Source organism: Mesoplodon bidens (assembly GCF_964165515.1).
Source record: "Mesoplodon bidens genome assembly, chromosome: 2".
NCBI classification, from domain to species: domain Eukaryota; kingdom Metazoa; phylum Chordata; class Mammalia; order Artiodactyla; family Ziphiidae; genus Mesoplodon; species Mesoplodon bidens.
This window is the reverse complement of record NC_138177.1, coordinates 67204941-67781656: the sequence shown is the minus strand read 5'-3', so window position 1 is coordinate 67781656 and position 576716 is coordinate 67204941. Positions and strand designations below refer to the sequence as shown.

At 42.7% G+C, this 576716-nt stretch overlaps 5 protein-coding genes and 1 long non-coding RNA gene across 18 annotated transcripts; 3 read left to right on the top strand and 3 right to left on the bottom strand.

Annotated features, from left to right (window-relative positions):
• Window positions 1-11273: 11273 nt before the first annotated feature.
• On the bottom strand, window positions 11274-52714 carry OLFML2B (olfactomedin like 2B). 4 transcript variants are annotated; one of them, XM_081216565.1, is made up of 8 exons: window positions 52091-52714; window positions 49344-49607; window positions 47031-47138; window positions 33947-34123; window positions 28343-28574; window positions 25709-26242; window positions 12883-13059; window positions 11274-12333 (listed from the first exon to the last, which is right to left on the bottom strand). In XM_081216565.1, exons 1-8 carry the CDS (start codon window positions 52262-52264, stop codon window positions 11732-11734), a joined length of 2268 nt encoding a protein of 755 aa, XP_081072691.1. In that variant the 5' UTR covers window positions 52265-52714; the 3' UTR covers window positions 11274-11731. The 4 variants fall into 4 exon arrangements, with proteins under 4 accessions (XP_081072691.1, XP_081072690.1, XP_081072689.1 ...); XM_081216564.1 differs by having other exon boundaries at window positions 25709-26245; window positions 28343-28571; XM_081216563.1 differs by having other exon boundaries at window positions 25709-26245; window positions 52091-52713.
• A 122-nt stretch (window positions 52715-52836) lies between these two features.
• Window positions 52837-62342, top strand: LOC308606105. The gene is made up of 4 exons (XR_014013772.1): window positions 52837-53250; window positions 57546-57668; window positions 60830-61031; window positions 61319-62342. It is a non-coding gene; the product is annotated as an uncharacterized lncRNA (long non-coding RNA).
• A 54057-nt stretch (window positions 62343-116399) lies between these two features.
• On the top strand, window positions 116400-426900 carry LOC308611757 (carboxyl-terminal PDZ ligand of neuronal nitric oxide synthase protein). 8 transcript variants are annotated; one of them, XM_081223785.1, is made up of 12 exons: window positions 116400-116682; window positions 196416-196487; window positions 327827-327919; window positions 336766-336821; window positions 372990-373098; window positions 383037-383178; window positions 396515-396681; window positions 398312-398491; window positions 405594-405759; window positions 407181-407333; window positions 421779-422088; window positions 422904-426900. In XM_081223785.1, exons 1-12 carry the CDS (start codon window positions 116578-116580, stop codon window positions 423400-423402), a joined length of 2052 nt encoding a protein of 683 aa, XP_081079911.1. In that variant the 5' UTR covers window positions 116400-116577; the 3' UTR covers window positions 423403-426900. The 8 variants fall into 8 exon arrangements, with proteins under 8 accessions (XP_081079911.1, XP_081079910.1, XP_081079909.1 ...); XM_081223784.1 differs by having other exon boundaries at window positions 336763-336821; XM_081223783.1 differs by having other exon boundaries at window positions 336748-336821.
• Window positions 412352-417204, bottom strand: SPATA46 (spermatogenesis associated 46). 2 transcript variants are annotated; one of them, XM_081225049.1, is made up of 3 exons: window positions 416568-417204; window positions 415252-415365; window positions 412352-414602 (listed from the first exon to the last, which is right to left on the bottom strand). In XM_081225049.1, exons 1-3 carry the CDS (start codon window positions 416779-416781, stop codon window positions 414076-414078), a joined length of 855 nt encoding a protein of 284 aa, XP_081081175.1. In that variant the 5' UTR covers window positions 416782-417204; the 3' UTR covers window positions 412352-414075. The 2 variants fall into 2 exon arrangements, with proteins under 2 accessions (XP_081081175.1, XP_081081176.1); XM_081225050.1 differs by lacking the exon at window positions 415252-415365.
• Window positions 426901-447568: 20668 nt separating the features above from the next.
• Window positions 447569-480389, bottom strand: SH2D1B (SH2 domain containing 1B; the record flags this gene model as incomplete). 2 transcript variants are annotated; one of them, XM_081224209.1, is made up of 4 exons in its annotated part: window positions 447569-448503; window positions 450204-450369; window positions 452610-452673; window positions 480241-480389. In XM_081224209.1, 4 exons carry the CDS (start codon window positions 480387-480389, stop codon window positions 448466-448468), a joined length of 417 nt encoding a protein of 138 aa, XP_081080335.1. In that variant the 3' UTR covers window positions 447569-448465. The 2 variants fall into 2 exon arrangements, with proteins under 2 accessions (XP_081080335.1, XP_081080336.1); XM_081224210.1 differs by having other exon boundaries at window positions 450213-450369.
• Window positions 480390-523997: 43608 nt separating this feature from the next.
• On the top strand, window positions 523998-549714 carry UHMK1 (U2AF homology motif kinase 1). The gene is made up of 8 exons (XM_081225893.1): window positions 523998-524446; window positions 525772-526064; window positions 526702-526893; window positions 528797-528891; window positions 534975-535051; window positions 535202-535300; window positions 539056-539144; window positions 542615-549714. Exons 1-8 carry the CDS (start codon window positions 524179-524181, stop codon window positions 542759-542761), a joined length of 1260 nt encoding a protein of 419 aa, XP_081082019.1. The 5' UTR covers window positions 523998-524178; the 3' UTR covers window positions 542762-549714.
• Window positions 549715-576716: the final 27002 nt, after the last annotated feature.

The window sequence follows — 576716 nt, the reverse complement described above, 5'->3', positions numbered from 1 at the left end:
CAGATAATATAAAATGTGCCAAAATTTGCATTATAGGGGTTCCAGAGGGGTTTCCCTGGTGGCGCAGTGGTTGAGAGTCGGCCTGCCGATGCAGGGGACGCGGGTTCGTGCCCCGGTCTGGGAGGATCTTGCATGCCACAGAGTGGCTGGGCCCATGGGCCATGGCTGCTGGGCCTGCACTGTCCGGAGCCTGTGCTCCACGGTGGGAGGGGCCACAGCGGTGAGAGGCCCGTGTGTCGCCAAAAAAAAAAAAAAAAAAAAAAAGGTTAAAATCTATGGGACTCAACAAAAGCAGTTCTAAGAGGGAAGTTCATAGCAATACAGACCTCCCTCAAGAAATAAGAAAAATAACAAACAACCTAATCTACCACCAGAAAGAATTAGAAAAAAAAGTACAAACAAAGCCCAAAGTCAACAGAAGGAAGGAAATAACAAAGATCAAAAATGAAATAAAACAAAGATAAAATAAAATGATAGAAAAGATCAATGAAACCAAGAGATTTTTTGAAAAGATAAACAAATTTGATAAACTGTTAGCCAGGCTCACCAAGAAGAAAAGAGAGGGGACCCAAATAAAATAAGAAATGAAAGAGGGGGAATAACAACTGTTACCACAGAGATACAGAAAATCATAAGATAATACTATGAACAGTTATATGCCAACAAATTGGACAACGTAGAATCAATGGACAAATTTCTAGAAACATACAACCTGCCAAGAATGAGTCAAGAAGAAACAGACAATTTAAACAGACCAATCACTAGAAGTGAAACTGAATCTGTAATTAAAAAAAAATCCCAGCCAAAAAAGTCCAGGACTCGACAGCTTCACCAAACATATAAAGAAGAGCTTATACCTATCCTTCTCAAACTATTACAAAAAATTGAAAGAAGGGAACACTCCCAAATTTATTCAGAGGCCACCATTACCCTGGTGGCCATGGTAAAAACCAGACAAAGACACTACAAAAAAGAAAATTAGAGACCAATATATTTGATGAATATAGATGCAAAAATCCTCAAGAAAATATTAGCAAACCAAATGCAACAATACATGAAAATGATCATACACCATGATCAAATTGGATTTATTCCAGGGTCACAAGGATGGTTCAACATTCATAGATCAACCAATGTGATACACCATATTAACAAAGGAAAAGACAAAAATCATGTGATCATCTCAATAGACACGGAAAAGCATTTGACAAAATTCACATCCATGATAAAAACTTTCATCAAAATGGGTTTAGAGGAAACCTATCTCAACGTAATAAACGCCATTTACCACAAACCCACAGCAGCATAATACTCAACAGTGAAAAGCTGAAAGCCTTCCTGCTAAATTCAGGAACAAGACAAGGGTGCTCACTCTTGCTGCTTTAACACAGTATTGGAAATCCTAGCCACAGCAATCAGAAAAGAAAAAGAACAAAGAGGTATTCATATTGGAAGAGAAGAAGTAAAACTGTCACTATTTGCAGATGACATGATACTTTATATAGAGAACCCTAAAGTCTCCACCCCAAAACTATTAGAATAAATGAATTCAGCAAGGTTACAGGATACAAGATTAATATACAGAAATCTGTTGCATATCTATACACTAATAATGAAATACCAGAAAGAGAAAGTAAAAAAAATAATCTCATTCAGAATCTCAGTAAAAAATACAATACCTATGGGACTTCCCTGGTGGCACAGTGGTAAAGAATCCGCCTGCCAATGCAGAGGACACGGGTTTGATACCTGGTCCGGGAAGATCACACATGCTGCGGAGCAACTAAGCCTGTGGGCCACAACTACTAAGCCTGCACTCTAGAGCCCGCAAGCCACAACTACTGAGCCCACATGCTGCAACTACTGCAGCCTGCATGCCTAGAGCCTGTGTTCTGCAACAAGAGAAGCCACCACAATGAGAAGCCTGCGCACCGCAATGAAGAGTAGCCCCTGCTCACTGCAACTAGAGAAAGCATGCACACAGCAATGAAGATGTAATGCAGCCAAAAAAAAAAAAAAACAATACCTAGGAATAAATTTAACCAAGGAAGTGGAAGTGCTATACTCTGAAAACTATAAAACATTGATGAAGGAAATTGAAAATGATTCAAAGAAATGGAAAGGTATCTCATGCTCTTTTTATTGGAAGAATTAATATTGTTAATATGACCATAATACCCAAATCAATCTGCAGATTTAATGCAATCTCTATCAAAATACACAGGACATTTACCACAGAACTAGAGCAAATAATACTAAAATTTATATGGACCCACATAAGACCCAGTATGCCAAAGCAATCCTGAGGAAAAAGAACAAAGCTGGAGACATACCCTCCCATATTTCAGACTATACTACAAAGCTACAGTAATCAAGACAGTGGGGTATTGGCACAAAAACAGACACATAGATCAATGGAACAGAATAGAGAGCCCAGAAATAAACCCACATGCCTTTGGTCAATTAATCTATGACAAAGGAGGCAAGGATATACAGTGGAGAAAAGATTGTCTCTTCAACAAGTGGTGCTGGGAAAACTGGACAGCTATATGTAAAGCAATGCAATTAGAACAGTTTTTCACACCATATACAAAAATAAACTCTAAATGGTTTAAAGACCTAAATGTAAGACTTGAAACCATAAAACTCCTAGAAGAGAACATAGGTGGAATACTCTTTGACATAAATTATAGCAATATTTTCTTGGATCAGTCTTCTAAGGCAAAAGAAATAAAAACAAAAATAAACAAATGGGGCCTAATTAAACTTAAAACAAAGGAAACCATTGACAAAATAAAAGACAACCTACAAAATGGGAGAAAATATTTGCAAATGATGCGACTGACAAAGGGTTAATATCTAAACTATACAAACAGCTCATATAACACAATATCAAGAAAACAATTCTATCAAAAAAATGGGCAGAAGATTGAATAGACACTTTTCCAAAGAAAACATACGGATGGCTAAGAGGCACATGAAAATATGCTCAGCATCGTTAATTATTAGAGAAATGCAAATCAAAACAACAATGAGATATCACCTCACACTTGTCAGAATGGTTATCATCAAAAAGTCTTCAAATAACCAGTGTTGGAGAGGATATGGAGAAAAGGGAACACTTGTACACTGTTGGTGGGAATGTAAATTGGTGTAGCCACTATGGAAAACAGTATGGAGGTTCCTTCAAAAACTAAAAATAGAACTACCATATTATCCAGCAGTTCCACTGCTGTGTATATATCTGGAAAAAATGAAAACACTAATTTGAAAAGTTACTTTCACCCCAATGTTCATAGCAACACTATTTATAATAGCCAATACATGAAAACATGGAAGCAACCCCAAGTGCCCATCAGCAGACAACTGGATTAAGAAGATATGGTATGTATGTATGTATGTATGCATGTATGTATCTATGTGTATATGCGTGTGCATGCACACATGCACACACACATACACACACTGGAATATTACTTAGCCGTAAAAACAATGAAATATTGTCATTTGCAGCAATGTTGATTGACCTAGAGAATATCATGCTTAGTGAAATAGGTCAGAGAAAGACAAATACTACATGATACCAATTATATATGGATCAAAAAAGTAATACAAATGAATGTATGTGCAAAACAGAAACAGACTCACAGACCTAGGAAACAAACTCATGTTTACCAAAGGGAAGAGAGAAGGGGAACAAATTAGGGTATGGGATTAACAAACTACTATGTATAAAATAGATAAGCAATAGGATATACTGTCTAGCACAGGGAATTTTATCCATTATCTTGTAACAACCTATAATAGAATATAATCTTCAAAAATACTGAATCACTATGCTGTACACCTGCAATTAACACATTGTAAATCAACTATACTTCAGTTAAAAATAAAAAAGCAAATATTATCCCAAGTTTTCTTCTCTGAAAATCCAAGATTTTTATTGTTGTTCATTTGTGATTTCATAAGAGTGGGGCAGAGGGGAGACTGAGAAAGTCGGCAGTTAGTGGAGGAGGTGGGTGTGCATGGGCAGCCAGGGGAAGCTCTGTGATCAGGAGGGCTGAGGTCCTTACCAACCTACTCAGGATCAAGCCTTCAGAGACTTACCTGTGCTCAGTAAAGACCCAGATCACCATATTTCCTGTTAATTGCATAACTGGTTGAAAAACTGGGCACAATTCTGTGTCTCCTGGTTAAAAGTAAGGAAAGCAACCCATTGTCCTCAATGAGGCCTTGACAATCTGGGATGAGCTGGACATGTCCTGAGCTCAGGGACGACCACTGGGTGACGACTGGTGGCCCCAGCAGGGATCCTCTCCAAGGGTCCCCTCCTCAAGTCTTAACTTCCCTGAGCTTCAGCACAACCATATTCAGACCACCTGGTCTGCTGAGCATTGTATTAAGAGTCTGCAGGCAGGACAACCTTGAGAAAAATAACTCCCTGAATATATACCACAGGGAAACCTGTGAATCTGGTCAGGTTCCTGTTTGTGAAGGCACTAATTTGACCTTGGATTTTGTGCAGTAAAAATGAATTCCTCATTCATTTACTTACTCATTTGGCAGATCTCTAATGAACAGGCATTATAAGCCAGACTCAGTGCTAAGTGTAGTGGAGAGACCCAGATGAATAGGGAACAGCCTCTGCCCTCCAGCAGAGGGACGCCTCATTGAGCGGACAAGACCTGCTGACAGATGAATGCAATAAAAGACAAATGTAGTTGGTGCCATGCACGGTATTCAGGGCTACAGTTGCTCTGGCTGGGGAGTTGGACAAGACTTCCCTTACACTGGACACTGAAGAGAGTCTAAATGACAAGAAGAGAAGGAGGGTGGTGGCTGGGAATGCATTCTAGGAGAAGGGAACCTGGGAAGTATTATAGGAATTGAAAGTGAGAGCTTTCAGCCGAAGCCCCAGGAGACACTAGATCTCTCATTGCAAAGGAGGGGCAAGACTTCATGATGTATTCACCAAGGAGGTGTCTGGAAACTGGGTAGAGACTTTTAAACTCTTCACCCACATTAAGATTATTTTTTTAAAAAACTGAGTTGGATATTTTTAAAGAGAATGTTGGAAAAGGATTCCTTTAGAGAGAGCTTTTCAGAGGCCCATCCCTCCCCCCTGGGCTTCCCCTCAAGGCTAAGGGAAGAGGGCTTGAAATGGACCAGTTGGGACACTTAATCCATGTTCCTTGTATTTTGGGGGGGTCACAGTGGACAAGTGACTGGTTCCCATCTGGGAGACCTAGAGAGGGAAGATGCACTGCTTAACTACTTTTCAGTAGAGCAAAGATTACTTAGTTGGAGGCCAACCTGCACTCCCAGGCTTGGTCAGAATAAATAATGTGTGAAAAATTTCCGTGGACCAGATGTTGTCATATGTGGGGTCATCTTCAGTTCGATCCAAGTGGCCATTTTAGAGGGACAGAGATTTTATCAGCATGCTGCTGGAGGTATCACTAGAATCCTAGGGGCTGGGGAAGGGGTGGACGACCAACCAGAATAGAGATGCTTTAGTCCTCGTGAAAACAATAAAGCATCCCTATCAAAAGAGGTAGATGCTCTTCAAAGGACCCACAAAGGTGCCTGAGAGAGTGTTTAAAATGCCTCCCAACAGAGCTGGACCACCATGACTTTACCAGTCAAATCATAATTTTCCTGCCCCATTTGTTCCCCTCTCTCCCTCCTATTCAACTCTGGACCAAAGTTAGCCACCTGGGAGAGTCAATGACCCCCTACCATCAGCAGGATTCCTGCCTCCAACAGACCAAAGCAGGGATGTGGCTGAAGTCAAGTCCAAAATTTTGATTATTAAAACTGACTGGATGTTTTAATTACTCAGCTGAATCTGTGTTGATTTATTTAAGGTGGCCATAGGACTTTTTGTTACCTAAGAGTTCCCAGAAACGTCAAAGGGCCTGCCCAGGTTTTCATATGAGAGCAGGAAAAGACAAGGCTCACCAAAAAAAAATGTACAGGGATATTGGTAGGAAAAATAAAGGTGCCTGATGATTACAGTCCTGGAGACACTCTTGTTCAACTTGACAGTTACAGCGACATGATCAAAGCAAGATTCATCTGTCAGCAATGGGCTTGACAGATCTGTGGGAGAGGACCCAGGAGGCGGTAGAACTGGTATGGGGTGTTTGCAGTACGCCATCCTGGGGTGGTGAGGCTGAAGAGGGGCCGTGGAAGAAGTAGGGAAAATATGGAAAACACTGAGCACCAAGTTCATAGCATCACCATGCAGTCTTCTTGCCAAAAAAGTTGAACCTGGATCTAATCAAGCCTTCAGATCTAACTTCCAGTTTAAAGGAAAAACAAGGGAGAGAGGAATAAATTAAATGATAGCTGAAGGAAGCAATCAGATAAGTGATAATATCAGAAAGTGATATTCTGCAGAAAACCCAACATGATTTTTTCAGCAAATCAAAGCATGAAAGAAAGGGGGCAGAACAGGAAGAAACTATCCTAGACTAAAAGATCTAACTGGAATTTAGTTAGGAGTAACGTACCAATATTGGTTTCCTAGTTTTGACAAATAAAGGAAACTGGGTGAAGAGTATTTGGGAACTCTCTGTTTAACTTCGCAACTTTTCTGTAAATCTTAAATTATTCCAACATTTAAAATTATTCCAATATTTAAAATTTATGAGGGGGGCTTCCCTGGTGGCACAGTGGCAGAGAATCTGCCTTCTAATGCAGGGGACACGGGTTCGAGCCCTGGTCTGGGAAGATCCCACATGCCGCGGAGCAACTAGGCCCGTGAGCCACAACTACTGAGCCTGCGCGTCTGGAGCCTGTGCTCCGCAACAAGAGAGGCCGCGATAGTGAGAGGCCCACGCATCGCGATGAAGAGTGGCCCCCGCTTGCCACAACCAGAGAAAGCCCTCGCACAGAAACGAAGACCCAACACAGCCCAAAATAAATAAATAAATTTAAAAATAAATAAATAAATAAAATTTATGAGGGAGAGAGAAAAGAGAATTAAGATGCAAAACCATAAATTCAATGTGTAGACACTGATCTGATTCAAAGGTCCAAATGTACAAGACACTTTTGAGACAACTGGGGAAATTGAATGAGAGTTGGGTGTTATCGATTTTAAGGGATCATTGTTAATCTTGTTACATTGAGGTTATGTAGAAAAATGTCCTTCTTTAGAAATATGCCTACTGAAGTAAGTTTGGGTAAAATGTCATGATGTCTTTAAAACACTTCAGCAAAAATTTTTAAAAAGCTGAAGCAAATATAATGAAATATTGATAATTATTATATTATTGGTGTTGGGGTTATGGGGGCTCATTACACTTTCCTCTGTATTTTTCTGATTGATTGAAAGTTGTCACAATAAAAACTATTGTGTGCCTATTTTTTGCCTTGTGCTTTAGATGTTATTTCATTAAGTCCCCAAACAGCCATATATGACAGATCCACTACTGAGGACTCAGAGAAGTTCAGTAGTTTTTCCAAGATCACACAGCCAGAACAGGGAAGAGCCAAGATTTGTCCACAAGTACTCACTGCCTCCCATAGTGCCTCAGGTGGAAGAACAGTATCTTGTGGAGTCAGGGGGAGTTAAGAAAGGAGCCCAGGGCTTCCCTGGTGGCGCAGTGGTTGAGAGTCCGCCTGCCGATGCAGGGGACACGGGTTCGTGCCCCGGTCCGGGAGGATCCCACATGCTGCGGAGCGGCTGGGCCCGTGAGCCATGGCCACTGAGCCTGCGCGACCGGAGCCTGTGTCCCGCAGTGGGAGAGCCCACAACAGTGAGAGGCCCGTGTACCGCAAAAAAAAAAAAAAAAAAAGAAAGGAGCCCAAAGCTTATATCCCAGAGATCAGGAGACTATCAGGGAAGTCGAGAGGAGGAGCTTGCTTGAGAAATTTAAATAAGGACTTTGGCTAATATTCTTCACTTACTTTTACCTGCATTACCTTGCTTGAATCTTCCGTGCACCTACCCTCCTTGTAGGCAGTGTGTGCTCCTTTTCTGAGGTCACATGAAGGCCAAGTTGGGGGAGTCAGGACCCAGACCCAGCTTCCTCCAGCAGACATCTCTCTTCACTGGGTGATAGCAAGTGAGAAAAAGGCCTGCGCGCCATCACCCAATTGTGTTCAGGTGAGTTAGCAGATCGAGCGGCTGCAGAATAAACTTGCTCACTGCCCAGGGTGCTGGGTTGGTTGTAGGTGCTTTGGCCAGCCTCACCTTGTGCCTGTAGGGACTCCGGGCTGATACGGCTGAGTGGGACCACTGCAGGGCTTTTGCTTGGTCCTGTCCCCTGCTGCCAGCCTCCAGAGGTCTGCATGCTCAGCCCTGGCTATCTTCTGCTTCTGTCCAAATGTCCCCCTATCACACAGGCTTTCTCTCACCTGCCTACACAAAAAGCCACTCCCTCTCTTCCACCTGTGTTTCTCTATATCCTTTCCCTGCTTTATTTTATTGCCTCCTGTCATATCACATATAAATCTATTTCTTTTCTCTCTTCCACTCCAGAAGATAAGCTCTCTGAGGTCAGGGACTTTGTCTTGGGCCCTCAGGATCCCCAGTGGGGGACTCCATGAATATTTGTTGAATGAATACATGTATACATGAATAAATGAAGGTAAAAAGAATGTAGGATAAATGGTTAGTCTTATTTTTCTCCACTTTTGAAAATGATACTGTTGGGAAACACTTTAATAGGAAAACAAAAGTAAATCTATTTTCCCATCAGTATCAAGTGATTAAAATGCCTCAGGTTCGGTGCGAGGTTACAAAGCTTGGAGTAGCCTCAGCAAATCTGAGAGCTGGAAAATCCCCCTTGATTTCACAGGTGAGGAGAAGGCCAGGGAGGGTGGGTACATACCTGGCTGTTGCTCCGTCTCTTCAACTTTCTGAGAAACTCATTCTCTAATTCTTCATGTTTCCAAAGTTCAAACCCACGATGAGAAAGCTGCTTGGAGAAGTCCTGGATGTGCTCGGGGAAACTGTTTCCAACCACCCGGCTTCAGGCCTGAGGTCACCCCTTCCACTGCTTCCTCCTTCCAGCGTGTGGGAGGTACCTGGGGAGAGGATCCTCACCTGGCCCGAGAGGGCAGTTCAGCCGTAGGGCAATTAGATCGCCCAGAGAGGCTGCACCTGGCATCCCCAGAGGCTGTTCTTCATGGCCCCCTGGCTCTCCCAGCAGGGGGACTTTCCTGACTACCTACAGAGGGGGCCAAGAGGAGGCTCTGAGGGGCCAGGGCAGGAAAACTGACGCTTGGGTAAGCGGCCACGTGAGTTTCCATGTTGGAGCCTCATCCCAGAGTCACCGAGGGGTGGAGGGCAGCCCTCCTTACCTGCTGACCACCTGTCCTGGGATCCACGGATCCAGGCCATGGACGGTTAGGACAGTCACTCCTTTGGCTTCGGCAACACTGCTGCCTGGCCCTTGCTCTGCCCCTCTTGCCTTGAGGCTCCTCAGCCTGGGTTCTGGCTTTTCAGGGCACGCGGCTCATGGCCTGGGATCCTATACCTGCACTTTTGAAGCAGGCCTCCCAGAACTAATTATTTTGCATGACAGCTGGGGCCCTGACCAAGCCCTGTCCACTTCCTACTGACTCTGACTGCTTGTTCCTGAGGTCCATTATCGAAGGCCACTCGCTCTGGAAACGTGAAGTCTGAGAACTTCCTTTCTTGACATGGCAGGGCAGCCCACCTTTTAGGAGGTTCGTGCAGAAACCTGAGGAGTAGGCAGATTGGGAGGCCTTGGTGTCATATGGACAGCAGCAAAGAGAGTAAGCTGCGGGGCAGGCACAAGTGGGAGAGAGGCACACATCCGGCCCTGGCCTCTGCACTACCCAGCAGTGAGGTCCCAGGTGGGGTGAGTGTGCCCTGGGTGACAAGCCCTGGTCTGGGAATCTGGCAACTGTAAATATATCACTTTACATAGATGGATGGGTGGGTTGGGGATGAATGACTGGGTAGATGGATAGATAAATAAACATTTCCGTAAGATGTGAGTTCCTCACCAGCAACTCTCCTGCTGGCTTACCCCATTCCCTCGGAGCAGCCCTACCTTGGGCTCAGGCTGACTTTGCTGTGGTCTCCAACTGGGGCCTGACAGAAGGGCCAGGATCTAGGGAGGAAATGCTTTCTCGCTCCTCTGGTCGGGTAAGGCCTCTGGACACGGGCAGCTTTACCACCACCATCATCCACCAAAGCCTTTTTGAACCCTGGACATACCATCTCCCTGCCTCTAAACAGCTGCTGCCTCCAAGCCTGACAGGCACTTGCACTTGCTCAGGAGAATTTGACCCAAACAGCCCCAAGACAAAGTGAAGTCGTTGGATATTTGTTATTTGAAATAGTCTAAGTGGAGGAAGCTGCTAGCAGGGTGGGCGTGGAAGCCACGCACCGTGCAGAGAGGAGTAAGCAGCCCAGGGATTGAGTGGGGAGCGTGGAGGGGCACAGTGTCTGTGCAGAAGGACTCACCAGGCAGCAGCTGCTCCCCATATGGGGGTGGGAGTGGAGAGGGTGGGGACAGTGTGGTGACACGATGTGCTTGTCTTCCCATGTCATTCTTGGGTTCTGCCCTCCATCCATAAACTCAGGAGATGCCCATTCGGGTTTTTTTCCACTTTTCTGTCTCCTGTTTTGTGTAATGTGGAGGAAAGGGCAAGCTGTGGGCAACAGGCACTGCACAGGGCTGGGCCGTGCATGGGGAGGGACAGCAGGTCTTCCCATCCTGCAAACACTTCCCTCAGGGGCCTCGTTTCAGAACCAGGCCCTTCTCCTGGAGGGGAAGCTGGGAAGGAAGGCTGGCTGAAGGTGAACATTCAGGATGAGGCAGAGGAGAGGATTATGGGGAGGGGAAAGATTGTTTGATGGACTGTAAGCTTTTTAAGAAGTATAGGGTCAAGGTCACACTCAGCTTTGTATTTTCAACAGTGCCAACCACCAGACCACATGGAGGAGGACTAAGGAATGAACAGGTTCCCATATCTTGGTTAATGACTAGAAAAAAGCAGAACAGCACAAGGAAGCTCGTGTGACAGTGGAAGAGACGGGAAGGGATCAATGCCCCCAGATTAAAGCGAGTGTAGGGGTCAGCTCATTCCAAATCTCTAACACCCCCTTTCCTGCTGCTACAAGGAAGCCCCTCACTAGGAGGGGAGAGGAGCTGCCTGGGGCAGCTCAGGATGAGGATATTTCTATGGAACACAGATCTCATCTCCTTCTGGGGAAGGGATCTAACCCTGCAGTCATATCAGTGCTAAACAAAAACGCACTGGGGGGTGATTTTAAATTTCTTCTTTATTAAAAAAAAAGCATTTTTTTCTGGGTTTTTGAAAAAACTTCTCTAATACATAAAACAGTTTTTCCCGCCCCTTAGCACTTCTTTCTTGCCTCCTTCACTCCTGCTTCTGGTGCCAGCTGCCTGCAAGACCCAGATGAAGAAACCTTCTCAGATTGAGATGTGGGAGCTGGAGGGGGTTGAGGGTTTGAAGGAAGGTGGTTACTGGTCAAAAGGAGAAGTTCATTCGCACAAAAATATAAACCGTGGAGGATGAGACCAGCACATACACGTATGGATTGATCTACAATCCGTATAAAAAAAATAGACCCAAATTGTCATTTTACATTGGCAATATTATACAAAATAATATATATTTTTTAAACACACACCCACATACACACGCACACACACACACACACACACACACACAAGGTGCCAGTAGCCCGTCTGCACTTCTGCTTCTGGGAACAGCAGTGTCAGTAGGCAAAGATGACATGGTAGGTGACCTGGTGGCCATTGTCCCAGGCGTAGAGCAGGCGGTCCTTGGGGTTGTAGTCTATCTGGGTGGTGTAGGAATACTCATTCTCAAACAGCAGCCTGGGGATGATCTGCGTGTTGGTGTGGGTGTCAAAGGCGTAGGAGATGTTGGCATTGCGCTGGTTGTAGCTGTCCACGGCGTACAGCACCCCACAGATGACGAAGCAGTTGCCATAGAAGTTCCGCCGGAGCCCTGTGCGCCATGTGGTCTCCTTGTGTGTGCTCAGGTCCACGGCATTGAGCTTGCTCAGGACGATGACCTCCTGGCTGAAGCCCTCGTCGTCCAGGGCTGGGTAGATGAGCCACAGGCCATTCTCATCCACAGCAAAGTCCACGTCCGAGTGGCCCTGCCACCTCCAGGGCGTGGCCTCCTCATAGGCCACGTCATGGAGCATGGCCCAGGCAGCCACATAGCGCTGCTTCAGGTCATACTTGATGATGTTGCGGGTGAAGGCCCGGTTGTAGTAGAAGGCACCGTTGTACACCACGTGGCCTGTGCCGATCCAGCTGTAGGGGAGCTTGTAGGAGTTGCTCCAGCGACCTGTGGGCAGTGAGAAGGCAGAAGGCTTGAGGGCAACGGTGCAGAGACAACCTGCCAGGCAGGGAGGGGGCAGCCCAGAGAGATGGGACGTGCCATCGGCTTGAGGTCTGGAGCCCACAGTTTGTGTCTTGGTTCTGCCACTTTCTAGTTCTGTATAGCATCCTCATCTGTCATTTAGAAATAACGATTTCCACTCCCCTCACTGAGCTGTTTCAAGGATCCAGAGTGCTAATGTATGTGAGCGTGGTTTGTAAACTGTCAAGGGCCATGGGAAAGGGAGGATGTATCACTACTGTTTTCTGGACCAGACTCCAGGTTGTCCCATGTCCCAGGGACTGGGAAGGAGGGGCAGGGCTGAGAGATGAGAGAGCAGAGAATGTGAAGGAGTGTGGAAGAGGGACATCCCGCTACCAGAGAAGGTCCTTTTACCATCAGAAGAAGGCGTTGCTCTTCTTGTCCACTGTCTCCACCCCAAGAGATCTGGCCATGATTAAAACAGAGGACAGTGGGGAAGGAGGAACCCCCCTAAGGTGGACCCATATCACGTACCTTGTTTGAAGTTCTCCAGGTTCCGGAACTCTACCAGGGTGTTGCCATAGTAATAATTGGTTACGTAAATCCGCTCATCTTTGGCCAGGGGGTCCTTCATCCAGGCCCCTTCATTCCGCCCGTATGTGTTCTGCGTGGTTGGCCCCGTGATTGTGGAGAGGGTGTCCTTGCACCTTCCTGACGGAGGAGAGGTGGATGGAGAGGTTGGGATGATTGAAGAACGCCCCGCCCCTAAAACCCTTGCTGGCTCCGCCATCTGGAGTCTGAACTCCTCGGCAGGCTTCTATGACCCTGTATAGCCAACCTGATGCCAGACATTTTCTCAGCATCATCCCCTGCTATTCCTCTCATCGCTCCTATATTCTACTCCTATGAAGCCATCTACTGTCACCATCCTGGGCCACTTTCATGCCACCATGCTTTGCTCCTGCTGTCCTCTTACTTCTCAATCCTACAAACTCATCCCTCAAGGATCTAAGCTCCAATGCCCTTTTCTGACACCACATCCTCCTCCAAAAAACCATTCTGGCCTTTTATTGGATTCTATCCTGCTCCCATAGTACTGTGAATGTACCTCTCTTACAGGACATGTCATCTTATGTCTCAACAGTGTTTGTGCATCTCTCTCCTGACTCAAAGCCCACCCCCATCCAGAGCATAAACCCCAGGGAGCAGGGTCTGTGGTTTTCCCCTTTGTGTCCTCAGTCCTCAGAATACACAGTGTCTGGTAGGCCACAGGCACCGAGCAGATGTTCTGAAACTTGAAAGAATACATGGCAGCATGAGAAGTGTGACCAGAGGAGAGGACTTTACAGGTATGACCAGGAACATGGAGCTTCACCAGCCATGGAGCTACCCCAAGGGGCTTGGCCCAGGTCACCAGCAGAGACCAGCCCTGACTGTGCAGTGTATGTCATGTCCCTGAGGCCCACCTTCTGGGTCCTAGAGGGCTGTCCTCAAGCCTATGCCTCTGTGGGTAGGATGCCAGGGCCCCCTTCTGGGAAACTGGAGGGGCCGGGGACCAAGTTCCCACATAAGGAGCTTACTCTGGCTGTAGGAGACTCCTTGAAAGGTCAAGTCTGCTTTAAGGGGACAAGAACTCTGCAATGCCATCCTGAGTGACTCTTTGGAGAGACCTGGTGCCCATGAGAGGTCCTAAAAGACCACTAGAACCATGCTGGGTTCTAAATCAAGTTGAAAGCCTGCCTGCATGCTTAATATGCAGTATTATTATTGAACATGGCCCTGAATGATACTGAAATAACATGTGACTGCAGCGAGCACGTGCTCTTTTTGTCTCTGCCATAGTGGGTTATGAAGGAGATGGGAAGAGGACAACAGAGGGGGCAGTGGGAGAAGCAGATTAATCCAGGCTTTACAACTTCCTCTTCCTCCTCCTGGCAGCTGGGACCAGCAGAATACCCCCCAACTGCCATCAAGGCTGGTGCACAGATGGGCAACAGTGATGAGAGTAACTTGTCCCTGACATTCACGTGGAACCAAAGAGTAAGGGGCTACAATTCAGATTCAGGGTTCTCTAAACTCCAGGCCACGCCCACTTCCAAATTGTTGCAGTCTGTTCTATCCGTTCTGCTCCCCCATAGCGGTCTGAGCTGGCAGGACAGGGCAGGCGCTGTGCCCTTGGCCCCGGGCCTGGGGCAGCCAGGCGTCTGAAAGTAGGATAAACATTGTTTCTCAGGCAGGGCCCACAGTTGGGTGCAATTGGCAGGGTTCAGGCATCTCTGTGTGGGGTTTATTAGGTCCTGGTCCGACAGAGAGGAGAGGGTTTTGGCCTCTGTAAGACAAACAACAGAGCCTACCAGCCAAAGCCTCATTCCCCCACATCTGAGTTCATCTGCTCAAGACAATAAAATAGATGGCTCTGGCTGAGCCCAGGCAACAGAGTCTGATGGAAAATATCTCATTCCCTGGCGCTGAGCAGGGCCCTGGCTTGCCAGTGGAGAAGCTGTGCTTCCTTAGAACTAAGGTAAGCCCTAGCATGCCATCCCCAGGGAGGGGCATTTTTATGTGCCCCCTTCCCCTAGAAAAGCCCAGTGAGGACATCAACTCCTTGTCTGAGAGGCAGCCCCCAACCCATGCCCAGAGCCCCACAAATGGCTGTGGGAGGCCAGGGGTTTCTGCCATGGCTATGCCACCTCCCTGCCCAGATATGGAAACTGCAGATGAGCTCCTGGAAGCCAGGACTCATCTAAGTTTCGATGTACCGCATTGCCCCAGGCAGCCCCCCAAATCCCTGCAGGGTCCTGTCTCAGCACTAAGGCTCTGCAATGAGAGGGGCTTAACATGAGGCTATGGAATGTGCCCCGGGTTTGCAGACAGAGGCCTGACATTGGTCTTGGCCCTGACTCCAAAGTCTGTGTTTCTTTTAAAAGGTCACAGAGCTTTAATTTCTTCCACAGTAAAACAAGTGTAATATATGCCCTACCTACTTGACAAGAGCGCTTGGAGAATGCACTCTGATGATGGTATGGTAGGCTGATTAATGGCTTCCAAAGGTAACCAGGTCCTAATCCCTGGAACCTGTGAAGGTGACCTTATATGGCAAAAGAGACTATGTTGCGATAGGGGGACTATCTTGTATTATCCAGGTGGGTCCTAACTGCAATCACAAGTATCCTCATGACAGGGAGGCAGAGGGAGATTTAACTACAGAAGAGGAGGCAACCTGATGATGGAAGCAAAGATTGGAGTGATGAGGCCACAAGCCAAGGAATGCTGGCAGCCACCTGAAGCTAGAAAAGGCCAAGAAATGGACTATCCTGTGGAGCTTCAGGAAGGAACCAGCCTTCTGACACCTTGATTTTAGTCCTGTAAGACTCATTTCAGCCTTCAGGCCTCCAGAACTGTTAGAGAATAAATTTCTATTGTTTAAGCCATTAAGTTTGTAGTAATTTGTTACAGGAGGCATAGGAAACTAATACAGATGGAGTCAGCTTCTGGCATCTTTATTTCTGTAGGAAGAGGGGAGTCCCAGCTTACAGCTTCAAAGTCCCGATACCCAGGACCTCAGGCTGTATCTCCACATGCCCTCAGAGCAAATGCCGGCAGCCCACAGGGTGGTCCAGCACAGGCAGGAACAGTGGGACAGACAAGTGTGGTTTGAGAGCATTTGAAGACAGGTTCAAGGGAGATCAGTAAACCACGAGGCCCAGACCCAGGTCTGAGAATCTGGGGCCATTCAGAGGCTCCCACCCTTGGCAGCAAACTGTCAGCCTTGGAGAGAAGACACAGCATGTCTAATCCTTTTCAAGGATAATGAGAGAAGGGAGGGAGATAGTTTGAAGGCACTGAAGAGAAAAGAGAGTGCTGCCCGCAACTCATCTTAGAAGTGTTCCCCCGAAGCATGGTGACAGGGAACACTTCCTAAGCCATCTCTATGTATTAACTCATTTAGTCATCGATAGTCCTGGGAGACAGTTGGCCCTGCATCAAAGGTCCCCGGGGTCTGAAAAGTAGGTGCTCTTCCTCTCAGCATATAAACCTGCTCAAACCTTGCCATCTAATACAAAGAAATCAGCAAACAAGAGGCTCCCGTGCCCTCTGGGGCTCTCCAGTGTTCACGCAGCAGGTCTCTCCTGCAGGGTGCAGGGGAGCCCACACACTCCTCAACTCCTCCCCTGAGGGCTGCCTTAAATGCTTACACACTGTCCATCAGGGATGCTCTCTGGTCTTTTTTTTTTTTTTTTTTTTTTTGCAGTACACGGGCCTCTCACTGTTGTGGCCTCTCCTGTTGTGGAGCACAGGCTCCGGACGCACAGGCTCAGCGGCCATGGCTCACGGGCCCAGCATCTCCGCAGCATGTGGGATCTTCCCAGACCGGGGCACGAACCCATGTCCCCTGCATCAGCAGGCAGACTCTCAGCCACTGCGCCACCAGGGAAGCCCTCACTGGTCTTTTTATTCTAGTCAAGCCTGTCTTTTGTCTGAAACCCCCACCCACCTCCCCCCATCTCCCTTGCTCACTGGGCTTTCACACCCTGCTCTCCTGTCCCCACTCACCACCCTGGTCATGCTGCTTTTGGCTGGTTCTCTTTTCTGCCCACCTTTCAGATGTTACCCCTTAGAGCCCCACTTTTAGCCCCTTATCTTCTTGTTCTTCCTGTGTTCCCTGGGCACACTCAGCTCTTATACAGCCCGGCGTTTGTTTCTGAGCACCAGACATCCAACCCCTACTAGACATTTCTCTCCTGTGTGTCCTCCTGATTCCTCAGACTTAATGGATTAAAAATGGAATTCGGGCCTTCCCTGGTGGTGCAGTGGTTGAGGGTCCACCTGCCGATGCAGGGGATGTGGGTTCGTGCCCCGGTCCGGGAGGATCCCACATGCCGCGGAGCGGCTGGGCCTGTGAGCCATGGCTGCTGAGCCTGCGAGTCCGGAGCCTGTGCTCCGCAACGGGAGAGGCCACAACGGTGAGAGGCCCGCATACCGCAAAAAAAAAAAAAAAAAAATGGAATTCATCTGCTTCAATTCACAGCCTCTTCCTCCTGTACTTCCTGTCCTGGAGAAAGGCATGGCACACCGTTAACCAAGCCAGGAGCCTTGTGGTCCTCCCTGATGTCCCCCTCTCCTCCACCACATACCCATTGGTCGCTGTCTCCCACCTCTTCATCTCTCTGCCCTTTCCCTCCACCTCTGCAGCATTTGCTATGCCCAGTGAACACAGGTGGACCCACTGTGCATGGGAGTCCAGAAAGACTCAAAGTGAAGACAAGGCAGGTGTGTTGTCCCTATGACTGAGTAAGTGGGGTCCGACAGCCCCAGAGGCCACAATTTCCATTTGAAACAGAACTTGTTTTGAACACAGAAAGAAGGCAGTGGTATTCTAAGAAGCATAAATAACCAAATAACCCTATCATATTCTTTCTTACTTGTGTTATTTCCTCATATTAGCCAACAACTCATGCTGAAAATGACATAGAAAAGGGAAAGATAGGGCAACTCATAGTTCCTTTTCTTTTTAGTCTTCCTTACTCAGTAAGCCAAAAGTAGGGAGTGTACAAAAGCTGGTAAAGTGTACTCATATTAAGAAGTGAAACAGAAACAGATGAGTTAAGTTTTGTGTAAGTGTTTCCACTGGTCTGCTAGGCACAAAATGCATACGCATGTAGGAGCCATACATACATACCCACTGTCATTTTGGTGGATTCCACATGAGTTAAATAATCTGACCTTTGCATTGAAAACTGGCAGTGCACAATACGATAAAATTCATGCTATTCACAATCGCATGAAATCCAAAGAAAAAAACCAAGTGAGAGAGAGAGGCCAGAGAAGAAAGGAAACAGCTTTATACTGACTACCTTCAATGGTACTTTTCTCCTGCTCTTTGAACGAGGGGCTCTATGTTTTCATTTTGCCCTAGGCTATACAAAATGTAGTTGGCCCTGACCAAACTGGTTCACTCCTGGGGCTCTTGCCAGGCTCTGGTCCTTCTCACTGCAGTGCTACCTTCCCTGGCTGTTTTCTCCTCATCCCTCAAGACAGGTAGGTCAGCTTCTTTTTTCAGAAGAGAGTGTCTCTGACCCCAAAGCACCCTATGCATTCACTCACCACCCTGAGTTGAAATGGTGTTTATGCGTCTCATATACAAGCTTGTGGTAACTCCAGGTCAGGGATGCTGCCTTATCTGCCTTTGCATGACCAACACCTACAGAACCTGTGCATCAGCAGCACCCAGTACTTTCCTTAAATTGACAAATCTGAATATAGTCCCCCCGCTTAGAACCTCCTGTACCACTTTTAGATATAAGTCCCAACGTCCCACTCCCTTCATCAGCAGGCTCCTCTCCCTTATGTTGCCCTGTGTATGCCAGGACGATGGGCGTTCTTTAATCCCCCTGACCTCCCACCCCCCATGCCCGTACAGGCTCACGTTGTCAGCTCTGCCCTGGGGACCGCACTTGGAAATGGAGCTCCACCCTCAGAACCAAAGACAGTCTCCACTGGACTGCATACCTTGCCGCTTGCCAGCCCTGGCCACTTTAGTCACCCGTATCCCCCTCACGGTGACCCCTCTGTGGAAGTGATCAGAGCTCACTGCCTTTCACAGCCAGCACAGCGTGGGGCTGAGTGAATTAGGAGTGGATGCTTCATCCTTGTAGAGAGGCACAGACTTTATTCCTTATCCATTTACAAGGAATGTCTCCACTTTCTCCCCTTGTTTCTAGGGCTAGGGGCCTCTGTGTTCTGACTGAAGTTCCTCGTGGTTGCAGGGGGCTGGTGAGGTGCCCCAGCAAAGAGACTGAGAGCAGAGTGTGTGTGTGGAGTTGGGGGTCGGGAGAGCTGCCTGTCAAGTGACTCAGGGCAGCCAACTGGGACACTTCTTGGTCCCGAGGCTGGCTGCCGTGGAGGACCTGGCTAGCCCTGCCCCTGCCCGTGTCAGCACCAGGCTGCCTCAGACCAGGCCCGCTGACATGTGGCAGGCTGGCTGGCCATCTCGTGCCCACAGCCAGTGGCTGGCCAGGCCTCGGGGACTGTTAAGGTGGTTTACTTTGTGAAGGAGACAGTCTTTAGCCAATCATATTGCCTAGGTTCGACCATGAGGCAGGCTCTCTGGTAGTGCTATCATCCTGACTGTCCTCTTTGTCTGCTCCTTCCCACTCCCCACTCCCGCCCCAAAGCAGCCTCTTCTAAAACATGACACAGGAGTTGCAGTCCTTAAAGTATGGGGCTCTGCAAAGCCTTGGCAACGTGGCACAAGCATCCTCTTCCTCTGCGGTAGCCTGAGCAGACCTCTCCGAGACACTAAGGATGGTGACCGCTCCTGTCCCGCCCCTTCCCTTCCCGAGCCCTGGCTCTCATCACTGACGGCATTTTTCCTCTCCTGTCCTAGAGCTACTATGCTTTGGCCAAAAGTTAATTCCAATTTGCTTGTTTTGGGAATTTTTCTGAGAGTTTTACAATTCCCCTGAGGAATATGGTGGACCTTTTAGGGTATTACAAAACCAGGTTTAGAAACCATGGGATAGGATGTTCCTTTTAAAAGCAGCCCCATTTAAAAGCACTCAGACAGCTCAAAGTCAAAATTGCCAGGCTCAGTAAACAGCAAGCAACCTTTCACAGGCAACAAATCAGTGGTCTGTGTTGGTTTCAGCCAAATGATTTTTATTTAAATGATGACTACATGTAGTCCTACTCGGCCAGGCACAGGCAGGCAGGAAGTCTGCAGAGAAGGTTCCAGAAAAGAAATCTCACCCACACTAACAGCAGCCTGAGAGAAGCACTTGACAGTGATACATGATTAAAAGCGATTCCTGAAAAAACTTGCCAAGGTTCCACATTGCCTAAACAGCCACCCGTCTCTCTGTGCCACCCCCTTTTCATCCCTTGGTATTTGAAGAAGCACTTATATCTGTGTCCATGTCCCTGTGTTTTTTTTTCTGCAGTAGACATAAAAGGCAAGAACTTCAGCTCTTTTGAAAAATCCTACAGGCCAGTCTTTAAGCAGAAGCTTACATCCTCTGTGTAAGACAGATGAATGGATAAAGAAGATGTGATATGTACAGACAATGGAATATTACTCAGCCACTAAAAAGAATGAAATAATGCCATCTGCAGCAACATGGATGAACCTGGAGATTATCATGCTAAGTGAAATAAGTCAGAAAGAGAAAGACAAATATCATATGATATCGCTTATATGCGGAATCTAAAAAAAAAAGGATACAAATGAACTTATTTACAAAATAGAAACAGACTCACAGAGAATGAACTTATGGTTATCGGGGGTAAGGGTGGGGGAAGAGATAAATTCGGAGTTTGGGATTGACGTGTACACACTACTCTATTTAAAATAGATAACCATATATGACAAACCCACAGCCAACATCATCCTCAATGGTGAAAACCTGAAAGCATTTCCTCTAAGATCAGGAACAAGACAAGGTTGCCCACTCTCACCACTCTTATTCAACATAGCTTTGGAAGTTTTAGCCACAGCAGTCAGAGAAGAAAAGGAAATAAAAGGAATCCAGATCGGAAAAGAAGAAGTAAAGCTGTCATTGTTTGCAGATGACATGATACTATACATAGAGATTCCTAAAGATGCTACCAGAAAACTACTAGAGCTAATCAATGAATTTGGTAAAGTAGCAGGATACAAAATTAATGCACAAAAATCTACGGCATTCCTATACATTAATGATGAAAAATCTGAAAGTGAAATCAAGAAAACACTCCCATTTACCATTGCAACAAAAAGAATAAAATATCTAGGAATAAACCTACCTAAGGAGACAAAAGACCTGTATGCAGAAAACTATAAGACACTGATGAAAGAAATTAAAGATGATACAAATAGATGGAGAGATATACCATGTTCTTGGATTGGAGGAGTCAACATTGTGAAAATGACTCTACTACCCAAAGCAATCTACAGATTCAATGCAATCCCTATCAAACTACCACTGGCATTTTTCACAGAACTAGAACAAAAAATTTCACAATTTGTATGGAAACACAAAAGACCCCGAACAGCCAAAGCAATCTTGAGAATGAAAAATGGAGGTGGAGGAATCAGACTCCCTGACTTCAGACTATACTACAAAGCTACAGTAATCAAGACAGTATGGTACAGGCACAAAAACAGAAATATAGATCAATGGAACAGGACAGAAAGCCCAGAGATAAACCCACGCACATACGGTCACCTTATCTTTGATAAAGGAGGGAGGAATGTACAGTGGAGAAAGGACAGCCTCTTCAATAAGTGGTGCTGGAAAAACTGGACAGGGACATGTAAAAGTATGAGATTAGAACACTCCCTAACACCATACACAAAAATAAGCTCAAAATGGATTAAAGACCTAAATGTAAGGCCAGAAAGTATCAAACTCTTAGAGGAAAACATAGGCAGAACACTCTATGACATAAATCACAGCAAGATTCTTTTTGACCCACCTCCTAGAGAAATGGAAATAAAAACAAAAATAAACAAATGGGACCTAATGAAACTTCAAAGCTTTTGCACAGCAAAGGAAACCATAAACAAGACCAAAAGACAACCCTCAGAATGGGAGAAAATATTTGCAAATGAAGCAACTGACAAAGGATTAATCTCCAAAATTTACAAGCAGATCATGCAGCTCAATAACAAAAAAACAAACAACCCAATCCAAAAATAGCCAGAAGACCTAAATAGACATTTCTCCAAAGAAGATATATAGATTGCCAACAAACACATGAAAGAATGCTCAACATCATTAATCATTAGAGAAATGCAAATCAAAACTACAATGAGATATCATCTCACACCAGTCAGAATGGCCGTCATCAAAAAATCTAGAAACAATAAATGCTGGAGAGGGTGTGGAGAAAAGGGAACACTCTTGCACTGCTGGTGGGAATGTGAATTGGTACAGCCACTATGGAGAACAGCATGGAGGTTCCTTAAAAAACTACAAATAGAACTACCATATGACCCAGCAATCCCACTACTGGGCACATACCCTGAGAAAACCGTAATTCAAAAAGAGTCATGTACCAAAATGTTCATTGCAGCTCTATTTACAATAGCCAGGGGATGGAAACAACCTAAGTGACCATCATTGGATGAATGGATAAAGAAGATGTGGCACATATATACAATGGAATATTACTCAGCCATAAAAAGAAATGAAATTGAGTTATTTGTAGTGAGGTGGATGGACCTAGAGACTGTCATACAGAGTGAAGTAAGTCAGAAAGAGAAAGACAAATACCGTATGCTAACACATATATATGGAATCTAAGAAAAAAAAACTGTCTTGAAGAACCTAGGGGTAACACGGGAATAAAGACACAGACCTGCTAGAGAATGGACTTGAGGACACGGGGAGGGGGAAGGGTAAGCTGTGACAAAGTGAGAGAGTGGCATGGACATATATACACTACCAAACGTAAAATAGATAGCTAGTGGGAAGCAGCCGCATAGCACAGGGAGATCAGCTCGGTGCTTTGTGACCACCTAGAGGGGTGGGATAGGGAGGGTGGGAGGGAGGGAGACACAAGAGGGAAGAGATATGAGAACATAGGTATATGTATAACTGATTCACTTTGTTATAAAGCAGAAACTAACACATCATTGTAAAGCAATTATACTCCAATAAAGATGTTAAATAAATAAATAAATAAATATAAAATAAAATAAAATAGATAACCAACAATGACCTACAGTATAGCAGAGGGAGCTCTGCTCAATGTCCTGTAATAACCTAAACGGGAAAAGAATTTGAAAAAGAATAGATACATGTATATGTATAACAAAATCACTTTGCTGTACACCCGAAACTAACACAACATTGTTAATCAACTATAGTCCAATATAAAATAAAAATTCAAAAAAAAAGAACCCCAGCTCTTCTGAAAAATCCTACAGGCCAGTCTTTAAGCAGAAGCTTACATCCTCTGTGACGATGTTATTCTGGTTGAATAGAATATTGAACAACAAGAGAAAATGTATCCCTGTCTCCCATTCCTACCACCAGGTAAATAGCGGCTAGGACACAGGGTTTCTCCTGTCTGGGCATCAGCATCTCAGTCAGGCTAATGCAGGGGGTGGTGTCCTAAGAATCCCAGAAAGGTGCATGTCGGGAGTTACATCAGAAAAGCCCACTGGTGGCAACACCCAGGTTGGTAGGTGGACTGTGGAGACAGTAGAGAGTTCCACCCCTGGCTAGGAAGTCGCCAAGGGAAGAGGCTTCCAGGCTGGAAAACACCATCGCTGAGGACATACAAGGCGTGCAGATGTACCCGTAGCCTGTCTTCACTGTTAGTATTCTATGCACCTGTGGAGGGACAGTGGTGGGCAGCTGTCTAAGTTTCTGGGGGAACCATCCCTCCTACCCAATTGGTGGTGGTATGGGGGCCCCCCGGGGAGCTGATTCCCATGGCAGAAGAGGAGATGGAGTGCTGGGCCCATGAGCATGGTCAAGGCTGCCCAGAGCCAGTTTGGAACTGGGAACCTCTGCTCAGACCCTGGGGCATTCTGCAGAAATTGAGCAGGACCCGCAGCTTCAGAATTGATTATCCAGGCAGTGAGGAATGGACCTTTTCTATTCTATGGTCAGCTTGCTCCCATGGAAGCAAAAGAAAGGAAAAGAAAAACATTCTCTCCTCCCACCCCAACCTCTGTGGCTCAAGAACTGTCTTCTTGCTTAGCTTCCTCCAGGCCAAGGTTCATGAAATTTTGCCCTGGGGTCATTTGGTTGTTTCCTTGCCATTATTCTGGGATTTTTCACCCAATAGGAATCCCTTGCTGTACCATGGCCTGATAAACTTACTGCAGAAAACCGCCGAATATAATGGAGAAAACAGTCTTTAGCAAATTTCTAATTTCTGAGACCCATCGACGGGCAGAGATTTGGCCCAGGTCACACAGCTGTCAGCGGCAGAGACCAGGCTATAACAATGTGTTTGGCTCCTTCCACCATCTGTATGGCGTAGCTGGCACCTTATTCTGAGGAGGAATTTGGAAAGAGGTTGCCAAGGGAGCAGAAAATGGGAAGGGAAAGACAGGTATAAGGCAAATCACGTCTTCCGTCAAATCAAGTATACTTTTAATGAAATTATTATTCAATAATGTTATTTCTCAATCACTATGGATGGTGACGTAATGAATGTTTGGTTTAGCTCTTTTTGGAAGAGACCTCTGTAGCCAGGTCTCATTTCCTTTTCTAGTTGTTCCTCGCCCCCCACTGCCCCCCGACATCACACACACACACACTCAGTTTACTGTTCTCAGAGTCATCTCGTGGACATGGAACTCCCAGGCACAGAACAGGGCTGTGTTCTCTGTGCTTCTGGAACATACCCTGCTCCTTTAGACCTAATAGAAGATTTCTCTACTTAGAAAACTCCCGTTTGGGCTTCCCTGGTGACGCAGTGGTTGAGAATCTGCCTGCCAATGCAGGGGACACAGGTTCGAGCCCTGGTCTGGGAAGATCCCACAGGCCGTGAAGCAACTAGGCCCATGAGCCACAGCTACCGAGCCTGCGCATCTGGAGCTTGTGCTCCGCAACAAGAGAGGCTGCGACAGTGAGAGGCCCGCGCACTGCGATGAAGAGTGGCCCCTGCTCGCTGCAACTAGAGAAAGCCCTCGCACAGAAATGAAGACCCAACACAGCCATAAATAAATAAATAAATAAATAAATAAATAAATAAATAAATAAATAAATAAATAAGAAAACTCCTGTTCATCCTTCAAAACCCAGTTCAAAGGATACCTCCTTAGAAAAGCTTCCCCAGCCTTCTTAGCAGCCAGGCCAAGCTGCTGCTCCCTCTTTCATGTCTCTGTTTCTGCATTCCTCTGTTACAGCATTTATCACATGATGCCACAATGTTTCCATGCTTTCTAAGGCTGAGGGCTCATGAGATTTTCCCCTGGGGCCCACTGCACTGGTTATTCCCCTGTTCCCATTCTTATTATTCTGGGATCCCTCTGCCCACATAAGAATCTATTGTTAGTTCATGGCCTGGTAAACATACTGCAGAAAACTTAGCCATCATTAAATAACCAAATACCCAATACCCACCACAAAGCCTAGTACACCAGCACTTGACAAACATCTATAAAATTTATTAATGAAGCTGAGATCTTGGCTCCATTAATTTACTTATATTTTAGAAAGGAGTTTCCCACTCCTATCACTGGCACATTTTGAATACATAGACCCTAGATGTTAAAACTGATCATTGGCCAAGGTGTAACTCCACCTGCCTTTCTTTATGAAGCAGCTGGACCATCTGAATCCTCCCTCTCCTTTCAAGCCATTTCCAGGCTCTGCCCTTCACTTGAGCAGGAGACCCAAGCCAGGTAGAATGAACTCACCTATGACATTCCGTATGTCATCTTCTTCCTCGGGGCTCAGGGTGGGGCTAAGGGGGGCTGTGCCCTGCCCAGCAGTAGCATCTTTCCCCAGTGAGTCTGTCCTGACTGGCGGGGGAGGCACCAGGGTTGTGTGCGTAGCCTCTACAAATGCATCCTCGGGAGCCACTGATGGAGGCGCTGAGGCTGGAGGTTGCTGGGTGGCTGTGTGGGCCACGGTCGTGGCTGGTACCTGAGTAAAAGGTTTAAGGACTGTCTCCCCTGTGGGATCTGGAAACACTGAGGTGGTTTGGAGTGGTGTTGAGAATTTTTCAACTGAGGCAGAGAGAGTAGGGTCAGGGACGCTGGCAGCTGAGGTCGAGGCCTGAGGCTGTGCAGAAAGCAGGGCTGTGGTCTGAGTGCCAGCATCAGTGGTCACAGCAGCATTGTGATGGGTGGCTACTGGCCTCCGGGTGGCACTGGTCAGCAGGTGGTTGTGTCTCAGAAGCTGATCTTCAATCAGCAAATCCATTCCGTGTTCACCGCTGAAAAACTCATCTTCTGGGAAACAAACACAGGTGCATTTGTGACTGGGGGAGAGGAACTGTGAGCATGAGGTAGGTGGCAGATTAATGAGGGTTTCTTTCCTCAACATGATGCCCTGATTTAGAGATAGAGCCCAGGTGGGATTTAGAAGAAGCAGGTGAAAAGGAGCACAGATGGAAGCATTTCCTGGAGGGTCTCTCTGAATAGTCTACTGCTATCCTCCACCTGCGACCCAGGGGCCACCTAGAGGACGCACAGCCAAGGGCTACGAGACCTGGGAGGAAGTTATTCATTCATTCCGTAGGTATCTATGGAGCACGCACAAGAACAATGAGCAAAAAAAAAACGATCCTGCCCTCGCAAAGCTTCTATCTAGTGGTGGAGACACCAAACAATATATAGATTGTACATTTGAAGGTGCTATGAAAAAAAGTCTAGTAGGGTGAGGAGAAGGGAAGAGAAACTTGCAGTAATGGATAAAGTAGTCAAGATGGGACTCAGTGGGATGGAGAGATGAGCAGGGGCTTGAAGGAGTGAGGGAGTTAGCCAAGCAGCTATCAGGGGAACAGTATGCTAGGGGGGAAATAGCAGCAGTGCAAAGGCTCTGGGGCCAGAACATGTCTGCCGAGGCTGAGGAGAAGTGAGGTGGACAGAGGTCAGAGAGAACACGGGAGCCAAGTCATGTGGCGTTTGGCTGTTGTGTTTGGACTTCAGTTTTTAATTCCAAGTGAAATGGGGCAGTCTGCAGGGTTTTGAGCAGAGAGGGAATATGAGGAGGCAGAGATTTCTTAGGAAGGACACAAAGAGGTCTAACCACAAAAGACATAATTGGTCAATTGGATTTTATCTGCTCATCAGAAACACCATTAAGGAACTGAAAATACAAGCCATGGGCAGGAAGAAGATATCTGCAATATGTATGACTGACAGAGGACTTGTTCCAGAATATAAAAACCCCACAAACCAATTATTTATTTATTTATTTTGGCCACAATGTGCAGCTTGTGGGATCTCAGTTCCCGGACCAGAGACTGAACCCGGGCCATGGCAGTGAAAGCGCCGAATCCTAACCACTAGACCGCCAGGGAACTCCCACAAATTAATAATTTATAAAGGCTACAAACAGTTAAAAATGGGAAAATGGGCTTCCCTGGTGGCGCAGTGGTTGAGAGTACGCCTGCCGATGCAGGGGACACGGGTTCGTGCCCCGGTCCGGGAAGATCCCACATGCCGCGGAGCGGCTGGGCCCGTGAGCCATGGCCGCTGAGCCTGCGCATCCAGAGGCTGTGCTCCACAACGGGAGAGGCCACAGCAGTGAGAGGCCCGTGTACCGGAAAAAAAAAAAAAAAGAAAGGGAAAATGATTATGCCAGCGACTGGGTGAGCAGAAACTGTAAGGAGGTAGAGGCAGAGCAGGTGGATGAGTCAGGAGGCTGCTGAGCAGGACCTGATGGGAGGAACTGGCATTCGCTCTGGCAGAGTGGAGAGAGAGGAGGAGTGGGGCCTGCTGGGGTGCTGGGCAGGGAGAGAGAAGAAAAAGGAGGGGCCTGTGGCAGGGAGGAGCACAGGAAGAGGAAGTGTTAGGGAAACAAGATAAAGATGAGGTGAAAGGGAATATCTGTTTTCTGTGAAAAAATAAGAGGGACAGAGATAAAAGGGGTCCAGCATGTGCTGGAGTCTCAGTCAGGTAGCCCAGGGCCCCTGGAGAAGGGACAGGTGGGAGAAGCCCACTGTGTGGCTGTGAGTGAGTCATTCGCCTCTATGCCTCAGGGTCCTCATCTGCGAATGGGGAGGACTGGACTCCAGGGCACTGAAGTCCCTTCTGGCTCAGCCACGTTCTGCCTTGTGGTCCTCTGCAAGCCCAGAGAAGGCAAGTGACTTGCCCCAGGGCGCTCAGCAAGTTGTGAGGAAAGGCCATAAGAACTCTGGATAATTTGTAACTGCAGGGAATTCTCAGGTAACCGAGCTGGCTCTGCGGGGCCACAGTAGTAATCAAACTGCAAAAAGGGTGTGTGCCTCACAGGAAGTGCACCTCCACAGGGTCCAGGTGGTGACTCCATCCCTTGCCCTGCCTCTGGGGGGGGTGGGGGCGGCCCTGCTGACCCCAACTCACGATGCTCTTCGATGTCATTCTCCTCCTCAGGGTCCTTGGCTTTGTAGTAGGTGATGCCCCGAATGACGGTGGGCTTGGAGGCTGGCCGGCCCCTCAGGTGGACCTGCCTCTGCAGGGGCCGCTGAGGCTTCATCACCTCTGGTGGAGCCAGTGGCCGCGTCTGCAGGAGCTTGATGGAGTTGATCTGCTGGGACACGGTTTCTTCCTGCAGAAACCTCTCTTCATACTGCTCCTCAGAGGGGACACAAGGGAAGGTCAGGTCACTGGTCAGAGGGGCAGTGGTCAGGCAGAGACAATGCTGGAGCCAAGGCCATACAAATAACAACAGCTAATCCTAAAAGCACTTCCTAAGAGCCAGGCATTGTTCATCTTCTCATCAGCCCTATGAGGTAGGAACCATTTTTAATCATTTCCATTTACAGATTGGGAAACTGAGGCACAGAGAGGTTATATAAATTGCCCAAGGTGCCACAGCAGGTAAGTGGTAGAGGCAGGATTTGAACCCAGGCAGTCTGGCTCCAGACTCTGTCTCTAACCTCCATGCTATTCTTCTCAGAGAGTGCAGTTGTCCTCTCCACTCTGGCCTGGGGATGCTGGGTGACTTAGATCTGGTATCAGTTTTTTCTAGTGTGGCTGGGACATGAAGGCTGAGGACCAAGATGCATACCTCAGGATGAATCATGACTGCTTTTACTTATGCTGTTAGCAAACTGCCCCAAGCCCTCCCTAACGAATCCAGAATAAAGTCCCAAGTCCTTGGCCTGGCACTGAGAACTCAAATCGACTTGACCCAGCTCAGCATTCTTCTCTCTTGCTCCACCCTCCAGCGCCGACACCCCCGGTACTCCAGGCACTTGGTTGACTCCTGAACTTCTTGGCTCTGCTGAGCTTCTGGGTCTTTGCTCAGATTGTTTTCTCTGTCTGGAAGACCATTCTCTTGCCCCTATATAGCTATTTCTTGAAATCAACCCATTTTTCAAGGCCTGGCTAAAATCTCAGGACCCCAAGGAAATACTCCCAGACCTTTTCATTCAGAATTAATCTTTCTTTCCCAATCATCCCTTTGTACTTTGTGGCAGAGACTTCCAAGTGACCACCCAAATCCCCTGTCTCCTTGTTCCTGACTTAATGAGAAACTGGTTTTGTGGGAGTGGTCATGGGACTAAGTTCTGGTTGGTAGGGTATAAGTAGAAGTTGGTGGGAAGAGCTTTTGGAAAAGTTTCTTAAGGCTTGGGGCTGACTCAGCTGGAAGGCATCTTTTGCACTCTTCCTCATTTCTCTGGCCAGGAGAATATGGACAGGATGGCTGGAGCTGAGCAGCCATCTTGTGGATCATGAGGGGATTTTGAGGATGGACATCACTAATGACATCTTGCAGCTGACTATACCAGCCCTGGGCCACCTGCCTCCAGAGCTCTTCTACATGAAAGAACAACCAACCGCTCTACTGTTTAATGCACTGTATTTCAGTCTCTTACTCAAAGCGGAACACAACTCCTAACGGAGACAAGTCTGTACTTCTATTGTAACACCTTTCTCAGCCTGCCTTCCACAGGCATTATTTAAGGATGTTGCCTCTGTTGACGGAGCAACTGGAAGAGCAGAGACCACCTCTTGTTCATCTTTAATTCCCCTGAGTAAATGCTTGTTAAATTGAATTTCTGAATCATAACAAATCCCAAGCAACCATCTACATTTGTGACTAGCACTGGGATTTTTGTCAAATCAAATGATGCTTTAAAGTAGGTAGGTAGCCGATAACCTGGGCATCTTGATGGTACCACAGAAGTCCTCTGTGATGGTTCTGATCACATGGAAGGACCACCCTGTCCTCCACAAAACTGCTGCCTGGGGACTGAGCTCTTGTGTCCACAGTGTGGCAGAGTCTCTGGGTCCTGCCTTGGTCCATCTAGTCATGTCCCCTCATCCAGGATCACAATCGCCCACCTTTGAAAGCAGAGGGCCTTGGGCACTGGGCCTGTGAGCTAGCTGTGCTGAAAGTCAGAGCCACTGGACAGGGGCTCCAGATCCTGAGGGGCAGTGGCTCCATCAGTAAAGCATGCAGCGACCTAAGTGGGAGTGGCCCAGCGCTGCTCTCATGAGGTCTCCAATGGCTGAATGATGAAGGGGTTGTTCCCTGTAGCCATCTAAGCCATGAAAGCTCCCCCTTTTCACCATGAGGAGGTGGGCGAGCTCCCTTAAATCCTTGGCGAAATCCACCCAGAGAGCAGAGTCCACTTGGAAACAAAACCTCTGTCCCTTGATGCCCAGTGTCCTGAGGGGTAGAGCAGGACCTTCAGGTTCACTGAACATTAGCTGGCAGGGATCCAGCTATCACGGCCAACTTTCTCACTTTGCACGGGAAGAAGCAAATCAGGCTCTTGTTTTGACCTTTAAAATCTGGCCTGGAGAAAACCTAGAGTCCTCATTGCCAACCACACCCCAAGTCTGTACTGGTTTTCCCGTGACAAGAGAGTTTATCCAGATGGCACAGCAGACATGGAAGTTCCTGAATATGTGTTCCTTGCTCCCCTGAGCTGACCGACTCCTGGAAGACAGGGGACACTTTCTGCCAGCCTCCCCTGACTGGGGCCAGAGCGCTGCCCAGAAGAAACTGGCAGATTTGTGCCCCGGGCAGCCCCTACTCCTGCTACCTGCCCCTCTCTCACTTCCCATTCTTTGCTGGTGAGGTGACCTCCATCAGAAGCGCAGGGAATACTTGGCTGGTGCTGATGACGTTTTACAGAGCATCTATTATGGCCAGGCATGTCCCTTTATATTATTTTCAACCCTTAAGATAATGGGGCAAGGTAGATATTATTATCTACATTTTACAGATGAGGAAGGAGAGGCTCAGAGTCATTTAGCAACTTGGTTGAAGGTCAGTCAATTAAGTGGCTGAGAGGGGCACTTATTAAGTCATTCGGCTATTAAATAGGCCCAGGGCTGCCTGCCTTCAGAGCCTGTGCTCTACCTTACATTAAAGCCACATTGTCCTCAGCTGTGACCACAGGACTAACTCATTTGCCATCCAAAAACTTGTCTACATCCCCAAGTCCTGAGGGCCATGGTCTGGCTAGTGCCCAGCAGACTTGGGGATCCCTCATTTCCCATAGGAAAGAGCTGCCTGGGAGGCTGACAAGAGGCCCCAGGCCTTGACTCAGACGCCGCGGGCCATCTAATTGCCAGACTCTGGTTTCCCTCTGCATTGCAAAAGCAAGTTGTCATTTCTTCGTGGCAAACCCTAGGAACTGTCTTTAATCCAAGCTCTTAGGGACGAGCGGGAACTGCAGTTTCTCCTCCCAGCCAAGAAGATGGAGCAAGACCATGGACAGCCTCTGCCAGAGAACATATAATTTCCTTGGATTCGCTGGCTGCACTGGGAGGCAGTGGTCCCTGCAAGCTTTGATTTTCTCTCTCTGTTAAACTGTTGTATGACTTCAACTGCTGGTGTCCCGATTTTCCCAATCCCACCCTGCCCTCTCTACTCCCAACCCACCCCCCAGAGCCCCTTCCAGCCAAGGACCTTCCTGGAAAGAGGCCTCCAACAAAGTGCCGTTCACCATTCCAAGAAACCCTGACATCATCTGTAGGAACCCTGAAAATAACAGCCAAACCCAGATGCCCCACTCACCCCCTTTTTCAGCACGGGTTCACTAAAGAGACAGATGGATGCAAAGGGGGAGGAAGATCCTAGCCTTGCCTCCTTCACCACTTCCCCCTTTCCAGTCCCACCCTGGCCCTGGCTCTGCCCACACACCCTTGGTTTGGGTGGATTGTGCTAACTTCCACAATGTGTGAATGGAGATTTCAGGAGGGAGAAAGTTTTGCTGAGCAAGGAGAAAAAGAGTTTGGTGTGGTTGATTTGCCTTCAGGAAAATCTGAGCTGGGTTCCTGAACATACCACATAATGTGTCATCAAGACAACAGATGGAATTCTCAAGCTCAGCCGACTGGGAAATTGGAAGCCAGAGAGGACAGGGAGTGCCTAACTCTGCTGGGCTGCTGGGCCAGCAGAGGATGCCATATGGGCTGCGATGGGAGCCGCAGGGCCCCAGGTGTGATGCAAGGGTGTCTCCAAGTTCCCTTCCAGCCCAAATGTCTTCTGGCTCTTTGGTTTACAAACTCAGATCTGCTCAGGGATGACCCACTAAGCAGACTAAACACACACTCAGTAGCTGGCATGTCGGGGACACCCAAAAATGAGAAAAAAAATAATTTTTGAAGGAATATGATATTTCCCAAAAAACCCCATCAAAGTAGTCATCATGGGCTAAGCCAGAAAATTGGCCTTCCTTGTACTTATTTTCTGGGTTGGAATTGGTTTTGAGTTACAGATGGGGCAGGGTGCAGGCACCATACTCTCTTCAGGGCCTCTTGCCTCCAAAGTCGTAATCTGCCTGCTCTCCTGCCTTCGGAACACATGAGCCCAAGGTTCCCCAAACCCACAGCTGCTGTCTCTTGGCGCCACTTTGGGGAATTTCTTTGCTCAAGAGTTCCAAGCCCACATGCCTAGTCAGTCTTACTTCCTTTCTGACCCCAATTCTTAATGACCCAGGCAACAGGATCCTTGGTAGCAATGCTTCCCAGCCCTTTTCAACGTCACAGCACATACAACAGCTCAGGGCCTCTGACAGTCCCTGTCCCAGGCTCTGCTTCACCCACACCCTGCCCGCCTGCCCCAGGCTGAGGGGATCCCTCAGTGGTTCACCTGGAATCCACGCTCTGCCGTCCACCACCAACCCTTGGCCCAGTAAAAGTGAGCAAGACCCCTCTTAACTGCTGCTATTCCATGGTTGCCAGGGACGCCTCTTACGATACTTCATCCAGACCTGCCTTGCTAATAGCATCCACACTCTTCAAGTCCTGATGCCAGAATTTACCCGTTTCCTCTTCCACTTTTTTGGGGTTAGCTCCTGTTTTTCAGGTATCGATTTACAAGACAGTCCAATACATTAAATAAAATAACACACGTAACTATTGAGTATTATTAGCACACACACATAACTTAGTAACTAGAGCCAAAAGAAACAGGTATCAAATGAGGAGGTATTTTTAAGCAAATAGGTCCTTTGGCATCACTCAAATCACATTAGATAGTGTTTCATTTCATTGCACAGGTGACTTTGTGTTCCAGACAATACTGAGGGGGAAGAGATAGAGATGTGAGACCCCTGTCACCACTTCCCAGCTGAGCAAGGGAGACTGTGAGCATTCCTGGATCTGTTTTCTCATCTGCAAAGTGAGGATATTGATCTCTGCCCCAGCCTGCCTTCCAGAGCTGTGGTGAAGACCACATGGTATGATGATGAAAGACGTAGTACTCGAAGAGGCAGGATGGAGTATAATAGAAAGAATGGGGCCTGAAATTCAGAAGACCCAGATTTGAGTCCTGGCTTCAGTACTCACTGAACTCCTCTGGGCTTCAACGTTAAGTCCAATAGGGTCAACCCCTGCCGCATCAGACCTACAGAACTGTTGTGTAGATGAAACGAGACCATGCCCATGGAAGGACTGAAGCCTGCAAGCTCTATGCACATGGGAGGTGCTGGGAGTATGCTTTCTGGGGGTCTGTGGTCAGAGCCCCTGGAGGCTGGGTTGTACCTCAGGGTGGGTGTAGGCTGCAGCCGTGTCCCTCTGCAGGGCCGAGCGGATGTCCGGCATGCTGTCTAGGATGTTACTGGAGCTGCTCTCTTCGCCTTGCTTGTTCATCTCAGTTCGAATTTCTTCCACGTCCTCTTCGATTTGTTCATTTTCCTTGGTGAGGTTTTTAGAAACTTCCTAAGAAGAGAGAAAATTTTAAAAAGAGAGTGCTTTAAAGTGCTTTGAAGACAAACAGGAGGGAGCTGGCAGCCAGCTTCTGCTTAGAGCACAGAGACTCAACAGACAGGCTGAGAAATCAGCCAGAAACAACTGGGGCCCTCGAGTGTGTCCGGCCCTGTGCTGAGGACCGGAGCTCGGTCCCAGGCGGCATTTCCAGGGCAGCTTGGCTCCGGTACATCCTCTGCTGGAAATGCTTCCCAATACCACCACGGCTTTCCTAACAATAACACTGCCGTGTCCCTGGGCTACTGGGACACCTGTTATTTATCCACCCTTTGTGCACAGTACGCTCCTATCCAGTGACGAGTAACATTACAGAAAAATTCCATTCGCTTGCACCTCTACACACGTGAACCAGTGTCTCAGTTAATGAAAGATTTTCTGAGCAATTTTAAAAGAGGTGGCCAAAGAAATCTACATAGTATGCTCTTCTAATGAGCACAAACTATTCCCCAGCACTTTTTATTATTATTTCTTTTGCTGTACGCGGGCCTCTCACTGTTGTGGCCTCTCCCATTGCGGAGCACAGGCTCCAGACGCGCAGGCCCAGCAGCCATGGTTCAGGGGCCCAGCCAGTCTGCGGCATGTGGGATCTTCCCGGACCGGGGCACGAACACGCGTCCCCTGCATCGGCAGGCGGACTCTCAACCACTGCGCCACCAGGGAAGCCCTCCCCAGCACTTTTAAAAAGTCTTTTTTTCAATTGAGATATAGTTGATTTACAATATTGTGTTAGTTTCAGGTCTACAGCAAAGTGATTCAGTTATACACACACACACACACACACATATACATTTTTCAGATTATTTTCCATTATAGGTTATTACAAGATATTGAATATAGTACCCTGTGCTATACAATAAATAAATCCTTATTGCTTATCTACCTCATGTATAGTAGTTTGCATCTGTTAATCCCGTATTCCTAATTTATCCCCCTCCCTTGCCCCTTGGGTAAACATAAGTTTGTTTAACATGTCTGTGAGTCTGTTTCTGTTTTATATATAGATTCGTTTGTATTATTTTTTAGATTATACATATAAGTGATATGATATCATATTTATCTTTCTCTGTCTGACTTACTTCACTTAGTATGATATTCTCTAGGTCCGTCCATGTTGCTGCTAATGGCAATATTTCACTCTCTTTTTATGGCTCCCCAGCACTTTAAAAGCATCATCTATATAGGAAATTGATAGGCTGGCTTTAAACTTTCCTATTCACATATAAAAAGTTTCCCTAAATGGCTTGGCGAATTAGGCATGTTCCAGACGTAGTTCACACCAGAAAGGACTAAAGCTACATTTCAGTCAACCAACACTGGTGAGTACCTCCTGTGTGTCTAGGGTACAGTATGGCAGAAAGGAAGCCTCTAATTCCCCTGGGGCTCTTGTCCTGGGACAGAGGCGGGTGCGGTGGGAGGACAACTGTAATGTGGGAGACAGGGTCCACACTGCAGCAAGAAGAGGACCAACCATGTCAGGTTCTGTAAGTGCCAAACATGGTTTCAAAGGGATGGAGTGGGCTAGAGGCATGAGAGGCAGCATCCTGGAGAAGATGAAGCCGACTGGGATTTGAATCTTGGACAGCTGTCAACAGGCTTAGAGGTATCCTTTCTCCTCTAGTTATTCTTAGAGAAGTTTACTGCACTGAGATCTAACATTGTCCAGCGTTGGCCCCCATTCTAAGGTTTCCATGAGCATCTGAATTTTTAAATGTGATATTCTCCTTTGAGCCCTGTTTATGAGGGCGATAGAGGAAGCAAACATGGAAGAATAGAAGATGCATTTACTTTTCATCTTTCTTTGACAGACAGACATGAGAAGTGCAAAAGCTCAGACATTGCCAGGCACGGTCTGCAGCCTGGTAAGATGCTACTCATGGCCCAGAGGGAAGCCACGGTGGCTCCGAGTTAGGGGGTGTGTAGGCAGATGGTGACACCCAGACACTGTGGCTCCAGTGGCCCTACGTGGGCTGCCCAAAGGAGCCCATGACGTGATTGTTATAACTAACCAGGCTCTAGACCACTGGCCATGCTATTCTTACAGCACTTCAGTGCACGCCAGATTTTGAGCACTGGAAAGGCTCAATTTGTCTGTGGGGCTAAGGCCAAGCCAACCTCTCTAAACTGCACAGAATTAACTATGAGAGCTAAAGCCCTTGAGAAGAGGTCTTGTTTCAAGAATACCCAGAATAAGTGGTTTTACTGGGGGTGTAGTCATTCCTGGTAAGTGTTATCAGGGTCAGTCAAGTACAGTGGTTAAGAGCGTGGATTCTGGAGGAAGCTGTCTGGTTTACATCTCAATGGTGCTATTGCTAGATCTGTTATCTTGGGCAAATTACTTAAGCTCCCTGTGCTTCGTTTTGCCCATGTGTAAAATGGGGTTAATACTAGCACTTGCTATTGCGTTGTTATGAGGATTAAATGAGTTAAACTATATGTGGAAGTGCATGGGACGTACTAAGTGGTTGCTATTTTTCATAGAATGTTACAGCTGGAATGGACCCCAGAACTCAAGCCTAACCCTTAATTTCACAAATGAGGAAACTGAGGCCCAGAGTAAGGATGTGATTTTTCCCATGATCATTTTTAAAAGTGGCAGAACTGAATCCAGCACCCAGCCTCTTGGCCCTTGCTTCTTCAGTTCACTTTCTGGATCACTAAGAACCCCAGGAGAGGTTCCTGGCACTCAGCCAGCTCTCAAGCAGCACTGAGCACCTCACAGGGGCCAGTGAACGCTGTCAGTTTGGTTTCAGGATATACAATAGGATATGCATATACAGAGAAATACAAAAATGTTGGATTCCCATAAATCCTTGCTACTCAAAGAGACCAGCAGCATAGGCATCACTCCATCACTCAGGAGCTTGTTAAAATGCAGAAGCTCCGGGCTTCCCTGGTGGCGCAGTGGTTGAGAATCCGCCTGCCAATGCAGGGGATGCAGGTTCGTGCATTGGTCCGGGAATATCCCACATGCCGTGGAGCGGCTGGGCCCGTGAGCCATGGCCGCTGAGCCTGCGCGTCTGGAGCCTGTGCTCTGCAACGGGAGAGGCCATAGCAGTGAGAGGCCCACGTACCGCAAAAAAAAAAAAAAAAAAAAAAAAAAATGCAGAAGGTCCGACCAGACCCGCTGAATCAGAATCTGCGTTTTAACAAGATGCCCAGGCAATCTGCATACACATTAAAGTTTGAGAAGCACTGTCTTAAATGTAGGAAGCTTGGGGTAAAGCTAATGGAAAGGGGGCCCAAATGTGTGAGAAAGATTGTTTTACAGGAACCAGGTTCTTTCTGGGGCTGACAGGAAAAGTTCCTGGTGCCTGAGTGGGATTCCAGCATTTCTGTACATCTATAAGCATCTGCTAAGAGCTGCACCTGTGCATCTTCTCCTGTAAGTCTCACATCCTGTGACAGGTAATGAAGCCCCAGAAGGTTCAGGGGTTCGATATAGTACTTCTTCATTAATGCACTCGTAAGTTCAGCCCTGGGCACTGAGGGTAAGCCAGGCCAGCGAGGATCCTGTTCTGATGAAGACCACCCTCCGTGAGGGGAAGTAAACAATCAATAAGAAATAAACAAGGAAACGTCAACTAGTGAAAAGTGCAATGAAGGAAAGCAAGTCAGAGTGATGAGACAGATGCAGATTCTAGCTCCTCGGCAAGATCGACGACACTTGTCTAAGGTGGAGACTGCGGCACGTCCACAACTGCTGCCCAGCCATGGCCCTAGGACCCCTCTCTGGGTGGACCCAATGGTTTGGCCTAAGTAGCCTAAAACAAGATCCCACCCAATTCCTGAACACCTCAAAAGAGTCAGCATTGGTCCTTGCACTCGCTGTGAGGCAAAGGGGCAACCCCACAGATTTAGCCCCTGCCCTCCAGATTTTGGGTTTTCTAGGCCCCTGGAAGGCTCCCCTCTCATTGATTTAGAAATGCCAATACCCTTTCTGGTTTTAGTGAGGAGCTATTATTCTGAGTTTCCACAGAGGAGGGTTTGAGACAGGCCTGGCCCTGAGACCCCGGAGGAGCAATATTCGTTATTCCCCTCATGGGAACAGCAAAGCCCGCCAGCCACCTGAATAAACACCAGGCTGGTGGTGGCATCACCCCATCGGCCTGCTGGGCCAAGCCAGCTGATGTCCCCCAGTGCGGCAGAGCAGCAGCCAGCCACCCCTCCCACTCAGCCACCTCTTCCCCAGGCGTGCTGGCCTTGCAGGGCTCCCCACTCCTCCCTGGGGCTCTGCCTTCCTCACACGAAGGGTCTTTTGTGGGGTACACCTCAGGAGGCACCGGGGATCGTGCCCACACAAGACACTCTCGATCCTGCCCTGGGAGAAGGGTGAACTCCATGACCTCATGCCTCTGGCTCTTCCCCTCTGGGACAGCTGCAACTGTGACATTTATGGTGTGTGCAACTTGGCTTGTGCCTGGCACTGGCAACGTGGCGGAGGAAGTGGGAAGGGTGCCTGTCTGCCAGGGGTGAGCACACCACGTGGTCCCTGCCAAGGATCCTGGTGCTGTGAGGAGGGAAAGCAGGAGGGAAGAAGAGCAGGTAGATAGAGGGCTGGCACAGAAGGCAGGACACAGCCAGCCAGGGCAATTAAAGATCTGGGAACTGTGTCATGGTCCTTGGGCTAGACAGAGCCAAGGAACTGAGAGGTATTCACAGAACAAGTGCCATGTGCTGGGGGCATGTAGTAAGGCATTGGAGGGTACCTACTGAGAGCAAGCCCGCATTGCCAGTTGGGCACAGGGGTCCTGTGCTGACCACAGTCAGATGCACAGGTGCCAGAGGGGAGGAAGTGTGCAAACTCGGCAAGTCCCTGGGAAAAGGGGAACTGGATGTAGGTAGAATTGAGGGTACAGCTGGCAGTCAGCACTGGGCAGCACAGTTGGTCAGAGGACAGCTTTAACGAGCCATATGGAGGGACAACACAAGCAGATGTGCAGACTGGTGCAATGGGCATGTGCAGAAAGGCTGTTCCATGGGCACAGACTGTGTCCTGACCTTGTCCAGCTATTGGACAAGTGTGTGCATGCCTGGGTGAGACCACAGGGCAGCTTAAGCCAAAACTGTTGGGACCCAAGGGAAAGACAACCAGAGTGCAAAGCTCTACCAGCTCTCTGTGGTCTTGTTTTCCCAACCAGAACCAGGGACGAGGGTGGTGGGCAAAGCGCTGGCTCTGGAGACCAGGTATGAAACCCACACCACAGTCACTACCTGGTTTTATGTAACTACATAAGGCAAGTGATGGGACCTCTCCAGGCCCCATCAGTTAGAGGAGGAAGGAATAATGATACCTACCTCACCAGGCTTGGTTTGGAGAACGAATGAAGAGCTGTATGTGGCACAGCACACAAAACAGGGCTTGACGCGTCGCCGAAGGTGGAGTGGGACGGACGCATGGGATCTCAGTAGCAGATACACAGGTGGAAAAGGGGAGGGGAGCTAAGGTTTGGTGTGGCTGGGACAGGGAAGAAGGCGAGGACCCAAAGCTGGTGTGTTGTAAAGAGACTCCTGTAGAAGGGGACTAAGCAAGATTGCAGCTGAGCCAAACCATGGCCCCAAGTCATGCAGCAGGCATGTGCCCCCACTAGTAGATGGCTGGATATGCACAAGGCTCAGAGGCAGATGGCAAGCCTGAGGACAGAGGGAGCACGGTTCCTTGTGGGAGTGAAGTGAGATAGTGTGGGAGTCACCGGACCTGGTGGGAGGGCTCGGAGTTCCCATAGCTCGCCCTGCCCTTCCCCCCTCAGAACACTCCAAGACATGACTAGGACCAGGTGGCCTGGGACAGACACCCTAGGCAACAGCTGTCTCCAGCCCCTATAAGACAGCTGGATGGGGAGAGCAGCTAGAAACAGCTGGTGCTCCAGCTGACAGGACAGGCAGGATGCAGCACAATCCCTGACCACAGGGCAGGCCGGCCTGGCTGCAGGGGGCGGCCAGCTGACATGCTCAATCACTCCCCCAACCAAACAGCTGTTGAGCATCTAGTCCACATCCACGTTGGGCTAAACTTTGGCAAGCAAAGATAACTTAGGCCAGGGTTGTCCTCAAGAAGTCCAGAGCCTGGAAAATAGTCAAACAAGTAAAGAGCAAGAAGTCCCAGGCCTCTGATGATGAACCCCAGAAATACAGCCACACGCTCTCTCACATCCTGGCAGCTGCAAGCTATTCCTAGGCCAGCGGATGGAGGGCTGAGGCTCACACCTTAATTCCCTTTAGCCAAGAAGAAAACCTTTCATGCTACAGTGACAGATTAGATTTGAAGTATATATAAAACCCAGGAGAGGTTATATATTGACCTGAGCCCATACTAAGATGTAAACTGAATTAAATAACATTAGAGCTGAAATGTATCTTAGAAATAATATCTCCAACCCTTTCCCTTTTCACAGATGAGGACACTATGGTCAGACAGGGTGAGTGACACTCCTCTCCAAGGCTGCACTTGAGTAAGGAGAAGAGTGAAATGATTTACAGCAAACCCTTCTGTGAGTGCAGATTTGATCAGGAGAGAGAGTGAGCACTTGGGGTGTCTTGATGTGAGTGGAGGGAGGGCAGAGAGGAGAGGCTTGGAAAGAGACAGTTCCCCTAACTCATGGCCAGGCCTGCACAGACAAAAATTACATTTTCCTATTAGCTGGTAAAAACATATATCCCCCAGAGTCAGGAATGATCCTTTGATCTTGCCTTCCAGACCAGAAACACAAAGGCCACCAAATCCTTACGTCTGGGGGAGAAGCCCTCAGTAATGCTTGTGCCAGCACATTCTGGGGAGAGGGCCAGTTCTGGGTCTGGCAAATCCATTGTAGACTTTAAATCCCACTTGGACACAGCATTATCAGAAGAAAAAGCTTCAGATGACACACAAGGTTCCACAATGCCATCTGTACTCATGGACGGGGTTTGCAAACTCCAGCGGGTAGATGTGAGAGAAAAGGAGTCACACACACACTTGGGCAACAGAAATTACACTTTGGGAAGCTTGTAGGCATGCATCTATTTTAAGAGCCTGGGATATGCACCCACATATATACAAAGGCACATGTGTATACAGTCACATCCAAGTAATTATAAACGTTGCCAGTTGTACTGTAGCTAAGTGGAGGTAGGGCATTTCTTCACAAAGATTTGCAATTTTTATGGGCATGACTTAATTCAACTAAAGCCTTGATGCTAGAATAAATTATTTTAACGACCTGTCCCTCTGTCTTTTTCTTTACTTGGATAATAAATCTACTCCTGGAAGCAGTACACAGTACTAGGCCTGTACCTCTGCCTCTTGTCCTGATGTCATCAGAAACCATTTTTAGGCCTGGGCAGCCTACAAGTCTTTGTGTCTCTGGGTGCACTCAGCGCTCAGAGCAAAAGTCTTCTGAGCTGAATCTGTGCCAACGACAGGTCTACATGTAATGAATAGGGTCGGCCTTTGCCTTTGGAAGCTACAGATTTTCCTTCTAGACTTCTAGTTCCTATCTCTCCTGGCACCTATATTCTGTGCCTACACCCACCCCAGCTCCAATACATACCGGTCCTTCCTGCATCCCTTTTCCCTTCCCAGCCACTTTCAGAAGAGTGTCAGCCTGGATCTACCACATAGAAGGTTCTTGGACCACTGACTACCTTGGATGTTACTTCTACTTGGACAAGTTCTACAGGAATGCCCATGCAGTTTCAGGACTCCACTAGGGGAACAGGAAAGAGGTTTGGGGGGTTAAGTTTGTGGCACACAGTGAAAGGGTCCCACTAAGATACATGCTCCAAATTGATAAAAATTAGAAAGTCTGCCAATACCAAGTTTCGGTAAGAATGTGTGCGGAGCGTTCACACCCTGCTGGAGGCAACATGAACTCGTACTACCACGTGGGAGAACAGCCTGGCAATACAGTTGCCCCTTGGTCTCTGCAGGCGATTAGTTCCAGGACTCTCCACAGATACCAGAATCCACTCAAGTCCTCTATATAGAATGGTGTAGGATTTGCATAAAACCTGCAGACATCCTCCTGTATACTTTAAATCATCTCTAGATTACCTATGATACCTAATACAATGTAAATGTTATGTAAATAGTTGCTGGCATATAGCAAATTCAAGTTGTGCTTTTTGGTGCTTTCTGGAACTTGGGAGGGATATTTTCAATCCCCCCAAAATTTCTGTGGTTGAATCAAACTGTAGGCATGCATCTATTTTAAGAGCCTGGGATATACACCCACACATATACAAAGGCACATGTGTACACGGTCACATCCAAGTAATTATAAATGTTGAATTCCATGTGAATTCAAATTGGTTGAATCCACAGATGAGAAACATGTGGACGTGCAAGGCCGGCTGTATCCCCTAAAGTTGTCGATAAGCATAACTAATAGCCCAGTAGTTCCATTCCTACTTACATATCACACAGAAATGTATGCATGTATGGGATGTGCATATAGAGGGATGCCCCTGGGGTTACTATGAATTACAGAACTAAAAATAACCCCCCATCTGCCATCAGTGGAACAGATCAATAAACTGTGGTATAATCTCACACTAGAATGCTACACAGGAATAAAAATCAATGAACTACAAGCCAAAAAATGACATAGGTGAGTATTAAAAACATTAAGTTGAGTGGAAGAAGCCCAACATGCACACACATAAACACACACTTCTGTAGGATTCTACATATTTAAAGTTCAAAAACAGACAGAACTGTTGTATTTAGGGATGCATCCTTAGGTGATGAAACTGCAAAGAAAAGCAAGAAGATGATTAACATAAAGTCAGGATAGAGGTTCCCTTCGGGGGGGGGGATGTGAATGGGAGAAGGCATGTGGGGGGCTTTTGGGGTGTTTCTGGGGTGTTTCTTGAACTCAGTGCTGGTTACATGGGTATTTGCTTTATGATAATTTGCTAAGCTGTACATTCATTGTTTATGCACTTTTCTATACATGTGTTATTTTTCATGATTTAAAACAGAAGCTCAACCAAAATCACTCCACCAACAAGAGCTTCCGGAGCTGATTTTACCAAGAGGTTAAGATTCTCAACAGTTCAGATTCCATTTCTCTCTCCTTTCTTCCTCTTTCATCTACAAATGGAGTTTCCATTCTTACATCCTCCTACATAGCTGAGGTGAATGTATACACATGTGCGTGCCTACTTCTTCTGCCAAGTACTGATCTTACTCTGGGCAAAATGTCCCTCCAATTTGACCCTTTTGTCTGGTCTGACCTCCAAAGAGCTCTCTTTGGGATTCAAGAATATTCAAAGACCAGGAGCAGAGTTTCACTCCCATTCCTTCTGCAGAGCCAGGCTGGAGAAGGAGTGTTTTTTCCATTTACCCAACATTCTGCCTTTTCACTGCATGCACACTGCAGACAGAGTCAGCCAGCAAGAGCCAGGAGACGAGTGGCTGGACTTGAAGCTGAGAGACATTGCTCTGGTCTATGGGCCCAGGGCCCAGACCCACCGGTATCTATTGTCACACCAAAGCACCCTGTCATCTTGGGCAGCCTGTTTGGGGAAACTTTCACTGGATGGGACCTTCTCTAACTTAACTTTAATCCTATTTAACAGGATTTATGGGATATGGCCATGGTTCTGCCTAGAAATTCCCTTGGAAGAGCTATTGCTGTAAGTTCTGGTTAGGAAAAACTGATGCTCCCAGGGAAGCCAGCAATGATTTGAAGAAACTTATGAGGTTGATTAGAAAGAGCCCTGAGGAACCAGGAACCAGAAGGCCTGAGCTCCAGCCTATACTTCGCTAGCACTGTGACTGAAGGAAAGTCATCTAATTTCCTTCGGTCTCATATCCTGTCCAGCTCACAGGAACTAATAAGCGAAATGTATATGGGATGCTTTAAAACCACAAATGCTATACAAATATAAGGGATGATGATGATGATGATTATAAAGGTCCAGTTTTTGCTACTAATCATTCCACAGTTTTGAAAAAGAGGTAACTCTCATCGATATAATTAAGGTTGGTTTGGGCAAAAACCCAGTGACTGTATGACTGCACAGAAGATACATCCTGCTGGGTAGTGGCACTGCACCGAATTCATCCACACCCCTACCCTTTGCCAGCAGGGAGGGCTCAGCTGCTAGGCAAGGCTGGAAACATTATAGCCCTTGAACAAAGCTCAGCCCACTGGCCTTCTCGGAGGCTGAGTGCCTGACCTTGGCCTCATGTATACTGTGTTCTACCCCCAGAGCTATCTTTCCCAGGCTGTGTTCTCCAGACAGAATGAAAAACATGTGGCTGCCAAGGTCAGGTAAAGGCAGAAGAGGTGGCTGTCACCCCTGTTCCTGTAGAAAATCAATTTTTTTTTAAAGGGGCCTTGCACATTTGGATGGTTCTAGGGGCCAAGAGAAAGAGAGGCACTTTCCAACTTTGAAGGTCCAGTGGGATCTCGGTTTAATTCCTTTTGAACCCATCTGAAAGAACCAGAAGGTGGTTTTAAATAGCAGAAAGAATCCCAAGCCCACGTGAAGTCCATTGGTAGTAGGATGGTGTTGACCATTCCGAATCCCGTCATTCCAGCTGTCAACATCAGGAAAGGAGAGACTCGAGATGCCAAGTGGCCTGATTCTCTTAGGGAGCCCCTCCAGGAAGACTCCAGGAAGACTGGGGTGATAAGAGCGGACTGCCATGATCCCATTGGCCACCTTGATTGGAGCTTGGGCTCCAATGTCCTGACCCCGCTCATTAGACCTCATAACTGAAATGACTGTGGACCTACCAACCCTCCCAGAGCAAATGGCCATGTTCAGAAAACACTTCATCCCAGCACCGGGGGAGCTAAGGCTAAGAGTGGGTTGAGAAAAATCTGGCGTTCACTTTCTGGGAACGTTTTTAGGAGTGTAGGGAGTGTGCTGAAATCAACCCTTGAAACCACAGCGTTTCATCAGCCTTGTCCCAGTTCTCTTGGCAGAGCAACAGAGGGACAGTTGCCCACATTCATTCCTTGGTCATAACCTGAGTGCTTTGTTTTATTTAGCATTTCAAAGTGTTTACAAAATGATTAGCTCAACTTTTATCTCCTCAGCAATTGTACAAAGTAGGTAGGGGATCTTTCCCACTTCACAGATGGAGAAAGTGAGATATGGCTGCTTGGTAGTGGCAAACAAAGAGTAATTCACTCTGTCTTTTTTTTTTTTCCTTTTTTTATATTAATAAAAGTGAAAGTTTATTTCATAATCAATTTTTTATAAAAAACTTCATAGCTTATTTCTTAATCTATAGAGGTTGGTATTTATTTATTTATTTATTTATTACATCTTTATTGGAGTATAATTGCTTTACAATGGTGTGTTAGTTTCTGCTTTATAAGAAAGTGAGTTAATTATACATATACATATATCCCCATATCTCCTCCCTCTTGACTCCTAGTCCAGTGAGTTCCCTTTCTGCCACACTAAAGATCCTTACTTTTTTCTCATCCTACCTACTAATCACCCATCAGGGAACCTCAGCTCCTCCATAAGAGACCCACAAAAGCCCACTTTTTCAGGAGGAATATATTAATATGTTGACATTCATCCCATTGTTAAATTTACCTCTTGTTTTGTTGTGCTTTTTTTTGCAGTACGCAGCATGTGGGATCTTCCCGGACCGGGGCACAAACCTGTGTCCCCTGCAACAGCAGGCGGACTCTCAACCACTGTGCCACCAGGGAAGCCCTAAATTTACCTCTTATATTAATATTCTAACATAGAGCACAAACGTATGGATGCCAAGGGGGAAGGGGAGTGGGTGGGATGAATTGGGAGACGGGGATTGACATATATACACTCTTGATACTATGTATAATGTAGGTAACTAATGAGAACCTACTGTATGGCACAGGGAACTCTCCTCAATGCTCTGTGGTGACCTAAATGGGAAGGAAATCCAAAAAAGAGGGGATATATGTATACATATAGCTGATTCACTTTGCTGTACAGTAGGAACTAACACAACATTGTAAAGCAACTATACCCCAATAAAAAATGTTTTTAAAAATTCTAAAAATTAAATCGTTTTCTACTTGAAGCAGCAGCTCTTTGAGTCACTGTTTCAAGTATCCATTCCAGAACTGGATGCCAGTCGAAGAAACATCCATAAGCTTCTTACCAATCAGGTTGAATGATGATCATTCTTTTTCTGATAACTAAATGACTTCTTATTTATATGTTAAAGCATTACAGCAACAAAACAATGTCAACATGATTGTCTATAATGACTTTTATCTCCCATCATCATATCACACACCAGCTGAAAACCATAGCTCCAGCTATGCATCTCTCTAGAACTCAGTCATACAAATGAGGTATCTCTGTCTATGAAAATTAAATTACTATTCTTCCTGTAGGTGATCAGCCTGAATGTCTTGCAATAATGAATATTATTTATTAGTAATCATTTTTATGTCTTCTTTCTCTAAAATGGATTTGAGATGGACTACCTCCCCCAACACACACACACAGAGGCATGCACCAGAACAGTTTTTAAAAAGAGAAATTAACAAACATATACCCAGAAGAGACATGACTCCATCTTAAAACTGGAAGTAAGATGCTTATTGCACTTTTACATTTTATTTAACTCTGAGTATCCTGGAAGTCAAGGGGAAAATAGATATACATTGGTTATATAGTTCTTATATATGAAAAATGAAGGTATTTACATTTATATTTCACTATTTCTCTTTGTCACCAACAATTTGGCATGATTTTGCATGAGTGTTTTATGTTTTGTGTATATTTTTTTCTTTCCAAAGAAGAATGGGTTAAACACAGCCAGGGTACATGCTTTCTGAAGAAAAGAGTATGGTAAGTTTGAGGCACTTTGGGGCCTGATCAAGAGAAAGATATGGAAATCCAGACTCTTCCTTACCTCCTCTAGTTTGTCCACTCTCCCCACCAGTTTGGTGGTAACTGAATGCAGTTTCAGGAGATCCAAGCCATAGAAAGCTCCTTCCAGCATGTCTATGATGGTGGAGAGCTATGAAACAAGGGCAGGCGTTAGTCCAAGGCTGGGGCAGACAGGTCCAGAGGGAGACATTTCCTTTTAGATCTCCATGTTGGAGGCTGGACAGGGAAGCCACTAGCCAGAAGTTGAGAGGTGGCCCTCAGAAACCAGCACTTGTGTGGGTGGGCACATAAGCAGACCCAGTGGCATAGATGTATTCTGTCTATTGGAATACGTGGGTAAGAAAATGGGAGAATCATACAAGAACAAGTCAACCGAGGTCTGGACAGCTTCACCAAACTGTTTATAACTTCTTTTACTAAGTCCATCAGTTGCATGCATGTCTGTCTTTCATACTAGACTGTGAGCTCCTTGGAATTAGTGCTATGTCATCTTCATCTTTGATTACCCATGATACCTAGTACAGTACTTGGCCCATAACAAGTGATCTGAAACACTCACATGCATTGTCTGCTGAAGTCCCTGGAAGACACCAACAAGCTTTTCCTTAGCACTAAAAGCAAAACTGCCCCTGGGGTAAAAGAGACCCAGTGGCCCATCTTTGAGGCGGCAAGTTGTCATAGGGCACCCAGCTCTCTCAGTTTTTTCAACACTGTCCTTCCTGCCAGTACAGAGCCACTGGGAGGAAGGTGGCTGAGGCGCTGGTGACATCCAGGGCATGCAAAGTGCAGGTTAAGGAAGCAGATGAGAGATGCTTAAACTGAGCCTCCCTGCCAAGGACCATCCCTGAAGAGTTTGTTGGACACTATTGTGCAATCTCTGCTCCTCCAATAACAGCTTTTCTATTAGATGAAGAATTCAACGTATGAAATGCTCATCTTTAGAAGATCTCCTTCCTCCCCCTGAGAGGAAGATAGCTGAATCCCGGGAAAAGGCCAAGGGAGGGTAGCTGATTAATATGTACTGTGTTGATTTTCTGATTCCTAAAATTTTGCTTAATGTTGTTTCAGAATCCCCCAAGAATCCAATCCTATAACTGGGTAACTGTGCCTTTGGTTCAGAGATTGTTTCACGGCAGAGCTGTAGTTCTGAGTGATGTGGCTGAATCCTGGGACACTCATTTTATTGGTAAACCCTACTCTGCTTAAAGGAATATCAATGATGACCAGTTATCGAGTGTGTACCAGCTGCCGGCACAGCAGTAGCACTTTACATGGTCTTTCATTAATGGAACTAGTGTCTACTGAGCCTCAACTATATGTCAGGTATTGTGCCAAGTACTCAATAGTTGTCACCTCATCGGTTCTCAAAACAACCCCCAAAGGTAGATGTTATTCTTCCTCCTTTTTTTTTTTTTTTTTGCTGTACGCAGGCCTCTCACTGTTGTGGCCTCTCCCATTGTGGAGCACAGCCTCCGGACGCGCAGGCCCAGCGGCCATGGCTCACGGACCCAGCCCCTCCGCGGCATGTGGGATCTTTCCAGACCGGGGCACGAACCCGTGTCCCCTGCATCGGCAGGCGGACTTTCAACCACTGCGCCACCAGGGAAACCCTCTTCCTGCTTTTTAACTCAAGGAGACTGAGGTCAGATCAGGTGAGTAACTTGAGTAGCATCACGCAGCAAGCAGTAGCAGAGCACTGATTTGAACCCAAGTCTGACTCCAAACCAAGCTCATCCCACGACTCCACGCTGCAGATGAAGAGGGGAGGGCAGGGATCAGATGAAGCCCTCATCTGACCCACTGGGCTGCCCCAGGTAGGGTCTGAGCTTCCCCACCCTGTGGACCAGAATTACAGGATTGAAGTTTGATGATTGGACCTAGAGCAGGCCCCAGGCCTCTTCTTCTCTGGGTCACCCAGCCCTTGCACTGAGGACTAAAGGCTCACTTCTCCCTGTGTGTCTGGTGTGTCTTTGGGGTGCCTCCTGTGCTGACAGCAAATCGTGGCAGTAACTCTCCTGGAGAAGAATGCTGAGTTCTTTTGGCCGGCTGGGTCTGGCAGCTGCTACCAGGCCCAGCCTCCTTGGCTCCATTAAGAGAGATGGGCACACTTTGCTCTAGGCATCTCCCTCAGATGTTAGAGTTGCAAATGACCAGTTTGTCAGATCATCAGCTTTGGGTCCACACGCAACACTCTCAGGCCAGGGCCTGACCTCCTTTAAAGGCTAAAACAGGGCCCACTTACTCAAAGGCCTACAATCCCCAGCAACAGCCTTGCCAGACTCCTGGGTCCCTAAGGCACCCTCTCACCCAGGCATCAACCCACACCAGGTCCTACCTTCAAGTCCCGGCTGTCTGCCTCCCGAAGCTTCTGGAGCCTGAAGTCTCCCTCACAGGGATTGAGGGCGGATGGCGGTGCGACACAGGCACACTTGCAGGATGAGCCTGAGGTGATGGTTTCCACAGTGTAGAAGTCTTCCTTCCTGGAGGTCCCCTCATTGACCCTCTGGCAGGCGTCTCGGCCCAGGGGTCGCACTACACACTTGCACTGACAGTCCGAGCCCTCAGACACGGCCTTGACTTTGTCATAGTCTCCGAGCAACTAGACAAAGAGAGAGAGAACAGGTTGCGGGTGTGCAGACACAGGCATCAGTTAGGGTCCTGAAGAAGGCTCTCCGTTCACTTTGTCAGATGTCCTGCTAGCCAGAGACCTCAGACAGCTCTGGTGTGGAGTTGAAAAGGTCATCGCAACACAATTTGCTGACTCTAGCATTTCCTGGGAGGCACTCAGAGTTCAGCTCTCTTTGTTTATCTTGGAAAGCTGTGCATTTCTCAGGGGGCCTTAGCCTTTCATCATTTAAAGGAAAAAAACAAATGAGCCCCATCATTCTTCCAGTAGTCCTTGCCTTAGCTAGAATCCAGATTTAGATTCAAAAAGGAAAGGAGAAGGGATTGATAGAGGGATTGGAAAACTGACATTCCAATTTCAAGACTACTGGCTTCTGTCCTCCTTCATTCATTCACCATTTATTGAGTGCCACCTTGGGACTGAGCTAGGTGCTGTGAGAGGTGAAGCAATGGGCCAGACAGAGAGACTGCTCTCAAGGAGCTTACAGTGCAGGAGATATATAAATAACAGTCACACCAATTAGGGAGTGTTAAGTCCCCCTGAAGTGGGAGTGCAACGGGAGCTCAAACAGAGGGCCACAGAGAGTGCCTCTAGCCGGGCACCAGGGAAGACTTCTTGGAGGAAATGGTATCTGACCTGGTCTCAAAGGATGGGTTAGATTTGGAGAAAAGAAACTGGGAGGAGAGAGACAGATCCAAATGTCAGTAAGGTTTACTCAGCCCAAGGGTTCATTTGGATCCTAGAATAGCTTCTGCACCCAAACCCCAAGACAAAGCCAGGAGAGCAAACTGGCAGCACTTGGCGGCTTCTACGGTGCTAAACATTTCCTTCTGAGTGCTTGCCCCTGCCGGCCTCCCCAGGCAGGAAAACACGCAACAGCAGGCTTTCTGGAACCACGATCCTAGGCACTTGCTGGGGAAAAGGCTCCTCCCCAGCTCCTCTCCAAGACATCCTACATCCCTTAAGTTAGGGCTCCCTTTGTGGGCACAGAGAAGGGTTCCCTTCATTTGACTAATGACCCAGTCAGGCAAGCTTTGAGCTTGTTGGAGTGGATATGTTCCTGGGATGCTGTCGGAGGTGGGAAGAAGTCTTGTTATGTTTTTCTTACAAGGGCTGGGTTTCTGCTGATACTAATATTTGTTTTAGGACTGTTGTCAAGTGCAGAATGGAGCAGTGGAAGAAGGAGCTGTAGTTCAGGGTGACTTAACTGGCCAGTCTTTATGTGCTGATAGTAAATCGTAGCTGTCTGCTCTCTGAAACTCTGCCTAGATTCCTACATATCCCTGCTCTGAGAGCTTGGGTGGATTCCTTCCTTTCAGGAGGCTCCGGTTTCAGGAAAGCTTTTGTTGATGGTCCTCCAGAGCCCCAATGTGAAGGATTTTTATGTCTTTTCGATTTGGGGGTCAGTGTGAGGTTATGGGTGAGTATAGGGCATGTATTAGCATAATTATGAAAGGAAGGGTGAGGAGACTAGTGTTTGATAAATGCCAAGTGTTTCTACAGGAAGGAGCCAAGGACCCCAGTCCCAAGGCTTAGTGGAGGTCCAGACAGCACTGTAGGAACCCTTTCTCAGCCATCCCTCATCCTTAGGATTATGACGACACCCACCACACAATCATCATGCAGGCTCTGGAAAGCATGAAGTAAACACTCTAGAGAGAACTGTCTTTTACAGTCATGAGATCTGGGTTGGGACAACCATGAGATTGTCAGAAGACCTGGCTCTACCCATCTCTAGGGACCTTTACTGTTCTAAGCCTTATGGTCCTTAACTATAGAATGGGAATAAGGATTGTGTGGGGATTGAGTCAAATAAAACAAGTGAAAGTACTTCGTAAAAGGATATGTTACAGATCCTGTCCCTATCAGCTGTCACTCCCTCCCCTCCCCACTACCATCTGCCAGACCTGAGTGGATCTGCATTTCCATTTTACCTCCTCAATATGGGGGGGACTTATCATCAGTCCCTCTGTTTGGGGGTCATCTCATATTCATCACACTTGTTGCTGTTCTGTTTTCTCCCTGGGTGTCTCACTCCGAGCAATGAAACATCTCCCCATGGGTTACGCCATCTGCCTCCTGTCCAGCATGCCCGCCTGTTTTCACATTCCAATTCTGACAGCCAGCCACACAGACAAGAGATGGCCATACTTTCTACACCCCTTCAACCAAAAGGTTTTGATTTTTTTTTTCTTCTTCTCAGGGAGTTGTGTGGTGTCTTCCCTTCCTTCTCCTCTCCTTTCTCCTGATTCTGTAACCTTGAAAGACCCTATGATTTTGAGACGAGGACCCATGTCCCTTTGCTTAAGAAAATATTCTGATAAATGAAAAGCAAGTGCCCTCCCCTTTGGTAATGGAGGGAGAAACGGCTGCTTCCGAACGCTTCAGCGAGGATCATCTTAAGGCTCTTGCCACCACCCAGGGCAAGAGGCGGGGGCATGGGACTCGCAGCCTACCTGAGATAAAACGTTCTCCTGGTTGTCCGCTTCGTTTTGCAGAGTCTCGTCCTCCGTGGGCGCCACCGTCTGCACATCTGGGGGCTCGGTCGTCCCAGTCGGGGGAGTGCTGTACCCCCAGCCCAGAGCCATAACCAGAGCGAAGCAGAGAACTAGCAGCAAAGACTTGGCCATGAGGGACGCGACAAGAGGGAGCTCGGCCCCTTCGGAGAATGGCTGGGGTCCGGTGGGGTGGAGGGGGGGTGTCTCGGCAAGGACTAAGGCGAGAGGGTGTCTGGCTGGAGCCCGAGAGTGGCTTCTCACAGCGCCTTCTAAAGCTGGGTGCGGCTGAGCGGGGCGGGAAGATGCTCCCTAGAGACCCTGGTCATCTCCTTCCCAACGCGATCAGCCCCGACCGTGCGGCCCCGGTAGAGAGTGGGGCGCAGGGTAGGAGGAGGTGACGGGGAAGGTGGAGGTGGTAAGGCTAGCCGAGCGCGCCGTCCTCTGGAGAGGGCTCAGGTGGAAGGAAGGGGTCCAGGCGGAGGCGGGCGGGGCGGGGCGGGGCGCGCGGGGGCGGGCGGCTGGGAGCCTGGGGGCGCAAAAGGGGACCCGGTGGGGGTGTGGGGCGGGCAGTTGCGAGGGCTGCTGGGCGACTGCGCCGCGGAGCGCTGGCGCGGAGGGAGGGCGGAGCCTCTATTGTGCCGGGCAGCGGGGATGCAGCAAGTTACGGCGCGGAGGAGGAGGACCGGGAAGCGCCCGGGGCTCCGGCGGAGGGGGTCCCGGCCGACCCCGCCCCCCCACTCGACCTCAGCTGCTGCGCACGCCCTCCGGGGCGGAGGTGTGACGTCGCAAGGTCGCCCCTTTCCTTCATCTGACCGCAAATTATAAAGGGAGAGAAATTATCCCGAGCGGGATCCCTGAAATTTGGAGATCTCTTGTGCCCATTCTCGCGGAGAGGAGCGAGTTTCCTCTGGGATGGGAGGTAGGCACCGAGAACTCTCTCCAAGCACGAGCAAGTATGGATGTATCCTCAGCATCCTCCTTTCATTGCATCTGGAGGAGAGAAGGAACGTTTGCTGTTGGACGTTTCTTTTCCCTGACTTGACTTTGGGAAAGATATTTGGCAGCTTTGAACTTAGCGCCATCGGTAGTTTGCTTGCCTGCGGCAGCTTTAGAACCTGGTAATACCTCCAACCAGAGGATAGCTTTTTTTTTTTTAAACATCTTTATTGGAGTATAATTGCTTTACAATGGTGTGTTAGTTTCTGCTTTGTAACAAAGTGAATCAGCTATATGTATATATATCCCCATATCTCCTCCTTCTTGTGTCTCCCTCCCACCCTCCCTATCCGAACCCTCTAGGTGGACACAAAGCACCAGGCTGATCTCCTTGTGCTATGTGGCTGCTTCCCACTAGCTATCTATTTTACATTTGGTAGTGTATATATGTCCATGCCACTCTCTCACTTCGTTCCAGCTTACCCTTCCCCCTCCCTGTGTCCTCAAGTCCATTCTCTACGTCTCTTTTTTTTTTTTAACATCTTTATTGGAGTATAATTGCTTTACAATGGTGTCTTAGTTTAGTTTCTGCTTTATAACAAAGTGAATCACCTATACATATACACACATCCCCATTACTCCTCCTTCTTGCCTCTCCCTCCCACCCTCCCTAACCCACCCCTCTAGGTGGTCACAAAAATCCAAGGTGATCTTCCTGTGCTATGCAGCTGCTTCCCACTAGCTATCTATTTTACATTTGGTAGTGTATATAGGTACATGCCACTCTCTCACTTTGTCCTAGCTTACCCTTCCTCCTCCCCGTGTCCTCAAGTCCATTCTCTACGTCTGAGTCTTTATTCCTGTCCTGCTCCTAGGTTCTTCAGAACCTTTTTTTTTTTTTTAAGATTCCATATATATGTGTTAGCGTACAGTATTTGTTTTTCTCTTTCTGACTTACTTCACTCTGTATGACAGACTCTAGGTCCATCCGCCTCACTACAAATAGCTCAATTTCGCTTCTTTTTATGGCTGAGTAACATTCCATTGTATGTATGTGCCACATCTTCTTTATCCATTCATCTGTCAGTGGACAGTTAGGTTGCTTCCATGCCCTGGCTATTGTAAATAGAGTTGCAATGAACATTGTGGTACATGACTCTTTGAATTATGGATTTCTCAGGGTACATGCCCAGGAGTGGGATTGCTGGGTCGTTTGGTAGTTCTATTTTTAGTTTTTTAAGGAACCTCCATACTGTTCTCCATAGTGGTTGTATCAATTTACATTCCCACCAACAGTGCAAGAGGGTTCCCTTTTCTCCACACCCTCTCCAGCATTTAATGTTTGTAGATTTTTTGATGATGGCCATTCTGACCTGTGTGAGGTGATACCTCATTGTAGTTTTGATTTGCATTTCTCTAATGATTAGTGATGTTGAGCATCCTTTCATGTGTTTGTTGGCAATCTGTATATCTTCTTTGGAGAAATGTCTATTTAGGTCTTCTGCCCATTTTTGGATTGGGTTTTTTGTTTTTTTGATATTGAGCTGCATGAGCTGCTTGTGAATTTTGAGGATTAATCCTTTGTCAGTTTCTTCATTTGCAAATATTTTCTCCCATTCTGAGGGTTGTCTTTTAGTCTTGTTTATGGTTTCCTCTGCTGTGCAAAAGCTTTTAAGTTTCATTAGGTCCCACTTGTTTATTTTTGTTTTTATTTCCATTTTTCTAGGAGGTGGCTCAAAAAGGATCTTGCTGTGATTTATGTCATAGAGTGTTCTGCCTATGTTTTCCTCTAAGAGTTTGATAGTGTCTGGCCTTACATTTATGGCTTTAATCCATTTTGAGTTTATTTTTGTGTATGGTGTTAGGGAGTGTTCTAATTTCATTCTTTCACATGTAACTGTCCAGTTTTCCCAGTACCACTTATTGAAGAGTCTGTCTTTTCTCCATTGTACATTCTTGCCTCCTTTATAAAAAATAAGGTGACCATATGTGCATGGGTTTATTTCTGGGCTTTCTATCCTGTTCCATTGATCTATATTTCTGTTTTTGTGCCAGTACCATACTGTCTTGATTACTGTAGCTTTGTAGTATAGTCAGGGAGTCTGATTCCTCCAGCTCCATTTTTCATTCTCAAGATTGCTTTGGCTATTCGGGGTCTTTTGTGTTTCCATACAAATTGTGAAATTTTTTGTTCTAGTTCTGTGAAAAATGCCATTGGTAGTTTGATAGGGATTGCATTGAATCTGTAGATTGCTATGGGTAGTAGAGTCATTTTCACAATGTTGATTCTTCCAATCCAAGAACATGGTATATCTCTCCATCTGTTTGTGTCATCTTTAATTTCTTTCATCAGTGTCTTATAGTTTTCTGCATACAGGTCTTTTAACTCCTCAGGTAGCTTTATTCCTAGGTATTTTTTCTTTTTGTTGCAGTGGTAAATGGGAGTGTTTCCTTAATTTCTCTTTCAGATTTTTCATCATTAGTGTATAGGAATGCAAGAGATTTCTGTGCATTAATTTTTTATCCTGCTACTTTACCAAATTCATTGATTAGCTCTAGTAGTTTTGTGGTAACATCTTTCGGATTCTCTATGTATAGTATCATGTCATCTGCAAACAGTGACAGCTTTACATCTTCATTTCCTATTTGGATTCCTTTTATTTCTTTTTCTTCCCTGATTTCTGTGGCTAAAACTTCCAAAACTATGTTGAATAATAGTGGTGAGAGTGGACAACCTTGGGTTGTTCCTGACCTTAGAGGAAATGGTTTCAGTTTTTCACCATTGAGGACAATGTTGGCTGTGGGTTTGTCATATATGGCCTTTATTATGTTGAGGTAAGTTCCCTCTATGCCTACTTTTTGGATGGTTTTTTATCATAAATGGGTGTTGAATTTTTTCAGAAGCTTTTTCTGCATCTATTGAAATGATCGTATGGTTTTTCTCCTTCAATTTGTTAATATGGTTTATCACATTGACTGATTTGTGTATATTGAAGAATCCTTGCATTCCTGGGATAAACCCCACTTGATCATGGTATATGATCCTTTTAATGTGCTGTTGCATTCTGTTTGCTAGTATTTTGTTGAGGATTTTTGCATCTATGTTCATCAGTGATATTGGTCTTTCGTTTTCTTTCTTTGTGACATCTTTTTCTGATTTTGGTATCATGGTGATGGTTGCCTCGTAGAATGAGTTTGGAAGTGTTTGAGAAGGAGAGGTGTTAGCTCTTCTCTAAATGTTTGATAGAATTCTCCTGTGAAGCCATCTGGTCCTGGGCTTTTGTTTGTTGGAAGATTTTTAATCACAGTCTCAATTTCAGTGCTTGTGATTGGTCTGTTTATATTTTCTATTTCTTCCTGGTTCAATCTCGAAAGGTTGTGCTTTTCTAATAATTTTTCCATTTCTTCCAGGTTGTCCATTTTATTGGCATATAGTGGCAGGTGGATTCTTAACCACTGCGCCACCAGGGAAGTCCCCCACTTTCTTCACCTTTTTTTTAAAAAAAATTATTTTATTTATTTATTTTGGCTGCATTGGGTCTTCATTGCTGTTCGTGGGCTTTCTCTAGTTGCAGCGAGTGTGGGCTACTCTTCGTTGCAGTGCACAGGCTTCTCATTGCGGTGGCCTCCCTTTGTTGCGGAGCATGGGCTCTAGGCATGTGGGCTTCAGTAGTTGTGGCATGCGGGCTCAGTAGTTGTGGCACACAGGCTTAGTTACTCCGCGGCGTGTGGGATCCTCCCGGACCAGGGCTCGAACCCGTGTCCCCTGCATTGGCAGGCGGATTCTTAACCACTGCGCCACCAGGGAAGTCCCTTCTTCACCTTTTATTTCCTTTTTATTCACCTGTTTCTCAGACCACATGACCTTCTAGACCTTCTATTATTCTGCTTATTTTTTCTCTAGAAAGGCTCCAGTTTGAGTATCTGTTAGAGCATATTGAAACTATTTCTTCTCTTTTTCTGGGCACTGTTGTTTTATTAATACAGCCAAAGATTGCCTTTGTTTTTTTGGCAGTTACATTACACCAATGATTCACGTTGATTTATTTTTTAAATGTAGATTTTTCCTGTTCTTTTTTCTTTTACATGAATTTTATACTTGTTTTCTCCATCTTGTGCTCTCCAGCGATTTTTTTTAACCCAAATGCCAGCCTTTACATTTTTTCCCATTGAATATTATGATGGTTTTGGCCCATCTTTTCATTCTGTTGAAATCTTGCTGTTTTTGCCCTTGTCCCAGTTTGGGATAATTTCCAAATTCAATAAGCCTAGTTTCTGTCTTAATGCAAATCAGTAATTTAAAAAAGTCATATTCATTCATATTCTAGAGCCCTACCCATAATAGGAAGAATCTTTCTTTATTGATATTAACTTTTCTGGTGATTGCTCAGGCAGTCAGAGGCATCGGTGCTTAGGCCATGTGTTTTCATCATGTCTAGAAGCATTTTCTGACAGACTTTTGTCACCTACCTTTTAGAAATCCAGATATACTGTGGCACTCCTCCCACCTGCCAGTCGGATAACCTGATCTGAAGATCCTGAGATGAGCTCGGTTTGGCTTTAGAGCATCCAAGTTGACGTAAACTCTGTGCAGTCTTTGGTAAGTGCCTACAGATCTCACTTCACTTGATCCTCAGCGTATTCATGTAAAGTAAGTACTGCTCTCCCTGTTTGCAGATGAAGTCATTGAGCCACCAAGACAATGAGCTGTATGACGACCACTCTGTACTGAGTGCTTACTGTGTGCACGCGTCATTTGATGTTCAAAAAAAAAACCCCTGAGCTAGGTAGTATCATCCCCTTTTACAAATGAGGAAACAGCCTCCAAGAGGGGCATACTTACTGTGGAAATGTTCAAAGAACAGGGTCCCAGAAAGCCCTGAGCATGCCACTTCAGCAACCTGAGACCCAGGACCTTTATAGGTTTTGGCCAGCTGGCAGGTTGCCAGGCTCTGGGGATTCCTCAGCTGCTGTATCCACCAGGCCTCCCCGGCCAAGTTTCCTTCTGGCAAGAGCATCTGTTTTCCAGTTTACCTGGGAGCCTCTGGACTTTGCTCTGAAATGCCTGTCTGTTGAAAATCAAGGCTTCATTTGCCAGGTGGGGCTGGGGTGGCTAGAAATGACCTGCCACCTTAGTGTGTAATTTAGAAAAGGCACCTGCCCCACAGCATCAGAATCAAAGAGCAGGGCGAAATCCCACGAGCACCATCATTCTGCCATCTCCCTTCCCTGGCTCACTGCAGGGTGGGAGCCCTGCCAGGGAACTGCCATAAAATGCTGGAAAGGGATGATGGAAAGCCTGGCCGAAAATGAAGTCTTTTTTCCCCTGTTCACTCTGCTTTGCTGCTTTCTCAGCTTCTTATTTTGCCTTTGATCTTCTAGGTTTTCTCCCTTTTTAAATTCAGTTTAACTCATGTATTGAATGTATATTATGGGCCGGGTGCTCTATGGCCTGCTGAGCACAAAAGATGAAGAAGACAAAACCTCTGCCTTTATGAGCTCATGTTATAAAGATTACATGTAATCCTGGGGAGGCATACAAAAGGCTTTTTTTCCCTCTGAAGGTATTTTAGTAAAAACAAAGTTGTTCATAACTGCAAGAGAGGTAGGCAGTGAGGAGCCATTAAAAGATTTGGGCCAGGAGAATGGCCATAGTCAGATCTGCAGATTACATGAATCACTCATGTGGTGAAGAGTAGAAAGCAGAGGGAAAGGCAATACAATAACTATACTTCTCTGTTTGCAGACCACCTGGCCTCGTGGGTTGGCTCTGCCCAAGCCAGAGTCCTGTGCTGGATGGGTCATTGCTCTGACTCAGAGGGAAGCTCCCCTGTCCTCTATGACTTGTGCTGACCCAAGGAGGGATAGGTAGGCAGAGGCCTTTTGCCTTCGCAAGGAATTTTCCATGGCTGCTACATGGCAGAACTCCAAGAGATACAATTCCCATCATAGCTTACGTGAGTGGAGCCCCCTAAAATTGTGAAGGCACGACCGGCAACCACCAAACACTCTCCTGGGGCAGGCCAGGAACACTGCATACAGCCTGTGGCTTCTACACACCATGATCTCTCTCTCTCTCTCTCTCTCTCTTCCCTACCCTTCTCTCTTCCTTCACTCCCTCTCCCTCTCTCCTGGTTCCAGGAGACCTCCATGCTTAAAAGCAGAGAGCAGCACTGGCACAGATTATGTGCTGTCCTGTGGTGTGCTTTTTCAGGGCATTCACATGCCTTCCCTGCCTTTTCATAGATGTCTGATGTCCCTTTAATAAGTTCTGCCTTCAGTGATGAGTCTTTACACATGAATACTTCTGGTAGAGGCAATGCATTGCTTTAAATCTATACCAGGGAATAAATAACTGATAACAGATTTTGCTAGGGGAGCAGCAGTGGGAAAACACTGCAAAGTCAAAAGGACGCATTATGGGACAATGCCAGAGAGGAGAATGTGGAGAAAGGAAAGGCCTGGTCCATGCTTTACCACCTAGCCTAGAAATGAGGTGTAAGGACTCATTCTTGATTATTAAAGATGCATAGAAGCTGGTTCAGTGAAGACTGGGAGACAGCATTCCAGGTAGAAGCCTAGAGATGGTAAAACTGCGGTGAGTTATTGGGAAATGCAAGCAAAGCTGAAGCACGGGGGTTACAATAGACAGAAGAGAAGGGGACGTAGCATGGGAGGTCCAGAGGTGAGAATGGTGGGCAGATCACCCCAGGCCTGTGTACTGTGCTGGGAGTTTGGATTTTGAGCCAAAGGCTGTGGGAGGGAGACCCCAAAATTGCTGTAAGCAAGGGAGTGAAATAATTAAACTTGAGTTCTGGTAGATGGTCCTGGCAGTAGAATGGGTTGGAGGGTCAGACTAAAGTAGGGAGACCTGTTTGGAGGCTGTTGTTGAAATCCAGGCATGAGATGGGAAGGCTCTGATGAAGGTAGTGGCATAGAGAGAAAGGGGTGGGTAGGAGATTCAGAAAGAGGTAGAAATAATAGGACTCGGTGACTCTCTAGATATGGGGGACAGAGTAGGGTGAAAGTATTATTAAGAATTCTTGGTTGTAAGTAATAAAGCAATTTTATACAGATTACTCAAAGAAAAAGGGTGAGGAAGGGGACTTTATTATAAGCATATAGGATTGTCTCACAGAACCCAAGGGCTCCAGTGTCACTGGGGTCATTAAGGACTTCTCCACACAATAGACAGAAGGTGTCCAGGTCATAGCTACATGAAGAGAGTGTGAGGCTTTCTCCTTCTCGGGCCCAATTCCAAATGCCCAGGGAAGGGACTCTGGTGCAACATGCATCAGGTGCCCAGTCCTGAACTGACCACCTAAGGTGTGTGTGCAGGAGGTCAGGTCACTGTGTAGAAGTGGGAAGAAGGGAGGGACTAATAGACCAGGCAAATAGACAGGTATCCACTGTATTCTAACCCATGGCTGGCTGGTTCTCTGTCTCCCCTCTGCTTCCAAGATGAACTTACTTAACATAAATTAATCATCTTAGATAAAAGCAAAAATGTATCCCCAGAGGAGACAAGCCAAATTAGTATCTAGGAATGACAACTCTTCTATGTGTCCACATCTCCAGGTGATACCTTTTCCAGCATGGCTTGAATCTAGTCCAGATGTGACTTCTCACCATCCTACAGCCACCAGATTCAATGATAAATTTAAGCTGGTATATGTATGTACAGTAGCTCTCAGCTCAGTGTAGACATTTCACTTGGTAGATTAGCCACTGAAAACGGTAATCCATATATTTGCTTTTCAGGATGCTCCCTTCTGTTCACTGGGGTGCATGAATGTCATTTAATCTTAGCCATGTCAGGCAGCCTGGAGCCGTGCAGGAGCCTGGGCTTCAGGTCAGACAGATGGTCTGTGGAATCCACAGACTTACCACACTTACTATGGACTTTGGGACAGTCACTTCACCTCTGTGAGCCTCGGTCTCCTCATTCTAACCTGGGAGTCATGTAAGCATCCTCTACTGCTTACTATGCACTCACCACGTGTTCCTTTTTTGAGCCGGGCAGGAATGAACTCCAGCCCCAATTCTAAGGCTAAAAATCATGAGGACTATCAAGATCACAGAAGACTTACCGAAAGGGTAAGTCTTAGATTTGGCATCGAGAGGAAAGCCAGACACTGATACAAAGGTGAAGGTTTGCTTGTAAGCAGGAGAGATGATTCTAGTCTGAGCTTTGTGGGGGCTTTAGAACCACAGACCTGGGCTCAAATCTTTTTTCTTTTCTTTGTACAGAATGTTCACAGCAGCTTTATTTACAATAGCTGAAGACTGAAAATGACCATATTTCATCAACAAGAAAATGCATAGGGACTTCCCTGGTGGTGCAGTGGTTAAGAATCTGCCTGCCAATGCAGGGGACACAGGTTCGAGCCCTGGTCTGGGAAGATCCCACATGCCGCGGAGCAACTAAGCCCGTGCGCCGCAACTACTGAGCTTGTGCTCTAGAGCCCGAGAGCTGCAACTACTGAGGCTGCGTGCCACAACTACTGAAGCCTGTGCACCTAGAACCCATGCTCTGCAACAAGAAGCCTGTGCACCACAACTAAGAGTAGCCGTCACTCGCCACAGCTAGAGAAAGCCCACATGCAGCAATGAAGACTCAGTGCAGCCAAAAATAAATAAATAAATTAAAAAAAATAAAGGATATGGGTTTAAAAAAAGAAAAGAGGGCTTCCCTGGTGGTGCAGTGGTTGAGAGTCCGCCTGCCGATGCAGGGGACACGGGTTCGTGCCCCGGTCCGGGAAGATCCCACATGCCGCGGAGCGGCTGGGCCCATGAGCCATGGCCTGTGGTACATCCATACAGCATAATACCACTCTGCTGAGTAGTATACAGAGTCTGTGAAGCATACTACCCATCCATGCACCAACATGGATAAACCTCAAAAACTTTATGCTGAGCTAAAGAAACCAAACACAGCAAACAGTACATGCTGTCAGATTCCACTCATATAAAGTTCTAGAACAGACCAAAGTAACGTGGTGGAAATCAGAACAGTGGTTGCCCCTGAGGGTGGAAGGTATTGACTAGGAAGGGGCATGAGGGAACTTTCTGAGATGTTGCAAATATTCTGCTAGGCTCAAATCTTAATCCTGCCACTGATCTGGCGGGTGATCTTGGGCAAGTTTTTGTCTTCTAAGCCTTAGTTTTCTAACATTGCTAGATCGTTGTGGAGATTAGAGATATAAAAATAGGCCTGACTCATAGCTTGCCACATTCACAAATATTTGTTGAATGTCGAATGAATGATAAAATAATAACCATTTATTAAATGGGGATATTATTACTCCTGTCTCTAACTCACTATGTGAACTTAGAACTCTCTCTGTGCCTCAGTTTACTTCTCTGAAAAAGTAAACTATCGTTTTCGATTCTTTGTTCCTTCCATTTGGTGATTGTGACTCACGTAAACAAATTTTTCCCTTTTTTGGGTTTGCTTCATTCTAGGAACTAAACTTTAACAAGGTAACTTTCTAAAGTTTGGGCAATTCCTGAGGTGTTTGGAGCCAGCTGCCAGCCCCTTGCTTTTGTTGGCAGGGCAGCCCAGGCATATCTGGCAGCTGCAGCTGCCCAGGGAGATGCTACCTCCAATGGGGAAATAGGGATGGGGGTGGAGGTGGGTAGGGCAGGGGGCTTATCTGGGGGGACATACAGCATCACCCAGAGCAAGGTGGTGAGCAAAGCAAGACTGTCACAAGCATCCCTGGCCTGACACTCAGTTCTGAGTGAAAACCAAGGGACACCTCACTCCGACCAGAGGAAACCCAGCTCTGCCCTCTGAAAGCCAACACTCCCATGCAAGGAGAGAGGCACCTAAAATAGCAGCATCATGACTGAGTCAGGGTGGTGCCACCCCAGAGTTCCAACTCCTGCCAACATTCTTTCTCCCCTTCCTCTAAAAAATACTCTCTTTTGAAAACCCAATCCAAGTTCATTCCAGTTACTCTTGGGATCTTCCCTCCTGCCCGCATCATTCTCAACCTTCCTTCATCTTGCTGATATTGCTGTTTTCCTCTTATTCCTACTTCCTCCCTTCTTGCAATGAAAAAACCATTCAGAGCTCTGTTATCTGAAAGTGATAAGAGTGGTTCCTGAACAACCATGTGCTGTTGAAGTTTTCCATTCCTTCACAGAAGATTTTCAGTGTCTGAGCTTCACTGCTTTTAGACCTAGAATCGTATGTCCAGTAACACACTACCTTTGTATAACTCCAGGGGAACCATACAGTGTAAATGGTGTCCTCTGGGGAGAAGGACAGTTTGAGCACCTAATATGGCCAGGTGCAAGCATCTCATTTCATTACCACAACTATCCTGCAGTGGAGGTGTTACTACCCACAGGCTGCAGGTGAGGAAACTGAAGCAGAGAGATTGATTAAACGTGCCAGAGGACAAAAATACACAGCTTATAAGTGGTAAGCTAGCTTTGATCTCAGGTCTGTCTGACTCCAGGCTCATGCTATTCATCACATCCCATCCTACAACATTTAACTTTTAAAACCCAAATTCATCTCCTCACCCACGTGTCATCTCCCCTTCTAGAATTCCATACTTAAGGTTCTCCAACCTCTTAGGGGCAAAGTGGCGCATCTATGTTAAAACAACCGACTGCAGAAGCAGTGGGCAGTGAGATGTCCCATCTGGGAGACCTGGCTTCTAGTCCCAATGCTGCCACTCCAGTTGTGTGTGTGAACTTGGGAAGTCATGGGCTTTAGTTTTGGTCTGTTTTCCAAGAGAATTGGTCGGACTGAGCGATTTCCAAGGTGGTCCCTTTCAGCCCTAACATTCTGAATTCTTCGGTCCAAGCAGCTTGATTTATGATACTTTACTGTGTTCTGAACAGTTGGCTTGAATGTAGCTACCCACAGAAAAATAGATGTTTTGTATGTTTCTGTAAGGCCATCAGTTACTCTAGAAAGTGTTGAATATTTGAGTTGTGAGAAGGGTAGACATCCCGTGTTTTCCATGACACATTCCACAACATGTGTGCATTCTGGGTTTCCTCAAATTGTAGCATGGTGATTGCATAGCCATGGTGTGCAGTCTGTATCTGAAGACAGGTGGGAGAGGAGGGAGGAACATCAGGGCTGCCCCAGGGTGTGCTGCTGGGAATTTGGCTGGTCTGGTCAGAAGTGGTGGGTCACTCCCTGTGGAGCATGTGTCCTGGCCTGGGCAGCAGGAGAAACAGTCTGGTTCCAGATCGGCTCACTCTGGGATGGGGACAAGCTAAGCAGTGATAGTGATAGCAGTAGTGGCCAAAGCCCATTAACAATTCCCAGGAAATAGAAGTAGAATCCGGGTAATAAAATAAAGTCTACCTTTTTTTTCCCTTTTCCTTTTCCTTTGTGCTTAGTCTAGTTTCACTTGCTCATAGGGTACCACGTGCAGAGGCCTTGCACCCAGCACTTCAGACCAGAGTTCCTAGTGGGAAATGGCTGCACCCTGCACTTCAGCTCGGGGACCACGTGCAGAAGCACTGTGCACAACACCTCAGTTCAAGATAGTGATGGCAGGCTGTGTGCAGAGATGCTGTGCCTGACGCTGCGATCTGGAGCTATGAGCAGCGCAGCTGTGCCTGACCGGCGAGAACTCCACCCCTCTCCCCTCCCTACTGATGAGAACCCTATAAAGCAGCCCCACCAAAGGCCTTTTGGGGAGAGTATGTACTCTAGAGTATGAGCTTGCCCCTCTCCATTCTTTGATCAAAGACTAAAGCTTTTCTTTCCTCCTGAACTGAACTCAATCTCATTCTATTGGCTTGGATGACACTGGGCAGAAGGAACCTTGCTGGGAACCAACCCAGGAAGGTCGGTAACAAAATTTTGATGACCACGAAGGTACGGACCGTGGCCTTTTCACCGGCACGTATCCACTATGCTCCAGTGGGAGGACAGTGAAGGCTTTGGAGGTTTGCCTGAGAATGACTGACTCTGGCCTTTGAGTTCACTCTGACGAGGTAGAATGGCGGCAGCCTTGGCCAGGTCCAGAGCGACCCTGACCAGCAGCCTGAACCCTGGTGTGCTGTGCGCACAGCGGTGGCCCCAGAATCATCTGGACTGCACCCCCTTGAGGGGATCACACTGTGGCACCACTGGGGATCGGGGACTGAAATTCACATGACTGCCCACTGTGTCTGGCTGGCCTTCCTGCAATGCCGGGCGCCCTGGGGACAGTGGGCACCTGTGGACGAGAGGGACCCAAGGCAGTCCTGCCCACTGTCTTGCTAGTAGTGCTGTCCTTTTGACCCCTGTACAAGGCAGGAGCAGCCACACCAGGACATTTTGCCCTCCTCACTGATCTCCAGGAGTCAATGGTAGCATTTTCCGTAGTCACTTTCAGTTTGTTAAAGGAAAGTGGCCAGCCCCCTGAGCCAAAAGGCACGATCGGGAAAAGACCCAGGTAATAAGGACCACCTGACAAAATGGAGCAAGGATGCTCAACCCAAGCTAAGGAAAAGGCACCAGGGACACCTGAGTGTGAAAGGGTCTCAAGGTAGGTACTTGACCAGTGACTTGACCTCTTCCGGTCAGCACTAGTTTCTCTGGGGAGTGCTAGTGGGCTGAGGGGCCCTGTGAGCCGCTGGTGAGAACAGGAAACACCCACTGCCTGACCTCTCCTCCCCCTCTACTTGTGAGGCGAAACTTGGGTGATTCTTTGTTGACCAAGGTTCCACGGGTTCTCCTCCTGGTATCGGCACAGAATACTAGCTGCCCCAGCGGTCTAGTGAGTAGTACCCTGTGGGAATTCTCCTATTGCTTTTAGCTCTCACCCAGTGAGAAGTCTAAAAACTCCTTTTCGGCTGAAAGGGAGAAAGGGAAGACCCCTGCCTCAGGCAGCTGTGCTACTCCCTAAGGGACCAAGGTGGTCAGGAACTAACGTGGCTAAACTGCTCTGGCCCAGAGACAGTCCTGTCTAAACTCCTGTGGGATATTCTGACAGGAGGGACTAACTCTCTCAAGCACACACCCTTATAAATTCAAGGGGGACCCCCAGTTATATCAGAGTCCACACCATTTGGATGCTGCCTATTTAGGTCCCTTGAGGAGTCTATTAACATTCCAAATTTCCCAAACCAGAAATGCAAATCACTCCAACTGCCTCCTCGGTAGTTGGGAAAAGTCATAGAAAGGGGTTGAGGGAAAATCCAGAGGGGTTCCTGAATCTGATTAGGGAATCTTTCAGACCCATGACCCGACATGGGCTAACATCCAGCCTCAATGTACTCCTAACTGGGGAAGAAAAGGCCATGGTCTTTTCAAAAGCCCAAAAGGAAGCAGACAAAGAGAAGAAAAACAATGCAGGTCATGCAGGGAATCAAATGGTCCCAGATAACAAACCTAACTGGGACCACCAATATAATGGAGGAATGGGGTGGAGGACAGAGGCTGGCTCATTATAAAAATATGGTCCTAAAGGGAATCCAGGCTAAGTGGGCTGGGGAGCCCCATGAGCCACTCACAAGACTAGGAACCCCATTATTGGGAAGCCCTTGAGCTCCTGGCAAGAAAAGGAAACACCCACTACCCTCACCTACCTGTCAGTTAGATAAAACAAAGGAAATCAATTGGTAGCCATCAAAAAACCCTTCAGCATTCCTAGAGTGCCTCTGAATCTATACCACCACTCACCCTGAGTCATTGGAAGGGAATGCAGTCCAGAGGTCATATTTCATTTCCCAAAGTGCCCCCCCCACATTAGGCATAAACTTTGGAAACTGGAAACAGAGTCAGATACCCCTACCTCTGGCCTGGTCGAGGTTGCCTACTGGGTGCTTAATAACTGAGGTATAGAGGAGGAAAAGCCAGAGGATAAAAAGGCCCAGAGACAAGCCTACCTACTGACTGTTGCCCTCCAATGTCAATGGGTCACGGGAATCTGGACTAAGTGCCCATGGAGACTCTCGATTCTGGTGAGTGACCCCCAGCCCCCAAGGAGGGATAGCAAGCCAAGGAGACTAGGACCCAATCAGTGCACCATATGTAAACAAGAGGGTCACTGCAAGGGAGAATGCCCTCACTGCCCCTGAAAGGGGATGGAAATGGCAGATCCTGGCCTCTCCCCTGGAAGGCAGATGGTCCAAATATATGAAGAATGATGGGCCCAGGGGCTCCTAAGCTGGCACTCCAGTTGTCCCCGAGAAGCCCTGGCTGACATTGGACAAAGGGGGAAAGCCAGTCTAATGCTTAGTCAACACCGGTGCCACTTTCTTGGCTCTGAGTGCCAGATCAGGCAAACTTGGTCACAAGCATTATAAAATTATGGGGGTATCAAGGGAAGGTCTAAGAACGGGCATGAAAAGAAACCAGTGGTTACCACAAAACCTGTCAAACACTAAATCCTGCCCTCTTACTACCTCAAGAAACACGGCCCTTGAAACATGATTGTACAGAAACAATAGACACAATCTATTCCAGTTGCCCCGACCTAGGAGGTGAGCCTCTCCTGAACGCCGAAGAGGACTGGTTTACAGACAGGAGCCGTTTTATGAGGGAGGGAAAAAACCTGGTGGGGTATGCAGTAACTTCCCAGACCTAAGTGACAGAGGCACAAAGCCTACCTCCAGGGACTTCTGCCCAAAAGGCTGAGCTGATAGCTCTCACCGGAGCCTTAGAGCTCAGAATGGGGAAGATCTTAAATGTTTACACAGATTCCCGATACGTGTATGCCATTCTACATGCACATGGATACTTGAAAGGAAAGAGGTATGCTTACTGCAGAGAAGAAACAGGTAAAACATGGCTTAAGCACACTGAAGCTCTTAGAAGTGTAAGCAGCTCTTTGCAAGAAACCACCCTCAGCAGGAAGCCCTTTTTCTTGTCGCTTTAGCAAAGCTATATCGTAACCAGCTTTTATACCAGGCACCCCCATCTCCCACCCAAGCACACCTTTCAAATCTTTCAGTCACACAATACCTTGCCTAACTTGGTTCTTTCTGCAGATCAAAGAAGTAAAATTGAAGAATAAATAATTAACATATGACCAGATCTCTTCCCTAGTTTCCCCTTCAGTAATCTCCCGAACAAACTGTGTGACCAAACTGTGTGAACAAGATGGCGTCTAGTGGAAGATCACGGGGGTCAACGAGCCTGCACGCGGTGCAGGATGGTGACGACTCTGACCTCCTATCTCAGTGATTAACTCAGATTACTTGCCTCCTTTCCTCTAAAACTTTCATGGCTGAGCGGAATCTTCGGAGGTGTTTTTTTGGGGGACACTGAGTCTACCATCTCCCCAGATTGCCAGCATTCTGATTAAAGGCACCTTTCCCTTCTACCATTTGTGAGTATGTAATTGATTTTGTAAGCAGTGAGCAGAGAGACCTGATTCATTCGGTAACAGAAGCAGTACAGCTTCCAAAAAAGGTGGCAATGATTCATTGCAGGGGGTCACTGAAAGGGGGATGTGGAGGTAATAAAAGGAAACAGGGTAGACGCAACTGCCCTAGAACCAGTAACTAGACAACTACCCCTCACGCCTCAAAGGCCAGATTTATACAATTATTCTGCAATCTACACAAAGGAAGAATTAGACAAAGCCTGAAAATGGGGCTTTAGTAGAGATCTAGGAGGCCATGTGTGGCTAGTTAATAAACACGGGCAGTACTTCTTTCGCCAGACTGTACCTTGGTCAAGCCATCAGGGAGGCTCATCAAAGAACTCAGTATGGGAGGGAAGTCATATATAACTTGTTAGTTGAGGTGATGGTAACTCCTGGCATGAAAAGTATAATCAGTTGGATAGTTGAGACCTTCCCCATCTGCACAATGAACAACCCCAGCACCAGACCCCCCAGAGGCCCCCAGGTAAGGTCCATTCAGACCAGAGGGACATATCCTGGGGAAGACTGGCAGATTGATGTCACTGTCATGCCAAGAGTTCTGGGCGATTTCAGGTATCTCTTGGTGCTAGTAGACACGTTTTCTGGTGGATAGAAGCATTACTAAAAGAAATAACCCCCAGGTTTGGGCTCCTGGGATCCCTACAAAGCAATAATGGTCCAGCATTTGTGTCTCAAGTAACAAAGGGTATAATGAGTTCCCTGGGCATAAAATGGACCTTTCAGTCAGCCTGGAGACCCCAATTGTCAGGGAAAGTAGAGAGATCCAAACAGACCTAGAAATGGGCCTTAGCCAAGCTATGTTACAAAACTCAAGGAAACTGGATTAAATTGCTTCCAATTGCCCTGCTTTGCATGCAGTTAGCCCCAAGGGATAAGTTCATATATGTAGACCCATTCCCCGAGCCCGAAGAAGGGAACTCTTAACCCTCCTGAAATGGACCAACTCACGTATGCCCTCCAGGTAGGAGAAACCATGAAAGCCCTTACAGAATATGGTACCAGGTGCTGCCTGCACCCACTGACTTGACCCTCCACTGCTTCCGGTCAGGAGACTGGGTGTATCTGAAAACCTGGAAAACCAGCAGCCCGCAAGATCAGCTCAGTCCTAAGGGGAAGAGACCCCACTTGGTGATCCTAACCACCCACTCTGCCCTGAAGTTACAGGTGTCACTCCATGGAGACATCACACTCAAGTGAAGTGGCCCCAGAGCCTCAACCTCGGGAGAGACAACCTGGGGCAATGGACCCTCTTGACTACTCGTGTGAACCTCTCTCTGACCTGAAGCTTCTCTTCCGAAAAACAACAAAGTGTGACCAGGGGTATTCAGGCCACGCAGAGCCTCAACATCAGGGCACACTTGTGCCTACAGGTAAAAGACCTAGATACCTGCATTTTTAGGAAAAAATTGACATGTAACCATTATTCTCTTGCTAACATTTGCTCCATGCATCCTAAATTGTCTGGTGTCTTTTGTCTAACAAATGGTTAGACAGATGGTGGTCGCTCAAGGAGAGGAACAGTTAGGGCTGAGGCCTGGTGACAGCCAGACACGTCTAAAGGCAGCTGGGGAGAAGCTCTGCTCCTCCACCCAGGCACCCAGGGTTATGACCACGCACAGATTCAGCAGGAAGCAGTTACAGAAGACAGACCTGTGCCCTTCAAGAATGAGGAGCAGGACAAAAGACAGAGGAGGGATTTGTCACTAGCAAAGCTTATTAACAATTCCTGGAAAATAAAAAGAATCTGGGTAATAAAATAAAGTCTAACCTTTTTTTTTTTCTTTCCTTTTGTGCTTAGTCTAGTTTCACTTGATCATATGGGTCCAAGTGCAGAGGCCTTGCACCCAGAGCTTCAGACCAGGGTGCTTAGCATCTAATGGCTGTGCCTGGCACCTCAGCTCAGGAACCGTGTGCAGAAGCAATGCCCACGACACTGCAATTCGAGATGGCTGTTGTGGTCTGTGTGCAGAGACGCTGCACTCGGCACTGCCAGCTGGAGGGTGAGCGACATGCCTGCACACGCCTATGTGCCCATGAGGACCCCTCCCCTTCCCTCCTGGCAATCCCTATAAAGCAGCCCTGCCCATGGTCTGTCAGCCTGTTGGGTGGACTCTATAGCACGAGCTCACACCATTCCATTCTCTGATCAAAGAGTAAAGCTTTTCTTTGCTTCTCAGCCGAACTCAGTCCCATTCTACTGGCTCAAATGACACGAGCACAAGGACCATTGTTGGGGTCCTAACTTGAGAGAGTCAGTAACAATAGCAGCATTCACGATAGTACCAATTCTTCATGGTTTTACGCATACTGTCACTAATTCGCAAAGCATTGCTGGGAGACAGCTGTAGTTTTCTCCACTTTATGGATGAGAAAACAGAAACTCAGAAAGTACAAGTAATACAACCAAAATTACAGACCGTGGATTGGAACTTGGGCTTATTTATTCAGAACCAGTGCTACAATCCTCATCTGTGGACTGAAGGGCTTGAACCACTGCTTCCCGGCATGTGACATGCATACTGCTAGGGGTACTTGAGGATATTTTAGATGGTACCCAGTTATTCATTAATTCTAACTGTTATTTATTATTTTTTTGTGTGTGTAGTACGCGGGCCTCTCACTGTTGTGGCCTCTCCTGCTGCAGAGCACAGGCTCCGGACGTGCAGGCTCAGCGGCCATGGCTCACGGGCCCAGCCGCTCCGCGGCATGTGGGATCTTCCCGGACCGGGGCACGAACCCGTGTCCCCTGCATCGGCAGGCGGACTCTCAACCACTGCGCCACCAGGGAAGCCCTAACTGTTATGTTTTTTATTTTCAAGTGTGTTAGAAAAGGAATCACACACATAAAACTTGCTATTTATTAAATATTGTTTAGGAAGAGTCCAAATTAAAAAGTGAGTTGATTTAAGAAAAGGGTTAAGTCAGTCCAGGTGATGTGGCAAAAATTGTGAAGACGGGAACTTCGCAAATGCCTGAGGCTTGAGGACTGCTGAATCAGATAATGTTCACTGGTTCCATGAGGACAGAGCAAGACCATGGCCACCCTGAGCCTCTGGCACTGTGTCTCCAATGCTTGGGCATTTGGATCCCTCTGAATGGAGAGAAACAAATTCTGTATACAGAAGACTTACTAGGCCAAAGCTCAACTTACCCCACTTCTAACATCTAACCCACTCCCACCATCCTGTCTCCTATGCATCTAAAGCTTTGCTGTCAGGTATCTCGAGGGAGAAGCCTAAGGCATAGGTTGCAAAGGGATTGGAGGCAGATGTATTTAGTTAGGCCAGCACAGTGATTGTTTTTAATTTCTGAATTTGAATGTCTTTAGGGAGGACACACTCTAGTTTTCTCAGACTTCACTTCACATAACATCATCCTTCTTAACTCCAGGCCCCTGAAGGCATATGAGGCTGTGAGCCTTGGCTTGAGGTTTTATCTTCCCCAAGGTCAAAATCCTTAAAGGCCCAACGGACTGGTTATTCAAAAGTGGGATTTCAGAGCATAGCGTTCCCAAGGACCCATCAGTGGTGTGGATGTTTGTAACGCACCGTGAATCTCTAATGCATGTGGAGTTTCTGTACCAGGCCTGCAGGAGGGGAAGTCAGGACAGGAGCCTGAGCCAGGAGGTGGCAATCGTTACAGTGTTTTATGGCCCTTTGTTAGCTCCGTGGCTGTTTTGCGATTTTCAGGCTAGGAGTAGAGTGACACCTGGTGTCTGGTGTCATTCTTCAAACCCAGCAAATCCCAGTCTGAGTTCTTCATCTCCATCCCCAAACCATTTCTCCTCCTTCCCTTCAATCCCCTGTTTGGGTGCAGACAGTCTTGGTATCAGGTTGAAAACTTCACAGTCATCACAAGTCATTTCTTCCCTCTCTCCTCCCACATCCTATCCATTGCCAAGGTCTCTCAGTTTGACTTGTGTTGATTTTATGTGTCTTGCCCCTTCTTGTCACTGTCTCTTTTTGGCTCATAAATTCATCTCTCCCAGTGCAATAACTTTCTTAAGAGTTCTCACCTACACAGCACTGCCTGATTAATATTCTTAAAGTATAGTTCCATCGGATCACTCCTCTGCCAATAGTTCCCCATGACCTGCAGGATAAAGCCCAACACCTCAGCCTGTTCATGACTTGGCCCCAGGCTACCCCCTGGCATTTTCCACTATTCCTGTGCTCTTCAGACATGCTCCAGGCTTTCTGCAGCTCAAGTCACTGCTTCCACCTATATGAACCACTCTTTCAAGAGGGCTGGTTATAAAGAGAAGTAGAGAGATAGAGCAAATGGTAAAAGAGATGTTCAGAGAGGGAGTTTTATTCCGATAAGCAGCAATGACTTGAACATAATTTAAGGCAGAGATTAAAGAACTCACTGAGGGGGAGGTTATATATATATATATATATATATATATATATATATATATATATATATATATTGGCACCCTCTGAACACCTCCTAGGGCCAGAGTCTTGACTCTGTTTAATAAAGAATAATTAATTCAGTCTTCTCAGCAACCTTACAAAGTAGGTACTGTAGCTGTGTGAACTTTCCCACATTACTTTGACTCTTTCGTATGGTCCTTATATTAATACACCTTATATTATAGTTAGATTTGTACATTTCAGTCTTCCTAAAGTGACAGCTCTCTGATGGCAAGGATGATGTCATACCTGTTTTCTTTCCCTCAACAGGGCCAAGTACATTCTATTGCATTATGGTTGCTCATTAAATGCTTGTTCACGCATTGCTTGACTGTTCCTCTCCAGATGGCGCTACCTCTTTCCTTTATTTTTCCTCCTTTATTATTTTTCATCTCTTTCTAGCTGTACCCCAGATCTTTCTTTTAACTGTTTCTTTTTTTATTTTTTCTCTCCATTTAAACTCTTGGGTGACTAATGGTGGCTGTGAGCACTGCCTGGCTGATCTAGGTTCTCCTGAGGTTAATTGTGCAGAACAATTCTAGAATAAATGAAGATCATGTAACAGGAGGAGATAGTAGTGTCATCTGAACACTCTCTGGGCTATGTCACTGTACTTCTTATAGATGTAGGGGGACCCTGACTAGAGTTGGCCCAAAATGGGTAAAAAGAAAAATCTTTTGTTACTGCAGACAGAATTTTTTTTTTTTTTTTTTTGGCTGCTTTGGGTCCTTGCTGCTGCACGCGGGCTTTCTCTAGTTGTGGCGAGCAGGGGCTACTCTTTGTGGTGGTGTGCGGGCTTGTCATTGTGGTGGCTTCTCTTGTTGCAGAGCACGGACTCTGGGCGCCACAGGCTCAGTAGTTGTGGCACACGGGCTTAGTTGCACCACGGCATGTGGGATCTTCCTGGACCAGGGCTCGAACCCGTGTCCGCTGCATTGGCAGGTGGATTCTTAACCACTTCGCCACCAGGGAAGCCCTAGAAAGAGTACTTAACTTAATGGTGTTACACAGGGACCCCATAGCATCCATATTTCTACTCAGTTCATTTTTTCCAGTTTTTTCTTTCTTTAGATGTTGCTCCCAAATTACCACAGCATGGCCAGAAGACTTGTCTCACAGAATTCAACAGCAACTGAGGTAATACACTTAGCCATGAAGCAGAACTCCCCACACAGTAGGCTGAAAAATCCACCCCCACCCCCTGCACAAAAAAAGATAACCACATCTTAATCTTTGGAAACTGTAAATGTTTCCTTATTTGAAAGAGCATCTTTGCAGATGTTATTAAGGATCTTGAGATGGGGAGATTATCCTGGATTATCTGGGTAGGCCCTAAATATCATCCCAAATGTCCTTAAAGGAGAGAGGCAGAGGGAGAGTTGATACACACAGAAGAGAAAGCAATGTGAGGAAGTAGCAGAGAGAGATTTGAAGATGCTGGCCTTCAAAATTGGAGTAATGTGGCCCCAAGGCAACGGATACCGGCATCCACTAAAAGTTGAAAGAGAAAAGGAACAGACTCTCTCCTAAGCCTCTGGAAGGAGTACAGCCCTATCAACACCTTGATGTTGATCCAGTGAAACTGATTTCAGGCCTCTGGCCTCCAGAACTATGAGAGAATAAATTTCTATTATTTTAAGCCACTGAGTTTGTGGTAATTTGTTATGGCAGCTACAGGAAAGTAATACACCACACCACTAAAAAGACAAGCCATTCCCCGATGACAAATAACCAACGGGGACATTTTGCAGATCACATTGGAAGAAAGAAAAATCTCATTATGGTTTTGGTTTTCAAGACCTTGACAATTTTAGGTAGAGACTGAAAAACAGTTGTGCATCTGGCAAGAAAGGCACAGATAAAAAGAACCCTCCTTCCAGCACAGACTCAAATGGAGTAAGAACAGTATGGGACACTCAGAAGAGAATCAGCTGAGCCTGGGCAATGCTAGAAAGGAGAAATCCAGATTACACCAGGACAGACACAAACTTCTTAGGCATACCTGGCTAGAGATTTTTTCCTACTTTCCTCAAAGGAGAAATTTGAAGTTAATATAAAAAAAAATACATCAAATGTTAAGTGATTATTTTATCCTGAACTAATTGTAACAAATTGTACCTGATTCTCTTTTGTTGATATGAGTTCAGTTACTTTCAATTAGTCCTCATGCCATTTTCATAATCTCCTAAAGTAAAGAACTCTTCCGATATTGTTATGGATAATTCTGGACCCAAGGGTCCCCACCTGAGTACAGCAGTCAGTCTGTCACTCAGAGAGTATAAGCCGGATGAGTGGTGCCTCTTTCAGAATGCTGCCTTCCCAAGGCTTATATTCCAGGGTGCGTGGACAATCCATTCACTAAAGCAAGGTAGTGTAAAAGAGTATCAAGCTGATAGTTTCTGTGAAAATAGAAATAAGATAAGCTCCCTTTTTTTCATAAAAGGAAAGTATGAAATCAGAAATGTAATATCTCCCTATAAGAAAGGAATTCGCTTCACTGAAATAGAAGCAGAATGACTCCCTCTTCTGGCTGCAATGGAGTAACGGATAACAGACTTGTATTTCCACTGTGAACAACTAGGAAATTGGACAAAATGTGTGAAACTGCTACAGACATTGTACAACAGGCAGCACAGAACTGTGATCCCTGCGAGAAAGGAAACAAATAAGGTGAAACCTACAATTAACACAGTCTCCTGCCTGGAGGCACTTTCTGGAATGTGATGCAGAGGTGGGAAACCCAAGAAGATCACAGCAGCCTGCGTTGAGGAGACAGAGTTCAGAGAGGCCAAGGCAGCTTGAATATGCAAGGCAGAGTACCAGAAAGAAGGGAGCTATATAGAGAAAGAGATTCAGAAATCTGCATAAGGGTTCCTCTTGAATTCTTGGCTGAACATTAAGATCTACATACATAGAATAAAACTTCATGAAGAGGACTTCCCTGGTGGCACAGTGGTTATGAATCTACCTGCCAATGCAGGGGACACAGGTTCGAGCCCTGGTCCGGGAAGATCCCACATGCATGGAGCAACTAAGCCCGTGCACCACAACTACTGAGCCTGCGCTCTAGAGCCTGTGAGCCACAACTACTGAAGTCTGCTAGCCACAACTACTGAAGCCCTCGCACCTAGAGCTCGTGCTCCGCAACCAGAGAAGCCACCGCAGTGAGAAGACTGTGCACCACAACAAAGAGTAGCCCCCTGCTCGCCACAACTAGAGAAAGCCTGCACGCAGCAATGAAGACCCAATGCAGCCCCAAAAAAACCAAAACAAAACAAAACACGAAACTTCATGAAGCCTCTCCAAATAAAATTGTGAGAGAAGGAACAATTACTGGAGAGATAAGACGAGTGATTTCCTAGAGCTCACACAGGTTGGGCAGATGTTTAATTTCTGACCATTCAGAGTAGTCCTCTTCCAACACCTATGCATTCAGTAGAGACCCCAAGATAGTTATCCTTTAGTATTAGAGCTAAACTGGACGAAGGCAGTGGTGTGTTGCAGCTGGCTCAAACTAGTTTGTGGAGCCAATTGTTCATATCTCCTCCCAACTCCACCTTCAGTGACATCATGCTGGTAGGTGGTCATGAGCCATTGTGGAATATTTACATCAAGGAAATCAGCATACACTACAAATCTGGATTGTTGTTTTATTTTCCCCTGGAAAACTGGCTGTTAAACATTTACCAGCATACCTGTGGTGTCATAGAAAGACATTTGGTTTTTGTCTCTGGTTCCTAGCCCAGAGCTCCTAAAATCCTTGGAATTTCCTAAGTGTTAAGAATACTAGGAGTGTCTTTTGTTCTAATGAGGCAACTCTTGACAGGGCCCTAGATAGCTTCAGGATGGGAGCTAGTTGCCAGAAAGACCAAGCTTTGATTAGAAGCTTGAAACTTTTAGCCCCCCTACCCAACATCTGGGGAAGTAAGAGGGGCTTGAGATTGAGTTAATCATCAATGGTCAGTGATTTAATCAGTCATGCCTACATAAAAGCCCCAGATAATGGGGTTTGAAGCACTTTCTGGGTTGGTGAACATATTAATGTGCTAGGGGGTGGTGTGCCCCACACTGGGCCCCACTATCTTTCTCCCATTTGATTGTTCCTGAGTTGTATCATTTATAATAAGCCAGTAATAGTAAGTAAAGTGCTTTCCTAGGTTTTGTGAGATGTCCTAGCAAATAATTGAACCTGAAGGGAGAGAAGTCATGGGAACCCTCAACTTTGTAGCCAAAATGAACATAAGTGTAGGTAACCTGGGGACCCAATACTTGCAACTGGTGTCTGAAGTGAGAACAATCTCGTGAGACTAAGCAATGAAACCTGTGGAGTCTGATACAAACTGCAGGTAGTTAGTGTCAGAATTGAATTGCATTGTAGGATACCCAGTTGAAGTCAGAATTGGTTGGTGTCAGGAGAAAAAAAAGCCTCTCAATACCACTGAGTAAAACCTATTCAAAGTCTACCCTATGAAAGTTTTTTTTTTAAGTCTCAAAGTGGTCTGCAATTATTTTAACTGCCTCTCAAAACAAAATTAAATTTTCTTTAAAGAAAGGCATCAAAATACAATCAACAATGTAATATTTTAAATACCCAGCATCTAATAAAAATGACTAAACACACAAAGATGCAAGAAGGTGTGATCTATCACCAAGAGCAAAATCAGTCAATAGAAAGAGACCCAGCTGAAATTAGTAGACAAAATTTTAAAACAGGTACTATAAATATGTTCAAGACATAATGGAAAAAATATATAGATTTTACAACAAACAAATAAATAAAGCAAGCCTTAAAAAAGATTTACTGTAACATATGAATATGAGAAGTGAAAGATATGAAAAAAGAATCAAATGGACTCTCTGAAGCTGAAAAATACAATATCTAAAGTGAAAAATTCACTGGATGAACTTAATAGCATATTAGAAACTATACAAAAAAAGATTAGTAAACTTGAAGACAGCAGTAGAAACTATCTGAATTGAACCTCAGAGGGGGAAAAAGCTGGAAACAAAACCCCACAACAAGCAGCCACAGTGACCTGTGGGACAATATCAAGTGGCATAATAAATGTGTAATTGGAGTCATAGGGTGGGGAAGAAAAATATTTTAAAATGCAATAACTGAAAAATTTCCATTTTGATGAAAACTAGAAACCTACTTATCTAAGGAGCTAAATGAAACTCAAGCAGAATAAACACACACACCCACAAACAAAAACCACAAAAGAACATCATAGAAAAATTGTTGGAAACCAGTAGTAAAGAGAAAAATCCTAGAAGCAACCAGGAAAAAAAGACACTACATGCAGGAATACAAAAATAAGAATTTAATGACTTCTTACCATAAATAATGCAAGCCAGGAGACAATGGAATGACCTATTTTAAGTGTTGAAAGTTTTACAAATAGCCCATCAACCTAAAATTTTATATCTAGCAAAAATATCCTTCAAAGATGAAGGCAAAATCAAGACATCTTTAGAGAAGCAGAAGCTGAGAAAATTTGTCACCAGCAGACCTGTGTTAAAATACACGCTAAAGAAAGCTCTTCAGAGTGAAGAAAAACAATACCAGATGGAAAGCCAGATATACAAAAAGGAATTAAGAGATATGTGTATATATAGAAGAGACTTTTCCTAATTTAAAATATCTTTAAATGTAATTGTTTAAAGCAAATCTTTAAAAAACACAATGTATTCTGAAGTTTATAATGTAAATAGAAATGAAATACGAGAACAGCACAAAGGATGGGAAGGGGAAATTTTAAGTGTACTGTTGTTCTTAAATTATAGCTGAGATTGTGTAATATTTTGAAAGTAGACTATGATGAATTAAAAATATTGGAAACTCTAAAGCAACACCTAAAAAATAAGATTAAGAGGTACATAGCTAACGTATTAGTTTTCTAGGGCTGCCATAACAAAGTACTACAAGCTGAGTGGCTTAAAATAGCCAAAATTTATTTTCTCATAGTTCTAAAGGCTAGAAGTCTGAAATCAAGGTGTCAGCAGGGTCAAGGTGACTGAAGGCAGTGGGGAAGAATCCTTTTTAGCCTCTTTCTAGCTTCTGGTGGTTGCTGGTAATCTTTGGCATTCCTTGGTTTGTAGATGCATCATTCCAATCTCTGTTTCCATCAGTGGGCATTCTCCTGTGTGTCTGTGTGTCTCTGTTTTCCTTTCTTATGAGGACACCAGTCATGGTGCGAAGGTCCAGCCTAATCTAGTATGACCTAATCATAACTATAATTATATTTGCAAATACTATTTCCAAATAGGGTTTCATTCTGATGTTTCAGTGAACATGAATTCTGGGGGACACTATTCAACCCAGTACAGCTAAAAAACCAAAAGTGGAGATTGAACAGAAAGTAGACCACCTCCCCAGGTACGAAAAACAGTATAGTTAAATCTCTATACAGATAAACTGGCCAGCTACTCTTTTCATGTCCAGTTCAGGCACTTTGGTGAATGGAAGACATGGTTTGTTTGTTAATATATTTGTGCCCCTTTAGTACCAATTTCCTTCCTTTTTCTTGCTCACAGTGATCCATTTTTTACCCAAGTGACTCATCAGAAAGTAACCCCACCCCCTGCTCAGGGTTAAGTCCTGATTGGTTTAAGTCACTCATGTTAGTCCCATTTCCTTTGCAAATCTCTTATTTAAGGGTGAGCATGTGACACGTTTCTGCCCTTGAAATGTGGTGGGTGCAACCAAGACTTTTCTGGGAAAAGTTATTCTCACTCCTAAGGAGGACACACTAGGAGAGACAATCCCTTTTCTATCTCTGAATGTTGTGTTTAACTACCATGTTTAGAACTGTTGCAGCCATCTTGCTACCAGGAGAATCACAAAGAAAAAGAGTTGGAGCCTGGTGAATCATACACAGAATTTCCCAACCACTGAACAGCTTATTATAGGGAAAAGTACAAGTCCTCTTTGTTAAAGTCAAAATGAATGAGGATTTCTATTCCTGCCGCCATAAGCATTCTAACTAATAGAATGGTTCTGCGCAAGGCTTAGGTGAATAAGCCCAGATTTTCACTCGTCACAGCTGTAGGAATGGGACATACTTCCCTTTCTTGGGCTATATTCATGTATCTTTTGAGGGTCAAGAATGAATCAGCAAACTCCTACCAAAATAAAGATGAAGATTGCCTATTTTAACTGATACTACCTTAAAGACCCGATACCCCATTGTAATTTTCTATATTAATTTATTTTCTTCATCACATAATTAGCCTGGTGATTGTATCTGTACTGCTGATTGTATCAATCCATATGCTCATATATAAATGTTTTATCAAAACACCCTGTGCATAGATGCTTGTATAAATGTAAGAGTAAGATGAGAGTAAAGCTGACATGATGATGGTCTGATGTCATGATGAGGGAAAACCTGGTGGTATTTAAATCTTCCCATCACAATTTTTTTTTTCCACACGGCTTGTGGGATCTTAGTTCCCCAACCAGGGATTGAACCCGTGCCCTTGGCAGTGAGAGCACCAAGTCCTAACCACTGGACCGCCAGGGAATTCCCTCCCCATCACAATTTTTAATCTTATATTTTCGTTTTGAAAATATTTTAAAAGTCAGATATAAGGATATTCTAGAACAGGGCTCACATTTACACTGGTGTTTATGATCGTGTTGTCAACTGGTGATCCCCTAAGTGACAGTGCTTGATTTTTAATGTGTTGTAATAAAGTCTGATACGTTCTGATGTCAAAATGATCACTGACTCATTATTATTACCATGTTGAATTATTTTAACAGTTTAAGGACAAAATTTTTCTTCTGCAATGGTAATTCATGCTACAACATCAACTAGCCTACCCTTGCCACGAATGCATTTCATATTTCTAAAGAAGTAAATCACTTGAGTATAGTGTTGATGCCTAAAGTGAAGATTATTTTGAGTTCAGCATGCCTGTGCTCTGTGACTCAGTCCTCCCCTCATTTTTCTCTGTTTGAACTACTAGCAAGGTTTTATTCACTGTGACTGCATTGCAGTCCACTTTGTGCAAATGCAAATGCAAACACAGGCCTTGAAATATGTGGTAGTATTTGGTTATACGATCACATTCCAGATGATCCCTCAGTATACTTTTTATTGCATTTCTTTTTTTTTTTTTTTTTGCGGTATGCGAGACCCTCACTGTTGTGGTCTCTCCCGTTGCGGAGCATAGGCTCCGGACGCGCAGGCTCAGCGGCCATGGCTCACGGGTCCAGCCGCTCTGCGGCATGTGGGATCTTCCCGGACCGGGGCACGAACCCGTGTCCCCTGCATCGGCAGGCGGACTCTCAACCACTGCACCACCAAGGAAGCCCGCATTTCTTCCTTTTAAAATGACTGAAGCTCAGAAATGTTAAGTGACTCTTAAGTGTTGCAGAACTACTAAGCAAAGGAACCATAATTTGAATGTAAGTATTTTGCCTCTAATTATAGTGCTTTTCTTACTATACCAGTGTTTCCCAAGTTGGTATGCAAACCGCTGGTGATATGTCTGGTTATCTTAGGTGATAAATGAGAAAACATTTTTAACAGTTGTATTAGTTAAATGTGTACTTAAAAATATAATTAATTATGCATCAAGACTTTGATTTCTCAGGCTTTTGCATAGGACAGGGTTAAGGTAGTTAGAACCATGAAATTGTATTTTAGTCAGAAAACATAGGATATGCTCAAGCAAGTATATGGATGTTTCCAAATTCCAGTAACCAAATCTTCTGTTATGTAAAATTATTGATGTTAGCAATGATATAGACTACTTATATGGCTTCTCATATATTGAGCTCTTGCATGCTTTTCAGGAAAATAGTGAAGTCTTTCTTCCATAAACTCGCAGTTATTTGCAAAATCAATAAGAAGACTTGTTTCTCATCTATAATCTGTTGCAGCAATAGGAAAATTTTCTTACTGATGTAAACACAGGGAAGCCTTTCCCACTAGAGAACTGCATGAAGATTTAACAAATCTGTTTAAATTGTCAGTCACGTTAAGAGCAAGGCAATACATTCTTGACTTTTTTCTCAGATAGGTGGTGTCCACAAGCAACATTTGTTTCATACTGAAGTTCAGTGGCTTTCACGAGAAAAAAGCCCTCTCTTGTCTATTCAAGTTGCAAGAAGAATTTCAGGACTTCCAGAAGGAACCCATCACTCTGTAAAATTGTGGACATTATTGAGACTGACTTTGCAAACTAGCTTATCTCACAGATATATTTGCTCATTCAAAAATCTTAAATTTTTCCTTTCAAAGCAAGCTTATGAAAATATACCAGGTGTACACAATTCTCATGAAACTGGGGTGTGGGGAACATGCCATGACTGGGTGGGCCTAGCTTCCTTTTATTGTCTAAACTACCCACCTATTGTTTAGATTTCTGAGTTTCCCAATAACACCCTCTCCTCCTGCATGTTCTCTATGTGACTTGCTTTACCCACTTATTAGTTCCAGTTCGTTTTTTTTTAACATCTTTATTGGAAGTATAATTGCTTTACAATGTTGTGTTAGTTTCTGCTTTATAACAAAGTGAATCAGCTATACGTATATACATATATCCCCATAACCCATCACTCTTCCATCTCCCTCCTACCCTCCCTATCCCACCCCTCTAGGTGGACACAAAGCACTGAGCTGATCTCCCTGTGCTATGCGGCTGCTTCCCACTAGCTATCTATTTTACATTTGGTAGTATATATATATGTCCATGCCACTCTCTCACTTCGTCCCAGCTTACCCTTCCCCCTCCCCGTGTCCTCAACTCCATTCTCTACATCTGCATCTTTATTCCTGTCCTGCCCGTAGGTTCCTCAGAACCTTTTTTTTTTAGACTCCATATATATGTGTTAGCATACAGTATTTGTTTTTCTCTTTCTGACTTACTTCACTCTGTGTGACAGACTCTAGGTCCATCCACCTCACTACAAATAACTCAATTTCGTTTCTTTTCATGGCTGAGTAATATTCCAGTGTATATATGTGCCACGTCTTCTTTATCCATTCATCTGTCGGTGGACACTTAGGTTGCTTCCATGTCCTGGCTATTGTAAATAGAGCTGCAATGAACATTGTGGTACATGACTCCTTTTGAATTATGGTTTTCTCAGGGTATATGCCCAGTAGTGGGATTGCTGGGTCGTATGGTTGTTCTATTTTTAGTTCTTTAAGGAACCTCCATACTGTTCTCCATAGTGGCTGTATCAATTTACATTCCCACCAACAGTGCAGGAGGGTTCTCTTTTCTCCATACCCTCTCCAGCATTTATTGTTTGTAGATTTTTTGATGATGGCCATTCTGACTGGTGTGAGGTGATACCCCATTGTAGTTTTGATTTGCATTTCTCTAATGATTAGTGATGTTGAGCATCCTTTCATGTGTTTGTTGGCAATCTGTATATCTTCTTTGGAGAAATGTCTATTTAGTTCTTCTGCCCATTTTTGGATTGGGTTGTTTGTTTTTTAGATATTGAGCTGCACGAGCTACTTGTAAATTTTGGAGATTAATCCTTTTTCAATTGCTTCATTTGCAAATATTTTCTCCCACTCTGAGGGTTGTCTTGTTTATGGTTTCCTTTGCTGTGCAAAAGCTTTTAAGTTTCATTGGGTTCCATTTGTTTATTTTTGTTTTTATTTCCATGTCTCTAGGAGGTGGGTCAAAAAGGATCTTGCTGTGATTTAGGTCGTAGAGTGTTTTGCCTATGTTTTCCTCTAAGAGTTTGATAGGGTCTGGCCTTACATTTAGGTCTTTAATCCATTTTGGGTTTATTTTTGTGTATGGTGTTAGGGAGTCTTCTAATTACATTCTTTTACATGTAGCTGTCCAGTTTTCCCAGCACCACTTATTGAAGAGTCTGTCTATTCTCCATTGTATATTCTTGCCTCCTTTATCAAAAATAAGGTCACCATATGTGCATGGGTTTACCTCTGGGCTCTCGATCCTGTTCCATTGATCTATATTTCTGTTTTTGTGCCAGTCTTGATTACTGTCAATACTGTCTTGATTAGTGTAGCCTTGTAGTATAGTCTGAAGTCTGGGAGCCTGATTCCTCCAGCTCCATTTTTCTTTCTCAAGATTGCTCTGGCTATTCGGGGTCTTTTGTGTTTCCATACAAATTGTAGTTCATTTTTTAAAATAGATTCTTCAGGACTTTCTATGTAGATGATCATATTTCTGAGAATCAAGACAGTATCTCTTCCTTTCCAATCTGTATGCCTTTTATTTCTTTCTCTTGCCTTATTTCTAGGACTTCCAGTATGGTGTTGAATAGATGTGAGAGAAGACTTATTCCCAGTCTTAGGAGGTGTGATAATGCGATTTATCATAAGAAAGATATATTTGGTCTTCATCTCCATTTCTGGCACAAAAGTCCTAAAACCCTTGGAATTTCCTAAGTGATGAACGCATTAAAGGGGTCTTTTGTTATATTAATGAGGTGATTTTTGGACCCTACCTAAGGATGGGGCTGGTTGTCAGTGGAGCCAACCATGAGATTAGAGACTTTGAACTTTTACTCCTACTCTCCTGACCTCTGGGGATGGGGGTGGGGGGGGATTGGAGGTTGAATCAATCACCAATGGCCAATTATTTAATTAGTCATGCTTATGTAATGAAGCCTCCATTAAAATCCAAAAGGACAGGGTTTGTAGAGCCTCTGGGTTTGTGAATATGTGGAGATTTGAGAGGAGTGGTCCTCTCAGAGAGAGCATGGAAGCTCTATGTTCTGTTCCCATACCTTGTCCTATGCATCTTTTCCAATTAGCTGTTCCTGAGTGATGTCCTTCTACAATGAACTGGTAATCTAGTAAGTAAAGTGTTTCTCTGAGTTCTGTGAGCTGCTCTAGCAAATTAATCAAACCCAAGGAGGGGGTGTGGGAAACTCTGATTTACAGCCAACTGGTCAGAAGCACAAGTGATAACCTGGACTTGTGATTGGTGTCTGAAGTGGGGTAGGGGTTGGGGAGCAGTCCTGTGGAACTTAACCCTTAACCTGTGGAATCTACTGTTATCTCCAGGCAGATAGTGTCAGAATTGAGTTGACTTTTAGACACTCAGCTAGTGGCCAAGAATTGCTTGGTGTGAGGGGAGAAAATCCCACACATTAGAATTGATGATTAGAAAGCTTTAGGAGAAAAATAATCAGACATTCACCATAAGAATAATGTGAGCTGGGCTTCCCTGGTGGCACAGTGGTTGAGAATCCGCCTGCTGATGCAGGGGACACGGGTTCGTGCCCCAGTCCGGGAAGATCCCCCATGCCGCGGAGCGGCTGGGCCCATGAGCCATGGCCGCTGAGCCTGTGCATCCGGAGCCTGTGCTCTGCAACGGGAGAGGCCACAACAGTGAGAGGCCCGTGTACTGCAAAAAAAAAAAAAAAAAAAGAATAATGCGAGCTGAAGTTTTTCATAGATTCCCTTTTCTGGTATTATCTATTTTAATTCTCCCATTAAGCTTAGTGTTTGGGAAGAGAATTCTCATCTCTCATCTCTCATTTACAGATGAGAATATTGAGGCTCAAAGAAGTTGTGTAAATTGCCTACAATTATGCAGCTAGCAAGAGGTGGTCAAGACCCCAATGCCAGTGCTATTTCAACTGTACCAATGATCCATTTTGTCAAGTGCATAGTGCTTTATTCAATTTAAATTATTCATGTAGTAAACAATTATTGAGTTCATACTGTGTGCTGTGTTTTGAAAGTGCAACTCACTGAAATAAAATTATTTATTTGTATTAATAATAGTTTTAAAATTAAGATGATACCCATGTTATCTTTTAAGAAAGGTTTGCAAAAGGATCTTGTACAGATCACTTAGAAAGGTAAGAGGAAGTCCCTTTACTGATGGGAAATAATGTTCAATCAGGATGGCACATCCCATTACACATCAGAAAGATGCTGAGTTTTGGTTCTTAAAGCATGGGTTTGTGTCTCCAGAGATAATTTGCGATAACAACTATGCCACTTGATGGCTCTATTTATCTGTGTTGAAGAATTCCACTTCAAATATAGGCTGTACCTATGGAGCAGCATCACTGATTTGGTAATTGCCACCATCTACTTTAAGCATCATATTGGAGAATGTTCTTTCTTATTTTACTGGGAGTTAATTTATTCATATTTTAATTGAGAAAATTTTAATTTTAGGTCTAGTTTTTAAAAAAATCTTTGTACATATATTCTAATTCATTCTAAATTGAAGGATAATTTGCAAAGTGAAAAACAGCTCATATTTCTTCTTCAGATTATGAATAAACATGAAGAGGAAGGTGAAATTGTAGAAGAGAATCACAGAATATTAGGACTGAAAGAGAGCGTGGTGGTCAACATTCCATTTTACAGATGGGGAAATTGAGGCCTAGAAAACTTGAGCTACATGTTTAAGATTATACAGCTACTGTCCAAGTGGCAAAGATGATTTCAAACTCAGGTCTCATGTTCCCAAGGCCTGTATTATTTCCATTTCCACAGGCTGATAAGCATCAGATGAGTGGCTGGAACAGTTTACTTTCAAGGTCTTTTTCAACTCAGAGAGTCTTTTGTTATTTTATTCTATTATATGTAGAACTTTATTATTCCTACAAAAACTAACATTTGAAGTATTTCATGCTATTCTCCCTGCATAAAGAAACATTTAAAATTAAAAACAAGAGATTTAAAAAAGTTGACTGTAGGCCAATTTAACTAGAATCACTACCACCTTTGAATTCATATACATTTTAGTTAAACAGAACAATTTTGTATAACTGCGTTTTATAGGATCAGTGGTTGACCTTTTACCACCTGTTTCAAAAAAGGCTCACGATTCCCCTGCCATGTTGGAAACATTCACCTGCAGTGACTCCTGCACCTAAATGAACAACTTGATACTCAGCTTTCTCAAGACACAAAATCAGCCTGAAAAAGTAAAAAATAGATCACTGCTTTAAAATGTAAAGTGTTCACTGCCAATAAATGAAATATGTATATTCAATTTTTGAAAGCTCTATGATAAGATTATATCAAGTAACAAGAATGTTTTTCTTTTAGAAAAAACAATATTTTAATTTTTCTTGGATGGTGATAGAAATCTTTTATTTCTGTCAAATCCATTGCAGCCTCTTAGCCAACAGCTGTTTTCAGCTGTGTCTCAGCACCTATTTGAGAATTACCTGGTCATGCTGATTTAAAAATGAGGACTTCTGGTCCCCTCCCAAACCTCTTTTCTAGTTTGCTCCCTGAGACTTTGCATTTTAATACACTGTCCTCCCCACTCCCAGAATGATTCTTATGTGCGCTAAGTTTGCATCACTGTCCTAGAAGACAGTTTAGTAACCTTAGTTTAAACATCACTAACCACACAGCGTTCTTGACACTGCATTCTCTGATGATGGTAATGTAATGCTTACTAAGTTCCTGCTCTATACCCTTTATAGCTACAGATTCCCAACTCCTACTTACAGGTCAATCCCCAGGTTCTCGGATCACTCTTGTACTTGCTCAGGGAGAATTTCAGGATCTACAGGTCAGTGGTCCAGGGCTCAGCACTGAGGGTGATGATGCTGTGACATCAATATCTATTTTGGCCCCTCCCTTTTTCTCTCTGTTTGTGGTAGCTCCAGGGAAGGTAGAGGGTGCATACTGTAGGATCCCCCTCACCTCTAGGGTGCTCACTTCTCACTAGCTCATTGGTTCATCCCACAAAACTTATCATACAGTCTTCAGACTGAACCTTCCCCTGCCCCCTCTCCCCTAGGTCCACACAAAGGGGCTGGTTGGGCAGGATTTGAGACTTGGGGAATATTTATATCTATGTTTTGAGGGGATAGTGAAATAATATTCATTTTTATCCAAAACAGACTGTTTCAGGTCTTCACACAGGTCTTAGGACTATCTGTAAGTTTTAATTACACTCTTCCCTGTAGCCTAATCGCCATTTAATTTAACATGTATCATTGACAAGTCATCACTTCTAAGCTATGCCAAACCTACATCTCAGACCAGAAACCCTTTGATGTTTAGGTCTCATGTTTTAAAGAAAGAGATGTAGACACCAGAGGCCTCAAATCCAGTTCTTCCTGGGCTAGTGAAAGAACCCAGAGGAGGCCAGGCCTTCCTTTTCATCTCTAGCTGATGCTTCAAACTGTTTCTTCCTTTAGTGCCAAAGGTTTCATACAGTCATCTGTCTTCCTTAGCTCAGAATTTCTGGTACAGGGAGCACACTTTTATCTGTGACCTGTCTTTATGCCCTGTTATGCCTAGAAGTGTATAAAGAAACAGAACCATTACCAGAAAGAAGATAATCTTCTTCCCAGAGGATAACACAAAAAGTTTCTTTGTCTTTCCATCAAGCTCTCTTACAGCCTTGAAAGGCACGTGGGTCTTTCCCCCTCTTCTCTATTTGTACCCTCTAGTTCCAGCTCCAATGGTGGTGATCCAGACGAGCAACTGTGGAGATCTTGGGAGGGCTACAGAGGATCCTTGGGTTTAAAATTGCTTTTTTTTTTTTTTTTACAAATCTTCCCAGGAACAGGTTGTCTTCTAGATTTTTCAGAATAAAGTACTTATAAGTCAAACAATCCTTCTTTTTATTTCTCTGTCTCTCAGAGGATAACTTTAATGCCTAATTATCCTAAAGTGCTGTTTTGGCAGGGATGACTAGCCCAAAAATTCATGCTCACTTCCAAGATGAAGAGTAACTGTTGCCAAGAAGCTGTCCAGCAGAGCCCCCAGGTCTCTGCTTCTAGTGCATGTGGCAGGAACCACGTGACTATTCTTCTCCAAAAGATCTTGAGCAGAAGTGATGTGTGTCATCTCTGGCAGAGCTGGTTAAGTTCCAGGTACATGGCCTTTCATCTCTCTCTTCATCATCCGGCTGCATGTAGAGAATCTGATGGAGATGACAAGGTGGACCCAAGACAGAAGGAGCCTGGATCTCAAGTCACCACCTTAGACTACAGCTGCCCAGAAGAGCTGCTTGACTAGCAACATCCACTTCACATTAGTGTGAATGAGGAATAAACTTTTATTGTGTGCTACATTACTGAGATTTGGGATGATTTGTTATAGCAGCTAGAGTCAATTACCCTGACTCATACAACCATCAACCACAAAAGGGGGTGAAGAAGGGGACAAGCCCCCACTGGTCACATTTGTAAGAACAACACACATAACTAGAAAGCCAGGTACCAAGAATTCCATACTTGACATGGGGAATCCGTATCTCTAATCATCCTGCCTAAAAAACAGTACGCAAATCTAATACTTACCAAGCTGCATTGTGCTGGCCATGTACAAGGTTCAGAGACAAATCAGAGTTCCTTAAGCCTCTTGTGGCAGCACAGTGCCTGCCAAATAGAAGCACTTGATTAATGTATGTTGAATTGGATAGTGTGAGAGTCAGAGATGAAACAAGATACAACACAAGATAACGTGCCCAAACAGGGCTATAGGAACAGATGATAGAACAACTAATTTTGCTTACATACAGTCTATGTCAGTGGTTAGTAGAGAAAAGGCCACAGTTTCTGGATGTCTCTCACAGAACAAGCACACACAGAGACAGCACTGGGTTCCTTACAGCTCTTAGAAATGAAGCCCACAGCTTGGGTCTTACCTCCCGTCATTGCTGCTCTGGGAGCTCCCAGGACTCCTGACTCTTACTTTAGTGGTCTTTCCCATCCAGGTCACTGCTTTGCTGGTCCCCTTTCCTCCTTCCTCCTCTCCGTCCACATCCCTGCAGTATCCTCACGCTTGCCCTCCCAGCATCTCTGCTCAAGGAGGTCAGGGTTTCTAGCCTCCACCGGGGGGATGTTGTTGCCTATTTCCCTGCTTGATGATCAGCCTCCCCTGCTCACCAAGCACTCTGTGCCCTGAACATTCATCTCCTCCCATCCTTAATGAGAGGGCAGCACTGGGGCTCAGAGGACCAAGAGAGAGGAAATGAGCACCTCTTTCCCCAGCTGAGAGTCATCTCATCACTCTTCCCTTATGCTCACACATTTCAAGTTCAGATTCTTTGGGGAGCAGGCATTTGGCATGGCCCTGTGGGCTCCCCAGTTCTCACATGGGGTCAGGGCTGGGTCTGGTCTATGCTTTTGAGAGCATTGGGGGAAGTTTGCATTTCAAACATATTTTGATATTCTTAAAAGTGTTTCATGATCTTTAAAATGAAAAGGTGAATCCAAAGTATTCTGTAAAATTGGGGTGGAGGTGAATCAGAGGGTTCATTTCTCAGGCTGCATGCTGGCTTTGTCCCATCAGTGGAGAGGTTTGCCACTGCTCAGTTCTGCCCCTTGAGGGCACCAGAGACCGCTTGCTGTAGAGAATGGGGCCTAGATGGAAACCAGACAGGTTCTTCCAGCTTATTAAAATTGCTCTAAATAATAAGGAAAATGGGAAATGATAGAACAGCATAGATTCTTATTTCCTGGAACCTTTAAAAGTGTCCCTGTCCTGGGCATAGACCTTAGCATGGCCAGGAGCAAGTATGGCAAGACGGCTGGGATGGGGGCGATATCAGAGCTGTGAATGACCACAGAGGAGAATGAAGCTCAAGAGATAAACTGGAGGTGGAAATCTCACAAGCTCTCCTTAATCCATGATCCTAAACAACATTAGGAGCAGTATCTGGAGAAAGATTGGATAACCTTTTTTTGTAACTATCCCAAGCAGTCTAGCTGTGTGTGAAATAACAGCTATGAAGCACAGTATAACCCAGACCTACTCAGGAATGTTGAGTATCACTCACGAGCCCCGTTGAAACATGGGCGGTCGTCTCAATAGTATTCTCAGGTACAGAAGAGCTTTCCCTGACAATTCATTTCCACACCCAAGCTGTGCGTGATATTTTGGTTCACAAGTCATTGGGGTAGGGAGAAGAAATGCGTGCAGGTAGCATCACTCCTGAAGAAATGAATGAACGAATCAATGACTGAAAGAGAGTGAGCACTGAGGGGAAGAGTCTTGGCTGTGAGGATAGTGAAGGCAATTCTGATTCAGGCACAATTGTTCAGAGTGTTAGTCTCTGGCTCCCGAGCAGACAGAGCGTGGTGGCCGGTCAATGGGGTCTAGTCCATTGTCCCAGTGGTGCTTGTATGTAGGGTAAACCCAGAGACCAAGGTGTCACAAGGACTGTAAAGAGACTGTGTGGTAGATGGGGAAAAGTGGTCTCCTATGTTGTAAACGCCAGAGGTAGAGGTCGAGGCAGCCTGAGATGTTCTGAACGCACTATCACTCTGTTGGGGGCAGTATCAGACATTTCACTTCTCGGCTTGCAGGGGTGTCACGTGGGACTGGGTCAGTAAAGCAAGATAGAAGTGTGGGGAAGGAGATTGCGATTGCTTCGAGAGGGGCATTAGGGCAGGGGGATCCCTGGAAACCTTTCAGGGAGGGCATTGCCCTCCCAGTTTACAGAGTTCTTCACTCCCCCTGAGGAGCCATAATGAAGGCAAAGAACCAAGTCTTCGGTCTTGGCTTTGCAGGAGTGCCTCTTTCCAGAAGCCCCCTCCCATCAAAGGAGCCACAGGCAGACACGTTTACAGTGGAGTGGGGGTATGGGAGTCAAGGACTAAAGAGAAGGAATGCACAGAAGGTGTGGAGGAGGAGTGGAGGGCTTGCCTTCTAGACCTGGCTTCTGCCTACCTGCTGTTGGAAAAACCCCATAACCTCCCTGACTGATCCTTAGTTTTCTTATCTGCACAATGGGAACCATAATCACACTTCTCTCAGAAGGCTCTCATAGATTCGGTGAGAGAATAACTACAAGAGGGCTTTGCAAGCTAGACAAACCCAGGTAATACAGACATGCACAGGTTTGGACACAGGGTCTGGGAAGAGAAATCCTGGGGGCCAGACAATGCAACATATTCCCAAAACATGTCTCTCAGAGACTGGATGTGCATCTGATAATACTAACTAATATTGAGAGTTTACGATGTACCCAAAACTCTAAGTACTTTACATGCATGATCTCATTTTTTTTTATTGTGGCAAAATATACATAAAACTTACTATCTTAATCATGTTAAGTGTACAATTCAGTGGTATTAAGTACATTCACAATGCTGTGTAACCATCACCATTACCCATCTCCAGAAATTTTTCATCATCCCAAACAAAAACTCTGTACCCAATAACTGTAACTCCCCATTACCTCCCTCTTCCCAGGCTCTGGCAATCTCTATTCTACTTTCTGTCTCTATGAAACTGTCTATTCTAGGTATCTTATATAAGTGGCATCGTACAATATTTGTCCTTTGTGACTGGCTTATTTCACTTAGCATAATTCTTTAAAGTTCACGCACACTGTAGCATGTGTCAGAATTTCATTCTTTTTTTTTTTTTTTTTGACAGGAAAGTAGGATTTATTGGTGGGCGTGAGTAAGGAGGGGACAGTGCCAAGTCTCTCATGAGTGCAGGGCCCGCCATTGGTCTGGGGGCCGTGATTAGGGATGTATTTGACCCCATAGCCATCCAGGATGAGCCGCTTTTCTGCCATCATGTTTTCAAATTCATCTGCATTAAACTTAGTAAATTCCCACTTCTTGGAGATGTGGACCTTTTGGCGGCTAGGGAACTTGAACTTGGCCCTACATAGGGCCTCAATCACATGATCCTTGTTCTGCAGCTTGGTGCAGATGGACATTGTGACTTGGCCAGTGTGAACCCTGGCCACTGTGCCCTGGAGCTTTCCAAAGGCACTGCGCATACCTGTCTGGAGTCCAGATTGGGGACACCATGCCAGTCATGAAAGTCCACTGGAAAGGGCTGTCTCCAAGGTCCCTTAGGGCAACCCGTACAGGCAATAGGCTGCGTACACTACTGAGGAGGCTGCTATTTGCAGCCATTGCACATTGGGCCCCCAAGGGGAAGAGAGCAGAATTTCATTCTTTTCTTTTTTTAAAATATTTATCTATTGATTGATTTGGCTGCACTGGGCCTTAGTTGTGGCACACAGGATCTTATTTTAGTTGTAGCACACAGGCTCTTAGTTGCAGCATGCGGGATCTTGGGATCGAACCCAGGCCCCCTGCACTGGAAGCACGGAGTCAACCACTGGACAACCAGGGAAGTCCCTCATTCCTTTTCAAAGCCAAATGATATTCCATACATATTCCATACGTATGTATTATACATATTATATTTTGTTTATCCATTCATCTGTTGATGGACATCTGAGTTGTTTCCACCTTTGGGCTCTTGTGAGTAATACTGCTTAAAACTTTTTTAATGGAAAATGCCAAACATATACAAAAGTAGACCAAAAGAATGTGATAAACCCCCATGTACAATAATTATCAACTCATAGCCAATCTTTTTTTTTTTTAGTTTTTAATTTTTTGGTCATGCCACAGGGCATGTGGGATCTTGGCTCCCCGACCAGGGATCAAACCCGTGCCCCCTGCATTGGAAGTGCAGAGTCTTAACCACTGGACCGCTAAGGAACTCCCTTCACAGGCATTCTTGTTTTATCTATATCCATACTTAATTCTCCGTCCCATATTATTTTGAAGGATATCTCAAATATCGTAAATGCCACTCTTGTTTCCATTTTACAGATGGAAAGGCACAGAGACGTTATCTTACCAAGATTACAGAGCTCCTAAGTGATGGAGCCGGGATTTAAACTCAGGCAGTGTGATGGCTGAGCCCATACTTGTGTCTTTGCTACACCTGTGTGTGTTTGCATACACACACACACACACACATCAGGTCAAATTTGGGCAAGTTGGAAAAGTGCATTTGGAAAAGTTTGCCTCTTCCTACATTTTTTCCCACTCTTGGATGCTGCCTGGAATTTAAAACAGATAGGCATGGCTTTGAAGCCTTAGTTCTTAGTTGCAACTGGAGTCAGTGATCCCCAACCTGCAGAGTTGTTGTGAGGATTAAATGAGATAAAGTCAGTGAAAGTGCCAGGCACCTCCTAGCATGTGGCAGGAGAGCATTATGTGTGCTTTCCCCTCCCCTCCTTGGGGGTCCAGGCCCACCTTCTCTCCACAGAAGCAAACGTCAAGAAAACATGCTCTATCAAGAGTATGACTCTCAGAGGTCAATGCGTAATCCCTCTGGGGGATTTGTGTTGTGAAATAAAGGATTTTATCCTTTGGCTTTGTGGTGTGGGCTGTGGGTGAGTGCAGAACAGAGGTGTTGCAATTCCTTCTTGCCCCTGAAATCATGTATGTGTGTGTATGCATGTGCGTGCACAAGTGTGTAAGACTGGCCTGTAGATAAGTTCAGGCTTCATTCTCTGCCCAGAGCATAACATTACTTTCTTTTCTATAAAGAATTGTGTCCTGAAACAAGCAACTACTTGTTCTATCTCCTTTCCCTCTTCTTGGCTAAAACAGGAGGAAAAGCCCTTTGTTGGGACCCTTGTCATTTTCTGGTCCAAGGACACAAAGCCACAGGATGGAGGTCTGAGCTCAGATAGGTCTTGGCAAGTCCTGTTCATCCTCTTTGGAATTTCTGTGGCCAGTCCCCTGGAGTTAATTTGGGAAGGGACTGCACAGCTCAGTGGACAATTGAGCAAGACTCACTGGCTGACCACAGAGAAGTCTCAGGTAACCTCAAGATGCATCTGCCAGGGAGGCTTGGGAGGTGGGGCACTGCAGCCTCAGGTACATTAAGCGATGGTTAGCAAGTCTGACTGGCTGTTTCCTCTGCCTGGAATGCCCTTTGCTGATCATGCCCATGGACTTAATATAAGCCTTCAATGCCAAGCTCACATCCTGCCGCCTCCATGAAGTTTTCCCTACGTCACACCCTACCACCCACTACCACCCACCCCTGCCATACAGAGTGATTTCTCGCACGCTCAACCCTATGACATCACCTGTGTACCTACTTTTGCTGCTTTGTGTCTGTACTATCTGAATACCCGTCTTAGCTCTTTGATAGATCAGAGTGAGTTCCTCGAGAACAGAAATCGTTCCATCTATTCTTCTTACTGTTCAGAGCTCTTCACAGGGCACACAATTAGCAACCAATAACTATCTGTTGAATAAATGATGTATTTCATGACAATGGCATACAGTCGGCACTCAGCACATGCTTCCTGAATGCAGTCACATCCATCTCCCATGGCTGGGAAATGCAAGAGACTTTTTACCCTACCCTTGATGTTTAGGTGGAAACCAGTTACACACAACCCTTTGAGTTCTAAAATCTGTCAAAACTTCCATGGAAATAACCGTAAAGACTGACTTGAGATGGGTAGGGTATGAGATGGTCTCAAGGTGTTTCAAGTATTTTAATATTTCAAAATGTGTCATTTTCTTTGTCTGTTTAATATCCCAACTAGTCTCCAGAAGAACTTGAAGTGTCACAAAGTAGAGTGCATGTGTGATGATTTAAGATCATCTGAATTAGAACATCTGCTTAATCAGAACTCTTCTGCTCATCAGCAGAATGGTCACTGATACTTGCAGCAGTGACCCTGTAGTCAAGAAACCCAAATACCTTGTTTAAGGATACAATATCTTCAGAAACATGCTTTTAAAAAACCACTTAAGCCATTTAAAAATATACAATTCAGCAGCATTAAGCACGTTTATATTGTTGTACAACCATCACCACTATCCATCTCCAGAACTTTTACATCATTCCAAACAGAAACTCAATACCCACTAAACTACAACTCCCCATTCTCCCCTCCCCTCAGTCCCTGGGAATCTCTATTGTACTTTCTGTCTCCATGAATTTGCCTATGCTAGGCACCCCATATAATGGAATTATACACTACTTGTCCTTTTGTGACCGGCTTACTTAGTGTTTTGTACTCAGGTTCACCCATGTTGTAGCATGCCTCACAGTCTCATTCTTTTTAAGGCTGAATAATAATATTCCATTGTATGTATACACCACATTTTGTTTATCCCTTCATCTCTGATGGACATTTGAGTTGCTTTCACCGTTTGGCTATTGTGAATAACGCTGCTATGAACAAGGTGTACAAATATCTGTTCAGAAATATGTCGTTTTTTAAATCATAGACTTATTCTCACTGGTAAACCCTAGATCCATGGTAACTTCCCACTAACCAGAAAATTTGAGTAATTAGAATACTCCATTCCACCATTAGGTTTGCTAAGGACCTTTCTTGGAATATTGGGTGGATGGACACTAGACAGTGATAGGGAAGGATGCCTCTGTCTCAGGAATGGACACGGGGCCACCAGGAGGCAGGTGACTGGGCCACAGTACACATTAGTAATGTGCCCAGCACATCCATCTGGACAGTCAGATTTGCATCAGCCAATCCCACCCCACCACCACCTCAACCCTGTCACTGCTCTAGATCTTAGACTGGGCTGCTTTTCCAAAACGGTATGGACTTGAGGCACATTTGTTCTGAATTAAGCTTGGCTGCAGTTAAAGTGTTATCATGTCTGTGGAGCTCAAATTACAGAGGCTGCCTTTGGCCAGTAAATGGCACAGCGCGGCTGCTCAGAGAGGTGGAAAATTCTGAGGCCCCTCCAGCACTGTTTCAGGAAAAGTGCTCTGAGTGGTGTGGAGAGGGGCCAGCTGGTGATGTCAAAGGATTTATAAAAGAGATTACAAGACCTTTTAGGGGAATGAGGCAGTTGCTAATGATGGAAAACTGCTAAAGCTGGATCTGGATAAGGCCTGAACATTTAATTTGCTAGTTATCCTGAAATGCTTGTAATTTTTAAAAAACATATTGTGCCACTCCCTTTGTGTGTACTTCAAAAGGCAACATCAGAGTGTGGAGGGAAGAACCTGTTATGCTAATCAAAGTCTGGGGTAACTGAAACTGAGATCTCACACATAAAGCCCCAAGTGGGCAATCCAGGACCTGGGAAGAAGGATTAAATGCCCAAAGGCACCTGGGTGCACTGCACATCTGTATTTTTCTTTCTTCCTTTTTTTTTTTTAAGCACACTACTGGGGGGTCTGGAGGAAGCTTTATTTTTTAAGCAGCTACAAAGCTGCTTAAAAGCTTTACACCTCCAAAGAGAGATCTGAAAATAAAATATTTACTTATATTGCATTTCCAAGTGTTTCCATAGTCTTTTTACAACCCTTGTGTCATCTTATCTTAAGAATGTGGCTTTTATAAAGAGGAACCAAGATAATTTACAATGACAGGGTAGACTTAGTTGAGCAGACAATCTCTAACTTTAACAGTTGGGCTTACTTGGTGTTTTAAATAGATAGCTAACGAAAAGTCGTCCCAGATTTAGGAATAGAGATCTAAGTTTGGAAGGGTAAAAGTGAAGGTCCCAAAATCAATTTCCAGTAGAGCAGCTAACCTAAATTCTCTTTGCCATTATGGACCACTAAAACAAACCAATGACCAAACAAACAAATAAACCAAACAAAACTAATGGCCCACATAAATAATACTCAAATTGTCAGCCAATGAGAAGGCCTAAAGCTAAAGTGGAATAGAAGCAAGAATTAGAAACTAGCATCTGGAAGTGAGCAGGATGGAGGTACTTCGGAACCCACGATCCTGAGGCATAACTGGTTGCAGCTTTATCTGTGTTCCTCATCCTTTATTTGTGGGTATAGGAGAACAGCGCAAGGACTGTCTGGTCAACTCTCCACACACTCTTATAATATGGAAAATCCAATCATTTGCTTTAAGTGCCATTTTTCAATTGTAGCTTAAATAGAAGGGTCAGGAAACATATATTGTTTTCTTTTCTTTTTTTGGGGGGGTTGGGGGGAGGAGGGTAATCTTGCTGAATTAGCACCCCGGGTCATATCCCAGTTCAAACATTTCCCACAGAGTTCGGTCATCTCAGCCACATGTCAAGGCCTCCTCTGCTGCCTCCAGATTTGCTGGTAGTCTTATCACCCCTGTGCTCCAGTAGGGACTCCATCCTGCAAGTTTATCTCCTCACTGTTCCCTGAAGACACTTTGCAGACTAATGTCTCTTCACACTCTGTTTCCATGTCTTATGCTCTCCTCCTGCTCTGCTCTTTATTAACTACTTTCCCTTTTTCAAGCCGGAGTCAAGCCTCTCCTCTTCTTCCTCTTCCTCCTCCTTCTTTTCCAATCTGGATGCCTTTTCTTCCTTCCTTCCTTCCTTCCTTCCTTCCTCCCTCCCTCTCTCCCTCCTTCTCTCTCTCTCTCTTTCACTCTTTCTCTCTTTCTTTCTTTCCTTCCTTCATTGAAATAGAGTTGGAGCAGCTTCGAGATGGCGGAAGAGTAAGATGCGGAGGTCACCTTCCTCCCCACAGATACACGTACACATGGAACTGCTCCTATAGAACACCTACTGAACGCTGGCAGAAGACCTCAGACCTCCCAAAAGGTGCGCGAGGAGAGGGGATTCAAAGCGCCACTTAAAGGAGCTCCAGAGACGGGCGTGAGCCGCGGTATCAGCGCGGACCCCGGAGACGGGCATGAGACGCTAAGGCTGCTGCTGCCTCCACCAAGAAGCCTGTGTGCGAGCACAGGTCACTCTCCACACCTCCCCTCCCGGGGAGCCTGTGCAGCCCGCCACTGCCAGGGTTCCGTGATCCAGGGACAACTTACCCGGGAGAACACATGGCGAGCCGCAGGCTGGTGCAATGTCCCGACGGCCTCTGACGCCGCAGGCTCGCCCCGCACTCCGTGCCCCTCCCTCCCCCCGGCCTAAGTGAGCCAGAGTCCCCGAATCAGCGGCTCCTTTAACCCCATCCTGTCTGAGCGAAGAACAGACGCCCTCAGGCGACCTACACGCAGAGGCGGGGCCAAATCCAAAGCTGAGCCCCGGGAGCTCTGCGAACCAAGAAGAGAAAGGGAAATCTCTCCCAGCAGCCTCAGGAGCAGCGGATTAAATCTCCACTATCAACTTGATGTACCCTGCATTGGTGGAATACCTGAATAGACAACGAATAATCCCAAATTGAGGAGGTGGACTTTGGGAGCAAAGATATATTATTTTTTTCCCCTTTTTCTCTTTTTGTGAATGTATATGTGTATGCTTCTGTGTGTGATTTTGTCTGTATAACTTTGCTTTCATGATTTGTCCTAGGGGTCTGTCCATCCATTTTTTCTTTGTTTTTTTTTTTTACTTAAAAAAATTTTTTTTGTAAAAATAATTTTTTATTTTAATAACTTTATTTTATTTTACTTTATTTTATTTTATCCTCTTTCTTTCTTTCTATTTTTTCTCCCTTTTATTCTGAGCCGTGTGGATGAAAGGCTCTTGGTGCTCCAGCCAGGAGTCAGTGCTGTGCCTCTGAGGTGGGAGAGCCAACTTCAGGACACTGGTCCACAAGAGACATGCCAGCTCCACATAATATCAAATGGCGAAAATCTCCAGAGATCTCCATCTCAACGGCAAGACCCAGCTTCACTCAACGACCAGCAAGCTACAGTGCTGGACACCCTATGCCAAACAACTAGCAAGACAGGAACACAGCCCCATCCATTAGCAGAGAGGCTGCCTAAAATCATAATAAGGCCACAGACACCCCAAAACATACCACGAGACATGGACCTACCCACCAGAAAGACAAGATCCAGCCTCATCCACCAGAACACAGGCACTAGTCCCCTCCACCAGGAAGCCTACACAACCCTCTGAACCAACCTTAGCCACTGGGGACAGACACCAAAAACAACGGGAACTACGAACCTGCAGCCTGCGAAAAGGAGACCCGAAACACATTAAGGTAAGCAAAATGAGAAGACAGAAAAACACACAGCAGATGAAGGAGCAAGGTAAAAACCCACCAGACCTAATAAATGAAGAGGAAATAGGCAGTCTACCTGAAAAATAATTCAGAATAGTGATAGTAAGGACAACCCAAAATGTTGGAAATAGAATAGACAAAATACAAGAAACGTTTAACAAGGACCTAGAAGAACTAAAGAGCAAACAAACAATGATGAACAACACAATAAATGAAATTAAAAATTCTCTACAAGGGATCAATAGCAGAATAACTGAGGCAGAAGAACGGATAAGTGACCTGGAAGATAAAATAGTGGAAATAACTACTGCAGAGCAGAATAAAGAATAAAGAATGAAAAGAAGTGAGGACAGTCTCAGAGACCTCTGGGACAACATTAAAAGCACCAACATTCGAATTATAGGGGTCCCAGAAGAAGAAGAGCAAAAGAAAGGGACTGAGAAAATATTTGAAGAGATTATAGTTGAAAACTTCCCTAATATGGGAAAGGAAATAGTTAATCAAGCCCAGGAAGCACAGAGAGTCCCATAAAGGATAAATCCAAGGAGAAACATGCCAAGACACATATTAATCAAACTATCAAAAATTAAATACAAAGAAAACATATTAAAAGCAGCAAGGGGAAAACAACAAAAACACACAAGGGAATCCCCATAAGGCTAAAAGCTGATCTTTCAGCAGAAACTCTGCAAGCCAGAAGGGAGTGGCAGGACATATTTAAAGTGATGAAGGAGAAAAACCTACAACCAAGATTACTCTACCCAGTAAGGATCTCATTCAGATTTGATGGAGAAATTAAAACCTTTACAGACAAGCAAAAGCTGAGAGTTCAGCACCACCAAACCAGCTTTACAACAAATGCTAAAGGAACTTCTCTAGGCAGGAAACACAAGAGAAGGAAAAGACTTACAATAACAAACCCAAAACAATTAAGAAAATGGGAATAGGAACATACATATCGATAATTACCTTAAATGTAAATGGATTAAATGCTCCCACCAAAAGACACAGACTTGCTGAATGGATACAAAAACAAGACCCATCTACATGCTGTCTACAAGAGACCTACTTCAGACCTAGGGACACATACAGACTGAAAGTGAGGGGATGGAAAAAATATTCCATGCAAATGGAAACCGAAAGAAAGCTGGAGTAGCAATTCTCATATCAGACAAAATAGACTTTAAAATAAAGACTATTACAAGAGACAAAGAAGGACACTACAGAATTATCAAGGGATTGATCCAAGAAGAAGATATAACAATTGTAAATATTTATGCACCCAACATAGGAGCACCTCAATACATAAGGCAAATACTAACAGCCATAAGAGGGGAAATCGACAGTAACACAATCATAGTAGGGGAATTTAACACCCCACTTTCACCAATGGACACATCATCCAAAATGAAAATAGATAAGGAAACACAAGCTTTACATTATACATTAAACAAGATGGACTTAATTGATATTGATAGGACATTCCATTCGAAAACAACAGAATACACATTCTTCTCAAGTGTTCATGGAACACTCTCCAGTATAGATCATATCTTGGGTCACAAATCAAGCCTTGGTAAATAAAAAAAAAAAGAAATCGTGTCAAGTATCTTTTCCGACCACAATGCTATGAGCCTAGATATCAATTACAGGAAAAGATCTGTAAAAAATACAAACACGTGGAGGTTAACAATACACTACTTAATAACCAAGAGATCACTGAAGAAATCAAAGAGGAAATCAAAAAATTCCCAGAAACAAATCAAAATGGAGCCACGACAACCCAAAACTTTTGGGATCCAGCAAAAGCAGTTCTACGAGGGAAGTTTATAGCAATACAATCCTACCTTAAGAAACAGGAAACATCTCAAATAAAGAATGTAACCTTGCACCTAAAGCAACTAGAGAAAGAAGAACAACAACAACAAAAAAAAACCCAAAGTTAGCAGAAGGAAAGAAATCATAAAGATCAGATCAGAAATAAAAGAAAAAGAAATGAAGGAAACGATAGCAAAGATCAATAAAACTAAAAGCTGGTTCTTTGAGAAGATAAACAAAATTGATAAACCATTAGCCAGACTCATCAAGAAAAAAAGGAAGACTCAAATCAATAGAATTAGAAATGATAAGGGAGAAGTAACAACTGACACTGCAGAAATACAAAAGATCATGAGAGATTACTACAAGCAAATCTATGCCAATAAAATGGACAACCTGGAAGAAATGGACAAATTCTTAGAAATGCACAACCTGCCGAGACTAAACCAGGAAGAAATAGAAAATATGAACAGACCAATCACAAGCACTGAAATTGAAACTGTGATTAAAAATCTTCCAACAAACAAAAGCCCAGGACCAGATGGCTTCACAGGCGAATTCTATCAAACATTTAGAGAAGAGCGAACACCTACCCTTCTCAAACTCTTCCAAAATATAGCAGAGGGAGGAACACTCCCAAACTCATTCTATGAGGAGAGCATCACCCTGATACCGAAACGAGACAAAGATGTCACAAAGAAAGAAAACTACAGGCCAACATCACTGATGAACATAGATGCAAAAATCCTCAACAAAATACTAGCAAATAGAATCCGACAGTACATTAAAAGGATCATACACCATGATCAAGAGGGGTTTATTCCAAGAATGCAAGGATTCTTCAATATATGCAAATCAATCAATGTAATACACCATATTAACAAATTAAAGGAGAAAAACTATATGATCATCTCAATTGACGCAGAGAAAGCTTTTGACAAACTTCAACACCCATGTATGATAAAAACCCTGCAGAAAGTAGGCATAGAGGGAACTTTCCTCGACATAGTGAAGGCCATATATGACAAACCCACAGCCAACATCATCCTCAGTGGTGAAAAACTGAAACCATTTCCGCTAAGACCAGGAACAAGACAAGGTTGTCCACTCTCACCACTCTTATTCAACATAGTTTTGGAAGTTTTAGCCACAGCAATCAGAGAACAAAAAGAAATAAAAGGAATCCACATTGGAAAAGAATAAGTAAAGCTGTCACTGTCTGCAGATGACATGATACTATACATAGAGAATCCTAAAGATGTTACCAGAAAACTACTAGAGCTAATCAATGAATTTGGTTAAGTAGCAGGATAAAAAATTAATGCACAGAAATCTCTTGCATTCCTATACAGTAATGATGAAAAATCTGAAAATGAAATTAAGAAAACACTCCCATTTACCACTGCAACAAAAAGAATAAAATATCTAGGAATAAACCTACCTAAGGAGACAAAAGACCTCTATGCAGAAAATTATAAGACACTGATGAAAGAAATTAAAGATGATGCAAACAGATGGAGAGATATACCATGTTCTTGGATTGGAAGAATCAACGTTGTGAAAATGACTCTACTACCCAAAGCAATCTACAGATTCAATGCAATCCCTATCAAACTACCACTGGCATTTTTCACAGAACTAGAACAAAAAATTTCACAATTTGTATGGAAACACAAAAGACCCCGAATAGCCAAAGCAATCTTGAGAACAAAAAATGGAGCTGGAGGAATCAGGCTCCCTGACTTCAGACTATACTACAAAGCTACAGGAATCAAGACAGTATGGTACGGGCACAAAAACAGAAATATAGATCAATGGAACAGGATAGAAAGCCCAGAGATAAACCCACGCACATATGGTCACCTTATCTTTGATAAAGGAGGCAAGAATATACAGTGGAGAAAAGACAGCATCTTCAATAAGTGGTGCTGGGAAAACTGGCCAGGTACATATAAAAGTATGAAATTAGAACACTCCCTAACACCATACACAAAAATAAACTCAAAATGGATTAAAGACCTAAATGTAAGGCCAGACACTATCAAACTCTTAGAGGAAAACATAGGGAGAACACTCTATGACATAAATCACAGCAAGATCCTTTTTGACCCACCTCCTAGAGAAATGGAAATAAAAACAAAAATAAACAAATGGGACCTAATGAAACTTAAAAGCTTTTGCACGTTTGAGAAAATATTTGCAAATGAAGCAAATGACAAAGGATTAATCTCCAAAATTTACAAGCAGCTCATGCAGCTCAATAACAAAAAAACAAACAACCCAAGCCAAAAATGGGCAGAAGACCTAAATAGACATTTCTCCAAAGAAGATATACAGATTGCCAACAAACACATGAAAGAATGCTCAACATCATTAATCATTAGAGAAATGCAAATCAAAACTACAATGAGATATCATCTCACACCTGTCAGAATGGCCATCATCAAAAAATCTAGAAAGAATATATGCTGGATAGGGTGTGGAGAAAAGGGAACACTCTTGCACTGTTGGTGGGAATGTGAATTGGTACAGCCACTATGGAGAACGGCATGGAGGTTCCTTAAAAAACTACAAATAGAACTACCATATGACCCAGCGATCCCACTACTGGGCATAAACCCTGTGAAAACCATAATTCAAAAAGAGTCATGTACCAAAATGTTCATTGCAGCTCTATTTACAATAGCCAGGACATGGAAGCAACCTAAGTGTCCATCAACAGATGAATGGATAAAGAAGACGTGGCACATATATACACTGGAATATTACTCAGCCATAAAAAGAAACGAAATTGAGTTATTTGTAGTGAGGTGGATGGACCTAGAGCCTGTCATACAGAGTGAAGTAAGTCAGAAAGAGAAAGACAAATACCGTATGCTAACACATATACATGGAATGTAGGGAAAAAAAAAGGTCATGAAAAACCTAGGGGCAAGAGGGGAATAAAGACAAAGACCTACTAGAGAATGGACTTGAGGATATGGGGAGGGGGAAGGGTAAGCTGTGACAAAGTGAGAGAGTGGCATGGACATATGTACACTACCAAAAGTAAAATAGATAGCTAGTGGGAAGCAGCCGCATAGCACAGGGAGATCAGCTCAGTGCTTTGTGACTGCCTAGAGGGGTGGGATAGGGAGGGTGGGAGTGAGGGAGACGCAAGAGGGAAGAGATATGGGAACATATGTATATGTATAAGTGACTCACCTTGTTATAAAGCAGAGACTAACACACCATTGTAAAGCAATTATACTCCAATAAAGATGTTAAAAAAAAAGAAATCGAGTTGATTTACAATGTTGTGCCAATCTCTGCTGTGTAGCAAAGTGACTCAGTTTTATACATATAGACATGCTTTTTAAAATATTCTTTTTCATTATGGTTTATCCCAGGAGACTGGATATAATTCTCTGTGCTATACAGTAGGACCTTGTTGTTTATCCATCCTAAATGTAATAGTTTGCCTCTACCATCCCCAAACTCCCAGTCCATCCCTCTCCCTCCCGCCTTCCCCTTGGCAACCACAAGTCTGATTTCTGTGTCTGTGAGTCTGGTTCTGTTTTGTAGATAGTTTCACTGGTGCCATATTTTAGATTCCATATGTAAGTGATATCATATGGTATTTGTCTTTCTCCTTCTGACATACTTCACTTAGTATGATAATCTCTAGTTCCATCCATGTTGTTTCAAATGGCATTATTTTGTTCCTTTTTAATGACTGAGTAGTATTCCATTGTATATATTTACCACGTCTGTATCCGTTCATCTGCCGATGGACACTTAGGTTGTTTCCATGTTTTGGCTATTGTGAACAGTGCTGCTATGAACATAGGGGTGCATGTATCCTTTTGAATTATAGCTTTGTCCAGGTATATGCTCAGGATTGGGATTGCTGGACTATATGGTAATTCTATATTTAGTTTTCTGAGGAACCTCCATGATGTTTTCCATTGTGGCTGCACCAATTTACATTCCCACCAACAGTGTAGGATGTTCTTTTTTCTCCATACCCTCTCCAGCATTTGTTATTTGTAGACATTTTATTATTTTTTAAATTTTATTTATTTTTTGACTGTGTGGCTTGTGAGATCTTAGTTCCCTGACCAGGGATTGAACCCGTGCCCTCGGCAGTGAAAGTGTGGAGTCCTAACCACTGGACTGCCACAGAATTCCCAGTAGACTTTTTTTTTAAACATCTTTATTGGAGTATAGTTGCTTTAAAGTGTTGTGTTAGTTTCTGCTGTATAACAAAGTGAATCAGCGATATGCATACATATATCCCCATATCCCCACCCTCTTGCGTCTGCCTCCCCACCCTCCTTATCCCATCCATCTAGGTGGTCACAAAGAACCGAGCTAATCTCCCTGTGCTATGCACCTGCTTCCCACTAGCTATCTATTTTAAATTTGGTAGTGTATATATGTCAGTGCTACTCTCTCACTTCATCCCAGCTTACCCTTCCCAATCCCCATGTCTTCAAGTCCATTCTCTACATCTGTGTCGTTATTCCTGTCTGGCCCTTAGGTTCATCAGAACCTTTTTTTTTTTTTTTTTTTTAAAGTTTATTTATTTATTTTTTTAATTAGTTTCTGCTTTATAACAAAGTGAATCAGTCATACATATACATCTGTTCCCACATCCCTTCCCTCATGCATCTCCCTCCCTCCCACCCTCCCCATCCCGCCCCTCCAGGCGGTCACAAAGCACCGAGCTGATCTCCCTGTGCTCTGCGGCTGCTTCCCACTATCTATCTACCTTACGTTTGGTAGTGTATATATGTCCATGCCTCTCTTTCGCTTTGTCACAGCTTACCCTTCCCCCTCCCCATATCCTCAAGTCCATTCTCAAGTAGGTCTGTGTCTTTATTCCCGTTTTGCCCCTAGGTTCTTCATGACATTTTTTTTTTTAATTCCGTATATATGTGTTAGCATACGGTATTTGTCTTTCTCTTTCTGACTAACTTCACTCTGTATGACAGACTCTAGGTCTATCCACCTCATTACAAATAGCTCAGTTTCGTTTCTTTTTATGGCTGAGTAATATTCCATTGTATATATGTGCCACATCTTCTTTATCCATTCATCCGATGATGGACACTTAGGTTGTTTCCAGCTCCGGGCTATTGTGAATAGAGCTGCAATGAACATTTTGGTACATGTCTCTTTTTGAATTATGGTTTTCTCAGGGTATATGCCCAGTAGTGGGATTGCTGGGTCATATGGTAGTTCTATTTGTAGTTTTTTAAGGAACCTCCATACCGTTCTCCATAGTGGCTGTACCAATTCACATTCCCACCAGCAGTGCAAGAGTGTTCCCTTTTCTCCACACCCTCTCCAGCATTTATTGTTTCTAGATTTCTTGATGATGGCCATTCTGACTGGTGTGAGATGATATCTCATTGTAGTTTTGATTTGCATTTCTCTAATGATTAATGATGTTGAGCATTCTTTCATGTGTTTGTTGGCAATCTGTATATCTTCTTTGGAGAAATGTCTATTTAGGTCTTCTGCCCATTTTTGGCTTGGGTTGTTTGTTTTTTTGTTATTGAGCTGCATGTGCTGCTTGTAAATTTTGGAGATTAATCCTTTGTCAGTTGCTTCGTTGGCAAATATTTCCTCCCATTCTGAGGGTTGTCTTTTCATCTTGTTTGTTGTTTCCTTTGCTGTGCAAAAGCTTTTAAGTTTCATTAGGTCCCATTTGTTTATTTTTGTTTTTATTTCCATTTCTCTAGGAGATGGGTCAAAAAGGATCTTGCTGTGATTTATCTCACAGAGTTTTCTGCCTATGTTTTCCTCTAAGAGTTTGATAGTGTCTGGCCTTACATTTAGGTCTTTAATCCATTTTGAGTTTAATTTTGTGTATGGTGTTAGGGAGTCTTCTAATTTCATTCTTTTACATGTAGCTGTCCAGTTTTCCCAGCACCACTTATTGAAGAGGCTGTCTATTCTCCATTATATATTCTTGCCTCCTTTATCAAAAATAAGGTGACCATACGTGTGTGGGTTTGTCTCTGGGCTTTCTATCCTGCTCCATTGATCTATATTTCTGTTTTTGTGCCCATCTTGATTACTGTCAATACTGTCTTGATTCCTGTAGCTTTGTAGTATAGTCTGAAGCCCAGGAAACTGAATCCTCCAGCTCCGTTTTTCTTTCTCAAGATTGCTTTGGCTATTTGGGGTCTTTTGTGTTTCTATACAAATTGGGAAATTTTTTGTTCTAGTTCTGTGAAAAATGCCAGTGGTAGTTTGATAGGGATTGCATTGAATCTGTAGATCGCTTTGGGTAGTATAGTCATTTTCACAATGTTGATTCTTCCAATCTAAGAACATGGTGTATCTCTCCATCTCTTTGTATCATCTTTAATTTCTTTCATCAGTGTCTTATAGTTTTCTGCACACAGGTTTTTTAACTCCTCAGGTAGGTTTATTCCTAGATATTTTATTCTTTTTGTTGCAGTGGTAAATGGGAGTGTTTCCTTAATTTCTCTTTCAGATTTTTCATCATTAGTGTATAGGAATGCAAGAGATTTCTGTGCATGAATTTTGTATCCTGTTACTCTACCAAATTCGTTGAATAGCTCTAGTAGTTTTCTGGTAGCATCTTTAGGCTTCTGTATGTATAGTATTATGTCATCTGCAAACAGTGACAGTTTTACTTCTTGTTTTCCTATTTGGATTTCTTGTATTTCTTTTTGTTCTCTGATTGCTGTGGCTAAAACTTCCAAAACTATGTTGAATAATAGTGGTGAGAGTGGGCAACCTTGTCTTGTTCCTGATCTTAGTGGAAATGGTTTCAGTTTTTCACCATTGAGAACAATGTTGGCTGTGGATTTGTCATATGTGGCCTTTATTATGCTGAGGTAGTTTCCCTCTATGCCTACTTTCTGGAGAGTTTTTTTTTTTTTATCATAAACGGGTGTTGAATTTTGTGAAAAGCTTTTTCAGCATCTATTGAGATGATCATATGGTTTTTCTCCTTCAATTTGTTAATATGGTTTATAACGTTGATTCATTTGCATATATTGAAGAATCCTTGCATTCCTGGGATAAACCCCACTTGATCATGGTGTATGATCCTTTTAATGTGCTGTTGGTTTTTGTTTGTTAGTATTTTGCTGAGGATTTTTGCATCTATGTTCATCAGTGATATTAGCCTGTAGTTTTCTTTTTTTGTGACCTCTTTGTCTGGTTTTGGTATCAGGGTGATGGTGGTCTCGTAGAATGAGTTTGGGAGTGTTCCTCCCTCTGCTATATTTTGGAAGAGTTTGAGAAGGATAGGTGTTAGCTCTTCTCTAAATGTTTGATAGAGTTCACCTGTGAAGCCATCTGGTCCTGGGCTTTTGTTTGTTGGAAGATTTTTAATCACAGTTTCAATTTCAGTGCTTGTGATTGGTCTGTTTATATTTTCTATTTCTTCCTGGTTCAGTCTCAGAAAGTTGTGTTTTTCTAGGAATTCGTGCATTTCTTCCAGGTTGTCCGTTTTACTGGCATATAGTTGCTTGTAGTAATCTCTCATGACCCTTTGTATGTCTGCCGTGTCAGTTGTTACTTCTCTTTTTTCATTTCTATTTCTGTTGATTTGAGTCTTCTCTGTTTTCTTCTTGATGAGTCTGGCTAATGGTTTATCAATTTTGTTTATCTCCTCAAACAGCCAGCTTTTAGTGTTATTGATCTTTGCTATTGTTTCCATCATTTCTTTTTCATTTATTTCTGATCTGATCTTCATGATTTTTTTCCTTCTGCTAACTTTTGGGGTTTTTTTTTGTTGTTGTTGTTGTTCTTCTTTCTCTGATTGCTTTAGGTGTAAGGTTAGGGTGTTTATTTGAGATTTTTCTTGTTTCTTGAGGTAGGACTGTATTGTTATAAACTTCCCTCTCAGAACTGCTTTTGATGCATCCCATAGGCTTTGGGTTGTTGTGTTTTCTTTCTTTTTTTATTTTATTTTATTTATTTATTTATTTATTTATTTGTGGCTGAATTGGATCTTCATTGCTGTGCACGAGCTTTCTCTAGTTGTGTTGAGTGAGGGCTACTCCTCATTGCGGTGCACGGGCTTCTCATTGTGGTGGCTTCTCTTGTTGTAGAGCATGGGATTTAGGCATACAGGCTCCAGTAGTTGTGGCTCGCAGGCCCTAGATAGCAGGGTCAGTAGTTGTGGTGCATGGGCTCAGTTGCTCCACGGCCTGTGGGATCATCCCGGACCAGGGCTCGAACCCATGTCCCCTGCATTGGCAGGTGGATTCTTAACCACTGCGCCACCAGGGAAGCCCACTGTCGTGTTTCTAGGTATTTTTTGATTTCTTCAGTGATCTCTTAGTTATTTAGTAACGTATTGTTTAGCCTCCATGTGTTTCTATTTTTTACAGGTTTTTCTTCTGTAATTGATATCTGGTCTCATAGTGTTGTGGTCAGAAAAGATACTTGATACGATTTCAATTTTCTTAAATTTACCAAGGCTTGATTTGTGACCCAAGATATGGTCTATCCTGGAGAATGTTCCATGAGCACTTGAGAAGAAAGTGTATTCTGTTGTTTTGGATGGAATGTCCTACAAATATCAATTAAGTCTATCTTATTTCATGTGTCATTTAAAACTTGTGTTTCTGTATTTATTTTCATTTTGGATAATCTGTCCAGTGGTGAAAACGGGGTTTTAAAGTTCCCTATTATTATTGTGTTACTGTCAATTTCCCCTTTTATGGCTGCTAGCATTTGGCTTATGTATTGAGGTGCTCCTATGTTGGGTGCATAAATATTTACAATTGTTATATCTTTTTCTTTGATTGATCCCTTGATCATTATGTAGTGTCCTTCTTTTCCTCTTGTAATAGTCTTTATTTTAAAGTCTATTTTATCTGATATGAGAATTGCTACTCCAGCTTTCTTTAGATTTCCATTTGTGTGGAATATCTTTTTCCATCCCCTCACTTTCAGTGTGTATGTGTCCCTAGGTCTGAAGTGGGTCTCTTGTAGACAGCATATATACGAGTCTTGTTTTTGTATCCATTCAGCCAGTCTATAACTTCTGGTTGGAGCATTTAATCCATTTATATTTAAGGTAATTATCAGTATGTATGTTTGTATTACCATTTTCTTAATTCTTTTGTGTTTGTTTTTGTAGGTCTTTTCCTTCTCTTATGTTTCCTGCCTAGAGAAGTTCCTTTAGCATTTGTTGTAAAGCTGGTTTGGTGGTGCTGAATTCTCTTAACTTTTGCTTATTTGTGAAGGTTTTATTTACTCCATCAAATCTGAATGAGATCCTTGCTCAGTAGAGTAATTTTGTTTGTAGGTTTTTCCCTTTCATCACTTTAAATATGTCCTGCCACTGCCTTCTGGCTTGCAGAGTTTCTGCTGAAAAATCAGCTCTTAACCTTATGGGGATTCCTTTGTATGTTACTTGTTGCTTTTCCCTTGTTGCTTTTAATATTTTTTCTTTGTATTTAATTTTTGATAGTTTGATTAATATGTGTCTCAGCGTGTTTCTCTTTGGCTTTATCCTGTATGGTACTCTCTGTTCTTCCTGGACTTGATTGACTATTTCCTTTCCCATGTTAGGGAAGTTTTTGACTATAATCTCTTCAAATATTTTCTCAGACCCTTTCTTTTTCTCTTCTTCTTCTGGGACCCCTATAATTTGAATGTTGGTGCATTTAATGTTGTCCCAGAGGTCTCTGAGAGTGTCCTCAATTATTTTCATTCTTCTTTCTTTATTCTGCTCCCTGGCAGTTATTTTCACCATTTTATCTTCCAGCTCACTTATCCATTCTTCTGCCTCAGTTATTCTGTCATTGATTCCTTCTAGAGTACTTTTAATTTCAGTTATTGTGTTGTTCATCACTGTTTGCTCTTTAGTTCTTCTAGACCCTTGTTAAATGTTTCTTGTATTTTCTCCATTCTGTTTCCGAGATTTTGGATCATGTTTAGTATCATTACTCTGAATTCTTTTTCAGGTAGGTTGCCTATTTCGTCTTCATTTATTTGGTCTTGTAGGTTTTTTACCTTGCTCCTTCATCTGTAACATATTTTTTTGTCATTTAATTTTTTTTTTGATGGGTGGTGTCTTACTGGTTGTTTGACCTGAGACGTCCAGCAATCGAGTTTGGAGGGAGTTGGATAGAGCTGGGTCTTGGTGCTGAGATGACCTCTGGGAGGCCTCAGTCTGACTGATATTCCCTGGGGTCTGAGGTTCTCTGTTAGTCCAGCGGTTTGGACATGGAGTTCCCACCACAGGATCTTGAGCCCAACCTCTGGCCTAGGAACCAAGATCCCACAAGCATGCAGCAGATGAACTAATGGTCTCCTAAAGACATGGACATTGAAATCCCTGGAACCGCTCAGCTGGTGTGCAGCAATGGGGACCTGGAGCTGCTGGAGGGGCAGGGCGGTGGCCTGAGATGCACAGGGTGGCCTGGTGTCCTCCGGGTCAGAGCCAGGCCATCTGCGCCACCTGCGCCACCCAGTGCATCAGGGACTCTGCCTGGGCTTGACAGGCGTGTACGCTGGTAGACTTTTTAATGATGGCCATTCTGACCGGTGTGAGGTGGTGCCTCATTGTAGTTTTGATTCACATTTTTCTAATAATTAGCCTCACCTTTTTCTTGAAGTCTTTCCTGACCATGCTGGTCCCAGTGAGTTTTCTCCTTCCCTTCCATCCCATGACACTTAGAAATTGTGCCTCTCACTTTTTACTTTGATCATACTTAGATTACCTTCTGCACTTAAAAGTGTCTGTTGCACTAAGGGTGTATATACCTCTCTTATAACCCCTGCTACCCCTAGGAAACTATTATAGCAGGAATATTTGTTAGATATTATTTTATTGCCTTTGATGGAAAGGCTTTTTGACCAAAAGCTGTCGAATCAATAAATATTTCTCACCTGAAATATTAAGCAAGGCTAAGAAGCCCAGCTATTAACTTTAACCTGAAAAAGAATCTTTTGAATTAGAAGCAGGGAATGGGTACACCATCCAAGAGAGATTCTTAGAAGAATGTATAAGAAAAAGGGAAACCCAACCTTCTTTCTTCACCTCAAAATTCGTCAGATCTTGCTCCTTTCTCTAGATCTCTTAATTCTCCACAAGTGTTCCAAGAGGAAGAAGGCTGTTAAGCAGTCTGCAGGCCCTCTGAAAATAGCCATACCCTTCGATCTGTTTGTTTTATGCCTTTCTGGTCCAGGGGTGTGTGAGGAAAGTGCTACGGAGGGAGGGACCTCCTGCCACTTCTTCCCACTCAACGTGTATTCCCTCTTCCTCTAATTTTGCCTGCACTAGTGAGCTGTTGAGGAAAGCTTGGAACCCAAAAGTTATACCTGTCTGGGAGTTGATTAGAAAGAGTATTCAATTTATAAAAATATAACTTGCTTAATTTTGTAGAAAGATTTACCTTTAAAACAGAAATAAATGACTCAATAGGAAATGCGGCTTGCCCTTATAAAGGGGGTTAAGTGGGGGAGTCAGTTTCAATTAAGGGGGAAAAGATGTAGGCCAGCATCAGAATATGTGATACCTTTTAGAATAATCTTTTTTATGGGGCAAACATCCTAAATTTTTGCTTACATAAGAAAAGATCATAATAAGCCAAACTTGGATCAGAGACTATTAGTGATAGAGGATGTTTGGGGGGGTGGCAGAGAAATCACTTAACATTTTTACTGCCACCTGTTAAAATGGGCTAATGATTTCTAAATCTATACGCCTGGGGAAACAGTGTCAGGTAAAAATCGTGCCATGAAAAAATAATTGGAGCTTTTTGGAGTTAACTGTTAGCTAATGGAAAGAAATCATTACATGTTGTTAATATTTAATACTATTATTTATACAAAGATTTTGTGAGTTCTGTGTGTGTATCTGAGCAGTACTGAGCAAGCTGACATACTCTTCATTCTTTGTTGGTTATAGTCATGAAAGGAGTCTTAGGACTTACCGCTCTATGACCTACACAAGCTATTCCCCTTGCCAGCCTCAGTTTCTTCATCTGTAAAATGTGGATACTTATATAGTACCTACTTCTTACGGTCAAGTGAGACAATGCGCAGGAAGTGCTTAGCATAGAAAAGCAGGTATTTTATGATCAAAAGCCAATTAATTTTCTCAGTTCCAACTTTATTTGTGCTACAAATAAAGTTTGCTGGCAATTTATTTTTAACCCATATTCGTGTGATGAAAAGATTACTGAGTTAGGAGATCTAGTCTATAGTGATGATTAGGCAAATTACTTAACCTCTCTGGGTTTCTATTCCTTTGGCTTTATGAAGGAGCTGGATTAGACGATCTCTGAGCAGTTTCCAGTTCTAAAGTTCTGTGTTAGGATTTTTTCCAATTCATTTTTAAACAAAGTTTTAATAAAATTTAACATAGGAAGTATTGTATGCTTTAGCAATTTATATTTTAATTAAATGTACTTCAGATTAAAATTGTATTATGCAATGTTTACAATACAGACGGATATGGAAAGTGATACACGTACCTATCATTCACTTTAAGAAATAAACCTTAAAAAAAATTTGGAAAGGCTGTGGGTGAAATTCACTTGTATTTAAAGGTGCAAAAACAAGATTGAAATCACTGCTTAAAAAAAAGGAAATTACTTTGGATGCACATTGTTTCTGGAAGAAGGGTGTTTTTGTGCCTGTGTGGCTCTGACGTTATAGTAGGTGTAGGCCAAAGCAGAGGACAGTCCTCTTCTTTTGGGAACATTTCACCTAACTGAAGTGGAATAAATATAGCTTAGCAACAAAATACACCTAAATAAAACATGGACCCTGCATTTGATACGCATGTCGTTTGCAATACGATTTTCATGACAATCCAGGCCGATGGAAACACTTCTTAACAAAGAATTGGATTCAAATTCTGGCTTCTTTCTAATTTAAGTGTGTGACCTTGGGCAAGTTATGTAGCCCTCTCTGCCTCAGTTTCTTCATACAATGGGGCTTTACCTAAGGGTTGTTGTGAATAATACATGAGATAATACAGGCAAGGCTCTAAGAACAATGCCTGACACATAGAGAAAGCTCAATGAATATTAGCTATTATTATTATTCAATTCCATAAATAATTATTGGATGTCTACCATGTAGTAGTCTCTATACTAGATCCTGAAATATCTTTGGAGCTTTAGTTTTTTGTGTCTGGTCTACAAAGAATGTGTTACAGAGTTAGATATGAAATTCTGGTAAATGTAGCAGTCCAGTGGGACCCAAGTTAATCTAGAAGAAAAGGCCATTTGGAGTTCAGAAGACTTTTTAAATTCAGGAGGGAATATGAGATGTAAATGAAGTACTTAAGGTCTTGCCTTTTAGTTGTTGAGTTCCTGTGCCAGGTTTTAGAGAGTGCATTATGATGCATATTAAAACCACGGTGACATTCAAAGAGTCAAACATGACTGATTAGACTTTCATGGCCTGTATTTATAAAAAGGTTAGTGGTGCATTTCCTCAGTGCAAATTATTTTTGGTTCTTACTAATATTTATGAATAAAATCTATACAGCATAATATATGTGATTAATTTTAGTCATCAGCTTGATTTTATATAAGGAGATATCCCATAAGATGCTACATCTTGAGCAGTAATTTCATCAGATAAGGAGTAGGCAATATATAGGAAAGGGCAATTGTATGTTAGCACTATGGGACAAAATCAGAAATATAATTATGGCCATAATTATATTATGGCATTCTCCTACATAAATTTATCATTGAAATAGTATAGGAAGACATGCCTTTTGCAAGTAATTTCATTGTGATGCTTTATGGTGACGCCAAACCTTGGCTATACAACAAGCAGTCAATGACGTTTGGATTTCAGGTTGCCCTGGGTGGATGTGTCCACAAGGTATTAAAAGCGGTTTAAGTTGATGAATTCAACAGAGGAGCTGACCATCTGGTCTCAGGGATCTCAGGTTGGGCTGGCCTTGGCACCGGGCTGTTTGGTTGCTTTTGGTGACTCTGGGGTAATATTAAGCCATGTAAATCATAGTTATCATGTACCTCTACCCATGGGGTTTGATAGATACTAAATAATTGGTCAGTAACTGCCCCTTTGGCCTCCTCCTTTGCACATTTTTGCCTGACAAAAAACTCTTGATGTAAAGGAGAAAAGTGAATGGGCCTCCTTTTAACAATAGGCAAACTGAACTCAAGCACTTACTAAGATAGGAAGAATAGTATAAGACAGAAATAACTTGGAAGCTCATTTTGTCCATACCCGGTTATAGGTTGTTCAAGAAAATAAAAAGGTGGTGGATTCTTTTGTCCTTAGTACTCTTTTTTGGCCTACTCCATTTCCACAAGGCTGATGGCTTTTAAATACTAAAACCATCCCCAAAGGCATCTCCACAACCCCCCAATACACAAGTCACAAATCACTGCTCAAAGGAACGAACACAAAGCACTTGCGATACTCTCCCATTTGGGTGCAGTCTTGATTCTCCAGAGAAAAGGGGACTCTCAGTGCAGATCTGAATATATATATATGGGCCAGGACTTGGGCCTTCCTGGTAAAACATAAAAACAAAACAATAAACACCGCCCCTCCCCCTCCCAAAACAAAAAACAAAAACAGAAAATCTAAGGCGCCGCTGCTGCTATCAGTAGCTTGGCTCAGACTCTGACTGCAAAAAACAAAAACAGGACTGAGCCCGGGTTCCTGAGACCCCGGCTGCCTAGGGCCAGGGCGAAGTTCCCGGGGTCGGGCCGTTGGACGCGGGCAGGGCCGGGCGCGGCGCTCTCGGGGACTTTCACCTGCTCGGCGGGCAGCGCGGGGGCGGACCCGGCGGCGGGCGGGGCCTGGACGCCCCGCGGGAGGAGCCGGCCCGGGCCCACCCCGCAGGAGGAGCCGCTCGCCGGCGGCTGATCCGGCGTCTCCGTGACAGGCACCCCGCTCCGCTGCCGCTGCCGCCTTTTCTTCCTCGTCCCGGTCTGTCCGCGCCGCTGCTCCCGGGCCAGTGCCGCGCCCAGTCCCGCCGCGGGCCGCGCGCCCACTGCTCCCCTCCCCCAGCCCGGTCGTCGCGCCGCCAGCTCCCGCCGCCGCCCCCGCCACCCTCCTCGCCGGTAGGAATTGCGCGGCCACAGCGCCGCTCGCGTCGCCCGCATCCGCGCCCGCTGCAGCCCGGCCCTCGGCGTCGCTCCGAGTCCTGGCTTCCACTGCCGCCGCGCGGCCAGGGCGCCCCTCCGCTTGCGCCCCCTCCGCGCGCCGTCGCCCCCAGCTCTCGCCTCCCCTCTCCTGGGTCTCGCCAGCCCCTTCCTGCCACCGCCGCCGCCGCCTCTGGAGGAGCCGGTCCACCGCGGGTCACCATGCCCAGCAAAACCAAGTACAACCTTGTGGACGATGGGCACGACCTGCGGATCCCCTTGCACAACGAGGACGCCTTCCAGCACGGCATCTGCTTCGAGGCCAAGGTGAGGGGGCCTCAGGGAGGGCACTGCCCCGGAGGGGCATGTGTGAGTGGACGGGATGCGCAGCCATCCCGGACGCAGAGCTGGTGGGTTAGGCTGATTTGGGGGCCTTTCTGTTAGGGAGGGTGACTCCCCTTCTCTGTATAGAGTTCCGCGGGCTCCTGCCCAGAACTGCTAAAGAGCAACTGCAAAGTTTGAGCCGTGTTGCTTCACCCTCCTCCTCCCACCTGCAGACTCCCCCATCCTTACCCATCCAGGACTGATTGAGTTACTTCCCGGATCCCTTCTTCTTCTGAGGAGAAGCCAGTGGGTGAGCGCAGCCTGGACGTGGTTCTTTAGAATCGATTTAGGGAAGCTTTGGTGTTATTTACCTGTTGGGATCCCTTGGGAGAGGTGCCTTCAGGAAGGTCTTTTAAAGGGGGAATACCTGCTTCCTGATTGAAGAAAATAATACAGGAGTGGTTTTCGTTTTTAGATTCCAGGTAACCCCGGCCAGGTGTCAGAGTCACTTCCTAAACGCCTTATTTGCCACGGCTCCTTTTCAAGTGCCAGTCATTGAAGGGGGGGAGGTGTGGTGAAAGCCGCCCGGTTACTAGTTTTGTGGCTTAATGTTAAGTTTCAGCAGCTAGTAGGGGACCGCTGCTGAAGAATTTATCGGGGGTGACTGGAATTTTCAGCTCAAAACCCCAGGTCCATCCTTGGGAGAGGGGGCGGGGCGGAAGCCTCTGTACTGCACCATGAGGTGTGAATAAGGCTGCCCCCCCCCAACCCCGTGATGCACTTCCCAGAGTGAGGAGTTCTGGTTTCTGAGATTACAGCTGGGGTTCCTGCTGCGCATCACAGGGGAAGAGTGTTTCTGCTCTTCCTTCATGCAGCTTGACGCCCTCCCCCCAAGACTCAGGGATGCTCAGCACCTACTGTGTGCCTGTCACTGGTAAGTGACAGAAAATACTACCCCTCCAAGTAGGTTGTGTCTTCTGGTTTTGAAAAGGTAGTACTTCCGATGTGGAGACAGTCTTCATTCCCTTTTTCTCCTTTATGGCTTCGTAGATGGCAGGGTGTTAGCATCTCAGGCAAGGGTTACTCCATCAGGTGGCTATTTCCTTCAATTCTTGAGACATCTTTTTGAGTGTCTGATATGAGTCCAATGTGGTCAGTTACTTTTCGATTATTCTTCCTTCTCATGGAGATGTGTGAGTTCTTAAATCTTACCTTTTTTTTTTTTCTCCCTGAATAACCTTCCCCCAGCCATATTTGCTAGAGCTAGGAGAGCTAGGATGTTTCCCCAGACATCAAACCCTGCAGTGGAATGCAGAGCTGAATTACTGGGTATGGCTGGGACCAGAGTGGGGCTGTAGCCAAGATCTTATCTTGCTTCTCTCAGAATAGAGCTGGTTGGTCTAATATAGGATGTTTGGGTTAATTTTTGTCCAGGCCTGTTGCTTTGGTGAGCAGGTTTTAAAATTTTCAAGTATGAGTTTTTGTCACGTCATGATTTAATTTTCTTGGACATGCATAAACTGGGAAATTGGCTTTTGTCTTGTTTGGTTCACCAGGGCTCTGTTTTGCAAGAATGAACAAAAGAAGAAAGATCAGAAATAAAGTGTTTTTAACCTTTTAATTCTTTTCTCACAGTCTCTGCATTTGGTCCTCGCTAAGACTCATAACCTAGCATGCATAATAATCACCAGGTGAGGTTGTTAGAGTCGGATTCTTGCCACCTCCAATTCTAATCTGACACCTCTGGGGAGAGCCCAGGACTGTGCGCCTCTAAGGAGCATTCCAGGTGATTTAATGCAGGTGGTTGGGACCAGACTTTGAGAAACACTGGCTTCAGGCTTGCCTCCAGCTTGCTGGATCTTACCCTCTCTTTCCCAACATGTAGTTTCTTTTCTAAGCAAATGTCTGGGGGTTGTGTGGTGTAGTTCCTATAGTAACTTGCCTGGATTCACACACAGTGGTGCTCCATAAGAGGAAGGGGAACCACAGTTGGTCGCAGCTGTGTTCCCAATGCAGATGTGGGACATGGTGAACCATGGGTTCTGCTTTGAGAATGGTGAGGTAGGGAAGAAAGGACAGGACTGACCTTGAGAACTGGGTCCTAACTCCCAGCTGTTGGTAATCGATGCTGGACACCAGTACATTCAAATCATGTCAACCAAGACCTGAGTAGAGGTGGAAGCAGAAGCTTTTCTGTCTCATGAGCACCTGGCAAGCACCTCATCTGGCTGGTTTTCACATCCCTTCCGAGCAGTGTCCGTGGAACTGCACGATCACTGGGTGTTCAGGGTTAAATCCACAACACACTCATTCCTTGTTTTGGAAAAGCACAGGCTGTAAAATGTAAATGTATTAGTGCTGCCGTGTCAGATACTCTTGGAAAATGAGCCCAGGCCTTTCACTCCCAAGGGCTGGCAGTTTTTCAGAATCAACATTGGATGGAATGACTTTTTGGATGGATGCCGCTCATTTTCAGGGTGCCGCGGAGATTGAAGAGGTTATGGCTAGGGTTGAAGGGCATCTGGGTGTCAGAGGTTCTGTGCACTTAAAAAACACACCGTGCATTTAACTATCAAGTAGGATCCTAGAGGTTTTTCACTTGCAGTACGTCATGTAATTCTCACTGCTTCCCCGGAGGTGGATCTCCTTATACCTTACAAATGACGATACGTTGCCTGCTTTAGTGCACATAGCTGGGTATGGCAGAGACAGGATCTGAACCTGGGAGCTTTGGCTTCAGACTCTCAAATGCAATGCTTATTCATTTAATATTTTTTATGGAATGTTCACTCTATGCTGGGCGGTTGGTCTGATTCACGGTTCACTGGTGGGGCATCCTTAGGTTGTTGGCCTCTCTGACTCTGATGTAGAAAATTATTCAAACTTTTAGTGCTAGGCTCTTTCAAGATATAACCTTGGTCTGGGAGCTGCTCTTAAGGGATAGTGCCCTCCGTGTCAGAAAGGGCACCTGGCTCACTGACCGTTGCTGGTGGGTGGGCGGTAAAATCCTTCTCAGCTTGAAAGCTTGTGTGGCTCCTTTGTATTTGTCTCTCCCTCTCCCTCTCCCGATATGCCTTCTTGGTGGCCAGTGCCATGAACTGGCTGTCTCTGCTTGCTGGGTGAGAAGAAGACTTTTCATGACAGTGGTGCAAAGAATAAGAGTATTAATAACATAGTTATGCCTTACGTTTGTAGGTGATTTTTGATTTGCATGCGACTTTGACACACACAAACTTTTCCTCATGTGGAAATTGGGACATTAGTGTTATCTCTGTTTTTCAGATGAAAAAATTGGGGCTCAGAGAGATTAACTTGTCCAGAGTCCCAGAACTGATAAGATGAAAGAATAATGATTATAGCTGATATTTAGTGAGCACTTACTATGGACCATGTATTGTTCTAGGTGCTGCCTCATTTAAGCCTCACACTCCAGTCCTTTTGATTCCTCGTCCATGGTTCCTTAACTTCATCCTGAAGTAGTAGCTCCCGCTGTGTTCCTAGCTCTCGTTGCCTAGCCCGTTCACTGATCTGGGCATGTGTGGCACAGCCTGTCAGAACTGGAAAGCACCTTAGCTCACCTCGTACAGCCTCCTCATTTTACAGATGAGGAAGTTGAGGTCCAGAGGGGAAGTCGTCGACCTAGGGTCACATAGCTAGGTGAGAACAGAACCAGGACTCATCCCTGGTTTCCTGGCTTCACATTGGTTTCAGTTATCTGTTGCTGCTTAACAGCCTACCCCAAAACTCAGTGGCATAAAACAATGTCTGTTTAATCTGCTCATGATTCGTGGGTCAGGAGTTCAGGCAGGGCTCGGCTGGGCTGTTCTTCTGCTGCATGTGGTGTGGACTGGATCACTCACTTGGCTTCATTCTGCTGTGGCTGGGCTGGAAGGTCCTAGAAGGCTTCACTCTCATGGTTGTGCTTTGGTAGTCCTCCGTGTGCAGGTTCTCTGCATTGGGTAGCTTGGATTTCCTTATAGCATGGTGACCCTTTGATCTGGCAGCTGGCTTTCAAGAGGGAGTGTTCCAAGCAGGGAAGGTGGAAGCTCTTAAGGCTTGGCCTCCAAAGTTACACAGAGTCACTTCTGCTGCATTCTGTTGGTCAAATTGGACCATAGGCTGGCTCAGATTCAAGGGGAGGAGAAGTATTCTTCACTTCTTGGTGGGGAGTGTCAAGGTCACAGTGCAAGAGTGCACGTGGGATGAGAGATATTGCCAAAGCCATCCTTGGATCATGGTCAACCATAAAATTTTGTGTTCTTTCTCCTCTGCATATAGCTTCTCCAGTGATGTCGAATGTTCTTTGAGTACCTTGTCTTGTGCTTCTGTGTGTAACCCCCTCCCCCAACATCAGGTACATACATATATATATATAGCCAGCAACATCAAATTATTTATCAAGTGGAAGAAATTTCCAGTTGTAGGAAGTCTGAAAGCAGTAAATATATTGTCTTATTGCTGAGTGATTTGGGGGATTTGGGAGTCCTTGGTCAAATCTGAACTGAATTCTCTGGCCATTATCCCCTCCCTGCTAAATGGCTTCACTGGCTGATGGTTTCCATGATGTAGATTTTAGAGATTACAGTAACCCCACACAGCAGGCTACCTGTGATGCCTCTTGAACACGCTGTCTTGAGGGCTTCCAGATTAGGACATTACATAGGTTGGTTCACCATAAATGGGGTACTCTAACTCAAACCTAACCTGTGGTGTGTGGTAAAAAGCTCTCAGAAACAACTCTGCTATATTCTGGGTGTGCACTCTCCCCTCCCCCGCCCACCCCCCAAAGGGTCCTGTCTTCCAGGACTGTGAACAAGTAGGGATTCAGATAGAGGCCCTGGTGTATTCGCTGATGTCATCATTGAAGTGTAGGTTATTTCACCTTATTAGGTATTTGTCCAGATGCTTTAATATCCATTGTTATCTTCTGCCTGGACCAGATGAATCTTTGGGGGGTGATGAGTCTCAGAGATACAGCACTGCTCAGAAATAATACCTGTTTTTATTCACCCTTATTTTGCTCTCAGGTGCCCCAGGGTGTTCCTCTGGAGCTGGTGTTTTGGAATTTGATGGGCAAATGTATTTCTACCTTATCTGTACATTTCATGATTTTGCCATGTCTCCTTTGCCCAAAATGTCCCAGTCCATTTAGGGGTCAGAATCTCACACTCATTCGTCATGCTGACCTTTGCCAATCATCCGTGTCCAAGACCCTAATCAGACTCATTGTTTATTATCGCTCACTCATAATGCTGCTACTTCCAGAACTCAAATCTTCAGAATGCTTTCTTTGACCATCATTATCTGCTTCCTCTCACCTCATTGCCTTGAGGCTGCCCTTAGCTCCTCAGTGACCTCCTGCTGCCCTTATCCTGCTCCCCCAGCAGCCTGGAGCCATGCCCACCCCGCTTTCCGTCTTTCCCACTTTCCTGCCCTTCACTGCAGACTTGGTCTCTGCTACTTTCCTCCTTCCTTCCTGTTTTTGGATAAAGAACTTCCTTCTTTCCTCCACTCCCTTTTCCCTAATAGCTTTATTGAGCTATAATTCACATACCATACAATTCACTAATTTAAAATATACCATTAAGTAGTTTTCAATATATTCATACTGTTGTGCAATCATCCCCACAGTCAATTTTAGAACGTTTTCATCACCTCAAAATGAAACTCTGTACCCTTTAACTATCATCCCCCCCACCCCCATCCACCCCAGCCCTAAGCAACTACTAATCTACTTTCTGTCTCTAGATTTGGCTATTCTGGACATTTCATATAAATGGAACCATGGTGTATGTGGGTTTTTGTGATTGGCTTCTTTCACTTTGCATGATGTTTTCAGGGTTCATCCATATTGTAGCATGTATCAGGACTCCATTCCTTTTTATGGCTGAATAATATTCCATTGTATGGGTATATCACATTTTGTTTGTCCATTTATCAGTTGATGGACATTAAGGTTGTTTGTTTTTTAGCTATTATGAATAATGCTGCTGTAAACATTTTGTGCACAAATTTTTGTGTGATATATGCTTAAATTTCTCATGGGTAGGTAGGTAAGAGTGAAATTGCTGGATCACATGGTAACTATATTTAACCATTGTGGGACTGCCAGATTGTTTTCTGATGTGGCTGTACCATTTTACTTTTCCACCAGCAGTGTGTTAGGATTCTGATTTCTCTGCATCCTCACCGACACTTCTTATAATCTGGCTTTTTGATTCTAGCCAGCCTAGTGGGTATGGAGTGGTATCTCATTGTGGTTTTGATTTGCATTTCCCTGATGAATAATGATATAGAACATCTTTTCATGTGTTTATTGGCCATTTTCACATCTTTGGAGAAATGTCTATTCAGATCTTTTGCCCATTTTAAAATTGGATTGTCTTTTTAAAAAAAATTACTGAATTGTAAGAGCTCTTTATATATTCTGTATTCAAATCCATTATGTAGCTTTGCAAGTGTTTTCACCTATTCTGTGGGTGGTCTTTTCACTTTCTTGGTATCGTCTTCTGAAACACAAGAGTTTTAAATTATGAAGTCTGATTAGTTTTTTTCTTTTTCCCTCTTTCTTTTTAAGATTCATCTGGCGTCCCTCTGCTGCTAGCCCACCTCTCCTGAGTCTTTGTTCATTACCCCATCACTCCCTACCCCCACCTTTGCATTGTTCCATCTTTCCCCCTGCTGGCTCACTCCTCTGCCCTGGAGTGTGCTGTGACTTTCTCTATGTGAAAACTCTCTACTCTCCACCTTTTTCTTCATTAATATGTTGTCCTCTTCCTTTTACAGCTAAGCCTCATGAAAGAGTGGTCTACTCTCTGCAGTTTCTCAATATTCATTCAGTCCCTGGCCGTGTCCTTCCCACCTCTGTCCTGGCTGCCATGTAGAAATTGTTCTACTGTCACCCTTCTCTGTCCTCATTCGTTTTGAGTTTTCTCCCTGAACAGCCTATCCTTGTCTTCCTTGGGATGCCTCACTCATCTCTCTGCAGGCTCTCGATTGGCCATGCATAGCCGCCCTGTCTGTACCTTCTCTTCTTTGCTGCACATTGACCTCTAAGGTAAGTGCTCAGTTTCATCCTTCCCCCTCCCGCCTTGTTATGCATGTTGGCTCCTACATCTCTAACTCTAGTCCAGACTCCAGATTTTTATTTCTAGCTTCCTGCTGGCTATCTCTACCCCAATGAACATGTTGCTAACCCCGTTGCTCAACAAGGTTGAATTCAAATCTCTCTGATGACTTCATACTTCTTTAAATGACCCCACCATCTTCTCAGACACCAAGCTTGACACTTTGGAGCAGTGGACTCATTGGCTGTTGATTGAGTACCTATTGTGGCCAGCCTTTTCCCGGATACCCACCCCCCACCGTCCCCCCACTTCAAATGAGTTGTGTCCTTGAATTTTCACAGTGATATCCATCCATGCATCCTGCCTGTTCCTCCTTGTCTCACCTCTGGCTGGTTCAGATGCTCATCACCTCTCACCATACTGTTTCAGTTACCTTCTGGAGGCCTCCACTTTATCCTATAAACTTTTGCTCTGTTAATTATCCTGAAATATAATTATGATATCCTTCTACTCAAAGACACTAAAAGTTTATAAGCCTACTATATTAGATCCAAAAATTCTTAGCCTGATATTCAGGGCTCTCTGGTTTTGAACAGTTCCCTTTAATCACCCTATACTTCAGCCCATCTGGGGTACCTACCATTCCCTCAACCCTCCCTGTGATTCCCCATCCATCTCTTAGGCCCAGTCCACTGTCACTCAGTGAAGTGGATGTTACCAGTCCCTCCTCTATGTGGAAGGGACTGACCAGACCCTGCTATGGATTATAGCTGCTTGCCCTTGTCTGATTTTCATCCCCCCATTGTCATCATTAGGGTCCCTGTCCCTCTGCCCACTTGTGTCTTCTGCAGTGCTGACTGTAGTGTTTTGCATATAGAAAATGTATTTTGAATCAATGAATATAATTTCTAAGATGCTCCCTACAAGGACTGCCAGGACCCTCCTATATCACCCAAGAGTGGGAGATGCCTCAGCTGGCTCTAGTCTCCTCCCAGCTTTTTCTCTTGCTTCAGGCCTGTACCTCTCAGTCCCTAGTGAGACTAGTCCCCGATCCCAGGAGGTATCCCCATCACCCCCACCTCACAGAGTGCCACTGCCTTCCAAGGGAAATGCCAGGTAAGCATTTTTCCTGAATTAAATGGAATTCCAGTGATGGATATGCAATGGAATTAGAATCTTTGATTATAGAACACATGGCCAAGTTTAGGAGTAGATAATTGTCATTTATTAGTAAAAAAAATATTTTCAACCTGTTATGTTCTTATTAATGAACTAATACCCTTTACCCCCAATTCTTTTTTTTTTTTTTTTTTTTTTTTTTTTTTTTTTTGCTGTACGCGGGCCTCTCACTGCTGTGGCCTCTCCCGTTGCGGAGCACAGGCTCCGGACACACAGGCTCCGCGGCCATGGCTCGCGGGCCCAGCCGCTGCGCGGCATGTGGGATCTTCCGGGATAGGGGCACGAACCCGTGTCCCCTGCATCGGCAGGCGGACTCTCAACCACTGCGCCACCAGGGAAGCCCCCCCCCAATTCTTTATTTCCTTTAATTTTCTATTTTATAGTTTTTATGACATGAATTTGGTTGGCAGCATAGCATAAATGGGTCCAGGAGCCAAATTGTGTTTGGGTTCAAATCTTGGCTCTATCCCTCACTTGCTGTGTGAACTTGTGCGAGTTACTTAGCATCTCTCTTTTAGTATCCTCATCTGTAAAAAGAGGATACAGGTATCACATACCTCATAGGGTTAGTGCAGATGAGTTATGCACGCAAACAGCATAGTGCCTGGCACAGAATGGGTCGTTATTTTTATTATTGTTGTTGTTTAGTCCTGCAGATTGCAATTTAAATTTCATCTGTGCACGATTTTAATCTAGGAATTATCATACACTCTTTTTAAAACATTTTTATGTATTTATTTTTTGGCTGCGTTGGGTCTTCGTTGCTGTGCGTGGGCTTTCTCTAATGGCAGTGAGCGGGGGCTACTCTTCGTTGCGGTGCGCGGGCTTCTCACTGCGGTGGCTTCTCTTGTGGAGCACGGGCTCTAGGTGTGCGGGCTTCAGTAGTTGCAGCATGCGGGCTCAGTAGTTGCGGCACGCAGATACTATAGTGTGCAGACTGCAGTAGTTGTGGCACGTGGGCTCAGTAGTTGTGGCTTGTGGGCTCTAGAGCGCAGGCTCAGTAGCTGTGGTGCATGGGCTTAGTTGCTCTGCGGCATGTGGGATCTTCCTGGACCAGGGATCGAATCCGTGTCCCCTGTATTGACAGGTGGATTCTTTACCGCCAGGGAAGTCCCCACTCTGTTTTTTTAATAAGTCAGAGGCCTAGTAGTGTATTATCTTCATTTTACATGCCTGCTTAAAGCATCTAGCTGCCATATTATTCTTGATTCCCAAAGTTGCAAATCAGACAGCATGACTACTTTGTGCGCTTAAAATAGCTGTCAGCCTCCTTGGGAAGGAATAAGGAGGGGTTAACTAGCTTCTGGTACATGCCCCCATCACATTTGTTCCAGTCTTTTAATCCTTGTTCGGATTAAAAATCACAGAATCTTGTTAAGTACTGTATGTTGTCTGTATTCACTATCTTTCTCTGAATTTCTTGGATAAATATGTCTTTAAGCAGAGGTAATTTAAGCAGAAGGAATCTTGCATCATGGGATTAATTAATACCTTGTGATGCTTACAATTCCCTTTTCAATTTTTATATTCAGCATCATATTTCCTTTCAAACACTGGAGCAGCTAGCTTTAAAAGTTACTTAAAATGGCACTTCCAGCAAGTTCTGTGCCCAGAGTGTTGGAACACTTTAGAACCCCTGGTCCCCTACCCACGGCGTGTAACCCAGTTGGTTTTCTGCAACACTTCAACGAGACTTGTGTGTCTTACACTTTTATGGCTCCATCCATGAGAACTGAGGACAGTGGTTACTCCCCCCATTTATTCTTTTTTTTTTTTTTTTTGCGGTATGTGGGCCTCTCACTGTTGTGGCCTCTCCTGCTGCGGAGCACAGGCCCCGGACGCACAGGCCCAGCGGCCACGGCTCACGGGCCCAGCCGCTCTGCGGCACGTGGGATCTTCCCAGACCAGGGCACGAACCCGTTTCCCCTGCATTGGCAGGCGGACTCTCAACCACTGCGCCTCCAGGGAAGCCCCCCCCCCCCATTTATTCTTGAAGCTGCAGTGCTTTCCAGGAGAACTGTTGAAATGATCAGCCTTGAGAGGTGAATGAGACCTGGGACTCCCTACCGAGGGGTAGCCAAGGAGGGCACTTGCCCAATGCACCCTGCATTCAGAACGTTCTGAACTCCATTAGCCTGTGTGTGAGCATGTTAGAAACACTGTTTGCATGCTTGAAGAATCATCACGTGTCCCCTATTCTGTGCTGCTCCTCCTTGCTGGTTCTGTTTGTGCATTTCTTTTTTTTTTTTTTTGCGGTACGCGGGCCTCTCACTGTTGTGGCCTCTCCCGTTGCGGAGCACAGGCCCCAGATGCGCAGGCTCAGCGGCCATGGCTCACGGGCCCAGCCGCTCCACGGCATGTGAGATCTTCCCGGACCAGGGCACGAACCCGTGTCCCCTGCATCGGCAGGTGGACTCTCAACCACTGCACCACCAGGGAAGCCCTGTGTGTGCGTTTCTTATCTGTTGATCTAGGCTGTAAGCTCCTCAAGGATGAAGAGGACTCCCCACATACCTGCCTCGTGCTGTTCACATCATAGAAAGCTAACATAATTAATCACTATCATTTACAAAGCACTTACTATGTTCTAGGCACTGTGCCAAGCTCTTTCTAGGAAATGATTAATCTTCCCCAAGTTAAGGTACTCTCATCATTTGAGTTTTACTGATGGGGAAGCCGAGGCATAGAGAGGCAGAGTAACTTGCTCACAGTCCACATTTAGTAATGGATAGATCCCTGAGTCAAACCCTGGCAGTCTGGCACTATTAACTTCTGTGCTGAATATGCTTCAGGATACCAAGAACTAATGTTTATCCAGTACTCATCACTTTCAACGCATGGTTCTCAGAATTTTACATATGCAAACTAATTTAATCTTTACAGTGGCCCCCTGAGGGTAGGTGTTTTTGCTTCCAATGAGGAAACTGAGACCATCTTTCTAGGTTGGATTGAATGGGCAAATGGACTATTAAAGGTGGTGGTCTCAGCTCCTCCCATTGAGGTTAAACCTGTGACCAAGGGACTGGTCAGCTGCTGTGTGCCAGTGGGCAACAGGCCACCTTTGGTGGGCCTCTCTGGTGGGTCATGTTGATGGTCTCCAGATATGAAAATGAGGCATCAGTGAGTAAGTGGAAAAGCCCAGACGGGCAGGAGAGGGGCTTTGGGAGGCCCTTCCTTCCTGGGGAGAGTTATTCTTTGCTGGGCTCCTGCCCATGCACTTCCTGTCTAACGGTGGTGATCCACCCACCCTTACCACACCTCTTCCTCCTGTCAACTTCCATGCCCTCTTCCTTGCATTTCTCAGCTCCGTTTCTGAGGACTGGTTCTCTCAACTCCACTTGGAGCCTCCAGGGTCCCTCTAGGAAAGTATAAATGCCAAAAAACTTCCAGCCCAGGAGATGTTGCCTTTTGGTTGGAAATCTTAGCCCACAGTGCACAATGGAAAAGCTCCTTGGTTGTGTCCTTTTTCTCTATCTTGATTATAAACTCTTCCCTTTTTGTTTTGGTTTCTTTGGATGGGAAAAGACACTCATGTGGAAGCGTTTTATTTTTCTGCCAAGAAGAAGATTAATGTCTCCCATGGGCCAAGTGACAGCTAACGTATTATTTCGCTCCCATGCTATTTCCCATAAACGGATTTAACCTGTACTGTAACTACATTTTCAAACTGGTCCTCAATATGTGTGGATTTTTTTCTCTTAAATTTGGCAGCCCAGGTTAAACACACTGTATCCTGGGCACCCATATCCAAAGTATGATTGAAACTTTTTTTTAAGTATGATTGAAACTTCACCTCTTGCTTCAAGGTCACTTAAATGCTGCTCTTTCCTCCTTCAGGTCAAGAATTTTGCAGCATCCTCAAGTGAGAGGAATTACCTGCAAACTCCTTTGATTAGTTAAGGCATCTGTTCTCAAACTTTGGTGTCTATTAGAATCATGTGGAAACTGATGAAAATATAGAGGCCCAGGCTTGAAGTAGCATAGGGCTTGGATCTTTGTGCCTTGATCATGTTTTCCAGGTGATTCTGATAGATACCTTTGTATGAGAACCATGAGTTGGAGCACTGGTTCTCAAACTTGGCTGCTCTTTGGAATCTTGGGGGAGTTAAAAAAAAATTGCTGCTGGCTGCGAACGCTCAGCAATTTTAATTCAGTTAATATGGGTGTTGCCTGGGTGTTGCAATTATATCTTTTATTTCTTTGCTGAGACTTTGTTTTTTCATTTGTTTCAAGCATATTCATAATTGCTTGTTGAAGCATTTTTATGAAGGCCACTTAGAGTCCTTGTCAGATAATTCTAACTATCTGTCATCTTTTTTTTTAACATCTTTATTGGAGTATAATTGCTTTACAATGCTGTGTTAGTTTCTGCTATATAACAAAGTGAATCAGCTATATGTATACATATACCCCATATCCACTCCGGCTTGCCTCTCCCATCCCACCCCTCTAGGTGGTCACAAAGCACTGAGCTGATCTCCCTGTGCTATGCAGCTGCTTCCCATTAGCTATCTGTTTTACATATGGTAGTGTATATATGTCAATACCTCTCTCTCACTTCGTCCCAGCTTACCCTTCCCCCTCCCCATGTCCTCAGGTCCATTCTCTATGTCTGTGTCTTTATTCCTGTCCTGTCCCTAGGTTCATCAGAACCATTTTTTTTCTTAGATTCCATATATATGTGTTAGCATATGGTATTTGTTTTTCTCTTGCTGACTTACTTCATTCTCTATGACAGACTCTGGGTCCATCCACCTCACTACAAATAACTCAATTTCGTTTCTTTTTATGGCTAATATTCCATTGTCTATATGTGCCACATCTTCTTTATCCATTCATCTGTTGATGGACACTTAGGTTGCTTCCATATCCTGGCTACTGTAAACAGAGCTGCAGTGAACATTGTGGTACATGACTCTTTTTGAATTATGGTTTTCTCAGGGTATATGCCCAGTAGTGGGATTGCTGGGTCATATGGTAGTTCAATTTTTAGTTTTTTAAGGAACCTCCATACTGTTCTCCATAGTGGCTATATCAATTTACATTCCCACCAACAGTGCAAGAGGGTTCCCTTTTCTCCACACCCTCTCCAGCATTTATTGTTCATAGAATTTTTGATGATGGCCATTCTGACTGGTGTGAGGTGATACCTCATTGTAGTTTTGATTTGCATTTCTCTATTGATTGATGATGTTGAGCATCCTTTCATGTGTTTGTTGACAATCTGTGTATCTTCTTTGGAGAAATGTCTATTTAGGTCTTCTGCCCATTTTTGGATTGGGTTGTTTTTTTGATATTGAGCTACATGAGCTGCTTATGTATTTTGGAAATTAATCCTTTGTCAGTTGCTCTGTTTGCAAATATTTCCTCCCATTCTGAGGGTTGCCTTTTTGTCTTGTTTATGGTTTCCTTTGCTGTGCAAAAGTTTTTAAGTTTCATTAGGTCCCATTTGTTTATTTTTGTTTTTATTTCCATTTCTCTAGGAGGTGGGTCAAAAAGGATCTTGCTGTGATTTATGTCAGAGAGTGTTCTGCCTATGTTTTCCTCTAAGAGTTTGATAGTGTCTGGCCTTACATTTAGGTCTTTAATCCATTTTAGGTTTATTTTTGTGTATGGTGTTAGGGAGTCTTCTAATTTCATTCTTTTACATGTAGCTGTCCAGTTTTCCCAGCACCACTTATTGAAGAAAGAGGCTGTCTTTTCTCCATTGTATATTCTTGCCTCCTTTATCGAAGATAAGGTCACCATGTGTGCGTGGGTTTGTCTCTAGGTTTTCTATCCTGTTCCATTGATCTATATTTCTATTTTTGTGCTGGTACTGGCATCTTTTCATTGTCTTTTCTTATTCATGTTGAGATTTTCTTGGTCCTGGAATGATAAGTGATTTTTTTATTGAAACCTGGATGGTTTGGGTATTACGTTATATTCTGGATCTTAATCAGGTCTGTTTTGGCAAGATTTCTCTTCTCTGCCGATGCGCTGGTGGGGGGAGGGGAGCTCTGCCTCCCTACCATTAGGTGTGGGTGGAAGGCTAGATCATTTATTGGCTTCAGCTGATACCAATCTGGCGTGGGGCAGGAGTGCCTCATTACTGTTGCTCACGTGATCTCCCCTGATGCTCCGCCTCCTAACCCTGGGTGGTGGTAAAAGTTCTGACTCAGCACTGGGACTCTTCTGAAACCCCAGCGAGGAGAGCGGGAGGCCTTGTTATTACCCACAGGTGGACTTCCTGGCGTCCCAGCTTCCCATTCAGGCTTCTCTGATACTGACAGGAAGAAGGTAAGGGTGGAGCATCTCCTTACAGCGTGGGGAGGGCAGAAGTCTAGTTTCTGACACTGCTGGTGGGATGAGTATGAGGGTAATAGGTTTTTTCTGTGATGTTTGGCTGGAGTAGAGCTGTTATTGTCTGAAAGTTTTCTGTCATGTGAAGCTGCCCGTTTCCTGGTCCTTTGGATAGAGAAAGCGAGCTTCTCTTGGGATTTTTTTTTTTTTTTGGTCTGTGTTCATTGGCATTTCTGGGTCCCTGGCTTCTCCAGCAACAGGTCTGGGAGAATTGAGGCAAAAAGAACCCAGGGAACTCAACTGTGGCGTTTCTTGGGTGCTGAGACCCCTGCCTGGTCTGCCTTCTCTCCATCTTTTGGAGTTGTCTTGTACTAGTTTTATATATAATGCCTGGAGTTTTAGAGGTTGTTAGCAGGAGGAATGGGGATAAGTATGTCTACTCCATCTTTCTGGAAATGGGAGTTCTGCACGTTGGGAGGTTTAAAAGCTCTCCCAGGTGATTCTAATCAAATCAAGGCGCACAATTGGAGAATCTCAGAGTTAGAGTGCTGGAACAGCCCAAGGTAGTTTTGGTGGAAAGACCAAAAGGACCTGCGGTCTTTCCCAAGTGGAGGTCCTTATGAATCATTGTGTACTGCCTCGTAAATTCTTTTTTTCTTTTTTTTTCTTTTTTGCGGTGTGTGGGCCTCTCACTGTTGTGGCTCTCTCGTTGCGGAGCACAAGCTCTGGATGCGCAGGCTCAGCGGCCATGGCTCACGGGCCCAGCCGCTCCGCAGCATGTGGGATCTTCCTGGACCGGGGCACGAACCCACGTCCCCTGCATCGGCAGGTGGACTCTCAACCACTGCGCCACCAGGGAAGCCTCGCCTCGTAAATTCTTACCACTTATCTTCACTTTCCTTCCATAGATTTATTGAGATTTTTTCGCCATATAGCTTTTTCTGAATCTGACTTGTGTTCCCTGAATATACATTTCCAAATGCAGGTGTAGGAATAAAACCAGTCATATAGGAAGTATTTATTGTGCTTGTACTGTGTTTAGGGCACAGTACTTGGTGTTGAAGGTCAGAGATACATGAGACAAGGTGGTGACTTGAAGGAAATCAGCCCAGCTGGGGAGATATGGAAAGACAGGCACAGTGATGGTATTATGTATTGAGCACATACTATGTGCTGGGCCTTCTGCCAGGTTGTTTCATAAACTTTTTCATTTAATCCTTCCAACTATGCTGCATGATGTCATTCTCTCCCTTTTATCGTTGTAGTTTCAAAGGCTAAGTATTAAGTGACTTTTTCAAGGTCTTTCCATATCCAATTCTGGGACAAAATTGGACCAAGGCTTTGCTGGAATGAGGCCTTGCTTTTTCCACACAGAGATGTTCTACTGCACTACCTTCATGAGCATGTTCATGGGGGTACTGCTGTGATGGGGTAGAGCTCATCCATTTATATTCTTGCCTGAAACCTAGGACAGTTTTTGGAGGCAGCTGTTGTTAGTGGCTTAGTCTGTGATGTTGGAAGGGGTCTTGCAGGGGCATGAGATGATGAGTCTTGAGGTTTAAAAATATCACTGAAGCAGTTTTGTGGAGAGTGGGTTGGAGGGGGCAATAATAGGCCCAGAGAGACTGTTCAGGAAGCTCATCCAGTATTTCAGGTTAGAGATGGCAGTGGCTGGAACGAGGGGCCATGTTATACTCTGGAGGTTGCCAAGAGGTATAAGGCATCTTTTGGTTTGGAATGACCACATGTATAAGTAAAGAAGTGAATGGGCAGCTTTTAGGTAAGTGAAAAGGAGAGAAAGGGTGGCTCTGTGGTATGAATGGGGGAGAGGATGGTTTATATGTGGAGGTTTATTACCTTCTTTTTGAGGGGGGAGGAGATAATAAGAAAACCATAGATAATGAAGAAATGATAGAGGCAGGAAGACCCATACATACCCCAGGCTTGAGAGATGTGACTTCGTCTTGTAAATGGCGGGGAACAAAAATGTGTGCCTCTAGGGAATGATATATATATGTGTGTACATATATAAAACATATATGTACACACATATATATATATAAATATATATACATATATATGCACATATATATATGTATATGTATGTAGATGTGTGCACACACACATAGAGTCATGTATTAGGAAGAGGAAATGGATAAGAGTTGTAAAGACAGAAAAGAGCGCTTCTCCAAAGACAGAAAAGGGCACTTCTCCACGTGTGAGGACCTGAACCAGGACGACAATGGCAGGCATGGAACTGAAGAGGTAGGTGTAAGAGAAATTGCAAAGAAAGGTTTGGTACAGCAACACGTATTGTGTTCTTAGGGCCAGGCTGTATTTGGGAAGGAGAGTCAGAAGCAGAAAAGATACAGAATTAAATAGTCTTCCCTTCAAAGGGACTTACTCTAAATGAGTCATTACAATTCACATGACAAACCTTTATACGCTGTCCACTGGGAGGACACTCTAATATCTGAACCGCAAGAGCTTGAAAGGTGGTTGAACTGGTCTCATTTCTGTATTTGGTCTTCAGCTGTTCTTCCTGGGTTGGGCCCTTAGCTACACTATGTCCTAATATCCTGTATGGAATTCTCTTTTTAGAGTAGTCCTGATATCTTATACTGTCTCAGAGTTTAGGAAACATATTAGGCTGCTGAGATGTGGCAGTTTAAGCCAAAACGATGGGAATGAGACTGTGTCTGTATGAGCTCCTCTGAGAAATGAGAAAAGGGTTGAGTGGGATGCTAATAAAGGCTGTAAAAACACAGTCCCTAGTTAGCTGACAATCTCAGCAAGTTAAGATTAGGAAGTTTCTTTCTCCCTCCCAGCCTCTTGTTGGAAGTGGAAGTTGCTGAAATATAAAAACTTCAGACAGGGATTCTGTAAGTCACTGGTGACAAATCCATGATGGGTTTCTGAGGCTAATTAAATTGTCTGGGATATTAGATAGCAACTCCTTTTGTGTCCCTAGGCTTTCTGTTAATCATTACTGCCTATATTGCAATTATTTCTGTCTTGTACAATCTCCCTCCACTCCCAGCTCCCCTCCAGATGGTACTCCCTGGCCTGTGGATGCTGAAACAAGCACCATGTCTGATTCAGTTTTGAATTTACGGGGTTTAGCATAGAGCCTGACACATTATAGGTGCACCATTGATCTTGAATGAACAAATGAATGAATGAAGTTGGTGTCATTGAGTATACACCGGTGAGTTTGCTCCTCACCACATTTACCGGGGCGCCTTTGCCAGGAGTGGGATCCCAGACATGGCTCTTACCCAGTATAGTAATTCTGCTTTTCCTGCCCAGCCCAATTGTTATCCCAGTCGTGTTGGTTGTATTTTTCAAAATATTTTTTTGGGGCAAGAATGCAGTGTTTGGTGACTGTGCCCTCCCAGCCATTCTCTTGGCAAAATGGTGAAGATTTTTTATGGTATGGGTCTCACTTTTCTTCTCCAGAAGGTGATCTAGCCTGTGGCCTGAAGCTGGCTTTGTTGTTGTAGATCTGGGATGAATACATCAACTCCATTCTCATCTTATGAAGCTTAGCTCATCAGATACTAGTTTCTCCCCACCTCCCAACTCTGTGTGCATTCTTCTTCCTTAAATTACTATAGCACCATTTGGTTTATAATCTGTCACTTGTGTACTTGTCTTAGCATAGGCTCCATAAAAGGTGGTTAAACTCTTGTATTTTGTGCAGTACTGTCAGAGGGCCTGGCACATAGTAGCTGTTCAGTGAGCCTATGTGGGGTGTGTGGAATTCGGCAAGGGTTTGGTTTGTCAGAGAGTGAGGCCGACATCCTTTGGGGCTTGTGGATATCAAGTGCCTGATGACAGTGCTGCCTTTTAGTGATTCTTTATTTCCTCTTTCCAGCAGTAGCTTGAAGTTGTTTTTCATTAAAAAGTATGTGTAAAGCACACACTTGAGGCTGCTGACTCACCTCTTCTAAGGGAGAAGCCTTGACGCCTTGGCTATGTCATGTGGGAGGGATGCAGTCCCTCCTCTCACCTCCCCATTCCAACGTACTCTTTTCTCATTAATAGTCTATTTATTCAGCAGGCAGGCCAGGATCTGTGAGACTAGAATGAGGCATGGAAGAATTCTGCACTGGTTGCAATGCCAGTCCTACCCTTTGTTGGATCAAACAAGCTTTGAACAAGTCACTTTCATCTCTGTACTCCAGTCCCCTGGTTTGTAAAATAAGAGCTACTTAGAACCTAAATCTTAGATGATCTCTGAGATCCCTTCTAAACTGAACACTCCGTGATTTTCTGTTTTATTCTTCCCATATCTTCTGCAATCCCACCTCAATGACTGTATGCCCACATACTGGTTGACAGATCAATTAGAACAAACAGCCGGAACCCAGCAAGACTGCACGTGGGGCTCAACATGCTTCCCGCTGTGGAAGTGCCCTCTCTCTCTCTTTGAGGCGTGGGAGGCAGGAACTTGTGCTCTTTCTTCCCCCTAGCTGTTCATCAATACGTTGCTCACGTGTAACTACACGTAAGCAGAATTTGTTCATCACTCGTCTTCTGTCCTCAAATATTTATACCTTTTGCTGCTCTGTGGAAAAACATCTTTCAAGTCTTAGTCACCAATTTTTCCCTATTGCAGCCAGAAGAGAAGAATTTTGAAAAACTGCAGAACCCTATGGGGTCACATCCTGCAGAAAGGCAAAGGAGAAAAAAGACTGAGCTGTAATCTTGGATTTTGTAGAAATTCAAGCAGGAAGAGGCCTCTGTGTGCTTCACATGGGCCAGTCTTAGCCTTAAAGAGCAGCCCAGTTTTCAAGGGTGAACCCTCAGCCTTGCTGCCTCAGAAACCTAGTTTTGTATTTCAACAGCGCTTTGCAACCCAGCTGCACCTCAGGATCACCTGGAGAACTTACATACAGATGCCCACTACCCTTAGGGATTCTTATTTCATATATCTGGGCTGGGGTCCCACCATCACTGTAACTTTAAAAGCTCTCAGGTGATTGCAGCGTGCAGCCAGGGGAACTGCTGGTGTATTCACAGAACAGGGGCATTTATGAGCAGACCTGGGTTATGCCGATCGACAAGCCTGATTTATTAGGCCAGGATGCCTTTTGATGGATTTACGATGAGATGCGTAATTGAATGAGTGACTGGATATTCTTGTGGATGCAGAACCAGCTCTTATCTCCCTGCAGGTAAGAGGATGGGGATTGGAGGGGCATAGGTCTCCATCAGAGGGTTGGTTGGGGATGTTTAATGTCAGCAGGCCAAGAGGGTTTGAGGTGTTCTCCCACATGATGGTGATGGTTTCCCTGGTGAAGTTGGAACATCCGAAGTCTGTAGGTCAGAGCTCTCCCCCACCTACAAAATATTTGGCTGGATACCACCAGCAGTTGCCTTTCCGTGTTGTGCTGTCGTGCGTGACCATGTCCAGGGCCGATCAATGCCTCCCTCCCCTCCCTGTGATACCTTCTTTCTTTACCTTTGTGAATACAGAGTCTGGTAACTGACACCTCTTTTGGGCTTGGGAGATTCATCCTCTCTGTGTCCCCCTGCTCTCTCTTGCCCTCCTTCTCCTCCACTCCTCATATATTTTCTGCCTCAGTCTCGAATTAGCATTTCTCCAGGAAGACCTGGTATCTTTTCCTGGAAAATCTTTTCTCAAGACCACCATATGGCACTCGGGATGCTGATTTCTTTGTTTTTTATGGAGTTGGCCATTGTTTCTAGATCTTTTTCAGTGGACACAGTTGGGGAACTATAAAGAGAGAGCGTGAGAATGAAGGTAATAGATATGAACATAGTATCAGTACTTGAGAGTTCATACTGATATTTCCAATTAGAATTCAAGACTACAAGGTTTTTACCTTGTCTTTCCTGTATTTCATCTGTCTTTCTTCCACACTGTGAATTCTGATTTTCAAGTACATAGGGAATGACAGAATTGAATACCTCATAATTACTCATTTGCTTTATCCCACAGTATACAATCAGCAGTCTTGTATTAACAATACTAATGCCAGCATCAATTATGATACTGAAAATATCCAAAACTTTTTTTGCATATGCCATCCTTATCCTCCATCATTTAAAAAAAAATGTTTGTACTAGATCATTGTGGTGGACTGAGTAATGGCCCTTCAAAAAGTGTCCAGCTCCTAATCTCTAATACCTGTGAGGTTACTTTATACTGCAAAGGCATTGCATACGGGATTAAGGGTCTTAAAATGGGGAGGTTACTGGATTATCTGGGTGGGCCCTAAATGCCATCACAAAGAAGGAAGCAGAGAGAGATTATACACAGAAGAGGAAATGGCAGTGTGATCCTCCTGGAGGCAGAGATTGGAGTAATGCAGCCACAAGCCAAGGAGGGCTGGCAACCACCAGAAGCTGGAAGAGCAAGCAACAGATTCTCACCTAGAACCTCTGGAGGGAAGGCAGCCTGCTGGTACCTTGATTTTGGTCAAGTGAAACTGATTTTGGACTTCTGGCCTCCAGAATGGTGAGAGAATAAATTTCTGTTATTTTAAGCCAAATTTGTGATAATTTGTAATAGCAGCCATAGGAAACTAATACAATCATATAGCCATTACACATTGTGTATCTTTTTTTAAGCCTCTCTTAGTATTAGTTCCTTAATAACTACATATTTAATACTTACTACCAGTACTTACTTCCACGTGTCTAGTCATTTTGGTCCTCTGAAATTCATTCTCTAGTATCCTTAGGAAGGACTCATGGGAACAGTATTTCCTGATTTTTTTTTTAATGTTGGTAAAATTTTGTGAAAACTGCTGGATACAAAATTCTTGATTCACATTTTCTTTATCTTAAATATTACTCCATTTTCTTCTTCCATAAGTCTTGTAAGTCTGATAATCTTAATTTTCTCTCCCTTATAATTCATGTACTTTTCCTCCTTAGATGCCCAAATGATCTTTAAAGTCCTGTAATTTTACTAGAGTATAGCTTGATATCAGTTGTTCTGAGTTAGTATTCTCAGGTACATAATCTCTTTAAATATAAGGTTTCAAATATTTTTTGGGAACGTTTTCGTGAATAACTTTTTAAAGAATCTGTTCCCTTGCTTTGGTTTTGTTTTTCAAGAACCCCTCTTAACCATATGTTGGCTCTTCTTTGCCCATCTTCAGTATCTGTCACTTTCAGATCCCTTTTATCTCTTTGTATGTTTCTTTTTTTAAAAAGCTAAAAACAGTTTTATTGAGCTATAAATCACATACCATAAAATCCACCTGTGTGATGTATACAATTCAGTGGTCTTTAATGTATTCAGGGTTGTACAACTATCACTGTAATCAAATCAATTTTAGAACTTTATTACTTCAAAAATCTCCCATTCATTAGCTGTCACATGGCTACTCCTCATTTCCTCCAAACCAGCCCCCTCCTCCATCCCCATCGCAGCACCAAGCAATCACTAATCTACTTCCTATCTCTATAAACTTGCCTACTCAGGACCTTTTGTATAAATAGAATCTTACAATATGTGGTCTTTTGTGACTGACTTCTTTCACTTAATGTAATGTTTTCAAGACTCATCCAGTTGTAGTATGTATCAGTACTTAATTCATTTTCATTGCTGAATAATATTCCTTTGTATAGATACACTACATTTTATTTATCTTTTCATCATTTAGTGGATATTTAGGGTGTTTTCCTTTTGTGGTTATTATGAATAATGCTGCTCTGAAACTTTTGTGTACAAATTTTTGTAGATAGATGTGTTTTATTTCTCTCTTAGGTATATTCCTAGAAGTGGAATTGCTAGATCAAATAGAAACTTAATGTTTAACCTTATGAGGACATGCCAGACTATTCCAATAGCTGCACTGTTTTACATTCCCATTAACAATGCATCAGAGTTCCAGTTTCTCCATATTCTTAACATTTCTTGTTATGACTTTTTGATTATAGCCACCCTAAAGTGTGTGAAGTGGTCTCTCATTGTGATTTTGATATCCATTTCCTTAATGACGTTCAGTGTCTTTCATGTGTTTATTATCCATTTGTATATCTTCTTTTGAGAAATCTCTATTAAGATCCTTTGTCCATTTTTCAAATTGAGTTGTCTTTTTGTTACTGAGCTATACGTGTTCTTTATTTATGCTGGATAAAGTCCCTTATTGGATATGATTTGTAAATATTTCCTCTTGTTCGGTGGGTTGCTTTTTCACTTTCTTGATGGTGTCTTTGAAATACAAACGTGCTTTTGATGAAGTACAACTTTTTATTGTTTTTTTTTTTCTTTTTTGGCAATAAAGTTTTGAGAGACAGAAATATGGTGAAACATAGTGGGCCTTAAGTATGTTAAAAGTTTTCTAAAGTGTTTTCGGATATAAGTGTCCAGATTATACTAAATATCTGGGACTAAAGTGGGAGTCAAACAAGTCAACTCATATTTCTTCATTTTAAAACTTTCCCAACTTTCCAGGTATTTTAAGGTTATTCTTTCTTATATTCCTTCTAGTTTAGTTTTCATTTCTAAAATGATTTTCTTTTTTAAATTTCTGATTCTTTCTTGAATTCAGTCACTTCATTTTCTGAATTTTCATAATTCAAATTTATGATGTTCTTTCATGTCTTGCATAATTTAAAATATTTTAAAGCTTATTTTGAAATATTATATTTTTATCTTTATTTGAATATGTCATTTTGGCATGCTTTTATTGTCACACATCTCCAGAGATAACATTTTGCTGCTTAATCCCTTTTCCTTATAGAAATGTCTATGGAATTGACCTTGGTACTTCTCTGTTAATTATTCTTTGAACTTGTTCTCCTCAATTTCTAGAAGGATGATAAGTTCAGTAGCGTTTCTAACATCACAGTTCCTCTTCCGTTGTTTTCATGTAGATTAGGAAACTCTGGCGGCCCTGTTTCCTCTTCCACTTTTATCCGAACCTTCCCTTTTGTCTTTGTTGCCTGTCCTCCTCAATTTTGACTCTACTCCCAGTGGTTTCTCCTCCGTGTGGGATCCTGCCTGGAGAGTCAGTTTTGAGAGCGCATAGGGGCTGGGGTGCTCCAGCCCTTCAGACCTCACTGTGGGCCCCCTGAGCCCCTTGTTTCAGCTGCAGTTCTCCAGTTTTCCCACTGTGCTCTTCAAGAACACCTGTTGGCCCTCTTGGGGTTCTCCTCATTCATGTTCTTCATGTGCCCCATTGCTTCCCTTTGTTTTCTCCCACATGGACACCAGTATCATGCTAGCTCTTAGTGATTTGTGCCCAACTGCGTGCACTTTGGGGCTTGTGGGATACCTTGTCACCAAATTTTGTTGGATGTTGTCCATGAGTTTTAAATTTTGCTATTTAATTGCTCTATTTTTGTAAGGAATGCAGAAGAGCCAATAATTGTACCGCCACCGTTGCTGCCATTTAACTAGAATTGGGATATCAACTTTTTATTTTCACTGCAGTCGGGCAAACTGCTGACTGAGATTTTAAAAGTTTTTTCCCCCTGTGGAGCAGCAAAAGGTGTAAATATTTGAGGACAGAAGACGAGTAATGAATAAATTCTGCTTACGTGTAGTTACACTTGAGCAACGTATTGATGAACAGCTAGGGGGAAGAAAGAGCACAGGTTCCCGCCTCCCATGCCTCAAAGAGAGAGAGGGCACTTCCGCAGCCGGGAGGATGTTGAGCCCCACGTGCAGTCTTGCTGGGTTCCGGCTGTTTGTTCTAATTGATCTGTCAACCAGTATGTGGGCATACAGTCATTGAGGTGGGATTGCAGAAGATATGGGAAGAATAAAACAGAAAATCATGGAGTGTTCAGTTTAGAAGGGATCTCAGAGATCATCTAAGATTTAGGTTCTAAGTAGCTCTTATTTTACAAACCAGGGGAGTACCGAGAGATGCAGGTGACTTGTTCAATCCAACAAAGAGTAGGACTGGCATTGCAACCAGTGCAGAACTCTTGCATGCCTCATTCTAGTCTCGAAGACCCTGGCCTCCCTGTTGAGTAATGAGTAAACAGACTATTATGAAGCGAAGAGGCCTTTTGTAAATTGAAGGGTATTCACTCTTTTGTTTTAAGAAGTTCAGTGTTTCAGTTAGTGGGTTTTCTTAAAATAGAGGCACACATAATTGGTTGTTTGTGTGGAATAAATGAGGGGCGGAGCCGAGGATTTCAACAGTATCACAGCTCTCCCATGGTAGAATCAAGACAGAACCTGGGGCTTCCCTGGTGGCGCAGTGGTTGAAGGTCCGCCTGCCGTTGCAGGGGACACAGGTTCGTGCCCCAGTCCGGGAAGATCCCACATGCCGCGGAGCGGCTGGGCCCGTGAGCCATGGCTGCTGGGCCTGCGCGTCCGGAGGCTGTACTCCGCAATGGGAGAGGCCTCTAAGGCCTGACTGCGTCCGTCCCACTGAACTTTTCACTCCACGAGGTGATAAATCTGGTCTTGACACTTCCAAGAAAAGGCAGTGTCTGTCTGAAAACTGTGCTATTCACTGAATGATAGTTTATGACTGATGATTTAATGAGCTGATATTTATTCATCTCAACATATATTTTCTTAATGGTCTTCTTGTTTCTTTGGCCAAGGAGATGGTAATTCATAATTGTGTACCCATTGTCTGGCACATGATTTGTGTTCCATATGTATTATGTGCATTGAATGAATCTGTTTGGAGAAATGAGGCTAACACATGACAAGATGAACAAACTCAAATTCCCTTGCACAGTTGAGTACTAAATAATACGCCACAGATCCTGAGAAGAAGGTGTGCCGGATTGGAAGCCTTCCTGGATGAAATGGTAAGGAGGATTTGAGTACTTACTGTTACTACTGCAGTGCTATGATAATGGCATCAAATGAGGGAAAAGTATATTTTCCATCAGAGAAAAATGGTTTTTTGGAGAGAGAGGTAGGTGTTCAGCTGCTACTTTCTCACTCTTACCCCAGCCTGTTATCTTTTGCAGCTTTTCAAGCATTTTAATTCCTGTGTTTGGTCTTTAGATCCTTCATTTGAGGTAGTTATTATAGTTGTCCCCTGATATCCATTGGGGATTGGTTCCAGGACCCCTGCAGATACCAGAATTTGAGGATGCTCAGGTCTCTTATATGAAATGGCGTAGTATTTGCATCTAACCTACTCACATCCTACAGTGTATTTTTCATCATCTCTAGATTACTTATAATAATACCTAATACAATGTAAATGCTTTGTAAATAGTTGTAAATACAATGTAAATACTGTGAAAATAGTTGATGGCATGTGGCAAATTCAAGTTTTGCTTTTTGGAACTTTCTGGATTTTTTTTCCTGAATATTTTCGTTCCACTCTTGGTTCAGTTTGCACATGAGGAGGGCTGACTGTATTTTCACTTACAGTTTAGGTCCTAGTCTCTGAGTGTCATAACATCTCTTGGCTAGTGAAAGGCAGTTCCCAGTGGAACTAGGACTCCAGAGCCCTTGCTGTATTGTATGCCACCTCTCAGAGCTCCGCTGAGCAGAGGGTCAGTGGGAATGTGCTAAGATAAGAGGATCATGGAAGACAATTTCATGATTAAAGTCAGCAAACATTTCCTGAGTACCATGGCAAGCCAGGTACAGTGTTAGGTTATAGGGTTATGCCCTTGAACAAGAAGACACTGTTGGCTGCAAGGGTCATGTGATGTAGATCATGCAAGGTTGGCATATCCCGTGGACTCTTCAGAATTATACAGGCAACAGAACAGAGTGCTTTATCATGCACTTTTTTTTTTTTTTGATGGTGAGGGCATTAGGTGTGTGGTAGGGATTTTGTCTCTCCCCCAGGTTGCATATAGATTAGCGGAGGAAGTACTGGGGACATCCTTGAAAAAATGCAGCTGTACAAAGCAGTTAGGCCATACGAACAGGGACCACAGTATAGCTTTTTGTCCTCTAGGACTTGTGCTTGTGCTGATTGTGACCAGGAAGGTGGGTTCTAAGAGTCCTCTGGCAGCCCAGTTACCTATGACTGATTAAGAACTTAGCAGGTGTAAAGTGCTCCTCTATAACCTTTCTAGCCTTCCTCAAAGCCAGTTGTGTCTGTGTGCATAGGTAAGAGAGACCTGTGCTAATGGCAGAGTACATAGCTCTCAGCTGATGGGTGGGACTGAGTTGTTACCCCCTCAGGAGGGGGAGAAGGCCTTGGCCTACTCTTGCCTCACCTGGAAAGTGGACTTAGCCTTCTGATAGAGTGGCCCTGATAGCATCTTACACATAGGTTGGTTCCCTGGTCCCTCTTCTCTATGCTCGTGACTTCATTGACTCTAATCTTCCACTGGGACAGCAGAGGGGTTGGTGGGGAGGGTAATCTTAGCTTCTTTTGCAGATTTTGGTATCTCATTGAAATGTTGGTGGCGTGTTCCAGGTCAGCCTTGGAACTCCCGCTTGATTTATTCGTCCCCTGGAGCCCACGAAACCCGTAGAACAGAATTAGAGAACCAGTGCCTAATCATGCCAGTTAGGGCTAACCATAAACACAATCTTGCTGACGGATGGACGGTTTAGTAAACATCTGCTGGGTGTCTGAGCTGAGTCTGCAGGCATGCCCTGGGCCTGTCCTGGACCTGGCCGGGAGGTGGATGTGGACATGTGTCATTGGGCATTTCGAGGTCATCTCTTCCTGTCTTTTGATTTGATACTAGTTGAAGCTCAGGCTTGTATAAATTTGGTGATTTATCCAAGATCACACAGCTAGTTGAGGATTGAGCCTTGACTTCTGTCCTGTTATGATCCTTCCAGAGTGGTCCAGTTGTCAAGGTGTGGGTGGGCCAGGTGTCACTGGTGGTTCCAGCTCTGAGTTCAGCACTGGTCAGCCACGTGTCATCTTCCACTCCTTATAGTGCTTCTAGGACCGTGGCCTCTTTGCCGTAAAGTAGGACCTGTGGTGGTGGTGGTGGTGGTGATGATGATGGTGGTTGTGTGAAGCAGCTCTCCTCGAGTCCATTTGAGGCTCCACTGTGGGATTCTGCAGGGATTTTTATGTCATGAATGTGAGAAACCTAAATTTCTTTTTTTCGTAGCTCAGTGTGGACAATCGGTAACAATTCTAGGAACTCTGGAGTCATAACTTACTCAAGTTTCTTAGTGGGGATTGATTATTGACTGGCATAGAGACAGGGTATGTGGGTACTATATGGCATTAGAAGATAAAGTTGGGAGTCAGGGAGAGAATGTTAAATTGTCACTTATACTGTCTGTATGTCAAGTTCTGTAGGGACCATTTTAGACCATGAATCCGTCTGTAAATGGAGTTCTCTTATCCTGTGAGCATGGTTACTTGTGCCGCTGAAAGGTGGAGGAGCTCAGTGTCTGGAGACCTGTGTTGTAGGACCAGTCTTGACACTAACTGGTCATAAGATTTTGGCCTAGTCCCTTAACTTTTCTCATCTTCAATTTTTTAATTGATAGAATTGAGTTAAACTATCCTCACAGGATTATTGTGAGTATTAAATAACACAAGTAAGCTGTAAAACCCTCTTCAAAGGCTAATTATGTAGAATTTATTAGAATCGTTTTCGAATCCACTATAGAGTCTCTCTAATTACTATACCTGACATTGCTTTCTCTCTTCTCCAGTCTCCTTCTTCATTCTGTTTAATCCTCATTGGTGAATGTAAGTTAATATTCTTAATTGCTACTAGTTTTTAGACTTGTCTTTTGTTCTTTTCCATTTTCATCCCTAGCATTTAAGGAAACTTTCAGGAAATGCTTTTAAAATTTCTTTATTCAACAAATGTTAATCAAGTGTCTTCCAAGCATAGGCTCTGCAGTGGCGATAGAATGGTAAATAAGATATTCATGGTCCTTTCCTCTGTGCCATCTTCCACAGGAGGGTATCTGCTTCTGTTTCAATAGCTCTGGTGATGGGAAATTCACTTTCCAGGTTAGCATATTTTACGTAGAGATGGCTCAGATTTTTAAGACTTCCCCTTGTATTGGTATTGAACCAGTGTCTTTCAGTGTAACTTTTCAATTGAACCATAATCAGGCCTCTTGATGTAATTTAAAAAAAATTATAAAGTACCTTAGGCATACAAAAATATAGATAATATAAAGATCATGTAGGTATCCACCACCCAGATTTTTTTTCCTCCCTTACCTTTTAAAAAAGTTTAGGTATAATTGACACATAACAGTATTAGTTTCAGATATACAACATAATGATCCAATATTTGTGTGTATTGCAAAGCTACCACCACAGTAAGTCTGATTAACTTCTGTCACGATACATACATACAAGATTTTTTTCTTGTGATGAGATCTTTTAAGATTTATTCTCTTAGCAACTTTCAAATATGCAGTACAGTATTATTAACTGTAGTCACCATGCTGTATATTATACCCCCCTGACTTATTTATAATTGGAAGTTTGTACATTTTGACCCTCTTAACCCATCCCCTCTCCCCCCATCCCTGGCAACCACCAGTCTGTTCTCTGTACTTGTGAGTTTGTTTTTTGTTTGTTTTGTGTTTTCGTTTTTTAAATTCCACATATAATTGAGATCATGAGGTATTTGTCTTTCTCTGCTTGCTTCACTTAGTGTCATGCCCTCAAGTTTCATCCATATTGTCAAAAATGGCAAGATTTCATTCTTTTTTACATCTGAGTAACATTCTTGTGTGTGTGTGTTTGTGTATACACCCCCCCATATTTTCTTTATCCATTCATTTTTTGATGGACACTTAGGTTGTAAATAATGATGCAGTGAACATGGGGGTGCATATATCTTTTCAAATTAGTGTTTTCATTTCCTTAGGATAAATAACCAGAAGTGAAATTGCTGGATCATATGGTAGTTTTAGTTTTAATTTTTTTGAAGAACCTCCATACTGTTTTCTATAGTGGCTGTACCAATTTACATTCCTGCCAACAGCACAAGGGTTCCCTTTTCCCCACATCCTGGTGAACACTTATTTCTTGTCTTTTTGATAATAGCCATTTTAACAAGTGTGAAGTGATCTCACTGTGGTTTTGATTTGCATTTCCCTGATGATTAGAGATGTTGAGTATCTGTTGGCCATCTGTATATCTTCTTTGGAAAAATGTCTTTTCAGATCTTCTGCCCATTTTTCAATTGGATTAATTTTTTTGCTGTTGAATTGTTTGAGTTCTTGTATATATTTTAGATACTAACCCCTTATCAGATATATGATTTGCAAATATTTTCTCCCATTCAGTAGGTTGCCTTTTTAGTTTGTTGGTTTCTTTGCTGTGCAGAAGCTTTTTAGTTGGATGTAATTGCACTTGTTTTTTGCTTTTGTTGCCTTTGCTTTTGGTGTCAGATCCAAAAAATCATAGCCAAGACTGATGTCAAGGAGCTTACTGTCTGTGTTTTCTTCTAGAAGTTTTAGGGTTTTAGGTCTTATGCTCAAGTCTTTAATCCATTTTGAGTTACTTTTTGTGTATGTTGTAAGATAGTGGTCCAGATTCATTCTTTTGTATGTGGCTGTCCAGTTTTTCCAACACCATTTATTGAATAGACTGTCCTTTCCCCATTGTATATTTTTGGCTTTTTTATTGTGAACTAATTGAACATATATCTATGGTTATACTCCTGGCCTCTCTATTCTATTGATCTGTGTCTGTTTTATGCCAGTACCATACTGTTGTGATTACTGTAGCTTTCTAATATAGTTTGAAATCAGGAAGTGTGATGCCTCCAGCTTTGTTCTTTCTCAATATTGCTTTGGCTATACAGGATCTTTTGTGGGTCCATACAAATTTTAGGATTGTTTGTTCTATTACTGTGAAAAATGCCATTGGAATTTTTTTTTTTTTTTTTTTTTTTTTTTTTTTTTTTTGCGGTACACGGGCCTCTCACTGTTGTTGCCTCGCCCGTTGAGGAGCACAGGCTCTGGACGCCCAGGCCCAGCGGCCATGGCTTATGGGCCTAGCCGCGCCGCGGCATGTGGGATCTTCCTGGACCGGGGCACAAACCCGCGTCCCCTGCATCGGCAGGCAGGCTCTCAACCACTGTACCACCAGGGAAGCCCGCCATTGGAATTTTGATAGGGATTGCATTGAATCTATGGATTGCTTTGAGTAATAAGGACATTTTAACAATATTCTTCTGATCTAGGAGCATGGAATGTCTTTCCACTTACTTGTGTCATCTTTAATTTCTTTCATCAACATCTTATAGTTTTCAATGTATAGGGCTTTTACCTCTTTGGTTAAATTTATTCCTAGGGTTTTCTTTTCTTCTTTCTTTCTTTTTTTTTTTTGTGGTATGCGGGCCTCTCACTGCTGTGGCCTCTCCCGTTGTGGAGCACAGGCTCTGGATGCGCAGGCTCAGTGACCTTGGCTCACGGGCCCAGCTGCTCTGCGGCATGTGGGATCCTCCCGGACCAGGGCACGAACCCGTGTCCCCTGCATCGGCAGGTGGACTCTCAAGCACCGCGCCACCAGAGAAGCCCTCTTTTTTTATTTTTGATGCAGTTGTAAATGGGATTGTTTTCTTAATTTCGCTTTCTGATAGTTCATTGTTAGTGTATAGCAATGAAGTACATTTTTGTATATTGGTTTTATATCCTGCAACTTTACTGAATTCATTTATTAGTTCTAACAGGTTTTTGGTGGTGTCTTTAGGGTTTTCTGTATACGATATCTTGTCATCTGCAAATAGTGACAGTTTACGTCTTCCTTTTCAATGGGGATGCCTTTATTTCTTTTGCCTGATTGCTCTGGCTAGGACTTCCAATGTTATGCTGAATAAAAGTAGCGAGAGAGGGCATCCTTGCTTATTTTTCTACACTTTGCTTTTTTCCCCCTCCACTTAACATTATGCTTCTGAGATATAGCCATGTAGCTTTAGTTTATTAAATTTTCACTGCTAAGTAGTAGTATTCCATTTTATGGATATAGCACAATCTATCCGTTCTTCTGTTAATTGGTATTTAGGTTAGTTCCAGGTTTTTGAAATTATAGACAGTGTTGTAGTGAACATTCTTGTACAAATCTCCACGTCTCCTTGAGCACAGTTGTAAATTTGTTAAGGGTAGACTTGAAGGGCTGAGCATATCCTCCACTTTCTAGATACTGTAAGGTTGCTGGAGGGATGTAAATTGATAAGCAGTGCTTACGTGTTCCTTTGCTCCATACCCATGCTAATACTTAGTTTTGTTAGCTTTAACATTTTTTTTGCCAATAATGATGGATGTGAAATATCTTTTTTTTTAGAATTTGCATTTCCCTCATTACTACTGAGTTAGAGCGTCAGTTCTTTATTTCTTATTAGTTTTTTTTTCCTCATATGGGAATTGTTTGTATTTCTTCTCCTTTTTTCAGTTGAGTCTTTTGTCTTTTCCTTGTTGATTTATAGAAGTTTTATCTGAATGCTGAGTTTGGTTGTGTGTATTACAACTGTCTTTTTCCACTCTGGGGCCTGTTTTTTCACTATCTTTATGGTTTATCTTCTGATACGTAAAAGTTTTAGATTTTAACATAAGATGTATCACTCTTTTCCTTTTCCTTGGTGTTTTTGCCTCTTAAAATTTTTCTGTAATCTGAGATCACAAAGGGGATTTAAAAAAAATCTTCTAAAAGTTTTTAAGATTTGCTTTTCACATTTAGCTCAGGAATTTATATTTATGTATGGTCTGAAATAGAAGTCTAGTTTTATTTTTTCCTCTGTGTAGATAACCAGTTGTCCTGGCACCGTTTTCATCTGTCCATTCACTACTTTTGCTATGCCACTTTTGTCATATATCAAGTTGTCTGTATATGTGGAGGTTTGTTTCAGGGCTTTCTGTTCCATTGGTCTGTTGTCTCTCATTCCTTCAGAGCATCTGTCTTAATTATTATAGTTTTATTGTAAGTCTTTTGGTTTAGTAGGACAATTCCCAACCTTATGGTCTTGATTATTCTCGGGCCTTTGATTTTTCATAAACATTTTAGAAGCAGTTTAGTAAGTTCTTTAAAATAGAGACCTTTGTGTTTATCAGTTTCTTTACTGATTTGTCTTTTTGGGTTGAAAATTTTAATCAGAATTGCATTGAATTTATAGAATAATTTTGTAGATAATTGACACCTTTATGGTATTTAATCTTCCAATTGATGAATATGGTTTATATCTTTTATTTAGACATTACTAATGTCTTTCAATAAAATTTTATAGTTTCTTAAATTTTTATCCACCTTTTATTGGTTTGCAGGTGTCTTATAGTTTTGGTTGCTGCAATAAGTGATATCTGTTGCAGAGAGAAATTTTCTAACGGTTGGGGGCTTGTATTCTTTGCTTGCATTTCATGGCTCTTTTCCCACTAGGCCACCTTAAGTGTTTCTCATCTTCTCTGTACCACATGTCTATGATTTCTCTTGCTTAGGCTGTTCAACAATAGACCTTTGAGCTTATCAGAAATAGGAAGAATTATTAATCCAAATGGCTCATAACCATATGAGAGAATGCTCAACTTGACTCGTAAGAGTAATGCAGACTATACTGAGATAGCATTTCTCACTGAAAAGATTGGCAAAATTTCAAAAGTTTGACTACATGCTCTGTTGGTAAGGCTGTGGAGGAAATATATATTCCCACCTGCTGGTGGGGGGAATGCAAAATAATATAATACCCATCTTTGTAAGGGGAATGGGCAGTAGCTAGTACAATTACATATGCATTTACTCTTTGATCTAGCAATCCTACTTCTATAATTCTATTCCAAAGCCTTACTGGCAAAAATATTTTTTGAAAGTATGCATTTTGCTATTCATTGAAGCATGATCTGGAGTAACAAAAGGCTGAACATGACCCACATATTCTTCACTTGAGCACTGATTGGATAATCTCTGGTGCCTTCACATGATGGAGAACTATGAGGCTGAAAAAAGGAATGGAGGATATATCTGTAATGGAGTGATAGCTTGGATATACTAAGTGAAAGAGCAATATAATATTTATTTAAGAAAGGAAAGAATATGTTTTTACATAAAAAAAGAATAAGCCATAAAATAATTATTTAGAAAATGGTTATCTTCAGGAGAAGAGAGGTAGTAGGCTGGAGGGAAAAGGAATAAAACTTTATCTTCTCTGAAGATACCTTGTTTTGTTAGTTTGGCTTTGAAACATACATTTTAAACATAATTTTAAAACTAAATAAAGAAACAATCCCTGAGAAAACCAGGTAAATCTGTGTATTGAGCTGGTTGGTATAACCCGGAGGGAGGAATTCTGCCAACTGGCTTTAAAACAGAGTGATTTGATTGTATGTTCCTGGTGACATATACCATAAAGATATCAAAAATGCAGAAAAATTGTAGACTGTTTTTTAATATTGTTGTTGGTAGTGTTGGTATTGTTATTCTGGAATCCTTATGTGTATTGTGGGAAAGAGTAAACAACTAATTACACTCGTAGGAGAAAGGAAAACCAACATAAGAACAGTGAGATCAAAATCCCCACAGTCATGAATTTGAATTGGACATATGTGTGAACTCATGAAGCATTTCATTATTTAAAAAAAAAATGTTCTAGCTCTGTTCACTGGCAAGGCCCAGAAACAATGACAATGAGTATTCCTAGTGTCCATAGAGTGATTGCCAAATACCATTTCCATATAAAAGGAACCAGCACTCTTTGGAGAAATGTCTGCTCTCAGATATGGGGCAGGAGATACACAGAATGTGCCTGGAGCATTATAGCACACGAGAAAGCAGGGAAGGACTTCCAAGGTCATGTCCCAAAAGGACCAACTTGAAGAGGCTTCTGTTGGCCAAAGAGTTGACAATTTGAGCATCATTAAGGATATTACTACAGTGGTTTGAAACATTACACAGGTTTAAATGCTTGAGTTCACAATGATATTCAAAAAAAGAAAATCGGTCACTTTTGTAGGATGAAATTAACTCGTTAATTTGAAAACTGGTAAGTAAAGGAAAAGAAACATTTTACAAATGGTACTTTAGGATGATCAAAGAGCTGATAAAGGGAAAAGGGAAGCTTCTCTTTAGAAGTAGTGCAGCCGAGAAATAAAGAGGGAATGATAAAATCATTACCATTTTGTAATACTTAATAAACTCATGGATCTAGGCATTGAACAAGGACTGCTGACAGCATAAAAGACAACCAGACATGATGTGCCTTCTGATGTAGCCTTGCCCAAAAAATTGAACCCTAATACGATCAAGCCTCTAGATTTAACAAATGTTTTTTAACGATACACAAGGAGCAGAGGAATATATTAAACAGTACCATGGGAATGCAATCAGCAAAACCCAAACTATTGGAAATGCCATAGGAAAATAATCTGGGTTTTAAAATAATTACCAATATTAAGTTATGAAAAAAAATGCTAGGTAAACCTGTAGATTAGAATAGACATATTAACAAGTTGCAGTGTTTAGACCTTGTTTGGATTTTAATTAGAACAAACTTCAAAAAACTTTTGAGGTAGCCAGGGAAAACTTGAATACTGGCTATTTAATGAAAGAAATGGTTAATTCTTTTCAGGTGAGATAATGTTGCAGTTATGTTTGAAGAAACGTCTTTATCTTTTAAAAATTCATACTGAGTCCACATTAGTGTCTTATGATCAATCCTTTTGTATTTCTGTGGTGTCAATTGTAACCTTTATTTTTTTTTCAAAGAAGATGTTGGGGGTAGGAGTTTATTAATTTATTTATTTTGGCTGTGTTGGGTCTTCGTTTCTGTGCGAGGGCTTTCTCTAGTTGTGGCAAGCGGGGGGCCACTCTTCATCACGATGCGTAGGCCTCTCACTGTCGTGGCCTTTCTTGTTGCGGAGCACAGGCTCCAGACGCGCAGGCTCAGTAGCTGTGGCTCACGGGCCTAGTTGCTCCGCGGCACGTGGGATCCTCCCAGACCAGGGCTCGAACCCATGTGCTGTGCATTAGCAGGCAGATTCTCAACCACTGCGCCACCAGGGAAGCCCTGTAACTTCTTTTTTATTTCTGACTTTATTGATTTGGGCTCTCTCCCTTTTTTTCTTGATGAGTGTGGCTAAAGGTTTATCACGTGCTTATCTTTTCCAAGCTTTAGTTTCCAGCTTTTAGTTTCATTGATCTTTTCTATCATTTTTTTAGTCTCTATTTCATTTATTTCTGCTCTGATCTTTAGAATTTCTTTCCTTCTACTATGGATTTTGTTTCTTCTTCTTTCTCTGGTTTCTTTAGGTGTAAGGTTAGGTTGTTTATTTGAGATCTTTCTTATTTCCTGAGGTAAGCTTGTATCACTATAAACTTCCCCTTTAGAACAGGTTTTGCTGCATCATTTGCTTTCGAAATAATATGATGGCTGGGATTTGCTTTAAAATAAAAGGCTGACAAGGAAGTGGGTGGGTATGGATGAAACCAGGATGGCCCTGAGTTGGTGGTGATTGAAACTGGGATTCATAGGGGTTCATTATTGTACTATTCTCTCTACTTTTACGTATGTTTAAGGTTTTCAGTGGTAAAGCCTTAAATGAATAGAATTCTTAACATAAATATGACTCAGAAGAGGTGAATTTCTGAAAAGTTACGTAAAATGGGACTCTATGTTAAACCTCATTTTCATTTTGTCTTTGTACATTAGAAATTCCTAGAGGGAAACAGAACACACACTGGGTATCTGGAATTAGTTCTGGTTTTAATTCAGTGATTCAGCTGCTCACCAAGCCCTCTAAGCCCATGATTGCTAAGGGAGACAGCCCACGTTTGCTCCCTTGGAAGACCGTTCATAAGAAGACTTCTTAGTGTGGATTATGATTCTCCTTTAATCTGGCTCTGTCTTCTCTCATCGTCACCTCCAGCCACCTGCAGACTGTACTGTCTCTGTGAATGGAAAAGAATGTTTCCCTAGTCCCAAGTGTTCAAGGGCCCTTTGAAGACGCAGCAACCTAGAGATGTTCTGTGACCTCCCAATGTCACTTGGCCAATTAGTAGGATAGCTGGGATTCGAACCTGTCTCTGGACTCCCACTGCCCTGTACTCTATACTTTGCTCTTATTTGGTAGGTTAAATTCTGCATGTTTCCTCGTGTGATTAAGGGTGCCTGTATTCTTCTTTGCTGAACCTCCAGTGTGCTGTTTGAGAGCAGTTTTGCCCTGAGTAATTTATAGACCACTGTGCCTTTCAGGGTACCTTTCAGTAGCCAAATAACTTTTAACATGCCCAAGGAAATGAGCACAGTCTCCAGGGTCTGAGGAATATTAAACTGGGGACAAGAACATTTTTAATATTGATAGTACTCATAAATAGAGTGCTTTAGAGTTTGGAAAGTGTTTCACATAAATACACCATCTCATTTGTTCCTCTTCACCACACCTGCTCTTATCAGTGATGGAAAGGCTTGTCAAGTCAGAGACTGCAGTCAGGGTCTGCTGACTCCAGACTCCATGCTGTCTCTTCTTTGTCACACTGCCCTTTTCATTTGGCAAAAGTTGAAAATAGTAATGTATGATATCGTCAGATGATGCCATTGGCCTGTCATTATTATGGCATAGGCTGTTCCTGTCACTGTCACCACCACCACCACCACCATCATGATTAAATGAGTAATAATTACTGCTACAGTCAATTTGGGACTTACTGTGTGTCAAGCATGGTTGGCAACTGGAGTCCTCATGTTTAAAAACAATAAAATTTAATTCTAATACAAACCCTGTGGCATACATAATAAAATTTTACTAGCTTTGGGATCTTGGATAAGATTAAATACTTTCCGAAGTTCACAGCACTGTTAAAGAGCTGAGCCAGGATTTGAACCCAGATGTGTCTGATGCCAGGGCCTGCTCTAACTATTGACTCATTCACTGATTTTCATTAACTCATTCAATTAACAGATATTTATTGAGCACCTACTCCATGCCAGGTACTTTTCAGACACCAGGGATACAGTTGTGAACAAGACAGACACACTCTTTTGTCCTTAAACAACTTAAAACTACTGGGGTGAGACAGACCGTAAACAAGATATTTCTAGGCAATGATGAGGAAATAAAACTGGGCAATGTGACACAGAACGTCTTAAGAGTGTGACTTGGGTGCTGTTTTAGGCTGGTCAGGGGGCTTCTCTGAGGTTAGTTAGGACTTGAGTAGACAGAGGGAACAAGTGAAAATTAAGTCCTGTAGTGGGAGCTGGCTTGGTATGTTTGGGGAACAGAAAGAGAATACAGGAGAGGATGTGGAAGCCAATGGAAAGGGCAGGGTTGCCTAGCCAGTGGTGGGCACGGTTTTGCAGTGAGCTCCTCCGTGGTGACCCGGGCGTAGCTAGGGTAAGGAGTTAATGCCTTTGACCGTGGAGTAGAACTCATTGACCTGTAAGTGGTCTCATTTCTGAGAAACTCCATTCCAGAGAAATGACATATTTCTTCAAGACTGTTGGCTCTTTCATCTCAAAACTAGTCGGACGAGTAAAAGGGGAGACCTGGCTTGATGGCAGGTGTGAAAACGGTTTTAGGGTCTTTAGTGACATCAAGTGGAAACAATGTCAGAGTATGATGTGGTTGCCAAAAAAGTTGCTGCAGTCAGGGGCTTTCCAGATGGATGAAGTATGGAGAGGTGGTGCCTGCCAAATACAAGGAGGATGTTCCTGCCCAAAAATGGAATTGGCTTCTTTGGATACTGATACATTCCCTCACAGTTGAGGAGAAACTGCACTGCCCCTTGTCAGGAGTGTTGCAGGATAATTTAAGCCTGGACTGGGAGTGGCGGAGGCGTTGGACTGGGTGATCTCTGGGCCTTCTAGCCTGCAGTCCTGAGAGCCTCGTTGCTAGGGTGGCAGTCAACGGTAATGGTGGTTAGTAGCAGTTTATGGGAGACGAAGGATCCCAAACCTGAATTTTGTTCCTGTCTGCCTCACACTTGGGGCTAGTGGTCCCTCATGCCCCGACTTCTTGTTGCACTGCTGCGTATGGTCACTGATTTACTCTGGGATCCTGGTTATTTTCAGTGGTGTCTTATTTGATGCAGTTCTAGATTTTCCAAGCTTACTGGTACCGTCTGTCTGTAATCACACTTTGCAGAGCTGCCTCCTTGTCATCAGTCTGCCTGCCTATCCGATGGCTTGGGAGCTAGATGTGTTCTCAGTGGACTTGCTGTACGTAAAAGTTTTTACTTGGCGTGGTCAACAGAGGTACCATATAGCATCTGTGGAAGCTAGCAAAAACCTCGGAACATAGGCTTTGAGTTGTCATCTCACGGTAAGAGCATCGTGGCGGCCAGTGTCAGGTGCACGAGAGTTGTCTCTGGGCTCTGAGTCCTTCGTCACTGGGCTTTGTTTTCGTAGCCTTGGTCACCTCTTTCAACATCTTTGGGCCCCAGTTCTTTTGTGTCTAAACCAGTTGATGGGATTAGACCAGTGGCTCTCTGGCGGGCCCATCCAGCTCCGGGATCACTCCGAAGTGTTCCTTGCCTGTGCTCTGCACCATCAGGGACATAATTGGCCTTTTAGACAGGCTCCGACTTCTCAAAGTTCACAGTCAAAGACTTCCTGACATGGAAGCACGTGTAAAAGGCAGACACCCAATAAATTATTGAACAGTTCTATTAATAGTGTGATGAAGCTGTCACGTCTGAAAAAGGGATGTGTCTTTTTCTTCCACTTTCACTACTTAGGTTAAGTCATTTGCCCTAAGAACTCCCTCAAATATAGGCATGCATGTACCACAGACTGAATATATTAGCAATTTAAGCATGTCAAGGACATAATACAGTTGTCCTTGGTGTCCATAGGCGATTGGCTCCAGGATCCCCCTCCCCCTCCCCCATATCAAATCCAAGAATGCTCAAGTCCGCTGTATAAAATGGCATAACGCTGTGGTTGGCGAAACCCACAGCTGGCATAGGGCTGACTGTAACAGTGGTACTTTTTACAGATATTATTTATATTCTCTGTAACAGCTCTATAGGGTGAGTTGCTGTAATTTCCGGTGAAGAGATGTGCGTATTCAGAGAGGTGAAATAGCCTCCCGAAGGTTCTGTGGCTCCTCCATTTTGTTTGATGTCAGTGTCTCTGCCTTTTCTCATATCTGGGCTGCTTCTCAGAATAGGCCTGTCCGTCGGTGGGTGTATCGGGTAGTGGGGTGTGGGGATGGGGTCACTGAGGTAGGCAAGTTGACAGGCTCTGAACTGAGGAATCTTGGTGTCTGGAGATGGGGTGAGGAGAAGCCGGCTCTCCTCCCCACGGCCTTGCCGGGAGGTGGGCCTTGAGGCTGGCAGTAAATAGGTGTGGGTGGCCTTGGTTCATATAGTGACCACAGTTGTTGGAGCAGGACCGGAGGCAGTCCAGGCATGACTTCGTTGGCAGGACATTTATGCATCAAGCCTACAAAAGTGTCTGGTGGCCCAGAGGAGTGTGGTGTGGGGCTTAGGTTGCTGAGGAGAGAGCCTCCCCTCTCCTGTCCATCCTTCACCTCTTAGGAGGGAGGGCAGCCGCAGTAAAGCAACTGCCTCTGGTTGCTGCTGTCTGAGGTGGGAGAATGAATATACATAATTTAAAAAAATTATTCACATGATAGAGAGTTTGAAAACTCAGAGCTTACAGAAAGAATATTTCAAGTAGTGAGGGGGTATGTAGGGGTTACCTTTACTCATGGTCTTAGTTTAAGGTGGCACCGTGTTTGGCACATAACCCGTTACTTAATTTGAATGGAAAGAACTGTGGTGTCATTCATTACAAATGCCAGTGTTGGAAGAGGCCATATTGCTCTCTAGCAGGACAAGATCACCCTGCTTAGCTGGAGTGTCAGCCAGGGTTCAACCAGAGAAACAGACCAGTTGGAAAGAGGTAGATGTATGAAGAGATTGATTGCAAGGAACTGGCTTAGGTGATTGGGGGCGCCTGTTAGGCAAGTCCAGCATTTTTAGGGCAAGCTCTCAGACTGGAACTCTTGGGCATGGACTGAAGCTGCTGTCCACAGGCAGAATTTCTCCTTCAGGGAATTCTCAGCTGTGCTCTTAAGGCCTTTCAACTGATTGAATCAGCCCCATCCAGATTATCTAGGATAATCTCCTTTACTTAAAGTCAACCGATTTATGGATCTTAATCATATCTACAAAATACGTTTACAGCAACACCTAGATTAGCGTTTGATTGGATGACTGGGTAGTGTAGCCTAGCTAGATTGACATATTAAAAAAGCCTATCACATTTGGTCAGCTATCCTGTTTGAAAGTTAATCTGAAGAACTGGGTACATCATCTGCCTCGGTAGTCCAACCCCTTCTTCTACAACCCTCCCTGCTAAGATATAATTATCAGGTCTAAAGTAAACCCCACTGGTCTCACCAGGACCTGTCCACCCAGAACATCATGTTCTTGACCTTTGTTATATTCATTTGTACTTCTGCTTCCTAAGCAGAAGTACAAATGCTTAAGTGCTTAAGTACAAATGCTAAAGTCTTCTTTTGTGTATCCATGACCTTTCCCCATGACTAAGTTGAAAGTTCTTGCAGGGGTGGGGTGGTACCTTCTGTTGCATTATCTGTTTCTGGTCTGAATCCATGCTGCAGTGCTCTAAGTGGCTTCTCAGTGAACAGTGACTGCAACCAGTGACTTACCTCTAGGTCCCAGAATGGCCAAGATTCTTGGTATCTCTCCTTATGGAAGAAAAAGCAATTTGTTTTGTTTGTACAACAGATATTTTCAAGTGCCCAATATGAGCTGGGGATTTTTCTGTGTACTGAAGATGTAGTAGTGAACAAGACAAAACACTCTCCCTGCTCCTTTGGAGCTTTACTGACTAACATGGGTGTTGGGGACGTGCAAAGAGGGAAGGAGAATAACAATGAATAACTATACAGATGAAATGAACAAGTGCTAAGTGTGTTGCGGAAAATAAAGCAGGATACTATGACTCTAAATTTTTTGGTTACTTTCTGAGTTCAAGTAGTGACTTCTGAGTTGTGTGATGTTGGGCAAAATCACCTCTTTGATCCTCAGTTGTTTCATCTAGGATAAGAATCTCTGAGATGTTTGGAGTTTGAGCCACCTGTGGTGAGAGCCGTTGTAAGTTTTTGGGAAGAGGTTCTAGGAAGGTGAGTTGTCTAGAAATGTCTTTTGGGTTAGTTAAAGCCTTGCTCCTCAGGGTGTGGTTTGTAGTCCAGCAGCATCAGTATCATTGGAGATCTTGTTAGAAATGCAGATTCCCAAGCCGCCCTGTCTTAGACCCGCTGAATCAAATCTGCATTTTACCACGATCCCTAAGTGACTTGTCTGTATACTAAAGTTTGAGAAACACCGGAGTAAAAGAGGCTAAGGGCAATTCAGAAGGCTATTAGAGCAATTTAGGTATAAAGCTTTGGATTCAGAAAAGAAATGGAAGGGAAGGAAGGAAGAGAATGAATTCAGAAGGTCATTTTGACTGGTTTTATCCTGGGTGAAGTCTGTGAAGAACTGACCTTCAAGAAATGGACTCATTACCAAAATTTCCAATTTATTAGATTATGATGGGAGGTATGCAGTTTTATAATACTGAACACTTGAACTGGTCTCTGCATAGGACACTTCTTCCTGGGTCCCAAGTCCCCTCCAGATGTCAGATACACAAGGTAGCAGGTTGTTTGGGGAGTCGAGGATCAAGAAGTTGGAATTGGTCTTTATCATAAAGGATATTGAGTGTTGCTGGATGTATCGATCTGTTGCTTCAGGAATGTTGCCTTTAAAGGTCTAGGCTCAGCCTTTGGGCAGTTGAGCCCTGGCCTCTGAAGTGTGTGCTCTGCTGTCACGTCCACTGTCACCTTCTCCAGAAGCTGGGTGATGGCTCACCTTTGGGTGCAGGTCACTGTCTTCCTTTTTAGTGGTGACTCCTAGGACTGTTGTGTGCTAATTCCATTGTAGGAATGGAATTAGCTTCTTGATGCCCTGTGGGAGACTCTTTGATCCTATCTCTCTGGTGTTTCCAGAACAGGTTGCTTCCTAGTAAAATTGCATGGACAGCTATCCCATCCATGGGATTGACATTCTGTGTGCTTTATCCCCCAGAGGACTAACCTTTCCTCCTCAGGTTTCTTTTTTTGTCTTTCCCGGAGTCCATCATACTGAGAATGTTTACTTCATTCAACTCTTACTTTGTGTTGGGTGTTGTGCACGTCCTGTATTCACTCCAGCTACAGCTCAGAAAGATCTTGGCTGATCTGGTAGCTTAATGTGATAGACTTGTAACATGTCACCTGGGAATCAGTCCTAGTTAGGGACAGTTGTGAATTCTGTAAGTTTTCTTTCAAAAATATTGTGAGACGCATGGGGAAAAGACAGAGGCAGAGGACAGGTATGGTTTCTGATTGAACTTCTTAGCATTCTGATTTATTGACTTTGGTGCTGATTCCGGATGAGCGGGTGTCTTAGAAGTGACCATGGGTGATGTAAAGACAGCTCCACTTGCCCCTTTCCTCCGACATCCTCTTTAATAAGTACAATGTCCTCAGAGATGTTTCCCCCTATATATTTTTTTTTTTGGCTGCACACGGGCCTCTCACTGTTGTGGCCTCTCCCCTTGCGGAGCACAGGCTCCGGACGCGTAGGCTCAGCGGCCATGGCTCACGGGCCCAGCCGCTTCGCGGCACGTGGGATCTTCCCGGACCGGGGCACGAACCTGTGTCCCCTGCATCGGCAGGCAGACTCTCAACCACTGCGCCACCAGGTAAGCCCCCCGCTATATATTTTGATGCTCCTACATAGATCTGTGGGCTCTTTTTGGGAGTAAGAATGTATTGCATCAGCTTTGGAACAAGAGGCAGCCTTTGTTCCGCCTGAATGAAAGTTAAGCCCATTCCATTTTTTAAGTTACTTGAGCTCTCATGAAGCTCCTTGCAGACACGTATACCACAGCATCAGGGAGTAAGAACAGAGTTAAAAGTGCCTCTGTGGACAGCATTAATCCATTTTCTAGGGCATAATCTAATTATCAGAAAATGCTGGCTTCAGTTTCCTGGGGACAGGAGCTTATTTTATGCATTTTGTTCTGTTTGCATTGTCTGTCTCTCCAGATACTGCATGTTTCCATACATCAGTCCTGCCTTTACCAGATTAACGTCGGGCAGTAGTGACTAGATGCGTGTGGATTCATTTGCTGCTGCTTAATGGATTGCAGCCTGTGTCTGACACTTGACTGCTGACTTCTTGGTAGCTATTTTTTTTTTTTAACTGAATTCTTACCAGGTAATTTACCATGAATTTTTCTTTCTGTAGACAGGGAGGCATGAACTCATGTACCCTAGTGTTTGTCCTTTTTGTCTGAGAGGAAGGGAGGGAGACATAGGGAAGCCCAGGGACACATCAAGGCCCTGGCTGCTCAGAACCATGAACCTTGTGGAACACCAGCTACCTCTCAGCTACGACTGCCGACCTCCCTCCTCCTGGCCTTTCGGGCATGTTGTTGAGCCCATTGGTGAGCAAATGTGCCATTGTGCTCCTGGAATAAAGAGGCGCTGGTGCCCTGAATGCACCTTGTCTGGCTTCAGCTTGGAGACCTTTTAGTTTTCTTTCTGCTTAGGGTCCCACTGTGAGCATTTGTTAGGGCTGTATACTTTGAGCCCCTCCAAGAAGGTCTGTGCAGGAAAAGCTGCCTGGCACATGTGCACGTGTGTGCGTGCAAACACAGAGGGCCTTCCACTCTCTCCTGGGGACCTTAGAGACCCATCACAGCTTCTGGCCATCTGATGATAGGCAAGCCCATATATTCTTATTTTTCTTTTTTGTCTTTACTTTGTAACACATCAGTCAGTGAATATTTGTTTTATCTTCTGGGCACCAGGTACATCTCATTGTTCTTCCTCACAAAGTTGTTGGAGAGATTTAGATAAAAAGATTGTGAGATGTTTCGTCAATACCAGTTGCTTAGCAGGTGCTGTTTGTTCTGTGTGTTGTGATTACACAACTGACTCTTCTTTTTTTTTTTTTTTTTTAAAGAAAACCCACGGTAGCCGCTACAGTTTTTCTTGCATGATTAATTGGTATTTGGAGAGCCCTTATGTATAACCATCGTTTTTTGAATAGATATGTTAGTTTATAGTTTTCAATTTGCTCCATATGTCCTGAGCACCCACTGTGTGTCCAGGGCTGTGCAAGAGATTGGGGTCAAAGTGGGGGTGAGTGTGTGTTCACTGGGGATGAGTCAAAACTTTGTTCTGGGCAGACCCTTGTTTCTTTTGAGTCATGGATCCTGCGAAAATCAAATGAGAGTTTTGGCCTCTCTCAGAAAACTGCTCATAAACAGAAAATTTAGCATAGCCCCTCAGGGAACCCATGGAGTCCATGAGCAAGTTCATGAGATTCCTAGGACCCCAACATAAGAGTCACTTGTCTTGAAGTGACAGATCACTTAAGAGATTTGTCATCATCTGCATTTTGGGAGGTAGGAATACTAATTTCTGGACCTTCCTAGTATGTTTTCCTTTTTAAAGAAACTAGACCATTTCACTGTCATAATAAGCAGAAGAGAGTCTGCTTGGGGACCATGGATGGAAACTATTCCAGTATCCTGTGAGGAAGAGCAGTGAGAGGTTGAGAGCAGGTCGTCCAGGCATTCCAGAGAGGTCTTTACCTTCCTGCAGTCTGGAAATGGGGTCTGGGAGCTCAGTGTCTGGCACAGGCAGTAACAAACCTGGTTAGTAGGGAAGGATTTACTATGCAGACATAACTATGCAGGCAATGAGCCTGTGTGTCTGCGTGTCCCTGAGAACTGTATAGGGATGCCCCCGCTTTCGCCTGTTTAACTAAAGCTGAGATCTCTACTGGGTTTACTTCACATTATGTAAAAGCCAAAAAACCAAGATGAGGGCTTCCCTGGTGGCGCAGTGGTTGGGAGTCCGCCTGCCAATGCAGGGGACATGGGTTCGTGCCCCAGTCCGGGAGGATCCCACATGCCACGGAGCGGCTGGGCCCGTGAGCCATGGCTGCTGAGCCTGCGCGTCCGGAGCCTGTGCTCCACAACGCAGAGGCCACAACAGTGAGAGGCCTGCGTACCGCAAAAAAAAAAACCAAAAAAAAAACCAAAAACCAAAAAAAAAACCCAACCAAGATGAAACAAAAAACAGCAAATGGCAGAAAGTCAGCAAAGGTGTACTACTGCTGTTCATTTTTTATTTAAAAAGTGCCAACATGGGACGTCCTGGTGGCACAGTGGTTAAGAATCCACCTGCTAATGCGAGGTCCACAGGTTTGAGCCCTGGTCCAGGAAGATCCACATGCAGCACAGCAACTAAGCCCGTGCGCCACAACTACTGAGCTGGCATCCTACAACTACTGAAGCCCGTGCACCTAGAGCCCGTGCTCTGCAGCAAGAGAAGCCAGTGCAACGAGAAGCCCGTGCACCTCAACGAGGAGTAGCCCCCGCTCATTGCAACTAGAAAAAGCCCGCGCGCAGCAACAAAGACCCAATGCAGCCAGCTATAAACAAACAAACAAAGTGCCAACATGACGAGGGTTCAGTCAGTTTAAGAGAAGTAGTAGGAACCTACTTGCGTGACCTTTTTTTCCTGCCTTTATTAAAAATTATATGAGAGTCTTCCTATTTCTTTGTGCAGCTGTAGCTTTGTCTTGGATCCTGGAGCACTCAACAGTCAGAGCTAAGGAATCTCTGTTCTGTCGTTGTGAAATACTGAAGGGTAGCAAAAGATATTCATGTCAGATGACGGGATTTATGGAGGCACTTGGAATTGCCTAGAGTTGCCCTCTGAAGACTTGAAGAGTGAAACATATTAGGGGTCCTTGGCTTGTTGGAAGGGAAACGGATGGCGTGGGGGAGGCAGAGGGATGGTAATACTGGGTATATGGCCAGAGTGACGAATGTGAATCTATCCCATGAATAATAGGATGTCTCCTGTGCTGCCCGTGGGAGTGTGAACCTCTTAAGAAAGCAATTTGATTATATATATGTATATGACACATACACTTATATCTGTTTGTGTATATTATGATACTTCAACATTTCATACCCTTTAACCACATAATTCCTGCTTCTGGAGATCTGTCCTAAAGAAATAGCCTAAGTATGGTAAAACGTTTTGTGTGGTACATCTTTATATTCAGCACAGTTTTATTTGTAACAGTGACAAGTGGAAAGACAGCTTAAGTGCTCACAATTGAGGAATTGTTAGGCAAGTGACAGTTCACTCAAATGATGGAAGTTTGTGCAGCCATTAAGCTTGTTTATGAATAAGGAAGCACAGAAAGAATTGGGAATCTGATGGAGGAGACAGGGAGAGAACGCTTTCAATTTTTTCCTATACCTTTTAACGTGTACTTCTTCACATTCTCCATGTATAATTCTCCACAGAGTCGTTTCTTTATTTTCCCCACTGCCAACTGCATTCCCCAGCAATCTGTTGTTACTCACACACTTGCAGAAGGGTTGATGCTTCTGCCCTATAATCCTGGTGTTCATCTCTCTTGGATACTGGTTCTGAAAAGGCCCCCTGCACTGTGATTTCCCATTTACCCACATCTCTGTAGAGCAGGATTCCTCATGAGGAGTTCAGCCAGTTGGTCACTGCCAAGCCATGTCTGGGTGTAAGGAGATACATTTCTGCTAAAGAACTTGGAACATTAGTTTTTCATTTGGAAAATTGCTTCTGAGAGGGGTAGACTGATCAGTTCCGAGTCTGAGAGAATATTTGGTCCCATCTCCTCATTTTGCAGGTGGGAAAACATAGGCCAAGTAAGGTGCCCCAAATCTTGTATCTGGTAGTGATAGGTGTGGCATCCCCTTTTACAGAGGAGGACTGTGGAGGACACTGGCTTTGCTCTTTAGTAGCTGTGTGTGACTTTGGGTGAAAAATCTGAGGCTCAGTGGGTGCATTTGTAAACTGAGATTGTATGAGGTGTTTAGCACCATGTCTGCCATATACTAAGTGCTCAGTCAGTGTTAACTATTATAAACAATAAAAATACAAATAACAGTGAAAGTTAGTAATCATTACTTTTTATTGTTATTACTTAAGAGAAAGGACTCTTGCTTCTATTATTTGAACCTTCTTAGGAAATAGAACCCTCATCTCCTTGGAGATGTGAGATAATTGTTCAGATAATGTCCCCACATGGGGGACATACAGCAATAATTGAATATTTGCAGTTAGGATGGAATAACCCATTTCTAAGTCCATTTGAAATGAACACATTACAGTGCAGGTGAACCTCTATTTTAGGACAACCTAGTATTTAAAAGCTGGAATATATCAACAGGTAAATTAGGGTGATTACAGTAATTACAAATGACTCCTTCACTTTACAGAAGAATTAATTTCAAAGTATATTTAAGTAGAGAAGCTCATATTATTATAAGATTATTCATTGACAGTTTTCCCTCGTACAGTGATAAGCAAAATGAAAACTGTGTAAAGCAAGACGTATGCAATCTATTGTTGAGATAAAATTGTCTTCTAATGGTATAAGAAATGTTCAGAAACAGTGCTTTCAGATGTCATCAGTGTTCAGAAATACTAGTGCTAAAAAGTGCAGTAAATTGTCTGGTGGACATAGAACAAAATAAAAATTATGTTAATTTTTATTCCACACAGAATGTCAATAAATCTTAAATTGAATTAATGGTAATTGTAGAGAGCCCTCCAGAAACCGAGGTCACATTGTATTCTGCATAGAGTAGGTCTTTGGGAAATACATTTTAAGAACTTTTTATTATGAAAAAGGTCCAAAATATCTGAAAGTGGGATAATATAATGAATCCCCAAATGCTTATTGCCCAGATTCAATCATTTTTAGCATTTTGCCATATTTGCTTTATCTGTAACCTGCTTCCCTATTTTGAAGTAGTTTAATGGAAATCATGGGATCATGTTGTTTCACCACTACATACTTGAATGTGAATCTCCATAAAAATACAGACTTTTCTTACAAACTCAAGTCAATTAGCAAAAAATCCTTATACCTAGCCCTTTGTTTGCTTTCTCCAATTGTCTTCAAATATGCCTTTTTACTCTGGGTTTGTTGGAATCAGGATCAAGTGCAGTCCACGTGTTGCAGTGTGTTGTTATGACTCAGGGCTCTTGTCTAGGGTAGTGCCCCTCCTTTTTTTCCCCCTGTGACTTTGAAGACGCTGGCTCGGTTGTCCTGTAGGATGTCTCACACACTGAAATTTTTTTGAGAATCATTATGAGATATTGATACATTCAGTGTGTTAAAAATTTACCGTCTTTATTTTGATGCTCATACTGTGTCATATTTTAATAGGGATGAGCTCTGCAAATTGGCTCCTGTGTCCTTTTGACATGATTCCGTTTTTTTCCTCCTACCCCCCCCCGCCCCGCCCCTTTAGTGTTTATGGCCTCCTTGCTTAGTGGTACATCAAGATATCCTAGGCCGATCTATATATTTCCTAACCCAGACACGGAATCAGCCCCGCCTTCAAGGGGCCCTGTTCCTTTTAATACAGGAGGAATTTAGAGATGGTGGTTTGGGTGTTGGGGGTACTTGTTGCTGGCTTTGAGGCCTTTTCTTTTATTTTTATCTATTTATTTATTTTTGGTCTTTTTTTTTTAACATCTTTGTTGGAGTATAATTGCTTTACAATGGTGTGTTAGTTTCTGCTTTATAACAAAGTGAATCAGCTATACATATACATATATCCCCATATCCCCTCCCTCTTGCGTCTCCTTCCCACCCTCCCTATCCCACCCCTCTAGCTGGACACAAAGCACTGAGCTGATCTCCCTGTGCTATGCGTCTGCTTCCAACTAGCTATTGGTTTTACATTAGGAAACATGTATTTTTGAAGAAAGTTCATGCTGCTATTTCAAATGATAATGAACATTACAAGATTTTAACTTCTTTAATTTTATACTTGTATGTTTTTCTTTTCATTGAAAATCTTAGTTCCTATTTGTCTTTTCTTAGGGTATATATAGGATAGTTTTAAAAATATCAACATTGCTACTGATAATAATACTGAATAATGTTTGATTTCATCACAGTTCTGTTTTCCTTAGAATATATTCCATCAAGTATTTGTCAAAGTACTGTGTTCTAAAGGCCATTGAAATATGGATTTTCTTTGTATGTTTATATTACCATCTTGAGATGTTAGGTTCATTTGTTTCAATTTGTTCAATTAAAAAATTAGACTTTTTGAGTAGGTAAGACATATTACAAATTCAAAGCTATTAACGTGGTATATTCAGAGATATCTACCCTCTACCCTCTCTCCTCCTTCACCCTGTATGTAAACATTTTTATTAGTTTTTGGGTAATGTTTTCAGTTTTTCTCTTTTACAAGTTAGAAGTATTTCAGTCCTTTCCCTGAACCTACACATGAAAGGGGACATACTGTATTCACTGCTTTGCATATTGGTTCTTATTTTGAATTAATGTCAAACAGGCCAATTGCAAAAATAAGACAAAGAACTCCAATTTACCCTTCACTTAGCTTCTGCCTTCTTCGCTCTTACCCTCCCATCCATCCATCCATCCATCCATCCACATCCGCACATTATCCTATCTACAGATTTTATTCACATTTTACCACTAATACCCTTTATAGAAAAACGAAAAAAATTTTTTCCTGGTCTAGGATCTGATCTAGGATGGTACAGTATATTTAGTTGTTTTCTCTTTAGTCTTCTTTAATCTGGAATAGTTCCTCAGTTTTTCTTTGTCTTTCATGACCTTGACATTTTTTAAGAATACAGACTAATTTGCAGATGTCCTTTATTTGAGGTTTGCCTGATTGTTTCCTCAAGATTAGATTGAGGCTTAGCATTTGGGACAGGAACACCACAGAAGTGCATCATATCAGGAGACACAGGTGTTGGTTTGTTTCATTACTGGTGATGTTAACCTTTATCACTTGGTTAGGTTCTGCCTTTTTTCTCCATGTTTTTTGTTCACTTAGCAGTATATCTTTGAAATCATCCATGCAAGTGCATGGAACACTTTTTTATTCCTTTTTATAGCTGTATAGTTTTCTATCCTGATGAACATTGTGTATTCAACTTGTTCCCTATTGACATTTGGATAATTGTAGTCTTTTGCTATTACAAGTAGTGTCACAATGTGTAACCTTAGGCATAAGTCATTTGATAATTTTGCCAGGTGTTTTTTTGGCAGCAGGGCGTGGTGGGGGATGAATTCCTTGAAGTGGGATTTCTGAGTCAAAGGGTAAATGCATATGCATTTTTGATGGGTATTGCCAGACTTCTCTCCATAGAGATTGTACCATTTTACATTCCATCAGCAATGATTGTTTCTATAGCCTGGTCAGCATAATATGTAGTCAAGCTTGGATCTCTGCTAATCTGATAGGTGAGAAGTGGTATCATTGTATAGTTTTAATTTGAATTTTTATTTTATTATGAGTGAGGTTGAGCATCTTTTCATTTGTTTAAGGACCACCAGCATTTGTTTTTCAATAAACTGTTCATATTTATTTTACCATTTTTCTGTCGGGTTTTGGTCTTCTCAAAATTTAGGAACTCACTGTATATTAGGGATATGATCCCTTTGTGATCTGCTGCAAATATATTTTTTTCTACTTTGTCATTTGACTTTATGGTGCTCTCCCCCTGCCCCACCGAACCACATACAACTTTTTATGTTTTGAAAAGTTTTTAAAAAGTTGAAAGAATAGTACAATGAACCTCTATACTCTCCACCTAAGTTCATCAATTTTTAATAATCTTGCCATATTTGCTATCTCTTTACACACACAGTTTTGCTATTTCATTTGAAAGTAAGCTGTAGAAATGGACACTTCGTCACTAAATACATAAGATACATGTCCTAAGGATAAGGACAAACATCCACCTAACTGTAACAACATTATCATGCTGAAAAAAATCAGCAATAATTTGTTTATGGTAGTTTTTGCTGTGCTTTCGTATAGTTTATTATATAGTTTGTATGCCTTTACATAGTTAAATTTATCAATCTTTTATTTTAATGCTTCTGGATTTTGAAGCATAGTAAGATCTTTCTCACTTGAGGGATGTGAAGAAATTTACCCCGGGCCTCCCTGGTGGCGCAGTGGTTGAGAGTCCGCCTGCCGATGCAGGGGATACGGGTTCGTGCCCCGGTCCGGGAGGATCCCATATGCCGCGGAGCAGCTGGGCCCGTGAGCCATGGCCGCTGAGCCTGCGCATCCGGAGCCTGTGCTCCGCAACGGGAGAGGCCACAACAGTGAGAGGCCCACGTACCGCAAAAAAAAAAAAAAAAAAAAAAAAAAAAAAAAAAAAAAAAAAAAAAAAAAGAAATTTACCCATGTTTTCTTTTAGTACTTACTTGGGTGGTTTTAATTTTCTTAAATTTTAATTCAGATCTCTCATTCATTTGGTATTTATCCTAGTATACAGAATGAAGTACAGATCTAATTTTATATTTTTATAAACATAAAGTGGTTGTCCTAACACTATTAATAAGTAAATATCCCACCTCCCATAGAAATACTGCCTTTATTATGCACTTCATTTCTCTGTGCACTTGGGGTTTTTTGTACTCTGTATTATTTTGCATTGTCTGTCTTTTGGGATATTTTGATTTAGTTGAATTGATATTTCAATTCACTCAATGATCTATTCTCCTGTGTTTCATTCTAATCACAAAGTATTCATTCCTTGTGCATATTTACAAAAAGTTCATCATACCAGAATGAAATATTCAGTGTTATTTTAAATATTGATAATTTTATTCATCATTATCCAATATCACTGAATGAAAATCCTCAAAAAATATTTGTATTCCAAACCAAAGTTTACTTGTAATCTTCTTTCTTTAAAAGGGGTAGGTTTTCCTATTTTTTCATTTCTATAATGCTTTCTCTTTTCTCCTTACTTACCATATAGATACTTGAGTATCTGCTATTTACAAGGTAATTTAACAGTATAGCATATAAATTATACAAACAGGGAAAAATTTATTCCACATTCAACCCCTGCTTTCCTTTATTATTTGAAGGAATCAGTTTAAACTCAGTAATTCCTGAACTACCAGGAATCAGCTGCTGGTCTATGAAGCCAGCCTGGGATTTCCCTGTCACCTGATTAATTTGGTGGGTGGCTGTTTAGTCATCTAAGGGTGGGTCATTGATTCTCTTTCCCAGTCTTAGGAGATTCTTATTTGGCTCTGATAACCCCGGCTTGATTTTACCCTTTATTCTGCACATAGGGATTCACGAGGATTTGAAGGTGCTAAATGTACTGATTTTTATGAAAGTTCTCGCCATCTCATGCCAAGCTAAAGTTTTGGGTCCCCATCTAAGCTTTTCTCTGTGTTGTCTTTTTCCAAGTGTGCATACTTCTTTCAAGCTCAGTTTTAGCTGTAATTTGACCATTCTAGGACTCTGTGCTCTACCTTTCCTCAGAATTCTGTCCTCTCATTTGGCCCATGGTCACACATGTCGTGTATTATTGTATAACTGTTTTCTCTAGGTCTGCTCCCCCTAACTGAATAAGCTGTGCTGTTTGTCATCTGACCTCATTTTTTTCCCTATCAGCCATTATTGCCCACTAGTTCACAGTGTATACTCCCTACTTTGCTCAGGCAGTCCTGTCACTGCCACGAACATGCTATATGCTTTCCTACCTTTGTGTCATGTCTCACGTTTTCCCTACCTAGAATGTCTTCTCTTTCCACTCTATGTATCTATTTATCCTAATAAGCTCAGCTCAGATGCTACATCCTCGTAAGCTATCCTTGATGAGTATTCACCTGCCTGCTCTGTTTCTCAGGCAATATCCATGTGACTTCTGGCATTTGCTGAAAGCCTTGTTCTTGCCAAGGCTAGGAGGAACAGACCAGTGTATTAGGCCATCTCTGCTGTGGTTTACATCAGAGTATGGCATTGTCCAAGGCAGGGAAGAGGTCTTTCCAGAGGCTCCCTTTTTGTTGAGCACGAGAGATCATCTAGTCCAGAATCTTCAAACCAGTCTCTGTGGTCAGCTTAACGAGGGAGGTACCACATTGGTTTTATTAGAGTAAACCCAGCACGTTGTCCAGTGCCCAGTAAGTGCCATAACATTTGTTGGATGAATGGTTTGTTTACTGATCATCACAGTCGCCTAAGGAATTAAAAAATAATGTTGATTCTCAGGACCCACTCTAAGCCTAACAGATAAAAATCTTGATTGGGGTCAAGTAGGTCTGATAGTACATGTTTGGCATCTAGAAATTTAGCCTGTCTCCATCTTTTAATAAAAGAAAATTGAGACTTAGGGGAATGGATCTGGAAAAGACTTAGTCATGAGTGAAGCAGAAATGCTTTCCTATTTTCTTACCATTTTCTGCAACCAGAGGAGTTTCCCCTTCAAATTTCTGTGATGGGAGTCAGTGAATATACTGGGAAGCATGTCCCTTCAGGACTTGTGTGTATTTTGTATTTGGTTGAATGTTGGATGCTTGTAATATGCTAGGTGCCAGGTGTGGGGATTCAAGAGGTCTTTGGTCTTGGGGGCTCTCAGTGCAGTGGGGAAACAAATATATAAGCAAATAACTTTATTAAAATGTTGCTGATTCCCTGACAAGTGACAGGGCACAGTAGGACATAAAAGGGAGCACAGTTAGGAGATATTAGGGTTTTCATTATATCAGCTGTTGAGGTAGATGGGCTAGAAACAGTTAAGTCTGTGATTTCCCATGGAAAGAGGCTTCTAATTTAGATTGTACTTTGGGTCAGCCTGTTTACCAATGTCCTTGCAGGGACATTTCCCTGGGAGATTGGAAAGGATTCAGAGGTGATTTCTTTTAGTTGCTGAAACAGAAACAGCCCTTTTTATGGGCTTCTTGGACTATTCTATGGGCTCTAGTATTAGCCAGTGGCATCTTTTCTTGATTGTGATTAAGATAAAGGTGGAAAAAGCACCAGGAAGGGAGTCAGAATCTCTGACTTGTAATTCTTGTATTGCTGTGAAACTTTGAGCAGGTATCCACATTTCTCCAGTCCTCAGGCTTCTCACCTGTGAAATAGAGGTAACAATGTATTGTAGGATTATTACCGGGATCAAATGACATAATGTGTGAAAATGCTTTGAAAACTGCAAGCTTCATAATGTAGTCCTTTGTGACTATTGAGAAATCTAATTTGGTGGCAGTGGCACGTGTGTCTGTCCAGACACGTTGACCCCAGGTTGTGCATGGAAACATGGGCTGAAACCTTCAGATCATGGTGGAAGATTGTGAGAAGTTTAAAGGTACCCTGGGAGGAAGAATGTTATGGCATACCTGACTCAGCCAAGTACTGGGTGTACTATATCAAACACAATGTTCCCTCCAGAAGAAAGTGATGGCATCCACAAACTTTTTGGGAAAGTGAAGCATATTGGAGAAAGTGCAAGTCACATATACCTGCGCAAACAAGGGAATCCATGGGAAGCTCGTGATGGGAGATTAGGGTAGATGGATATTGATTCTGGCAGCCCTGTGGGTTGTGAGTGGCCTCTCCTAGGTTCCAGACCCCTTCAGTTTACCCTAGTTACAGTGCTCTGTGTGCCATGACTGGGTAAAGATTTGCTTTCTGAAACCACAGCTTTCTTCTTGTTAAGATTCCCAGCTTTACCTGAATGTGCCCTGGTTTCCTTGTTTGCTCTGGCTGTTCTCTCTGAGATGTAGGCTTTTTTTTTTTTTTGTCTTTTCCTCTGTCGTCTCTTTTGACTTGGCACCTAATTTAAAGTTTGATGTCAACAAGACCCAGTGATAGAGGTTGATGAAATATCACGATGTCACAAGTCGGCTGAGATTTCGGGGTCCATTGCTTCAGTTCCATCTGAGTTCATTCTCTGGCAGCAATTTACCTAAAATATTCTCCAGATGTGAGCTTATTATGTTAGTTCGCTTAATTTGTTGATGTCCTTAATGTTTACGCTTAGACACTTTGAATTAAACTCTGCCTGCAAAAACAAGTCATTGTTTTACTAGATGCCCTATATTTGGTTTTCACTTGACACAGTAGACCTTTCAGCATCAAACGTTTTGGCATATTTTGGCCTGCAGTTATCCCTTATCTGTCCTATTTTTTTTTTTTTTTTTCTGTGGTGCGCAGGCCTCTCACTGTTGTGGCCTCTCCCGCTGTGGAGCACAGGCTCCAGATGTGCAGGCCCAGCAGCCACGGCCCATGGGCCCAGCCGCTCCGCGGCATGTGGGATCCTCCCGGACCGGGGCACAAACCCGTGTCCCCTGCATCGGCAGGCGGACTCCCAGCCACTGTGCCACCAGGGAAGCCCTATCTGTCCTATTTTTGATAGAACCAGTTCTAGTAGGTTTCATATCCCTCTTGGTTACCATTGTGCCTGAACCCAGAAACCGTTTATAGTTTTCTCTAAATGGGGTCTATAAATGGGGTCATACTATCTTGCTGTTTTATTGTTCTAAAAGTATGATATTTTATATGAACTGGATTTTAGAACAGTCGTTCCCTTTTATAATCTGGCAGCAGTATAAATTATTGACGTTTATTCTGTCTCTTACATGATAGATTTATCTGTTCAGTTTTAGCTATTGGGTGACTCATGTTGTTAGCTGTGGCATTGGGTGGTCTTTAGCATTTTATTGGACTATTATATGAAACACTACCAAAGAAATATGTTGGAAGTATTATTTATTGCCTTAATCTTGTCTGCTTTGAGAAGTTGCTAACTAAATGTTTTCTCCAGCTTTTCCTTAATTGCAGTGTGGTTAATTCCTTTCAACTTCAGGAAGCCAAGGTATTTGTAGATTGTTGTTATTTTTGTGGTCAAAGTAATGAGCAGTCACCAAGTGCCAAGAACGTGCTTGGCATGAAGTAGAACATGGAATCAGACCTGGTTCCTGCCCCATGAACGTCACGTGAAATGAACTGGGCAGGGAGAACGGAAGGAAGCGAAGACATTTTCACAAAATTGTATCTATTCTAAAGGGGAGGGAAAATGAATTCAGTTCAAAAGGACACCTTTGAAATTCAGTTGAGTGGGAAGAAACACAGGTGACAGCCATCAAGTCAGAATTTATGCTAAATTACACAAATCTGAGGAATGAGTCATAGCAAGCACAGGTATAATGGATAACATATTTCAAAGCAAAACTGTAGTGGTGTAAGTGGGGGAGGAAAGGTGGGAGAGTGGGTAAAAAGTAGAGATAGAGTCAGTAAAAGGTTAAAGGAAGGTTAAAGGAATCCTGAAAATCATCCTGGATTCATTTCCCTCCCTCATGGCCACATCTGATTAGTTTCTAAGGTCTGTCCCTAATACTTCTCAGATATCCCCTCATCCTGTCCCCAGTTCTATTGCTCTGGTTCTGGTCCTCCTTATCTCTCACTGGTCTGTCTTCTCGCCCCCTCCAATCCACCATCCAGGAAGCTGCCATACAAATCTGACCAAACTTTGCTGTGCAAAATCCCTAGGTGTTGGGGCTAGAGGACATGTAGCATCGAACAGGCCCATGGGCCATACTGATTTCACTCTGTCTCTGTGCATACTGGTGTTCCTCTCAGGAACAGACCCTCTCCTCAGTTTCATTCTGACAGCATCTACTCATCCCCTCTGTCTCTTCTGTGAAAACCTGTGACCTACATCTGGTCCACCTAGGTGTTTGTCCTTCTGTGCTTCTACTGTGTTTTGTAGATAGAACCTTATTACAGCAGTGACCTTAGCACACTGTCTTGTTAAAACACGTGTCTGTCTTTTGTGTGTACTGTTAGTTTTTAGAAGACAGCCTTCGTGTCTTAGTTTTTATGCCCTCAGTGGCAATGGCTGCTGGCTGTTGGAGGGACTGGCTGGGTCATGTCGGGCTGTAAGCTCCTCAAGGACAGCGTGCATACTAAGTATTGCAAAGGCTTTTGACTTCCACATATTGCAAGGGGAAAAGACAGGCTCTTGGAAACGTGGGAAGATGAATTTCTTTCTCATTCTGGAAGATTTCCAGTAGTAGAGGACAGGAACAGTTGGTACAAATGTCCTGAATTTGTTGATATGATCGTGATGGGGAGCACCTGTTCTGTCTGCAGAGCTGGCATTTGCTTTGGACTCTGAGAAATGGAAGCATTCTACATCTCCCAAGGGGGTTGCCAGGTCTGTGTGGGGAGGTGGCAGACCCAGCTTTACTTTGTAACTTGGCAATTACTGTCACCATCTGGGGATCTGCCTTAAAGTATGAAGGTGGCTGGGACACTTCTGACCTCTGTGGAAACTCAGGGAGGGTAGCTGAATTTCAAGACCAACAGTGGCAAACAGGCAGACATACTTTCTAGACCACCAAACGCCTCATCCTAAATGAACTTTTTGCATTTAGTGAACTGCATGTCCTTTGATATGTCCGTGTTTCTTAAATTTGTCTAGGAAATGGAATATTATAAATTGACTCTCTTTGGAAGTGGGGACTCTAAACATTTATTCAAAAACTGTTTTTTGTTCACCTCTGTGTGTATATATGACTGTTGTTAAGTGTTTTAGGAAATGTGATTTAGGTACATAATACAATCTGGGACCCTAAGATTCTGGGAGTCTAGTGAAAGCTCTGTTTTATGAGCAAGTGAAAAACATTAAAACAACCCAAGTAGTACTATAAAAATGGTTTCAACAAATGCTACAGATCTTCAGAGGAGGGAGATACTATTATGAGCTGGAGTGGTCAGGGAATACTGCATAGGGAGGAAAATGAGGTTTGAGCTGTATCTTGAAGGTGAGTGGAATTTGAAGAGATGTAATGGAGAAGAGAGGTGATTCCTGGGTGGGAAAACAGTGTGTGCAAAGCCAACCAGATGCACATCCTTCATTTAATATCTTTAAGATTTATGGTGTTGATTTGACCAAGTATTAATTATAGAAATCTGGGCTCATGATCTCCCTACCCCCACCCCCTTACTCTTACTTTTATCTAACCTCTTTTTTTTTTTTTTTTTGCGGTACGTGGGCCTCTCACTGCTGTGGCCTCTCCCGTTGCGGAGCACAGGCTCTGGACGCGCAGGCTCAACAGCCATGGCTTACGGGCCCAGCTGCTCCGCGGCATGTGGGATCTTCCCGGACCGGGGCACGAACCCGTGTCCCCTGCATCGGCAGGCGGACTCTCAACCACTGCGCCACCAGGGAAGCCCTAACCTCTTTTAATTCTTTGAATACCTACCGTGTACCCAGACTGGGCTGGATATAAATGCAAAACAGCACCCTTTTCCTTATGGAGCTTCAGTCTTGTAAATTACCCTAACCTACTGAAAAACATAGAACCAACAGCAATTTTTGAAATGAAAATGTCAAATTAGAGCCACAGATTCTATCTTCCTGTGGTGTGATGCTCTGGACTTGCTCTCTCATTCTCCCACTGCTTTCCAGACCTGTTTCTTTTCTTCCATGCTGCAGAGGTCAGTAAATGGCTATTCCTTACCCTTTAGATGGGAAATTTGATGTCAGGTGATTTGCCGAAGTTCAAGGAGACAAGTTGGTTGGAAGAAACACAGTAAGAGGATTGTTTTTGTGTTTTTTTCCCTTCATTTGCTTCTCAGCTGACGTATCATGAAGGAAGCTGCCTTTGAGCAGATAGAAGAAGTGCTTCTTGGCCTTTCTGGAATGAGTACTGCCCTTCTAAACATGCCCTGGAACTTTAGGAAGAGGCAGATTGTTTCAGGCCAACCAGAGTGCAGGTCACAGTACAGCAGCTCTGAGTTGCTGTGGAGGAATTGGTGACTCATGTGAAAGTGCCCTGGGCTTGTCCGTAAAGATTCTGAGATTCTGGTTAACTTGGGACTTGATCTCTGAATCTCTGTCTTAACCTTCAGTCCTCACTGGCCTTGGTTTTGGTGATAGAGGTGAAGCTGAAAGCTGGAGTCCATCTTCCTTTGCTTCTTTGACTTTTTTCATTGATGGATGCTCTGCCCCAGATTAGGAGGGAGGGCACAATTTGCACTTTACTCAGTCTTCTGCAGCATTTGCCACTGCCCAGCATTTTCTATCCCTTGGTCAGTATCAGCCCCTCAGACACATAGATAAGTACATTCAAATTCTGGGTCACTCCTGCTACCCCCAGAGCCATTTGTCTGTCCCTCTGCACTTCTGCAATGCTATGGATTTGCCATTTGCATACAGTTTAACTGAATTTGGGTTGGCATGTGCTTCTGGATGCTTTTCTACCTGTTGACCTGGTTTAATGGTACCCATCACCACGGTTTCTAGGAGTGCTGTCTGGGAGCAACACATTGTGTTCCTAACTGATTTTTGCTTTACAGCCAAAGCTGTCCAGTGACTCAGAGGCACTAGAGGTAAAGCAAATAGCTCTGTTTTCTTTTTAAAAGTCTGTGTATGAGGACCGTTTCCTGCCCTTTCTCTGCTTTATTTCTAAATCCATTTTTTCCCTTATTCAGTTGCCTGCCCCTCATTCTGCTGTCCCATCTGTCAAAAACCTATGCCTTCTCCCCATTGTGGTTGCTTAGCATCTCTTCTGTGCCTTAACGTATGCACATGCATACATGTGCACACCTAATTGTCTTACTGTGGTGTTACATACACAGACTGCACATTCTCTTAGGGTTCCTCAGGTTCCTCCCCATCTGTGAATCCCAGATAGAACACCCTCCTTAATGGAAAGAAAGTTACAACAGCTGTGGGTTGGCCCGGAGCGTTTAAGCATGTATAGGTCTGTGAGAGAGAGAGTATGTAAGAGGGGAGTGCTGGTGTGGTCAGTGGAGCCATTATCTGTTCCTCGCATTAAATGTTACACGTAACCCGAGGAAACAGAATGCGTTGGACAACTCCTTTGGGATTTCTTTGGGCATGTAATGTATTGACTTGGTAAATAACTCTAGCTAATCGAACATTATACTTTGTTTATTCATAGCCAGTTACCTCAAAATTAGCAGCTTAAAACAACCATAATCATTAATTATATCATAGTTTGTGTGGGTCAAGTTTTTAGGAGCAGCTTAGCTGGTGGTTCTTGCTCGAAGTCTCTTGGGAGATGCATTCAAGATGCTGGCTGGGGCTGTGGTCATTTGAAGATTTAACTAGGTTGGAGAGTCCAATTTCAAGATAGCTAACTTGCATGACTGGCAAATTGGAGCTGGTTATTGGCAGGAGACATTAGTTCCTTGCCTCACGGACCTGCCTGTGGAGCTGTTTGGATGCCTTCACAACATGGCAGTTGGCTTCTCCCAGAGCAGGTGCACTGAGAGAGAGGTGGAAGCTGTAATGTCTTTAAAACCTAGCTACAGAATTCACACCCAGTCATTTCCATAACATCTTATTGGTTACTTGGGTCAGCCTATTCACACTTGGGGGGAACTGTACAGGGGTGTGAATACCAGGAGATGAGAGTCATGCTGGCTACCACACACCAAAATCTCAATGGGTTATATCAGTATTTCTTTTATTTTTTTTTGACATCTTTATTGGAGTATAATAGCTTTACAATTGTGTATTAGTTTCTGCTTTATAACAAAGTGAATCAGCTATACATATATCCCCATATCTCCTCCCTCTTGCGTCTCCCTCCCACCCTCCCTATGCCACCCCTCTAGGTGGTCACAAAGCACTGAGCTGATCTCCCTGTGCTATGCAGCTGCTTCCCACTAGCTATCTGTTTTACACTTGGTAGTATATATAAGTCCATGCCACTCTCTCACTTCAACCCAGCATACCCTTCCCCCTCCCCGTGTCCTCAAGTCCATTCTCTACATCTGCATCTTTATTCCTGTCCTGCCCCATATGACCCAGCAATCCCACTACTGGGCATATACTCTAAGAAAACCATAATTCAGAAAGAGTCATGTATCACAATGTTCACTGCAGCTCTATTTACAATAGCCAGAACATGGAAGCAACCTAAGTGTCCACTGACAGATGAATGGATAAAGAAGATGTGGCACATTTATACAATGGAATATTACTCAGCCATAACAAGAAACGAAATTGAGTTATTTGTAGTGAGATGTTTGGACCTAGAGTCTGTCATACAGAGTGAAGTAAGTCAGAAAGAGAAAAACAAATACCATATGCTAACACATATATATGGAATCTAAAAAAAAAAAGGTTATATCAGTATTTCTTACTTCACAGTCCTGTGTGGGAAGGGGGCTAAATTACATGCAATCATCTGGGGACCCAGATTCTTTCCATCTTGTTGTTCTACCTTCCTCTAGGGCCTCAGTGTCCTCTATTCATCTGAGAATGAGAAAGACAGCATGGATTTCCTTTGGGAGTTGATTTTAATAATCACTCTTGGTGGTGGTGACCGTCAATTCTGTTCACCTTTCATTGGCCAGACTCACAGGAGGTTGGAAAATTTTGCCAAGCTGTGTGCTTTCAGTAAGGTGAGGAGAGTGTGGATGTTGGCTTCGTGATTTCTGTAGTATTTCACCAAATTATTAAACCTATGGTAAAGGCTCTGTCATTCAAGAAGGACCAATATCAACCGAGTAGACCGGTGGTGCCCATGGCAGCCACAGTCTGCAAATCCTCATGCATTCTCTGAGGGCATTCTTCATACCCAGCACCACTGGGCTGACTTTGGTGGGGCAGCTGGGCAGTAAGTCCGAGGAGGCATCGGGAGCCATGGTGTCTCGAGCATTTCCAAGCTCTTCATAGAAGAGCTTCCACTTAGTGAGGTACATTCTATGTGCTTTACATATGTTATTTAATTTTTGCCTCAAACCCTCCACTTAGGTATCATCTCCACTTTACAGAGGAGGATCCTGAGGTTCAGTGAGGGTAGGGAGCTCTCCTGAGACCCCCTCACAGTCAAAATGTGGTAACGTTGAAATTTAGACCCTTTCTACTCACTGTGCTGCCTCTGAGCTATCCCTAAGTGGAAACCAATAGCACTAACAGTCTAGTGATGCTTTACAGTGGCAGTGTTGGGCCGTGGCATCTTGGAAACGGCCTCTTCCTCTCCAGGAGAGAGGTAGTGTCCAAAGCCAATCCCCCAACCAGAGCACGTTGCTCTGCATCCTGGGAGCAGGTGGGGCTATAGAAAGGTACAGGGGAGTCTGTGGTCCCCAGCCCAGAAAGTCTGGTGCTTTGGCTTGGCTCAGCCCCTCCTTTTCCCTGGGATTGTACCTCTTGCTCCTATCTTAGCGGGCAGGGACCTGGTGCCACATTACTCCTGTATTATAAAAATGTCACCTCTTGCTCTTGTAGGGCTTCATACTTTTTCAAGATATGTTCACATTGATCACTCCTTTGAGCCTCACAGTCACTCTACAAGGTAGGAAGAATGGGTATTCTTACTCGTGTTTGCAGAGCTGAAGCCCAGAGACGTTAGTGTATCCATCTGTTGTGCAGTGGGGCAGTGGTCATGATGGGGTATGTGGTTTTCCTTTGGTTTGGTCTTGTAAATGTAGGCAGAGTGGGCCCAGATGATAAAACTTTGTGGTAATGAGTGTGTGGGGGTGTTTATAGTTCTTGGAATTTGTACAGAAATACATACATTGATATTCATATGTAGTTATTAATCATCGTTGTGCCCTTGAGTTGCATTTTATTTGTCCATTTGCCCCCCACCCCTGAATCCATCTGGGAAAACGACAGAGGAAGCATGGAGGAGCTGGCATGGCTGAGTGTCACTTTTCAGAGGACATCCTTATAACTCTGGCAAGATGGGGCCTGAGGCTTGGCATCCTGCCTGCCTGGGAGACATCCCAAGGGACTCGTCTTGCTTTCTCAGCACCTGTTTCTTCCTTTTCTATAACTTTACCTAAGTGGGGGCATTAAGAAGGCCCTTCTTTGAGAGATTGTGTGCTTAGCTGGCAAGGCTGCTAGCACCTATAGTGCCCTTGGTAGGTCAGGAGTGTTTCACCATCTTGCTAGTGAAACCAGGGTGGAGGAGAGGGAGGGGACACTACAAACAGCCAGAATGGGGGTTTGCCCAGGTTGTGGAACTTTCAGTGCTAAAACCAAGACAGCTCCAGGAAGACCAAGATGGCTGGTCATCCTGGTTGGCATTCACCCCTACCATCCTTCCCCTTGCTTCTGTACCCAAGGAACCTTGTGGTTCATGACGGGTGAGCATCTGGCAGAAGGCTCCTTTGTGGATGAGGGCCCTGGTTCAGGACGCAGCATTTTCCTCTGCCCCAGTGGGTGCCTCTCATCCCATCCTGGCTTTTGGCCTCATCCCCTCCCTAGTTTTCTTCTCTGAACCTCCCGGTGCTCCAAGGGTGGGGTGGGCCTCTGACAGCAACATCTAAACAGTTTCTTTAGCTCCGTGGTATGTAAGGAGATGCTCCACAAAAATCTTTTTTTAAGGAGAAATTTATTTTTCAATAAACTTGTGTCAGATCTGAACCTTTGCTGTGCTTTGTTGGCATCTCAGAATGGGATGCAAGCAGCGTAGTTTGAGGTCAAGCTTTTAGGGCAGGTGTGGCAGAGTCTTACTTTCGTTTTCTGAAGCATTTCTCTGTGTCCCAGAGAAGACCTTTGCCCGCAACCTCTTCTGTCCCAGGCCTGGACCACTTCCTTTTCCCTAACCCGGCACTCGTATTCATTCAAGGCCCTTCAGACAATTATTTCCAAATCTAGTTCTCTGTTAGGATAGAGCTTGGTCATTCCGTGTCATTTTTTTCCCCTTACAGTCTCATTTCTTCTTGCCTCCCTGATTTTTGGCAAATAAGCGCTCTGTAATTTTTTCATAAAGAAAGGAATAGAGCTCTGAGATACTATGTGCTTTTCCTATATGGTCTGATTTAATTCCCAGGATAACCCTGCAGGTTTCCATTTCACAGATGAAGAAGCGGAGGTGCAGGGAGGTTGACCAGCTGGCTGAAATTCACAGACCTGCTTAAAAGGGGCAGAATTGGGATTGGGACTGCCAAGCCTTTTCCTCTGATTCTATCATACTGTTATTTTTAGAACATTGGCTTGGAAGCCAGGACACCTGTGTCATAGTCTCATCTGGACCCTGTAACTAACCGGGTGACTTTGAGCAAACAGTTGATCATTGGACATCACTGTCCTGCCTTATTGGAGTAAAAAGTTGGGACTGAAAGACTTTGGGGGTACCTTCCCGTGCTAATGTCTCTGTCTTACATCATTTCTTCTCCCTGGGAAACTATCTTCACAGTCCATGTGTACCCCTCATTTCTCTCCCCTCGCACTGGCTACTCTTAAGGACTCTTCTCTTTGATTATCCTTGTGGCTTTTCCTAGCCTCTCTCCCTCCACCTTTTGGCGAGAGGAATTTTGTTGCTGTGACTTTGGATTCCTCAGACTTCCTGCTTCCTATAGTTTACCTAGATTACCATATCCGAAAAATCATTGCAAAAGTATTTGCTGTTTTGTGGTGGTGATGATGATGATGATTAATTACTCTGCTATGAGAACTGTTGGGTGGATCATCGTGGGAAGTTGGGTAATAAGATGGAGGCTCAACAGTCTGGGACAGCCTGAAGGTAGGGAAAGAATTAGATAACATCTTAAAGGTTCTTGCTTAACAACGGGAAAAGCTACTAATTGTTCATGTTTGTTTGATGGGCCAGGCTTTGTGCTAGATGTTGAGGATACAGTGGTGACAACTACATGCTACCTAGTTATGGCAGTCTGGTTAAGGGAGACACAGTTAATATAAGAAGCAAACAAACAGTTCTAAACTCACAATTCTGATAGGTGAAACCAAGTGTAACAGGGAGAACTAACCTGGACAGGGAGCTGAAAGAAGATGTAAGTGTCAAGCACTTTGTATACATTATCTCATTTAGTCTTTACAGTTGCTCAGTAAGGGGGGTAGTCTTTTTTTTTTTTTTTTTTTTTTTTTTTTTTTTCTGTATGCGGGCCTCTCACTGCTGTGGCCTCTCCCGTTGTGGAGCACAGGCTCCGGACGCGCAGGCTCAGCGGCCATGGCTTACAGGCCCAGCCGCTCCACGGCATGTGGGATCTTCCCGGACCGGGGCATGAACCTGTGTCCCCTGCATCGGCAGGCAGACTGTCAACCACTGCGCCACCAGGGAAGCCCAAGGGGGGGCTAGTCTTTGCCCTATTCTGCAGAAGAAGAAACTGAAGCTCAGATTTCAATTCTGACCTGACTCCATAGCCCAGGTTCTTTATCCTATACCTTGCTACCTCCCTTAAGAGTCTTTAATCCCAGCCTATGTAATTCTCTGTGCAGGGCCATCACTTACCCTTTGGCAGAATAGATGGAAGCTTTTCTGTTGTGATTTGAAGGCTGTAGTTAAAAGGCATCTTTGTCCTCAAATATCCACTCTACTGACCTGATACTCAGTGCTAGAAACTCTGGCCAGTGAGTAGCCTTTGAGGATATTTGGTTTCCATGAGATGCTCTTAAGGTGTGAGTGTGTCATCTGGCTGGGGTAGTAAATTAGGACATTTGCTGCTAGTGTTGTCCTAGTTTGTCTAGTTAGCTAGCTGTGTGTGGAATGCATGGAGACTGGGGACTTGGAAACAGGACAGGGAAGTTTTGGTGGGGGAAGAAATTGCCCAGAGGTTTGGTTCTATACTGGGAGGAAGGCTATCAGGGAAGCCCTATCTGGAGTTCTTGAACCTGCTGCTGCTCAGGGTTTAGTTGGCATCAGGGTGAAAGCTCAGCCTGTTGGGCTTGCCTTTCAGCAGCTGGTCCTTATGATCACCTCTTTAGCTTTTCTCTCTTGCTCTCTCCCTTCTCCTGCTCATTTACTTGTTCCTTTGAAAATTCCCCTCCTGGGGCTTCCCTGGGTGGCGCAGTGGTTGAGAGTCCGCCTGCTGATGCAGGGGACATGGGTTCGTGCCTCGGTCTGGGAGGATCCCACATGCCACGGAGTGGCTGGGCCCGTCAGCCATGGCCTCTGAGCCTGCGCGTCCAGAGCCTGTGCTCCACAACGGGAGAGGCCACAACAGTGAGAGGCCCGTGTACTGCAAAAAAAAAAAAAAAAGAAAAAGAAAATTCCCCTCCTTAAGCCTTAGCCTGTCAGGGCACTCATGGTAATCTTTGGCAGAGCTGGTAGTACTTGGGACACCTTTTTGAGAATAGTGAAGCCTTATCCATAGTGTCCTTTGAACTCTAAAGATGAGAAGGGCTATAATGTACAGAGGAGAAAGCCCGTGGGTGCCAGGGTGATGAGAAATATCTTTACGTGTTTGAGGAGAGAGGAGAGTCTGAATCTTTATAGAGAGCAGTCTTAGCTTGCCATAGGGGGGAACTTGCCAACAGTTAAAGCTGTTGTCTGAGGTAGTAATTTCTTCTTCAGCGGTGGTATTTAAGCATAGGCTGGTTAACACCATGGCAGGGATTTATAGAAGAGAGAAAAATTTCAGGTGTATTTGTGGAGGGAGAGGGCTGTCAGACAATGTGATCTGCGTTTACTGTCCCTTCTAACCCTGAAATTCTACTTCCTTAATCTCACCATAACACCACTTTTTTGTTTTTTCCTTTTAGTCACAGTCTTTGAATGTTGGAATTTTTAAGTTGGAAAATGTGTAATATATTATTTTACCTTTTTACTTGGTGTGTCTTTAAAAATATATTTGTGCCTGGAAGTTTGGTACTGTTTGTGTTTTAGGGCCACCTCAGTGAGCCTGGTTTACCCACGCAGTCCCAGAAATGGTGTGGTGTTTGGACTGTTTGCTCTGGAAGCTTCAGCATGATACAGAAATAATCTATCTTGTGAGTTTCTGTTCAGTTTTACTGCACTGGAGAGTAGGAATATGAAATGGGATTGCTGAACTCTTATAAGATAGAAAAAATTCATTTTCTTTGGGAGAGGGAAATGAATCTTCTAGAACTAGAACTAAATTTCAGTACAGTTATAGCTCATTTTTCCCCCAGGGATTATTTATTTGGTGAACTCAAGTATCTTGACGACAGGCAGCAGTGCAGAAAGGCACAGAAGAGAGATTTGAGCAGCCAAAATGGATGGTGAATCTCATAGCCTTGTGTTGAAGGAGAATCTAATTTGGCTGCAGTTGTACTTTGTTTCCACAGCAGACCAAAAGTGGGACAGTTACTGCATTTTTTTTTTAATTTTATTTATTTTTGGCTGTGTTGGGTCTTCATTGTGTGTGGGCTTTCTCTAGTTGCGGTGAGCGGGGGCTACTCTTTGTTGTGGTGCACAGGCTTCTCATTGTGGTGGCTTCTCTTGCTGCGGAGCGCGGGCTCTAGGTGTGTGGATTTCAGTAGTTGTAGCACGTGGGCTCAGTAGTTGTGGCACACGGCCCTAGAGCGCACAAGCCTCAGTAGTTGGCGGCGTGTGGGCTCAGTAGTTGCAGTGCACGGGCTTAGTTGCTCCAAGGCATGTGAGATCTTCCCGGACCAGGGATCAAACCCGTGTCCTCTGCATTGGCAGGCAGATTCTTAACCACTGGAGCATCAGGGAAGTCCCCCTTGCATTGTTTTTTAATAACAGATTTATTGAGATATAATTCACATGCCATAAAATTCACCCTAATAAAGCATGTACAATTCAGTGATTTTTAGTATATTCACATAGTTGTGTGAACAGTAACTAGTAGCAGAACATTTTCATCATCTCCAAAGGAAAACATATACCATTAGCAGTCATTTCCCCAGTCCCTGGCAACCACTAATTCACTTCCTGTTTCTATGGATTTGCCTATTCTGGACATTTCCTATAAATAGAATAATATAATATGTAGCTTTTTGTGACTAGCTTCTTTTAGTTAAAGTGATGTTTTCAAGGTTCATCCATACTGTAGCATGTATCAGTATTTCATTCCTTTTTATTGCCAAAAGGTATTGTATGGATATGCCACATTTTTTTAATCTGTGCATCCGTTGATGTACATTTGTGTTGCTTCCATTTTTTGGCTATTGTACATAGTGCTGCTACAAACATTCATGTATAAATCGTTACATAGCCATATGTCTTCCTTTTTTATTTTTATTTATTTATTTTTTGGCCATGCCGTGTGGCCTGTGGGATCTTAGTTCCCTGACCAGGGATCGACCCTGTGCCCCCTGCAGTGGAAGTGTGGAGTCTTAACCACTGGACTGCCAGGGAAGTCCCAGCCATATGTCTTCACTTTTCTTGGGTATAAGCCTAGCAGTGGCATTGCTGGATGATATATTAACTCTGTTTAACTTTTTGAGGAACTGCCAAGCTTTTCCAAAGTGACTACACTATTTCCTACTGCAATTTCTGCATATCCTTGCCAACACTTGTTATTGTCTGTCTTTTTAAATTTTATACATCCTAATAGGTAAGAAGTTTGTCATTGTGGTCTTGATCTGCATTTCCTTAATGACTAGTGGTTGAACATCTTTTCAAGTTCTTACTGGCCATTTGTTTATCTTCTTTGGAGAAATGTCTATTCATATTCTTTGCCCATTTTTCATTTGGGTTTTTTGTGTTTTATTGTTCTGAGAGTTATATTCTGGATAAAACTCCTTTATCAGGTATGATTTGTAAATCTTTTTTCCCATTCTGTGAGTTGCTTTCTTGATGATATCCTTTGAAGCACAAGGGCTTTTAATTTTAAGTCCAATTTATTTTCTTTCTTTTGTTTGTGTCATATCTAAGAAATCATTATCTAATCTAAGGTCATGAAGATACACTCCTTTGTTTTCTTCTAAGAGTTTCATAGTTTTAGCTCTTACATTGAGATGTATGATGAATTTTGAGTTAATTTTCACATATATGTGGTAGGAGTCTCATTTCATTCTTTTGCATGTGACTATTCAGTTGTCCCAGCACCATTTCTAGAAAGACCTTTTTCCCCCAATGAATTATCATGGCACTCTTGTCAAAAATCAGTTGACTGTAAATGTAAGGATTTATTTCTGGACTCTCAATTTTGTTCCATTGATCTGTATGTCCAGCTTTATGCCAGTACCATCCTGTCTTTATTACTGTAGTTATGTAGTAATTTTTGAAATTGGGAAGTCTGAGTCCTACAACTTTGTTTTTCTTTTTTAAGATTGATTTGGTGATTCTGGGTCCCTTGCATTCTCACACAAATTTTAGGATTGACTTGTCAATTTATTGCAAGAAAGGAAGATGGGATTCTGTGATATTGTGGTATAATAAATATATATTTGGTCCCTGGTTTCTGGCACAGAACTCCTAAAACTCTTAGAATTTCCTGAATGTTAGGGGTGAGAGGAGCATCTGTTGTCACTCATAAGCAGCCCCTTTCAACCTTACCTGAGTTGATGCTAATGGGGTGACTCTTGGTGGGACCCTAATAGCTTCGGGATGGGGACTGGTTGCCAGAGGAACCAACCTTATGATTAGAGAGTTGCGACTTTCAGCCCCACCTCCCAACCTCAGGGGAGGTGAGAGGGCCTGGAGATTAAGTCCAACCTTGGGGGCTTCCCTGGTGGCGCAGTGGTTGAGAATCTGCCTGCTAAGACAGGGGACACGGGTTCGAGCCCTGGTCTGGGAGGATCCCACGTGCCACGGAGCATCTGGGCCCGTGAGCCACAACTACTGAGCCTGAGCATCTGGAGCCTGTGCTCCGCAACAAGAGAGGCCACGATAGTGAGAGGCCCGTGCACCGCGATGAAGAGTGGCCCCCACCTGCCACAACTGGAGAAAGCCCTCGCACAGAAACGAAGACCCAACACAGCAAAAAAACAAACAAAGAAAAATAAGTCCAACCTCAATGGCCAGTCTATATAATAGAACCTTCTAAACAGTGGGATTTGGGGAGCTTCCGGGTTGGTGTTGGGAGGGTGATGTGCCCAGGCCTACCAGAGCTCCGCTCCCCTTCCCACATACTTTGCCCTATGCATCTCTTCATCTGGCTGTTCATTTGTATCCTTTATAGTAATTCAGTACTAGTAAGTAAAGTGTTTCCCTGAGTTCTGTGAGCTGTTATAGCAAATTATCAAACCTGAGAGGGGTCATAGGAACCTGTAATTTATAGCTGGTTGATCAGAGGTACACGAGACAGAAGACTTGTGATTGGCATCTGAAGTGGCGGGTCAGTCTTGTGGGACTGAGCTGTTAACTGTGGGGTCTGTGCTAACTCTGGGTAGTTAGTGTCAGAATTGAATTAAGTTGTAGGATACCCAGTTGGTGTCTGCAGAGAAGTGGAGAATTACTTGGTGTGAAAAACCCACACATTTGATATCAGAAGCGCTGGTAGTAAAAACAGTTAATAGGTTTTAGTAGAAATTGCACTGAATTTGTAGATCAATTTGGAGAGTATTGCCATGTTTACAGTATTAAGTCTTTTGAACAATGAACATGGGAAGTCTGTCCATTGATTTTTGCTGTCTTGACTTTCTTTCAGTTATGATGTATAATTTTCATTGTACATCTTATACTTAAATTTATTCCTAAGCATTTTATTCTTTTTGAATATTACAATATGCTATTGTGAATAGAATTGTTTTCTTCATTTTTGAACACATTCATTGGTCTTAATAGGGTTTTCTTGTGTGTGTGTGTGTGTGTGTGTATCTGTATTAACATGATCTTTATATAGAAAATCTTATCTGTAAATAGTTTTGCTTCTTCTTTTTTCAGTCTGGATGCCTTTTATTTCTTTTCTTGCCTGATTTCTCTGACTAGGACTTCTAGATCAATGTTGAATAGAAGTGATGAGAATGAACATCTTTGACTTGGTCATGATCTTAGAGAAAAAGCATTCAGTCTTTTACCGTCAGGTATGATGTTGGCCCTGGGTTTTTTGTAGATGTTCCTTATTAGGTTGAGGAAGTTTCCTTCCATTGATAGTTTGTAGAGTGTTTTCATCATGAAAGGATATTGGATTTTTGTCAAACACTTTTTGTCTACTGGGAAGATCATTTGGTGTTTGTCCTTTATTCTATTAATATGGTATAGTGCATTAATTAATTTTCATATATTAAACCAACCTTGCATTCTTGGGAAAAATTCCACTTGGTCATTGTATAATCCTTTTTATATGTTGTTGGATTTGTCTTGCTAGTACTTGAGGATTTGGGGACAGTTGTTAAAAGCAGAAGCATATATGGCATATTGTTATCATTCTTGCTGCTAACAGTGTAGGAAGCATTAGAAAACTCCTAAAAATCAGCCTCAAGGACTCAAAAGACATAGTAGTAATCTGGAGACATTTCTCATGGAGTCATTGCTGATATTAGCTTATGTATTAAGTGATGTATATAATGGTTATTCTGAATCTTGAAGAAATACATTGGATTCTAGTTCAGAGTCTCAATTATTAGGGAAGAATATAATATATCTTAGGACAATTTCCAGTCAAGAAAGAGAAAAGAGAGAAAAATAGAGAAAAAGTTGGTATTTAAATGGGGGTACATGCCAGTTATCTGGAAATTTTACTGGTTGTGGGGTTTTGGTCAGTGATAAATGACCGCTGTACTAGAGATCCTGCATCCCCAACTCTTTTCCTGGTCACAGCCTGTTCATCTGGAGGGAAACGTGACAAGGTATGTACCTCAAGCTGAGCCTATTCTGTGAGGTTCTGTGAGCAGTGTCATAGTTAGCCACTCCCTACTGGGGGTGGTCCTTGGGAGTCTGTCAGTGTCTGTGTAGCTTGGTCACTGGTGACACTTCCTGCTCATGCTGTTCATCCCTTCCCTTCTGTTTGAGCCTGTTGGGGTTGAATTCTAGATTCCATCCTCCCATTAACTCTGTGGCATTTTGAATCACCTTGTTTTGTGCAGTCGTTAGTCTGTGGGAATCCAAGACAGGATTATTGTAGAGCTACAAATTCTGCATCTTCAGGGTCTTTTTGGCCCACAAAGGAAGAGCATAATGATATAAAGAACATCATCTCTTTATGGTTGTATGATATTTTAAAAACTAGAATACTTTTGTCTGCATTATCTAATTTTGATTCTTATGACAACTTTGACTTACAGGCAGTACAGATACTAGCTATATTCTATGGATGAAACAGGCTTGGAGAGTTTAAATACTTAGAATCTAGCAGGTACAGAGTGTTGGTACTGGGAAATCCCGCTCTAGCATCATCCTGGGGTCTCCGCATCTCTGTGTTTCTTCAGTTCCCTCGTCCTTTCCAATAGTGGGATTATTTTTTCCTCCTTCTGTGTCATTGCTCCATTTTCATAATGAACATCTTCAGTTCCATTCCCAGTGTCACTCAGTGAATCAAATGGTGATCCCTTTTCCTTTTTCTGCAAATCTTCATGCCCCAAAATTTTTCATTGGTTTGTTTTTGACCTCATGATCATTCTGGTGTCTGTACACAGGCTTACTTGTCCAGCTCAATTTGAGCTTAATGTAGTGAACCAGGCCTTATTGTGACACACTGGCTTGTGTTCATCCTGAATGTTTATTTCCTATTGAAGTATGAGTGTTTCAGTGAAGGGTAGGGAGACCCGCTTTAGTTCTGATTCCGCCACTCACAAACTATATTCTTCTCTTTGAGCCTCAGTTTTCCCTTCTGTAAAATGAAGCGTTCGATCAGATGACCTTTAAGGCCACTTAAGCTATTGGGTCTGACTTCCCTATGATTTTCTCATGTTCTTTGTTCATCTCTCCATTCCTGGCTGACCTGGTTGTTCCACAGGTGATTTCATTATCATGGACTGTCAGTGTTTCTCTTTGCCTCTCACTATGCCCTGGGCTTCCCCCTTTTCCTTTTTTATTTTTTTCCCCCTATAGGAGAAAAAACCAGCAGTCTAAGTAAGCATCCCAAGTGGAAGGGATGGAAAAGCACTCCCTGACCCGGATGCAGCCCTAGCCCCTGCCCCATGCCTGCATCTGTGATATAAGCAAGAGATCTTAATTGTGAAGCTGAGGCTTTCATTCAAGAGCTAATAGTTGAAAGACTAGAACAAGTTTCTGTTTTGCTGCTTTTTTTCTCTCCTCTTTGCTCTATTCAGAATCCTCATAATAAAGAAAAATGATTAAGCCAACCCACGTAACCTTTTGCTAATGGAGACTAAAAGAACCCAAAGAGGCAGCCTCTCCATGGGCATGTCGCATGGTTCAGTCTTACCCTCTGTGCCTTTTAGAGAATCGCAAGGCATTAGCATAAAGACAAGTCACCACAATTATTTATTTTGCACCCAGCCCCTTAATGTTGAAGAGCAGGAAGGATTCTTCTGTGATCTCTGGCACATTCATCGGCCCTCCCGCTGAGCCCCTGATCAATAGTGACACAGTCGCATCAGATGGCCTTCAAATAGTACTTTCTTTTTCACATGGGCTGGGAGAGAGAGGAAGAAATATAAGTGCTTCATTCCTCTTAGACTGCAAATAAATAAAGACATGGTGTGCAGCTGCATTTCAAGCATTTTGGAAGCTTTTCTGGTGTGTGGGTGTTGGGCGAGGAGTTGGGAGAGGGGAACCTGCACTGAGGCTTCTGTCTTGTTGCAGGCGGTGCTAAGCACACTGGTAAATGTCCATATGGGTACTTCTAAGTCCCCACTCCCCCTCCTGTACACCTCAGCACCTGGAGAACAGAGCAGGCCGCAGAAGTGGGGTGCGGGGCACCCCGAGGCAACTTTTCTCTCTTTGGTTCCCTCCCCCAGAGCATTTAGTAGAAGGTCATTGGCTGAGTGCGTGCCCTGGAATCTGGGGCCACCGCTGCTGCTGCAGTTAATGCTGCTTTGTTCGATGCTAAATGAGGCGAGAACTTTCACCCAGGTCACATTCATAATCCTGCTCAGCAGGACGCTCAGCCGTGCCCCGAGAGCAGTTTCTGCAGGCAAGGAGGAACTTTCCTGTTGGAGCAGTCGCGCTGGCCTGGAGTGGGGAGAACTGGCTTTTGGGCAGGTCCCTTCTGCGGGCTGCAGTTACCCCGCACTCATTCAGCAGATAACTTGAGTCTTACTCTGCTAGGCCCTGTTCTAAGGGCTGGGAATGCGGGAATATGAGGGCAAGGTCTCAGCCCTCAAGGAGCTTCCATTCTACTGGGCAAGGCAGATAGCCACCATGTAAATGAGGCAAACCCTTAAGTGCAGACCGTGTTAAATGCTGGGAAGGATACAGCATGATGTGAAAAAGAGTAACTTTAGATGGAGTCATAGTGGTGAATATTTATTAAGCCCTGGCAGGATACCCAGCTGTGCTAAATGCTTTTCATATGTTCTTACTTGATCTTTCTTCTGTGACATAACCTTGAACATGATTCCTAAGGTTCCTTTTGGGAAACTATCTGCCCCTATGGTTCCAAGTTTTTAGCAGGTATCAGGACAGAAGATTGGTTAAGGGACTAACTCAGGTGGGCCCATCACAGCTGGTGATTTCTAGATACAAGCAGCGTATCAGATTTTCTACTGCTTCTGTGTATTTTTGGAGAGAGAACTCAGTGTGGCCAGGAGACCTGAAGGATATGAGAAGGTAGGCAGGGTGATGGAATAAAAACCAGGCCAGGTTTGGGACCCGAAGGGAGAGAGTTAATAAGAATGCAGGCAGTGGGGGGCTTCCCTGGTGGCGCAGTGGTTGAGAGTCCGCCTGCCAATGCAGGGGACACGGGTTCGTGCCCCGGTCTGGGAAGATCCCACATGCCGCGGAGCGGCTGGGCCCGTGAGCCATGGCCGCTGAGCTTGCGCGTCCGGAGCCTGTGCTCCGCAACGGGAGAGGCCACAACAGTGAGAGGCCCGCATACTGCAAAAAAACAAAACAAAACAAAACAAAACAAAAAAAAACAAACAAACAAAAAAAAGAATGCAGGCAGTGGGGAGGGTCCTGGACTGGGACCCAGGAGCTGGGGGGAGGACAAGCCCCTTCTCTGCCACCTGCCAACTGCTTTAGGCCTCGTTGTCTATCTCTGTAACAGGAGGGGTGTCGTCCTGAACCTCACATGGATGTGCTCTGGGCTGAAGCTCTAGCACTGAGTGGTTTTCAGAGAGATGTAAGATGGGAATGCAGAGATCCAGGGACCTTTACATTGTGCCCATTTATGGGGGCCCTGTCCTTTTACCCCAGGAGAATGTGGCACTGTGGTCTTTCCCTATGGCCTTGCCTGCACTGGCCAGTCAGTGGGGTTTTTATAGCCCATGACAGAAGATTCTGCTGTCTTCTTCTGAAGAGTGTAGATTTTTGTTCTTAAGGACAGTTAATGTGGCTGGTCTTAAATCCTAAATCTGCCTGTGCTGAGGTGAGCAGCTGCCACCTTCTGCTGGACTCTTTGGAGCCTCCTTTGCACATGTGCAGTTGGTGGGGTCATCCAAGACCTGAGTGGGATTTATGCACGATTGGGGCTCCTTTTCCATCAGAAGTTTCTGCTCACTTTCAGGCGCTAGTGACCAACTCCCCAGGCCGTCTGAGTGAGTCTTTTGGCCTAAGCTCCAGGCAGCCAAGGCAGCACTTGCGGGATTGTGCTATTGGGCAAAACTGCACAAGCCAGGTCTTACCTAGTGTGGTTCCCTCCTTTTAAGGGTTGATTCCCTGCCAGTCTCTACCTGCTTTTGGTCTCTCTCCAGTGCCTTCAAAGTCACTTTTATTATTTCAATGAACAGACTTAATGTTTTTAGACTGGTTTTAGGGTTACAGAAGAATTGGGTAGTGAGGACAGAGTTCCCATATACCCACTCAACCCGGCCCCCCGCCCCCAGTTTCCCATTGTTAACATCTTGCATTAGTGTGGTGCATTTGTTACCATCGATGAGCCAATATTGATAAATTATAATTAACTCATGTCCATAGTTCATATGTATCTACAGTTCACTCTTCGTACATTCTATGCAGTTATTTCTTTGTATCTTGTCCAGAGTTTGTTGGAGGCCTAGTCTGAGGATACCAGTTTCTCCAACATTATCACAAGCAGAATCATCTGATGCATTTATTTTTGATTCATACGTAAGCTTTTTCCTGGTCTCTGGAAACACTTGACAGAAATCTTGTAAATAAAGGGAGTTCCTTGACAAGGGCGAGGGCCGAAAGTCTAACAAGTCGATGGGTGGCGATGATATTTGTGACTGTGTAAAGCTGTTATGTCTTGCTGCTTTTAGTGTGATTCATGTACCAGGAAACACTACAGTTCAGTTTATCACTGTCTTCAGAAGTTAATCTCCAGAAAATAGGGTGGAAGCAAGGAAATGGGGAAAAAAACCCCTCAAAAAACAAACCAACAACAAAAAAAACGCCATGAGGTATTAACCTAGCACCAAGGGTGAGGTTTTCTGGGAACTTAACAAAGAATATCTGAAGTCCGTTGGTTAACCTTATTTGCACTTAACTCCTGCTTATTCTGTGAGTAGCATCCTGCATGTGAAGGCACTCACGTGCCTTCCTCTTCCATTGGAAGAGGAAGCCACAGATAAAATTGACTTGGATAGGGCTCCCCTGGTGGCACAGTGGTTAAGAATCTGCCTGCCAGTGCAGGGGACATGGGTTCGAGTCTAGGTCCGGGAAGATCTCACATGCCACAGAGCGCAACTAAGCCCCTGCGCCACAACTACTGACCCTGTGCTCTAGAGCCCGCGAGCCACAACTACTGAAGCATGTGCGCCTAGAGCCCGTGCTCCTCAACAAAGAGAAGCCACCGCAATGAGAAGCCCACGCACTGCAATGAAGAGTAGCCCCTGCTCGCTGCAACTAGAGAAAGCCCATGTGCAGCGATGAAGACCCAATGCAAAAAAAAAACAAAAAACAAAACCTGACTTGGATAAATCTCATATGTTGATTACTTAGTACAATTTGCATCTTCCTTCTAGTTTCTTTCTTTTTTTTTCTTTCTAGGTAGTAACGAAAAGGAAGCAGGCCCTGGTATTTTTAAACTTGAGTGGTTGTACGAACCACCTTTCAGGTGGGTCTGGTCTACGACTGTGTCTTACACTTTGCCCAAAATGGAGCCTTAGAATGGACTGAAGCTAGTTGTGGAGGTGGTAATGTTTAGGTATCGAGATACTTTTTTGGTTTTTTTTTGTTATACATGTGCATAACGGCAGTAATCACTTATCGTACTCTCTGGTTTTGCCCTGAGGAGTGGGATTTCTGACCCCTCCCATGCTTGCCTGAAATTGTCACTGTTTTTTGGTTCATGATTAGTGTGGATATTTGGCTTTTGATCCCTACTTCGTGTTTCCTTTTAATCTCCTTGAATAACCGTAAGGTGCAGCTATGGTAGAGATGGGTTTTCTGCTCCAGACTGTCCTCAGAAAGGCAGATTTGTGATTTTCTTCACATGATTGGGAAGGAGGATGAGTGAGTGTGTGGTGTGAATACAAGTGGGATGTGTTAGTGAGTGTGGGCTGACCGTGTGCATGCTTTGTGTGGGGTGTGTGAGGTGTGTGTGTGTGTGTGTGTGTGTGTGAGGTGATCAGTCATGTGTATGCACGTGGCACATGAGGTGTGTGAACATGTGTGCACTGATGTGTGTGTGTGAAGGTGTGTGGTGTATGCGTGCACATGTACCAGGTTGGCTGATGGCGTGAAGGAGACACTAACAGCATGAAGATGTTGGGTGTCTTCACATGAGTGCTTTCACATGCAGGATGCTACTCCCTTGTTAGGAAACCTTGTCCAGAGCTAGAAAGCTGCCTCTCCATTCTGTCTGTGTTGCTTCCATCCTCACTGTACCCTGAATGCTTTGGGATTCTCAGTCCAGCGGTGCCCCTTCTTGAGAAGGGATGGGGATGGGACCCATCTGGGCATCTGAATTCAGGCCCAGTTGTGGACCTCACTGGGTAGCAGGCCCTTTCCTGGGGTTGCAGGGATCAGTGTGGGAGGACCGTTCAGTCCTCCAGGTTTACCTGTAATGGGTGACCTTGCTCGGTCTTGAGATCCAGGCTCTCATGTGATACCAGAGAGAACACAAGCCCTGAAGGTCTGGTTGCCACGTCAGCCCTGACTGCTCAGAGTTCAGGGCAGGAGCCATCAGGCGTGCAGTGCTCAGGAGAGGGGGCACAGAAACTGCCCCCGGCGGGGGGGGGGTGGTGCTTTGAAGTTGGGCAGTCACAAACCCGGCCTCACGTCATTCCTGGCTATGTGGGTCACTGACATGCTGACAAACGGTGGGGCCCCAGCAGAGCTCAGAGGGCAGAAACGCCAGCCATGGTTAAAGCTGACAGCACGCTTAGATCCTTAGATCCAGGGGGCTTTGTTTACCTGCTGTGGTGAGGCTGTCCATCTGGGGCCCAGGTTGTCCATCTGGGCCCCCTTCTTCCTACAGGCTGCTCGGAATCTTGATCTTCAGTGTGTTAGCACAAACTGGTGATCAGTACTAGGGGAAATCCTTTCCCAGTATTTAGTTTTTGAAACCCTCCTCACTGGGGCCAGCCTTAACTCCAAATTTTAGGAAGAACCTTTTATTCCCGTAACCACAGGAAATATGTTTTCTGTAGAAATGACTGTCCTGCTCTTATCTTCTATTAATGCAATCTTTGGTTGTGTAGACTTTTAAATTATCCTGGAGCTGTTAATTTCTAGGATATCCTCTGGGCTATTTTATATGTGTGTGTAAAAAGGAAAGACGAATTCCAGTGGGTCAGTGTGGAATGGGATGGTGCTTTATAAATGTTGGGTTGTCCTCTTTTCTTGTTTCATCCTGTTAAGTAATGATGTCTAGAAATAATCTATAATTTTGATCCAGCAATCCCACTTGTAGGAATCCAGCCTAAAGGGCTACTTGGATGAGCTTAAAGGTGTGTAGATAAGGAGGTTTGTGGAAGCAATTTTGTAATAGTGCCCTAGGGTAAGTATCCATCAGTCATCAGGGGGAGCCATCACATGTAATGTGATAGACCTGTATGCATTGGTGGAGAAAGATGTCCAAGTTATATTTAAAGTTAAAAAATCAACGTGAGTAGTATGAATCTTTTTACATAAAAGAAATTCCTCTGGGTGTCTATGAATATATATATATATATACAAAAAGAGATGTACATCAGACTGTTGACATTGGGGGACTTTATTCTTTTGCTCTGCATATATCTCCATTATTTGAATAGTGTACAGCAAGAAATTATATACAGTATTAGACAACCTTATGTCATTTGGTTTTAAAATTAACTTAAAAGTTTAATCAAGTTAAATTTTTTGGTACATAACTAGTCCATTCTTTTTCTCCATTTAGGAAATTACTCAAATGTGTGAGGTCTCTATAACATCCAGGGCTAACTCAATGAAGTTCCATTAATGAAAAAAAGTAGATATTCATCTTTCTTATTCTTTTGGACGGCTTTAATGCATGCAGACCATGTGTAAGAGATTTATACCTTAGCTCATTTTATCTTTACTGAAATCCCATTTTACAGATGAGGAAATTGAGACAAAGGCAAAGTAGCTTGCCCCAAAGATAGTGGTGGGAGATTCTTCATACCTAACTCTTTCTGTTTCAGAAGGCTGCTTGTTTAAACACAGTCCTTGGCTGCATCTCTGATTAAGAACGAGATGAAAAGGAAGCAGTTTCTTGTTTTGCTTTTTATAAAGTTAGAAATAGTCTCAAGACATCCTTTTGGCTCTTAATTTCCTCATCTGTAAAATAGGAAGATGAATCTTGATGACTTCCAAAGGTCCTTCCAGCCCTAACATTCTGTGGTTAGGGACATTTGCCATCCCTCTTCTCAGTGAGTGTTTCCTTCTTTCCCCACAGTATGTCGGAAGCCTGGACGTGCCGAGGCCCAACAGCAGAGTGGAGATTGTGGCTGCCATGCGTCGGATCCGGGTGAGTGGCTGGAGGTGGGGCTGTGTGGAGCTGGAACTCAAGTGTCCGCCCTTTTAGAAAGTACTGGAGGTACAAGAATGGATGGCTGCACTCTTTGCAAGACCCCTGTACAGTCCAGGGGATCTGTTCTGAGTTAGGTGGTTGATCTTGATTAAAGACCAAGGTAAAATGGATATATGATGGCTGGAGGGCTACCACCCTCCCTCTCTTGTGACCTGCTGCTTCTCAAACTGAGACACGTTACCCTTGAGGTTGTGTGGGTTCTGCCAGTGAACAGAGAGACTGGTAAAGTATCTTTTTTATTCAAAGATTTTAATGAAAAGGTTTAGTATTAGTAATTAGCTGATAATTGGCTCAAAGCATTTAAAAAGTGAAGTTTTTTTGTGGTACATAAAGAGGATCTACTTAAATTTTTAAGAACAAATGTGGGATTTCAACAGAATTTCCTTGGTTGGTTTGCTTTAGGCTCCGGACATGTGTGTGGGTTCTCTGCTGCCATTTCCGGTACTCTAGAGTAGAGTTTGATCAACTTTCCAACCTGTTGCTTTCCGAGTCTGTGGTACATGGAGCAGAGATGGAATAAAAATTAAGTTGTCTTCTGATCACTGTGAAGGAATTTGCCCATGTGTTCTGTCATGAAACAGAGGAAATTAGATTTGTGCGTAGGGTTGGGATTGGTCAAACAAATTGTAATGACTTTTTGGAGAGAATCGGAGTCGGAGGTGGCTGGATGGTCATCCTGAATGCAGCCTGGTTTGGGCTCTTTGTCTTCTAGAAGAATCTACTCACGTCAGTGGAAAACATATAGATGTTCGGAGCTTCATTTTGCTTTTTGCCAGTTTTACTTTCAGTCAATTCATCTGAGCAACAGAGACCTCAATTCAGTGACAGCAATTTTGGGAAGAAAATTAGTGTGTTTGCTTCTGTTTCTCTAAGCAGTTCATCAGCCTACTAAAATAATATTTTCACTGCTTTGGCCCTCCCAGTCCTTCAGCATTTTTTATTGTTAAGTTGCGTTTGTTGAAACTACTATTAAATTCAACAATACTGTTTTTCATAGACATAGAAATGAGTCACTTTCACATGAGTTCATTTAATGTTCATAATAAGCTGCGAAGTAGGGGTCACGTTTCCTTCATTTTCTAGATTAAACTGAGGCTCAGAGAGTCAGAGGTCTAGAAGTGGTGGGCATGTGGCCTGAATGCAGTTCTCCAGTTGATTTCATGAGAACGTGCAAAATGCATCACACCTTTGGCTTCAGGCCTGGCATTCAGTACCCCCAGGCCTCTTCTCTTCCTTCACCTTCCTGCTCAGGTAGAAAGCACCAAGGCCTCAGCTGAGCATATCTGGGGTGTTGCTCTTGTGAGGATAGGTTACTGCTCTCATCATGGTTGTGACCTGGGGGTTTCAACAAAAAAAAAGTCCCACTTTTCTTCATATTTGACTAAGAGACAGTGCATATGCTGTTGCTAATATCACTATCATTATTAGAGTAATAAATATTAATAGTAGCTATCAATAATAGTAGCTACTATTTCAGTACTTACTATGTGATAGGTGCTTTATTAGGCCTTTTTTTTTTGTGGTATGCAGGCCTCTCACAGTTGTGGCCTCTCCCATTGATAATTGGCTCAAAGCATTTAAAAAGTGAAGCTTTTTTGTGGTACATAAAGAGGATCTACTTAAATTTTTAAGTAGAGCACAGGCTCCGGACGCGCAGGCTCAGCGGCCATGGCTCACGGGCCCAGCCGCTCCGTGGCATGTGGGATCTTCCCGGACTGGGGCACGAACCCGTGTCCCCTGCATCGGCAGGCGGACTCTCAACCACTGCACCACCAGGGAAGCCCCCTGTTAGGCTTTTTAATACAGAAATAATGTTATTATTTGTAGCTACTCTAGATGAGGTGAGGGTATTATTGTTAAATTTTGTAGATGAGGAAATGGAAGCCTGGGGCATTAAATAATTAATTCTAGATCAAATTGGTGTCAATAGTTGGAGCTGGGATTCCTGCCCAGGACTGTGCTGCTCCCTAATTTGGGTGATGATCCCAGCTGGAGAACCAAAAGGTAGGGACATGGAGCTTCCCCAGCGAGGGAGTCAGTGGCAGAAATACAACTTTGTAGAAGGAACAGAGGTACAGGAAAACATCCTCTCGAAGCAACGGCGGGTCAGGATGTGTGGTGGGGCTGGCCATGCATGGCATCTGGAGGCCTTTGGGGCTGGAGTGTGGCCCCTGTGTCCTCTTCCCTCATCACCTGTCAGCCCAACTGGCCAGGTGCCAGTAGCTCGGTTCCCTGTGACCTGCTTCTGGTGCTTAATGAGCAGCTCATTAAATTAGAGGGAGAAATGAATTGGCCAGAAAGCTGTTTGGTCTGGCTGTCCAGTCACTTGTTTAGTCTGACCACCACTAAGAACTCTGGGTGTGTGTTTTACCCTGAACCCCCTAATTCACTGCTAGGTCCAGGCTGCTATTTTCTTTTCTTCTCTCCCTTTCAAAAGCTGTCTTGCCTGTAATTACAGTTGTTGAGAACTAGGGCATGTGATTTCTGTGTAAAAGACCGTGCCTGACTCTGTCCTTTTGTGTTGAATGGTGCCAGGCTAAAGTTGGGCGGGACACTGTGGAGTTTGGTTCCTGGATGCTCTTGTGGATTCACAAGATGCAGGCCTCCAGCTTGGCCCTGAGCAGTATCTTGTCCTCAGAGAGAAGCAGTTACTATAAGGATCATGGTACCTTACGTCTGTGAAATGGGTCGTGCCTTGCCAGGCCCTTTAGATGTCCGTCTCCCTGATCCTCTCTGGAGTTCTGCACAGGACAGTGCAGATTGTCTCCATTTCACAGAGAGGGCAGCACCTGGAGTGAAGGGATTGGCCTGAGGTTGGCCAGATTCATCTTCTGAGTTGGGGTTCTAGCAACTGTATGGATTCCTGTCCCTGCCCCAGTGCCACACCTGCAGTGTTGACTCTGAGCTAAATATATGGACTGTTGATTTGACTGGTGTTTTTCCTCTCTCTTTTCCCCATTTCTCATTGATTCCCTCGCCATATAGATTTTCTTTTAAAATTTGTCTTTGCCATCTTTTTCTTTTCTCATGTGCTTTCAAAGATTTTTTTTTATGGTGGTTAAAAACACATCACATATTTAACCATTTAAAAGTGTATAATTTGGGCTTCCCTGGTGGCGCAGTGGTTGGGAGTCTGCCTGCCGATGCAGGGGACACGTGTTCGTGCCCGGTCCGGGAAGATCCCACATGCCGCGGAGCGGCTGGGCCCATGAGCCATGGCCGCTGGCCCTGCGCGTCCGGAGCCTGTGCTCCGCAACGGAAGAGGCCATAACAGTGAGAGGCCTGTGTACTGCAAAAAAAAAAAAAAGTGTATAATTCAGTAGTGTTAAGTATATTTACACTGTTGTGTAACAGATCACTCTAAAATTTTATCTTGCAAAACTGAAACTCTCTACCCATTGAACACCAAATCTTCTTCCCTCTCCCCCCAGCTCTTGGCTGCCACCTTTACAGTTTCTCTTTCTATGCTTTTGACTACTCAGATACCTCATATATATGGAATCATACCTTGCCCTTCTGTGACTGACTTATTTCACTTAGCATAATGTCCTCTAGGTTCATCCATATTGTAGCATGTAACAGGATTTCCTTCCTTTTTTAAGGCTGCATAGTATTCAGTTGAATATATGTAACACATTTTCCTTATCCATTTATCTGCTGTACCCTTGGGTTTCTTCCACCTTTTGGCTACTGTGAATAATGCTCCTGGGCAAAACAGGATCTCAAAGAGATATGCACATATCTCTTTGAGATCCTGTTTTGAATTCCTGTAGATGTATACTCAGATGTGAGATTGCTGGATTATATGGTAGTTCTTTTTTAAAATTCTTTGAGGAACCTCCATACTGTGTTCCATAACTGTTGCACCATTTTTAATTCCTGCAACAGTATAAAAGTGTTCTAGGATTTTTTTTTCTTCTCAGTAACGTGTACCTTCTTGGTACACATGAATTTAAATAGATGAATAGATGAATTTTCTTTAAATAGATGAATTGTCTTTTTCTGGTAAGGATTTGTTGGGGTGGGAACCACTCAGCACTTAGAGTGTTTCTGGGTCATCTCAGGGAGCAGGACATGGATTCACAATGGATTGCCAGGTTACTTGCTGTCACAGGGGCCTCCTGCCTGAACAACCCAATGCCAGGGTGTGGGAGTTCCTTATACTGTACTTCTAAGGACTAGATCTGGGGCTGTGAATGGTTGTAAGTGCAGCATTAGCACAGTTGTCATAGTATGAGTTGGCACATAAGTGGATGAATTCATCAGCACTTCTTAGAAGGCCTCTCCTTAATTTAGCACTTTCACCTTCTGCTTCTCCAGCACTCCAAGTAGAACCACTTCTGGCCCGGCCCTGCCCTGCCCTGGTCACGCAGTGTCCCTTTGCTTGGATGCACAGCTGTTGGTCAGGCTCTAGTGACTAGCGTGGCATGTTCCCAGGGCAGTGTGTTTGGAGGCTGCTTAGAGTGGAGACCATGCAGGTGGGAGCCTGAGACCTGGGAGACAGATGGGGGAGGAAGAAGGGAGGGGCCGGAGAGCCAGCCCTGCTCAGATGGGTAAGGGTGTTTACTGTTTCCTTTTGCCCCGTGGCTGATAGTTATTATTCATCTATATTTATAACTCGTACATTTACAACTTTAAACATACTTTCACATACATTATTTCATTTGATTAGCCTGGAGTGTTCCTATTTGTTACCTCTGTTTGATGAGAGGTGGGAAGACAGGGCATGGAGGAAGGAAGGGGACACTGGGCTCTCCAGCCATATCAGCCAGCATAATGCATGTGCACTCATTTATTCACTCATTCATTCATTAGATATTTATGGAACACTCTATCCTGGGCTAATGTTTCAGTATTCTTTTGGGTGCTTATATTCAGTAATGGACAAGCGTGGCACATGAATAACTATATATTATTAGAAAAAGGGTAAGAAGCTAAGAAAGTGTGTAACTGGGAGATGTAACCCAATTTGGGGGAGACAGGGAAGACCTGTGGGTTACAGAGGGATGGAGTCAATAATCAGTAGATACTGCAGCCTGATGACCCCTGAGATGAGGATATGGTGGCTCAGGGAGGTCATGCAGTTCCTGGAGGGAGGTGACCATGTCACATCATACTGTCTTTGAACCTCACCTGTCTAACTTAGTGCCTGGCCATTAGTACACAGTAGTGTTTCCTGAATGAATGAGGACTTTTCCCCAATAAAATGTACTTGTTTAAACTCAGTCTTCTGTGTACTTCAAACACAGAATCGTAGCACATCATTCATTGTTTGAAGTGACTGTAATTGCAGTTTATCCCTCAGATTTTAGAGGCCCAGGGTCACACAGGAGGAAGACCCAGATCTTCTGCTGCCCAGCCCAGCACTGCTGCAGAGTAAGGCCAGTGGAAATTCACTGCACATTTTTTGCTTCCTTGTTTTCTTTGGAGGGCTTCTAGGAACTTCCATTGATTAGTTGGGAGTTGGGATGAATTTTGGGAAGCCCTGACCATCAAACTGAGTTGGAATGAACTGCAGCTGTGGGTAGCAATAGTTTTTGGATCTGCTCTTTTTTTTGTTTGTTTCCTTACTCAGGATTTGCCACTTTCCCCAAGGTTGAAAGAGGTACCTTTAGCTAGTCCCCTTGACACATGAAGACCCTGGTCTGTTCCCTTGTTTGTCTTACTCTTAAGAAATCTTCAGTTTCTCTTATTTTCTGTATTAGTTTACTGTTGCTACTGAAACAAATACCACAGTCTTACTGGTTTAAAACAATGCAGGTTCATTATCTTACAGTTCTAGAGGTCAGAAGTTTGAAATGAGTCTTATGGGGCTAAAATAAAAATGGGTCAGCAAGGCTGTGTTCCTTCTAGAGGCCCTAGGGGAGAATCTGTTCCTTGCCTTTTCCATCTTCTAGAGGCTGCCTGTGTTCCTTGGCTTGTGGCCTCATCCCTCTGAACTCTCTATCACCACATCCACTTCTTTGACTTTGACCCTCTTGCCTCCCTCTTATAAAGACACTTGTGATTACACTGGGCCCATATGGATAATCCAGGATAATCTTCCCATCTCTCAATTCTTAGATCATATCTTCAGAGTCCTTTTGCCATGTAAGGTAACATAGTCACAGGTTCCAGGCATTAGGACATGGACACCTGTGGAGTCCCATCATTCCACCTACCACACCTACCTTGTTTATTGTCTACCAAATAGGATAAGCTAAGTGGTGGAGGCCAGACCAAATCAGCAGGCCCTCTTAATTCCAGATCACATACTTCCCCCACTCCATACTAGCTGCCTTGTATTGGGTTGACCCACATGTTCTCCTCTGATCCCTATGATGACCCAGGCAGGAAGGAAGCTTAAGAGATATTCCCCAGAAGCACTGGATGATTATCCTGCTCTTTGTCTACCAAGGATCCAAAGGTCTGAGAAGATGCTAGCTGGATGAAGAAAACAAGAGAAGAGGTGATACGATTTTTTTTTTTTTTGCGGTACGCGGGCCTCTCACTGTTGTGGCCTCTCCCGTTGCGGAGCACAGGCTCAGCGGCCATGGCTCACGGGCCCAGCATCTCCGTGGCATGTGGGATCTTCCCGGACCGGGGCACGAATCCGTGTCCCCTGCATCGGCAGGTGGACTGTCAACCACTGCGCCACCAGGGAAGCCCTTTTTTTTTTTTTTTTTTTTTTTTTTAAAGCTGCACAGCTTAGAACAATTCACAAAGTTCAGAGCAGTTCTGCATGAGCCCACAGTTGGTCTGACACACTGGGGTTGCTTGTTTGAAAGTTAACTGGTTGAAAGTTGAAGGGTGGCCAGTAATACTGAAATCAGGCTACTGGCTTTGCACCATTGGGCCTGCTGTGTGAATAGGTGAGTTTGGCAACCAAATATTTGGTATGATTTTCAAGTCCATTGCTCCCAAATATTAATACCATTTCCCCCATTGCACTTTTTAGCTTCCTCAGAAAGCTGTGTAGTCAAAAGAGCTCTCAATGAAGAATAATGAGAGTTCTTGACTTGATGTGTAACCTTGGTGAGGTATCTGACTGCCATTAATTTCAGTTTCCTTGTTTATAAAGGGGAAAGGATGATACTTATTCTCTCTGGTGCTATCGTTGAGTCTGGGATAATGCATGAAAAAATACTTTATAAACCAAAAAGGACAATTTATATTCATCAGTATCATTTTTATACATTCCTCTGGGTTTCAAAGCATTTCATAAATGCAGGTAAATACCCTGAGAGATACTGAGCTGCTTCATCTAGCTCTTTTTAATAGCCAGCGTCTTTTTCCAGATTTCAGTGCAAACATCACATCCTTCGGGAGGCTTCCCCCACTAGGTCATTTTGTCTTCTCACATGATCTTGTGGCACCACACCTCTCTCTTTCGTAGCTCTTGTAGCAACTGTATTCCCAGTGTCTGGCAGGGTGCCAGCCTTTGCTGAGTAGACTTTTGTTGAGTGACTGAGAAAATTAGTTGATAATCATGTGAGCATAAAGCAGTGAAACCCAGCAAGGCTCTACTGAGGGAGTGCCAGGGAGGAGGAGGGCTGCAGTGAAGTCAGACCTAACCAACAGGCTGGGCTCCAGAGTGGCAGCTGGTGTTCTGTTACTCTCTCACCTTTGGAACCTGTTGTAGCTGCTGGAAGGGAAGCCTCAGGTGGGGAAGGAGAGAGGCATCTTGCTGGGCCTTCAGGGTTGGAGAGAAGACAGATTTGTGGCTAAAGACCAGATTTATGGCTGTTAAAAACCTAGGGGACAGATCCCCGCAGTAGAAATGTAGTGTAGCCTCCCAGAGGCCATGCAGCTGGACCTGGAGGGGTATGTGCACGTGCAACCAGATGCACTCAGAGTTGTGTGGTCCCCCATCGTGGCTCCTCTGGCTGTGGGCTGGGTAAATTCTTGGCCACCCTGCAAACAGCTTTCACAGTAGTCCAGCATGGGATCAGAGTTTGCCATTGAACAGTGACTTGATTTCTCAAGAAGGCCTGCTCAGGAGTGGTGTGATACATGGCCTGGAACAGAATGTGCAGGTGACCAGGAAATGGCCAAGCTCTCCCCTTTCCTACAGCTCCCTTCCAGTGGTGCCACCTCTTCAGAAATTTCTCTCACGATAACAAATAAATATAAAAGGGTCCTGGATGGTCTTGGGAGAACAGGAATGAAATGCTCTTGGGAGAAGATCCAGGGACTGGGGGCACCGGTGGCTTTATGGAGCAGTGACTGGAGTTGTGAGAGCCTTACAGCTGCACTTGTGTTTCCCTCCCCACAGGCATTAAGCCCCTGCACGTGGCCTCTTCATACGTTCAGCCACGAAATCTATGTTTTACCTGCTTCTGGGAGGCTTTGTCCAGGAATCATTTCATCCCCTTTATGTAACTCTCCCCCTAAGTGGCTACCCTCACTATCATTTGCTCTTTTGTCATGAATTGTTTTCCTTCTCTTTCCAAATTCAGAGTTGGCAAGTCTACCTCCGAGCAGCTTAGATTGTAACACAGACCTAGCATGGCCCTATTAATTTCCTATTGCTGCTGTAACAAATTACTACAAACATAGTGGCTTAAAACAACACAAGTTTATTATCTTACAGTTATCCTCCAGTTCTGGAGGTCAGAAGTCTGAAATGAGGCTAACATCAAGGAGTTGGCAGGGCTGTTTTCCTTCTGAGGCTCTAGGGAGAATCTATGCCCTTGCTTTTCCGGCTTCTACAGGCTGTCTGAATTCCTTAGTCCTTGGCCCCTTTCCATCTTTTTTTTTTTTTTTTTTTTTTTTTGCAGTACGCAGGCCTCTCACTGCCGTGGCCTCTCCCATTGTGGAGCACAGGCTCCGGACGCTCAGGCTCAGCGGCCATGGCTCACGGGCCCAGCCGCTCCGCGGCATGTGGAATCTTCCCAGACTGGGGCATGAACCCGTGTCCCCTGCATCGGCAGGCGGACTCTCAACCACTGCGCCACCAGGGAAGCCCTCAAGGTTCTTAGTGTAATCACATCTAGGAGCCCCTTTAGCCATGTAAGGTAACATATTCACAGGTTTTGGAGATTAGCTTGTGGACATCATGGTGGTGGCAGGGGGGTAATGTGGTGGTGCTATTAATTGAGTATTAGGCTTGTAGCAGGGATCGGAAAGATTCCACTCCTTTACTGAGGTGCCCTAGTATCGGGGTCAGGAAGAACTAAGCTCAAATCCTCTTCCTTCTCTTGACTAGCTGTATGGCGTCTCTTACCGCCTCAGTCTTTAATCGGTAAAGCTGGAGTATCTTCTTGGCAGATATATTTTACAGTTTTATGTGAGTGCATGCAAAGCACTGAGCGACGTGCCTAGCACATGGATTGTGCACCATAAATAATAGTTCCTTTCTCTCCTTTCTAATTAGTGTGTATTGGACAGGGACAGTGGGGTCAGAAAACCATACAAGCTGGTTGTCAAACACACTTAAGCACCCAGTAAATGTTATCTTTTAAAGACATCAGCTTTGCATGCCAATATTTTTTTTCCCTTAGTCTGTAGATGAGTGTTTCTCAAAATGGGCTCTGTGGCTCTCTTGGAATTTAGGGATGTAGTCTCCAGGGTCTGAGTTCTTTATAAGAATTAAGAAATTTTGTGTTTTCATTTGATCCAATAGCAAAGTAAAATAAGCCTATTCCAGACTCTTGGAAGGGCCATATTATGCCTGAATGCTGCCAACTGTTTTATTGTCTACAGTTGTGTTTGTTTCCTTATGTTGGCACCAGATAGTTCTTCTGTAATTGTCATGCCCTAAAGAAAAAGTTCACAATATGTCTATAATGAACTCTCATAAGGTGAAGGACAAGTGACGGTACCACACCTTGTAGGAATTAAGATTTTGCAGTGGTGGGAACAGAAGAAAGTGGCAGAAAAATGGCGTCTGCACATGGAGCGCAGGACTGCAGGCAGGGCTGCAATGCGGCCACGCTCCCCGGGGTGGCTCTCTGAGTTGCTTGTGGCTTGTGTGACTGGTGTGTGTTCCGATTAGTTCCAGTATCTTCTGATTTGTTGGCACTTGTGCTATGCTGGTTGTCAGGATACTGTCATCCAATTTTGTGTGTGCTGAACTCAAAAGAACTTGGGTAAGGTGCTCACAACATATTCCTGTTGTGAGAAGGGATATAATTTCAGTTAAATAACAAAATCTTCTCTGACGTGAACATCTTTACTTTGAAGTTATTGGTTATACAATTTGTGTTTAATTTATAAATTTGTAAAAGACCTGTATGTATACGCAGTTTATATCCAGTTTTATGTCTTACATATTTGAATGGTATACATGATTTACCAGCACATTTTTTGGTAACACCTTTATTGAGGCATAATTCACATATCATGCAACTCATACATTTAAAGTATAGAATTCAGTGGTTTTTAGTATATTCATAGTGTTGTGAATAACCATCACCATCATCAATTTGAGAATATTTTCATCACCCCAAAAAGAAACTCTGCACTTCTTAGCCATCACCTTCCAATCTCCCCCAAATACCCCCCATCCTAGCCTCAGGCAACCACTAGTCTACTTTCTGTCTCTATGGATTGTCTGTTCTGGATATTTCATATAAATGGCAGTCATACAGTGTGTGGCCTTTTATGTCTGGCTTCTTTCTCTTAGCATAACGTTTTCAAGGTTTATCTGTGTTATGGCATGTATCAGTACTTCATTTCTTTTTATTACTGAATGATATTCCATAGTATGGATATACCATATATTAGTTATTCATTCAAATGCTGAGTGTTTGCAAAATTTTTTTTCTTAAAAAGGGGCCCAGACTTTATTAGGTTTTTTTTTTTTTTTTTTTTTTTTTTTTTGCGGTAGGCGGGCCTCTCACTGTTGTGGCCTCTCCCCTTGCAGAGCACAGGCTCCGGTCGCGCAGGCTCAGCAGCCATGGCTCACGGGCCTAGCCGCTCTGCGGCATGTGGGATCTTCCCAGACCGGGGCACGAACCCGTGTCCCCTGCATCGGCAGGCGGACTCTCAACCACTGCGCCACCAGGGAAGCCCTTTATTAGGTTTTAGAAAACATTTGATGTGGATTGAGCAGGGTGTAAAGGGATGGTGACAGTTGTTGTCTTCTCAGCCAAAGGAAACAAATCATTGCTTTTTTAGGTAATCTTGGGCAAGGCATTCTCATCAATATAAAGAATGATGTACTGATAGGAGAACTTAATTTTTTGTCCACTCATTTAAAAACACGTATTGAACATTGGGGTGCATATATCTCTTTGAATTAGTGTTTTCGTTTTCTTTGGATAAATACTCAGGAGTGGAATTGATGAATCGTATGGTGGTTCTGTTTTTGATATTTTTTTTTTTTTTTTTTTGCGGTACGTGGGCCTCTCACTGTTGTGGCCTCTCCTGTTGCGGAGCACAGGCTCCGGATGCGCAGGCTCAGCGGCCATGGCTCACGGGTACAGCCGCTCCGCGGCATGTGGGATCTTTCCGGACCGGGGCACGGACCCGTGTCCCCTGCATTAGCAGGTGGACTCTCAACCAGTGCGCCACCAGGGAAGCCCTCTGTTTTTGATTTTGTGAGGAACCTCCATACTCTTTTCACAGTGGCTGTACCAATATACATTCCCACCAACAGTGCACTAGGGTTCCCTTTTCTCCACATCCTCACAGCATTATTTACAATAGTCAAGATACAGAAGCAGCCTAAGTGCCCACCAACTGATGAATGGTTAAGATATGTTTTATATATATTACAATAGAATATTACTCAGCCATAAAAAAGAATGAAATCTTGCCGTTTGTGACAGCATGGGTGGATCTGGAGTGAAGTAGAGTAAAATAAATAAGTGAAATAAATCAGAAAGACAAATGCTGTATGCTTTCACTTATATGTGGAATCTAAAAAACAAACATATATAACAAAACAGAAACAGACTCACAGAGAACAAACTAATGGTTGCTAGAGGGGAGGGGGATGTGAAACAGGTGAAGGGGATTAAGAGGTACAAACTACTGGAATATATTACAGTAAATCACAGGGATATAATGTACAGCAGAGGGAATATAGTCAATAATAATGTAAGAACTTTGTATAGTGTATAATCTATAAAAATATTGAATCACTAAAAAATGTGTTGACTTCCTTTTATGAGCCAATATTGTTTTAGGCTCTGGGGATATAGCAGTCTACAAAACAAAGTCCTTGTCTGCATGTAGCTTATATTCTGGTGGTTGGGATGGAGGTAAAGGAGGAGACAATATACATATAATATCACACGTAAATTGTCTGCAGAAAAATAAAGCAGGGCATGAGGATAGACAGTGCCAGGAGGTAGGGAGTGGAAGCTATTTTATGTGAATTGTTGGAAAAGGCCTCTAGTTTCTGGTGACCTTTGAATCTCTAGAGATGTGAATGTGAGATACAGAGTGAGCAAGCAAGCCATGTGAATATCTGGAGGCAGCTACCCAGACAGAAGGAACAGTAAGTGCAAAGGCCCTGTGGTGGAAATGGGCTTTGCAGCTTCAAGGAATAGCCAAGAAGCTCAGTGTGGCTGGAGACTCAAGAGTCCAAGCGCAAATGGTAGATTATTTCCAGGAGTTTATTCCTAGGAATCACACATCGTATGAATTTGGTTCACTTAGTACCTACTGAATGTCTGACCACACATGAGAAAATGCATTTATCTTTCCCCTGAATCTGCACCAGATTGAAAAGTCACTTTGCTGAGGAGCTTTGGTTCTGCTCCTGAGGTGAACAAGTTTGGGGATGATTTTAAAACTGGGACAGAGCTGCTAGATGCATTATCTGTAAGCAGAGAAGAGTTAGTAAGAATCAGTTGTTATCAGAAGCTAACACATGCTTGCTTTTAAAGATGGTGACTGACTTTATTACAGCCATTTATGCTCAAGAATAAGAAATGATGTAATTGAGCTTCCATGGGAGCATTTGAATATTGCCTGGCTCAGCCCACAGTTTCTTGTGCTGACCTGCTTAATGCTCGGAGGTCTTCTTGAAGCCAGTGATGTTTATCCTTCACATCAGGAGGAGATGAAGAACCTCAGTTCATTACTGCTACCAGTCTCTGGGGACCTATTTGTTCATGTTCCTGCCATTAGTAACAGGTTGCACTGAGCATCCACTCCTTGCTTTGATGACTTCTGTGCATTTTTTAAAAGTATATACATAATATCATTTTAACCATTTGTAAGTGTACAGCTCAGTGGCATTAAATAATTCACTGTTCCATACCTATTACCACTATCTATACCTAAAACCTTTTCATCATCTCCAACATAAACTCTCTACCCATTAAATAGTAACTCCCTCTTTGCTCTCAGCCTCTGGTAACCTCTGTTCTGCTGTCTTTCTGATTTTTTTTGTGTGTGTGTGTGTGTTTCTGATTTTTGCCTGTTCTAGAGTCCTCATATAAGTGGAATCTCAGATAATATTTGTCCTTCTCTGTCTGGCTTATTTCACTGAGAGTGATGTTTTCAAGGACCACTCATGTTGTAGCATAAATCAGAATTTCATTCCTTTTTTATGGCTGAATAGTATTCTCTGCTGTGACTTTTTGCACTCAGCACATATTATGCAGGCTTTGATGTGTGGCTGTTTCCTCTTGGGACCAAAAGCAATGTATTATAGGACAGGGATGCACAGTCATGGAACAAAACATCCACAGCAACAAATACTGAGGACCTGAGCTGCTGGCGGGAAACCTCTTTGGTCCCTGCTAAAAGGCCCAATCTTCTCTTACGTAGTACTTTATAGTTGTTAGTCATTTTCGTGTCCGTTGTCACCTAATGTCTCCAGTAACTTTTTATAAAGTTATAAAGTTAAAGCAGGTATTATCCCTGTTTTATTACAGATAAGGGTCATCAGAGTGAAATGACTTGCTCAAACTAATTATCTTGTACTTATCAATGATGACCAGAGTTGATTATAGACTGTGCCGTGTGCTGTGTTACGTCAGGCTATGTGCAAAGTGCTTCACAAGTATTATATTACTTGATCCTCACCACGACTCTGTGTTGTATACTATAGGTATACCTATACAGAGTTTAGGTATAGGTGTGAAGATCATCCCTTTTTTTTTTTTTTTGCGGTATACGGGCCTCTCACTGTTGTGGCCTCTCCTGTTGCGGAGCACAGGCTCCGGACACGCAGGCTCAGTGGCCATGGCTCACGGGCCCAGCCGCTCCGCGGCATGTGGGATCTTCCCGGACAAGGGCACAAACCCATGTCCCCTGCATTGGCAGGCGGACTCTCAACCACTGTGCCACCAGGGAAGCCCCATCCCCTCTTACAGATGGGGAAACTGAGGCACAGAGAGGTTAAATAACTTGCCCAAGATCACAGAACTTGTGGGGAACTAGGAACTAAGTGGGGAATCTAGGATTCACTCCAGAGCTTGAATGAGGTACAGCTGAGTCTTGCCATGGTTCTGATACTATCAATTTGCTTACTTCTGGGTCAGAGATCCTACAAGAACATGCTGACTGTCCCCGCTTTACCAAATATCAGTCCAGGCAGCGTCATCTGTGTCCCTGATTGTGCCTTTCTCCAGTCTGGGAACACTGCCAGACAGTGGGCATTATTTGATTTTTTTATAAACTTCTTTTTAGATTTTGAGACTCATACATCCTGTGTGACACCCCCATTTGGTTATCGCAAAGGCATCTTAAATTCAACGTGTCAAAAACGGAATTCATCATTTCTACAGTCTCTTCTCTTTGCTTGGAACCCTCTCCCCTGTGTTTTTTTCTGTTAATGTTTCCTTATCTCATCGAAAGGCATCTTATCAATCCAAGAATGTAAGCTGGAAACCTCAGAGTCACCTTAGACTCTTCTCTGACAGCAGCCTTAGTCACCCTTACTGAGTTTGCCCCCTAAATATTTCTCAAATGTGTCTCTCCCTCTTCATCCCTCCCTGGGGGCACCCATGTCATTTTACAGAGATTGCGGTAGCCCTTCTTCATAAAGGTTTGTCTCTGTGCCCTAGGCTTGTCCCCCTCCTGCCCATCCTCCACACTGCTGCCTGGCTCATCTGTCTAAAGGCACGTCTGTAGGAGTTGTCCTGCTTAAAACCATGTGGTGACAGGTCATCACCTACAGGCTGGAGCCTGGACTTGGATCAAGGCACGAGGGGTTCTGCCTGGCACGTCAGGCCACAGTGACAGTCCTGCCGTTCTTAGGACCCTGCACGTGTCCTGTTGGGGCCCCCACCTCTTTCCTGCTCTTCCCTCTGCCTGGGAAGCTCCCTGTTAGCAATGTGGCCCAAGTCTCTCTCCTCAGGACTCAGCGGACCTTCTGCATATCCTGCACGATCCAGTGTGAGCTTTCATCCTTTCTAGAAGCTTCCCCTCTAGAGACCTCTGTCTATGCACTTAGACCACAAGGTATGTGTCTCCTTCAGGGCAGGGACTATGATAATCATCAAAGAGAGCCATGGGGTGAATGCTAATTCTTTTGTAAAATAGGAACAAAGTCAACCGGGTTGGACTGAAAGGCAATGGTGATGTCAGGTCCTTAGCATGTGCCTGACCTATAACAGATACTCAGGGGATATTAGCATCTTCTCTCTCCATCCCTGCTGCCTGTGTGACTGGAGAGAAACCTTTCCCAGGCATCCCCACACTAGCTCATTTGCTGGAATGTTTCCTTCTGAGCTGTTCTAGACTTGGAGGCAGAAGCCCTCTGTTTATTTCTCTGTTACACCACCATGAGCAAGTTAACTTCTCCGAACCTCAGCCTTCCCCTTTGTAAAGTGAGGGTCATTTTGCCCAGTTTCCTCATAGCTATTTCATCAGGGTTAAATGAGATACCACATAGAAGGCTATGTAAATTGCCAAGTGCATGTACAGATAGGCAGCATTTGGACCCAGAAGGCAGTGGGAAGGGTGCCACAAGCCCCTTGGTCAGGGCTCCTTGCTGGTAGAATCTCCCACTTGGCGCTGCTGTTCTTGGTTGAATCTGGTGCCTCCATCCGATGTCTCAGTGGAAAACCTACCATGTCTGCCTTTTTGATAGGCACCCGGCCCTTTGGCATTGCATCAGTGTGAGAGATAACGGGGCGGCAGCTGCTGTTCCTGAGTCTTCTGTTTCCCTGGAGAGGCATTTAACCACGTGCGTTGGCTGTGGGAGTGACAAATCACTTCTCCACAAGGAGCTCTGTCTAACCAACCCAGTTGGAATCACCCTTGTTAGTGCAATATTAGCAATTTACCCTGTTTCCTTAACCACTAACCAACTTGACAAGATTTAGCATTCTCCTTTGCCGCTGTTAATAGTCTCATCACCCGAGGGCTTGTTAAATAGGTGGAAGGCACACCCTGGATTTGCACTGAAAACAGTCATTCTGAGCTGTTCCTCCTCACATAGCTTCTCTCCTGAGCTGCCAGAGCCCCGGGTCTTTGCTCCTCTCTTTTTAGAGGCCGTGGTAGGGAGAGCATGGACTCTGGGCTGCAGAGTCCCTGGCTTGCGTCTCTGCTTGGCCGGGACTTGTGTCCTGAGTTACTTAATCTCCCCTGGCTGTAGGTGGCTGAGAGGCTGGGGGAAGTCAGTATCCCCGCTTTCGTTCCTTCCAGCCAGCTCAGCTCTTCCTAAGACATCCCAGGCTCTTCTCTCTTCAGCTCCTCACGGAGGTCGGGCTCCTGCCTTTGCTGTGTGCTCAGGCCTCCAGGGCAGCCCTGCCACCTGCAGCCTTTCTGCAAGGGAGCCTCACTGGAAGGGGCACTCTCCAAGCAGCTCAGACACAGAACTCATCTCATGTCCTTGTTCACAGCCACGTCAGCCTCTGCTTCATTTTATCATTTGTGGACCCAGGTAGGTCTTTGTTTATCCTGGCCCAGGAAGAGCTGGAAGAGAAGACAGTTTGAATAGTTCTGGGTATATATGGGTCGTTAATATTTTAAAATTTGACTGGTAGCTCCTCAATTCTTTGAGCCATTTCGTTGAAGAACCAGGAAAGGACAGGGAGGTAATGGTTTCATTTCATTTAGGTGATACTGATACCCAAACATCAGACACACAAGAATCAACTGTAGAGTTCAAAACTAACAATGATAGTAAGTCTACAGTAAGTGTTAGCTGTTGTGTAACAGGTACTGTTCTAAGCGTTTGGCCTGTAAGTGACTCACTTAATCGTCGCAATTACTGTATGAAGAGGAGTGTCAGTAACTTGCCCAAGGTCACACAGTCAGTAAATGGCTAGGATTCCAGTTCTGGAACCCAGGCTCTTGACTGCTATACCGTCTCTCTAAGGCAGACAGGTCACCACCAAGTCACCTCAGTTGAGATTATCTGCTGGTTGGACATGTGTTACTGCAGAGTGCAGCCTTGACCTCTCCGTTGGGCTTCTCCGTGCACAGAGTCCACATTGTCTGTATTTGTTCTCCTGTTAAAACTGGTCGCATCCCATCCCCCCTTCTCTGAAGCTGCTGGTTGAGCCAGTCTGCTCAGGTAGGAACTTCCAAAACAAGCTGTTCTCCCCGGTCCTCAGTTAGGCTTTGCGACATCGGTTGGTACAGCTGTGGAAGCAGCTGATAAAACAGGGTCAGGCTGCTTAAGGAGAGAGTGATAGCAGGGTCCCCAAGGGAGGCTGCCTGCTCACTTGAAAGAGCAAAGACCTAGAAGTCCACGTGCATCGTCTGAGGCTTGTGGGCACGTGGGTTGGTTTGTCCCTCCCTCTCTGCATTGAAAGACTAAGAGGCGGTCCTGGTGAAAGATACTCGAAAGAAGAGGGGTTCTGAGCTTACAAAAACTCTGCCTTCTCTGGATGGTGTAAAAGCTGCTTATTGCACAGGAGGCTTAAGGGGCTGAGGCCATGAGGGATCACCATCGTGTCTGGCTTGGTTCAGGTTTAAGCTCCCAAACCCAGGCCTGCTTCGGGTTGGGTAGCGTCCACCTGGTATGCGGCTTACACTTGAAGTTTCTCTCCCACTTGGGGAGCCGGGTTTGGGCTGTCTTTTAAGTGCTGGACTTTGTGGTCAAAATAGAAAGTCTGGCTCTCCTGGCTGGGATTTCTGAAAGAGTGACAGGTTGCTAACAGCCTAGTAGGATGCTGGGTGCCACTTCCAGATGAGGGCCCTGTTTGGATGGGCTCTAGGGCAGCGCGCTGCCTTTCCTTGCCAGTGACCCTATTGATCTGGAGCCCTGGTTTGACTTTTCTTCTCAGCACTTTCTGTCTTCTGGTCAACACTACCTCTCCCCCAGTTTTCTCTTTTACAGAAATCCTTTCTTGAAACCTGATTAGATTTCTTGGCTTGCACATCTGGTCTTCATTTAGCTGGGATGACACTTAATTTAAGTAAGAGTTTGGCTGCCTTTAAACTGAACAACTTCACCCTGTTGAGGGCCCAGTGGGGAGTCAGTAGCCAGATTGTTTATTGAAAGAGATCATATTGATTTATTATTTTAATTTAAATCCATTTCCAGACACCCTGCATTTAATTGCATTAAAAGGGCACTCAGACTGCTCCTTTAAGAATCCAGTGCCCTCGTCTCCAGAGGGAGAGAGGAGTACTCTTGAGCATATAGGTAGGACCACTGTATATGTGTGGCATGCATCCATCTGACCTCACAGAGGAGACTGTGTTGGTAGAGCTGGAGGGCTCTCCCTGTCCACCCAGCACACTGTGTCTGGACTAGTGTGAGACCTGTCATGTCTCTGCTCAAAAGCCTTCAGTGGCTCCTCACTGCCTATGAATGAATTAGGAGTTCTCAGCTGGTGGTCAGGGGCTTCCCCAGGCTGGCTTCACTGTGTCTGTCAAAACTCATTTTCTGGGGGGAATCCCCTGGCGGTCCAGTGGTTAAGACTCTGTGTGCGCTTCCAATGCAGGGGGGCTCGGGTTCGATCCCTGTTCAGGGAACTAAGATCCCACATGCCGTGCGGACAAACGACAACAACAACAAAGCAAAAACCCCTTTATTTTCCATCATTGCCCAAGTCTCTGGCCAAACTGAGTTTCTTACTAGTCTTCAAACATGAGGTGTCCTGTTTGTCCTGCTTTCTGCCTTTATGTTCTTCCCTTTCTCTGGAATTCCCTCCCTTTCTTACCGGGTCTCATTGTTCAAGGCCCATTTCAAATGAATATCTTTGCCATGAAATCTTTTCTGATTTCTTTCAGCTGTAGCACCCCCATTTGAACTGAGCCACCCTCTCTGTATCTCCTCAGGTATTTTGGCCTGCTTTATATTATAATTATTCTTATTAAATTGGACCGCCTGAGAGTAGTGACCCTGTGTTGGTCACATGTGCTCCCAACAGAATGGAACTCGGCAACTGGAGTAGTCACTAACATTTCCTGAGTGCTTTCTCTGTGCCGGTTCTAAGCACTGCACATATTCAGCTCAGTAATCCTCACAAAAGCTTTCGGAGATAGATGCTATGTTTAGTCCCATTTTACAAATAAGATAACTGGGGTATAGAGAGGCTATGTAATTTGCCTTAGGCCACCTAGCTAGCAAGTGGCAGAGCTGAGGTTCCATATTAATTGGGGTTCTCCAAAGAAACAGAACCAGTAGGATACGTGTGTGTGTGTGTGTGTCTGTGTGTGTGTCTGTGTGTGTGTGTGTATGTATATATATATATATATATATAGAAAGAGACTTATGATGAAGGGTTGGCTTATGCAATTACGGAGACTGAGAAGTCCCATCATCTGCCATCTTCAAGCTGGAGGACCAGGAAAGCAGGTGGTGTAATTCCAGTCCAAACCTGAAGGCCTGAGAACCCAGGGAGCCAATGGTATAAGTCCAGGTCTGAGTCCAAAGGCCCAAGAGTCAGGAGTGCTGTTGTCTGGGGCAGGAGAAGATGGATGTCTCAGCTCAAGCAGAGCAAATTTGCCCTTCCTCCGCCTTTTTGTTCTGTTTGGAATCTCAACAGATTGGATGGTGCTGAGCCACATTGGTGAGGTGAATCTTCTTCACTCATTCTACCAATTCAAATGCTAACCTCTTCTGGAAACAACCTCACAGACACACCCAGAAATCATGTTTTACCAGCTCTCTGGGCTTCCCTTAGCCCAGTCCAGTTGACACATAAGATTAACTCTCACAGGTTTCCACTCAGACTGTCTGCCTTCCTAGTCCAGACTCTCTATGACTTTGCTACATGGCCTGTTTCATAGCAGGTACTCGATTAATACATGTTTACTAAGAAAAATAGTACTGAACTCCAGGGATGTAAGTGAGCAGGGATAAATTAGTTTAAAAACAAGGAACAGGAAGAAGTAAAATTAGAATCAGCAGGCAGGAAGAGAAGGAGGAGAGCTAAGAAGGGAGGAACAGAAGAGAGAGGAACACAGAAGGTTGAGCTAATCGAAGCTTGGGGCTCATGCTTTTGGAATCAGGTTCAAGGGGTGCAGGGTGACCTCACACTGAGGTAGACACAGGGATTGTCAGTTGCTATACCTGGACCCTGGCACGCCTGGCACAGTCACCACACATGCTCCAGGTGTGACTTACAGCTTTTACCAAAAGGGATAGATGGGGGGATGGATGCAGATATCAAGCTCTCCAAGCTTACTGGTGGGGAAACTGAGGCCCAGAAAGGTTGTGACTTGCCCTGGATCCCACTGTACAGCGGTGCTGACTGGAATTTGGGCCCCTGGTTCTTTCTGCTTTGTTTTCAGGCTTTGTAGAGAGTAACAGATGACTTTCTCTCACCCTTACTATTGTTGGAAAGGGTCGCTTAAGGTGTGTGGGGCTGCTTCTCCCCATCTTTATTCTGTCTGCATCTCTTAGATGATGCATGTTTTCCTGTCCCTACAACTTCTACTTTGGTCTAGGCCCCAGGTATCTCTTGCCTAATGTATTGTGGTCTTCTTGCACTGGGCTTCTGTACTTAGTTTTTATTGCAGCCAGAGTTGTATTTTCTACTCCTTGTCTTAATTGTCCCTACCCCTAAACTCAGAGCCTTCTGGTTCTAAGGATCCTGCAAGTGAGCTCTTAGACGATCACCTTTTTAAGGTCTTTCGTCAGAATTCTCCACCCTTTCTCGTTGAACTCATCTCCTTCCACTCACCACTCAATTTGAGCCTCCACTTTTTTTTTTTCTGCGGTACGCGAGCCTCTCACTGCTGTGGCCTCTCACGTTGCGGAGCACAGGCTCCGGACGCGCAGGCTCAGCGGCCATGGCTCACGGGCCCAGCCGCTCTGCAGCATGTGGGATCTTCCCGGACCGGGGCACGAACCCGTGTCCCCTGCATCGGCAGGTGGACTCTCAACCACTGCGCCACCAGGGAAGCGCAAGCCTCCACTTTTTGGCCCCCACTCTTCCTCTGAGAGTTCATTCCATCCCGTGGCCTCTCTCCTCTCCCCTCCTGTTGTGCTTCTTCTCGAGGCCATATTACAGTCAGCTGTGTCAGTCTCTTCTCCATGGAGCCCTCCCAGTGCAGTGAAGGAAGGTTGATGGCATTCTTCCACATCACCCTTTTTGGGTGATACATTTCTTCCTTATAAATCCTTAATCCTTTATATGGGAAGATGTCATTTCCAAGGGGCCCGCTTACCAGCCCTGAGGTGGAGGCTTCAGCCAGTGGGCTGCTTGATAGCGTCATACAGGAAGACACATACTCAGTGGGAGAAACTTCCTCAGGCCTTACTCAACCTACTCACTGTCCTTTACCCAGCACAAAGAACACCTCTTTTTTTTTTTTTTTTTTTTTGCGGTACGCCGGCCTCTCACTGTTGTGGCCTCTCCCGTTGCGGAGCACAGGCTCTGGACGCGCAGGCCCAGCCGCTCTGCGGCATGTGGGATCTTCCCAGACCGGGGCATGAACCCGTGTCCCCTGCATCGGCAGGTGGACTCTCAACCACTGTGCCACCAGGGAAGCCCAGGACCTCTTTATAAAGCCAACCAGGAACTCAAGTTCAGAATGAACCCGTGATAGACTGTGGAGGAGAGGAAACCCAAGTGTCCACCAATAAATGGCAGCTAAAGGTAGACATATGTTGTGCCAGTTCTCAAGAAGGAAGAATAAATCTTAAGTTCTCACATTTCCTGGACAGCAGGGTAGCTGTAGCAATAGAAATATACATCATGAGATCCTGGCTTTGTTTGAATTTAGACAAATGAGTCACAGAGATTGAGACTTCCCTGTGGTACATATAAACCCTTGATAGAAGAGATTGACTCTTTATCTCCCTTATTGAAGAATGGTGTTAGAAACCAAGATCTGGGTGCTAGGTGTGCATGTTGCTACCGGGGTATCTTTGCTTCCAGCCCTGTCAGCTCATAGAGCAAAGAAATATGTGTGTGTATGCTAACTCTTGTATATATGCATGTTTATCAATGTTTATGTAACCATCTGTATCTGTATTAAGCTAAACATAAATTCATACCGTACCTCCAAATCTAATCTGAATCATTCTAGCCTCCTCCCTTTGCTTATCTATAACTTCCTCTTCCAACAGGCTGAGAGTGAGAAAACGGGCTCCCACCAGCCGTTTACTTAGTTGTTCAATTCCAGTGTAGTGTTTTAAGAATTGTTAACCCACAGCCCTGTGGGAAACAATTTTGACAGCTAGTGTACATTAACTGTACTTAATGTACAGTTCCTTTTGCCTTTAGTTTTATAGACATTCCTCATTTCCAACTATATTACTTTGGTCAGCACCTTAACCCCCACCTCCTTAAGTGAGGTTGCTTCATCCATTTGTAATACATTGAGATTCTTTTGTCACAGTTTGCACTCTATCCCGGAATTTCCCCTTCTCTCTCATCCTAAATGATTTTCAAAAGTTTGTACACATTAAGGTTTACTCTTGTGCTGTAAAGTTCTCTGGATTTTTGACAAATACTTAATGTCTTGTATTTACCTTTACAGTGGTGTACAGAATAATTTCACCACTTTAAATAATCCTCCCGTGTTTCACCTGTTCAATTCCCTCTACTCCCAAACCCTGGCAATGGCTGATATGGATACTGTCTCTGTAGCCTTGCCTTTTTCAGAATGTCATACAATTGGATTCATACTGGCTCCTTTCATTTAGCAATATGCATTTAAGATCCATCCATATCTTTTTGAGGATTGATAGATCACTTCTTTTTATTGCTGAATAGTATTCCATAGTCTGGGTGTACATAGTCTGTTCATCCATTCACCACTCATCCCTTCATCCAATCAATGTCCTTCATTGAGGGACATCTTGGTTTCTTCCAGAGGCTAGTGATTATGAATAAAGCTACTATAAACATTAACATGCAGGTTTTTATATGGACATAAGTTTTACATCAACTGAATAAATACCTAGAGGAATGTGCCTCATTTGAATAGCTTGCTTTCAGCATCTGCCTCCCCCTAGTTCAACCTGGACAATATCAGCACACTCTGAAAATTGACTAGTTCTCTTGCTGTGCTCTCTGTGTACTGACCAGCTTTTTCCTTTGTCTGTAAGTGGTAAGCATTGCCACCCCTGTTGCTGAGAATTTTTTTTTTTAATTGGAAAGTGATATGGGAGAGAAGGGTGATTATGTGATTTGGTGCAGCCCTGGAGTCGGGGTTTGGCTGAGCCCTGAGAATTACTCCATTGTGTTGAATAGGAGCTTAACCCTGATCTCTGAAAGCTGCTTTCACTTTACCTGGGTGTGGCAGTAAGCACCAGTAATGTGGGGAGTTTGCTACAGCCAGCAATTCACCCTGTGTGGCTTGGGAAGGAGGCTGGCCCATGCATGGTCCTTTCAGGTCTTTGGGTCAAGTTGGGGTAGCAAGTCTGTTTTACAGGTAGGTGGGCTGTGCTTTCTGGTTACTGTCTGGTATTCAAGTCACTGGGATGAAGGGAACCAGCACTGTGGTCAGTGTAGTCCAGCCTCCCTCCCAGTTTACCCAAACCTTGATTTGCAGGCAGGTTGCTGGCCTGTGGAAGTTTTGGGTTTAGACATCCTGAGTTCACCTACTCTTTTTTTTTTTTTTTTGACTATTTATTTTATTTATTTATTTATTTATTTATTTATTTATTTATTTATGGCCGTGTTGGGGTCTTCGTTGCTGCGTGCAGGCTTTCTTTTGTTGTGGTGAGCGGGGCTTACTCTTCGTTGCAGTGCGTGGGCTTCTCATTGCGGTGGCTTCTCTTGCTGCGGAGCAGGGCTCTAGGCGCGGGGGGCTTCAGTAGTTGTGGCACGCGAGCGCAGTAGTTGTGGTTTGTGGGCTTAGTTGCTCCACAGAATGTGGGATCTTCCCGGACCAGGGCCCAAACCCGTGTCCCCTGCGTTGGCAGGTGGATTCTTAACCACTGTGCCACCAGGGAAGTCCCCACCTACTCTTTTAATTTAATTTTTAAAAGACATTGGCTGATTACCTGCCACATGGCAGACATTGTGGTATTTTTAAAATATATTATTTAATCCGTTTAACAACCTTATGAGGTAGGGTTTTCCATTTTTCTAGATGAGGAAACCGAGGTTGAGGAGGGGTTAGCTAACAAGTGACAGAGTTGGCATTTTAACCCAGCTCTCTCTTTTTTTTTTTTTTTTGCGGTACATGGGCCTCTCACTGTTGTGGCCTCTCCCGTTGCGGAGCACAGGCTTCGGACGCGCAGGCTCAGCGGCCATGGCTCACGGGCCCAGCCGCTCCACGGCATGTGGGATCTTCCTGGACTGGGGCACGAACCCGTGTCCCCTGCATCGGCAGGTGGACTCTCAACCACTGCGCCACCAGGGAAGCCCTAATCCAGCTCTCCTGGTGTCAGTACTTTCTCAGTGCAACGTGACATCTCTAAAGAGAAGCATGGTGGAGAAGATGGCATCCACCCAGCTGGAGAGGGTGGAGCAGAGCATCTTCTCAGGTTCACCAGGGATGCGTGTCAGCTTATGAGCAGCAGAAGGAAGGGTAGTTCCTTCACATGTGAGAGGCAAAAGCACCTTGCCCCGGTGCTTTTACTCTCCCGGGATGCTAGGCCTACTCTGGCCTATTTAGAGTTAAATTGTTTTCATTCTGGAAATCGTCAAACATGTAAAAAGTAGAGAGCCTAGTAGAGTTGCTCTTATACTTTACCATACTTACTGTATGTCAGGTTCTAGGATTATCAGGATTTTGCAATTCTTGCTTTCTCTGTTCTTTTGTAGTTTGCTTTTGTTTTTTATTTGTACTTTTTCTTTTTTGGCTGGAGTATTTCAAAACAATATTGATGATAACAGTTTTACCATTGGCTCATCTCCCTGATCTGTGTGGCATCTCTCTTTCCTTTGGATGAATTTCCTACTATTGTGTATCATGTGGTGGTTGGTTATTTATTTTACTTACAAATTTTATATGGTCCTACTCATATGCCATGCCCTTTTCTAAGTTCTTTACAAATATTAACCTGTTTGCTCTTCATTGCAATCTTATGAAGTAGATATTTTCTTTCTTTTGCAGAGATTTAGAGGTTTTAGAGTTGTGTTTTTTTTTTTAAGAGATTTTTTTAATTTGGAGATGATGAAACCGAGGCACAGAAAGGTCGAGTAACCTGCTTGAGTCATGCATGCAGTGGTCTAGCTGGCCTTCAAACTCAAGATTGTGTGGTTTCTTTTTCTTTTCTTTTTTGTAAAATTTATTTCTTTTATTTCCTGTTTTTACTGAGATGTAATTGACATACAGCTCTGTATAAGTTTGTTATACCACATAATGACCTGACATACATATACTGTGAAGTGAATGCCACAGTAAATTTAGTTAACATTCATTTCCTCATATAGATTGTGTGGTTTCATAATCTGTGCTCTTAATCACCATCCTGTACTAGAAATATGATTAATTCAAAAGCCATTACTGTTGTCTGTTCCCTAGTACTGCTAAGATACAGGAAGGAAAAAACTAGCTCCTGGCCTCCAAATGCTCCCAGTGTGGTTGGGAGAAGCACCTGGAGACCAGTAGCTGTAGCACAGAGGGGTAAACGTTGTAATAATTATATGTAAGATTCAGTGGGAGTGTGAAAGATAGATCATGCAGGACCTCCTAGGGAAGTCAAGGTCGGCTTCACAGAGGCTGTGATCCTGAATCTCAGGTGAGAAGGATGGCTGAGGAGGAGGAAATTCAGGCAGAGTGGGGTATCCTGGGCCTCAAGGTGAGAATACAGGGAGGGCTGGAGAGAGATGGATGTGGCATTGGACATCTCAGGCAATACAGTCGTAAAGGCACTGACTTGCCTGCTGAAGAGCTTTGACTCTATCCTGCTGCTGGTGGGGAGCTACTGATGGATTTCAGGCAGAGAAGAAACATGGTGAGGGTGTGCACGTTAACTAAGCTCTCTCTAGGGGCTTTGAAGGGGGTAGATTGGGAGAGAGCATGACTGGATGCCATTTCAGTAGTGCTGGCAAGGAATGCTGGGGTCTAAACCAGAGTCTTGACTGAGGGAATGGAGAGGATGGATCTGAGAGGTGAGGACTAGGGGACCCTTGTTGTGCAAGTGTTCATTATCTGAATTTCTGAATTATGGGGTTGCCTAGGAAATCAACAGTGGTCATAACATTAAATCTTTACTAACAGATTGATCACTTATAAAAATGGTCCAAGTGGTGAATGTACCCTAAAGTGACCTCCAGTGCCTCTTGCCCTTGTATAAACCCCTCCGTGATTGTCACATCATATAAGACACTGTTTTAGGAGACTGGAGCAAGAGTGTCTCCTGCAGACTTTGAAGACGTGAACTGCCGTGTTTGGGGAGGGAAAGGAACTGTGGGAAGCTTCTAGGAGCTGCAAGTGACACCCAGCTGCTGGCCAGAGAGAAAATGGGGGCCTCAGTCCCATAACTTCAGGGAACTGAATTCTACCAACAACTGTGTGAGCTTTGAAGGGGACCCCAAGCTCCAGAATGAAACACAGCCTGGTTGATAGCGTGATGGCCTGTGAGACCCTGGGCAGAGGACTCAGGTAAGCAGTGCCTGGACTCCTGACCCAAGGAAACAGGCAGATACTAAATGTGTTGTCTTAAGCTGAGAGTTTTGTGGTAATTTGTTACACAGCAGTAGGACACTAAGAGTTCCCTTTCAGTTATCTTCCATCTAACACTCACATCTGCTCTTGTCCATCCTCGAGGTCCGTCAGCCAGTGTTTGGCTTTCAGATATGGCAGTACAATGCAATTTCCATGCAAATATATTTCAAAGTGAAATTGCAAATCTTTCAGAAGGTGTAGGATTATGGATAGTCAATAAAAGGATTGCTGGAGCACTGCTCAAACCATTCTACAGACAAATGAGGACCGGGCAGGGTTAGACCCGCTCATAATTGGCGAGAAAAACAACCAGCATGCTGACAAGAAACCAGTCTCAAAAGAGAAGGATTTGAATATCTTTGAATATTAAGAGGCTCCTTTGAGAAAATGCAAGCCCTTAAATAATTTTTGCAGAGATTACCCCTTGTATAGTAGTGCTGTGTGAAAGTCAGAGGGGATGTGAAGGATGTCATGTTTTTTGTGCAGTTTTGCTGCAGTAAGGGGGAAATTACAACAATAAATCAATAATTAATGAACTCTTAGTCCAATCTAAGAATTAATGCGAAATTCAATATAACTTATATGTTTCACATTTTATATAATGCTTTACATTTTAAATAAGCTTATTTGTATGATTTTTTACTTCATTTGAAAAGATTGTCTTGGTCTGCTCTTTTATCTTTTTCACTATTTGCTGTGAAGGTTGGTTCCCATTTTCAGTACTAGCTGCCCCTGTGATGTTACCCTGCTGCGCACATTGGGACAGGTGGCATAGCCTTCTACCTCTGATTTTCAATAGTAGTGAGCATTTTCCCCTACCTCCCAGGGCTGCTAGGATCACTAATAAGAGGATTATTGTGTAATTTCTAAAGAACATTTTTGCATATATACACACAATATAAAAGCCAAATATAATAATGAAGAATGTCATGGGATTTGTGATTAAAAAAATACAAAACCTTATGTGTGCACATTCAGGAAAGAATTCATGTGTATCACCCACTTCCCTACTTTGGATTCAGATTTTAATTCTGAACCTTTGGCTGACACCTCCTTTCTCCTCTTCCAGGGGACACTGAGGTTCTGAGTTACCAAGATGCGCCTGGAGCACATCCTAAAAGGGGCTGAACTTAATGATTAGCTGTGGCCTGGGGGGCAGAAAAGCAAATTCTTTACCCCTCCTCTTTCTTTCATAGTTGCTTTTCTTAACTTTTTGTTTACTTATATATTTATTTGCAAGCTTTAAAATAACACTGGTAATTATGACATCAAGATAGGGTAGTCGTGGTGTGATGGGTCTATATCCAGCCCCATTTGTTCAAGACCTCAAGAAACACAGTGAAACTGCATTCTGGTTGGCACCATGTTATAATGCACGTCACTGGGCAGAAATCCTAATGTCACTGTGCTTGGTTCTGAGATGATGTGATCGTCTCCTACAAATGAGTGTTTAAAACCTGTGAGATGTTTCCACAGAGCACTGAGTTATTTTTAAATAATGACTTCTGTGTTTTTGGATGTAAAACCTGATTCACATTTATTATATAAAAGTTTTTAGAAAAATGAGGGGAAAAAGAAAACAGTTTGCCAGTAATCCCACGGGCCAGAAATAGCCACCGTAAAGCCTGTTGATGTCTCTCTTCTAGATTGTAATTTTAGCAAAAATGGAATATCTCTAACAATCATGAGATCTTGTAGAAGGTGTATGTTTTTTACTTAATATTTTATAAGATTAATGTCATTGAATAATCCTTTACAGCATCGTTTCTTTTTTAAAAACTTTTATTTATTTATTTTTGGCTGTGTTGGGTCTTCATTTCTGTGTGAGGGCTTTCTCCAGTTGTGGGGAGCGGCGGCCACTCTTCTTCATGGTGCGCAGGCCTCTCACTATTGTGGCCTCTCTTGTTGCGGAGCACAGGCTCCAGACGTGCAGGCTCAGTAGTTGTGGCTCACGGGCTTAGTTGCTCCGCGGCATGTGGGATCTTCCCAGACCAGGGCTCGAACCCGTGTCCCCTGCATTGGCAGGTGGATTCTTAACCACTGCGCCACCAGGGAAGCCGTACGGCATCATTTTTAATGGCTGAATATATTTACATTCTAGTAAATGGATATAGTGTAATTTATGTAACCAGGCCCTCATTGTTTGACATTTAACTTGTTTCTAGCTTCTCACAGGTCACTGTCAGCATCCTTGTAGTTATGTCATTGAATACATTCAGAATTATTCCTTTAGAATAAAGTACTAAATGGAATCACTGCATTTAATGGTAGGTAGCTTCTAAGGCTTTGGATACATATATTGCCAGATTGCACCCCTCCTCCCAAATATGGTACCCTTTGAGTATAAGAGTGTGCTGGGGTTCTCCGCTGCTCTCTTTGATGTGCAGAAGTATGTTACAGACATGTGAAGCTAATTGAAGAGAGGACGGATGTTGGGGTAGTTCATGGAAATACAGGTCACTGATGGTGAGCTGGAATCTGATCAGAGTGGCCTTCCAGTTGCAGTAGGCGTCCAGAGCCCATGCCCAGTTGCCTGCTGCCCTGATTTAAAATTTCCCGATGTCTGAGATGCCATGTGATGTGTTGGACAGAAGGCAGGCTGTGTATGCTCCTGCCTCATTGAGCTACACTCATGCAGCCATGCAGAGATCAGAAATAAGAAAGCATTGGGAAGAGTTCCCAGGGCCACTTGAATATATGGTAAATGCGGTATAACATCTCTTGTTATCATCCCTGGCTTGCCATTCTTACCATGGAGCCCTCTTCCCGGCAGGGGGAACTAGCAGCAGCCCAGCATCGTAACCAATTTAATCACCCATTGATTTCCTGTCTGTCTGGTGGAGAAAGGGGCCAGACTCTTGAAAACTGGGACTGATTCTTGCTCATGTTAAGGACCTCAACAGAAACGGCCTCTGGTAATGTCAGAGGCATGCTGGAGTTTTCAGATAAAAGATGCTATTTTGTATAAGCAAGTGATGCCCTTTGCGATCATTTTGCAAATTATCTGTGGCTTGCTGGGAAACTTGCTCAGGATTCTGTTCCACAAACTTCTGCTTGATGAGAGAATTCTTCCTATGTTTCTGTTGCTGGAGTTGGGCCCATATGCAGTCTCTTCATAGGCCATTTTTCAAAATGATTGATTAATGCTCTACTGTTAATGTCCCTTATAAGACCTGGACCACTTGATTTATTGAAATGGAATTTTAGAATGCAGGGGTAGCACTCATGTTTGTTGCATGTCCTGAGACCCAACTGCAGCAGACATTGCGAATGGCTAAATTTTGTTTCAACTTTGGTGCATTAGAGCAGTCTAGCTGGCAACTATTAAATCTTTGGAAAGAATGAGAGAAGTAGTGTGAACATAGGCTGCATGTGTAGTGGTTTTATATGCCAGCCTTGAAGTGCAGGAAGTTTTGTTGAACGATACCAGTGGGATAAATATTCCCATTTTTCTTCAAATGTTGAATAGTTGGCTGATACTAAGATTATTTGAGTATTTTCCATAAGTTTGTATTTGCATCATAGTATATGTGTTGTGATATTTATATCACATCATTTTACCTGACAATAGAATGTCTAAGGATGGTCTTTTACATATTGATTATTTTAGTTATTAATAACTACCCAGAAATGATCACTTGAAATTGTCATTATAAAAAGCCAAAATATCATCCCTATCTATGCAGACTTCATCTATTTGAAACATGGAAAAAATTTAAGGTGCTCATTAAGTTCTAATGATTTGTTGTGTTTTTTTTTTTTTTTTAGCGGTATGCGGGCCTCTCACTGTTGTGGCCTCTCCCGTTGCGGAGCACAGGCTCTGGGACACGCAGGCTCAGCGGCCATGGCTCACGGGCCCAGCCGCTCCGCGGCATGTGGGATCCTCCCGGACCGGGGCACGAACCCGTGTCCCCTGCATCGGCAGGTGGACTCCCAACCACTGCGCCACCAGGGAAGCCCTAAGTTCTAATGATTTATTACAGAAAAACGGACATATTTTTGTCAGTGCTCTGCTAATTCTTATTTTAAGCAAACTAATTTTCTATAATTTAGATGCAAAAGAACATGCCTTTGCATACAGAGCCAGGTTTCTCATACGTAAAGAGTTGGACTGTGCCCGGTGTTTCAACAAATACTCATTTGCTCAACAAATATTTGAGTATCACTATCTGACGGTATTCTAGGAATTGGGAAACAGATGGATGAGGTCTCTCTTCTCATGGAACTTGTGTTCAAGTGGGGAAGACTCATTATAATACAACAGTATAATAAACAAGGTGATATCAGACGGTGGTAAGTCTTGTGAATAAAATAAAAGGGGTGATGTGACCAAGAGTGACCCTGGGGGAGGTTGGGGTGATCATACTTCGGAGGTGACTGGGAAGGCCTTTCCGAAGAGGTGTAATTCAAGTTAAGGCCTGAACGTTGATGAAGAGCTAGCCATGCCAAGATCTGTTTATGGCTGAGGGATCAGCAGGTACAAGATTGAGAGGCAAAAATGGGCTTGGCCTCTTCCAGCAACAGAAGGAAAATTCACGTAGAGTGTGGTGGGTGAGAGTGACCTGACGTGTGATTGGAGAGGTGGGCAGGCCCAGATCATGGAGGGCCTTTCAGGCTGTGGCTAGTAAGGAGTTTCTCAACATTTTATAATCCAGGCCTGTTAGTTGGCAGCCAATGAGGTTTTGTGGAGTCTTACTTTTTGTAACTGGTATTACACAAATCATGTGACTTTGACAGTACCTGCCTTACCCTCCCACCCTTCTCACCAATTCCATGTACAACATACTTCATCTCTTTCCTGTGGTAGCCCTGCAGATATCTGGTTCCCCGATCTCTCCAGGCTAACATCTTTAGTTTTATCAGCCGTCCTTTCCTGCTTGGATGGATTCTTCAACCCTAGGGTTTCTCTCTTCTCTGAACACATATTTTCTGAGAACTTCAGGAATTCGTAAAATTTTGGTGGTGTGATGGTCAGAATGGGCATCATCAAAAAATCTACAAACAATAAATGCTGGAGAAGGTGTGGAGAAAAGGAAACACTCTTGCACTGTTGGTGGGAATGTAAATTGATACAGCCACTATGGAGAACAGTATGGAGGTTCCTTAAAAAACTAAAAATAGAACTACTATATGACCCAGCAATCCCACTACTGGGCATATACCCTGAGAAAACCATAATTCAAAAAGAGTCATGTACCACAATGTTCATTGCAGCTCTATTTACAATAGCCAGGACATGGAAGCAACCTAAGTGTCCACTGACAGATGAATGGATAAAGAAACTGTGGCACATATATACAATGGAATATTACTCAGCCATAAAAGGAAATGAAATTGAGTTATTTGTAGTGAGGTGGGTGGACCTAGAGTCTGTCATACAGAGTGAAGTAAGTCAGAAAGAGAAAAACAAATACCATATGCTAACACATATATATGGAATCTAAAAAAAAAAAAATGGTTCTGAAGAACCTAAGGGCAGGACAGGAATAAAGACACAGATGTAGAGAATGGACTTGAGGACATGGAGAGGGGGAAGGGTAAGCTGGGACGAAGTGAGAGAGTGGCATGGACTTATATATACTACCAAATGTAAAATAGATAGCTAGTGGGAAGCAGCTGTATAGCACAGGGAGATCAGCTCGGTGCTTTGTGACCACATAGAGGGGTGGGATAGAGAGGGTGGGAGGGAGATGCAAGAGGGAGGAGATATGGGGATATATGTATAGCTGACTCACGTTGTTATACAGCCGAAGCTAACACACCATTGTAAAACAATTATACTCCAATAAAGGTGTTAAAAAATAATAATAAATAAAAAATTTGGTGGTGTGAGGAGGGCAGCGGAAGAGTGGTAAGATATTAGGGTACTCAAAGTCAAGGTTTTTGAAAGCAGTGTCTGTTTCCAGAAGTGAGGGATCCCTATTGTGTTGCTTTTCTGGAGTCCTGAATGAGGAGGGGCCCTGCATTGGGACTCCCAATCTGACAAAATCTGACAGTTGTTCCCCTGCCAAGACCATCTACCACCCTGTAACTGAGCTTGCTCATATCAGCATTATTTAAATCAGCTCTTCTCTGGGCTTCAGTTTGATTTTCTTTTAGCATTTCAGTGTGCCCGTACCACTGACGCTTTCATACAACATTCAGTTTGTGAAGTACCCCCTCAGTTTCTTAAGAGACAGGCAGTGCTCTGAGAGTCTTTCCGTCCACTGTCCTCTACTTCAGCTTGCTAACTGGCTTCCTCCCTGGGTAGTGTTTCTCTTCTTAGCATTCTTTTCCTGGGGGTCTTTCTTGCTTGAGAGCGTTTTCTGCATAATGCACTGTAGTGCAGAGGTCTGGTGGGGGCAGCCACCTGGCTTTTTCTTTCTGTTTCCTCTCTACAACCCACAGATCTTGCTATTATGAGGTTCTGTCCACCAGCCGCTTGCTGCTGGCCCAGTGTGGAGGTACAGTGGGAGAAGATTCCTGTGGTCCCCCAGGACTCTTTTTATGTATTCGTTGATTTACTGAGTTGCTTGAGGAGCTGTGTTTAGGCTGGCAGAGGAAGATAAGGAATTCCAGGAATTCTTTGCTGCTTTCTCCCAGATAGCTGGCTAAATTCCCTTCCCCTTCCTCCTCCATTAAAGAGACCTGGGGGCAAGAGAGAGTTGAGCTCAGATTGATCTTGTAATTGACCTCTTTATGTTTGTCACTGACTCTTTTTTTTTTTTTTTTTTTAATTCATGCTCATGCCTAATTCGAGATTTTCTGCTATTTCTTTCTTTCTTTTTTTTTTCTGAAGATGTTGGGGGTAGGAGTTTATTAATTAATTAATTTATTTTTGCTGTGTTGGGTCTTCGTTTCTGTGCAAGGGCTTTCTCTAGTTGCGGCAAGCGGGGGCCGCCCTTCATCGCGGTGCGCGGGCCTCTCACTATCGCGGCCTCTCTTGTGGAGCACAGGCTCCAGATGAGCATAGGCTCCAGACTCGCAGGCTCAGTAGTTGTGGCTCACGGGCCTAGTTGCTCCGCGGCATGTGGGATCCTCCCAGACCAGGGCTCGAACCCATGTTCCCTGCATTAGCAGGCAGATTCTCAACCACTGTGCCACCAGGGAAGCCCATCACTGACTCTTGATCCTTCTGATCAAGATGATTTATTGGCCCACTAATTTTAATAATGATAATAATAATTATTGTTGTTGCAATTACACCACTTATTTAGCCTAGCCATTACCCTGTTCATTTAGAATTAGGTAATGTAGACCAAATTGCTTGCATAGATCCTGGCTTGGTGTTCAACTAATAGGTGTACTGCTACTCATATGGGGGTGATTGTCTCCTTAAAGTTGCAGGGGTTATTTGGGGTTTTTAGTCAGTGACAGCTTTTTTGGTCTCCCAACTCTGTATCCTGGATTACTTGAATGGTCTAGGCCAGTGGTTCTCAAAGTGTGGTCCCCAGACTATCAAGCAGCAGATTCACCTGGGAACTTGCTAGAAATGCAGAGTCTCAGGCCCTACCTAAGATCTACTGAACCAGAAACTCTGGGGTGGAGGCCCAGCAAGCTCTTTTAACAAACCCTTTAGGTGATTCTGATGTATGATCAAGTTTAAGAGCTGCTGGTCTGGGCCATCAACTTCACTTCTTTTTTCCAGGGATATGTCTCAGACTCTAGTGTGAAAAGTTGCTATTCTTCAGATGATTTGGTTGAACCTGGGCAGAGTCTCAGGAGAGGTTCTGAAAGGAGAATGTGTGGTTTTGTTTTGGTGATTAGCTGGTTTAAAGGAAGACCTTTTGAGCATAGCATAAGACCTGGTGGGGCAGGCTTGGAGTTGAAGTGGAAAGATTAGCAGAAGGCCATTGGAGATGATAAATTCAGAACAAGGAGTACAAGTGACACTTGTGTTAGGGAACCAGGCTATGAGGCTCGATGACTGCCTTCACCCTCACAGAAAGGATGTCTCCTGTCATGCAGCTGTGGCAGTGTCTTTAGGCCAAGGTTGCCTGTCTCTGGCCTGTGCCTCTATGGGCAATGCATGTCTGCTCATCTCAGTTTCTCTGTACTTTCACTAATGGCCAATCCCCCCCCCCTTTCTTCCAATTTATTTATTTTATTTATTTATTTTTGGCTGTCTTGGGTCTTCGTTGCTGCATGCAGGCTTTCTCTAGTTGTGGCGAGGGGGGCCTACTCTTTGTTGCGGTGCGTGGCCTTCACATTGTGGTGGCTTCGTGGCTTCTCCTGTTGTGGAGCACTGGCTCTAGGCGCGGGCTTCAGTAGTTGCAGCATGTGGGCTCAGTAGTTGTGGCTCGCAGGCTGTAGAACGCAGGCTCAGTAGTTTGGCGCATCGGCTTAGTTGCTCCACAGCATGTGGGATCTTCCTGGACCAGGGCTCGAACCCACGTCCCCTGCATTGACTGGCGGATTCTTAACCACTGCGCTACCAGGGAAGCCCCCAGTTCCCCTTTTGATTTGGGTCTGTGTAAAAATGGAGAGAGATTTTAAAATAATTTAATCTGGTTCTAGTCAGGTTTACTGGCCTTGGCAGCTTTCTGTTTTCCTTAGGTGATTTTGTGTCTTTATACGTGGATCTGATATGTGTTTGATTTTTAAGTTAAATGCTCAGCAGGAGACCGGATGTGCTTATTAACACTTTTTTTCCTGCCTCCCTTATACAGACTAAGGAAGAGACTTGAGAAGGGATCTGGTCCAGTCTCCTGATTGCAGCCAGACCCTCTTAATGTCCCACTCTGATCCCTGGTGAGTAACTAGGATGTGCCCATATGCAAGGAACCGAAAGCCTCTGCTGAGAAATTCCTGTGATGAGAGAGCTCACCACATCAGGAGATGTTTCAGGAAAGTTCTAACAGTTAAAGGTTTTCCTTATCTGCTACTAAAAAAATGACTGTCAGCCTGTAAGGAAATACCTAAATGCCTAAGAGGTAGTCCTGACTTGGCCGGAAAGCAGCTGAACTTGGGAGCCTGGATTGTCCTATAAGAATGGGCAGCTCTAGATCCCCTGTATTAAATTCCACTTAGCAGTAGGTTGTCTGTTTTGAAATATCGTAAGGGTGACACTTCAAGCCTCTCCTATCCTGAAGTGGAGGTAAGCTGGGATGATGGGAGATAAGATTCTGGGCCATTTTGTACTGTAGTACGTCTCAGTGTCCTGGCTTAAAGGGAAGAGCCCAAGCCACTTGTAGCTGATAGGCATGCGGACCTGCTGAAAAGCCTGTAGAAGAGATGAAGTAGGAATGGCCTGAGGGTTAGAAAGGGAACTAGACAAACGATCAGGCCTGAGCAGAGGGAGGAGGGTGTTCAAGAATTTGTGCCGATGGATAATTGTATGCTTCCTTTTCTCTTTACCATTTACTAATCGTTTGTCTGTTTTGTTGAATAGCAGCCAGGAGACTCTAAATTCTTTTGTCTGCCATCTGAATAATTTAGTTGAGTTGTCTGTTCCCTTCCCGGACAATTCCCTAAAGAATCTCTCCTGATTTCAGAGGGGCTAGGGAAAAGGGACGCTTCTCAGAAATCAAGCCAGATCTTTTCTGTTTCTTCCTGACCCGTTTTCCAAAGCCTGGGTCCCTTCTCTTCTCACCACCCCTGCTCCCGACTGTATTAGATTCTGCTACTTTATTTTCCATTTCTAGATGGATGTTTCTTTTCTTTCTTTCTAATTAAGAAATTACCTTGCCATCTGAGCTATTGGCAAGTATTTGCCAGAAGATCCAAGGCAAATCTGCCAACTTACTGGAGCATGACACAGCTGCTAGGACCGCCCATCTCACAGAGTCTGCAGAGATGCGGGGCTGTCACTTGAACAAGTGTCAGATATACACACTCTGCACGCAGAGCTTCCCATGCATAGCCTTAAATAAATATCCCAGAAGGATCTGCTCTGTTTCTCATCTCTGACTCCCTTTTCCATCTCCATACGTTTTTGAAACATGATTTCCCAACTTCCCATCACCACCTACCTAGACCCCTATATATTCCCTCTCTTCTCTGTCTCCAATAAAAGAACCAAAGCATCCTTTACTGCTTTAATAGAGCAGATAGTGTATTCCCTTGCCCACGACCAGTTTGCAAGACTGTTCTGCCCAGCCTGGCAGAGAGCCAGGTTGTTTCATCTCTGTAGGTCACGGGGTCTGCATTGGTTTGGGAACCCATCTCTGACTGAGAAGAGGCTCCCCAACATATTGGACTAACTTTCAGTGCTGGCTGTGCCCTTTTTGTTTTGAGACCTCTTTCTCAAAGGGCACTGTGGTTTCTCCTTCCTTGTTGGAAGTTCTGTATCTGTGGAAAAGTTCCCTGTAACCTTTCAAGGTTTGTACTCTGTTCCAAAGGGGCTCCTGGAAATGAAAGTGGTCTTTTTTTAATTTAATGATCTCACAGATGATCAAAAGGAGCACATAAATACTATACTGTGGGCTTGGCAAGGTTGCCAGTGTTTTCTCTTTACCTTTGGTCTGGGCTCATAGATCTGAGACAGTGTCTCACCAACAGCCCTTGGCTCTCATTGGGGATTGGGGCTGGAGAGACGCAGAGGGGAGGCAGTAGGGGGATGTTAATGCTTTGAGGAAGTCTAACTTCTCTTTTTTTTTAATCTTAGGAGAGGTATTTGAATTTGAGTTGACACATTCAGTCCTGAAAGAGTGAGCTTGCAGAAACTGGATTTGATGTCCAGCATTATCTTGGAGGGTTTGGCCAGTGGGTCACTTGGGTATGTGTTACCCGATTGATGCTAGGTGGCTTGTCTGCGTTGGAATTGCTCATGGCTAGTACTAGAGGGAGAGCCAGAGATGGTGTTCTCTGAACACGGGCTGCCACTTAGCAGTTCTGTGATCTTTGTTAAGATTTGCTTCCTCTCTGGTTGAAAAGAGGTGGGAGCAGTGACTAGAGGGTTCTCTGAGGATTAAATGAGTACTAAGTTTAGTGCTTGGCATGTGGTAGGTGTTCAGTAAATGGAAGCTGCCATTAAGAATAACAGTTTTGGGCTTCCCTGGTGGCGCAGTGGTTGAGAGTCCGCCTGCCGATGCTGGGGACACGGGTTCGTGCCCCGGTCCGGGAAGATCCCACATGCCACGGAGCGGCTGGGCCCGTGAGCCATGGCCGCTGAGCCTGCGCGTCCGGAGCCTGTGCTCCACAACGGGAGAGGCCACAACAGTGGGAGGCCCGCGTACCGCAAAAAAAAAAAAAAAAAAAAAAAAAAAAAAAAAGAATAACAGTATTGATAATTATTAATATTAATACCAATATGGCTGTTTTTCTTAACAGCATGAAGTTGGTGCCCCATCTTTACTGCCCCATAAGTACCTTATTCTCATAGCACTTCTCACTGTCCTGTAATTGCCAGTGTACTTGCTGTTTCTCTATGAGGCCATATGCCTAGGTCCTTGAAACCGCTGTCACGTTTACATTGTATCCCAGCAGCTCCAGCACCTGTGGAGATGTACTGGCACCTGTACTGTACCAGTACAGTGCCTGGCACATAGAACGGGCTCACTAGGTATCAAATAAAATATGAACAGACTCTTCTAATTGACTTTTAAAAATGCATTCACAGACTTCACACTCCCCTACTCTGCAGTATGTATCCTGTACTTCATATAGGCTCGGTGCCTATCTGAGCTCTTTTCCTGCCTCCCAGTGACCATGTTAGTTGCCATTTCCTTTATCCATACCTGCCCTCTTGTTTTGAAATACTGTTCATCTTCTCTGTTGCCATTCTGCATGCTTTTTTTCCCTTCCTGTGTTCCTTCTCTTCCATGATACATTCCCACCCACTCCAGCCCATGTTCATCCCATTCATGCAGTCCTATTTCCTTTACAGCCTGTAAAGCCTTGTTGTTCTTGAATTTTTGTGTGATAGCTTTATCTTTCCAACTAGATTGTCAGCTTCTTGAGAGCAACCATATGTTTATTGTGTCTGTCTAGTACAGGTTATAGACCAGGGCCTGCTACATAACTGCTTCTAAATAAAAAGTAAGCCATTGTCAGAATATCTAAATGAATTAGACTGTTGGACTAAAGGGGTAAATGAGATAAGAATGTCTTTGCTGATGGAACACAGTCTTTATAGTTAGTTGTGTGAATATGGGGGTTGAGGACAGTTACCAGCACCTAAATTTTGTGTTGTTACGGGTTTTCTGTACTCCGTCTTCCCAATTCCTATTTTTGCATTTTCCAGTCAGTTCTTCTCCTGAATGGGACTTGGGTGTGCCCTCTAAGAATTGTAAACTGTGATATTTAGGCCAGTTGTAATGAAACGAAGCCTGGCTCTCATTTGGCAGTGTTCTCGTTCAGGGAATTGTAGAACTGAAGTGCTGAAAGGACCTGAATCTTCTCTTAGGTTTATGATCCTGCTGTCTTCCTCCGGTGCTGGGTCGTCACTGTCTTTCCTCCTGATTATTTTATTTTTACAGTGTTTGAAGAGTTCACACTTCTTTAAAGGTATGAAGGAAAATGTAAAATTTAAGCTTGTCTACTGTCTCTGGGGAGGAAGGTAACATGTTTCGGTGGTGATAAAGGAAATGGCGATGGCTAATGGTAACATCGAGGTTTGCTATTTATTTAGTGGGTTTTATTTATCCATGCTGTGTTCATTTCTTCATTAGCTTTATTACCAAGCTGTTTTGCTATGAAACTATGATTGGTTGTTTCATTTGAAGTTTTTTTGTGGCCAGAGGTCCAGTGGAGAACTCTGTGGGGGGCGGTTTCAGGAGATGTGGTGTGCAGCACGTAGTAGGTGCTTTGTCAGTGTTTGGGAATGGAAGCATGCAAATGGAAGACATGCCCTGCAGGAATGTGCAGCCTGGGCTGGGACTGCAGTGAAGCAGCGTGTGAGGGCTGGGGAGAGTGAGGGGTAGAGGGCACTAGCTCCCAAGAGGGAGCCAGCCTTTGGGAAAAAAGAACAGGAAGGAGATGCTGGGGGAGCATCCTATCACCACATGGACGGTGGAAGACAACCTATAGTAGAAATAAATGTGTTTTGAAGAAATGCCATATAGTATTCTATTATAGTGGATAAATATTTAAATAATTATAAATTTTACAGACCGACAACGAGGCCGTTTGGAGGGAGCAGACTGCCTGGCATTTAGCAGACGGTCAGTAAACATTTATTGAGTGAATGGATTCAGGGCAGAGTGGGGCTGGAGGCCCCAGGGTTTTTGTTCCTCTTTTTCTTTTTCACACCCAACCCACTGCTGGTTCAGGCAGGAGCTTTTCATTTTCCATCTGTAACCAGATGAAAATTGTGAAGAGTGGTTAAAAGAGTTTATTGATAGTTCTCTTTTTTTCTCATTCCATTGTGAGTAAGTAAGGCCATGTACTGTGTGGACGTTTACTGGCAGGTCCATAAAACACACGTTTTTGAGGGCAGAGTCCATGTCTTTGAGTAATAATTAACTGCTAATGGCATTGTCTTTGGTGCTGTATGGTAAACAATCAAGAAATAGCCTGTCTTCAATGAGAGTTTTCAGGCCAATGCAAAGACCACACACAGACAAACCTGCATAGTGGTATTTTGACTAAATACAAGCAGAAACAAAAGGGAAAAAATACTGCTGGTTTTGTGTTGCCATGTTTAATTGCACGATAGTGTCGGCTTCCCTTGAAATTCCTCATGCCTGGTGGAGGGCACGCAGATAATGGTGAGAAGAGCAGAACAGAGGCTCTTGGCTGCTGGGTTTTCAACTGTAGCTGGATCTCCCTTGGGAGTTTTCATGTCTGAGTCTCTGTGAAATGGAACAAGTGGATTGAGCCTGGTTTGTCCTTAAAATAAGTCTCTAAGAATTAAGTAAAAGCACTACGTGCTTTTCAGTTGGAAGCCTGCGGAGAAAGAGCCTGGGAACACAGACTTTAGAAGTCATGCAGTTTAGAGTTCCTTTTCCACAGCCCTCCTTCAGGCTCAGGAGAGAGGAAATGTCTTGTGTAGGGTCACTGAAGGCTAGGCCTAAAGACTGGGTCTGCTGTATTTCCCTCCATGGGCTCCTTCTACCACTAGGAGCCAGCTGTCTGGAATGTCACTTTTCTGAGTGAGGAAGCAGAGATGCCTGGCCTGAGCGTGCATTGCAGGACTGTAGGACTGAGCGCACTTAACTTTCCTGGTTGTCTCCTGCCTGGGGTCACGCTGTCCTCAGGTTAACTTGTGTTCTAGGGCTGCTTCTCCGGGCTCTGAGGGAGAGAGCTTCACAGCACGGGCACTGCAGTGCGAGGAGGACAGGTTGCTCATTAGCCTCACCTAGAATGTGCCCTGAGGCAAGGTGGCTCTACTTGTACCCTCTCCTGCTGGCTGCAGGGCAGGGTGGGGAGGCGTTATGGGACCCCACAGCCTGAGAGCTTTGGTGCTGCCTGCTCTGGCGTTGACCTGGAAGGCATTATAAGGAGATGGTGAGGGAGGAATGAGCAAAGGGATGTAAGAGAGAGTGGGCTGTCCTGATGCTCTTTTAGGGGCTTAGGGAGGGAGCCAGGCAGACAGTGACATTTTAATTACAGACTGAGTTGTCAGGCCTATAATCTTCCCAATGGTCCTCCTTATTTTCTAGTCTTCCGAGTCATCTGCATATGACTTGGAGGTGCTGAGGCTTAAAATTTCTGATCTTTGTAATATCCTGTCAATCTAACCTTTTGTGATTTGGCCCTGGGAGTGATCAGAGGGCAGGAGCCAGCTCCTTGTCATCACTGAAATGTCCCTGCAGTGGCATGTGAATCAGATTTCAGATCTGTTTTTAAGAAACTTGAAGCAAAAGTCAACCCCCAAAGAACCCTGAAGCTGTTGCAATGTTCTGGGTGGTTCTTGCTGACCTGACTGAGAAGATGGACCTCAGGAGGACCTGGGAACCACTCATGTTTCTCCCTGAGGCTCTGGAAGCAGGGACATCAGCCTGATATTTGTTGGTATCAGTATGCAGCAAATCTCCAAGTGATTCTGTTGCCTCGGATTCAAATTTCATTTGCTCAGTCTTAAGTTGATTTTATTGACCTAGTATTTATTGAGAGCCTTCCCTATGCCTTGCTTTTTGCTGGCATTGGAGATAAAATGGCAAGCTGGGCACACTCAGTGCCTGCCTTGGGAGCTTAGTGTGTAGAGGCTGCAGGAGACTGTCTGGACCAACACCCTCACCCTCTGTCCCCCCCACTTACATGTGGCCTCTGAGGCCAGAGAGGAAGAAGTGTCTTACCCACAGTCTCAGGGTTTGGGACCTTGTTTTCTCAGCCAAATAGTAAATAACTGGAAGGCAGGATCAGGTTTTGTTCTTCTGCATGATACCCTGCAAGTAATAGCCACTCAGCAAATATAGATTGATTGATTAAATATGGCAAAGGTATTCCTTAGCACTCCTCTTAGTTATACTGCTTCCTCATCACTGGATAAGTTTCAGTCCCGTGCCTTACAGGGTGGTGGTTTAGTACACCCTCACTGTGTCTCACCACAAATGCAGCTTTAGGTTACATTTGACCATCAAATCTCCTAGAATCGGCTTCTAAAATTATGTGTTTGAGCCTGAGGCAGGAGGAGACCAGTTGGAGATTTTACTCTCCTAAGGGAGTCTTGCAAAGATATCCCTTAAAGGCTGGGAGAAGGAAAACAGCACCATTTATAGCCTTTCTGCTGCGCTGCTCTGTGCTCGTTGCTTCCTCACGCCGTGCTTGTTTTATTTAGTCCTTTAAACCTTCGTAAGGATCAGTAGGTGGTGTGATCCTGATGTTGCTAAGGGTGAACAAGAGCTTACTGACGGCAGGCTGAAGCCCGTGTCACTCACTGTGCCTTCTAACATTTTCCCCAGCCCCTCTGGGAAGTGTATACATGTACACAGGAGCTTTGAGTGGCTTCTGTGCTTGCTTTTCCTGAGAAGTATTTGAGAGACTAGAACTCATGGAAATTCCCGTGATAATCCCTGGAGAGCAGAGCCTGGATTGCTTGTTTTGTGTATGTGTATAAATCTTGCAAATTCTCCTGCCCCTAGAGTGAGTGCTGATAAACCGCCAACTTCTACCTCCCTCCGCTCTCCAGGTACTCCTGTGCTGGGATACACCTGAATGGACTGATTTTAACGTTTAAGTATTTTGTGGCTAGTACACATAATTCTGGGTTTGAGGACAGTTGCAGTAGCCTGGCATAATTGATTTACCTCCTTGAAACTAAGAACTATGAGTTCTGTATGCAAATACAAATTAAGCTGGATACAAATGATCACTTTGGTCCTAGAATCCAGAGGGCGGTTGGTGCATTCAGGTTTGTAGAAGGAAGCAGTGGTGGGTGGTAGAAGTCACGTACCTGGAGATGGAAGCTGTTGGCACTGGGGACAGTTTGCCATGTGAGGTCTTAGGAAACCCATCTCACTTCCTTAGCTTCAGTTTCTCTGTCTGTGGTTTAGGAGGAAAAATTACTTGCTGTTTGACATCCCTTTCTCAGTGCTGCCTTATCGAGAAGAAGTTGTGGTGCTGCAGGGAAAGGAGCACTGTCGCCCAAACAGGGTAAAAGCTTGTATGTGAGGGCATATGTAGGGCACAGATATTTGCATGTGGATAGTTGGTGGTTTTCACCCTGGTGGTCTTTCTGTGATTTATCCCATCAGGCCCAGAATTCGGCTTTTTAAATCCTTCCCTGCACTTCACTCAGGACCCAGAAGGATGACACAGAAATAATACCGATGTATCCCATTTCACCTCCCAAAAGGCTATGCTTGTTCTGAGATTTGGAAAGGGGCTCTTTGTGACTCCTTGGGCTTTTTAGGCTACCCTCCCTGGGCCCAAGGAAACAGGTTGAACAGAAATCTGGCGCAAGTCCCACGTATTTTGTGAGGCCCTGGCGCCTGGCATTGGGGGCACAGGATTATCTCCAGAGAGATTTGAAGCTCAGGGCTTCTGCTGCATCTTCCCTGGCACTCCTCCCCTGGGGTTTAGAAAGCTCTGGACTTCATTCTGAGTGAAGTTCAGAGTGACATCACCCCTGAGGAATTCTTTGGGGGATGTGGGAGGATGACTTCTGGAGAATCAGGAGTTCTCCAAAGAGAGAGGGAAGTATACATTGCTATGGTGAATTCCATCTTTGTCTTAGGAACCTGAGCTGCTCTGTTCACTCCTATCCTGAGCTAGAAGGAAATGGAAACTTAGGCTGAATTAATAGAGATGCTGTATCCAGAATAAAGGAGGTGAGAATCCCACTCCCTCAGCACCAGTTGTTAGACCACACCTGGAGCATTGTGATGCATTCAGAAAAGCACATTTTCCAAGGGATATGGACACACTGGAACATATTTATAGGAGAGTGGAAGAGCTCACTCTGGTCTGTGGGGATGGCTGGGAATACAGTGATTTTTAACCTGCAGGCGGCAAAACTCAGGCTCTGACTGGGTTTTAAATATTTGGAAGGCTGTGCTGGGGATCCATGTGTGGTCACAGAGGTCCTTACATTGGAATCACGGAACTCTTGGGTGGAGGCTTTAAGGATTCTGTTTAATATGAGGAAGGATTAATATGAGGAAGGATTCTGTTTAATATGAGGAAGAATGAGTTTCATTTAGAGTGGTATTTTTACTGTTTTTTCCTTGACCGTCAAAGTGATATGTTAATTTTGGAGCATTTAAGAGGAAAGAATAAAAAAAAAATTCATGAAGTATCTATAATGCCCCTATTGAGAAGCAGCCACTATTAGCATTTGGTACGTTATCTTCTAGTATTTTTGTGTATTTTATTTTTCTTTACAAAGTTGAAATCATAATGCATAAACAATTTTGAATCTTAATTATTTTTCTTTTGGCCACGCCATGCAGCTTTGTGGGATCTTAGTTCCCTGACCAGGGATCGAACATGGGCCCTCAGCAGTGAAACCTTGGAGTCCTAACCATTGGACTGCCAGGGAATTCTTTGAATCTTAATTTTTAAGAATGATTTCAGGCAAAACATTTAACCTCACATTTAATAATTTGTGGTAAACATAACATTTTAATGGTTTCATAATATACTATCCTAAAGGTATAATGTAATTTGATCTAACATTTCCTCCAACATGGACCATGGGCCACTAAGTTTACTTTGTAGTTTGTGCTTTGCACTAAACATCATTATGCATAATAAATCTTTGCATGTGTTTTAGATTATTTGTTCAGGTTAGACTCCTAGAAATGAATTTGTTAGGTCAAAGTGTATGAACAATATAAACTGTTGATATATATTGCTGTATAGTTTTACAGAAATATTATACCATTATACCAATTTATACTCTGTATCAGTTACTACACTTTTGCTCCAAATGATCAGAAAACTTTAACTTCCATGAATAAAAAAGGGATGTATTGGCTTATATTACTGGAAAAAAAGATGTAGGGCTAGAGTTTAGCTTCAGGTGTGCGCGGATACAGGGGCTCAACTAATGTCTCTAGGAGTTGGTTCTCCCTCCTCCCCCATCAGTAAAAGTCTGTTGGCTACTCAGGGCAACTGTTTGTGGTGGCCTGTGTGTGTGTGTGTGTGTGTGTGTGTGTGGTTATAATTGAGCTTTGAATGAGCTATAGTGTTTCCATGACTGGCACAGGCAACCTCAACCCAGGGAAGCTATCAGGGGAATGTGCTTATTTCTTTGGTCTCATTTGGTCTGGTTTTACTGATATGAAAATTTCTCCGCTGAAGTTTTCTTATTAGACAAAGGAGGTGGATTATAGAGCCTTAAGGCGTTGTCCCCTTGGTCCATCTTTCCATCTCTGTGCCTGTCCATATGTCTCTTCATTCATCCGGGTAATGAATGGATGAATAGGAGTTAAAGGATGTGAATTCTCATCCAGGTTCCAGCACTGGTACCCTAGTTCAGTGTGCCCTAATGGCAGTGACCAAAGCACAGCTGGGATCAGGGAGCAGTTTCTCCTCCTGGGGTACATCCTCCAAAGCATCTGCTTTCCAGCAGTTTTTAAAAGGTAAAATGTATAGTGAAAAGTTGTTAGAGGAAGTAGTGTGGAAGCCAGACATGGAGCCACTCAGGGAATGTAGTCAAAGGGTACTGTCTCTCTCTCTTTTTCCAGCTGATTTGCAAAGTGCACCCCCAAAGTCACTCACTAAGACTTTAGAAGCTGATTTTGCATCTGCTTTCTGAACATCTCCTCATTATTTAAAGAGGGCTAATGTACCCGTTCTGCCTCTCTCAGAGGGTTTGGGGTTGGGGGATAAAATGAAATGAAAATGCACGTGATAGCACCACATAAATGTAAGATGATGTGTTAAGGATCGAGCACCTAGGGCGTAAAAGCAAGTTCCACATCCCTTCTGAAAGGGGTTATTATGTCCCATTCAGTAAGGCCCCAGAGGAATTGGTCTTTTTCCTCTTTGGTAGAGAAGCCCAAAAAAGGAGGTTGGTAGGATATTCAAGAACCACTGAGTCTTTGCACATAAAAATCTGGACCTCAAAAAGCATGAAATAAATGCGGATTCTTCTTCACATCCATTGCCACCACAGGCCCCCTTCAGCTTGGCTTATGTTACTGCAGCGGCCTCGCCTTGCAGCTCTCCTCTGCATCTTCCATAGACTGCTCTTTCTAAAAGTGCAAGTCCCATCATGCCACTTGCCCTGCTTCAGCCCTGCTCTTGGGATGCGGTAAACTCCTTCATGTAACTGAAAAAGGCACATAGGAGTGATCTGGGTCCAGCTGATTTCGCCACTTTATTTTTTCCCTTCCTTCTTTGTGGCTCTACATTACAGTTGGACTTCTTTCGGTTACACCATGCCTTCTCCTGCCTTCAGACCTTCCCGGGTGTAGTTTATTTCTTCTTAACCCCCAACCCCCAAACTTTGAGTCATCTTTCAGATGTCAGCTTACATGTCACTTCCTCCAACTTTTGTCCATCTTTTGACTGGGAGACTGAATGGCTAGTCACTAATGGTGGAAAAGGTAAACATGGCTTATGCGTGTGCCCTCTGTCTGGGCAGGTGGTGTCTGAGTATGGAACCCAAATCCAGCAAATGGCCAGTGGGTGTCGGAGTGGTGTGGTCACTCTGAGCACAGTTCACAGTAGGAGCTGGGAGGAAGGCGCTCCATGTCAGCCTGTCCCTTTGGCATTATCCTATGCGTGTCTGCTTTGGGCATGTTCTGTGTTAGTGCCTTTGCCGCAAGGTGTGGAGTCCCAGCTTTTGATCAGTGCAGCGGCCCCCAGCTGTCTGAGTGGTTTTCAGAAGGGAGTGGGATGGAGGAATGTAGGTGTCAAGCTCTCACTTTCCTTAATTCTTAGAAATCATTATAAATCTGAATCACTGGGTTGGTGCTGCTGCAATTATCTGGAGATTCTCTGTGCACATATGAGGCTGTGGGTGCTTGTGTGGGATGTGAATGGATGGTGATTTGTTTATGGGTAGGACTGGGAAACTTTGAGAAGAAGCTGCTAAAATTTATCTTAGGTTTTTGCTGAAGTGAATAAGAAAATATCTGGGTTCTCTATACAACCAAGCATTCATGAGGCTGAAGGACACAAGTTATCAGAACTCTTTTGATACCTCATTTAGCACAAATATATTGCCAGAAATCAGAGTGCTAATCAGTTGGTTCTGGAGACAAAACAGAACCAATGCCCAGCTTCTTAATGGATTAGAAAGTGAAAAGAAGCCTTGTGAGTCCTGGACAGGAAGCTGGTTCCTGGTGATTATTTATACTTTCATTGAGCAAACATTTATTGATTATTGTGTGTTAGTCTTGCTTGTGCTTGAATACACGTATTACCTCACTTCTTCACACAGTTCCGGGATCAGTTTGAGTTTTATTTTAGGAGTTTTTAAGACATACTCTTGAATTTGTTTTCGATGGTGTGGCTGTTTATCTAATGGGGAGTGGTGTTGACTTGTGCTACTTGGTTGCAAGACAAAGCATTAGAAAGGAGCTTGGCTCTCTTTTTCTACCTGCCATACCACCTTTTCCCCCCCTCTTGGAATGAGAGTAACTATTAAGTGAATGGGGACCAGAGAAAGCACAGCTTGTTAACAAACAAGATACTTCTTGAAAATGGGGGGCTTCCCTGGTGGCGCAGTGGTTGAGAATCTGCCTGCCGATGCAGGGGACACGGGTTCGAGCCCTGGTCTGGGAGGATCCCACATGCCGCGGAGCAGCGAGGTCCCGTGAGCCACAACTACTGAAGCCTGCGCGTCTGGAGCCTGTGCTCCGCAACAAGAGAGGCCGCGATAGTGAGAGGCCCGCGCACCGCGATGAAGAGTGGCCCCCGCTCACCGCAACTAGAGAAAGCCCTCGCACAGAAATGAAGACCCAACACAGCCAAAAATAAATAAATAAATAAATAAAAACTTAAAAAAAAAGAAAAAAAAGAAAATGGGGTTCAACATTAGAGTTTTCCTTGCCTCGCTTTCTGAAAACCACTCTACTGTTGCCACCCTCGTGCTTCAATTTCTGTTTTTCATCCAGAATGACATAACGTCCTCTCCAGGGAGTATTCTAGTGTCATCACCATTGGATCTTTTTTTTTTTTTTTTTTTTTGCAGTACACGGGCCTCTCACTGCTGTGGCCTCTCCCGTTGTGGAGCGCAGGCTCAGCGGCCATGGCTCACGGGCCCAGCTGCTCTGCGGCACGTGGGATCCTCCCGGACCCGGGGCACGAACCCGTGTTCCCTGCATCGGCAGGTGGACTCTCAACTACTGCGCCAGCAGGGAAGCCCACCATTGGATCTTTTTATTAAGAAAGACTTTGGAGGTCTGCAGAAAGGGTGATTGGCACAGAATTATAGGTTGGGGAATGGTAGCTGTCTTGCTGTAGATCAGCCTGGTTGTAATTGCTAGCTCTGCTGTGAGAACCACCCTGCAAAGTTCTGATCTCTATAGACGACCTTGCTCTATAGGCAAGTAGTGCTTTTGGCGCCTATTGGTGGCTCTTTATTGCTCTTCTTCAGATGTCTCTTGCAAACTATTCTAAAGGTTCACTTCTCCCTCAATTTAAGACAATCATTTCAGACTTATTAGACTTGTATTCGCTCTCTTAAAATATTAACCAGGAATCTAGATATCAGGAATCAAAGTTGTGCATTCGTTTGATCACTCTACCTTAGCAGAGCAATTGTTTATACTGCTCAAGCGAAGACCATTTTGTGAGGGACCTGGGATTGTCTATTTACATTTTGGAAGGCAAAACAGTGGCATAAAGACTTTTAGGGAATGTTATCCAAGTAACTGGAAAACTCAGAGGAACAAGGAAAAGAAACAGTGTTGAGCCAAGTGGTTAGAATAGGATAAAGGGATCTTTAATTCAGGGAGCTCTGGAAAGGAAAATGGACTAAGGCATTTTAAACCTATTTCCTTTTAATAAAAATTTCATATTTTTCTGATTCCTCATTTACAGGTGATCTGACTTCTGTGGGTTGATCAGATTTGTAAGAGGATAGTATATTAGTCTTCTTGGGCTGCAGACTAATTTGCCATAACAGAATCCCACAGACTTGGTGGCTTAAACAACAGAAATTTATTTACTCGCAGTTCTGGAGGCTGGAAGTCCAAGATCAAGGTGCTGTCAGAGTTTATGGTTTATGGTGAGGCCTCTTTTCCTGGTTTTTGATGGCCTCCTTCTCTGTCCTCACACAGCCTTTTCTCTGTGCACACATACTCTTGGTGTCTCTTTCTCTTCTTATAAGGACAGGAGCCCTATTGGATTGGGCTCTGCTCTTATGACCTCAGTTAACCTTAATCAGCTCCCTAAAGGCCCTGTCTCCAAATACAGTCACATTGGCGGTTAGGGCTTCAACACGTGAATTCAGTCCACAACAGTTGGGAAGACCTTGTGATTTAATTTAGGGGTCAGAAAACTAGCCACCCCCCACCCCAACTGTTTTCATAAAGTTTATTGGAACATAGCCACGCCCATTCATGTTTCGATTATCTGTGACTGCTTTTGCACTACAAGGACAGACTTGAGTAGTTGTGATAGACGGTCTGTCCTACAAAGCCTAAGATATTTGTTATCTGGCCTTGTACAGAAAGTGTGCCAACCCTTGAAATAGGCTGAGCCTGTTCTAATAAGAGAAGGGGATTGTTTTTGTATCAGGTTTTGTATCACAGTGATTTTTAAAAATTGACATACAAGTAGGCATTATTTGTTTACACATTAAGTAGGAAAGGAACATAGAGTGAAAATTGCCCCATGGCTAAGGTGCCATGCCAAGTGGTTGGTACATATCAGGATTACTGGAAAGGGCAGCTGTGGTCAGAAGACCTTGCTGTATGACCATGGGCCATTCACTTCACATCTCTGAGCCTCGATTCTTCCACTGTAAAATGGAAATAAGGTGACCTGTCTTATAACATGATTGCTTGGATCCAATGAAATAAAGTCCCTAGAGTATCCTATAAATGGTAGGGGGACTGTATAAATAGGAGGGATTATTCAGCACCTATTTGTGCTGTTGCAGCTGCTGCAGATAACGTGCCCAGTAAAACTACCCTATTATTTAGAGACTGAGAAGTATTTGGATGGTGGTAATGTGCTGCTCTAGAAAAAGCAGTCGCCAGTAGGATTTTTATCACATAATTAGGGGGTCTGCTGAATGTGCTAGTGAAGAGAAGCCGCTGTGTGCTGTTGCCTTGTGTTAATGTGGACCAGGGATCCTGAACGTTTTCCCTGAGGATGTCCTAGAACAGCATCCTTGCTCTTTTCCCTTTTGTGGTGCTGCCTCTGGCCAGCAGAAGTTCTGGGAAGTCCTAGACATAGTGCCGGTGCCACAATGGCCTTAGGGACCGTCACAAAATGACCATCTACCCACGGGACACCTATGCTTTTCAAATTAGATTCTGGTCGGCTACCTCGCACGTAAATCTTCTGAAAGGAGGAGCAAGCTGGAAAGCTGGGCAATGGTAGGAATCGAGAAGATCGGAGGTTAGGATGAGAGAGAAGCAGAGCTGTTCAAGCGGTTTCTTGGTTGACTCATTTGTTCATTTATCTTTTCATTCCATCACTCAGTTTCCTCATATTAAGAGGGGTAATACTATGTACTTTCCAGGGTTGTGGTAAGGATTGAATGAGATACTGCTGATAAAGTGTGAAGCAAACTATCTGACGTGGAGCAAATGCTCATTAAATGGTAGTTCTTGTTTTTATTGTCATTTTCTGATGATTTCATATTCATTCATTAACTCCATATCTTGTTGCAGATATTGATGAACAGAGATAGGAGATTAAAATGCATAGGTTCTGCCCAGCTTTGGCTTCTGTGGCTAGCCGTGGTTCGGGAGAACCAGAGGTGCTCTTTGTGCGTCCATCAGGTGTGCATTTCTCATACTGAGGCCAGTGATGCTGCTGCTGTGTCTTAACTCAGCCTGTTCACCTGCCAGAGCACCCCCAGCCTGTCTGTCCAAATCTCATCTTTCCTCCAAGACCAAGCTTGGGGCCTATCTTCTTCCTGATTCATGCTGGCTTACAGGCATCACACCCTTCTCAGAATCCTGAAGCACTTATACACCCAATTTAACTTTGGATCGCATCCCACCTGTATTTTTATCATTGCTTTATGTAGCCTTGAGAGAAGATACATGTCTTACTCATCTTTAATTCTTGAGTGCTTATAACAGTGCCTGACATATGCATGTGCTCAATAAATATTGAATTGGATTAATTCTAATTCAATGTAACCATCATTTTTTGAGCATGTACTTCTGGGTTTCTCAACTTCATCCCTACTGTCGTTTTGAACCAGACAATTCTTTGTTGTGGGGACTATTCTGTGCACTGTAGGATGTTTAGCAGCATCCCTGGCCTTTATCCACTATATGCCAATAGCACCGTCCAGTTGTGACAACCCAGAATGTCCTCAGACATTGCCAAATGTACCCCGAAGGGAAAAAATCACTCCTGGTTGAGAACCACTGATTTACTGTGTTCTAGGCACTGCCCCCCCCCCAAATATTTCTTTTGTCAGAAAACTATTTTGATTGGCTTTTTTGTTTTGTTTTGTATTTATTTATTTTTGGCCTTGCTGCACAGCTTGTGGGATCTTAGTTCCCCAACCAGGGATTGAACCTGGGACCATGGCAGTGAAAGCGCCGAGTCCTAACCACTGGACCGCCAGGGAATTCCCAGCACTGCCTATTTCTTTTTTTGTGTGTGTGGTACGTGGGCCTCTCACCGCTGTGGCCTCTCCCATTGCGGAGCACAGGCTCCGGACGGCGCAGGCTCAGCGGCCATGGCTCACGGGCCCAGCCGCTCCGTGGCATGTGGGATCCTCCCAGACCGGGGCACGAACCCGTGTTCCCTGCATCGGCAGGCGGACTCTCAACCACTGCGCCACCAGGGAAGCCCCCAGCACTGCCTATTTCTTGTCTTCTCAGTTAGGTTATAAATTCCGGGGGGAGAATTTTCTTTATCTCCACAATGCCTGTATACTGGCCGTAGAGTACATGTCTAATTAATAGATGTTTGTTCACTCAATCTACTCGGCTCATTTTCCTCGTTGTACCACTTTCAGCTGAGGCCAGGAAGAACAGAAAATGCAAGGCTATCTTCATTATCCTCAGTTAGCATGCATTAAATAAATGCTTAGAATTTCCTGGTTTTCATTTTGCCTTCCTTGCTAACTCTCAGGTCTGGAGTCTCCTACTTTCTGAATGCCAGTACTGCAAGCAAATGAGCAAATCCCACATCCCTTGTTCAGATTTCCTTTGGAAAAAATTGATTAATATAATAGACTTATGGGTACATTTTTTTCCCTCCTCTGGAATCTCATTTATGGCCTTAAAACTCCATGAGGCCTCTGTTTGTCATTTTTGCACAAGGTGGTGCTAAATTTGCTTAGGAATAGTTTCAAGAAGTATTTGCTCTGCCCTTCCAGGGATGGACACCAATAGGTGGCCCAGGTGGCCCAGGGACTCAGTTTTACATGTACGGTTGTACCAGGGTAAACAAAGGCTAAAGGTCAAAGTTTTAAGTTGGGAGTGTGTGTGTTTGTGTGAGTGTGTGTGTAGTAAGGTGATAGGACAGAGCAAGGTTCTGTTGGGGAAAATTAGGAGAAGTGGTGTTCCAGGAGAATTCAGTACAAAGAGCTCTGGAAATGAGAGCTCAGATCTAAGCTGGGATACACCACTAAGTGGCTATGAGGACCTGGGCAAGGTAGTAACTCCTCTCCGGAGCTGGTTTCACCTGTGAAGGGAGAGAAATGAATTAGATGATCTTTACCATCGCTTCTCCCTCTGAACATTTATGACTTGAAAATTTTAGCCTGAAGCGCACTTCTTTCATACTCATGGAAGAAGACTTGATTAGTTGGGCCAGGGTCTCCCAACACTTTGTGAAGACTAATCTCTTGCTAGCCATCTTCAACTTTTGGGAAGGCTGCCATGAAGCTGAGAGACTGGAGTTGTTCTTTGATACCTTGAGAGTAGAACCAGGTGATAGGAAGGCAGATTCTGGCTCAGTAGAAGACTTTTCTAGCTATCAGAGTTGCTGGAAAGTGAAATAAGCTTTAGAGGGAAGGAGTTTCATCACTGGAGGTACTCTAGCTGAGGCAATCAGCCTTGCTTGGCTGAAACTGAGTTGTCAAATGAGTGATCAGACTAGGTGACTTGAAGTCCTTTCTGACCCTGTGAATTTTAAAAAATTCTGTTTGTTTGTTTTTTTAAATTATTACTTATATCTTGAGATCCTTGAAAAGGGAAGGGGAAGAGATTCCTTGGTGGAGATGGATGTTAAAGTGAGGCTCTGAGGCAGAGAGAGCATTGCTTTTAGTTATAGATCTTCAGAAACAACTTTCAAGTGGGGTGTGGCCTGAAATGTAGGCGCTCAGAGATGTGTCAAGAAAATCTTTGTGGTGCACTGGCTGTGGGGCCTCAGCTTGACCTTCATGGGCCAGGGACTGGCCCCCATGCTGAACCCACAACTCTGCTTGCCTCTCTCACTGTGAACTGTCCTGCCTTACTGAGCAGCAAGCAAAAGCCATGCTGTTTCCCCTGCCACCGTCTGTCTATCTCCTCATGGCTCTGAATCAGCTGTCATGGGAGCTGGCTGTGACTGAGAACCAAAATTAATCCACTTTCTCTGGAAATGATTTCTTTCAGGCCCATGTCTCTCACATTGCTGTGCTTTCTGAGGCCAGCATCTTTCTGTGAAGTCCTTGCTTTCCATTTTTGGAGCAGTTTTGTAGGGCTCCACAGAGTGCCTGTTCCACTCTGTAATTGACTGGATATATTTATGCCACTTGTAATTACCTCGAGGTAATTGTCTGCTGAGGCCATGACAGTGGCTCCTCTTGGGGGCCTTCCCTGGGCATTCATGCCCATGCTTCCCTGCCTGTGGAATGGGAGGTCAGCTTTATTTGGATGGTAGGGTGAGGGTGATATACCCAGATTGTTCCATGACACTGCTTCCTCTTTCCACTGACTGCCTTTATTTCTTCATCTCTGCTGTTGCAGACAACCAGTGTAGCACAGTGCATGAACCGCCTGTCAGGGGCTGCTGAACTAGCTGGGTCCTAAAGCACCAGGTGTCCTACCATTTGAAGGAAGTTGGTCAGTCTGCTGCTTCCCTGCCTTTACCCTACCTCTCACTATTGTGCTCTTACTGTTTTCATCCCTCTTCTCATCCCACCCATAGTTTTACATGGAGGTGATGAATCCACTATGGACCCTTTTGGTTTTGGAAATGAGGGCGAATGGCATTTGACGTTGGGAAGAGCTACTTAGATCTCTTACTGTCTTAGCTCAGGTTGCCATAACACTACCGTAAAATACCATAGGCTGGGTGGCTTAAACAACGGACATTTATTTTCTCACAGTTCTGGAGGCTGGAAGTCCAAGATGATGTATAAGCAGATTTGGTGTCCAGTGAGAACTCTCTCCTTGGGTTGTAGACAATTGTCCTTTCTCTGCGTCCTCACATGGCCATTTCCTCGGTACATGGACGTGGGGAGAGAAAGATCTTTCTTCTCCTTTAAGGCTATCCATCCTACCATCCTATCAGTTAGGACCGTACCCTTAAGACCTCATTTAACAATAATTACCTCCTAAAAGCTCCCTTTCCAAATGCAGTCACTTTGGGGGTTAGGGCTTCAACATATGAATTCAGGGGGACTCAGTTCAGTCTAGCACTTACTTATTGGTGATTTTCTTCAACTTCAGAAGACAAAGAATAACTTGCCTTGTAATGTGTGAACAACACAGTGACGTGACGGGTTATACGGCTGTCTTCTTTCTGTCAGAACTTTTGCTTTTTTTTTTTTTCTTTGACTATTTGAGGCCTTGAGGGAGCTACTTTCTCTCTCTGTGTAATTCCATTGTCCACAGACAGCTCACTGTTTCCTGGTTAAAGAACACTGGCAAAGGTCTAGGGTCTCTAGATACTGTGCCACCAAGGGACTGGTGTGGTTAAGAGCGCCTGGACTTGATTCAGATTTAGGTTACAAGGAGTGGCTTATGTTTAAATTCAGTACTTGTTGCCCTCCTCTGTCAGAAGATCATTTTACAGAAGACAAAGCAAAGACTGCAAAAGTTCTGATGGTTGGTATGAGGTCTTAAGACTAGTTAGTGGCAGAACCAGGAGCATAAGCCTGTTTACAATCCTTCGTGGTTATTAGAGCTGGTGAACTTCCTGGGAGAATGTGGAAGGGAATGCTTTGCTCATTTTGTTGAGTAACCTTCCCTAGCCTTGCTCTCTTGGGGGGTGTTCTTCATTTCACACTTGAAGGGGTGGGGAAAGAGTGAGATAGTTCATTGCATGGGCTTCTCTACAAACTGGGAAGGTGTTCTATGACATTTAAAGAACAAGGGACTTAATGGCCAGTGATATGAGCAGGTCTTGGGTAGATTCCACCTCTTGAACTTAAGGCCTCTCGCTTAGAACTGACATGCTGGTTAATCTCCCTCTTAATTCAGGTGACACGTAGTAAATATTTAGCACTGTGCTGGATGCTGGAATATAATGGTGAGGAAAGTGGGCTTGCCCTGCCCTCATGGAACAGAGTCTAATTTCTGTTCTCTCAATCCCCACATCCTCACTGTGCCCTTACCTGAAGCAGGAACAGTTAGGAGTTCTAGCTGTGGGGAAAGGCCTAGGAAGGGAGAGTGGATGGGGTGGGGAATAGCTTAGGGGGTGGCTGTGGAGATTGAGCCATACATCTCCTCCTTCCTGATTGGAGTCCCTTCTATCCTGGCTGCTCCCTGGAACTTTGGCTACTGCAATCTAGTTTCTTTTTTAAAAACTGAAAAGGTGTACAACATGATTTGATACACATATATACAGTGAAACGATTACTAGAGACGAGCTAGTTAACATCTCCTCACAGTTATGTGTTTTTTTTTTTTTTGGTGTGATGAGAACACCTGAAATCTACTCTTTTTTTTTTTTTTGCGGTACGCGGGCCTGTCACTGTTGTGGCCTCTCCCGTTGCGGAGCACAGGCTCCGGATGCGCAGGCTCAGCGGCCATGGCTCACGGGCCCAGCCGCTCCATGGCATGTGGGATCCTCCCGGACTGGGGCACAAACCCGTGTCCCCTGCATCGGCAGGCGGACTCTCAACCACTGAGCCACCAGGGAAGCCCTGAAATCTACTCTTTTAGCAATTTTTCAGTATTCCATACAGTATTATTTAACTGTAGTCATCATGCTATACATTAAACCTCTAGACTTACTCATCCTACCTAACTGCAACTTTGCCCACTGTCTCCTCATTTCCCCCCACCTCCCTGTCCCTGGTAACCAGTCTACTTTCTGCTTCTATGTATTAGACTTGTTTTAGATTCTACACGTAAGTGAAATCATGCAGTTTTTTTCTTTGTGTATCTGGCTTATTTTACTCAGCATAATGTCCTCCAGGTTCATTCATATCGTTGCAGATAGCAATCTTTTTTTGTGAAGCTGAATGATATTCCATTGTGTGTGTGTGTGTACACACACACACACAATGCTGTTTCTTTATCCATTCATTCATTAAGAGGCACTTAGGTTGTTTACATATATTGTCTATTGTGAACAATGTGCAGTGAACATGGGAGCACAGATATCTCTTTGAGGTATTGATTTCATTTCCTTTGGATATATACCCAAGAGAGGGATTACTGAATCATATAGTAGTTTTACTGAGGAAGTTCCATATTGTTTTACATAGTGGCTGCACCAATTTACATTCACACCAAGTGTACAGGGATCCCCTTTTCTCCACATCCTTGCCAACACTTATCTTTTGTCTGTTAGTTTGTTTTTGACAATAGCCATCTGAACAGGTGTGAGATGATATCTCATTGTGGTTTTGATTTCTATTTTCCTGATGATTAGTGATGTTGAGCATCTTTTTAGGTACCTGTTGGCCATTTGTATGTCATCTCTGAAGAACGTCTATCAGACCCTTTGCCCATTTTTTAATTGGGTTGTCTCTTTTGCTATTTAGTTGTCAGAGTTCCTTATATATTTTGGATATTAACCCCTTATCAGATGTATGGTTTGCAAATATTTTCTCCAATCCATAGATTACCTTTTCATTTTGTTGATGGTTTCCTTTGCTGTTTATGAGCTTTTTAGTGTGATGTAGTTCCTCTTGTTTATTGTTGCTTTTGTTGGCTAAGCTTTTGGTATCATATCCAAAAATCATTATCACGGCTAATGTCAAGAATTATTTTCCCCAATGTTTGCTTATAGGAGTTTTATGGTTTCAGGTCTTATGTTTCAGTCTTTAATCCATTTTCAGTTGGTTTTTGTGTATGGGGTAAGATAAGATAAGGGTCCCATTTCATTCTTTGACATGTGGATATCCAGTTTTCCTAGCACCATTTATTGAAGAGACTATCCTTTCCCCATTGTATATTCCTGGTGCCTTGGGTTTATTTCTGGGTTCTGTCTCCTATTCCGTTGGTCTGTGTATCTCTTTTTATGTCAGTGCCATACTGTTTTTTGATTACTACAGTTTTGTAATATAGCTTGAAATCAGCAAGTGTGTTGCCTCTAGCTTTGTTCTTTTTTCTTACGATTGCTTGACTGTTGGGGGTCTTTTGTGGTTAGAATTGTTTTTTCTATTTCTGTGAAAGTCTAGCTTCTAAACTCTCCAGGGAGTGCTCTGGCAGTGCAGGGGACAGGGTTGACAAGCTCAGCTGCATGTGGCAATACCAGTTACTGGATGAGTCTAAAGACTGTCCCTTCAAAGTCTGTTCCATGACTACTTTACACTCAGGTGACAAGCTTCTGATTCTTGCTCAGTGTAACCATTTCTGACTCTCTTGAATAATATGGGTGGAACAGGAGTTATGTTGAGGCAAAGCAGGTTTAGAGGGTGTCTGGGGGGCATCAGGGCAGGGCTGGCTGCCTACCTCCCCTATCTGGAAGAGTCTAGGTACAGTTAGGGAATCCAGCATTACCTGAAAACCCTGGCATGTTTCCTTAGGACATGAACTTATGATCATAGCCTCCTTTTGCTTTATTCTCCGTACATATTTAAATACCCTGGCAACTCTCATCCTTAGCGCTAGCTGTAATAACCAACTGCACTTCCTCTCTCAGAGCCTTTCTAATAATTAGCTTCTTTGTTCTGCTCTTTTAATCTAGCATTAGGAGCTGGGAGCTGCCTGTTTAGGAATTTTTGCCTTAAGAGAGGAGCTTCTCCCACTGACTCTACGTAGGCATTTTTGCTATGGCCGGAGTTGCCGAATCCAAGAAACAGAGACCTTTCACCTTCACCTGGGTCATGTGCTTTTGAAAGAGGGATGTGCCCACTCCTCCTCCCATCCCCTACTTCCTGTCCTCACTGTTGAATTCATTTGACATACAATTGCCCAATGCAGTCGTACCTGACTAATTGGATTGTTTTTAAATTCTCCTCTGGATGAATTATGAGCTTTCTTGACTTTGGTCAGGCTGCCTGGAGTCAGTCCTAGCCTCGGCAGGTGCTGTGCCAACTTCCTGGGCATGTGCCTGTGTCGGCGTATTTTACTATTGACCCGTAGCTCTGCCTTGGAAATACCAAGCCTGGAGCTCTGGAGAAGGCGCTGCCACTCCTCGTGTAGTTCTGAAAGGCTGCCTTTGTCCTGAGGAATGCCTGTCGCAATGAAGCCTGATAAATAGCCAGCTCCTTTCTCCTATAAATTAAAATGAAAGAACCTTGCCTGCTAGAAGTAACTTTACTTGTCTCTTCTCATCATCTTTATTCAAGCCTATTTAATGAATATCTATTTAAGACCTGAAATCTAGCAGCATGCCAGGCACTATAAAGGGGGTGGGGCATAGAAGTAGAAGTTTGTGGTCCTTGCTCTTTAGGACCTAAGGCTTCTTGGTGGACACAGACATATGTCCCTGAAACCATTAAGGAATATATAAAATGGACTTCAACGGAATGCCAAGTGTATGAGTTGCCTTCTCTGGTTGCCTTATGGGACCAGAGCTTCCCTTTCCCCATGTTTTCCATAGATATGCTTTTATTTCAGTCCCTTTAACATTTCTTTTTTGGTTCATTTGTTCATTTATTCACTCACTCATTCAGTGAGCACTAATTTAATGCTTACTGTTTGCCAGGCACTGTGCTAGACACTAGAAACAAGGAGGTGACTATAAGACATGGCTCTCAACCAGCTCACAGTCTAGTTGGAGAGAGAAAGAAGGAAATGATAATGCACAGTCTCATAAATGCTGTACTCAAGGCAGGGATAAAATGCCATGTGAAGTAGAAGATAGAAGAGTTAATTAGCTTCTAGGTTTGATTTTTACTGTCATAATTTGTCTCCTGTTAAAAAATAAATCTCAGTGTTCTTATCCTTCCACCGTTCAAATGGCTGATTAACCTCCTTTCTACCAACCTGCACATCTTTTTAATTTTTTGAAATATCACTTTCTTCATTCGTCAACTTTGTATTCCTTTGCCTTTCATCTTATATATTTGCTACTTTTTTATTGTGTTCTTGAAGCACTTTGTAGAGCTATAGAGCTGTTTTACTTAATTTTCTGTATGGAATTATCTGCTCTATCCTTCCATAAAGAATGGCTGACAACATGTGGGAGTTTTATCTATATGCTTAAATGTGTTTCTTAGTCATATTTCTCTATTTCTTTGGCCTCTTATAACTGCTTTGAGTTACTAACTCACCATCGTTATTTCTGAATTAAGTTTTTGAAAGATGTTACTTTCCCCCCCTCTAGGCCAAGTCAGTGAATAGAGCACTGAAAACAGAAAACTTTAATAATGTAAAACAATATCCCTCTGGCTCTGTCCCTCCCCACCGCAGTAGAGCTTTTATGCTGTTTTTCCTTGAAGCTTCTCCAAGTATTTCTGAGCACCCCTGGGAGGTGCCTTATGGGTCCTGAAGGCCACTTCCTCTTGAGTTCTGTGTGTGGTGATGACCATTCCTAGCACTCAGCCTAGCTCTGGGGCCCAGAAATTCCCAGAAAGTGCCCTGCTGGAGCCCTCGGACTGGGTCTCCCTGATGCTTACCAGAGTTGGGCCAGTTGGCACCCTACTGCGGTCATGCCGCTGGGCTACTGAGTGCTGTCTTGTTGTGCCACACTAGTGATGCCCTGGCACCTCCGGGTGGCAACACTGTGCTGTGCCCTCCACTAAAGTGGTGAGACGTTTACTTGCGGCTTTGGGCTAGACTCCTTTCGTGAGCCCCGGGGCTGTGTTGTCTGCTGTGCTCTGATGTCTTGAAATTTGATCTTTTCCTGAGATGCAAACATGAGTGTATGAATGCCAGGCCAGAAAACAGAGTGACCAGCACTGTGCTATGCTCAGAACTGCTGTGCTCCCTGCCCAAGCCCTGTGAACTGGCTCAAGTCTAAGGACCCCACTCTCTCCCCTAAAGATACATTCACTTCCAGCAGGCCCTTTCGTCCATATTCCAGATGGTCTTCCAGCAGAGTGGCCCCTGAGGTCCTTCACCATGCCCAGATAGGCCTAAATCCTCAGGTGAAGGCACCTTAGGCTCAAGCTGGCACCTTTCAATATTTATAAAGTACTATAACCTTCTTACAGAAACACTGGAAAAAAGAGGAAAGGAAAAATGATAACTCATGATCTTAGCATCCTTGTTTTGTTAGCGTTTTGGAGGGTTTTCATTAGCTCTCTTTCTCAGCCTGTATCCTTTACTTGATTATACTTGCTCTTCTTTTGCCACCCTCTGGTTGGAGTCCAGCTTCTCTGTGTGTTTGCCCCCTCTGTGGGCCTGTAAGTGGAGGATGGTGAAGAGAGCCTCACATGCACTTCCGTTTCCTGCCAGAGAGCTCCAGCTACACTTTCTTCTTCTTCTCCCTCCTTCCTGTCATCACTGTTCAGAGCCCATTGACATTTGTTTACATTCCTTTCCCTTCTCTTCGTGATGCTCATCCCTGCACTGCTTTCTCCAGGTTCTTTCTCATTAGTTGCTCACCACCCTGAGCCACCTGTGTCCCATTTCCACTCTTATCTCTGCTGGTGACCTCATTGGGCTGATGTGTGGTGGGCCCACCAGCAATAAGGAAAATGCTTCTTTACACAATTGCTATGAGAGGAGAATGTCTCGGGTGGGGCTGGAGATTGTTTCGGGACCAGTGTGTCCTTACCTCTGCCCTGGCCACAACAGCGTGGGGAAGTACCGCTGATGGGGGCATGTTGATGACACCTGTGAAATTTATTTTCAGTGCCTAGACAATCACTGGACCATTTACTTCTAGAGTTTGACTCTTGGTGACCTGCATTTTAATCTCAGCCCTGCCCCTAATTCCCACTCTATACTTTAGGCAGGTCACTTAACCTTTGTACTTTGATTTATTCATATGCCAAATGGGAATATTAAAATTTGTCCTATCAACCTCACAAGTGTATTTGCAGATAGCATGACAAGCCTTTTGTAATTCTAGGAGTATAATTGACCCTTGAACAGCACGGCTTCGAACTGCATTGGTCCACTTACATGTGGATGTTTTTCTGTAGTAAATACTACAGTACTACATAACCTGCGGTTGGTTGAATCTGTAGATGCAGAACGGTGGATACAGAGGAACTGTAAGTTATATGTGGATTTTCAACTGTGCAGAGGGCCAAAGCCCCTAACTCCTTTGTTATTCAAGGGTCAACTGTACTACGGAATGTAAAAGAAAATACTTACATTCAATAAGAGGTGTAAGCATTATACTAATAGTATTGTAATATAAAAACTGACTCTGGAACCAGGTAGCCTGGGTTCAAATCTTGACAGTACTGTTACTAGCTGTGTGACCTTGGGCTAGTTTCTTAGCTTCTCTGTGCCTTGGTTTCCTCTGCTATAAATGTTAAAGCAGGGTAACAGTACTTTATGATCTTGTGGTTATGATAGGATTAAATGAGTTAACATTATGTAGCATTTTTAAAGGAGGGCTTGGCACATTTATAAGTATTATTACTGTGGGTATGTTATCATTTATAGAGACACTCTATCATCAGATCTTTTCCTGCTGGTTAGAGAAGGGGCCCCAAGTGAGTGACTTAGAAGGGAGGAAGGGCATTCATGTTTATATGGTGCCTGTTGTGTGATGATGGGTACAGCTGGTACTTCTGTGTGTCATCTCCTTAGATGACGAAGCTGAGCCTCAGAGGACAAATCTAGCAAGATCAAACTTTATTTATTTATTTTTTTGCCGTATGCAGGCCTCTCACTGTTGTGGCCTCTCCCGTTGCGGAGCACAGGCTCCGGACGCGCAGGCTCAGCGGCCATGGCTCACGGGCCCAGCTGTTCCGCGGCATGTGGGATCTTCCCGGACCGGGGCACGAACCTATATCCCCTGCATCGGCAGGCGGACCCTCAACCATTGCACCACCAGGGAAGCCCAAGATCAAACTTTTTTGTCCAACTCCACATTGGTACTCTTTTCATTGTATCCTGCCACTTCCCATTTTGGCCCTGACACATCTGTTGTTGGCATCTGGGTCGGCCAGCAGTGTGTTTGAATGAATATGGATGTCCTAATTATTGTTGGTGCCAAAGATGCAGAGTGAGTGTATGTGGCTGACTCACTGGTGCCAGAGCGAAGGGCACAGCCTCCCTGCTAACTCTATGAATGTAATTAAACATGCATGTACACTTTTCTCTTTTTTTCCCCTATTATGTATATTTCTCTAATTTGATTGACATCAGTTTTTAAAATTAACCTTTGGCTTCTCTGCTGCCTCGTTTATGATCATGATTGGAAATGACATTGCACCAGCTGCTGAGTTACAGCAGCTTCCTTCCTACCCATAGATACAGTGGTAGCAATAATAATAATGGCCTCCATGGATCAAGCATCTGGGAACTTTACATAGTCTCATTTTATTTCTCATAAATAACTGTGAGGGAGGCAATATTATCCCTCTTGTTAGATATGAAGAAAGTGAGTCTTGGAGAGACTAACATCCTCAAGATGTCACAGCTGGAAGTGGCCAAGTTGGGATTTGAACCTGAGCCCTACCACTGTGTCCATCAGATAGATCAGTTCTACTTTTGACTTAGTTTGAGCTTCCAGGGAAGATTCTGTTTGAAACCGTTCGGAGACTTTAAACATTTGAAAATCACTGCTGTAGGAGCAAGAATCTTTGGCTGGGAGCCTGATGACCTGAGTTCTCGCTTGGGGTTGATGGGAAGTCACTTGTCCTTTACTGAGCCTGTTTGCCTATCTATGACAGTGGAGCCACACCATCAACCTCAAAAATGTCAGGCTAATAATGAATGCACTGCCGCGACAGTGTTTTGAGCTTTCTTACCCACTTGAAATCAAGCCTCTCTGGTTGTGCGTTAAGCGATCACACTAAGAACTTCATAATACTGATGACAGGTGTGACTGTTATCCCACTGTTGTTCATACTCCTACCGCCACCCTGGGCCGGGTCCTGTAGGTGTCATTTTCTGGCAGGTCTTGTGAGAACATCTTCAGGATTGATTAGGTGCTCGATGGTCTCTGGGGGAGGTGATCACACATGTGGTTTGCTAGTTAGCAGGAGTACCTATTTAAGACCAGTTTCCCTCACTGAATGGCCTCCTGACTCCAGCCTCCTGCTGTTCCTGGAATCTAGCCTCTCGAGGAGTGGGGCAGGTTGTCAGGAGTGTCCAGGCTAGCCTGCCCCCTCTAGCCCCGTCCATTACCATCATGGGGTTGCTGCCACATGCTTCATCTGCTGGAACACAGATGCAGTTCTGAGTACAGGGGCTGCCACTGTGCTTTTGCAGTCATTTTCAAATTTCTCTTCTCTGCCCTACCAGAGCATTTGCTGATGACTTGGCCTAAAACAGTTTTTCATGTACAGTTTTTGGAGTCTTACGACATACCCAACGAGCCCGGAGGGAAGACCTCTTTTATAACAGCAGCATAGTGTGCAAGTGAGGTGTTGTGTCGTGCTTAACAGCTAGGTGGGGAGCATTCAGTTACACTGGGTTATGAAGCGTGACTCCAGCATTTACCAGCTGTCTCTCACTGAGCAAGCTCCTCAGTCTTCCAGGTCCTACCTCTGTAATAGTGAAATGGGGATGAGAACGCTCACTTCACTATGTTGTTGTGATAGATGACATAAAGTATGGCCAGTATTCCAGCAGTGCCTGGCACATGGTAGATGCTTAGTAATATTAGCTGTTAGTAGCAGTTGTCTCTGGGGTTGGGGGCAGTCAGACTTAAACCCCAGAATTATTTGTTTATTAGATAGGCACCTGTTTTCATTTTCCTTTCATCCCACGGGCCCCAGGAATCTGGTCCTTCTGTCTCTCTCTCTCTCTCTCTCTCTCTCTCTTTTTTTAAACATCTGTCATCCATTACCTGTTCTTCTACCCAGGTGCTAGGGATCAGAGCCGTGGCTCTTCATTTATCCTTCAGTCTCTGTGTCTCCTTCCTCTCTCCTCCTACCAAAAAATCTTTCCCTTTTTAAAGAGTCACTATTGCTGGCATCATCAAGGAAACAGATGGGGCACGATAACTGTTCTTTCGAATAACACCAGAGATAGTGTTAGATGTTAACCTTCAGAGTAGTTTGTTGCCCCTGGTGGGAAGGATTGAGTTCTAGGGAGCGTAGCCCTGAAAACGTTCAGCCCTCTAGGAAATTTCTTCTTGTAAGAATAACTGGGCCTTAAGTTTTAAGCTTTATTCTGTGATTCACTTGACTTACTCTAATCATGCTGTTGCTTGAGGGAAAGATTGATGGCTTGGAAAAACGTTGCCTGTAACTTTACCTTTCAGAAGGCAGCTTTTATCTGCTTGTGCCCCTGAGAAAGAGTAAACATTGACACATGAAGTGAAATAACTTCGGTTTTTACATATGGACATGAGGGGTGAGATACTGCAGGCACTGGGAAGTTTCTGCCTTCTTCATAACTACCTCCCTCACTTCTGTTCAGCTAGAATTTGAGGATCTGCTGTGTGCTATGCACAGATCAAAGTTGCTGCCACAGAAAGCCAACATCTTAATGGGGGTTAGATGGACAAAGTACCAAGAATACAGCTGCCCAGAGTGGGCGTTGAACCCACACCTCTAAGTGGTCTGGCCAAACTGATGGGAGTGCAGTTGCTAAAAATTAATTTTCTCATTTATAAAATGGATAAATTGTGACCTGGACTTTGAAGGCACTTGTGGTATCTAGCATTTCTAGGGCCAGTGTTGATTTGATTCCTGGGTTTTGTTGGATGGACAGAAGCTTACCAGGTCCTCCTGTGTTGTCCTGGATGTTGATTGCCATTTTGGCTCTAAATCTCAGACTTTGGCAATCTCATCAAGCAAAGCTGTTGTTTCCCTGTGGCCTCCTGTCATTTTATATATAGATATTTAATTTTTTTGCATATGCTCTCAGAACCATTGGATCAAATGGAAAAAGAAGTTGATATGATTCACTGTTTATTTAAATATAGATAATATTATTAGATCTTGTTCCTCTGCTTTCAGATATTTTGAGGGGGAAAAACCTCAGAACACCTTGATAAATCTAGTCAGCCATCTCTGAAAAATAAAAGTCCTCTGAATGTTACCTCTACACAACAGCAAATACATCCAAGTTACAGGGAGTTTGCTGTGATTGCAAAGCGGACCCACCTTCTGTGAAGCCAGTTGGTAATGGCTCTCGGATTTTTAAATGTACCTCCCCCATTGGCAGAGTAGCTCTGCGCCCAGGAATTTAGCCCGTAGAAACTCACACAAGTACCCAAAATATATGTGAAAGAAAATGTTTGCTGAAATGTGGTATAAATTGTAATTGGAAACAACCTAATTGAATATCAGTTGTAGATTGAAGAAATGGTGGCTTTAAAACTACATTTAAATTAAATGCTGTGGAGGAGCTTCTAAAATGATCAGATAGAACTATACGTACAGACATGAACCAAAGTATGTAATCTGTTGAGTGAAGAATCAGTTTATAGAGCAGCATGTATATTACAGTCCTACACGCGTTAGTTTGCGTGGATTGGAAGATACAGCTCAGTTTTTTCCAGTTTTACTGAGAAATAAGTGACACACATCACTTATTATGAGTCTTATAATAATGAGTCTAATAATGAGTTTCATTATCACTGTAAGTTTAAGACATATAACATGCTGGTTCGATTTACACATATTGTGAAATGATTACCAGAGAAGGTTTGGCTAACCTTCATCTTCTCATAGCTACAATAAAAAGAAAAGAAAGAAGAAAAGAATAAAGGAAAAAATTTTCTCCTTTTTCTGAGAACTCTTAGAATTTACTCTATGAACAGCTTTCCTACATATCATACAGCAGCGTTAGCTATAGTCATCATGCTGTACATTACAGCCCTAGTACTTGTGTATCTTATAACTGGAAGTTTGTACCTTTGACCACCTTCCTCCAAGTCACCATTTTTATATGTTTATGAGATGAGTCATCCAGAATTTGTTGATCTGGGCTCAACAATTGATTCATGATCAGGGCTCTGTTTAAAAAAAAAAAGTTCCCCCCAAAAGACCAAACCCTTTAAACACTACTTTTAACACATTTCGAGGTGGTGGTTAGGCTTACTGCATGGTGTTACCCTATTTAGGAATTCCCATTGAAGGCCTGCTGATTTTCTTTCTTTGTTTTGTCCTTCTCCTTTCTTGATTACAACTAGAATCTCTTGCTGGGGAAAAAAAAATCCAAATTGTTCAGAAGAAAATCAAGTCATACTCTCATACTCCCTCTCTAGAGAGTTTACCACCAGTAACCCTTTGGATAATCTTTCAATTCCTTTTTGTTTTTTAAGCACATTATACACACACACACACACACACACACACACACACACACACACACACACACACACACACACACACACACACACACACACACACACACACACACACACACACACACACACACACACACACACACACACACACACACACACACACACACACACACACACGTTAAGAGCATGGTCTCTGGGTTCAAAGCCTGATGCCACAGCTCTCACTGGCTTTTGACCTAGGACAAATCACTAAACCTCTCTCAGGCCCATTTCCCCCAGTTTTCAAGTGGAGAATATTAAATAGCTCATAGGACTGTTAGTGAATATTCAATTAAAAACCCCTGTCCAAAAAACAAAAAAACAAAAACAAACCCCTGTCAATATTTAACATAGTATCTGAAACATAAGCACTTTGTAAATGTCAGCTACTAATTTTGAAAACAAAAATAGGATAGGATCATACTATATGTACTCCTACAATTTCCTTTTTCAGTTTTATTATTTAATTTTATTTTTTATTAAATGTAGTTGATTCACAATGTTGTGTTAATTTCTGCTGTGTAGCAAAGTGATTCAGTTATACATATATACATTCATTTTAAAATATTCTTTTCCATTATGGTTTATCATAGGACATTGAATATAGTTCTCTGTGCTATACAGTAGGACCTTGTTGTTTATCCGTTCTATATATAATAGCTTATGTCTTCCTTTTTTCAAAAACTCAATGGTAAATGACATCCTTTCATGTCAGTATATACCAATACTCTTCTTCTTTTTTAATGATGTCATAGTGTTGTTGTATAGATTAAATTATAATTTATATAATCATTCTCCCATTGAATATTTGTTTTAAAAATTCCTTGCTGTTATAAAGACTGTGGCAGTGAATATATTCATAGCTCTCGCTTTGCACTCTGTGTGTCTCTGCAGGCTTTATTGTTAGATTTGGTAGAGCTGAATTGGAGGCTGTGCCAATTTTTTTAAGTTACTATCAAATTGCTTGAATACCTGCCATTAATGTTCATCTGAAACAGTATTACTGAGCAGTATTATTATGGCGGCACACAAAGAAGAATATCTAATAGTGGCCAGTATCATACATTTCTTCCTTGAACATGATCAGACATTTGCGAGACCCTTGTACTTGACTGGTTTGTTAAAGAGCTCAAAAGAGCTCATTATGGACTTGGGTGCCCCCTGCATTGTCAGAACCTTCTAGTATAAGGATTGTTTAAGTGGTATTGACACCATCTTACATTTACGTATCAAAGCTGCATGTTGGTGTGTCTTTCATCAAATTTTTTTTGTTTCATAACTTTTAGTGCAAATCATCTGATGCTAAATCACCCTCAACTATGATTTTTTGTTACTCAGACTGATCCATAAGCCAAACAGGCAAATGCTTGAGCACAGGTGGCCCATTGCATCTGCTGGTTGGTTATGAAGTTGTACCGTCTTTTACGTCTTTGGGAACTGTTTACAGTTGATCATGATGAGCACTTATTGAATCATTCTGAAAAGGCATGCAACTGCTGAAAGAAAAATGAAAGAAGAAATGTGACATCTGGTTTTAAGAATGGATATTTGGGGCTTCCCTGGTGGCTCAGTGGTTGAGAGTTTGCCTGCCGATGCAGGGGACACAGGTTCGTGCACCAGTCTGGGAGGATCCCACAGGCCGTGGAGCGGCTGGGCCCGTGAGCCATGGCCGCTGAGCCTGCGCGTCCGGAGCCTGTGCTCCGCAACGGGAGAGGCCACAACAGTGACAGGCCCGCGTACTGCAAAAAAAAAAAAAAAAAAAAAAGAATGGATATTTGCATCCCTGGTGGGGCAAGGTTCAGACCACATATGACTGATTAGGTCGAGAGAATGGAAGAAAGCGAGTGTGGTGGTGTTAGGAGAATGTGCACACAGATCACGCTGTCCTTTCACCATTTTGTCATCTGAGAGCCAAGAATAAGCTCTCATCAGTTGACATTTCATTATTGGTTGCAATATCACCTTAATGCTCTGTTCAAAGACTTTTAAACAGTTTGTTCAGGATGTTGAGTAAAAAGTATGTGGAATCTTTAAGAAAATGGCTCTGAAATTATATCCAAGACAGTTGTGATTATTATACATGTAAGAGGTTAAGTGAAAAAATATCTCCTTTAGAATCTAGTTATGGAAATTTCTGCTTTCAACTTAGAGGTACAGTTGTAGGCACACCTCCTTAACCCCATACTCCCCCTGCCCCCGTTTTTTTTTTTTTTTTTTGGTCTTATATTGAGAAAGCAGAGAAACTCAGTTGAGGACAGGAAAAAAACTTAGAACCGTCCTGTGATTATTTGGAAGCAGCCACAGAATAGATTCTTACATGCCAAAAATTGGATGGGGGTGGGGTGAAGGACTTAGGGGCTGCAAAAATCAAGAAAAGGCAGGTAGAAAGGTTTCTGTGGTCAAGTTGAGCTTAATGTTTAGAGGAAGGTCTCAAAAGGGTTGGGTTTCTAAAGTCAATACGTAGAAAAAATTATAATGAAAATCTGAGGTTAAGAACAAGGTTTAGGGCCTCCCTGGTGGCGCAGTGGTTGAGAGTCCGCCTGCCGATGCAGGGGATACGGGTTCGTGCCCCGGTCTGGGAGGATCCCATATGCCGCGGAGCGGCTGGGCCCGTGAGCCATGGCCGCTGGGCCTGCGCATCCGGAGCCTGTGCTCCGCAACGGGAGAGGCCACAACAGTGAGAGGCCCGCATACCGCATAAAAAAAAAAAAAAAAAAAAAAAAAAGAACAAGGTTTAATTAAACTGTGATTAGGGTATTTCTGAGAAAAGAGCCCAGTTGAGCTTATAATTGTTTTACATAAAGTAGTTTCTTTATGAATCATCCAAGTTGACCTGTTTTATTTTTTATTTATATATATATATATTTACATCTTTATTGGAGTATAATTGCTTTACAATGGTGTGTTAGTTTCTGCTTTATAACAAAGTGAATCAGTTATACATATACATACGTTCCCGTATCTCTTCCCTCTTGCGTCTCCCTCCCTCCCACCCTCCCTATCACCCTTCCAGGCGGTCACAAAGCACTGAGCTGATCTCCTTGTGCTATGCGGCTGCTTCCCGCTAGCTATCTATTTCACGTTTGGTAGTGTGTATACGTCCATGCCTCTTTCTCGCTTTGTTACAGCTTACCCTTCCCCCTCCCCATATCCTCAAGTCCATTCTCAAGTAGGTCTGTGTCTTTATTCCTGTCTCACCCCTAGGTTCTTCATGACATTTTTTTCTTAAATTCCATATATATGTTAGCGTACGGTATTTGTCTTTCTCTTTCTGACTTACTTCACTCTGTATGACAGACTCTAGGTCTATCCACCTCATTACAAATAGCTCAGTTTCATTTCTTTTTATGGCTGAGTAATATTCCATTGTATATATGTGCCACATCTTCTTTATCCATTCATCCGATGATGGACGCTTAGGTTGTTTCCATCTCCGGGCTATTGTAAATAGAGCTGCAATGAACATTTTGGTACATGATTACCTGTTTTAATTGTCATAATTTAGTAGAGTATAGGAAACTAGAAAGTCAGATGGAGAAAGACAATTCCATATGGTTTCACTCATGTGAAATTGAAAAAAAACAATAAATGAACAAACCAAACAAAAACACATAGGTGCAGAGAGCCAGGGTAGTGGTTACCATAAGGGAAGGGGGGTAGAGGGAGGGCGAAATGGGTAAAGGGGGTCAACAGAGTGTTGACAGTTGGTCCTATAGCCTATTTGCAGGGGAAAAAAGCCTAAAGGAAACCTAAGACCACAGAGTCAAGATAAACATTTCAATACTATACAATGATAAGATAATATATATATAAAGTTTATTTCTGAATCAAAAGAGCACTTGTGCCTGGGTACCCTGAATGGTATCTTTTCTACTAGAGAGTCACTCTGCTAAAGGCAATCTCCATTTCACTTTTAGGAAGTTTATGTAAATAATGATTTTAATTTGTACTCGCTGGCACTTTGCATTCTCAGGTTTAAAGATGTGTAGAGTCATTAACTTGTAATTAACAAACTTTGCAGTCCTAACACTTTCCATTCAAGATATTAGAGTGTTTCTTGGAGACAGAGAGAAAAGGAAGATCTTTCTCAGTCCACAGTTGACAGGTGGGAGCACTTGAGATGTGTGCAGGTCAGGGATCCGCTCAGCAAACAAGGTTAGGAATGGTTCTTGATGCTGTTCATTCATTTAACACATATTTATTGCCTGCCTCTAGAGTCAAGGCACTGTGTTTTTCAGGATTGACATATTCTGGCAGTTTCTTCCTGCTTCTGGCATTCACAGATTCTTCTCTTCTCCAGGTGGAGACTTGACTTTTGGTTAAAAATAAATAAATAAATAAACTTTGTTGCTAGAGGAAATATGCAGTGGAAACTTAGGACGTTATTTGTGTTTTTTTTTTTTCTTTTTTCTTTTTTTTTTTGCGGTACGTGGGCCTCTCACTGCCGTGGCCTCTCCCGTTGCGGAGCACAGGCTCCGGAGGCGCAGGCTCAGCGGCCATGGCTCACGGGCCCAGCTGCTCCGCGGCATGTGGAATCTTCCCGGACCGGGGCACGAACCCGTGTCCCCTGCATCGGCAGGCGGACTCTCAACCACTGTGCCATCAGGGAAACCCCATTATTTGGTTTTTAAGGCAGTTAAACTTTATAGAAATGGGGCCTGAGAATGGAACCCTGGGAGCCAAGAAAAATGTCAAGTAAAAAAATGTGTGTCGTGTTGGCTGCATGTAACAACGCTTTTGATAAAGAGCTTTGCTTTAATCAATAAAAAATAAAATTAAAATTGAAGAATTGTACTGAACAAGAAGACAGAGGAGATGCTGTGGACCCATTCCTTGAACTTGATTTTATCTAGAAATACTTTGGCACAAGGTGAGAAAGAGAGAGGGAGGTTAGGACAAGAACCGTCTTTTTTGTTTTTGTTGCCAGGGGACTTGGCTAGAATCTCCCCATGGTTTTGTCTAACATTGATGGCGTTTCCAGGATGGAGCACAAGTCCAGAGTGACACTGCCTTATCAGAGGGAGCCCAGGGGTGGACGGCAGGGGGTTGGGAGGGATGTAGGGCTCATGCATAATGAGCAAAACAGGTGGTAAATGCAGGGCCCTGGGCAGTATAATTAACAGGGAAGAAGTGAGCTTTGGAAAAAGAAGAATCTCAGTAACCATAAGGCTTTGAGTAGTTTTCCTCTTGGAAATTATTGTCTTTCCAATGATAGACCTGAGATCAAGAAGCCTGGAAAATGATGCCTACTACTCTTCCACCACCAGTATTTCAGATACTTCTCACTGCAGTCAAACAATTGAATTCTGGCTTTTCGGGAGCCCCCGGTGATAAATATCAGCACAAATTTCCCTGACCAGGGCCCTCCTGGGTAGATTAGGAGGTCACTCCCCTGATTTGTTATTCATTAGTTTATGGTAGCTCTGCCCTTCCCTGAAGGCCTGGACCATTGTCATAGCACAAACTGTGGCTACTCATGGGAAAGTGTGCCTTCTGAGTCTCTCTTTCTTCCTCACTCTTATGTGCTCCCTGTTGACCAGGGCTCCAGCCACAACAGCAGGCGCTCTGGTCCAGCTGTACCTCTTAGAGCACCACTTACCTTCCCAGCCTGTAAACTGGGTACAGTAGTACCTGCAGTTTCTCCCTCTTAAGATAGGTTGTATAAAGATAAGTTGAGTCAGTGCTTGTGGGAATTCTTTTTATACATTATGGATTGGTTAACTTATGCCCTCCCTTTTCCAAAGAGGACTAAAGTACCTACAGATGCTTCATTAATAATCAAAGTTGTCACAGGGAGATCAGCTCGGTGCTTTGTGACCACCTTGAGGGGTGGGATAAGGAGGGTGGGAGGGAGATGCAAGAGGGAGGAGATGTGGGGATATGTGTATATGTATAGCTGATTCGCTTTGTTATAAAGCAGAAACTAACACACCATTGTAAAGCAATTATACTCCAATAAAGATGTTAAAAAAATAATCAAAGTTGTCCCACATTCCATTTCCTTACAATTTTTACTGTGCCGCAGATCTAACTAATCTAGGTTAAGGCTGTCAGTTTGCTAACTTCTGCTGTTCTGTTTACTTAAAAGGCGTGAACGTTTCAGAACCACATTTCAAGGAAGCTTGTGAATTCCTCCTGTTCTCTGCCTTCGCTGCTGGCACGATCCTTGAATTACTAATGGTACTCGCCAGGACACAATAGATCCAATAGTCACCTCTAATTTAGCCACAGAATACTGACATCTCAGGTTTTTTTTCATAAAAATGAAATTATTTAAGTAAACTAAATGTATTTTCTGTTCAGAAACAAGGAATATTATAGAGGAAATGGGGAACTCAAGCTAAAATATTTTTGCTTGTATTCAACATTCATTTAAGAGAAGTTATCGGGCACCTGCTGTAGCGCCAGACCCTGGGGACTCTGCAGTGAACGAAAGAGACACAGCCCTTGCACTCATGGGCTTGAATTGTGAGTGGGGATCTAAATACCACACTAAATATTATAGCAATAGTGTGAATTTGCAAATTGTGATAAGTGCCATGAAGAAATAGTAAGAGGTGTGAAAGTTTGAGGGCATTGAGAAGGCTTTTGTGTGGAAGTTCTGTTGAAGCCATTGCTAACTTTAAATTGTTGTTTTTCTATATATTTACTTTCACCTGTAGGCTGATTCAGCTCACTTTCCTTCCTTTGGGCTATATTTCTTCCTAAGATCTGCTGCTCGTTAGAGAACAAGTGATAAATACGCCCATTAGCACTTTTGTGTCTTTCTAAGCTAGTGTTACCCTCAGGGAGCTCTTAAATTCTCCCCTCTTTAGTAGCCCTTTGATGACAGGCCTTGGACTCCACTCTTAACTCTTCTTTCTCCAGTATGCCAGGAGCTCTTTTCTCCGCAGAGGGCCAGTTTGTCTGGGGTGGGGTGGAGGAGGGGAGGGGCGAGCAGGGCAGAATAAATGGGCCTTCCTACTGCTTGAAATTGCACCATTCATTTCCCTTTGGGTTGCGAGCTTAAAAAAAGAAAAAGCATCCTGGACAATAATGAATACATGATTATAGAAAATGTGTTTAAAAATTTTTTTTAGCTTAAATACCATCCATAATTCCGGCATTCAGAGTTAACACTGTTAACATTCAGGGAGTGTATTCTTCCAGGTTTTTTTCCCCTTTGCATTTGTTATTTAATGTATCCATTTCTATATATAAAATATAATCATAACTTACTTTTTTCTGCATTTTATGCATGAGAGTTTTTTAGTATTTAAGAGGGCCATATTAACATTTCTTGGTGAACTTTAAAAAAATTTTTTTATTGAAGTATAGTTGAATTACAGTGTTGTGTTAATTACTGCTGTATAGCAAAGTAACTCCGCTACACACACACACACACACACACACACACACACACACACACACACACACACACACACACACACATATATGTATTCTTTTTCATGTTCTTTTCCATTATGGTTTATCATAGGATATTGAATATAGTTCCCTGTGCTATACAGTAGGACCTTGTTGTTTATCCATTCTGTATATACCAGTTTGTATCTGCTGATCCCAGACTCCCACTCCTACCCTCTCCCACCCCACCTCCCCCTTGGCAACCACCAGTCTATTCTCTATGTCCCTGATTCTGTTTCTGCTTCATAGATAGGTTTGTTTGTGTCATATATTAGATTCTACATATAAGTGATGTCATATGGTGTTTGTCTTTCTCTTTCTGACTTACTTCAGTTAGTATGATAATCTCTAGTTGTACCCATGTTGCTGCAAATCGTGTTATTTTGTTCTTTTTTATGGGTGAATGGTATTCCATTGTATATAAGTACTGCATCTACTTTATACATTCATCTGTCGATGGACATTTAGGTTGTTTCCATGCCTTGGCTAGTGAACAGTGCTGCTATGAACATAGGGGTGTGTGTATCTTTTTGAATTATAGTTTTGTCTGGATATATGCCCAGCAGTGGGATTGTTGGATCATATGGTAATTCTATTTTTAGTTTTCTGAGGAGCCTCCATACTGTTTTCCACAGTGGCTGCACCAACTTACATTCCCTCTTGGTGAACTTTTTGTTCATATTCAGAATTCTCTCTTCCAAACACACAGAAGTAATTTTTTAAAAAATCATAAATGAATTCATAATCAGGAGGAAACTTTTTTGGATCAGGAATGGAGAAAAGTGGGGGTCAGTGGCCCAGACTTCAAAACCTGCCCTAGAAAAGGGTTTTAGCTACCTTGCACATGGCAGGAGACCAGAATCAGACTCCTGTATGAAACTGGGGTTAAGGCCATGCTCCTTGCCAGTGGACTAGAGCCTGATCATTCACAGTGGTCCTTAGTGATGGGTAGCTTTCCTTTGGCCCAGGAAGGAAACAGAGGTAAGTAATTATGAGACTAGGACCCGGAACCGTGCAGCATACAGATGGTATCCAGCATTTTGTTGTCCCTAAACGGAGAGATCCTAAAAGCCTACCTTCAAACCTTTTCAGAGTTGCCTGTCATTTAGGGCAAGGTTTACCCATGGTATCAACTGCCAGTGAGTGGCAAATAGGAGGAAAAAACTCTGATGCAAGATAACTTTGAAACTTCCTGAGAACTCAAGGAAAACCAAGTCTTGAGAGGCAGGCAGCAGACCCTGCAAACAAGAGATTCCAAACCCAAGAAAGAGGAGCAATGAACAGTCTGAAAAGGTTTTTAATGAGGTATGTATTTAGGATCTCAGAGAGAGACCGGAGTAGTAGTGTTTCTAAAATGAAAATAGGGGGTATTAAACAAGAATTCATCAGTATGAAAAAGATCTAAGTGGAAATCTCTGAAATGAAAAATACAGGGCTTGGGGGAAAAATGAAGAAATGGTGTCAACAGTAGATTAGATATAGCTGAAGAGTCTGTGAATTTGAAAACAGCAACGAGGCAGCACAGAACCATAAAGGGCTGAAAAGTTGGACAGCAAAAAAAAAGGTTAGATTGAGAAGCTCTAAGGTAAAATTAGCAGTTTCTTTCCTGGGTTTCTTCAAGTTTTGTCATAGTAGCTTATACCATACTAATTCTTTCACTATGGATGCTAGCAAAGCATGTATATGCATACTGTGTATGTGAATGCAAATAATATAAGATCTGTCTGGAGAGTGCTGCAGGAGTGAGACTGAGAGAGGCCAGGATCCTAGCGAGGAGTGACGTGCAGAGAAGTGAGCCTGATATTAGGTGCCACCTTCTCCTCCACGTATTTGCCAGTTTGTAAGTGGCAGCAAAGAGGCTAAATAGGTGCGCAGAGCTTTCAGCAGTCTCTCAGATCTGGGGAGACAGAAATTGCCTGCCTAGGAAGAGGGGTCCTGCTAAAACTAAATACCTTAGGCTTTCAGTTTGCAGCCCTGCAAGGTTGTATCTAGGGAGTGAGGGCAGACTGGAAATACCAGCACTTGCTAGGCTGACACTTAGCTTTTGTCAGCTCAGTTGGATTAAGGTGCTTTTTCTCTGTCCACCTTTTTTTTTGCCTGCCAGAAACAAATGTAAAGCCTCTCTGGAGGAAAATAACATTCAGATCCTCAAATTAACTCAATGCTTTTTCATATGCAGTGTATGACAGCCAGTAAAATATTCCTAGGTGTTTAAAAGAGTAAAACCAAATGACTGTAAAACGAGGGAAAAAAAAAAGCAAAAGAAACAGAACTGCACAGGAACTTCACACATTGCAACTATTATACGTGGACTTTTAAAACGAATGGGATGAGTTCAAGGAACAAGATGATAAGCTGGAGAATTTTGGCAGAGAATGGCAATCTATTAAAAAGAATCACTTAGAAATTCTAGAACGAAAATTTCACAGGGAGCAGGTAATATCTTAGTCTTTTATTAAAGATAAGAGTTGGAGTGAAGTTATAGTCTGGAGCCATGATCCGGACCAATGAAATGGAGCTGCTGATGGCTCAGGATTGTCTGAAGTAATGTTCCTGTGCTGTGTAGTTTGCTTGTGGCTTGGGAAGGAAGCGGAGACAAGTCTGAGAACAGGAACCAGTGCCGACTGAAAGCAGAACCTTTGGTTAATAAGACCCTGGATAGATGCCTAGAAGGGGGAGAGGGGACCCTGGAGTGAGGAGAGACCATTATAAAAAGTTTTTTGTGTTCTTTATATATTTCCCTATGGCCAGTTAGGGTACCCAGAATGGTATAGCTATGGCGTTTATTTTTAATTATTTTTATTTTATATCGTTTTCTCTTACATTATAGTGAGTTGTGTCCTCCTTTATGTTTATATACTACGCTGTTAGGTTCTTCAAGCCAGAGTTTCTGTTTCACCTGTTCATTTCTCTTTGCCATGTGTGACCTTCCTTTCCATCCCCTCAGCTACCCTCCACCCAACATTCAGTATATTACCTTTACATAATAGAAGCTAAGTAAGTATTTGTTGAATGAATAGACGACGTAGCTCTTGACTGACTTCTTTATTAATTCAGGTTCTTAAAGTGCTTCCTGAATGTTCACAGTGTGGTAGAGGTGCAATGGAAAAACACACATTTCTCCTTTTAGGGAACTGACAACACGGAAGAAGGAAGATAGTACTTGAGAAGGAGAGAACAGCAGGAAATGGAGGATATATGGCAACGGCTCAAAGCCTCACTGACAGTCCTTCAGCAACTTATTTTTTCCTCGTTACAAACTATATCCGTAAGGGTCCAGTCAGGAGACAGAAACCACACCAGTAATTTGAACAGGGAAAACTTAATATAAAGAATTGTTAACTAGTAATTGAAAACTAACTACTGAGAAGGGGAAAGAGAATTTTAAAGACTGCAAGAGCAACTTCTATCTCTAGAGCTGAAGGAGAATATCCAAGGAAGGATAAACTAGGAAAGAGAGTCCCCCAGAGTTGAGATTTAGATGTTGGAGAGTGAGTGTCTGGGGCCCCATGGGTGGTGGAGAAGTCAAGGGGCACCAGCAAGACTCAGGGGCGCGGTTATGCCACTGTGTCTCCGACATACCAGTGGCCAGGAAGTTGCCTGCTGTGCCATAGAAGCAAGAACAAAGGCACTAGAACCAGGAAGAGAAACCCTTCCTCCCGCCGTGTCCTTCCAGCACCCTCTGCTGACAAGACCTAATGCTGTGCCAGCTGGCAAAGGAGAAGTGTTTAGAGCAGCTCAGTCCAGTAGAAATAATGTGAGTCACATATGTAATGTAAAATTTCCAGTAGCCCCATTTAAAAAGCAAAAAGGACCAGTTTACATTAATTTTAATAATGCATTTAATTTAACCCAATATACCCCAAATATTATTTCAATATGTAATCAACGTAAAATTATTAATGAGATTTGACATATTTTGTACTAAGTCTTCAAAATCTGGCAAGTGTTTTATACTTAAGCGCCCATTTCAATCCACACTAGCCATATTTCAGACGCTTAACCACCTATGGCTAGTTGGCTTACCACATCGAATAGTGCAGTTTACAGGGTCCAGCTCCAGTATCAGAAAGCTGGTCATAGCACATGGATGTGGAGCTGAGAGGCAATAAATCTATAGTTGGTGCACAATTATAGTAATTATGTGGCCGTATAATGGAATATTACGTATAGTTAAAAGTGATGTTCTAGAAAGCTGCAGGAATTTTGGGAAAAGGCACTTCTTATGTTAAGTCAAGTAGCATTTAGAATTGTATATAAGTAGAATATCAGTTTTGTAACCACAGCAACAAAACTCTGAAGTGAAACCTCTGTATCAGAAAAGAAAGGACATACACTAAAATATGTATGTTATCTTTGGGAAATGGTACTGGGCAGTTGCGTTTCTTCTTCCTACATTTATGTATTTTCAAATTCTCTTTGATAAGCACACAGTTAATTCACATAACATCCATACTCTTATAGCACAGAGCTGTCCTTTGACTCTCCAGACATCGGGACTTGGGGGGCCCTGTCCCTCGGGCCTCAGTCGGTCACGCTTTCAGAGAGAAATGGGAATGCTGGAAATGGGATTGACTCCAATGAGTGTATGAGCCTCCCTTTGTAAGGAGCAAAGCTCTTGCCATTCTGAGTTTGAAAAGTCATGATTGGGAGTCCTCAAGGTAGCAGAAACCCTAATCTCTACCAATTTATGGATAAGAGAAGGTGGCTTATGCAGTTTCTGTTAAAAGCTGCTTGGTAATGGCTGGGATTGGAGTGCTTGGCCATTGTTTGTTTCCTTTCTTCCTCTGGGGATCAGGGGATTAAAGGCTGTTGTTAGAACTGATTTATGTATTGCATCCTCTATATAGAGCATTTTATCTCCTCTGCTCTGTCCTACAGAGTAGAGTTTCTTTTTTTCTTTTCCTCAGGGAAGCTGAAGATGGGGAATGTTGTTGTGCACTGTGGGTGGGGTCTGCTGACACAGCTGCAAGACCGCTTGCCCATTTTATGGGTCTCTCTTGTGTTTTGATTATTAGCCTGACTCAACTTTATGCCAGGTTGGCCTAGAAAGGCTGAAGGTCCATGAGACCCACCCAAAATCTGACTCTAAAAATTTTAAAGAAGCAAATGTTTATTGACCTTATTATATACTAGATACTGTTACGTGCTTGTCGGGAATTAGCTCATCTAATCCTCAGGATAACCCTATGGTATATAGGTATGGTTGGTTCTCCCATTTTATGGGAGGGAAATTTACGCATAGAGGTTAGGTAACTTGCTTTCAGTCACATAGCTAGTAAAACGAGGAAGTGGTCTAGTTCCAAAGCCTGTGCGCTTAAGAATTAAGCCAGTGCGGTGGTTCTCAAACTTCAGCGTGTCTCAGAGTCTGTTTGAGGACCTGTTAAAACACAGCTTGCTGGGCTCTGCCTCCAGTTTCTCATCAGGTACGTCTGGGGTGGCGCCGAAGAACTAGCATTGCTCATGAGTTTCCAGGTAGTACTGATGGTGCTGGTGCAGGGGTTACACTTTGAGAAGCTGACAGGCTCATCTTCACGGCTAAAGCAACTGGTCCTCGCTAGGCAGCTTCTCCCTCACCTCAGTGTCTGCTGCTCTTACATGGTGGTGGTGAGAGGGGGCTGTTGGCTGAGGCCCTGACTCTCATAGCAAAGGTCAGACCACCTCTGGCTCTAATCTGGCCATTTCCCAGGTTCCCACAGAGTAAGGTGCTTGTACTTGGTGCACGTCTTTAAAAATAACTTCGTTGAGATATTATTCACATGTTATCCAGTTTTACCCTTTTAAAGTGTATAATTCAGTGGTTCATAGTATATTCAGAGTTGTGCTACCACCACCACGATTAAAGAATGTTTTTGTCATTCAGCACACAACTCTGTACCCATTAGCAGTCGCTTGCATTTCCCCCAAATAATCTCCGGCCGTAGGCATACTTGATGAACTTTTAGCCCTTTGTGGTCCAATCCCAAAGAATTAACACGACTCTCTGGGACTTCTACTTGGAAGATAGAGCTTTGAAGTCCTGCCTGCAAAAGCTTTGCCTGGACCACTTGGTGGTTCCTCTTCTGCCAGGAACTTATACGAGGTATTTAATCAACTTTCCTGACTCCTGTATACTCTGGGGTTTGGGATCTGATGCTGGCATTTGGGGCAGTTTATGAAGGGGCATGATTATCTTTTGATCTCTTAAACTCAACAGTTAGGAATATGTTCCATATAGGGAAATCACCTTTTTTGAGGAGAGCATCATGACTGCTGTTGGAAATATATGAAGATGAATAAGACGTGGTCTCTATCCCCAAGGAATTTAAAGTCCAACGGGAAAGACAAACATGCACAGAAACTGCTGCTAACACTAGACAGAATGTGGTCAGGGCTCCAGGATATGTACGGAGTGCTGAGGAAGCCCATTTTGCTCATGGAGAATGATCTGGACCTTGAAAAATGGGTATCATTTTAGTAGACGAAGGTGGGGGAAGGCTATAGGCTGAGGGGATAGCACCCAGTAGTGGGAAAATGCAGGGCACAGCATCCAGGCAGTGAGTTAATATGGTGTCCCTGGAACAAGAGGGGGTTTAGTGGAGTAAGGATAGGAAGCTAAATTAGGCTTATACTACAGAAGGCGTCGCGTGCCATGGCGAGTGTGTATGGTATCCCACTGATGGTGGGAAGTCAGTAGTTTTGGGACAGGAACATGGCAGCGTTAGAGCTGTGCTCTAGGATGTGTCTTCCAATCGAAATGTTTCTCTTGTGAAGTAGGCAAGATCATTTTGACATCATTGCTGCCCAAGGTCTCCAACTCTTAAATCCCTCTGAAATAGAGCCTGTCTGTTCCTCTGTCTGAGACCTCTATCATTTTATGTCCCCATCCTTCCCTGCTTACTCCCCTCCTTTAAAATGTTGCTACCCTGAGCTCCATGATTCCATTCTAATCCAAAAGATTCACATCACGGGAGGAGTGGGTGCTGCTGTAACTCTCGAGCCCATTCCAGAAACTGTAGATATGTGTTGACAGTGCTCTGTGGAAGGGCACCCCTCCCCGCCCACCACCGCCCCTGGCCTTTGCACTTGGCCACATGGAGTGGTGAATTTGTATGCGTGCAGGAGAAGGGGCCATCACTTCTGCTCATAACATTCTCAACCTGTTCATTTAGATGTGGGCTGCTTTTTATTGTTTTAAATCTGGCAATTCCTTCAGTGAATTCTAAATACATGGGGAAGAGATTCAGTACAGAGACAGAAAATTTTCCTTTTAAACATTTTAAAACTTGCTTTTTAACTTGTCAACCGTCATGACGTTAGGCCCTGAGGACCTGATTCTGTGAGCCTTCCCCTCTTGGAAAGGTTCACTTAGCTAACCAGAATTTGAACTGAGTCTGAGTCATCTCCCTACAACAGAACAGTTTTCTCCCCATCACAATTTCATTGCATATGTAGCAACCAGCATGTAACTTACTGGGCACTTGTTTAAGAGCTTCCCTAACCCGAGAAGCCTTCCCTGGTGGTGGTGCTGTTGGCATTTTCACAACCCAAGACTTTGCCGCCTTTCTCCACTACCCTCTCCTCAGCCTTTGCCCCTTTGTGGGCCCTCGCTGTTGCACCTATCTGCAAAGGGGCCACTGGAAGCCTTGTCAAGGCTGAACTGTCAAAGGCTTTCACTGGTTTATGTTTCAGACTCTTGGAGCATGGTCAGCAGTGCAGAAACGTGCCCCACGGGGAGATCAAAGCTTTGGTGGCTGGACTGATGCAGTCACTGTGCTGACTAATTAAAACCAAGCCTGTGTGCATGGCAGTGTGATTAAAGGCAAAGAGGCAGTTATGAAAAGGTGATGGTGGCTAATTCCTGACGTTCTGTCTGTTGGTCCACATGGAGCTGGTGTGCAAGGAGAACTTGCCTGTCACAGGCACTCCTGACACAAGCATGTCCCCAGACATATCCTGTGCACACACATACGCATACATATGGTCAGGTCACTTGTCTGGTCAGTTGAATGAATCCCAGAAATACAGAATCTGAGAGCAGGACGAGACATGGAGGTCATTTTGTTCCATCCCACAGAGGCGAGAAACCGAGGTCAGAAGGATTCTCAGAGTTGGTTAGGAGCAGAGTCTATATTTCATGTCACTTCCTCAGCCCCAGCTTACTTAGCGTCGTGTTGTAGGTGACAACTGTAACTTAGCTGTTTAGGTTCTCATTCATTCCAAAGATGTTTGTTGATCACCCACTGTGTGTCGAGGTCTTTGGTTTCATTACTCATTTCCTACTCACAGATCTTTGCTTTCCTGATTTCCTAGCCGTCTGGCTCCTTCCTGTCTTTGGTACCAAAGGTCGGTTCAGATCCACATTCCCCGTGCTAGTAGCTCTCCAGCGTTCGAATGCCGACCAACAGCTCTGCATACCTGCCACATCCTATGAAGTGTGCCAACATTTTCCTCAGGTACTAATAACAAAACGACCCTCCTGTTGAGCCCTTATAAATGCCTGAATCTATGTTAGATGCTTTACAGATGCTATCTCACTTAATCCCCGGGAAAATATTTTTAGCCACCTTATCCCTCACAGCATGCCGTTCATATTTCCAGAGCTGAAAGGCCGCAAGCTTGAGCAGTGTGCCCAAGGATACCCAGGGAGTAACTAGCGGGTCTAACGTTTTACTCCCATGGGTCCTTTCGTCTGCTGTTAAAACAGACTGCCCCGTACGCTGCCCTGCTAAGCTATGAGGAGGTGGGGCGAATCGATTCCGACCCTCTGACTCCTTTCTCCACGCTTTGCCTTCTAGAAAAGAATACTTCAGATTTGGGGGGGAGTCCACTGTTTCTCCATGCTTCCTTTCTGTTTTCACTGTTGAGAGATACAGCCTTTCTGACCCTAACCCCGCAGCTCACGGACTGGTCCTCTGGTTGCAGAAGAGGCTGGCTGCTTTCGGGCCTCGTTTCTCCAGCCTCCTGTGCATTCGGGTCCTGCTGCCTCGCTCATCTGTCTTGCCCCCCACCTCCCTTAGGCATCAGAGCAGCCTCATCTAGCTGAATCGCTACTTACTTGAGAGCGGAAGTGGTGTCATTTTGATCACAGCGTGCCCATCAGAGCCTTGGCTAGCCCCTAGCCCTCGTGGAAATGCAATCTATGTATGTTCTGTTGAATTCACCTTGGTGTCTGCTGAGAGGGTGGCGATTTAAACCAGTTTAAACCATTTCCCAGTCACAGCTGAGGCCAGCTCACCTGTCCTGGAGAGGATTCTTGACTCTTTCTTTGTAGGAGGGACACCTGAATTAATGAAATCTTTTCAAGAGCTTCAGGCTGAAAGCTGAGGTCCCTCAGGTAGGACTGATGTTGACATTTTAATTGGGCAAATTCTCATTAGAGACAAAGGGCCCAGGATTGTGCTGGTAAAACCTAACGTCTTCTAATTGTTGACTTCAAAACAGTAAAGCCCTTGCCGAGCCATTTAACTGTAAAATTGGGACCTGGGAAGGCAGTGCAGACTCTGAGATGACAGGTCTAGAGATTTGGATTTGCTTTCCAGCCCTCTACCAATGTCACTTACTTTCTGTCTCTGTTTCCCTGTTTTGCACAGGGATTTACATGGGCATTAAGGCCCCCTGGGAAACAATTCCCTTTTTTAGCTGGGCGCCTGGTTTGGTGAAGATGCTGTTCAATCTAGATTTTAAAGCACATGATTTTGGATTAACTCTGCTACGTCTTTCTGAACATGGGCAACTGACAGTGAACAAGAATGAAAATGAGGTCTAAAGAATGAAAGCATAATCAAGTCCTTTATTACTAAAAGAATGCTCAACTCAAATGGACCTGTTCAAACACTTCATCAGCTATCACACTTAAAAGGAGATTTTGCAGGGAAAGTTCTAGCTTTGTATTTTGAAAAATTTAAGTGCGCTCTCTAAGCACAAAACGTTATGTTGCTGTCATTTTTGGTCTTATACAGAAGGGTGGATCCTTTTCAGTCTCGTCTCCGAGGGCAAAAATAAAGTGAGCATGAGGCACTTAGCTCATGGCCAGGCACACAGCTATAGGCTCTGTGCAGTGTTGCTGTCTGAGTTGGTACTCCTGCCCCATTAGTGGGAGCCAGGCCTGGAAGAATTAATCACATTTCATATGCAAACATTTCTTTATTTGACTGTGCTGGTGTTTTTAATGAAGACATCATTTCCAATACGCTTCAGTGCAGGAACCCTACAGTCCTGCCTCATTGTGTTCTGAGGAATGCGGGGGCTTGAGGGAGGAGAACACAGGGTGGGAGGCAGGGTGGGGGCAGGACGAGGGAGAATTAGGGGTGAGAGTTAGGGAAAGGTGCCTCTTCCTTGGGGTGGGTACAGCACCATGCTTGGAGAGGGGAGCGTGGGTGGGTTTCAACCCTCACTTACCTCCTCAGTTGGGTGCCTTTGGGCAGGTCACGGCCTGTGCTACTCTACCCATGGCCCTGGTTGGGGATGGCATCCACAGGCAAGGGTAAGAGACTTGAAGGACTTAAAGAAGAAGCTCTCAGGTGACCTCCATTTAACTTACTTGTTGGTTTTCATTCCTTTTGCAAAACATATTAACGGCTACTGCTGCTACATGCTCATGTCCCTGTCGTCTTATAAGCCACCATGATTCTGCTCCCTACATTTGGGCTGACTACGTGCCAAGAGCCAATTGTGTAAGTTTCCATACCTGTTTGTGCCAACTAAATTGGTTCTTGTAATTGAGTAACGTAATCATTACATAAATGAAATAGGAATGGGAAAAAATAGCTAGTATTCAATGAGCACTTACTGTGTACTAGGCACCCTTCTCTAACATTTTTATAAACTGCTGCGTTTATAAAACTAAGTTGAATGTTTTGAAAAAAATGTATAAAAATGAGTTGCTGCAAAAGAAGTTGCCAATGACATGTACACACGACTATATTGAAAACAGATAACCAACAAGGACCTACTGTATAGCACAGGGAACTCCGCTCACTATTCTGTAATAACCTAAATGGGAAAGAGTTTGAAAAAGAATAGATACATGTATATGTATAACTGAATCACTTTGCTGTACACCTGAAAGTAACACAGCATTGTTAATCAAGTATGTTCCAGTATAAAATAAAAATATTTTTAAATGAAGAAAAAAGTTGCCGATGAATTAGGTATGAAGAAAATAACAGTAAAAAACTGGGAGGGAAACTAAAAACCTTAGCTGGTTTCTGCATCCAGAAACCTTCGCATTTACTTAGCAAATGTCTTTAAGTGCTTAATCCACTTGGAAGAAAGCAAAACTAGAAATCAGTCAATATATTATTTATGCAAGAAAAACTTTGGGAAATCTGTGGACCCATATCTAGAGAGTAAGATCTCCAATCTAAATCAAAATATCCATGAATAAACATATGTTTATATGTTTATATTAAAAAGAAGTGTTAAAGGTATGCACATTATTTTCTATGATTCTTTGCTTTCTTTTTTAAACAGTACATGTTTATTGGGAACTTTTTAAAAAGAGTTTATTTTGTCTGTGTCGGGTCTTTGCACTTGGGCTTTCTCTAGTTGTGGTGAGCAGGGGCTACTTTTCGTTGTGGTGTGCAGGCTTCTCATTGCGGTGGATTTTCTTGTTGTGGAGCACAGGCTCTAGGCTCGTGGGCTTCAGTAGTTGTGGCACACGGGCTCAGTAGTTGTGGCTCGCAGGCTCTAGAGTGCAGGCTCAGTAGTTGTGGCGCCCAGGCTTCGTTGCTCCGCGGCACGTGGGATCTTCCCGGACCAGGGCTTGAACCTGTGTCCCCTGCCGTGGCAGGCGGATTCCCAACCACTGCGCCACCAGGGAAGTCCCGATTCTTTGGTTTTAACATCTGTTTTAATTAATAGACCACTTTTTATTGGCCATGATGGTGTTGATAAGAAGTCTTGTACTGTAAGAAAGTTACTGAAGCCAAATCAGGTCTGAGCCCTAGATGGCCCCTGCTGATGTGGGTGAGTGCTGCAGGTGAGCTGATTAGGCTCCTCTAAGGAATGTGCCCGTGAGGTAACCGTAGTGTGACCTATAGATCATATTCTCTCATTGCCGTTTCCTTTTTTTCCTCAGTTGTTGGGTTGAATTGGCTTTTAACATGTCAAATATTTCTAAAACTCAGTGGACTGCATCTGCTCTATTTTGAGTATAATGAAATTTGACATAAAATAACACCGCCCTTTGGTGCCTGTGACCAAAGGGATTTCTTTGCTATTCCAATTGTCAGGTCCTCTGAGGATTTGAAGGGTGAACATGTACGTGTATGCATGTATACATACACACACGAGCTTATATCCAATTAAGCAAGTATTCAGTGAGCCTGCTATATGTCAAGTGCTGTACTGTGAGCCATAAGGACCCAAGAAAATACCCAAGGTGATCATTGCCCCCAAAGAACCTGAGGATGTACCTGAAGGAGTCACACATCACTGGCTAAGATAAATGGGTACTAGAGAGCGTTGTGCAGGACGAGGACAGCAGGAGAGGATTCCAACTGGAAAAACAGTTTAGAATTAGGGTGACATTGCAGAGGAATTATACAACTCAGTGAAAAGAACTTTCTGAATTGCTTTTATGTTTATCTGATTGAATTTTCAAAATAATTCCGGGAAGTATAAAGACCACTACATTGCCAACCAACACCTAAGGACACAGATATAAAGGGAAGGTGACTTGTCCCAGTAAAGTGGGACCAGAGCTCTGACCAGGCTTCCTGGTGCCTCGACTGGTGCTGTTCCTGCCACCAGGCAGCTTTGCATCTTTCTGGCACATTCACTTACCTACCTACCACCCTAGAGACACTAATTGAAACTCATAACTGCCCAAGTTAAACTGCCTTATTGTGGCTCCGTTTCAATAAGCCACAACTACTGCCAGCTTACTAAGTGCAGGGCCACATAACTTCTGGGAATGTCCCAAGTCTGGTTCCTGCCTCACTGCACGACAGGTGGGTGTGTGTTGAGGCACACCTGCTTGTCTGACACCAGCCTCAGGATCCCTGCCCTCCAGCCCTGTGGGCAGTGGCTGGGGCAGCACCCTCATCCACTGCCTTCTGAACCATTCAGGGAAATATTGGGTTGGCCAAAAAGTTCGCTTGGGTTTTTTGTAACATCTTACGGAAAAACCCAAATGAACTTTTTGGCCAACCCAGTACTTAAGGTTTACACATTCTGCCTAAGCCTGGGCAAGCTCAGTTGGGCCCTAGAATAGCTCTTTGCCATTTAATAGGGAGGACTGCATTTGCAGAGGTGCCGTAGGCCAACTGCATGAGGGCCCTACAGCAGAGCCCTCTTACCAGTTGGAGCGTAAATTACACTGTCCCTGGGAAGGAAGGGTCTAGAAGCCTCCCTCTCTCTTCCCCCAACTCAGAACAACAGAAACTACAGACATAAGGGTGATGATAAAGCTTTGCCTGTGTTATTGAGTGGCTTTGTGCTTACACTGGGATACTGGAAGATATAAACAGCCACCAGGGAAGGATACAAGGCACATGGTCCTTTCTTCATGGTCCATTCAGTTATTCAACAAATATTTGCTGAGCACCTATTAAGTGCTGAGTGGTATACAGATACTGGAGATTTCTGTTGGAGCAATCATGCCCCTGCCAAGTTTATAGTCTGCTGAAAGGATACAGACACGTCAAGGGCTAATTACAGTGGAGTATGATAAATGCAGCGGGTACACAGTGGAGGCAGGGTGGGGCTGCTCAAAGGCTCTTGGCTGGAGGAGTGAGTAGAGGCTGAAATTCAGACCATGCTCCACTCCTCTAGACCCGTGCTGCCTTGGAGAAGGGGAGCCTTTTTGTAGTCCACAGAAAGGCACGTGGAGACCAGCAGTGACCTTGATTGGAAAGATACTTGGCCTAGATTTAGGATGGAAGGGAAGCTTTCTTGGCAGGTAACATCTGAAAGGAGACTTGAAAGATGATTAGGAATTAGCCAGCCAAGGGGAAGAGAGGAAAGGTGGGAAAGAGCATCCCAGGCAGCAGCATAATCACCAACACTGAGATAGTGCTTAGCATGTGTCAGGATGTGCTGCTGTGAGTGCTTTAAGATTAATCCTTTTAAGAGAAGGCAACACGTGGAAGGCACAGAAGTGCAAGAAAACACAGCATTTAGGGGAAGCTGAAGGGTGTTTATTGTGGGTTCAGAGGAGAGGAAGATCGGTGAAGGCTGGACTGACAATTACGGCTAATTACACTTGCATCGCACTTGTTATATGCTAGGTGACCTGAGCACTCAATGCATAGTGACTCGTATAATCCTCACAACAACTGTATGAGGTAGGTATTATTATTATCCTCATTTTGCAGATGCACATGAGACAGAGCAAGACTGAGTAACATGTCCAAGGCTACACTGCAGAAAGGGAGAGACAGGATTTGCAGTCGGGCTTCAGGTTCTTAATCCCCACACTGCCTCTCTGGGAAGAACTCGAGATGGAGACCAGCCTCTAAGGATTGACTGGGCAGAGGTGGGGAAGGGAAGCCCATCGAGAGAGGGTGACAGATGTTAACCTTGACATGGAGGTGTGCACTGCAGCTCTGTGAACAATGAGAGACTAGTCACATGGTGCCTTTTCTAGTCTTTTCCAGCAACTCTGGGAAAATGAAAATCCTCCCTCATAAACTATCTCATTTATTAACACAATCCCATGGAAGTTGAATTTGTATCCCTGCTATAGCAGTGGGGGAAAAAAATGAGGCACAGGGGAAGGAAATAACTTTTTCTCTTAAGAAATAGATACACACTCTGGAAGCTGATTCGTTCTTTTGTTCATTCATTCATTCATTCAACATCCATTTATTGAGCATCTATTATATGCCAGCTACTCTGCTGTGTGTGAGAGATACAGTAGCGAACAAGGCACATTTCCTGACCTCAAGCAGATGGGGACTTTAAAACAGGTCAGTGTGGGGATTTTAAAACATGCCTGAAAATTCTTTGGCCCTCATGCCATTGAGAGGTGAGAACTATGACTACTTCCCTTGTGTCTGGGCTGACCTTAGGGACTCACTTATAGCTCATAGAATGCAGCGGAAGTATGTGACTTCTGATGTTGTGGGACTTCTGAGGCTAGGTCCCAAAAAGGGCCAGACAACTATCCCTCACTCTGAGGGAAACCAGCTGCCAAGTAAGAAGTCCAGCTAGTCTGATGCAGCCACAGTGGAGAGGCCACGTGTGGCCACTCTGGTCGACAGCTCCAGCTGAGCTCCCAGTCGACAGCCAGCACCAGCTGCCAGCTTTGTGAGTGAGCCGTCTTGGACGCCCAGCCTCATCTAAACTTCAGATGACTGCAGCTCTCGCCAACTTCTTACTGTAACTGCATGAGAACCCCAAGTGAGAACTGTCCGGCCTCTCCCACGTTTCTGACCCGTAAAAGTGTGAGCAAAATAAAAAAAAGTGGTTATGTTATAGATGTTGTAAGTTGTTATATAGAAATAGCCACTGGGATAGTCAGCCTCCAAGAACTGAGAAGAGGGGCACTTCAGGGCACCCAGAGGAGATTGGGCTCAAATCCTGAGAGGAGAAATTGCTTAAATCTTCTGGTTCAGCACGGAACATAAAACATCCAGCTATCTTTCAGCTTTTATTTCTAACTGGTCCTTGTGAAGGAGGGGATAGGCAAAAGTAGAAGAGAAAAAGTGAAATGAGCAATTTAATAAGGAAGACTTGATTTTACATGCTGCTTTGAGTTTGAGCTGACATTCCCCCGTCCATACACACATACACACACCACGCACACAGCAGGCAATGCAGGAGCCTGATTAACTAGAAGTTACGGGCGTCACTAATGGCGCCTACTGCTGTCAGTCTTTAGGCTGGTAACGAGTACTACCCTCTGCTTTAGGTCTGACATCCTGATGAGTTAAACTGTTTGCAAAAGTCTCTGCAGTGGCTTTGCCTCAGGCTTGTCTGTTGAGTGGTTCTGGGACTAAAATGAGTAAGGGCTGCACCTGGAAGAGAGAAGCATGCTTCTCATGGTTCCATCAAGCTCTGGGTTAGTTGGAAGCAAATGAGGTAGGTGGTATTGAGCAGCAACGGGTGTGGGCTACGGCCTGAGAACATTTCCTATCAGAGACCAAGGTATTCACTTCTACATGGTGTCTCGCCTTTGCTTTCCCCTTTTCCTGTAGGTATGCATGTAGGAAGCCTTCCTTTCTCTTCACAGAAGAAAAACAGAGAGGAGAGATGACAGTGGTTAATAGTGTGTCCCAACTGTTGCCCTTATCCTACTGGAAAAAGAGCCAGCAGTTCAAAGCCTCCTTTCAATTGCTAGAAGAGCAAAAGCTCTTCCTCGACCAGAATCGACCTTGCTCCTCTTCTTAACCGTCAATCATGATGCTTTTCACCAGGAATATCTGTGGGAAGCTCTTGGGATTTTGAGAGGCAGGTTTTTCCTGGCAAACCTTCTTGCTTAATTAATATTTATAATTTTTTGTCGGCTTGAAATGAAAGAACTTCACCCCTGGGCTGTCCGAGATGTTAGCTGTCTATTTATTCTTGCAGGGACCCTTCGGAGCAATTTGCAAACTCATTTAACCTGCAGAACATCTGTTGTGAGAATCGGTGAAGGATCTTCTTCCCCCCAAAGGGGCGTGTAGTGGCAGAAGCTTGACTGGGATTCAGGGTTTGTGTTGTCTGGGCCTGCAGTGAGCCTGTTGTTTCACTGAGGTGAGTCCCAGGGTCCCATTTTGAGGTGACTTTCCTCCTATCAGAGGTCTGCCAGGATTTTCAGAGACACTGTATCATTGGCACCATCTCACTTTTGAGTTGGAAACTGCATCTGCTAGGCAAATTGGCCCTGGAAATGTTTTCACCTGCTCTGCTGTGATAGTCATGTTTGCTCCTGAGCTCATGTTTATATCATTGAAGTCCAGTGAGTTGGGGTGGAAGGGAGGATAGGATGATCCAGCTCAGTGGGGCGTGTTCTGTTCTGGGAACATCGGAACTCTGCTGGTAGGTGCTAGAAGCCCATCTCGTCTTCCCATCTCTGAGTGGAGTCCCTGCTGAGGTCGGCACTTGATACCCATCCTTTTTTTGTTGTTGTTGTTCATAAGATTCCTTTATTATCTTTTTAGTGTTTACAGGATCTGAAGTCAGGTTTCTTCCTTCTACATATGGTAATTTGAGTCTTTTTCTTGTTGGCTAGAGGTTTACAATTTTATTGATCACTTCAAAGAAACATTTTATCTTATTGATTTTCTTTTTTACTTTTCTATTTCACTTTTTATTTCGCCTCTTTTCTGCTTACTTTAATTTGCTCATTTTTTTCTAGTTTCTTAAGGCAGTAGCGTAGGTCAGAGGTTGGCAAATTACAGCTCATGGCCTACTTTTATACACCCTCTGAGCTAAGAATGGTTTTTATATTGTAAAAGGTTGTTAAAAAACAAAGAACGTTTAACAGAGACCGTATATGATCCACATAGCCCAAAATGTTTACTATCTGGTCATTTATTTTTAAAGTTTACCAATTCCTGGCTTAGATCATTGACGTGAGTTTTTTTTGGTCTTTTTAAATATGAGCACTTAAAGAAAAAAAATTCCCTTTAATCACTGCTTTAGCAGCATCCCACAACTTTGTTGCATTAAGTTTTCTTCTTCATTCAGACAAGAGTGTTTTCTAATTCCCCTTGTGATTTCTTCTTTGCCCTATGGATTACTATTATTTTTTTAACATCTTTATTGGAGTATAATTGCATTACAATGGTGTGTTAGTTTCTGCTTTATAGCAAAGTGAATCAGCTATACATATACATAGATCCCCATATCTCCTCCCTGTTGCATCTTCCTCCCACCCTCCCTATCCCACCCCTCTAGGTGGTCACAAAGCACTGAGTTGATCTCCCTGTGCTATGCGGCTGCTTCCCACTAGCTATCTGTTTTACATTTGGTAGTGTATATAAGTCCATGCCACTCTCTCACTTCGTCCCAGCTTACCCTTCCCCCTCCCCATGCCCTCAAGTCCATTCTCTACATCTGCGTCTTTCTTCCTGTCCTGCCCCTAGGTTCTTCATAACCATTTTTTTTTCAGATTCTATATATATACGTGATATTTGTTTTTCTCTTTCTGACTTACTTCACTCTCTATGACAGACTCTAGGTCCGTCCACCTCACTACAAATAAATCAATTTCATTTCTTTTTATGGCCGAGTAATATTCCATTGTATATACGTGCCACATCTTCTTTATCCATTCGTCTGTCGATGGACATCTTAGGTTGCTTCCATGTCCTGGCTATTGTAAATAGAGCTGCAATGAACATTGTGATACCCATCCTTTTTAATGAGAAACATTCTCAGGGACTGTTCCCTTAAACAAACCTTTGTCACCATCTTGTTAAATTCCTTAAGTATGGAAAACATAAGGACATTTTCATGACTGCTCCAGGTTGTGTGTGGTTTTGAATAAATGGTCAGAGGGTTATATTTCTTTGCAACTGGAGAACTTAGAGGTAATTTAGGTCAGCCCTTGCATTTTACAGATGAGAAATTTGGGACTTTGAGAGTTTTGGTGCTTTGCCTGAGGTTACACAACTAGTTAGTGACAGAGCTAGGAGAAGAACCTAGATTTCCTGGCTCTTAAATCAGTATTTCTATTGCACTGTATTGCGTGGTCTAAAAACAGTACCCTCAAATAGATTTAAAGCAGGGTTTCCACAAAGGGGCTGATCTGTGCCTTGTGGATGTTTACTGGTATATCTGGCCTCTACCCACTAAATCCCAGTAACAACCATTTCCCCACCTAGTTGTGACAAACATAAATGTCTCTGACATTGCCAAATGTTCGGTGGGGGGAGGGGCACAAAATTATCCCCTGTTAAGAACTACTGATTAAAGGTAGTGTCTCTTTAAATAAGAAACATTTATGTTAATGCCTTGCAGGCGTGTGTGAGTATAAAATGGACTTAAGTAGCAGTCAGGGGTGTAAGAAAACATCCTGCTTCCTGATCAGCTGTGACCACACAGGGTCATGGAGGCTAATAAGACCATATTGCCTGTCCCTGCATTTAAATGTTCAGATCGTAATGTTACCATAGCAGGGGAGGAGAGACTGATGGGGTGAGGGAAAGGCTTAAGGAAATCAGTAAGGGATTTTGTCTTTAAGGGAAGCAATTGCTATAGACTTTATTATCTGAAGGACTTGTATCCAGAATATACAAAGGACTCTCAAAACTCAATGATAAGAACACATACAATCCAATTTTAAAAGTGTGCAAAAGATTTGGACACTTTACCAAAGGAGGTAAGTGGATGACAATTAAGCACGTGAAAATATATTCAGTATATTCAATATATTCAATCATTAGTCATTAGGAAAAGGCAAATTAAAACCATAATGAGATATCACTACATAACTCTAACAGTGACTAAAATTGAAAAGACTGACCATATCAAGTATTGACAGGATGTAGGGGAACTGGAACTCTTGACATACTGCTGGTGGGAATATAAAATGGCACAGCTACTTTGGAAAACAGGTTGGCAGTTTCTTAAAATGTTAAACATACATCTACCATATAATCCAACCTTTCCACTTCTAGGTATTTATCCAAAAGAAATGAAAGCGCGTGTCCATGCACAGGCTTGTGCGTGAATGTTCATGGTAGCTTTAAATGTAATAATAACCCAAACTGGAAACAACCCAGATGTCTATCAGCAATTCCTTTTTTTTTTTTTTTTGCGGTACGCGGGCCTCTCACTGCTGTGGCCTCTCCCGCTGCGGAGCACAGGCTCCGGACTCGCAGGCTCAGCGGCCATGGCTCATGGGCCCAGCCGCTCTGCGGCATGTGGGATCCTCCCAGACCAGGGCACGAACCCGTGTTCCCTGCATCGGCAGGCGGACTCTCAACCACTGTGCCACCAGGGAAGCCCCTAGCATGTTTTGTATTGTCCCAGTTCCTTTTTTCCTGGCATGTAGGATTAGCCAATGCCATGATTGTAAAAGCATTTGCTTTCCTTGCCTCTCTCTTTCCCTCCTGTCTGATACCTCAAGAGAAATGCTCCTGATCTAGTAGTATCCCAACAATGCACAGCAGTGTTATTTGAAAGAAAAACATAGATAAGGAACTTCTGCAGAACTAGAGGAACTGAATTGCATTTTCTTTGCTCTATCTGTTTGTGCCTGAATGCCTCCTTTGTCTGGCTTCGGGAATGCCCAGGCCTGAGTCACCTTTCCTGGAGCAGATATGGCAGACTGCAGGTCCTACCTGGCAGCTTTGCGAGTGCTTACTTTGTAAGATGGATTACAAACTTTTTGTTTTCTTAATAAAGGGTGTGAAAGATGTGAAGACTTTTTAGATTGGGGTAGCAGCAGTATATAATTTCTGTTCTTGTTTCTGTGTCCAGACTCCAGATCTTTCCCAACTCCCATTCTCTACCCTAATTAGATGTTTCAGGTTTGACAATGTACCTGCCAGATTCCTTTTTTTTTTTTCCCCCAAACAGTTTCTACTTTCTGTCTACTCCACAGAGCTCCTCCTATAACTTCAGCATCTTATTCCCAATTGAAATTTAACTTTCCAAGGCTACTTTGGGAGAAAGTTAGGTCTAATTGTCAGACTTGATGCCTGCATATAGTCTGTGGGCCTAGATAAGAAAATAAGCAGGAGGCCGTGGAGACATATTCCATCTTATCATCCATAATTTTAATGTCATATTAATTGGTTGGGTACCAACTGTTTTCCAAACAGGAAGCTGAATAACACAAAAGGATTTATAACAGTCCTGCCTGGAGTAATTGAAGTTAAAAGTCTTTTTCTAATATGGGTATGGCATGTTAGGTAACCAACATCATGGTTCTCGGCACAGATAGCATAATTCCTTCATAAGGCTTTGTACTGTAGGAAGTAGACTGGCAGTAACGATTCCCATGAAATAAAAGAGATAATTGAGACTCAAGCAATTAAGTGCCTGAGGTCATGCATATAATAAGTGATGAGACTGACCTTTAAATTCTGATCTTCAGACTTGATGCCAAGTCCAGTATGTCTTTTATTACCTATGTGCATTTCTATGTGTTTGTTACTTATGAAACTATTCTACTCCTCCCATAAGCTGCTCTCATTAGATTAAAAAAAAATTAACACTTTATTGGTAGTGGATATTATGAGATAATAGCAAAAATCAGGGGGACTTCTAATATACTCCTACCTGAAAAAAAGGTTTCAGCAGGAAAGAAGGGAGGGGACAGCTTACATCAGTTTCCTTATGGTCCTGCAGCTTCAGAGGCTATGGCCTGGACATTGCTGATGACCCTCATACTCGAGTGTTTTCTCTAGAGCTCCTAGGTGACAAGACCCAGCAAATGGGTAGAGGTCATCCTTATGTGCCACTTTACTCACTCCAACTCCATCAACACAAGTAACAACAAACCATAAACACTCATGTCCCTAATTCATTTCCTTTGGAGATTGGAGGTTTTGTTATATACACCATAGAAGTCTTTAGGGGACCCACCTCAATGGTTTTTTTTTTATCTTGACTTAAATCCAAGTCTTCTTGTTTCCTTCTCCATCAACAACCCCCCACCCCCACCCCCGCTCCGGCTTTCTGTCAAGGGGTGATGGACAATAGATGGTAGCAACAGTTTCTATGGTAACAGCATCTGAGTCATCTCCTTGGAAACCTGCATAAAGACCTTCCATCTTCAGACCAGCTCAGTGCAACTTGGAAGGTCTTTGTTCCTTTGAATGTATCAGCATGGGGGAGCAAGCTCTCCCGGGCCTTGGCCACTGCAGTTTCCTCTGGCTCCTGATGCCCATGGCACTTTGGGTATAGAGTTGGATTCAGGCAAAGGTGGGGGTTGGTGGGACCTGGAGCGCTTTTCTCAGCCTAACCCATGGCCAGAATGCATTGTCTATGGTCCAGCACCAGATACCCAGCAGATTTAGCCAATAGGCCTCTTGCTTTTTAAAAGGCCAGATGACTCAACCAAGGCTCCCACAGTGACCAGCAATGGATCAGAATAAAGCAATACTACATAGGAACACAGATGAGCTGGATATTTTGACATGGTCATGAAGAGAATACTGAAATAGGGCACTGTGGGATAGCTTGTAAGAGTCCCTTTCCTTGTGGTGTCCTTCACATGCAGCAGTTTTGTTACTTAAATGAAAGCAGAATGGTTTCCAGCAGCTAAGAGCATCAATTCTCTTGTCATCAACCACGCCAAGTAACAATCACAAACGTTGCCATTGTGCTTCATATTTTATAGATCATTTTCACATTCAGGGGCTCAATTAATCGTTTATTCAGTTCAACACGTTAATTTGAAACCTACTATGTGCACATATTGTGTTGGAGTTTGGGGCATAGCAGTGAGAAAAAAATAGACATGGTCTGTGCCTTAATAAAGTTGACAGAAAAGAGAATCACGGGCTGATTAGATAATTACACAAGAGCATGAACATTCAACTAAGATCTGCTAAAGGAGAGGGTCCATGGTATGATTAGTGTGCATGATATGGGGATTTGACCCATTGGAGACACTTCCCTGGAAAAGTGATGGTTTTACTGACGCCTGGTCAACAGGGGCTTTTGCATAGAGAATGTGAAGACTTGAAGGGCAACTTTACTTACTACCTTGTACTTATGAGTTAGCTTTTCTAATGTCCTTGACTTGTTCCTCCGGATGGAACATGATTCTGCATTCAGGGACCATGTTTTCTCATGTCTTGGTATCGCCTGTAGCTGTGCTATTCAATTCAATAGCCATTGGACACGTGTGAGAATTTAAGTTTAAAGTAGAGTTCAGTTCCTCAGTTGCATTAGCCACATTTCAAGTACTTAGTAGTCTAGTGTGTAAGCACAGATAAAGAACGTTTCCATTATTCTAGAAAGTTCTGATGGACTATTCTATAGCACCCGGTACATATGACACTTAATTGGCCCAAATAAATATGTACTGATTGAGCCCTCAGATTAGCAAAGCCTGTTTCTCATGGGTGAAGCTGAGGACAGTTACTGATTTGGGAAAAACTGATATTTTGCCCTGTCACCGTTATGAACTATCAGAGAAAAATTAAAAACACACAACAGCAAACAGGGCACTTTGCATTCTTAGAAAACCAAAATTAACCATTACCCTATCAAGTTCCGGTCAATAAGATAAGTGAAAGTTTAGGCATTTCCCATAATCTTGGATTCCCCTGCTTCTCCCTCGACTCTTGAGATGCTGAGATCTGAGGAAATGTTACCACCTTTGTGGATATAATACTGTGAGAAAGTTGCAGTTTTCCCCCCAGAACAGACTAATCTTGTGGGCTTTTTTCTTTTGATTATCTGTTGATTTTCATTTACCAAGCCACTTAAAAAAAAAAAAAATGTTTCGGGCTTCCCTGGTGATGCAGTGTTTGAGAGTCCGCCTGCCGATGCAGGGGACACGGGTTCATGCCCCGGTCCGGGAACATCCCACATGCCGCGGAGCGGCTGGGCCCGTGAGCCATGGCCGCTGAGCCTGCGTGTCCGGAGCCTGTGCTCCGCAACGGGAGAGACCACAGCAGTGAGAGGCCCGCGTACCGCAAAAAAAAAAAAAAAAAAAAAAAGAAAAGAAAAAAAAATTTTTTTGCTGACACAGACAAGTAGTTTGGTTGAAGGTTTATCTTTTTAAATTCATAATTCGAGAAAATAAGAAGCAGACATATGCTGTACCAAGGAAATGATAATTCCTGTCTTGGGGAGTTAATGTCGGCTCCTGTAGAGGCTCCTTAGTGGTTGAGGTGGAAAGGGGAGATAGGATTCCTGGATTCTGGAGCCGTGTGATTTTGGCCAACTTGGCTAAACCAAGTTAAGAACCATTCATTTTTCTAATAGGGGTTTTTGATGAGATGTTTTGTATCATTGACTCTAATTTTTTTTCACTCTAATTTTTTTTAAAGTCAGGACCTCATAGGGCTAGGATTTCTGGAGCCCCAGAACAGATCAGGAGGGTGCCACTGGTTGGGAATTACATGTGTCATCATGTGTAGGAATGGGTGAACATGAAAGTTACCATCACCCCATGTGGCTTGATACCTCCCCCTCCCTCACTCCCGACCCCTGCACGCACCATGCTGACCCTAACTAAGTGTTTCTAATTTTCATTTGAAAATAATCTGAACATGTTTAGGTTGATGGGCCGTCTTCTCATTAAGATTTCATAAGCTTCCTGGGAGTGTAGAGAAACCTCCCTAGGTCTGTTTGCTTAGTGCCTTTTGTTTGGACCCTGAAGAGGAAGTGTGCAGCTTGTTAATGAGGGTCACAGATGAAAATTAAAGTTGAGGGCACTTGGAACCCTAGCAAAGGCCGAAGATTTTGAGGTGAGCTCTAGGGAAGTGAGCATGTAGGAGTAGGCAATAATGTACAGAGCTGAGAATGCCTGAGGGGAAAGCAGTGGGGCTGGTAGACGAAGAGGAGCATGAGAAACTTGGAATTGGGAGGCAGGGTTGGCCAGCTGGCTCCACCACTGCCTTGCTGACTGACTAGTAATAGGCAAACATGTTGGTCATTTTACAGTAAGGAATATGAGGCCTTGAGAATCTACATGGATGTGTTTTCTGCAGTGGCTGGCGTGTCATGAGAGGCTGGGATTGGTGAGCGGTGACAAAGGAGAAAGGACGTGAGGATAGTATGTTCTAAATTATAAGTTACTTTTGTTGCAGTGCTGTGTAGCATAGCGCTGTTTACAGAAATTGCAACTGTAGACCACTCTAAACAGGGCACAGGGCTGGGCTTTTTACCAACACAATCCGTAGAGTGGGCGATGTCGTCCTCCTTTTGCAGGTAGAGAGACTGAGGCTTAGAAGGCTTGAATAACTTCCCTGGCCTCACACAGCTGATAGATGCCACATCTTTCTCCAAGCCCCTATTTCTGCCACTATTCCTGCTTCCTCTCCAGAGAGGCCCTCTGTGATCCATTTCAATTCGGACATTTTATGATGCTGTCAAAATGCTTTTCTTCAAAAGGCCCTTTAGAAAGCTGTTAGAGCTCCAGGAATAGTACAGATTGAATAGGCTCATCAGTTAAACATATTTACATCTCCCTTGGGGCTGTGGAATCAGGAGGGTTAATTAGCATCTGTCAGGCTGTTCTAAAGTACTGGGAAGGACTCAAGATGACCTTGAAGAGCATTTTATTTTGAGGTGGCTACCAGAGTTTGTATTATAGATTGGTCAATCTTTTCCGCATCTCCGACAGCTTTTATTTACAATGGCTCTTTCTCCGGAAGCTGGGATCTACATCTTTCCTGTGCTTGTCTGTTCCAGCTGGCCCTGGCCAGACTGAAGTCAGCACCCTAGACCCGTCCCCAAACAGTTCTTTTTTCTCCCTCAGCTCCTTTTACTGTTTCTCGCTGAGAGACCCGGGTAGCTGGCCCAGGAGAGGGAATTCACTGTGAGTTATTCGCTGATGAAGATTTTTTTTTACAGGATAGGCAATGAATTGCTCTGAGCTATCTACATTCTCTGATTTCCTCTCTCATGACCTTCCGTTGCTGTGTGCAAGGTTTTGATCAGGACAGGAGTTCCAGCCAAGGTGAGAGCTGTAATCAGTGGCCATAGAGGGAACAAGGTCAGATGGATGGATCCTTTGGAGAATGACCTCTGGTAGCATTGTAAACTCATTGTATGAATGTAGTCTCATATATAAGAGAAACTTTGAAAAACAAACAATGCAAGTGACTGTTTTCTGTGTGAGCAAGCTAACCCAGATTTTAAGGGTAGGAATCTGGTTAATAAGAATTCAGTAAATTGGAATAGAGATAAGGAGACAGGGGCCAAATTAGCATCAGCCATATACTGAGTCCAACCCATGAGACTATGTCTGCCATTATGGCAGAGTACCTGAATGATTGTTTTGCTCCACCATCATCTGGTGTGTCAGTAAACATTCCTGCAGCTGTTTTCCTTACTTTGGCTTCTGGACTGAACTTGATCTTATGGATTTAACTCTCCTTCCAAAAGGCTTTATTACATTTGAACTCCTTGTGAGTCCTTGGGACTTTCAGCCGTGGGTCAAAGCCTGTGCTGACGTGGACAATGTTTAATTTACTGTTTCCTTTCTGACCTGCATCTGTAAGTTAATCATCTTTGAATGCCAGCATTACTCATCTTACTCTACCATGTTTGCTTCTCAACTTCTTTGCTTTCCTTCCTCCTCTCTTGGACGCACACATATACTTACACATGTGGGTGTGCACACACAAATGTGTGCTTATTATATATGAACAGGGTCTCTTGTCTCTTAAGAACAGAGTGGTTGATGATGCAAAAGTCATTTCTCATTGAGTGTTAGGATCCCTCATATGTTTGGTCTGAGTCAGGGATTTTGATTTTTTTACCCTGTCAACTTAGAGCCAGATACCTAGAGCTGCTTGTGAATATACCCCCTTATTTAGGAATTAACTTCTTTTAGATTATCTCTTAATGAATCCAGGACCTTCAGTCCTTTAAACACTTTTTAAGCACCTTCCACTTACAGGGTGTGCTCTTCTCGCTCCAAATTATTCCTAGGGGAAACTGATTTTTGTACAAGTTTTTCCCAAGGATTGGTCAGAAAGCTTGAGTGTTAGAGGTGAAAGGGCCACACTGGAGGGGAGATAGATGCACAGAAAGCATAAGTGGGGCATCGAAGGTAATAAAAACTTAGCTTATTACACAGCCACCCACATTCAGGCCTTGAATCCATGTCAAATGCTGCAGAACCTTCTGGTTGGAGGAGAATAGAAAGGGAGCTCTGGCTGGAACTTGCCAAAAGCCGGGGAGTTAACACATTGGGAGGACAGTGGAAGCCAGTGGGTTTCTCCATTCACATCTATATGTGATTTTTCTAAAAAGTGCTCTCAGAGGTCACATAAGTGGTAAGAAATCCAGGTCCAGATCTGGTACAAACATAAGAATTGTCAAAGGCAACATCATCTGTAGTGATAGTGGGGCGGGGCAGTGGTAGCAGGAGGTGGCCATCTACTGCCTGTGTAGGCCTTGAGGTTAGGTTGCCATCTTAGTGCCACCTTGATTGTAACCCCTGGTTGCTGAACCTGACTTAGCCATGCATCTCTTCAGATTTTCTTTAGTGGCCATAGACATTTCTCTTTTTTATCCAAATTTCAGGGAGGACATTTCTGCCTTTAAGCAACTCCATTAATCAAATGTACCAGACTTACTGCCTTGTTTTGGTTATTTAAAAAGTTGGCCACGAACTGTCCCCTGGCTAAATTTCGAGCCTGATTTCTAACCACTCCCCTGTGCTCATTTCCTCCAAATGCACAGGGCTGTTTGCATTTCCTGAACACTAAGTTGGTACCTGGAGGCCACAGCTCGTGTTCTTGTTGTTCTCTCCCAGCCTCTATTCCCTTCTTACCTTGTCTCCTGGGCAACCCCTGGTCATCCTTCCATTTTACTATACAGTGTTTATAACATTGAATCAGAATTATTAGACGTCTGTCTTTTACTCGTGTGTCAGCCCTGTGAGATTAGGAACCACATCCTAATAATTTTTGTATAACCTGCTTATAGAACAGTCAGTCCTTATCCCTGTATCTTCCAACAGGACTGTGAGTGGGATATAGGGGCTTTGATGGTGGTGGGGTTGGGCAGGAGAGAATTGATTTAAAAAAAAAAAAAAAAACCCAGGTGGGTAGGAGGCACAGGTGCAGCTCCCACCATGCATCTTATCTGTAATCTTTTCCTCTCACTTGAATCTACTTCTACTTCCCTGGGTTCTCCTCTCCTACCTTGGTTTGTTTCCAGGTTAACACATAAGTGGTCTCTTGTAGTTGCATGTTATCTTATATCCATGGCTCAACTTTTAGCTGTAGATGTTTTTGTCTCCCCATTGGTCAAGCCTTTAAGATCTACGGTGGAAATCTTTTGACAACAGTGCCTGTCTCACCTATTGCAGGATTGGTTGATATTCTGGAAGGTGCTGGCTGTCATTCTCTGTCGTTGGTATTTCTTTAGGCTACTTCCTACATGTGAATTTTCAGGGAGGGGGAGAGCGCCCACAAACAAGTCTACCACTAGGGCAAATAAATGCGTCTTTGTAGGATTTATCATCGTTAAATACTAAGGTTTAAATGCTTATATAAGCCTAGGGGATTTGACATAAGGTCAATAACAAAAGAATAGCCCTGGGGTTGGCAGGGTGTGCTGTGGGTATTCACAGTGGCATGTATAGGATGACGTTTGGTTGATTCCATTAGTACCCTTTCTCTCAGCTTGTAAACTTTGTGGTTTCCATACTTGCTATTGCTCAGGCATCATCATCTTTCTTACTGTTGCTCAGGAAGAGTAGAAAAGACAACCTGTAACCTCTGATACGGTTTGTTTGGTTGTGACTCTCATCTCGGACAGAGTTCACATGTTTGTATACAAGTGGTCTCTCTGGGACCCTGTGCGCTCTCCATCTTTTCTGAGTTAGATTGCTTTTGGGTGACTGACTTGGGCAACATTTTCAGTCTTTTAAGAGACAGTCCCATGTCCAGAAAGGCATTCCTCAGATGTTTCTGGAGTTGTGAATCAGGCTGTTAATTATAAACACTTGAAAGAATGTGCTGGTTTCTCACCATAAGCACAGTGGGCCATTTCTAACAATACCGATATAGTGTCTTATGTTTGTACAATCAGAGGATGGTACTATTGTCTGATTTTCTTCTCCATGTATTTTTTATTTTTGTGATTGCTTTTGAAAATGTTCTGTTCCAATTTTGTATAATAGTTTGATTTTGCCATTCTTTGTTTCCAATTTCATATAGTTCCGTCGTTCAATATTTACATGATTGCGGCTTGGTTCTTACATTTTATTGTGGAATAAGACTGCATGATTTTTTTCTTAGTTGAACTGCCAATAAGTCATTAAAGTTTACTCTCAATTATGTTAAGTTCACAGCATATAAACGCAAAGTCAAAAAGCATTTAAAGGTTTTAACTGTTTTCTAAAAGCATTAAAACATTAACATGTGTATGTTATAGGGTTGCAAGTCTTAATTTAAGAGAAGTTAAACTTCTCAAATCTGACTTGTGCAAAGTAGGGTGGATTACGTTTCAGAAAGAAATTTAGCACTTGTATTTCCTAGTTGCATTTATTCCCCGTTTATTTGTAATTTTAAAAATCTGCACTTTGTGCTTGTGTTTTTCTCCAAAGAAACTAAGGCACCCTTAAAAAACCACTTTAACTAACAGCATGCATATTCTAGTTGCATTGTTTGGGTTTTGTTGTCTTTGAGAATCCCCTTGTAGTTTCTCCCCCTTGCAGAAAGTAGTGATGTCGTTTCTATGGAAACAGTGATGTCATGGGTATTAATGGGGCTTAGTGACCACCAGGAGTGCCATATATCAAGGCCAGTGATAGAGCCCAGCTTTACCTATGAAGTTGCTAATGGGGCTCTGTTGTCAGCAACTTGAAATATATATGACTGGGAGGAAAGTGGATTTGTGTAGCAATTCTGGACAGCCCATATGGAGTGTGTGTTTGTGAAGCCATGTGTATGTGATTGTGAAATAAATCCTGCTTCATGGTTTGACTTTAGATCATCTGGATTCCCAGGTCCATGAGGTGGGAACTTGTAACCTATGAAATCAAGTTCCCAGCATCTATGGAAGAAATGAAGGAGAAATATGTCTCCAGGGTTTGGTATCCAGATACATAAGGCTTGCAGTGTCAGCATTAATACAAATCAGAGCTTTGTAATAATGCATGTAATAAATAGGCATTGATATACAGTAGACATATAGTTTAGTTTAACTTGAATGCATTTAAATGTTCTCTAAATGTAAATGACTTGATGAATAATACAAATTATGACTAATTGATCAGAGCCAGAGTCTGATTAAGCAGCATACTGTAACTTATATTTCTGATGAGTGTGGCCCTGTTCAGAGAGGTGGTCTGGAAAGGCTAAGCTCTTAATTCAGTGATTGCTCCCACTTTTGTTTTTGCCTTTCCTCTTTTAGAACTGCATCCAGATCTTGCGGCTCACTCTTTTGACCATTATCAGGATATATGATATTTGATTTTTTTTAATGGTCCAAATCATTTGGAACCAAGTTTAATGATTGCCTATCTTGATAACTCAACTTTGGCTATTCCAGTTAAAAATGAAGTATCATTACAAAGTAATGAGACAGATAATGATGTAGTTTATTTATTGGTTCTAAAATAACTTCTTAAAGGGTGATTTCCTTAAACTTTCAAGCAGTTATTTCATTAGAATTTATTATGTTCCCAAGGTGACTTCTTTGAGGGTGAACTTTTTTTTGGATCTATAAGTTCAAGTATACATGACAGAAATAAATCTCTCTGATAAATACTGCCTTAATCCATTTGGGCTGCTATAACAGATACCATGGACTTGGTGGCTTACAAACAACAGAAACTTATTTCTCACAGTTCTGGAGGCTGGAAGTTCAAGGCACTGAAATGGTCGGGTTCTGGTGAGGGCCCTCTTCCAGGTTGCAGACAGCCATTTTCTCATTGTATCTTCACATGGCGGAGAAGGTGAGAGCGCTCTGTGGGGTCTTTTTTTTTTTTTTTTCCAGTATGCGGGCCTCTCACTGTCGTGGCCTCTCCCGTTGTGGAGCACAGGCTCCAGACACGCAGGCTCAGCGGCCACGACTCACGGGCCCAGCCGCTCCGCGGCATGTGGGATCTTCCCGGACCGGGGCACGAACCCGCGTCCCCTGCATCGGCAGGCGGACTCTCAACCACTGCGCCACCAGGGAAGCCCTTTGGGGTCTTTTTTTTAAGGGAACTAATCTCATTCATGAGGACTCTACTCTTATGACCTAATCGCCTCTCAGAGGCCTCACCTCCTGATAGCATCACATTGGGGATTAGAATTTCAACATAGGAATTTTGGGCGGACACAAACATTCAGCCTATAACACATCATAAATCTCATTTCGTATCAGACAATGAGATTTTCCATATAAGTAAAATTTAAGCTTCTCCCTCTAAGCATTAGTTCTGTCTTTCAAAATTAATAATCATTTAATTGAAATATTTCATGATCTGTCATGCCCTCTTTCTTAAAGAAACTTTACAGAACGAAACTTAACTTTTTTTTCCCCATGGCTCAAAGTCATTATTTTGAATTCTACTTGTAATATTGAACCAAAATAACGAAGTACTGTCCTCAGAGGTCATGGAGGGAGCATAGTGCTAATTTATTTCCACTTTATAAATGACACAAGTTGCTCCTTTTTCTGTTTGTGTGTTTTTAGTTTTCCTCTACTTTCCATCTTTTTTTCTGTTTTATCCCTTGCTTTTAGGTTACTGGTATTTGCTTTTTGAAGTTGTCAGTGTGCCTGACTCTGCTAGGCTGAATAATGGCCCCTAAAAGATGTTTGTGTCCTGGTGCTACCTTACGTGGCAAAAGAGACTTTGCAGGTGTGATTAATCTCCCACGTGGAGATCCTTTACTTACCCTGGTTTTTCCATATGGGCCCAGTATAATCACAAGGGTCTTTCTGTGGGCAAGGCAGGAGATCAGAGAGATTTGAAGATGCTAATAAGCTGCTGGCTGTGATGATAACAAAGGGGCCATGAGCCAGGGAATGCAGATAACCTCTAAAAGCTGGAAAAGTCGAGGATATGGATTCTCCAGAAGGAATACATCCCCGTGGACTCATTTTAGGCTTCTGACTTCCAGAACAATAAGATGTTAAATTTGTGACATTTTTAAGCCACTAAGTTCATGGTAATTTGTTACAGCAGCCATAGGAAACTAATACACTGACCCTGGCTGTTGCCCTCCTAATTTGATGCATTATATCAGACGACTGAATTTATTATACATATACCTTCTGTCCAGCAAACATTTGTTATCAATTTTGTATCAGGTGTTCAGAATGAAATAAGACACAGTGTGTTCCACATCTCAGTTTTGCTGTGCACCTAGTCCAGTTGGGAGATTGAGCTGGGAAAAGACAGATAAAAGTATCTTTGCAATCTAATCTATTTGGTGCTGAAACTGAATAAAGAATGAATACAGAATAAAGAATGGTAGGAATTCAGAAGAAGAGGCAGCTATCTTATTTTGGGGAATCCAGAATGTTCAGGTCTTACAGAATGAATGTGTATGTGATTGGTGGGGAGAGGAAGTGTGAAAGGGGAGTCATGCCTGAATGAAAAAGTGATAGATGGGCAAAGCCCATTGCAGGTAATGCAAAATTCATAAATCGCCTTCAGTTGATTTTCTTTTGAGGGAAGTAGATGAAGACCGTGCAGACACTCACACCTGTTTTGGTTTTCTAAGGCCCTCTTTGCCTTTTGTCCTGCATGTTGGCTGGATATTTAGTCCTTCAAGCTGCAAAATTTTACCCATGGATAAGAGAAACATCAATTACCTATAAATATAAACCAAATTAACACCGAACCTGTGGCCAATGTACTTTCTGGAATATTCCTGAAGCCCTCATTCTTTCACTGACTATAGCAAAGAGCAGCTCCTGATCCTAAGAAGATCAGGGTTCTCATAGGTATCCTCATTAAATCTTTTAATAGTTAATAGTGTCATAAAATATAACCAGTTTCACTTTTGGTTCAAATTCCATTTCTTTTGAGGGGGTAACTTCATCATGGTAATAATTCAGTGATATTCTAATGGGAAGATTTTGTTCATTCATGAGGGATTGAAGAACAGTCATATTTAGATTAGCTTGTATTTTAATGAAGGGAAAATAGGGCATCTGGTTCACCAAGAATTTATAGCTACTTTAATTGCAAATTGTGTAGAACGATTTAGCATCCCTTTGTTCCTGCTTAACAGTTATCATCACATCCAAACTATTTACTGAGTACCAGCTAAGTGCAAAGCATTGTTTAAAGTGCTGTGGGAGGTGTAAAGCTACTAGTAATCTTAATAGTAGCATAAAATCATTTAATCATTTAACCCACTTATTGAGCCATTTAAATGAGCCTAGGCACTCTTCTAATCTCTTTAGATATATTATCTTGTTTGATCTTCAGAAGAATTGCTTACTTGCTGCTCACACTCTATGTTTTTCACATTCTCTCTCGTCATAAACTGACTTCCAGCCTCATCTTTCTGCAAGAATAATTCTTGTTAAAGAAATTAGTGATCACTCTCTCCAAACCCATCTGAGGTTTTCCAGTCATCTTCCTTGACTTCTCAGGAACATTTGTCACCATTGATCATCACCACTTCCTTTAAAGTTTTTGGCTTTGTCAGTACATCACACCTTCCTGATTTTACCCCCTCTGGCCATCCTTTCTATTAGATTGAATCGTACAGAAATTGCTGGTAGTCAGCTCTTTTGGTCCAAGAAATGCACTTTCCTGTGGTTTCATAGAGAAGTTGGTCCTATTATAGTCTATAAGTTTTGGAGTTCTCTTATCTTCTCTCTTTATGCTGACATTGGGTAATCTCATATACATTTACAACTATACACAGACAATCCAGAATTTGTATGTTTGATTGAGACCTCTTCTCTGACTCCAAATTTTTATTTTTACCACTGATTACTTGACGTCTCTTCTTGGATTTCTCAAGGATACTTCGGTATCATCATGTCCAGAATCAAACTCTTACTCTTCTTCTGTGAATCTGGTTCTGTTCCAGTTATCCTGGTCCAGTGACTGGCACCACCACGTACACAGTTGCACAGACATTAGTAACCTGTCTCTGGGTCCCTTGCTCTTCCTCCAGTCCCTGTTACATTTACTTCTGTACTAGGTCTTGAATCCAACAGCTTCTCTTCATCCCCACTACCCTCCTAGTGGTCCTAGTTCAAGTGGACTCTTGCAGTAACATCTGAATGGTCTCCCTACATCTTTGCCAGCCTTGCCCCACCCTTTTGGTCTGTTCTTCATACTATGACCAGAGTGAGCTTTTGAAATCAGAATCTTCAGCCATGCGCCTCCTCATCCTCCCAACTTAAATATATTCTTTGCTTCCTTTTTCTCTTAGGCTAAAGGCCACACTTCTTAACATGGCCTTACTGGTGCAAGGTGGCCCCCTGCCTCTTTCTTTAGCCTCTTCTCCCTTCACTGCTCCCTTCCTGTCTTTTCTGGGGGTCACACTGCTCTTCTTTCCATTTCTGTGGCCTCTGTACTCCCTCCAGCCCATGGCCTTTGCCTAGGTGGTGACCTTTGCCTGGACTATTTGTCCTCCCTTCTTTGCTTTCTTAGCTTCTATTTATGTTTTAAATTTTTACTTGTCAGTTCCCTGAAGAGGCCTTCCTTTTCTTTCCTGACAAGGTCACATCTCCCTAACATAAGCTCATTTTCTTTATGAAAGTCCTCAGTTACAATTTTTGTGGATTTGTGTGATTCTTGGATGTGTACATCCTCATAACAACTCCAAATTAGGCTGATCCCATTTTACAGATGAGAGAACTGAGGCAGGTGATTTGCCTGAGATAATTCAGCTAGAAGGTTGACTGAGCTGGGAGTTGAACCCAAATCTGTGTGATTATGTATTTATTAATGCTAGGATCAGTTTTGAGGAACAGAAAAACCTGAAATAACAGAAGTTTATACACAAGGTAGAAGTCTTTCTTTGTCATGTAATACTGTCCCAAGGTGGTTTGGTAGCCTGTGGTGTCAGAGACCTTGGCTACTTACGTGTGTTGCTTCACTTGATCTTAACTTGACCTTGTGGTCCAATATGACCTTGTCTGAGGCCAGGGAGGAGCACAGAGGGCACATGCAACTACCTCTTAAGGAAGGTTTCCCTAAGCTGCCATGGGGCACTTTTGTTTATGTCCCATTGGCTCGAACTTAGTCTTATGGCCACATAAACTGCAAGGGAGGCTGGGAAGTGAAGTCACTATTCCAGATGGCCATATGCTAGCTAAATATTGGGGTTTCTATTACCCTAGGAGGAGAAGCAGTGTGTATCAGGAGATTACAGGCAGTCTCTGTGTAAGACTGTAAAACCCAAGCTCTTGACCACTGAGCTTGCAAGTTCCTGGTCTCAAGGATTTCTGTTTTACTAGGGAAACAAAATATAAACAAACGATAAGTTAACAGTAAAAGAGAAATACCAGTGAAGTAATATCAGTAATAGGATGTTACCAAGCATGTGGTATGTGTTCAGAAATACCAGATAATTTTTGGTGGTATCCAGGAAGGCTTCAGGTGTTAGGTGGGCATGGCAGTCCATCACCATGAATCACTTGGTAAGAAAATTATCCCTTTCTAGTTCCCTTTCATTCTTTCTGATGATATCAACACCTGATATTTATCTTTACCATTTTAATACTGGTTATAAGAGGACTGCTTTTTAATCTCATTGGTGTCAGTGAAGCTTTTGTTTGTCTTCTGGTTCTTGGTATTTTCCTCCCTACCGAGTCTTTACACATGGTTACTTTTGTTGTTGTCGTCAAAGGCTTTGACCAAAGGGCTGTCTGTTCATCTTCTGAATAGTGCTGTATGGCATGCTTCTTCTGTTGAATGCTGGGTTTCTAACTAAAGAAGAACCTGTTAATTATGAAAACATTTCACTAGGATGCTCATAATTCTGATCTTTTGTCCTTTTCTTCCTAGAGGACACATATTTCAATGGTGAGCCATGGAGCGATAGGCCACAGTGTAACGACTGCACTTCTGTAGTTGTGGAAAAACCAGTAGTAGTAGTAGTAGTAGTAGTAGTAGCAGCAGCAGCAGCAGTAGTACTAGTAGTAGTGGTAGAAGAAAAACTAGCAGATGGATCAAAGAGCTGTATCTTCCCTACTGAGGTAATACTACTTCCAAACTAATGTTTGAAGAGAGAAAAATCTGCTTCTGTTAGTTTTAGCACTGCTACAGTTGGTGTAGAGAATCATACAGAATTTTCCTAGAGGGCCCCACCTGTGTTAGGGAATGGTCATAACACCTGGTGTATTGGCTACATGTGTTCATCTTCTCTCCCTCCCAAATCTCACTGAAATAACCATTAGGACAAAGAGAATAGAAGAGGAAATAGTAAAAGACTTCAGTGACTTTTTAAAAGACAAAATGTGTGGTGTGTTGATGGCTTTAGTTGAACAGAGGCAGCGTCAGATGACAGGTAAGTTGATTGATGTGGGAAAGCTCTGGAGAGGCTCAAGACATGGAGGATACCAGTTGTTGCAAAAGGCAGAGGTAAAGTGCCAAGATGAAAAAGATTTTAAGTAGAAGTCTTCATACTGAACTGGCAGGACCCTAGAGCTCCCTCCCCTGTTTCTGGAATATTGATTGTAAGAAGACTTATCTCTGGAGAAACTGAATAGCCCCAGAGAAATGACCTCTAGGCCTTGACATTTGAAGATTTCGGCAACTAGAAGGCCAGTTTGCATCCTGATCACTCTCTAGGGAACTTCACTTGTCAGTGAGGCCTTCCAGGCAACTAGCCCCACCCGCTACACAGAGCATTTCCAGTCAGCTTTTGACTTTTTTCTCCTCAAATAGGGGTGGGCAGCCCAAAATCATGAAATATTTGGGGAAACCATCCTACACAATAGAGAGACAAAAATAACTAAAATGAAAGGAAGAAGCTGAAGAAAACAGAGATAGCAGAGATCAGAAGAAAACCTAAAAAAACAAAAAACAAACCTGGAATTAAGACACTATGTCCTAAAATAAGAACAGAATGCTATGAAAAAGAAATAATTAGAGAACTCTCCAAAATTAAAAATATGATATTCAAACTAAAAGAGAAATCAATGGGGGACTTCCCTGGTGGCGCAGTGGTTGAGAATCCACCTACCAGTGCAGAGGACACCGGTTTGAGCCCTGGTCTGGGAAGATCCCATATGCCGCAGAGAAGCTAAGCCCGTGTGCCACAACTGCTGAGCCTGTGCTCTAGAGCCCGCGAGCCACACCTACTGAGCCCACGTGCCACAACTACTGAAGCCCGCGCGCCTGGAGCCCGTGCTCTGCAACAAGAGAAACCACCGCAGTGAGAAGCCCATACAGCGCAACGAGGAGCAGCCCTCTCTCGCCGCAACTAGAGAAAGCCCGTGTGCAGCAACGAAGACCCAATGCAGCCAAAAATAAATTTATTAAAAAAAAAAAAAAGAAATCAATGGAAGTGTTGAAAGGTTAAGAAAGAGAGAGAAAAAATCAGCTAAAAATTAGAATAAAAATACAAGGTGGGAGAGAAAAGATTAGTAAATCAGAGAATCAATCTGGGAAGTCTGATAAATATGGGTTTTAAAACGGAACAGAAAAAAGCAAATAGGAAATTGTCAAAGGAGCAATACAAGAAAAATTTCCAAGTTGATTTAACTTTTTCAGATTGAAAGGACCCACTGAATAATCAGCACAGTGAAAATAAAAAGGACTCACTGAGTGTTCAGGGCACATCCAGGCAAACTAAGGCACCTCAAGGATCAATTCCTTCTCCAGAGGTAGCTGTGCTGTAACTCTTCTCTATGGCTGCCCCTTTCCATTTTAGAAGGGGCCATAGCGTATCACTTGAGGAAGACTCATGTTCTGTCTTTTAAGCTCATTGAGTTTGGGAACCTTGCAGTCAGTTTCTTATGGCAAAATAGACCTGACGGTTCCTTGGTTGTCTTAATTATTCATTATCAAATAAAATGTCCCTGTTTTTAAAGTTGGATTTACTTTTATTCTTTGTAGTGACTGGAGGAGGAGTTAAGAGATACAGAGAAATGAAATGAGGAAGCTTTTTCCCACCTTTTTGAGAAGTAATTTGAAACATTTTTAAAAAGATAATAGCTGATATTTTGGAAACTAGAATGAATAAACTCATTCAAGTTTAAAAAATCAGTGTTCATTTTTGAGCAGTGATCTGAACCTAATTGGTTGCAACCAAGTATCATCCTGATCAGAAAAGGGTTGGGAAGAAATAAAAGGAACTCAGCTCCTTTTAGACTGGAGAAAAATAGTTCTTTTGGCGGGGAGGGGCACAATTATTCCAAGAAAAGAAATTGTTTAAATGACATATTATTATGTAACTTAGTCATAGAAGATACTTTGATTTGGGCTCAGAATGTGATGATTGCTACAAAACGAAGACTATTTGAGATAATTTTCTAAGGGCTCTAGCTACTGTTGTTTGGTTTTTTTCACCAATTTTCTTTTGAAAAAGTAGGAAAGAGAATAGTTTTCTGGTCCACCCAGTCGCCTGATTTCCTAAAAGATGTTAAGCTCTTAGGAAAACTCAACAGACTCAAACAGGCTGAGTCTGTTTCCTAAACTGAAGTAACTTTTCAAAGTGTTGGGCTAAGTGTCCAAGGGGCTTTAACCTACAATTCTGAGAATTTATGATGCCATGACTCTCCTTTATCATAGCCATTAAAACAACCAAGTATTGTAAAAGGAAAAATAAATCGAAGGAGAACAATGGCCATATTTGGAAGACTGTCTTCCTCCCAAATTAAATGGCAACTAGCCAAAAACCTGTCCATTGGTGGTATTCCTCCTGCCTGGGATCCAGTTGCCTCTATGTATGGGTAGTAGTATTATTTCTTGTCACTTTCTCACTTCACTGGGCAGTTAGTCTCCTTTACGAGTTCCTTGCTTCCTCACTTGCCTTCTAATATTCTTGACACAGCAGCCAGAGTGATTGTCACAGCAAGTCCTTATATTTGGCTGGAAATGCAATAATAGTTGCTAAAGAGGATATAAAGCGGAACCTATATAGCTCCTGTTTTCAAAGAACTTACATTTTGGTTGAGAAGATGGAAAAGAACCATGTTCTAAGTTAAGAGTATTAGATAGGTTTTATATATAGCATTATTATAAAATCAGTCCCCTGAGTGCTAATTGCCATAGCAGTTTGGAAGAAATTCCTTTAGTTTATGATTGTCAGGGGAGGTTTTTATGAAGTGATATTTGAAGTACAACTTATGGGAATGCTTTGGATAGATGAAGGAAACAAGCAAGGAGTTTTAAGGTAATAATTGCATGAGTAACAGTGCAGACATGATAAAATCCAAGTATCTTCAGGATGTACAGTGAATAAAGTGCCGTGCAGTTAAACTGTTGCAGCATGGTATTTCATAGAGGTCAGTGATTTTCACATTTTTCTTTTTTAAAGTCAAGACCCCTTTTGTTAAGCAGAATATTATGTGAAACTCCAACATATTAAACACGAGAACTGTAGCTTCTGTGGATAAAGCCGGATGCAGGTGGAGAGTGCTCACCCATTTCTGCCTGTGTGATTTCTCAGCTCTACACTGGGGGTCTTTGGGGCTCTCTCGCCAGACACAGGGCTCTGAGGAATAAAGCTTAGAAACCACATGCTTTAGGGAGCAGCTTGGTGGGAGAAAGAAAACTGACCACTTTGGGTCAGTTGATAAAAAGTGTTGGATATCCGGGCTTCCCTGGTGGCGCAGTGGTTGAGAGCCCGCCTGCCGATGCAGGGGGCGCGGGTTCGTGCCCCGGTCCGGGAAGATCCCACATGCCGCGTGAGCGGCTGGGCCCGTGAGCCGTGGCCGCTGAGCCTGCGCGTCCGGAGCCTGTGCTCCGCAGCGGGAGATGCCACAACAGTGAGAGGCCCGCGTACCGCAAAAAAAAAAAAAAAAAAAAAAAAAAGGATATCCAACACTTTTTTTTTTTTTTTTTTTTGCGGTACGCGGGCCTCTCACTGTTGTGGCATCTCCCGCTGCGGAGCACAGGCTCCGGACGCGCAGGCTCAGCGGCCACGGCTCACGGGCCCAGCCGCTCACGCGGCATGTGGGATCTTCCCGGACCGGGGCACGAACCCGCGCCCCCTGCATCGGCAGGCGGGCTCTCAACCACTGCGCCACCAGGGAAGCCCGGATATCCCTTTTGAGTTTCTTGTTTAGCCGGTGAGTTGTTATAGAAAATTTTTGATCAGAACCTTTTAACATAGTGTTACAGGAAGATTAGGATGGTGGCAGGGTGCAGTTTTTTGTGCCCCCTCACCCCACAGCATGATCCTTAGAACACCCCACGGTAGTCCACTGAGAGTGTTTACTTTTTCTGACTAAGGAGCAAGATATGTGTGGCTGAAATAACTTAAGGGGAGAAAGGAAGAAAAGATATTAGGGCCAAGTTGGTGAGTGCTGGCCAAGGTTAAATAGGATAATACATGTGATAGTGCTCTGAAATTTATCAAAGACTATTGTGTAGAAGACTAAATCCTGTGAGTTAGAGTGGTATCCTAGCAGCAGGAATATTATGATAGAGTGGGAGAGAGGAAGCAGCCTTCGGACATAGGAGACACCGGCTCAGCCTTGCTGATTCCAAGGGCATGAACTTAGCTCTCAGGTCAGTAGTAATGACCACCAGCTCCCTGCTTTCCTCTTGTACTGAGGACTTTCTTGATTCATTCCTTATGACAGTGCCTTTCCCATTTGCAGCATGTGTGCAGAACAGGAAGGGAATTCTGCAGCACGCGTTCCAGAATGGCTGGCTGAAGCTGGGGGATGCTGCCAACCATGTAGATTTTCCATGTCCGCTCAAGACTCTGTGCAGGGAGTGAAGCACAGACGTCTGATCCTCTGAGAAGGAGAAACAAACCCAGCGAGGCGGCAGCATGACTAGAGGACCTTAGATCGGGATGATGTGAAGAAGAACGGAACACACTGCATTCCCCCTTCCTCTCAAGCTGACTGTCGCCAGATGATTTCATCAGCTGCTCCCCTGCAGGCCTTCCCTCCACTGGGTGCTCAGGGCATGCATTCATTATTCAGCTTGTCTTTTTGTCTGAGTCGCAAGTTTGTTAGCCTTTGCTTAGTGTGGATTCAGAGACAGGCAGAGGGGTTCAGAAACCAACAGGGTGGTAGGCTCAGTGTCGCTTTGTGACAGTACACCTGAGACTGGGGTGCGATTCCTGCCTAGGAAACTAGGCTGAAAAATGATTTCTGCCCCTGGGAATGTTGTAATTTGATCTTGAATTCTAGGGCCTAAAGAGGCATATCCAGGCCTGGTCACAGCTCTCTAAGGCAATAGGATATCCCCCCTAGTCTGGAATAATGGCCTCCCGTAGGGGCTGAGTTGCCATGGTTGAGCAGGCTTGGAAATAGCAGGCGGATGACCTTATGGGTGTCCATTGCCCCAGTGCAGTGATTCAGGCAGCACCTTTACTGGCTGTGTATAGGCTGGAAGGAACTCTGTGGCTGGGAAGACTTCCCTCATCTCCTTAGACAATATGAGGTTCTCCTGGATGAGCTGGTACTGTAGGGCACCGCTGGAAGCCCCTGCCCATGACCTGGGAGGCAGAGGGTCCGAATTGTCTAGTTTGCACTTCGGTGGGGACAGTGCTTCTCACATTCAGTCTGTACCAACCCTGGAGGAGTGGGGGACTCCTGAGGAGGAGGTAGGGATGCATCCCCCATCCTGATGTTTCATCCAGCCCTAAACATTTTAATTTATTGTTTTAAATTAACAGGGTAAAATAGATTTTAAACTGTAGTTTTATGAATTTTAGTTTATGTATAGATTTGTGTCACCACCGCCACAATTAGGATACGGCACTATTCCATCACCCCGAAGATCTCCTTTGCACTATCCCTTTGTGGTCAGTCATGCCCTCTTCCACCCCTACTCCCTGGCAACTACCCTGATTTGTTCTCTGTCTTTGTGTCTCTGTTCTTTTGCCTTTCTGAGAATGTTACCTAACTGGACTCATACAGTATGTAATCTTTTGAGACTGGCTTCTTTCATTCAGCGTTAATGTCTTTGCAGTACTTTCAAGTTTTGTGCGTATCCATAGTTGATTCTTTTATATATATTAATTTTTTTTACATTCCAACTGATTTACCTGTAATTTTTTATAGCAACACTACATCACACATGAAGTACCTGTTTTTCCTTATATTTTTCAGTAGTATTTCACTATATAGATGTACCACAGTTTATCTATTCACCTGTTTGAAGGGTATTTGGTTGTTTCTAATTTTGGCAATTATACATGGAGCTGCTAAACATTCATATACAGGTGTTTGTGTGAACAGAAGTTTTTCTTTCTCTAGGGTGGGTACCTAGCTGAGGTATTGTTGGGCATATGGTAAGTGTATGTTTATGGGAAACTTCAGAACAGTTTTCCAGAACGGTTGTGCTATTTTACATTCCCGTCAGCAGTGTACGAGGGGTCCAGTTGCTCTACATCCTCACCAGTGCTTGGTGGTTGTAGTATTTTCTAATTTAGCTATTCTCATGGGTACACAGTGGAATCCCATTGTGGTTTTAATTTGCACTTGCCTAATGGCTGTTGAACACCTTTTCATGGGAGGCCATTATTCCAGACTCGGGGGAATATCCTGTTGTCTGAGGGAGCTGTAATGAGGTCTGGACATGTCTCAGTAGGCCCTGAGACTCACGATGCAGACTTCAGAGGTTCCAATGTGCAAAAATAATCTTCCAGCCTAGTTTCCCAGGCAGGAGTCTCGCTGCAGTCCCAGTTCTTCCTGTCACACAGCAACACTGAACCAACTACCAGACCTCGTTGGCTTCTTCTCATGAGATTGTTTGCCTACCGTAGAGCCTCTGATGAAGTGCTGTCCAAGTCCTTTGCCCAATTTGTACTTGGGTGGTTTTTTATTGTTGAGTTTTGAGAGTCCTTTGTATGTTCTGGGTTTATTTTTGATCAGCTGTGTAATTTGCAAATCTTTTCTCCCAGTCTTTAGCTTGTCTTTTTACTCACTTCAAATTGGCTTCCACAGAGAAAAAGTTTTAAATTTTGATGAAGTTTAATTTATCAATTTTCTTTGACCGTGCTTTGGGTGTCATGTCTAAGAATTCTCTGTAACCCTGGGTCGTGAAAATTTCCTTCTGTTCTAAAAGTTTTATAGGTTCACATTTAAACTTGTGATTTATTTTGAATTAATTTTTGCCTAAGGTGTGAGGTTTATGTCATAGTTCATTTGCTTGCCTAGTCTGGTCCTATCTCACTCCCGGTAGTTCATTGTCTTTTCTTGACAAGTTTGACTTTAGATTTCCATTGCAAGTGACGAAAATCAGCCTCAGATTACAGATTGTTGCTTCATGGGAAAAGAATCCCAGGAATAGGCCCCATGTCAGAAATCGGGCGATTTTGCAGTTCTTAGTATAAGGGGTTTCTTCTCCCTATTTTTGTCCTCATTTTTGAATAGTCAGAATAGGTCCGTGTTTCAAATCTTATCTGCCTCCCAAGGTCCCCACATATATTTTCCATTCTCCATGCAGTGATCTCATTCCTGTACTGTGGGTGTCTCAGTGGTTGTGCTTGGTACCTGAACATGATGTCATAGGGAGGAGACAGAAAATTCAGAAGAAACTCAGGTGGGGTAAAGCAGGGATTGGCAAACTATGGCTATGGATCAAATCCAGCCCACTGCCTATAGCCACTGACTTATATATTGCCTATGGCTGCTTTTATGCTACAGTGGCAGAGTTGAATAGTTGGAACAGAGACCACATGGCCCTCAAAGCATAAAATATTTACTCTCTTGCCCTTTACAGAAAAGTATTGCCAGCTCATGGAGTTGAGGCTGGTACTGGGGATGAGTTTCAGGGTAGGACACTTTGCTGAGGTTAAAACTGAATCTTGTAGAAAACAAGCGATAACAGTGCTTTTCCTACCATAAACCATCCTAACATCTTTTGATCCAGTATCATCATAGGAATTTGGAGGAAGTAAAATCTGGTGCAGCCTTGGAATAACCTAGTGGTGATGGGCTTAAAGGAAAGGTGAGACTGAGTGGAGATTATGTGGTGCATCTGAGTCAGTCCTGATGTGGGAGGGGGAGACTCAGGGACTTAGGGGTGATGTGATGACCAGCATTTACCTGTTACCCCTCCTGGACTCTTTGTTTCTCTGTATCTGCTACACTTGACTTCACTGGTCCGCAGCCTTAGCTGCACATTAGAATCACCTGGTCTGTACTCCAGACCAATTAAGCCAATTTCTGAGGTGGGATCGAGATGCCAGGATTTCTTAAGTTTCCCAGGTGTTCCCGGTGTAAGCCACAGTTGAGAACCTTCATTCCACTTTGCAATTCTTTAGACCCCGAGGAAATATTGCCACCTACTGACAGTAGGAAGTTATTATGCTAGGAAACAAGTCAGTAACTCTTCAGATTCCATTCCAGTTTGGGATCTTGTGCTCTGGATAATGTTTTTTATTTTTATCATTTGTATATTAGAGTTTGACTTTTGACCATCTTAAGGTAGCTCTCAATAAGTAACACCCTGTCTCAGTTTTGATGTAACCCAGAATATTGGCGTATACAATTGGTAGGAATCATGGAATATTAACACTGAAGAAAACCCTAGAGGTCATTAGCTCAAACAGCTAGCATGTCCAAGTATCTTTTGGACTTATATACTCTGGTCCTAGAGCCTTGCTACTCAAAGTGTGGTCCATGGATCAAAAGTGTCAGCAACACCTGGGACCTTGTTAGAAAGGCAGGACTTGCCTCCTCCACCCCCCACCTCTGAACCCACCCACACTCCCTGACCCACAGAATCTGTAACTTAACAAGATCCTCAGATGATTCATATGGATCTTAAAGCTTGAGAAGCACTGCTTTAGAGAATCATAAGTGGAAGGTTCTGTGAGTACATTTCAATTCATAGTAGGAAACTACTTTTCAAACACAGCGGCCAGAATTCCTTTAGACTGAAGGATCACTTGACAGGGACAGCACTGTTACTTCTAAGGGCCCTCCCAAGTCTGATTTTATTGTTTTTCTCCTCCTCCTCCTCAAATAGTTTCTTCAGTGTCTCCCAAGAATGACTTTCTTTATACCTCATACCATGAACGTGCGTTGCAGCCATCTGTTCTGTGGTGCGCACTGTGGTCTTCCCATTGTTTCCCCGCTTAAACCTGGAAACTCTTATGACCCTAATGGATGAGTGCAAGCACAGGTTATCCAAGTCTTCTCATTTCTTTCTCATTGTGCTGCTGGATCTAAACTAAGGGAGAAAGGTTGAATGGATCAAAGACTTGGGAGAGGCTAGGAAAGGGAGTCCCATATGAATGCCTACGCAACTTCTAAATTCCCCTCTAATTCCTATGCCCAGATTCTCCAGTACAAGGTCGACTTTTTTGATGTATAACACATCTTCTGTGCTCATCTGTGCTGTCATCGTTGAGAGCATTGCTACTTTTTCCCAGGCATGGGATTTAGAGATGATTTCCTTATCCTGGTTCTCAGTCCATACAGTGATCTCATCCGGACATTTTCTTTATTCTTACAACCCAGTACTTGATATATGTTCCTGGTCTTTCCTAGGTTTCCCATTTCCAGTCTCTCTCCTTTTGGAATCCTCAGTGCTGGTGCCAAGATTATGTTCAACATCTGCCCCTCTGCTTTTCACTGTTTTCAAAACCCTAAAGAATGTAACTCCCTCCTCCTTTCTATGCAAAACTCTTAATAATTTATTTTCCAGTTGAGAACCCTCCCCCATCTGTCTGCATCCTATCTCCCTCCCATCCTCTACCTCTGCTTCTGGGATCAGCCTGGCCTGGCCAAACACCCTGAATTCCTTTTTATTATACCTTCTCCCCTTCCTTCTTCAAGTGGGCCTGCCCATCACACTCTTCCTACAAGGGCTGTGAGCTTTGTGTTACCTTGAATCACATTTAGAGCGGGGAAGGTTCTCAGATACAATCTAACCCAATACCCTTATCTCGCAAAAGAGAAGAGTAATACCCAGAGAGGTTAGGTGGCCAAGGTCACACAGCTAAGAGTGCAAATGCTTCATGTGAAGTAGCATCACTGTCCAGTGTGGTTCCTTCAGGGGACTTCGTAATACTTGATGTGAACTGTTTCATTTAACTATAAGGTGAGTGTGGGGATGTGCATGGTGGATGGTGAGGGATGCAGGGAAGTCACAAAACATGATGGATTGCCTTCTTTTAAAGAGAGGTAAATCAAGCCTTAGAAAGACAGAAGGGTTCATTGTTTGTCTCATACCATTTTTGGTCTGAGGCAACCTTAAATTCTTCATTCATGACTCTACTAAATACTGGCAGGCGCTTACTCCTTCTAGGGGGCGGTATGTGTGTGTATGTGTGTGTGTAGATATGAGTTATACTGTTTAAGCATTGTTGTGTCTTTTATTTTCTTCCTCTGCAAGATGATTTTAATGTCCCTTATCTTTCTACTTACATGAGATACCGTGTTAACCGTTTAGAGGAGGGTCTGGGTTAGATATTAGAGGAGAAGGATAGAATTGGTCACAGTCGGGGTTTGTTTTTTATTTTTGGCTTTTCATCCACCTATGCCTCTATTTTTACTTAAAGGGAGAAGGTTCTAATACATGTTTTTAATGTGCTGCAAGAACTAGCGGAGGGAAAAGCAACCTGAAAGCAGTGGATTATTATTAGTAGTGGTACTTACCTTTATAAATCACCCCTTTGGGCCCCTTAATCATTTGGTTTGTTGTTTAGCTCCCCGTGACCTGTCAACATGCTCTCAGTCAGAAAAAGTGATGGCTGTATTCCAGGGCCTGTCTCGTCTCCTCTCTATAGGGAGCAACCACCACTCAGAGGCTCCCTTGAGTACACAGCCTGAAATTGCCTGCATTTGAGTCTGCCACTGCGTCATCCAAGGGCCTGTTTAATTTGCCCTCTACCATCATGCCGGTCTCTCCACACTGAAAATGCCTCCTTCCCACAGAACATCTGTGTTTGGATGAACCTCTCTCCCCGCTTCTCAGTGTTCCAAACAGCAATGAACTTGGATATTTCCTGCCCTGAAGGCCTCCTTATGTTCAGAGGGCCCCTTTGCCATGTTTTTCTGACCTCATTGGCATTCTGTGCCCTTCCCAGTTCGTTGATATTGTCCTTGGGTGTGGAACAGGGCAGGAAGCAACAAAGGAAATGAGGGCAGCCAGTGCGATTAGTATGGGAAAGAATTTGGGGTGGGGGGAGATTGTATGCTTTCCACTGAGTGGTCTGAGAATATTCCAGATCCTATGAAGTTAATTTCCAGTAAGTTCTTCCTCCTTTTCTTGCTTCCTGTTATAAGATGGAGTTGCCTGCTTATCAGAGAGCTCATTACACATGTACTGAATGAAAGGAGGAATGAATGAATAATTATATTTGCTGGAGCCAGGATTCTGGGCTGGTGGGGTGCTGGGGCTGTAGGGAACAGATGTTGAAAATAGGACTAAGAGTCAGAAGAGGTGGGTTCCAGGCTTGGGTGTTCCTCCAATGAACCTGGGGAACTTTTTTACCATCCTTGGGTAGTGACTTCTTCATCCATAAGATGAAATATCTGATCAACATCTGTGGTCCCAAACATTTCAAGCACAACGATTCCTCTAAATTTTTGTTGAAATAGTTCAGAAGCTTTTGCAGAGGGAAGGAAACCAACAAAATTCACCTACTGAATGGGAGAAGATACTTACAAACAATATATTTGATAAGGGGTTGCTATCCAAATTATATTTAAGAAATTCATATAACTCCATATCAAGAAAGCAAACAAGCCAATTAAAAATGGGCAGAGGACCTGAATAAACACTTTCCCAAAGAAGGCATACAGATGGCCAATAGGCGCATGAAAAGATGCTCAGCATCACATCATCAGGGAAATGCAAATCAAAACCACAATGAGATATCACCTCACACCTGTCAGAATGACTGTTATCAAAAAGACAAGAAATAAGTGAGGGGGAAGATGTGGAGAAAAGGGAACCCTCATGTAAACCTCATGTTTGTGGGAATGTAAGTTGGTGCAGTCACTATGGAAAACAGTATGGCAGTTCCTCAAAACACTAAAAATAGAACTACCATATGATCCAGCTATTACACTTTTGGGTATTTATCTGAAGAAAATGAAAACACGAATTCAAGAACATGTATGTATTCCTATGTTCATAGTAGCATTATTTACAATAACCGAGATATGGAAACAACCTCAGTGTCCATCGATGAATGGTTAAAGAAGATGTGGCATACCACTCTCACCACTATTATTCAACATAGTTCTGGAAGTTTTAGCCACAGCAATCAGAAGAACAAGAAATAAAAGGAATCCAAATCGGAAGAGAAGTAAAACTGTCATTGTTTGCAGATGACATGATACTATATGTAGAGAATTGTAAAGATGCTACCAGAAAACTACTAGAGCTAATCAATGAATTTGCTAAAGTAGCAGGAGACAAAATTAATGCACAGAAATCTCTTGCATTCCTATACACTAATGATGAAAAATCTGAAAGAGAAATTAAGGAAACACTCCCATTTACCAGTGCAACAAAAAGAATAAAATGCCTAGGAATAAACCTACCTAAGGAGACAAAAGATCTGTATGCAGAAAACTATAAGACACTGATGAAAGAAATTAAAGATGATACAAACAGATGGAGAGATATACCATGTTCTTGGATTAGAAGAATCAACATTGTGAAAATGACTCTACTACCCAAAGCAATCTACAGATTCATTGCAATCCCTATCAAACTACCAGTGACATTTATCACAGAACTAGAACAAAAAATTTCACAATTTGTATGGAAACACAAATGACCCCGAATAGCCAAAGCAATCTTGAGAAAGAAAAATGGAGCTGGAGGAATCAGGCTCCTGGACTTCAGACTATACTACAAAGCTACAGTAATCAAGACAGTACAGTACTGGCACAAAAACAGGAATATAGATCAATGGAACTGGATAGAAAGCCTAGAGATTAACCCACACACCTATGGTCACCTTATTTTCGGTAAAGGAGGCAAGAATATACAGTGGAGAAAAGACAGCCTCTTCAGTAAGTGGTGCTGGGAAAACTGGGCAGCTACATGTAAAAGAATGAAATTAGAACACTCCCTAACACCATACACAAAAATAAACTAAAAATGGATTAAAGACCTAAATGTAAGGCCAGACACTGTAAAACTCTTAGAGGAAAACATAGGCAGAACACTCTGTGACATAAATCACAGCAAGATCCTTTTTAACCCACCTCCTAGAGAAATGGAAATAAAAACATAAATAAACAACTGGAACCTAATGAAACTTAAAAGCTTTTGCACAGCAAAGGAGACCATAACTAAGACGAAAAGACAACCCTCAGAATGGGAGAAAATATTTGCAAATGAAGCAACAGACAAAGGATTAATCTCCAAAATTTACAAGCAGCTCATGCAGCTCAGTATCAAAAAAACAAAAAAGCCAATCCAAAAATGGGCAGAAAACCTAAATAGACATTTCTCCAAAGAAGATATACAGATTGCCAACAAACACATGACAGAATGCTCAACATCACTAATCATTAGAGAAATGCAAATCAAAACTACAATGAGGTATCACCTCATACCAGTCAGAATGGCCATCATCAAAAAAATCTACAAACAATAAATGCTGGAGAGAGTGTGGAGAAAGGGAACCCTCTTGCACTGTTGGTGGGAATGTAAATTGATACAGCCACTATGGAGAACAGTATGGAGGTTCCTCAAAAAGCTAAAAATCGAACTACCATATGACCCAGCAATCCCACTACTGGGCATATACCCTGAGAAAACTATAATTCAAAAAGAGTCATGTACCACAATGTTCATTGCAGCTCTATTTACAATAGCCAGGACATGGAAGCAACCCAAGTGTCCATCGACAGATGAATGGATAAAGAAGATGTGGCACATATATACAATGGAATATTACTCAGCCATAAAAAGAAATGAAATTGAGTTATTTGTAGTGAGGTGGATGAACCTAGAGTCTGTCATACAGAGTGAAGTCAGAAAGAGAAAAACAAATACCGTATGCTAACACATATATATGGAATCTAAAAAAAAAAAAGGTTCTGAAGAACCTAGGGGCAGGACAGGAATAAAGATGCAGACATTGAGAATGGACTTGAGGACACAGGGAGGGGGAAGGGTAAGCTGGGATGAAGTGAGAGAGTGGCATGGACTTATATGTACTACGAAATGTAAAATAGCTAGCTAGTGGGAAGCGGCTGCATAGCACAGGGAGATCAGCTCAGTGCTTTGTGTCCACCTAGAGCGGTGGGATAGGGAGGGTGGGAGGGAGGGAGATGCAAGAGGGAGGAGATATGGGGATATATGTATATGTATAGCTGATTCACTTTGTTATAAAGCAGAAACTAAGACACCATTTTTTTTTTTTTTTTTTTTTTGCGGTACGCAGGCCTCTCACTGTTGTGGCCTCTCCCGTTGCGGAGCACAGGCTCCGGACGCCCAGGCTCAGCGGCCACGTCTCACAGGCCCAGCCACTCCATGGCATGTGGGATTCTCCTGGACCGGGGCACGAACCCGTGTCCCCTGCATCGGCAGGTGGACTCTCAACCACTGTGCCACCAGGGAAGCCCTAACACACCATTGTAAAGCAGTTATACTCCAATAAAGATGTTAAAACAAACAAAGACAATGGCAACTTATGGCCCTATCCCAGATCTGCTGAATGAGCATCTCTGAGGCCTGGGTCTGGGATTTTGCCATTTTATCAGGAATCCCGAATGGAATTTAAAACAAGTTTTAGATCCCCTGGTCTACGGAGCTGGGTAAATACTTAACTTCTCCATTTATTTTACAATGACAATGAATATTCCTTTCTTAAAAAAAGTAGCTCCTCTGCTTCCCTTTAAGTAGTGTGCAGTTTATGGAGATTTTATTTATACCCAACTTTCAGTGATACGTCTGTTGATGAAATAAGTTATGCTGGGCTTGAGCTTGATAGATAGGAACTAAATGTCTCTACCTAGTATTCCCAAGAAGCCTCACATATTCTAGAATTTGGATTCAGTACCAACTTTGGTCTTTGTCTTGCATTTCTTAGGTTTCATAGGGATGAACAATACAAGTGACTGAGCCACACAACAATGTCAGGGACTGCCATGGCTCTTGGGTGCCCTGTCCTTCAGATTCTGGCTCCATAGGCACAGGAGCTGGAACTTAGGGAAGCTGGGTAGCCCAGAGAGCAGAGGTTCATGTGCATGACCATCCCCCTGATTTCTTACCTCTAACTGTGCCATAAGATGATTGAGAATAGCCTTGACCAGTGAAGGAAGCTCTAAATTATTTCATTTAATGAAGTATGGATCAAGCAAAAGATAAGGTACTTATCAGTGTGCTGTGGAGTTTGGAATAATTAAAATCAGATCTTTTTAAAGTCCTTATGCCCATGGAATGGAATCTAGGTTTTAATAACTTAAGTTGTTAATCAATTAATTAACTTATGGGGGATTTATTTTATTATACCTTTGTGGACAGTGTCATGTTTTCTCAGGCTCTGTGAATAACCACTGTCAATTAATTTATTTAATTGATTTAACCACTGTGTTCATTAATTTATTTGACATTCATTTATCACCCTCCTGTGTCCTGGTGCTATATTCTTGGGTACAAATATGTGTAAGTCATTTTTCTTGTTCTCAAGGAGGGCATGGCCTAGTGGGAAAATACACAGCCAATCAGTGGTGAGTGATAGTGCTTCATATATTGCTGAAGCAACCACGTGGATGGTGCAGTTCCGTGGGAGCATATGGGAAGGGAGCGTTGACCTGCAAGGCTTCTCTGTGGAGAAGGCTGAGTAGATATTTTAAGAATAAGCAGGAGTTCACGAAGCAGATTGCAGGGGGAGAGGGCATTCTGGGCATAAACATTAGCAAGTGCAATTACATGGAAGTATGGAAAAGTATGGCATGTTTGACTAGCATGTGGGAGAGTAACAGCAATATTCTTTCGCAAGCAGAATTTAAAGGGACTTGCGATGAGAAGAAATGTGTTTGTTACAGTGTTTTCAGATTTTTATCTTTTTTTTTTTTGCGGTATGCGGGCCTCTCACTGTTGTGGCCTCTCCCGTTGCGGAGCACAGGCTCCAGATGTACAGGCTCAGCAGCCATGGCTCACGGGCCCAGCCACTCCGCGGCATGTGGGATCTTCCCGGACCGGGGCACGAACCCGTGTCCCCTGCATTGGCAGGCGGACTCTCAACTACTGCGCCACCAAGGAAGCCCCAAGATTTTTATCTTTTATGGTGGTAAAATATACATTACATAAAATTTTCCATTTCAACCATTCTTAAATGTACATTTCTGTGACATCTACATACAGCATTTATATTGTTGTGCAGCCATCACCACTGCCCGTCTCCAGATCTTTTCATCTTCCAAAACTGAAAATCTGTACTCATTAAATGCTAACTCCTCACTGTCTCCCCTCCCCGAGCCCCTGAAGACCACCATTCTACTTTCTGTCTCTGAATCTGACTATTCTTAGGTACCTCATATAAGTGGAATCATGCAATATTTGTCTGTTTGTTCCAGCTTAGCATAAGCATCACTTAACATAATGTCTTCAAGCTACATCCATGTTGTAGCACGTGTCAGAATCTCCTTTTTAAGGCTGAGTAAATCCTATTCCATGTCTCTAACACATTTTGTTTATCTGTTCATCCATCAGTGGACACTGGAGTTGCCTCCACCTTTGGGCTGTTGTGAATATGCTCTGAATATGGACGTACTCAGATTTTGTATCTTATTACCTAAGCTTTTAAACTTTCAAATGTTAAGTGCAAAATGATTTCCTACAAACCCTTGATAAATTGCCTTTGGTTGAGGTGCTTACAGGTTTGTTGTGGAGATGTGTTTGCACTCTTGAAACCAAGACTGTGGGCAGAATATGATTAAAATACCCAATGGCACTAGTAGAATTCACTTTTACATTTCCTGTGATCATGAACAGGAAGCAAAGCCTCCAAAGACTTACTCTGGAAAGGTGGTGAACACAGCTGATTATAAGCCGAGGACTTACCAAGCAAGAGCATCACTCTCTGTGTTTGCAAACTAAATCTCCTCTCTTGGTAAAGTAGCCTCTGAAAATCTTGATTCATAACTAAGCATTGTGGGGACAGTGGGAAGGAGCTAGGCAAAAAAAAGAAATTTTATGGAGACGCGTGAGAGGACCAGCTTCCTACATAGCTGGTGAGACAGTGCATCACTCGGTAAGTTGTTTGTAGACAAGGTCATTGAGGAACCAAGGATCCTTATTTAAAAAAACTAGATTCTTTAGGGAGCTAGACATTATTGTGAAAATAGACTGTTAAGAGGGTGTGTGTGTGTGTGCGTGCGTGTGCACGTGCGTGTGTGTATCCAGCCTCAACCTTCCTGACTACTAAGAAAGTGATTCTGTTACTTCTATTTCTGCAGTACAGCCTCAAGCCCAGGGCTGGGCCAGTCCCTTCATTAACTCGTTCCCCTGTTACAGACCTCCTGCTTCCCCTTCTTGGACACCCTGTGGCTGAAACTGGAGACACACAAGATTAGGAGGTAGTTCTGGGAGCTGGGGACAGAGAAGCGTTGGGGTATCAGAGATATCCTGTTCTGTTGGCAGCTCTCTGACTTCCAGCCAGTGTTCTGGTTGAGTGTTTACTCCTGGCTCCTGCTGGATCTGAACCCCTCCCTCTCCCCAGTTTCCCCTTTATGGGCCTCACTGGTTGGCACACCACTCTAAGTTCCAGGGCTACTATTCCCATGCAGGGTCCCAAGGATTTTTTTATGAACCCTAGACATTTGGTCTTGCTAGTCAGTGGTTAGTGTTCCAGGGCTTGTATTGTTTTGTCCCCTACAAGGTCAGGTCCTGTAAGGCTTAATCTGTCCTTGCTGGTGGGGTTCTGACTAGCAAAGCAAAGATATCAGGTCAGCCTGGCCACGCTGGGGGAAGAGCCAGGCCTGTTGGCACAGACTCCAGAGCTGGCATGGGCTTTGTGGGAGGCGGGCCTGGGCCACAGACGGTGGCATCAGCAGTCCTGTTTGTTCTTCAGCCCCTGGCAAAGTCTGGGCAGACTAGATTCCTATCCTGAGGAACACAGATGCTTCCTCCTGGGCCCGCCTGCCCCTCGGAGCAGCACAGTCTGGTAAAAAGAAGGGCTTGTCCCTGTGAGCCTCTTTTCTCTGTTCTAGTCACTCCCAGCATCTCCTCTGTTCCAAGTCCATTTTCCATCCTCACAGTAAGCACCATAACATGGTTGTCCAAGTGAAATATAATTGCCCTATAAATGAACGGTTTTATGATAATAAAGATTTAAACCTTTTCAGACACTTGATTTCATTTCCCTAGTTTTCAACAAAACTACCATTTGAGTACCTCTTCTTCAGTTGGAAAGGGTTTGGGACATCTGACCACCAGACAGGTGGAGTAAGTGCAAAGTGTGTCGAACCTAAGAGCCTTCTAAGCAGCAGTCAGGTAGTACATACTGGCAGCTGTAACAGGGCCTAGAAGCCTATTTCATGCCTCTTCTGCCCTCTTCATTTTGAAGCCCCCCAGAGAGCATTCCACCAGCTGTTGTAAGGCGGAGCACCTGTATTGTCACTGTTACTGAGATTATAATGCAATCGTGTGGTCATGCTTCTCACAGTAACATGTAGTTACTGTGCCCACACACCATAGAACAGCCACCTGGGAGTATGTGCACAGTGATCGAATTAGAGGCTGTTTTCCAGTTCCAGCTAAAGAGAATGTTTAGCTGCATTTTGAGTCCTTAAGATCAGGGTATTAAAGGCATGGCCAACGCTGTCAAAACACGAACTGTGGAAATAGTTCAGGTTTCAGATACACAAGCAAGGAGCTGGTTGGGCATTTTTTTGCGAGCCTTGGGTGGGGGGATACCGATTTTAAAAAGATCCCAGAGAGAATGAAACCAATAGGGTGGTGGACCAAACAAAGAGATATGGCCACCTACAGTATTTTCCTGGAAATATAAGACATTTAAGGGTCTGGTTTAGTAGGCAATATGCTCTCTGAAACCAGGGCTGGGAGGTGACATCTGCCCTGCAGAGATAGGTACTTAGTATTCAGTGCTTTGACTTTTTTGCTGGAAAAAGGGAAGAAGGAAATACATGGACCTTGTGAGAGTGACATGCTGGAAGAGAGCAAAGACAATAAAACAGGCAAGGATTGACCTGTCTAGGGCCGGTTTTATCCACCTCTGGGTGTTTCCTAGACTCTTAAGCCCTTGTCTCCCCCCTGAGTTCATCAAAACACACCTCTCTGCCCTCCTTCGACCGGCAGGAGCAGCTATGATTTTAGTGATTTGTCCCCAAGGGAGACACAGCTGAAAGACTGTGTTCATTGAAAGCTTGTGAGCAGAGGTAAATGCAGGGTGAGGTCAGGAAATGGAGCTGGTTCACCTCTCCCAGCAGGCACAAGGCCAAAGTCAGCCAACTTACAGATTCTCATGCTAGTTCTCCCACCCAGAGGTAATTTCAGTTCATCTAGTGCTGCACCTGAGCAGAATGCTGCAGTCAGGGGACACACTGCAAATTGTAGCTGTGTCCTGAAGTCCATGCCAATCACACAACTCTAGCCTTCACCAGCTTACAACCGTTGACCTAGAGAGAAATCTGTTACGTGACCGAGACCCTCTTATAAGCCAGACTCCGGTACAGGTAGCACTTCTCCCCATCCTGTCAGACACACTTGCTCTCTTTTATTGTATTACTCTTAATTGGCTTTGGGTTCCCAGACTCTGAAGCAGAGTCTGAAGCTGAAGTTTTCTTCTCTTTCTCCTATGTGTCTGCTGCTCCGGTTTGCTCTTCTTTCAGGATCGCTGGTAAAAAGGACAGCTAGTGACAGGATAGAGTGATTGGGAGGCTGGGAGAAGTGACCACCAGACTGGGGAGTGATGTATGTTGCCATCACCTGGAAACTCAGATCAGCAGTAAACCAGAACCTGCCCTGACGATGTAAAGAAAAATATTTCACCTCAGTTAGCTAGGTCATATCCTTGTCTCTAAGAAGCTGACAGCCAGTGGGCATCAGCACTAACTCTGCAACAGAATAAGAAACTAAGCTGAGACTTCAGTGGAAGGGATAGAATACAGACACGGTAAGAAGCTCTAATCTGAGTTCTTAAAATCAGAGTATTAAATGGCATGGCCAAGGGAAAGTTCTGGATTTCTCGTGAGATTTTCAAAGTAGGTTATGTTTTCATCTTGTTAGGGTGGATTAGGTTCATATCTGTCAAAATACCAAGTAGAAATAGTTAGGTTTTAGATGTCCAGGCAAGGAGCTAGACGCCTTACTAAGCTTGGGTGGTGGCATGGTGGGAAAGGGTTTTGAGTATAAAAGGTCCCAGAGAAGAGAGCCTGTAGGTTGGAGTAGAGATTTTGGCCCGGGGTCTTGTATTGTTATTTTTTTAATCTGTAGGCCAGATCTTTGATTAGAGAGCTTGGCAGGTAAGTTTGCTAGGTGGTGATACCGGGATGGGAACCAGATGAAAATGGGTAAGCGCTCAGAATGAAGTTCAGTGAGGGAAGTGTAGACTTATTCCACCATTCTGAATATCTGCACAAACCTAAGAAATGGCTGTGAGTGAGCAACTGGGATAGAAAAATATCTGGGATTGAGGATGAGGGCCAGCATCCCTCAGCAGTGTAGTTGTGGCTGAAGCAGGCCTATTCAGAATTGCAAATAGAAATTTAGAATATAGGGTTTGTAAGGTAATGCCCTTCCTTATAGCTATCATTAGTCAGATCCTTTTTTAGAATACTCTCTAGAATATTTTAGGTTAATGGGGCTATGGGTAGATTTGGAGACTGACCTACAGATAAAGGAATTTGGGACTTGAACTTGCAGAGAATAACTTAGAGATCATAATGATCTTTAAGTATGTAAAAACCCTGATTTGAAGATGGGTGCCGGCTCTTCCTATTCTTCATTGAGGATGAACTAGAGTCCCAGCAGCATTTGGGTAGACACGAGGAAAACTTGCCTGACAACGAAAGTCATTAAATGTCAGAATGAGTTATTGAGGGAAGGTACTGGATTTCTCATGAGATTTTCAAAGTAGGCTCTGTTTTCATCTTGATAGAATGGATCAGGTCCATTCCCATGGCCCTACCTGATAGCTGAGTGGTGAAACCAGTGACCATTCAGAGTCCCTATTCCAGCCCAAATATTGCCGAGCCCCTGCCTACAGACATCTACCTGCTTTTACATCCCCTGAGGTGCTTCATGTCCCCAGAAACTGCACCAGCTCCCTAGACCCATCTGTGGCCCTCTTTTCCAGGTCATGAGCTCTTTGGGGCTGTGCAGATGCACTGATCTAACTGGATTGTGCTCTTTGTTCTCTTCTCACTTGCAGTATGAGTTTAAAGCCAAAAACATCAAGAAGAAGAAAGTGAGCATTATGGTTTCAGTGGATGGAGTGAAAGTGATTCTGAAGAAGAAGAAAAAGGTAAGTGACTCTGAGACACGAACTCTGGTCAAGAGGGAAGGAGGGGAGGTAGGCGTGGGATAGCTTTTCTTTCTAGGCTACCTTCTGGACAGAATCCTTTCCTTATCTGGTGAGGTGATCTGCTTTGACCAGCAACAGTGTGGAGAGGCTACAGCTGGAGCAAAGAGTGAGGCAGGGGCCAAAGGCCTAGTCAGCTGTTTGGCTTGCTCAGTCCTGATATCTCATGAGTGACAAGGATCATCTCCTGTCATCCTGGCATTCAGACCCCTTCCCCCTATTTGATACCTTTCCCTTTGAGTCTTGATCTTGGGAAATGCTTTAAATTCAAGTGTGGAGACAAGTAGCAGGGTTCAGTGGGGGAGGGGATAAGAGGCGGCTTCCTCAGAAGTTGTCCCATTCTCTTTCAGGAATAACTCTCAGTTCCAGCTGAGGTGGTATCCGGCCCCCATTGTGTGTCCTTGTTACAGTTATTGCTGCTTTAGCCCATCTATTTAAATAGTCCCTCAAGACCCAGCCACTGCTGCTATTCAGCATGCAGGAAGGCTAGAGCGTGGCCAACATGTTGCTTTTTACTGGGTCAGTGTGGCATGCTGGAAGGAGCCCTCAGCTGAGAGGAGAAGACCTGGGTTCTAGTCCTGGCTCTTCTCTTTCTGACTGTGTGGTTCTAAGCAAGTTATTTTGCTTTTTGGAGCTTCAATTATAAAATGAAGCATTGGATTAGGTGATCACTTTACCCTTGTCAGATCAATTACTCTGCACCAGCTCTGGCACCGTGCTTTTCAGTGCTTGGATGTGTATGTATAGGTCACCTGTGCTTATTCAGGTTTTTGAGAACCTTCTGGGCTACAGAGAAAGCAGACCCTAGAGGCCAAATAGGTTTGTGTGTTTCTGCCCCCTGAACTTCTGAGGCAGGATGGGAACCTCAGAGGTTAAGCACTTCCCAAAGCAGCCACCAAGCTGCCTCTCTTTGCCTAGCCTGTCCATGACTGTTGAATGGTGGTATGCCTCCGGGCTGTGGGGAGAAGCATGTTTACAGGGACTCCCTGCTCCAGAGAATGTTTTAAGGGCAGGGGCCATCTCTGTAAGCTCAGCACTCACTTGGACACCTGGTACGTGTAGTGTGTTTCCAATGATTTTGGCTGTTGGCTAGCTGGGTAAATGAACATGTTTTGTGTATCATGGTCATTAAATTAGGAAGAACTAAGTACTTAGCAGTTGGGTCAAATGAAGTCTCATTTGTTACTTTTGGCTATCACATTCTTCTTCCTCTTTCTCCTCTGTCAACCTTCCCATTTAAAAAAAAAAAAAAAAAAACAAGGATGAGAGCCTTCCCAAGTGTAGAAAGGCCTCAGTGGAAATTGCTGACTTTATGAGTAGGACTTCTTCAGTACCTCTGATCTTCAGGTGCTTTATTCTAATGCAGGCAGTAGCCAAGTATATGGTGATCATCTCTTACTGAGATTCAAAAAAAAATCTTTTTGGTTATATTAATGTGTCTAAAATGCTGTTATCTTGAACTGATGCTAACAGATAATGAATCTCAAATTCCCTTATGAATCTTAGGTTGTATTTGTGATGTGAACCCAGCTACTAAGATAATTGGCTTTGCTTTGTTGTTTCTCAATCAGTATATTTTCTTCAACTCCCAACTAGGCTCAAGTAATGATCTTTCCTGTGTATATGATAATAATTATTTATTATAGTATTGGAATCACACTATTGCACCATTTGCTAGGGAGGGGACTTCTGAATAAGGAAGATTAGTCTTGAACTTCATCCAAAGGATTTTTCTACAAAAGGACCCTAAAGGGCCTCTGTTTCTTGTGGTTTCTCATATACACCAGTAACTTTGTTGGGATAGCCTAAAGCATTGTTCTAGGAAGGCTCTGCTGTTCTCATTAACAAATATTTAGTGTGTCAACCATGTTCAAGGAACTGGGTAGGATACATAGGGGTATTAGATATGGACCCTTTCCAGCAAAATTAGCTATTTTGAATGACACTTTATGCATACATAGGTCTATCATAGCTCCTATAACATTGCATTATAGTTATTTGTCTCTTTACCCCGTAGGCTGCGAGCCTTTAGGGCCAGGGACCATGTCTTCTTTCCAATTCTATTTCATCTGTTTGAGAGGGTAGAAGACCAGTGGGGGCAAGCTGATGAACGTAATTACACACTAAGATGATAATGAGAACAGCTAACAATAATAACCAACACTGATATTGAGCCCCTGCCATTTACCAGGCCTTGTTTGATGCAGTGTATACTTATTAGATCCACACAACCATCCTGTGAGGTAGGTACCATTTTAAGGTTTGGTTTGCAGAAGAAGATTAAGCAACTTGCCCAAGACCTCAAGTCCCATCATTGGTGAAGTTGAGGTTTGAACCAGGTCTGTCTCGTTCAGATCCCAAGTGGGTTCTTCTGACTACCATGTTGCTGTGTGTGTACTAATCTCTTCAGAATCCTTTAGAGAAAAACTGCTCTATAGGAAATGCCTAATTAATTAATCCAGTGTCTTTAACTTCTAGCCTTTACCCTGTCACTGGGATATCACATCACTAGGAAACTAGTTTCCTGCTCAAAGAGTACTGTTAGTTCCCATAGAAACACACAAGTTAGATCTGTTTGGGTAAGAAAAGGAGGCACTTAGAATTATAGAACCAGAATTTGGGAGAAAGAGCTTTAGAAATGCTCCAGTCTTATCCCCTAATTGATTAGATGTGGTAACAGAGGACAAGAGAGGCCCAGTAACGGTCCTGAGGTCACCCAGCTACTTATGGAGCCAGGACTAAACTGAGTCCAGTGTTCTTTCTACCATGTTTTCTGCTAGTTTTAAAACAGGCATATTAGGAATTTTGTGCATTGTGTGAGAACTTACTAAGTGCTTCAGTTTTGAAATGTGTTTTCTATATCTATATAGGTTATACCTTAAGATGGGTGGTAGCTGTGTTTTCAGGCTAATCCTATTCTGTCTGGAGGCATGGAGAACTTGCCAAGCTGAGTTAATGTGGCTTTTGCAAGGTGATTTAAAAAAATTTTTTTCTTATTATTTTTTGAGAAGTCACCATTGCTTTCAGGAGCATAAATAATGATAAAGCGGACAGACTTTGTGATGTGCCTACTGATAGTTTCCAGTAGGGATAGGAAATAAATGGAAATACAAATTCTTCCTCTACTTTTGGGTTCCTAGGGAAGACCTTCAAAAATGCCATATCCATTTCTGGGTTCCAAAAGGAAGAAGGACCTCTGTGATAATTATCCCTGACTCTGTTTTCTGTTCTTGGCCCTGTTCCAGGCAGACCTACCTCTGAACCAGTTCCCATATAATATTCCCTGGCAGGAGATTTTGGAATAACAAAATGGCTGTAACTTTCCATGGAGGACTGGATATTTGCACTCATTAGATAAAGAAAAGAGAAGAATCTAAGCTCAAGGATGTGCTTACCTCATTCGGCGGTCTTATAAAAGCATACACTGAAAGCCTGTTACCCTCTCCCTCTGTTGAAAGTGAAAAGCTTCCTGGCAGTGGAGAGTGAAAACCTCTGACTTCATCACTTAGAGTAGCAAAGAGAACGTGGGGTCTAGAGGTAGACAGGTTGGACTTTAATTACCCCTGGACTAGATGGCCTTGCAACCGAGTAAGTTAACTTCCGGAGCCTCATTGTTTGTCTGTAAAGTTGAGATCAATTTTGATAGTGTCAAGGAAGCAATATATAAAGTTCTTAAATGGAAGAAAGGACTTTTTTCCCCATATCAACTGGGAAATTTCCTGTGAGAACAAAAAGTGAAGCAGCTAAATATGACTTTCCTGTATCTTTCTTTTTTTTTACTTTCTCACTTTCTGTGTTATTCTAGGTCCTCCAACAAGTAAATGCCAAGACAGGATTAAATGCCTGTGGGAGGAGGTGGGGAGGCAAGGCTGGGATAGCTGTCAGATTTCAGTGTGGGTCTGACTCCAAGTGAAGGAGAGAGGAAGGAAGGAAGGCAGGTAGGTTGGGTGAAGGTCTCTGAGAGTACAGCACGGTCTGAGGAAGGTTTGGCAGGGCCGTCAGGGAGTTCTGAAGCCAGAGTCATCTGTCAGAGGATCCCTGTGTCTCCTAGGAATGGGCTTCCTCAGGATCCCCGCACACTGGTCATTGTCTGGGGGCAGGGCCCCTGCACATACGTAATGATGGATTTCAGAATGCAGCAGCCGGGGCCCTTGGTTAGTTAAACTTCCTGTAATTGGAGGTCTGTGGGGGCACATTCTTGTGATAACATCTTCTTTTCTCCAGAAATTTTTTACTAGCCAATACATGAAGCAGAACCTTCTTTCAAGTGAAGCTACTCTCTACATCTCATGACTTTTTAATTACCTTGGAGTAAGGAATTCATTTTTAAAAGAGAAGAAAAAGAGGAGGGAAGGGGAGATTGCTGGGGTAGGGAGAGGCATGGAGAGAGACAGGTTAATAAACTAATTCAGAGGCCTCTTAAAAGGCTCAACAGAGGGCTTCCCTGGTGGCGCAGTGGTTGAGAGTCCGCCTGCCGATGCAGGGGACACGGGTTCGTGCCCCTATCCCGGAAGATCCCACATGCCGCGCAGCGGCTGGGCCCGCGAGCCATGGCCGTGGAGCCTGTGTGTCCGGAGCCTGTGCTCCGCAACGGGAGAGGCCACAGCAGTGAGAGGCCCACGTACAGCAAAAAAAAAAAAAAAAAAAAGGCTCAACAGAGCCTTGAGTGTCCTTTGTAGGTACGGAGGGGACAAAGAGTAAGAGAAAGGAGTGATACCCCAATTCTGTATATGTATGGCAAAATGCCAGACAGCCGCCCCAAGGGCATCAGTCTGCTCCACTAGGTACTGTGCCCACTCATATTTTTACCCCCGTTTCTTTATATTTATGGAGCTGGTGAGGAGGTAGATCTTGTCACCCTGGGCCTCACTCATTGGCCTCAATGCTGGTACTGTTTGTGCTCCCAGTGATACCAGTGAGGCCCTGCCTGAGCCTGGGCTTCAGGTGGAAGGAGCCTGAAGACCAGCTTCGATCAGTCCTGCTGGTCCCCCTGGGCTGTTTGCAGTGAGTACGGCTGTGAAGGGTGCTCTTTCCCTCAAAAGCACTCAAAGAAGTGCTGACAGCTTTAAAGATGTATCCCCTCTTCCTTTCCTCTTCTCTTCCCCCCCTCCATCTCCTTTTCCACTCCCACTTGGACTTGAAATGTCTTCATTTCCTGGCATATCTTGGAGACCATAGCTCATTGAGGACAGTGGGTAGCAAAACTGAAAATTTCCTCACATAGCTATCAAGACTCCATGGCTCATTTCCAAGCACTAAAAAAAAAACGTGGTTTTCGGGTGTAACTTGGAGCTGTGTGAGTTTTCTGCGGACAGTTCAACTGAGTTTGGCTATAGTTACCATTCAATAATATGTCTCTGTTTTATGGTTGAAGCCAACTTTGATTTATAATCCCATAAAGGTAGATCAGTAGCTTTTCTTCCTGTTTTCTTTCTCGTTAACCTTTTTTTTCCTAAAACTTTTTCCATAGAAGAGTGTTTCCATATAGAAAAGTGAGGAGGGGGTGATCTCTTTGTGTGTGTGTTTTTTTCTCTACAGCGTTTGAAAAATGGAGGAGATGTGTAAAACAATGTCAGAGCAAAGAGAAGAATCAAATCGTTTTTAAGACATGCATTGCCTCCCTCTGAGTTACGCTATTTAGATAATACCATGTTGACTCTGAATTGTACCAGAGTACCTGTACGGGTCAAAAAATCAGGAGAACTTGGTTCTAGTCTTGACTGGGCTATTAACTAGGGGGACACCTTGCTCAAGAAACTGCACTGCTCTGGGTCTTATTTGAAAGATGGTGGGATAGGAAGGATATTGAGTGTGTGACGAGGAGTGGAGAGGCTTTAGTTATCAGAGTGTTGGAGCATCATTCAGGCATTGAGGAGATTGGGTGAAAATGCTCCAACCATATTTGCCTTAGGTTCTTGAATAACTGAAACATTGTTGAGTCCCGTCTACCCTCCAAACCCTTTGAGTTATTTTGATAATTTCCTTATCCCTGCATAGATTGAATGGACTCATGCAAGGATTACTGCAAGACCTTTAAAGGGAGATCTAATGGGATTTTATGGATTTTACTTAAATGGCTTTTAATGGGATTTTTAGAAAAGGAAAATTAGTAAGTGAAAAGATGTTTATTATTTTTGGCCAGGATATTCTATACAGATGCTGATATCACTTTAAAAAGGAAAGTATTTTCTGCCTGCTGTGGACCCTTCTGATGTTCCTTAATAAATTAACACAAGGTTCCCTGGGAGTCTGGTCTCTCCATCCTTCTCATGTCTTCCAGAGAAAGAAAAGTATTTATTCTGTATTATTTTGCCTCATTATTCTTTCTTTTTGATGAATGTATTAGTTGCATTCCTTAGACTTGCAAGGAGGAGTCGTGCCCAGATCAACTTTAACAGGCTTATTTCAGGCTAGGCGGAAACATGGGCTGGCACACAATGCTTCCTCTTCCTCAGCGGTGCAGTCTGTTTGAGTGGAAAGTATGCAGCTGGTCACAGAAACCACCTACCGTTCCTGGGGGTTCAGCCTAGGCTCCGTCTAGGACTTGGTAGTCTCCAAAGAGAGGATGTGAGTGGGTGGAACTGGGTCTTCTCATCGTGGAGCTCAAGGACTAGGCAGGTCTGGCCAGCCCCTCTGTGACACTTGACCTTCCTCACGTGCAGTCAGCTGCTTTTCCTGAGCCCCATCAGTCACGGCTGGGTTAGCAAGGATGGCTCATCAGATGCACGCAGCATGAGTCAAGTCACCCACACTCAGAAAGAACCCTCTCTGGGGCTGCTTTCCTCCCAGAGGGGCAGTGGGTGTGGGCAGCTTCTCAGAGTTTTATGGACTTTTTGGCGCATTGAGTTATTAACTCGTGTTAACTTTGAAAATTACATCAGAGCAGCAAGGACTCTTATGAGCAGACTTTCTTTTCTTTTTTTTTTGCTTTACGCGGGCCTCTCACTGTTGTGGCCTCTCCCGTTGCGGAGCACAGGCTCCAGACGCGCAGGCTCAGCGGCCATGGCTCACGGGCCTAGCCACTCCGCGGCATGTGGGATCTTCCAGGATGAGCAGACTTTCTTGATAGTAAGAACATGAGAAAACTGAGGCTCGATTCCCTCAGAAGCAGAGCAGCCTCTGCTGTTAGTCATCCAGGTGTTTAGTTCACAGTGGCTGTTTTTTGAGTAATACCAGGGGTGGGCCTTGGCCAGGGACAGTGGTTAATGGGACCACCATCTGTTGGCTGTCTTTAGCGTCAGGAGACCCTTCCTGTGCCAGGCCTGAGACTCCAGAGCACTATGCTGTATGTGAAAGAGATTCTCCTGTTGGTGATTTCAATTTATACCTTTTCTCTGGTATAGAAGAATGGCTGTCAACCCTAGGGTCACAGCACAATCACCTGAAATGTTTGTTAAAGCTACAGATTACTGGGCCTCACGTGAGCTTAGACCCATCATATGAATGACTCCGAAGAGTTGGAGCCCTGGCATCTGGAGTTTTAAAAAAAACATACAAACCAGACTTTTCACTTTTTGGATGGGTGCATTTTTCTCTATTCTTCCTGCTAAAGTACAACTGAAAACCCTGGACATTATCTGTAAAACAAACTTAAAGGTGGGGCAAGGCAGACTGGCTGGGGACGCACAGCATCACGCAGCCGTGAGCTCCCTGAGGTTAGTTTTAATCTCATATATCCCAGACTCGGAGCCAAAGAAGCCTGCAACCTGGATGTGGCACAGAACCCCAACAAAGCCTGCTCTCTCTCTAGCCAAAGGAGGAGGGAAGGGACGGCATAGCAAGGCAGAAAACTTCCAGCCAGACAACACAGAAAAATGGGCTCCCCACCACCCAGGCCAGCAAAGACTGAGTGGGAAGCCTAGACTCCCCCTTTGCCAGGAGTAACAAGGGATTCCAGGCTCTCCAGCTAAGAAGAGTGCAGGGACTTTCACCCCTGCCAGCTGGTAATGAGCCCCCTACCCCCTTTCTCTTCCGTGGGGAGCTGAGTGTGTTCTTCCCCAGGTGTCCTGAACAGCATTGCCCCGTGACAAAGGCCAGTGAAGGTGGAGCAGAATCCTCTGTCCCTGCACCTACGGGTGGGACCTGAGGGCATGTGGTGGCTTGCTTCTCCAACATGTTGGGCTGCTACTGACCTCATAAGCATCTGGGGTCTCCAGTACTGCCCCAGAATCCTCTCCCCCCACCTTCCTACATCCTCATTTCTGTCCTCATCCCCAGATGCTTAGGGATCTGTCTCCTTTGTGTTCACAGAAAGTTAGGTTCAAAGCCAGATGAGTATCCTCTTATGGGTGGCTTTAAATGTACTAGTTAGATTGCCAGACTTGTGTTCAGCCTTTTCTCCCCCTCTTTAAGGGAAGGGGGCTGGGGTCCACATATCATTTGAATTTGATGGCATCATTCAGTCTCTATGACCCCTTCTCCCTTTTGTTCTCCCTGCCTCTCCTGTTCCTCTGGAGTAATGTATGATCTTTCTTTCTTCTTGGTGATTTCTCCATGAAAGTATGATTTAGATCACAGTCTCCTGAGACCCCTTGCCTCCTGCCTACCCTCTGCACCCTTGAGAGACACTCTCCTAAAGTGCTTGAAGGAAACTGATCAGACCAGATGCTTGACATTTTCCACTTGGCCTTTTGGAGCAATCGACTCCAGGCCTCTTAGAGGAACTGGAGGAACAAGGCCAGAAGCAAATGCATGTGTTTGCATAAGCATTAGTAGCTCAATGTGTGCCCTGGTTCTGTAGCCGAGGACAAGCCTAACTTATTCATTTACAGCTTCTTTTATTGCAGAAGAAGGAGTGGACATGGGATGAGAGCAAGATGCTGGTGATGCAGGACCCTATCTACAGGTAAGAGCCCAGTCCCCAGGGTACACCTGTCCTCTCTGGGAGCCATCTGTTGGGTTGGTCGGTCCAGACAAATTAAAATAAATTTCTCCTTTTTCCCTCCTGAGACCTGTTATTTCTGTAGATGTAAGTACAAGGAGCAAATCTGCTCTGTCTTTAAGAAAGAGAGGAAAATTCTTCTCATGTTCGGTAGCACTAAGGGAACTATGAAGGATTTCTGCTTGATGTTTATTTTATTTTTTTCCCTTTATTTTATTTTATTTTATTTTTGCAGTACGCGGGCCTCTCACTGTTGTGGCCTCTCCCGTTGTGGAGCACAGTCTCTGAACGCGCAGGCTCAGCGGCCACGGCTCACGGGCCCAGCCGCTCCGCGGCATGTGGGATCTTCCCGGACCGGGGCATGAACCCACGTCCCCTGCATTGGCAGGCGGACTCTCAACCACTGCGCCACCGGGGAAGCCCTCTGCTTGATGTTTAATGCAAGTCTTTTAGTTGTCACTTGAGACGTTTTCATTTTGTGCTAGTTTTATTTTAACTGAAATTTCTTTTTTTACTTTTTTTTATTTAACTGAAATTTCATAATTGCATATATGTTGATAAAAATGAGAGAACTGGGTTTTCCCATTACGCTATACTTAAAATTCCCCACAGTTATCTGTTCTTCCTTTCTGCCCCTTCAGAAACTGAGCATAGATAAGGGGGTTATGATCATTTGGGACAGCAGAAAGTCACAAATAAAATCCATAGAAATTGCTTTTACAATGAGACTGGTATTCCTATTCAGATGAGATGACTGCTGTTCATGTGTACTCTCTGGGCAGAGGGATACGTGATACAATACATACACAAAGCCAGGGCCCTCCTGGGACCCACACAGGGCCTTGATTCATCTGTGTCATTCTTCTGTCCTAAATCTCCGCTGACCAAGCCCTACCCCACCTCTTACTCCTTCCTGTTTTCTTCACTGGGGGGAAAGGGGTATTAGCTATTCTTTTGGGATTTGGGGGTCTAGATTTGAGTTTTGATTTTGTCTCCTCTCAAATTACTTGCCTCGGTTGCCAAAGTGAATTAAGGTTGGAACTCACCTGAGAAGTTGGCATCATGGTGGCCCTGCTAAGTCAAAGAGTAGCTGCCTGTGAAATGGAATTTCCATTCATTCAAATATGTATACATATTTAGAACACTCATCCCAGGTACTGTGCTAGGTAATTTAGTAGATGGCGAAAATAAGTTATGGTCCCCTTGTTCTCAGGAAGCTTTAGTCTAGTAGGGAAATGGAGTCCTGAACAAATCACTGTGGTACAAGACAGTGTGTCTGACAAAATGGATTTCTTTCTCTGTGTTTCTGTTGTACTTGTGTTTGTTGAAATACTTGTTATAGTTACTGCTACTTCAAAATGAATCTGTCTTTTGCCACTGGACTGTGAGGCTCTTGCCAGTGAAGAACTATGTTCAACTCACTTTTGTATTTCTAGCACCAAGCCTGTGTCTGTCCTCTATGAGGCATTTAGTAAATGTGTGACGGGTGGATGGATAAATGTATTGAATTAATATCTGAAAATTAACGTAAGTGGTATGGTGATTCACAGGAGGGAATAATCACTTTCTACTTGAGTGATAACGAAAGGCTTTAAGAAACAAGTTGTGTCGGAACTGGGCTTGAAAGATGTGAATGGACAAACCTCTATCATTTGCGCTTTGTAGAAGGAAGTGTTTCTTGGTTTTTTTGTTTTTATTTTTTTACAGTGGCATCATATCCATACAAAAGTGACCTCTGTGTGGGATGGTGGTCATGAACTTTAACCTTGCCTTTTCCTGATTTGAAAGAAGGAACTTTCCCCAAAGTTTTATATCCCAAATAAGCTGTTGTTTTTATTTTTTTATAACAGCTTTATTGAGGTATAATTGACATACAAAAATTGAGCATATTTAAAGTGAATAATTGGGTAAGTTTTGATATATGTGTACACTTCTAGAACCATCACCTCAGTCAAGATACTGAGCATATGTCTCCCCCAGAAGTTTCCTTGTACCCTGTTGTAATCTTTCCCTCTCTCCCTCCCTGCTGCATCTCCCTCCTGCCCCCCAAGTCCCCAGGCAACTACTGATCTCCCTTCTGTTAGTAGAGATGAGTTTGTATTTTCTTGAGTTTTGTATAAATAGAGTCATACAGTGTACAGTATACATATGTACAGTATACCCCCACTGCTTTTTGGCCTGGCTTCTTTCATTTAGCATAATTATTTTAAGATGCGTTCCTTGCCATTGCATATATCAGTAGCTTATCCCTTTTTATTACTAAGTTGTATCCCATTGTATGAGTATAACAATTTGCTTAGCCATTCACATGTTGATGGACATTGTGATGGTTTCCAGCTTTTGATTCTTACAGTGAAAACTTCTGTGACTGTTCATATACAGTCTTTGTATAGACATATGCTTTTATTTTTCTTGGGTAAATACCCAGGAGTAGAATGAATGATTATTTGTTAGGTGTACGCTGAACTTTTTTTTTTTTAAGTGAACTTTAAGTGATTATCTTTTTGGTTGCTGCATCTCGGAGTGATTTTTAAAGTGCCTCTCTTTATTTTTTTAATTTTTTAAAATTTATTTGGCCACGCCCTGTGGCATGTGGGACCTTAGTTCCCTGACCAGAGATCAAACCTGCTCCCCCTGCAGTGGAAGCGTGGAGTCTTAACCACTGGACCTCCAGGAAAGTCCCTGTTGCACTTTTTATGAGACTGCCAAACTGTCTTCCAAAGCGGTTGTACTGCTAGTGGTGGTTGAGAGCCCCAGTACCTTCACATCTTCGCCAACACCTAGTATCATCAGTCTTTTTATTTTTAGCCCTGCAAATATGTGTGATGTAGCATATCATTGTGGTTTTAATTTGCGTTTTCCTAGTGAGTAATGATGTTGAGCATCTTTCCATCGTATGTGCCATTTGTATATCTTTTGTGAAACATCCGTTCAAATCTTTTAGCCCATTTTTAATTGGGGTGTTTTGTTTTCTTTTTACTGAATTTTGAGGGTTCCTGATAAATTTTGGATACATGTCCTTTATCAGATATATGATTTGCAAATATTTTATCCAAGTCTGGCTTGTCTTTATCTCAATAGTGTCCTTTGAAGAAGTTCATATTGTCATTTTTTAAAGTGTATGGGTTGTGCTTTTGGTGTCATATTTAAGAAATCTTTGCTAACTCAAGGACACAAAGATTTTCTTCTGTGTTCTCTTCTGGAAGCGTTATAGTTTTAGGCTTTACGTTTAGGTGTATGATCTATTTTGATCCAGTTTTTTTTTTATATGGTGTGAGGGATATATCAAAGTTCTTTCTGGGGGTTTTTGTTTTGTTTCAGTTTTGGGGTTTTTTTTGGCAAATGAATGTCCAGTTGTTCCAGCCTCATTTGTTGAAAAGACTGTTCTTTCTCCACTGCAGTACCTTTGTTGAAAATCAGTTATCCACATCTGTGTGGTTTATTTCAGAACTCTTTATTCTGTTCCATTTATCTAATTGTCTAACCAGTACCACACTGTCTTGATTGCTGTAGCTTAATAACAGTCATTGAAATCAGGTAGTCTCACTCTTCCAACTGTGTTCTTTTTCAAAGATTTCTTCCAATTAGTATTAGTATGGTATATCTTCTTCCATTCATTTTTAAGAAGAAAAATGGTTTTTGGTGGGGAGTAGAAAACATCAAAGAAATCTTAAAGTGAATTTTTCTTTGGCCAGCCTCCACGCAGCAGACATTCTGGTTGTAGATTTCTTGTGGATATCTTCCTAATCTATCAAAATTTAGCAACCTGTGTTTATGAACAAAGGAATGCTGTTCCAGTTTCCTAGATACTTTTTCCCCCTCATGTATTAAACTGTGGGTGTTTTAGTCTCTGTATGTGTGTATTTGTATATCTATTTGCTATGGGTAGATGAAAGAGGACTTTTTTCTAAACTGTATGTGTCCCATTTTATCATCAATAAGAACATTTATTATCACGATAATATAGTAACATTTACAAATGAGCTTTTTCCTGGGTACCATTATTTTTCTGCCCTTAAGGAACCACTCTAGTTGGATTCAGTAGCACTGCTGAAGAATACATAGTTGCTGTGCCTTTGATGAAACACAGGATTACTGCAACGTTCACATTAGGAAAACTCCTTTATGGTAAAACATATTCTTCCTAGTCAAAAAAAGGGACTTTGCCACAGTAGTAATGAAGTTTTTATTTTTTATTAAGTCAAAATTTCAATTTGAGTCTTTTGCATCTCTCACCTAGAATAATAGAATCATGTTTTTTAAATTGTGATGAAATATATATATATATATATATATATATAACATAAAATTTGCCATTTTATCCCCTTTTAAGTATACAAATGAGTGGCCTTAATTACAGTGACAGAGTTGTGCAACCAGCAGCACTGTTTCCAAGATGTTTTCATCACTCTAAACTTTGCACCCATTATGTACAAACTCCTTATTCCCCCTCCTTGAACCCCATGTAACTTTTAAAATCATGAACTTTAAGAGGTTAAAGTAGTGTGGTGAACATCTAGTCCATTTTCCCGTCCATTACAGGATGCCTCTATTTCTCTAAAGTATTTGCTATTATGGTCTTCTTTGTTAAGTGAAGGCAAATGTCTTTGTTTATGTAATTTTTGTCCATTTATCCTAGCTCTCTTCTCTGGAGTTACACATACATAGACCTTATTTCGCTAAAGTTTCTGAAGCCATTCTTTATTATATTTTTTCTAGACTTCCTAATTTCAAAACATCATATTTCTTCATAAAATATGTTGGAATTTAATACAATATCTCATGCTGTCTTATCAGTGTAAATTATAGAGACATAGTTTTACCCTCATGATATGGAGTTTTGCATTTGTTTTTTAAGGATTAGATGATACTGTATTTTATTTGCTAAACTGTGTTAGGTCCTAGGTTGTGGTGGATTTATTGTCCAGAATCCTTAGGATATTCACAGTAATTGCTTTCAATCAAGATTTTTTAATCATTCTTTATTTCTGTAGTTTTCTCTATTTTATTTTTTTAGCCTAAATACAGAACTTTACATATACCATTGTTAAATTAGATATACTTCATTTGAACCCATTATTCATAGTTTTTGTATTCTTATGAATCAGAGTGAATCAGGGAAGCAGGCAACTATGAGTGTTATGGCATAAGGAATTTGTTATAGGATTTAGACCTACACAGTTGTGATAGGAGCTGGGAAGTAAAAGTCCAAAAACGACCAAAGAGGATTCATGAGCCAGCCCTGGTATGTGTTAGAAGTCAAGAGTGTCCAGGATGCTAGGTGCGCTTGTGTGCTAGAGTGGAATTGTGAAGGGGCACAGGTGCAAATGTTTGTGAAAGGCATTTGATGGCTTGAAGGTCCTTGATGGCTGCTGCATTTGAGTTTGCAGTGAAGCTTCTGCTGGCAGTCCTGGGTTCACTGTTGTTCAGCAGGGCTGACAGTTATGAAGGACAGCCAGATACGGGGCACAGAAGAGTGAAGACAAATCGCACCTCACTAGCACCTCCATGTTCATCCTTTCCTGCCTCTAACGAGTGATGACCTTCAGAGCATCATGGCTACTTCATTTCGGCCTCCTAAATCCCCCACAAATTTCTCTTGTGAGCAATCCTAAAGTGCAGTTCTACAGGGAGCAAATGCCAAGATACACAGTTCTAGCTTAGCTGAGTTCACCCAGTATAAACCATCACAGCAGGTTCTAGTAACAGACTAACTATCCCTCTTTGTTTTCTGTTAAGTGAAACTTTAATATTTTCATCCAAGTCACTGATAAGGCTGTTGAATAAAATGGAAAAGCTTGGAAAATGTAGACTTCATGTTTTTATTTTTCTTTATTTTCACTTCCTCAGTTAATATGCTTATTTTACCTTTTCTGGTTTAAAGGGCATGCTTATTTTTTTTTAAAGTTTAAAAATAGCACTGGAGTGGTTGTACTGTTACAGAAGTCACTGTGCTTTTGAATTTCAGTTTCCCTGCCTTGATGTCTTCTAAATTTTAGTCTTATTGGGCACTAATAGAATTAACATATTTGGGTAAAAGAGTCTCTAGGACATTTATGTTCTTCATGCTAGGGATCAGATTGTCAAACAAACAAAAATCCTTTTTTTGTGTGGGAGGGGGGGTGACCAGAGGAAGTAAATTAATCAACCTGAAGTCTTCAGGAGACAGACTGGAAGTAATTCTCCAGTTTTGAGTATAAACGATCAAACCAGGTAGAGCCCCCATAGGGTTTCCAGCCATTCCCCAGAAATGGCATTAATTAACATCCAAGCAGTTGGTGAGATGATTAGAAATCAGAGAAAGTGCATTCTAGTTTTGGCCCTCCACATTGAGCTATGCTTTGATTTTGAGCAAGTCACAGATTATTCAAGGCTAACTGGGGAAGGGAGGAAAGAATGCATGGAGAGCTGATGTGCATTGCTGGTCATTGTGCTAGGCACTGAGGAAAGCAGTAATTTATCAGTCTGGGTCCAGTGGGGGACAGAACTCACACAATGATTTAAATAGGAGAAGGATTATGAAGAATTACTAAGTTGTAACAAAACAGTAACTTCAAGATGTAAAGAGCAGTCTTAAGAGTCCTCTGGGGCTGAAGGAGAGTACAAAAAGGAGGACCAATCTGGGGAGGAAGACCCCTCTCCTGGGCTGGAGTTCAGATTTCATTGTGGAGGATGTGTTGCAGCATCTGGATGGCAGAGAAGCTCACTGGGTTGCCTAGGCCAGAGTGGTCCCCAGTTGCTTGGAAAACAGGAAGCAACCCTCAGGGGCTGGGTGCAGGAGAAGTGCAGCTGGTCGGTGGGTGCACAGAGGGAGTAGGGGTGTCACCGTGGATGGGAGGCTAGGGACGCTCAGGATCTTTGCAGGGAGGGCTGTAGGTAGGTGGGACTCACCCAGCCATACTGGGAATGTGAGGTCGCTGAAGATCTATATTCTGGGCCACGTGGCTGGGACAGACCACCACCAGATGTCCTGCTGATGGGTGCTATAGCAGCTGCAACCAGCAAGAGAAGCCCTTTCCTCCTGCAATGTCCTTCCATTATACAGAGAAATTCGAATAGCCCGCTTACTGTAAAGGGGTGAGTACATAAAAGAATTCTGCCCATTATCACAGAGCATGTATTGAAAGGGCAAGAAATTGATAACTGGTACAAATGGTGAGCAAGACATAGTTCCTACCCTTAAATCTATAGTCAGATGAGATTTGACGTATGTTTTCCTCAATCCTAACAACAACTCCAAGTGGTAGAATCTGTCATTCCCATTCTTAAGATGAAGAAATTAAACTTCAGAGACATTAGATAACTTTTCCACGACCACATAACTAGTAAATGTTTGGAGAACTGCCTGCCTCCTGAGCTTTCGTCTTTTCTGTTTTACTACTCCACTCAGTGTCGTCCACCTCTCAAGACAAACCCACTCATTTATTTGCCTTCATACTATTGTTTTGATCATTTCAAACTGATATATCACAATTCAGGACGTATTGAAGGACCATAAAAATGAGATTTTAAGGTAAATGAAATGTTTTCTCTCTTGGGGATTGATAAACCTACTGTGTGATACTTGGTGATTTCTTGGGTAGTCAAGCACCCCATGTAGTATGTTTAACTTAGTTCACAGTCAAGAGTTTAAATGATGAAGCCAGACAAAATTAAGGAAACATGAGTATCCTCAGATTTAGGAAGCATATCAAATTACAAACAAGGTAAAGAAAAAGAAATTCTCTTTTTTTTTTAAGAAATTGATTCTTAATCTCTAGACTCATAGTAATGAAACTACAGAGTGTGGAAGACAACGATTTTAAAAACAATCTGGAGGGGAAAAATATACTGTCTACAAAGGAACACAGGCTGATAGCAAAAATGGAAGACAAAACATAGTGAATTATCTTTAAGAATATGGTGAGTCAAGTTAAGTGCTGAAGCTTAGAAAGTACTCCTTTAATACTTTCTTATTATGACAGTAAGGTAGGAAAAATCCTAGGCAGCATTTCTGAAGACGTTTTAAATGGAATTAGTTACTATCCTAACTTAGGATATATAGATAGAATTACATAATTAGAAGATAGACTATATAGTAATTGGTTACTGTATTGTTCTGTGGAGCCAAAAAAGCTCTCTCAGAATTCTTTAAGATGACTCTCCAAAATCCATGTTGTCCCTCGAAAATCAGATAGAGACCTCCCAGATACAGACAGTTCTATTTTATGAGCTCCCTTCTTTCAAACCTCCACACACCCAACTCCCCAACTCAAACCCTGGCATGTGTTCCCTTCACTCCATTGTCACTGGATTATGGAGGGGGTGGGGGCCGAGGTATGAAGAGTCCTGAAGGATCAGGGAAGGATGAGCAGACTTGGAGCTGGAGCCAGTTCTTTGCTTTTGTTACATGCATGTCTCATTTGTTCTTTCTGTGATTTACAAGGGACAGGGTGACTGTCTCCATCTTCTCATATTATTTTTCTAAGGATGACTGTCTGCTCCTCCTTCAGCCTCCCATTGTGTGAGTTTCTTGAAGGGCCTCTACTAAGCTGGGAAAACTGATAACCAGGAATCTGGAAGCAGCCCAGCCTATCGATCTCTATCTAACTTCTTTTCATATCATTTCTGGGCCAGCCCATCTGAAGGCTATGAGTGTCCATCACTCTCTCATCGTGACGGATGTTTCAGATAGAGTTGATGTTTTTATTCCCTCGAGCTCCAGAACCTTTCACAGACAGTGTCTTTTTATAGATATGCATGAGTAGGAATTACTCACCCAACTTTATGCATGGAGAAGCTTATGAACTAAGAAGGGGAAGGAAAATCATTCATGCTCTTTGGCTTCACTTAGTTCCCCAGGGCTGCTCTGCAATCCATTATTTGTCCCTGGTAGAAATTCCACTTGCTAAAATGCCAAGACCTTTTCCACCTGTCAGCTCTGTTGGTATATCTTCACTCTCCTTAGGTGACCCCCATCTTCTGGGAGGTTCCTCAGGTTTCCTCCTCTTCTTCAGACATCTTTGTGTCATTGCCCTCTGTCGCTCTGTCCCCTGCCTCTCTGCGTTTTAGACCCATCTTCGCTTGTTTCTTCAGCACCGTTAGCATTTCCATCCTTCCCCCAACCACTCCACCTCTCACTTTGCCTGGGCTCGCCCTCTCTCCCTAGCAATGTGTTCCGCTCTCTCCTGTCCTGAAGTAACCTCCCTCAGTCCTGATAATCCCATTCAAGGGCACATATTTTGTCAACTCTTGGCTTCCTCCCAAAGCACTGAGCGTGTCCTCACCAGTGCCCACCATACTGCAGTTCCTGGTAGTCCAACACTGATTTCCATCACTTGGTAGAAATTGCTCCCTCCAAGTTTATTGTCTGTGCTCTCCACATCTCCAGATACAGCAGCATTTCCTAGGTTCTTCTGCAGTGCCACCTCTCCTTCTCCTCTTGTGTCTCCTCTTGTTTCATTTTTCTCTGCTTCCTCCTCTTTTGTTTGCTTTCAAACCTACATAGTTAAATGCATTTTTTATCTTGCACCATTCTTTATCTTTCCTTAAAAGCACATTCTGCACTTTAGTCTTTATAGGCTGATAACATCCCTTGTGCTTGGGAAGGCTCAGTAAACACCTAGGATAGACTGTGAGTCTCCAGCAAGGGATTGCAGACCCATAATTCATTCTCTGGCTCTGTGTCCCAAGCTCATGTTAGCAGGCGCATCCAAGACTTGCTTTTCCTCTCTCCTTCCTCCTTGTCTTTGATCTCTTCGACTTCAAGGTCATCATATGCACTGTGTAGAAAGCATCAGGAATGCAGAGACAGGTAAGGCACAGCTCACCTCCTGAGGGCTCACCGCCTCAGGGTCCTCACAGTGACCCCTCCTTTCTGTGACAGTTTTCAGGTAAGGCTCAGGGGAATATGCCTGAGGTGTGAGCTTTAAAATGACCAAATAATACATGCTTGTTACTAAAAACAAAGTTGTGACAGAGTTTTATAAAGGAAAAAGTCAAATGCCCTTCCTTCAACATCTGTTCCTTCTAGTACCACTCTGTATGCAAATATAGACACTCACATGTTTTCTCAAAATCTGATATTCTGTGTATAGTTCTACCATGAGCCTGTTTTTCTCTCAGTAATGTATCAAGGACTTGCTTCCACATCCATACTTACAGTCTTCCCATGAGGGCTTTGACTCAGAGTTCCAAAGTGAAAGTGATGTTTTAGGGCAACCAGTGTGGCATGGAATGCAATGCACCCTAGATGTGAAGAGATTCGTGTCAGGGAGGTGAACAAGGGAAAGATTGCCCAGTAATCTGAGGATAATGGGAAGAGTGTCCATATAAAGGGATGTCATATAAAGACAGCATAGAAAGGGGTCAGTCTGTGAGCTATTGTAACCTTGGGTCATTCAGACTAGTGACAGTCTGAATATAGAGAGTAAATAAGGAAGAATCCTCTTTCTTGAGGAGTCGGGGGAGAAAAAAAATCCCAGTGACTTCAGCTTGAATCTTTGGTAGTTTTACATCTGCTCTCTGCCTCTGGTGGATCCTGCTTGATTATTAAATTCAATCATGGCAAAAGGGTGGAAATTTTTGTCATGGTAACACTTAAGCCTAAGCTCCACGAAAGCAGAAACCACACCTGTTTTGTGCACTACTGTATCCCTACTGCCTGGAAGGATCCTTACTACATAGTAGGTGCTCAATAAATACTGCATGTCAAAGCTAGGGCAGGCTTGATTCACTTGTTTGCCGCACTAAAACGTTCATTTCAAAAAGGCTGTTAAGCCTACTTATCATCTTGGTGGCCTTATTCCCTGCCCTTCTTGATGGCCAAAAACACAACCCAAAAAGGAGGCATGAAGCCAGCCAGAGAATGAATACATGTGCACAGCAGAAAAGTGAAGACGGCCACCGGCATGATCAAAGTTAAACCTCTGGATCAGTCTCTCTGTGCCAGACCTTAGAGGGCATCTTTTACACTAATAATGATGGAAAATTCAATTAGGCCAAGTTTAGAAAACTTCACATGATTAAACACTGTCTAGCAGGGAGGGAATTTCCCTGTGGAGGAAGAACCAGGAGAACAGGGAAACCAGGCCTGGTCCCAGTTCTATTACTAAATGACTGCCTAGTTTCAAATTCCATTACTCTGTGCTTCCTGTTCTCCTTGAATACATAGAGAGAATCAATTTAGAATTTGTGCAAAGCATTGAAGAGTCTCAGATGGGAAAGTATGTGCAGAGTATCAATAAAACCAGCACTTCTCCCCTTGACTTCCCTTCTTGCTACCAAGTAGGCACTTGCCTGGGTGTCCATTGGATGGGCTTGACCTTTTATGGGACACAGACACCTTTGAGAATATGGTGAGAACTGGATTCTCTGCCTAGAAAAATTAATTCTTCTATATACTTGCAAAATTTTGATTTTTCTGTCAATTCATGGACCCCATAGTCCTGAGGTTTATCGATTCCAAGGTAAGACCCCTGGTGCCAATAAGCATTATAAGCCTCTTTGAATATTTCGCATCTCAAGCTATAATTGGTAGTCCTACTGTGGGAGGAAAAGTAAACAAACCAGTTTAACTTTCTTAGTAATTTAATGCTTGAATGATTGATAGATTTTACTTTAGTTTCCCAGGAGGTACTTGCATGTTATTAGAGGAGTCGCCTTATTCAAAACAAACTAATCTTGTGTTGGTGGGTTTCAGATCATGTAAGGGGAAAGGATTTGTGTAAGAGGAGACCTTATGATGCCCTGAGTGTCCTGGATTTATATGGATATGGGGAAGTTGGCATAGGGTCTGTGTTTCACACTAGTGTGTAAGGATTATTGTGTGACCAACCTTAACACCAAAAGCAAGTAAAGAAAGATTGCTCTCGATTCAGAGCTGTAGCCCCTGTCTACTAGTCCTTAATATTAATAGATAGTCTCTAGGATTGTTGTAGGACAGTATCATAGCTCATCCCACAGTGGCAGCTGGGCATTCTGCACTACACACCAGGCTACATGCTGTGTGGCAGTGCCCTGTCTGCCAGCCTGGCTGGGAAGCCCTCTGTGAGCCCCTCCTTGGGTCTTGGCACAGTTTGGAGGAAGGGTGGTGGTTTCCCACCTCTAAAAGTATAGCCATTGTGAGCCTGGTCTTCCTATCTGGCAGCACAGACCTCAAACTGTGGAGGTGAGGCTGACTGGGAGGTCCAGAGGATAATGCATAGAATTCAGGAAATTTGCAATGAGAAAAGCTAAACTGTCTGCAAGTCCCCACATCCTTTATCAGGAGACTGAGAAGCACTTATTGAGGAGTTAAAAGCCTTTCATAGTTGCTGGTGGCAGTCATGATCAAATCATGATTAATTGAGTTCTCTGTGTTTGATTTAACATTTCTGCCTGTCAAATTCTTATTCCTCTTTCAAGGTTTATTTTAAATACACGTCCACCAGGAATTCTTTCCTGATTTCATACTCACTCCCACAGTGGGGATCTAATTTCTGTTTCTCCTTTGGACCCAAAGGCTATATAGCTCATCCTTGTACTGTAGTTATGTGTTTACCTGTCTTGTATTTTTTAGTAGGAGCTACATCTTATTCATCTTTATGTCTCCTTGACAACTGCCTTGTACATAATTGTGCTCAAATCATATTTGTTAAATCAAATTGATTTCTTAAATCTTTATGAAATCCCCAGGAAGTGGGTACACTCATTCTGTAGACCTTTATCCAGGATTGGATGGATGGATGAATGGATGGATGGATGGATGGACAGACGAACCAACCAAGCTGCAGACATTTGTCGAGCCCTGAATGTGACTCATATGTAAAGATATTGGGGGAAGGTGACAAAAAATATTAACATTAGAACTTCAGAACATGTGTTCTAATAGGAGATAATGAATAGCACACAAACGACTATTGAAAAGGCAGCACTGCAGTTGAAAACACTGAGGAATGAGCAGTCAAGTGGCCTTGTTCAGCTTTGCTCCGGGAGAGAACCCAGCATCTCTTCATGCTGTGGGATTAACCACAAAGCAAGGCTGCCTTTGAAAATATACCTGCTCCCTCCTCAAGTTGGCCAAGGATGCCGGCCCCCATCCTCTCTTACTGCTGTGCATTAGCTCTTGGCTTGAGGGGTTGATGGTCTTTTTTTTTTTTTTTCCCCCGCGGTACGCGGGCCTCTCACTGTTGTGGCCTCTCCTGTTGCGGAGCACAGGCTCCAGACGCGCAGGCTCAGTGACCATGGCTCACGGGCCCAGCCGCTCCGCGGCATGTGGGATCTTCCCGGACCGGGGCACGAACCCACGTCCCCTGCATCAGCAGGCGGACTCTCAACCACTGCACCACCAGGGAAGCCCGATGGTCTTTTTTTGATTATCTTGGTCTTTGACTTTATCTCTTGTCCAGTTTGTCTTGTAACTATCAGAGGGTGGATGGGAGAAATGAAACCATAATAAACAGTAAATGTGTTCATCTTGTTTTTAATAATGGCCCCAGTAAAAGGTTTTTTGGAGGGGAAGAGCCTCAGAAGGGCAAACCCTCATGGTCGTGATCTGCACATGGGCTCGTTTTCCCTCATCGTCTCCTATTGGCACATAATCAGTTGTTGAAGATGGCATTTGACGTCTGGAGATGGTGAGGTATTGCTGGTGCATTTCCTTCCAAAGTTGGAGTGGCCATGCCAGCAGCAGGCCAATGGTCAGATCTACCTATCCCTACTCCCAAAACACTAATAACAAAAGAAAAAATATGTACGTGTGTGTGTGTGTATGCACACGTGTATATATACACACATGCGCATAATACACATGCACACACATCTATTTTTATGTGTGTGTATATGTGTGTTAAAAAGTATTTCTTTTATCCAAAGAGCTAAACCCAAATCCCTCCCAACTGCCTTTGTTCACTGATGGGAAGGACAAAGCCCTAAGGAAACAATTAAGCCTGTCAGATGCCTTAGCTGATAAAGAGGAATTTGACAAGCTAAATGTAAGATTGAAACTGCAAGTGCTCATAAACCGGGTCCCCAGAGAGCTTTTAGTGTCCTTGGCCAGGCCTCCCTCCTCACCTCCCCACCCCATGTATTTACATGAGCCTCCTCCTTCAGGCCATCAGAGTCAGGATGAATTCATACATATCTCCTAAGAAGACTGCAGCAAAATATTTCTGATTGCACATGCTTTCCTTTTGATCCATGTCTCTTTCTGGGAGTCATCCTCACCCTGAGGAAAGGGAAGTAAGTAATGGACAATAAAATGCAGGTCTGTTGCAGGTAAAACAGCCTCTGCTTTGAATCAGAGATCAGTTACACTGATCTCTTGCCTCAGCCAGTCTCGTTCCTCCTACTTGCACATCAAGCTCAACTCTCTGCCAGGGAAAGGCGTAGCTACTTCAGAAAGGCCCCCGCAGTGCTCTCTAGGAAGCCGGGAGGGAGCCAGGCCAGGGGCCGTCGGCCCCCTGTGCAGCAGGTTCACAGTCGGTGCCCTCTTGACCAAGGGGAAGCACTGCTGCCTCTTTTCCGAGGTGAGCTTCTCCAATTGGACCCGGTCTTCTGCTGTCTCTGTTTCTTGAGCCATCATTTTTTCTCTATTTCCCCTCCACCTGGAGGCTATTTCTGTTTTGTTCCTTTTTTAGCCTATAAATAGGCTCAGGTTTCACCATCCTAAAAAGAAATTATCCTCCCGCAGCCTACCGTGGTATCTTGCTCTTTCAGTGCTAGGCTTTTGGAATGATTGCATTTGCTGTATATATTTCCAAAACCCCCCACTCATTTTTTTTTCCTTCTTTTTTTTTTTTTTTTTTTTTTTTTTTGCGGTACGCGGGCCTCTCACAGCTGTGGCCTCTCCCGTTGCGGAGCACAGGCTCTGGACGCGCAGGCCCAGCGGCCATGGCTCACAGGCCCAGCCGCTCCGCGGCATGTGGGATCTTCCCGGACCGGGGCACGAACCCGTGTCCCCTGCATTGGCAGGTGGGCTCTCAACCACTGCGCCACCAGGGAAGCCCCCCCCCCCTCATTTTTCAGCTCCTTATAGTTGGGCTTCCTGTGCTCCCTATGGAGGCTGCCCTCGCTGAGTTCACCAGGGATGCCTTCGTTACTAAGTCTCTGGCTCACTGTCTGGCCTCATCCCATTCATTCTCTCTGAAGCACTTAGTTCTATGGACCATGGAGTCTCTTTCCTCCCTCAGCTTCCATGGTGGTTTGCTCCTGTTCCTCCTCTGCTCTCCTGGTCTTTTCCTGCTCTATTTTTTTTTTTTTTTATGCTGACTCTCCCTGTTCTGTGCTCCATTTAAATGGATACTGTTAATGGGGTTCTCTCAGTGACCCCTTCTCTTCTCATTCTACTTCTTCTCAGGGTATCTCATATTTCCCATGGCTTCAACCACCCTCGAAGTCCTGATGACTCGTTAAGTCTTGCCTCTCTCCTCGATCCCTTGTTTCCAGTTGTCTGATAGGCAAGTCCACCTGAGCGCTTTGGTGGCTCCTGAGACTTGACATGTTTAGAACCACATTCCTCTTCTTCCTTCCCTGTCCCCTCAACTTTTTCCTGTTTCTGTGCCCCTTGACCTAGTTAATGTTTAGTCAACTCACCAAGTCAACCAAGTTACACAACTCAGAGTCTTCCCCTTCCTTATTCTCACATCCAGAGAAAAGACTCTCGAATCTATGTGCTACCTGTGATCACTGCCGGTGCCTTAATTAGGCCTTCAGCTTTTCTTGCCTGGGCTCAGGTTGACCAGTCTGGCTGCACAGTCTGTACACTGCATAACTCCAGGATGTGTCAGTCACCCTGTCCTGTGCATGGCACCTGGTTTACCCAAACGCTGATTCTCATGACAGCTCCCGTGTTTGCAGGTGGCAGAACTATAACTTGAGGATTAAAAGACTCACCCGGTGTTTCACAATTGTAAGCAGCAGAGCAGGGATTTGAGTCCAGCTCTTCTGACTGGCAAGCCCTGGGTCCAGATTCTTCCTCTTCCCCCAGACATTCCATATTGCAGTAACCGCTTTATTGGCCTCCCTTCTTCTGCTCTGTCCTCCTCCAAGATAGCCTTCACACCACCATTATTACCAACTACATCATTCCCCTGCTCAGACCCCCATCAGTACCCTGAGCCCCCAAGGTGAAATCCGCTCCCCAGCAGGCCCTGACCTCCCTCTGTTCCCATCTCCTGCCAGGCCCTCAACATGTCCCATGTCCCTGTGCCCAAGCAAACTGCTGTTTTGTCACTCCTTGCCTTTCTATGTGCAGTTTCCCTTGCAAGGAATGTTCTTTCCTCTCCTGTCTCTGTGATGCAGAGCTTTCTTTGTTCCTCCAGATCTGCTCTCTGCAGTGCTAGGTGCCCAGGGAGGATGGCCTGTGTGTACTGCATCAGCAACCTTCTTTACTGTCATGAGAGTTCCTGCCAGGTGGGACACAGTTCTTTCTCTCTCCGGGTTCTGATGACCTCTCACTGCCCTGCCCCCTCAAGCCTTGGGGTGCTGAGAGCTCCCACAGGTACTGTAGTATCCTCTGGGGTTTCCCTGCACTCTGCCCTCATCTTTGTAAACAGTCCCTTATTAAACTCTCCTCAGATGACTCAAATTATCTGTTTCTTGCCAGGACCCAGACTGATCAGTTCCCCACGCCACAGTCCCTGCCACCTCCCACATATTCTTCAAGACATCGCTCAGGCAGCCGCTCCCCTCCCTGTGCCTTTCCTGGCTCACAGGCCATTGGCTGCGTTGGCGGCTCCTCCAGGACCATGTCCACAGTGCTCTGTTCCGCTGTCCCGCTCTTGTCTCACTCCATCAGCACACTCAGCCCTTCAAGGACAGGCTCTGAAACTGCCCAGCTCTGTGTCCCAAGAAACTCTGATGTGGGGTGGGGGAGGGTGTGGATACGGAGCAAGACGTGCATTTCTTAGAATGAAGGTTATGCCGAACCACCCCACAGGCACTGTAATCCCTCAGCAACTGCTCCTGGGTGGTAGGGAGACAGTAAGAGAACTTCTGGCATACAGCAAACAAACAAAAACCTGGCTGCCTCATGCCTCCCAACTCACCCCTTTCCCAAACCTATAAAATAAAACCAGAAGACTGTTAAAGGGTGGTTGGAAACCTTCCGAGATGAACCAGGAAGAAATAGAAAATATAAGCAGACCAATCACAAGCACTGAAATTGAGACTGTGATTAAAAATCTTCCAACAAACAAAAGCCCAGGACCAGATGGCTTCACAGGCGAATTCTGTGAAACGTTTAGAGAAGAGCTAACACCTATCCTTCTCAAACTCTTCCAAAATATAGCCAAGGGAAGAACACTCCCAAACTCATTCTATGAGGCCACCATCACCCTGAAACCAAAACCAGACAAAGATGTCACAAAGAAGGAAAACGACAGGCCAATATCACTGATAAACATGGATGCAAAAATCCTCAACAAAATACTAGCAAACAGAATCCAACAGCACATTAAAAGGATCGTACACCATGATCCAGTGGGGTTTATTCCAGGAATGCAAGGATTCTTCAATATACGCAAATCAATCAACGTGATACACCATATTAACAAATTGAAGGAGAAAAACCATATGATCATCTCAATAGATGCAGAAAAAGCTTTCGACAAAATTCGACACCCATTTATGATAAAAACCCTGAAGAAAGTAGGCATAGAGGGAACTTAACATAATAAAGGCCATATATGACAAACCCACAGCCAACATCGTTCTCAGTGGTGAAAAACTGAAACCATTTCCTCTAAAATCAGGAACAAGACAAGGTTGTCCACTCTCACCACTATTATTCAACGTAGTTCTGAAAGTCTTAGCCACAGCAATCAGAGAAGAAAAAGAAATAAAAGGAATCCAAATCGGGAAAGAAGAAGTAAAGTTGTCACTGTTTGTAGATGACATGATATTATACATAGTGAATCCTAAAGATGCTACCAGAAACTACTAGAGCTAATCAATGAATTTGGTAAAGTACCAGAAAGCAAAATTAATGCACAGAAATCTCTTGCATTCCTATACACTAACAATGAAAGATCAGAAAGAGAAATTAAGGAAACACTCCCATTTATCACTGCAACAAAAAGAATAAAATAGGAATAAACCTACCTAGGAGACAAAAGACCTGTATGCAGAAAACTATAAGACACTGATGAAAGAAATTAAAGATGATGCAAACAGATGGAGAGATATACCATGTTCTTGGATTGGAAGAATCAACATTGTGAAAATGACTATACTACCCAAAGCAATCTACAGTTTCAGTGCACTCCTTATCAAACTACCACTGGCATTTGTCACAGAACTAGAACAAAATATTTCACAAGTTGTATGGAAACACAATAGACCCCAAGTAGCCAAAGCAATCTTGAGAAAGAAAAACGGAGCTGGAGGAATCAGGCTCCTGGACTACAGGCTATACTGCAAAGCTACAGTAATCAAGACAGTATGGTACTGGCACAAAAACAGAAATATAGATCAGTGGAACAGGATAGAAAGCCGAGAAATAAACCCACGCACATATGGTCACCTTATTTTTGATAAAGGAGGCAAGAATATACAATGGAGAAAAGACAGCCTCTTCAATAAGTGGTGCTGGGAAAACTGGACAGCTACATGTAGAAGAATGAAATTAGAACACTCCCTAACACCATACACAAAAATAAACTCAAAATGGATTAAAGACCTAAATGTAAGGCCAGACACTATCAAACTCTTAGAGGAAAACCTAGGCAGAACACTCTATGACATAAATCACACAAGATCCTTTTTGACCCACCTCCTAGAGACATGGAAATAAAAACAAAAATAAACAAATAGCACGTAATGAAACTTAAAAGCTTTTGCACAGCAAAGGAAACCATAAACAAGATGAAAAGACAACCCCCAGAATGGGAGAAAATATTTGCAAAGGAAGCAACTGATAAAGGATTAATCTTCAAAATTTACAAGCAGCTCATGCAGCTCAGTATCAAAAAAACAACCCAATCCAAAAATGGGCAGAAGACCTAAATAGATATTTCTCCAAAGAAGATATACAGATTGCCAACAAACACATGAAAGGATGCTCAACATCACTAATCATTAGAGAAATGCAAATCAAAACTACAATGAAGTATCACCTCACACCAGTCAGAATGGCTATCATCAAAAAATCTACAAACAATAAATGCTGGAGAGGGTGTGGAGAAAAGCGAACCCTCTTGCACTGCTGGTGGGAATGTAAATTGATATAGCCACAATGGAGGTTCCTTAAAAAACTGAAAATAAAACTACCATATGACCCAGCAATCCCACTACTGGGTATATAACCTAAGTAAATCGTAATTCAAAAAGAGTCATGTACCACAATGTTCATTGCAGCTCTATTTACAATAGCCAATAGCCAAGACATGGAAGCAACCTAAGTGTCAATCAACAGATGAATGGATAAAGAAAATGTGGCACATATATACAATGGAATATTACTCAGCTGTGAAAAGAAATGAAATTGAGTTATTTGTAGTGAGGTGGATGGACCTAGAGTCTGTCATACATAGTGAAGTCAGAAAGGGAAAAACAAATACCGTATGCCAACACCTATAATATGGAATCTAAAAAAAAAAAATGGTTCTGAAGAAGCTAGAGGCAGGACACGAATAAGGATGCAGACGTGGAAAATGGACTTGAGGACACGGGGAGGGAAGGGTAAGCTGGGACGAAGTGAGAGAGTGGCATGGACTTACATATACTACCAAGTGTAAAATAGATAGCTAGTGGGAAGCAGCCGCATAGCACAGGGAGATCAGCTCTGTGCCTTGTGAGCACCTAGAGGGGTGGGATAGGGAGGGTGGTCTGTTTTATAACATAGTGAATCAGCTATACATTTACATATATCCCCATATCTCCTTCCTTTTGCGTCTCCCTCCCATCCTCCCTATCTCAGCCCCAGCTTGGTGGTCACAAAGCACCGAGCTGATCTCCTTTTAACACACCATTGTGAAGCACTTATACTCCAGTAAAGATGTTAAAAAGAAAAAAAGGTGATTGGAAGTTGAAATGAGACCAAATATGAATCAGTTCATTTTTGCATTTTTTTCTTAGATATGTTAGTGACCTAGAAGTAAAGGTACATGATCCTTTATAGTTTTAAAAAAAGGAAAAAACTAGGTTATGATAGAGAGGGAGTTGTCCTAGGATAAATCAGAATGGTTCAGCCGTTGTCCTGAGGGCATACATGAGAATTAGCGTTGTTGACACCTGGAGTAAACGCCTGCACTGAGCTCCCTGGCTTGTTCTCTTAACCTCAGGTCCTGGGAGGAAGTGCCTTCAGGTGAGCTGTGATTCAGACCTCCTCTGATGTAGCATCAGGCAAGCAGGTCAGAGCAATCAGAGAAAGAAAACTACTAGGAAAGAAGAGTACGTGGCCGTGCCAGCCAGGCCCAGTCAGGCATGCTCCAGGCCCCGGGGAGGTAGGGGCTGGATGCCCTCTCTTCATTTCCTGTCATGGCACATGAGGCTCCCCATGTGTTGAGCAAGTGGCCTGAGGGTCACTTAGTGTTTGGAACAACTAAGATGTTCTTATGACATTTATCATATTCCTGGGTTGGTTGGTTTGAAGAAACTTGGATGGAAGGTGGGCCGTCAGGGAGAGCAAAGCAATCAAGCACCACTCACTCAAGTGTCCAGTGAAAATCTTACCCACATTAGAATGAATTTGTTTTGGCCATAGAGAGTCTATAAAGGCATCCAGGGCTTGGAAGAATACCTGGAATAAGGAAATTCAGGGTTCCTAGGTGGCATAAATGTACCATAGCACTGACTTCTAGCTAGATACAGAGATAACAATAGTAATAATAACAATCTAATATTTGAATGACTTTTGACAGTTATTAATCAGCTAAGCAGATAATGCAGATGTGAAGGACTTGGTTAAGATGGCCAGGGTTCAAATTCTGTCTCAGAGACTGCAGTGGGCCAAATTGTGTCCCTCAAAAAGATATGCTGAAGTCCTAACCCCTGATACCTATGAATGTGACTTTATTTGGCAAAAGGACTTTGCTGATGTAATTGAGTTAAGATGAGGTCATAATTGATTAGAGCCCTAAGTCTAATGATTGGTGTTCTTATAAGAAGAGGGAAATTTGGAGACAGAAACATAGAGGGGAGACACAAGGAAGAAGGCCGTGTGAAGATGGAGACAGCAGATTGGAGTGATGCAACTAAAGCCGAAGCATGCCAAGGATTGCCGGCAACCACCAGACGCCAGGAGAGACACGTGGACTGGATTCTCCCTCAGAGCCTCTCAAAGGAACTAACCTTGCCAATATCTTGATTTCTGGCTTCTGGAACTCTGAGAGGTTAAATTTCTGTTGTTTTAAATTATCACTTTGTGATAATTTGTTACAGCAGCCCTGGGAAACTAATACAGATACCTACTAGCTGTGTGACCTTGAGAATGTTGACTAACCCCTCTCAGTTTCCTCATCTATAAAATGGGGATAATAGTAGTACCCACCTCATAAGGTTGTGAGGATTAAATGAGTTTTTATGTGTAGTGTGATTTGAGCAGTGCCTGGCATGTGAGAGGGACACAAGAGATTAGCAAATGTTCTTGCTCACTTCAGTAAAGATTTTTTTAAGCACCTACTATGTGCCACGCACTGTGTATAAATCATTTCATTTGATTCACATAATAATCCTGTGAGACTCTTCTCGTGCCTTTTTGAGGTTGAGAAAACTAAAGCTCAGAGCTTTGAGAAGGTAGAAGAGCTGCCATCTCAGCTGAGGCTTTGTGGCTCTGTTCTGTCAGTTCTTTTATTCCACAAAACCACAGGGATCTCAAGGGATACAGGGGAGTGGATCAAGAAGGGTGTGAACTTCTGATTATGATTTATTTTGCATTGGGGAGACTTATGCCTGACCCCCTTCTCCACATACCACTTATAGAAGGAAAGTTTTCCCTGTCGTGAAAGCAAGAAGACAAATTGTTCATGGGGAAAGGAGAGGAAGATGAAGCTTTCTAAGTGAGGCTCCCCCAGCACACACCAGTCAAAGCATCACCCTTCTATTTGTGGTGTGCTGGTATTCTCTCCGCTCTCTGGCTCAGGAGGAAAGCTGTGTCTCTGAGCAAGAGTCTTCAGGAAGCCTGAGGATCCTCAGAAGTGTAGGAAGGTTGGCTGACCCCAGAAAACATGAACACACCAAATGTGCGAACCCAGATAACACAGAGGCAGAGGAGAAAGAATTGGCAGCCTGTGTAAAGATTTGGTTTTTGAAAGCCAAGAGCAGGTGACAGTTATTTTGGAGAAATTACCAGTGTTGCAGAGAAGTTAAAGCCTTGAAGTATGTGAAAGGATTGTTGGGGTTTTGTGAGGGACACTGGCCTGTTTTTTGCCTGTTTGTCAAGTAGTGAACAAGAGGAAGTTTACTTATCACAGTGTTTGGTATTCAGAAAGTGCTATATGGTGGTTTGTGGTTGATTCAAGTAAACCAGGGAAGATTTTGTGGGATATAAGAAAGCACTTCTTAACAGCTGTGAAATTAAAACATAAATTAACTGCTGAGATAGACCGTGAGGGTGATTCAACTGGACTTTCAAAAAGATAAATATGTATTTGTCTGACTCTCACTAGATTTTAAAATTCAGTTGATTGCTTACTCCTTATTTCAGGTACACAGTAGATAGTTGTCATAATAATTTAGACATTTTTATAATGTTATGCCTTGAAGAAACCTTAGAAATCAGCTATGATACTCGGATTTCTGTGCCTGCAGTTGTGTAGATGGGCTTGACTGTCTCACGAGGTCTCTCCTAGCCCTAAAATCCCAGACTTCTTTCCAGATCACACTGTGGTGAGGCAGGTCTGTGAAATACGGCCCAGCTATGGCTGCCAGCAGATCTTGGACAATGTATTCCTACACCTCAGACAGCTGTGAAGTAAGGAGACCAGTTCCATGAGGGACTGTGGCACCATTTCATGAGTTGATCACCATTCATTTATGCCAAATAGCAGCCCTGAAAATGGCTAAATTGAAGGATGAAAAAGATGAAAACTGACCTAACTTCTAATTAAAGAAAACCAGTCAGAGTGATAAAGGGCCCTGAAAATACAGTAGGAGAGAAAGATAATCAGACCAAAGCAGTAATAGGAAGAAATGATTAAGATGAAGGACAATTTGGTCTAAAGATTAGATTAAAATAAGAGACATGGGGAAAAGAATGATGACCAGGGACAGAAATGTGGAGCTGTGTGAATGCTCCAGGACTGGGTGGGAAGAGAAGGCACACCAGTGTTCAGGGAGCATGCGGGGGCTGGGGGTAAGCGTCGGGGGGTGCTCATTGCTGTAGATTTTGGTGTGGTTCTATTAGCAAAGCATTGGGGGCCTCCCTCCACCCACCACCTCTCCTAATATTTTCCCTAGGCCCTCTGAAGATAACACATTCCTTTGGGGGGACCCACAAAAATCACACAGTCTGGGCTGCTTGGGGAATCACTGCTCCCGTGGGCAGAAGTCATGCTGGGTTTTCCCAGGACCATGACTTTATGGCTGTGCCACACTCAGCTGGTCTCGAGCAGCAGGTTGGTTCTGTTTTCTGTTTTCTGCATTTTTCACATCATGCTTCTTCTCCCAGAGGTTTTCCGTTAAGATCCCACTGGGTTTTGTCTTTACCATCTGCAAGTTACTTGGTAGCATATCTTTTCAATCTTCGTTCATTTCCATGTGTCCCTGTGGGTTAGGGATGACCGTGCCTTCCAGGGCCTTCAGAGAAAAATTTCTTCTCATTCAAACTGGAGAACCTCTAGAGAGATGGTGATGTTGGGGGAACAGGGATGATTTCTCTTTGTTCTTCCATTTGCCATTTCTAGAGTTATTTCCACAGTTTTAAAGTATTTGTACAATGGGTTGTAGAATATTTGTCCACCTACTATCTCATCCACTTTCAATATTTGCCCATCCCAGAACTTTACAACTGCTCTGAAAGATGTTTTTATTGCCCTTACTTTAAGGATTAGGAAAGAAGGCTGAGAGAAGGAAAAGAGTTTGCCTGGGGCCCCATGGCAGGTCTAGATCCTCTGTCCTGAGGTTCTGTGCTTTCTGCCGTGGCAGATCCCAGCTGGCTAGGTGAGACCCAGCAGGTTTTGAGCAGAAGACAGCATGGAGACTTTTCTGTGGAGCTCTGTGTCTGTGGGTCTTGGAGAGGGGAGCATGGATGTAGACTCAGGCAACCTTGCAGGTGACTCAAGACCCTTCATATTCTCTGTAGCCAGTGGGTTCCAAGGTCAGCCAGCAGTCCCCATGGAGATAAGGGGCAGTAGGGGCAGGATACTAGTTGCTGGGGTGGGGGGACATGGCTGTGGCATTTTCAAGTATATAACATCCAGAGAGAGGGATGGTGACAGAGCAAGGTGTTGTCTCAGGAAATAAGAGATGAGAACTTGAAGACAGAAGTACAACATAATTTATTCTAATTGGGTCCAAAACGGTGAGACCATGAAGAAAAATCATGTGGCTGCCTACATTTTCATAAAATATCTTTTGAGAAGTACACAGTATGGAAAGCAGAGCTTAAAATCAAGTATAAGTGCAGAGGAACTGAAACCCTGAATGCAGTGGGTTCATGGAAAAGACTGACGATGAGAGAAGAAAAGTATAAAAGAAAAGAGAGTACCACATGACAAAGAGATATTCTGAAGTCACATTGTTCTAACCATGTATCTCCTTTTTTTTTTTTTTTTTTTTAACCTCAAGTAGAGAACTGTCGGATCTTCAAACTAGAAACACTAGAACAGAGGTGATTTGAAAAATAGAAGTTTGAAAACCACGAGGAAAAAGGCAGGCGTCCCTCACTCCTTTAAATGTGTCCAGGCCTTGGTCACTTACGACCTGGAGTCCTAAAGAATGTGATTGCAAAATGATTATTGATCATCTTTGCAAAATCATGGGGAATGGATGAAATATGAGAAGATTACAAGAAAAAGACATATCACGTTTTAGAAAGAGGAAAAATCTGGGTCTATGAATTATAGACTAGTGAACTTGTCATTGCCCCTGGGCAAAATTCTAGAAGAGATCATTAAGCAGATGATGTGTGAGAGCTTGGAAAAGGAAATAGTGATCCCTAGGAGACAGTCCTAAAAACCAATTACCAAGTATGCTTACGAAATCTGCCTTAAGAGCAGTTGTGCAAGTTAGATTTGACTGTTTGAGTTGACCACAGTGTGAATGAGCAGTGAGATGCTGTAACTAAAGAAAAAAATATGATCAGAGATCCTTTGCTAAAAATTCAGTTCTAGGGCATAGAAAATATCCAAATTCACTCTGTCGTGTTCTCATCCCTTTAGGAATATGCATTCAGTTCTGTGAACTGTGTTTTAAGAGTCATTGGTAAATTGGGATATGTACAGAAAAGGTTAACAAGGAAGATTGAGATCGTATTTACTGAGCAAGCAACTCACCATATGTTGGGCGTTGTGTTAAATACTGGAGGGGAGTGTTTTAACACTTAACACTATGAAGAGATCATTAATCTACCTATTTTCAGATCAGGAAAGAAAGGGTTATGTCAACTGAGTAGTTTGTGTAAGGCCAACAGCTAGGAAGTGGCAAAGCTAAGACTTGAACCTAGATCTCTGTCAACCCAAAGCCCATACTCTTTCCACGGTACAAACCTGCCAGAGTAATAAAAGATCTAGAAAATGGGCTGGTTGAGGAACTTGTGAAGGAAGGGGAAGTGTGTCACTTGAAAGAATGAGAGGAGTAAATATGGTGGTGGTTTTCAAAGAGTTGCCATTTAGAAGGATTAGCCTTGTTCTCTAAGGCCCCAAAGGATAGGACTAGGGCAGTAGTGTGGCAGTACTAATAGCAGTTACCATTTATTAACCATTTGCTATAAGCTGATCTTTCTGCGTACATTCATTCTTTAAACCTCATGAGTGAGGTACAGTACTATGGTTATCCCCATTTCACAGGTGAAGAACCATGAGTAAATCAAGATAATGCCCAGGATCTAACAGCTAGTAATTAGCAGAGCCTGGGCCTATAATCCAGATCTGTCCCACACCAGGGCCAGTGTTTTCAACCATTTCCTTCCACTGCATTGCTGTTGGTAGATTTCTAATCAATGAAAGGGGAAATTTCCAAGTAATTAGAAGCTCTCCAAAAGGAGGAATGGCTACTCTAACTGGAGTGAACTGCCCATCACTGACAAATGCTGAATGACAGGGATGCTGGCTTGGACAGATCTGAGGACTACACAGGTCCCTTTCTACTCTACATTCCGTTTTTTTTGTTTGTTTGTTTGTTTTTTTCCGTGCTCCTAAAAGAAACACATTTACCTATAGATTAATAGTCAAGGAAGTGAGAAGCGGGGTGTTGGTGGTGGATCTAGTGGTTCTTTATCAATCCGTCAACTTGAATTCCAGCATAACTATAAACCTCAAATCCAGTTTCTCCAAGATATTGTTTATATTTCAGTAATTTATGTTAAGTTTATGGACATAACAGTGTATAGAAAAGTTTATTGCTGTGGCTTGAATGCATAACAGTTCCATTAGTGAGTAAAACTTATAATTCTATGCATATTTTGAAATAAAACCAAGAAATTTGAAGAAATTTGAAGTGGGAATAAATCTAATAAGATCTTAGTAATCATTATTAACACGATATGAACTACTTTGGTATCCTACCCTTTAATTATACTGAAAGTTATGAAAATTGAGATACTTTTTGGAAGTGGGATCAGAACTGCACTAGACTTAAGGATAAAGATTAAGGAGGGGAAAAGGGAAATCTTTCCTTATTCTCTTGAGTCCTCATATTATTCTTTCTCCCCTCCCCCACCCCCAACACACACACAATCACAGTTCTTAAAACCAAGGTATGAAGAAGTAAGGGTTCTTGGAATATAGTTCTAGATCTAGAATTTTGGACGTGAGGCCTTAATTTGTTGATTTATTAATTTGTGGGTGAATGAGGTCACATGGAAAAACTTCCTGCTTCTTGATTGTGTTGGCGAATACTTTTCTAATCTCTAACTAGTTGACTTTATAGTTAGCTAAAGATTATTGACTTTTAATAACTTACACATTAAGTTTCTGAACTCAGACATAACAGAGCAGTCTCCAAAGAGCTCCAGTCCAAAGAGAGTGGCTGCATCCATGCCCAGGTTGTCATCATATTTGCCGAAAAGGTGCTTTGTCTACCAAGGTAAAGTTAACCCTAGCTTGCTGCCATCCCTGAGTGCCTTCCATGTCTCTGTGTCTTGTTGGCATGCCAGTCTGCCTTCATATCTGCTCCATCGGTTTTAAATCTAGTTCTCAGTCCTTAGGGTATTACCTAATAATAAATGAAAAACTCAAAAATCAAAGGAGTTTTATGTGTGATGCATCTGAACTAACAGGACCTCACTTCTATCTGGGGGTGGGGGAAATGAATAGCCAGGCAGAGCACATTATGGGTGCTTATTAATGACAGCAAGGACGCCCCCCTCCCTCCTAAGCAGGCATTAGGAATCTCCTATGTGCCAATCACAGTGCTGGCACTGGAATACCAAGATGTGGCCCTTGTTGCTTCAAGAAGCTTCAGTATAAACATCATAGTGAGTATTGGTTCAAGATGGAGGAGTAGAAGAGTGTGCGCTCACTCCCTCTTGTGAGAGCACCGGAATCACAACTAACTGCTGAACAGTCATCGACAGGAAGACACTGGAAGTCACTAAAAAAGATATCCCACATCCAAAGACAAAGGAGAAGCTGCAATGAGTCGGTAGGGGGGGCACAGCCACAATAAAATCAAATCCCATAACCGCTGGGTGGGTGACTCACAAGCTGGAGAACACTTATACCACAGAAGTCCACCCACTGGAGTGAAGGTTCTGAGACCCACGTCAGGCTTCCTAACCTGGGGGTCTGGCAACGGGAGGAGGAATTCCCAGAGAATCATACTTTGAAGCCTAGCAGGATTTGATTGCAGGACTTCGACAGGACTGGGGGAAACAGAGACTCCACTCTTGGAGGGCACACATAAAGTAGTGTATGCATCAGGACCCAGGGGGAAGGAGCACTGACTCCATAGGAGACTGAACCAGACATACCTGCTAGTGGTGGAGGGTCTCCTGCAGAGGCAGGAGGTGGCTGTGGCTCATCGTGGGGACAAGGACACTGGCAGCAGAAGATCTGGGAAGCACTCCTTAGTGTGAGCCCTCCCAGAGTCCACCATTAACCCCAACAAAGAGCCTGTAGCCTCCAGTGCTGGGTCACCTCAGGCCAAACAATCAACAGGGAGGGAACTCAGTCCCACCCATCAGCTGAAAAGTGGATTAAAGTTTTACTGAGCTCTGCCCACCAGAGCAACACCTAGCTCTACCCAACACCAGTCCCTCCGATCAGGAAGCTTGCACAAGCCTCTTAGATAACCTCATCCACCAGAGGGCAGACAGCAGAAGCAAGAAGAACTACAGTCCTGCAGCCTGTGGAACGAAAACTACATTCACAGAAAGAAAGACAAAATTAAAAAGCAGAGCACTATGTACCACTTGAAGGAACAAGATAGAACCCCAGAAAAACAATTATATGAAGTGGAGATAGGCAACCTTCCAGAAAAAAAAAAATCAGAATAAAGACAGTGAAGATGATATAGGACCTCAGAAAAAGAATGGAGGCAAGGTTCGAGAAGATGCAAGAAGTGTTTAACAAAGACCTAGAAGAATTAAAGGACAAACACCTAGAAGAATTAAAGAACAAACAGAGATGAACAGTACAATAACTGAAATGAAAAATACACTAGAAGGAATCAATAACAGCATAACTGAGGCAGAAGAACGGAGAAGTGACCTGGAAGACAGAATGGTGGAATTCACTGCCACGGAACAGAATAAAGGAAAAAGAATGAAAAGAAATGAAGATAGCCTAAGAGACCTCTGGGACAAAAGAAAACGCACCAACTTTCGCATTATAGGGGTCCCAGAAGGAGAAGAGAGAGAGAAAGGACCTGAGAAAATATTTGAAGAGATTATAGTCGAAAACTTCCCTAACACGGGAAAGGAAGTAGCTACCCAAGTCCAGGAAGCACAGAGATTCCCAGACAGAATAAACACAAGGAGAAACATGCCAAGGCATATAGTAATCAAACTGACAAAAATTAAGGACAAAGAAAAATTATTAAAGGCAACAGGGAAAAGTGACAAATAACATACAAGGGAACTCCCATAAGGTTAACAGCTGATTTCTCATCAGAAACTCTATAAGCCAGAAAGGAGTGACACCATATATTTAAAGTGATGAGAGGGAAGAACCTACAACCAAGATTACTCTACCCGGCAAGGATCTCATTCAGATTTGACGGAGAAATCAAAAGCTTTACAGATAAGCAAAAGCTAAGAGAATTCAGCACCACCAAACCAGCGCTACAGCAAATGCTAAAGGAACTTCTCTAAGTGGGAAACACAAGACAAGAAAAGACCTACAAAAGCAAACCCAAAACAATGAAGAAAATGGTCATAGGAATATACATATCTATAACTACCTTAAATGTGAATGGATTAAATGCTCCAACCAAAAGACAGAAGCTCGCTGGTTGGATACAAAAACAAGACCCATCTATATGCTGTCTACAAGAGACCCACTTCAGACCTAGGGACACATACAGACTGAAAGTGAGGGAATGGAAAAAGATATTCCATGCAAATGGAAATCCAAAGAAAGCTGGAGTAGCAATACTCATATCAGATAAAATAGACTTTAAAATAAAGAATGTTAAAAGAGACAAGGACACTACATAATGATCAAGGGATCAATCCAAGAAGAAGATATAACAATTATAAATATATATGCACCCAACATAGGAGCACCTTAATACATAAGGCAAATGCTAACAGCTATAAAAGAGGAAATCAGCAGTAACACAATAACAGTGGGGGACTTTAACACTTCACTTACACCAATGGACAGATCATCCAGACAGAAAATTAATAAGGAAACACAAGCTTTAAATGACACAATAGACCAGATGGATTTAGTTGATATTTATAGGACATTTCTTCCGAAAACAGCAGATTACACTTTCTTCTCAAGTGCACACGGAATATTATCCAGGATAGATCACATCTTGGGTCACAAATCAAGCCTCAGTAAATTTTAAAAAATTGAAATCACATCAGGCATCTTTTCTGACCACAGCACTATGAGATTAGGAATCAATTATGGGGGAAAAATGTATAAAACACAAAAACATGGAGGCTAAACAATATGTTACTAAATAACCAAGAGATCACTGAAGAAATCAAAGAGGAAATCAAAAAATACCTAGACACAATTGATAATGAAAACATGATGATCCAAAACCTATGGGATGCAGTAAAAGCAGTTCTAAGAGGGAAGTTTATAGCAATACAATCCTACCTCAAGAAACAAGAAAAATCTAAAATAAACAATCTAACCTTACACCTAAAGGAACTAGAGAAAGAAGAACAAACAAAACCCAAAGTCAGTAGAAAGAAAGAATTCATAAAGATCAGAGCAGAAATAAATGAAATAGAAACAAAGAAAACAATAGCAAAGATCAATAAAACTAAAAGCTGGTTCTTTGAGAAGATAAACAAAATTGATAAACCTTTAGCCAGACTCATCAAGAAAAAGAGAGGACTCAAATCAATAAAATAAGAAATGAAAAAGGAGAAGTTACAATGGACACTGCAGAAATACAAAGCATCATTAGAGACTACTACAAGCAGCTCTGTGCCACTAACATGGACAACCTAGAAGAAATGGACAAATTCTTGAAAAGGTATAATCTTCCAAGACTGAACCAGGAAGAAACAGAAAACATGAACAGATCAATCACAAGTAATGAAGTTGAAAGCGTGATTAAAAATCTTCCAACAAACAAAAGTCCAGGACCAGATGGCTTCACAGGTGAATTCTTTCAAACATTTAGAGAAGAGCTAACACCCATCCTTCTCAAACTCTTCCAGAAAATTGCAGAGGAAGGGATACTCCCAAACTCATTCTACGAGGCCACCATTACCCTGATACCAAAACCAGACAAAGATACTACAAAAAAGAAAATTACAGACCAATATCACTGATGAATATAGATGCAAAAATCCTCAACAAAATACTAGCAAACAGAATCCAACAACACATTAAAAGGGTCATACACCATGATCTAGTGGGTTTATCCCAAGGATGCAAGGATTCTTCACTATATGCAAATCAGTCGATGTGATACCCCATATTAACAAATTGAAAAATAAAAACCATATGATCATCCCAATAGATACAGAAGAAGCTTTTGACAAAATTCAACACCCATTTATGATTTAAAAAAATCTCCAGAAAGTGGGCATAGAGGGAAGCTACCTCAACATCATAAAGGCTATATATGACAAACCCACAGCAAACATCATTCTCCATGGTGAAAAACTGAAAGCATTTCCTCTAAGATCAGGAACAAGACAAAGGTGTCCACTCTCGCCACTATTATTTAACATAGTTTTGGAAGTCCTAGCCACGGCAGTCAGAGAAGAAAAAGAAATAAAAGAATACAAATTCGAAAAGAAGAATTAAAACTGTCACTGTTTGCAGATGACATGATACTATACATAGATAATCCTAAAGATGCCACCAGAAAATACTAGAGCTAATCAGTGAATTTGGTAAAGTCGCAGGATACAAAATTAATGCACAGAAATCTCTTGCATTTCTATACACTGACAACAAAAGATCAGAAAGAGAAATTAAGGAAATAATCCCATTCACCATTGCAACAAAAAGAATAAAATACCTAGGAATAAAGCTACCTAAGGAGGTAAAAGACCTGTACTTAGAAATCTATAAGATACTGATGAAAGAAATCAAAGATGATACAAAGAGATGGAGAGATATACCCATGTTCTTGGATTGGAAGAATTAATATTGTGAAAATGACTATACTACCCAAAGCAGTCTACAGATTCAATGCAATCCCTATCAAACTTCCAATGGCATTTTTCACAGAAGTAGAACACAAAATTTCACAATTTGTATGGAAACACAAAAGACCCTGAATAGTCAAAGGAATCTTGAGAAAGAAAAACAGAGCTGGAGGAATCAGCCTCCTGGACTTAAGACTATTACTACAAAGCTACAGTAATCAAGACAGTATGGTGCTGGCTCAAAAACAGAAATATATACATCAATGGAACAGTATAGAAAGCCCAGAGATAAACCCACGCAACTGTGGTCAACTAATGTATGGCAAAGTAGACAAAGATATACAATGGAGAAAAGACAGTCTCTTCAATATGTGGTGCTGGGAACTCTGAACAGCTAAATTTAAAAGAATGAAATTAGAATATTCCCTAACACCATACACAAAAATAAACTCAAAATGGATTGAAGACCTAAATGTGAGACTGGACACTATAAAACTCTTAGAGGAAAACAGGAAGAACACTCTGTGACATAAATCACAGCAAGATCTTTTTTGAGCCACCTCTTAGAGTAATGGAAATAAAACCAAAAATAAACAAATGGGACCTAATGAAACATAAAAGCTTTTTCACAGCAAAGGAAACTATAAACAAGACAAAAAGGCAACCCTCAGAATGGGAGAAAATATTTGCAAACGAATCAATGGGCAAAGGATTAATCTCCAAAATATATAAACAGCTCATGTAGCTCAATATTAAAAAAACAAAGAGCCCAGTCCAAAAATGGGCAGAAAACCTAGATAGACATCTCTCCAAAGAAGACATACAGATGGCCAAGAGCCACATGAAAATCTGCTCAACATCACTAATTATTAGAGAAATGCAAATCAAAACTACAATGAAGTATCACCTCACACTGGTTAGAATGGGCATCATCCGAAAATCTACAAACAACAAATGCTGGAGAGGGTGTGGAGAAAAGGGAACCCTCTTGCACTGTTGGTGGGAATGTAAATTGATCCAGCCACTATGGAGGACAGTATGGAGGTTTCTTAAAAAACTAAAAATAGAATTACCATACGACCCAGCAATCCCACTACTGGGCATATACCCAGAGAAAACCATAATTCCAAAAGACACACGCACCCCAGTGTTCATTGCAGCACTATTTACAATAGCCAGGTCATGGAAGCAACCTAAATGCCCATTGACAGATGAATGGACAAAGAAGATTTGGTACATATATAGAATGGAATATTACTCAGCCATAAAAAAGAATGAAATTGGGTTATTTGTAGAGACGTGGATGGACCTAGAGACTGTCATACAGAGTGAAGTAAGTCAGAAAGAGGAAAACAAATATCGTATATTAACGCATATATGTGGAATCTAGAAAAATGGTACAGACGAACCAGTTTGCAAGGCAGAAGTAGCGACACAGATGTAGAGAACAAACGTATGGACACCAGCGAGGGAAAGGGGAGGGGGGTGGTGGTGGGATAAATTGGGAGATTGGGATTGACATATATACAGTAATATGTATAAAATAGATAACTAATAAGAACCTGCTGTATAAAAAAATTAAATTCCGAAAAAATAAAAATAAATATAAAAATAAACATCACAGTATGAGATAACGTGCTATGGTAAAGGTGAACCCAGGGGCATTCAGCAACTCAGACTTGGGGGCAGGGTGGGCAGGGAACGCTTCTCTGAATCAAGTCTTCAAGGATGCCAAAGGTGTCACAGCAGTTGCAAAGGCAGGCAGATGTATGCACGTGGTTCTGAAGGGCTATGTAGGTCAGGCTTCTGGAGGGAGATGAAAGCAGAAACATAGATACTCCATGCTGAGGAGTTTGGACTTGGTCTGAGGGCAGTAGGAAACCTTTGGATGGTTTTTAGAAGGAAATACTAGGATGTAGTTTGTGTTTTCAAAAATACCACTTTGCTAGCAATATAGAGAGTGGTTTGGCAGTAGGTGAGGTAGGAAGCAGAGAGACACTAGGTGAGTTGCAAAATTCCAGGTGAACAGTAGGACCTGTGGACTAAGGCAGTACTGTGGAACTGAAGGAAAAAGTATATTTCAGAGCCATGTCAAGGAGGTGGGCTGCAGAGAACTTGGTCATGAGTGACAGATATTGGAGAACAAGGGAGGAAGGAGTCAAAGGTGTTGCCCAGGTTTCTGGCTTGAGTGGACATGGCGCCCCTCATAGAGAGAGGGCTTGGGAGAAGGAAGGCCATGTTTGCCTGAGAATTACAGGGGAGATGATTAATTTAGTTGGGGAACGTGATGAATTTGAAGCTTGAGGGAAGATCAGGAGTGTGTGTCCAGAAAGACTGGCTGGGTGGGCCTGGAGCTCAGGCAGGAGATGCTGAGGTGCAGTTGTTGGCTTGTCCCTTCCGTGTTAGGAGGACACTTTGGTGTCATTAGAAGGATCGGGTACTCTGTGGTGCGGGCCTGATAATGTTAGATTAGCTTTCTTAGAAGCCACGTTAAACAAATGTAATAACCTCTATTTCAGCATCGTTCAGAGTTGGTGGACACGTGAGATGAAGTGAAATGACTTTTAGCAGAGTTCAGCAGAGAAGCTTTGGTCCCCAGGGTGAACTTGGATTTCTTCCGGGGATTGTTCTCCTCTCTGTATCACTTCTGTTTTGAAAGTCCCTCTCAGACTTCTGGGGGTCCTTGGTAAGAATCTCAGTAAAAAGGCTACTTAGAGGCGATATCGGTAAGGAGAAGTAAAAAACACTTTACTCATTTCATCTTCCCAATAACACCGCAAGGTGTTACTATTAAAAGTCCCATTTTACAGATAAGAAAACTGAGCCTCTGAGGGTTCCCTGGCTTACCTTATGGTAAGGGGCACAGTTGTGGTTATGACTCTAGATCCTGTTCTCTCTGTGCTGCACAGAAAGACTGACTCAGACATACCAGGTCTGTGAAATCCTGGGATGGAAAAGTTGTGTTTTCATTGAGGAAAAGATTCTGGGGGGGAAATGATATGTCCCCAGGGTGTTTACCAAGAGCAACACTCTCCTCAATGCTCAAATCAGTTCCTCTGATGTATCCCTGATACTCCCCTCCCCTGCCCCATGTTGACAGCACTCAGACTTGGTGGTTCTGGTGGTACCCTGTCCTAGGGCCACCTAAGAGTCAGCCATTAGGGCCTTGCTTATAATTCTCCCCTTTTCCTGACCTTTCCTCTGCCTCTACCCCCACCACCCACCCACAGCAGCCAGAGGGATTCTTTAGTCTAAAGCATCAGGAAGTCAATCCTCTGCTCAGAAGCCTCTAACGGCTTCTTGTCTCACTTGAAGTACAACCCCTGACCTTCAAGGTCTCCTGTGTTCTGGCCTTTGATTGCTTCTCTGACCCTGTCACTGACCACACTCCCTTGACTTGAGCCACGCTGACCTTCTGGCCATTCCTTGAGTGCTTAGAGCACCTTATAAACACCACCTGTCTTTGAAACTTGCTGTTCCCATTTTCTGCACTGCTTTTGCCCACGTAGTCCGGTGACTGGCACCCTCACATCATTAGGTCTTTGCCTCTCTTTGAGGCCTTCCTGCTAACCACCCTGTCTAAAATAGCAGCTCTGTCATGTTCTGTCCCTTATTTTTCTTCATGGCACTCATTTTCTATTTGTTTATTGATATCTCCTGAATATGAGCTCCATGAATTCAGGGGCTTTATATGTTCTGTTGCTTGTTCCTCTGGCTGCTGGGATAGTGCCTGGCCCATGGTGTGCACTCAGGGGGATTGGTTGACTAATGGAATGAATACATGGAGGCTGTGGACTTGATGGAATGGGACAGAAAGTGAAGTCACTATCACCGAGGGACCTACAATAATGAAACAGAGTGTCTCCCAATGTGGTTAGCATTGCTGGTTCCCTAAGTCTCCTCATTTGGAGGTAACTGTGAACAGGTATTAGGAAACCTCCCCACATTTCCCTCGTAGATGCAGATTTATTGCTCTGATAAGGATGGGAATGGTTTTTTCCTTCTAACATACAAGTTGCCAGGACAGATTTACTAGTGATAGCATGGGGTCCTTGTCCTACCTGTGTCCACCCTTTCACATCTGGAGGTCACTCACTGGAATGTCAGTGTTTGTGGAGCCCATGGAAAGTGCCTCCTGCATTGTGGCTTTCATAGGAAGAAAGCTTTCTCTAAGGACTTGACTTGAGTGAGCTCTGTCTGTAGAGTGTCCTCAAACAGAGGTTTCCTCATTGGAGATTTGAACTTAATGCCATTTTCAGTGCATTTTTCTGTTGTTCTTCCTGTAGGATCTTCTACGTCTCTCACGATTCCCAAGACTTGAAGATCTTCAGCTATATCGCTCGAGATGGTGCCAGCAATATCTTCAGGTGTAACGTCTTTAAATCCAAGAAGAAGGTAAAGGGGCTGTCATCTCTTATTTTCCTCTGATGGAACCAGAGTGCCCCTAACATTGACCCATCTCCCTGTTGATAGAGAGGCAAGATTTGGAGGTAGCTATTTTAGTGCAAGATATAGGGGAACTCTCTCACTAGTCTGTCATTGCTTCTATATAATGCAATTCTCTTTTAGTTTCATTTGAGCTTTGTACTTAGTTTTATGCGAACAACTGGAGAGATCTTGACCATTGGTTAAGGGCTCTGCAACAGGAGCAGGCAGACAGCTCCAGGAGTGGTGCTCGCCTTGACGTGTGGTAGAAAAGAAGATGGCCGCTAGCTAAGGTGACCCTTCATCATGATTCTGTATACTGTTCAGTGGCCTACAAACGTGACGTGGGATCTAGTTAGATTTTGTGATGTTGGTTGTCCTGGATGATTATTTTGTAACCATCCTTGATGTATAGTAACCTTGATGCTTGAGTAAATGCAACTTTTGCAATTCTGTAGAGGCATGCTTCCTCTCTATCATTCCTCCAGGAGACTAACACACAAAACTGGGGTTTGGAAACATGGGCTCTAGCCCCTCTTCTCCCCCGGAACTCTGAATGATGTTATGAGGGTCAGTATCCCCCATGGGTCTCAGTTTCCTTGTCTATAAAATGAGGAGGAGAGTCAAAACCAGCATTTCTTAAAATGTATCCTGTAAAACATTTACCATCCAAAATGTTTCATGTTAAAATTATTCAATTTAAATGTGCTGGGAAGTCCTAAAGTCAGAGAAATGCCTTTAACGCAGCATTTCTCAAACTGAATTGGCCATGGAATCATATTTTTTCCATGTATCAGTGTTAATATCCTGGGAACTACTTTACTATAGAGGTGACTTTGGAAAACACTATTTGTGTCTGAAAGGTCCCTTACAGGTGTGGAATGGTAAGGTCCCAACCATTCTAGACACAAACCACTAACTCTGGCTTTCTATGAGGACTCCTTCCAAATTCTCTCCTGCTTGTCCCTTCTTTGATGCTATGTGATATCTTAATGCATCTTATGCCGTAAGACATCTTTAATAGATTTGTAGGTACCTTGCCAAGTGGGGATAATAAGAATAAAAACGTGACAGGGTCAAGATTTACTATTATATATGTCCTGTCCCCCACCCTAGCTCCATAAAGAGAATTATACTTTGCTGATTTAGCCTCTTCCTCTACGGAGATTTGTGCCCTTACCCACCTATTCCCAAGCTTTTTAATGCAAATCATGGAATTGGATGGAAAGAGCTAGAACTGGAAAGGTAGAAGGAAAAAGGGGCAAGTTGCCAGATTTCACTTTTAGATAATAGTACAGTTGAGAGGAAAAAAGTGAAAGTGGGGTGAAGTTGAGCTGCATATTAAAGAACTGATAGAAAGAGTAGGAAGGAGAGGGAGAGAAAGAAAAACCAGAGGGGCTGGAGATGAGAATTTAGGGCTTGGGAGAGTGAAAAGCACTTGTGTGGCTTTGAGGTGTAGTGGATCTAGGGAGGAGAAGAAAGGAAATAAAAAGTGTTCCTGAGACTTATGAATTGGATCGTCTGTAATGGTCTTTGACAGATACAACTAAAGACTAGGATTCCCTTTAATTTATTTTGAGTGTTCCACTTTACATCTGACTTTAGTTTTGTCCAGAGACTGGACCGTGTGGACCTTGGAATTTATTAAAGTTACAAATGGCACATTTTAATTTACAAAGTGCTTTAATATTTAATCTTACTTGATCCTTGCAAAAGCCTACATGAAGAAGACAGGTAATTTTCATGCCCAATTTTACAGTAAGTAAATTTAAATTGAGGCTCAGAGAGATTAAATGACTTGCCCAAGGTCCCATGAATAGGCATTGGCTAGAATCAGGGAGACATGCAGAACAAAAGGATTTTGAGCAGGAAACCTAGGTAAAGGAAATGGTAATATTTGCTTTGCCATCCAATCTAGTGTAGCAATGCAAAGTCAGTGGGGTCGTCCAGTTCTTCTGCCAAAACCTGAGTCTAAGAACAATGCCCATTGGAACTTTGATCTTGAAGCGAAGGACAGAATTAAGTTCTTCTTACCCAGTGACAAAGGAGTAGTCATCTGGTTCCCTATCATATCAGTGTTTTCCATGTTTCATAGCTCTCAGAGCTAATCCTGATCTCTGGCTCTTTTATTTTCTATATCCCTTTTACTCTCACCTACTGAGACTGTAACTCTTCAGAGCTGGTTCTCAGGCCCTTTGCTGGCCTGTAGCCATGCAGCTGAAGGAATTGTTTCCAGACAGCCTGGGCTGTGTGCCCCATTGCCGCTGAACTATAGGTGGAAGGGCTAGTTTCCAAGCCAGGAAAGAGAAGTGAATTAATCGTTCAGCAAAGGAAGCACAGTTTGGGAGGGGTGGGGAACACGTCTGCAAGATTTTGCACGCTTATCCTGGTTAGTCTCCAGATCTGGTGATTTACTTTCTTGTGAAGCCCTTCTGGTCTGGAGAGATAATAGTTAGCTTGGGAAGGAGTTTTAATTGGCACATGATAGGAATACTTAAGAGGTGAGGGGGAAAGGGCTAAATACTCTGAGTATAAGTGTCTTGCAGGGATGTTTCTGGGTTGTTGGAGGTCAGTATGGTGGTCTCTTGACTGGAAGCCAGCAGACCTGGGTGTTCTCCAGAGCCCTCGTGTTGATTATAGCGTAGAAAAACCTTGTATGAGCTCCTTGCTGTGTCAAGGCTTGGTTCTTGCTGTTCACGTCACATCATGTCCCGAGTGGGTACTCATGGCACATTTCCCATGACAGGCTTCTCATGTGGGTCATCCTTACCTTACAGTTCACCATGGGGAACAGGATTGTCTCTTCTGTTGGGAGAGAACATGGGTCAGGTGTCTCAAGTTGCCTGGTAGAGGACCTCCCTGTACCTCGCTCCCAGCACAGTTGTTATTCTATACCTATGGATCTTCCTTTAGTTACCTATATAGCCAATGTGGTTCTCATCTTGGGGACTTAAATCTTGAGCTGATTTTTTTCAGTTGGGCTTTCATCAGAAGTTAGATAGCAGAATATTGCAGGAAGATAACGTGCTACCAACTCTTCATCTGTTAGTCTAGATTTTCCAAGTTTTAGCCTTATATTAAGTCAAATGATATCCAGTCAATTTTGGTTACTTGCTATGTGCCCATGACTCTTCTAGACTCTTTATATGAATTATCTTACTTCATTCCCTCAGCAGCCCTGTGAGATGTGGGTACTGTCATGCTCTTCGTCTTATGGATGGGAAAATGGAGACTTAAGGGACATAATTCATAATGAGTGGTGGAGTCAGAAATGAACCCAGAGAGTCTGACTCTGGAGCTCATCTTTTTAACCACTGCATTATATTATCTTCATCAGGAAGTTGCATAACTGAGGAGTAGCTTTGTTCTCCAAGACCTACTTGTAACCGGATTCTACTGTAATTGTTACTGGGGTATGAAGAGCTCCTTAACTCTGAATGGCCCAAGTCTCTTTGACATAGATTTTCCTTTTTTTTCTCTTAGTATTTTTGTTTGGTCAATATTGACTCTATCTTACAGTGAGAGAAAGAAAGGGTCCAGGGATGTAAATTACCATTGGTCGCACAATGAGTCAACATTGCCACTGAGATAAAAACCTAGCTTCCTGCTTCCTAGTCCAGAGCTTTGGCCACTTAACTCTGTTACACAAAGTTCATAAGAGATACATGAGCCTCTCTGGATTTGAGTTTCTCCAGCCACCAAATAAGATGAAAGGCATCTCGGGAATGCTGTTTTTTGTATGTGGAGTGAGGTGGTCTTCAGGAAACAAGTTTTGTGTGACTGGGAAGGATCACCAGGATTGTGGGGGGAGATCCCAGCACTATTCAGACTAGTGTCAGAAAGGAAGGGTAGGAGAGGGTCTTTTCCTTGCCCAGAGCACTGGAGACATTTCCTAATAACACGGCTTTCCTGTTTCTCCTCCTTAGGGGATATAATGACAGTATTCGTTTGCAAGGCCTTTTGACTCCTGTGGAGCCTCTGTGTGGTCTCTTGACCCCTCCAGTGGAGTAGCTGTCCCGCTCCTGTCATTTTCTCCCAGCCCCAGGAGGATGTAGCTGTCTGCCCTGATTGTGACTGTACTTATTAGCGCATCAGTGCATGAAGTGTTGGTGATTAACAGGAACCACAGGAATCTCCCCATTATCTTCATGAAATTGTTCTGCCTGCAATCACAGCTCAGTTGGTTTGGGTTAGGAGAAATCATTTCCTCCATCAAGCTGTCACCATCAGATTAGGGGCCACAGTGGAGAAATGTACCTGTCCTTAAGAGCTTGCAATGGATTTTGAATGATGATGTCAGTCATGTGCTAAAGAATAAGTCACTTTCCTGGCCAAGCTCAAGAAATGGAGGAGAGATAGGTCCTAAATTTAGGGAAGCAACCTCGTTTTTATATCTTAAATGTTGAGGTGGGGTTGGGTTGGGAAGTCAAAAATAGAGAAATCATAAGTCTCAGAACTGATCTAGTCCAAACCTCTCTGTTAATGGAGAGGAAATCAGTACCTGGAAAAGTGAATTAACTTGCCCATGGTCACCTAGCTGGTTACTGACAGTATTAAGGTTATAACTTGACCTTCTTTTCTCTATGGTACTGTGGTTCATGGACTAGCAGAGTACAAGGGAAAACCCAGCAGTCCCTTGGAAATTGTAAGGTCCACTATCTCCTGTCAATGTTGAAAGTCATACCCACTTTGAAACTAAACTTTCCCCATAGTAGCAATATTCTAGTGTCCAAGGCATTGCCTTGATCAAATTATATGATCAAGGCCATTAAAGAACCTGTTAGACAGAAACCTAATCCATCTCCCATTTCAGAGGCTTAGTTTGTTGGTTCTTCCCTATGTAGAATTCCAGATATATTTTCTTGCTTCAGCATTGCAGATTCTATAGATTGAGATCATTTGGTAGATATAAGCTTAAATCTTTTACTAAGGTTCAAAAAACACATTTAAAGAAACGTGACCTTCAGCTCTATTTTTGTTGAGATTCTGTGCTGGTTAAGGTCAAGAGAGGGGCACTGTACTTTCTTGCTGTGGTAGATGAAAAGAATTATAAACCTGTGAGTTGTCCTAGAACTGACTTACTGGGCTGCAGTTCCTTAGAATTCAGAAGCACTTGGCAGATAAATCTCAAGTTCCCAGGAGACACAGGGTGGTGGAGGAGGGGGATGTACACTGGAGTAGAAAGCTAAGTTTACACTAAGAAAGGCTAAGTGGACTAAGAAAGACACTTACTTGTAAGAAGTGTGCCCCCAGTCTTCTTTTCATTCTCTGTCATTGTCATCATCGTCTTCTTCATCATCATGTACACCTTGTATTTTGAGCTTCTTCTATTCACTTTCCTTGCTTATCTGATGACTCCCCTGCTCGCCGCAACTAGAGAAAGCCCGCACGCAGCAACGAAGACCCAACGCAGCCATAAATAATATCTAGATAGATAGATAGATAGATAGATAGATAGATAAATAAATAAAAATTAAAAATAAAAAAATAAAAAACCTAGTAAATTCCAGAGAATGACCATATCCTGGAGCTGGAAAAGGCTGCCTTCCCAACATGCTAATTATTTGCTCTGCTTAATACCTGGCTATCTTCACAACTTTAAAGCCCCAGTTTGATTTGCAAAGGTCAGGAGGTATGAGCACCTGCTTCGTGATGACCAGTGGGGCCCGATGGAATGGGTTCTTCTTAAAGCTTCTCCCTCTTGAGTTAGTTATGGTTTATTAAAATAAGTTCCAGCATGCGTGATTCCTGCATTCTGAGGTGCAGGCAGAATCAGTGTTCTTTCTTAGAAGGCCAGAAGGCCCAGTTACCACGTGGGGTAGGCCTGGCAGGCAGGGGCCAGCATGACCATGCAGGGAGAAGATGGCACCAGTGAGGGGGGAGGGACAGCCCCTGCCAGGTGCAGGCTGGCCCTCCTAGCCACCTTCAAGTAATATTCCCCAACAAGGTCCTTATATAGAATCTTCTAAAAGTAGACTTTTTACTGGTGAAGGAAGGGAAGCCTGAAAGGTCAAGGGCCCTCTGAATCACATAGCCATTTGTGAGAGAATTAGGAGCCACCCAGCCTCTTCTAACTGCTAGAGTGGTGAGTGCGAAGGGCTGTTCTTTTACATATATATAATCATTCTGTAAAGCAGATAGGGTAGCTTGATATGTTTTCAAGAGCAGAGAGCTCTTCATAAAACATGCTACTGGGTCCTTTTACTGTGAATGGAAATACAGCCTTCACATTAAACAGGAGTGAAGGATAAATCAAAATGAAATCATTTAGCACTGAATGTGCCAATCTAGAACTCTTACTCAACAGTTTCCTCACAGCAGAAACCTTCATATCAGCTCAGACCAAAGATGATTTGGCCCAGTTCTTCTCTGTTGCTATGGGGACACAGAGATGATGGCTTTAGCCCTTTTGATGCTAACATACCTACATAAGAGGCAGTTCCCTTCATGTCTTCACGTTTCTATTATTGATAAAGTAAGCCTAGCCTTTCCTGAACTACTGTTTGTTTTATGTCTTAATTCCCCTTTGGTGCAGTGAATTCCATATTCAGAATAAAATATTTCTTGAGCACTTGGTATATGCCAAGCAGTGTGGGAGGTGCTCTCATATATGTTAGCCATATATTTATTCCTCTGTGTGGTGGAGGAGAGGCTATAAACATCAGTGATTCACTTTTCCATTGAAGTTACAGAGATGTTCTGCAGAACAGCTCTGGTAAAGGGGGCTAGGAAGGAAATGGGAGGCCAGGGAGGTGGGAGTCATTTCTAACATAGGGAAGTCAGGACCAGTGAACCCTAAGTCTGCATTTTCTACTTTTTCAGGGGAATCAGATAGAGGTGAGGATCAATTGCTTGTCCTAGTAAATGTACTAAAATGTGAAAATGAGACACGGAGGGTACAAATATTAAGCATTAAGACCAGCCACTTCCTTACGACCGTTTTGGGCTTGTAAATAGTTGGTTGAAACCGGTGGGTGTGTGTCATACATTTGTCCTTGATGAAGGTGGCAGAATAGAGATTTGAGCTGGGTTCCAGGTTCTGCAGATGCTCAGTCCTGAGTGTATCCCATCATCCACTGTCAGTGTGTGATGCATGAGAAATGCAGGTCCTCTGAAAAGTCATTTCCCGCCAACTATATCCTCATACTTAAATCGGAGTGTTTCCTTCCAAAGAGAAGTTTAGAGATCCTGTCCTTTCCCCTGTTAATTCCTTAGACTCAGGGACACTTGAGTCCCTTTCATTTTTTAATATTATCTTAAAAGTTAGTTAAGGGAAGTATCTGTGACTTACAGAGTTGGGGGGATTTGTAACATGTCCTCCTTTGGAGAACCTGAGATTTTGTAGCAGTGGATGTGGTAGTAAATTTGGAATTTTCTGTGTGAGTATATATTTTTAAGAGGGAAACTGGATCTGTACTCTGGTAATAATACAATTGGGAAAAGACTAACTCAGCCTTTGCAGATACTTACGCAGTATGATTTATCTGGGTTAACTTATGGAAGATAAGGAAGTAATGGAATTAAATATGGAATCTCTGCATATCATTTAGACTTAACCATATTTTATTTCTAGACCTCCCAACTTGGTCCTTTTCTGCCTCTTGTAAAGATGTGTAAGAGAGCAAAATTTCTGAAAGTCAGAAGAAGGGAAAGGGGAAAGGCTCTGTGTAATGGACACTGGCTATATTTGGTGGGTAGAATATAGCATCTCTAAGGTTTGGTAAACTGGTAGTAAGCTTTGCTGTAAAAGATTAACCACAGGCAGTCTGCTCTTATTCTCATAAAGAGAATAAGTAACAACAGATCTGAGGAGGCCTGGGGGAAGAACACTTTTGAGTGGAACAGAATCTTCTTTTTCACCTGAGGGTTGAGTTTCCTGGCTCAGCCTCCTCCTCAGAGCACAGCTTGATTGCCAAAGGAGATGTGAAAGATGTGCTTGGCCTGGACTGGTTAGGGACTGTGCCCTCTAAGTGACACTTTTAAAATATATTTTGGAAGTGGGAAAGGTGGGGGCTTCTCGCTTAAGACAGGTGCCTGCTGTTCCTCAACTTCCAGTGCAAACAGAGCGGTTATCTCTTAGATAGTACCAACCTGTGGTGTGAGAAGGGGCCTAAGCCTGACCTTTGGTAAACAGGAGGAAGTTAAGGCTGGATGTACAAGACAAAGGCTCTGATCCACCACTGGGTGATGGGGGATCCCACAGAAGTTACTCATCTCTTCCTGCCTCACTTAAAGTTCTCATCATCCAGACACGTCAGGATGTTCCAGGTGAGAGATCAGTTAAGAACATCCCTGGAGTTCGCATCATGGGCGAAGAGAGGTTTGAGCGCTAAGACTGTCACTTCTAGGAAGTGGTTTGAGGAACGTCAAGAGGAGTAGAAGTAGACTGAGATGCGAGGTAGGCCTATGATGACGATTGGCCAAGATGCCTTTTCATCTTAACGTGAATACTGCGGCCTGAAATGAAAAGGGAGAACACAGAAGTCATGCCAGGCTTGAGGAAATAGTAAGGGTAGTGACTTGGGGACTTACACCTAGCAGAGAGTGAATTAGAGCAGTAGTTCCATACATGGGATCCAAGGCCCTTAGGGATCCGTGAAGATAGTAATGGAGAAATATGAGCTAATTTCAATATTATGAATAGTGTAAATGAATCATACGTTTATCCTCAACAAGGCCTTACAGGCTTATCAAAACATTGGACTCTGCGTTTGTCTATAATTGCATCAGTTTGCTGATGAGAAGCTCTACTTGACTACTGATGTTACCTTGGGGTTTTTTAAATGTGTTGGGTGAACTGATGGTGTCATTAGGTAGTCACAACTGACCTGAAGTCAGATCATCCAAGATGTAATTAATCTTAGACTCAAGGCATAGAGTGACAGCCACAGTTAAATGCAGTGCAGTCTATGGTGGCAGAGTGTTTGGGGACCACTGGTGAAAAAGGAGCAGTGACCTAAGCTTTCCCAGCCTGAGCTCTTAAACTCTGCATAGCTCTCACTGAAGTCATTCAGTGAGTCTTTGAAAGAATGTGAAAGCAGACCAATTATCAAATTATAATCAGTTATCCAGTTAGAAGACCATGCCCTGAAAACCTTGCATGTGGTTTTTCCTCATGGCCTATGTGGGCCACTTGAGACTCCTTCCAGGAACAGGCTCTTTTGTCCTGTCTCCTGTTCTAGTAGTAGAATACTGGGAGATAGGATTAAGCTCAGTGCTTGGGCAGTTAGAGGAAGAGGTTAAATAGCAAGAAAAAAGAAAGAAAGAAAAGGAAAAAAAAAAAAAAGAAAGGAAGGAAGTAGCCAAAGAATGGACCCAGTGAGAGACATCTTTAGAGCAAGGCTGGGAAGCTCACCTTAGATACCGTTGGCTGCCAGTGGTGTTCCAGGGACCTTGGACTCTAGGCCTCAGCTGGTTCTGCTGTTTAGACCATGGCTTCTTAACCCTTGGTCTGCAGGAACAACAGGGAAACCCACCGCTTCCAGCAGGAAAAAAAAAAAAAAAAAAATGGCTGAGTTACTGTTAGTGTGATGAACCCATGGAACATTTGATAATGGTTGGCAAGGAATTGTGAAGCATATCAACCACTTTTGTCAAACTTGGGAGACGGAATTGGACTAAGTCCAGAATTGGGATGTTTGCTATCTGTCCATTCAGTTGACTGATTGTTTCAGAACTGTGGTGACAATTTCTATTTTCTGGAGTATTTCAGGAAGGGAAAATGTCTTTGCATTCTTCTTTGTGAGTATGTGCACATCCAAACAACATGAGGTTTTTCCATCTCTTTGCTGGCTTCATGGGTTTCTGTCTGCATGCCTCTTGCACATCCTCTCCCACCTCAGCCCTTCTTGTGTCCTTATAGAGGGTCTCCACATCCTCCCTTCTCTCCTTTCCTTTCTCCTTCCCAGAGCCAAGCTATGCGAATCGTCCGGACGGTGGGGCAGGCCTTCGAGGTCTGCCACAAGCTGAGCCTACAGCACACGCAGCAGAATGCCGATGGCCAGGAAGACGGGGAGAGTGAGAGGAACAGCAACAGCTCAGGGGACCCAGGTAGGTCACTGCTGTGGATGTGGATGAACAGGCAGGTAGACATACAGCGTGGGGCGGTGGAAGTGAACAGTGGCCCAGGAATGGGGATGTTCAGGTGGGGAGCGGTCTGGTTTTAATCTTGAGCCAATCCCCAAAAGAAGCCTGTTTCCTCCTGGTTCACAGATTCAGAGTGTGGGCTATTTCGCTGGCTGGGTGACTTCCTCCAGAGAGGTGGGGAGAAGACAGGCAAAAAGATGGAGAGAATTGGTCAGAGAATCAAAGATATCTTTGGGATATTTCAGCCCAGTGAACAGTCCTAAGGATCAGCTTATCCTGGCTAGATTTTTGGACTCTGAAAAATAAATTTCTTCTGAAAACAATTTCCTCCACATTCCAATTCAATTGTCCCCCCTCCTCCATCTTACCAGGACCAAGTCCTTAACTCTGAGAGTCCTCTTGGGGGTGTGTGTGTGTGTGTGTGTTCGTGTGTGCAGGCAATCAGTTCACTTAAAAAACATTTGATTTTGTCCGTTTCTCTCTATATTCCAAATTTTCTTTAAGGAATGTGTGTTACTTTTATAACAGAAACTTAAAGATATTTAAACTATCAAACAAAGGAGCATTTAAACTGGATATCAGGAGACACATTTTAAAGGTAGAGCTGTTTATGCTACCAAGTCAGACCCCAAAGAAAATTACCATACAAAAGCACCTTCATAAAACAAATTGGAAAGAAGATAATTACAGTTATCTAAGTAGGTTTTTTTTTCCTATTTCTAAATTCTATAGTTTTATGAACCCTCAGTGTGGACATTATTCCAATATCTCCAATCTTCAAGTCTCATTAAAAGTCAGGAATAAGACAAAGGTGTCTTTATCATCTCTATAATCTAACAGTAAATGTGGGGGGAAAAGTATGAGTATTAGGCAAAATGTTAATATGGCTTATACATTTTTATGTGGAAAACCCATGAAAATAAACTGAAAGCTATTAGAAATAAAAGAATTTAGTTAAAGAGGTAAGGTCCAATAAATACATATGGGTAACTATGGTTTTCTATTCCAACAACAACCAGTGGGAAGTCATAGTGGAAGAAAATATCCACTAAAGTAACAATTTAAAAACATAAAATGCCTATGAATAATCATAATAAAACATACGTTTTATATGAAGAAAATCATAAACAATTGGAAAGTTCTTGGTTGGGAAATCTCAACATCATAAAAATGTTAATTCTCCTTACATTAATCTATAAATTTAACATTACAATACAAATTTTTAACAGCAAAGTAGGCACCTTGGTAAGCTATCATATTCAAAACTTATGGGATACAGATAAAAGAGTGCTCAGAGGAAAATCAAAGGCTTATTTATTTACATTAATAGATGATCAATCATGAAAATCAAATTAATTAAGCATTCAATTCAAGAAGTTAGAAAATAGCAAAAGAAATCTCATACTGCAAAAGGCATTATCACAAAGTGGTGAAGAGTAGAGACTCTTGGTTTACATTCTAGCTGCAGTGGTCACTGGCTGTGTGATTTTGGGCAAGTTCCATAACCTCTCTGTGCCTTAGTTTCCTCTTTTGGAAAAAATAGAAATAACAGTAGTGCCTACCTCATAGAATTTTTGTGTTGATTAGATGAGCAGATACATTTCAAATGCTGAGTCTGGTGCTTGGCACATGGTAAACACCAAATACATGTTAGCTATTATTATTTTAAAATATGGGGAAAAACAAGAATAGAAGAAATCCCGGAAGAGATGAGTGATGACAGAGGAGTGGCTTTCCAGGTACAAAAACATATTATAAAGCTATAATAGGTAAAATTGTGCTGATGCATGAATAAGTGTGTGAATGGATCAGAACAGAAAGCTCAGAAATAAACCCAGACACACATGTTGACATAGTGTGTGATAAAGGTAGAATCCCTATGGGGAAAAATGTGGAAATCATTAATTTTGAAAATTCACATGCTTTGACCTTCAAGTTCCCTTTAAAGAATTCATGCTAAGGGTAAACCCATACATGTATGAAATAATGCATACATAAGGTTACGTAAGCAAAGAATTTGTTATAAAAGCAAAAAATCGGAAATAGCAAGAGGGGATTTTAAAATAAATTATGGGGCTTCCCTGGTGGCGCAGTGGTTGAGAGTCCGCCTGCCGATGCAGGGGACACGGGTTCATGCCCCGGTCTGGGAAGATCCCACATGCCGCAGAGCGGCTGGGCCCGTGAGCCATGGCCGCTGAGCCTGTGCGTCCGGGTCCTGTGCTCCGCAATGGGAGAGGCCACAACAGTGAGAGGCCCACATACAGAAGAAAAAATAAATAAATAAAATAAAATAAATTATGGTTACAAATAATGGGATATTACACAGAGTTGGTGTACTCTATGAACTGATAAAAAGTCATCTCCAAGATATTTTGTTGAACTAAAAGAAAAAAAATCAAGGTGTAGAACTGTCGATATGATACGCTACCAATTATACTGTAGAAAAATATATACATGTAAATGAAAGTGTGTGTGTGTATATATGTATATATACATATACACATGAAACCATATATGTGCCTACTCTGCATAGAGCATCTCCAGAATGATACACAAGACACTGGTAACTGTGGTTCATTCTGGAAAAAGGAACTAGGTGGCGATAGTGGGAGAAAGATTATAGCTGGTCATGTTGCTCAGAGAACAGAAGCTGATCTGCTCACTTCTGAACTGGAGGATTTGCCCTCAGAGCTGCTAGCTGGAAAAGATTGATACCTTTACGTTATTAACTGTTCTTTGGTAATGCCCTGCTCCCTTGTTGGTGGAGAATCATAGCTAAGCCTCAGAGGCTTTCAAACCCACGGTACCACTAGCAGCCAGGATGCACATATACAAAGAAATTCTAATCAGAAAGTAAAGGGCATTGTCTCTGGTGAAGCCATTTATTCCTGGAGTGAAAGGGGTTGGACATAGGGAGGTTACCTAGAGGTTGAGTGTTTGAACTGTGTTCTTATCACGGAACTCCTGTCTGTGGAGCTTGATCTAGCCTCCGAGCACCCAATCAGAACTAACTTCTCAGCCATTTGCTAAAGAGGTCAGGATGGTATGGTTTGGCCTTTTGGAGAGAAGAGCTGGATAGCATTTCATATAGACTATTCTGAGGGGTAGGTCTTCTTTCCCTCCTTCAGTGGGAGCTACTCCTTCCTTCCCCTTCTAGACCCTGCAGGGGTCTTCTGGGTGGGGGTGGGTTGATATGATTTCCTGTGATACTAGGAAGGATTCTCTCTGGGGTGAATAGAGATTCCAGTACGGATCCCTTCCTCTCCTTTTCTCCATCTTGTCTTCCCCCACTCCTCCCCTAGCACCCTGAGTGTATCGTGTACCCTCCGGCCGTTGTCAGTGCTGTTCCAACTGCCAGTGGTTCCTGCATTTACCCCAGGCAGCCCTTCTACTCATCCTTCACTATCCTGTCTTCTGGGAAGCCTGCCTTCCAGCTTCCACTGTCCCATTCTCTTCCTTTCCCCTTCCCGAACATTTAAACACTTTTTTCCTCTAGGTTCCTATGTCTGTCTACCAGATACATAGTGTCCTCCTGTCTTCAGTAGAGTGCAAGCTCTGGGAGGGTAGGGACTGTTCCTGGCATAATAAATACTTGTTGAATAAACTGATAAACATGGTCAGTGATTGTGGCAAGGGATGTGTGTCATTTTAGTCATTGTCAACAGCATTTATTCAGGGCTTACTCTGTGCCAAAATGAGCATGGAGATTGAGTAGAAATTTCAGCAGGGAGTGACTTCTAAACAGTCCCCTTGATGAAGAATGATGACCTTGGTTGGGGGGAGTAGGTAGAATTGAGGTGATATAGCCTAGAGGGGGAGACTGGAAGGCTGAATCGAGTACTGATGGTGATGGGTGATGGTGGCTGAGGCTGCAGGTAGAGACCAACGTGGTTACGCTCTTCTGACTAACAGGTGGTCAGTGTTGAGATAATGGGCCCATCAGCTACATGCACCTCTCCTTTTATAATCTTTTTGGTGATAATTTTTTCAAATTACAGTAATATACGTGAGATTTCAGCTATTTGGCACCTTCTGTATACCATTCTCCCTAAGAAGAATGTAACTGATGTTCTACATGTAGAAACATCTCAGTTCATTTTAGGGAAATCTGTCAGGCCCAGTGTAGTTGCTTCAGAGTCTAAGATGTCAAAGCACTGAGTGTATCTCTTTAAGGAGGTCAAGCATGGGTTGGATATGCTCTCCATATATCATATTGGCATCTCTGCAGAGTAAAGGGAGTGGTAGGGGCTCTCCCCAACTCATGTAAGGGAGAATCTGGCCTGTGGAGTGATGTAAATTGTATTTTTCAGGGAGATACACACACACATACACACACACACACACCATTTTAAGGAATTGGCTCATGTGTCACACACACACACACACACATACACACACACACCATTTTAAGGAATTGGCTCATGTGACTGTGGAGGTGTGGCCAGTCCAAAATCTGCAGGGTAGGCTCCAGGCTGGAAATCCAGGAAAGAGTTGCAGTTCAAATCGAAAGGTGGTCTGCTGGCACAATTCCGTCTTCTTTCAGGGAGGTCAGTCTTTGTTCTGTTAAGACCTTCAACTGATATGTTGAAGCCCACCTACATCATGGAGGGTAATATGCTTTACTCAGAGTCTACTGATTTAAATGTTTACTCTCATGCGAAAAATACCTTCACCGCGATATCTAGAATAATGTTTGTTCAAATATATGGGCACCATGGCCCAGCCAAATTGGCACACAAAATTAACCATCACAGAAATGAAAAGGCAGTGTGGCATGATGGAGAGAGTGTTGGACCAGCAGACTAGAGAAGCAGCTGAGAGTTTGGATTCTGGCACCTGAACAGCTGGGCTTGAATCCTAACTCTACCACTTCTCAGCTGGGTGATCCTCAGCAAACTTTACAGTCTCTCTGGATCTTTCTTATCTGCTAGGTGTTGGGAGATAATGCATGTAAATCAGCATCATACCTAGCATGTAATACACTCTAAATACACATTAGCTATTAGCCAGTTCTCCAGTTCAGAGTCTCAACTACGTGACCCCATCTATGCAGTGGGGGCAGTGGACAAGAAGATCTCTGAAGTACCATGATTTTATGACAGATCCACGTTAAATGATTAATCAGGTGCCCTCTGAGTGCGGTGTAGTGCCATTGCCATGAAGTGAAACCTACTTTGAGAATCAGTGCTTAGAATTCTACAGATCTGAGATGGGAAATATTTTCTTATCAAGCTCCGTAGTCACTTCCCTTTTACAGCCCCACTTGCTTCCATACTGTCTATAAACTGCTAGGAACACGTTCCTTTTTTCCGTAAATTCTTCAGCCAGAAGAGTTTATTGACTCCATTAGAATTTTTCTCTGTAATGGGGCACCTTGAAGCTCCACAGTGGAACTGGTGGTTGGCAGGTTTTCTTTTCCTTTTAACAAGAATCTTGCTTCTACATTTAGGGAGCTTTCATTTAATGCAGTGTTTATCTTTCCAGTGGAGCTGCCCCAGGCAGGCCGTTTGTTATGCAGAGGAAACTTGTTTGCTCTGGAGGAATTGGAAAGTGCGGAGGCTTTGCTATCTTCTTTGATGTCTTGTCAGCCCTTTCCCTTCTGGGTTTCGGGAGTGCTTTTAATGAAGGTCCTCACTTTCATTGTGTGTGCTGCCTCTCTCTCTCTTTCTCTGCCTGCCTTTCTTTCCTCCCTCATTCTTCCCACCGTTCCCTACCCTGGGGGAGATTTATCTTTTGTATCTTTTGGCAGCAGCTGCCCTTGGCCAGTACCCGGGGCTCAGAGCCAGGTGGGGCCACTGCCCCTGTTCCGCTTGCCTTGCTTTGCCCTGTGCAGTTTCTTTGACTCCTGGACAGGGTTTCCTGGGAGAGATCCCGTTCCCCTGGAGGCGTCCCTCTTCCCACGGCAGCAGACAATCCAACGTGGGGAAGGGCTTGGAGCCCTCTGGAGATTAGAGCTTCTTAAAAATAAAACTCTTGCCATCTAGACAGTGAGCGGTGGATTCAGGAGTATTTACTGTGTACCTGTTACATCTGCTGGACCTGGGCATCTGGCTTATTCAAGCAAGCACACCACTGACCTTGTGTCACTTCCACGCTCCCACCACCCCTGCTCTTCCATCTCATCAGGCCACCACTGCTTGATCCTTTGGTTCTCCTTAGTTTCAGTTCCCTTCCTTCATTCAGCAGATATTTATCAAGTTTCCGCATATGCCAGGCTCGATTCTGGGGATACTGTGAACAAGACAAGGTTCCCCCTGGTGAGGAGCTCACACTGAAAGTTGGGGTGGGGGGTCAAACAGATGACAAACGACCATTTTGGGGATGTCGATGCAATGAAGAAGATAAAGCAGGGTGGCTGAGACTACAGGTGGAAGCAGTGAGCCTGTTGGGAGATGAGGTGGTGCAATGGTTAAAAGCACCAAGCCTGGAGCCAGACTGGCAGGCTTTGAGCCCCAGCTCCAGCCTTACCAGCTATGTGCCTCAGTTTCTTTATCTGTCAAATGGGGATAATAATAGTGCCTAACTCTCAGGGTGGTTATAAGGATAAATGAGTTAAGACATGTAAATCCCTTAAACTAGTGCCTGGAACATAGTAAGCACTATTTGAGTTTAAGCTATTGCTGTTGCAGTTTTGAGGCAAAAAGTGGCCATTTCACGTACTTTTGGACTGAACTGATAATCCTTTTTTTTTTAACCATTTTATTTTGAGGTATAATTGACATGTAAAAAGTTCTGCATTCATCCAACAGTACCTGTCCATTTTGCCCTGTGACGCTGGTCCATTACACATCTGTGGTCCCCAGACTTGGCCCCAGGCTACTTTGCCATTCAGCAGTCCTTCCGCCTTTCCCTTATCCCCAGTTTCCGTCTTCATGGGCGATGTTCTTCTCCTGTCTGAGATTAACCTTTTCACTGCCTCTGCTTTTCCCCTCATCTCGCCTCTTCCTAAACCCTGAGCCATCAGCTCTCTCTCCTAAATCATCACCTGAATCTTCTACTGTGCTGACTTTTCCCCCCACTGCAAATAGATAAGGTCAAGTCTTTTCCATCATAAAAAAACCCAAAAATCAAATCTTCCTTGTCCCTGCATCTCCCCCAGCCTATCTCTTTCCTCTCCATAGTCAAGCTTCTTGCGAGACACATTTATACTCATTGTCTACGTTTTACCCCACCACCCTCGCCATTAGCCCTTCAACCTCCAGTGATCTGGTGTCTGCTGCCTGCCAGTCCTTCCTGAAAAGACCAGTCCAGGTCACTGAAGGGCCACCTAGTCAGCAAATTGAACCAGCCTTTGTCTGCAGTGTGCACCACTGGGAATGAAGCACTCCCCTTCCCCAGCTTCTGGGGCCCCCCACCGCCACCCCACACTCATTCCTTTTTTCTCCGCTAGCTGCTTTCCAGCATCCTTTGTAGGTCCTCCTTTTTACCTACTCCTCAGGTGTGGGGATTTCTCCTGGGATTGGTCCCTTTGCTCTTTTTTGACTGCCCATGGCTTTAACTCCAGCCCAGACCTTTTTCTTGAACTCTCCACTTATGAATAGTGGATATCTCCAGTTAGCTGCTACAGACTCTCACAATTTCATTCTCTTATCCACAATCCTCCTTCTCCTCAATTTTCCCTAAAGGATGCCAGTCTCTACTCAGTCACCTAAATCAGAGTTTTAAAACTCATTCTACGTGTATTCCTCTCTCTCTCCCTCCCCATCTCCTCTTCTCTCCCTCTTTCCCTCCCCCTTCCCCGCCCACAGACAATTGGTTACCAAGTCCTATGATTTCTGCGCCCCTGAAGGTATTTCAGATTTGTCCCCTCTGTTCTGTCTTATGCCACCTCTTTAGCTTAAGCCCTCATCTTTCTCACGTAGAGTATTGCTTTCTATCTTGTCCCTTATAGATCTATCCTCCATATCATTCTAGATGAAATTTGAAAAAAAATGAAAATCTTTTGGTATTACTTAAACTGCTTTCCCTCCTTCAAGATCAGATCCTGACTCTTCCTGGTCAGGTCCCTCCCGCAGAGTCATTTGCAGTGTCTCCAACCATGCTGTGGATTTCTGTACCTCTGTGTCTTTGCCCCTGCCTTGCCCTCTGCCTAGAGTGCCTTCCATGGCCTCCCATGGCCTCCCCTCCCCTCTGCCTGCTTCTTCACCTGACTTAGCTGGTACTCCTTCCTCAGGAGGTGTTTCCCCTCTGCACAGGCTTCTCTAACACCCGCCTGACTTAGATGTTCCTCTTCTGTTGTCCTGCACCCTGGATAGCTCCCTCATAGGTGATACAGCCTCATGCTGCATCTGTGGTTTATGTCTGTTTCTTCCATCAGGCTGGGGAAGCATTGAAAGCACAGATTTTGTGTATTCATCTTTATGCCCAGTAGATTTCTTTTGTATACAGGGTTCTTAACAAATACTTATTGAGTAGATGAATGAAATCAGTATATGTCTAGAGACTATTCAATGTATCCAGTATAGTTTAAATAAACAGTTTAAAAAGTACCACCCCCTACCCCAAGTTCAGTCTTACCTGTCCCTATTACAATTTGAAATCCATAGTGCCCAATCCTGTAAGTTTCCTGGTTTTACCAGAAGATTTTCATATCATTTCTTGTCCCTTGGGCTTGTCGATACCAGGAACATTGCAAATACCAGATTTTATCCCTTGTCTGATAGGACCTGAAGAAGACTGTTTGCTATGGGTCCCTTTTCGAGATATTGTGTTATCTGATACACTAACAGGCATACATACAATAATAATATCCCTCCATCTAGCTTGTTCTTTCTCTCTACCTCAGCTTTACCCCCCTGGTTCTAACAGATCTGTTACTATACAGTCATACCTAGGAGATATCGCGAGTTCAGTTTCAGACCACAGCAATAAAATGAATATTGCAATAAAGCGAGTAGCACAGAGTTTTTGGTTTCCCAATGCACATAAAAGTTATCTTTACACTATACTGTAGTCTATTAAGTGTACAATAGTATTATATGTAAAAAACTGTACATACTTTTAAAATACTTCATTGCTAACAAATACTATCATCTGAGCAAACCATAATCTTTTTGCTGGTGGAGGGTCTTGCCTCAGTGTTGATGGGTGCTGACTGATTAGGGTGCTGGGTGCTAAGGGCGGGGAGGAGCTGGGACAATTTCTTAAAATAAGGCATCAGTGAAGTTGGCCACATTGGTTGACGCTCCTTTCACAAACAATTTCTCTGTAGCAGGCAATGCTGTTTTATAGCATTTTACCCACAGTAAAACTTCTTTCAAAATTGGAGTCAATCCTCTCAAACCCCGCCACTGCTTTATCAACTAAGTTTATGTAATATTCTAGATCCTTTGTTGGCATTTCAACAGTCTTTACACATCTTTGCCAGAAGTAGATTCCATCTCAAGAAACCACTTTCTTTGCTTATCCATACGAAGCAGTTCCTCATCTGTTCACCTTTTATCATGACATTGCAGCAATTCAGTCACATCTTCAGGCTCCCCTTCTAATGCTAGTTCTCTTGCTGTTTGCACCACATCTGCAGTTATTTCCTCCACTGAAGTCTTGAACCCCTCAGAGTCATCCATGAAGGTTGGGATCAACTTCTTCCAAAATCCTGTTCATGTTGACATTTTGGCCTCTTCCCATGGATCACGGCTGCTCTTAATGGTGTCTAGAATGGTGCGTCTTTTCCAGAAAATCTTCAATTTATTTTTCCCAGATCCATCAGGAGAATTGCTATTTATGGCAGCTGTAGCCTTATGAAATGTATTTCTTAAATAATAAGACTTGAATGTGGAAATTACTCCTTGATCCATGGGCTGCAGAGTGGATGCTGTGCTAGCCAGCATGAAAACAACATTAATCTCGTTGTACATCTCCATCAGAGCTCTTGGGTGACCAGGTGCATTGTCAATGAGCAGTAATAATTTGAAAAGAATCTTTTTCTCTGAGCAGTAGGTCTCAACAGTGGTCTTAAAATATTCAATAAACCATGTTGTTGACAGATGTGCTGTCATCCAGGCCTTGTTGTTCCATTTGTAGGGCACAGGCAGAGTAGATTTAGCATAATTCTTAAGGGCCCTAGGATTTTCGGAGTGGTAAATAAACATTGGCTTCAACTTCAAGTTGAAGTCACTGGCTATATTAGCTCCTAAAGAGCGTCAGCCTGTCCTTCGAAGCTTTGAAGGCAGGCATTGACTTCTCCTCTCTAGCTATGAAAGTCCTGAATGACAGCATGTTCCCAATATAAGGCTGTTTCCTCTACATGGAAAATCTGTTGTTTAGTGTAGACACCTTCATTAATGATCTTAGCTAGATCTTCTGGGCCACTTGCTGCAGCTTCTACATCAGCACTTGCAGCTTCACCTTGCACTTTTTCGTTATGGTTATGGCTTCTTTCCTTAAACCTCGTGAACCAACCTCTGCTAGCTTCAAACTTTTCTCCTGTAGCTTCCTACCTTCTCTTAGCCTTCATAGAATTTAAGAGAGTTAGGGCCTTGCCCTGGGTTAGGCATTCACAACTTGGCTAACTGTTGCAAGAGGCCTTGCTTTTGACCTATTTTGGCTTTCAACATGCCTTCCTTACTAAGCTTAATCATATCTAGCTTTTGATTTAAGATGAGAGACATGTGACTCTTCCTTTCACTTGAACACTTGAGGCCAGTGTAAGGTTATTAACTGGCCTAATTTCAATATTGTTGTGTCTTAGAGAATAGGGAGGCCCAAGGAAAGGAAGAGAGATGGGCAGGGTGCGTGGGGGGTGGGAGTGGCTGGCAAGTGAAGCAGTCAGAACACATTAAGTTCACTGTCTTATCTGAGTACAGTTTATGGTGCCCCCAAATAATTATAAGCAAAGATCAGTGATCACAGATCATCATAACAAATAATGAATAGCACCTAATAACAAATAATGAGAAAGTTTGAAATATTGTGAGAATTACCAAAATGTGACACAGACACAAAGTAAGCAAATGCTGTTGGAAAAATGGTGCCAGTAGACTTGCTCAATGCAGGTTTGCCACAAACCTTCAATTTGTAAAAATGAAATATCTGTAAAGGGCAATAAAATAGGTATGCTTGTACTCTCTGCCTGTTAGCTGTACTAAATCTATAAGACTCCAAATGTGATCATCAAAGAGCCCACTGAGTGGCAGGAAGTCTCTCAAAAAGCAGTCCCATAGTTGGTGACTTCATGTACGTCAGGCTTGGTTTGAAAACTCCACTAGTACAAAGAGAATGGCTGAGAAGTTTGTGTTTTAATGACTCCCCCAGAAGCAGAGCTAGAACCTAAGAGATTTTCCAATCCCTTCTGGGCTCCTGGCCTGGGCATCTCCAGACCCTCTGGAGGGCTGCTTAGTTCTCGTCATTAGGATCTCCAGGGATGAGGGGCAGCCTCCTCTTATAGCCCACTTCCCCGTTCTGCTACCCTGTCGTGACACTGTTGCCTTTGTTAGTGTTTACTGAACACCTTCTCTGTGCCAGATCCTTGGGAGACATGAATGAAATACACCCTTGGTCTCAAGACCAGAAGGGCACAGTTGCTATCGTGTGCTAATTAAGTGCACTGACAGATGGATGCCTGGTGCTGTAGGAGCCAGTCCCTCCTGATGACTGATGGAAATCTCTCCTCAGACGCAGGCCCAGTTCACCCTGCTCACTCCTCTGCGGGCAAGGAGAATCAGATGCTCAGTTCCCAACACCATCCACCTACTAAGAAATAGTCACGAGTTATCCATCGGCCTCCCTCTCACAGGATCAACCTCTTCATCGTCAAGAAGGTCACTTCTGGGTGCAGGAGGTGGTAGAAAGCAGCCCACTCCCTGTGCTCCTGCCGGCTGGTTTACAAAGGAGCAGGAGAGCTGCCCTGCCAGGCCATGGCCCAGGGCCCTCCTTTCTGTTACATGCCATTGCAACCCTTAGCAGTCCGTCTCCCAGCTCCCAGAGCAGCCAGGAGGAAAACCAAGCACACTGTTGGCTTTCTAAATACCGCCGTGCTTCCCCCGATGACTCGTACGGGTTTGCATGAGAAGACTTGTTAGAACTATTTGTTCTACAAGGCAGGCCCTCAGATGACCAAAGCCTGGCTCCCTGGGTTGGCCTTAGGGTTAGGGAATCAACTCTTCATACTTGCTACTAACATTAGCCTGTGCAGTTTTACAATTGGTGCTTGGTCTCTGAAGCCTTTTAAGAAGTTTTATTTGAAGACAGTAGTGATGAACCTAATCCCAAATGTAGAGAAAAAAAATGTTTCCTGGGAAATGCCTGAGAATTGCCAGGTGTTTTTATAGAGCCGAGGAAAGAGAGAGGAACAGGGAATGAAGAAAAATAAGAAACAGTAGGAATTTCATACACGTGCTGAGCATGTGATCAAAGACATGGTCACTGTCTTCAGTAGGAAGGGGCAAGTGGGAAATAGACAAGACAAGGCATGAAAACCAGCCACCTGTCTCTCCTCTGCCACTGCTGCCTTCTCCAGGGCCCTTCCCTAGCTTCTGCTCCTGGGGGACGGTCAGAGGCAGGCTCTGAGGATGGGAGACTGATGTACTGTGTGGGATGGGGCCTCGGATCTCCTTGTCCTTATTTTTCAGGCCTGCAACCCTCCCACCCACCTAACTCAGCCTCCACTGTATAGTTGAAGGAACTGGGGCCCAGGGAGTGAGGTGATGTAACCCCTTATCTGACAGCCCATTAGGAGCATGGTGGGGGAAACTCCTACATCTCTGGACACCCAGTTCAGGGTTCTTTCCCTGGGCTGTTTCCACTCCTGAGTTTGGATGAGGTCGAGATGACTGTCATCCCTTTCTTCCAGGGTCCCCATGCCCTGTCAACATAAACATCATGCCAGTCTGGCAAAGCAGTCATGTGCAGGCTTGAGGAAATGTTGTCTTTGTTTCTGGACTTTAAAAGGATATTAAAATGAGAACAGCTTATTGGATTGGAAATTCAATGGACTTGAGTGAAAAGATACGTGAAAATGTTACAAAGCCAGTGGCATCCCTGGGCATGCCACAGCTGAAAACTGAAGTGTTGGGAAAGTAGGACGCTGTTTTTTTGGTTTTTTTTTTTTTGCGGTACGCGGGCCTCTCAGAGTTGTGTGGCCTCTCCCGTTGTGGAGCACAGGCTCCAGACGCGCAGGCTCAGCGGCCATGGCTCACGGGCCCAGCCGCGCCGCAGCATGTGGGATCTTCCCGGACCGGGGCACGAACCCGTGTCCCCTGCATCGGCAGGCGGACTCTCAACCACTGCACCACCAGGGAAGCCCACGACGCTGTTCTTAGTGTGGCTGTTCCCTTCCCTGCCCTCTCTGTTGTCCCTGTAGGCCGCCAGCTCACCGGAACTGAGAGGGCCTCCACGGCCACTGCAGAGGAGACGGACATCGACGCAGTTGAGGCCCCGCTCCCAGGGAATGATGCCCTGGAATTCAGCCGAGGTGTGACTGACCTCGATGCGGTAGGGAAGGAAGGAGGCTCCCACACAGACTCCAAGGTAAGCCGGAGGTGGCCCACCCAGGTGGTCTACACGCGTATCACCTCCCAGAGCAGTCTGTGTCACAGCCTCAGCCACCGTCAGTCACCTCTTAGCCCCTGCTGGGTCACCTTTAGAGTGAGGCACTCCCCAGCATGGTGGTGGTTCCAGAGCATGTTTTACTTCCTTTCAGAGGGGCCTAACTTCTAAAGATTCAGTCCCTGTGTGTTGATGCTAGCCGCTGCTGCGTGTCAGGATGCCACAGAGCTCATTCCTGATGCGCGCCACCCTCCAGGGTCCCATCAGCACTCGGTCCCCTTCTTCTCAGTGGAAGCCCCACCTTTAATGGCACCTTGTCGCTGCACAATACCTGTGCATGGCTAATCCTTGCATGATGTGACATGATCCCCGGGGGCTTAGCTGAAGGAGCCAAGTGAGTTAGGGCTGCCTCTGCCTGCAGCTAGCAGTTGTGTGCCTTTGATGCTCCTGGGGAGGCTGGAGATTGGCCCCTTGGAGGTTAGAAACTGCCAGACCACCTCAGGCATCATCAATTTCAACCTCGTATCTTACGGGTGAGATGATGGACGCCCTCAAGGAGTTCCTGACAGGATCCAGGTTAAGAAACTAAGAACCTCCAACCCAAAGACAAAACAACCCCCCCGCCGCACCCCCCCGCAACAGGAGGAAAATACTGACAAATTGCCCTTCCTGTAGATTCCCTGCCAGTTCCCTGTATCAGGAGTGCCTCTCTTTCCTCACCATGCAATGCCTTTTCTCAAGTGGAAGTCGTTAGGCTAGTTCATCAGAAGGAGAAACCTGTCTAGTTTGAAGGGCAATATGGTTCCAGATTGTCTGCCTGATATCTTCTTTGGTGCCCAATTTGTACTCTGCAACTGGCAAAAGCCCTCTGTCACTGGGTGCTTCCTCTTGCACATCTGAAGAAGGACCAGCAGCAGAGCTGCCAGAAATCAAATTCAACCCTGCGCTTGAATTCTCTGGCTCACAGAAACCATCTTAATAAAGTGTCCAACTACCAGGAGGGAGACAGGAGGGAAGGGAATGGAAACTGCTTTCCCCTTTCAGAGAGAGGATCTCTCCAGACCACTATCTGTGTCCCGACTTTCTTCCCTGGTGGCTCTCACTGTGAGAGGAGGCCGTGCTGGGCTGGAGCACCTCCCTCACGTGTGGCCAGCTCAGGAGAACCCTGCAAAGCCTGGAAGAGGGAGCTCTAAGAACACAACAAAGTGAAGGTAGAAGCCACCTCATAATGGGGTGGTAGGTAGCTATCTTTCATAGAGACAGATCCCTCTAAGTCCAGAACCTCAGGTAGCTCAACAACATGGTATAGTTGGAAGCTATGGGCAAGAGATGGGATTATCTCAGCTGCTTGGTCTCCCATCACATGGCATCAGTAACTCAGGTGTCCAAATAGGGTTTTCTGACTCTGTGGTCCCAGCCCAGGCTGTGAGATCATCATCTCCTCTGTGGGGGTCTGTCCACATTTCCACTGAAGACGTAGCCTTTCCAACTCTTGGTTAAAAGCGGGCCATTTCACCCCACCCTCCTACATGCTGTATGTATTAAAGGCAGAGTGAGGCCCCTAAAGGTGGCGCCTGCCCAGGGTCACGCCGTGTTTCCTCTTCTCCGCCAGGTCTCACCCCGCCCCCAGGAGCCCATGCTGACAGCCTCGCCCAGGATGCTCCTTCCCTCTTCTTCCTCGAAGCCCTCGGGCTTGGGTGCGGGCACGCCGCTGTCCACCCAGCACCAGATGCAGCTCCTCCAGCAGCTCCTCCAGCAGCAGCAGCAACAGACACAAGTGGCTGTGGCCCAGGTTCTCCTCAGCCTCCTCCCTACTTCGCAGGCTCCACTCTCATGGGCTTGACGCGCCTTCCTTAGCGAGGGGCACAGGGCAGGTTTACAACCTAGCGAGCTATGAGGGATGGCTCCCGCTGTTGGGTTGTTGCTTGTTGAGGAATGGGGGCGGCAGGGAGGGGAGAGATGGGGGACACGGTTGAAATGGGAAGAAGCGTCTTGGCTTCCCGTGTACCCCCTGCTCTGAGTTGGGCTTGGCTGGCTTGGCTGGATGTTGTTGGATAATGATTTGAACTTACTAAGGAACAAGATGCACATAATTTCACCCTTCCTTTCCTACCTGCATTTGCTGGTGTTTGGGGTGGGATGGGATGCCTCTGGAGTCAGGACAGATGTGGCTTTGTGATACCACTCTTAAAAGAGTTGAAAGTATGAATTTGTCCCAAACACCCTTGCAGAAGCTACCACCCTGGAAACCTTGTCCATAGGGATTTCCATGCCTCTGTTAGTCACCTACGCATTCCAGGAAGGATTTTTTTTTTTTTCAAGATTTCTCCAAGCAGAATTTGATACCATACTGGCCTGGAGTTCATTATATTGGGATTTAACTTACAGGAACTTAGGCATAGTATTCGAGCCATAATGAGAAGACTTGGCTTAGATTTCAGGAGCCAAGTGCTGTTTGAGCCCTGAAGACGTGTTGTGCTGCTGCTGCTTTATAAAGGAGGGGTGAGCTGATTTCCCTGCTGCTTTTAGCAGGGATCCCTTTCGCTTGCTTTCTGTGGAGGGCATGGTAGTCCACATCTTCCTTGGAACTTGTGAGTCCGAGCTTCATCTTCTCTACGGGCAATCGGGGAATAGTGAAGACACAGTCATTTGTACCATTTACAGGCTGAATCCTGTGGTAAGAGTCAGCCAGGGTGAGGACCTGGGTGGGTAGATGAAGACAGTGAGGAGGAGGGTGGGGTCTTCAGGGTTTGGAGAGTTGTTGAGAGATCGGGAAAGGCCGCTCTATGCATCGACATTCTACATCTGGTCAACCAGGCTGGCCTTCTGCGTTCTTGAATGAGAACACGAAGACTTCTCTAGGGAGCTCTTATCAATCCTCATCGTTTCTTCTCCTTACTCTTCTCATGACCCTTGCGTGGAGTGAATCACCCAGGCGGAGCCGTCCTTTCCAACGCATACCCCTTGAGGAAGCATCCAGCAGCCTAACCAAAATGATGCAATGACTTGGGTCTTGAAAAGACCTTCTTTGTAACAGTCTCACCCTGACCTGGGCCTGAGGCCCAGCCTCATGGGTGCCTTTTGCAGCCAGGTTTCAAGAGAGTAAAATCAGTAGGGCACTGCTTCCAAGGGATTTGAACCTTTTTAAAAATCCAGACCATGAACCCAAAAGGATGTGTGCTAATTCTAGGAGGATTCGCAGGTGTTCCCAAAACAGCAACAAAGAGGAGGAATGTCATTAATGGCTTCTTATATTTGGGGGAAAAATCATTGCCCTCTGTCAGATAACACAGTTCATCCCCTCTAGTTACTAACGGAGTGGCTGTCCCGAGAATCCCCTCCTCCAGGTGTGATGGCTGACAGGAGCAGCAAGCCGGCGTGCTGCAGCACAGGGCCGTTCAGCAACTCATGTCATTTCCAAAGTTTCCCATTAAATATAAATCCATCCTCCAACCGTGATATTTTTCTCCTTCAGCATATCCATTGCCAAGCAGTTATTATTTATCTAAGAATGGGCTTGAGGCATATTCATGATGAATATTATCCGAGAGGCATTTGAAGGTGAACTCACTGCTTCATACTAAAGAGAAACTATTTGCAAATGTATAGTCTGCCCAAGAAGAAGAGTATTGTGGCAGTTAACAACGTACTCGGCAAAGCCACAAGACCTGTAAGTCTCCCACAGTCAGGATGAAACCCTAAGAGTGGTTCTCTGGCCCAGAATCAAGCATGTGTCTCAAGCAGACATCACTGCCCTGGCCCTATTTTAATTGCCTCTGTCCTTGAAGACAGTGAAGCTAGGAGAGGGGAAGAGCATGGTGCTTGCAGTTCACTTGATGAGCCTCTCTCAGTTCCAGCCACTTCCACAGGCTGGACACCCTCAGCCTCTCCTGCACTTGGAATCTGTTGATTATAGTTGGTGGTGTCCTGGTTGAGTCTCAGTTCAGGAAGTGACATGATTGAAAGGCCACCAGAGTGCATCAGTATCCCACATGGATGAAATGACTTGGGGTAGGGTCGTAGACTTCTAAAATCTTCAGGTCAGACAGTACCTTGAGGTCTTCAGAGAGCTTGTGGAGCAGACTCCTCTGCCCTTCTCTGCCTTCTTCATAAGCAGTCTCTTCAGTTTGCACCTTCCTTTGCTGCCCGGGAACGAAGCAGCTGTATTATTGTAACCTCTCAACTGGCTTTCAGCTCCCCTGTCCCCCAGACCGATTCAGTCCTAAACCAGCCTTCAGCTACAGGTTTCTCTGTGTGTTCCTCTCCCACTCTCTTTGTAGCATTTGATCCAAGGGCTTTTTATTAGTATCCATATCTTTGGGTATAAATGATATAAGATATATAGGTGGACTAATAGATAGGTCTTCTTGACATCTTTCATGCATTTAAAATATATCAAATCTGGCATACTTGGTTTCTCTGCACAGTGTCCAGTATGAGGTCAGCTTTTACTTGTTCTGTCAGACTCTACTGCCATCAAACTGCAAGGTTTCTTTCTTCGTTAAACTACCAGCAGTCCTCAGAATTCCAGTGGGTAATACTGTGATCTCAGCACTTCAGTGGGAACATATTTTCCTTTGCTCCGGGGGCATCCAAGTCCTCCTATGTGGCTCCTGAGAAGAGCTAAGGATAAAGACAGTTTCTTGCAAACAGGTGCACTCTTGGGGTCCCTTGTTGCATGATTTATGCCCATCTCCCCCATTTATTCTCACAGGCCAGTCTGGTTCTATTGTTATCATTGGGACTAGGCTTAGATCTCCTTCACAGCATTCTGATTTGGTCTGACCTCAAGATCTCTCCCAGCCTCTCCCTAAATTGGTTCAGAGCTGGCCTAGAAAGGGCCTGTCCTGGCCTTAAAGGTATCCAGGCAAAGGTGTCGCTCAGCTGCCTCTTAAGCATTTCTAGATTAGATATCAGTGTGTAAATAGTGAACCCCAAGCCCTTTGGACCACTTTCCCGACCCAGCATGAGGCTTGCCTGGCTGCACTAGCTTCCTGCTTTTAGATGGACCAGAAGTTCAAGGGTGCGAAAGAGAGTATAGCCAAGCCTTGAACCAAAGCTGGGATGTAGCTGGTGCCCGCATGGCCACGGGCTGGGCCCACATAGTTCCAGAATTGATCCAGGTGCTGTGGCTGACTGGCAACGGTTAAGTGGGCCAGGCTCCTTCACAGTTTGCCAGTTCCTGGCCTAGCTCATGGGGAAAATGTTATACTGCAGCTCAGTATTGCTATTTAAAGATTTCTCCTCTACCTGCTGCTACTTGCACTTGTTCTGAGACAAGTGATTGGTTACTTATGCTTCGCAATTGTGTATGCCGTAGTTAGAGGAACAGCGCTAAAAACCCTCCACACCCCGCCGAGGCCCTAGATTTAGCATCTGGCCTTGTGGCTTCCCCCAGTCCCCAGCGCCCTGGGTGCACTGCCCAGGTCCCTGCCTTGTGCATGCTGAGACAGCGCTGCCTGCCTCCGCTTGTGTGTCCGGTGTGTGTGTGGGCAAATCGCTCTGGTTCTCTCCACTGCCATTTCCATGTGCCTGCCGCTCCCTAACTTCAGCCTGGGCCTGCCCCCACTTCTCGCGGAGGAGCTGGAGTCCAGGCAAGTAGGCTGGAGAGCCAGTGGGCAGTGGTCTGGTGTTGCTGGGTGGATTGAGGGTGGGTATCTGAGTTTTGGGACGTGGCACGGAGCTGGAGGGCACAGGGTCGAACTTATGCTTGTAGTGCTGCGGCAGGAATGCAGAACCGGACACCGCCCTCCAGGCGTGGCCCTCCCGCGGACTTAGAGTGTGACCAGAATAAGTCATTGCCAAAGACCACACAGCTCTGGAAAGGCCAAGCTAACGCCTACCTTTTCAGAAATTGATATGGCCTACCCTTGCGAAAGGTGTCTGATGCTTTAAGAGTGTGCTGAGTACAAATGAGTCCCACCTGGTAGGGAAGAGGCGGTATTATCTGCTCCTGTGGTGCCATGGAGGAAGCGAGCACACAGCTGTAGCTGACCGCCCAAGCCAAGGCTGAAAATAATGCTGCCTCATTTTGGTGCTTCAGGGCCAGGCCCACATATGCAAAACACAGGGACTATTAAATTGCCTCAAATTTAAAGGAAGTCTTGGCTGTTTTGTCCCAGCTTGGCCTGGTCTGGGTTCTCCTGTGGTGTGCAGGCTGCTGCAGCGACAGGTCGGAGCCTTATGCCTGCTGCCAGTTTTGACGGCTGCAGGAGCAGAAGGGCTCTTTAGCGCTGGGTTTAGGCAGCGGCAGCCGTGTGTGCTTTCTCATTCCCAGGGTTTGAAAATGCCTGAAATGTTATAAGTACGTTTGCAAAGCTAAAATTCTCATTTAGTCTGGCACGAGGAGGACTCAAACACAGCATTTTTCATGGTGCTGAGTGCCAGTGGATTTGTGATGAAAGCATTTGATGCCAGGGTCGTCTTTTATGTACTGATGGTACCTCCACCACTGGAATGGTTACCTGCAAAAGAAACTTCCAATTTTTTTTTTCCCTGGCTTCTGCAGGAGGGAATTCCTCTTTTGTTCCCAGCCCTAATTCTCTGACTTCCCAGTGGAAATCTAGAGATGTTCTTCAGTGAGCCTTTAATGAATGGCCCCTGGTACTGACCACTACATACACCTGGATGTGAAATCACAGACTGTCCGAGCCTCTAGCCAACCCTCTCAGTTGAAAGATGGAGAAAGTAAGGTCCAAGTAGAAGTGAATTACCTGCAGTTGCATAGGGAGTCACCAACAGACTCAAGTGTTCCAGCTTCTGTTGGGATGTTCAGATGTAGGGTTCAGGCGCCTGAGTCTGTAGCATGTGTGTGCAGGGAAACCTCCAGAGATGCCAGTTCGTGGTAGGCAGGGTTCTCCACTTTCTCTGTTTACATGCATTGAAAGTTTTGTTGCACATTTATGCCTAATGTTTCTGTTTTGTTCCAAAGAAAATAGAAAATGAATAATTAACAATTCTGTCTGCTCGGTACATTCCTTTCAATGATACTCTTAGTTGGAGTAAGTTACATTACTTGCAGATAGAAGGTTAAGGTTGGCCTTTCCTCTGGGGGCCCTTCTGGGGGTGGGCTTCCCACAGCAACTGTCCTGTTTCTCAGAAGCAACAGGATCTTGGGAACTCTCGGGTGAACTACCTCCATGCCTCAGTTTCCGAGGAAGATAGAGGCTTAATAGCCATCCACCATCTGATATTCCAGATTGAAATATTATTGCCACTCTTTTCTCTGTTCTCACCCTTCTCTAGATCTCTCTTTTGATTATCTGAGGCAACAAATGGGGCTGATTTCTGGACCAAAATATCAGTTCTGTCCTTAGCAGCACCTGGTGGAGGACAGATTTACTTTAGATTCCTTAGGCATCCTCCCCACCGCCCCCCCCCCGAGGGAAAGATGGCCTCACCTTGGGAGCCACTAATGGAAAGTGGCAACTAATCTCATTAGTGGCCCCACTTAGAAGCAGAGCCAACTGCAGGATCAGGTCCTTAAATCCGGGCAGCGGGGGAAGCAGCCCCTGCATCCAACAGTATGATCTCCGAGTGCTGGCTGCTGGGAGGGCAGACACTGGGCTGGCAGGACCCTGGGTCAGGCTTGGCCAGACGGTGGGGTGGACAGGGTCTTTTACTCCCTGATAGAACGTGAATCTCTTTGGAGCAGATTGCTCTTCAGAAATCTAGAGCATTTGTTGTCCGAGCCAGAGAATTGGCTTTTCCAGTTCCTTCCTTCTCTCTCCTCCGCTCCGGGTTCCAGCTCTCCCACCCTGCTCATCCCGACCCTGTGTCTTTATCCACACCATGTTTTCCGTTCAAGAAAACCCTCTTTCCCACAGGCTGCCTTGGTCCAGGCCACCAAATTCATCAGCTCTGCTTATTCAGGGACCTTCAGAAACCCTCCTAGAGACCCCTCTATCCACTTCTTAGCAGAAAAATCACATATGTGTAAATATTGTCATCGTCTCGTGACTCAGTTTCTTCAAACCAGGGTCCTGACAGAATCACCCCACCTCTCCTCCCACTGAATTGTATCCCCACACCCAGATTGCACCCGAAGAGCAGACCCTACTGGGCCCTGAGCATTCGGGGTATGCCATTGCCAGTTGCTCTACAGAGAGAAGGCGAGAGCTGTTGAGGGTCCCCCTCTTCTCATAGAGGGCGTCTCTGTAAAGCTGTTTATCTCAGCCCTGCCGGGGTTGCTGGATGAGGCCCTGTTATTAGTCAGTCAGCAAACGTTTGACATTTGCCAGGTATGAAGCATGCTCCCAGGCGCCCTGGGAAATAAAAAGGGAATGGAAGGTCAGGGAAGGAAGCTGACACCCACCCACAGATGTGGAAACACAGACCATTACAGCCATTTCACTGACTTAGAAAGGGCATGTGTAGGGCTTCCTATTTCTCACGGTATTTGGATGCGAGGAAGGGGAGAGGGAAGATTGCAGGGGGTTTACTGTGACACTGTTCTTAGCTAGTGGGTCAGTATATCAGTTTTTGGTTTCGTTTTTTAAAAGACAAGATAAGAAAAACGTACCTGCCTCAGCACAGCAGTAATATGTTAGCTGTCAAAGGAGTTCCGACAGGGATGGAGCAGGGGGCAGGGTCTGGGGCCCAACTCTTTCCTACCTTTGGCCCGTGGTGTGGGGCTCTGAGTTGTACATGAGTGACACATCATGGCCCTCACTCAGGACAGAGAGAGATCCAGCGAGCAGCTTCTTTCGGCTTCTCCTCTGAATTGCAAACCCGGGTGCCCATTTTGCCCGGGGAAGGGCTTCTTTGTCTTGAATTGAACCTGGAAGGTGTCTCTGGTCCTGGCCGTCCACCAGTGACTCGCATTTGCATTCACGTGCCTCTCTTCTCTCTGTCCTGTCTTCTCGCTGTCTTCTCTGCCTCCTCCTCCCCTGCAGGTTCACTTGCTGAAGGACCAGCTGGCTGCTGAGGCTGCGGCGCGGCTGGAGGCCCAGGCTCGCGTGCACCAGCTCCTGCTACAGAACAAGGACATGCTTCAGCACATCTCTCTGCTGGTGAAGCAGGTGCAGGAGCTGGAGCTGAAGCTGTCGGGACAGAACGCCAGTAAGCCAGGGCCCTGCCCAGCCTCACCTCCATGTGGAAGCTCTGGAACCACATGTTCTCTTCCCTAAAGCTTTTTGGTGGTGCTTTATTGGACCCCTGACCTGACCTAGTATCCCAGCAGAAAACAAAGGCAGCTCTGTTTGTCCCATCCGTACATTTCATGGAATTACAAAAGGGCAGGGCCAGAGAGGGCCTTGGCTGCCTTCTAGCCCAGTGCCCAGACTTGACCTTGAAAGTCCCCGGGAGTCACGACCACATGTTCACCCAGCCTCTCCTCGATTGGGGCCCGGGCTCTTTACACGTAAGGCAGGGCTGCCCGTTTCTTTCTCAGAGGGCTTTTCCAGTCGAAACACACTGAGCACCTGTTGTGAATCGTGCTCTCTGTGAGCTCTGCAGGAGACATCGAACTGTTTAGTAGTTTACTCTCCCTGTACTATTTCACAACTCGGCAGCATAGAAAAGGCTGGCAGCAGTCCGTCTATTTAATGGATAAGGCAGAGGAGTAACTGTGGCCAGCTAGCTCTGCTGGTTAGTGGCAGAGGTTGCCTGGCTCCCAGCCTGAGATGCCTGCCTCTACGCCCAGCCACCCCCAGGCTGCACTGAGAAGTACTAGAAGACAGTGTGTCTCCATGCCTTCCTCCTGAGCTTGTCTCTGGGTTGTCTGCTGCTCTGAGTGTACACTGGCTGTGGACCGATATCCATTGATCATATACATAATCTCATTTAATCCCTATAGTGGTAGGTGGTGGTGTGCCCATTTTACAGACGAGGAAATGGACTCAGGTTAAGTAACCAGCCCACAGTTTCAGGACTAGCAAAGTGTGGAGCCAAGATTCAAACCCAGGTCTAATGCTTTCCCTGTTATACCAGTAGTTCTCCCAAACTATCCCGTGAGCTTTTTAAAAGATGGAGATTCCCAGATCCAACCCACAGAGGTTCTGCATTGGTAGATCTGGGGCAGGGCTGATAACTCTGTGTTTTTAAAGTGGCCCAAAAGTTATGGATGGGGAACCACTGTACTTCACCACTCTGAAAGCCTCTCTGGATTTTTATTTTTGTTTATCACGGCCCTGTTGTATTCTAATTAATGCCAGTTTACAAGGTTGCACCAAGTGTTACTACATGCTTTTAAGGTAGCTCTTCAGTTTGTAGCTTTTTCCTACCACACACCCCATTCAAGGCATCCAGGGCCTCACCAGCTGATCATGTGTTTGTCGTTGCCCTGACTTTACCACCTCCCCTGAGCTCCTCCCCTTCAGCCTGGCTTGTCTGTGCTGTGTGGGGTGGAAGGAAGGGCTGAAGAGCCCCTGTGAGGGTTCGCTCAACTGGCCAGGGACCTGGGTGGGCCAGCGGTGGCTTTCAGACCAACCACCTTGCTAATGTCGCCCCTCCCCCTCTTCTCCCCCCCCACCCCATTCCAGTGGGCTCCCAGGATAGCTTGCTGGAGATCACCTTCCGCTCTGGAGCTCTTCCCGTGCTCTGTGACCCCACGACCCCGAAGCCAGAGGACCTGCACTCGCCGCCCCTGGGCGCGGGCTTGGCCGACTTCGCCCACCCAGTGGGCAGCCCCTTAGGTAGGCGCGACTGCTTGGTGAAGCTGGAGTGCTTCCGCTTTCTCCCGCCCGAGGACACCCCGCCCCCTGCTCAGGGTGAGCCGCTGCTGGGCAGCCTGGAGCTCATCAAGTTCCGAGAGTCAGGCATCGCGTCGGAGTACGAATCCAACACGGACGAGAGCGAGGAACGTGACTCGTGGTCCCGGGAGGAGCTGCCCCGCCTGCGGAACGTCCTGCAGAGGCAGGAGCTGGGCGACAGCCTGGACGATGAGATCGCCGTGTAGGTGCCGTGGTGCTAGCAGGCGGAGGCCGTGGCCGAGGTGTGGAGGGCCAAGTCTGGTTGCTGCCCGGGTAGGGGCTGCCGGCGCATGCGCACTGCTGAGGATACCCAGGGGCCCCGAAGCGTTTACAGTTTCAGAAAAGGATTAGGGTTTCGCTTTGGAGGGTCAAGTGGGGAAGACATTGGATTCCCAGAAGTGAATCAGGTCCTCCCTCCTGCTTGTGACTCCTGGGTGGGCGGTGGTTGGGCAAGGGGCCTCTCAGAGCCCATGGCTTGGGAGAGGGTCCCTCTTGAGGACCACCAGGCTGCTGAAGGACCTGCTCCCTGCCCGCTGCATCATCAGGCTCCCCTGCTCTGTCGTGTGATGCCCCCTCGCAACCCCCCCCCCCACTTCTGTGGTCCCGACTATGAAGGGAAGCCATCGGTACCTTCTCAGGTACTTTGTGTTTGGATATCAGGATGCTACCAGTTGCCTAACTCTCCCCTGACCTTCGTGGGAGGAATTCCTTCTCTAGGCCTTTGCAAAGATTGTAGAGGTCGAACGCTCTAGGCTGAAAGACAGGATAGTCCTTTCAGTGTGAACGTGGAATTGGGATGTGTCACATTGCAGGGATAAGCTTTCAGATGAATTGGATCCAATCATTTTCTCTAGGTGGGCTTCAGGTGGTGTTACTGAGGGAGACTGGGAGTTTACTGTCATTGCCGTGAAAGCCCGTGGGGAGGACAACCTCTTGCCTGCCCCAGATCACTTAGGTCTGATTCCTCAATGCGGATGCCCTGCCCACCTCCTGCCTGCAAGTCCAGCTCATCCACATGGAGGCTGGAAAGCTGCCCTCTCTCCCCTGTGTCCTGCCTCAGGGGCTGTGCCAGCTGAAGCTTTTGTAGCACTCTTGCCTCTATAAAAGCCTCAGAGATCTGGAGCCCCCTGCCTTACCTCTCAACCTGTCCCTTGCACTGGGCAGTAGTGGTCAGTTTTTACTGCAAAAAAAAAAAAAAAAAAAGCAAACATAGACTGGTAGCTGAGACCGCTCAAGTCCACTCTTCAGAATCACTGCCACTTAAGTCAGAGACGATAGTCACTTTGCCCTTGACCTGTCTCCCTGTGGGTGCATGCCTCGAGCACACCTGTAAAAAGTGCCAGGTGCAATTCTCTTCTACCATTTAGGCCTAGAGATTACCACCTGGTACAGTGAGCTGATTGGGGCAGGGAGGGCTAGCTTACTTGTCCTTGGTTCCAATAAGGCCCTAAGTGGCTGTTAACAGATTTAAAGGTGCCTAAAGAGAGAGCTGAGATATGCTAGTGCCAAGTGTTGGGGAAATAAGTCTTTATCTTGGACAGCAAACCACAGACCCAGACTGCAGTATTATTGGGGGATCAATCGGTAAGGATGTGGTCGCAAAACTGAGTTCTTCAAGCCTAACTTGGCTTTATAAAATAGAGAAATGGAAGTGCAGATCTTTTCTTATAGCTACAGTTGGATTTCTTCTAGACCAGAAAGTCCAAATTAAGGAAATAAATGTAGCTTTGTGTTAGCCTTCCTTGGTGCACGAGGGTGTCCGTGGAATGGGACGGGTGTGTGTGTGTGTGCATGTGTGTACACGTGTGCTGGCATTGACACACACGTGTGAAGGAAGGTGTATATGTGTGCATAGGCTTGTGAGAAGTGACCAGAGAGAAGAGAATGGGAATCTCCAGGGTGTTTGAATCAACAGTAGATTTGTGTTCTTTCCTAATGTGCATTTGGTTGGAGAGAGTTGGTCCTGTTTTTGTTACGCTTTCTAATTAATCATTGGTAGTAGGTCCAGATACACAAGGGAAGGAAGAACCATGAAATCAAAGGAGAGAGGTTAGGAGTCTGGTTTGGCTGAGCCTCTCTAGCTAGCTTACAAAATCCTACCCGGGCTTCCTTGAGTGTGGGACCTCTTAGCTCATTAGAATTTGGGGTGTTCAGGGGAATGGAAGGTCTGGCTTCTCCAGGCCCACTGCCTGCAAGCAGGGGCTGAGGACAAAGCCAGAGGCCAGTGGATTAGGTGTGTGGAATGTGGTAGGAGAAGGCTTCTTTGGGTTGGGGAGAAGAGTGCGTGGGGGGGATAGTTTCTAAAAGGGTCTTGAAAACCTTGCCAAGGGAAGGAAGAAAGGAGACGGTGGACAGATTGAAGAATTGGAGAGACTAGTTCTATGTACCGCTGACTTGGGACCCATTTAAGACCCTTGCCCTCGGGGTGCCCCACAGTGGTTTCCACCCACCTCGGCCCCATTCTTTCCCCAGTTCAGGCCCTCCCTGGAGCACTGGTTTGTGTGTTGGCATCCTCCTCAGTGTGACCCACACCAGTGCGCACTAGGTGTGTTGGAGGTGAAGGAGACAAAGGACAGATCTAGGGGCCTTGAAGGGTCACCAGCCACTGGGCAGGAAAGGGAATGTTGCAGACCTGATCTCCGAGCAATGTCACCCTGTCCTCCTGTCTCCTTGCTTCTTGCTCTGCTAACTCAACTCCTGCCGCCCTCTTTTTCATCCTTTTCCTCTGCCCTGTATGGAGGCCAAGTGGACACCAGGGGCGCCTCCCTTACTGTACCTGCCCCAGCCTTTCCTGGGTGCCAGCAGACTCTTGGGTACACAAGGCTCCCACAGTTGCAGAGCCAGGAAAGAACTCTGCACAGGATGGACTGTATATTGGGACTGAAAATCATATTCCTGCTTATACCAATGCTGTCTATAAAGCCTCTTCATAGCCTCACTTCTCTCAACTCTCATTTAGGGGTTGTATTCCTTTTATGTTCTCTTTGCCTGACTGCTTTCTCCCACTTTGCCCCCTCCCCCTGAGCCCTCTACTTCCTAAAACTGTGTAGCATTAACTCTGTTGGATCAACTCTCTGGGAAAAGATTCTGTTCATGTAAGTGCACTTACTCCCTGGATGTTGTCACTAGTCTAGTGGCTTTTGCTAAATAAACCTTTCTTGTTTCTAAAAGCTTTTCCATTGTCTTTTCTTGCCTTTTCTCTTCTACCTGCTCCTTCCCCCACCTGCCTCCCAACTTCCCAAGCCCGGTGGCATCAGCTCTGTGACGCACGATTCCCAAGCGTGTGTGGTGCTTAGAGAGAACTCGTGTGTTCCTTCAAGGAGCAGGGGAAGGTGGTGCCTTCAGTGGCAGTTTATTCAGACCAGCCTTGCAGGATCGGGCTGTACCAACGGTTCTTATCCAAGGGCGATTTCGCTCCCCCAAGGGATGGATGTTTTGTGACGTCCAGAGACGTTTTTGGTTGTCACAGCTCGGAAGGGGGCTATTGAACATAGTGGTTGGAAGCCAGGGATGTTGCTAAATATTCTACAGTGAACAGAACAGCCCCACCACAAAGAATTATCCAGCCCAAAATGTCAGTAATGCCTAGGCTATACCCCTTTTTTTTTTTGGACTCTCCCAAACCCCAGGTCTTTTCAAACTCCAGACGTCACTGGACTATATGGGCGGCAGCAGCAAGTTTTGAGTGCTTGAAAAAGTACATCATAGATATTTTCAGATATAATTAAGATCATCAAGATTATAAAATTTCACTGACTCCCCGACTAAATGTCTGAAATATGTAGTTGGTAGGTTTCTGAATGGGTCCATTCCAGGAATGTCCATACTGGAGGCAAACAGACTTCTTCCCACACCTGCCTAGAAGGATTATGGTGTCGCTGGAACACAGCTCAGCAGAGGAGTCCTGACTCATTGAGATGTGGGCTTTCCTGCAGGGAGTAGAGATGAAAGGAGAGGAGGGATGCTGGCAGAGAGGGATGTTAGAGAAATATGGAGCTGCAGGATCTCGCAAAACCCACATGGTGAAAACCAGGCTCCCCTGACTGGAATGCATAGCCATTTTGAAGGCAGAGGTTTTGTTAAACCTGATACTTTGGTAGGCCAGGCCTGAAGGAAAGTTGGAGGGTCAGATCAACCACAGTCACATATCCTCTGCCCTTTTCTGGCTGAGTGAACTGAACTAAGCCTTATTTTCTTATCTGTAAAATGGGAATACAACACACCACATAAGGCTGTAATGAAGAGTAGATGAGATTGTATTTTAGAAGCACCCAGCAGAATGCCTGGCAGTGGCCCAGGGCACAATACAGTTTACCCCCTAATTAACTGGGCGGGGGGTGTTTGTGCTGCTGGGTGCAGTTGTGTTCTGCGTGCATTTTCTGCTGTGTGGAAACTATTCAGAACTCTGTACTGAGAAAGCTACTGGGGTCATAATGACCCTACGTTAAATGTGAAAGGTGGAAAGTACCCTGTCCTTAGGGAGAAAATGCTAAATTCTCGCACCTGCCAGGCCATGATTAGCATGTGCTGTGGCCCTTGGGCTCGGTCCCTGGCCTTTGGATGGCTTTCTCTCTCTCTCTCTTTTTTTTTCTTTTAAGCTGTGCTCTGTGCCCATGATGTGGATGCCCTGGAGGAGGGAGTGAGGGCTGGGCACAGGGAGAGAGACCAGATGAGGAGTGATTCCGCGCCTGGTCCTGCCACAGACCATGCTGAGACTGTGACCGGACTCCTCAAGTCCACTCCGTGTCCCCCTCCTTGTACTCCCTCAGGAGCCCTGTCAAGGGGACACACGTGCACAGCAGCGTCTGTAAGGAGAAGCCTCCGGGGGCTCCGGTGACCTTTCCATTTAGGAAAGCAGGAGGTCAGAGTGAGAACTAAAGGCTCGCCAGAGTCACTCATTTGCTCCCTCCGGGAACCGGGCCCTGGAAGCAATGGCATAATGTCAGGGCTGCCTGCAGACCACCCTGCCCCTCAGTGAGTGGGTGGGACCCTGCATGTCCTGGCTCCCAGGCCAGTTGTAGCCTGCAAATCAAGTAGACTCTGGGACTCTGACTTAGTGGGTGGAGGGTGAGGGAAAGAGTGAGGTGAGGAGTGGGGGACTGGGTGCAGGACTGGGGGTGGTCTCACAGCAAGGGACTGGTGTGTGATGGGGGTGTGAGCCAGCCTGTCTCTCACAAAAGAACCACCAATGATTTTTTTTTTTTTTTTTTTTTGCGGTACGCGGGCCTCTCACCATTGTGGCCTCCCCCGTTACGGAGCACAGGCTCCGGACGCGCAGGCTCAGTGGCCATGGCTCACGGGCCCAGCCGCTCCGCGGCATGTGGGATCTTCCCGGACCGGGGCACAAACCCGTGTCCCCTGCATCGGCAGGCGGACTCTCAACCACTGCGCCACCAGGGAAGCCCCCACCAATGATATTTTAGCAGAACAGTGATAAGCAGAAGCAGCTCGGCGAAACTATAAAGTGGGGCTTCGGAAGACTTAACTATGTGACCACTGGAAGGGTAAGGGGAGATCCTCCACCCCAACCCGTTGGCCAAGCAGTGGGGAAGCAGACACAAGGGGAGGGTTGGTGCCAGGGTCCCTGAAAGGAAATGCCCCCTTGCAGTGAAGGGCCCACTGAGTCATTAGGGAGATGAAATGAGAGGTAAATAAGGCCTAAAAATAAGACCATCAAACATAAGCTCTTTTTTCTTTAACCACATAATGGGCAAAACTGATGTCCTTGCTGCACCCTCGATGCTCATCCATTTTTCCGGGTCAGAGTTGGCTATGAGGTTTGCTCAGAAATGGAATAAGGGTCAGGGCCATCTGCTGGGACATTTCTTGGTACTAGGAAGCAGTGTTTTCACATGTTTACCAGGCTTTTTAGACATGACTTAACAGAGCCATGTAAAGATGCCCCCTGGGTCAAAAATGATCTGTTCTGCTTCAGCCAGAGATGTCCCTTCCAAATGAAGGATCATGGTACATGGGGTGGGAATGGGCCCCAGCCCTATTTGCCTCTTTTCTGCCTTATGCGTGGGGCATGTTGTCCTCCCCGTTCCACCCCTCGGAAGATCTAACACCTAAGAAGCTTTCAAACTGTGCAGAGATTCTGCTGGTTTGGAAAGGGCATTCCAAACCTGAAAAGGGCATTCAACCCCTCTCCCTCAGTGTGAGTTCTCCCACGGTGCAGGGCAAGGACCGATCACAGAGGGACCAACAGGAAGGCCGGGGTCTTAGAGCAGTGGTTCTCATACTTGAGCTGCATCTGAATCACCTGGAGGACAATTAGAGCACAGATTGAGGGGCCCACCCCCCAGAGTTTCTGATTCAGTAGGTCTGAGAATTTCATTTCTAACAAATTCCCTGGGGATGCTCACACTGCTGGTCTGAGCACCTCACTTTGAAAACCACCATTTTAGAAGATAGTCTCAAACTTTGGGTATTGTCTTTCAAAAAAAAAAAAAAAAAGAGAGGCAGGGAGATGGGCCTGGTGTTGCTAGGCAACTGGTAGCAGAAGGGGAATGGGATGGGGACCAAGGACTGAGAAGGACAGGTGGTACAGGGTGACCTCAGACTTGACAGAAGGCTGTCACTAACTTTGGTTTATTGGCCTCTCTGTAGGGACATAAATAGGCATCATCCCCTGTTCACCTGAAGTGTTGTCCGCTAACAAGACAGGTGTCGCCACCCAGCAGGCCTACTTGAAGGCCTGGCAGCTGCCTGAGGAAAGCCTGTCTCCCGGCCGGGCCTTCTGCTCCTTGCCCCAGAGGGTTTTGAGCTTGCGATAGTACACCTTGCAGCTAAAGCCCTCCTTGAAGCCCCACTTGATGTGGCTCTTGAGGGAGTGCATCGTCGGGTACATACGGCAGCAGGCCACACACTTGTAGCCGTTCTGCTGGGCCGGGTGCCCCTTGGAGGCCATTAGGATGTCCTGGGATGTGATGTGGTCTATGGAATTCAGGCTGTGCCTGGATTTCTTGGTGGCCTCTCGGGGGCAGGTGTTCTCTGGGGAGGAAGAGGACGAGCAGATGCTGTCAGCCGTGTCCTCTGGGAGGCAGTTGTCCCTCCTGCCCTCGTCCCACTGCACCTCTGGGAAGCTGTAGGTCTCCAGGTGGCTCTCTCTGCCCTTGCGTACAAAGTAGCTGTAAGGGGAGAACCAGGGCCGGTAGATGGTGCAATTCCACCTCAGCTGCTCTCCGTTTGGGGGGTCCCCCAAGATGCAGTCTGCAAAGGAAAGGGCTGGGTCTGAGCCTCGAGCCAGGCAGAGAGCAGTGAGGCCTGGGTTGGCTGGAGGCCGGGCGGAGAAGCAGAAGGGCAAGAAGGCAGGTGGTCAGGCAGGACCTCAGGTTACCTCTGCCCTTCCTTGAGTGCAGTTCTGAGAGCAGGCAGAGGATGGGGTGGGGAGAGCAGTCTAAGGCCTGCCTTCCTGCTGTCCAGAGAAAAGCAGTTTGATCTCTGGGTAGAGACTCCCCTTAAAATGACTAACTAAGCCTTGGCATGTGTCAGGTGCATCCCTCCCTGCAGACACCTTTCCTCTGCCTCCTCTGAGGATAGACACAGGTGGCTCAGCAGACAGCCAGACCTCTGGCCTCCTAGAGCCCCTCTTTCTACCACCACTGGTTGTGGCCGTTTCTCCAGCCTCACTGTCTGCCTGCAACAGCCCAGTCAGGCAGAAAGTGCTGTTCTCCATCAGCCTGAGAGACAGGAGAGGAGAAGACCTGCAGGTCTCTGCTAGAGGAAGCATCGGACAGGAGACTGCAGGGGGGAAAGGCAGCACGCGGCAATCCCACACACAGGCACCCTACCCTTAGGGGAGCAGCCCCTGTTCCCCCAGCTTCTCACATGTGCCCGCCTGAGTCAGAGAAGGCCTCACCTGGTGAGAGCACTGTGTTGTGCACCCCATGACGGAGAGCTCTGCTTTGGTACTGGGGTAGCGGGGCCTGAGCTGGGCTGGACGCCTCAGTGGGAAACACCGTCTTTGCAGTGCCTGGGTTACAGAGGAAACACTCTGGTGAGCTGAGCAAGGTTGGGCGTCCTCGTGTTGGGACCCCTCCCCCCGAGACATACCTAGAGGTTCAACCTTGGTGCTTTAAGGCACTACAAAACTGAAGCAAAACAATGACCTTTGTGGCATGCACATAGGCAGAGCTATTCTGGATGACCTCCTGGGGAATTCCAAATGGGGTGCTGGTTTCATTGAGACCCTGGAAAGGTCCTCTCCAAAGAAGAATATAAGATGTGGACCAGATGACAGGTTTCTGCCTGGCGTGCGTGCGTGCGTGCGTGTGTGTGTGTGTGTTTGTGTGTGTGTGCACTCTGCATTGCAGCCTTTGGGTCCCTGGAGGGCCCAGAGGAGGGAGTCTGGTCACGGACCGCGTAGCTATGTTACAAGATCCCTTTGAGGACGAGAAGCTCGTTTCTCTAATTAAAACGCCTCCCACCCACAGCCAGAGAGTGTTCAGGTGGACCCCAGCTGCCTGATGGTTGCTAATGCTTGAATTAAGAAGCTGGCTTGCCTCAAATTACAGAGCAGTAGCTGTGCTCAGTTTGGGAAACAGATGGATACAGATGTCCTGTGTATAGGCAATTGGATGCTTAGGAGAACCACTTCACAGAACAGCACTTCTCAAACTTTAATGTGCATGGGAATCACCTGGAGATCTTGATAAAAATGCAGATTCTGATTCAGCAGGTCTGAGGTAGGGCCTGAGATTCTGCCTTTTTCTAAAAAGCTCCCAGGTGATGCTGATGTTGCACGTCCATGGACCATGCTTTGAATAGCAAGTCCTCAGAACATTCAATTTTATTCCATGATAGGCTCATCAGTTACCCCCCACCTTAGGTTCCTTCTGATGGATTGATAAGTCTAGATCTTCTCCAGCTTGTCAAAATAGGGCTGAAACTAGTACATCCTCCTTACTTAGACAGACTGTCACTTTGAAAGTTCATGCAGAGTCAGAGGGGGAAAAAAGCCTGATAACAAATGTTTCCCCCATCCTTCCCTTGCAAGAAATGAATAAATAGCAGGAACTACTTACCATGTATGCAGCATTTTGAAAAATTATTTTCTTCCCATGTGTAATTTGACTTTCTCACTAAATCGTGGTCGTGTAACATGATCTGGTAGAGTACTCAATTACAAGCTTCAGAAAACCAGATTTTTGTGGCCCTAGTGGCACGAGAGTTTACCTGGCAAGCAGGTAGCACGTGAGGACGTGATATCAGGAAAAGTGCCCATAGCAGAGGAAGAGATTCGAGGTCCAGAAATGCTGAAGAGTGAGAAGTTCTCCATATTCTGACTACTGAAGTGTGTGGAGGTCACGCACACCTGCTCCCAAGAGGCTGCTTGAGTTGTCCAGACAATAAACATTCTGATGTCAGTGACATCACAATAAGGCCACATGATTCTACTCGCCAGTGAGGTTATTCCTCTCAAAGATGGATGGGGTCTGTAGCAAGCAAGTTAAAAAATTTTTAAAGATTTTTTTCACTTGTCATTCTTCCATGGCCTGTCTTGACTGGGGATACCCAGAGAGAGGGAGGAATGTAGTAGAGACCTGATAGCGATGTTGTCTATTCGCCCCTTCTGTTCTTTTTTTTTTTTTTTACATCTTTATTGGAGTATAATTGCTTTACAAGGGTGTGTTAGTTTCTGCTTTATAACAAAGTGAATCAGTTATACATATACCTATGTTCTCATATCTCTTCCCTCTTGCGTCTCCCTCCCTCCCACCCTCCCTATCCCACCCCTCTAGGTGGTCACAAAGCACTGAGCTGATCTCCCTGTGAGTGGCATGGACATTTATGCACCCCCTCTGTTCTTTAGTCTCCCTTTTCCATGTCATTGCTGTCACCACCCCCAGCTCTGGGATCCGCTGTCCTCTCTTAATGACCTCTTTGCTTTTTTCATCTGTCTAACCTCTGTCACCAGATGTTTTTGTTGTTTTACCTTAGTTTCTGTTTTTTTGGTTTGGGGTATATTTTTTACATTTTTCTTTGGAAATAATTTCAAACTTACAAAAAGCTGCAAACATAAAATTTGTACAGAGAACATCCATGTACCCTGTATCTAGATTTTCCTATTGTTAACATTTTACTCCATTTGCCTTATCAATTCCCTCCCTCCCTCTCTGCCTCTGTGTGTATACATCTTTTTTTCTGAGATATTTGAAGGTAAATTACAAACATAATGTCCCTTTGTGCCTAAATACTTCAATATGTACGTCCTAAGAATAGGGACCAAATACTGTTTTAAATGGTTGGTGCTGTCTGTTTTTAGCAAATGCCTAAAACATAAATGGGTGGCTTACTCAACACCATTTTGCTCATTAAAGCAATTTAGTAGTAAGGCTATGTACTCAGAGTGGCAAGGTAGCCTCTTCTCTTTGCTTCACTTTTGTCATGTAACAACCTGGCCAGCCTGCTAGAGGGTTGAAAGATGAGCTTGAAGGTGCCCCATTCTAGATCATCATGATTAGATGCATACAGGGCTTTAGATCTAAAGGTGGGTATGTTTGTGCTGGGCGGGAAAGGTCTGGCCCAGCCCGTAATCAGCAGTGGGCTCCCCTCGCAGTGTGTGAAGCAAGTGTGAGTTCGCATGTGCATATGAGATTCCAGAGTTGTCTTCCTGTCCGTGTTTATTCACAGTACTTAAACATTTGCAAGACCGTGTAGAGAATGAGATCTCATGTACCTCCTTCATAGCCTGGTTTGGAACGTTAGAACGTGTTAGGATGTGAATTGACACCACGTACCTTGGCAACTTTGAGAGTATTGGCAGTTTCACTTGGCTGTCATGGTGTAGAGAAAGACCATGGGTCTGGGAGTCAGCCTATGTGAGTTCTAACCCCTGCTCTGCCGTTACCTCCCTGTGCAGTATTAGGCAGACCTCTCTGCCACCTGCTTTTCCCATGTTGTTAATTTAGATGGTTGGAGTGGATGAATGAACATCTTTCTGGTCTAAAATCTAGGGATTCACATGTTGGAGGCCCCATTCCATTCCTCCCACTGCCAGCTAGGAACTTCAGATATACTTAATGTAAAGGGGCCTCAAAATATTGGGGGAGGGCTTCCCTGGCGGCGCAGTGGTTGAGAGTCCGCCTGCCGATACAGGGGACACGGGTTTGTGTCCCGGTCTGGGAAGAACCCACATGCCGCGGAGCGGCTGGGCCCGTGAGCCATGGCCGCTGAGCCTGCGCGTCCGGAGCCTGTGCTCCGCAACGGGAGAGGCCACAACAGTGAGAGGCCCACATACCACAAAAAAAAAAATATATATTGGGGAAAATACAGGAGGCTGCATCAGCACCTGTTTGTAGAATTTTTAAAGTACGGCTGTTTTGGTTTATTAAAAAGCATATGGGAACCTGGTCATCCAGGTCTGTTACACTCCTCATAGCAAGACCCCTGTCTTGCATGCTATATCCTCTTGGTGTGCTGTTGCTGGTGACCCAGACGGGAGGTAACACTCCCATAGTGGTCGGTCACTACATAAAATGTCTCTCTCTCTCTCTCGTTTGTTTCCTGCCTGCTTTCCGAGCCCCTTTCTCGGACAGGTAAGATACTGTCTTTCTTTTGGATGACTTTGGCCCCAGATGCTCCCCTCTGCTTGGCTATGTGCATGCTGGGGGGTGCTTTAGGAGGGCCACCTGGTTGGGATCCAGTCACCTTTCTTTCTGCCATCACCATTATTTTCTGAACCACCAAGCCTCCCGTCCTGACAGTGTGTGGGGTCCTTGGTGCCTTTAGCAGGAAAGGGGCTCGCTGCACATCCCTCAGATGTGAAGATGAAGGGAGCCCCGGCCTGACCTCAAGAGCCCCTGTGGACCGCTCCCAGAGGAGGGGGTTTTCAGTGTCTTTTGTAAATGGAAGAAGGCTTGGGGAACAGCTTCTCTACGATGTTAGCCCATAATGCAGTCAGTTTTAAGTATTCATATCAAAAGCCAATTCAATTAATTTATTAAATGCCTACTGTTGTGCAAGGCCCTATGCTGAGCATTATAGACAAAAAATGTCACTTAAGATGCTTCTTCCCATCAAGGGACTTATTTTATTATTAAAGACAAGATGTATTTACCAGAAGACTTAAGAGAATTATGAAGAGAGTATATGATGAGCTATCTTTAAATTCCTTAAGAATTCAGTGTATACATCCTGAAGGGTAGAGAAACAAGAAGTACAGGAAATCTAAAATGGTGCTTAATCCAAAAGTTATTTATGTTTCTTAGAATGTGTTTCTTCAATAATTATAATCAAAGGGGCTCACAATTTACAAGTCACTTTGCCAGGTGTTTTTGGTGCTTACACTTTTAGAAATGAATGTGTCTGCTCTGAAAATTCACATTAAACCAGTAAGGAAGCAGCCACAGAACTATGTGAGCCCGAAAGTGGTGGGGATTGGCCTTCTTCCCTGGCATATATCTCTTGAACATTTGCTCTAGTTTCATGGTGGCCCCAATACTTTCTGGTTTGGGGGGAAGTCATTAAATGCTTTAGTTTCCAAAGCCTTCTCTGCTAGTTTGCAGAGTTCACGATTAAAGAAAAATTAGAAGGATATGGGACATGATAGGTAAATTATGCAAAAGTGGATGACATGGCAAGATTTATACTCTCAGGAGAAGACTCAAGAGTTGATACCCCTGTTGTGGGATGGGCCGGGATCTCCTGCTAGTGTGGTGGGTCTACATCTGGAACCCAGCCAGCCTGAACCAGTCAGCTCTGTGCCCCGTGTCCCAGGGATGCTCTAATTGAGCTCCCGGCATGTCCCCTGCAGTGGTGCTTTTCTTGCACGTGGGTTAGGGGCAGTTACAGAGGTGAAGACTGTGGGGTTCATCACAGGGGGAGATCTCCACTCCTCCCACAGCATCCTCCTGCTGCCCGAAGACCCTTAGCTTATTGAGGTAGTTGGCTCAGAAGGGATGTCTCTGCATAAAATCACAATAAAGAGAAATGCTCCCCAGTGCCCAGGACTCAGCAGTGCAGGGCAGAGAACTGCTTTATGCAAAAGTTCAATGGAAAAAAACATATACCCTAACCTCCGTTACTCTTAGGAAGCCTCGGCAAGAGTAGGCACTTAGCAGAGGTCTTGACAAGGAGCAGGGCCTATGACCAAATCGCTCTCCTCCTCTGAGACTGACAAAATATCTGGAATAGGTGGTAAGGACAGCAACCTCAAGCCTGCTTCCAAGGCCCCAGAGTGGGTCTGGCTGCACTGAGGCCTGAGCTGGATTTCCTAGTGGGGAGAGGCTGCCTCTGTGCAAGTGTGTGGACAGTGTGGCTTAGAGCCCTGAGCTCTAGCTATTCCAACTACAGACCTCGGAGCTACTGTGGTCTTGGTCTCCACGATTCTCTATCTGAAAATGGGTTTGGCATTTCAGGATATTTATTGAGCACCTACTGTGTGCCACACCCAGGCTAGCTGTTAAAGACACAAAGATGAGTGAGACATGGCTTCTGCCCTGCAAGTGTTTACAACCCAGTGGGTCTCCTCCCAGCCCTTTGAGTTAATCTTTCCAGCCGAACAGAGATCCCTGAGAGGCAGACTGTGCACGAGGCATATTTAGGCAGTTATTCCATGCAAGGCAGGAAAAGTAGTGGCAAGAGCCCTGAGCTTTAGGTGAGAAAACGTGGGTTCTAGTTCCTACCGTGCCAGTAATTGGGCTGTGACCTCGGGCCCAGCAGTTCATTACTCTGAGCCCCGTCTTCTTCCTCTATAAAGAGAAATCTTACCATGCCCCACCTTACTAGCTTGTGAGGATTAAGTGAGCTGGCGTTTGTCAGCTTCCTCCTGCTTCCTTGGCACCAAGTGCTTGTCCATTTGGCGTGAACTGGTTCTGAACCACCACTTAGCATCTCTCTGCATGCAGCTGTCCCATTCTCCCAAGTTCCACCCCCAAGAGAAGTGAGCATTTTTCATGGAGAAAACATGCTACACATGTGGCTTTTTAGCAGGGAGCTTCCATACTTGCCATCCCTCCACCAGCTTCTACCCCAGCGCCTGAGTCAGAGAGCTCCACATGTGCTCATGGCAGTGTAAAAATGTCACATCTCATTGCTTCATCCTTGTTTGTCTTTACTTCAAAGGGCCTGGTGACCCCAAGGTAAGGGGTTAAGCCGTGAGTCAAGGAGGCATGTTTAAAGGGATAAGTTAGCTTTTCTGTGGCTAGAGTTCATCACTGATTAACCTGGGTGAGGCAGAACTAGAATTTCTGGTCCCACGTCCCATCAAAACAACTGGCTCGGAAGGTTCAAGAGTGTCTTTGCTGGCTCTCTCTTGACTATTTCCAAAGCCTCATGAACTTACAAGTTGTGGGTATGGTATAAGGAGAAGCTCAAAAGTGATGGGGTCGAAGGCCCCCCTCCCCTCCCCTCACCGGCTCTCTGTCTTTCCCTCTTTGTTTGTAGTCGACCACGGCATGTTTGAGAACTTGAACACAGCCCTCACTCCAAAGCTCCAGTCAAGCCGCTCCTTCCCCCACGTGTCCAGGCCTGCGGCCCCCAGCTCTGCCGCCCTGGGGTCTGTGGAGCCCGGAGGGCCTGGACTCTGGGTGGGCAGCAGCCAGCACCTCAAGAACCTGGGCAAAGCCATGGGGGCCAAAGTTAACGACTTCCTGCGGAGAAAAGAGCCCTCGAGCCTGGGCAGCGTGGGCACGATGGAGGTCAACAAGACTGCGGGGGCCCAGTTGGCCGGCGGGGCTGACGTGGATGATGGAAGGTGAGTGCACCTCTCCCTCCCGCCCTGACATCCTTACGGATCTGGACCCACTGGAAGAGGCCTGCGGCAAACTGTAGTGTCCAGAGGGGAGAATGGCCTTGGGGTAGGGATGGAGGCTGTCACGTAAAGAACAGCTGAAGGATCGGGCCATGTTTGTGGGAGCCGCCTTCAACTCTCCCACCATGGCTGAAGTTTACGGCGTGCCCATCACGTCCTAGCACTGTGCTATGCTTCAGCTGCATTATTTTACCTAACCCTGGCCCTCTGAGATGAATTATATTATTTCCATTTTGCAGGTAAAGCAGGTTCAGAGAGGTAACGTGAGGAGGTTAAGGTTACAAAGTTAGTAATTGGCAGAGCTGGATTCAAACCCAGATGTTGCCAGAAGCTCCCCGGGGGGATTCTGACACCCAGCCACACCTGAGAAGTGCTGCCCTGACTGTTGGTAGTGGAGAAGCCGGCGTCTGGCAGAACCCACTGGCCAGGGGAGAGGGGAGCCTGCTTTGGCGGCCCTCCCATGTCCAGCCTCGTTTTGACACCTACGCGCCCCAAGTGGTGATGCGCTTTTCAGGGCTATTGTATAGGTTCTGATGTGACGCGGTTCACCGGTGGTCCCAGTGTTAACACTTTGTGCTGTTGTGAACACCGAGTGAGGATGTGACAGGCCCAAAGCCATTTGTGCTCAAACTGCCGAGACCCGCACGCTAAACCAAGAACGAGAACCCAGAGCGAAAAGCACTTCCCGGGTGGGTGAGTGGGAAGTGCAGCATGGTGCATCGCCAGCCTTATGTCAGCTCGTGTCACCAACCTTATAGGTCAGCCCCGCAAGAAGCATTCCCTAGGCTGGATCCCCCGCCTCCTACCACCAGGAAGCGAACCCCTCGGGCCCTGAAGACCACCCAGGACATGCTGATTTCATCGCAGCCAGTCCTAAGCAGTCTGGAGTATGGGACAGAGCTGTCACCTGGGCAGCCCCAGGACTCCCCTCCCACTGCCCAGCCCAGCCCAGCAGATGCTTCACAGCCAGAGGCCATCATGGAAATGGTGGACAGGGGCGAGGCTCTGCCCAATGGAGAGGTTTCCCTGTCGGTACCTGACCTAATCCACAAGGACAACCAGGACGAACCGAAGCTAAAGGTGACTGAGTGCCGAAGGGCCTCCTCCCCTGGCCTCATCGAGAGAAATGGCCTCAAACTCAGCCTGAGCCCCATCAGCCTGGCTGAGTCTCTGGAGGACAGCAGCCCGCCTCCTCGGGCTCGGACCTCCAGCCTTGACATTGAGGGCCCTCACCCAGACCTGCTGTCCTTTGAGTAGAGCTGCTTCTGCTCCTGCTGAGACCCCCTCCCCTCTGCTCGCTTCTCCACCGTGCACCCTGGCCCTTGCCCCAGCTCCACCCTGCTGTTTGTCCTGCTTGCACAAGGCTCAGCAGAGCTAATTCTTCCACATGGGCTGCTGCAGGGCCACAGGTCCATGCGTAGTCCTAGTTCAAGAGTCCGTCCGTGGAATGGCAAAAGGACTCGGGTGCCATCCCAGCTCCTCGGTGTGCTGGCTGCAGCCCTTGGACACTAGGGCGCCTCTGTTCTGAGTTGCCCTGGCTTCCCACTGACCTGCAAGGCCAGCAGCCCAGGATGAAGGGTGTTCTCTCTGCCTGGCTCCCACATGCTGCCTGCTCTTCTTCCTCCCATGCACTCCTGGTTCCTTTTTTCTCCTCCCTGGGGGCCAGAGGCCTCCTGCCTCCGGGGGAATCAGGCTAAATGAGGGATGACGGGTTTGGCTCGATGATGGGCCCAGGCCCAGAAAGCCGCACACCCTGAGCACAGCCCAGCCACAGCTCCTCCTGGCCCCAAGACAGCACAGGCCTCGGGTTGTTACCTCGCCTCTGCCCGTGTGGATGCAACCGGGGGCAATGCTTACTGGACCTGAGACCTCGGGCAGCCTTGTCGACACCCTGGGTTCACAGGGTGTGTCTCTTCTAGCCTGAGGCAGGGCACGGAGCCAGCCCCCGAGAGCGCCTGCCCAGCATGGGAGTGTGGCGAGGCACTGGGCAAGATGATGCAGCCAGCTACGCTCGGGCTCCCTGCACAGAAGAGACCCGGGCTTCCCTTGCTGTGCGTGAAGACAGGGCTAGGCAGGCCCTGGCAGAAGCAGCAGAGCAAGTTCTGATTTTGTTTGGTGGGGAGGGCCCAGGAACCTGGCGTCCAGGGAGCTGGTCCCGAGAGAACCCAGAGCAGTAGTGGGGAAGGCAGTGAAAACGGGATGGGGAAGGCAGTGAAAACGGGTTGGGGAAAGAGTAGTCGTAAGGGCTCAGAACAGCTTTCCGGGGTTTCCACAGCGTGATGTGATGTAGTTCTAGGGTCTAGGCGTGGTAAGTGCAGGAAGCAAGGTGAGGAGTGTGAGAGGTTGGAATGTGGTAGGAACCGTGGAGCAGGCCACACTTAAGTAGGAGGCGCTCCGCTCTTGTACAGAAGGTGCTGTCTACCTGCCTGCCTCTGGGGTCTCTGTGAAGGACTGACAGTTCACACAGCCCCACTGGTTCTGCCCTCCTGGGTTAACCCACGTCTGTGTTCCTGTCTCCCACCAGGGGTCCTGTCATGCTGTTTTCCTGTGGCCAAGAGACCCTGTCAGGGGGTGATCCCAACCCTGGGGGCCTTTGCAGCAAGAAGAGAACATGCCTTTTTTTGAGCAAGGTGGCTGGGTCCCCGGGAGAAGGCTGGGAGTGGCATATCTGGCCAGAGTGGGCTGTTCAGTTCTCCTTCTGTGACTCCTGCCGCCTCCCCTTTCCTATTCTTTGTTCGGCTTCCCACTCTGGGTGCCCCAGGGCTCACTGCCCACTTTATCTCATCACCCAGTTCCTGCTCCCCAGGAACCACTTCTGCCTTATAAAATGTCCAAGCTAACTCCTGCAGACCCGGGAGCCTCAGGGGACCACCGGGATGCAGGTGCCCTTCCCGCCTCCTTGCTTCTGCAGCTGGGGGCCTTGCCACGGCTCTCCCGCCGCCTTTTCTCCTACCCTGCGTTCTCAGAGTGAAGCTTTGTCTCATCTTGCTCAGGAGGGTCCAGGCACGCCAGGCACCTTGCAGGCCGTGGTGAGGTGAGGAAGGCTGTTATTGAATTGAGTCGATCCTGACTTACTCCAGGAATATCACAAAGATGTTGATATCTGACCCTGATGCTCAGAAGTTCTCAGGACTAGCATTTGGGGGCCTGTGAGTTTTCCCAGAATGGCTTGGGGTTCTGCACAAAACACAGAGCTGGGGGCGAGAACTAAACCCACGTGCTGGCAGCTAGCCCACTCTCATCTGCGCTTCCATCCCAGAAGCTCTGTTTGCTTCTCTGACAGGAAACTTACCAGGTTCCTGCACTCTGGGGCTGCTCCTCTCCCAGAGACCAGGGTGGCTCTGGCTGGGTGATATTGTAGCCATAGGTGCAGAGGTGGCAGGCCTGGGCTGGCTTAAGCACCCTGCTCTCCGCTCCACACCCGGCCGCTGCTGAGGTCCTGGCCCTCAGACCCAGGGTTAGCCCAGGGATCCTATCAGGCTGTCCCAGGGATCCTATCAGGCTGTCCCAGGACCATGGCCAGGGTGATCCCAGTGTTCCTCGGACTCGTGTCTAGTACCAAATAAGAGGCTGTGGGACCCTGCTTCAATGTCTGGGTGACCCCTCTGTGATCTCCATCTCAGCCATCCTTCTACAGGAGGGGTGATGCTGCTACCGGGGTGGAGGAGCTCTCTGAGGCTAAAATCAGGTCCTAGATGTGACAGAGAGTGCCTGGTGCTAGGGCTAAGTGTTGCCCAGAGGCCACTAGGAACAGCGACTTCTATCCTGCTGAGGGCCCCGGCTCAGACCAGCTCTCTATGCAAAGCCCCACTTGACTTCCCGTGTCCATGTCAACAACCTGACCTGCCCATGACTGCAGCATGGCAGTCACCCCCCTGACACACCCCTCATGGTGAATGCAACTTCTCTGGAAGTTTGACCCTCGGGTGGCCCAGTCTGCTCAAGGACAGGGTACTGAGGAGAAATGAAGGGCCTGTCTTCTGTGTCCACAGAAGGAAGCTGGGGCCACAGAGTTTTTTCTCTCCCTGTTACCCACTGTCGTGTATCCCCATATTCAGCGATAGTTTTACCCTGATAGATGCAAGGTGAGCTTCCAGAACTTGGCAGGAAGGTGGCATATTCCCCTGCATGGAGAGAAATGTATCTGTGTTAACGAATGTGGGTGATACGAAGACATTCATGTAGTCCATCAACTTCTAAAGAGCAAAGAGGTTGGCCCCAGTTTGGGGAAAGAAGCATATTACAGAGCTATTCCAAGTGTTCTCTAGAGATTTTATATTTATATTTTTAGTAATCTTCTGGTAGAAGGAAACTACACAATAAAAGGATTTGGTTTGGTTTTGCTGGTTTGGTTTTTTTCTCCTGACTGATGCAGAGTGGTTGGTTTTTCTGAAGGCTGCCTTATTGAGAGGAGAGCGTTGGCCTTGTGCTTTGTGAGCCTGGAAGAGTGAGACATGAGGATGATGGGTACTGCTGACAGATCTTCAGACCTTGGGAGGAAATGATCCCTCGGGATGTGCCCTCATACGTTCCTCTAAGTGGCTGGCTGCTGTGGAAGTGTCCCTCTTCCAACCAGACCTATATCTGGTTCAGGGCATCAACATCACGTGCAAAGGTGCAACCTTCCCCCTCAGAAGGAAGCAGGGAGGAAATGCGAGTGACCACCAGAGCGTCCACCTGGGGTCCATAGCCCTCTCCCATCAAGGAGGGGACAGAGCTGGGTGTGCACACAGACACTCTTCAGAGAGGGACCAGAGCTGCCATCAGATTCGGAGTCATTAGTAATGTTGGTACAACGCCCGAAGCTGCTGATGTAGGCACTTACCCCAGACTGGGGCAACCCAGATGCTCCTTACTGAGACAGCATAGCTTGGAGCAGTGCTGGCCTGAAGCCCCTTTAACCCCCTTGCTGCCCCTGGCTGGTGTCAGACCAGGAGACCCAGAGGACTCCCAGCTGAGAGTTGGCCAGAACTTTAACCTCCTTAAAAGGGACAAAGTGAAGAAGAGACAGGAAGGGGAAGGAAAAGAAGCCATACACATTTCTAAAGGGGGAAGGGTAGGACCTTTCTGCCCAGCCCTGTGATTCGCCCCCATGATGTGCCAAGGGTCCCTCCCTGGGTGCACATCAGAAACGTCTCAGGCATGAGGCGGTCTCCAGCCTTTTCTGCATTGAATTCCACTCCTGCACTTCCTTTCTCAGAGGATGAGCAAGAAGACCACGGGCACTCACATTGCTCGCTCGCTCTGGAGTGGGGTGCAGCGTATTGTTCTGGGAAGGCAGGAGTAACACAAAACCCCATCCAGCGTATTCCATGCATGGGAAAAGGCTTTGAAAGTACTTAACAATCGCAACTTCTTCCTTTAAGCGTAAGTCCAGTGACTATTTGGGCAACTTCTCCCGTTGGATGGCTTCAGGATCAACTTCTGCAGTCATTCAGGTGTGAAATGTGCCTTTTCATATGCTTTTCTTTCCCACTGTTATGCAAAGGAGTTATTTTTGGCTGAGATCAAATATGAAAAACTATAATGTAAAAATTAAAAACTTTTGAGGAAATTTTTAAGTGTGAAAAAGGATGTGAATATGTCACATTTTTAAATGCTGTGCTCTGAGCCTTTGGTCTAGAAGCTGGGATACAAAGATGCATGTATTCAGACAACATATCCAAGCCTTTCTGTGAGCTGAGTGCTGTCTGGGGCACAGTGGTAACACTGGTGAAGAGACACCTGGTTCTGTCTCTCACTATGCCCACGATGGGTGAGGACACCACGGAACCTGCCTGCCTGTTAAGCAATGAAGTACCAAATGGGAGGGGGGCAAGTAATTTCAACTAAATGTTTTTCCTCTGAGCTTAATCTGCCTATAGTGGTTGCTGAAGGAAACGAACAAATCAGAGGTCATCAGGAAGCCCACTTCATTCCTAAAGTCTGTGCCTGTGCTGGTGAGGAACCCCAGCTGGGATTCAGAATTTGTGGAATTAGCTAGTCTGGGACTGCACCTCAGATACTACTCCAAGCTCAGAGAATTCCTTCCTGGTCTGTTTGCTCTCAGACATCTTCCGAATGCCCTTGAAGTCTGTGAATCCTGGGAGTATTCTAGAACTGTCTGTGCTTCAACTCCCTGTCCCTTCTCTACCCACATCTCCACCACCGCGGGGCTCCCCAGATGAGCCTGCCAGCTGCTGGTTACGCCTCCTTGCCTTTGAGACTTTGGCCCTCAGGGTCCCCTGGGCTTCACTCAGCATCGCCCCTGCCAGCCAACCGCTGGGTTTGAGGTGCCCGATCTGGAGCCCCCCACTGTGGCTCCCCTCTGAGTGGGAACAAGTAATTAAGTCCACACAAAGAAATGCAGCCCTCCTAGATGAAGCCCCACCTACCCCCGAACAGCTGCGGACAACATTCAGTGTCTTTCCTCTCTCCCAAGGAAATCCACTCTGGAAACCTTCATTTCAGTTGTCCAGTGAAAGCATCTTCAAGGACTTTGCCCCTCCAGGGTGCCCTCCTCCCTGCTGCCGTTTGCACTGGGTCGCACGATGAAAGCCCGGAGTCCCCTCCGTGACTTACCACTAATGAGAAAATTCCTCCACGTTCGTATCTAGGGCCCGACCCGTGGAGACACAAATCCTCTTTGTGTCCAGCTTATCTCCAGCTGCTGCCATGATAAATAGTCCAGCTCGAGGGAGCCCAGGGAAGCTCTACCCCACGGAACGATTCACTTGGTTAGTGACCATACAGGGAAGCCAGCTTGAGGAAATATTTAAGGACAAACTCAGACACCAGGCTACTTTCTCCCTCGTGGGAGGTGCCTGAGGAATCTGTCCTTTTCGGAGTAGGAAACGCTGCCAGTTTCTCTCTCTTGGAAAAGACAAAAAAAGGAAAAAGAAGAAAATCCCCCAAAGCAAAAAGCAGTCTCCCAACAAACTGCAACTTTTGTTTTGCGTTTTACTGTTTAACAAGTCAGTGGTTTCCACTGCCATCTGCTTGGCCACCTTCTTCCTTAGAACAGCAGTCCCCAGCCTTTTTGGGACCAGGGACTGGTTTCATGGAAGACAATTTTTCCACGGACCGGCGGGGGGTGGGGAATGGTTTTGGGATGATTCAAGCGCATCACGCATGTTTTCTCTTGTCCGCCATCCTATGTGTGGTTGGATTTGCTTCTCACCATGTCTTCTCACAAGGCTTTCAGGAATAAATGGCCAGAAATAAATAAGACTTGCTGGTAGTAGTAATGGTCCAGGTATATTAGATTTTTAGACTGAGGCGCTTGATAGAAATTTATTAGAAAAATAGATGCAAGTCAACGATTGTCTAATTGTTTTTAATCTATTTCCTTCTAACACATTCCTCCTATTCAGTGGTTTTTAAACAGCCATGCAGTTTTCGTCTAGACTAGCCTGATTTTGATATTCCATTTATCCCAACTGAAGCCTGGCTAAATGGACTAAAGGTTTAAAAGGCCCACATTACCTTTTTACTCTTTCTCTGCTAGAAAAGTTTCATTTCTGCTCTGCTTAACAAGTCAGTGTTTAAGCAGTTTTTAGTGATTTGGGGTTTTGTGTGTGTGCATGTGCTGTTTTTGTTTTTGGTCTTCTGTAGCACTCAGACTAATGAAGTAAACACTGTCAAGTGACTTTCTTCTGGCCAAGAGAAAAAAAGTGCACTTTATTTCTATTATTATTACATTGTAATATATAATGAAATAATTCTACAATTCACCATAATGCAGAATCAGTGGGAGCTCTGAGCTTATTTTCACTTGTCACTCACTGATAGGGTTTTGATATGAGTTTGCAAGCAATTGATTTATTATGGTCCCTATGCAGTCAAACCTCTCTGCTAATGATAATCTGTATTTGCAGCCACTCCCCAGCACTAGCAACACTGCCTCAGCTCCACCTCAGGTCATCAGGCATTAGATTCTCATAAGGAGTGCGCAGCCTAGATCCATCACATGCACAGTTCACAGTAGGGTTCGCACTCCTATGAGAATCTAATGCCGCGGCTGATCTGACAGGAGGCGGAGCTCAGGCAGTAGTGCGAGCCATGGGGAGCGGCTGTAAATACAGATGAAGCTTTGCTTGCTCACCCGCCACTCACCTCCTGCTGTGCAGCCTGGTTCCTAACAGACCAAGGACTGGTACCAAGCTGTGGCCCGGGGGTTGGGGACCCCTGCCTTAGATCACCCTCCGTGTTTGCCGCCAGTAGCATCTCTACAATCCTGTTTATTACAAAACTCCCACCGGTTTGGTCTGGTGTGTAAGCACAGCCAAGTGTCCAGCCTGCTTCGTGGGCTAACTCATGGCAACTTACAGCATCTCCCTGTGGCTACCGTGGGGTGGTACTGGTTAGTCCAGGCCACTATGGCAGCAAAGGGGCAGCCTGGCCTTTGAGATGGAGGGACTGGAACTCCATCAGCCCTGCAGCTTCAGCCAGTGGATGCGCTCCCTCTGCATCCCGAGCCCACAGTGGATGGACCCGGTTGCTGGATAGGAAAACCCAGGACAAGCTTGTACAACCTTCCGGTCAGTCTCTGGGTATCTGGTAAGTTGTGTTTGTCAACCTTCCTTGCTCAATTTAAATCCTGGGTCCTCTGCGTCAAGAACTGTCAGAAAGTCTTTGCAGCAGACCTGGTAAATTCCCTGTAGGCTGGGCCAAGGTGTGACATTTCTAGGAACTGAGTCTTCTGCAGAGGTTGCAAAGGTCTTGTGGAGAGTGATCCCACGTGTAATAAAGCTGGAGGAGGAGGCTGTGCTCATGGTCAGCAGCCCTGCCCATGCCTCTCCCCACGTCCCCCTCATTCATCAGTCAGCAGTTATGTAGGTAGTATAGATTGTCACGAGGCTGGGGACTCTTCTGGGAAGCGCATGGGGGACGGGGAGCCGGGCTCTCTGTGCTCAGGACCGTCCACAGTCCTGCCCAGCTGACCTTGCCAGCTTCATCTGCTACCACTGCCTCTATGTCCCAGTGCCCCGCCACCCCAAACTGCTCAGAATTACTTCCATGTCTTTGTTCAAGAATGTCCATCGGCCCCATCACCCCCACCTTCCTTCTCTTTCTTCTGACTCTTCCAGGCTATGCTAGTTCATCCTTCAGATTTCAGCTCAGGCATCCCTTCCTCTGGGGTCCCTGCCCAGACACCACCCCCAGCCCATCCTCTGCGCCTGGGTAGCACCCTGTGTGTTTCTCTGTGCTGGCACTTGCCATGTGACATAGGAAGTATCAAGAGCTGCCTCCTGTTGTCTCTCCCACAAGTTGCTGAGCTCCTCAAGGGCGGGGGCCTTGTCATCTTCATCTCTGACTCCTCGGTCCCAGGCATAGCACCTGGCACATCGCTTGATAAGGATGTGCTTTGAGCTGAGCTAAACTCACAGAACGTGTCATCTGATTTGGGACATTTTATATACATGTCCACACACAATCTAGTGCCAAGTGAACCCCACCCCTTTCAGCCTCCTTCCTCAGGGCCTTCACCCACAGGCAGTCTCTGTACCTGATCACCCACTGCGGAGAAGGATTGAGAAAGGCCGTTTTCAAAATGGAAAATGATGAATGGGCCAGTGTGTAGCTCATTTCTCTCCAGACAGAGCCTTCATTAATTCTGCCTCCCGGACAAGTGACACCTTGCCATGGAGCCGGCAGAAGCAGGGACTTGTAAGAAGGGTTGCGCTCCAGTGCCAGGCACCTGCCCACCTCTGGTTGCTGCTCCTCCAGCTTCTCTCAGGTCCAGTTCTTAATATTTGTACTTTACTCTTCGGGGCTTTGCTGTTTATTGATGCTTTATTGTATTTCTAAAGCTCCTATACATTCCAGGAATTGTGCTAATCAATTTATGTTCATTATCTCATTTGTTTTTCTCAATAGCCCTGCAAGGGAAGTCCTATTACGCCCGTTCTTTAGATACAGACAAAACCTTACTGCATTCAAATAATTCACACACATGCTCTAATTAATCCTCATATCTTGTGAGGTAGTTATTTCAGCCCCGTTTTATAGATGGGTAAACTGAGATTGAGGTAATGACTAAGCAGATTTGCCTGAGTCTTACAACTGATAAAAAGCAGAGCTAGATGTGTAGGCCTAGGTTTTTAGAACCAAGGAGCAGACAGCTTCCCCACCACCACATGGTTCTTCTCTGTTTCCATCACACCAGTCTGATAAAAATTTCCCGGAAATGTTCATGGCCCAGAAACATCTTGTTGAATTGGACCATCTCCAGGGGTGAATGCAATTTCATTAAACACTGAATATTCATGTGGGATGGGAATTTAGAGAACCATTCACCAATCCCTCATTTTACAGAAGAGGAAACAGCAAAGGCTATAGTTTTTCAGTGTTAACCTGTGCTGGCATGGTTTCTGATTCCTCACAATAACTCTATGCGGTAAGAATCATTAACCCCATTTTCTAGGTGATGCTGGCCAGAGGCTTAGGGAGTTTCAGCAACTTGCCCAAAGTCACTCTACCAGTAAGTGACAGAGCTGACTCTGGTGCCTCTTGAAAACATCCATTCTGAATGGTTTTGGTGTAAATCTGCTCTATGAATTGCAAGAATTTCAGCCCCAAGCAGGAGTGGCAGAAGTATTTCTATTGCATCTCAAATTGCAAGCTCAGGGAAGGCTGGCTCAAACACTAATCTTGCTATTGACACTGGAGATTAAGCATTCAAATGAGAGATGAGTATTAGTGAGAGGAATGTTTCCGGTTTTGTAGCTACCATAATTCCTCAGCAGCGCTAAACAAACAAAAACACCCCTCAGCTCAGTACCTGTTTTCTTGGTGGTTGTCTGACCTCTTGTGGCTGACTTTAGGCATTACAGTTTCTGGCAGCTAATTTCTGCCAAGAGGCAGCTTTTCGTGATAAAAATAACATACATCCATGAGATAAGTACTACCTCCTTTGGAAAGGCTTGTAATTTTCCTAAGATCATTGAACAAATAGTGTGGGAAAGGAGAAGTAAAACAGATGATACTTCTTTACTAGGAATTCCAGTAGGAGAGAGAAAATAGAAGGGGAGGAAATCTTTGAAAAAAATGAGAATTCTCCAAAAGTACAGAAAGATTAAAATCTTAAGAATAAAATGACATATAGACCTTCAAACAGGATAGAGGAGGAAAAACTCAGACACATTTACAGCAAAATTTAAGATCATAAAGACAAACCACCTTTCACTTCTTACCTGTCAAAAAAAAAAAAAAAAAAATACACCATCTTTAAAGTTTCCAGAAAAAGAAGATTGGCTATAAAGGAGAATCAGATTGACATCAGACATCTCAATAAGAATTCTAGATACAAACTAATGCTTACTATTTGATATTGTTGGAAGAAAAAAACCACTAAACCTGTATTTTATATTCAGTTAAACTATCATTTGAATGAGTGTAAAATAATATTATGAAGCATATAAGACTACAAAAGGTTACTTCTCAAAGACCATCTCTGAAAATATTCTTGGAGGAAATATTGCAGTAAGAAAAGAATTGAACTCAGAAGAGTTCTATGTATTTGTAAGTATGTAGGAAGTAAGGATGAGTAATTGATTCACTAAAGCTTACTGTTATTTAAATGGTAAAGGACCCAAAAGGAGTAGATAATAGTAATTCAAATTTTGGGCTTCCCTGGTGGCGCAGTGGTTGAGAGTCTGCCTGCCGATGCAGGGAACACGGGTTCGTGTCCCGGTCCGGGAAGATCCCACATGCCGTGGAGTGGCTGGGCCCGTGAGTCATGGCCACTGAGCCTGCACGTCCGGAGCCTGTGCTCCACAACGGGAGAGGCCACAACAGTGAGAGGCCCGCGTACTGCAAAAAAAAAAAATTAATAATAATAATAATAATAATTCAAATTTTGGATCAGAAAATGAGGTGGGATTAATTATGGTGACAAAAGGGAAATGAGAGTATGCTTAATTATAACAACATATTTTAAGTTTTTAGGCAGGGAAAAACAAAAATACAGGTATTAATAGGCTATGGATAACCACCATAAAATTTTTTTTAATAGAGGTTTCAAATCAGCAGGGGGAAATCCAATGAAAAGCAGAAGAGGAGAAAAAAAAAAGAAGAAACAAAATGTATAGTAAATGGAAAGAATGGAATAAGATTTCTATCTTAGCTCAGGCTTCTGTAACAAAATACCATAGAATGGGCGGGTTAAACAACAGACATTTTACTCGACTTTCTCGCAGGGAAGACCAAGGTCGAGGTGCCAGCAGATTCGTGTCTGGTAAGGATACTTCCTGAGGTGCAGACAGCCACCTTCTTGCTGTGTTCTCACAAGGCCTTTCCTTGCGCTTGCAGGTGGAGAGAGAGCTCTCGTGTCTCTTTCTCTTCTTATAAGGGCCCTGAACCTATTATGAGGGCACCACCTTATCTAAGCCCAATTACTTCCCAATGGCACCACCTCCAAATACTATCATATCAGGGGTCAGAGCTTCAACATATGGTTTTGGGGGGGACAAAAACATCTGGCCCATAACAATGGCAGAAATAATTTCAAATAGAACAAATAATAATAAATATAAGTGTATTGAACTCACCAAACAAAACGAGGAAAACTTAAGTTGGGAAAAAAATAGATCCAGCAATACTTTGTCTACAGAAGACAGGGTTAAAACAAAAGATATGAAAAAACTTAAAAGCAAAGGGATGGAAAATTATATAATGAAAAGTATGGATGAAAAAGTCTGTATAGATTTTTTGCCTTGATTGGTTCAAGATGGTGGAGAAGAAGGGTGTGCATGCACTCCCTCTTGTGAGAGCACTGGAATCACAACTAACTGCTGAACAATCATCGACAGGAAGACACTGGAGCTCACCAGAAAAGATACCCCACATCCAAAGACAAAGGAGAAGCTGCAATGACGGTAAGAGGGGCGCAATCACAATAAAATCAAATCCCATAACCACTGGGTGGGTGACTCACAAACTGGAGAACAGTTATACCACAGAAGGCCACCTACTGGAATGAAGGTTCTGAGTCCCACATCAGGCTTCCCCACCTGAGGATCCGGCGACGGGAGGAGGAATCCCCAGAGAATCAGACTTTGAAAGCTAGTGAGATTTGATTGCAGGACTTCGACAGAACTGGGGGAAACAGAGACTCCATTCTTGGAGGGAACACACAAAGTAGTGTGTGCATCAGGACACAGGGGGAAGGAGCAGTGACCCCATGGGAGACTGAACCAGACCTACATGCTAGTGGTGGAGGGTCTCCTGCAGAGGTGGGGGTTTTTTGTGGCTCACCATGAGGACAAGGACACTGGCAGCAGAAGCTCTGGGAAGTACTCCTTGGCATGAGCCCTCCTGGAGTCTGCCATTAGCCCCATAATAGAGCCTGTCACCTTCAGTGCTGAGTCGCCTCAGGCCAAACAACCAACAGGGAGGGAAATCAGCCTCACACATCAGCTGACAGGTGGATTAAAGTTTTACTGAGCTCTTCCCACCAGAGCAACGCCCAGTTTTACCAACCACCAGTCCCTCCCATGAGGAAGCTTGCACAAGCCTCTTAGATAGCCTCATCCACCAGAGGGCAGATAGCAGAAACAAGAAAAACTACAATCCTGCAGCCTGTGGAACGAAAATCACATTCACAGAAAGACAGACAAAATTAAGAGGCAGAGGACTATGTACCAGATGAAGGAAGAAGATAAAACCACAGAAAAACAACTAAATGAAGTGGAGATAGGCAACCTTCCAGAAAAAAAATTCAGAATAATGATAGTGAAGATGATCTAGGACCTCGGAAAAAGAATGGAGGCAAAGATTGAGAAGATGCAAGAAATGTTTAACAAAGACCTACAAGAATTAAAGAACAAACACCTAGAAGAATTAAAGAACAAACAGAGATGAACAATACAATAACTGAAATGAAAAATACACTAGAAGGAATCAATAGCAGCATAACTGAGGAAGAAGAACGGATAAGTGACCTGGAAGACAGAATGATGGAATTCACTGCTGTGGAAGAGAATAAAGAAAAAAGAATGAAAAGAAATGAAGACAGCCTAAGAGACCTCTGGTACAATATTAAACACACCAACATTCACATTATAGGGGTCCCAGAAAGAGAAGAGAGAGAAAGGACCCGAAAAAATATCTGAAGAGATTATAGTCGAAAATTTCCCCAACATGGGAAAGGAGGTAGCCACCCAAGTCCAGGAAGTGCAAGAGTCCCAGACAGAATAAACCCAAGGAGAAACACGCCAAGACACATAGTAATCAAATCGACAAAAATTAAGGACAAAGAAAAATTATGAAAAGCAACAAGAGAAAAATGACAACATACAAGGGAACTCCCGTAAGGTTAACAGCTGATTTTCAGCAGAAACTCTACAAGCCAGAAAGGAGTGGCACAATGTATTTAAAGTAACGAGAGGGAAGAACCGACAACCAAGATTACTCTACCCAGCAAGGATCTCATTCAGATTCAATGGAGAAATCAAAAGCTTTACAGATAAGCAAAAGCTAAGAGAATTCAGCACCACCAAACCAGCTCTACAACAAATGCTAAAGGAACTTCTCTAAGTGGGAAACACAAGAGAAGAAACGGCCCTACAAAAACAAACCCATAGCAGCTCTATTCACAATAGCCCAGAGATGGAAACAACCTAAGTGTCCATCATCGGATGAATGGATAAAGAAGATGTGGCACATATATACAATGGAATATTACTCAGCCATAAAAAGAAACGAAACTGAGCTATTTGTAATGAGGTGGATAGACCTAGAGTCTGTCATACAGAGTGAAGTAAGTCAGAAAGAGAAAGACAAATACCGTATGCTAACACATATATATGGAATTTAAGAAAAAAATGTCATGAAGAACCTAGGGGTAAAACAGGAATAAAGACACAGACCTACTTGAGAATGGACTTGAGGATATGGGGAGGGGGAAGGGTAAGCTGTGAGAAAGCGAGAGAGAGGCATGGACATATATACACTATGAAACATATGGTAGATAGATAGTGGGAAGCAGCCACATAGCACAGGGAGATCGGCTCGGTGCTTTGTGACCGCCTGGAGGGGTGGGATGGGGAGGGTGGGAGGGAGGGAGATGCAGGAGGGAAGGGATGTGGGAACAGATGTATATGTATGACTGATTCACTTTGTTATAAAGCAGAAACTAATAAAAAAGAAGAAAGGTTAAAAAAGAATAGCAAACCTTGAGGGAGGAAAAGAACCTTATTTCCAAAGTTACCATATTATAATATTTAATTGTCTAGTTTTTGACAAGAAAAATCACAAAGCATGCAAAGAAACAAGAAAGTGTTGCCCATTCAAAGGAAAAAATTTAGATGAACAGAAACATCTCTGGGCAAGCCCAGACATTGGATATACTAGACAAAGACTTTAAATCAACTGTCAAGACACAGTGATGCTTGCACCTATAAAATAAGTCATTATTTCAGCAATATTTCTGGATAAGAGCTTTTGATTTTTTGAGCCAGTGATTGCTTGAGGTTTTCAAGTTCTGCATCATATTAACAAGAAAGTGTTATCCAAATCCTTAAAAGTATTTGGGGTGTATGTTACCAGCTGAACGATCTCTAAAGAATATCTAGCTGGATAACTTTTGATAAACAGAAACATTTTAAAGAATTGCCCCCAGTGTGTCTGCTTTAATAAGTGATGACTTACTGGCTAAATGTTTCCATGAAGTCTTAAATTAATTCAGTTTTGGAAAGGTGTGTTACAAAATAGTTGTGATTCTGCCTACAAAAAGAAATAGCTATTTTTCAAGTACTTAGTATGTGCTAGGCAATGTGTTAAACACTTTACATGAAATTTTTCATAAGAACTGTCTGAAATAAATATAATTATCATCCCCATTTTACTGATGAGAGAAAACAGGCTTAAAGAATTTGAAAATTAACCAAAAAGCTCAGAAATAGCTAGTGAGAGAGTAGAGATTTGAATACCTCCCTTCACAGCTTATCCACACTTATCTACCCAAGTTGTCTCCCTAATGCTGTAGACTAGAGCATCCCAAATAGTTCAGAATATCTTTTTAATTTTTTTATGTTACACACTACTATATATAAAATAGATAACTTATAAGAACCTGCTGTATAGCACAGGGAACTGTACTCAATACCCTGTAATGGCCTACATGGGAAAAGAATATTACAAAAAGAAGAGTGGCGCTATACATATATAAAAGATTCACTTTGCTGTACACCTGAAACTAACACAATGTTGTAAATCAACTATACTCCAATAAAATTTTTAAAAAACCCAAAACAATGAAGAAAATGGTAATAGGAACATACATATTGATAACTACCTTAAATGTGAATGGATTAAATGCTCCAACCAAAAGACACAGGCTCACTGAATGGATACAAAAACAAGACCCATCTATATGCTGATTACAAGTGACCCACTTCAGACCGAGGGGCACATACAGACTGAAAGTAAGGGAATGTAAAAAGATTCCATGTAAATGGAAATGAAAAGAAAGCTGGAGTAGCAATACACTTATCAGATAAAATAGAATTTAAAATAAAGAATGTTACAAGAGACAAGGAAGGACACTACATACTGATCAAGGGATCAATCCAAGAAGATGATATAATAATTATAAACATATATGCACCCAACATAGGAGCACCTCAATACATAAGGCAAATGCTAGCCACTATAAAAAAGGAAATTGACAGTAACACAATAACAGTGGATGACTTTAACACTTCACTTACACCAATGGACAGATCATCCAGGCAGAAAATTAGTAAGGAAAACAAGCTTTAAATGACACAATAGACCAGATAGACTTAATTGATATTTAGAGGACATTCCACCAAAAAACAGCAGGTTACACTTTCTTCTCAAGTGCACACGGATCACATCTTGGGTCACAAATCAAGCCTCGGTAAATTTAAGAAAATGGAAATCACATCAAGCATCTTTTCCGACAACAATGCTATGAGATTAGAAGTCAATTACAGGGGAAAAAACGTAAAAAACACAAACACATGGAGGCTAAACAATACGTTACTAAATAACCAAGAGATGACTGAAGAAATCAAAGAGGAAATCACAAAATACCTACAGACAAATGACAACGAAAACACAATGATCCAAAACCTATAGGATGCATCCAAAGCAGTTCTAAGAGGGAAGTTTATAGCAATACAATGCTACCTCAAGAAACAAGAAAAATCTCAAATAAGCAATCTAACCTTACACCTAAGCAACTAGAGAAAGAAGAACAAACAAAACCTAAAGTTAGTAGAAGGAAAGAAATCATGAGGATCAGAGCAGAAATAAGTGAAATAGAAACAAATAAAACAATAGCAAACATCAATAAAACTAAAAGCTGGTTCTTTGAGAAGATAAACAAAATTGATAAACCTTTAGCCAGACTCATCAAGAAAAAGAGAGAGAGGACTCAAATCAATAAAATCAAAAATGAAAAAGGGGATGTTACAGTGGACACCACAGAAATACAAAGCATCCTAAGAGACTACTACAAGCAACTCTATGCCAATAAAATGGACAATCTGGAAGAAATGGACAAATTGTTAGAAAGGTATAACCTTCCAAGACTGAACCAGGAAGAAACAGAAAATATGAACAGACCAATCACAAGTAATGAAATTGAAACTGTGATTAAAAATCCTCCAACAAACAAAAGTCCAGGACCAGATGGCTTCACAGGTGAATTCTATCAAACATTTAGAGAAAGGCTAACACCCATCCTTCTCAAACTCTTCCAAAAAATTACACAGTAAGGAACACTCCCAAACTCATTCTACGAGGCCACAATCACCCTGATACCAAAACCAGACAAAGATACTACCAAAAAAGAAAATTACAGACCAATATCACTGATGAATATAGATGCAAAAATCCTCAACAAAATACTAGCAAACAGAATACAACAACACATTAAAAGGATCATACATCATGATCAAGTGGGATTTATCCCAGGGATGAAAGAATTCTTCACTGTACATCAATCAATGTGATACACCATATTAACAAATGAAGAATAAAAACCATATGATCATCTCAATAGATGCAGAAAAAGCTTTTGACAAAATTCACCCATTTATGATAAAAACTCTCCAGAAAATGAGCACAGAGGGAACCTACCTCAACATCATAAAGGCCATATATGACAAACCCACAACAAACACCATTCTCAATGGTGAAAAACTGAAAGCATTTCCTCTAAGATCAGGAACAAGACAAGGATGTCCACTTTCGCCACTATTATTCAACATAGTATTGGAAGTCCTAGCCACAGCAATCAGAGAAGAAAAAGAAATAAAGAGAATACAAATTGGAAAAGAAGAAGTATATATATTGGGTGGGATAGGGAGGGTGGAAGGGAGACACAAGAGGGAGGAGATAGGGGATATATGTACATGTATATCTGATTCACTTTGTTATAAAGCAGAAACTAATACACAATTGTAAAGCAATTATACTCAAAGATGTTAAAAATAAATAAATAAATAAAAGGTAATCAAAAAAAAGTAACACTGTCACTATGTGCAAATGACATGATACTATACATAGATAATCTTAAAGATGTCACCAGAAAACTACTAGATCTAATCAATAAATTTGGTAAAGTTGCAGGATACAAAATTAATGCACAGAAATCTCTTGCATTCCTATACACTAACAACCAAAAATCAGAAAGAGAAATTAAGGAGACAATCCCATTCACCATTGCAACAAAAAGAATAAAATACTAGGAATAAATCTACCTAAGGAGGTAAAAGACCTGCACTCAGAAAACTATAAAACACTGATGAAAGAAATTAAAGATGACACAAACAGATGGAGAGATATACCATATCCTTGGATTGGAAGAATCAATATTGTGAAAATGACTATAGTACCCAAAACAATCTACAGATTCAATGCAATCCCTATCAAATTACCAATGGCAATTTTTACAGAACTAGAACAAAACAATCTTAAAATTTGTATGGAGACACAAAAGACCCCAAATAGCCAAAACAATCTTGAGGGAAAAAAATGAAGCTGGAGGAATCAGACTCCTTGACTTCAGCCTGTACTAGAAAGCTACAGTAATCAAGACAATATGGTACTTGCAGAAAAACAGACATATAGATCAATGGAACAGGATAGAAAGCCCAGAGATAAAGCCACACACCTATGGTCAAGTAATCTATGACTAAGGAGGCAAAGATATACAATGGAGAAAAGACAGCCTCTTCAATAAGTGGTGCTGGGAAAACTGGACAGCTCTCTGTAAAAGAATGAAATTAGAACAGTCCCTAACACCATACACAAAAATAAACTCAAAATGGATTAAAGACCTAAATGTAAGACCAGACACTATAAAACTCTTAGAGGAAACATAGGAAGAAGACTCTTTGACATAAAGCACAGCAAGATCTTTTTTGACCCTCCTCCTAGAGTAATGGAAATAAAAATAAAAATAAACAAATGGCACCTAGTGAACCTTAAAAGCTTTTGCACAGCAAAGGAAACTATAAACAAGATGAAAAGACAGCCCTGAAAATGGGAGAAAATATTTGCAAATGAATCAATGGACAAAGAATTAATCTCTAAAATATATAAACCGCTCATGCAGCTCAATATTAAAAAAACAAACAACCCAGTCAAAAAATGGGCAGAAGACCTAAACAGACATTTCTCCAAAGAAGACATACAGATGGCCAAGAGACGCATGAAAAGCTGCTCAAAATCACTAATTATTAGAGAAATGCAAATCAAACCTACAATGAGGTATCACCTCACACCATTCAGAATGGGCATCATCCGAAAATCTACAAACAACAAATTCTGGAGAGGGTGTGGAGAAAAGGGAACCCTCTTGCACTGTTGGTGGGAATGAAAATTGATACAGCCACTATGGAGAACAGTATGAAGTTTCCTTAAAAAACTGAAAATAGAATTACCATATGACCCAGCAATCCCACTACTGGGCATATACCCAGAGAAAACCACAATTCAAACAGTCACATGCACCCCAGTGTTCATTGCAGCACTATTTACAATAATCAGGTCATGGAAGCAACGTAAATGCCCATCGACAAATGAATGGATAAAGAAGATTTTGTACATATACACAATGGAATAGTACTCAGCCATAAAAAGGAACGAAATTGGGTCATTTGTAGAGACGTGGATGGACCTAGAGACTGTCCTACAGAGTGATGTAAGTCAGAAAGAGAAAAACAAATATCGTATATTAACACATATATGTGGAATCTAGAAAAATGGTACAGATGAACAAGTTTGCAAGGCAAAAATAGAGACACAGATGTAGAGAACAAACGTATGGACACCAAGGTGGGAAAATGGGGTGGGAGGAGGGTGGTGGTGGTGGTGGTGGTATGAATTGGGAGATTGGGATTGATATATATACACTAATATGTATAAAATTGATAACAAGTAAGAAGCTGCTGTATAAAAATAATAAAATTAAATTAAAAAAAGAAAGTCAGGATAGCAATTTTAATATGATAAAATAAAATTAAAGGCATAAATTAATTTTTTAAATTAATTTATTTTTTGGCTGCGTTGAGTATTCATTCCTGCATGCAGGCTTTCTCTAGTTGCAGAGAGTGGGGGCTACTCTTCGTTTTGGTAAGCAGGCATCTCATCACAGTGGCTTCTCTTGTTGCAGAGCATGAGCTCTAGGCACGCGGGCTTCCATAGGTATGGCTCGCGGGCTATAGAGCGCAGGCTCAGTAGTTGTGGAGCACAGGTTTAGTTGCTCTGTGGGATGTGAGATCTTCCCAGATCAGAGCTTGAATCTGTGTCCCCTGCATTGGCAGGCGGATTCTTAACCACTGCACCACCAGGGAAGTCCCTAAAGGCATAAATTTATGAGACAAAGAGAAACCCTTCATAAAAGAAAGATATTAAGATGATGAAATAATTATAAAAAGATACACACCTAAAAATATAACCTCAAAATGGTTAAAACAAGAATGGCGGAACTATGAAGACAAATCTGTACAACTATTGTAATTAGAAAGCTAAACTCTATTATATATTGGGTTAAAATGAGAGACTTATTTCTCTTTGATAGGTCAAATAAATGAAAAATAAGAAAAAATATAAAAGTTTTGGTTTATATGATCTATAATCTTGAATACATTGGTGGCAGTGGTGAAGAGAGTGAGCTTTAAAATGGGTAGAAAAAAACATTTCTTCCAAACAAATGTAATGTTCACATATACTAGGTCACCAAGGAAGCCTCATCAAGTCAATCTATGCTATCTAACTTTAATGCTGTATAGTTTGGAATCTGTATTAAAGTGAAAACTAAAGTACTGTACATGTTTGAAAATAATTACAAACTACTAAATTCTCTTTGGATTGAAGAGGGCATCTTTACAGGGATTAAAAATACTTTGATCTGAACAGCAATAAATACCATGTTAAAATTTGTAGGGTATAGCTAAAGTAGTACTATGAGATAAATTCATAGCTTTAAGTATATTTATTAGAAAACAATAAATATTGAAAATAAGCCAAATAAGCTCAAAAATGAGAATAAAAGTCAATGAAATAGAGAATAGCAATCTAAAAACAATAACAAAAAATATTAAAGCTAAAAGCTGACTTTGAAAGGACCATTTAAGATGCATAAAATTGATTAGTAAAAAGAGTAAGATGCAAATAAGATACAGAGTGAAGAAGGAGATATGATGACTGTCACAACATATTCTTAAAAATAATAAAATAGTATTATTAACTATATGCTAATACTTTAGAAAACTTAGACAAAATGGATAAATTCTTGGAAAAATAAAGAATACCAAATTTGGCAAAATAATTGAATAAACCAATATGCATTAAAGAGAGTAATAAGCAAGTTCTTTTGCTGCACAAACCAGTTGTAATAAAAATTATATGTTTAATTCCCTCTCATCAGACTATGTTTTAAAAAACATATATTTGTAAATAAACTTCCCCATTAAAGTCTTTATTGTTGTTCTTCTTCCTATGGGACCAACTATAGCTCACATGAGAGCTCTGGGGGAGAAATTCTTAATAAAATAAATTTGGGGTTCAAATACAAATTTTAACATGTGTGAGATATAATGCATGTGTCTGACACTTAATAAAACTCTGTAAATTTTGTAAAAAAAAAAAAAAAGATATTTAAATAGTAATAAAAGACACCCTCTCCTTCTTCACCAGAACTTCAAACTCAGTTTTACAAGAGAGTATTAATGAGCTTTCAATCAACAGATAATCCGTACCTTACAAAGCTGTCAAAAAATAATAGAAAAAAGAGAAAGACTCCTTAATTCACTTTATATTGATCTGGTTAGTATAACCATGATTCAGCAAATTATAGTTCTGTTTGGTTTACGAGTTTTAATGCAAAAATCTTAAATGAAATACTAACTTACTGAATCCAACAGTCTATTAAAAATAATGTAACGTGATCAAGTTAAGCAATGCAAGGATGGTATAATATTAGAAATTTAATTAATGTAATTTACCTCTATAATGGAATGAAGATTAAAGGAATGTGACTATCTCAGTAGATACAGAAACAAATCATTTAATAAATTTCAAAACATTTCTGATAAAAACTAAAATAGCCTTCTTAAATGCTGCAACAATCATTGTGCTTAAATGGGGAAATTTCTAAGCATTTCATATAATATGGGAACAACATAAGAATGTCCACCTTCATGGCTAGTATTTAATGTATACCAGAGGTTCTAGCCAACCAAGTAAACATAGAAAATAAATAAAATGTATAACTGATGAAAGGGAGAAGAACAAAATTCTATCATTTATAGCTGACAAAATCATTTACATGGAATTTACAATCTAATTTACAATAAAATCAACAGATAAACCAGTAGATCTAATCAGAGCATAAACAGTTTGCTACTGCTGTAGTCTACAGGGAACTCTACTCAATGCTCTGTGGTGACCTAAATAGGAAGGAAATCCCAAAAAGAGGGGATATATGTATACATATAGCTGATTCGCTTCGCTGTACAGCTGAAATTAACACAACACTGTAAAGCAACTATACCCCAATTAAAAAAAAAATAAAGAGAAACCTCAAATCAAAAGGAAAAAAAGAAATGTAATAAAACATACGACTTAAATTTATAACAACTAAAAATAGTTAGCAATTAAACTAACAGAATATACAAGACTTCTGTAATGAAAATTTATGATTGCATTAAAAACCAAAAAAGATGGCCTGACAAAATAGATGTAGCATGTTTATGCATGAGAAAACATCACAAGAATATCAGTTCTCCCCTAATTACTCTACAAATTCATTGCAACTTTACACAAAATTCCAGGAAGACGTTTTGAGAAACTTATTTATTCTAAAATGTATGTGGAGGAATCAAGGTCCACAAACAGCTAAATTGGTTTTAAAAAATAAGGGAGAGTGCTTATCCTACCAGACAATTAAAAGCCAGAGTATTAGAACAGTTGTGATATAAAGGAGACGCCATAAGTCAGAAGGGGGAAAATGAATTATTAAGCGGGTTGAAATCAGAAACCACTTAAATATATATGGAAAAATACAAAGCTGGATTCTCACCTCTCACCATGAACAAAGGTTAACCCCAGATTAATCATTTATTCAATAAATATTTATTGAGCATCTACTATGGGTGAAGGACCTTTCTAGATGCTGGATATATGCCAGTGAAAAAGACAAAAGTCCTTGCCATCTTTAAAACCCTAACTGCAGAGTGTAAAAGTATAAAGTCAGTAGGAGAAAATGTAGGATATTTTTTTTTCCACGATCTTGGAGTGCGGAAGGGCTTGTAAAACAAGGATCAAAAAGCACAAAGCATAAGGCAAAAAAAGCACTTAATGGGCTTGATTACATCATAATTAAATCTGAGTACACTTTATGACCCACCCATATAATCCAGAGGAAGTCTTTTACACTTCCATAAAGAGACTTGCTCAAGGTTGCTCATCACAGTGTTGTTCTTGGTAGCAGGCATTTGGAACCAACTTAGAGATCTCTATCTCTAGAGGGAAGCAAAATGTGGTGGATGCACGCTGTGGAATACCATGCGTCAGTTAGAGGCACTGGGTTAGATGTACACTCAACAATATGGAATAGAACTAAACATACTATTGAGTGAAAAAAAGTAATAACAGAATTGGAGCAATAGCACCATATCATGCACGTAAGTGTAAAAGATATATATAGTCACAACCAATTCTGTATATTCTACAAGGGTGCATACATACCAAGGGCATGTATCAAATAGTACAGAGCTCGTTCCATTGAAATGGGAATTAGGGATGAAGGGAAGAAAAATGAAATAAAACAAGAGTCTTGTGTGATGGTGGTAATGAGTTATGAAGAAAGGAATGTGATTAACTCTACTCTCCATACCTAAGTCACTTGGACCACAGCAGAGGGAGGACTGTTTGAATGTAGGATAGCTCCAGTGGGTTCAGAGTTCTTTCTTATATTTGGCTAAAACTGCCCTCCTATAAACACCCAGCCATTGGTCTGAACTCTGCTGTCTGGCATTGTACCCAGTGAATCTTAATGCTCTTTCACAGAACGGCACTTCAAACACTTGAAACGACTGCTTTAGTTTAAGTTTTCCCTCATCCAGTCCCACATACTCAGAACTTTCAGCTGTTCTTCATATAACCTGTTCAGGGTCTTCTAAATTTCAGGGAACTATAGCATGACATCCACATCAGCTATTAAATGTGGCTTGCTTCGTTTGAAATATATGCTGAAAACCCACTGGGACCAAGCATCATGTAAGGTGCTACACATAGCTGCTCAGAAAAAAGGAGATCACTTCCATGAGAGTTATAACTGAAAGGTCTTGAATTAATAGTCACGTTCTACTGGATTTTGAAATGTATAAAGTTCAAACAAATCTCTGCTATCCAGAATAAATGGCCACATTTTATGTATATTGATTTATTCAGTCATTTATTTAAGAAATATTCACTGAATATATTTTCTGTGCCACGGATTGCTGCAGGCTCTGACAACTGGAACATGCTTCTTTGTACCATGGAGAAAGGATCAAAGGCCCAGGACCCTGGAGAGCAGGTTTGCTTTACCGAACCAACCAGAAGGATTTGGCCCCCTCAGCTCTCTGAATATGGCTACAGTGCACTTCTTCTCTACTATGGTTTGCTGTGACCCGAAAGTCAGAATGGCTCGGATTCCAGCCACAATGTCTGCTCATGTTTCCTAGAGATCTAAGTTCCTCTCTTTAATAACTTTAAAAGGTAAGGCTAGTGGGGTGAAATGAATCACTACGGTTTGAAGATGGGTGATAGAATGGGCATAGAATTTGGTACATTCCACACTAATCAGGTCTTAATTTAAAATGTGAACTAGCAGAAAAATTCAAAGGGCCTTAGAACCAAGGCGACAAACCCTTCAGGAATGAGCTTCTAGTCAGTAATGTCTCTGAATGGGGCACAGCTCTGTGCAGCATGCATTGCTACGTGCTGTGGAGGGTTCAGGGAAGACCCAACCATGCTTTAAAACTTAGTTGGGAACAGGAATCACACCTTCAATATCCCCGCACGTACCACAATGCAAAACCACATCCCTGCTGCTGAAGTGGTTAGTGCATAAATGAAATTAGGCAGAATCAGAGAGGAAGTGTCTCCAGGGCAATATTTGGCAGGGATCAAGATTAGAAAGAAGGCGAGTAGCCCAGGCAGAAGGGAGAAGTGTGCATGAGTGGGTCAGGGCTCCCACCATGACCAAGAGCAGCACAGGCAGGTGCAGAGAATGTGTTGGCTGTTTTGGGAGGGCTGGGATCCTAATCTCTTGCTGATGCTGTATACTTGTCCATCACTCCAGGGTTCCCCAACTCCACTGGACATAACCAGGCTCAGCAGAGAGGCTGGGGCATTGTGTACCCTTCTGCTTAGACACTTGTTTTATAGATGAAGAAACAGAGAAGGAGGAAGAGGTTTGTCCGCAGTCACAGAGCCAGGACTGGAACTCAGGCTTCTAACTAGCAGCCAGCGCTCTCTCTTCTCTCCCCTCTGGTCACGTGGTTGAAAGGGGCACGTCAACTGTGATGTAGTGGTGGCACCTTTAACAAGTCAAGAATAGGTTCAGGCTGTCCTATTGCAAGAAAGAAGAGTGAGAGGGGAAAAGGGGTTTTGAAGCTGCTCAAGGTGTATGCATGGGAGGTGGGGCAGGGGGAGTGATTTCTCTGAGACTGGTGGACAGTCACTCATACCAGGAGAGTCTGAATTGTCCCCTAGAGTTTGGCCTTGCAGACCTACACCTGCAGGAGAAGCAGGGTTACTGGTGAGAGCTATCACCCCATCTCTTCTATAAGTGCTTTGTCCAGTCTCCTTATCTTCAAGGCAAGACATCCACGTAATCGCTGTTACTGTTCTCTGGGGAAAAAAAAAGCAGAAGACCAGCCATGAGGCTCAACACCCAGGCGTCACACTGACCAACACCCGTCAAGGGAAAGACTTCTCCCCAGGCAGAGGGTGATCTTGATGCCACATCAAAGTGACACCTTCAAGGGCTGGGGTACCACAGGGAGCTCTCCTGGCAAAATAGGGGGTCTGTTTATAAGTCGAACATCAGAGTTTCCAGGACCAGATGCCTCCACTCACCAGCAGAACACCTGTGCCTCCCTCAGAGTGAGAACACCTAAGGCTTGTTCTAAGGAGGCCAAGGGAAAGGGAGGAAGAAGATGAGCGAATGGGAGGAAGTTCCTACTTTGGTAGCTGAGGATTTGGGAGCTTGCTCTGCCAAGGCTGACCAAGCATGGACAACTGGTATGGCGAGACTCTCGCCCAGTTCTTGGGGACGAACTCTAAAGGGTTCTCCTGTTGGAATTTGTGGTTATTTTATCATCACTGAGACAAATACTACCACCACCCCAAGCATCCTGAGCAACTCATCTGGGTTTGCCTGAGGACTGCAGCACAGGTACATCCCTCGGTTTCTACTCTGCCCCCTTTTATTCTTCTACGTGCTGTGGAGGGTTCAGGGAAGACCCAACCATGCTTTAAAACCTAGTTGGGAACAGGAACCACACCTTCAAAATCTATAAGTTATGGTAGAAAATGGCCGTGGGACTACATCTGCAGCTGAACCTATAGGAAGCGGGTGCATGGGTTGCTTCTCCTCTGGGTGCACACTCCTCTACGTGGCAGAAGGGGGACAGAGAAAATGGTAGAGGAGGGTTTTTTGGTTTTTTTTCCATAATTAAAAAGCCACGCTTAGTCTTGTTGGGGAGGTGAGAAGTTTGCTCTGGCAGTCTAAAGGGCAACTTTGCTATAGACAGAGTACAATGGGTGTGGAGTGATCGCAGGCTCCCCCGAACTCTCTGTCCTGCACCCTTCTCCCTAGCTTGCACTTCTGCTCCCATCCCCATCACCTACCCACTGATGACTGAAATCCCTTTCATGGGGCTATCACCACACATCCCACCTTGAGAAGACAGGGTTAAACTGTAAATGTCTCAGGAAGTCTGAGTTAAATTCGAACTATGTTGTAGCTGACAGATACTAGATTCTCTTCTGGGAGCAGACTTGCAGGGATGTAAGCAAGAGTAGCTGCTTGGGATATGATCTGGATTCTCCTCACTCAGATTTACTGACCATCTCTCCTTTTCCACCATGGCTTAATAACTTTTGGGGTGTATCTGAAATAATTATTCCCCTAACACTATATAAATGAATGCTTAGCAAATATTGAGCAAAATGTAACAGGATGAGGCTTGGGGAGAGGGTTGAAGCAATTTTCTCATTTGAAAATTCTGCTCGTTGGCCATCTATTCCCAAACCTGTGTTGTTTGCACAAGGTCACAGAATGAGTCTGAAGTCAGCTCTTGGAGAGCGCTCAGGAATCACTCTTGCTCCCCGGGCTGTCCAAGCACAGAGAGCTCTATGTGTTTGCCACCTCCAGGAGCTCGAAGGCACCACTTTCCAACAAAATGGAAAGTGCTCTTCGTAGGATGAAGCTTTTTAGAGCTAACATCATAGAAAGGGGAAATTATCTGTATCGGTTCTGCAAAGTAGGCCAGTGGTGGAAATGGGACTAAGGTTCCTGTCTGGCACCCGTGTGAAAGTATTTTTACCATAAATACCATCCAGCTCTATCTTCGATCTTCTCCATCTCAGGCAGGGAGAGGTTCTCTTTATTGGCCTTAAAAGGTGAACCACCAGCCCTTGATTTGGTTTTTCGAACTTGGAGATCAGTTCCTCTAGGTTTGGAAAGAGCTGTCTTTGAGCGCCTTCCACGGTCTGCAAAAATGCAAGATCACTCATCATCGTGCAATTGTGTGTGAAAGATGACACTTCTCAAAACAGTGGTTTTCAGGGCTGCCTCTGAGCGGTGAATTGAAAACAGGTGGCCGACACTTCTTGTGTGGGAGCTCACACCGTACGCAATAACCAGAAACCCTCCTTTTTAAAACGGAATTCTGACTTGAGCTACTCTGAGTAAAGAAGATTAACAATCAAAGGTCCCCACCTCAGTCTGCAGTATCGAATGAGCCCCCATTCTTGGCAATTTGGGAACAGTTCTTGTAGGTACACTGTGGAGCGTACCCCTCTAAGAGCTTATGTCAGAGTGTAGGGGACTAATATGGGAGGACTTCTGATGGGAAATGCAGAATTTGCAACTTACATACTTGATGAATTCAGACTCTCCATAAGAGGAAAACAAGACAAAAAAAGTCCCGATTTAAATTGAAAATGGGGATGTCAACATGACTCAGGTAAATTGTGAATAGTTGTTTTCTCTTTACCACCTACAAACCAAGTACAATTTTCTAATATAATCTTATAGAAATAATTTAAAAACACAAGGGCTTCCTTGGCTCTTATGTATTTGATTTTCTTAATGATCGCTGTGGTTCTCTTAGGACCACAGTGTTGTTCTATAGAGGGGTGGTGACAGGAAGGCTCTGTGACCTGGGGCGTGGTTAACCTCCATGACAGAGATGCCGGCTGACATGGAAGTCGGCTCCACGAAAGGCTCTCACTTCAGCCCAAGGTAGCATCCAGCACAGGCCCTGATACAGAGCTGCTCCTCAATGAAATGCCCCTCTGTGTCTGTTATAACTGATTTGGATGCCTCTCTGTTTTGTTCAGACAAGAGACAAAACGGGGTATTAAGGAATTATCCAGAATTTCCCAAAATATGTGCAGCAAAGAAATAAATGTTTTAAATATGTTGCTTTAAAAGCTGCAAAAATATTTTTTAATTTCCATATATAACCTTCACCCATACCCCAAATGTTAACATTTTATGGTATTTGCCTTTCATTCTCTCTTTCTAAATATATATGTATACATATATGTATTCTTTTTTTAAAAAAATTATGAGAGTAAGTTGCTGACATGATATCCCTTTGACCCTAAATACTTTGTATTTCCTAAAAAGCAAGAACATTACATATCCACACTAAAATGAGGAAATTAATCCTTTTTTGTTTTTTTTCAGGTACACTTCTAACTAAATGAACAGACCTGACCAAAGACAGTTTTGTATATCAATGGCCATTATAGGGAACTTTTTTTTTTTAACGTCTTTATTGGAGTATAATTGCTTTACAATTGTGTGCCAGTTTCTGCTTTATAACAAAGTGAATCAACTATACATATACATATATCCCCATATCTCCTCCCTTTTGTGTCTCCCTCCAACCCTCCCTATGAGGAAATTAATCTTGATGCAATACTATTACTAATCTACAGACCTGATGCAGATTTTGTCAGTTGCCTCAATAATGTCCTTTGTGGCAAAAGAAAAATTACGTGTGTGTGTGTGTGTGTGTGTGTGTGTGTGTGTGTCTGGGGATCATTGTATATTCTAATCTCTTTTAGATAGTCACAATGAACATTAGCATATTGAAGATTCTGAGAAATCCTGCAGTAAAAAAATCTGCTTAACCTTTATGCAAGTGTTTCAGAAAGATTATTTCAGGAGTCTATGTTAGTAATTAAAGATTCAATGACATTTATTATACTCTATTTCCTACCAGAGAAGTAACTTCAAAAGAAAAAAGGTTTTTCTGCTTAGCTCACAGTAAACCAGAAACATTAAAGAAATCCCTAAATTACCAGTTGACTGATGCTCCTCTTTGCATTTTCATTCAGCTATGGTGTCCCCGAATGTTGACTTCTTAAACATTCGGACCTCTCCCCACCTTCTCTTTCCACTCATCTTGTTCGTTGTTTAGTCTTATAATTTGACAGTAGTCTTATATGGAGTTCAGGTTGGTATATTTGACCCCTGGAGGAACTTTGTGCCTCTACACTTTTGAACAACAGCCTTGTTTTTCTTGAAAATGGAACCCAACTCTAGTGCATTCCTATTTCTCTGAAAGAAAAACAAGGTCAACTACTGATCTGATTCTAACTCTCCACAGTGCTTCCCTGTTTAGAATGCCTCTTCATGGCATCTCAGGAGATGTTCTCAGGTTTTTCTCCCCCCAACCTGTGTTGTTTTTGTTATAGGAGTTCTTGTATGTTCTTACCTGTATATTGTAATACCCATGTTTCTCTTTGAAGATTCGGTATGTGTAGACCAAATTTTTAAACCTGTGGAAAGATAACTGTGTGAATCACAGTGTTCTTATATGCAAATCCAGGTAACACCTTCCACTGTATTTTGTGTGCAATGTCTTTGTCAATCTTGGATCCCAAAAAGAAACTGATCATTTTCAGGCCTTCTCATCTGTGGGAATTTGAAAGAGAGGTTTTAAAATGGAGACCTTTATTCTGTGGTGGACATCTGGGCTGTGGCAAAGAGAATAAGGAAGAACTTTTACAGTTTCCATTGTCTTGGTATTTCTCTCTAGTTTTTTCACTTAGCCCTAAGTTGATACAACATACAAAACACCATCAAGGGCCTCCCTGGTGGCGCAGTGGTTGAGAGTCCGCCTGCCGATGCAGGGGATGCGGGTTCGTGCCCCGGTCTGGGAGGATCCCATGTGCCGCGGAGCGGCTGGGCCCGTGAGCCATGGCCGCTGGGCCTGCGCGTCCGGAGCCTGTGCTCCGCAGCGGGAGAGGCCGCAGCGGTGAGAGGCCCGCATACCGCAAAAAGAAAAAAAAAAAAAAAAAAAAAACACCATCAAGCCATTCCTGTGTTGTTTATTAAGTGACAGGTCATTGACCTCGTTAGAGATAGTTAATGTAACTAAAATAGAGAAGGTTGGGAATTTTGTGCAAGGAAGTGATGTATTGTGCTCTTGCTCCTCACTGGAACAGGAGCCACTGGGTAAGTAATCTAACTGGAATTTAGATAACAGACTCAACTGAGCAATTTCCAAAACAGGAAATAACGTACATTACCATATTTCTTCAATTCCAAGATGTCGTCAATTGTAGGATACAGTCAATTTAATAATAGCTTTTGAGGAGAAAAACGCATACATTAAATGTCTCTATCAACTGTTAACTATGTTCTGATTCCAAAGAAATATTAAAATGTAAAAACTGAGGATGAACAACATTGACATGAAGTTCAAATTATCTGACTGATCGGTCCTCACCCCTTCACTTGCACCCATGCCAAAGAATCAGATGACCCATCTTTTGACTGAATTGGGAAGGCAGATAGCTATAGCTTTAAGGTACAGGAGATGTCATTGCTGATTGTCTGGCGGCTTTGACAATTGACTTCAAATCCCAATCCTTTTTGTGGGGTTTCCTGAGGCCAGAAGAAGCTAGTGGGTGTCTTTAAATCACATGACAAGCAACAAAAAGTTTTTACATGAATCCTTGTCTATATGTGACAAATTAAAGTATTCCACGGTCTGGGAAGAGGTCTCACAAGTGTCTTTTCACAGAAGTATTATTCAAATCGGGATCCAAACAAGGTCCATACGTTGCTTTTGGTTGCTCACATGGTTTCTTGAAACTCAACTATCATATAGCCTAAGTTAAATTCTTAAATAAATGACTTTAGTTTTAATTACATTGTTGTATTATCAGCCTAAGAAAATCTTTACTAGAGGAGTTTGAAAGAATAAAACAAACGGAGGTTCTATATTAATTAATCCAAAAGCCATATACTTCAAGTTAGAAAGACAGACATTGCTCAAATATAGTCTTATTCTTTGCAAAGTATTTTTAATGAAATAAGCCACATTGCAGTGATGCTTTACAAGAAATTGATTTACTGATCTTGTGATACCTATATGCATTTATTTTGGAATGTTTACCCCAAAAAATGCTGTAAGAGATTACAAAGCAGTGAGATTAGTATCTATACAACAGCAATATTATTGGGTCAACATAAAGACTTATTGTAATGCCTCCTATTCTAATTATTATTTTATAGATGCCACTTATAAAACTTTTAAAAGGTACATGATTTTTCAGTGTGCATTTACACTCAAGGCAGTTATAAAGACCATGTTTCCCCTGGGCCTTCTGCCCCTGTCACCACGGTGACGAGGGAGCCCCTCTTTATCCCCCAGCACTCGCAGTCTTGTCTCCACCCTCTGCCTGGCATCCACTGGGCTAATCTCATCATGCCCTTTATCCCTGTTTGTTAGTCATTGCAAGAACCCCAGTCTCTCAGGATATCTTTTCTCCTGTTTTCTAATCCTACAAGGCTCTGTACAGCCTGTATTGTGTCCTCTCCCCAGCTCCTGAAATCCTTCCATGTGTTCTCTAGCACACAATGTCTGCCATCATCAAAGTCTTCTATGTCTTCAACCTATTCTCTAATCATCCCTGTCACCTTCTCACTCTAAGGGAAACCTGGCTCTGTCCCACCGACACTGCTTCCCCGGGACCCCACTAAAAGGCTGCTGCTCTCTCCTAACTGCTGCTCTCTCCTCACTGCAGGCCTGGAGGGGAGGCCCGTGTTCTTGCTTTTGCAGCTCTTCAGTGTTGTTTCCTGTCTCCAAACCCTCAGCTTTGAGCTTCATGTAGATTATATCACCTCCTACCCAATCAAGATGTCACTATGCTGACAGCTCTTCAGCTCTGTGTTACTGCGACTGGTTTCTCCAGGATTTAGCTCCTAGCTCACTGTCACTGTCTTCAGTACTATTCCTGACTAAATTGTTGGCAATTTCAATTCACATGTAGATTATCTTTTAACATCCCAATTTCTCAGTTCCTCGAATTCCTCTCCTTCAATAATCTTGTCTTCCACCTACATCGCCTTCTCACTCCCATGTTCACAACCAGGACTGGCTACATAATTTGTGGGGCCTATAGAAAAAAATGAAAATTTAACACCCCTCTTAAAAAATTATTAGGAATTTTGAGATGGTGACAGCAGAACAGTAAACCAAGTGCAGGGCCCTCTGAGTGTATAAGGCCTTGGGTGGCTGCATAAGGTTGCACACCATGAAGCCAGCCCCACTCATAACTTTGACCTTGCAATTGCCACTATGGGCAACCCTCTCATAATGTGAATTTCATGCATCCCACTCTTTCTCCTGCTTCCCGCCTTTCCAGATCCCTTCCGCAACATTCCCTTGACCCCATAGACTTTCCAATCCATTGATCCTACCACTTTTCAGTGTTCTCACTCACATGTCTTCACTCCCTTCTTTACCCAGTTTAGATTGCTTGTCAACCATTACAATCACTCCCTTCAACTCCTTTATCATCTTTCACTTTATTTCCTTAATTAGCAGAATCCTGATTAAGCCCGAATCTCTACAGCTGTATGTGGTTGGGAGACACGGCCATGTTCACTGTTCTCTCTTTAAATGAATGACCACAAACCTCAAGTGGGCTCTTAATGCCTCCAGGTGATCAATTATTTTCCTATTCTCCTCAACAATGATTCTACACCATTTCCTTTCTTCTTAAAACTTCAATGTCTCATTCTTAACTGATGATTTCACCAAAAAGATTAAAACAATCAGAAGAGAATCTCCAGATTCCCATCACCATAATAGCATAATAGCATCTACACACATAGACTCTGCCTTTATTACCGTAGTTGAACTTTGCATGCTGCTCTGCAAAGCTAATCCCTCTTATTTCCACTGGTTGCCATCCGTTTTCATCTATTCAAGGACATAATTCTAGCAATTTTTCCTCTCTCTCTGATGTCATTATTATTCTTTACACAACAGCCAGGGTGCTCCTTTTAAAAACTGTGAGTCAGATCATGTCACTCCTCTGCATAAAAATCTGGTCTAGTCAATTTTGAAAAAGAAAAATAAAACTGGTGTGTGTGTGTCTGTGTGTGTGTCTGTGTGTGTATGTGTGTGTGTGTGCATGCAGTGGGGTGCTCAAGTCTTAAGTCTTCTTATAAAGCTATAATTAAGATAGTGAGAGTGAAATAAATCAGAAAGAGAAAAACAAGTACTGTATGCTAACACATGTATATGGAATCTAAAAAAAACAGTACTGATGAACCTAGTGGCAGGGCAGGAATAAAGATGCAGACATAGAGAATGGACTTGAGGATGCAGGGAGGGGGGAAGGGAAGTTGGGGTGAAGTGAGAATAGCATTGACATATATACACTACCAAACGTAAAATAGATAGCCAGGGGACCTTCAAGATGGCGGAGTAAGATGTGGATATCACCTTCCTCCCCACAAATATAACAAAAATACATCTACATGTGGAACAGCTCCTACAGAACATCTACTGAACGCTGGCAGAAGACCTCCGACTTCCCAAAAGGCAAGAAAATCCCCACATACCTGGGTAGGGCAAAAGAAAAAAAAGAAAAAAACAGAGATAAAAGAATAAGGATGGGAGGGAGCTGTGAAGTAGGAAAAGTTTCCACATAATAGGAAGCCCCTTCACTGGTGGAGACAGGGGATGGGTGGCAGGGGGAAGCTTCAGAGCCATGGAGGAGAGCAAAGCAACAGGGGTGCAGAGGGCAAAGTGGAGAGCTTCCTGCACAGAGGATCAGAGCTGACCAGCACTCACCAGCCTGAGAGGCTTGTCTGCTCACCTGCTGGGGTGGGCAGGGGCTGAGAGCTGAGGCTCAGGCTTCAGAGGTGAGATCCCAGGGAGAGGACTGGGGTTGGCTGCATGAACACAGCCTGAAGGGAGCTAGTGCACCACAGCTAGCCAGGAGAGAGTCTGGGAAAAAGTCTGGACCTGCCTAAGAGGCAAGAGACCATTGTTTCGGGGTGCATGAGGAGAGGGGATTCCTTCACTGCCCACAGAAGTCAGAGCACCACCTAAATGAGCTCCAGAGATGGGTGTGAGCTGCAGCTATCAGCTCGGACCCCAGAGACAGGAATGAAATGCTAAGGCTGCTGCTGCAGCCACCAAGAAGCCTGTGTGCAAGCACAGGTCACTATCCACAACCTCCCCCCAGGAGCCTGTGCAACACACCACTGCCAGAGTTCTGTGATCCAGGGACTGGTTCCCCGGGAGAACACATGGTGTGCCTCAGGCTGTTGCAATGTCACACCAGCCTCTGCCACTGCAGGCTCACCCCACATTCCAATTATAACTACTGTACCATTCCCTCCCCCTGGCCTGAGTGAGCAAGAGCCCCCTAATCAGCCTCTGCTTTAACCCTGTACTCTCTGGGTGGGAACAGATGCCTGAGGGTGACCTGTGTGCAGAGGTGGGGCTAAAACCAAAGCTGAACACCAGGAGCTGTGTGAACAAAGAAGAGAAAGGGAAATTTTTCCATGCAGCCTCTGGAGCAGCGGATTAAATCCCCACAGTCAATTTGATATACCTTGCATCTGTGGAATACCTGAATAGACAACGAATTGTCCCAAAATTGAGGCGGTGGACTTTGGAGGAAACTGTGGGGTTTGGGGTTTGCTGTCTGCAACTGATTTGTTTCTGATTTTTATGTTTATCTTAGTATAGTTTTTAGCACTTGTTATCGTTGGTGGATTTGTTTATTGGTTTGGTTGCTCTTTTCTTTTTTAAAAATTATTATTTAAAACATTTTTTATATTAATAATTTATTTATTTATTATTATTTTTCCTTCTTTTTTTCTCCCTCTTCTTCTGAGCCATGTGGCTGACAGGGTCTTGGTGCTCCGGCTTGGTGTCAGGCCTGAGCCTCAGAGGTGGGAGAGCCAAGTTCAGGACATTGGGCTACCAGAGACCTCCTGCCCATCGGCGAGAGCTCTCCCAGAAATCTCTGTCTCAACATCAAGACCCAGCTCCACCTAATGGCCAACAAGCTCCAGTGCTGGACGTCCCATGCCAAACAACTAGCAGGACAGGAACACAACCCAACCCATTGGCAGAGAGGCTGCCTAAAATCATACTAACTTCACAGACAACCCAAAACACACCACTGGATGTGGCCCTGCCCACCAGAAAGACAAGATCCAGACCCACCCACCAGAACACAGGCACCAGTCCCCTCCATCAGGAAGTCTACACAACCCACTGAACCAACCTCACTCACTGGGGGCAGACACCAAAACAACAGGAATTACGAACATGCAGCCTAAGAAATGGAGACCCTAAACACAGTAAGTTAAACAAAATGAGAAGACAGAGAAATATGCAGCAGATGAAGGAGCAAGGTAAAAACCCACCAAACCAAACAAATGAAGAGGAAATAGGCAGTCTACCTGAAAAAAGGATTCAGAATAATGATAGTAAAGATGATCCAAAATCTTGGAAATAGAATGGAGAAAATACAAGAAACGTTTAACAAGGACCTGGAAGAACTAAAGAGCAAACAAACAGTGATGAACAACACAATAAATGAAATTAAAAATTCTCTAGGAGGAATGAATAACAGAATAACTGAAGAAGAACAGATAAGTGACCTGGAAGATAAAATACTGAAAATAACTACCACAAGGCAGAATAAAGAAAAAAAGAATAAAAAGAATTGAGGACAGTCTCAGAGACCTCTTGGACTGCATTAAATGTACAAACATTCAAATTACAGGGGTCCCAGAAGAAGAAGAGAGAAAGAAAGCATCTGAGAAAATATTTAAAGAGATAATAGTTGAAAACCTCCCTAACATGAGACAGGAAATAATCAATCAAGTACAGAAAATGCAGAGAGTCCCATACAGGATAAATCCAAGGAGAAAACCGCCAAGACACATATTAATCAAACTATCAAAAATTAAGTAAAAAGAAAAAATATTAAAAGCAACAAGGGAAAAGCAACAAATAACACACAGGGGAATCCCCATAAAGTTAACAGCTGATCTTTCAGCAGAAACTGCAAGGCAGGAGGGAGTGGCAGGACATATTTAAAGTGATGAAAGAGAAAAACCTACAACCAAGATTACTCTACCCATCAGGATCTCATTCAGATTCGACGGAGAAACTAAAACCTTTACAGACAAGCAAAAGTTAAGAGAATTCAGCATCACCAGACCAGCTTTGCATCAAATGTTAAATGAATTTCTCTAGGCAGGAAACACAAGAAAAGGAAAAGACCTACAAAAACAAACCCAAAACAATTACAAAAATGGTAATAAGAATGTACATATCGATAATTACCTTAAACGTAAATGGATTAAATGCTCCAACCAAAAGACATAGACTGGCTGAAAGGATACAAAAACAAGCCCCATATATATGCTGTCTACAAGAGACCCACTTCAGACTTAGGGACGCATACAGACTGAAAATGAGGGGATGAAAAAAGATATTCCATGCCATTGGAAATCAAAAGAAAGCTGGAGTAGCAATTCTCATATCAGACAAAATAGACTTTAAATAAAGACTATTACAAGAGACAAAGAAGGACACTACATAATGATCAAGGGATCAATTCAAGAAGAATATATAACAATTGTAAATATTTATGCACCCAACATAGGGGTGCCTCAGTACAAAAGGCAAATGCTAACAGCCAAAAAAAGGGGAAAATCAACAGTAATACAGTTAGTGGGGGACTTTAACACCCCACTTTCACCAATGGACAGATCATCCAAAATGAAAATAAATAAGGAAACACAAGCTTTAAATGACACATTGAAAAAGATATACTTAATTGATATTTATAGGACATTCCATCCAAAACAACAGAATACACTTTCTTCTCAAGTGCTCATGGAACATTCTCCAGGATAGATCATATCTTGGGTCACAAATCAAGCCTTGGTAAATTTAAGAAAATTGAAATCGTATCAAGTATCTTTTCCAACCACAATGCTATGAGACTAGATATCAATTACAGGAAAAAAACTGTAAAAAAATACAAACATATGGACGCTAAACAGTACACTACTAAATAAGAGCATATTTTTATCAAAAGATCACTGAAGAAATCAAAGAGAAAATAAAAAAACACCTGGAAACAAATGACAATGGAAACACGATGACCCAAAGCCTATGGGATGTAGTAAAAGCAGTTCTAAGAGGGAAGTTTATAGCAATACAATCCTACTTTAAGAAACAAGAAAAATCTCAAATAAACAACATAACCTTACACCTAAAGCAATTAGAGAAAGAAGAACAAAAAAAAAAAAAACCCAAAGTTAGCAGAAGGAAAGAAATCATAAAGATCAGATCAGAAATAAATGAAAAAGGAATGAAGGGCACAATAGCAAAGATCAATAAAACTAAAAGCTGGTTCTTTGAGAAGATAAACAAAATTGATAACCCATTAGTCAGACTCATCAAGAAAAAAAGGGAGAAGACTCATCAACAGAATTATAAATGAAAAAGAAGTAACAACTGACACTGCAGAAATACAAAGGATCATGAGAGATTACTACAAGCAACTATATGCCAATAAAATGGACAACCTGGAAGAAATGGACAAATTCTTAGAAAAGCACAATGTTCTGAGACTGAACATGGAAGAAATAGAAAATATAAACAGACCAATCACAAGCACTGAACTTGAAACTGTGATTAAAAATCTTCAAACAAACAAAAGCCCAGGACCAGATAACTTCAGAGGTAAATTCTTTCAAACATTTAGAGAAGAGCTAACACCTATCCTTCTCAAACTCTTCCAATTTGTAGCAGAGGGAGGAACACTCCCAAACTCATTCTATGAGGCCACCATCACCCTGATACCAAAACCAGACAAAGGTGTCACCAAAAAAAGAAAACTATCAACACTGATGAACATAGATGCAAAAATCCTCAACCAAATAATAGCAAACAGAAGCCAACAGCACATTAAAGGGATCATACACCATGATCAAGTGGGATTTATCCCAGGGATGCAAGGATTCTTCAATATATGCAAATCAATCAATATGATACACCATATAAACAAATTGAAGGATAAAAAGCATATGATCATCTCAATAGATGCAGAAAAAGCTCTTGACAAATTTCAACACCAATTTATAATAAACACTCTCCAGAAAATGGGCATAGAGGGAACCTACCTCAACATCATAAAGGCCATATATGACAAACTCACAGCCAACATTGTTCTCAATGGTGAAAAACTGAAACCATTTCCACTAAGATCAGGAACAAGACAAGGTTGCTCACTCTCACTGCTGTTATTCAACATAGTTTTGGAAGTTTTAGCTACAGCAATCAGAGAAGAAAAAGAAATAAAACGAATCCGAATTGGAAAAGAAGAAGTAAAACTGTCACTGTTTGCAGATGACATGATACTATACATAGAGAATCCTAAAGATGCTACCAGAAAACTACTAGAGTTAATCAATGAATTTGGTAAAGTAGCAGGATACAAAATTAATGCACAGAAATCACTTGCATTCCTATACATTAACAATGAAAAATCAGAAAGAGAAATTAAGGAAGCAATCCCATTTACTATTGCAACAAAAAAAATAAAATACCTAGGAATAAACCTACCTAAGGAGACAAAAGACCTGTATGCAGAAAACTATAAGACACTGATGAAAGAAATTAGAGATGATACAAATGGAGAGATATACCATGTTCTTGGATTGGAAGAATCAACATTGTGAAAATGATGATACTACCCAAAGCAATCTACAGATTCGATGCAATCCCTATCAAACTACCAATGACATTTTTCACAGAACTAGAACAAAAAATTTCACAAGTTGTATGGAAACACAAAAGACCCTGAATAGTGAAAGCAATCTTGAGAAAGACAAATGGAGCTGGAGGAATCAGACTCCCTGACTTCAGACTATACTACAAAGCCATAGTATTCAAGATAGTATGGTACTGGCACAAAAATAGAAATATAGATCAATGGAACAGGCTGGAAAGCCCAGAGATAAAACCACACATATATGGTCACTTTTTCTTTGATAAAGGAGGCAAGAATATACAGTGGAGAAAAGACAGCCTCTTCAATAATTTGTGCTGGGAAAACTGGGCAGCTACAGGTAAAAGAATGAAATTAGAACATTCCCTAACATCGTATACAAAAATAGACTCCAGGGCTTCCCTGGTGGCACAGTGGTTGAGAGTCTGCCTGCCGATGCAGGGGACACGGGTTCGTGCCCCAATCCAGGAGGATCCCCCATTCTGTGGAGTGGCTGAGCCCATGAGCCATGGCCGCTGAGCCTGCACGTCCGGAGCCTGTGCTCCACAATGGGAGAGGCCACAACAGTGAGAGGCCCGGGTACTGCAAAAAAAAAAAAAAAAAAAGAATAAAAAGAAAAAAAAAATAGACTCCAAATGGATTAAAGACCTAAATGTAAGGCCAGACACTATAAAACTCTTAGAGGAAAACATAGGCAGAACACTCTATGACATAAATCACAGCAAGATTCTTTTTGACCCACCTCCTAGAGAAATGGAAATAAAAACAGAAACTAACAAATGTGACCTAATGAAACTTAAAAGCTTTTGCACAGCAAAGGAAACCATTAACAAGATGAAAAGACATCCCTCAGAATGGGAGAAAATATTTTCAAATGAAGCAACTGACAAAGGATTAATCTCCAAAATATACAAGCAGCTCATGCAGCTCAATATCAAAAAAACAAACAACCCAATCCAAAAATGGGCAGAAGACCTAAATAGACATTTCTCCAAAGAAGATATACAGATTGCCAACAAACACATGAAAGGATGCTCAACATCACTAATCTTTAGAGAAATGCAAATCAAAACTAATGAGGTATCACCTCACACAGGTCAGAATGGCCATCATCAAAAAATCTAGAAACAATAAATGCTGGAGAGGGTGTGGAGAAAAGGGAAACTTCTTACACTATTGATGGGAATGTAAATTGATATAGCCACTCTGGAGAACAGTATGGAGATTCCTTAAAAAGCTAAAAATAGAACTACCATATGACCCAGCAATCCCACTACTGGGCATATACCCTGAGAAAACCATAATTCAAAAAGAGTCATGTACCAAAATGTTCACTGCAGCACTATCTACAATAGCCAGGACATAGAAGCAACCTAAGGGTCCATCAACAGATGAATGGATAAAGAAGTTGTGGCACATATATACAATGGAATATTACTCCACAATAAAAAGAAACGAAATTGAGTTTTTTGTAGTGAAGTGGATGGACCTAGATTCTGTCATACAGAGTGAAGTAAGTCAGAAAGAGAAAAACAAATACCGTATGCTAATACATATATATGGAATCTAAAAAAAAAAAAAAGATGGTTCTGACAAACATAGGGGCAGGACAGGAATAAAGACACTTACGTAGAGAATGGACTTGAGGACATGGAGAAGGGGAAAGGTAAGCTGGAACGAAGTGAGAGAGTAGCATTTACATATATATATTACCAAATGTAAAATAGATAGCTAGTGGGACGCAGATGTATCCCACAGGGAGATCAGTTCAGTGCTTTGCGACCACCTAGAGGGGTGGGATAGGGAGGGTGGGAGGGATGCTCAAGAGGGAGGGGTATGGGGATATATGTATGCATATGACTGATTCACTTTGTTGTACAACAGAAACTAACACAGCATTGTGAAGCAATTATACTCCAATGAATATGTATTAAAAAAAAAGATAGTGAGGAACTGGCTCTGGAGTCAAGAAGACATTAATGGACTAAAATAGCCCAGAAACAGACCTATATATGTATAAAAACTTGATATAGGACAGAGCTGGCATAGCAGATGAATGAGAAAGGGATAGGCTGTTTTTTAAATGCTAATGGTAATGTTTTCATGTGTAAACAAATAAAATTGGATTCCTGCTTCACACTCTAATTGAAGATCCAATTATGAAAAAATAAAACACTAAGCTTGGGAGATATGTAAGTGACTGACTTAATGACCTTGAGTTAAGGAAGGAGTTCTTAAATCACAAAAAGTACAAGCTAAAAGATAAGATTAATAAACTCACTATATTAAAATTAAAACTTCTATTTATCAAAATATACTATTAACAAAGTGAAGAAGTCCGCAAATTGGGAGAAGATAATTGCAACCCTAATATATTGATAAAATGGGAACATTAATGTACAATAAGAAAAAGACAAGTACAATGGCCAGTAAACATAGGAAAAGGTGCTTCACTTCACTAACAATCAGGGAAATAGAAATGAAACCACATTAGATATAATTTCATACCAGATTGACAATGATGTAAGAGTTAACTAATTCAAAATACTGGCTGTGATTTGGAGCTATACAAAGTTTTATATACTACTAATTGGGGTGTAATTAGATACGAATATCTTGGAGAACAATTTGGCAAAATTTAGTAAAGTTGAAATGTGTATAATCCATGAGCCCAAGTGTCTACTCTTTCGGATTGGCACTATTGAAACAAAACTGACAATGCCAATATTTTATTACTTATTACAAAACAAAGATCAGTGAAACTATGTATTTATTACATTTAAATATACTTTTAAAATAAGCATATTATAAAGTACAAATAAAAGTGTAAATTAATGGAAAATACGTATTTTCTAATATGAACTATTATTAGATTAACTTAAAATACAATATTCAAAAATAACACATACTCTATAAAACTTACTAAATTATAATTAATAAAGAAAGTTTAAAGTAAAATAGCTTTTTTAGTGCAATTTTGAGATTAAAGATAAAAGAACAAGGGAGGGAGGGAGAGGGAGGAAGGCAGGGAGGGAGGGGTATCAGTGGTGTCATCATTGAGTTCTGAGGGGTTTTGGTGCAAATTTTTCCATCTGTTGGAAAAGTTCTATCTGTTTACACTAGTTGGGAAATGCTAAAGATGTTAGAATAGGCTAAGTAAATCTTTTCCTATGATTTGTTGATCTTCAACAAACATCTCTTGTTCTGCAACTTTGAAAAAAATCTATTATGAACATTTTGGCTCTTTGTGGGAGCTGATATCTCTTTACTGAAAACAAGCTACAGAGTTTGTTATTTAAGCCTTTAGTAGTCACAGTGGTTAACTTTCTAGATTCCAGATGCTTACTGACTGCTCTGAAACAGCCTTTATCCAAACACAAAAGCAAAACAATTAAACAGATAAAAAGTGCCCACCACTAAGTATTTATTATTTTTGCCAACAACCTCACTTCTTTTGAAGTACACTATTTTGTGGTAAAGGTTATGTTTTAATTCTCTAATAATTCTCTTTTAGAGTGGTTTTACTTTTTTCAATATTCAAGAAAAATTTTAGATTTTTCAAAAAACAGACCTAAAATGAATATAGTCTTAAAATTTGTATACCTGATTTTCTCCCTGTGCTTTTAAGAGTATGGAATGGGGGATGGGGTGACTTCAGGCTGATTCTCATGGGGAGAGAAGAGGAATGATGGGTAGATGGGGTTTAGTCGGTGTATGTATTCCTGTCTTAACAGGTCTCAAGTGATAATATCACAAGAACCTCACTATCTACATACTACATACCACGATAACCAGCCACATGCCACCTCTGCCACCCAAGCTTTGCTCGAAGACTTGGCAGAGAAAGACAGCTGAATTGATTCAAGGCACCTAGTGCTTCAGGTAAGGCACCCTGGGGTGAGGCATTCCATCGGGGGAAAGGAGGGAAACCTTTGGAAAAAGTAGTCCATTACTATCAAAACATATTTATCGGGCTTCCCTGGTGGCGCAGTGGTTGAGAGTCCGCCTGCCGATGCAGGGGACACGGGTTCGTGCCCCGGTCCGGGAGGATCCCACATGCCGCGGAGCAGCTAGGCCCGTGAGCCATGGCCGCTAAGCCTGCACGTCCGGAGCCTGTGCTCCGCAATGGGAGAGGCCACAACAGCGAAAGGCCCGCGTACCGCAAAAATAAATAAATAAATAAATAATACTTATAATACCGAATTTTAATTATCCATTTCCTCATCTGTATTTCATACTCGGGCCAGAATCATGTCTGCTTTGTTCACTCTAGCACCATTGCCAATCTTATAATACATTCTCAATAACTGCTGAGTTGCATTGAATTATCTTAATAAGAAATGTGCCAAGTGTGTATGAAAAATCTTACCAAGAGACATAAATGAACAAAATAAAAGGAGGTGGAATGTTTTTGAATGGAAAGACTGACTACTGTGAAAATATGAACACTTATCAAATTATATTTTAATTTGTATTTCTACCTCCAACCTGCCGCTGAACTCCAGACTCATTTTTTTCTACCTAACATTAACTACTTAACATCTCCTCTTGGATGTTAGATATTTCAAATCTAACGTGTCCAGAACAGTGTCTCCTACATACGAACAAGTTCTGTACTGAGAGCACGTTCATAAGTCCAATTTGTTTGTAAGTCCGATTTGTTCGTAAGTCCAACAAAGTTAGCCTAGGTACCCAACTAACACAATCGGCTATACAGTACCGTACTGTAATACGTTTATAATACTTTTCACACAAATAATACATAACAAGCAAACAAACAAAACTTTTTAATCTTACAGTACAGTACCTTGAAAAGTATAGTAGTACAGTACAATTGCTGGCTTCCAGGGGCTGGCATCGAGGGAATAGGCAAGAAGAGTTACTGACTGGAGGAGGGAGAGGGGGTGGGAGATGGTAGAGCTGAAGGATCGTCAGCAATAGGAGACGGAAGGCAAGCTGCAGTTTCACTCATGCCTGACGTTGATGGCACAGGTTCTGGTTCCTTGCTGGATTCAATTCTATCTACCCTCTTGAAAAAAACGATCCAGTGATGTCTGGGTAGCTCCTTTTTTCTCACCATAGACGACACGGTGGCACTGGATTGCACTCTGAATGGCTGCTGCAACCTTCGTGTACCATTCTACATTCAGGTCCTATGCCTCAAAAACTAACAGTGCCTCCTCAAATAAAGAAAATCCCCTTGCCATTTTCTGTGTCGTGAATCTCTTCTTAGCAGTACCACCTACATCACTGCTGCTTTTACGCTTGCTACCAGACATCCTGGGCTTGAAATAAAGATATTGTACTACTGTACTCTATACAGTACTGTACAGTAAAGTACACAAAAGCACAACCACTTGTAGAGGATGCACGCACATGGCAAGGTACGCCAGACATGTGAACTAACTTACATGATTGGACATGCCAACGCACGTTTGCATCTTTGAAAGTTCACAACTTGAAGGTTCTTATGTAGGGGAATTACTGTACCAGTATATACATGTGCCAGATATTTTCTGTATCTCCAGATCCTCTTTCTAACTTTCCCCACTCTGCTCTGTGCTCTGACCTCTATGGGCTCCCTTGCTCTCAGGCCTCTGATTGAGTTCAGTCAGTGGGAGACACATATATAAAGAGTATACACAGAAATGGATATTAGGATGTTAAACCAAGAAGGATAAAATAGAAGATTTGTTGGCTGAATTCATAAATAAAGGCACACTCACCCAGGATTTGGAATTAATGTGCTAGCTCATGCACTGGGGAGTGACATAAACATTCTGCTTGACTGGTTAATTGAAGCATGGATTTAATGATGGCTCACATTCAATAGAGATCAAAATGCCAAAACTTCCCTGGAATTCTATAGAGAAAGGAATCTGAAGACTCAGGAAGATGGGAATATTATAATAAATCTATTAATGCAAACTGTCTAGTTATTCCTCACCCCTCTTCAGGTGTCTGAAGGTCAGCACCTTCATGATGAACTAAAAAATAAATTGTGAGGAGAGAACCAGCATCTTTGAAAACTGTATCTCTGTGCTGTAAGCTGGAGTTGACAGTGGGAAATCCTGAAATTGTTGGGTGCCCTGATTTTAGTGGAAATAATGGGATCGAGGAATAGTAGAGGTTAGGTGTTAGCACTCAATGAGAGACAAAGACGGCACAATTATCATAAGCCAGAGGGATGTAACAGTGTAAGAGAAATTTGCTGTACAGGGATCTGTGGTGATGTTTAATTGATTCACTGGATTCCAAAACATAGAATGATGGGCAGCCTAAAGTTCTGTTGGATATAAAGTAAGCAGAGAACTTCTAGGTCTTGTGTCACAACACTGACTTGAGTCACAGAGTAGGGATTCTTGGATGTCTTACCCAATTTACAGATTTAATCTAGTTGACAGACTCAGATCCCTTTTACTGAGAGGGGTGTTGGGTTTCTGGATTCCTTTAAGGAAGGAATGTGACCACACTTCCCCAAGCCTTTTCCAGAAGAATGTACAACATTTACTAGGGACACTGTGTACTGGGAAAAGGAAAAATACCCAATAATTTTTAGGGTTATTTGATACTGGCTCTGAACTGACACTAATTTTTGGAGACTCAAATGTTCCCATGATCCAGTAGTCAGAAGTAGAACTCATGGGAGTCAGGTGATAGAAGAAATCTTGGCCCGAGTCTACTTCAAGTGGATCCAATGGGACCGTGGGACCATCCTATGGTTATTTCCCCAGTTTCAGAATGCACTTACACGCTTAGGAATTGTCAAAATCTTTTCATTGGTTCTTTGAATCATAGAATGAAGACTATTGTAGTGGAAAGGACAAAGCAGAAGTTCCTATAACTGGTTTCATCTGCCAAGACAGTAAACTAAAGCAATATCACATCCCTGGAAGAGATTTCTATACTAAGGGCACCATCAAGTCATGAAATGTGCGGTGTGTTGATTCCTACCACATTCTCATTTAACTGACCTACTGGCCAGTGAAAACACCAGATATATCTTGAAGAATGACTCTGGATTATTACAACCTTAATCAAAGTTTATTGTATTTTCAACTGCAGTTCCAGATGTGCATATTTTTGTGGATAAAATAATCACAGATCTGGCATCTAGATCTAGGAAAATGTTTGCTGTAGATCAAACAAAAGCAATTTATCTAGCTAGCTAGCTAAAATTCCTAATAGCAAGATAGTCAGAACCATTTGCCTTCATTTGATAAGAATAAGAGTACACAGCCATGGCCTTATCACACAGATGTGTCAGTTCTCTTTCTGTGGCATAATATAACACAGAAGGACATTGATTATATTAATATCCTATAAAATTTAATGTTGGTTCATTTCTGGGTCTGTTTCTATTGATTAACGTTTCTCTTCATTATGGATTGTATTTCCTGCCTCTATTCATACTTGGTAAATTTTGGTTTTGTTTGTTTTTGTTGTTTTTAGGCCGCACCATGCAACATGTGGGATCTTAGTTCCCCAACCAGGGATCTAACCCTTGCCCCCTGCATTTGGAGCATGGAGTCTTAACCACTGGACCATGAGGAAAGTCCTCATACCTGGTAAATTTTGATTCAATGCCAGAAGTAGCAAATTTTATCTTTATGGTGCTGGATATTCTCATTTTCCTATAAAGATTCTTGAACTTTTTTCTAGGGTACAGTTAAGCTACTTGGAAATAGTTCAATCTTTTGGAGACTTGTTTTAAATCTTTTTTAGGTGAGACAAGAGCAGCCTTTATTACAGAGCTAATTCTATCCCACTACTGAGTCAATATGCTTCTGATTATTCTAACTGAGGTCCATGAATTATAAAATTTTCTACTCTGGTGAGAATACAAACTATTTCCAGACCAGCGTGAGCTCCAGAGATTGTTCCCTTGGCTTTTAGGGTGATTTTTTTTTTACCCAGCCTGGTTATTTACCTCACGCACATGAGCCATTCAACACTAAGCTGAAGATTCAAGGAACCCCTCTGCAGATCCCAGGAGCTCTTTCTTAGTGTATCTTTTCTTCTGTGTTCTCACCCCCATAAACTCTAGGCACCTTGGCCTTCCTGGACTCCTAGCTCTATTTCATCAGCTTAGGGAGACATAAGGCTCTACCTTGGTAGACAAGGCCATTAATACAGTTGTTGTTATTATCTCAGATGTTCAAGAATCTAGAGGAAAGAGAGCTTGCTAAGTAGAAATATGGATGATATTAAAGAAACACCCAAATTAAACTTCTAGAGATAAAAACTACATTGTATAAAATGAAGAATTCACTGGATGGGAGTAGCAGCAAATTTCACATTGCAGAAGACAGAAATTAGTGAACTTGAAGACAAAGCAATAGAAACTATCCAAAATGAAAATCAGAGAGAAAAAAAAGACTGAAAAAAATAAACAGAGAAGCTGTGAAATGTGGAACAACTTTGGGTAACCTAATATACCTGTAATTAAATTCCCTGAGTGGGAACAAAACTATTTAAAGAAACAACAGACAAAAATTTTCTAAGTTTGATGAAAATTATAAACCCACATGTACAAAAAATTAAATGCACCCCAAACTCAAGAAACACAAAGAAAATTACACAAAGGTACATCACAATCAAATTGCCTAAAACCAATGATAAAGAGAAAATCTCAAAAGCAACTGAAGAAAAAAAATACATACCTACAGAAGAACAAATATAAGGACAGCAAACTTCTTATCAGAAATGCTGCAAGTCAGGAGACAGTGGAACAAAATCTTAAGCATATTGAAAGAAAAAATTAGCCTAGAAATCTATATCTAGGGAAAATCAAAAACTGCAGGTGAAAAGAAGACATTTTCAAATACACAAAAGCTGAAATAATTTACACCAGTATATATACACTACAGGAAATGTTATAGGAAGCCCTTTAGACAGACAGAAAATGGTACCAGGTGAAAATCTGAAACAATACTAATATTTCTCAACTAGGAGTGACTTTTGGCAATGTCTTGAGATATTTTTAGTCATCACAAATTTCACAGGGCATTCCCCTCAACAAAGAATTAGCTGGCCCCAAATTTCAATAACGCCAAGGTTGAGAAACCCTGGTACATACAAAGGAAAGAAGAGTACCAGAAATAGTAATTATGTGGGTAAAGAAAAAATTATTTTTCTTATATTTAAAATCACTTTAAAAGATAATTGATTGCTAAAAGTAAAAGTAATAACAATCTACTCTAGGGGTAATAAAATATATAGAAATAAAATGGATGACAATAAGAGCACAAAAGCTTAATTAGAGTGTGGGAGAAATGAAAGGATATTATTGTAAGGTTCTTGTATTATAAGTGAAGTGGTATAATATTACTCAAATATAGGTTGTAATAAGTTAAACATGAATACTATAAATACCTAATAAACTACCAAAAAGCAAAGAATTATAGGTAGCAAGCCTGCAAAAGAGATAATTTGGAAATAATTTAAATATTCAATCAATTCCAAAGTAGGCAGAAAGGGGAAAAGAAGAACAGATGGGACAAATAGAAAATAAATACCAAGATAGTAGATTTAAACACAGTCATATTAATGATCACATTAAATACAAATGGCCTAATCATCCCTATTAAAGGGAAGTTATTGTCAGATTGGATAAAAAAGCAAGACTCAGCGGTATGATTCTTACAAGAGATCTGATATAAAAATGAAAACACAACTAGATTAAAAGTCAATTGATGGGGAAAGTATATACTATTAACACTAATAGAAAGAAAGCTAGCAATGTCAGCTCAGAGCAATGACTATAACCAGGAATAAAGAAGTGGGGTTTTCAAAAAGATAAAGGGGTCAATTAATCGAGAGGATATAACAATTCTAAATGTTTATGCACCTAAATGTTTGTTTCAAAATACATAAAGCATACATGTTTTTCCCAAAAAGATATACAAATGGCCAACAGGTACTTTAAAAGGAACTCAATATCTCTAATCATCAGGGAAATTGAAATCAGAATCACAATGAGATGTCACCTCACATGTGTTAGAATGGCTATCATCAAAAAGACAAGAGATATCAAGTATAGGTGAGGATGTGGAGAGAAGGGAACACTTGTGCACTGTTCATGGGAATGTAAATTGGTGCAACCACTATGGAAAACAGTATGGAGGTTCCTCAAAAAAGTAAAAATTATGATCCAGTAGTCCCACTTCTGAGTATACAGTCAAAGGGAATGAAAACAAGATATCAAAGAGATATCTGTACTCCATGTTCATTGCAACATTATTCACAAAAGCCAAGATAAGGAAACAACCCAAGTGTCCATCAACTGAGGAATGGATAAAGAAGATGCGGTATATATAAACAATAGAATATTATTCAACCATGCTAGACAGAGAAAGATAAATGCTGCATGGTATCACTTACATGTGGAATCTAGAAAATTTAATCTGTTGATTAACAGACAAGAAACAAAAATTCATACTACCATTTCAGTTGATGCAGAAAAAAACTCTCAGCCCTACTAGGAACAGGAGGGCTAAAGATGTAGTTAGTGGGAAAAGAGTGAATACTTTTACCCCAAGATCAGAAAATGACAAGGATTTTTGCACTCATCACTTCTATTCTACATTGTTTTGGAAGTCTTAGCTAGTGCAATAAGGCAAGAAAAAAATGGAACAGAAAAATTGGCATGGAAGAAATAAAATCACCTTTAATTGCAGATGGCATGTAGAAAATCATACAGAGATTCTACAAAAAAGCCAATGGGCCAATAAGTGAGTTTAGCAAGGTTGCAGGATACAAGTTCAGTATATGAAAATCAACTGTGTTTCCATTCACTTGCATTGAACAAGTGGAAAGTGAAAATAAAATAATTTAAAATTTTAAATCACTAAAATCTGATATCATTTAAAATAGCATCAAGTGTATGAAATCTTCGGGATAAATTTGACAAAAGATGTACAAGACCTGTTACAAAACATTTCTGAGAGAAATTTTAAAAGATATGAATGAATAAAGAGATTAAACTATGTTCATGGATCAGAAGAATTAATATTACCATGTTAGTTCTCCCCAAATTGATCTCTAGATTCATGCAATCTCAATCTAAATGTCATCAGTCTGTGTGTGTGTTGGTGGGGGCGGCAGGTAGTTGAAAAGCTGAATCTAAAATATGTATGGAAATGCAAAGGGCCTATCATAGCCAAAATAACCCTGAAAAAGTTGGGTGATTTAAACCATCTTATTTCAAGATTTATTATAAAGTGATAGTAATCAACACAATACAGAATTTGCATAAAGACAAAAAAAAAAGATCCATGGTGAGAGCTTAGAAATAGATCCAAACTTATATAGTCAATAGTTTTTGTTTTTGTTTTTTACAAAGGCACCAAAACAATTTATTGGGATAAAGGATAGTCTGTTCCACAATGAGCTGGAACAAATAGGTGACGATATTTAATAAAACACCAACCCCAACCTTACCCCAGAGTGCAAAAATTAAATCAGAATAGGCTACACTAAATGTGAAAGTTAAAAGTATACCACTCTAGAAGAAAACAAGGAGAAAACCTTTGTGAATTGCATTAAGCAAGGGTTTATTATATACAATGCTGAAATCACAATTCATGAAAGAAAAACATGATAAATTTGACTTCATCAAAATCAAGAACTTCTGTTCTTTGAAATATACTGCTAAGATGATGAAAAAAACAGTTACAAGTCAATACAGAATATTTTAAGACTTTTAACTTCTGGCTTTCTCACTGGTCTTGATTGGAGTGTGCATCCATATAATCTTTTGTTGTACTAATTTGTCAATGTGTGTAAAAATGTTAAAATGTTTAGGATATTATCCTGAGGAGAGAGTTGGGCAAACTCTCAAAGATGTAAACACAAAAATGTTAATCTTCTCAAATTACATTGGGTCCATTGGACCAAATTGGAAATAACTTAAATGTATCATTATGTATAAATTATGATATATGCAATCAATAAAATAGTAAACAACCATGAAAGGATGATGTGTATTGGCTTTCTTTGAAGTAGAAAGATACCCATTATACACTGAAAGAAAGGGTTGCAGATGATCATATATAAAATGAACCATTTATGTACATATATAATATTTGCTTATATATGCATACGAATAGAGAACAGTCTGGAGAGATTAGAAAAGGCGATTTCTGAGTGGTGAGACTGAGATAATTTCTGCTCTCTGTTTTATACCTTTCTCAACATTTGATTTTTCTAAAAATACAAAAAAGTTTGAATTTTTTTTTTTCTTTCTGAACTCAAGTCTTTCCAAAGATCTCAGAATCTGAGAGCTGGAAATGACTCTTTGGTTCTCTCTCATTCACTCTTTCTGTTGTTTCCTCCTCAGTGAGGACCTGCCCTAAGTCAGGGCTTGGGTTCTTCTCATCTGCAGCCTTCCTATATATGACTACAGAAAGTCCCTCCTTTGCCTTCATAACTGCAGGTGAACTCGTTGCATCTCCGAATATCTATTCTATTTTGACTCTGCTGATTATAAAGCCAGACCCAGTTCCAACTTCTAACACTCACAATGTCACCTACACAGACAGTGTTTTGCACATTGGTGTTTTCACGCTCTATCAGGCTGTGAGATCAAGTAACATTTCCTGTCCATGGTTACCACATACATAGCTTTCTGGTCAGTGGTATATGCTGCTAGGCCAACTCTCCTCTGTGACTTCCTTCCCTTATTTCTAACCTTCTCCATAATATCTTCATTTAGATCTGTGAAAGCATGAAAGTTGGCATATTGCCATTCTAACACAGCAAAGAAGAGAGGGTAGCTCATTTCTAGGAAGCAGGATGCAAATTCTACATATTAGGATCTATTGCCAAGCCCTCAAGTCCCCTGCTTGGGCACGTTATAACACAGTTCCAAGGGGACCACCTTGAGCACATTTCAGTGGAACTGGGGACATTGATAAGAGAGGGAACATAACAACATATTAACAGTTGGACCTTGGACACTTTAGTTAATAAGAAGCTCCATTTCTTTTCCCACAAAATAGGGATATATCACCTATGGAAGATGGCTTTGCAAAAGATAAATGAGATAATTGATGTAACATTCTTAGCACAATTTTTGACTCATAAAAAGCACCTTCATAATGGCTCTTGCTGCACAGATGTAGAAAAACAGTCTAACGCTTGTGTTGTAGATAATTTTGGCTTTGTTTACTTAGGGTTGTATACTGGAATATGAATTGCTTTATGTGACCTTCTCAGAGGAATCTTTCCTGTACCCAACCTAAAGAAGACTCTTTGTCCCTCCCTGTAATACCCCTCTGTTTTGTTTTCACTGTATTGTCTCCTCTCACTGGAATGTCATTTCATGGAGGCAGGACTAGTATCTGTACTGTTTATCACTGTTTCACCAGTGCATAGGAACATGCCTGGAACATAATAGGTGCTAGTGTGTGCTTGTTGAATGAACGAATGAAGGTTCTAGTCATCCTCCAAGTCCCAGCTCCCATGTAGGCTCTCTACTCCTTGATGAATGAATCACTCCTTGCTCTCAGTCATCAGTTATCACACATGTCACAGTGTCCTTTTACTTCTTTATTTTCCCCACTAGACTGTGAGCTGTGTTGAAGGCATCAGCTGAGTGTCTACCATAGTGCTTGACATGGGAAACTTTAAATAACTGTTGAACAATAACAACTGAATGGTCTGTCTGATTTTTGTGATAACAAAATTTCACAAGAATTATGAAAAAGACCGTTTTGATGGGGACCATTTGATCTGAGCCTTAAGCCTGAGGGTGCCTGAAATTTTGTTTGCTTTTTAGTGACGTGGGCAGGGAAGAGGGTGAGCCCTGAGCAAGTGCAGGTGTTTAACAAATATTTATTTCTGCCTCTCCATTTGATTAGTTATTATTATTTGTATTACATTTCTCAATGAATTTTGCTTTGAATGAATATATAAGCTAGCATGATGTATCACAGAGCAGTTGAGCATAAATGTCAATTTTTAAAGAGAATCCCAGTGTTGACTACCTACCCTGAAATCTTGACCAAGGTCTCTCCTGTCTCTATCACATCTCTTGCAACTTCTTCTAATCTCCATTCCCACTGCTTGCCCCACCGTAGCTAGTTCCTCACCATCTCCCATCTGTATTGCCATCATCATCTGCCAGTTTCAGTACACTCTCCTTATTAGACTGGAGTTCCTAAAACTCAGCAGTAGTCTTGTCATTTCCCTGCTTAGAAACCATCCATGTTTCCCCATTAGCTACAGAATCATTCTTTTAAGACCCCATAATATTACCCCAAACTGACTTTTCCAAAAGTTGGTTTCCAAACTACCTTTCCAGAACCCTGTATGATTGTTATGTGTTTTAAAATATGCTATTTCTAGACCTAAGTTCCTTCCTTTTCCCCAACCTACAATGCCTTCCATCCCATTTCTGTGAAACCAAATCTTATCAACTCTTTTAAATCCCAGCTCAAATACCGCCTCCTCTAAGAAGACTTTCCTTCTCATCTCCTCTGTCCTTGAATTTGTATAATATTGTCTTACCCTTATTTTATTTATTTACATGTTGAAAAAAATTGCAAGTCCCCTATTGGAATCTCCTTAGAATCTCCCCAGGCCTTAGCACAGTGTTTGAATAGATAGTAGGGATTCACTACATTTTTATAAACATTTTTTTAAATTACCAAACTAATACATGCACGTAAGCATTTAAAGTGTGAAAAAGTTATCAAATAAAAAGAGTGAATCCACAACCTTTTTTTTCCTATTTATTCCTCCTAAATTCCCCAGCTGTAACCACTATTATAAGTTTCTTATATAACTTTCAAAAATTGTTTATGAATATACAAGGATATAGGCATACTTTTTTTTTTTTTTTTTTTTTACGCAGACGGGATCATACATTGCATCTTGCCTTTTTCACACAACAATAGATCTTGGAGTTCTTTTCATACCATATATGGATTTACTAAATCTTGTTAATGTCATTTTGCACATACTTATGCAGTAATAACTATAAGATACGTTTTTATTAATGAAATTTGGGGTCAAAGGTTATACCTGTGCATTTTATGTTTTGACCACATTTCTATCCAAAGAGGCTGTATTTAGCATGTGCAAGCACTTCTGCTTCTCAGCAGTTGAATTCCTCTGGGTAGTTTCATAGTTTTAATTCTAAACCCTTGAAGAGGTAAAAATGGTATCACATTATTCTTTTTATTTTTTTATAAATAAATGTATTTATTTATTTATGGCTCTGTTAGGTCTTCGTTGCTGTGTGCAGGCTTTCTCTAGTTGTGATGAGCGGGGTCTACTTTTCATCACTGTGCGCAGGCTTCTCATTGTCATGGCTTCTCTTGTTGCGGAGCACGGGCTCTAGGCGTGCAGGCTTCAATATTTGTGGCACTTGGGCTCCGTAGTTGTGGCTCGTGGGCTCTAGGAGCACAGGCTCAGTAGTTAAGGCGCATGGGCTTAGTTGCTCCGCAGCATGTGGGATCTTCCCAGACCAGGGCTCGAACCCCGGCCGTGGCAGGCGGATTCCTAACCACTGTGCCACCAGGGAAGCCCACGTTATTCTTTTAATTTGTGTTTTTTAAGTTATGAGTGAGATCTAGCATTTTTTTCTTATCCTTCTTTTTCACGTTCCATTTCAGAGAATCTCCTCCTCTTGCATTTTACCTAGTTTTCTATTGTTTTTTAAAAGCTTCATTATATGTTAATGAAGTTTTGATTTTTTCTGTTGGTTTGTCAATAAGTTTTTTTTAACAACAGTTTTTTGTTATAATGGTCATATTTAACAATCTTTTCTTGGTTTCTGTGTTTTATATCTTGTTAGGAAGTCTTTCTCAATTCCAGGAATATCTTTTAATAGTTCACATTTTCTTCTAGTACACACAGTTTCCTTTAGAAAAATAAGTTCTGTATTAGAACCAATTTGAATTAATTTTACTTCAAGAAGTAAGAAAGGGATTCAGGTTTATTTTTTTCTAAGTGAACAGCCAAGTGTCCCAACACAATTATCACTCATCTTTTCCTCATTGATTTGAAATGCTATTTTACACATATGCTAAATTCCATATGTATTTGGATTCATTTCTACCAGATTCTATATTCAATTCCATTGATTTCTCAGTACCAAACTCTTTTAGTTACTGTAGTAGTTACTGTAGTTTTATAATGTATTTTAATATTTGGTACTAGTCCCCCTTTTTTAATAAAAAATTTTCTGGCTCTCTGTCAGGTTCCTTGTGTTTCATTTCCCACCTGGATAAACTTTACTATCTTTGAAGAAAAAATTTTAAATTCTGTTGATTTTTCACTGGAAACATACTGAATTTATGATTAATTATGGTGAACTGATATGCTTTCAAACTGAATCCTTCCCTTCACTGAAGTCTTCTAGTAAACTCCCCAGTAGCTATTTAATTTTGTACATTCCATATTACATTTATTCCTGGGTATTATCAATTTTTTGCTGATGTAAATGAGATGTATTATTATATTTACTTACCGGTTATTGTTTCTGTATGAAAAAGCTATTGATTTTTTAGATTTCAATAATATAAGCAGATATCCTTATTGGATTTTCTTAGTTTTTAGTAGTTTTTCTTTTTAGTTAAATCTATATTTCACAGGTATAATGTCATGTCAACTGCAAATAATAATAATTTTGCATCTTCCTTTTCAATTTTTACATGTATTTCCTTTGACTAATTACACTTGCTAACATCTCCCAGAAAATGTTACATAGTAGTGCTTATAATGAACATCTTTGACTCATTCATGATTTGGTGGGTAATTCTTCCAGTGCTTCATCTGGCCTTTGTTTAAGGAAGCATCTCTCTAGCTCTACATGGTTAAGAGTATGTAAGTGTGTGCATGCATATGCACACATGAGTGTGTGTTTAATTGAGGGGTTGATGCTGAATTTTATCTAATACCTTTTAAGCAAATTTGAATCAGCTATGAAGTTTGTAACCTCTGACTTATTAATATGTAATTAAACTAATAATTTTCCTATCAGGGAACCATCCTTGATTTCTTGGATTGGACCATACTTGAGCATAGTGTATTTTCTCCATTAATATTTTACTGGCTTCCATTTTGTTAGTAGTTTATTGGAAATGGATAGTAAATGAAATTGAAATTGATCTGTAGTTTTCTTGTGTCTGTCTTTTTTTTTGAAAAAAAAAGTTTTACCTTCATACATAGAAATTGAAAAAAATCAGTAAGAAGACGAACAACTCAGGCTAAAACTGGGTAAAGGATATGATTATGCAATTCTCAAAAGAGGAATTAACAATGCCTAAAAATATATGAAAATACCCCCAACATCATCTGTGACTTGAAAATTCAAACTGCCAACACCTTAAGGCTGCCTTTCTTATATCTGTATTCCCGGTATCATATAGAGAAAGAAATATATCCCTGCCTATTCTGTTAGTAATGACAATCTCTTTTGTCCTTATAGCTCCCGAATTCTAAGAAGCCCTGAAGCGCATCCATGGAGATACTTGGGTTTTAATTTTTATAACAGGTAAAGAAAAATTTCAGTGGTATCCACAAAGACAAGAATCTTTAAAGACAGTAGATTTCCCCTGATATTTGTTCAGGATTGCTTTCTAAACTGGGCTAAACAAGTTCCTTCAGCAGTGTAGCTCTGATGCTCTGGCTTGGACCTGCATACTGAACTCAGCCTCTTTGGAACCACCAGATGAAGTGTAACACAACCAAGTTGTTTGAGAAATCCCAGGTCTCTGTTTCTTCATCTATAAAATGGTGGCTTTTCTTGATAGATTACAAGCAGGATGAAAGGAGATGATGTACGCTGAAGCCTTTTACAAATCCAACGAAATTCGAAATATTATTAGTATTTTAAGAATCACAAGTGGAGCCAGCAGAATCCATGTAAAAAGTTGGCCTCTCAGATAAAAATTTTATAAAGGGCACCTAGTCTTTTCCATACCAAATAAATCAACCTCTATAGGAGAGGCCGTTTCTCACATGGCTATCTTCTCTGGCTCCCCGCTCCGCTCCCATGCTGCCTGCACTCTTCTCCTCACCAGCCCCATTTCTGCTGCTACACAGAGTCTGCTCATTGCTTGTATGGCATTTGCACCAGGGAGAGAAGGGCAGGTGAAGGAGCTTGGACAGACACGTTCCTTCCATCCCCTCCTGGCAGTCTAACTATTTCTCATTCTGCTCATTTGGGCTGCGAAGTCAGTGAAGTAGAATTCCTTTTCTACTTGGTTATCAGTCCTACATTTAGCATAAGGTTCCAAATGTGTGGAAGATGAGGCTACTCACGAGACACAGAGGCACAGGACTCCGGGCATAGATTCACTGTCTCTTAACAGAAAGTTGCCGTCCACCCTTTCCTTGAGCAGCAAGGTCTCACAGTCTCGCTTGGACAGAGGGCCGTGGTAATAAGGCAGATCCATGGTGAGCCCTCTCATAGCCCAAGTTCAGGGACAACTCTGAGGAGAGAAGAGGAAGCAGTTGGCCTAATGGAGCCTGTGGAAATACCTCTTCCTTCTCTGGCTTGTGGGTTGACGTTACTTGTGGGATTGAGGTAGTGTCATGAGATTCAGGAAATGTGAGAGGTGGGGTAGTGAAGTGACCAAGACTTTTCAGCCTGTAAATAGACCAAGTATGACTCATAGAAGTGGGTTAAAATGCATTTGGGTACACACTGGAATCAACGATATTCTTGGCTCCAACTCAATGCCGAAGACAAGCTCCCCAGAACTGGGTTGCAGCCTTGTCTGTCACCCTAAATCACCAGTTTTTACCTTCTCTGGCTCATGGCATCCCTTCCCGAGATCACATCACTGCTTTTGGCTGAAATGAATGCCCATTTTCTGCTGAAGCTGCCTATGATTATGCTATGCTTAGCTCAGAACAGGTGCTCATAAACCGTTCAGATGCTGAATGAATTCAAATTTGTCCAGACGCAATGGAACAATTGAGAAGGTAGGATGCATCTATGGGTCAAATGACATGAGAAATGTAAGACAGCAATAGGAATAGAAAGCAACTGGATGCTGTCGGGGAGGATGGCTGGGGGGGAATATCCCCTGGCTAAGGCTCCTAGCCACTGGTGAACAAAGGCCATTTTTAACATCCTCAAGCATCGTGCCTTTTGGGGAAGGAGCTGGTCCATGTGGGAGGGATATCTGGATATGCAAAATTAGTGCAGGGATACTTCTCCAGGTGGAAGAAAAGAATATATTAGGCTTGGGTTTGAAGAGTCTTAGGTCCTTTGAAGTTTCCATCCTGCAGGACAGCAGTGATGACTGAGAAAAGTCTATCTAGCCAGGGACACTTAGCCCCCTTTAGACAACCTGGTATTATGAGAAAAATCTCTTTTTTTCTGCTGAGCCTTTTCTACCTTGGTCAACTGATATGCTTGGAAAAGATGGTTTCTGTTATCTGAGAATCAGAATTAGTCTTAAGAGTAATTTCTAAGGCCTTTTTTCCCCAGCTTTGTTGAGATACAATTGACATGTAATATTGTGTAAGTTTAAGGTGTGCAACGTGTTAATTTGGTACATTGCAAATGATAACTACCATAGCATTAGCTAATACTGCCATCTTGTCACATGCTTACCATTTCTTTACTGTTGTGAGGACATATAAGATCTACTCTTGTATCAACTTTCAAGTGTATAATACAGTATTATCAATATTAATTGTAATCACCATGCTGTACATCAGATTCCCAAAACTTATTCATCATATAACTGGAAGTTTGTACCCTTTGATGAATATCTCCCCATTTCCTCCAAGGCTTTTTGAGCAGCTAAACCATCCTACATAGTATTGTTTTATGTTCAAATAAATCTTTATTTACAAAAAGAGACACTGGCAAGATTTTGTCGCCAGCTATAGTTTGTCAATCCTTGATTTAGAGTAGTAAAATTTTTAACTGAGTACATGACTGTCTAGCTAAAGGCTATTTTCCCTAGCCTGCCTTGTAGCTATCTGTGACCATGTGACTAAAGTTAGTGTCAATATAGATTAGCATCCTACATAGTATTACTTAATTAGCTATTAATTAATTAATTTCAGATAGAAGCCATGTAAACATATCTATAATCCAATGTTTTAAATTGAATTACGTTTACTTAACTTTAACAATTACCATCACACAATGTCAATTAGTATGAACTATATGAAAATTTCTCTCCTGATTCACCTGCCTTATCCAAATATCTATAGGAATTTGTACATATCTCAAGTACCTATCTATAAAAATAGATAGCCCTGTGTGCTCAGGGCTCATCCTTACTTCTCTTAATGCCTTCTTAACTCAGATGATTATTTTATCTTATTATTTTATCTTATTGCTTTGCTTACCAGCTGTTGACCCACTCTTGGGGATTTGTCTTACATTGAACTTTCCTGTAGCAGATTTTTGTTCTTCCTTGGAAGTCCCACTGCTCTGCTCTTGGTTTAATGTAGTGTAATGGAGTGACACTAACTGAGGAGCTTGTATCAGAGAGATATGCTTTCAGACCCCAGTTTCTCTTGTGTGAACTCAGGCTATTTGGTGTATAATTTTTTTGAGAATTATGGCAGTTGAGGAGAGAACTTTTACTCATGACAGAGGAAATTGGGTGCTAAGCTTGGTGTGAGGATATTTTGGGGCATAACAGAGGAAATAATTGGATATACACCCAAGGTCTTTATCATCACAGGGGCTTTCATGCCTTTTTTTCCTGTTTCAAAACCCAGTCCCTTCATCCTCACTCATCATAAGAGAAATGAAAATTAAATCCATACCGAGGTAACATCTTTCACCAATTATTTTTCCAAAGAAGATATACTAATGGACAACAAGTACATGAACAGGTTCTCACAATCATTAATTACTAGGGCAATGGAAATCAAAATCACAATGAGAAGTCATCTCACACATGTTAAAATGTCCATGATCAAAAAGACAAGAGATAGCAAGTGTTGGTGAGGATGTGGAGAGAAGCGAACACTTGTGCACTGTTGGTGGGAATGCAAATTGGTACTAGCACTGTGGAAAACAGTATGGAAGTTCCTCAAAAAATTAAAAATAGAACTACCATATGATCCAGTAATTCCACTTCTGGGCATATATCTGAAGGAAACTAAATCACTATGTTGAAGAGACATTTGCATCCCCATGTTCAATGCAGCATTATTCACAATAGCCTAGACGTGAAAACAACGTAAATGCCCATCAACGTAATAATGGATAAAGAAGATGTGGTAAATATATATACAATGGAATACTATTCAGTCATTAAAAAAGAAGGAAATCCTGCCATTTACAACAACAAGGATGGGCCTTGGAAGCATTATAGTAAGTGAAATAAGTCAGACAAAGACAAATACTATATGTAGTAATTTGTTATAGCAGCAATAGAAAACTAATACACCTAACAAATCTGAGTACCTCAGGAAGAAAATCCAGATTTCTCTCATGGAGGCTGAAGCAGCTTCCCTTAACTTTTCTCTCCTCACTCATCTGTGGTTACATTGAAGAGTAGGATCCTATTTACTATGAATTAGCCCAGCAACCAAGCCTTGTTGCAGGAAAAGCATTTTAACTTCCTTTTCTCTCACACTGCTCCATGAACAGTCAAGCCTGTTCATCTAAATCAAACTGCATGAAAAAAAAGTTACCTAATGTTTACTTGCCAAATGAACAAATTTCCTAATCACATCTTCTCCTAAAATTCATACTTACCAAGTTTACCTTTTATATTTGATTGGAGTGTCTCAGCCGCTTTTGAGATTTTTGTTTGCATTCTTCAGGGTTTTCTTTTTTCATTCATGCTGGACATGAATTTTTGGAGGACACTATCCAACCCAGTGTACTTTCCTACTCCCCTCTCCTTCCACTTCCTCGTCCTCTTCTAAACTTCAAAGTGGTTTATGAGATGACCACCATCTAAATAAGAACTGTAGAAATGAGCTCCAAGGCCCTCAGAGAAACTATAGAGCAGAGAAAGGATTTATCTCAGTGATAAAACTCACCTACAGATCCAGGCTGAAGATTAAATAACCTCAGATGAATTATTTGCTTTTTTATTTTGTTTACTTCTGAGTATTTCAATTTTTAAATAAAGTGATGCATGTAAAACTATTTTCCAGTATACAAAATAGTTGAAGCAGTAAGACAGATACATTATCTGTTTTCACCTCTTAGATGTCATAGGTATGCTTATATTAATTTAACACCAAGTTATTATTTTCAATATTCAATACAATTATAACACAGCTTTTAAAATTTTATTTAATGAATGATAAGGAAAAAATGATAGATAGTCAATCTGTGGTAGAGGGACTTTAGGAAAGCTGTTAGTTCAAGATATGAGGAAATCAGAAAATAGGGGGAGTTCAACATTGTAGTGACATCTACACACTGTTAGTAGATGAGTAACATCTACCACATTAAAAAAAAACCCAGATCAATTAAGATAGTATCTAAACTAATTTAACAATTCAATGCCCTGTGTCAGTGTATATCTTAGGATCCTTTTTGCTGCAAAAATGAGCCCCAACTCAAATAGCTTAAACAGGGATGAAATTCATCTTCCACCCCACTGGAAGTCCAGAGGAGGCATGGCCTCCTAGGCCAGTTGGTAAAGCAGCTCAATGCCGCTGTTGAGGACCCAGATTTTTTCTCTCTTTCCACTTTGGCCTTCTCAGCAGGCAGCCTGGCTCTTGTGGTCCCAAGATGATTGCCAAAGGTCCAAGTATTCCATCCACACACCTTGTGCAGGTAATTGATCCTTCTGGCATCTCCAGGACCCTGGGAAATGCTCTGAGAAGGTCAGGGAGTGTTGAGAAAAGGACACACCCATTCCTGGCACAGACACACACACACACACACACACACACACACGCCCCACTGTCCACATACGTGCTCTGGCCTCTCTCACTTCTTTTTCAGGTCAGGGCAGTGGCAGGTACTTACTGCCCAGTGATGTAAATTCTCCTGGGACAAATGTCCCTTCTCCTTGTGATCCTGGACATCTTAGGAACTTGGCACATCCAGGTACTGTGCTGTTCTAAAATATAGTGAATACATAGAAAGTTTGAAGATCAGTAAGGCCTACAGATCAGGAGACCATTGCCATGGAAAAAACACCTTTTTTTCTCACAGTTCCCAAGAGGAGGGGGCACATGGAAAAACAGGTCACAGGCACAAGAGCAGAGAGGGTGGGGGGGAACTGAGGCCATAGCCTCTATTGTGGTTTCCCTGGGAAGGAATAGGAGAGGCAGGGTAAGCAGGCCTAGAATTGGCTAGTTTGTTTGTTTTTTTCTTCTAAGAAGTCTCTATTACTTGTCAGGCAAAAGTCCCACAATCCTTCATTCCAAATAAAACTAATTTTATCTGCATCTCCTCTAACTTGCATTCCTTAGATCACAGGTCTTTTTTTCCTACACAGTATACAGAGAAGAGAAAGTGCACGTGTGTGTGTGAGAGTGTATGTTGGTGCTTTCTAACTGAGAGGTAGTTTATTATCTAGTTGAATAACTGTTAGGTGAGAAATAGAATCTCAAACAGTAACCATGGATTACACTTGATATTAAAAACAAATGTCTTGGCAGTTTTAGGAACTGCTTTATGATTTAACTATCTCAGTTAGTGGTTAGACCATAGTTCTAAAGAGTTGAAAAGGATGAGCTAATTTTCTATATAAGCTAATTAGCTTTATGCTGTTCTTTGGCCACATAACTTGAATTCAGTGAAATGTTTTGCTGGTCCATTTCTTTACTGGTATAGAGAATGTCAACTGAAAAAAAAAAGCGCAATGTAAGAGTAGTGAGTTTCAGTTTTATACAAGGACCTTACTGAGGACTATAACCTGGGAGGCAGTCTCTCAGATAGCTATGAGGAACTGCTCTGAAGAGGTGGGAGAGGAGCCAGGATATATGTGATTTTTTTTGCGGGGGGGGTCTGAGAAATACATGTATTCAAACATAAAACTATTAATGCTTATCATAAAGAACAGATATCTCAACTTAATGATTTTAGTGCTTTTTTTATGTATAGGAAGATGCAAGAATTTGGGGTCATTGAAATTCTCCGCTGGACATGCATCTTAACTATCTAGGGACCCTTGTATCCAAAAGCACAGAATACTTCCTGTTTCTAGAATTGGCTAGTTTGAATCATTTCAGTGGACTCTGGAGCATAGGGGTTGTTCCTAGTTGCCTGGTACCTCGCCCTGGGTGGTTAGGGCTGGTGGATAGTGTCTGGGAGTGTGAGATAATGGAGGTGGTTAGGAGTATGGGCTCTGGATTGGTTGTCTTTGCATTTGAAAAGTGATGCGAGCTGTTTAGTATCTCTAGGAATTGGCTAACTCTGGTCAGGGCAGTCCCTCCAGAGGCTCAGTAAGCCAGTGTGACTAACTCGAGGCAGTGAATGCTCAGCATGGTTAGTCCTGAGAGGTTTTCTGTACACAAGACCATTGGTTCAATAAATTTAATTAATTAATGTCCACCCAAAGGCACTGATGGCAGAGGTCTAAGGGGTTTCTCCCAAGTATAAATTGTTTTTCTTGGCCATTTCAGAGACGATGCAGCTGCCTGATTGGCTAATGTAGGAATAACTTCAGTAGTGTACAGCACAGCTTGCAGTGGACCCCTCCCCAGCACTCGAAATTTAGGTAGAATTACCTCAATTCCCCAAGTCCGTGCCCTTGGGAAATTTCTCCAGTGTTTCTGTAAATTCCTAGGGACTTACTTTTTTATGATCTCCTCTGCCTCCAAGTTCCTGTGCTTCACATTCTCTCCTAACACTGCCATGTGGACCCATAAAGCAATACTGCAACACTTTTTTTAATGCCTTTCCCTGCCAAAATCAAAATTCACTCATAAGAAAGGATTGGTGAGCAAAGTAGAATTTACTGAAGATTTGCAGAGGAGGTAGGGGAGGAGAGGTTTGCCTTGCACACTCCACAACAAAATAACTTAGAAATATATTTAGACATTCTGATTCCACAGAGTGACTTTTCAGCCAACTGAAATGCCAAGAACTCTCTTTGACACCCTTGCCCCTTTCCCATAAGCAGAGTCTTGTCATATCTCCCTTCTTTGTACACAGTGATATGCAAATTAGTCAATCAAAAAAACAAGCAAACAAAAACACAAGATAAAAGGAGATTAAAAAAACTCAAAAAAGATTACATTGTTGAACTGTATATCAAATATAGTGACAGGTTATATTTAATAAGATTTTGAATAGTGCAAATCAAAAAGTGTGACATGGATTACTAAATATTCTCCAAATCCCTCTAAATCAGAAAAAAATCAAGAGCTGAATAATTACAAAGTTGGTGAATAATATGAATCATAAACTCAAGTATATTAGTAATTATATTTAATGTAAATGGACTAAGTGCTCTAGGTAAAACATAAAAATTGATGGATAGGATTAAAATAAACAAAATTTAACTTTGTAATGTTTACTAAAGAGACATATAAAACATATAAACAGAAATTCTGAATGTAAAATCATAGAGACAGATTATAGCATGTAAATATGAACCAAAAGAAAATGGAGTAGCTATATTAATATCAGACAAAATAGAGCTTATGACAAAAGTGTTAATGAACAGATTCACCTTGTAATGAAACAGGTTTAATATATAACAATTTATAATATATCATATAATTATGAGTAATACATAACATTTAAAAATTTGCATGCACCTAGTAAGACAATCTTAAAATATAACTATATATGTAACAATTTAAAATTTGCGTGCACCTAGTAGGATAATCTTAAGCTATATAATACAAAATTGATAGACCTATAAGGAGAAATAGACAAATCCACAAAGTGAAATATTTTGACATACTCTCTTTATAATGTCCTCTTATGATAATGAATGTAGGTTATGAATAATTATCAGAAGTTTTTTTAAATCTTATATTTTGAAACAAGAAATACAATTTTAAATAATCTATGTATCAAAGAAGAAATAATAATGGAAAAAGGAAAATATTTAATATTGTACTAGAGGTTCTAGCCAGAGTGGTAAGACAGGGCGTGGGGGAAGATTAAAAAAGAAAAAATAACACCATCCATATTCACAAACAATATTGTTTGGACAATAAAATCCAAAGAATCTACAGATAATTTGTTAAAATCAATAAGTGAGTTTAGAAAAGCACAAGATACAAAGTCTATGTAAAAATTTATTGTATTTGCATATAACAATAACATTTAGAAAAGTAAACTTGAAAATCTTTATGACACCATTTATGATATCAAGACACTTCAAGGACCTAAGAGTAAATCTAGGAAAAGATGTGTAAGATTTCCAGAATCAAATTATAAAGCATTATTTGGAGATATAAAGGAAGACCTAAATAAATGAATGCATATGTATCCAACTTGGAAGAATCAATATTGTAAAGATGTAAATAGCTCCAGATTAATATATAGAGACAATCCCAGACAATAACACAGCAGGTTTTTTTTAGTGTGGAAAATGACAAATGTTTCTGAAATTTATATGAAAATGAAAGGAATTACTACCAGCCAAGACACTGTTGAAGAAGAGGAAAGAGGTCAGAACTAATTCTACCAGATATCAAAATCTATTTATAAAGCTACTCCAATTAAGACAGTGTGGTTGAAGCAAAAGAAAGCCCAAATAGAAAAATGGAACAGAATAAAAGCTCCAGAAACACACCCAGATGTATATAAACACTTATGTATGACAAAAAGTATTGCAGAGCTATGGAGAAATGACAGTTTTTCAACAAATAGTGCTGGATCAATTGGCTATCCATGTGGGAAAGAAATGAAAAAATTCTAAGTGTATTGTAGACCCTCATGTGAAGTGTAAAACAACAAATCTAAAAGATACTGTATTTATAGAAGAATATCTGTACTCTGTATGACTTTGTGGTAGGGAAAGAAATTTTAAACAAAACCTAAAAGAAAGAAGCCTAAATGAAATGATAAGATGTACTAAATTAAAATTTAGAAATTCCACTCATCAAAACACCATTAAGAGAGTAAAGAAACAAAGCACAGAATAGAAGACAATATTTGCAAAACATATAACAAAAAGCTCTTACCTGAAATATATAAAGAATTTATACAAATAAAAAGGAAATGGCAGACAATTCAATAGAGAAATGAGCAAAGGAGTTGAAAAATATGTAACAATGTAACTAATAAACATTTGTGAAGGTTTCAATTTCACTAGTAATCAGGCAAATAAAAATTAAAACTAAAATAAGATACCAAGATACACCCACAAGGAACAGTTACAATAAAAAGACTAATCATACTAGGTGTTATCAGTGGAGCAATGTTGCTTGGAACAATGGAAACCCACATATACTGCAGATGGATGGATAAATTGTGCAACTGCTTTGGAACATGTTTTTTTATTATCTATTAAAGTTTTAATATAGACATACTCTATGAACCAGTAATATTCTACTCCTAGGTATACACCTTAAATAAATGAGAGCATGTAAGTGCAAATAAATAAATAAAAAGATAGATAAATAAATAAATGTACATGGTGTTGATAGAAGTATTATTTACAATAGACGCAAGCTGAAAAAACAAATGCTCATCACTGTAGAATGTATTAATAAAGTGTGGTGTACACATACAGAAGGATACCATATAGCAACGAAGATGAAGAAACTTCAGCTAGCCTCCACAACATGAATGACTCACAAACAAAATGTTAACCAAAAGAAGTCAGATGGAAAAAATACATATGCTGTATGACCCCATTTGTATAAAGTTTGGTTATAGGTAAAACTAACCTATGGTATTAGAAGCCAGAATATCTGGTACCTTTCAGGAGAGACTGCATGTTGATATTGGGACAGGGCAATAGATGAGGCTTAAGGACTGCTGGTAATTTTTAATTTCTTGGTGTCAGTAGTGCTAACACTGATAGGCTCACTGTCTGGTAGTTTACTGAACTCTTCATTTATCATATGCACACTTTTCTGTACATTACAGTTCAATAAACATATAATTAGAAAAATAATTCCCACTAAGAAAACTTCAAACCCAAATGACTTCATTGAAAGGTTCTACTTTTTAAAAATTTTTAAAAATTGAGGTATGATTGACATATACCATTATATTAGTTTCAGGTGTACAACATAATGATTCAGTATTTGTATACATTGTGAAATTATCACCACAGTAAGTCTCATTAACATCTGTCACCACACACAGTTACATTTTTTTTCTTGTGATGAGAACTTTCAAGATTTACTCTCTTAGCAACTTTCAAGTATTGCAATTTAGTATTATTAACTATAGTCGCCATGCTGTGCACTGCATCCCCATGACTTTATTTTATAACCGGAAGTTTGTGCTTTTTGACTTTCTTCCCCCATTTCTTCCACCTCCCTCACTCCCCACCTCTGGCAACCACCAACCTGTTCTTTTTATCTATGAGCCTGATTTGTTTTTCAAGATTCCACAGGTAAGTTTTTTACAGGATTCCACATATAAGTTGTTTTTCTCTGAGTTATTTCACTTAGCATAATACCCTCAGGTTTCATCTATGTTGTCGCAAATGGCAAGATTTCATTCTTTCTATGACAGAGTAATATATATATATATATATATATAAAATATATATTATATATATATATATGAATTGTTCCCGACTTACGATGGTTTAACTTATGATTTTTTGACTTCACGATGGTGCAAAAGCGATACACACTCAGTGGAAACCATATTTCAAATTTTGAATTTTGATCTTTTCCTGGGCTAGCAATATGCCTTCCGGTGCTGTCCCCTGAGGCTGGGCAGTGGCAGCAGCCATAGCTCCCAGTCAGTCCACAATCACAATGATACAGTGAAATGGTCAATACACTTAAAACCATTCTGTACCCATACAACCAATATGTTTTTCACTTTCAGTACAGAATTCAATAAATTACATGATATATTCAACACTTTATTCTAAAGTAGGCTTTGTGTTAAGTGATTTTGCCTAGCGTAAGTGTTCTGAGCATGTTTGAGGTAGATTAGGCTAAACTAGGATGTTCAGTGGATTAGGTGTATTAAATGCATTTTCGTCTTACAGTGTTTTCAACTTATAATGGGTTTATCCAGATGTAATTCTATCGTAAGTCAAGGAAGATCTGTACCACACTTTCTTTATCCATTCATCCTTCAGTGGCCACGTAGGTTGTTTCCATATCTTGGCTATTGTAAATAATGTGCAATAAACATGGGGTATCTGGAACAAAGTAAGTGTTCAATAAATGTAATACATTATTATTAATATTATTATTTAAATATAAATTTATATATCTTGTGCTTTATATTAAAACTATGAATGGAACATTTTAAATTTCTTGTTATAATATAAAACAATTTGAGTTGATTTGACAAATGTGGATCTTGATGTTTTCTAGGTGGATATTTAGCTTTATATAGAAAAAAGATTTCCTATATTTGATATAGGTTTTCAATATATAGATGCTGGCTGGACCTCAGTGGATGACCACTCTAGATATAACAAGAAGGATGAAATCCTCTCAAATATTTGCAAGTCTTAGGCTATTGAAGTGCCTCCTTTATCAGTTCTGCAGTGGGAACTTTTATTTTCATTTAAGAGATTAGAACTCCATAGGTCTTTTACAGGCCATTTGTCAATCTTTGGCTTGATGTTTTCAGTTGAGGTTTAAAGAAGACTATAGGCCTTCTACATTTCTGCTCTTCATGAAACTGCTAAGCTCTTTTTGACAAAGTTTTGGCCTTGTAAATGCAGTAAGAATCTGACATTATATTTTTGATGTTTGACTGCTGACAGATTTTAAGCCTCACCTCATCCTTTTCCCTTCCCCACAACTGAGCAAGTTGATCAAGCTGATAAGAAAGGCTGGGTATTCCTTCCTTTGTCACAATCAAGAAGTTCAAAACACACAAGCCTCTGACCAAATGCAGGAACACTCATACCAGCCCCACTCCGATGTACTATGAAAGCCCCAAGCCAGACTCCTTTGTCAAAGTTCATTAAAAAATATAAATAAAATCAATGAATCACATAAGTAGTGATTAGTATAAGTTTATTGTGCACACCAAAAAGACAGTTTGCAAACTGGAAGCATTCAAACCAAAACATGGAATGAGGCTCAGAGGTATATTGCTGTAAAGCAGCTTATATAATGTGAAAGCAGTGAGTGTTTATTCTTTACAGTGATTTGTTAATACAAGAATTTTCTTAAATGACCGGGAATTGGTTAGTGGTTATCTAATATCAATTTTGGGGAACTTAAATTTCGTTTATGATTCTCAAGAGGCATAAGCAAGAAGTGACCCAAGTTAACCTCATTTGTCTTGCAGAATAAGCCAGATTAAGCTTTGCTTGTTTGACTAAACTGGCTTTGCTTGCTCAGGGAATTTTTAAGTCTGGTCTCTGTGTTTCATTTTAACACTTTTCATTGCTCTCTCCACTTCTTCAGACCAGTTCTGGAAGACTGTGCTCCTCTAGCCAGAAAGTCTCATTATAGAAGTAATAAGCCTTTCAGACCCTCTTGGTATATGTGTGTGGCACCATTACTCTGACATTTGAACCACATTTGGGGTGGAAGTCCATCCTGTTTCTATAGAGTAAATGTAGGAGCTGAACATGTGTCTCTGAGTCTGTGCTTAGTCCCTCAACAACTGCAGATGACCAGTATCTCAGGGGAAACCTGCTCACATTCTGTTCTGATATTCATGCTTGAATTTTAATTTTTGTTCTAAACAAACTTGGAAAGTCACTTGGAGGAAATAAAATTGAATGCGTGAGTGTGTGATGTTATTTATGTGGCCTTCATTTTTCCATGACATGACCCATGCAGGGGAATCCAAGTCAATAAAAATACTTTAAGAATTTTCCATCTGTTAAATTGGTACAATATTTGGGTAGCAGGATAATTTTGTAAATGCATATCAAAGTTTTAAATGTACAGGTGTTTGACCAAACAATACTATTTCTAGGAATTTAACCTCAAGAGAGATCTAGGTAAACTTTTAAAAATGTAAGTATGAAAATTTTTACTGTCACACTGTTGAGAAACACTTCTAGCATAATTTTATGTAAATCAATACATGCACTCAATAGAATACTAGGCAATTATAAAAGTATTATGAATATGTGCTTTCATGGATGTAGAAAGGTGCCTATGATATATCTTTTGAGTTACAAAATGTTGCAGATCAGAAAATCAGATGATTCCACCTAAGCACATATGTGTGTCATTTTGTGTGTGTGTGTGTGTGCACGCATGCTTATGTGTATGTGTATGTGTATATGTATATGCACAGAGAGAAGTCTATAAAGAATTTTGCCAAAATATTGATAAGGATCATTTATAAATGGCAAGGTTTTAGAGGGTTTCTGCTTTCTTCTTTATGCCTTTGTATTTTGTTTGATTTTTCTACTATGAACCTCTATAAAATGTCTTTTTTTTCTAAAACGTAGAGACATTCCAAAGGCCTTTCTTCCCTATTTCTTTAATTGCCATCCTCCTCCTCAGTGAGGACACGCCCTGAGTCAGGGTTTAGGTTCATCTTACTTGCAGCCTTCCTACGACTACAGAAAGTCCCTCCTTTCCCTTCATACCCGTAGGTGAATTCCTTGCATCTCCGAATAACTATTCCATTTTGACCCTGCTGATTATAAAGCCAGACCCAGTTCCAACTTCTAACACTCACAATGTCACCTACAAAGACAGTGTTTTGCACATTGGTGTTTTCTGCACGCTCTATCAGGCTGTGAGATCAAGTAACATTTCCTGTCCATGGTTACCACATACATAGCTTTCTGGTGGGTGCTATATGCACCCTCCTCTGTGGCCAACTCTCCTCTGTGACTTCCTTCCTTTATTTCTAACCTCCTCCATAATATCTTCATTTAGATCTGAGAAAGCATGGGAGTAGTATATTGCTATTCTAATACAACAAAGAAGAAAGGGTAGCTCATTTCTAGGAAGCAGAATGCAAGATTCCACATATCAGGATCTACTGCCAAGCCCTCAAATCCCCCGTTTGGGCACTTTATAACACAGTTCTAAGGGGACCACCTTGAACATATTTCAGTGGAACCGGGGACATTGATAAGAGAGGGAACACAACAACATATTAACAGTTTGACCTTGGATGTTTTAGTTAATAAGAAGCTCCAGTTTCTTTCCCCACAACATAGGGCTATGTCACTATGTCACCTACTGAAGATGGCTTTGCAAAGGATAAATGAGATAATGCATGTAACTTACCTGGACATCACATAGGTATTACAGAATTAATATACTCCAAACAGAATTCATAATCTTTCCTCTCTGTCTGTCTGTGCCTCCTCTCACCAAAACCTGTTCTTCTTCTTCTTTTTTTTTTTTTTTGGTTGTCACTACTGGTTTATAGCACTGCTATTATCTCATTTCCCTTGTCAAAAACTTTGGAGTCATTTGAAACTTCTTCCTATCCCACACCTCCCACAATTAGCCTGTAACTAAGTTCAGTCACTTCAGCCTATCATTCATATCCATCCCATCATATCCATATATTCATATCCATACAGCCTAACACTCATATCCATCCCATCTTCATCTTCTTCACCACCATCACCGTTGCTCATGTCCTTTTCTTTTTCCTGGATGGTTTCAATTAACTTCTCACAGATCACTCTATATTCCTTCCAAGCCATTCTCCATCCACTGTCTAAACAGATGATTCAAATAATTTAATAGGTTCTTCCCTGCTTACGATCATTCAAGGTAATTAATGCAAAGCCCTTTACAATCTGGTCTTTCTCTCTCTTTATATTGTCATCTCCTTCTTCTTCTAAATATACATATTCTATTTGTCAGCCTTGCCCAAACACATTGGGACACCTTAAATCTGAGATATTTGTGCCTGGCATGCACTGAAGCTATTGCTGTGCCCTCATTTACTTGTTTGTCTGACATCTCCTACTCTTCATTCAAGTTCATTAGAAAGGACACCTCCTCCCTGAGTCCTGTTTTACTGCTCCTAGGCAGTTTGTTCTACCTCTTCTATGTTTCCATAAGAGTTGAACAGGCTATATGATGGTACCCATCCATCCATCCATCCATCTGTTCATAAAGTGAGCTATTCATGCAGCAAATACTCATTGATCCAGTCATCTTGCTAGGTTCAAGAATTCAAATAAGTAAGAAACAATCTCTGCTCTCAAGGAATTCATTGGCCCAGTGAAAAAAGAAAACATACACAAATATTATTTCAATACTATGTACTAAGTGCAATGATAAAAATATGTATAGGATAATATGGGAACCTGTTTGGTGGGTGGGATCCTCCTGGAGAAAGGGGTCCAGTGCTTTTTTCTTTTTTGACGTCTTTATTGGTGTATAATTGCTTTACAATGTTGTGTTAGTTTCTACTAACACATGTATACATATAACTGTTTCATTCTACAAAATGAAAGAGTTATATGTATACATACATCCCCATATCCCCTCCCTCTTGCGCCTCCCTCCCACCCTCCCTATCCCACCCCTCTAGGTGGTAACAAAGCACCAAGCTGATCTCCCTGTGCTATGCAGCACCTTCCCACTAGCTATCTGTTTTACATTTGGTAGTGTATATATGTCCATGCTACTCTTTCACTTCATCCCAGCTTACCCTGCCCCTTCCCCGTGTCCTCAAGTCTATTCTCTACCTAAGTGTCCATCAACAGATGAATGGATAAAGAAGATGTGGCACATATATACAATGAAATATTACTCGGCCATAAAAAGAAACAAAACTGAGTTATTTGTAGTGAGGTGGATGGACCTAGAGTCTGTCATACAGAGTGAAGTAAGTCAGAAAGAGAAAAACAAATACCGTATGCTAACACATATATATGGAATCTAAAAAAAAAAGGGTCTGATGAACCTAGGGGCAGGATAGGTTCCAGTACTCTTAAAGCCTTACTTTCCTCATTTAGAAAATGAGAAAAATAATAAAACCTACCACATTTGAGGGCTGAAAGGATTTGAGGAGAACATTCATGTGCTTGGCACTGAGTAAGCCCTCAATAAATGTTAGCTACTATTTTAATTATTTTTAGCTAATCCTTAAAGAATGATTAAGAGTTACCCTATGTAGGGGAAGGAGAAATAAAGAGTGGGAGGAAGAGCTTTCCAGACAGATAGCATAGCAGGAGCCAAGAATGTAGATGAGAGAATACAGCACAGGGAAAGATGTAGGCATTTTAAGCTTGTTGGGGTGTTAGCTGCAAGGCAAAGAGGTGTAAGAATGAGGCTCAAGAGACAAATCAGACAATGGCAGGTCCTCATAAGACTTGCTAAGGATCTTCGATTGCTCCATATGTTATGGGATGCCCCAGAAGCAGATGAGAGTGATGTTGCTAGCCAGCCTGATTCCAGTTACGGATAACTAATAAAGTGAACATCGTGCAATTAGATGAAAGATATATGGAAATTTGTTGACTATGAAATAAGGGGTCCAGAAGGCTCAGTGGAAAGGTGTATAAGAAAAGGGAAGGACTTCCCTGGTGGCACAGTGGTTAAGAATACACCTGTCCATTCAGGGGACACAGGTTCAAGCTCTGGTCCAGGAAGATCCCACATGACATGGAGCAACTAAGCCCGTGGGCCACAACTACTGAAGACCGGGCTCCTGGAGCCCGTGCTCTGCAACAAAGAGAAGCCACCACGATAAGAAGCCTGCACACCACAACGAAGAGTAGCCCCGCTCGCCACAACCAGAGAAAGCCCACAGCAACGAAGACCCAACGCAGCCAAAAATAAACAAATTAAAAAAAAAAAGAAAAGGGAAGAAGAACTGGGTCACAGAAGAAAAACAAAGAATAGGAAGTCCCAAATAATAAAATTGCTTCAATGCAGAACCAGGCTGGGACCCCAGAGAGTAATAGAAGTCGAGGCTTGGTGAAGGTGGTAATTCATTGCCTGGCCTGGTATATATGTGGTGGTCCAGGTAAGAACTGGTCCCAGAAGGCCAGAGGTTTCAAGGTTGGCACAGGAAGATGGGCAAGAGTTGGAAATTCTAAGTCTACGATAAGATACAATATTATAAATATTTGCTTAAACTTACTTTCCTCCAATAGACCCAGAACAAATTAGGGCTACCTGTCTCATCTCTGTATTCCCAGAGAGAAATATATATCTTCTCCTTATGTTTGACTGACTTGATTTTAATTCTATAGTAGGTAAAATGTGAAAATTCTCAGTGGTCCATACTTTACTGGGAGACTAAAGTGATTATTCACACAGCATTGCTTTCTATACTAGTCTTTAAGTAATCACTTTGGTAGGATAGTTCTGGCATTTTGGCCCGATATCAGATGAATTTTAGCAAGAGTAAGTCATTTGAGAAATTTGGGCCTTGCTTATTCACCTAAATAATAGCGATTATTTATACTTACCTTAGTGGACCCAGAGAGAGACAAGAGCAAATGATAAATGTTAAAGCCTTTTATAAATCTAAATAAAATGTGAAATATTATTAGTGTTTTAAATATTGCAAGCAGAGGTGGCAGAATGCATGTAATAATTGGTCTTTCAGGTGGAAATTTCATAAAGGGTCTCTAGCCTTTTCCATAATAAATAGACATATGGAGGAAAGGACCTTTCTCACATGGCTACCTTCGCTGCCTCCCCACTCCGCTCCCATGCTGCCTGCACTCTTCTCCTCACCAGCCCCATTTCTGCTGCTACACAGAGTCTGCTCATTGCTTGTATGGCATTTGCACCAGGGAGAGAAGGGCAGGTGGAGGAGCTTGGACACACACGTTCCTTCCATCCCCTCCTGGCAGTCTAACTATTTCTCATTCTGCTCATTTGGGCTGCGAAGTCAGTGAAGTAGAATTTCTTTTCCACTTGGTTATCAGTCCTACATTTAGCACAAGGTTCCAAATGTGTGGAAGATGAGGCTACTCACGAGACACAGAGGCTCAGGACTCCGGGCATAGACTCACTGTCTGTCTCTTAACAGAAAGTTGCCGTCCACCCCTTCCTTGAGCAGCAAGGTCTCACAGTCTCACTTGGACAGAGGGCTGTGGTAATAAGGCAGATCCATGGGGACTCCTCTTGTATCCCAAGCTGATTTGATTGCAGAAAGCCAGCCCTAATATTTTCATTGTACATTCTGTATGGAAGATATCTATGGATTGTTGCCAACACTTGGCCTCTGTTCACCGGTGCCAAATAGAAATGTGGAGTTTTGGGTGAAGTAGAAAAGAGTAGCTTTTATTGCTTTGCCAGGCAAAGAGGGCCACAGTGAGCTAATGCCCTCAAGACTGTGTGACCCACCCTGGAGGAGGGAGTGAGGAGTCTTCAAGGAGCAGGGTGTGATTAGCTCACGGACATTCTTCTGATTGGTTGGTGGTGAGGTAATCGGGAGTCAGCGTCATCAACATCTGGTTCCAACCAGTCTGGGGTCTACGTGCTTGTGGGCAGCATACAGTTAACTTTTTCAAGCTGATGGGGGTTTCAGTATCTGCAAAACAGCTCAGAGGACATGGCTCAGAATATTATCTATAGTCCTTGAGGAAGAACTAAAGGTCCTTGACTTTATTTAATGGCTAGAGTATTATTATTTTGTCTTGCTTGACCGTTTTTCTTTCTTTCTGTGTTTTCTCACTTTTCTGATGAAATTTGTTCTTTAACTAAAGTTTTACTACAGACAAAAGGCAGGCAGAGGACATGGGTGGGGGTCTAGTCTGAGAAGGCCTGCTTGGTTACAGGATGAATAAACCTACAAAGAAATGTTAAACTTATTCAGTGTTTATTGTTGCTATGAAAAATTCTGATATTATTACTATCTTAAAACTGTATATATTTTTTTCCAGGATAAAACAAACACATTTTTACATTAGTGCTGTTAGGAACCAAGACGTTTTCTTGTAAAAGAAAGAGATATATGTAAAATCAAAGAATTTAAATAGAAAGTGGAAAAATACAAATTTCTGTTCCATTTTTTCTTTAAAGAATATGTATTTCCTAATTCTGTCCACTGAAAATGTCTGTAAGCAATGACAACCCAATACCAATGAGTATGCTTAGAGACAAAATTGTGGTGTCTAAGTAGCATTCCCCCATTAAAGGAATAAGGGATCTTTTGAGGAACGGCTGCTTTTATGTCTGTGGAAGTTTATGAACAAGTTGAGCCTGGAATACCTTCATGTGTAAGAATTCAAAGAAATTATAAAAGACTAATGCAGACTTCCCTGGTGGCGCAGTGGTTAGGAATCCGCCCGCCAATGCACTGGGGGACACAGTTCGAGCCCTGGTCCGGGAAGATCCCACATGCCTCGGAAAAACTATGCCCGAGAGCCACAACTACTGAGCCCACGTTCCACAACAACTGAAGCCCGTGTGCCTAGAGCCTGTGCTCTGCAACAAGAGAAGCCACCTCAATGAGAAGCCCACGCACCACAACGAAGAGTAGCCCCTGCTCGCCACAACTAGAGAAAGCCCGCGCGCAGCAACGAAGACTCAATGCAGCCAAAAATAAATAAAATAATTTTTTAAAAAGCAATGTTTAAAAAGAAAAGAATTATACAAAAATTCATGAGTTTATAATGATACTTAAAAGAGAAAGAGTGAAAGAGAGAAACCTCCCTCAAAAAAAAAAAAAGGAGGAGGTGAGGGGCACTGACTTCTGTAGATTAGAAGATATTTATGAGGTCCAATAACAAAATGCAGCACAAGGATCTTGTTTAGATTCCGATTAAAGCAAAACCAGCTACAAATAGTTTCCTGCCATTGGGAGAACTTGGAATACAGACTAGATATTATATAATACCAATGAATTATTTTCATTTTTTTAGTTGTGATAATGGCATGGAGATTATGTAAAAAATGTATGTATATTTTAAAACACACGTTGAAATACAAAGATGATGGCATGATATCTAGGATTGTCTTTAAAATGGGGGTAAGAGGAGAATTTAACTTTTAAAATGGCTTAACAATCACATCAAAACCATTTGTTAAAGCATATCAGGTTCTCTAAAGTGCCATCTTCATATTTGTGAACTCTTTCTGACTTTAAGGACAGAATCTGAGGCAGATGTCAGGGCCAATCAAGGGATGTGCTAGGGATGTGCTTAACAAAAATGATGCACATGGGAAATAATAGCATCTCATCGTGTTATCTGTGCTGTGAAACAGAACTTCTTGTTCTCTTGTGCCTTCCTCTTATTTCCTTGAGGTCTTCAGGGCAAACCAGCTCTGTCCTGCCAGCATGAGACATGCTCAGCTTCTCCTCTTCCCCCTGCTTCTCCAGTCTCCAGGTGAGTGGGTCAGAGGCTCCTCCCCTGTAGCTTGACCTTCCAAGGGGCAGAGGGTCCACATGGGCGCTGCCTGGGAAGGACTTTCCCAGAATTGAGAGCCCCTTGTTGGAGAGATTGGGAGACCAGGCAGAAAAAATTGGGTGAATGACTCAAGGACATGAGAGAGAAAGACCTATTAGATAGTGAAAGAGAGAAAGAAGGAGGAGGAAAGAGAATGTTGGGGGTACATAGAATCATGACATTGTGAATGTCAGAGTTGAAAGGCTTTACATTTTATCTCTATTATTTTATAAAAGAGAAGAGGCCTGGAGAAATCAACAGGCTCCTCCAAAACTGCACGGGAAGAGGCAGGATCCTCTAGAGACTGTCATCTAGAGATCGTTATACCATACACCACTGAGCAACCAGAAACTACAGCGGTTCAAAACCCAGCCTGCGTCGTGGGGAGCATTTCAAAATAGGAAGTCAGGGAGTTAAATTTTGGGATAAAGAAAAAGGCTGGGCAGGTTAAGGCTGGGCCCTGACTTCCCCTGCCATCTCCCTTCTAAGCTTCCAGGGCCAATAGCCCTCAGTAGGAACCCAATCCCTAGGTTGGAGAAACATGATCCCAGCAGGGAAGGAGAGTAAGCATTGCTCAATTCCATCTCCAACCAAAGCACCACCGCTAGGTCTCACATTCTTTTGGGCCCCAATCTGGTAAGGCTATGACTGACTGGGAGACTTAGGGAAAAGGGAGGGTATCAGGGCCAGTTTTTATAGTCATTTCCTTCCTTGTGTTCACAGTTTCACAAATCAGCTCAACCCCATTGATTGTGAATGGGGTCCTGGGGAGTCTGTAACTCTTACCCTGAAGTTTCCTGTGGAAGAGAAGATCACGTCCATCACCGGGCTTCATGAGGGAAAATCTATCGTCTTCACAGAACCAAATGAAACGCTAAACCAGGTGACTGACCCAAAGCAGAAAGATCGATTGAATGTCACCGAGTCCTACTCCTTGCAGCTCAGCAACCTGATGATGGCAGGCACAGGACCTTACAGAGTCATGATAAGCACACCGACCTCTTCACTGTTTACCAATTAGGATCTGAGGGTCTTCAGTGCGTAAGAGCATAGAGGACCAATTCCCTACTGGTCAGGGTGAATAAGGCCATCCTCTATGCCAGGGATGTTGGGGGTTAGATGGCCCTTGGTAAAGATTGTCCCTTGGTTTCACTCTTTTGGGGTGTCCAGAACCTCTCTTAGGTAGATCTTTCTCGTCCCTTTTCTTATTCTTTTTTGTCCTCTTCAGTTGTCAGCAAAGTCTGGCTGATGGCCCTGGTTGTGGCTGGTTGAAAAGCATCACACAACTTGCTTCTTCCTCCATTCAGCCCCTTAAGGGCTGGAATTGGAAGAGTCAGAAATCTTTTCTCCAAAGGGTTGTGGATTCCTTGCTATGTTCTCTCCCATGTATTCCCTGTGTCCTCTCCTCCTGGGATGGCCTAGTAAGGCCCCTTATTGCTATTTGTATCTTTTAAAACTATTACTTCAAGCAGAGTGACTGCTAAGGCCTCACGTTTGAGTGGATTCCTTCATCTGTGAGCACAGCACCTGTAATGTCACCTTGAGGTGTTCTGTGGAAGAAGGAGGAGAGAACACCATATATGGGTGGACACCAATGGGACCATTCTGCCCCAGGAAGGATCAGTCCTCAGTGACTCCCAGAACTCTTGTGATCTGAATTGGACCTATACCTGCACTGCTATGAATCCTGTTAGCAAGAGTATCTCTAGCCTCAACCTTCTTAGGCAGCTTTGTGCAGGTAACTGGTCCCTTCTAGCCTTTCTAGGGCTTATGGGAAATGCTTTGAGAATCTTTAGAAAGAGCTGGAGGGAGTAGATGCCAGCTCTCAGCACCTACCAACAACACCCCTTCCACTTATACACACATGCTCTGATCCCTCTCACTCTACTTTCTCTCTTTCAGGCTCCGAGGCAGTTGCAGGCACTTTCTTCCCAGTGACAAGGATTCTCCTAGGGAAGGGGCTTCTTCTCCTTATATTCCTGGGGGTACTAGGAACTTGGTACATCCAGACACAGGTGCTCAGAAAACCTTTTATGTCACCTCAAGGCAATGAAAACTGCTAGTGCCCCAAGGAGAGCCAGGTTGTTTCCTGGATGAGACCATCACTCCTCCATGGCTGAGTTAAGTCACATTTACTGACGTGTAGTCCTTTCATGGTGTGGTACTATAGATTGTCAAAGATCAATGGGATTTTTATCCCATTCATATCTTGTCATGTGTGAACCCATGTGCATGCACATTGCATGAGAATGAGGAAGTTTGAGCAAGAAAGGATAAAATAACTTCATAAAAACCCTATGTCATTTATTCTAAGAAGAATTTTCCCCAATAATTTAAGGTTTCGGAAATCAAGGTGAGCCAAAATATTAGTGTGTATAACTAAAAGAGATAGGGTGCTTTTCTCTTGAAAGTCTTTTATTAAAGTGATCCTGCATTTAAAAATCAATGGTGTCTTAGAATTCTTAAAATACTGTAGCTGTAATACAAAGGCAGAGTTTCCTATAGAGGCACATACAGATTTGAGGACTGAAATTTCTAAAGTATAGGGTGTTTTAAGTGAACTTTCAAGAATGCTGATGGTTAGAGATGAGAGAAGAGGGGGTAGTCAGGGCCATGCTAGCCCATTGGAGTAAAATCATAATCATCAATAAGCTCCAACTATAGGTAAGTGCTATAATATGTTATGGTGTACACCAGAAACTAATACAACATTGTAAATCAACTATACTTCAATTAGAAAAAAAAAAGATGACCCTAAGAGGGACTGAGTAACTTCGCCCAACTCATACAGCTATAAGTGATGAAGTCAGATAGGCTGAGTGACTTAGTGGATTAGTAAGGTAGTCTAAGATGCAGCAGCAAATAGACTCCTAAAGTTTCAGTAACATGCACAGTAGATTTTACGTCTTGCTAACATAAAAGTCCTGGATGGAAGTTCACATCAGCAGACCAACTTGTTTCCACATGGTCTTTCAGGGACCCCTGCTGACATTGCATCTTCAACACACGGCTCCCCATGGCAACCTTGGCATCAATACTGCAATCTGGGGAAAGTGAGCACTGAGACCACACATGGGAGATTCCTAGGACCAAGCCTGGAAGTGGCAATCATTATTTTGGACCAAATTTCATTAAAGACAACATAATTATATAGCCATACTTAAGTGAAAGAGAGCTTGGTAAGTCATCTAACTGTATGCCCAAAGAGGAAGTTGATTTTGGTGGCTAAAACATACTAAAATAATGTTTCTCTTAAAAAACTAAACTTTAGCATTGGATGGTGGCCAATTCAACAGAAATTCCAATGGGGTGTGATAAGTAATATGTTGGAGGAACTGTGGTGCAGAACCAGATTGTACAATGAGGGACCTAATCTACTGCAGGGGATTAGGGAAGGTCTTTCAGAGAACACTTTTAAAAAATGTCCTTAATAATTTTTTATTGTGGTATAATGCTTAAAATTTACCATCTTAACAATTTTTAAGTATATAGTTCAGTGGCAATAAGTACATTCATGGTGTTGTGTTCCATCATCATCATACATTCACAGAACTCTTTATTTTGCAAAACAGAAACTGTACCCCTTAAACAATAACTCTCCATTCCCTCTCCCACCTGAGTCCCTGGCCACCACCATTCTACTTTCTGTCTCTATAAATTTGACTACTCTAGGTACTTCAGATAAGTGAAATTATATACTATTTGTTCTTTTGTGACTGGCTTATTTCATTTAGCATAGAGTCCTCAAGGTTCATCCAAGTTGGTGAATTTCCTTCTTTTTAAGGCTGAATAATGTTCTATTTTGTGTGTGTGTGTGTGTGTGTGTGTGTGTGTGTATCATATATATCACATTTTGTTTTTTCACTCATCCATCAGTGGACGAGTTGGGTTGGGTTTCTTTCACATTTTAAGGTGTATCTGAGCACATTACTTTGCATTCATTCTATCATATGCTTGATAAAATGGTTAATCACTCTATCATATGCTTGATTGAAACAAATAAAAAACTCACTTCAGTTCTACACTCAAAAAAAAATGCGTTCCCCTCTATTTCATGTCACTCCTATTTCATACCACAATTTCTTTTGTGGTACTTTTCTTACTGTTTTCAAATTAATCTCCTTTTTGTCTTTCTCCCTTCCTAAGTTTTGAATGCCTCAAGACCAAATTTATCTTTACATCCCCTGGTGCCCAGCTAGCATAGTTCCATATACACAGTAGGTGCTTAGTGAAGTTTGCCATCAGCAACCCTTCTTTCTCTTCTCCTGTCCTGGATCCCCTGGCTGGGCCTGTCTCAGGCATTTCCTTGACACACATATCTCACTGTTGTACTACTCATCTCCTTCACCAGTCTGTCTTCTGAATTGTCCCATAGCTCCCCTGATGAATTGAGATACTGGAATGTACATTAACAACAGGGGAATAGGAGACTTTCTCCCAAGTAAAATATAGCATCTCCCCAGTATAAAAACTTTTTTTTTTTGCCTGGGCCCTCAGAGACAGTTCAGTTGCCTCATTGACTAACCCGGGGTAACTCCAGGTTGTACTGAAGCTCTCTCTAGCACTTGAAATTTAGATAGAATTTCCTCGATCCTTTAATTTAATGAGCTGGAGAAGCATCCCCAAGATTTCTACAAATCCCCAAGAACTAACTTTCTCCTGGAGAGCAGAAGGAGTTAGCAGCATCCTGAGAAGCTGCCATGTGTATATCATATGTGTAAAGCTGCAGTAGGTGTCAAGATAAAATAGCACAGTTGATGGAGCTGTCTTATGAATAGGATGGGGGCAGGGATGGGATCAGGAAGGGTGGCATGATACAAAATACTGCATCTAATTTGTAAGAGCAGAAAATATTTCACAAAGGAGTGGCATTTGAGATATTGATCTTGAAAGATGGAAAGACTTTTTTTAATAGGAGGAGGAATACAGGTAATGGATAACATTATTGTTATTTATTGAGCATCTCCTATATTCCAGGTGCTTTATGTGCTAACTCAATAAATGTCCCCAACAATAGTAGGAAATGGGCATGGTTACCCCCATTATTCAGATTAAGAAGGAATTCCATTAATATTATATTTCCTTAGTTTTATTCTCTCTCTAAATGTTACTACTATCGAGCTAGTCTCCCCAAAGCTGGAGATTATTCAAAATTCCTTCTCATGTATCCTTACATCCAATGATGAATCATGTTCTTTCCACCTAAATAGTCTTGTATCCATTCCTTCCCATCCATATGCATGACATAACTTAAATTTACACTCTCATCATCTTTTCTGAGTAGTTCAGTTATCTCTCTGCTAAGCCATACCTCTAGTTTTACCCCTTCCAAATCACCAGCATGATCTTTCAGAAATAAAAAAAAATGATATTTATTTTCCTACTGGAATGTGTGAGTTAGGATGGTTTACGATGCATATAACAGAAAACTTATCTCAAATTGATTCAATAAGGAAATTCAATAGGGAATCTTGGCTCATGTAACATGAACTTCAGAGGGAAGGCAGACTTCAGTGTTGACTTACTCTGGTGGTTCCAGTACTGTTTCCCTGCAGTTCTCTTATGTCTGCTTTTCCCACTGTGAATTTTGTTCTTCAGGCTGGTTGCAAGGTGACTGCAGCAGTTTTGGTACTCACAATTACCATATGATGTTCATGGAGAGAGAAAAAAACTGCCTCTTCCTTCCTTTCTTAGGAGGGAGAAAACTTTACCCAGAAGCTTCCAGCAAATTCAAATTTCATTAGATCATATTTCATCGTGTGTACGACTCCTGAACCTGTCTCTCTGGTTAAGGGAATCCATCCACGGATTGGTTTAGAGATCCTGAACCAGCCACTGGCTAGGTGTATGGAATTATTAAAATAGCTTAGAGTATTCATGACCTGCTCCCAGAGACAGGAGTCAATCTTCATGCCATTTGGATGGCACACGATGGAGGTGGTGCAAAGTTGATATTGAGTAGAAAATCATGAGATCATTAGCATAGGTAGGATGCAAATTCCTTAGCCCATCTGACAAGGGCTTTTGAGTTTTGGCCTCTGCATGTCTCTCAGGACTATTTCCCTTCTGTTTTTCTTTGCATACATAAGATCCAGCCATGTGGAACTACCCGCACTTCCCCAAAGAGAACATGGTCTTTCAAATGACCCCATTTTTATATATTTATATTTACATTTACATCTATGTCTATATTTATGCCATATATTTTCCACTTCCTGGAGTACCAGTCTCCTTTGATTAACTGACAAACATACCTTCAAGATCAAACTTAAATATCTTCTCCCATATGAAACCTTCCTTGATCTCTTGGACAAGTTTGACCAATGACTCCTCTGTGGCTATAACTGTACCTAGTTCACACTTCAAATATTGCTCACCTTTTTTTCCAATTATTTGTTTTCTTTTTCTCCTCAATGAGATCTCCTAAACAAGATTGTGAACTCCTAGAAGGCAGGGTCTATGTCTTCCCTGTTTCTCTCTCTACTGCCTAGCAGAATTCTTAGAACATACTATATACTCATAAATATCTCTTGAATGAATGAAGCTTGCCCTCAACATCACTGTTTCCCCTCACTTTGTAGGCTCCCCTTGCCTAGTTTTCCTAGCCCTGGCCAGGCTATCCAGGGCTGCCTTGCTGGTCCTTAGATCTTGTATTATCACAGTTCGGTATGAGACCTGTACTGGGTATCGCTCCCAGGAGCAGTTATTTCTCCAGTTGGGTAACTCTCCAGGTAAACTAATCCACTTACAAGTGCTAGTGGTAAAGGCCCCCTCCCAGATTTGTGCTTATTTCTTTCACCATGTCCTTCAGTGATAATGTCTCTGCCTCTCTGCCTGCCCTTTGAGTGTCTCTAATGGGCCTTGGTACCAGGCTGGAGGATAAATTTGGACCCATCACTGGACGACTGCGATAGCCTCCTACTATCTTCCTGCTTCTTGTTTTGCCCCTTTTCAGCCTATTCTCAATACACTCATCAAAGTGATCTTTTAAAAGTCTAGTCAGATTCATGTCTTTCTGTTGCTCAAACTTTTGCAAATGGTTTTTCCTTTCACACACAGTAAACACCAAGGACCCTACAGGGCTACAGAGTCTGCATGACCCGTTCCCCTACACCTCATCTCTCTGGCCTCATCTCTTACTCTGCCTCATGCTCACTCTGCTCCAGCCACACTGGCCTCCTAATTGCTCCTGAACACACCAGGCATGCCTCTGAACCAAAGCCTTTGTACTGGCTCTTCTCATTGCTGGACTGCTCCTTCCTCATTCACATGGATAATTCTCTCACTTCCTCCAAGTCTTTGTTCATATGTCATCTTCTCAATGAGGCCAACCCTTACTGCTTTCTGTAAAACCGCAGCTTCCTGCATACCACCTCCGTGAACTCTTGGTTCTCCTTACTCTGCTTTTTCTTTTTCATTTTTACCATTACACTTATAGCTTTCACATGTACTATGTAATTTACTAATTTATTTATTAAGTTCATTGTTATTGTCTGAGTGGGGGAAAATGTAAGCTGAATAAAAAGTCAGGGATCTTTATTTTGTTCACTGATATATCCCAAGTCCTAGAATAGTGTCTGTTCTATGGGTGTATCATACATGTATGTGGAATGAATGAATGAAAGAATGAATGAGTGGATTATCCAGACACCTTTTTTTTTGACACCTTTTTCACAGTGGCCCTCCTGAGAACAAAGAGGACATGGATTTGCAGAATGCAGTGGTAGAATACAGTTTTTTTTTTGTGGTATGCTGGCCTCTCACTGTTGTGGCCTCTCCCGTTGTGGAGCACAGGCTCCGGATGCGCAGGCTCAGTGGCCATGGCTCACGGGCCCAGCCGCTTTGGGGCATGTGGGATCTTCCTGGACCGGGGCACGAACCCGTGTCCCCTGCATCGGCAGGCGGACTCTCAACCACTGCGCCACCAGGGAAGCCCCTAGAATACATTTTTGATACTCACTAAAAGGAGTTATGTTCGCAGAAAAAGCTCAAAACACAAACCACTCATATCTTATCACCCAAACTCACTAGAAACTTGCAAAATGTATCATTTGAGCAGTGCTACTGTGAAACTCCTTGAATTGAGAATGTTCAGCCAAACCATTCGCATATATTCTACACCCACTGTATCCATTTCTTCCTCTCTCTTTAACACTTTACAATCCAGCTTCTGTTTCTTTAATAACTGTATTTATGCTGTGCTTATACTCAGTCTGATTCTATGATTTTTTTTTAGCTCCGCAAGGCATCGGCTGAGAACCTCCAGTTTAAGAACTACTTCTCAAAGGTAAGAACTCTATTGTACTACTTTTTTTAAAAATCCCTAACACCTAATACAGGATATTGCACAGAGCAGGTATTCAATAAAAGTTCACTGAATGCATGAGTGGAGTCTCACCCTCTTTCAGTACATTTTCTGCATTATACCACATGAATGATTTTACAACATATTTGATGTGCATGGCTTCAGCATCCTTGAATGACCTCAACTCTAAATACATATGCCTCTGAAACCCAAACTCCTATCAAAATATAGAACTTTACTGGACTTCCCTGGTGGTCCAGTGGCTAAGACTCCATGCTCCCAATGCAGGGGGCCTGGGTTCAATCCCTGGTCAGGGAGCTAGATCTTGCATGCATGCCGCAACTAAAGATCCCGCGTGCCACAACTAAGACCTGGTGCAGCCAAAGAAAGAAATAAATATTTTTTAAAAAATATATAGAACTTAACCATCATCCCTAAGAGTTTACTTGTGTCCCATCTCAGTTAATTCCTGCCCCCATGCCCACCAGAGACAATCACTATTCTGATCTTTTTTTTTTAACTATAGATTAGTTTTGACTGCTCAACAATTTTCTATAAATGGAATCATAAGGTAAGTATGCATTTTTATAAGGTTTTTTTCATTCAGTATAATTTTCCCAATATCTTGTTTAGGATATCTGCAATTATGTTCATGAGTGAGACATAAATTTCCTTTCTTGAACTGTCCTTCTTCTGGTTTTAGTATAAAGATTATTTCTTCTCTCCCCATGTTGGTTTTTCCCTTTTGCCCAACAGCTAATACAATGATTTATACATAGTGAATGAAAAAATAGATAAATAAATGGAGCTATAATAATTTCATAGTTGTTCTGCTCTAGCAAACTCATAGTCCATGTCAAACTCTAAGGCTGTTCATAAAAAGGAACAAAATTGGCTCATTTGTAGAGATGTGGATGGACCTAGAGACTGTTATACAGATTGAAGTAAGTCAGAAAGAGAAAAACAAATATTGCATATTAACATGTATGTGGAATCTAGAAAATGGTACAGATGAACCAGTTTGCAAGGCAGAAATAGAGACACAGATGTAGAGAAAAAACATATGGACACCAAGGAGGGGGGAAAAGGGGGTGGGCTGACTTGGGAGATTGGGATTGACATATATACACTAATATGTATAAAATAGATAACTAATAAGAACCTGCTGTATAGCACAGGGAACTCCACTTCTCTGTACAGTAGAAACTAACACAACATTGTAAAACAACTATACCCCAATTAAAAAAAAAATTCAAAGGCTGTTCAGTTAAGAATGGCAATACCATTAAATTGAACACTGGAAAGTTAGTCTTGACCAGATCCCAATGACAAACTTGTTAATAACAATCAAATTATAATTTTAATAATAATAAACAAAACATTTTTACTATATATTGCAGCTTACACTACTAGTTGCCACACAATATTCATCCATTGGTAACACCTTTAAGGCAGTGGCCACTCTGAAGTGCACTTTAACATTTTAACCAGGACAAAACAGATATTTATTCAGATTAAAAGTATCTCCCTCACAAGGAAGAGAAAAATTTTTTTGTAACTCTGTGTGTTGACAAATGTTAACTAGACATTGTGGTGATCATTTCTCAATATATACAAATGTTGAATCATTGCACTGTACATCTGAAACTAATATAATGTTATATGTCAGTTATAATTTTTAAAAAAGAAAGAAAGAAAAGCTCCCATACAGGCCATCACTGCTTGGTAACTTCTGAGACTGTAACTCATCGCACATGGAAAATGTCAGGCAGAAGTCACCAGGGGGTCCTGAAATTTTAGTCCAGTCAGTAATCTTGTTCTATAAACCTCATGCAAACATCTATTTGGTGTCCCAGTCCTTCCTGACATCTGTCTTAGGCAAGTCACGCTTCTGTAATGAAATACCATAAACTGGATGGCTTATAAACACCAGGATTTATTTCTTCCAGTTCTGGAGGCTGCATGTCTGAGATCAGTGTGCCAGCATGGTCAGGTTTTGGTGAGAGCCCTCTTCTGGGCTGTAGACTGCCAGGTTCTTGGTGTATCCTCACATGGTGGAGAGCAGAGCACAGGAGGCAAGCTTTTGTGACTCTTATAAGGGCACTAATCTCATGCATGAGGGCTCTATCCTTATGACATCATCTAATCCTAATTATTTCCTAAAGGTCCTGTCTCCTAATACAACACACTGGGGGTTAGGGTTTCAACGTATGAATTTTTGGGAGACACAAGCATTCAGTCCATAACAGCACTCATTCCTTCCCTGTATACCCAAAACAAAGTGGGTGGTGAATATATGATGGGCAAGCCCACAGATATTTCTTGAGTGTCTATTATTATCAGCTATAAGAAACATTTCCTTCCCTGGCAATTCATGTGAGCATAGATATAAAAAGCTACATAGAATGAATATCAGTGGAATAATATCAGCAAGAGCCCTGCAAAAGATTAAAGAGGGGAGACCCTGACAGGATGGCATCATCAAAGACAGAAAATTTCATGGTGGAGGAGAACTTGGAGCTGAGCCTTTAGAAAGTGTTTAAGCTTTTGTGGTACACAGAAGATTCCAAAGAATACACAGATTACAAAGTGCTTTCATACACAGACCTGTGAGGTAGGTTTCATTACTGTGAAGACCAGTGGCTTCTATCTTGGCTACCTAACTCATGGACTGAAAAAATGGAATGACCTAACACTAGGAACAGAAGAAGATAAGTGGACTGCCAAATGAACTGAGTGTGAAAATATCTTCTTGATCTGGGTGTCACTTACCTGGGTGTTTTCACTTTGTGAAAATTCATTCATCTATATACCCACAACTTGGACATATTTCTATATATGTTATATTTTAATCTATAATTTTGCTTCAAAATACTTCTTCATTTAATTTACATATTGGAAAATCATCTTTACATCTCTAGAAGACTTAAGGGGGTTGGTCGTTCACAAATTGGAATAAATAGGTTTATCATTAGTGTTACTGGAGCCCAGTGTAAGCTAGCTGTGTAACTTAGGGCAAGTTACTTAGCTTCTTAATGCCTCAGTTTCCTCATCTGTAAAATGAAGACAGTAATAGTGTATCCACTTTAAGGGGTGGTCTGAAGATTAAATTAGTTAATGTGTCAATATATAAAGTGTGTAGAGCAATGCATAGCACATATAAGTATTTTAAAGAAAGAAAAATAAAAAGCAGGTGTTCTTGGCTTATTTCACTCTTGTAGTCACAAAAATCTAAATCAGAGTTTACAACTAGGTTCCATGGAAACTTCACACGTGGCTTCAGCAAGAAATTGTGATTGAAAACATCATTTTTGTATGTCGGGTGCTGCTCAGTACTAGTGCTTACAGTGAGGGATGGTGACACAACAACCCTACTAGCAATTTCATTAAGAGGTCTTTTGGTCCCACTGGTTGGCGCACAGTAGGACCATGTTCATTAAATTGACTTATTCTCGGTTTTCAATATGGTAATTGGTGAGTGCTGACCACATGGAAGGGAGGACTGTAGGCTTGACGATGTCAGCCTCTCTTTTCCAAATTGCCTCCCCCCAACCTCCTCTTATAAGCCACCAAGCCACCAACTGCCTTAAAAGTGTTGAGCAAACTCTACTAGCATAATAGAGAATCACAGGGAAATTTTCATTCTAAAGAAGGAATTTTGGTGTGCCACAACTCAGCTGTTCCCTGCAGCTTTGCTATTGTTGTAAACATTGCAAAATATGGATTATCTGTTGGAAGTAAATTGTATTGTAAAGTTTTCATATTTCTTGTAATTTTCTCATTTAATTATATTTTTATACCCTTCCATTTTATATTATATTAACAGTTATGTTTTACCAACATGACTAATGATCACATGACAATTTTTGAAGATGAGTCATAAGATAAAAGGGTAAGAGTTTAGACCTAGGCCTGTGGAAAGTTTTGCTGAGGTCAGTGACAAAAATTACAGTCATTTGAATAATTTCACTGCACTGGTGCAATAAAGGACATAAAAGAAGTCCATTTTTACAGTAAAGGCTGATTATCAGTGGGTTTTACATAGGCTGGTAATCCAAGTTGTCCTAGACCATTTTGGTAGGCTCATAATGACTCTTAAAAATAGGTCCACTTCTATTCCCCAGAACTTGTGAATGTCACTTTGGAAAAAGGGTCTTTGCAAACATAACTGATGATTTTAAAATGAGGAGATTATCTCGTATTATATGGTGGTCCCTAAATGCAATCACATGTTCTTGTAAGAGGGAGACAAGAAGGAGAGTTGATACAGAGAAGAAGGTGATAAGAAGGCCGAGCAGAGTTAACATACACAGTTTCCAGGGATACCTTTGGGGGCTATTATTCGGTCTACTGCATGTAGTATGAGAAACTGAGAAGGTTCCACTCTCAAACAGTACAACGAATCAACATAGTAATGACAAGTCACATGATACTGAAGAGGTTTTGTGTAAAAAACTGAAGAATGAGAATTTCTTTATTCAGGTTGATGAGTTAACAGGTTTCAGAAATAAATACGCTATAGCACTTGTAAGATTTTTTAATGATATATTTAAGAAAACATTTTCTGCTGCAAAGGGTAGAACAAAACAAGAAAAGGCCAGGAAATATTGTGTCTTTGTGTCTAGAAAAGATAGTTATCTTGGAGGCACTCTATTGGCAAGTATAACTAGTGGTGTCCCATCGATGGCTGGTTCCATATGAAGTTTCATTCTTTGTTGTTTAAAAAAAAATGCTGATGTTATCACAGCAGACTGCCTTCTTCAAAGAGAGGTGCTATTGAAAAACTCTTGGAGATGATACAAAAACTTATGATGATGTTGTTACAAAAATGCTTAACTTTATTAAACAGAGAACTGTTCACTCAAAAATGTTTAAAAGCCTGAGTAAACATCCAGACAAAGAACATGTCTCCTGCTACACACAGATATCTGGTAGCTGGCAAAAGAAGACCTCTCAACATGGGGCTTGAGCTGAAAGGTGAATTGCAGGACCCCTTTCAAGAAATAGGAGGCCAGATTTTGCTGGGTGTTTTGAAGATGAAGAATGGCTACAGAAACTAGCTTTCTTAGCAGACATTTTTGATCCCATGAGCAAGGTGAATTAGGTCTCTGTAAGGCCCTGAAGAAAATGTATGGACGTAGGTGACAAGATTCTTATATTTAAAAGGAAACTGAGTCTTTGGAAAAATCACATTGTAAAAGGAAATTTCACACTGTTTTCACTGCTGCTTGGGATTAGAAGAAACCAGCGAGTTTCAAGTCTTACCAAAAATGACCTGGAAGTACTAGAGAAAAAACTGAAGAGTTTTTTTACTTTTTTCCAATCCAAATGGATGACTGGGTGAGGAACCATTTTCCCCCCCCTGAATCTTCTGTGCTTGGCTTTGAGAGAAGAGAAAGTACTTTGTGATCCACAATCTGATCACACACAAAAGATGAGATGCACTGTCTGACCCCTAGACAAGTTTTGGATTTTGGCAAAATAAGGGTATCTTGCCATTCATAGAAAAACAATAAACATTTTGCTGCAGTATTCAACTACTTACATGGGTAAGAATTTTTTTTCTGGTATGCCAAGCATCAAGAGGAGGGACAAAAATGATCTTATTTTATTTTATTTACTTTTTATTTATTTTTATTGGAGCATAGTTGCCTTACAATGTTGTGTTAGTTTCTGCTGTACAGCAAAGTGAATTAGTTATACATATATCCACTCTTTTTTAGATTTCTTTCTCATTTAGGTCACTGCAAATCAAAAAATGATCTCATTTCATTAAAAAATGAAATCCATTCATGCTTATCTCAAGTTCAACTGAGAATTAAATATTTGTTTAGCAAAAAAAAAATCTAGCACAGATTAGACATTAAAGAAATAAAAATTTGAAACTAACACAAAGCACAATGTTGTAAATCAACTACAATTTAAAAATTTTTTTAAAAAAAGGAAAATTTTTTCTGCATTTGTGGTTTCAAAAATAAAACTTTCATATAAAAAAAAACCAATCATGTATATAATAATTTTGTTACAGCTACATTTGTGTTTGAGCCAGATCATGGCACTCGGTAAGAAAATATTTTTAAATTCTTGTGTAAATTTGTATCTTAAACTAGATTTTTATTCAGATTGTTTGGCTTATGATTTTAATAGCTTAACTATTCAATAAGTGTTAATAAAATGTCATGTTGTAGATGATGTTAATTAAAATAAATATATAGCTTTTATTTAAACTAAATCAACCAAGCCTACCTTTAGAAAAATTGTCTCATTTTGGCTTAAGTCAGTTATTCAACAAAAATTCATTGCCTGCTTATGAATTTTTAAAAATTATGAAAAGAAAAGAAAGATTGATTTCAAAAAAGATAAGCTAAGCTTAACTCCCTATTTTTTTCAAGGAAGTTTGGCTAAAAAGTAATTTTTAGTTTTAAATAGGTGGGAAACTACTCTTCCCCAGGAAATATTCCACAGAGTACACCTCATTAGCATCTCACACAGTAGGAATTTATTATAAGACTTTTAGGCCAAGTTGGGTTAGGTAAAAAAAAAAGTCAAAGGCATTTAAACAAAGGAAAAACTTTGGAAATTTAGGGAAGTTTTCTCTATCTACACTAATGACTTTCAGTAGAGTTGTGATCCTTTGTGGGGAGGGAGAACCACACAAAAAATACAGTAGTAATTGGACCAAAATAAGTAGGTCTGCAGGAAAACATCATTCTCTTCTAAACAGAGCATTGACCATTATTATCTACACCTTCCTGATGGCGTAAGCCAGAGATTTAATAATTTCTCAGTAGGGCTTCCTTGAGACTTGAAAATTATTTCCGGGATTTCTCCAGGGTAAGAAGACTGAGAAAGGCTGGTCTCAACAGTCAGTTGGCCTCCTCCCCCTCATCTCATGTATTAGTCAGGATCTAGTTAGGGGTCAGACACCACACTAGTAATTTGAGCAGAGAAAATTTAACATAAAGAATTATTAAGTAGTAAAAGGCAGTTAACTAAAAGGGGGAAAAGAGGACACTAAAGAACACAAGAATAGAAAATACAGGAAGCAGCTACCACCTCCAGGGTTAAGGGAAGGAATGCCCAAAGAGGAAACAAAGACTTTGGAACAGGGTACCCACCATACAAGGTTGAGGTTCAGATCCTGTTGGAGAGAGCAAGGCCACAGCTTACCTGTAGGGCAACAGAGAAATTCGCTGGGCAAACTCACTGGAGGGTGCATTCTGTCCGGCCTCTCTCATGTCACTTGCAGCCACACTGGAGGAGGAAAACAAAGCTCCCCAGAAGCAGGGAGAGAAGCCCCATTCTCTGGCAGGGTCCCTCCAAGTGCCCTCTGTTATTAACAGAGACAGCTGGCAATGGAGAAATGTTCACAGGGTCCTGCTCCAGTGTCCCAAAGCAGGTCAAAGAAGGATGGATTTGAATCAGAGGCAAGAAATTGATAACTGGCACATCTCACTGTATCTTCACATACCTTGCTAAACAAGACATTGTCTCCCAAGTGTACTACTTAGTACGTTCTATTTCTGTTAACAGAGCATGGAGAATATTTCTAAGCATATATCATCACATAATTATATCTTCATAAACTTTCTAGCTGAATAAATTGAATGTAGTTATTCCTTAACCGAATACATTTCCCATCCTAATATATTTCTATTCTGATCAGTGAAAACCATCAGATATTAAGTAGTTTGTTCTTTTCACAGATAGCTTAAGTTGAAGGCTTTATGGAAGTGTTATTTTCAAGCTTTTAAAGCCATAAGATTTTGCAAATGATACAGCTACAACAGCTTAAAATTTTCACTTTCATCTTTACTCTCAAGTAATAAGATAATACTTTTAATACCTGATGACTTGAGATTTTTTTGTGTGTGAAATAAAAGAGCTAGGGAGCACTGACTTCCAAAAGAATCGTGCCTAGTCTACACTGAACATTAGTGCTCTACAATGCGCCACTGTTCAATAGTTTCACCAAGGGGTTTCTTCACCAAGGTGAAGCCCTACCTGAACTTACTAATTTGTAACTCACATGGCTCTCCCATTTTTATATTATATTTGCTTTTCATATCTGATTTAGTAGAATATTTCTCTCATGCCCTTTTTGATATCCATTATCTTTTGCCTAATTTATGTGTAGGTGTGTTATACCATTAGTTTCCGATACCACATGTGTAAAATAAACACACACACAGAAAGTATCTTCCCTTAGGCTTGCAAAATTCTTTATACAGAAGACTAATACAGAAAATCTTTATGGTCTATTAAAAAAAGAGTAAAATTTACATGTAAAAATCGTATGTCTAAAAATTTAAGTTGTTTTGATATAAAAGTAAGAATTTATAGAAAGTTGCCTGCTTTAATAGTGTCTGTTTCAGAATCAGCAGTTTTTCTGATTTTTTAAATTCACTAAAATCATTTGTCATTGAATTTTGTCTAGAGCCTTGGTAGTAACAACAATCAGAAGACTACAAAAAATCCTTGTTTTTGGTAAAGGTGTGGAAAGTGGCTATTGCCACCAAGTAGCAACTAATGAAGATTTTATGTCTTGGGAGAAAATTTTTGGAGAATGTAGTTTTCTGACAGGGCCAACGTGGCAGGTTAAAATCATACTAGTGGCATTAAAAACAGGATAGTTTTAAGGGTAATATCTTAGGTTCATGATCACTTGGGGAGGGGGGAGGATTGGAGGGATCAAGTATACCCATTCAATAAACACACTGGCTAAATTTCAAAGAAAACAGCTCAAGATGGGGCTCAAAGATAAAAAAAGAAGTTTTCCCACTGAACCAGTTTAATTTCCTGCCTACTACACCATCTACGTCTCTGACTCTCATCCTTATTCACTGGGTCTGCTGAGGGGGTCCTAGTAATGGTCCTACCACCATTCTAGAAAATAGAACAGATGAGATCATAGCACCATCTGTAGGTCCCAACAAGGAAGACAGTTTTAGAATGCTTCAATCTGATTCTCCCAGGCATTTTAGGGGTCAACGTGGTAAATAATTCGAAATCCAGAGAAGCATAACTAACAACTATTGCGTGCTTATTCTGTGGCAACCACTATGCTAAGCTCTTTAAACACAGTATTTCTTTTAGTCGCCATAGTAACCCAATGACGTTTTAATGTTGAAGAACTGGAAGTTTAGTTAGGAGAAGTCACTTGACCAAGATCACACACATGATGGCAAAGTGGTGAATCCAGGGTTAGAAGCCAGACAGTACAACTCCAAAGCCTAGGCTTTCAACCATCACCCTGGATATCTTAATATGTCATCTACAAAGGAATGGTATTACCTATCAGTTCCGCTGAGGCCTGCTAAATGCTTGCAGGGCAGAGATTTTAGATGATGATTACTGAATATATTAGAGACACTTTCTTCTTGAGAAATTTCATTTGCTAATTTATGGACTTTTCTCTTTAAGAATTTGCTAACCCCGCACTTCCCCCAAACCCACATCCTCCAACTAGAAAAGTTTAGTGCCTTTACCTTTCTGAGTTTTTAAGGTAGGCTCTGTTAACGCCCTATGTAATGGGCTGAGGGTCAGAGCTTGGAATTGCCCTGCTGCCATGTGGAAAGAGGTTGAACGCTTTAGTAAGAGAGGAGCAAGATCTGCTTTAGGGAAAAGGAAAACGTTCTCCTCATCCTTCACTCATCCTTATCACAACTAAGGATTGTTGCTGTTCCTCATTAGGCTTGGGATGGGTGTAGGTAGAATACAAACTTATCTTTTTCCACTGGACACCAAATAGGTTCTTTGTCAAAATCTCATCAATTTGTTCTATATTATAATACAGATCCAGGGCTTCCCTGGTGGCGCAGTGGTTGAGGGTCCGCCTGCCAGGGCAGGTGACACGGGTTCGAGCCCTGGTCCGGGAAGATCCCACATGCCATGGAGCAGCTGAGCCCATGCACCGCGGCTGCTGAGCCTGCGCTCTGGAGTCTGCGAGCCACAACTGCTGAGCCTGCATGCCACAACTGCTGAGGCCCACGCACCTGGAGCCCATGCTCTGCAACAAGAGAGGCCACCGCAGTGTGAAGGGGGCCCGCGCGTGGCAGCGGGGACACAACACAGCCAAAAATAAATAAAATAAAACAAGTAAATAAATAAAGGAGAAGAAAAAAAAAAGAAAGAAAATGCATTGTATTAAAAAAAAATACAGGGCTTCCCCGGTGGCGCAGTCCACCGGTTTGAGAGTCCGCCTGCCGATGCAGGGGACACAGGTTCGTGCCCCGGTCCGGGAGGATCCCACATGCCACGGAGCGGCCGGGCCCATGAGCCATGGCCGCTGAGTCTGCGCATCTGGAGCCTGTGCTCTGCAACGGGAGAGGCCACAACAGTGAGAGGCCCGGGTACCGCAAAAAAAAAAAAAAAAAAATACAGATCCAGCGTAACCAAAACAACAACAACAACAACAACAAACCCCAAACTTCAAACTGTTAACTCTCACTCTGCATCCATTTCTCTCCAAAAGAATAAATATGATATAAAAATGTATTAAAAGATATAACATTAAAATATATAGTACCCATATATGAGCATAGCAAGGATCAGTAGCTTAATATCACACATGAACCCATGAAACAAAAAGAGTTTAATGAAATTTGCTCAGGCTGTAAGAACCAGAATAATAATTCATAAGCAGTGTCTTAAAATTTCAGAGGAAAACTGTTAGTACTTGAAGCAATAATAATGCAGCTCAGTGCAAATTAGTAATTAAGGAAGTTTGTTATATTAAGTAAAATAGTGACAAGTGATGATTTATATCTCTCTTTTGTGATTTTCATTATTTCAGGATCAGGAATAAAAACACAACACTTTTGAATCTAGAGACAATTCTTAATTTTATATAAATGTTTATGCAATTTCTGGATTATCAAGGCCTTTGATTTTCCTTGGTTTGGCTGACTATCTTTTCACTGTTTATTAACACTCCCACCAGAAGGTGGAGAACAGAGCAGAGAGGCTGAGAAGTCCACATCACCTGAACGTCACTGTCTGCAAAAGTGGCTTTTGTAAGAGCTGGACCTGGGAGAGAAAGGAAAGGAAGAGAGTGAAATGAATGGCCTGAGAGTGTTGAGAAGAGACTGTAGGAGGACAAGAGTGGGAGCAGAAAGACCAGTTAGGAGGTTATTTCAATAATCTAGGCAAGAGGTGATGGTGGCTTAGACCAGGCTGGTAGCTGGGAGATGGTTAAAAAAAAAAAAGTGGTTGAGTATATTTTGAAGATGGTAGAAAGATAAGAGTCAAAGAATGAGGCCAGGGTTTGGGGGCTGACTGGGGAGAAAGATCAGGAGTATAGTTTTAAATATATTAAGCTTGAGATATTAATAAAGTGTTGACTTGGCATAACCCAGTCAAAATTTTCAGGACAAATAGTTGCTGGGGCCAGTTGCCAAGAGTGACATTGAGGCATACCCCTTCCCCTTACCTAGCCTTTTCCTCAATAGTGTATACAGTGCAGAACTGCCTGCTAAATATTATCTAAAAGCCAGTTTCAAATCAAGAGATAGTGTATCAAGAAATCAAGATCTATCTTGAAGATAGATAAACACTCTGCCCTCCATATTCACGGTTTCACATTCACGATTTTCAGTCTTCTCTGGGGTTGGTAGAATCTGCGGATGTGGAACCCATGGATACAGGAGGTCCTCTGGGCTACAGGATTTTATATAAGGGACTTGAGCATCCATGAATTTGGTATCAGCCAGGGTCTTAGAACCAATTCCTCCACCCCCAGTGGATACCGAGGGACATCTATATACCACTCCATTTAAATCGACTCTCCTTTTCAATACACTTCTCATTGAAGTTATTTTCTCTTCCAGCTTTGACTTCTTTTCCCTTCCCTCTTGGGATGATGATACCATACCACCTTAATGGTAAAGCTTGGGGTCACCAGCATCAGATCACTTTCCCACAATCATTATCTTAACTTTCTCCAATCTCAAATAATGAACTTTTCCTTAAGCTCTAAGCATAGTTCTTCACTTGTGCTTTTTTTTTTCCTCATTAAACTTGTCTGTCTCCCTCGCCAGACTCTGAGTTCTTTGTCCAGGGAATTATAATAGTTCTTTATAAATTTTTATTGAAGTCAGGAATAAATGAATAAATGGTTTCAAGCTATCAGGCTTTTCTACCTTTCTGGATTTGGGCCCCACAGTCCTCTCTCTAGAATATTCTATCTCTCTTGATGTAAAGGCCAAGACTAGACTGATTTTCATTAATGCTTGAGTAATAAGTGTTTCTACTATTTAGGCCCACCTATATTATTAATCACCCATTTTTCATACAACAGTTGGTTGGAGACTTACATGATCTTCTGTTTGTGACTTCTTCACTTCTGCTGCCTTCATCTCTATAGGAAAATAATAATAATACCATGTTTTATAGCTTTCAAACTCTTTTCAAGCATAGTACCTTGTTCTATCCTGACAGGAATGAGAGTTGAAAAAGGCATACCTCACCACAGGCATATCTGAGTTGATTTCTCTCCTTTTATATCCCTTCAATTTATTCTTTTGGACTTTTGATCTCAAAGTAGTTTGAAGAAAAAGCCATCCCTGTTATGTTTTGACATGCTTCCTTTGAGAAGATAACTTCAAAGGGTAATATAGAGTTCTAGATAGGAAACAATAATTTTGTACAGTTTCTATAAAGAGCTATTATTTATCAAAGATCCCTCATGATGTAACAGCTCACAGTAAGTGCTCTATAAAGTTTAGTTTCCATATTTTCTCAAAACAATCTCTCCCTTTTGATCACAGGTTAGTATTTTTCTCCCCAAGTCACTCTACCTCTCCTTGGGCTCTGCTGCTGCAGCTCCAGGGTCAATGGACCTGCCTAGCTCTCTTGTGCCATTTGGCCAAGGACAGTGATCCTAGTGATCCTGGGATTAGACCTGGTGGGTGAATCAGTTGTCCCTCTCAGCTACCTGTTTTACAACCTGGAGAAAAAAAGCCTCCCTATCTCTGTTTTCCTCTGAGTTTGGGAGACTATTTCTGCAGTGCTTTGTGACATGGCTCTAGGGCCTCAGAGGCTGTAATTTCTCCATTGTAACAGAGGGAACCAATGCACCCTCTAAATTTAAGTTCATCCCAGATCTCTTGAGTCAACAGTAGCCTCTAGTCCATTAAGATTTCAAATTCAAATATTTGGAGGTGATGGAATTCCCTGTCATATCTGGCTCACACTGACTTTCCCGAAAATGCCTGCAAGAGGCATCCTGTACCACATTATCCTCCTCCATCTGAAGGGCAGTAAACTTGAACAGGAAAAGAAGTGTGATTCAGGTCCCTCAGATACCACAAGGGGACAGAATACCTGGAGGAGATATTTAGTAGTGTCAAGAAACACAGTTAGTTATCTGTAACATCTTTGCAGTCCACTGAGGAGGAGTCATGATGAGATGATGAGAAGGTTCTATTTTGTTCTAGTGGGCACTCTAAGTCTAAGCATAGGTAAGTGAAAAGAGCAAACCTTACTGAGAGCCCACTGTGTGTCAGGTACTTCATAAGATAATCTACATTTGTTGTTTTATTTAATTATAACAAAGCAGATATTTCGTCCCATTTTAAAATTAGCCAAGGAAACAAGGTCTAAGAGAGTTTGGCTAGTTTACTCAGGGACACATAGACAGTAAGTGGTAGATTGAAATCAGGTCTGACTCTGAAGCCAGGGCTTGGTCTCTAGACCTATAGAAAAAGGACCAGTCAGAGGGCCTGGCTCAGCCTCCTTCTAAAGCTGCTTGTGACATTGACGAGGATGTGGGAATTGAAAAGGTGAGAAATGTCACGACAGACCACCAATTGGTCCACTTACTTCAGGGTGTAGAACAAGGAAATGAGAACAGTCTCTTGAAATAACAGGAAGAAATGGGTTCTATTATATGAATCCTCAAGTGGCCAAAGTTTATGATAATCATTGTGCCTTAGTCAGTTCAAGCTGCTATAACAAATAACCACAGACTGGGTGGCTTAAACAACAATTTATTTCTTATGATTCTGGGGGCTGGAAGTCTGAGATCAGGGTGCCAGCATAGTCAGGTTCTTAGTGAAGGCCCTCTTCATGGTTTATAAACTGCCAAATTCTTGTTGTACCCTCACACAATGGAGAGCAGAAAGAAAAAGCAAGCTCTCTTGTATCTCTTCTTATGAGGGCACTAATCTTATCATGAGGGTTCCACCCTCATGACCTAATTACCTCTCAAAGTCCTTATCTCCAAATGCTATCACACTGATGATTGGGGTTTCAATATATGAATTTGGGGGCACACAGACATTCAATCTATAGCACACTGCAAAGAGATATTGTTCAGGAGAGAAGAAAGAACAGGTTAGAGAGGGACAGTAGATTCCTTACAGTTAGAGCCTGCAATTCCAAGTGAGCCTCTGGTATTTCCTGGCATGTACCAGCCACGTGGAAAGAAAAGGATCTAATCAGAAAGACAATAGGAGTAAGGAAAGTAAAGGGAAAAAGGAAATCTACAAGGTGATCTTGCAAGAAAATTTACAGAAGAGAAAATTAAAATATCTAATAAAAGTATGAAGAAGGTGTACACTACTAATAATAACAAAAAATAAAAACTATATCAAAATATCATTTATTACTTATAAAATTAAAAAGAAAAAAATTTAATCATAATACTTTATAATGATATGGGTATGGTAAGTCACACTCTGACTGCTAATTAGAGCATAAATGTATACAACTAGTCTACAAAGCAATTTTTCAACAATGTTAAATTTTGCAGACATTAATTTATTCCTTTCTAGTTTAGTTTTTTCACTGCTACATTATAAATTACTCCACAACTTAGCAACTTAAAACAATAATAAACATTTGTTGTCATAATTTCTGCAGGATTGAATTCAGAAGTGGCTTAGTTAGGTGGTTCTAGCTTAGAGGTCTCTCAAGAGTTTGCAGTCAGGATTTCAGCCAGAGCTACAGTCATCTGAAGACTTGCCTGGGACTGGATGCTTTCTGTTGAGGCAGCCACAGGCAAAGTAGACTAAGAGGAGCACAGAGGCCTGGGCGTCCAGAATTATAGCCACTAGTGACCATAGGTGTGGAAGTGGTGTTAAACCCTTTCCTTTAGTAACTGGGGTATTTCCTCTGGGATCCTGGCTATAAGAAATGTAGGCGGGGTTTTATTTTCCTAGGTTCCCAGTGCTGAGGTGAGGTGCCTCAACAAGAAAAAGGATCAGTTTTAATTTCAGGTGATGTGTGTGAAAGCGGTTTACGTTGGACCTGGAACAGTGAGAACTCAAGAAAGTTTCACATCTCTCAACCTCAGTCCCTCCCTCCAAACCTGAATTCCTCTAATCAACTCTAGACCCCGCCCCTTCTGGGCCCGCCTCCTTCAGCCTGCAGGATTGGCTCTTCCTCCATTTCCGGCTTCTGGGACCACCCCGCCCCCCACAGCGCCTACGATTTCCGGTGTCATGGCGGCCCGAGGTCCCGGCAGTCGGTGAGGCGGCTGCAGGCCCCTCCCTGCGGAGCCGCTGGTCCGGCGGGCGGGGATGTGACCGCGGGCCCTGCCGGCCTGCCCTGGGCGTCGCGTCAGCTCCGTGTCAGCGTCCTCAGTCCGCACCGATGGCGGGATCCGGCTGCGCGTGGGGCGCGGAGCCGCCGCGGTTTCTGGAAGCCTTCGGGCGGCTGTGGCAGGTACAGAGCCGCCTGGGTAGCGGCTCCTCGGCCTCGGTGTATCGTGTGCGCTGCTGCGGCACACCCGGCTCGCCCCCCGGCGCTCTGAAGCAGTTCTTACCGCCGGGCACCACCGGGGCTGCGGCCTCGGCCGCCGAGTACGGTTTCCGCAAAGAGAGGGCGGCGCTGGAGCAGTTGCAGGGTCACAGGAACATCGGTAATAGCCGCTGTCTCCCTTCTCGTCTTGGCCAAGTCCCAGTCCAGGCATGCACTCCCTCTTGCAGCCTGGCGTTCCGTCTTCCGTCTTTTAGGCTGGACAAGTGGGTCTGGCCCTGTCCTTATCACCCGGTCCAGGGCCCTTTTCCGTCCCCCTTTCACTCTGTAGTACGGTGGAGTTGGTGGTCTGCTTTGCCCGTAGTAGATGCTCAATAAATTCTGTTTTGATTCAGTTCTCGTTGGAGAATGCCGCACCTATTAGCACAGAGAATTATCTTCTCTAGTGAAAGGAGGCATATCTTTACTAGATTGTCATGTCTTATACGGAAATGTTTTAATCTTTGCACACCAGTGAAAAATGGGAAATATTTCTAGTACTTGTGACGTCAATGCTAATAACCCGTATAGGTGTTACTTGATACATATTTAGTATGGATTTGGGAGAAATGACTCCCAAATTTTACATAGTAGTCCTATGGAAGTGTGAAAATTATACATAAGCACTTCATACTTTTACCCAGGTAAGACCATGTTTCATGATTCAGATATTCGGAATGTAAGATAATAGTTACTGATGATTGATGTATGAAAACAGTTTTCATTGTTACTATACCAACAGAGAGCTTATAATTAGTAACGGCTTTTGTTAATAAAGAAATGTCTTATTTCCTGGCAAGCATGATCCATATTTAATTTGAAGGTGACCTTTTTAATATTACCATTTGGAGAAGAATTTCTTAACACTAGTGTTGCTTTTTTATTTTTATTTTATTTTTATTTTTTAAGGGTTGCTAAATGGTGTATATAACCCGGGTATTTAAGACGGAAATTTTTTGCAGACCTAAGGAGTTGTTGAATCTTTACAAGATTAGGTTAAAATGTCATCTTGAAAGTCTCAATCTCTCCTTTTAATATTTAGATTATAGAGTGCTATTTTGGATCAAGAAACAGTCTTCAATTTTGATTTTGCATGTTGTGACATTTGCCGTAAGAGTACTTAGTATTTGGATTTTTCTTTTGATCATTTTTGCTTGGCACCCTAAGTGCCTATTCACCCATCCCTGAGTGCTTGGGAAACACAATTTGAATTATTGTGCCATGTTTAATATCTTTGAATAGTAATCCGCTGTTGAAGGTCGCCTCATTTTATTAAAATAAAGTAACCCAGTTGCCCAAAAATCTTACTCATGGGAAAAATAAATTACAGTGGGCTTGCTTGCTCATCAAAGTTATCCTTATCTAGACTACCCCAAATTTGTATCCACTTTAATGGTCACTTACTCGGAGTCTGGTTTTTAAAGTATTATAATTCGTTTCTTTTTCTAGTGACTTTATATGGAGTCTTTACAATCCACTTCTCTCCAAATGTGCCATCACGCTGTCTGTTGCTTGAACTCCTGGATGTCAGTGTTTCGGAATTGCTTTTATATTCCAGTCACCAGGGTTGTTCCATGTGGATGATACAGCATTGTGCCAGAGATGTTCTAGAGGCCCTTGCTTTTCTTCATCATGAGGGTTATGTCCATGCAGACCTCAAACCACGTAATATATTGTGGAGTGCCGAGAATGAATGTTTTAAACTCATTGACTTTGGACTTAGCTTCAAAGAAGGCAATCAGGTAAGACATACTTTCTCTCCCCACCCCCTCAGTGGTCTAAACAAAATAGTTTTAAATAACAGAGGTGATTTAGTAGAGACTTAAGAGATATTTCTATGTAAAATACTGAAGTGCCTGGGGATGAAGCAAATAAAAAGAATTTCATTGCCATAATCATTAAAAAGGGATATATGTTTGGGTCAGGTAGGGGGTGCTAGTACAAGAGGGCTGTGGAATTATTAAAAGTACTTTACCTACATAGAAGGCTTTTTTTTCTTTGAGCATTTGGTTAATTGCTGAATTACTGTTACTGGTGTCTTCAATGTTGGGACTCTGTCTAATGGCAGAACTCATGTGACAGTTCTGGCAAATGCTCCATTCTCCATGGTTTATCAGCTCTTTGCAGAGTGTCCTTATTTATCAGCAGTGTCTGACAGGCAAGAGAATATCTAAAGAAATGAGCAGTTGTATGGAAAGTGTACAGCTTGCCTTTGAGAACTACCCAGTTAATGAACCAAAGTATTATGGTAGCCAAGGGCTCAAAATTTTGACATTCAGTTTGGCAGTGGCTCATTGCACTTTCAGAGAGGTAAATACACTGGTTGGATGTAAAGCGGGCAGTTTTTGATTGGTTACAATATTTACTCATCTTCTTTAGGATGTAAAGTACATTCAGACAGACGGGTATCGGGCTCCGGAAGCAGAACTGCAGAATTGCTTGGCCCAGGCTGGCCTGCAGAGTGATACGGAATGTACCTCAGCTGTTGATCTTTGGAGCCTAGGAATCATTTTACTGGAAATGTTCTCAGGAATGAAACTGAAACATACAGTCAGATCTCAGGAATGGAAGGTAAACTCTACCACTGTTTTGCTTTGGGGCCTTTAATCCCAATGTAAGTGTACTCATTTATAGTGATTCTCTTTGAGGACACTGATTGCTTCATCTCCTCCATATTCCTCCTACTGCATTCATGTTACCTTCAATGCCATTCCTCACTCCCGTAGCTACAGATGTGCTAGTGAGCATTGCATTCTCACTGTTTTTAGCTGAGGCCTGGCGTGTCATAAGTGATTGAATGAATGCATTTCCCCAAAGAAGCAACAGTGATTTGTTTAGTAATGTAGTATTATATTCTAAAATATTACTAATACAATACTATCCTATGAGGACTGTTAGAATGGATATTGGTTATTCTTTTACAAATGAAAACTTGGAGGTACAGATATGTAAAACCACTAGCTCCAGATAGTACAACTGGATGTTCTAGACCTGGGCCCCCAGTTCTGTCCCTCCTACTCAAAAGTTCAGTGTTCTGTCCACAGTTCCACTCTGCTTCGTGTTTATTTGTATTCTATATGTGAACTATCCTGAGAAAGTGCTGCTAATAACATTGTTTCTTTGGGAACATGGGTTCTAAGTTCCAAACCTCTGACATAGGAATTAACCTTTCACATATTCATGAGTTAGGAATTAACTACATTATGTTTTCCAACATATTGGGGCTTTAATGTTGTGATGATATCATATCCTTTAGGTTAGAGGTTTGATAAACAGTACAATGTTTAGGAATTATTATTGGTTTTGATATTAAACAAGTATTTTTTTGAGCATCTAATGCATAGTGTGTGGCCATTATACCATACAGAGTTTTATTTCTTTTAAACCCCTAGTCATCTATACCTGGTGAAGCAGTTCTTGGAATAAATACTTTAATAGCCTACTGGGTGTACGTAATGCTTACTTTTGGCAAAAAAAGTACTGCCATGTGAGTAAAACCAGTATCATTCTTTATCATTAGTACCCCAAACAGTCTGTTGTTCTTTCTCTAGTGCCAATATAGATAAACGGATCAATTTTCTACATTTAGCTTTGACTAACTTTGAGCTCTTTGGACTATTTCTTCTTGAGCCAGAGCCAATCAGAACTAGATCACATTTGGGCATTTCTTTTGGTGAAATTTAGAGGCATGATGTGTACTAAAGCAATCCCCATTATTTGTCTCCTAGATATAAGCATCATTATTCTGTATTTTATCACTTTCTATAGAGGCAAAATTGCTGAGTATGAGCATAGGCTCTGAAGTTAAATCTCTAGGGTTTATATCTTCCCCTACCTCTACGTTATTTATTTAGGTTTACTAAGCTATGGTTTACTTTCTGTAAAATGAGGATGACAGTGTTGAGGTTAAAAAAGAGATGATACCTAGTTCCTAGCATAGCGTGTGGCCTGTGGTATTAGGTGATGATGATGATATCGGGTCTTTTTACTCATGTACACACTTCCACAGTACTCAGGGAGAAAATGTTATGTTCCACAAGGATTTAAGGTATGAATAATGTGACAGATGCAATTTTTAAATACTGTCCTGGTTTCTCTTTGATAGTTTATTTTATTTCTGTCTGAAAACCAATTGAAGACTCATCATGAAGACACTGACTCACCTAGCACACATTTACTTTCTCATTTTGCATTAAACTACATTTCTGTGTGGTTGCTTTGGTATTTGTTTCTTTATTCATTCATATGGTAAGTGTTCATAGAGTGTCAGGTACTGAGACTGGAGAAAAAATGTTCCTCTTCTCTAGAAGTTTTATAATAATGTACCAATCTCCTTCATTAAGATTGTAAGCTCTCAGAAGAGAGTGTTTTCTGTTGCATTTAATTTACCAAACCGTTCAGTGCTATGTGTCCAGTACTCAGTAAATACAGACTGAATTGAATAACCAAAGGAAGACTTTTTCCGTCTTTTTAGGCAAACAGTTCTGCTATTATTGATCACATATTTGCCAGTAAAGCAGTGGTGAATGCCGCAATTCCAGCCTATCACCTAAGAGACCTTATCAAAAGGTATGTTACATGTACTTTAAACTGGCTTTTTTTTCTGAATGGATTTATATTATTATTTCTGGTTTGCTTAATCATGTAGAGCTTTTCCTTCCTTAGAATCAAAAATCTTTAGATATTCTATATAGGCTAGCTTCTAATAAGAAAGCAATCAAGTTGTTTTACTAAATTTATTTTCAAAGGAGTGTTCTTTTTTCCTAGTGAGTACCAGGTATTAGGCTCTTCCTAGCAGTTATTCAGTGGAAGATAGATGATGGATCACTGTACCTTGGGCCTTTCGTAGCTCTGGCAGTTCTATATATGATAGAGAATAGGTGTTTATTAACTAAAGACTAAGTTTACTTTGGACTACCAACTAAAAGTTTCAAGTAAAGTAATTATATATTATACTTTAAATAATTACCATTGAAAACTCTGGGGACAGATACAGTGGGGTTTTTTTTAATTTTTAAATTGTTTTTTAATATAAAAATAATACCTGTCTTTAAAAATGTAGTGACATAAAATAGACTTTCTTTGAATTGACAAAACATGATTTCTGACAAATGGTTTAATTAAAAGGATGTGTACCCTGTTCTTAAATTTTCTCCAAACTGGCTTTTAAAGCTTCATTAAAACTGCTCATTAGTCCACTCCTACCCAGGAATGTTTGTTTCTCAGAGTAAACCTACGGCCATTCAGATTCGGTGGCAAGTTAGTCATGCCCTTATGATAGTCGTTGTCAAACTTATTTGAGAAAGCTGGTCCATGTGACTCCTGGGCCAGGTGTTGCTCCGGAGGGTGTTCTGATTAGTGTCAGTTATTGTAAGTGAAGGTGTCTGTTTTTATCTGGCATGATTGATTGTTTTATAAATCTTGGTGTCTAAGGAAATGACACTGCGGTTTTTTTTTTTTTTTGACACTGCGGTTTTTGATCAGAGATAATTGATATTACACATGTGTATATAATGAAATGAGTCAGGCGGTTATGGAGCTTTTTGCTTAAAGTATACAGATGTAGTGTTTTGATTTCACCCAGTTTCCCCTAGTGGTAACATCTTATGAAACTAGTACAATATCGAAATCAGGAAATTGACATTACAGTCCATGGAACTCAGATCTCACCAGATTTTTTTTTTGTTTTTCTTTTTAACGCTTCAAATCCTTTAATCCCAAATTATCAGTCACAGATAGCAGTTTTTAAAGGATTAAAAAGAAAGACTGCTCCCCTCAAAACATGTCCTACTACAGTAAGCAGTTCTGTAAGTTAAAAAAAAAAAAGTGTGTTTTAATAAAACTGATAAATCATTCTGTCTTTAGGATAGTTATGTTCAACAAACCCACATATGCTTGATATCTGCATCTTACCTCCTAGGATCTCAAACTTTATTTTAGAAATAAAAACATGGGGAGAGGACAGTTCATTGTAAAATATGAAAAAGCAATGATTCAAGCATGTGAGTTTTTGCTTTATATTCCTAGCCAGAGCACAAATGACTGGATATTCTCATCAATACCAAGCTAAAAAAGAAACAAAAAACAAAACTGGAACCACCATGAAGACAATGCCACATTAAACTCTCTTTCTCTTGATAATTTCTGGCTTCCAGCTGACTGGATGAGTTTCTTCTGTCGCTGTATCATCCTCTCTGTACACTTTAATGGTTTTATCAGCTTCAGCTGTTAATAACCGACTTTCAGACTGATCAAAAGCACAAGCAAATATTCCTGACTCACTGTGCAAAGACCCAGGCTGCACTGCTGCATGAACTCTGTGGAAATTGTAGCCAGTTCTCCAGTCCCAAAGATGCGTAGTGCCATTGTCAGCTTCACCAGTTTTACTTGCACTTATTTGTGTGTGTGTCTTACAAATTACAGTAGTTTTAAATAGCTGTCAGTATCTGATTGATACTAGATTTTAAATATTGCATTTTATATTGAAAAGAGGCAGTGTAAAATTATATAACGGATTCTAGGATAGAAGTCAAATTATGTAATGGATTCTGGGATAGACTTAAAAGTCTAATTGACCTTGTTATTTAAGCTTGAGGGGTTTGGTTTTATTTTGTTTTTAATAATACTTTTTTTTCCCTTTTTTCTACAAGTAATACTAGATTTGGAAGCTATAGAAGATTGTGACAAGAAAAATAAAAATTATAAACTCATTTTCTACTGTTAGCACTTTGGTGTATTTCTTTTCAGTATTTTTCTTCATATTTTGTTGTATATGCATGCAAATTATTCGAACCTTTTTTTTTTTATTGTAGACTAAAACATAGATACTGAAAACAAATGTGTAGCTTAGTGAATGCTTAGGAATACTCTTGTATCCACTATATTCAGGTTGAGAATTAGAACTTTACCAGCTACTCCTGAAGTCCTCTACGTACCCTATCCCAATCTCAAGCCCCTTCTTCCTCCCTAAAAGTAACCGCTACCCTGACTTTCATGGTTATTACTTCCTTGTTTTCATTATAGTTTTATTACCTAAGTGTGCATCCCTAAACACTATGGATTAGTGTTGCCCTTCTATTAAAAAAAAAACAAATCCCTTTTAAGTTTCATTTACTCTAAAAGGTCTCTTTCCATCTCCTACTCTCCCTGTTCCTTTGTTTATTTGTTGAATAGCCTGAGTTGTTGACTCAGTATAGTTGTCCACAGTCTGAATTTTACAGATTGTGTTATTGTAGTATAGTATAGTCTAACATATTTCCCTATTTTCTGTAAATTCGTAGTTGTATATTTGTATCTAGAGAGTTTTTTTTTTCCAGACTATAGATGGTATTCTGTTTTTTTATGTCAGCACATAATGTGGCCATCTCCATTTTGTGTGTTAAGAACTGTTAATACTTAGTGCCTAGATCCATGACTTTGTTAGGGGTTGTAGAATGGTGATGTTCTTATTATGTCATTTTCTCTTCATTTAGTTAAGACGAAATAAATGCTTGATTCTCTTGACTTGTTTTCATAATGAATTGATTCCCTGTCATCTTCCAAAGCAGACCATCCCCTTTTTGAAAGGTCAAAGTATCATTATTAATTAGTGAATTTAAATATATTTGGTATATTTCAATCCATTGCAGTTCTTATCCTAATTGAAGCTGAAATTATCCCATCTTTGAGGAATGTGAGCCTCTGCAAGTTGGTTTTGGCAGACCTTATTATCTGTAATAGTTTCATTTTTATCTGGTGTGGTAAGATGTTCCTAGTTCAAAGTATACATTTCCTGCCCCAGACCTGGAAGTAGCATTTCTCCAAGAAGCCTGGTTTCTTTTAGTAGGAAATGGTATTTTAAAAACCACCATCTGGGTATTAGGAATACTCACTGCTACTGGGGCAGTCATTGTTTCAAGGCCTATTAAGTGGACAGAGTTCATACTGATGTTTCCAGTTTAAATTCAGAACCACAGTGTTTTTACTTCTTCTGTTTTACATCTCTTTCTCTTATCTTTTATGTCAGGAATTCTGGTTCTTAAGGACAAAGAGAATGCCAGATTAGAATATTTCATAATTACTCATTTGCTTCATTCCACATTACACTAAAACAGTCTCAATAATAGTGGTATAGTAAGATTACTGAAAACAGTTGTTTTTGCATATGCTTTTCCCATTCTTCCCTCTTTTGAAAAATAGTTATATCTGCATTGTCAAATTATATAGCCATTACGTGCTATGCACTCTGTTTTCAAACACTCTCATTTAATCTCAGTTCTATGTGTAACTAGATATTTAATGTTCATCACTGATCCTTGTGTTGATGTCTCTCTAGTCATTTTAGCTTACTAAAGCTTGTTCTCTTGATCATAGGATTAATATTCTCTGAGTTCTTCATGTTTTTTTCTTTTAACATTTTTTAAAATACTGTTCTATTTATTTTTTAATTTATTTGTTTTATTTATTTATTTTTGGCTGCGTTGGGTCTTCGTTGCTGCACGTGGTCTTTCTCTAGTTGCGGAGAGCGGGGACTACTCATTGCGGTGGCTTCTCTTGTTGCGGAGCACAGGCTCTAGGTGTGTAGGCTTCCATAGTTGTGGCGCATGGGCTTAGTTGCTCCGTGACGTGGGATCTTCCCGGACCAGGGATCAAACACGTGTCTCCTGCATTGGCAGGCAGATTCTTAACCTCTGTGCCACCAGGGAAGTCCCTTGCATATTACTAATAGTTAAACTGTGCTTATTATAATTGAAAGTCTGTTTACCTGGGTATAAAAATCCTTAGCAGACACTTTTCTTGAGTGTCTTAAATTACAGTTGACCCTTGAACAACATGGGTTTGAACTGCAAGAGTCCATTTATACATAGATTTTTTTCAGTAGTAAATAGTATGTTACTACGTGATCTGCAGTTGGTTGAATCTGCGGCTGCAGTACCGTGGATACAGAGGAACTGTGAATATGGAGGGCCAGCTATAAATTATATGGATTTTACACTGTGGGGAGGGGGTGTGCCCCTAACCCTGGAGTTGTTCAATGGTCAACTGTACTCTGTTTTCTTCTAGCATATAGTGTTGCTGTTGAAAACAGCGTGTTGATGACACTCTGTATTAAAAGTCACTTGGGGCTTCCCTGTGGCGCAGTGGTTGAGAGTCCACCTGCCGATGCGGGGGACACGGGTTCGTGCCCCGGTCCGGGAGGATCCCACATGCTGTGGAGCGGCTGGGCCCGTGAGCCATGGCCGCTGAGCCTGCGCGTCCGGAGCCTGTGCTCCGCAACGGGAGAGGCCACAGCAGTGAGAGGCACGTGTACCGCCAAAAAAAAAAAAAAAAAAAATTTTTTTTTCTCTTTTCTGCCTTGTTTGTCTTTAAGACATTATCTCTTGTGTTTATTCATCTTTATGTCTCTTCTAGCTTAAGCTTATTTTATGAAATTATTTTTTCCTTTTGTTTCTCCTGAGTTCTGTTATCTGATTTTTGAAATTTTCTAATTTGATTTATGTTACTCTTTCATATCTTGTATCTTTGTAAAAAATGCCTTTAGCTCATTTGAAATGATAGGTTATAGTGTTCATCTGTGTTGTGGTCATGTCTTTCTTGCATGTATTCGTTGTCTGAGGGCAGTTATTTTGCAATTCTCTTTTCTTGTATAGTAACTTAGTTATAATACTTTTTATGTGGTTCATTTTTATATGAAATTCATTTTCCTAAACTTACAGAAGAAGGTGTAGCTTTTCTAACTACACAGGGCTCCTTCTGTTGTTTTGTGTAATTTTTTTTGAAAAAGTGTTTTTTTTTCTTTTCCTGAGATCTCTTGGCTCTTCCCTGCTTTTTTCCTGGTGTCTTTATCTCTTTCTCTCTCAATTTATTTACCCCATCAATGTGGATTCTCTTCCCAAGATTTCTTTTCTTTGCAGGACTCTGCCCTGGAAGGGAGCTTCAGCTGGTTGGTTTTGAGAGTTTCTAGTGTCCAGATTACTTCAGCCCCCTCAGGTCTTACAGAGGACCCCTTGCATTCACTTGGAATTAGAATGTATAACCCCTGGTAGTTTCAGCTGCTTTTCTCAAATTGGCTAACTGTGCTTTCCAGTGAATACCTTTTGGTTCTTTGGGATTATTTTTTTCTCTGGTTCATCAGATTAACTGTTATTTTTGTCTGCTTCCTTCTGCATACATGCCAATGTGGTGCAAGTCCTACTGCTATTGATGGTTTCTCCCTAGCCTCTTTTATTTTGGAGTCTAGTGGGGTTACCTACTTTTGTTAGAGATGTTGTCCATAGATTTTTGATTTTGCTATCAAGTTGCTTTATTATTAGGGGGATTTGACAAGGCTCAAAAGTCATCTCACCTCTTTTTGTTTTTTTTTTTAATTGGATTACCCTAAATCTACGTCTAGCTGTTTTTCGCTTAGTGTTACAGAGTGTGGATCACTTTCCCATGTTGTATTTATTAATCAAAAAGATTTTAAATTAAAATATAATATTATGTCTTAGGTATATATAATTATTGAACTATTTACTCATAAATAGCATTTTTTTTTGTAGGTGAATGATTCAGTGAGTCATGCTAATATGATTAATGTTGTGGTGTACATTTAGACGTTCTTATTTTCTTTAATGGTTGCATTTTCAGAAGATTTGACAAAAATTGTAAAGATACCTATTTTTGTGTTTTAGCATGCTTCATGATGATCCAAGCAGAAGAATTCCTGCTGAAATGGCATTGTGCAGCCCCTTCTTTAGCATTCCTTTTGGTAAGTTGTATACGTCTTTATTTTTTTCTTGGTTATTTTACAATCAAATAAAACATTAGAGCTAATTTATATTCCCAAGCTTCTTTGCCTGGTAGTCATCAATTTATTTGGGAGAGTTTACATTTAACCATGTTGTAATGAATTTAACAGCCCCTCATATTGAAGATTTGGTGATGCTTCCTACTCCAGTGCTAAGACTGCTGAATGTGCTGGATGATGATTATCTTGAGAATGAAGAAGAATATGAAGGTCAGTGTTTCCTAAATTATATTTTAATGTGTCTTTCCTAACTGTGTGGAATAATCATACCAATTAATAAGATTCTCATATTTTACTAATTTATATAGTGAGGATATTGAACTATATGATCTCTAAAATACTCTCACTTTTGATTCCTGCTATAGATTGAATGTGTCCCCCACCAAATTCATATGACAAAGCCCTAATCCCCAATGTGATAGTATTTAGACTTGGAGACTTTAGGAGGTAATAGGGTTAGATTAGGTCTTAAAGGTGGGGCCCTCATGATGGAATTAATGCCCTTTAAAAAAGAAGAGATAGGAGAGGTGTCTCTCTCTCCTCCCTCTCTTTTTCTCTTTCTCTGCCATGTGAGTATACAGCAAGAAGGCAGCTGTCTACACCAGGCAACAAATCTGCCTGCACCTTGATGTTGGAATTCCAGGCCTCAGAACTATGAGAAATAAATGTCTGTCGTTTAAGCCACTCAGTCTGTGGCATTTTGTTATAGCAGTTCGAGTACACTAAAACAATTCCTAAGGTCCTTTCAACTCTTTTACATCTCATAGGCCTTTACAAAATTAATAAAGAAGGCTATCTTTCCCAGCAACTTCTTTCTCCCTGTCTATTCTAGTCCTGCCCTAATCTTTCACTTCTCCTTTTAGCTCTCTTTTTTTGCTTTTAATAATTCATTCACTCAAGACATATTTACTGAGTATATACTTGCCACTGTGGAATTATTTCATGACTTCAGTGTGATCGGGGAGACAGTTTTATAAACAATTATAGTTTTGATAAATCTGAAGGTAGGGTAATGTACTGAGGCAGAGAGGAGGGGTATTTAACTCAATCTGAGTGATGCATGAATGGGCATCTCTACAGAGGTAACATCTGAGCTCTGTTAGTAAATAGAATTGCTTGGCTAAAAGTTGAGGAGTTGAGCTAAAAGTAGCTGAAAGACATAGAGATGAGAGAAAGTGTGGCATGTTCAGAGAACAGCGAATTGTTTGGTATGGCTGTATCTTAGGATATTTATTGGGGAACAGTCAGTTAAAGTTAAAGAGGTAGCCAGAATACAGATATCTAATAGACTTGTTTGCTGTGTTTAAGAATTTTGACTTTAATCCCAGAGATAGTAATATTGGAATATAAACTACACAAGAGAACTTTGCATCAGGGGTAGAATAGTCCCTGGCTTCTGATAAGTACTCAATAAATATTTTTTCTTTGTTAAATGCAATAAAGAGCCATTAAAATTTAAACTAGGAGAGTGATATAGTCAAACTTGTGTTTAATAAGAGCATTCTGGAAGCAGAGTGGTGAATGGACTAAAAAGCAGGACCAGGGGCTTCCCTGGTGGCGCAGTGGTTGAGAGTCCGCCTGCCGATGCAGGGGACACGGGTTCATGCCCCGGTCCGGGAAGATCCCACATGCCACAGAGCGGCTGGGCCCGTGAGCCATGGCCACTGAGCCTGCGCGTCTGGAGCCTGTGCTCCGCAACGGGAGAGGCCACAACAGTGAGAGGCCTGAGTACCGCAAAAAAAAAAAAAAAAAAAAAAAAAGCAGGACCAAACATAAAAATATTAATTGCTTAGTATTAAACATTTTCTTTGTGGAAAATTAAACCATTACAGATGAAGCTAGTTTTACCATACTGTCTCTTGTAAGGGTAAATCAGCTTTATATAGTTATCTGACAAATGAAACAAACATAATTTCTTTGAATCTGTGACAGTTGTAGGAATCTCCAGTCTCTACTTTTTAGGATGCCTTTTTATCTGAAAGAATAGTCTTGCCCTCAGCATTGTTTTAATCAGGTCCTTATGGTACAGTAGTTCTAAATAATCTCTACATCTAATTCAAATCACTACTTAAGTCCTTTTTCCCTTTTTTTTTTTTTTTTTGTGCTACACGGGCCTCTCACTGTTGTGGCCTCTCCCGTTGCGGAGCACAGGCTCCAGACGCACAGGCTCAGCGGCCATGGCTCACAGGCCCAGCCGCTCTGCGGCGTGTGGGATCCTCCCAGACCAGGGCACGAACCCGTGTCCCCTGCATCGGCAGGCAGACTCTCTACCACTGCGCCACCAGGGAAGCCCCACTACTTAAGTCCTTCAAGTCTGTCTACCTACTATACTAAATTCTGTCTCCTCCTAATAATTTTTATTGCTGTAAAACTCAAGCTTGGACTTCATTGAATAAACGTTAGGGTAGACTATACCTACTCTTTTCTGGGTATATTGCTATGTAACACCTTTTTTCTACTTCTAAATACATTGAGCATTGAAATGTTTAAATGTTGCTATTAAATCTTACTGTTTAAGAGTCTTGTGTGAACTAAAGTGCAACAGACTATGTAGTACCATTAAATGCCTTGTTAGTTCTAATTAGCAAGGTCATCTTCAAATAACACTAGTTTTAGGTAAGTTTGCCTTGCTAGAAATCATAAGTGTTAGGACAGCTGTCTTGTAATCTTGATGGTGGTGGGGAAGAAGTTAGATTCAAACCTTCCACTTTAGACCAAAATAAATTGCAAATCATGTACAGGTTAGAGTTTAAAGCAAAACAAAGAAGTAAGGGAGGGAGTAAAACAGGGAAAAAAGAAAAAGAAAGGAGGGAAGGAAGGATGGAAGAAGGGCAGGCAGGAAGGAGAGAATAAAGGGAAAAAAATTTAACTAAAAAATCATGGGAGATTAAAAAATATATATTTTTGGAGTGGGGAAGGCCTTTTACTAGTCTGACACAAAACTCCGAAGAGGTAAAATTTTAATTCAACAAATTTTACCTTGCATAAACCACCAAAGACAAAATATTTATAGCTCTTATCACAGAAAGAACCCCTATAAATCAAGCCAGTAGATAATGGGTAGAGGATACAAATAGACAATTTATATGAATGGATGTACAGTGTATCTCACACACATATTTCATTCTCATTTATTGAAATGTTAATACCATACTATGATATCTTTGTTACCTATTACATTGACAGTGAAGAAAATATATGAAAACCCTCCTGTGAGTGAGGTATAGGAAAACATATCCTCATACATCACTGGAGAGAGTTTAAGTTGGTGAACCTTTATGAAAAACAAATTGGTAACTCTAACAATTACAAATTGATATCCATTTTGACCTAGCAATTCCATTTCTAGAAAGTTAATCTAGAAATACACAAGTGAAATGAGATATGTACAAGTTTATCTATTACAATATTGTTTATAATGGCAAAAAGCTTGGGAATAGTTTAATTATTCAGCAGTAGGACACATTAGAGAATTTATCAACCATGTATAGAGTGAAATACTACACAGCCATAAAAACAAATGAGAAAATTTCATGTAATGATATTGAAAGATCTAAAAATGTAATGTTAAGTTGAAAAAAGCAAGATTAGAACTTTTTACTTAAAGCATATATGATCATGTTTGCTTGTATAAGCTTATAAGATTTATGGAAGGATACAGAAGAAACTGATAATGTTTATTGTCTTCAGGGAGAGGAACAGAATGACATTTGGGAAAGTGGGAAGGAGACTATTTTTTTGGATTTCGAGTCACTTGAATGTATTAACTATTCAAAACAAAGTAAAATATAAAAAGAATTATTAAATGCATTGAATTTATATTCTTAACTTAAGCTTAATTTTAGAAGTTATAGAAAATGACCTCATTACTTAGATATGGATTCCTGAATTCTTTAATTTAAAATATGAAAATAATGAATGCTCGTTAATTACATCTGATTACTGTTGTGTTTATTAATAACCAGATGTTGTAGAAGATGTAAAAGAGGAGTGTCAAAAATATGGACCAGTGGTATCTCTGCTTGTTCCAAAAGAAAATCCTGGCAGAGGACAAGTAAGTGAATATTTTCATAATTCCAGAATGATTCAGAGGTTATTAAAATCCTGTACAAAATGTTTTAATTTTGTAGAAAGATGTACACAGAATGTTGCTAGGGATTATGAATTTTGCATTATGGCTGTTTTTATTTTCTTGTACTTTTCACTTTTTCCAAAAGTTCTATAATATGCATGTACTTTTTTATCTGTTAAAATTTGTTTTTTTTAAAAATATTAACCTACTTTTAAGCCATTATATACAGGCCAGCTGAATCATATGCCAATTTAGGTCAGGGTCAGCTACAGAAATACTTGGCCTAATTTTGTTCTAATTAAGTATAGTTAGGAAACCATTTAGGTTAGATTCTAATTGTAATAGAATTATCGGTGATAATTTAAACAAGGAAAATACACTGGACTGAGAATCCTGAAAGCTGAGTTCCAGTTTCAACTTGACTAGCTTTGTGATGAACTGTAGTTTTTTCGTCTATAAAATGTATAGGCTAAAACTATGATCACAGTTTCTAAAGAAAACTCTGTATCCTAAATTAAATCTTTGTTTTATCTGTAGTTTTTTTTCTTATTTTTCAGAAAACAGAATATTGTTTTACTCTAAGTGTTTCTCAACCTCAACACCACTAACATTGAGCTGGATAATTCTTTGTTAGGGGAGCTGTCATGTACATTATAGGATGTTTAGCAGCCTCCCTGGCCTCTACTCACTAGATGCCCTCCCTCCATCCTCCTCCTCAGTTGTGACACCAAAAATGTCTCTAGACAGTGCCAAATGTCCCCTGGTGGGTAAAATCACTTCTGGTTGTAGATTTTGTTTTTCATGGTTCAATATTATGAAAATTCTTGGCAACTGAAAAAAAAACAAAAGAAATATCACTCTAGTCTTAGTGAAAAGTTATTATTGCCAGTCTAGTAATAACGGCACTTACCTCATTCAGTGTCAGGAACATACTGAATACATCATTGCTGCTTATTTATTCAACCAGTATATGTTGAGCATCTGTTATTTTCTAGGCACTGGGATACAACAGTGATCAAAACATAAAAGAATATATAGTGAAAAGTGCTATGGGGAAAAAGAGATTGGAGAAGAGATCTAAAGAGTGCTGTGGAGGGGTGGATTGCAGTTTTAAATAGGCAGGTGAGGAAGCACTAGTGGATTACACTTGAGTCAAAATTTGAAGGAGGTAAGGAAGAGAATTCCAGCAAAGAGAACAGCAAGTTCCAAGGCCCTGAGTATGCCTGGTAGGTTTGAGGAGGTCAGTGTGGCTATGCAGAGTGAGAAAAATGGGGAGTAGTAGGAGATTAGATCAAGGAAGTATGGGAGTGTAAGGGACAGATCAAGTAGAGTGAGCCTTGTAGGCCTTTGAGATAACATTGGCTTTTACTCTGAATGAGAAGGGAAGGTATTGGAAGATTTTGAATTGAGGACTAATGTGATCTGACTTGATATTAATCTGAGTGGTCAAAATAGAATGGGAAACACAGCATAGAGAAACAGGGGGAGTATTTTCAGGGGGGAAGTATCCATCTTTAAGATGATATGAAAAAAATAAGTCTTTATGAGCAAGAAGACATTTGCTTTATCACCAAAAGAAATAAGAAGCTTCTACTGACATTCACTGGAGAGTGAAAGCAACTTTTGATAAACTCTTAGAATCTCAGATTTAACTTCCTTGGGTTATTGAAAATGTTGCCTAGTTGGTAAAGCCAATTTGACTATTTCAGTTCAAATTAACATGTTATTTTTTTTAAGGAATATTTAAAAAACACTGGAAAGTAGACTATGGGATGCATCTTACAATTATAAAAAGTAGTCAAGATTAAAATGATAGAGCTCTAATATAATTATTTAATTACATAGTTATAAAATATGTTTCCTCTTTATTTAGTTCAGAATGATGTAATGTGTAAAATTATAGGTTATCTATGAAGCAAGGAATCTGATAGAAAGCTTGGTATTCCTTCTATAATTGCATGTCTACTCATTTATTGAACTTTGGTGTATGGATTTTGGAGTAATTATGAATCAATTTTAAAAAATCAGAAAGAGCTTCATTTTTCTCACTGAACATCATCTAATCTTCCTTTTGTATTTAGTGAAAAAGTATATATTGCTAGAAACTACAGCTAAGCTCATTTTTTTGGGTAAGAAAAGGAGATATAAAATATTAAGTATATCTAAGGTGAAAAAATGAACATCAATTTTTAGCGCTGTAAGGTCTCTACTTTGTGTTCAAGAGTAATGCATAGCTTAAAATGTCATAGAATGGAAGAGACGAAATCAGTTCTACCTGTCCCTTTTACAGTAAATATGAATTCAGAAAATCCCATCACAGGCCAAAATATCCTAGGTCTAATGTCACACATCATCCTTAACAGAAATATTTGCATGAGACAGGGAGTGACCAGTCATAGACAGGGCATGGAGCTTTGTTTATCAATGAAGAAACAGTCCATTAAAAAAAGTACTGTATTTGAAATTGCTTCTTTTTATGCCCTGAAGGTTTTTATGCCCTTTGATAATAACTTCGCTTCGTCAGCTGGGAAAAGGGCTCCTATGAAAGGGGAAATGAAAAGGGATAACCTGCCTGAACTTCTAGGTAGATCCAGTTTTAGGAAAAGGTACAAATGAAAGTTAAGAATTTGGAAATTGATGTCCTTAAAACTGTCTATTCTTGCTTCCACTTTGAAAGTCTCTGAGTGTCCTAGGATGCTCGCACCTCAGTTTGAAGAATATGTAACAAATGAGGCATACAACTGAGGAGGGAAGGCAGTTCTTTTCCTGGCTCACATATTTACGGGTAACTGAGGACAAGTCATTTCAAGTCATGTCACCTCCCTGTAACTTTTGCTTTAGATCATCAAAAAGAACTAATAAATTATTATGCTATTTCATTTACCTATGGGAAAGGAAATTACCTAGTTTTAAACCTCTTCCTTACTATAGTTGTGGCTTCTGCAAATCTTCTTTGAGACACTGTCGAAATGTCATTGTTCTCTGGGCTGCTCAGCCCTGTCTTCAGCAAGTGTCTAGCACTGTTCAGCACTCCTTTATGAACCTGACAAAAGGATGTATGTTTTGATGGAATTTTTCAGAATTGAAATGAGTTCTAAGGAAGTATTCTAAACTTTGCTGTTCAAAAATGTGGTCCCTGGACCAGCAGCATTGGCATCACCTGGAAGTCTGTTTAGAAATGCAGAGACTCAGGCCCCACCTTAGATCTACTGAAGTAGAATCTGCATTGTAACAAGGTCCCCAAGTGATTCATATATATATATATATATATATATACATACATACATATGTATGTATATATATGTGTGTGTGTGTGTATATATACACACACACACATATATATACACACACACACATATATATACACACACACACACTAAAGTTGGAGAAGCACTGTTCTAAAACAATTTTGATTAAAATGAAGTTACTTTGTTTTCTCTGTCCTTTTACAGGTCTTTGTTGAGTATGCAAATGCTGGTGATTCCAAAGCTGCTCAGAAATTACTGACTGGAAGGATGTTTGATGGGAAGTTTGTTGTGGCTACATTTTACCCACTGAGTGCCTACAAGCGGGGATATCTGTATCAAACTTTGCTTTAATCAGTAACCTAAGGACTATTTCCTGTTTCTCCTCTTCTATTTCCTGGGTTATTGTATTCTACATCTGAATGCAGAAGTACCCCCTTATCATTTTAAGGGAATACTTTGTATATTTATTCAATCCTACCAATGTGCAGCCATTGCTCAAGCAGTGACTGCATTGCAAACATTTGGCACTGAGTAGGACAAGACCTCTCAGCTATACATTGAGGGGTTTTAGAGCATCCATGTGGGCAACCTTTTTTTGTGCAGTAGGGTAAGTGCTGCTCTTCAGTATGTAACCTAAAAAGATATTAACTCTTTCATGTGATCATGAAGCAAGGATGAATAATATCATGTTGTAGTGAATATTAACAAATTTGTTAGAGTTGGTGACATCACTTACAGATTATTCCTTTATGTTGTCAGAGGGGTCTTCCTTATTGATATCTGTAGTTGGCACTGGATGCTCTCAGTAATGTTAAGTAATTGTTAAGCAGCAATTCCCTACTGTGTTCTTAACACTGAGTTACGAATTTTTTTAAAGGAGTACTGTAGTACTGAATATTCCTTTAAAGAAACTGCAGTGAGCCTATCTACATTTTTTTTTAAATTAAGGCTTTTAAAATAGAAAGCTAATGCTTGATCTTGCACAATTTTTATGTCCAGTATGTATGCTCGAGTGAGTGTGCAGGTGTGAAAGATTAGAGAAAATCTGAGTAGCTTTCTTTATAGTGTGAATCTTGTGAGTTAATACGGTCTATGCCCATCTCCTCCCTACCTGTTTAATATCTGTAAGATTTAGGATACAAGTTTTTTGGGAGTCGGTCTGTCTGATAGAATGAAATGAGAAAATAGTTCATTCCTGAGAGGCCCAGAACACACAAGTCTAAACTGGGTTACATTGAAACTCTCTTAAAGTGAGAAAACTCTTGTAAAAGTTTTGGTACACATAAATTGCCCCTTCTTTCAGTCTGCTTTAGACCCTGCATTAGCTCATCTGTTTTGTACTGAATCTTCTAGGATCACTGTAAAATTTCTCAAGATAGAGTTCTGTCTACTATGATGAAAAATTGACGTGGGTCAGAAAGAAAGAATTAGTTGTTCAGTGAAGGGAAAAGGAAACAAAAATAGGCAAAGGGTGCATAGTCAAGGATTATTTGTTTCTTTCTTTCTCTCTCTCATCTCCCTCCCACTCCTTTTTTTCCTCTTCCCCCATTCTTTACCTCTATCCTTAGCTGAAGAGAAGTTAGAGGAAAGCATCCTAGGTGGTCAGGTGATCTGACCACCATCTAATAAGGTGGAAACATAAAAGAAGAAAAACTTATGAAGAATTCTTAAAAAGATTCATAGCAATCTAATGTGTCCCCCAATAGAGGAAACTAGTATTCGTGAGTTCATGGGCACAGGTTGACTGCATGGTTTTAGGAATTATAATTATGGATTCCTCCCACTTTACAGTAGATTGTCTTCAAAGGTTTAAATCTTAGGAAACCTTTATAAAGCACTGATTATACAAAAAAAGAAAAGTATACAGGTTATGAATTTTTTGCTTTCTTAACTAAATGAAAAATTTATTTATTTATTTATTTTCCTAAGGAAAAAGCTTTTATATCTTTCCCTGCTGGAAGCCTCCTCATATCGTCTTTCCTTGTGTGTGCCATGCAGGTTATTGAGAGCCCAATTAAGAATTTATGTCTTAGAGGATGAATTATTTTACCCTATTCAGACAATTACCATTTGATATTTTAGTTATTCACAGTTACCTAATTATTCAGGACTCTCCCTAATATTTGTTATGAAGCCAAATTTGGTATAATGAATTGCCAAAAGATCTGTGGCATGGCGCCCAAGGGAGAACTGTAGAGTAAGCTTCTAATATGTGCCCTTAGAAGGAAGAGCTATTATTTTTCATTTTGGCCTTTTCAGAGGTTGATTAGACGGTTTGGTTTCAAATAAAAATTCAAGAGAGTATTGTGGAGACCAAAGCTTTCCTAAAACATAAATGTTTGTATGGTAGCAGCTTCCATGGTGATTAAAAACACCAGGTCTTTCCATACATACTGATGAACACAGAATGCAAATGAATTCTTTTTAAGGGCAAGTATTCTAGGTTAGCACATATACCTTTCTCATTCTCCCTCCCCCCACTACCACCAAAAAGAAAAGTCCTTACAAATAAACTGCAGGTAGGCTTCTAAGCTTAATGTTGCAGTATGCTGCTAACATCTTGATGCTGAATTTCACAGCATTCTTTGATCGTCTTCTTATTGCTGATGTATTCATGCGTATATGTAGTGTTTAACACTGTAGATTTTATTACAGAAGATGCTAACTAGATTTTAAGGGAGCTGAGGGAATAATTGATGAGCCTAAGTAACCATGCATCGAATTAAATATTTTATATTTAAGCCACAAAATTGAATGGAGGTGCCTCCTTTGATTTAAATTGTTATTTTATAGCTCTTAGCCCATTACTACCAAAGATGACATTTGCAGATTCTCCCTCCCTCTTCTGATATTATAAGAAGTTTAATCTTGTTATCTTTTTTAAACCTGAACCAAATATTGAATGATGCAATTTTCATGATCCTTTAGGATGAAATATATACACAGAGATTTTGATTCCTTGAAGTTTTAAAGACAGAAGTTTTCTTTTTGAGAGGTAGGGTAAACATGTGAGGGTTCATGTCACTTAACCCCTACCATTTTGGGAAAATTTTATCTCAGGTAGTTTTTCTTTCCCTAAATTAATATCTGTGCTTCCTTCTCTCTTGCCTTCCAGTTTCTTCTTTATTATTCCATGGTATTTTCATGGTACATTTTTGTCCCAGAAAAGGCATGTAAATTGATAATTCTATAGGAAATCTTTGGTTCTTTGGAAACATATTTGGAGGAGGTCACTAGTTGGCTACTTTCAAAACTTTAATGCTGTATTTAGAGAAGAATAAGTAGAGTTGGACACCTCAGTGAAAGATAGCACTGCTAAAAGAAACTATTTGCTGCATTTTAAAGGAGTAACAAAATGAGCCTCTTGCAATAAGAGATTGCATTTATTATTACTGAATGTCTTCCTTGTTTTGTGGCCATCAGTATAGAAAATCTTTAGAGAAAAATTCCCTCTCTGCTATGCCTTGAGCCAATACTAGGCTTCTTTTAGAACAAAACCATAAATATAGTTTTACTCATCCTTCTCCCTGTTTTCATTGAGACAAGTGTTGCCTTCTTTTTGGTATTCCAGCTGCTAAATAAAGAGGGCTGAGCTATGTTAAATTAACCTTTTTTAAAAAATCTCTCAATCCTTATTTAACTTGCCTTCTAGATTCATATTGCTTGTACTTATATTTTAACCTTTGAGCAAATTTATTATAAGGAATGCTGCCAGAAAGAGTGCTGCCATGTAAAGGAAGTTGAAGAAACTATGAGCATAAGGTTTGTTTCTGTCTTAGTACACTGGGCTTTCACCCTGGTAAGGGAATCAGTTACCTTTATGGAATAAATTATAGTCAGAGTTACAATACTCAGATGCTGTTTTATGGCTCACTTGAGCTATTCCTCAAATGCAGGTAACTGGCATTTTGGCATCATTATCTTTTTACGCTTATATTCTGACCTTATAAAATTAGGCCTATCTTACATAATTTCTACTATTATACTTGGCAGCATGACATTTTATTTTTTATAGTTTAATGAAAATCAGCACCATAGTAACTGATGATAAGTATAATAACATAGTTACTGGGTGAGGGAGTGGGGGAGACACTCAGTAACCACGTGTTTTACCTGGACTTTTATGCAAAGGTACGTGCTAGGTGGCTTTATTCAGATAAGTGTACAGATGGAATTGCATCATGACTTTTAGTCTGGTGGATGTGTAGACAGTCAAAGATTTAAGCAAGTGCCTTGTGTTTCCTGGAAAATATTAAAACTCATTTGGGTGAAAGCTTCCCAAATGATAATTATTGCTCCTTTGCCTTTTCCTTGGAATAACTTTTGGATTGAGTCACTTAATATAAAACTCCAAAATTGCCTGGGTTTGCCTTTTTTTATATGTGTAAAACTATTCATATTTGTTTTTTTTCCCCAATATTACATATAACAGAAAGCCAGAGTTATCTGGCAGAATCAAATTCTTCCTTGGATCTAGTTCCATTTTTAATATTAGGTTCCTTCTTCAAATCTTATTACTCTAGCTCTGATAAAATTTATTTCTTGTCAAGTGTGGTCACAATACAGACCAGCCTTTGGTCACAATTAGCTCAAAAGAATTTCCATTTCTTCTTAAGGTGCTCAATAAATCACCTTTACTTTGAGATGTTAGCCTTTTCAGGTTAGTGTTACTTTCTAGCTTTCTCAATGAATATAGGACTGTTGAATCTCTATGATATGGAATTCATCTGAGCCTCTTATGGTATATTTGGGTAAGTTATATTTTCCTAGTTATAGAGGAACCATGGATGTTTTAGTTTTTGAAGTACCCCAAATTTTAAAGATTTTGTTTTGTGTTAGGTTAGCTGCTTCTCTACCTGACACCACAGGGTGTATCATGTTTGTTACCTTAGCCACCTCCCCTTCTCCAGTGTCTTTCACTGCTTTTTAAATTCACACAGTGAATGACCAATAGATTTACACAGTGACATGCAATTGACAAGTACTTATGGATATTTAAGAAGGTAAACAATTTTAACTTTTTGCTGCAATTTTATAGGAGAAATGGGCTGTAAAAGAAATATCTATAAACCAGAGAGCATTTAGGAAATTGTTTATTTTATAGGTGGTCATGAAGGTGATCTTCAGGATATCAGATGTATAGTTTACACAATCTTTGTTCTCCTGATATGAAATTTTTATTCATTTTCCTACAACTCAGCACTTTTGTTGTCCCTTATACTGTTTAGAAGGATTAATGTTTTATTTGCTTTATTTGTGCTTTTCAGAGAGTTGTCATAATCATGGCAGTTATGTTTGTGACACCATAAATGCTGGAATTCATGGGAAATTTATCAAATGATTGCCTGAGTGTTACTTCCCATTACATAGAGTAGCTGTCACAATATCCTAAAGAAAACTGATTTTTGTTTTTGAAAGTCATGTATGTTTTATGACCTAGCTTTGGGTATTTTAATTTAAAAGCAAAGAGAAGCCTCGTGTCTTATTTTGCCTTATATGACCGTTGATCCTTGTTGTGTTGTGCAGAAAAGAGCTTCTTTTGTTATACTACTTTGTATAATGAAAATAAGTCACATTCTGAAGAAAAAAACCCCAAAACTGGAATTGTCAAAATTTTTGTTCCTTTTTGGGAAACCCTTTTGTAAACATCAGAGCTATTTGATATCATAAACTCTTGATTGTCAGCAAGAGAATTGTTCATAGTCACTTCTATCCCAGGGTGGAATTGCCTTCCCCTTCTAAGCTCTCTCCTTAATAGTATTCATGATGTCAGGACAGTGAGTGTGTAAAAGCAAATGTAGTGAGGTGTTCTAAATCACACATCCAAAATCATGCATTTGTGGACTCAAAACTCTTTTCAGTTATTTGAATTATCTATAGCTGTATTATTTTATTAGCATGAGTTGTCAGAAGTCTGCCAAATTTAAGAGTAAAGAAGAGAAAGATAAGTAATAAAAATAGAGAGATGAGGGGAAGAAAATAGCTTCCTTATTGGTGTTATTAATTGTTCATATAGTTTATGAACTAAAAATGATATTTATTTTAAAAAATCCAGGTTTGGTACCTGTAACATAGAAATGTTGCCATTTCTACACATTCCTCATCATTGTTTCCCCAGAAAATTGTTTTAAGAGTGTATGAGATCAGACTAAATATCCATATTCAGTTTGGTCTAATTTTTTAAAATAAATATTTAAGTTAAACTCCATCTTTTGTGTATTTGGTATACATCAACACTTATGCAAATCAAGGATCAGAAAGAAACGGGATTAGCCATCTCCTTATTTCCCTTTGCACAGTGGGTACAGTGGGTGGCATTAGTATGCACTAGCTGCAATGTTATAGCACCTTATGAAGTAAGTAGTGTTTATTATAATAAAAAAAAAAGTTAAGCTGCATCTCTGTAGAATATTACTTTGCAGAGTGTAAAGCTGTCATATCTTTTTCCAGTAGGATTTAACTCCTTCATTCTTAATTTTATTGAAAAAAAATCTTCAGTAATTTAGCATTCCTTTATATCCTCTTAACAGTGGCAAATCTGGGGTAGAAGGGATTTTTTTTCCCCCCAAAGGGCTCCATCTTTGTTATCTTTTGGTCACTCTTTGAAATCCAGTTATCATTAATAGATTTTTAACAGTTTATGGCTTCCCATATCAGCACTGGAGTGGCTGGTTGTGAATATTAAAACCTACTACTATTTTCCCTCAATAACATGTAATTGCTATGTTTTTGATTAGAAGGTATGGTTAGAAAAAATGTGAACGATCACTTAAACCAAAGCCAGTTATAAGGAGTATTCTCTCCTGTTGGTTTACCTTCACCTCAGAACTACAAGAATATTACAGTACATAGTGAATTGTCTATAACATTTCTACCAGTTGTTTCAATAGCGTATTGGTCTTGGCATTTCTTGGCACTATGGTTCTCTGTTCTTGGTGATGTCTTACTATTTTGTGATTTTTTTTTTTAATAACTAAGTGGGACTATAAATGTAGATGTGTATCAGTACCAAGAAGTTCTTTTCTCAAATCCTTATATTTCTGATTTCAAGTCTTTTAAACCTGTTTTTTTCTTGCTGAGTAGCAAAGAACTTTTATTTTCCACTTTCCTATATACCTAAAAAGTATGGACACTGCGTTTCAATTAATTGTACTGCATATAGTTTTTTGCTGAAAACTTTATCTGTAAACACAATTGCCTTGTTCAGTTTTGTTGTAAACTGACTTACCATAAGATGCACTGTTGATATGCTTTCTGATGTGTGTTTGTTTGATAAGGGTGATAAAATAAAGCTTAAAAATAAAGGAATTGCTTTTTTATTTCAAATATGTCTGTATTTAGTATAAATATTCAAGTTTAGATAACAGGTAAGTATACTTACTTTACGCTTTCATTTTTACTGCGAGCTACCATTGAAAAATTTCCATGTAGCTTCATTCATTTCTAAAGAATGTGATTTTTCATCTTTGAAAATAGTACATCAAACTGACAATACTGAAACATAATTTTTTTTTTTTTGGAATAAATGTTCTTGATAATGTAGAAACAGCCTTGTCTCCGGAAAAGAACCAGAATTCATAGTTGGGAGACTTGTGTTCTAATCTTGGTTCTTTTATCAAGTTGGATGACTTTAACCAAGTGACTTAATTTCTGACAACACTGTGAGATAGTAGGTTCAACCATCAGTTGTGGAGCATCTCCTAGATGATGGTACTGTTTTAGATAGTTTATGTCATGTTTAATGTTCCCTTTTACATATGAAAACTGAGGCCCAAATAGGTTAAATAAACTTGCCCAACATTTCCTGTGACTTAGAGGTGGTAATCATATACTGGTCTCTCTAGGAGTGGCATGTTTTTTAGGAAGCCTATGACTGTTCTGTATGATGAATTCAAGGGAAAGAGACTGCTGAGAGGGATACCCTAAGAGACTGTTTTAAGATAAGAGCTCAGAGTTGAGAAAATGAATGTTTAAATCAGTAATTCTCACACTCACCATATAACAGTATCACCTGGGAGGGCTTGTTAAAATACAGATTGCAGGACCCCCACCTCTAAAGTTTATAACTGTAGTTCCTGCTGGGTCTGAGAATTTGCAGTTCTACCAAGTTCTCAGATTATGCTGCTGCTGCTGGTCTGGAGACCATACTTTGAGGAGCACTGGTCTAAACAAAGGACTTGGGCTGTAGGATTGAAAAGCTAGACCAGATTTGAGCTACTTGGGAGTCATTCTCAATCCTTCCTTCTCCCTGATGGTTGCAGCAAAAATAGTAACTAATTGAGCACTTATTTTGTGCCAGGGACTGTGCTAAATGATTTTTGTGCATTATCATTTTTTCCCCCACACTAAATCCTTAATCACAAGCCTGTGAGGAAGGTACTGGTATTCACTTCATTTTATGGTTGGGAAAATGAACATTTAGATGATCTTACTTCCTATGGTTACATAGTGGGTAAATGGATGTCTGGCTCTAAAATTACGTTCTTAACACCACTATGCTGGATTGCCTTCTAGTCAACCCAGTAATTCCTCTCTGATCCATCTTCCCTTTTCCATTTCCTCTGATACTATTTAGTTTAGTCCTTGGTCTCTCCTCCTTACTCTAGCTTCTCACAAGATACTCATCTTTAGTCTCATGCCCTCCAGCCTCTGCTTCGCAATGCTGACAGTTTTCATTCTTAAAAATAAACCTGATCATGCTACTCCCCGCTTCAAAAATTCTTCACATTATTTCCTATTTCTTTTCCTGCCCATTTGCCTTCAAAATAATATCTAATTCCCTCAGATTGGCATATAAGATTTTTCACAATCTGGCCCCTCCTACAAATCTTGCTGCATTTCCTCTCTATTTATACTTTATGCTTCGTTTGTACTTAACTATCTATCTACAAATTTCATGCTTTTTCTTGTATCTGAGCTTCTTATCTAAATGTCATTCAGTTCTCTGTCCCCCCACCTTACCTGTGTGATGAAATCCTGCTCATCTTTTAAAACAGCTCAATTGTCACTTTCTCAAGTTATCTTCCCTAAGCTACACCCCCAACTTCCCACCTCCCCAAAAATGTCATTAATGCTTCTGTGCCAACTTCGTACTTGTATACATGTATTTCCAATGTGGTTAGACTTACCATTTTGTTTTGCCCAAAGTGCACTCCTTGAGGACATTGGGTCACCATATTCTGATCTGTATCCCTAGCACCTAGCACCATGCTGGACTACAGTAATTACCCAATAAATGTTTGTTGATTTGAAAATGAGTTTGTAGAATCTGGCAACCAGTGGTTATGGATGACTTCAATATTTCAAAGAATGACAATTTGGTAGTTTCTACTTCAATTACAAAGCAAAAGGGAACAGTTATAAAATGTTAACCTATTGACACGTGAATAATAACATTGGCAATGAATCACGTTATTGAATTTGGAAGGGTAGACTTTCTTTGGACTTCTTAAAGATATGGCAAATTATTTTTGTGAAAGAGTGTATGTGGTCTTACAGTTAAGGAATTTGGGTTTTTCATTTCCTTCTACTGCATAAAACTGTATGTCTGAAAAACCCAAATCTTTGAGTCTTAGCATGATTATATTAAAAAGCAAAGCAAATTTCCAGTTTAAAAATATGAGGTGTTTCATTGTAATTTGTACTTCTCTCCACCATTCTGCAATTTTTAATAAGAATCCTTGACTTATAAAACAGGATAGAACACAAGAGAGTTTGCAACACATAATTACTAAACCATTTCCAAAAGCCCATTTTCCATGCCATATTTTTTGTTTGTTTAAAAAGGCAAACCTGCATTTTAGAGCATGTTTAGACAAACTGTTATGAGAGAAAGGATCAAGCATATAAAGTCTCATCTTTAAGAATGAAAGTCAAAGTTTAGTTAATCAGGAACTGAACAGTTGAACTTAGAGAAGAGTCTATTAGTGTTTAGCTCAGTATTTCCCAGACTATATCCTTGGAACACTAACATGCTGTATGTTAAGAGAAGCTTTGGGGAGCAGGGTAGGATGAAAATATTCCGTGGTTAAATAAGTTGGATATGCTGCATACATTTTCCCAATTTTATTAGAGAAGTCTTGAACAGAAGCCTGTTTAAACAAAGAGTTAGAACCTTAGTATAAGTAGATGCCAATATACTTTTCACCTAAATTCACCTATTGTTAACATTTTGCCACATTAAAACATTTCTTTGTGAAGTATAGTTGATTTACAATGTATTGGTTTCTGGTGTACAGCAAAGTGATTTAGTTATATATATATATATATATATATATATATATATATATATATATATATATATATTCTTTTCCATATTCTATTGTGGTTTATTACAGGATATTGAATACAGTTCCCTGCGCTATACAGTAGGACCTTGTTGTTTACCTATTTTATATATAGTAGTTTGTATCTGCTAATCCCAGTCTCCTAATTTATCCCTCCTCCACCCCTTTTACCCTTTGGTAACCGTAAGTTTGTTATCTATATCTGTGAGTCTGTTTCTGTTTCATAAATAAGTTCATTTGTGCCATATTTTAGATTCCACATATAAGTGATGTCATATGATAGATATTTGTCTTTCTTTGACTGACTTCACTTAGTGTGATAATCTCTAGGTCCATCCATGTTGCTGCAAATGGCATTATCATTCTTTTTATGGATGAGTAATATTCCATTGTGTATACATACCACATCTTCTTTATCCATTCATCTGTCGATGGACATTTAAGTTGCTTCCATGTGTTGGCTGTTGTGAATAGTGCTGCTGTGAACATTGGAGACCATGTATCTTTCTGAATTATAGTTTTGTCTGGATATATGTCCAGGAGTGGGATTGCTGGATCATATGGCAACTCTATTTTTAGTTTTTAAGGAAGCTACATACTGTTTTCCACAGTGGCTGCACCAATTTACAATCCCACCAGCTGTAGGAGAGTTCCCTATTCTCCACACCCTCTCCAGTATTTATTATTTGTAGACTTTTATTTTCTTAATAATCTTTATTGGAGTATAATTGCTTCACAATACTGTGTTAGTTTCTGTTGCACAACAAAATGAATCAGCCATATACATACACATTTCCCCATATCCCCTCCCTCTTGAGCCTCCCTCCCATCCTCCCTGTCCCACCCCTCTAGGTCATTGCAAAGCACCAAGCTGATCTCCCTGTGCTGTGCTGCTGTTTCCCACCAGCCAGCTATTTTACATTTGGTAGTGTATATACGTTGATGCCACTCTCAGTTCGCCCCAGGTTCACCCTCCCACCCCATGTCATCAAGTCCATTCTCTGTGTCTACCTCTTTATCCCTGCCCTGCAACTAGGTTTATCAATACCATTTTTGTTTTTTTAGATTCCATATATATGTGTTAGCATACGGTATTTGTTTTTCTCTTCTGACTTACTTCACTCTGTATGACAGACTCTAGGTCCATCCACCTCACTACAAATAGCTCAATTTCGTTTCCTTTTATGGCTGAGTAATATTCCATTGTATATATGTGCCACATCTTCTTTATCCATTCATCTGTCATTGGACATTTAGGTTGCTTCCATGTCCTGGCTATTGTAAATAGTGCTACAATGAATATTGTGTTTGAATAATGTTTTTCTCAGGATATATGCCCAGTAGTGGGATTGCTGGGTCATATGGTAGTTCTATTTTTAGTTTTTTAGGGAACCTCCATACTGTTTTCCATAGTCGTATCAATTTACATTCCCACCAACAGTGCAAGAGGGTCCCCTTCTCTCTACACCCTCTCCAGCATTTATTGTTTGTAGATTTTTTGATGATGGCCATTGTGACCTGTGTGAGGTGATACCTCATTGTAGTTTTGATTTGCATTTCTCTAATAATTAGTGATGTTGAGCATCTTTTCATGTGTCTGTTGGCCATCTGTAGGTCTTCTTTGGTGAAATGTCTATTTAGGTCTTCCACCTGCTTTTTAACTGGATTGTTTGTTTTTCTGATATTGAGCTTCATGAGCTGTTTGTATATTTTGGAGATTTATACCCTGTCTGTTGCTTCGTTTGCAGATATTTTCTCTCATTCTGAGGGTTGTCTTTTCGTCTTGTTTATAGTTTCCTTTGCTGTGCAAAAGCTTTTAAGTTTCATTAGATCCCATTTGTTTATTTTTCTTTTTATTTCCATTACTCTAGGAGGTGGGTCATAAAAGATCTTGCTGTGGTTTATGTCAAAGAGTGTTTTTCCTATGTTTTCCTCTAAAAGTTTTATAGTGTCTGGTCTTACATTTAAGTCTTTAATCCATTTGAGTTTATTTTTGTGTATGGTGTTAGGGAGTGTTCTGATTTCATTCTTTTACATGTAGCTGTCCAGTTTTCCCAGCACCACTTACTGAAGAGGCTGTCTTTTCTCCATTGTATGTTCTTGCCTCCTTTGTCGTAAATTAGGTGCCCATATGTGCGTGGGTTTATCTCTGGGCATTCTATCCTGTACCATTGATTTATATTTCTGTTTTTGTGCCAGTACCATACTGTCTCGATTACTGTAGCTTTGTGGTATAGTTTGAAGTTGGGGAGCCTGATTCCTCCAACTCTGTTTTTCCTTCTCAAGATTGCTTTGGCTATTTGGGATCTTTTGTGTTTCCATACGAATTGTAAGATTTTTTTGTTCTAATTCTGTGAAGAATACCATTGGTAGTTTGATAGGGATTGCATTGAATCTGTAGATTGCTTTGGGCAGTATAGTCATTTTCACAATATTGATTCTTCCAATCCAAGAACATGGTATATTTCTCCATCTGTTTATGTCATCTTTGATTTCTTTCATCAGTGTTTTATAGTTTTCTGAGTACAAGTCTTTTGCTTCCTTAGGCAGGTTTATTCCTAGGTATTTTATTCTTTTTGTTGCAATGGTAAATGGGAGTGTTTCCTTAATTTCTCTTTCTGATTTTTCGTTGTTGCTGTATAGGAATGCCAGAGATTTCTGTGCATTAATTTTGTATCCTGCAACTTTACCAAATTCATTGATTAGTTGTAGTAGTTTTCCAGTGGCATCTTTAGGATTTTCTATGTATAGTATCATGTCATCAGCAAATAGTGACAGTTTTACTTCTTCTTTTCCAATTTGTTTTCCTTTTATTTCTTTTTCTTCTCTGATTGCTGTGGCTAGGACTTCCAAAACTGTGTTGAATAGGAGTGGCGAGAGTGGACATCCTTGTCTTGTTCCTGATCCTAGTGGGAATGCTTTCAGTTTTTCACCATTGAGTTTGATGTTTGCTGTGGGTTCGTCATATATGGCCTTTATTATGTTGAGGTAGGTTCCCTCTCTGCCCATTTTCTGGAGAGTTTTTATCATAAATGGGTGTTGAATTTTGTCAAAAGCTTTTTCTGCATCTATTGAAATGATTATATGGTTTTTATTACTTAATTTGTTAATGTGGTGTATCACATTGATTGATTTGCGTGTATTGAAGAATTCTTGCATCCCTGGGATAAATCCCACTTGATCGTGGTGTACGATACGTTTAATGTGCTGTTGGATTCTGTTTGCTAGTATTTTGTTCAGGATTTTTGCATCTATGTTCACCAGTGATATTGGTCTATAATTTTCTATTTTGTCATATCTGTTTCTGGTTTTGGTATCAGGGTGATGGTGGCTTTGTAGAATGAAATTGGGAGTGTTTCTCCCTCTGCAGGTTTTTGGAAGAGTTTGAGAAGGATCGGTGTTAACTCTTCTCTAAATGTTTGATAGAATTTGCCTGTGAAGCCATCTGGTCCTGCACTTTTGTTTGTTGGAAGATTTTTAATTGTGGCTTCAATTTCATTACTTGTGATAGGTCTGTTTATATTTTCTGATTCTTCCTGGTTCAGTCTTGGAAAATTGTACCTTTCCAAGAATTTGTCCATTTCTTCATGGTTGTCCATTTTATTGGCCTATAGTTGTTTGTAGTAGTCTCTTATAATCCTTTGTATTTCTGCAGTGTCAGTTGTGATTTCTCCTTTTTCATTTTTGATTATATTGATTTGAGTCTTCTCCCTTTTTTTCTTGATTAGTCTGGCTAAGGGTTTATGAATTTTGTTTATCTTCTCAAAGAACCAGCTTTTAGTTTTATTGATCTTTGCTGTTGTTTTCTTCATTTCTATTTCATTTATTTCTGCTCTGATATTTATGATTTCTTTCCTTCTACTGACTTTGGGTTTTCTTTGTTCTTCTTTAGTTGTTTTAAGTGTAGGGTTAGATTGTTTATTTGAGATTTTCCTTGTTTCTTGAAGTGAGATCGAATTGCTATAGACTTCCCTCTTAGAACTGCTTTTGCTGCGTCCCATAGGTTTTGGGTCGTCCTGTTTTTGTTGTCATTTATTTCTATGTATTTCTTTATTCTTTGATTTCTTCAGTGATCTCTTGGTTATTTAGTAGTGCACTGTTTAGCATCCATGTATTTGTGTTTTTTATAGTTTTTTTCCATTAATTGATTTCTGATCTCATAGTGTTGTGGTCAGAAAAGATGTTTGATATGATTTCAGTTTTCTTAAATTTTCCAAGGCTTGATTTGTAACCCAAGATGTGATCTATCCTGGAGAATGTTCCATGTGCACTTGAAAAGAAAGTGTATTCTGCCACTTTTGGGTGGAAAGTTCTGTAAATATCAGTTAGATCTATCTGGTCTATTGTGTCATTTAAAGCTTGTGTTTCCATATTTATTTTCTGTTTGGATGATCTGTCCATTGGTGTGAATGGGGTGTTAAAGTCCCCTACTGTTATTGTGTTACTGTCGATTTCTCCATTCATGGTTGTTAGCATTTGTCTTATGTATTGAGGTGCTCCTATGTTGGGTGCATAAATATTTATACTTGTTATATCTTCTTCTTGGATTGATCCTTTGATCATTATGTAGTGTCCCTCCTTATCTCTTTATTTTAAAGTTTATTTTATCTAATATATGTATTGCTACTCCAGCTTTCTTTTGATTTCCATTTGCATGGAATATCTTTTTCCATCCCTTCACTTTCAGTCTGTATGTGTCCCTAGGTCTGAAGTGGGTCTCTTGTAGACAGCATATATATGGGTCTTGTTTTTGTATCCATTCAGTCAGTCTTTGTCTTTTGGTTGGGGCATTTAATCCATTTACATTCAAGGTTATTATCGATATGTGTATTCCTATGACCATTTTCTTAATTGTTTTGGGTTTGTTTTTGTGGGTCTTTTTCTTCTCTTGTGTTTCCTGCTTAGAGAAGTTTATTTAGCATTTGTTGTAAAGCTGGTTTGGTAATGCTGAATTCTTTTAGCTTTTGTTTGTCTGAAAAGCTTTTGACTTCTCCATTGAATCTGAATGAGATCCGTGCTGGGTAGAGTAATCTTGGTTGTGGGTTTTTCTCTTTCATCACTTTAAGCATATTCTGCCACTCCCTTCTGGTCTGCAGAGCTTCCACTGAAAAATCAGCTGATAACCTTATGGGGATTCCTTTATATGTTTTTTTTTGTTTGTTTTTCCCTTGCTGCTTTTAATATGTTTTTCTTTGAATTTAATTTCTGTTAGTTTGATTAATACATGTCTTGGTGTGTTTTTCCTAGGGTTTATCCTGTATGAGACTCTCTGTGCTTCCTGGACTTGGGTGACTCTTTCCTTTCCCATGTTAGGGAAATTTTCCACTATAATATCTTCAAATATTTTCTTAGAACCTTTATTTTTCTCTTCATCTTCTGGGATCCATATAATTCAAATGTTGGTGCATTTAGTGTTGTCCCAGAAGTCTCTGAGATTGTTTTCAGTTCTTTTCATTCTTTTTTCTTTATTCTGCTCCTCAGCAGTTATTTCCACCATTTTGTCTTCCAGCTCACTTATTCATTCTTCTGCCTCCGTTATTCTGTTATTGATTCCTTCTAGTGTATTTTTCATTTGTTATTGTGTTGTTCATATATGTTTGTTTGTTCTTTAGTTCTTCTAGATCTTTGTTAAACATTTCTTGTATTTTCTCAATCCGTGCTTCCATTCTATTTCCGATACTCTGGATCATCTTTACTATCATTAGTCTGAATTCTTTTTCTGGTAGATTGCTATTTCCTCTTCATTTATTTGGTCTTGTAGACTTTTACCTTGCTCCTTCATCTGTGACATATTTTTTTGCCATCTCATTTTTTTTCTTTTTATGAGTGGGATTGTGTTCCTGTTTTACTGGTGTTTTGGCCTGAGGCTTCCAACACTGGAGTTTGTAGGCTGTTGGATAGAGCTGGGTTTTGGTGCTGAGATGAAGAACTCTGTGAGACCTCACTCCGATGAATATTCCCTGGGGTCTGAGGTTCTCTGCTAGTCCAGTGGTTCGGACTTGGAACTCCCATTGCAGGAGCTTCTGCCCGACCCCAGGCTTGTGAATCAAGATCCTGCAAGCCGCGTGGGACAGCAAAAAAGAAAAAAAAGAAAACAATAACAAAGTAAAAAATAAAATTAGACTAAGAAGCTAACAGATATGTTAGAAAGAATGTAAAAGTAAAAATATAGATGAATCAACAACCGGAAAGTACATCAGTAACAATAATAAAAAAGAGCAGGAGGGAAAAGGAGAAAAAAAAAAGGGTGGGGGGGGGAAGGCCTTGGCTGTGGAGGGCAGGGCCTAAGCCAGGGCCAGGTTTGGATGGTGGGTGGGGCCAATGGTCAGGACTCACAGGCTGGAAAAGGCCCTGGGGGCTGTGGGGGGTGGGGCTTAGGCTCAAGGAACATAACGGGCCCAGGCGTGCCCCCTACCCCTGGTTTCAGAGAGCAGGGTACCTCACCAGGGAGCCCAGCAGGCTTTCTGGGCTTAAGTGGGTGGGGCAAATGCCCTCCTCTCCTGCTTCTCTGGTCTGGGGTCTGGGAGGGCCTCTCCTGTCTGCCTCTTCTGATCTCCCTCTTATGCCCCCAAGGACCCACATGGCCTAGAGGGGGCTTTGGAGGGAAGGGCATCCGCCTGGGAGCTCAGCAGGCTCGCTGGGCCCCAGTGGGTGGGGCAATCACCCTCCGCTCATCTCTGCTCCTTCCTGAGGGCCCCTCCCGCCTGCCTCTCCTGATCCAGTAACCCCCCGCCTCCCTTCTGTGCCCCCAAGGACCCATGCAGCCTGGAGGGGGCTTTGGAGGGTGAGGGATCAGCCTGGGACCTCAGCAGGCTCCCCAGGCCTGAGTGGGCAGGGAAGTCACCCTCTGCTCCTCTCCTGCTCTCCTCCTGGGTGTCCCCTCCTGCCTACCACTCCTGATCTCCCCTGGCCTCCCTCCTATGCCCCCAAGACCCACGTGGCCTGGATGGGGCTTTGGAGGCAGGGCAACCGGCTTGGGAGCTCAGCAAGTTCCCTGGCCTGAGTGGGCCAGGTGATCGCCCTCCACTCCTCTCCTGATCTTCCCAGAGAGTCCCTCCCACCTGCCTCTCTTGATCTCCCTGGCCTCAGGAGCACTATCTTGTCTGGCCTCCACTTCTCCTCCCCCCTGGGTCCTTCTACATCCTACCAGTTCACTCTGGGGTTCCTCCCGTCTCCTTGGGGGTCAGAGTCTCCCACCAGTGGCAGGCAGGTGCCCTAGTTGTGGGGAGATGCTAACTCTTTTCTTCCCACACCGCCATCTTCTATTTGTAGACTTTTTAATGATGACCATTCTGACTGGTGTGAGGTGGTACCTCATTGTAGTTTTGATTTGTATTTCTCTAGTAATTAGTGATGTTGAACATCTTTTCATGTGCCTATTGGCTATCTGTATGTCTTCTTTGGAGAAATGTCTGTTTAGGTCTTATGCCCATTTTTTGATTGGATTGGGTTTTTTTTGTTATTGAGTTGTATGAGCTGTTTGTATATTTTGGAAATTAAGCCCTTGTTAGTTGCGTTTGTAAATATCTTCTCCCAGTCCATATGTTGTCTTTTCATTTTGCATATGGTTTCCTTTGCTGTGCAAAAGCTCATTAGATTGATTAGGTCCCATTTGTTTGTTTTTGCTTTTATTTCTATTGCCTTGGGAGACTGACCTAATAAATCATTGATGTGATTTATGTAAGAGAATATTTTGCCTATGTCCACTTCTAGGAGTTTTGTGGTGTCATGTTTTATATTTAAGTCAAGCCATTTTGAGTTTATTTTGTGTATGGTATGAGGGTGTGTTCTAACTTCATTGATTTACATGCGGCTGTTCAGCTTTCCCAACACCACTTGCTAAAGAGACTGTCTTTTCTCCATTGTATATTCTTGCCTCCTTTGTTGAAGATTAATTGACTGTAGGTGTGTGGGTTTATTTATGGGCTCTCTGTTCTGTTCCATTGATCCATGTGTCTGTTTTTATGCCAGTACCATACTGTTTTGATTACTGTAGCTTTGTGGTATTGTGTGAAGTCCGGGAGGGTTATGCCTCCAGCTTTGTTCTTTGTCCTCAGGACTGCTTTGGGAATTCTGGGTCTTTTATGGTTCCATCTAAATTTAAGATTGTTTGTTCTAGGTAATTAACCAGAAAATGTCTGGTTAATTTGATAGGGATCACATTAAATCTGTAGATTGCTTTGGGTAGTATGGCCATTTTAACAATGTTAATTCTTCCTATCCAAGAGAGTGAGATATCTTTCCATTTCTTTGAATCATCTTCAATTTCCTATATTAATATTTTATAGTTCTCAGCATATAGGTCTTTCACCTCCTTGGTCAGGTTTATTCCTAACTATTTTTTTGGGTGCAATTTTAAAAGGGATTTTTTTTTTTTACTTTATCTTTCTGATATTGTTATTGTAAAGAAATGCAACATTAAAGACCTAAATGTAAGGCCAGAAACTATCAAAGTCTTAGAGGAAAACATAGGCAGAACACTCTATGACATAAACCACAGCAAGATCCTTTTGGACCCACCTCCTAGAGAAATGGAAATAAAAACAAAGATAAACAAATGGGACCTAATGAAACTTCAAAGCTTTTGCACAGCAAAGGAAACCATAAACAAGACCAAAAGACAACCCTCAGAATGGGAGAAAATATTTGCAAATGAAGCAACTGACAAAGGATTAATCTCCAAAATTTATAAACAGCTCATGCAGCTCAACAGCAAGAAAACAAACAACCCAATCCAAAAATGGGCAGAAGACTTAAATAGGCATTTCTCCAAAGAAGATATACAGACTGCCAACAAACACATGAAAGAATGCTCAACATCATTAATCATTAGAGAAATGCAAATCAAAACTACAATGAGATATCATCTCACACCAGTCAGAATGGCCATCATCAAGAAATCTAGAAACAATAAATGCTGGAGAGGGTGTGGAGAAAAGGGAACACTCTTGCACTGCTGGTGGGAATGTGAATTGGTACAGCCACTATGGAGAACAGTATGGAGGTTCCTTAAAAAACAAAATAGAACTACCATATGACCCAGCAATCCCACTACTAGGCATATACCCTGAGAAAACCATAATTCAAAAAGAGACATGTACCAAAATGTTCATTGCAGCTCTATTCACAATAACCCGGAGCTGGAAACAACCTAAGTGTCCATCATCGGATGAATGGATAAAGAAGATGTGGCACATATATACAATGGAATATTACTCAGCCATAAAAAGAAACGAAACTGAGCTATTTGTAATGAGGTGGATAGACCTAGAGTTTGTCATACAGAGTGAAGTAAGTCAGAAAGAGAAAGACAAATACTGTATGCTAACACATATATATGGAATTTTAAAAAAATGTCATGAAGAACCTAGGGGTAAAATGGGAATAAAGACACAGACCTACTTGAGAATGGACTTGTGGATATGGGGAGGGGGAAGGGTAAGCTGTGACAAAGCGAAAGAGAAGCATGGACATATATACACTACCAAACGTAAGGTAGATAGATAGTGGGAAGCAGCCACAGAGCACAGGGAGATCAGCTCGGTGCTTTGTGACCACCTGGAGGGGTGGGATGGGGAGGGTGGGAGGGAGGGAGATGCATGAGGGAAGGGATGTGGGAACAGATGTATATGTATAACTGATTCACTTTGTTATAAAGCAGAAACTAAAAAAAAAAAAAGAAATGCAACAGATTTCTGTATGTTAATCTTGTATCCTGCTACCTTGTTGAATATATTTATCAGTTCAAGTAGTTTTTATGTGCAGTCTTCAGGGTTTTCTCTATATAGTATCATGTCACCTGCATATAATGACAGTTTTACCTCTTCTCTTCCAATTTGGATACCTTTTATTTCTTTTTCTTGTCTGATTGCTGTGGCTAGGACCAATACTGTGTTAAATAGAGAGTGGGCATCCTTGTTTTGTTCCAGATTTTAGTGGGAAGGCTTTCAACTTTTCACCTTTTAGTATTATGTTGACAGTGGGTTTGTCATAAATAGCTTTTATTATGTTGAGGTACGTTCCCTCTATACCCACTTTGGTAAGAGTTTTTATTATGAATGGATGTTGAATTTTTATCAAATGCCTTTCTGCATCTATTGTGATGATCATGTGGTGTGTCTTTTCTTTTGTTGATGTGGTGTATCACATTGATTGATTTGCGTATGTTGAACCATACTTGTGACCCTGGGATGAAGCCAGCTTGATCGTGGTGTATGATCTTTTTTATATGTTGTTGGATTCAGTTTGCTAATTTTGTGTTGAGGATTTCTCAATCTATATTCATCAAAAATATTGGCCTGTAATTTTCTTTTTTGGTAGTGTCTTTGTCTGATTTTGATACCTGGATGATGGTGGCTTCATAGAATGACTTCGGGAGTGTTTCTTCCTCTTCAATTTTTTGGAAGAGTTTGAGAAGGATCAGTATATTTTTGTATTTCTTCTTTGTATTTTTGGTAGAATTCCCCAGTGAATCCATCTGGACCTCGATTTTTGTTTGCAGGGAGTGTTTTTTATTATTATTATTACAGATCTATTTCACCTCTATTGATATGTCTGTTCAAATTATGTATTTCTTCTTGATTCGCTTTTGGTGGGCTGTATATTTCTAGAAACTTGTCCATTTCTTCTAGGTCGTCCAATTTGTTGGCATATAACCGTTCATAGTATTCTCTTATGATTTTTTGTATTTCTGCGGTGTTGGTTGTTATTTCTCCTCTTTCATTTCTTATTTGTTTATTTGAGTCCACTCTCTTCTTCTTGATAAACCTGGCCAGAGGTTTGTCGATTTTGTTTACCTTTTCACAAAACCAGCTCTTGGGTTTTGTTGTTGTTGTTGTTTGTTTTTTAATCTCTACTTTATCAATATTTAATTCCCTCTGATGTTTATTTCCTTCCTTCTGCTGACTTTAGGTTTTGTTTGTTCTTGTTTTTCTAATTCTTTTAGATGGTAGGTTAGGTTGTTTATTTGAGATTTTTCATGTTTTTTGAGGAAGGCCTGTATTGCTATGAACTTCCCTCTTAGGACTGCTTTTGCTACATCTCATAGATTTTGTATGGTTGTATTTTCATTGCCATTTGTCTCAAGATATTTTTAAATTTCCTCTTTGATTTCATTGTTGAACCATTGGTTTTTTAGTAGCATGTTGTTTAGTCTTCATATAATTGTTTTTTTCTCGTTTCTCTTTCTGTGGTTGATTTCTAATTTCATGCTGTTGTGGTCAGAAAAGATGCTTGAAATAATTTCTATTCTCTTAAATTTGTTGAGGCTTGTTTTGTGTCCTAGTATGTGATCAATCCTAGAGAATGTTCCATGTGCACTTGGAAAGAATGTGTATTGGTTTTTTTTTGTTTTTTGGATGTAATGTCCTGAAAATATCAATTAAGCCTAAGTGTTCTATTGTATGATTTAGGATCTCTGTTGCCTTATTTTCTGTTTGGAAGATCTGTCCATTGATGTGAGTGGGGTGTTAAATTCTCCTTCTATTATTATATTCCCATCAGTTTTTCCCTTTATGTCTGCTAGTATTTGCTTTATGTATTTTGGTGCTGCTATATTGGGTGCATATATGTTAATGAGTGTAACATCCTCTTGTATTGATCCTTTTATCATTATATAGTGTCCTTCTTTATCTTTCTTTATGGCCTTTGCTTTAAAGTCTATTTTGTCTGATATGAATATTGCTACCCTCACTTTGTTATTTCCATTTGAGTGAAATATCTTTTTCCATCCTCTTACTTTTAATCTATGTGTGTTTTTTGCCCTAAAGTGGGTCTCTTGTAGGCCGCATGTTGTAGGCTCTTGTTTTTTTATCCAATGTACCACTCTATGTGGTTTTTTTTTTTTTTTTTTCGGTACGTGGGCCTCTCACTGTTATGGCCTCTCCTGTTGCGGAGCACAGGCTCCAGATGCGCAGGCTCAGTGGCCATGGCTCAAGAACCTAGCCGCTCCATGGCATGTGGGATCTTCCCAGACTGGGGCACGAACCCGTGTCCCCTGCATCGGCAGGCGGACTCTCAACCACTGCGCCACCAGGGAAGCCCAACTCTATGTGTTTTGATTGGAGCATTTAGTTCATTGACATTTAAGGTAATTATTGATAGATATGTATTTATTGCCATTTTATACCTTGTTTTCCAGTTGATTTTGTATTTCTTCTTTGTTCCTTTTTCTTTTTGTTTTTCCTTTTGTGGTTTGATAGTTTTCTTTTGTATTACGCTTGTGTTCTTTGCTTTTTGGTTTTTGTGAATCTATTGTATATTTTTGATTCCTGGTTACCCTGTTTTTTAAGTATGTTAACCCATTACTATATCTACTTGCTTTAGACTGGTAGTCATATAGGCTCAAACACATTCTAAAAAAAGAAAAGAAAATCTACATTTTCTTACTCTCCTCCCTGCCATTTTATGATTTTGATGTTCTCCTTTACATCTTCATGATTATCCTTTTGCTGTTCATTGTAGTTTTCATCACTTTCACAAAAATTTGAAAAAAAATTTTTTTTTCATAATCTATGTACAGACTTAAGTGATTTACTTTATAGTTGTCATTTTCTTTTTCTTATAGATTCTTGCTTCTTTTCTATTTCAAAAAGACCTTTTAATATTTCTTTTAGGATAGGTTTAGTATTGCTGTATTCTTTCAGTTTTTGCTTGTCTGGGAAATTCTTCCTCTCTCCTATTCTAAATGATAATCTTGCTGGATAGAGGATCCTAGGTTGCAGGTTTTTCCCTTCCAGGACTTTGAATATATCTTGCCACTCCCTTCTGGCCTGCAACGTTTCTGTAGAGAAATCAGCTGATAGCCTTATGGCAGGGGGTCCCTTGTAATTAACTCTTCGTTTTTCTCTTGCTGACTTTTGAATCCTGCCTTTAAGTTTTGCCATTTTAATTATAATGTCTTGGTGTAGGTCTGTTTGGGTTCATCTTGTTTGGTATCCTCTGTGCTTCCTGTCCCTGGATATCTGTTTCCTTCTTTAGGTTTGGGAAGTTTTCAGCCATAATTTCTTCGAATACATTTTCAGTCCCATTATCTCTTTCTTTGCCTTCTGGAACTCTTGTTTTTTTTTTTTCGTTTGGCTTTCTGTCTGATATTTTGTTGGGTGATTTACATTATTCTATATATCGGATCACGTATTCATTTTTCTGCATTATTCATTCTGCTATTCATTGCCTTTAGCTCAGCTTTCATCTTGGCAAAAGAGTTTTCTAATTTTTCTTGGCTCCTCTTTATAGTTTCTAGTTCCTTTTTACAGTAATCTGTATTTCTATGAATAGCCTTTCTTTTTTAAAATAATTAATTAATTATATTTTTGGCTGCCTTGGGACTTCATTGCTGTGTGCCGGCTTTCTCTAGTTGCAGTGAGTGGGGGCTACTCTTCTTTGCAGTATGCGGGCTTCTCATTGCAGTGGCTTCTCTCGTTGCAGAGCATGGGCTCTAGGTGCATGGGCTTCAGTAGTTGTGGCACGCAGACTCAGTTGTTGTGGCTTGCGGGCTCTAGAACGCAGGCTCGGTAGTTGTGGCGCACGGGCTTATGTGCCCCACAGCATGTGGGATCTTCCTGGGCCAGGGCTCGAACCCATGTCCCCTGCATTGGCAGGTGGATTCTTAACCACTGAGCCACGAGGGAAGTCCTCAATAGCCTTTCTTAATTCCTTCAGTATTTTAATCATCTCTTTTTTGAACTTGGTGTCTACCAGACTGAAGAGGTCTGTTTCATTGTTTTTTTCAGGGGAGTTCTCTTGACCATTTAACTCGGAGTGGTTCCTCTGCTTCTTCATTTTACTTATATTTCTCTGACTCTATGAGTTTAGGAGAAACTCTTATCTACTGTGGTCTTGAAGGGCTGTTTTTATATAGGAGTGTACCTGTGTAGTCTCCATGAGTCTAATATTTTTGGTGCAAGGGCTGTTTTTAGTATGGATGCCTGCCTCATTTTTCCTCAGTGTGTGCTGGCCGTTATCCCCTTGTTAGGGGATGTGATTGTTGTTGTGATGACCAGAGCCTGAACTGAATGTTGAGTGGAGCCTCCTCTTTGCTCTGTGGTTGTCACAGCCCTGTGGAGACAGGTCTGCTCTCCTGTTGTGGGAGTAGGCTCCCCGACATCTGTTTCTGAGCTGCGGTGTGAGGTAGGTGGGGCTGGAGTGTTCCTGCTGGGAGAGGAGCCACTGAGTATTCCTTCACAGGAGTTGTCCACTGGGAAGTGTGCTCTGTGGTGTCACCTGTCACCTGTTGTGTGGGCTCACAAAGTACATTGTTTTTGGCACTGCCATCAGCCCTGCCTCAACTGTGGGAATTCAGCTAATTGGACCAGTTTTCCCTCAGGCACTGTACACAAAGCCACAAATGCAGATCTGTTGGCACAGAACTGCTGAGGTCAGGCACAGGGACCACTGCAGTAATGCATCTGGACCCACAGTGGGAGCTACTGAGTCTGCCCAGACCCCAGCCCTGCTTCTGCATGTGCGCACCCACAGAGCTCACAGCCACCATTGCTGGACCCGTGCAGCTGCAGGAGCACCAGTAATCCACTTGGATGTCCCGCGGGCACTGAGTTTACAAAACCACTGCCAGCACATAAATCCATGGATTGCACAGCCGCTGAGACAGAGCTAAGATTTCAGCTCCGCTTCTGCATGGGGGCAGCCACCAGTGCTTGCATGGTCCCAGAACTCTTAGAGGTGGAACTGCACCAGCTGTGAGCAGGCCGAGAATGAGGCTGCTATGGTGGGCCCAGCCCCTCCCTTTGAGCAGGCAAGTTAACAATGGGGCTTCAGTGGCAGACCCGGGCTCCTTCCTGCACACACCCTGGGTGTGGCCCAGACCACACTCCAGCTCCTTCAGACTGTCTCCATGCAGCCTACCCCAGCCCTCTCCCTGGGTCTGCCTGCTGAAGCCAGAGTTTCAGCATCCAGCCCCCATGTGCACCAACGGACACGTCTTGGGCCTGGGGAGTGTAGGGGAGTGGCACAGACCCTCTCTGCTGGTCTCTCTCTGTTCTGCCTGCTGCAAGCTGGCTGCTATACTCTCCTTTGAGCCTCTGAAGCTTCCTTTCTGTCCTGGCTGACCTCCCCACTGGTGAAGGGGCTTCTCAGGGTGAGGGAACATTTCCTCTTTCACAGTTTCCTCCTCCGGTCCCGATTCCTTTTTTTTTTCTTTCATCCTACCCAGTTACTTGGTGATCTTTCTTGCAATTTGTTTTACGAGATCTGCCAGTGTTCAGCAAGTATTCTGTGAGCATTGTTCCACGTGTATTTTTGATGTGTTTGTGGGAGGAGGTGAGCTCCATATCCTTTTATTCTGCCATCTTGATCCGGCCCCCTCTAGGAATTTGCCACATTTGTTTTATCTCTTGCTCTTCCCCCTTTATATACATAAGTGAATGGTAATTTCTCTTTTTCTGAACTATTTGAAAGTTGAAGATATCATGACACTTGACCCCTAAGTACTTCAGCATGACTCTCCTAAGAATAAACACTGGGGACTTCCCTGGCGGTCCAGTGGTTAAGACTCCACACTTCCAATGCAGGGGACGTGGGTTCAATCCCTGGTCGGGGAACTAAGATCCCACATGCCACATGGTGCGGCCAAAATAGATAAATAAATAAATAAAAACACTGTCCTCTATAACCATGAAACCTTTATCACACCCTTGGAATTTAGCATTGATACAGAAATATTCAATATACAGTCCATATTCAGTTTGTCTCAATTGTTTCAATGTCTTTTATAACATGTTTTTCCTCCTCCCCAGGACCCAATCAATACTCTTTTGTATTTAAAATACCTATTGGGAATTTGTGGGATGTTAGTGTTCTGCAGAACTCAGTTTGGGAAAAAGTAGCTTAGATTGTATATTTAAATCTGTCCCTTTTCTTGTAATTTAATAAATGCTAACACTTCATTTAAAATGTGTTTTCCAGGAATTCCCTGGTGGTCCAGTGGTTAGGACTCTGCGCTTTCACTGCCAGGGCCTGGGTTAAATCCCTAGTCGGAGAACTAAGATCCCACAAGCTACGTGGCACAGCCAAAAAATAAAAATAAACTTAAAAATAAAAAATTTTTTAGGGGAAACAATATTGCCTGAACTGTATATTTTATCCTTTGGATTTCTCAATTATGATTGCAGGGGAAAGCAGAGCTATAATTACTAAGTACCTGAATATGCCTGACAAAATAGTAAATACCATACAAAAAATTAACTATCTTCAGGACTATGCCCTTTATTTTAAATTTTTTTTTGTTTTTTTTTATGTGGACCATTTTTTTAAAGTCTTTATTGAATTTGTTACAGTATTGCTTCTGTTTTTTTTACATTTTGTTTTTTTGGCCTCAAGGCATGTGGGATATTAGCTCCCTAACCAGGGATCAAACCCTCACCCCCTGTATTGAAACGGGGAGTCTTAACACTGGACCTCCAGGGAAGTCCCAAAACCATGCCTTTTAAACTTAATATGTGTTAATTGCTAACAATATATGGACAACAGTAGATTTTTAAAAAAATTCTGTTTCTAATGACAAATTCCATGGTCAAAGAAAATTTGGAAGAATTAAAATGTTTCCTTCCTGTCTTTTTTCTATGTCACTAAATATGGATTTGGGACAGAAGAATGGCATATGCTTCAAGGCCTAAACTTTAAAACAATATTTTAATGGAATGTGTAACTTTAAAAGGAAAAAGAAGGAACAAGTAAGATCCAAGGAACCATCATAACTGACAAACGTCTTAGTGACCTTTAATAAAAAAGTTAAACATTTTATTGCCCAAAGTCCCATGACAAATAATGCTTAACACTTGTTTGGAAATCATCCCAGACCACATCCCAGGGCCACTGCTAATTTAGTAGGTATGGTAAAGTTTTGACTCCACGAGGCATTCTGGTCCTCATTTGTAGCTAAACTAAGAAATCCTTCTCAATCTCTTTAGCAAATCAGTTGTGTTGCATCCTGAATTTCTGCATTCTGTGAAGTGGGTGTTAGGGTCATCAAAGTTGTCCACTAGTCGTTGGGTTTTCCTGAAAGGAAATGGAAGGCACTGCATGAACATTCTTGCTCAACTGGAGTAAATACTACTATGTCAAATTTGCATGTAGAGGTTTCTTTCTAATAATGTCTGCCATTACTCGTCACTTACAGTATTATTAGATTAATTATGTTTTTAGACCTTAATCATACTTAATAATTCTAAGAATTAGGGAAGATCCTGTTTTTAACCACAACAACCAAAGGATCTTTTCTACTGCCTCAGAAATAACAAGCCTTTAACTTTCCTCCAGAATCATTTTAGTGTCTAGATAGCATATATTTATCTCCTTTCCCATGATCTAAGTGACCATAGCCATTCTCACTCAACCTCAACCTATATGCCAAACACAGGCAAATATGTATTTCATCCCAGCCATTCCACCGCTTTTTTGCACACCAGACTAATATATCAAACATCCTACTAGATGTTTTCACTTGGTTGTCCTGTGGATACTTCAAATTTTGATATGTCCAAAATCCAGTATGCAGTCTTTATCCCTGTATGGCACATAAAAGAGAGCTGAATTGAATAGACCAAAAAACAAAAGGATGTATCATAAGGACACATTTGAGTTTATGAAATACAAGAGTAGCAATACAGCCAGGTCTTACACAAGGTAGGAACCAAAAATGGGAAGCTGCCGGTATCCTCCCTGGTTATTTTCTTAATCTCTGCTAATTTTGTGGTATGTCTGCTTTAGTAGTGCCTCTCCTCTTCCTCTTCTTCCTGCTACTACTACTATTACTATTGCTGTCTTCTCTCTGGATATGGCTGCCCACAGCACAAGCAATTAAAATTCCCGCCACAGTTTAAAAACTCTGGCTTTCCATAGGTCCAATCACAAATTACCAGAAAAGAATATATAATTGGCATAGTGTTTTTAAGTGTCCATACTAGATCAATAAGATACGACCAGTCTACACTGTGCAAAGACTATTGTGGACTCTTCCTTTGGAGAGGGGGCAGTGCTTACAGAAGGGACAGTTGCTCATTAGCTAAAGAGATACCTCAAAACCTACCTTGACTGTATTCTCTTTCCTGCTTATAGCCTATCCACCCAGTGACCTATGTCGGAAACAGGAGCCACCCAGTTTCTCCATCATTGTCAGTATGCAGTCAGTTAAGTCCTGCCCATCCTACACCTTAAATATCTTTTAAATTTAGTCCTTGACCTTTATGCCCATTGTCAACTGCACATTTGGGACCACCAGAGCCTCAAACTATTATAGTGAGCTCTCTGCCTTCAAGCTCCACTCTATCAACAGCTAAAAATTCTGTTCTTAGTAGATTCCTCCATTTCTTGAAGCTCTTCAATGGCTCCCCAAGTTTAGTTGGTGTTTCCCAAACTTTCCTGATCAAAAAATTACCTGGGGTGCTGGTTAAAAATACAGATTCCCAGGTTACTCCTCCCTCTGGATCAGTAAATTTGTGGTATAACCTGGTCATCTGTGGGGTTTTTTTTTTTTTTTTTGGCGGTACGCGGTCCTCTCACTGTTGTGGCCTCTCCCGTTGCGGAGCACAGGCTCCGGATGCGCAGGCCCAGCAGCCATGGCTCACAGGCCCAGCCGCTCCATGGTATGTGGGATCCTTCCGGACCGGGGCATGAACCCGCGTCCCCTGCATCGGCAGGCGGACTCTCAACCACTGTGCCACCGGGGAAGCCCCCATTTGTGTTTTTAACAAGCACTCCAGTTGCTTCCAATGTTTACCAAACTCTTCAACATATACCCTGTCTTCTCCTCCCCAACTCTGTATTGGACGTTGGACCCAGTGTTCCAAAATCTGCTCAGAGTACTTTGTCCATTTCTGTGCATCAGTGCTTGGCAAACAACTACTCATTCTTTAAGAATCAGCCTGTGCACCACCACCATCTTTGTAAAGCTATGGTCTGTGGATTGACTCAACTACTCTTTCCTTGGTGCTCCAGTGAATCTTGTGCTCCACCTCTGTTAGAATTTCTTCACGCTAAATAACTTTTCTGTTTCTCCCCATTGCATTTGAGAACTTTAAGAGCAGTAACTGAGTTTTATTTGTCTTGCATCTAAAAGGACATGTGTTTTAATAGGAACACTACATTATTTCTTTCAGGGAAAGAGAGAGTTAAAAAAAATGATACCGGGCTTCCCTGGCAGTGGTTAGGAGTCTGCATGCCAATGCAGGGGACATGGGTTCCACCCCTGGTCTGGGAGGATCCTGCATGCCACGGAGCAACTAAGCCTGTGCTGTACAACTACCGAGCCTGTGCTCTAGAGCCCGTGAGCCACAACTACTGAGCCTGCACGCCACAACTGTTGGGGCCTGCGTGCCTAGAGCCCGTGCTCTGCAACAAGAGAAGCCATTGCAATGAGAAGCCCGAGCACCGCAACAAAGAGTAGCCCCCACTCGCCACAACTAGAGAAAGCCTGTGCACAGCAATGAAGACCCAACATAGCCAAAAAAATAAAATAAAATAATTTTTAAAAATGATACCCCTCTTCTCTGAACCAGGTCCTGAATTTACTGAGATAAAGAAGTCAGGCAATTGGAGCTCAAATGACTACTGTTTACTGATAGCACAGCTGGAGAACGCAGTTCAGGTGCATGACTACAATAAGCTTCCTAATACTGCACCATAGAATTAGACTTAACACCCAGTGACAGGGAGTGCAGAGGATTTACTACTAAGCTTACCAAAAGGCTGACATTTGCAGAAAACCTATGCTTTCTGCAGAACCAAAGAAAAGATGGGTTATGAAAGCCCAGTTCCTATGCCCAAATTTACCCATCGGTTCCCTCGTGGTCCTCTGGCAATGAATAGATAAGCACATGGAGTGATGGCAAGAGTGAGACTCTAAAGGTGCTCTTTCCACATGGAGCAGCAGGGGTGGGGACTAAGTGTTCACTCAGCACTTTGAATCAGAGATGGCTCCCAGCTTGTGGTAAAGCACTCTCTTCTTATCATTGCTGCATATCCATCAGGGGCCTCAGCATCTGACTTAGATTGTAGCCAAGAAAGAGAACTTGGAGGTTGGTGCTGTGATGATAGGTAACATGGAGCTATAGCCCCCCTGACCTAGGCTGCTTCAAAGTGGTGACTTGGTGTCACTTTCATGGTTTCGGCAAATTGGAATTCTGCCACTCAGAATGGCTTCCGGCCACTTATTCATATTATCTATTCATGCACATAATCATTTTCTTCTTCCAATCCGAAGGAAAATCAGCTAATTGGCTAACCTTTAGGAATAGGGAAGATCTGGCAAGGCTGTTGATGGTGCAACATTGGTTGGTATCACAAATGGACATAATGGCCAAAGGTTAAGGAACAGAAGGTTTTTTTCCTTTTTAATATCTGTTCTTTTTAATGCTGTATTTTCCCCAATATCTTTTTGGACAGAACATCAGGGCCACTTGCCTGCTTACAAAGGCCAAATTACTAGGGTAAGAGACAGAGATAATCAGATGCCATATGTGTGTATGAGAGAGAGAGACAGAGAGAAAGACAGACAGAGACAGAATTAGAGATTTAAAGACCAGGCAAAGGAAGTGACTTGGAAATGCAGACAGACAGGTAAGTTTGAGTGATAAAGGGATTGTATGACTCACCATCGCAGTTTTAGAGTTGGAGAGACTTCCTCACATGTTAATTCTATGACTGAAGCAGCTGCTTAAACTCTACAAGCCTTGGTTTTCTCATTTGTAACAGAGATAATAGTTGTAATTACATCATAAAATTGTTATGATGACTAAATGAGCTAATTCACATGAAACGCCCCATTAAGAGTTTTTTCTGTACTTTTGCTTTGTTCTCATCATCATCCTAATTATTCTGATCACGTCATGCTGCAGGTTGAACTTTTCAAAGCTTTTTCCTTTCAGTATTATCTCCATTTCTCTGACCGTGTTGGTTTAGTACATAGTTCATCCTGACTACGTTTGATGTAAGAAACATCCCAAATAGCAGGATTATTTGGCAAATCCATACTTTTTATTTCTATCAAGTTTACGTTTGGAAAACTCATTTCTACTTGCAATTGTTGGAAAATGTGTCAACTATGATGGATTCAGCGTATAGTTATTAAGGTTTTTTCCTTCTTCCTTGTTATTACTGTTATTATTCTTTTAAGTTCTTAAGCCTGTGTAAGGATGATTAAGTATAAACTATATATTCTTTACCCTTTGATGTTGTGGGCAAAAAATAAATATTGCAACCATCAAATTTTTGTTTCACATAAAATTATTATATTAAAGTTAACCTCATTAATACAATTTTGCTGTCAGGCAGGTCTAAATGAAGATTTGGGCAAGAGTTTTGTTTGGTATTTTAATATTATCTTTTTCTTTCAAAGATTATGAGCTCTTCATTTTGCTTATAGTTTATAGCTGTGTGACTAGCTCAAAGAGGATTATTACTTCAGGATGAAAAGCTGGGTTAGTTGGCTGATGATTAATTTACAAAGGATATTTTACTATTAATGTAGGTGAGGGCCCATGTGGGCTAATTTTTTCTTAAGCTATTGATTTAATATGCCAAGAGTAAAGTTTTGTGGCCTAATTCAGTCTATCCCCAGCATAGCCAGAATTTCTAGCCTTAAGTCTCTCTTTAATTACACTTTTCACAGTTAGCTTCAATAAAGCTGAACAATTTTGTAGATATGCCCCACATACATATGTTCTATGTAGACAGACTACAGTGCTTGGATAAAATCGCACTTCATTCATTGCTCATGATATTTCTTTTGAGTTCCAAGAACATGATCTGGGACACTAATTTTCTACTTTTTCAAGAGAAAACAAAAATTACACTAGTAATGACTGACCTCATGGATATGAATGGACTCGGACTATGACATGTCTCAGCCTTCCAGTTGCCTGAGTTCATAGGCCTTTCATTATTCTTGCCCTGAACCACCACTACCACACCTTCAGCCCTTCTGAAGTTCCTTAACAACATAGACTCTCGAAACTTTGTTTACGGAAAAACAAAGTTCTCAGTCAAGGGTAAGTACAATAACTGGGATCTCTGTTAGAACAACTCAACAAATGCTCATAGCCCATCTACAGAAAAGGGCAGGTTTGCCCGACTATGCTGAGTTAGCAGCCAAGCCTGATGGGTAACATAACCCTTCTCTTTCTAATCTAAGGAATTAGTATGATATAGGAAGTTATATTTTTCCAATCCAAAGACATTGTTCGTAAAAAAGCAGGCACCATGTTAAAAAAAATCTAGATGGAATAATTAAGATCCTAGATATAAGTTCTGAACAAGAAACCAGGGAATCCCTGATCATTTTAGCGGAGTTTTGGGGTGGCTTTCACAGATTGAAAAACTATTACGATTTCACAAGCTGCATTTTATAGCTCCAAAGAGAATTCATCTTTTCTTTGGGGGAGCAATTTAATGGGCATTTGGGCTATATAAAGATAGTTCTCACAGACGAGTGTGTGGAAATAAGGAGCCCAACTGCTTTGTATGTCAAAGGTTGTGTTCCTTGGGTACAGAGCATGTTGAGTGGTCGCCTGATTTTCTGCTTGTGGGGAACCCAAAGACATGAAATTGGGATTATCTTATTTGGATTTCAAAAATATCTTGCTCTCAGAAGCTAAAAAACTACAGTGCAGATGGACTACATATTGGGTCCATTTGAGATAGTTTGGAACTCTGGTGCAGTACCCACATGCATCTTAGACTGATAGCTTCCCTAGAACTGAGTCAAGAGCAGATCCTCACCATGGCTACCAAATGGGTTTTCAGAGTCTGCACTGACTGATCAATCAATCTCTTCTTCCACAACCCCCTCTTCCCTCAGTTCTCTGTTCTCTCACAGCCTCTGCCATCAAACTCCCTCAACTGAGTGGCCTCACGGCTTCTGTTCTCTTGGGAGATTCCAGTCCTATCTACTGGAGAAGGAACTTTTTCCTCTCTCTTTCTCAGCATTTCAGGGGAATGCCTCAGGCTTTGGTTAGATGGTAATGATGACTCCCTTCCACTCAGACTGTGTCAGCTCCTGGGAAAAGAGGAACTAGCTGTCCTTTCTGGACTGAGAGTTATGGGGATACTCCAGTTCTATTTGTTTCCCCATCAATGAGAGCAGCCAACGATTTCCTACTCACTTCACCTAAAAAAAATGAGTAAAACTCAAACTAACCAAGAACAGCATTTATTTTTTCCCTCCTGGGAGAAAAAAGACAAGACATTAAAGATTGCTATTGATTTGGCTGCTCCTTTCAACCAACATACCCTTGGTTATTGAAGATTTGCTTTTTCCTGGGCCTGGCTGTAAATTACATTTTGATTCCTATTAAAAAAAAAAAGAAAAAAAGGGGGAAGCACCAGCTCAAATTAAGATTATTTTCTTCTCTAGTCCAAGTTTTCTCCTGATGGCAGTCTATCCTACTGTTAACAATAATTTTTAAGAGCAAAGCAGTATCAATCCATATTTATATTTTAAAAATTCTTAGAGGATAAAATATGCACCCACAAGGAAAAAAAATCTTGCATATAGAGGGCAATATAGTTTTTGGAGCTAAACATCTGGTTTCTCCTTAAAGAACAGAATCTTTGCTTATCTTTGTATAACCAAAATGTATGTCTTAGGCACTGTTCAAGTTCAAAGGGCTATGGCTTTCTCTTCTACCCCAGTAGTTGTTATGAGAAAAAGATTTTTACAAATCTTAGAACCTTGGAAGAGGGCTATGATCTTGAGAGCAGTAGGAGATTTAATTCCCGCCTTCTGCAACTAATTTCAAAACACACACCCACACAGATTTAAAGGGTGGAGGGAGAGAGGGTAAGTAGACTGATATTAAGTATGTCTTTCTCTAGATGGTGACATTATAAAATATTTCTGGAGAGACGAATCTTTTCTGTATTGTTAAATTTTTCAAAAACCAGTTTATGTTGCATTTACAGTTATAAAAAGCCCACAATCATTATTTTAAAGAGAAATAGAGCATGAGAAAGTGTATCATGCCAGTAGCCTGGTATATGCTCAGTAAATGTAAGTCCCCTGTTATCTC

Coding starts and splice junctions, on each gene's coding strand:
- OLFML2B (XM_081216563.1), bottom strand. CDS start 52,264: ATGGCCAAGTCTTTGCTGCTAGTTCTCTGCTTCGCTCTGGTTATGGCT. Junction 49,608..52,090: donor AGGAGAACGTTTTATCTCAG/GTAGGCTGCGAG, acceptor CTCTTTGTCTAG/TTGCTCGGAGACTATGACAA. Junction 47,139..49,343: donor CAGACAGCCGGGACTTGAAG/GTAGGACCTGGT, acceptor CTTGTTTCATAG/CTCTCCACCATCATAGACAT.
- LOC308611757 (XM_081223783.1), top strand. CDS start 116,578: ATGCCCAGCAAAACCAAGTACAACCTTGTGGACGATGGGCACGACCTG. Junction 373,099..383,036: donor TCTTTAAATCCAAGAAGAAG/GTAAAGGGGCTG, acceptor TCTCCTTCCCAG/AGCCAAGCTATGCGAATCGT. Junction 396,682..398,311: donor GCTCCCACACAGACTCCAAG/GTAAGCCGGAGG, acceptor CTTCTCCGCCAG/GTCTCACCCCGCCCCCAGGA.
- SPATA46 (XM_081225049.1), bottom strand. CDS start 416,781: ATGTGGCCTTATTGTGATGTCACTGACATCAGAATGTTTATTGTCTGG. Junction 415,366..416,567: donor ACGTGCTACCTGCTTGCCAG/GTAAACTCTCGT, acceptor TCTGTAACCCAG/GCACTGCAAAGACGGTGTTT. Junction 414,603..415,251: donor CAACACAGTGCTCTCACCAG/GTGAGGCCTTCT, acceptor TTTCCTTTGCAG/ACTGCATCTTGGGGGACCCC.
- UHMK1 (XM_081225893.1), top strand. CDS start 524,179: ATGGCGGGATCCGGCTGCGCGTGGGGCGCGGAGCCGCCGCGGTTTCTG. Junction 524,447..525,771: donor GCAGGGTCACAGGAACATCG/GTAATAGCCGCT, acceptor TTCTTTTTCTAG/TGACTTTATATGGAGTCTTT. Junction 535,052..535,201: donor CTTCTTTAGCATTCCTTTTG/GTAAGTTGTATA, acceptor TGAATTTAACAG/CCCCTCATATTGAAGATTTG.